We start from the raw sequence: 570,104 nt of genomic DNA on the forward strand, positions 1-570,104 counted from the left end.
CCTTGGGTGCTGACATTTTGTGTAGATTTTGCACATAATCTATTCAGAAGATACATCAGAACTAGACATCCATCCCCAAACTTGACAAAGACCCTAAAGATACTGATAGATAATCTATAGATGAACACAAGCTAATAACAAAGATGTTTATAAAACAAATCCAATAAGCAAAGTAGATTTGTTAACCATTACAGAACCCTCCTTCCAGCTGCCTCAATAGGCCATTCTACATCCATTTCTTGGTTCTCAGACGATCTGGGAGATGATTATATAATTTCAAAAGCGTCTGTAAACTACTCATTTGCATCTGATTTCTCAATGTCTAATTTGTTCATCAGCCAAAGCAGTGTGAATAAAACCAGCTTTTTAATCAGCTTGCAGAATGAGGATAAGCAAATTAATCTCCCATTTTGTGAGAGAAGAATTTATACCCTGAGAATTAGCATGTATTTTTCACTTGATGTACCGAGAAAAGGATTTACACACGGCCGCGTTAGCCCATCTCTCTGCAAATACCCACTTTAAACTTGACTGGGAATCGAAAGAGGGTGGGGCCTGTTACAGGGGCGTCTTCAGCACCTCAGGAGCCACTCAAGCCAATGACTGTACTCATGGCATAGGGAGAACAGCTTAAGGAAGCAGTTTGAAGAACAAAGTCTCGTAACCTGTGGACCCTCATTGGAAGCAGCGGCAGTAGGCCAGGTGGAAACATGGTAAGACACGGCTGTGTCCTTCTCAGACCAGGGGGTGGGACAATTCTACCCAGCAAGTTCCTCCTCCTTGAAGAGGTCTATTATCCCTACCACGGTCTTTTGGGGTGTATCCACCCCATGTGCTGGCTCACTGATTGGTAGCTAGGGGCTCAGGCTGGCTCCTGGCTTGTTTTCCAGAAGCCTTGTGAAGCCTGGGGGGGGGCGGGGGCCACAGGGAGGGGAGAGGAACCAGATTGTCCCATGCGGCTTTGGTTCCATCAGTGTTATGTGAGACGGATGCTCAGTTCTTTGATGCTCTTTAGCCAACAATGCACTTTTCTTGGATGGAAATCTCAGGAGTGACTGTCCTGACCTACATTTGGACTGAACTTGGTAAAGCCAAACTTCACTCTGATGTGACATTATCGACTTAGCCAACCTTGTTGCTTTTGGATAACCTCTCCAGGACTCAAGATCTAGATCTCACATCAAAGAGACATTTATATAGCCCTGATCCAGCATTATTCCAATAGCCACAAGTGAGAGGCAACTCACCTATCTTTCAACAGATGGATGACAAACAAAATATGGCAATGGTGTGCAATGGAATATTATTCATCATTCAAAAGGAAGGAATTATGGCCTATGCTACAATAGGACTAATGGAGAATGTTGTGCCAAGTCACAGAAAGACTAACCCTGCAGGGCTCTACTCCTCCTGAGACAGAGTACACAGACACAGCAAATGGAACCATAGGAGCATTGTTTAATGTGTCTGGAGTGGCACTGTTATAAGCCCTAGTATTCTTCCTATGCCTTCACCCTTCTCTCTGCCTCTTCCTGTGTCTTCATCTTCTCTCTGCCTTGGCCTCAAAGCAGGTGGGCTGTAAACTTCAATGTGCAAAAAATAGCATCTCTAATTTCACCCAAATCTAACTGAAGTACAGAAACTTCTTCCTTCCATCAATACAGACCTGGAATCACAGACTTTGAAACTATATGTGGGGCTGGGAAGGTGGCTCAGTGGTAGAGCGCTTGCCTTGCATGCCTGAGGCCCTGGGTTCGATTCCTCAGCACCACATAAGCAAAAAGAAAAAAGCCGGAAGTGGCACTGTGGCTCAAGTGGTAAAGCGCTAACCTTGAGCTGAAGAGCTGAGGGACAGCGCCCAGGCCCAGAGTTCAGGCCCCACGACCAGACCCCCCCCCAAAAAAAAAGAAAAGAAAAAAGAAACTGTGGCCTTGTCACCAGAGAAATAAGGTGTTTGCCTATCCCATTCAAGTAGCACGGAAATCTTAAAATAGTTCTCAAGCTTATCTGTAATTCAAAGCTGTGGTTAATACACCAGCTGCTACATCTTATTAATTAATGCATCAGTAAGGAAACAAGCATCCTCCATTGTAGCCCATTAACGATCTTGACAAGTACATCTCAATATAACATAACTTCTTCCTAATCCTATGTGTCTTGTTGAATGAATTTTAAAACACTAAATGAAAATGAAGAAGCCTGTGGTGGTATAGTTTTCTACAGACAAGTTCGTCACTAAATACTTGTGCTCAAGTTCCACCCCAAATATATTTCAGATTACAGAAATATGCAACATATATAAAATGTAAATATATACCATTGTATTTCCATTGCAGCATAGTAGGCAGAATAAAAGCTCCTCAAAGACGTCTATGTCTTAATTCCCAGAACCTGTGAGAATTCACCTTACAAGGCAAGAGAGTCCTGGCAGATGTCTCTAAATTATGAGTCTTGAACTAGGGGAATGATCCTGGATGGTCTATGAGAGCTCCAAGAAGTCAGAAGTCATTACAAGCAAAAGAGGGACACAGGAGGGCCAGAGGGAGACTTGAAGGTGCTACGATGGCTTAAAGATGGAGGAGAGGCCCTGGAACAAGGAATACTGGGGTTCCAGATGCCGGAAAAGGTGGGAAAACAGCTGCTCTCCACAGCCTGCACAAGGGAAGGCTGACACTGCTGATACCTGCATTTCAGCTCAGGGGACTCACTTCAGGACTCTGCCCTCCAGATCTGCAGAAGCGTAAGTCGGTGACGTGTTCAACCACTGTCTGTAGTGATTTGTTACAGCAGCAACAGGAAGCCGGCACACCATGGGAACTCTAGGACATTGCTGCTTAGCAAAGACACCCAGGTAGAAGACAGGACGCGGCCTTTGCTTGTATTCTTGTCTTCTGAGAAATAGACTTCTTCCTGTCTTCCCTCAATAATGAACATTTCACAGAGTCCTGCAGCCCTTGGACAGAACTGGCCCCTCCCATCTCTGGTAAACTGATTCCTTATCCTAGCCTGTCTTATTCAATTGATAAAATTGATTTGTCAACCATTTAAAGAATCACAAAATCCACCTGACACAAACAATTCAAACCTGTAATCCTAGATATTTGAGAGACTGAGAATTGGCGTATTGTAGTTCAAAGCCAGCCCAGGCAAAAAGTTCATGAGATGCCCATCTCAACCAAGATCTGGGTGCACTGGCACACACCTATCATCCCAGCTACCTGTCATCCTTATTCTACAGGAGGCCTGAAATAGGTGGATCATGGTCCAGGGGTCCAGGTGTGGCATTGGGATTTGAACTCAGGGCCCCCTTACCAGCTAGGTATTCTACCATTTGAACCACACACTCCCATACCTTTTTGGCTTTCGTTCCTTTTTTCAGATAGAGTCTCATGCTTTTACCTGAGCTATCCTCAGACCACAGTCCTCCTAGATGTTAGGAGATTGTCCCAAGTAGCTGGGACTACAGATATGCACCGACCCTTTCACCCTTTTCACCCTGGCTATTTCTGAGGTATGGTCTTGATTTTTGCCTCGGCTTGCCTGGATTGTGAGCTTTTCTTATTGATGCTTCCCATAGTAGCTGAGGGGGCAGCTCCTGCCACTGTGCCCAGTTTTTATGTAGAGATGAGGTCTAGAGAACTGTTTTGCACAAATGGGCCTGAAACCATGGCCTTCGGAATCTTAGCCTCCTATGTAGCTGGCATGACAGCCAGGAGATACTGGCACCCAGCTGCTTCTTCACTTTTGATAAAGGCCAGGGACACGTTCCCCCTTCCCGCTCCCCCACAAACTGTCTATAACCATATTTTTCCTAGTATGTTAATCAGAGAAACACAGCAGTGAGGGCTAATTAATGTGTCACAAGCCCAAGAACATCCTCACCACAATATGCCATCTCTGCACCTGCACCTTCGTCCCTGCCATGTGCACATGCCTCACTTTACCTGGCGAAAGACAGGGTGGCATGCAGAATCAACGTTGCTCATCAGATGACCTTCAGATAGAGAGATTATCTGTGGACAAACAATCGAGGTGCATGCTGCGCATGCCCAAGGCTCCCGGAAAGGGGAAAGTCAGTAAAGATGGTGTTGGAGAGAGTAGATGTTAGGAAGACTCAACTTCATTGTGCCCACTTTGAAATAGGAGGAGGCCAGTTCAGAATTCAAGGCAAAACTTCCTCTAGAAGATGGGAAAGGCAGGAAATGGATCATACCAGGTTGGAGAAAGGCAAGTAAATCTGGTGGACACCTGATGTCAGATGATGGGACATTAGATCTACAGGACTACAGGTTAATCCATGTGTGTTTAAGTTACCAAGTAGTGGCAACAAGCGAAAATAATGCTGTTTTGGAAGGAGCCATGGCTGTGGGACAAGGGCTAAGCAGAAATGACAGGCAGTGTTCACGTGGAACTGACCTCTTCACAGTTCCTCTGTTCAGGAAAAACACCTTTATGACATACAACCAAGGAAATCAAGATATAAGTACTGTCACAGACCTCACACAGCTCTCATATCTCACAGTACCCTAGGAACCCTGTGAACATCATTTCATGTAGACTAGTTCATGTAAAATAGTTCGCACTAGCATTGGGTGTGTTAAAGCAGCACAAAGAGAACAGCTTGTCTGTCTCACTGCATCATGGATATCAGCTGGAGGACTTGAACTTTCCGGGCAGAAAGTGCTGAAAGATCTGTCATTTACAAAGGTTTTCTCCAGTAGCTTGAGTTTTCCTCACAACGTGCTGGTCAAGAGCAAGCAGAGAAACAGAGGGACAGGTAGACACTTCTTGCGCTTGTGATACTAAACTTCACACATTTTTCATGCGGTTGACATTCCTTGTAGAGAAAACCTGCAGGTTTGTTGAATGAGGAATGCTGTCTCTGCATTCTCTCGTGAAAAGATCTGCATTCAAATCCTGGCTAAGTCACTAGCTAGGTAAGCTTGGGATTCTGACAGTAGCTGTTTTCTTCTGCAGAAATAACCACTTTTGGTGTGACAACTTGTACTTTGTAAGAAATCTAAGTTACAGATGTAAGAAAAACTCTTTTCTATCATTGTATTGCTTAAAAGTTCCTGCTTTGGCCTGGTGGCTTAGCTCTTGTTAAGGGAAAGAGGAACTGCTTTGGGATAAGAAAGGATTTTTGAAATGTAAGATTTTTGTCTTAAACAGGTTTATTTATTTATTTTTAGTTGTGGGTCTTGAACTCTGGGCCTGAGTGCTGTCTCTCAGCTCTTCAGCTCAAGGTTAGCACTCTACCACTTGAATCACAGCACCATTTCTAGTTTTATGGTAGTTAATTGGAGATAAGAATCTCATGGACTTGCCTGCCTGGGCTGGCTTTGAACTGTGATCCTAAGATCTCAGCCTCCTGAGTTACTAGGATGACAGGCCTGAGCCACTGTGCCCAGCTTAAACTGTTTTTTTTTTTGAGATGGAACAAAGACATGCCCCAGGCTGTTAGACAAATAGAGCTGGGCTGGGAAGGTGGCTTAGTGGTAGAGTGCTTGCCTAGCTGCAGCAAGCCCTCAGTACACATAACCAGAAAAGGCTGGAAGTGGCACTGTGGCTCACGCCCGTAGACTGCTAGCCTCGGGCAAAAAGAAGCTCAGGGACAGTGCTCAGGCCCTGAGTCCAAGCCCCAGCAGTGGCACACAAAAAACAAAAACTAAAACAAAAACCTGAGAGGACACTTTGTCTGCAGAACATTCTGAATTGTCCTTCCTCCTGCTCTTCCTGCTCTCTTCTCTTGCCTTCCTATGACCCCTTTTACTTTCACCAGAAACCCAGGGCCTCCATGAGACACTGCCAGTGTCTCATGAGACCAGCCTTCCATCACCAGCTTCCCCAAGACCTGAGAATGGCCTCATCATGTGACCCTGGTCATGTGACACTTTATACTGAAGGCAGATAAAATTTTCTCAGGGCTCTTGAGCCAAGTGTGGTAAGGAGTCAATTGACATCAGTTCAAGCTCAGACAGATAAAGCACATGAAATCACATACACTTCTTGAGCAGAGACAATTTAGGAATAGCCTGTAGCTGTAAAGACAGCTGTACAGGTTGGGGGATGACACCATTATGATGCTTAAAGTTATGGCTATGAATTTATTCCCACAGAAGACACAGCTCACCTTGCTGGGCTTTAGAACATTTCTGACTATAGCTGGGCTCTATGATTAATGTCCTAATTCCCACTTTTAGTTAGATATTCTCAGAGTTACTCATCCAACACTAGCTTGTTTGTGTGGTTTTGTGAATGCAAATGTGCAAATCTTCATGGCTGTAAAACCATTAAAGATAGTCATCATATTTTATTGTATAAATAGAATATTGCACCTATCTAGGATACAGTAAGTGATCAATAAAGATTAATTGAATGCAGAAGTGACAGAATAAATGGGTAAATGAATGGGAAGACTTTGGTATATTTTTTATTTTTTTACTGGCATATTTTCAGGTCTTTGGTGTATTTTTTCTTTCCAGTGCTGAAGATGGAGCCCAGAGTATCATGTATGCCAGACAAGTGCTCTATCATGGAGCTACACTCCCAGCCCTGGCTTTTGATACTTCTGGTGACAGAAGAGTTCCTACTTTGAGTTAGCTTATGATGCCCTGATATATTCACGGAAGACTAATCAGATCTAGTGGATACCACTGGCCCTCGTGTAGTTAGGAAAGCTCCCATTTCAACTTCACTAAACTTGCCCGAACACGTTATGTGCTTGGTATGATGACTGGGAGCCTGCATAGCCGGAGAGCTTTGTATTTATTCACTAACATACACTGTAGGGTGCATAATTTGGTGGGGAAGCCATTGGCTTGGCCTCACTTATTGGGCACCTGCTAGGTAGCAAGCAGTTATAGAGGCTAGGGGAACAAAACAAATCCTAGCCCTCAAGGACTTTGCATTTTAATGGGGGGGGGGGACACAGACCATACTCAAGATAGACTAGTGAAGTACTTACTGGGTTAAACTGGGTGTAAGAAAAAAAATTAAGTGACTGGTATTATGTTCCTATTATTACTGTAGGGAATTGGCACATACTTTGTGGTTTAAACAACATAAATACATATCCTATAATTCTGGAGGTTGGTAGTCTAAGGTAGGCTGATCAGGTTGTGCTCCTTCTAGAATCTCTAGGAAAGAATTCACTTCCTGGAGGCTTCTCTAGCTTCTAGAGAGCACCTACATTTCTTGGCTCATGGCCAGTTCCACCGTCTTTAGAGCTACAGGGTAGTATCTTGTGAGGACCCCTCCCTCCCACTCTTTTCCTCCCTGCATCTCACACCCTGTTTCTTCTGGATTCTACCCTCTTGCCTCTGACTTAGGAGGACCCAGCCAGATCATGCAGGATCTCCACCCCAGCAGCCTTAATTAACTTCAGCCTAGGCAAGGCAACACACTTACAGTTCTCAGAGACTGAGATGATCATTTTTCATTCTTTCTACCAGTAAGGAGGTGACACAGTGTCCACAGACAGGGATGCCATTTCCCATAAGGTATCACAGAGGGTCTCAATGAGAAACTGACTTTGAGGTAAATAAATACATGATGAAAGTGGTGGAGCCAGCGAAGGTTCTGGAGGAGGAGCATTTCCAACAGAGGAAAGTGAGGTGTGGTGTGCCTGGTGTATGCAGGGAGGTCAGAGTGGCTGTGGCGGACAGGAGGATGCTGCCAACAGGGACAGCGGCTCCTGCTGAGTTACAGGGAGGCAGGCCTCCTAGCCAGCATTTTCCTCTGTCATGGAGGACAGGCATGGGACTTCCTGTGAAGATGTGGGATGTTGATACCCAGGGTTCTTCTTTTTTTCTTAATATATATATATATATATTTTACTGTAAAGATACTGTATAGAGGGGTTACAGTTATGTGAGTAAGGTAATGAGTGCATTTCTTATCCAGCAATTGTTATCTCCTCCTTTGTTTTTCCCCTACCATCCCTTCCCTTCCCATCTCCACAACTCCTCCATTCCCTCCCCAAAGTTTTAAAGTTTGTTTTCAACATAGTGTCTTGCACATCTCATTTTTACAATGGGTCAACCAGGGTTCTTATTTGTTTTTTTTTTTTTTTGGGGTCCGGTCGTGGGGTCTGAACTCTGGGCCTGGGTGCTGTCCCTCAGCTCTTCAGCTCAAGGCTAGCGCTCTACCACTTGAGCCACAGCGCTACTTCTGGCTTTTTTCTTTTTGCTTGTGTGGCGCTGAGGAATCAAACCCAGGGCCTCAGGCATGCAAGGCAAGCACTCTACCACTGAGCCACCTTCCCAGCCCCCAGGGTTCTTCTTATACGGGGCAAGAGGTTAGGACTACAGATCACCAGGTTCCTAAAGTTGCCCTATGGGGCCTGTAACTGGCAAACTGGCACGCAAGAATGCAGGCACTCTGGTGACTGCCATTGTTATGAATAAGAAAGTCCTTTGTTTCTTTCCCAGGTCTCTTAAGAACTTCAACTTCAGTCCTTGAAAAGGTGGCAGGACAAGTTGTTAGTATACAAGTAGGGGGAAAGCTGAGACTCTGCCAACCTCTTGATCTTTCAGGAGCTCAAGCCAGAAGGACTCTGGAGGCTGGAGAGGATGGGCATCATGGAAGGGATTTTTGTTGTTGTTATGGTACTGGGGCTTGAACTCAGAGCCTTAGGCTCTTTTGGCTTTTTTGCTGGTCCTCTACCACTTGAACCACACCTCTACTTTCAGCTTTTTGATGGTACTTAGAAGAGTATCATGTATTTTTCTGCCTGGCTTCAAACCTTGATTCTCAGATCTCAGCCTTGTGAGTAGCTAGGATTACAGGTGTGAGACACCAGCACCCAGCCATTGGAGGGCTTTGAGCAGAGGCAGTCCATGCAGGAACTCATGTGTAGCAGGCTCACCAAGGCTGCCTTCTTGAGAACAGATGGGAAAGGAACTGGTAGGAAGCAGGAGTTGGGTGATCACACCTTTGTAGGGTGGTGAGAACTCATGCCTTTGAAGGGTGGCATTCTGGATCTTTGGAAGGCTGGCTGACACTTCAGGATGTGAGAGGAGAGGCAAAGAAACCAACACCAGTTTTTCCACACAGCATATGGGGTGGGAGGGGAGGGCAGTGAAATCCAACTTGAGACAGGCTGGATTCATTCCCCCAGCTGGCCATCTAGAAGAAGGTGTAGAGAGCCAGGTGCTGGTGGTTCATGCCTGTAATCCTACTTACTCAGGAGGCTGAGATCTGAGCATCCCAGTTCAAAGTCAGCTCAGGCAGGAAAGTCCAGGAGACTCTTATCTCCAATGAGCCTCAGAAAACCGGAAGTGGCACTGTGGCTCAAGTGGTAGAGCGCTCACCTTGAGCTGAAGAGCTCAGGGATGGTGTGCAGGCCCAGAGTTCAAGCCTCATGACCGACCAAAAAAAAAAAAAAGGTGTAGAGAAGGAAGATGGACCTGGGTTTGTTGTTCAGAGGTGAGATCTGGGCTTGAGACTGATCACTCTATGGATGATATTCAAAGCTATGAGAGAGGAACTCACACCAACAGAAGCTGCCTAAGGAAGAGTCCCAGGGCCTTTGGCACTGAGAGGGTTAGGAAATAGAAAGGGCAGAGAAGTCCTACAGAAGACATGTAGGGAGGCCGGGTGAAACGTTATCCCAGACACGGGAGAAAGTAGGGTAGAAAGCTTTCAAAGTAGGGTAGTGAACAATTGCTCCAGATAGGACCACAAGGCCACATGTCTGCATCTGTTACTATGGTTACCAAGTGAGAAGTCAAAGGCATATCACCGATGGAGTTCAAGGTCAGGGACAGAAGCAGGAACAAAAGGGGTCAGCACATCTGCCAGGACCCAAGAGCTTGGGTACCAGGATGCTTACTTAGGCCCTCACGGGCCTATGTGGGCTCCAGGTGAGGGCGGGGAGGACGTTAGAAGTCTGTGCCCAGGGGCAGACCAGCAGTCTCTGGGCCCCGTGCACGCGATCTCATTCGCCGGGAGCCCGCGGGGACCGGAGCTCTGGCGGGGGGTGGGGGGGGTGGGGGGTGGGGGGTGGTGGGGGGGAGGGGGGAGGGGAGAGGCGGGGGGGGGGGCGGCAGGGCGGTCCGGCTCCGCGGGTCCCCCGCGTGGAGCTTACCTGGAGTCGGGGTGGGGGGCACGAGGAGCTGCGGCTCCACGCGCATAGCTCAGTGTTGGAATGGGGGCAGGAACGATGCCCGGGAAGGCTCCGTGGGCATCGCACTCCGTGCGCCTCCGCTTAGACCTGAGCGCCCTGCGGGGGGCTGGGGGCCGGGGGGCCAGGCCCACGGCCGGCTCGGGGTCGGCCGCCTCTGGGGAGAGAATTTACACGTAGAGAGGAAGCAAGCACTCGTGCCGGAGTGCAGACACACAAACACACGCACGGAGGCCGAAAGTTAACCCACGGAAACAACAAAAGCGCGGGCAGGCTTGCGCCTGGGCTCGGGAGCGGAGGCGCCGGGCGGCACCGGACGGATCGGCGGCAGCGGGTTACACCGGGCCAGGCGGGCGAGTCGGTGCGGAGCTCGGATCCCACGGATCATCCCGAGCGTCCGCGCCGCGCGCGCCCGGCTGCGAGCGCCGAGCGCACCGCCCGCGCGCCGGCTCGGCGGAGACGCCGCGGCGGCGGGGACTACAAGTCCCAGGAAGCCCCGGGGCAGCGCGGGGGCGGAGCCTGGCGCAATTCCCCGGGATCCGGCGCGCTGGGAAGCGCCGCGGAGGACGCAGCGGCGGCGGCGGCGGCGGCCGGAGGGCGGCGGGCGCGCGGGCGCGAGCGCGAGCGCGGGCGCGGGCGGGGGCGGGGCCGACGTGGGCCGGGGCCCTGCGTGCCGGGGAGGGGGCCGGCCGGGCAGGCGGCGGGCATCTCTCGGAGCGAGCTCCGCGGCTTGCGGGCTTCCTGCGGCTCGGTCCCGGCGCGGCGGGCGGCGCACAGCGGGCTCGGCTCGGGGGTTCCGGGCGCTCCGGGCGGCTCAGCACGCAGCGCGCGGACCCACGCCGCGGCCGGGCTCCGGGAGCGACGCGGCCCCGGCCCGGGGGCCGGCCCTCGGCCCGGGCGCTCGGAGCGCGGCGGCCCGCCTGGGCTTTAATGGCTGCTCGGCCGGGCAGCGCCTAGGGCTGGAAGGCGGCCGCGGCGCGGGAGCGCGTCGGAGCGAGCCTCCTCCGGGGCCGCGGCGCGCTCCATGGGGACGCCCTCCCCCCGGACGGCCCGCTGACCCGGGACGCCGGGGCCCGCTCGCTCGCCGGCCGCGCGTCCCGGCCATGAACTGAGCTCCGGGGCCGGCCCCACGCCCGCTCGGCCCGCGCCTTTCTTCTAGCGCCTCCTCCGCCCGCCGCCGGCGGGCCGGGCTCCCCGGGGGCTGCGGCGCCCCGGGCTCGGCGGCCCGCGGGTCCCGGGGCGCGGGGCGGCGGCGGGGGGGCGCGCGGCTCCGGGCGCGGCGCCTGCATCATGAACTACCAGCAGCAGCTGGCCAACTCGGCTGCCATCCGGGCCGAGATCCAGCGCTTCGAGTCGGTCCACCCCAACATCTACTCCATCTACGAGCTGCTGGAGCGCGTGGAGGAGCCGGTGCTGCAGAACCAGATCCGGGAGCACGTCATCGCCATCGAAGGTGAGCCGGCCTGGCCGCCCCGGGCTTCCGAAGCGCGCAGGGGAGCGGGCGCCCCGGGCGCGGCGGCGGGGGGGGCGCGCGTGGTGCGGTGTGCGTGCGTGCGTGCGTGTGTGTATGTGTATGTGTGTGTGTACACACGCGCCGGGGACCGGGCGTCCGAGGCCCCGCGGGGAGCTCTGCGGTCCTCCTCGCCCTGTCCTGCCAGGGCGGGCGGCGCCGCCGGCCGGGCCAGGGAAGAGGAATCGCCGGCGTGGATTCCGTAATGGACAATGGAGTCTCTCCAAGTGAGAAAGTGGCTGGGTACCGCCGCGTCCCGCAGCCGCCGGACTCTTCAGCCTGGCAGACACCTCGGGGCAGCCGGAAGGTTGGGCAGCGCGCGATCTGTGACGGGTTCTTAGGCCAGGCCTGGGCGTCCTGCTGGACCTTGAAGCGCGTTTTGGAGGAGGACCGTTTGCTGGGGGCTGCAGCGACGCAGGGCCGGCCCCTTTCGGAGCGTGGTTTAACCCAGCCCGTGAGCACAGCGGGTACGGTTGAATTCGGTCCATGTGCGCAGCCAGGCCTCAGGCAGCGCTTGCCCAGGTGTGGGTCCTCGTGTGTACCGAGAGTCCTGGGTCAAATTGGCAAGCCCTTCGGGGAAGGCAAGGGACCTTGCAGTGAAAAGGGTGTCACTTTGACATGCTTGGGGGCCACCGCAGAGGAGGATGTGGAGGGGAGGCTGTAAGCCTGTGTGTTGGGGTGAGGGTTGGGGGACCTGGCACAATGTTTTCTTTCACCTACATGTCAGGGAGGACAGTGTCCCTGCCCGAGAGACTCTGTGCCCTCCGCCTTCCAGGGGCTGTGTTCTCTGCACCAGCAGTGGCTCTCATTTATCTGCTTCTAGGCTTCCAGGGCTGCTGCTGCTGCTGCTTTGCTTCATTTCCTTTCTGCCCAGACTGACCTAGGGGAGCAGGCGTGTGTAATGGGTGATGTCCATCCAACTGCAGTTGAGCAGTTGATCAGCAGTCTGTTCTCTTGTGTTGCTGTTGGCCAGTCGTGGGATAGAACCTGCAGGAAGGTTTGTCCGTGATGGTGGCCTGCCCTAGGGCTGCCGAGACTTTGCTTGAGGAACACTGATAACCTGAAAGCAGGGTCTCGCTCTGCTTCCCTCCAGCCAACTGTGAGGGGACACTGACCCCTTTGGCAATTTGTAGTCTAAACTGCGAACTTCAGAGTGGTTATGATTTGAAGCTTGGGTTAGGTGGGGAAGGTGGGTTTAGGGTTGAGGATCCCCTTGATCCCCTTGATGTTCCACCACCTCATGGACTTGAACCACATTCCAGCCATGCTGGCTGACTGGCTAGCTGCATCCACAGGAGACTTGGTCATTCCCGGGGAAGGTCCTAGCAGGCCCCAGCCTTTCAAGAACCTGGGGCTCATTGAGTACATCCTGTCTATTGGCAGCTTAAGAGACTTCCAGGCTTATCAAAAGTAAAGATTTGTTTGTGCCTTTTCAACTTGTGGCAAGTGCTGGTGCTTGCAGGGTCACTTGCAGATAGAGGGGCAATGTCTTGATCTGCTCTAGTAGCATTGGAAAGGGGCATTGCTTGTCTTAGATGTTTCTTCCCACCCACTTCTCTGACTGTAGCCACAGAAGTCTGATGAAACACCATGAAAGCTGTTGCAGGTCGGGGACACACCTGGCCGAGAGCATCTTGCTTCAGAGAAGGAGCACCCCTAGCTGAGTGAGTTGCAGAGCTCTGGTTTTCATTTTGTATTCCTGAAGATTCCTGCTGGGGTCTTGAACACTTCATCCAAACATTAGACTTTCTAGCAAGAGGGTATGGTTGGAACTTCCTTTCCTTTCCCCTTTCCTATTTCCCCTTCCCTCTTTCCTTTTTCATCTTTCCCCTTGCCTTCTGTGCACTTTTGAAGATGTTGGTTTCAGGATAACTTAATGCCTACCTTTATGATGTGAGACTGGAGTCTTTGTCATTTTTAATAAGGCTCAGAATCAATGGATGGATACTTTCTTGTTAGGGGCTTTGATAATGCTATTTTTTTTCCCCCTGTTAGAAACAGGAATGTCTGTATTGTGCCAGGGCTGTAGTGGATTTCGTGAGGCTTAAGAAGCATTCTGATTATCCTCTGTTCTTTGTCCTGTTATCGGCAGTGGTTCCATCATTGGTTTGTGAAGGACGCCAGCCCAGATGTCTGGCTTCATAATGGCCTCATTTTAGAGAAGAGGAAGTGGGGGTTCAGGGCGGGTGTGAACTTTTGATGGAGGTTGTTCAAAGTCTGATCTGAACCAAGGGATCAGTTGGGGCTCCAGGCCTCCGCCCTCCCTGAGCAGCTCTCCTTCAGGACCTCACTCTGCCTTTCCTAATTAAATCGACGCCGATTTGTTATAACGAAATACTCCTTCCTCTCCATGGCAATTTTAAGACCATGAATGGGTTTTACACTTACTTACTAGACGCTTTGTAAGTTCAGAGGGCTGCACAGTTGTGCCAGGGTGACAGTTTTGGGTGAGAAGAGAACTCTGCAGAAACAGTTTCGTACAGCTGTGCGCTCCTGGATACCATGTCTGAGGACACTGTTGCCTTGGGGAAACCCAGGTAGTACATGCCTGGGGAACCATGGCAGAGTACCAGAGTAACTGGAGTGCATTCTGGCTCCAGGAGACAGACCAGGATCTGCCCCAGCCGATGATCATGTCTTGGAGGCCCAGTGGTAGGACAGCAAAACTAAGATTTAAAATGTAACAGCTGGGCGCCAGCAGCGGTGGTCCATGTTTATCATCCTAGCTACTCAGGAGACTGAGATCTGAGGATACCTGTTTGAAGTCAGCCTGGGCGGGAAAGTCTGTGAGACTCTTACCTCTAAAAACTACTCAGAAAAAGCCATAAGTGGCTCTGTGGCTCAAGCAGTAGAGCACTAGTGTTGAGCACAAAGAGGCTCTGTGACAGCTCCCAGACCCTGAGTTCAAGTTCCAGGACTAGCTTAAAAAAAAAAAAAGTAACTGTTACCAGGCTATGAGTATTAATTATAGCAATAGTTTAAAAATCCCTTGTCCTACATAACAGAAAGTTGTCACTTTTTTCCCCTCTCATCTCTGTTTATATGTACATACACAATTACAGTCTTTTTACACTTTTGATTACTGAAATGGGAGCCCTGTCTAAAGCTGATACCAGGGCTTGAACTCAGGGTCCTCATGTTCTTTCTTGGCTTTTTCTGCTCAAGCTGGTACTTTACCAAGCCCTGAGCCACACCTCCATCTGGCTTTTTTCTGGCTAATTGGAGATAAGAGTTTTGTGGACTTTGCCTGGGCTGGCTTTGAACCAGAATTCTTAGATCTTAGTCTCTTGAGTTGCTAGGATTACAAGTATGAGCCACCAGGGCCTCAATAAAAATGAGCTAGTAATCCTGCACTTTTGCTCTTGATCTTATTTTAAGGCCTGTCAACAAGTGTCTTTATCTTTATTTCATACTTTGAGACCCATCCCTGTCCAAATCTGTGATGTTTTAAGGAAACTTTGCAGTTAGCAGGTTCAGGTTTGTGTGGTGTCCACAGGGGTGTGGCTTACATGACCTGTGCACATAGATCAGTCATATCCTAAAGCCGCCATGTCTAGGTGTGAGCGTGGGGCCCATCTTACCTCCAGTTTGAGCAGTTTGTCTTGGTTTCCCCTCTGTCTTTCCTTTGAAGAGTTTGGCTTGGGTGGATGAGGTTGAACAAATGAGTCAACTGCTTTTCTTGTTAAGTAAAGCTTGTTCTTTTAAGGCTAAAGCCTCTATTAGCAGCGGCACATTGTAATTCAGCTTGCCAGCCACAGAACTAGGATGCAAGTGATAGCCCAGCCAGCTCATTCAGCCCTGGCAGCTTGAGTCCCTCCCGGGCCCTGCTGGGAAGTTCAGCTGTTCTCTCAGTTTGGGACCCTAGCCTGCATTCATGCCTCTGCCTTCACTAGGAAGCGGCTCATCAGACACCCACCCTTAGTCCCACTTGGTCTGCAATGGCTCAGCTTTGCTCTCACCCTTTAAGGTCATTTTTCACAGGTCCAGAGTTCCAGGCAGCATCTGAGTCTTGGCAAGTGGAGAACTTGGGAAGATTGGGGGGGCGGGCAATCCACTTAACCCCATGCGACAGCTGCGCACTTGAGCGTCTGTGCCCAGGAGAGCGCCAAGTATTACACCAGCATCGTGTCACTTTGTCCTGTGACTATACCATATGTAACATATATGCCCTGTCTGCAACTCAGAAAGAGTAGGAAATTGCCCCAGAGATACGAGCTGGGTGCGTCTGGTCTTTGTGTTAGTCCTCTAGTATCTTATGAGATAGATAGGCAGCCCCTCCTGTTGATAGCTTCCATAATGGTCTTTGTGGCCATCCAGGCTTCTGTGCCCTTGACCGAAAGGAGAAGAGTTTGAGATTACCCCCGGATAACCCATGACATTATGTTGGCTGTGCACTTGGAACTGTACGAGTTTGTTTCCATAGAGTGGTTTATTTAGTCTGGTTGCTGCATGTTTAGGGAAACAAGCTTCTTTCTGCCATGGGCAGAAAGTTTCTACCATGCTGGTAGTCCTTCAGGTTTAACCAGAGGTTGCAGGATTGCATCTCCATTGTCTTGTTGCTTCTCATGCCTGAGCCTTTGCAGTCTGGTGTCCATCCTGAGGCCAGTTTCAAGCATTTAGTCATGGTATGGATGCCCCTTCCCTGAGATGCTCTGAGGCCTGGCCAGTGTAGAGTCACCCACAGCCCGCCTTACTTCCCTAGAGGCGAGACCTTCCTGCTCCTGGCCCCTGCTTTTGCTTCTCTACTACAAGATTCCCCCCTTCATTCTGCTCACTGAAGGCAGAAGTCAGGAAGCGCTCGTTTTCTGTATCCTCAGATGGATCAGTACCCATGAATCGTTGCTGACTGAGTTCCTTGCCAGCGGGTCCTTTTCCTCCCTGTTGGTGTTCTCTCAGTGTCCCCTGGAAGAGGGGGCATTTTGAAGCCTATCCCCAGAGCACTGAAGGGAGGCTGAGCATCTTTTAGATTTGGCAAGTTAGCTTTGATGGGAATGAAAGGTCCTATGGTATTAAGAGTAGAACTGAAATTTTCTTTAGGTGGCAAAAGAAAAAGATCTGCGTGCTACATCTTTTCAAGTCAGAGCTTTGCAAAAGGTTGGCATGTTTTTGTGTTGGATGCGGGCAGGTTTCAGACAGTATCTCTGGGAGCAATGCGCGAGTGACAGACTGGCATGGGTACAATGTCACCTTCAGTGTCATACCACCAAGAGCTGCTGATTCTCAGGTTTGGGTGGGCAAGCAGGTCCCGTAGAGGGCTTGTGGAAGCACATTGCTGCCTTCAGTTTCTAGAAAGTTCTGTAGGTCCAGAGTGGGTTCCGAGAGCATGCAGTTCCAACAATGTCTGGGGGCTTTCGCAAAGCATTGCTAGAAAGAGACTGAGGTTGGGCTGGGAGTGTTGTTTAGTGATAGAGTGCTAGCCTAGCATGCATGAAGCCCTGGGTTCGATTCCTCAGCACCACATAAACAGAAAAAGCCAGAAGTTGTGCTGTGGCTCAAGTGATAGAGGGCTAGCCTTGAATACAGAGAGGCTCAGGGATAGTGCCCAGGCCCTGAGTTCAAGCCCCAGGACTGGCCAAAAAAAAAGATGGAAGCTATACTTGGTCCAGTGCCTTCCTGGGCCCAGTCTTAAGATTTGGGGTATCTCGTTGCTTTCCTTCCCTTCAGCAGCTAAAGCTGTTGCCTGTATACACAGAGTTTTAAACCCTGTGAAGGAAGGATTGAAACCTAAGTTTTAGTGGTTTTGATCTGTATGTCTCCATGATGCGGATAGAAAAGAGGCAGGTGTACTGAGAGGTGTTGAGTTTCTGGGAAGTGGTTAGGTAGAGGATGACTCTTACAAAAAAAGGGTGCATTAGATAGTGGAACCAGCTGATAGTGCCTTTCCTGTGAATTTTTCCTTCCTGTCTTAATAGAGTGTCGATTTTTTTTGTGTATCTCATGAATATTTAGATGAGATTCTTCAATATTCACTTACTATGATAATTTGGTGGATGATACATTGTGTTACTCTAGCAAAAAGACACTTCTGTAGAAGAGAGGCAGAGTCTTACATGTTTTCAGCAGTTTAAATGAAAGAGCATAGAAGACCCTGAAGGGAGTGAGTTAGAAGGGAGAGGCGGCAGCCCCAGCCCCCAGCCCCACCGAAGTGCAGCAGCCCCAGCCCCACCGAACTGCATCAAAACCTGGGTCCCTGTTAACTGCCACCTCACCTCTGTTTTGCTCTACATCAGACCTTTTCTTTTGTTGCATCTGGAATTCCTTCCTTTGTACCCTTCCTTTCCCCCTGCCTACCCTGCAGCTGTTTATGGTTTGTGAGTCTCAGTCTGGCTTGTTTAACTACTGCTTTGGTTTTATCCTGTTTCCCAACACTCAAAGGAGCCTCTGTCCCCCTTCCTGTCTCCTTCCTGCTCCCCCAGAATCTTCGTATCCTTAGCTTGAATGATTTGAGCCTAGTAAAGCCGGATGGGGCTTAGTTATTTTTAAAACCCAGGTTTTGGGGTTCTGATCTGGTGCTTAGCTACATAATTCCTTCCCTTTGTTAAGTATCTCTCTGAGGAAGAAAGTGCGCTCTACAGATGTTAATCTCTAATCTTTGCTGCATCTGCTATTTTGTTCTGGGATTGGAGCTCTAGGCTTTGTGTGTGCAACAGTGAGGTCTGCCTTCCAGGAGCTTTGGTTGCCTATGTCTATAAGTATGAGATGACCCATCCAGAGCAGAGCAATTGTTGTCTTTTGGTCCAATCCCTCATCTTCTGTGCTTTACTTCCAGTTGGCCATGGCAGGAGGATGGATTGTGGGGCTGGTGGTATAGGGACACACACACACACACACACCACACATATCCTGCACACACACACACACACACACACACACACACACACACACACACACACCCCACACACACACACACACACACACCACACATATCCTGCCGGGCAGAGGAGGCTGTTAATGGATCCTTTGAATAACCAGCCAAATAGCTTGTTTGTGTGCAGGGTCAGGACATTTTCCATAAAGAGCAGACTAAATATAGGCTTGAGGGTGGGGACCAGGGCCCAAGAGGGGGCTGTCACCGCTCTGGTATTGTTTCTTCCATTGGTAATGGGGACTCCACCAGCCTGGAACAGGTGGCCACCCTTAGCCCTCTGGGAACAGATTGGTGTTTTGTTTAACCAGGGGCTCATTTGCAAGTTTCACACTTCTCCCGCTGTTTGATGGGGTTGTCTTTTTTGGGCTACAGTGTTGGAGTATTTGTACAGTGTTTCTACACAAGCAACTGTCTCTGCCTTAAAGCAACTCATGCAGGCTGGCTGTCATTAGCATCCTGGTTAGAAGACTTTTTTTTTTTCCTTAAAGGGTGGGAAACACTTTGTGGTTCTGGGAGAAGAATTCCAAACAATCACTGGCCATGTTCACAAATGATTTATATTTGGTCTTAGAAATGTCAACATCCAGCCAACTCTAGCAAATAGAGCCATGTTGATTCCAGCCTACCCAGGCCATCCAGCTGTATGGTTCTGGTGTTCTCTTCTCAGCGAAGCACTCCCTTTAGGAGGGAGCTTCGTTACAATGCACTGAGTTGTAGTTTTACTAAATAAGGATGTACGGATAGCATTGAGGCTACTTGAAGAGAAGAACTTTATTTTATTTTTCTTTTAATGAATGTTTGGTGCAACTAACAAGACCTGCTGTAGTGTCATGAGGTTTTTTTTTTTTTTTTTTTAAATTCTTTAGAATTGATTAATTAATTTGAGGTGCTGGGGATCCAACCCCGGGCCTCAGGCGTGGTTAGGCAAGCTCTGAGGGTGATGAGCAGTGTCTTTCTGTGATGGTGGCCTTCCACAAGATTTTATATGGTGGGTAAGGACTTGCTAACTTTCCGAATGAGAGAGAGAGACGCTCACTTGGGAAGCGTGGCTGCCTGTGCAGGCTCCCTGGCAGGCCCTGTGTGCGAGAACTGAGTTTTCATGGCGGGTGCTTCTCAAGCCTGGGTCTGGCCTACCCTTGTTGTCAAAGGTTTTGGTCCTGCTGTGAGTCTCGAGGTTGTCTGCTCTTGTCTGACCACACCATTAGGCCTGGTCCGCAAGAGTCTCAGGTCATTTGGAGTTTGGGATCACATGATTGAGATGACTTCAAGCTCCCACAGTTTTTTGAGAACCCCCTTTTTTACATATAGCAAAAGCAAAGACACCCCAGTTTAGGAAGGAAGGTTTTGCAAAGAGCTGGTATATCACCCCTCAACCAGAAGGGAGACAGGCCAGGGCAGACAGAGCTTAGCTATCCTCTACTGGTCAGATGCTGTGTCTTTTTGGGCTTGTTCTGCATCCATGGACACTGGCTGAGCAGCATAGAGCACAGATGAGGCTCAGTTATACTGTGCTGGCCAGCTGTTCTGCCCTCATTCATGGGCTAGTTCTGCTGCCCGTGTTCCCAGAGTGTGGACAGCATGGACCACAGACGAGGCTTGTCTGTACCATGCTGGACATATGCTGTTCCCATAGTTCTGGTGCCTGTTTTGCTGTCTGTGGGCATGGACCGTGGACTAGGCTTGTCTGTACTCTACTGGTCTGGCGCTGGTATCATCGTTGATGTGTCTATTCTGCTTCCCGTGGACACTGGCCTGGTCACCTGTTTTTGGCTGGTCGGGGCCATGTTAGCATGCACATTCCTGGACATGTCTTTGGGGCTCATATGGCCTTGTTTCTGTGGGGTCCATGTTAAAAGAGGGTCTCTGTATTGGGTGGCCTTGGCTCCCGCAGCTGGACTGGCTCCCTGGACATCTCCATGGGCGGCGTCCTGGGCTGAGAGCCCTCATGCAGCTTCCTGGTCTTTTTCCTTCCTAGGTTTTTCTCCTTTCAGTGGTTTGCTTCTAGCAAAGATTGGAGTGACCTATACATTTCTAGCTCCCACATGGTCCACCAACAATCTCTCCCTGGTTCTGCATGGCTGCATGGATGGAGCTCTGTGTGAAGTCTCCAGCAGCAGTCCCTGGCCCCTGGGGTGGCAGGTATACCGACAGAGACTGGAACTGAGCCCCTTGGCGCCAGCAGATGGTTATCTGGTGGGGTGCTCTTTCCAGCGGGGTTGTGTAGCCCCAGAACTCCTCACTGCTCCCACACTACCTCTTCCAGTCTGGAGGTGACTGCTGAGTTTGCCTCTGTATTTGCAAGGAAATGACTCCACTCTTGCCCTTAAGTGTTTGTGGTCCTGATAGTTCCATATTAGCACTGTTCTGAAGACACAAAAGAAAGAAAAGCTAAGGGTTGCCAGCCCTGTCTCTAGAGGTTATTTTCTTTGTTCCTGCTGTTGTGTCCTGGGAGCTGCCCCTCCCCTTCCACACAGCCTATGTTAAGCCAGTCCTAGGGCTGGGGCAGGGGCAGGGGCAGGTGCTGGGGCAGGGGCTGGGGCAGGGGCTGGGGCAGGGGCTGGGGCAGGGGCAGGGGCAGGGGCAGGGGCAGGGACTGGGGCAGGGGCAAGGGCTGAGGCAGAGGCAGGGCAGGGGCAGGGGCTGGGGCAGGGGCTGGGGCAGGGGCAGGGCCTGGGGCTGGGGCAGGGGCAGGGGCTGAGGCAGGGGCTGGGGCAGGGGCTGGGGCAGGGGCTGGGGCTGGGGCAGGGGCTGGGGCAGGGGCTGGGGCAGGGGCAGGGGCTGAGGCAGGGGCTGGGGCAGGGGCAGGGGCTGGGGCAGGGGCAGGGGCTGGGGCAGGGCCTGGGGCTGGGGCTGGGGCAGGGCCTGGGGCTGGGGCTGGGGCAGGGGCTGAGGCAGAGGCTGGGACAGGGGCAGGGGCTGGGGCAGGGGCTGGGACTGGGCTGGGGCTCGGGCTCTGGCTCGGGCAGGGGCTGGGGCTGGGGCTGGGGCAGGGCCAGGGCTTGAGGGCTGTGTGAATTTCTCCAGTGGCTTTGCAAACACAAATATTTATTTTGAAGGATGGTGGTGGGAGGGTAGTGCTTATGCTGACTTTGTTTGGGATGGGAAGTGCCGAATGTGAGAGTCATAGGGAAGATGTGCTGGGGACCCCTTTGGTGGGCAGAGGGAGGACTTTGAGGCTGCTGGGGCCAGCGGATCTGCCAGAGGCCCTCTCAGGAGTCCATGGTGAGGAAGGTCAGAGGTGGAGTTGGGTCAGCTGAGGCAGATTTCCTGAAGGATCTTGGATGCTCGGTAGGAAAGAGGTGAGTGACTGTGGCCCAGGTTGGGGGCAGGGCAGGAGCTGAGTACCCGGAAGAGAATGACTGCTGAGGACAAGTGGCAGTGGCTGAGGGGCCTGGACAGAGGTCGTGGAGAGTGACTGGGGAGATAGAAACTGGGAACAGCGTCAGGGCTTTTGTACTGGAGGGTGGGGGGTAAAGCGGGGGATGGGAACAGACAACTCAGAACAATGGTGGGGAGTACAGCCCAGGGCTGCCTGTGAGTCTCAGTGAACGGTCCAGGGTGAGGAGGCTGAAGTTCTGGCCTGGGAACTAGAGATGGGCCTTCTGTGGGGTTTACCTCTGGACAGGTGAACATGGAGATGGTGGAGCAGGTTTGTAGAGGTGCCCTGTCCCTGTAGGCCTTCTCCCTGAAAAGGGCTGAGAGACAGGCACAGTGGACAGCAGATAGCCACAGCCTCTTCTGCAGGTCCCTGCACCGTGTCTGACTTGTCTGTCACGTGAGTGTGACTGGTATGGATCCACGCGGGGCTGAGTCCGCTTCCCGGGCTTGGGCCCGGTTGGGATTCAGCATGTGGTTGTGATGGTCCTTGGGGGTCGTGCTTACGAAGCTGGGACGTCTCCCAGCTGTGTGCCTTGCAGAGCAGTCGGTATCCATGTGGTGATGAATGGATGTATGCTCCTTCTACCTGCCTGCCTAGCTGCTAGGTGTGTATATTCTTTTACAGAAATGGCTCTGATCTCTAGACTCATGGAACCAGGTATCTGGACCACAGAAGGTGGAAAGCTGTGACACTGGTGGGCACTGGGTCTGGCCTCTGCAGGAGGCTTAGGAAGCTCCTTGCTTGGCCCATTGGAAGCCCTCTGGCTTCATATAGCAAAGTGTTCCCACTTTTTTAATCTTAGGAGATTTCAGTTTGATGGTTCTCAATCTGTAATTACATTGCTAGTCATTTTAGGCTTATATATCACATGTCTTCTTCTGGCAATAGTCTAACTCTGGAGGGTCTTTACCCTCATACCCATCCAGGCCCCTTGCTCTTTCCCAGGCTCCGTCCAGGGGGATGTATGGTGACCACCGTGTCATGGGAAGCTATGGTCCTGGTGCCCCCTCCAGGATGGCGAGGAGGGCTTGGCCTTGGCTTCACTGCTGCTGCTCCGCAGAGCTGAGCTGCCCAGAGTCATAGGCTTCTTTTCTCGAAGCCGACCTCCACTTGTTCTGATGCCATGCGGTAGCATGGCTCATGCTGAGGCTGGTAGGAAGTGACCTGCCTATTCCCCTGGGAAATTGGGATGCCCCTCCACTTGCTGCATTAACATTGGGGTGCTTATGCTGTTTGGGGTGTGGTCAGAGCACTGCTTCCTGAGCTCGTGCCTCTCCTGGCCCGGGGCTCTCCTCGGGTGTGTGTGTGTGTCCCACTTGTAAATGGCTTCAGATCGGTGTGATCACAACATTTTACCACTAAAGGAGATTAAATCTGCTAATTAATCACATCCCAAGAGAATCTTTTTTTTCCCCTGAATGTTTTAAAATGAAATACTTCAAAGAGTGGAGGTGAAAGAATTTGTAAAGTCAGCTTTTCTCTGCTTATTGTCCAGGCCCTGGCTGTGCCGAATGTCTTTGCTTTACTTAGGAGATGAATGAGCATTCTGTTCAGGGCTCCCAGTTTTCCAAGACCTGCCCAGTGCATGGACTTGAGAGGGATTCTGAACAGTTCAGTTCAGGGCTTTGTATCAGATTCCACATGTCACAGGCACAGTAGGGACAAGATGTTCATTAAGTGGAGGTTGAATGGGAAGGTGTCTCTGTGTAATCTGACCCAGTTCACAGGTGAAGCAAAGGCCAGTGTCTGCTTGACTCTGGCACCCTGAATGACTGTTTGGAAGGGTGGCTCTTACTTGGGCCCCAGTGCTTTAAGTGTGGATAGGGACCAAGTCCTATGGCCCAAGACACTGCTTGCAGGGGAAGTGAATGTATCCTGTTACATCGTGTTGCACCATGGCTGACTTCTGGAAGCAGAGTGAGGTCACACAGGGTTGCAGTCTTGGTTGTTCTGCATGGCTGCAGGGGACAAGAGAATGCTGGCTTACATTCTCAACAGGCTCATGGCCGCTGAATTGCCCTGTGACTCTTGGGGAAAGTCTTTCTGAGCCTCCATTTCAACATGTGGACATTGGTTTTTTGTTTTCGTTGTGTGTGTGTGTATGTGTGTGTTTTCCCATTCCTGGGCCTTTACTCTGCGCCTGGGCACTGTCCCTGAGCTTCTTTTGCTCAAGGCTAGCATTCTACCACTTGAGCCACAGTGCCATTTCTGGCTTTTTCTATGATTAGAGATAAGAGTCTCACAGACTTTCCTGCCTGGGCTGGCTTCGAACTGCGATCCTCAGATCTCAGCCTCCTGAGTAGCTAGGATTACAGGTGTGAGTCACTGGCTCCTGGCTTTGTTTTGTTTTTGCTTGTAAGAGAGGGTCTCACTAAGTAGCCCACACTGGTCTCTTGTTATCCACCAGCTTCAGCCTCTCCAGATGATTTTAAGTATGTGCTACCATGTCTGGATTGAGCTCTTGGGTCTTCAGGGTTCTCTTATCTCTGAAGTAACTGCCAGCATGCCTTTATTAGACCTTTGTCCCAAATTCAGGCCAAGACGGACACGGTCCATGTTTGGAATCAACAGAGGCTAGGTTACCCTAGCAAATGAAGTTTTTTTTGTTTTGTTTTGTTTTTTACCTACAGTCTTCTCCAGAAAACATGGGTATGAAATTCCCCTCTTCAGACTAATGTTTATAAAGGGAGAAGGTAGGCCTTGTATGTCTCATGTGGTACACACATCTGAGTGTGTGCACAGGGTAAGCGTAGTAATCACCAACATCATCTTGCTGTAACACCTGAGTGTATGCACAGGGTATGTCTTCGCAGAAGTCACCAACATCTGCACCTCTAGACTTCACCATGTGTCCTGGTGACAGTGTGTCTGTGTTACTGCAGTGACTGTGAGGTGAATCCTGTAAAGGTAATCAGTGGATCTGCGTTGTATGTGTGTAGAATCTACTCAGATCTCCTCTGTGGTTCACTTCCTCTATTGTGGCTGAGCTCTTTGCAGCACCAAAGACAGTGTTAATTACAGAACCTGGTGAGGCCCAAAATCCTGTGTCCTGGACCTGGTTGGACTGGGCCTGGCTGAGACCGGGCCTGCTGGGATGCCCCAGGGCCTGCTGGGATGCCCCAGAGGGGAGCTGTCCCCCTGCGCTCACTTCACCATGGTCTGACAGTGCCTGGCCTCCCCACACTCGGCCTCAGTAACTCTCCATCCTGCCCAGAGCCAGCCAGAACCAGAGAGCTTACTTGTAAGAGTGCATAATTGGCAGTGTCATCTGGCACTGTCTGCGCCAGGCTCTGAGTGGTGTCTGAATGCCATGGTGTGCTGGTGGAGACCTTCAGCACTGTACCCAGACTGTGTCGGCCTGTCCACACCAATTTTGGACTTTAAGGCAATTCAGCTACAGTCCATTTTGGGGTACACTCAGAATGAACCTGTGTACGCAGTTTCTTGCTAGAGACCAGCATTTAATAGCATTTTGGCATGGTGTTCTTGTCCATGTCCAAATGGGCTTTGAACGGCGGGGTAGCTGTGTGGAACACCCTTGAGTTACCACCTCTTCCACTACCACGGGCTCACTGTGTAACTGTCCCCACTTTCTCACAGATGTCACCCTCCCTACAGCTTAGCCTCTGAACATGTCCTCTGTCTTGGGGACCGGGAGTCTTCCTTTCTGGCTGGTGCCCTGCACCGGCAGGGCCAAGGGGTGACAGACCGCTCGCCTGTCTATATTTCCAGACATTTGCAACACCAGACTTCTTGTGGCTCTGCCTCCTCTTTCTCTGGGAAGCCCACGTTGGCTGCCCATCTAGCTGGGCTCCTTTCTCATTTTCTTTCATGTTCCTGCATTCTGCATCGAAGCTTCATTGTTAACAATCATGGTGTATGTGCATGTGTGTGCGTGCGTGTGTGTACATGTATGTGGTAGGTTGTCTCTTCCCCACAAGTTCAGGCACTGTCTCTGTCTTGTTCTCAGGTGTGTGTTGGTAGAGAAGTGATGGAGGAAGGTGGGGACCATGGTGGGGAGGTGGGGACGGTGGTGGGAGGTGGGGATGGTGGTGGGGAGGTGGGGATGGTGGTGGGAGGTGGGGACGGTGGTGGGAGGTGGGGACGGTGGTGGGAGGTGGGGACGGTGGTGGGGAGGTGGGGACGGTGGTGGGAGGTGGGGACGGTGGTGGGAGGTGGGGACGGTGGTGGGAGGTGGGGACGGTGGTGGGGAGGTGGGGACGGTGGTGGGAGGTGGGGACGGTGGTGGGAGGTGGGGACGGTGGTGGGAGGTGGGGACGGTGGTGGGAGGTGGGGACGGTGGTGGGGAGGTGGGGACGGTGGTGGGGATGGTGGGGACGGTGGGGGGAGGTGGGGACGGTGGTGGGAGGTGGGGACGGTGGTGGGAGGTGGGGACGGTGGTGGGGAGGTGGGGACGGTGGTGGGAGGTGGAGACGGTGGTGGGAGGTGGGGACGGTGGTGGGGAGGTGGGGACGGTGGTGGGGATGGTGGGGACGGTGGTGGGAGGTGGGGACGGTGGTGGGAGGTGGGGACGGTGGTGGGGAGGTGGGGACGGTGGTGGGGAGGTGGGGACGGTGGTGGGAGGTGGGGACGGTGGTGGGGAGGTGGGGACGGTGGTGGGAGGTGGGGACGGTGGTGGGGAGGTGGGGATGGTGGTGGGAGGTGGGGATGGTGGTGGGAGGTGGGGACGGTGGTGGGAGGTGGGGATGTGGTGGGAGGTGGGGATGTGGTGGGAGGTGGGGATGGTGGTTGGGAGGTGATGGAGGGAAGTGGGGATGGTGGTGGGGAGGTGGGGATGGTGGTGGGGAGGTGGGGATGTGGTGGGAGGTGGGGATGGTGGTGGGATGGTGGGGACGGTGGTGGGGAGGTGGGGATGGTGGTGGGGAGGTGGGGATGTGGTGGGAGGTGATGGAGGGAAGTGGGGATGGTGGTGGGGAGGTGGGGATGTGGTGGGAAGTGGGGATGGTGGTGGGGAGGCGGTGGAGGAACGTGGGGACCGTGGTGGGAAGCGATGGGGAGACGCAGGGACTGTTGTAGGTGAGACCTGTGCTTTCTGGTGATAGAGGACAGCTACCTTCACCCTGTCCAACTGCAGCCCTACCAACACAGCTCCTCCCTGGAATTTGGTGGGAGATATACCCTGAGAGCTGATGGTAGCAAACTCCTAGAAACGTGTTTAGAAGACCCATTTTCCATGGTTACGGTTACCTTGGCTCTTGTTACATAACTCCCATTAGACTCAGAAACTGGGGTTGCTTTTTAAAGCTTGAGTTCTAATATTTAAAAAAAATATGACAAGTCGTTACAACTCAGATACATTTCTGTGGGGGCTTTCCGGACCCAAGCCCACACTTGAGCTTCTTTTTACCAGAGTTCCTTTGGTGTTGAGAAGGTTGCGTTACCCAGAGTGGCTCTAACGCCCTGTTACTGGGAGTGGTTCAGATACTGTGCCACCCGGAGAGCTTCTGTTTGGGAGGTGCTGAAGCTGCTCTCCCCGCCTCCCCCCCAGACAGGGTCGCTGAGACTCAGAGCCCCAGGATGTGTGGGGGTCCTTGAGCCCAGGTTCCACTGCTTGTTCCTTTCATGACAGTTTATAAACACAGGAGAGGTGAGGGCTGGGAAAGCAGGAGGTGACCAGACCCTGCATGTGTCACCGAGACCTCGGATATCTGCTTCCCCAGGCCTCATTGAGGTCTGGTTGGTCCTCTCCCCTAAGATGGAGGAAGTTCGGGTGAGAGCGGCCTTGGCTGTCTTCACTCCCCGGCTCCCCGTGGGCAGCAGCCACCGTGCTGGACCTGCCTCAGAACTTCTCCTGCCACAGGATTATTCTGCGCTCCTGTGCGGTTGTTCTCTCAGTTGAGCTCTGGTCCTCACAGAGCTTGGAGAGGCAGCTGTTGGAGTGTGTCTTCCATCTGAAGTGGACACTTAGCCAGCGCCGGGTGCACTGTCCTCTGCCCCTCCCCGGCCGTTCCACTCACATTTTATTATGGATTCATTCCAGGAGGAGAGGTGGTATTAAACAGCATGAGGAGGAAGAGGAGAGTCTGCCAGAGGCCTGTGGGTGGGGAAGGGGGGCAGAGCTGGCCCTGGAACCTGGGCCTCAGGGACCAGGCCCAGCTCTGCCCAGCACCCCGCATGCTTTGCCTTGTAAATGACACCCTTGCCTACAGGCGTCTCCGACAGCTGCTCCTGCTTCAGATTCCAGAAATTTCATTTAAGCATTTCACACATCACCCTCCACAATTGATCTCTTTCCTTTACTTCAAGAAAACCCTGCTGTAGGTTGAGTGTGGTGCGTAGGACCTCTGGTAGGGGCTGGGCATACTGCGTGTCACCCTGGTAACTCCAAGGCAGAAGTGGTGGGACCCCCATTTTGTAGGTAAAAAACTGGAATTAGTGTTTTTAATGCCTCATACAAATGGACCTGCTCCTGAAGGTGGTTGAGGCGGGATCTCAACCAAGCACAGACCTAGTCTTGCAGAAAGGACTGGGGCACTTGCTGCTGTCTTGGTCGGAGTCTGATTCTGATTGGAGGCGCTCACTGGGTCTGTTTGTGATTGGATGTTCACAGCATCTGTTTGTGATTGGCGGTGCTTGCTGGGTCTTCCTGTGATTGGAGATGCTCACTGGGTCTGTGGCTCGCCCAGGTTAGAAAGCACATCACAGCTGCCAGCCCTCCTTGCTGAGGCTTGGTGGGGCTGGCACTCTGACTGACAGGTTTAATTGCATGAGGAGGAGGTGCCTGCAGGCGGGCGGCCTGCGATTACAGGTTCCACTGTCTGGGAGGAGGGAGAATTTCCAAACAACGGGCCGTGGAAAATCTACCTGGTGGGAAAGTCATACTATTGGGGAATTCAACTGTTAGTGTAAGCTCACAAATTCGGTGACATTTTCATAATGAAGATGCTCCCGAGCATATTTTTTCCACATGTAAATAGAAGTTGCCTCCTCCCCCATGTGTAATTAGCTTACAGGGAAGAGATCAGTGTTCTTTCTCTGGGTTGGAGTCCTACAGAGGTGAGTGGCCCAGGGCAAGGCCTGATCATCTGTCTACTCCTTCAGCAGGAAGATTAGGAGGAGGCCAGGCAGGTATGCAGACCTACCTGCAAGGTCCCCCAGACCTCCCCTTCCCTGTTGCAAACCGGGTGAACTCTGTGGTGTGAATGTCACTTACTGCTTATTACCGGCACAATTGTTGGTGATTTTACGGCTGCAGTGTTCTTTCTTCATTCATTTGACTCCCTTCCATAACTTCAGAGGTAGAATTTATTTGAGGTCAGTGGCGGAAACTGGAAATGTATCGTTTAATTTTGATGTGTTTTGAAAGGTGGATATTCCCTTGAGACTGCAGTGAGTACGGGTTGTGGCCTGCACCCCTCATTATCCGTGTCCCCTTCCCCCCATTGCGGGCTGCCCCTCCTCTGCCCTGTCTGCTTCCTTGGCCCTGCTTTCTGTCACTGTGGATTAATTCGCGCCTTCCAGTATGAAGGGTAGTGAGATCACCCAGCATGGCCTTGGGATTCCCCCAGGCTGTGTGTGTCTGTGCCTTGTTCTTTCTGTTGCTGAGTAGTATTCCTCCGGGAGGACTTTGTATAGCTGGCCCACCCGGTGGCTGGTTGTCCTGCTGAAGGATGTGAACCACGTGTTCTGACTCATACAAATAAAGCTGCTGTGAATATTTGCATGTAGACAGGTGCTTTCATTTTTCTTACGTGGATACCAGGGATTAAATGATTGGGAGAGGGCTCGGTATGTTGATTGTTCATGGCCAAACTGTTGACCCAATAGTGGTGGGGTTTTACACCTCACCACAGTGGCTCTGTCAGTCTCCACTTTGGGTTCAAGGTCAGTATGCTAGTGACTGACCCCGGGTGGGGCCAGTGCCTGCCCTTGTCACAGGCTCCTGGCTGTGAGGTGTCCTATCCTGGTGGGGGAGGCCAAGGTGGGGGAGGGTGGAGCCAGGACTGCCTGTGAGTCACAGAGCTGGAGGGAGGAGCCACTGCTTCCCTTTGTGACTGCTGGCTCCTTTTCCCAGCCCGTAGGCCTCAGGTGTTGGGTTGTGATCTGTTTTCAGTGGCCATGTGGTGTGGTGGTGGGGTGCCTGCTGTGCTGCTTCTCTGCAGGACCCAGCCATAGTAGGAGAGAGTTTTGGCTTGTCCCCACCTGGCATCTGGTGGGCATAGTCTTGGAATGTTGCTGAATAAGCACAATGCCCAGGACCCCCTAGACCTCATTTTCCCAGGCTGGACCCCCGTGGGGCCTCAGCATTCCAGAAACGTTCGTGTTTCCTTGGGCTTGTGGTTTACAGCGCAGAGCTCTGGGTCCAGGGTTGGATGTGTCTCTTTCAGGCAGGAAGCAGTGGACTTTTGTCTAGCTGGCCACATGGCTTGCAAAAGCCCAGTTTCCTTTTGTTTTTAGTTGGTTGTGGGGCTTGAACTCAAGGCCTAGTGCTGCTGTCTCTTGAGCTTTCTTGCTCAAGGCTAGCAGTTTATCACTTGAGCTATAGCTCCACTTCCAAAGGCTCAATTTGTATGCATGGATGCATGCCTTTCTTCATCTCTGGTTGCTCTCCAAGGGCCTGCCTGGAGGGGAGGAGCATGCGTGGGGTTCTGTAACCTGCTCCCCAGTTTTCTCGGATCCCTTCTCCTCTGTGGGTGTGTGGCCTTCCCTCCTGCCTCTCCTTGGTTGCTGGAGTAGGCACATTCCATTAGCTCTGTGACTAACCCACCTGGCAGCCAGTGTGCCGTCCTCAACGAACTTCTTTCATTATTAACCTTGCTTGGCTTGGGGAATTACTCACTTGTTCTCGGGCCAGGAGAAAACCTCCTGGAAACTTTCATGTGTAAATCTTTTTGACACTCACATTCTCAAGCGTTCCCCTGGCAGTTCTGTTCCTTACGGGGCGGAGGAAAACCCCTGTAACTTCCCTGAATGCTGGGCTTTCATAGCTCGTGGTGGAGACAGTGTGTGTGTGTGTGTGTGTGTGTGTGTGTGTGTGTGTGTGTGTGTGTGTGTGTGTGTGTGTGTGTGTGTGTGTGTGTGTGTGATGGGGGTGATGGGTGATGGTGTCTGTATTCACATGGTGGTCTCTTCTTACCTGATATTGCATTAACAAAGTGTGCCAGAGAGCTGCCTTGACATCTCCGGTTGAGAGGCTGCGTGTTTCTTTAGCTTTGAGGGGAAGGCTCAGGATGGATAGTGCTGGTTTTGTTGATATATAAGAAAACCATACCTCTGTACTTCCTCCCTCATTCCTGCCTCCCTTTCCCGGCTTGGAACCTGTGTGCCCAGCTGCCAAGTAGGTGGTGGCCTTCCTGCTCTTCCTATCCCAACAGTCCTTACCCAGCGGCCCTTTGAAGTAAACGACTTCTGCACCAGCGAGGAAGCTGACCTTCACCCCCTGGCCGCCAGGAAGTCATTAAGACCCATGACTGAGAAAATTAGTCTTCTGAGTGCCACAGATATTATCAGCACCACATTGTTGCCGCCGAGTGCCATGTTTCTGGCAGCCTGTGGTAGTGGTAAGAGCCTCTCGGCAGTGCCTGCTTGCACCTGGGCCTCCTGATCTGGTTAAGGTGGTTCCTCAGGTCATCCTGTCAGTTCTGATCACTTTCCGCATAGTCTAGTTTGCAGTTTTATTGGGTCTGTGGATGATTTGTTAATACCAGTGTGGCTTCGTGAGCTCTTTTGTGATAGCAGATGACCGCAGGGGTGTGAGATAATTGAAGGCTGGTGGATCACTGACCACTTTCTTGTCTCTTCAACACCATCACTTCAAGCGTTGCTCTCCTTACTGTGGCTTTAGTGTGCCACATCTCCTCCTGTTGGGCCAAACACAATTCACACGTGTGCAGAGAAAGGTGGTATCTGAACTGAGCATGTGCAGATTGTCCTGGTATCTGCAGCTGCCTGTTCTAGAAGCCGGCCATTGAGGAAAATCTCCCTGTGCATGAAGCTCAGGGCTGCACTACCCGTGTTCTGTCCAGCTTCCCCTTTGTCACTTCAGTTAAGAACATTCACTTTTACCTTGGGTTTTGGCCACATGTGAAGATCTTCACAAAATTTAGGGTAGGGAGATAGCAGGGCCCACTACCATGTAAAAACCATGGACCATAAAAGACCCACAGAGTTTCTCCATACCAGCTGAACTGTGGGATGCCCAATTTGTTTTCAAAATTTCTTTTAACTTTGAAAAATGCAGTTACTTCATAGATCTTCCCTTCGATCATACCACTTGCCTGGGCATCTACCCAGAATACCACAAGCCAGGATACTATAAAGACACTTGTACATCCATGTTCATTACTGAACTATTCACAATAGCAGACTTATGGAAAAAACCCAGATGCTCCACAATAGATGAGTGAATCCAAAAAAATGTGGTACCTATATGCAATGGAATTTTACACAGCCATTACAAAGAATAATATTATGTCATCTGCAGGGAAGTGGATGGACCTAGGACAAAGCATGTTAAGTGAGATAAGCCCAGCTCAGAGGGACAAACAGTACGTATTTTCTCTCGTACGTTGAGCTACATCTAAAATACTGGGACATAGTAAAATTTCTAGGCATTCACACACAGTGAGACCAAAGGAGGACACTCCTAGGAGAGGAACAGAAAGGCGCAATGCCTCTGTGCCTCTGATCAGACACAATAATGTTTACCCAAATGAACTCCAGGAAATGAAGAGTTTTTTATTATTATTTTTTTTCCTTTTTGTCCTGTATGTTCATTTATATGTCTTTGGGAGAGTAAGGGGAGATGCAGAAATAGAGGGACAAAGGATGAACAAATGCAGCAGTGGTACTTACTCACTGGACACTATGTTGAAAATGAACTGTACAACTTGTGAGTAGGGATGGAAGAAGAAAACTGGAAGAGAGTGAGGGAGGGGTGACACTATCCAAAAAGAAATGCACTCTGTACCTGACTTATGTAACTGTAATCCCTCTGTACATCACCTTTATAATAACAATAAAAATTACAAGTGTAGTTATTTGTTGACTGGGTTTTGTCACAAACACATAGGTATTCTGAATAGAGTGGACTCACTGTATCCCAGACAGTGTAGTATAAAAGCTGTTTATACACCATAGTGTTAAAGATTGTAATTACACACAGTGTAGTTGAGATTACACATGATCAAGAGATGGTGTAAAGTACATCGGGCATGTGCAGAGGTTTCGCCAAATACAATTCTGATACATAGAAGAGACTTGAAGAGTTGAGTGGGTCTTAGACTTTTTAGGGTGCTGATACCAGTCCCCTAATATGTCAACAAGTGACTGTCTTTTCCAAGCTTCAGTGGTCACTCAGGAGTCCAGGGTGGGGGTAGGGTGCTTGCCTCCCTGGGAAGTTCCCTGGTGATGTTGTTGCCGGTTTGGGCACCACTATTCTAAGGTTTCCCAGTCCAGCTGTCATGGTGTGTGGAGTGGTGAGTGAGCTGACCGCGGATACCTTCCTGCTTGGTGGACCGAGGGCCACCTGCCGGACAAGTTTTAGAAGCGTGGAATCCAGTGTGCTGTCCTGTGGCCCCTGTGGATTTGGCGTTTTCTCCAAGCTTTCTTGGTTAAAGACCCAAAGACCCAGCAGTATCTGTAATTGCTCTGTTTTCTTGAATTTGGTTGGGCTGTAGGAAGGAAAGAAGGGGAGAGAGGGAGGAAGGAAGAGAGAGCAGAAGGAAGGAAGGTAAATATTGATTTTGTAGCCTTTGAAGTTTTGGGGATCCCTTGGAGATGTGTGTTATGGTGAGGTCTCAGCTTGTGCATTTCCTGAGTGTCTGATGTGTGTGCTTATGTTTACGTGGCTAAGCACAGGTGATCCCACAGGCCCCACTCAGCATGTGCCAGTGTGTTCTGCACTCACAGCTGCCTCCCCGTGGAGAATGAAGTGTTTGACAGCTTGCTCAATCCATAAATAATCCTGGAGCATAAATCTGGCCAAGCCTTGCACTGCATAAGCCTTTAAATGGTTCACCAGGGCTTTTAGAATGAAATCCACATTCCTTGGCCTCACCCTGAAGCCTTTGTAGGATAAGTCATGGGGGTAAATTAAGAAAGGAATATGGAGTTGCTGGGCTCAGCACTCAGGGCCTTTGCGACGCGCATACCTGCTCTCCAGTGTGGCCGTGTCCCACGCTGGAGGTGCTGCCCAGGCCTGCAGCTCACATGCTGGGTGCTCTGACCTCTGCCCTGCCTTGGGTTCTGTGTCTTTTGTGTCACACAGGTCTCTTGCAGGGCAGCTTTGCTTTCATAACCACATAGCTGCCTTAGCTCAAGATTCACTGACACTCAGGAGCCACACAGGTGGCACCTGATGGTGGCCAGCCCAGAGCTGGGCCTGCCACCCCATGTGGCCTGTACACTTGTTCTAGGCTCGGGTTCACACACCTCTGCCTAGCATGGACTCAGCTGTACTCAGAGGCTGTGGTCATGAGACCCATCCTCCCTCGTCCCCCATCCCCCCTCCCATCAGGGGGATTGGGGTGGAGGGAAAGGGAGAAAAATGAGGGAAGGGGTAACAAGTTAACAAGAAACATAGTTATTACCTTATTCATGTAACTGTATGTTACCTTGACAATAAAAAAAAAAAAAATCTTGAACAGTAGATAACCTTGGCCTTCTAAGCAGGTAGTTCTTGCTTCTTAAAACTGTTAGCATCCGTTCACTTTCCAGCTCCGGACCCTCTGGGTTCTGGATTAAAGACATCAGAATCCCATTCTGGGTCACTGAAGTAGATGTGAAATCTATTGGCAGACGTAGGAGTGGAGACTCTGGAGGCATCGGACAGAGCCCTGGTCTTGGGCACAGGCACAAGTCACTGGGTTTCCTGCTTCCCGAGTGGTGTCTGACTGGTGTGGCATCTGCCTCTGCTCGTCTGGGGAGGGCAGGAGAACTCGTTGACAGCCCCATCAGGATGGCTGCAGGCCCTCGAGGGAGAGTGGGAAGGTTTCTCCAAGAGGCATTGGTCCCTCGTGTTGGGGAAGCAGGAGGAGGCGCAGGAGGAGGCGTGCGGGCTGTGGTGCTCTGCCCAAGGCCAGCGCTTGCTTGTTTTTCTGCATGAGGATGTTGGGTTCTTGTTGACCCAGGCGTTTTGTAGTATTTATATGAGAGAATTCGGGTGGGGAGGGAGAGAGTGCGATGGGTGCGGTGGTGAGCTGACACAGATGCTCGTGGTTCTGAGATAGGACAGTGTATGCAAACTTGTAGGCCACTTCAAGCATTTAGAAATACCCCTCCCAACTGTAAACGACGTGCCCCGAGGGCTTGGGGAAGTGATAGAGAGCCGTGTGGGCTTTGGATTCTCCTGAACATGACATACCCTTTCCTGTGGGGTAGGTCCCTGATCAGGGCGTGGTTTGCCACAGCTTGGTGTACCGGGGACTGTTCCTGGTCTGTGTGGTCTTGGTAGCCTGGTGGTCCCGTGCCTTGTGGCAGGTAGATTGTCTCTCCTGCCCCAGGCTTTGCTGCTGCTCATGTGGGTCCTCAGGTTCCCGTGGCTCCCCTTGGCTCTGCTCCCTTCCTCGCCCAGACATTTTGGTTACAGGCTGCTCTCTTTCTGTCCCTCTGGCACTCCCTTTTCCACACATGCCTGGCAAGAGTACATGCCCAATAAGTGCTTGCACAACAAATGCCTTTCCTGAATACTCCACTGCGTCCTCCAGCCCCAGAAATAAACTTAGTCAACATGGTGCTTGGCCCTTCTCACACGCTGGCTTGAGTCCAGAGCAAGCCAGTGTCAAGTCGTCGGCATCCATGTCCTAGCAGCAGGCCATTCTGTGCTATGCCCGCTCCGGGCTGACCTCCTCCACTGGCGCCTCCACACCTGCGGACGCCGGACAGGAGCTCAGCCGGGGCTGGATATGTGGATGCACATCCATTCTACTCCCGAGCGTCAGAGCAGTGTGGGGCTCTGCTCCATCAACCAGTGTGGGTAACCAGTGTGCCGTCGCGGGACTGAGCCTTCCTAATACCATTGCTCCAAAGCCAGCCTTGTGGATGCTAGCAGGGCCAAGGTGCTGGCAGGGTTAGCTTCCAGAGACACCCCTCCCCCCTTCTCCCTCTGTCCTCCTGATGTTTTCTTTGTGTGTGTGCGTGCGTGCCCGCCTGTGCCCATCTCTTTCTCTGTCACTGTCTCTCTTTTAAGGGTGTCAGCCCTGTAGGATTGGGCTCCTATGCAGGCATTTCATAATCATCTGTCCTTGAAGGCACATTTCTAATACCAACCACTTTGGGGTCCAGTTCAGTTTATCACCATGTCTACCCTTCTCCCTCCTTACCTTGTCACTTGGGGCTTGTTGTTGTAAAAACAGCAGGGTTCCATTCTACTGTCAGGTGCTGTCCGTGTGGGGTGGTGACCCTGACTGGGGTACAGCTAACCTCTGACCCCAAATCATAATGAGCTGTTTATTTTCTGTCATCACAATTTACCCTTATACTTACTTCTTCTTAGTATCTTTATATCTATAATTTCTATGTGCATAACTTATAAATTGATAATTGATGATTCGTATGTTTGTATCTAAATATGTTTTATAGATCTAGATTTTATGTCTTGTAATTTTATTCCTAACGGGGTAGCCAGGACTTACTTTCTTCCTGGTACTGAAGTTTGAACTAAGTCCAGAGCTTAACTCAGCTTGCTTGCCCATGGCTGGTGCTCTACCACTTCAGCCACACCTCCAGCCCAGCCTTTTTGCTAGTTATTTTGGGAATGGAGTCTTATGGACTTTTCTGCTTGGGCTGCTTTGAACTCTGATCCTTCAAGTTTCACCCTCCTCTATAGCTAGAATTATCAGTAGAAGCTACCAGTGCCTGATGAGATTAATTTTTTACTGTACAGGTGTGAGCCACTAGTGCCTGGTGAGATTAATTTTTTACTGTGGAAAAACAACAATTGTGAGGTTGCTATTTTGTAAAACATTTAGAAGAGTATGTGTTCAGGGGTGGGGCATAGCTCAAGTGGCAGAGCACTGGAGGCCTTGAGTTCTCTCTCTAGTAACACACACACACACACACACACACGCGTATGTGTTTAGATAAAAGTAACTTTTAATTTAAAAAATCAACTAGGCTATTTTGGTTAAGAGCCTTAAGTCCTGGGCTTCCTGGTTCAGTTCTAGTTGGCAGTGGAGGCAGTAGATGCGGAGGCAGGCACGGAGTGGGGGCTGTAACCAGGATCCCCACCTGGAGTCCTGTCCTCGGCCTGCCACCCACCGAATGGGAGCTGTAGGCAGGACCCCGGGCTGGAGTCGCTGCCCTGAGCAGGGCACCGAGTGGGAGCTATAACCAGGTTCCCCACCTGGGGTCACTTTCCTGGGCCAGGCCCCCAGTAGGGGCCGTGACCAAGGTCCTTGCCTGGAGTCTACTCCGGAAAGAGAGGGCGGGCTCTTTCCTTTGCTCAGGGAGGCTCTTCAGCATCATTCTCCTGGATTTAGTCCAAATATGCATTCTGGGAGTGTTTGTGTTGTTGATTGAGTCAGATCAAGTCTCCGAGCCCAGCTCTGCAGCTACTTCACCCTCTGACGGTGACCTCTGAGCATTTTATGTTAAAAATCTTATTATAGAAAGACTTGAAAGTAAAGTGGCAAAGGTCTGTTGTCTGCCCCTTGTGTCTCCACCCTGTCACCTCCTTTGGACTTCCTGGGGCTGTATTCCCGCCCTCACTGGGCTCAGCTTCTTAGAATTTCTTTGATCTCCTTTTTCTGGAGCCAGGGTGGCAGTTGCTGTCAGCCGGGTGGGTGAGACTGAGCTCAGTGCACTGAGCTCTGTGCGGCCTCTGAACACCCTGAAAGTACGCAGAGAAGGGAGGGGCTGGGAGCTGGGAGGAAAGACCGCCTCCCTACACATGAACCATGGGAAACAACTTAGATAGCACCTGTAGTTTTTCCTTCAAAGTGGTGGATTTTGAACTGTGGGCTTTGAACTTGGTAGACAGATATTCTGTGCCTTGAGCCATTCCTCCAGCCCTTTTTTGCTTTGGTCATTTTTCATGATGGATCCCAGACTTTTTGTCTGGGGCTAGTCTCTGACTGTTCTCCTCCTTGGGCCTCCTGCTTATCCAGGATTACAGGACTATACTAACACATGAAGTCTCACTAACCTGCCTTGAATCTTCCCATCTCAGCCTGTTGAGTAGCTGAGTCTACAGGTGTAAGCTACCATGCTTGGATAGATAGTACTTTCCCAATCCTCAAAGTCATGTTTGCTTTCTGTAGCATAGGCCCAAGAGCACTACCAGTAGTTAATGCACTTAGGTTAGATTGTATTTCCAGGCCGGGAGGCTGGTCTCTTGGGTGTACTTGCTGAATGCCAGTGGTGTCTTTGGTGAGGACTTGCCTGTCATTGGGCTGTGTAGCAGAGGGGCAGAAAACTTGCCATCCCTTCTGTCTCTGGTCCCACATGTCTGGGGACAGCAGAATTGTCAGAGTAGACTTTGACCTGCTTGCAGGTAGTATTGTTGTGAGAGCCGCTTGCAGATTCTGTGACAAGGGTTATGTTAATTGGGTTATTAATTGGTTTAATTATCACCCTAATTCAGAGATCTCATTCCCAACTTACAGATGTCAGAACCTGAGGCTGAGTAGCAAATGGCAATTCATTCCTTCACCTTTAGGACCTAATAAAAAGTGTAGCTGATGTAGAATTTTAGAATGATACATATGTTCATTGATGAATCTGTATGTTCACACACGTATGTACACATGTGTGTTTGTAGTATTCTCTAAAGCATAACAGGACTACCAAACCCTTGAGTGTCTGGAGGCCCAATGTTTAGTTTCCCTGTGTTGTCACCAGCTTCAGCCACTGCCAGCCCTTCCCCAGGTCACGGTCCTGGCAAACCCTGCCACCTACCAATGTTTTCTGATGTGAGGCCCAGGGCCCTGTGATTTCACCCATAAATACTTTGGTGTCTGTGCCACGAAGATGAAAACTTAGAGCACGCACGTGGTCTTGGGCTCCAGAGCTTACCTCCCGTGCGGCTTCTTCCAGGTTGCTGGTCAGGCCCCGTCTGTGGACGTCCGTGGGCATTAGCATACATCCTGAAAAATGCTGTATCATGTGCAATTTATCTTTCCTTTTTTCCCCCTACATGTCTGCAAAGCAGTATTTCTGAGTCAGAAGGGTATTTTGTGATGTAATTTTGGAGCTGGTGAGTTCTGACACCATAGCTAATTCCGCGACGGACATGAGAGCTGCCACTCAGCCCCAGTGACTGCAGTCTGAGAAGGGCCTCGCAGGTCCTGGTGAGGGCAGGGCACATGGCCCTGTTGGTTATGGAGAGAGCTGCTCACTTCCTGAGAGGCACAGAGCATTCTGCAGCATTATCCCTGCCTAACTTGCTGTGCCGAGTGCCACGCTCCTGCCCTGTGCCTGCCCCTGGGATGGGAGCAGGACCCGGCTGGAGGGGCCTGGAGGGCCGCTGAGGGTGGCAGTTGTGGGGGAGACTATGAAGAAGCCACTAGCTTTGGCAAAACACTAGTCATTCTTCAGTGGCCTCAATCAGCATCCACCTGGTGGCTCGTGGAGACAGATACTAAAAGGTGCAGCTCATGTCCCTGTACAGGGGAGAGCACTGGAGAGTGCACGGCCTTCAGCCTCCTGGGCTGGTCGGATATGACCGGTATCAGGGTACCTCGACTCCCCAAGCTCGGCTGCTCTGTGCCGCGGGCCCGTCTACATAGCCAGCGTGCGCCCTGCGGCTCCTCAGAGGCGGTGGTGACAGTGGCTGTGAAGGTGGTGGAGACAGCCAGCTGGGGATGTGTCCCTGAAAGACGGGTTGAGGGTGAGCAGGCTTGGAGCCGGAGAAGGGAGGGCCTGCTCTGGAGAGACTGCAGAGATCGCGAGTGTGCCGCGCGGGGAGGCTGAGAGGGAGTGAGGAGGTGGCAGAATGGGGACAGCCAGCGAGCGAGCGTGTGGAGGAGGAGAGGAAGCGGTGGCATTTGTGCCTGAGCCTGTTTCTTCTCAGAGCTGAGCTAAAGGCACAGGCGAGGCAGGGAGGTGCAAATAGATGGCGGCATCTGTTGGGTGCTGCTAGACAGACGTGTCCTGTGTCCCTGGGGAGCTGGCGGGTAGGGGAGAAGGATGGAGTGCCATGGGTTTGATTGGCGTGCTGCACGTGGTGTGGGCATAGCGTAAGCTCAGGCTCCATAGCAAATGCCGCACAGTGATGTCTGGCAGGTGGCAGAGGCTGGCAAGTGGCAGCTCATAGGGCTGTAGGTTCAGTTCCTGGTGAGGGCCCCTGGCAGGTCCCGTGGACAGGGTCCCCACAACCTCATCTAACCCTGAAGGCCCATCTTCCTAATGCCATCTTGGGGCAAGGGGGGGAGGGCGGGTTTCAGCATACAGGGTGGTGGGGTGTAAGTGTTCAGCGGCCATGGCACAGGTGCCCAGAGACTTGTCCTGTCTCAACAGTAGCCGTTCTGAGGGTAGCAGCAGGCACTCAGAGGACGATGTTTTCATCTTCACACACCCTGGGCACCAGATTGTGGTGCTTTCAGAGGCAGGAACTTGTTCCCAGCACCGTGGGAGGGGTGGCACGATCTAGCTACTGGACGAGATCCACCCTTGACGGGCGGGTCTCCCAGGCCAGCCCGTTGGTACCCGTTCCTGTGCTCACAGCAGGCGGGAACTGTCCTCCCGGCTCCCTGCCAGCCCCTAGTGACCATCACTGCAAAGAGCCCCTGGGATTTGCCATCCCTCCCTGGTCCTGGGAGGAGCCGTGCGCCTGCCGTGTTACAGAGAAGCAGCCTCCGGGAGGCAGCAGCAGGGCAGGAGGCCCACTGACCGCGGTGTGGCCCTTCTGGTCAGGACCCGCTGGTGGGTGATGGCCCACAATTGCTTAGTTTGTGGTGGCTGAGGGGTGGGGTTCGCACTGTATACACCTCCCTGGTGCTTCCAGTAGCAGGCTCTTTGGAGGCCAGAATATCCTGTCCTCTGGGTCTGGCTGAGCTTGGGTGTCCATGGTGAATGAGGCAGACTACCACGGGAACTCAATGCCAGAGTCACCAGCAGGATCAGGGACCTCGCTCTGAGCGCAGGTCCTGCACAGAAGGAGCAGGGTCATGGCGGAGTGGGGTAGGGGATCTCCACAGGCGCCCCTCAGTCCTTCCTCTGTCCAGCTTGAGCTGCAGTAGGAGAGCATCAGCACATTGTATCTCATGACTAGCTTGGTTGACAGTGGCCTTTTCTGAGAATCCAGGAGGTAGTACTGGACCTGCCATGGCTGCTGGAGGATGGGTCTGCTACCATGGCCTGGATTGGGGTGACTCGTGTGTTCCTCCATGGGGCATAAGGTGCCTGGAAGCAGGTCACCCCTGCCTGGTGGATGTTCTTCCGGAGCGTTTTGGTTTTTTCATATATATATGATATGCTTTCCTTTTTTTGGTCCTGGGGATTGATCCCAGGACATTGCACTTGGTAGGCAAGCATTTTGCCACTGAGCTACATCCCAGCCCATTCTGTGATTCTTGGATGTTGCTGGGCAAGTTAAACTTTATAAAGTTATTTATTTTAAAGAGAAACTTTACAGTAGATTCCAGGCAAAATCTTTCTGTGGAAGAGTTATTTTATTTAGAATGTGTTCTTCCTTAGTCTGTAGGATCTAAATGTCAGTTTCAAATGTCAGGGTTAAAGTTCTTATAGTTAGTGTGAGACAGGCCTGAAACTGAGTAAATAACTTGGAGATGAATTGCCTTCATACTTCATATGTTCTCCTTTTCCTGGTGGTCACGGTCTGGTGTTAGGTTTCATCCTGTGTCAGTGCCTCTGATGCGTGGAGGAGATGCTAAGTCCTCATCTCTGTTAGGAGGACGGGGAGCACTGGGCGGTGTGAGAGCTGGGTTGCGCATCAGTGTGGGGCCTCCCAGCCTGGCCTTGTAGGTGTCTGTTGATGGGGCTGGGGTACCCCTCATCTGTGCACCCCACAGGTGCACCTTATAGGGACTGTCTCCACGGAGGAGACGTGGGCAAGGGCTCAGGGCACCCCCGCTGCCCCGTGGCTCCTGTGCCTGGGAAGGCTGAGGTGTGCGTGTGTGGCTGCTGCCTTGTTTACTTGAAGACTGGGAATTACATTTTCTCTTTATCTTTTTTCAGTGGTACTGGGGTTCGACTCAGGGACTTATGCTTACTTGGCAGACTCTGTGTCCCGGAACCACAGCGTCCTCCCACCCCTATTTTATTTTATTTTTTGATCGGTCAAGGGGCTTGAACTCTGGGCCTAGGCACTGTCCCTCAGCTCTTCAGCTCAAGGTGAGCGCTCTATCGCTTGAGCCACAGCGCCACTTCCAGTTTTCTAGTGGTTTATTGGAGATAAGAGTCTCACGGACTTTCCTGCCCGGGCTGGCTTTGAACCGCGATCTTCAGATCTCAGCCTCCTGAGTAGCTAGGATGACAGGCGTGAGCCACCGGCGCCCGGCTCAAACCCCCATTCTTTGATTTTCATTTTTCAGTCATTTCCATGATTTGAAAATGCATAATATAATATTTCTGTTACATAAAGAGATTGAATAAGTGTCTTGTGAATAAATAGAGTGACAAGGAATGAATTGTTTTAGAGAAAGAAATAATTGTTAAAAGCAATTTTGAATAGTAAAAAAAAAAAATCCCAACAACCTTAAAAGCACTAGGAGCTTTGTAAGAGGGCTGTTTATATATAATAACCTGCATGGATGGTGTGGGACAGGCCACAGCTTTCTACCATCACCACCACCTCCTTCTTCCTCTTTCCCCCTCCCTTTCCCTCTCTCCTTCCTCTTCATCTTCCTTCCCTCCCTCTTCCCTCTCCTCTTCCTTCCTCCTTCTTGTTCTCCTCTCCTTCCCCTATCTCCTCCCCTCCCTTCTTTTTGTATTTGTTTTCTATGCTGGATACTGAACTCAAGACCTACTTAACTCATGCCCCATCCTTTTTTCCTTTAGTTCACTGTATGTTTTGCTTAGGGTCTTCCATTTTTTTCCCCAGAGTCAGTGCCAGAACACCAGTCTACCTATTTAAGCCTCCTGCATAGCTAGGATTACAGATATAGCACTATGACTGGCTTCTTTGTTGAGGTGGGGGGGAGGTCCTCAGTTTTTGTCTGGACTGTCTGAACTGATATTTCTCCCAGTTTCTGCTCCTGGATAGCTGTGTGTCACCACATTGGGCCCTTTTCATTTTGTTTTTGTGTCAGGGTCCCGTTAGCTTTGCCTGGGCTGGCCTCAAACCTTATAACCTTGCCTGTTCGTCCTGAGTAGCTGGGATTGTATACCACCATGTCCAGCTGCATGTTGCTTCTCAAGGTTAAGAAAAGTTATGATACATGTTTATTATAGTTAATGTTGCACTGTAACTCTTTCTCCCTTTCCTACTTTTCTCAGATCTGGTGTGTGGGTTAGACATGTCAAAAAAAAAAAAAAAAAAACCACATGGGCAAACACTTCCATGGTTTGGGGAAGCATTTATCACTCAGCTTTGGAGAGGAGGTCTTGCTTCTCAAATGGAAACACTGTCTCAAGTGGAGACTCTGAAACCCTATCAGGCAGGAGTGAGACATGGGCCGCTCAGCATCAGGCCAGTGTTGTTTCTTGACAGGCAGTGATCAGAAGAGGTGGGGCCTGGGATACCAGAAATGTGCATGCCCGATGTGCAATAGGAGCAGGATTCTCAGAAGTGATTGTGTGCATTAAACTGACCTCATTCAATATGCTACCAACCAGGGGAAAGTGCTGGAACAATAGCCCTCAATTATCATGGCCTGCACCGGCCATCCTACTGTTTTTAGACAATAATTTGTGTTCACTGTAGGATTATGTCTTTAGCCCAGAGGTTCAAGGCTTCTGCAGATGTCCTTCCAGGTGCTTCCCACTTTCTTCTTGGCCCATCTTAGAAGAAATTGCCATGTGGGGCAGCGAGCCTCCCTCCGCTGTTCACATCTGCCTGTGCTCACCTGGTCCCGTATACCACCTTTCTCTTGAAGGAGGCTCTGCAGTTAGCCATGCCACGTCAGATGCTGATGTGGGTTCTGAGTTCTATTCTGAATAGTGCAGGGCTGCCATTGCCCTAGAAGTCTTGAGCTTTGTAAGGCTCTTTTTAAAAGCTATGATATGTTTACTTTTATAATACTGTATTTGTACCAGAATGTTTGTACCTGTTTAATTTCCATTCAGGAAAGTCTCACCTGGGCATGGATGCCACCCTCATAACCTCAGCCTCCACAGGAGGCCAGCACACTACCCTCCACCCCTGCAAGCCTGCCTGGGGTACAGGCTGGTCATTCACTGCCTGCACACTCCCAACATCTTTCCCCAGCCACACCCCTTTCCTCCAGAGTTTGTTTCTCAGGCTTTGTAACAATAATGATTATAGACTTTGGGCTGACTTCAGGTCTAGTATTAATGAGTTGGAAAAGTGCTCCAACACTGGAGAAGATTGAACCTTGTGTGTGTGTGCGTGTGTGCGTGTGCGTGTGTGCATGTGTGCGTGTGCGTGTGTGTGTGCGCGCACGTGCACTTCTGGGCATGTAGGGACTGGGGGCAGTTTCAGTATGGAGAAGTGCCTTTCAGTTTATCAGTTTCCTTTGGTTGGTGAAAGATTAGCCCCTCAGCTCTACATCCAGTTGCTTTGGACAAACACACATTTCCAGCTTTCTCTTGTGAGCTTTGGTGTGCTGGTAATGCTCTTAGGCATTGGCTATTGGTTAGTTCTTTATTTTGCCTATGCTTTTTCTTTTCTTTATGTCCTTGCTGGCAGAGTCACTTGTTCCCAGGGGCCACAGAAAGCTGTGTCCCTTCATTGGATTTCTTGACTGAGCTTGCTGCTTGGCACCTGTGTGGCTGGTTTTGAGGAAGCCTCCGGCGTTGCGAGTGCTGCTTTGGAGTTCACGCAGTGGGCCATCCTGTGTCTTGCTGGTAATGGTGTGTCCACGTTTCTCCGTGTGCTTGTCACAGCTATGCTTTCTCATCTCTTTACCTGTTATGCATCAGCCTCATGGTATTCAATCACATGGATTTGTAAGGGATTCTTTCATCCTAATGATTTCCAAATTTTTGGATGATTTGAAGTGAAGATTAACAAAAGTTAATGTTTTGGAAGAGAGGAAAAGAAAACCAAGAGCCTCTGCCGTGGCTTCCTCTTTGTCTCGTGCCCATGCACTGTGCATTTGCCTTGGGCGGCAGAGCCCTGTGAGCTGTGAGAATTGCAATCTGCGCATGAGGGATGGATGCCAGTCTGTCTGTCTGTTTAATGCCTATACTTGGAATAACTCGGGGCTTTGAGCACTCCCTGGACTTGGCACAAGATGAGTGCTCTATCATTTGAGCACAGCTCCACTTGTGGCTCTTTAATAGTTAATTGGAGATAAGAGTCTTATGGACTGTCCTGCCTGTGCTGGCTTTGAACCTTGATCCTCAGGGCTCAGTCTTCTGAGTAGCTAGGATTACAGGCGTGAGCCACCGGTGCTTAGCTGGATGCTGCTCTGTAAGTCAATGAACACAGGCTTTTTTCTCTCTTGGCTTCAATAATGCTGTTACTCGTGCTTCAGATTAGTTATGGTACTATGCGAAAAAAATCAGTCAGTAATTTTCAACAACTTGCTTTGAAAGAGGAACAAAACATAAAAAAAACCTAGCAGTGTGTGGGGCTAGGTGCAGCGGCAGGAGCTGCATGGTGGCATGGCCGGGCGGGCTGAGCTGCGGCGGCGGTGGTGGAGCAGTGGCACAGGCCGGGCGGGCTGAGCTGCGGCAGTGGTGGTAGAGCAGTGGCACAGGCTGGGCGGGCTGAGCTGTGGCAGTGGTGGTAGAGCAGTGGCACAGGCTGGGCGGGCTGAGCTGCGGCTGTGGTGGTAGAGCAGTGGCACAGGCCGGGTGGGCTGAGCTGTGGCGGTGGCACAGGCCGGGCGGGCTGAGCTGTGGCGGTGGCACAGGCCGGGCGGGCTGAGCTGTGGCAGTGGTGGTAGAGCAGTGGCACAGGCCGGGAGGGCTGAGCTGCGGCTGTGGTGGTAGAGCAGTGGCACAGGCCAGGCGGGCTGAGCTGCGGCCATGGTACAGCAATGGCACAGGCCGGGCAGGCTGAGCTGTGGCGGTGGCACAGGCCAGGTGGGCTGAGTTATGGCGGTGGCACAGGCCAGGCGGGTGGGCTGAGCTATGGTGGTGGCACAGCAATGGCACAGGCCGGGCAGGCTGAGCTGCGGCAGTGGTACAGCAATGGCACAGGCCGGGCAGGCTGAGCTATGGCAGTGGTACAGCAATGGCACAGGCCGGGTGGGCTGAGCTGCAGCGGTGGTACAGCAATGGCACAGGCCGGGCGGGCTGAGCTGCGGCAGTGGTACGGCAGTGGCACAGGCCGGGCAGGCTGAGCTATGGCGGTGGTACAGCAATGGCACAGGCCGGGTGGGCTGAGCTGCGGCAGTGGTACGGCAGTGGCACAGGCCGGGTGGGCTGAACTGAGGCAGTGGTATGGCAATGGCACAGGCCAGGCGGGCTGAACTGAGGCAGTGGTATGGCAATGGCACAGGCCGGGCGGGCTGAGCTGCGGCAGTGGTACGGCGGTGGCACAGGCCGGGCGGGTTGAGCTATGGTGGTGGCACAGGCCGGGCGGGCTGGGCTGCGGCAGTGGTACGGCGGTGGCACAGGCCGGGCGGGCTGGGCTGCGGCAGTGGTACGGCGGTGGCACCCACGCTGTGAAGTGCTCCAGCCTTGGTGTGGATGCTTTCATTTTAAAAAAGAAAAAAAAAAGCCTATTTTCCCCCAATCTTAGTAGCTCGTTATAATCCAGAAGGGTCAAGTTCACTAAAAACCAAACAGTCTGACGAGAAGGTTTGACAGTGCTCTTTTTAGGTTTAACGGAGATCCAAATGTGTGTGGCAAGCAGGAAATGAAGCGATTTTAATAGGAAATTATGTAAGAAAGCTTAATGACTAATTTTTCTGGAACAGACAAGTGGAGAATGTTTTTAGGGAAATATGCACATCCATTACTCATTAATTTACTTATTATAATTACCATTGTCTAGAATCATGTCAGATAATTAGAAATTAGGTGGCATTTGGGGCCAGGGAGCAAAACAGATTTTACTTGGCCCGCTGAACGGAATTAGGCACTGGCGGGACAGGTGTCCTCTTTCAGCTTTGAAAATCACCAGCCAGGCCCAATTCTGATTTGTGGTCTTCCTTCTTTGGTGTTGCAGGACAGTGAGAAATCAGTGTTAGCATTTATCACCTGTGAGGAACTGTCCCCAGCCCCTCTCCACCCATGTTCTAGAAGCTTCCATTTTTGGGTAGAGGGTACAAGAGTGGGCTGTAGATTGGGCATATGCTAGTTGTTTGTGTTGTCTATGCTGAGCCAAATGAAACTTCATGCAAAAGAAAGAACTTCCCAGGGGAGAGGGTCGGTACTGGAAGCTGCATGGGGAAAAGCCCGCCCTGGTGTTTCCTTAGCACCCAGAGGAGGCCGCAGCTTCCGTGCAAACACCATCGCAGTCGACGCTGCAGCCTTTCTGTGGCCTGTAGCTTTTGTGTACACATCACATTCAGCGCTGCAGCCTTTCTGTGGCCTGCAGGACCAGTATACTCTTGGTGAGAAGTGGTGTGGTGAGTCCCATTCCACCCCTCCCCCAGCTGGCTTCTAGATGCTCAGTGTTCTCTGCAGAAGGGGGCAGATAACGAGGGAAGGAAGAACAGCACCTGTCAGGGCTGTGGGGGTCGGGGCAGGAGTTTGGTGGGACACTTCCTCTGTTGTAGGTCAACATTCACCCCAGGATTCATTTGGTTAAACATGGTGTCTGCCTCACACTGCCCGCAGTGCTCTGTGGCAGATCCAGTGTTTTCTCAAGGTTTGTCAGTGGATTGTACCTGTGTCCCATAACACATTCCAGCTTTAAGATGGCTTACCTTCGCTGATGGACGCTTGGAGTTGAGTTTAGCTAGAAGCTTATTGTACACATGTCCACTTATAGAGTATGTTACTTGGTTGAATCATAGTAACGGAGCCCATGATCTCCTTACACCAGGGTTGCGGGGACTTGGGGGTCCTCAATCAGGAGCAGGGATGGCAGCAGTGTCTCCTTAGAGACGAATGTGGAAGTATCCACTGGCTTTGAACTTGAGGTGTACAACAGGCTGGCTTTAAAGCTCCCCATCCTTTTGCCTCTGCTTCTAGAGTGCCAGGGTTACGGGCATTCTCCACCATGCCTGGTTGGTGGGCAGTCTTTCTCTTTCCCAGTGTTCAGGGCTTTTTATAGTAGCTTCATCCTGTCTTAGGGCTTCCCTGTAAGAACTATCATCAGAACTTCAGCAAGGGACAGTGGGAAGTAAACTCAGCCCCAGGGACCACCCCCCGCCCCTCCTCCTTCCCTCCATTGGGTAACCACTCCTGGAGGCGCACAAGTCCCCTCGCCAAGAGGACCAGTTACTGCCAAGCTGCTTGTGCAGAGGCAGAGGTTGCTTCCTAAGGCTGGATTGCTTCCACCTCTTGCAGGGAGAGACGGTGCTGGAGAGGTCCTCCAGCCCTGGCCACTGCCTGCCCACCCGCCCACCCACCCTTTTTTTATCTGCGCTGGCTTTTCAATGTGCGCAGGTGTGTGTGTGAACTTCCAGGGAGGACTGAGTTCAAGAAAGCCAAGTACTGCGCATGATGAGCCAGTGCATTGAAGAGGGTGTGGAGGTCACCAGCGCCTGACCCTCATTATGTCAGTTACTACTAAATGAAATTAGAACTTCACTGCCGCCCCCTCCCGTGGAGGCGCAGGCGGACTTGATCTTGGGATAGTATTTTGGATGTAAAACACACATGAAATGGAGTCCTGTCCTCTTATCCTCCCTCTCTCTGTTCTGCACGGTGGGTAGTAAGGAATGGCATTGGGGTGCAAGGTTTCCTCAAAGACCCCGGGGGCTGGGCCGGGCCGCGCAAGGCGGGCGAGTCCTTTCATGCTCTGCCTGTCCTGTGCTCACTTTCATTTCCTAGAGAAAAGCCTTCTGCTGCCTTGAACAAAACTTGTATTTTCATGCCTAATAAGTGAGTGTGTGTGTGACACACCATGGTCTCGGAGAGTTTCAGCGTATCCCGGCAAGCAGTGGTCTACTTTCCAGAACTTTCTGGTAGTGGAGGCATGCGTTTGGAACGCAGGCCCCTGGCCAGTTCAGCTTGCAAAGCTCTGCGGGTTCCTTCCTGGTGCCTCTGCATGCTTTTGCCAGGCAGCTTCAGCTTCCAGGTCTTCCAGGTCTTCCGGGTGTAAGGATCACCGTGTGCTGCTCCCTGAGCACATTTCACCTGAAGGCTGAGGGCATCTCAGCAGTGTTCATTTCCCTTTGCTTTTGACCTATTTTCCTCAGTAAGAGTCATCTCCAGTTCTAATCGTTGAGGTCTTTGATAATGGTTTAGGGACAGATCAGATGTTAATTTTTCTGTGGAATTATTTCACTCCTGTTTGTGACCTTGTAACGTGCAGCGGGTGTACATGTGTGTGTGTACACGTGTGTGCCGCCTGTACCCTGTGGGCCCTGCTTGTGGCTCACACTGTGGGGCTTTGGCCACAGAGAGTGTCAGGCTGCACCTGGGGATAGGGCAGTATTGGCCTGCATTTCACATGCCATGCCTTCAGGCTGGTCACTGCTAGTTCAGGTGTCATCTTTTCTGAGCTCCCGGTGACTGTCTTCCTTCTTATCCCATTGCTCAGTGTCTCTCTCTCTCTCCCCTCCCAGCATCCGTGGGACAGACTGGCAACTCATAGGCAGAGGCAAGGGCAAGGTACCGGCAGAGTGGAGTGTGTTCCTCCATCTGAGCTGTCTGTACGCACCATCTGTGCATACAGATGTGTGGATCTGTGTCCAGTGACTCCTGTGCATGACCTCTGCCTACAGCTTGGGGGCCAGGAGGTACCTTGCACAGGGGGAGAAGGCAGAGACCTGAGGGGAGGGTGGAGGCTGCTCCGGGAAGCAGATGATCAGACTGGGGAGGGTGGGGGGTCCTGTCCTGTACACCAAAGAGAGGCCTTTGAATCCTGGCCTAGGCACAGTGGCAGGGGAAGGCATGTAATCACCACACATTTGTGTTGTGTTCACCCTCCTTGGGAACTTGAAGCTTTTCCTGTAGAAGTGACCAGCTGGAGTCTCAGACTGCTACTCTGTTAATACCACGAAGGCTGTAGGAGTTTCAAGTTCACGGGCTGGACTCTGAACCCAGCATGGCCACTGTCTCAGCCACTGAGACAGCACTGGCTACAAAGTAGCTGAGTGACCTGGGGCACTGGCTGCTGGCATCACTTTGTGTTTTCTGTTTTTTTTTTTTCTCTTGTCCTTTATTTTTTCCAGTGCCATATTAAGTTGCTCAACTACATTCAAAATCACATGCTTCTGTTACCAGAAAGATGGCACACTCAGCCCTAAACAGCAGGCTGGAATTAGTCTTTCTCTGGTAGTCTGTACCGGCCACATTAACTCTGAATTTATATTTCCCTCGGCTGCTAGTATACCCCCTTAATCTCAGCCTCTTCCTGCTCTCTGAGTGAGTTCAAGATCCACTGTTCTGTCTTGCCTTCTTTGTTCATTGTGGAGAGCGGATGTTACTGACTGATACTGTGGAATCTGAATCTCCAGAGCTAGAACAGAGTCTGTTATGGGTGGGGACGGGGTATTGCCGAGGGAAAAGGAGCACCCTGTTTCGTGTAAGTGGTCTCATCTCATGGGGAGTCTGCTGGGAGAGTGCCGTTTGCTCGGCTGCCAGGCGTGCCTCCCTGCCTCTGCTCTGGACGAAGGCCCTCAGCTACCAATGTGTGTGTGTATGCCTTGTGCGTGTGGGCACGCACATCTGTGTGCAGAGGTGTGGTGGTTGTGTGTAAGCCCAGAGGTTCCATTCTCTGCAGAGTTCCCTGCTGAACCCCTCTTGCTGAGAGTTGGGACGGATATTGCTCCTGGCCCCACCCTCTGGGGAGCCCTCCCTCCCTGCCTCCTCCTCCGTCCAGATCCAGCAGATCCAGCTGGCTTTGCCTCCCACCAGCTTTGCCTCCAGCAGGCTCCATTCTCCCCTCACCGCACCAGCTACCTTCTCCTGGATTTGGAATGTTTTGCTGAGGACAGTTTTTGACATACATTGACCAAGACAGCGTTTAGTTTTCCATTGTGGATTTGGAACCCCAGTGAGGGAGTCAGCTTACCCAAAGCAAAATAAGAGGAGACATGCTTTTAAACTTACTATGACTTTCTAAAAACTGTTTTCGGTAAGTGGAAACTTTATTTTCCCCCAACCTGTTATTACTTTATAATAGCATTTGAAAACTACTTTTTCCCCCGGTGGGAGGCAGGAAAAGCAAGAGCTGTGTGTTACACGCTGCTGTTCCCGGCTAAGTGGCAGCCGCGCCCTCATACACACCAGCAGATGCGTGTGGCAGGCGAGGTGTCTGCTTCCCCTGGTTGAAGGAAACCATGGCACAGGGTAGCAGTGCAGGCCTGTGCACCCCCGGGCTCTGATAACTACTTTTGCGCTGCCTTGCTGGGAGCAGTGTGCACGTAGCATTCCCTCTGTGCCCAACTTTGAGAAGTAGTGTCTGCTTCAAGGACATGAGTGAAGGGCAGAGAGCAGCAACACTGCTCTTGGATCCTCAAATGTGCCAGGCCGTGGGTCTCTTGGAATTCCCACTTGTTCTTGATGGAATGGGGCAGGCTATGTGGGGAACTCCCGGCCCAGAGAATACTGGTGCTGAGCTCTCTAGCCTTGTGCTCTTGTCCTGCCTAGGGTTCTGTGTACCGTCTTGGTGAGGGGTGATTTTTTTACTGAGGGTCTGTTTTGGCCATTCCCCCCCCCCCCCCACCCCCTTTGTTTCTTTTCTAAGTGGGAAGGGAAGAACCTCGGTTATGAGGCAGTGCCAGTGTCTGCGGTGCGAGCGCCCCCTGCCAAGCTGCAGGGCAGGGGCAGATGACACACTGCGCCACATCTCTTCATTTTTGTTGCTTGAGAGAGGCAGAGAGGAGAGCTGCTTTAAGAAGGACTTCCTGGGGCTCTCGGGACATGTGGGTTCTTCAGTCAGTGTTGGAGACAAGACAGGCTGAGTGGACATGAATGGAAGAGGGGCAGCCATGTGTGTAGAGAGTTCCTTCTCACTAGGGTTGTGTGCATGGGGCATTGTGTCCCTTTAGTTCAGGCAAGGAAGCCTGTAGTGTCAGCATCTGAGGTTTCCCATGGCCTCTGCTCTGTTCAGGCTGACAGGGTGTGGCCTGCCTCAGTCTACCCCAGAACCGTGCTGCATGCTGACCTTCCCTCCAGAACGCAGGAGCCAGCCAGGGGGCCATGGCCATTTTCACTGTTCTGCTCAGTCCCCTTCTTCTTACTGAGAACATCGTTTTACATTTTATGAGACCAAAGGGAAAAGAGCATGGCTCTCAGGGACCCAAAGGAGGACATGTTTTTAAAGATGCAGAGGAAGCTCCTCTTGGAGGGGAGCAAACCTGTATTATGGGGCCTTGCTGTAGCACTTATGGGAGTGGTGGTAAGCAGGACTTGTCTGCATTGAGGTGGAAGTGCAGTCTGTTGTGGGGGAGAGCAGCAACCAGGATGTGGGCTGGCCATTGGCAGAGGTGTCCTGGTCAGCTTCACCTCCAGCTCTGCATATCAGGGCAGGGAGGAGCATCAGGGCTGGTGTGAAGGAAAACTTGTGCTGGAGAAATAACACCTCTGAGATTTCCAGGGCATATTTGGGAGGGTAGAGGTTTGCAGCTTTTTCTTTCTTTCTTTCTTTTTTTTTTGGTCCGGTCATGGGGCCTGAACTCTGGGCCTGGGCGCTGTCCCTCAGCTCTTCAGCTCAAGGCTAGTGCTCTACCACTTGAGCCACAGCACCACTTCCGGCTTTTTTCTTTTTGCTTATGTGGTGCTGAGGAATTGAACCCAGGGCCTCATGCATGCAAGGCAAGCGCTCTACCACTGAGCCACCTTCCCAGCCCCTGCAGCTTTTTCTACCCACTGGTTTGTTACATAGCTACCTGAAGAGCTCACTTAGTGAGTGTAACCATCAAAAGTAATAGGCACTGGTTTTCTTTGGAGTATCCCAGAATTTTTTTTTTTTTTTTAACGCCACTCGGCAGAGCTCTTCTCATCTCTGCATGTGCATGTGCGTGCTCACAAGGGTGAGCATGCCAGCCGGCAAAGAAAGAGCAGGGTGCCAACCGGTGCTGCCTTCCTGTGCCTCACCAGCCGCTGCCCATGAGCTTCCCTCCTTTGCCTGCACCAGCGGCAGCCAGCTTTCCTTTTTTCAGTTCATGTACTCTTTCTTTTTTTCTTTTTTGCTTGTCATGGGGCTTGAACTCAGGGCCTGGGTGCTGTCCCTGAGCCTCTTTGTGTTCAAGGCTTGAGTTCTACCACTGAGCCACAGATCCACTTCTGTCCTTTTCTGAGTAGTTTATTGGAGATAAGAGTATCATAAACTTTCCTGCCCAGGCTGACTTCGAACTGGGATCCTCAGATCTCAGCTTCCTGAGTAGCTAGGGTTACAGGTGTGAGCCACCAGAGTCCCTGAGTTTTTATGCTCAAGCCTAGCACTCTGAGCCACAACTCCACTTCTGGTTTTCTGGTGGTTGATCGGAGATAACAGTCTCAAGGACTTGTCTTCCTCGGGCTGACTTTAAACTGTCATCCTCAGACCTCAGCCTCCTGAGTAGCTAGGCTTACAGGCATGAGCCACTGGTGTCTGGGCTCATGTCCTCTTTCTTGTATGCATTTTTTTTTTAATCACATAGTGCTTGTGTCCCTGTAATGTGAACTGTTCGGTTTTGCCTGTTTTTCTTTTTCTTTCTTTCTTGTTTTTAAAATAAAATTCAGTGTGTATGTGGGTCTGTGACTCACTGTACTGGCCAAATGTGACGGGATAGTCACTCATGATGATGCATATACCTGTGGCTGATTCATTTTCACTGCTGTGTAGTATTCCAGTTTTTGAATTGCAGCTTGACCGCCACCACAGTTCTATCTTGTTTCTAGTAGCTGCATTTACTCTTATTTTTGTATTCTGCATTTACTAGTATTTCTGTAGTATCTGTACCTGTAAATGGTTAGTTTGTTCCAGAAATGAAGTACAACTGTTGGATGCTTTGTAGCTGTAGGCCCCTTTCATTTACAGCAATAGCAGGACCCAGATGTGAAGTGCAGCTCAAGCAGCAGGTCCCTGTAGGGCCACTCTTCAGAGCCAGGTGTTAGGCATTGAAGCTAGCAAGCAGAGACCCAACCTGAGCTCCAGGGCCAGGGCTGAGGCCTTGGCCTTGGCCTTCAGCGAGCCTTTCCTTGTGTGGACCAGTGGTGTCAAGTCCTGGGATGAAAAGGAAACATTCCGTGTGCTGCCCTCCACCTGCTGGTTCAGGCAGCCGCATGCACAGAGATCAGAGAGCTCACCGGTCCTCAGCCTCTGAGCCTTCTGATAATAGTCACTTAGCATTGAAAAACCCAAACAACACCAGCAAAAACCCTCCCTTGCTGCCTGATACTGATGCACAACTTCGGTGTCACGTAGAGTTTTGAAAAAGGCTTTTACTCTTATTTTTGTATTCTGCATTTACCAGTATTTCTGTAGTATCTGTACCTGTAAATGGTCAGTTTGTTCCAGAAATGAAGTGGGTACTAGTGGTAGAACCATGCTGGGAAGGCTACAACTTTGTAGCCTTCCCTTTCATTTTTTACTTTCCTTATTTCATTTTACTTTCCTTATTTTCTATTTGAGGTCATTTGAAAAGTGAACTGTGAGTTCTTCAGGTGTGATCGTAAGGAGCCAGGGGGCAAGCTGTCATGCGTGCTGTTTGTCTGTGTGTGCGCGGTGCCTGCGTTCACTGAGCCCAGAGCCTGGCAGGGGTCGTTCACCTCACACGCAGGGCAGGATGGGGACGCTGGCCTTGCTGCTCTCTTACCTGGTCCTGTTATTCCCCCCAAGTTTCCCAGTAATGACCTGACTGAGTCAGGAGAGAGACTCCCTGTGTTTGGTGCCCTGGGCCCCCCGAAGTGGAGGGTTCAGGATGCAGTGGGGTTTTGTCCTGTCTTTGTCTTCTGGGCTTGGGGACTTTCAGTGCAGGCCTTGCTGTCCAGTGGAATGTCCTTTTCACCTGGGGCTGGGACCTGTTGGGCCAGTTCAACCCCAGTGTGGGTCTGCCCTGCGCAGCACTCGGCTGATCTCTAGCCCCTGATCCCTAGATCCCTAGGTGCTGCATGGGCGGGCGCCTGAGGGCTGGAAGGCCAGGTGCCACTGTTGTCTCCTGCGGGCGCTAAGAGGCCCTTGGCAGACCAGAAGCTTCAGTGAGAAATGCACACAGCTGGAGAGACCAGGTGTCTTCCTCACTGCTGTTATGAGTATATTGGCTGCTGACCTCTGTTACCATGCAGGAGAAGAGTGACTGGTTTTGAGTCTTCCCTAGGGGACAAAGACATGTCTGAACATCCACGAGAGCTCTACCAGGATGTCCCTGGGCTCCTGGGAGTGTTTTCTGGCTCATCATGGCCTGCAGCTGTGTCCTGGGGTCAGCGCTGTGGTTTGGGCTCTGGCTCCTTAGGATTTCTGTGTGTCCTCTGCAGAAAGCCCTGGTGTGCTTTATAGAGCAGCCTGGACGCTTCAGCCTATGGTGTATGGGGAGGGTCTGCCCTGGGTCTGCCCTTGTCCTAGCAGGTGACTTTTGGGGTCTCCAGCAGCAACATGGGCTCTCACGCAATGGGGACACACTAGGGAATCACAGAGCAGTTGTGAGATGGCATCTGGTCGCTGGCTTTCTGCAGATGCATGTACTCGAGGCCCATGTGGCCCTCATGCCCCACATTTGGCTGGTTCTGGTCCTGTCTTCTCCCCGCAGTGCTGGTGACCTCCCAAGGCCCCCAGTCAGGGAAGCACACTTGCGTGCTGAGCTGCAGGGGCAGTGTGAAGGGCTCTCCTGAGATGCTCTGATCTCGAAACGGCACTTAGTTTAGGAAGGGCCATCTGTCTGAGTGTAGGCCACTCAGCTGTGACTTCCATTGGTTTTTGGGAGGGCCCTGCTCCTACTCAGCGGTCCTTGAGGCAGGATTAGCCAGTAGGCAGGGTGGAGTGGAGCTAGCATCACCCTGTATAGTTTGCTATCCCCGGTACGTGCTACTCAATGTGGCTGGAGGGGTCCTGTGTTCCCTAGGGGCTGCTGTGCTGCCCCTGTCAAAGTTCCTGCGTTGTTTCTTTTATGTCAGAAGGATTCTCCAGAGCTGAGCAGCTCCCTGGGGGTGGGGGTGTCCAGTTGTCCCAGGCTGAGATGGAGAGTGACATCTTTGTTTCTAGAGGCCTACTTCCTATGCAGAGCCAGCTAGGCGGGCCTCCTGAGCCCTTTTCCTGTTCATTATGCATGAAGCAGCCCAGGCCTGCTCACCAGTGGCTCCTGGGTTCCCCAGGGGCGGGGGGGGGGGGGAGAGGTGGACAGCCTGCTAGACAGCAGCCCCTCACTCCCAAGCCCGTTGTTCCTTCCTATCCTGGGAAGCCCTTTGGCAAGACTCTTCCATGGTGTAACCATCAAATTCCAGTCAACACTTGCTACCAGATGGAAGACATCTTCCCTCTGCCTCAGATTGCGCACCTGCTTTGTTTGCTCCTGGTCTTCCCCATCCTGACCCAGTGTCACATTGCGGTGTTCTCAGCGGTCCAGTGTGGTGTGCGTGCAAGTTTATTAATGGCTCAGTTTTGGTGTTTGGCCTGACTGAAGCGCTGTTCTCCGGGGAGAGCGGGCCTTTAGAGGTAGACCTCTTTTAGCAAGTCATTGCCTTATCTTTCCTGTAGTTTTTCCTTCTAGTACCAGGCGGTGGTGCTGCTTTTGTTGACTTCTGTAATTGTTTTCCAAACTCATAGCAGTTTACCACCTTAACTCAGGCAAATCCTGCACTTGTGGAACAACTCTATTAACGCAGGTGAGCTGCTTGTGGGTGGGCTTGTCTGAGCAGAGGAAGAGCACTTAATTGTCCCTGTCTGCATGTGTTCCCTTCCTTGCCTTCCCATGACCTCTGTGATCTCTGTGTCTCTTACCTTCCTGTGTGTCGAGGTGTACCCTTCCTTCCCTTACCACGACCCCTGTGACCTCTGTGTCTCCTGCCACCTGTGTGTCGGGGTGTTGAGGTTTTGCATGGGCTCCTTCAGGGAGATTTCATTGTGCATGTACATCTGTGTGTTCTGTGGGAGGAAGCCTGTTCCTTTGAGAATCCCTTGGGAGCCTCCTGGCACCTCATCCCATCTCCTCGTTGTCATGAGAGACTGAGTTTGTGGGATCAAGTGGTAGTGGAGGTGGCGAGCAGAAGAGAGCCCAGTGTGACCTCGTGGTCATCAGCCTTCAAGCCAGCCACCGTTCTATGAGCATGCATGCTGCACACAAACGAGAGTGGGAAATGCCTATTGCCCAACCCTGGCCTCCGTCTCTGTCCAGATGTTGTGAGGTCGTCATGTCTATGTTAAGCAAGAAGGCAAGCGGCAGGACAGTGAGAAAATCCTGAGGGTTTCAGAGCAGAGAGTAAACTCTGTACTGTGCCAGCTGACTCCCCTTCCAGGAGGGGGCCACAGGTGCTGCCCTGCCCACTGGGCACTGGTCAGGCCATTTCCCTCTTGGCCTCTTTCTATTCCAGTCATGTGAGTGATGACATAGACCACCTGACACTGGGGCCCACTGCCTCACTCTGTCCTTGTTTCCCCCTAGGCTTCCTTCACCCACCTCTCCCTAGTGTGCAGAAACCCCTCTATATATAATACTTGGGGTTTGAGGGTGCGGAGCTATTCAGTTTGCAGAACTCTGATTTGGCTACCAAGCCATGTGCATGTGTGCGTGTGTGTGTGTGTGTGTGTGTGTGTGTGTGTGTGTATGTATGTATGTATGTAGAGGCTGGCCTTTATGTATGTCGAGGCTGCACAGTTCAGGACTGGAGGGTTAAGAGATGCTCTGGGGCAGGAGGCCCCAGAGTGCTGGCAGCCGGCAGCCTTGGTCATGGAGGCCAGCTGTATCTTCTGTTTGTCTGTTACCCGTGGCTGCTGCCTCTTTGCCATGACAGAGCCTGGAGGCCTGCTCTGAGCAGCTGCCCTGCTGTTTGTGTGCTGACCTGTGGGCAGATAGAGCCTCTGGAAACTGGGGTAGTCGTGGATTCTGCCAGTGACTAAGTAGTTGAGCACCGCCTCTTCTGCATTGCTGACCTCACTGTTTTTTGGGGAAAGTGGAATTTCTAGACTTTGTGTTTAAGGCATGTGCCTCTGTAGACAGTAATCTGGGAGGTCTTGGAGACCCACCATTGTGCCCCAAGGGGGCTCCTGTGTGCAGCCCAGTATAATGGGCACCTTCTCTCCCCCACCCCCACCCCCAGCCTCCCCCAGAGGGGCAGCAGATGGGTTTGAAGACCGCTCGAGCTATCCAATCAGAGAGACATTGGAGTTATAGATACTTGGTCACCAACTAACACACCTTCTCCATCCAGCCTGTGTTCAGCTCTGCCTCCTGCCCTAGTTTAAAGGCTTATCCCAGAATGCTTTTTGGGTTAGTATTCCACAAGCCTGGGGAAGCCTTTGCTCTTTAAGATTGGTTGATTAGCTAATTAAAAACAGTAGTGCCTTGCTGGTTGTACACCCATGAATAACCTTAATAGTATCAATATTTCAAAGCAATCCCACCTAGCAGTTCCCAGTCTACTTGGATCATTATTCCTTGTATCACAGTGCCATTTTCATTTTCATGTTGGAAATCTACAGATACTTGGTATTTGTGAGGGATATGGATTTGTTGTGAAGCAGGTGACATTTTGTCGTGTCTGTATTGTATAGTGTTCAGATATACCAGTCTCACAAACAGTGGTTACTTCTCTGTGATGCACACACTAAAAATCTCAGAAATGTTAATTCCAGAAGCAGTGGAGTGAGACAGCACCATGGATCCATTCATCAGGGCCTCGGCACTGCCCGGGTGGGTGCCCAGCACACATGTGCGACTCAGGGTCTCATTCCTGAGTGACTACTGTGACTGCTGGATACTCACCTTGTCTGTGAAAGGTGTGCGTGTGCTCGCTGCGCGGGGCTCACAGGTTGAAGGGAGTGAGCAGAGGAGGTGGCTGAGAGCAGAAGATGTTCGGCCTGAGCCAGAGATATAGCACCAGGCCTCTGGTGAGGACCTGTAGAAGCTCCTCTTCCCACCTGTGGGTGTTACTGTGGGCTGCATCCTCCCCTCAGGCCCAGAAGGTCTCTGGTAGCAAGATGCTCTCTCTTCACTGAAGGTCAAGCTCTGAGTCTACCCAGCAGCTGTGCAAGAGCCAGCGCTGTGGAACAGGCCGACTCCCACCTGCAGGGGGAGTCGGCCCCCAGGCTCCCTGTGCCTCCTGAGGCTCCAGCAGCTGAGTGAGACCTTCCAGGAAAGGTCCCACCCTGCTCTCTCTATCTCTCCCATCCATCCCTTCTGCCTTCCCATGGCAGGCTCTCAGCCCCCCATGTCTCCCCAGGAGACTCAAGAGCAGCTGGGCAGCTGGGGCAGCCCCCTTGAGAGGCCAATTAAACTGTTTTTCTTTGCCAGGCTATGTGGTTGCTGTTTATTCCTGGAAGGTTTTTGCCCTTGGTACCTTTAGAGTGAGCAGATCAGGTCGCCTGTGGGGCCCTCTGGATACTCTAGTTCTTGTCCAAATGCCTCTCCTCGGCTTTCACCTTGACTGGTGGGTCCGTGAGTCCAAGATGACAAAGGGTGATGTTCTACAGTGCACAGTGGGTGTTGCTGAAACTCGGGGTCTTCAGGTGGTACCCATGGGGGGCACTGCTGTCTCTTAGCTGTTGAGAGCTGAGGAGACGTGAGTCTGCTGGGGTTTACTCAGTGTTTGAGTGGTGGGGTTTCTTGCAGGGTGTGGGGAGTGGAAACCGTGAGCGAGGGCGCTGACTGCAACGTCGAGCCCTCCTGGGCTCCGCGAGACCCTCTGCATGGGTTTCTCTGTGCCCACTTGACTTTCTGCTCATTGCCAGTGTGAGAAATACAGTTACTACCTACAGGAGGGGGAAGCTGGCACCAGGACGCAGCGCCAGGGGACATTGTAGCTGGAGATAGCTCAGGAAACAAGGCTTGGAACTCGTCCCAGGCAGTGCCTACAGCACAAGTGGGAATTCATCCTGTGTTTAAGGCTTGGCGTGGTGGATGCCTGGAAAGCCGACCGAGTCAGGTGGGATGGTGGGCTGTGGAGTACAGCGCTGAGTGCTGGGCATGTAGGATTTCTTACTCATTCCTGCCTTCAGTGACAGTTTTCCTCACCAGAAATATCAGTGGCCAGGCATTGCGGGGGATTGCGGGGATGGGCAGGTGTACACACCTGGTGCAGAGTTGTAGTGGTTGCTGAGAGCCCCAGCCTTGAGGATAGGAACAGAGAGGAGGAAGAGGAGAAGGAGGAAGAGGAGGAGGAGGGGGGGGAGGGGAGGAGGAAAAGACCAGGAAGGAGAGCATGGAGCTTTAGGAACGCCTTTGAGGAGGGAATGCTGGGGCATGCTGCTCTCAGCCTAAGTCAGGTTCTGATCTGCAGAGCCTCAGTACCTTGTAGTGGGCTTAGGAAGCAGAGAGGCAGCAATCTCCTTAGTTCTAAACAAGCACACATAGGTATGTACATGTGCACGTGTGTGCCTGCATGCGGGTGCACACATACATACACACATAAAGAGTTTTTGATCCTTTAAGTGAACCTGTCAGATTACTGATCACTTTCCTTAGTGCCCCAGCCGTGCAGTTCTGTGAACCTGTGTTGATTTTGTATGCAGATTGCATAAATCCCCTGTCTCGCACGGTTAGGATTCCTTGAGAACTGAGCTGAGCTAAGTGTGCAGTATTATGTAGTTGCTGCTGCTAGGATTGTCATTGTTGTCCGTATCGGAAGGCAGGTTGAGACTCTGGTGTTTTGTCACATCTTCTGCCCTGTTGGTGGACATTGGGCGGCTGTGCCCCCTGTCTGAGTCGGAGTCTGCTCTGGGGTAGTTTACATCTGGAGCACAGTAGGGCTATAGCAACAGCAGGGCTTCGGTTTGGAGGACCTCACCAGGTGTGGGTGGGGCCTGGTGGGGAGAAGCCATTCAGATCCCTGTGAGCACCTGTGACATTCATCAATATAGCTTTCACACAGAGCAATTAAGTCAGAGCATTAAAAAAAATTCTTGTTGAAGTAAGACCTCAAGTATGAACTTGGCTAGTTGAGTGGCCTGTTTCCTATCTATACACAAACATTGCCAGGATGAAGAGTTCTCTGTAGCACAGAGGCTGTGGCCGCGGGAAGGACTTCAGCAACTTTTTACATGCTGGTGTAAAGACCTGCATCATGTTTTGAGGGCACTGTTACCAATTCAGATATGAGGAAACAGACACTGCAAGGAACTTCAAGGCTTTCCCATTTTGGATTTCAGGGCTGGTGTGATTAGATTTAGGGGGCTCACAAGGTCACTGCCCCAAGGAACAGGCACTGGAAAAAAACAACTGGTTCTTTTTTATCTGAAGCAAGACTTTTGTGCCAACCCCTTGTTGATATACCTGTGCTTGGAATGTCCAAGAACTACCACCTCTGTTGGGGAATTGATCTGGTGTGGTTAGACGTGGGTGGCAGCGCTAAGCTATGCTTGTGTCTGGGGCTGTGGATGCATTTGTCTGTTGGTCCATAGGCCCTTGATGCTAGGCTGGTCTGTGCAGAGGACTTGCAGGTTATATCCAGACCCAAGCCTTGGTCTGCACCTGTCCCAGCATCGTGACCCTTCCGCTAACTCGCATTTGATACTTCTTCATGCACGGCCTCATGAAGGTGTTTGGGCACTACTGTGGGCATGATGTAAGACTGGTCAGGAAGCAGCTTCTAGTACTGTGTGCAGTCATGGCTCCTGATTGGAGGTCTAAGCCTGAATGGTTCCTCTTTCTAGTGAACTATGCACTAGATTCAAATGTTACTGCTTTTTTCTGCCCTCCTAATGGGTTCTAGTCAAAGTCAGCCCTCTGTGCCCCTTACGGGGGGACAGAGACTCTTCCCCTCGGAGTTACCAGGCCAGAAAGCTTGTTTGTAGGTAACACCGAGTGGTTGCAGGAACCCTGAAGAAGGGCTCTGGGGAAGGCCATCTTCAGAAATAGAAAGGTGTATTGAAGGTAGGGCTTTGGGGAGAAGGAGGGAACTGTGAGGTTGCACATTAATCTGGTGGGTGATTAGGGACCTGCTCTCGAGCATCGACTTTTAATTAGCACAGTCCCAGGTCACAGAGCTGTGCTGAGGTGGAGCAGGAGCTGCCCGGCTGCTTGTTCCCATTCATTTAGGTTTCTTCTGAGGGAATTTTGTATGGGACAGGGGCGTGCATTTCATGCATTTCTGGGGACACTGTTGCGGAGAAATCAGAACTAAGTTTGTATGGTTTTTTTTTTTTTTTTTTTTTTTGTTGGTCATGGGACTTGAACTCTGGGCCTGGGCGCTGTCCCTCAGCTCTTCAGCTCAAGGCGAGCGCTCTACCACTTGAGCTACAGCGCCACTTCCGGTTTTCTGGTGGTTTATTGGAGATAGGAGTCTCACAGTCTCTCCTGCCCGGGCTGGCTTTGAACCGCGATCCTCAGATCTCAGCCTCCTGAGTAGCTAGGATTACAGGCGTGAGCCACCAGCGCCCGGCAAAGTTTGTATGTTTTTTTTGTGGTGGTGGTGGTACTGGGGATTGAACCCAGGACCTTTTGCTTGCCAGCAAGCCCTTTAGCATTCAGGACCACATCCCTTTCCCTGTTTTGTTTTGCATTTTGCTTTTGAGGCAATGTGTTGGCTAACTTGGTTCAGGTGTCCAGGGATTTCCAATCCTCCTGCTTCTGCTTCCCAAGAAGCTGGAATTAAACACATGCCTTGCTTAGAGCTGAGCATTGACAGCACCTCTAGGCCTCCTGTATGGACTTGAAGACTCCCTGGGACAGCAGAACCTCCTAGCTGGCCGGCTGCATGTTGTAGCCAGGAGCTGCTCTCTACCCAGCCTTTGCTCCCTGGAGGGAAGCAAGAGTGTGATTGGCGTTCTGAGTGAGCCATAAAACCTTGCGCCATTCCGAATTGCTTTTTGAGAGTTTGCCAAATAGTGCCAATACAATTGTAGAGGGGCTCAGGAGAGGTGGTCCCCATACTCAGGAGCCCTGCTATCTTAGCATTGCAGACCCTGCTCCTGGGAGCTGGGGCCAGACCAGATGGGTAGAGCCAGGCAGCACCGGTGAAGGTGGAGGCTGTGTAGTCCAGGGCTGCCAGCTTAGCCGATGCCTTGTCACAGCAGAGCTACCCTGGACTGTCATTCCCTTCTGCAGATGGATGTGGGCTGTCAAGAAAAGTATTACTTCCTCCTCCGCCATTAATTTCTTTTTTTTCTTTTTTGTTCTGGGTTTTTTAGTTAGAGCTTGGGCTCAGTGCCTCATGCTCTTGCTTTGCTTTTCACTCAAGGCTGGCATTCTGCCACTTGAGCCACACCTGCACTTGTGGCCTTTTGCCATTTAAGAGTCATATAGACTTTTCTCCCTAGACTGTCTTTGAACAGTCCTTAGATCCTTAGATCTCAGCCTCTTGAGTAGCTAGGGTTACAAACGTGAGCCAGCAGCATCTGACATAAGTAGTTTTTCGTAAAAGAGCCAATGGCTTGCCTGCCTGCAGTGCCACCTTCCTCCTGTCCCTCCCTGCTTCTGTGATGCCGAGAGACAGCCTTCTGGCATAGCAGCCTCCATTCCACCTTCTGAATGGAGGCAGCCCCACCCAGCCCTTGCCAGCTGCACACAGACACCCAGGCAGTGGGCCGGAGGAGCCCTGGGACAGAGCATCCAAGGCTGGACACGAGCCAGAGACCTTCCTGGCTGCGAGAAGGGGAAGCTTATGCAGCGTGCCCAGCGCACCCCTGGAAGACAGTGCTATGTGGAGCCTGGGCTGTGTGTGAGCGAGTTTTTCAGCTCCTGGGTGTGTGACTAGCCATGGGACCTGGGCAGATTCTCTGTGATTCATCCCACAGTGAAGCCATAGTTTGGAGTCACCACAGGCATCTGGGTTCCTGAATTATGTAGCTACATGGTGAAGTGTTTACAATTTGCTTGAGGGCCAGAGCTGGCAGGTTTGGGAGGATCTGTTGGCTGATTGGAAGCCATGGAGAGGGCACAGATGGACTGAGACCTGAGAGGGGAGCTGCCCCTGCATTGGCCAGTTCCCTGGAACCACCTCCTGTGGACCTGGTGGGTGACGGGGAACTCTTCTGGTCAGGTCTCAGTCCAGATTCAAGGGCCCTCCGTGGTCACTTGGCCTTTCGTCATCTTCTGTATTCTGGGACTCAGTTTCCTCATGGAGACAGCATAGCCTGTGCTACACCAGGATTCTAGGAGGCTTAGTGCTTGGCAGGTCTGGCACAGAGAAAGCACTCATCCCAGCAGGAGGCTCCTCCACACACAGGTCTCTAGGTCCAGGTGCTACCCTGAGCAGGGCCACTTGTGACATCCCGGGCTCTCTAGGGAGCCCTCTGTGGTCTGGGTCACCTGACTGCCACAGGGCACATTTATAGCACAGCTGTGGGGATGTCACAGTGCATCCTGGGAGGCTGGCGTGAGGACGTGGGGGCAGCTTGGCTTCAGGCCCTGGAGCCAGTGTTCCTCTGCTCAGCTCCGTGGCCGCTGAAAGAGTGTGATCAGGAAAACCGTACATTTTGCAATCTGATCTCGCAAGCCCTTGAAAGTACTTCCAGAATGTTCTCATCTCTATCCACTTCCTTTCCCTGCTTATTGTAGCCTGTCTGAAGAGGCCCTAGAGAGGCCAGCCTACTTTGCCTCACTTAGATTCCAGGAAGCCATGTGTGTTTCCACCATAGTGTTGAACAGTGCTCGACGGGCCTCATCCTCAGCAAGGACTCGGCCTTTAAAGGGTTGGATGGGAAAGACGCAATCCTCCAGCGGCCGGGACCCGCAGTGATACAGCTGTGCTCGCACCCACACATGTAGGGGTCCGGGGTACTGTGGGGAGACAGAACCTGGCAAAGGCATTCCCATAGTCCCAAAAAGGTCTGCTTTAAAATAAGGGAAAGAAAAAAAATGTTCATTGCATATTTCATTAACAATTTGTAAACATTTATTAACTTAGATTACACTCGTATATGTGTGCATATATATGAGTATACGCATGTATATATGAGGGGGCAGTGGGAGGGCTTGGGTGTCTCAGGGTGTTCAGCTGACCAGAGAAACAAGCACTGTTATCTTGTGTATGACAGATGTCCGGTGACAGTTCAGCCAAGCCTTCACAATGCCACCTTTTCCTGTGGCTGTGATTACAGAGGACTTGTCACTGTAAACACTTCTCTAAGACCTTAGATCACTGTTGCATTATAAGAGGCATGTATATTCGCTGTGGGGGAAACTAGACAGCAAAGGAGCGGAGAAGCCAAAGCATGTCTTTGTGATCATCATCCAGATCCACAGATAGAGCCACTGTTACCTGGTCACGTCGGGTCATTCTGGAAACTCTCTGTGCTCATTGTCTTCTGTCATTACAACAAAATGCAGGCAGTCAACGGAGAAAAGAGTTTTATTTTGATGTATGGTTGTAGAGGTTCCAGACCAGGGTCAGCTGGCGCTGTGGCTTTGGGTCAGTGGAGGCACCGCGGGAGAGGAGCCCAGGGCAGGGAAGAACCACTTCCTCCTGGCCAGAATAAAGCAGTGAGGATGGCCACTGTCCCACACTCCCCTTGGAGGCCACACCTCTGACGACCTGCCCACCCCTCCAGGTCTCCAGGGTTCCCCTGCTTCCCAACAGCTCCAGTCTTGCTTCCCCAAGCCTAACGCATGACCTTTGGAGGACATTCAAGACCCAGACACAGCACCCATGAAACCCAGTCTAGGACTTTTACTTAAAAACAACAACACAATATCTTTATTGATACTTTACAATCAGCGCCCTTCAAAGTGTACAAGCTAGTGATTTTTTCATAGAGGTGTATAACAGATCACTATCTTAATTTTAGAACATTTTGTCATCCCCCAAAGAGCCCTGAACTCCTTAACAATGTTAATTTCGTCTTCCTTCCAGCTTTCTGATGGATACTTGGGTTGTGTCTGCCTTTTAGCTGTTCTGAGTAAGTTCCCACCAGCAGATTATGGGAATCCCAATTTCTCCACATTCTTGGCTATCGTGTTCTGTAGCTGTCTTAGTGGTGGGAAGTGGCATCTTATTGTGGCTTAGAGTTACATTACACTGATGACTAATGGAGTTGGTTTTTCTTTTGTATGATTGGCCATTTATATATTTTCTTTGGAACTGTGCCTGTTCACATGTTTTGTGCATTTTAAAATTGGGTGAATTCAGCTGGGTACTGGGGGGTGGGTCACATCTGTAATCGTAGCCACTCAAGTAGGCAGAGATCTGAGGGTCATAGTTCAAAGCCAGCCTGGGTGGGAAAGTACATGAGACTCTTACCTCCACGTAAGCATCAAAAAAACCCCAAAAGTGGAACTGTGGCTCAGTGATACGAGCACTTGAGTAAAAAAGCTCAGGGACAGTGCCTAGCTCTGAGTTCGAGCCCCAGGACCTGCACACAAAAAATAGATTATTTGTCCTTTTTATTGTTGGATTGTAAGGCTTCTTTATATTCTAGCTTGTAGACCCCTGCCAGATACATGATTTACAGACATATTCATTCAGTGGTTTGTCTTTTCATATTCATGATAAAAATTTTTATATACTCCAGTTTTTATTTTAATTAAATCCAGTGTACTCATTTTTTTCTTTACTTGCTTGTGCTTTTGGTGGTATATATATAAGCAATCACTGCCTATAAGGACATGAAGATACACTCCTGTGTTTTCTTCTAAGAGGTTTTTGCTTTTTTATTTTTGCTTTTATTATTTTTCAGTACTGAGGATTGGACTCAGGGCCTTGTACTTTCTTTCTTTTTTTCTTTTTTTTTTTTTGGGTCCGGTCGTGGGGCCTGAACTCTGGGCCTGGGCGCTGTCCCTCAGCTCTTCAGCTCAAGTCTAGTGCTCTACCACTTGAGCCACAGCGCCACTTCCGGCTTTTTTCTTTTTTCTTATGTGGTACTGAGGAATCGAACCCAGGGCCTCAGGCATGCAAGGCAGGCGCTCTACCACTGAGCCACCTTCCCAGCCCCCGGGGCCTTGTACTTTCTATGTAGAGTCATTTACTGACACATGCCCAGATCTTCAATCTGTATTTGAGCTATTTGTTACATGTAGTGTAAGATACAGTGATTCTTTGTAAAAGGGAAAAACAGGGATCCTGTAAATGACGTTTTGCAGTTTGACTTCTCCCTTCACAGCATTTGGCCATCTTCTGTATCAGCTCGCTTAGATTTCATTCCTTTTTGCAGAACTCAGTGGGCGGGGTGAGGCCAAGAGGGCCATGTGACTGTAGGGTAAGGGTCAGGTAACATGGCCTTGCTGACTTTGGAGAAGGAGAGGACCGGGGGACATAGATGGAGGGTGGCCTTGGGAACCCTTTGAAGCATGAGGACAGGGCTTCTCCCCAGAGCTGCTCACGTAGTCCTGAGGACACCTGAGGTTGATCTGCAGCAGGATAATCGGTGTTTTCCGGCATTGAGTCTGTGAGCCTGTATTGGAGCAGCAGGAGGGTGGGCCTGGCATCTACCTTTGCAGATGGCTTCAGTTGCCCGTGCTGTATTCTCTCCGTTGGCCGTGTGTGGCCACTGGGGATCTGAGTTGTCGGGTTCTGCATTAAAGTCGTAAACAACACTGACCAGGGTGAATGTGGTAGTAGCTCATACCGGTAACGAATTGCTTGGAAGGTTCTAGACAAGCCTGGGCAGAAATTTCACAAGACCTCCCTCTCAACCATTCGCTGGGCATGGCGGCATGCACCTGTCAGCCCAGTTGTGCAGTAGTTATAAATAGAAGGATCAAGGTCCAGATGGCCTTGGGCATACACGTGACACCCTATCCTCAAAATAACTAAAGCAAAAAGGGCTGAGGCATGGCTCAAGCTCTACTGCACCAACGAGCATGAGCCCCTTGGTTTCAGCACCCAGTGCTGCCTCCTCCGCACACAACAGCAGCCCACGTGGATCAGAGTGCTAGTAAAGACCAGAGAGGGGAATGGTTACACTGTGCCTCCTGGGCAGGGGACGTCAGCAGTGTGCCTTGGGGTTTGGGTGGTGGGCAGAGGGCTCATGGAGGACAGAGAGCAGCTCATGGATATCGGAACAGGGACTAGAGTCGTGTAGAACTCGTTTAGAGCTCTGTGTCCCTTCTAGGCTTTGTGTGAATGCAGCATTTCTTCACAATTGTGGGTAAATAGGTGCCGGGTGAATGAGCTGGGAGACAAGAACCATGGTTTCTGGTGTTACTTCCTTAGGAAAAGTGTCTCAGAGTTTAACCCATGACCAACTGGTGGATAACGTATGGAAACACTATAGATCCTGGTCTGCCCTGGTATGTGGAGGGGAGCTGGAAGGAATGGCAGGACAGAGGTGTGGGGTAGGGCAGAACGGGGCAGAGGCAGAGGGCAGGAAGTAGGAGGGGTTTTAGACCTGTGGAATCTCTTCAGTGGCTACAGTTGGTGCCTGCGTGAGGAGGGATGCGCTTTCTCTACGTTTCCTTGCTGTGGCAGCAGGGCTGGAGGGGTGCTGATTGGAGAGGAGGTCCAGGCCTGGGGCGGGTGTGCTCAGCCTCCAGCAGGCTCAGGCTGGTCACCAGGCCTGGTGCTCCTCAGGTCCTTTTGAGCTGTCTGCCTATGTGGTGAGGAAGTAGAGAGGATTCAGTAGGTATTTCAGTATTTGGGAAAAGTATCTGTGAACTTAAATAAAGGCCCATTAAATACCCTTTCTGGATTAGAACTCTAATTGACTTAACATTTAAGTTGGAAAGGAAGGCCTTTGATTTAAAAACTGTTGACAGATTGGAGCCTAAGCTGCTTCTGTTTGCAGAGGAAAGCGTCTGGCTTCCAGTTGGGTGGAAACGTGACTTCCCAGAGCCCTCCCAAGTTGGACTTCAGATGAGCGCGCTTCAACACATAAGGCAGAGCTTTTACTGTAATGCAGGTCTCGGGCTCCTCCGTGGACTGGCTTAAGGATTCTCTCCAAAGCAAGCTAGCGAAAATCTAAAGGGTCAAAATGAGCAAAAAAGCCTTAAGTCAACAAATGATGACAGTGTATTTGAGCTCAGAGACTAAGTAAGATAAGCATGTATGGAATTTTGCAAGTAAAAGGTCCTTTCCAGAAGTCTTCTTCAAGGAAGTCAGCACTTAATGGACTTTCAGGATTGTTTGGGTATTTGAGAGTGATTCCTTTTATTTATGTTGTGTTAAGCGTAATTGAAATAGTACCTTTATTTTCTCATGCTATCATAAGCTAGAGTGTAGTCAAATCGTAATGCATAATGAGTCTAATCAAGTGATTGTAGTGTGCTAGGGTCCTTGGTGCCCGCGTGGTAGGGCAGGGCAGGGCAGGGCCAGCAGGTCTTCCATTGTGTGTCATCTCTGCATGGAGGGGGCCATTCCCTGGCATCCTCACTCTTTTGTGCATTTTGGAGCGGAACATGCTATTCTTGAAGAGTGTGTTCACGTGCCTACTCCACCCTCCCAAGACTGCTCTCCACATCCACCTGCCTGACTTGTGCCTTCCAGGCTCCACTGCACAGTGCTGGCCTTCTATTGTGCAAGGCTCGGTCCTCTGAGTCACACTGCTCCTGCCCGGGCTGCTCTGTCTCTCTGCGTCCCCTTGTGTGACGGGTGGTGCTACCACTGCCCTTGTCTCCCGGCATAGCTGCCTGCTATGCTCCGCACCCAGAGCCGTCTCTCTGCCATGCTGTGCCCGGCACCCAGAGAATCTCTGCCATGCTATGGCCGGCACCGAGGGTGATTTGTCTTCCGTGTGGTGGAAGTGGGGAACCTAAGCATGCTCCCTGCTGAGGCTGCATCCTCACAGCTGCCCGGCCTGGGTCATGCTTCTGCCCCTAGAGCTTGTCCGTCCCCAGCTCCTCACTTCTCTCTGCCCTGCCTTCTGTTCTGTCCTTTTTGTTGTCTCAGACATGTTGAAGCTGCCGGGCTCTCTCCTGGGCTGTATCATTATTCACTCATGGCTTAGAGGACCAAGGACTCTGAGAACGCATCTGGGACCCCTGCTCGCAGCCCCAGTTTCCTCCACAGGGCTGAAGCTAATGGGCTTTTTTCCCTCTGTGGGGGAAATGCCTGCATTAGTTGGATGCAGGGCCTTCCACACACACACTGTTCTGTTTTTACAAGCAGGCCTCACAATCTTGTGCTTGTCTGTGTGTAGATTGTAACCTGTGGCACCCTTTCACTGGTAAACAAGTAGTCATGTCATTTCTGGGAAATTTCAGCTTTGATTTCTGGTTAGTTCTAAGATTTTGCTGTAATGAACTTTGCATTGGCGTTGAGAAGGGGCACCAGAATATGGGCGAGGGGACAGCATTTGTGGGGTATTTGGCCTGTTAGATGCTCTGCCAAGTGCTTGAATTGTCACAATTCCTGTGAAGTCTGTATTGCTAGCCTACTTCATGGACAGGGAAACTGAGGCAGTTTGAAGAGCTTGCTGTACATCTTGTGATTCTCACACCAGTGATCCAGGGTCTTTGATCTTTAGACCTTGGTTCTCAGTGGCTCCCACTGATAGGCCTTTGCTGCAGAGTGTGTGTGTGTGTGTGTGTGTGTGTGTGTGTGTGTGTGTGTGTGTGTGTGTGTGTGTGTGTCTGTGTCTGTGTGTCTGTGTCTGTGTGTCTGTGTCTGGTGTGGATCATCACTGGAGGAAGAGTGTATGCAGAAGTCACTAGGCTCCTCATGCAGTTGGTTTTCCTCACGTACATTTCTTTTCAGCATGTACAGCCATTGAAAATCCATTCATCATTGTGAGCCTGGGCTGTATCTATCGAGTCTTAAAGTGGTCCAGCTACTAATGACTGAGAGTGGCATCACATAATGCTTTCCTTGAAGCCATGCATTAGATTTCAGTGGCATTCTGAGCCTGCTCTGAGCAGTCAGACTCTCCTGAGATGTATTACTTCTCAAGTACAGTGTTCAGTCTGACACACACTGGCCAGTGAGCCTCAAGCTCCCTCAGAGGTGAAGGATTTTCATGCAGTTGCTCAGGCCAGATCCCTGAGACCAAGTTACAGCTTTCTACAAATTCCACGAAGGTATTGATGCTGTTGCTTATGCCTTTTGGAGCTACCCAAGTGAAAGGTTCTTGAACTGTTTGGTTATTTAGCAGAGTTGAGGGGTTGCTTGCCTTCAGCCAAGGTGAGGAGGGCCAGGTGTGGTGTGAGCCTGTCCTGCTGCCGAGGGCCAAGGGCGAGCCTGGCACTGGCCCCCACCATGCAGAGAGCTGTGTACCCCTTGCCAGCATTTTAAACCAAACCAGAGTTCCATGTCACTTTGTGCTGTCCCTTACCAGAATGAAGGAGAAGATGCTTCAGAAGTTCCCCAGTATTTCACGTGCCTGTGTGTTATGACTGGAAATATGTCATACACAAGGGGTTGGTTACAGAAAAAAAGGTCCTGAGTTTATGGGTCAGAGTTGCTGCTTGTCATTGGCTATCTCCTAGGCTGGAGGCATTGTTCAATTGGCAGAGTGCCAGTTACGCACGTGTGAGGCCCTAAGTTCAAATCTCAGTATGGGCAGAACAGGAAACCTTCAGGGCACTGGCCATGATCGGTCCCCCCCCCCCCCCCCCCCCCCGCGAGATTGTGCTCTTAGTTTCATCTTGCTTAGTCCTCATTTCCTTTCTTTCCTTCTGTTTCTTTCTTTCTTTCTTCTTTTTTTTTGTGGTTTATAAAGAGAAACCCAGTGGGAACAGTTTGTGATTTGATCAGGATGTAATTCCAGGCTTCCCTTCCATGCCACCTTTGCTTTCCTGGCTGGCTGAGTTGGGTTGAAGAGATTTTCTTTTCCTAAGATGAAGACCTGTGCACTAGGACCGTGGGGAAACCTCACAGGCTGCAGCCAGCACTGTTGTCTGCCAACTCCTGCCCTGACCAGCAGGAATGTTCTAGCAGATCCGTATCTTGCAGTGATAAGCATGCAGAAGTCCCTTACCCAGGGACAAAGACTCACCACACCAGAAGCTCTGGGCATTTTAATGTGGCAGCTCCCCTCCCTCTCCTGCTTTTCTCTGCGAACCGTTGAGGATGGAGCCTGGCCCAGCCTACAGTCCTTCCACCATCGCCACCAGATTGCAAGTGCTCATCTTCCGTCAGTGGTCCTCGTGAAAGTTATTTTCCTTTAGATGTCCCGTGATGCTTTTAAATCATCTCAAGTCCAGCCTTGCTCAGCCTGTGAAGCAGAGGCAGTGGTAGCGTGTCCACTGGACCCCGTGTCACTAACCTGGAAGAGATTGGGATGGCGCCTGGCAAGGAGCACTGCCCGGGGAGTCTTACAGGTGTTCTGCTCTCGTCCTGCCCACTGTGGGAATTGTGTGTCATCCACCTCTGTGCTCTGAGGGGAAGCCACTACCGCAGGTGGCTGTTGGAATCAACCTTGGCAGAGGCAGTTCGGGTCCTGAGTCATCCTCCACACCTGTTCAGGCGTGTGCTGCTGTGGTCCCACGTAGCACGGATGGCAGCCTGTGCTTCTCTGAGGAGGTAGTCCTTGTCTGGCACAGGGCAGCCAGGTTCGCATTAACAGCTGTACCTCCTTGGCATCTGAACTTCTTGTCCGGGCTTTTTTCCCCCAATACTTGATTTGTTTTGGAGACAGGGTCTTACTCTGTTGCCTTGGCTAGACTTGAATTTGCAATCCTCTTACTCTAGCCTTCAGAGTGCTGGGATTACAGGAGTGTACCACCGACTCTGAGTTCTCTGATACTTGTACCCGGATAGCTGTTTGTATTGTAGGAATTGTGCATTTTTGCTTTAGAGACCCTCTAGAACATGGATAGCTTAATAAGTGGCACATGGCTTTCCTCTAAGTCCTGCCCAGAGAAGGAACAGTGGAACATTCCTCCCAACCTCGAAGCCCCGCAGGCCTGAGTTCTGGGCGCTCTGCTTCTAGTGTTAGTGGGGTTTGGCCTGCGTGGGCTTTGATGAACAACGGTAGAGAAGAACGCAGGCAGCACATCGCTGAGAGGTCTCTGGGGGAGGGAGGAGAATGTACCAGCCCCTGAGGATCAGCTGGCCCTTCCCACCAGCCACCCACACCACCAGCTGTGCTTCCTGACTCAGGACTTCGTATAACACTTGACTGTGGGATTGGCATTTGGACCCTGTGCGCTCCCTGTGGTACGGCCCCAAGGCCTCGCTAGCCGAGCCCCCTCTGCAGTGCTGCTTGCGCTGTTTACTCTGGGTGGGGTTGTTCTCTAGGATGTGGACGGATGGAGGGGTAAAAGAAACCTAAAGCAGAGCTGTGGCACAGGTATTAGAGCACTAGCCTTAAGAAAGAAAAACTCAAGGACAGTGCCCAAGCCCTGATCCAAGCCGTAGGACTTAGACCAAAACACAAAACACCAAACACACAAAACAACCCAAACCAACTTCTTAAGCTAGGTGGAAGATTCACTGCTGCCCTTGCTAGTACTCCCTGCATTCCCCTGGCCCTGTCCTCACTGCCCGCCCTGCCTACTGCCTGCAGGCAGAGGCCTTCTGCCTGTCTAGGAAATAGCCACTTTCCTTCCCTTCACCAGACCACAAGCCCCGCCTCAGCCTTCACAGTGCCCAGAGGCTGCTGTGCACTCACATCACTGCGGCCCACTGGAAGGGCCCTACTGTGCGCCGGGGTGTGCCGGGCCAAAGCCACAAGAGTGAACAATGGAGCCTGGCCCCGGGGGGCTCCCCGCAGTCCTGCTCAAATTCTGCACGTAGAGATGTGCACGCAGACAAAGCAGCAGAGGCTGGTGGCTGAGCTACACCCTCTCCCATCTTTCAAGTTATGCCCACGTTGTCTTCAGTAGTAGTTGCCTTCATTCCGTATTCTTAAATATGAAACTTGGTTTCATGGACCCTACCCCGTGTCTTTTTTGGCAGTTGCAGGGATTGAACTCAAGGCCTCCTGCTTGCTAGGCAGGCGCTCTGCCACTCCAGCTATGCCTCTAGCCCCTTTTTGCATGGTCATTTTTGAGCTATGGTCTTTTTTATGCCTGAGTCCAGTCATTGTACCTCTCGGGTAGCTGGGACAACAGTATGTTCTACCACACCCAGCCATTGGTTGAGATGAATTCTTCGTCTGAACTTTCATGCCTGGCCTCAAACCACGATTCTCCTATCTCTGCCTCCCACGTTGCTAATCTTACAGATTTGAGACTCCTCTTATTGAACATTCTGTTTAATCAATGTGTGTAATATTTTACCAAGTAATGTGATTATACTTAGTCTTACCGAAACTCTCATTTAATCCGTTTGTATGATGTTTAATTAAGTGGTGTAATTACTGCTTAGGAGCAAGCATAGCAGATTAGGAAACAGCACTGCCAGTCCCACAGCCTGAGCCCTCTCCCGGCAGGTATAAAGAGGGCGAGTGAGCCTGACACCAGCCCCTTCTGGGTACCTTTGGCAGGAGTCTTAGCTGGGGAAGCCAGCCCTGGTTAATCTGGGTGAAAGCAGGGCGGGATAATGTGGACCTGGAGCCTGTCCCTGAGCCTTTTTGCTCAAGGCCAGCACTCTTATCACTTGAGCTGTGGCTCCACTTCTGGCTTTTCTTTGGTTAATTGGAGATAAGAGTCTTACAGGCTTTTCTACCTGGGCTGGCTTCTAACTGAGATCTTCAGATCGCAGCCTTCTGGGTAGCTAGCATTACAGGTGTGAGCCACCAGGTGCTGGCTGTAAATTCTTATGCCTAACTGTGAATCTGCCATGCTGGTGATCCTTCTAAGAGCTCCTGTTAAATCCACTCCACTCCTGACACAGGCATTAAAATCTTCTGAACCGAATAGCTGAAAACACTCGCTTACATTAGTGGATTGATATAGGTGGATTAAGCTAATCGTAGATGCTTTTGTTTTGTCCTGCTTTGCTAAACACATAAGCTGTGTGGCACCATGAAGGAGATAAAATACATTACAGCCAAGACTACAGAGGCATTTATGGCCCTGAAGTGTCTCATTTGGGTGGCAGCGATCAGGTTACACCTTAAATTTCTTTCAACACTTGCCACCACTGAAGTCTTTTGTTTCCTTGGCTTGGAAGCTCTCACCAGCGGCTCAGGGCCCCAGGTCCGGTTATGGAGCTTGTGTCCATGCTGCTGAGGACACAGGGCCTTGCTACCTGGCGAGAGCATGGATCGGGTGAACCAGGAGAGAAGAAGAAAAGAAGCAAAGTTAATTGAGAGCCAGTAACTTATTTGACTCCTTCCTGGAGCCTTTGGTTTAGAATTTTAAGTTCCCATTGAGTCACAGGGAGAAGGAAGAGAAGTTAGATCTGTTGTTCATCTAGCTGCTCAATAGTGTATGAAATGCAGCTTGCTGTGAGTGTTTCTGAATTGGTACTAGATGGATGATTTGCTTGTATTATAATGAAAGACATTGAAGACGTGCGCTCTAGTGGTGTTGCTCAAGATACCTGAGATCTGAAAGAATGTAAAGTTTGACTTAACATAGGGTTCAGTGGAGCATAGCTGCTCACCCCTTTAATCCTAGCTACCCTGTAGGCTGAGATCTGAGGATTGAAGTTTCAAGCCATCCCCGGCAGAAAAGTCCATGAGATTCTTATCTAATTAATCAGCAAAAAAGCAAGTTGAGCTGTGTATCAAGTGGTAGAACACCAATCTTGAATGAAAAAGTTCAGTTCCTAATATCAGTATGCACCCATGGGATTCAGTGCTGATGATGGTAGAGGTGGGGTTGAAGGTGGTGGAATTTGTGACAGCTTGCTTGAAATGTGGAAGCAGAGCTCAGGAAAATGTGAGCTCACTGGGCATGCTCAGTCCGGCAGGAAGCAGTCGAAGAAAGCAGCTTGTCCTGTGCCGCCACCCGCCGTGACACATCCCTGTCCCGCTCGCCCTCTCACTTCTCTGGCTAGTTGGCTGTGAGTGGCATTCACAGGAAGCCTCGGTGTGCGATGCCTGTGATCCACAGACACACTGACACACTTGGGGCTGGGAGCCAGGCTGCCCCCGGGAAAGGTGTGTGCACACAGATTCACGGGAGATGTCTTTGTTGAAGAGACTCTTTTTACCTTTTTCTTTTCACATTAGGTTTATCTTGTTTCCTTTTTCCTCCTCCTTCCTCGGAAATCTGTCTGTCTCCTTGACTCTCCTGTTGACATGGTGGGCCATTCTTACTTCTGGTTTGCTCTTTTTGTCAAGAGGAGAGGTCTAACGACGTATCCACACTGCTCTGCCCAGCTTCCCAGGTGCTTTCCTTTGTGCTGGGGACCAGGCTTCTCTGGCTGCCACGGGGCCCAGCATTGCTGCTTCTCAGTCTTGTTCCATCTGCTACAGCACCAGGTTGGGACCTGGAGGCCAAGTGGATAGCTTGTGTGACCCTGGGCCTCAGTTTCCCCATGGACAGAGTGCTGGGACTTGGGTAACTTTTGTGTTGCCCATGTTTACCCAGTTATATTGATAGATTTAAGTTTTTACTTAACTCAGGAGTCCTTTCTGTGAGCCACTGTTTGGGGTCTGTTGACTGGTTTTAGTTGTGTTGCATTTCTGCGTATTTGCAGGTGTACCGGTTCCTGCTTTGTCACTTTGTCTGGGGTGGTGACTCACTGGGGCATATTCCTGTCAACGATGCAGATCGAGCTGAGTTACCGTGATAGACCTCATTTGAATGAGTTCACTTAGCCCTTGGTTTTAAGAACGTCATTGGGTGGATTGTTGACTGCAACATTCACCAGTGGTCATTCTGTGTGTTACCTTAACCTTGATGAGCTGCTTGGCCCACCCCGGCCCTGCCCCCTTCCCCGCCCCTACCTCTTTGGGAAGGGTTGCTTAATTTGCCGGAAGGCTCCTTGTCCTTCTGGCCTTCTTGGATGTGGGCCCTTTAGAGTTGTGATGCCTTCAGGCTCTAGGGCTGCCCCTCCCCACCTGCAGGGTGGCTGTGGAGCTGGGCCTGAATCCTGGTTCCTTCTCCTCTCCTCTTCCATAGGTGACATCAGCCCCTCTCACCTGAGCACCAGATGCTACCTCTCTGTCCCCACGCAGGACAGGGTTTGTATTGTCACGAAGTACCCCTACTGTGTCTGTCTGGTGAGCCGTAAAGGTCATTTACTATATTCTAGCACTTGCATTTAAAACAGTAAAAAGAAAGCAGGATAATCAATCGCAATAAACTCCGTTTAGTCTAACATAGCCAACATAGTGTCTTCCATACAAATGAGGGAATTGTTGGTGAAGGGTTTATGGGAGGAGTGTGGGCTCACACTTTTTCTGTACTGTGTGATTCTGCAGAGTGCTCTCACAGCACACCTGTGTCTTAGTGGCACGTACTGGTAGCTCTGTGGTGGACAGCAGGGCCACGGCATTTTAATTTCAGCCCAGCTCCTTTGACCTTCAGCCCTGAGCCTTTGCTGCCTCCTTGCAGATGCCCGCTAAGAGCAGAGCCCTGTGCTGCCTCAGAGGTGATCTCTAGTCCCGTCCGTCTCCCAGTGGTGGAGGGAGGGGCCCAGTTGGCTGAGCGCCTATTGCTGCCCAGAGCATGGCTGTGTGTCTGGTGGGCAGGCTGGCAGTTTGCAGCTCCTCCCCCACCTTGTTTCTGTTTGGCTAGTTAACACTGAGCATGGGAACCTTCACCCTTCACCAGGTGGAGAGTGAGTATGGAACCCTAGATGGCGTGCTAAACTGAACCAGGGAACAAAACGGTCTTTCAGCACTGCCAGCCCGCAGCCCTCCTCTCGGAGGGAGTAGGTTTGCTATTCCTGAAATTTAATCCCTCTTTCAGCAATGCACAAAGCCCAGCGTCTGCAGGCCTAGGACGATAGATTGCCTTTGTACTGATGAAAAACACAAAGCCTTGCTGGGTCCAGACTGGGCCTTTTCTTCCCAAGGCTTCCTGTGCCTAGACAGGAGCAGCCCGGGCTGGTCCTTCAGGCCTGAGTAGCTCTGCGGGAGGCCTGGGCTGGTGCTGCAGGCAGGAGCATCTCTGCAGGGAGGCCTGGTCTGGTGCTGCAGGCAGGAGCATCTCTGCAGGGAGGCCTGGGCTGGTGCTGCAGTCAGGAGCAGCTCTGCAGGGAGGCCTGGGCTGGTGCTGCAGGCAGGAGCAGCAGTTCAGGGAGGCCTGGGCTGGTGTGGCAGGCAGGACTGGCTCTGAGAAGCAGGCACAGGCTCCTCAAAGGAGGGGTTGGTATGACATAGAAGCTTTCAAACAACTGGAGGTCTGAGGGCCCGGGGTGACTGGGAGCAGTGCAGGGAGCCCCAGAGGACACTGAGCCGTCCGTGCTGCCCAGCTGCTGTTGCTTAGTGGAGCTGAGCTGCAAAGGAAGGGTCCGGGTGGGAGTGGGGGCCCCAGGTCAGGCATGAGGCTGCTGCCGCCCAGACAGCATTACCCTCCATTCCCACCTCCTGCTGCCTGGCACACGCCTCCTTCCTGGGTAAGGACAGATTTCTGCTTCCTGAGTTGGAGCCCAGAACGTACTACCTGTCCCCTACTGGCCTCCAGGGATTTGGGGGAGAAACCATTTGTGATTACCTTTTTAAAAATTATTGTAAGCTGGATGTGGTGGTACAGTCCTATAATCCCAGCACCGGGGAGGTGGAGGAGGACGTCAGATTTGAGGCTGGCCTAGCCTGTGTCATGGAGCCCTACATTAAAACAAAAACAAAACCCCCAAAAAAGCAATCTTTCACAAACTACAGTTAACACACATACCAAATGAATGTACTCATTGCCACCGAACTGTATCTAGAAAATGGTAAGAATTGTACATTTTTTGTTGTAAATTTATATAGACCATAGAAGTTAAATAAATGCCCAAATTAATAAAACGTATTACTCAACAGTTTATTTTTAGTGTTTAGTGCCAAAATTAGACATCTGTGGGAGTATGACTAGCTACTTATTCCTTCTTTGTCCATCTGCCAGTCTCATGATAGGTACAGATCGTTAATTTGTATTATTCTTTCTTCTTTCCCTTTGATAGTCTAGGGCTTAGGAGAATGCAGGGTTTCGTTGTTGCTGGCTGAAGTTAAAAGATGCCCAGTTGAACAGGCTTGGAAAGAAAGTGAGGAAGCAGTGTCTTCATGAAGCAGCCCTTCTCAGCGCTGGTCCCAGGGCTGCTGTCTTGCAGGCTGGCTACAGAACAGAGCCGTCATTCTGTGAGGGAGCCCAGCAGGCCTGCCTGTCCAGAGATGAAAGGTGCTGCTGTCACCACCTGCTGGCTTTGGGAGCCAGGCTCCTTTCTTCCTCTGCTGCTGACAGGGGCGTCCTGAGGCACTTGGCCCTTCCCCCAGTGCCACCACTGTCATGTGAGGGATGAGCCTGGAAAGCTGACCTTTCATTGTCCCTCCCATGCCCCAGAATCCCCAACTCTTTCATTTAAGAAAACTTCATGGGGCTGGGAAGGTGGCTCAGTGGTAGAGTGCTTGCCTTGCATGCATGAGGCCCTGGGTTCGATTCCTCAGCACCACATAAGCGGAGAAAGCCAGAGGTGGCGCTGTGGCTCAAGTGGTGGAGCGCTAGCCTTGAGCTGAAGAGCTGAGGACAGCGCCCAGGCCCAGCGTTCAGACCCCATGACTGACCAAAAAAAGAAAAGAAAAGAAAAGAAAGCTTCATGGGGCCAGGATCCCAGGGTGTGAAGTAGATCTTTGTTTTGGGGGTGATACAGAACACACAATTAAATGCTCCACTGGCATTTACTATATTCACAGTATCATAGGGCTGCTTCTCTGCTGGGAAGGGAGGTTCATCGCTCACCCCTGCCAGGCGGAGGCCCATGAGATCATTTGGTACGTGATAGGGCAGACACATGGGCTTTTTATTGTGTATTGGAAATGTAGTGCCTGAAAATGATGTTATAACTATCTGGAAGACCTTAGTCCCTCGTCTAGTCCAAAAGAATTGTCTCACTCTGAAAGGCATTCCATTCCCATTCCCTGTCATCCTCCAAGTCTCTGTCATCTTCCCAGCCCTGGGACTAGTCTACTTTCCGTCGCGCTGGCTCGCCTACTGTGCACTGTTCATTAAAAAACAAAGCAACAGAAAAACGGACCCATGCAGCATGTGGTGCTTTTGGATGGGCTTCCTCACCAGTGTCACGTTCTCAAGACTCATCCATGGTTGTTGATGAAGAAGGCTGGCGTGGTGTGTCTGAGAGAGGAGGGTAAACTTCCACTGTATGGAGGCTGCCTTCTGTTTACCCATTCTTCAGTCGGTGGGCGTTGACGTGCATAAGCCAACTACCCCTGCCTGACTCCAGGGCCTCTGAGAGTGTCCTTGGGGCTGTGCCCTTGGGCACGGGCGATTCTCTGTGTGCTGGCTGGGCCTCTTTGGCTTTCTCTCCACCCAGCAGCTTCTCCTCTGCTGCTAGTTAGAGATGGTGTTGGGAAGGTGTGTGGGAATTGCTGCTTGGCTTGCTGGGTGTGTGTTGTAGACCTGACCCAGGGGATGGGAAGGTGCTTTTCTCTTGGGACACTTAATCTCTGCTTTCACAGAGCAGGTCAGTGCCTTTGTAGGTGACTGATGTGTTGATTACTGAAGTATCATACCAAGTGCTGATTGCTACCCTTGTGTGGGCTCCTGGGGAAGCAGACCTGGGGCCTCACGCATGCTAGGCAGGCACTCTACCTCTTGAACTAAGCACCCAGCTCCATGTTTATATCTCTCTGACTTCTTTGACCTCTGGTGTTTGATGCCGGTGCCGCAATGATCTCCACTCGCACTGGGAAATGACAGTGCGGAGTTGAGTGGCGCTGTGGTGGGTCCTTGAGCGGTGAAGGAGGTGCTGTGTTCCCCACCCACCGCCAGAGACTGCGAGGCCTGGTTCCCCGTGTTCTCAGCACTGACCTGAGCAGGCCCCGGGAGGCAGGGGATGGCCCCCCTGTCCAAGGAACACACCGAGGCCACACAGGCCCCTGTGCTTCCGGTGCCATCTGCTCCCTGTGAGGAGCAGAGACTCCTGGTCCTCCAAGGTGGCTCCGCGGGCTTCAGGCTGCTTCCTATCCATAGGAGCTTCCCTTGAGCCTTTGGCACGGCCCCTTTCCACTCCCCTCCAGCTGGGTGGGGCTGCGCCCAGAGACAGCGCTCATGGCCACGCCCAGAGGCTGTGACCAGCAAGGCCCCACCTGTGAGCTGGGCTCCTCCTTACGTGTCTTGAGCTTCACAAAACCAAGGGAGGTGTGGTGAGCGGTGGCCCCTTCAGGTTTCAGTTGGCAGCATGGGAGATGGAGGGAGGCGGATTCTCGTTGTTGGTAGAAGGAAGGCTGCTGAGGGGGAGAGGCACTGTGCAGCCCTCCCAGCTGTGATTTATACCTGGGGGCGTGGCCATGGTGGGACTGGGGAGGGTGAGTGGGCCGGAAAGAGGGGGGGGGGGCCACCGACGCACCACCTGTCTCCCAGCTTCCAGCTTCCGTGCTGGTTCCAGAAACGGCTTTCCAATACCCAGCAGTCTCAGGCGGGCCTCCTGAGGCTTCCGTGTGCTGTCAGTCTCTCAGGCGGGCCTCCTGAGGCTTCCGTGTGCTGTCAGTCTCTCAGGCGGGCCTCCTGAAGCTTCCGTGTGCTGTCAGTCTCTCAGGCGGGCCTCCTGAGGCTTCCGTGTGCTGTCTCTGCAGCGAGTATCTGAAATTGGGAGGAATCCTTCAAAAAAAACCAAAACTGACTTTTTAAAGAGTTGTCAGTCAGCTTTGGCTCTCAAACTGTGGGCACCTTGTGTTTAGGTGTTTAAAAGTTGAAAGGATGTCAGGATTACACGCACATCTACAAACCCAGCTTGGGGGAGGCTGAGGGAGAAGGATTTTGAGTTCCAGACCAGCCTGGCTGCATAGCTAGATCCTGTCTCATATGAAACAAGACAAAAATGGAAAAGCTAGAAGGGCTCTGTGAATCCAGCCATACCCAGACCCCCTTGGCATTTCCAGCTTGCACACAGAGGGGACAGGCCATAGCTGTCCGTCTGTGATGGAGTGGGTTCGAGAGCAGCCGGCTGTCCCAGGCTGTCTCCTCATCACCCCCGCCCTCCCGGGAAGCCCTGGACTCACAGCGGTTTCAGCCTGTGGCCACAGGGTCCTTTCAAGTGTCTCACAGCTCCTTGGCTCCTCTCTTTCCATCTCTGTAAACTTAGCATTGGTTTTACTCAGAGACCTGTTCCACTGCATTGCATTATCCAGATTGTGAAGGGTGGTAACAAGGGGAACGGGGGTGTGATGGAGGAGCGGAGCCTCAGTCCCGGTGGACCTCGTGCCTGCCCCCTTCCCGCTTCGTCCTGACCTGCTGTGACCCTCGCAGACTGCTGCCCTTGTGTGGAAGTGCAGAAAGGAAGGAAGGCTTCTAGAGGCCTGGTGTCCAGCCGTGGCTGAAAATGAGCACCAGAGTGAGCACTGCAGCACCCTAGCGTACCTCTCTAGACTGTTCCGGCAAGCACAGAGGTTGTGTGGAGGGTTGTATTACGCGTGTTTGTGAATTGTGTTTTACAGACATAGTTAAGATGAAGTCATACTAGATTAGGGTGGGTTTTGAACTGGTGATTGGTGTCCTGGTGAGAAGAGGAGTCTTTGGTCAAGTATACACAGGGCTGCAGGCCCTAGGCCGGCCAGGCAGAGACTGGAACCAAGGAAGGCTAGCCATCCCCGAAGTCGGGAAGCCACGGGGCAGGGCCCTTGCTCTGGACCCTGACAGTGTCTGCAGACCTGAGAGTTTAGATGACTGACCTCCAGAACACCTGGTTCAAGGTACTTGGTTACAGACACCCTGAGACCCACAGGGAGTTGCCCACAAGGTTGGAGCCCATTTCTTTGCTGCTCCCTTGTCCCCGAGCCTTTGCCACTTGCTCTCTGCTTGTAATACTTGTATTACTTTCCCCGTGGACTCCGAGGTCGTGGCTAGCTTGTGGTTACCAAATCCCACATGGCCAACTCATGGCTTTTTAAAAAACAACTCCTAAGAGTCATTCTTTATCTTTTCTCCTCTTCACTCCAAAGCTCCATGGCTTTCCTGGAGCCTCTTCTCTGGTCTTGTGAGGTTCTTCCTGCTATAGCTTATTTGCTGAAGTTCTCTCTTAAGTTTCTTTAGCTGTATGTGTGTTGCTGCTGTAACAAAGTATCACACACTTAGTGGCTTAAAAGAAGACACATCTATTATCTTTAGATTCTGGAGAGCAGAGATCCAAAAGTGGGACCTTGTGGTCCCAAGGCCACAGCTTGGAGGCGGAGGGGGAGTCCTGCAGCTTCTGGCAGCCCCCGCCCCCCGCTGGGCAGGCTGCTCCGCACTCTGACCCGGCTCCCAGTCACAGGTGGCTCTGTGACCTTCCCCCACCTCCTTCACACGGACCAGCTCAAAATCTGAAACACATGGCCCAGGGACTGGGACAGGACCATGTGGGGGTGTCGTGGGGAGAGCCCCACAGCTCTGTGCATTCCAGGGGCTAAGTCATGTTCCTTCCTGCGCCACTTGATTCTTTAGGCGGTCCCCTGGCGGTGAGGAGCGGATGACTTTCCTTCCACCTAGGGTTGGGAGGAGGAGCTTGAACACAGGGGTGGCTTAGTTTTGACTAAGCGTTCTTCCACCTTTCTAAACACTTACGGGTAGAAAGCCACAGGCGTGCCCATGGGTGTCACATGTGTAAGCCCCTCCCTGCAACGCACAGACCTGAAAGAAAGCCAGCCTCACTCCACGTGGGTGCGCGGTCCCAGACAAAGTGTTACAGGAAGCTCCAGCCCTGCATTCCAGGGTTACTGGGTTGTGCCGTCCCTCGGGTGCAGTCACACACAGAGGGGGAGGGAGGGCAGACGCCATGAGGGCTGAGCTCAACGAGCTCCCCCAGGTTGCTGCCCAAGTCAGGTGCAGGCTGCTTGGGAGCAATGGCTGAGGAAAGAGCGGCTGAAGAAAACAAGAATCCACCTGTGGTGGGGGTATGCATGCGCACGTGCACGTGAGTGTGCACACCGCAGATGTCTGTATGTACATCAGACCTTTTGATCATATCATCTAGAAGTTAGATAGAAGCCCGTGCTCCCCTCCCCCTGCACTACCGAGACACCCACATGGACCTTTGCACACAGCGCAGAGGGCCCGTGGCAGACTCGGCAAACACCGTGTTGGCTGGACTGCTGTAGAGCAGGAAGTTCAGATTCTCCCTCCTGCCAGTCCCTGCACTTCCCATCCCATCGTACCCTCCCTAGCCTCGGGACCAAGGTGTTGGAGTGAGTCACTGTTGCTGGTGTGCTGGCCCTGCTTGCTTCTGACCAGCGCCCTCTCGGTATAGCACAGTCTCCATGCACATAGGACCTGCATTGTGGAAAGCTGCTGCTTGTTGGCCAGAGCAAGATGTCAGGCAACTGTACTTTATTCGGTTGAGACTCCCAAGTTCCTTCTACTTTTCAGTCCACAGAGTAATGCTGGTAATTTTTCAGTGCCTTTTACATCCATGTCTTACTTGGAGATTACTGTATAAATGACAGGTCCTGAGTACCATCAGTGCCCTTACCAGGGAGATTCACTGAGTGGCTCTGTAACACAGTTGTGCAGGGCACCGGGGAGCTGTTAGTACTGATGGAGATGTAGACTTTCCTGTCTAGAAGGGCCCAGGTGGCTTGTTTTTCTTGCTTAGTTGGCCCCTCCATTTCTCTGCAGCCACATTTCCTACTGTTCTCCAGGCTTGCACTTTGACGCTTGCCTGTTGAAGTCCACCTGTGTTCCTTGTTCTTGAATATGTCCCAGCCACATTTCCCCAGGGCTCCTCTTTCTGGGAGGCCTTAGAACATGCCAGCGAGTGAGGCTTCTGGAAGGTTGCCGAGAGCCCTGACTGTTAGAGACACACAAGGAGAGCCAGAGCCGCCGGCGGTGGCTCATTTCTGAGCTTCAGTTCAGCAGAATTGGTTCTTCCTGGACAAGAACATCACCCAGGTACTCTCTGGGAAGCTGATGGTGACGGAAGAGGCTGGTGGTCTTCAGGAAGAGGGTGGTCCAGTGAGGGTGTGCCCAGAGAAAAGGCAGGCGCAGGTTCAGAGATTTAGAGGAGAAAGGCCTCCCTCTTGGGAGGAAGCTTGGGAAATATCACTAATTACCATGCTTTGTGTTTACTGCCCTACAGAGTATGTAACAGACCAGCTAGTGAGGGAGAACTGAGTGGAAAACCTGGCCACTTTGAGGACATATGCGTTTGTGTATAAAAGTTAATAGTCGGGAGCTGGGAAGGTGGCTCAGTGGTAGAGCGCTTGCCTTGCATGCTTGAGGCCCTGGTTCTATTCCTCAGCACCACATAAGCAGAAAAAGCCAGAAGTGGCGCTGTGGCTCAAGTGGTAGAGCACCAGCCTTGAGCTGAAGAGCTGAGGGGCAGCGCCCAGGCCCAGAGCTCAGCCCCACGACCAACAAAAAATAAAAAAATTACTTGTCCTTTTTCTTCGGGGCATGTCGTTCCATGTAGCATTGAATGTGTGGCCCCTGAGGTTGGAGGATGGGCTTTAGGATGGCTGTCATTTACTGAAATGGCTCTGTTCTGGGTCCAGGCCCTTGAGGAGGAGAAGGTATTGCCCGGCAGGCTGTGAGTGAGGGGAAGGGCCAGGAGCTGTGCCTTGCACTCCTGCTCTGGAGTGGTGAGGGCTGCCCTCCGCGCGGGCCCCTCGAATGCTGCCTCGACCGTCAGACTGCAGCGCTGACGGGAGACAAGCCTCGGCCCTGAGGGAGAGGAACAGGTGGTGACAGGGCCTTGAAGCCACGGGAAGCATGCTCTAAGTGCTCTAAGGGGCCGCCTCTCGGGCTAGCCATGGGCAGTTCTCTTGTGAGACTTTGTAAGGCTTGTTCCCCCCTAAACAGGACCGCAGTTTACAGAAGTAACAGGCCTGCATGTATGCAGCAGAATCCCACCAGGCCTGATGGGGAGGTAGAGTGTGGGAGCCTTCTGTGCCAAGCATTTGCAGAACACAGGCTGGCATTGGTGGGGTCAGTGCAGATGGCTGGTCTTGACCACTGAGTTTGCTGTAGTTGTGATGTCTAGGAAAGACAGGTGCATCCCCCACTCGGCCTCCCCAGCTGCAGGTGCTGGGGGCTGTCGACCTGAGCTGAGAAGACAAATGGGGAATAGACAGTTGAAAGGAGAAAGTCTTCTGCAGAGATCCAAGAGCTCTAGTGTCCTGCCTGGTGTCTCCAAGTAGAGAGGCTGTCTGACGGCTCCTGCCAGTGATGATCACAGATGAACAGGTCTTGGGGCCCCAGTGCAGGAGGTGAATTGAGGACTGCTGAGATTCTACAGTAAACACTGGGAGGCTCCATCCTGCTGCCAGCGCCCCCTGCACCAGGCCAGGTGTGAGGTACTAGGGACCTGTGTCTTGAAATACCTGCTTAGCCACAGCCTGCAGTAGACGTCAGAGTGCTCCAGACTGGCTGCTTTCCTGAGGTATCCCAGTGATTGCTGCTTGCAGGCATTGGTTAGATGGGCAAACATGGACCTTTCTTGTAGGTAGATACATGATGTCCCTAAAGACAAAGGACTAGTCATAAGAAATGAAAAATGGAGCAGAACGGTAGTTTGATTTCAAAATCCATAGCTAAAGTTACAAATTTATGTTATGGTACTAATAAACTTTTCTTGGGGGGCTAATAATCTTAGATAATAAACCTTCATGAGTAACAGGAGTTTTCTTCATCTAAGCAAATAATGTCCAGTAACTGTATAATGAATGTATTTCTGTATAAACAAATATATATACACACATTTGTATATATACATATTGTGGCTTTGAGATTAAACAAAAGCGTGTGTTCAGTAGTATAGGGGGAAAGATACATACAATTCTTGAGGGAAATTTCAGAATATGTAATTATGCTCTGTAATAACTGTAGACTCGTGCGGTACACAGGCTGTTTTTCAAGCAGGGTAAAGGAAGTAAAGCTTGAGATGCTTAAATGGATAGCTGTGGGCTTTTAGCTCTTTAGACTGTAATCTGGTGGCTCATCTCCAGCGTGAGGGGCTCTTTTTACATAGTCTTTAAGATGCTGCCCTCTACTGGTAATTTAAAACATTTCCCCTGCAGTACCCTCTTTTAAGTAGCAAATCAGCTACTTATATTTATTTATATTTAGTATTATTTTTATTACTAAGGGTGAGAAAGAAAACAAAAAACTAATTGCATTCTCTCTTCCCATTCAACCTTTCTGCCTTGGACACGGGATAATTTGCATTCAAGGTCTTGGGCTTGCTAGCAGGCACTCCCATTCTGAGCCACGTCTCTAGCCCTCTGGTCATTTCTGTCTGCCCTCTGTCAGCTGATGTGTGGAGCAGGCACCGTGTTCAGGGTTTCATGAGTGTTTGCAATTTTACTGTTTTAAAGAATTGAGAAGGGGATAGTGATTTTTCCAGTTGGCTAGAAACACAATTATAAGAGCATTCAAACAGTAACAATCTTACTCCATTCAGCAGTGTTGGGTGTCTGGACCCAGGTGAGCATAGACAGGGAAGAGCCTGGGTATCTGGGTCCCCAGGGACAGGGAGGATAGCCAGGTGAGCCAGGTAGGACTTGCTCTGATTTCTCAGATCTTGGGAAGGGTTGGAAAACCGAGGATTCTCGAGGGAAGGAGTCAGTCTGGTTACAGCACCTAGCCATTATTACTGCATGGCTCAGTTCTTAGAGCAGACAGTGGAACAGACTTCCTATGGACTGTGCCCCAAAAGGCTGGTGTGGTGAAGTAATTGGCAATGCCCCATGCAGGACACACGGAAATTAATCCTCAGGAAGGAAAGGTTATTGAAATCTGGACTTCATCCTTTCACATGAACCCGCTGTCTTGATGTGCCAACTCTTGGTGTTACAATGTTGATACATAAACAGAATGCTTTAAACTATTGTGTAACTCATTTATTTTATAGGTAAGTAAAACAGAGTTGTGTATGTTGGCCAGTGCCAATTAATTGGCCTGTCATTTTAAGTTTAAAGCCTGTAGTTTTGGGGAGACTTATTTTTACAAGCCACCAGTAGGTGGAGGAAGTGAGACACATAACCAAAGTGTGTGTCCCTCAAAATGTGTGTGTCCCTCAAAATGTGTGTCCCTCAAAATGGTGTGTCGCTCAAAATGTGTATGTCCTTCGAAATGTATGTGTCTCCCTTGCTGGGTATCTGTTGCAATCCTTCCCTAACGATAGCACACAAATAAATCCCTGTTGATACAGCTCGTGTGTGTGTGTGTGTGTGTGTGTGTGTGTGTGTGTGTGTGTGTGTGTGTGTATAATACAAAACATAATACGTAATATATACAGAGAGCCGATAATGGATAGGAAATTAAGAGTAACTTGCTGTTGACAGCAATATGAGGTAGGGAAGACTGTTTAAATAGGAAAATTTTAGTCATCTTGTAAAAGTAGAGAAATTTGTGCAGTTATTTGCTTTGCTAAGAACCAGTATTGGTGAGGGTAGATTTTAGAAGTAGGACGGAGAACCACAGCACAGCACACTTCCTTTTCCAAGGAAGTAATTGTGCATTCTCTGCTTAGCTGTGTGGTGGAGGATGAGTAGTGTTTAATTTGTGTTCTGGGTGCGGTGCAGGAGGCTGCTGTGCCTGGTAGGGTGATATCTCCCTCCCAGGAAGTCGCTCTGAAGCACCTTCTTGAGGCACATCAGGTCTGAGCAGCATAGCTCTTTGTGAATACTGACCACACCCCTGCTTCATCAAGGTGATCAGGTGACCAGCCTCAGCCACTCTCAGCCAACAGACTCGCACTGGGGAGGTGTGGAATGTGCAGATGCAGGTGATGGACCCTGAGTGAGTCCCAAGAGAGGATCTGTGTGACTCAAACCAGAGTCTGGGGGGCTTGGGAGTGTGGTTCGCCCAGAGAACGGCAGCTAGCACAGGCCGCTCCAGCTGCCCTAGTGTTGGGGACTACACCGAAGCTGGTCTGGGGCGGTCTCAGCATCTGTGTCTCGATTGACCAGGAGTACCTGTGCTAGTCCTTGGCGTTGGAGACACTCTGGGTTTCCTGGGGCTCAAGCACTGCCTTCACACTGGCTGTGTGCAGTTACTTAAGACAGTAACTGTATTATAGATGGGGGCTTTGGAGGCCAGTCAGCTCCTGTCCCCTCTCACACGCTGTCTAAAACCGTGATATTTCTGAGACCAATGGCATCAGCTACTCAAGCAGTAGAGGTTGGAGGATTGCTTGAGCCCAGGAGTTTGAGATCAGCCTGCGCCACAAATTGGCAATGAAAAGAAACACAAAGATCCAGGCATCAGTGACTCATGCCTGTAATTCTAGCTACACGGGAAACGGAGATCAGGCAGATCATGGTTCAAAGCTAGCTAGGTAGAAGAGTTTGCTAGACTCCCATCTCCAAAATGACCAGCAAAAAGCAGGGCTACAATGCCTTAACTTCAAACCCTCGTACTGCTGAAAAACAACCAAAGCAACCCAACAGTGCTCTTACATGTTATGTGAGGGACATAGTAGACCCAGTTGTCCGCAAAGCAGGAAATGGGTCCTCATTCACGCTGTCTGGGCTGGCACCAGACAGGACTTCAAGCTTCCAGAGCCACTCTGCGGTGAGCCACTCACTCGGCAGTACTTTGGTGTAGCAGTTGACTAAGCGCCAGTTATCACGGTGATGGAGGAGCCCAGCTTCCAGCCTGCAGGTGGAGTTGTTGTTCTTAAGAGCTACGCTTTTCACCAAGCTAGGGCCTCTTCTGTCTATGTGTCTCCCAATGCCAGTCGAAAGCTGGGAGCTGGGGCACCACGGAGCTCTGCAGAGGTAGAGGTGAGGCAGTGGTGTCACCCCTGCGTAGCTGCAGATCTACAGAGACCCGGATGGCACTGGTGCAGAGCCTGCCCCAGGCCCTACATGGGGAGGCCTTCCGGACCCGGTGCTACCCAGGTATACTCAGGGGCTTTTCTTCCCTTGTGTGGCGTCCCTTGAGATGAGCATCCTGTACCCCAGGGTAGCCCAGGCCTGGAGAATCAGCTCTGGCTCTGAGTGGCAGGTTCAGTCTGCTGGGAAAGGAGGCCCTACCAGCACACCTCACCGCAGTTGTCTGACTCTACGACTAGTTTGTGCTTTTCTTATACTCCTTGCTCATGGATTATTCAACTATCAATTCAGACTTGCCACCTGAGACACGGTGGCCTGAGAAGGAGCCGCTTTATTTTAACTGTGATGGAGGATGTGTTTTTGCCCAGCTGCGTTGTCATCCCTGGTGTGTGTCTGGTGTGGATGGGTAGCACGGGGCCTGGACTTTGTGTCCTGTGAGGTTCTTTGCTCCACACCACCTCTGCTGAACTCTTCTTTAATTTCTTTAACTGATAACTAATGCAAGTCATCATGGCTGCACAGGTAAGAGCACACACCACTCCTCAGGCTGTTGAGTCAGGCTTTGGGGTGCCTGTGGGGATGCTTCTTTAGGGGGCTCCTGGGGAGTGTGAGCAAACCTGGCTTTCCACATCTGTGACAAGTAAGTCACCAGGTTTAAAACACAGTGACGGGGAGCTTGGATTCGGTGACCAGCATCACTTTGAACAGAAGGAGCCGTGCGAAGCTCTCTGCGGTGGTGTAAGGACCAGGCTCTCGGCTGCTTGGCCCTGCAGCGGGTAGGGTCCTGAGGGCATCGCCAGCCTGGAGGGGCTGTGCAGGGGCAGGTCTCAGAACTGGGGAAGGTTTGGGTGTTTTCCTAGGGTAAGTTAGGTGCTGTTTCCTCCCACTAGGCAAATGAGAATTCTAGAACCGAGTGACACTTTAGGTGGGTGAGTCAGTGACTCAGGGCAGAGGAGGCGCAGCCGAGGCCCCTCAGGTCCCCAGAGCGCCGTTCTTGCTTGGTGAGCCTCAGGTCCCTGGGGAATGGGGAGTGCTGGCTTCAGTCTCATGGCAGAGAGATACCGGGTCCCCCTTGTTCTGCGCATGGAGTAGCAGTGTTGTGTAAAAGGTACACAGAACACTAATTATAACTTGCTGATCTAAATATTTAGGGCTGTGGCGGGGCCCAGCTGCTGTAGAGACTGCTTGGGCTGCTGAGGGGAGCTGTGTATGCACAGGAACTTGCGGTTGCGTGAGTAGGTAAGAAGGCTTTTAATCAGATTCCTTTGGATGCTGGGACAAATCAGTTTGGAGTGTGCATGCCTTCTGTGTCTTAGTCATGGAGGTCTTGTTTGAAGCCATCATAGAAACTTCTAGCTGCTCACTGAAGATGCTGAGCTGGTTGCAGTGGCTCTGAGCAGCCCGTGTGGGGGCATGCCCAGGCAGGGCAGGACTGGGTGGAGCTGGTTGTACTGTACAGGAATGCTGTGTGTGTGTGTGTGTGTGCAGCCGTGTGGGACATGCCCAGTCAGGCAGGACCGGGGTGGAGCTGGTTGTACTGTACAGGCATGCTGTGTGTGTGTGTGTGTGTGTGTGTGTGTGTGTGTGTGTGCAGCCCTGTGGGGCATGCCCAGTCAGGCAGAACCGGGGTGGAGCTGGTTGTACTGTACAGGAATGCTGTGTGTGTGTGTGTGTGAACAGCCGTGTGGGGCATGCCCAGTCAGGCAGGACCGGGGTGGAGCTGGTTGTACTGTACAGGCATGCTGTGTGTGTGTGTGTGTGCAGCCGTGTGGGGCATGCCCAGTCAGGCAGGACTGGGGTGGAGCTGGTTGTACTGTACAGGAATGCTGTGTGTGTGTGTGTGTCAACAGCTGTGTGGGGCATGCCCAGTCAGGCAGGACCGGGGTGGAGCTGGTTGTACTGTACAGGCATGCTGTGTGTGTGTGTGTGTGTGTGTGTGTGTGTGTGTGTGTGTGTGTGTCTGTCTGTCTGTGTGTGAGCAGCCGTGTGGGGCATGCCCAGTCAGGCAGGACCGGGGTGGAGCTGGTTGTACTATACAGGCATGCTGTGTGTGTGTGTGTGTGTGTGTGTGTGTGTATGTGTGTGTCTGTGTGTGAGCAGCCATGTGGGGCATGCCCAGTCAGGCAGGACCCTGGTGGAGCTGGTTGTACTGTACAGGCATGCTGTGTGTGTGTGTGTGTGTGTGTGTGTGTGTGTGTGTGTGTGTGTGAGCAGCCGTGTGGGGCATGCCCAGTCAGGCAGGACCGGGGTGGAGCTGGTTGTACTGTACAGGCATGCTGTGTGTGTGTGTGTGTGTGTCTATGTGTGTGTCTGTGTGTGAGCAGCCCTGTGGGGCATGCCCAGTTAGGCAGGACGGGGTGTAGCTGGTTGTCCTGTATAGGCAGGCCGTGTGAGAGTGTGTGTGTGTGTGTGTGTGTGTGCGTGTGTGAACAGCCGTGTGGGGCATGCCCCGTCAGGCAGGACCGGGGTGGAGCTGGTTGTACTATACAGGCATGCTGTGTGTGTGTGTATGTGTGCGTGTGTGTGTGAGCAGCTGTGTGGGACATGCCCAGTCAGGCAGGACTGGGTGGAGCTGGTTGTACTGTGCAGGCATGCTGTGTGTGTGTCTGTGTGTTCCGTTTTCCTATCAGAGAAGCAGGGGGGGGGGGGGCAGGGAACGCCGGCATCATGGCCCAGTGAGGTGTAGTGGATCCTCAGAAGGGGGTGTTTGTCCGAATAAGCCAGCCAGATGTGGAGGGCATGATGTGACGTGTCATATGGAAAGTGACTTCAGTCATGCTGCTCGTGACTCAGGACAAAGCTTGCAGGAGGCCAGAGTTGGTACAAGTGGCCGCTCTGCACATGACCGTGAGCGCTGGCTGGCTCGCATGCCTCTGGATCCTCCCAGGAATGGCTCTTAGTTGGCCGTTCACGCGTAGAGAAATGGGCAGGCCCCCCGTTTGGGGTCTTACTTGTGATCACTCACTTGCTAGGCAGACCCTGCTCCCAGTGATGCTGGGTGCCTCACACTTAGTCTGCCCGTGGGGAGGCGCAGGGGATGGAAATGTGGGGTACAGGGCGGGGAGTCGCCGCTATGCAAAGCAGTTCCGCTGCTCATTCCAAGGGACCTGAAGATGGGAATGCAGTCGAGCGTGACTCGCTCAAGAAGCAACTGTGTCCAGGTGGGTTGGATTCCGTCCCGTGATCATGAGGATGGTGAATCCCACCGGCTAGCGCTGCAGGACATCAGGGGCCTCCTGGGCCTCTTTCCTCTCGTGCTGCCTTGGTGGTCTTGTTATTCATGCAGCAGTGACATGAGAATATTCTGGAACTCTCTTGATAGCCAAACTAGAACCTGTGCTCTACACAAAGGTGATGTCCAGCCTCTGTGCCCACTCCTTGGCCATCTTCCCGAAGAACTCTTCCAGCCTCTGTTCAGGGGATGGATGGGATGCGGGTGGGCCCAGCAGCACACCCCCCTCCCTTTCTCTCCTGTTTTCCTGCACCTCCACTTGAGAGGTTCAGTGGCCAGACAGGCTCAGTGTACCCCAGTCCAGCCCACCTCAGTGGCCAGACAGGCTCATGTACCCCAGCCCAGCCCACCTCAGTGGCCAGACAGGCTCATGTACTCAGCCCAGCCCACCTCAGTGGCCAGACAGGTTCAGTGTACCCCAGCCCAGCCCACCTCAGTGGCCAGACAGGCTCATGTACCCCAGCCCAGCCCACCTCAGTGGCCAGACAGGCTCATGTACCCCAGCCCAGCCCACCTCAGTGGCCAGACAGGCTCATGTACCCCAGCCCAGCCCACCTCAGTGGCCAGACAGGCTCATGTACCCAGCCCAGCCCACCTCAGTGGCCAGACAGGCTCATGTACCCCAGCCCAGCCCACCTCAGTGGCCAGACAGGCTCATGTACCCAGCCCAGCCCACCTCAGTGGCCAGACAGGCTCATGTACCCAGCCCAGCGCACCTCAGTGGCCAGACAGGCTCATGTACCCAGCCCAGCCCACCTCAGTGGCCAGACAGGCTCATGTACCCAGCCCAGCCCACCTCAGTGGCCAGACAGGCTCATGTACCCCAGCCCAGCCCACCTCAGTGGCCAGACAGGCTCATGTACCCAGCCCAGCCCACCTCAGTGGCCAGACAGGCTCATGTACCCAGCCCAGCGCACCTCAGTGGCCAGACAGGCTCATGTACCCAGCCCAGCCCACCTCAGTGGCCAGACAGGCTCATGTACCCAGCCCAGCCCACCTCAGTGGCCAGACAGGCTCATGTACCCAGCCCAGCCCACCACCCTTGTCCTCCCTGCAGCTCGTTCCCACGTTACTCTGACGTCACCTCCTTCCCCGGCCAGCCTTGCACCCATCCTTCTCTCCTCTGTTCCTCTGCTTCTGGCTTCCAGTCACACTACCATTCTCCAAGCCGCCGTCATCTGCCACGACAAGTGACACCGGGCTGGGGTTTCAACAACAGAAACGTAATTCCTTACAGTTCTAGAAGCAAGAAGTCCAAGATCCAGGTGTTGCTTTCGGTACGGCCTTGCTTGCTGGCTTGCGGCAGCCGGTGTCTGTCCTGCGTGTCCTCATGTGGCCTTTCTGCTGTGTGCTTTGTGTGGGGGGCAGACCTGAGTCCTCTCACCCGAGCATCGGGGCCGCCCTGATGACCTCATGTAATTAACCTTAATTATATCCCCGAAGGCTTGGGCTTGAGTTTCAGCACAGTCTCTGTCACAGCTCACCTGCCCTGCTGCTCTGGCCTCTGACCTGAGAGCCATGTCTGTGCATGAAAGATCTGAAAAGACCCTTTTGTGGTGCATGAAATGGTATGAAGTTCAGATCTGATTGTCTACAGAGAATGCCGGCGACTGCCATCCGTGTCATTGGCTCCTATTTTGGTCCATAGTGCTCACTGCCGGCTTTGGTGGGGTTGGGCAGCTGCTACAGAGGCTGTGGCATTATGTGCTATTCCTCGGCTGTGTTTCTCAGCTCACAGAACTTGAACCGTCCACTCTCTGGCCTTTGACAGTAGAGGTTTCCTCCCCTTGCCCAGCCTGCTTCTGCCACCCCCTCTGCCTAGCTGGCCACTCCCTCCCTTTGCTTCTCGGCTGTTTCTGTTGGTAGTGCCTCTTCTTCTCCTGTGTCTCCAACTTCCTGCAAGTCTTTGCTACACTCTCAACTTCTAAGTGTGTTTCTAGTGGGATTCCACAGTCCCCTCTTGTTGTTCATGCTTCCTGTTATCCACAGCGGCATCCATGTCTGTCATTCTTGTCATGTTTGTTCCTTGCCTGTCCATCAAGATCCTTGACACAGATGTGTACTAGGCCTTGAGATCAGAATGGGGACTTCTTGGGGGTGTTCCGCTGTAATTGTTGCATGGCTTCATGTAGAGTAAACTCTTACATGGCTTAGGTACTTGGAAGTTTCAAACTGAGAGTGAACTCTTACGAATTCCAGAAAACACCAAAGAATAAGAGTCCTCTAATATTAAACAAGACTTTATCATAAATTCAGGTCTTCCAAGCTTATGCAAGGCTGGTAAGATAAGACAGAACATGAAGTTATGATGGGTTCAGAAATGAGGAACTGCTCAGCACAGGTATTAATAGCCCAATCCTATGTGTGCAGTGTGTAAAGGAATGACGGTGCTCCCCAGACAAACCCCACATACACAGTGTGTATAGGAATGACTTGGGACCAGGCTCTCTGGACACACCCATGCACACAGTGTGTATAGGAATGACTCGGGGCTCCCTGGACAGACCCCACTTACACAGTGTTTATAGGGGCTGGGAAGGTGGCTCAGTGGTAGAGCACTTGCCTTGCATGCTCGAGGCCCTGGGTTCGATTCCTCAGCACCACATAAGAAAAAAGCCGGAAGTGGCGCTGTGGCTCAAGTGGTAGAGTGCTAGCCTTGAGCTGAAGACCTGAGGAACAGCACCCAGGCCCAGAGTTCAGGCCCCACGACCGGACCCAAAAAAAAAAAAAAACACAGTGTTTATAGGAATGACTTGGGGCTCCCTGGACAGACCCCACGTACACAGTGTATATAGGAATGGCTTGGGGTACCCTAGGCAGACACCACATACACAGTGTGTATAGGAATGACTTGGGACCGGGCTACCTGGACAGACTCATGCACACATTTTCTATAAGAATGACTCAGGGCTCCCTAGGCAGACACAACGTACACAGTGTATATAGGAATGACTCAGGGCTCCCTAGACATCTAGATCCCACATACACAGTGTGTATAGGAATGACTCGGGGCTCCCTGGACAGACCCCACATACACAGTGTGTATAGGAATGACTCGGGGCTCCCTAGGCAGACACCACGTACACAGTGCGTATAGGAATGACTCGGGGCTCCCTGGACAGACTCCCCACACACAGCATGTATAGGAATGACTCGGGGCTCCCTACGCAGACCCCCCACACACAGTGTGTATAGGAATGACTCAGGGCTCCCTGGACAGACCCCGGGCTGCTTACCTTTACGCTGTCAGGCGAGGACTGTCGGAACTTGTTCTGGTAGAGCTTCAGCGTGTCGGCCGTGAGGACGTATGTCTGCTGGTTGCGCATGCCGCGGACCTTCTCAAACAGCTCTGGCTGGTACTCGGCAAAGTCAAAGGCCTCCACGGGCCCCGTTGGCATGTTGGCCACCACCGATACCCGCACGACGGGCAGCTGGCTGCCACTGCATGTGATCTTGTTCAAGATGCCGTCCACCTTGGACTTGAGGTCCTTCTGGGCCATAAGTATGTCAGCAGGGATGGGGAACAGGAGGAAATAAGAACTCAGGGCTTTGTACTTGCTCAGCTTCCTTGCTTAGTAGACACTACCACTTTAGCCATGCGTTCAGCCTGACTAATTGGAGCTGAAGTCTTGAGGACTTTTCTGCCCGACTTGTCTTCAAACCTCGATCTTCCAGATCTTAGGCTCACGAGTTGTTAGGATTGTTAAGCTCAAGGAGCTCTAGGATTGCACAGTAAATTCTGGAATTGGTTTTTAGCTTGATCATGCAGTGTCTTCTGGCTGCTGGTTTAAAGCATAGTATCTTCCAGTTGATGGCTCGACAGTCTCTGGCACTGTTTGATTCGTGCCATGGCATCATTTATTTTTCTCCTGGCTTTGCCAGATGAAGTATTGGCTACAGAACAGTTCAGTGAATTCACCAGGTCTTCAAGACATGATAAAGGAGAACACACAAAAGCAGCATTTCAGAAATATGAGTGCATGCACGTAAGTTTTGCACTTTTAGACATATTTGTTCTCCATCAGAAATGGGGAGGTCTGTGAAGATCTGGGTTTCAGAAAAGCACTGGCTCTATCTGGGCAGCATGTGTTTGTTGTCTAACATTTCCTCTCAGCCAGCCATTAGTCAGTGACTCCAGAATCTGAGCACAGATGGGAGACGGCAGAGGACACACGGACACCATGTTGTTGTGTCACCATGGTAACACAGGTGCACACTGCTCCTGAGGCAGCTCTGGTGGCTCAGTGCTGTGGGGATGGGATGCTAAGTGGAATTTTAGTGTCTTCCTTTCTAATTTTAAGGATCTGTGGACATTCGTAAACATACGTTTTAAAGGCAACAAAACAAGCAGATATGTCTGTGTGTGGAGAAGAGTTAGATCAACACAGATATGCCATTAGTACCTAAATTGGTATTTCCTGGCCTTGGTGCTATTGTGGATTTGTGGCTGAGCTTGATGGTGGCTCTCTTATTCTTTATCTCTTGTCCAACTAAAGCTCAGGGAAAAGGCCCTGAGTTCAAGCCCTAGGACCAACACACACATGCACACACATATACAGGGCATGTTTATGAATATTTGGCACACACATTGTCTCATTTGGCAAATAGGTCTGCCAAGAGGCAGGATGCTCCTATGTCCTTTCACAAACAAAAGAACAGGATCAGGGGAGTGAGGGTGTCTTCCTTCCTTCCTTCCTTCCTTCCTTCCTTCCTTCCTTCCTTCCTTCCTTCCTCCCTCCCTCCCTCCCTCCCTCCCTCCTTCCCTTCCTCCCTCCTTCCCTTCCTCCCTTCCTTCCTTAGATTTGTGACAAGCAGAGTTGGAACCAAAGTAAGCTGTTGTCTGAGTGTAGAGTTTTTCTCCCCGTCTGGACCTGGGGCTCACTCCACTCCAGGCAGGGGTCAGTGACCACTGTCTGAGGAAGTGCAGGTTTTATAGAAGCGTGATCTATGCCTGTCATGGAATCCTGTCTGTCTCAGCTCAGTGTCCACCCTGTCTGAAGTGGACAGGGTGTCCTGCCTGTCCCTGCTCGGTGACCGCCTGCCTGGAGTGAGCAGCTGTCAGGCAGACTCCTGGGAGCCCCCAGGGTTTGCTGCTGCTGTCCGTCTTTGCACTGCTCATAGCCTGTGCACTGCTCACAGCTGACACCAGGAGTACAGTGTTCAGTTTCCACCCAGGACTCTCTGTGTATGCGGGAAGCTGTGGGCTGATAGCTGGAGATAGGAGGGCAACAGAGGAGAGAGGGCCTCGGCTCCTACATGCCACGCACCGCTGTAGGAACATTCTCTGAGTTTATTAGCATTTTAGACTTTTTAACAAGAATAGATTGTATTTAGATACTATGTTCTGCCCCAACGAATATTGTTGCTTGGTAAACATGGTAAGCAAAACTTAGATCTGTTCTCTTTGACTTAAGACTTGTTGATTGAATGTCCTGTCTCCCAGACATGCTTGGCCATTTTGGGGCATAGGTTTCCTGATAGAGCAGGGCAGGTGGGCCTGGCGCACGGGAGACTCCGTCCCGTCCGTGTGTGTACAGGCTGTGTGGTTCTCGGCTTTGTGCACTTTCAGTTTCAGGCTCCACAGCTGGAATCTACAGAATGCCCCTTACACTGAACCTCAGCATTTCTTCCTGCTGGCGCACACCTATGCCCCATTCCCACAGAAGTGTTGTGTGGGGGTGAACAGTGCTGGAGGCTCTCAGAGTCTGGTCTGGATGGAGTCTGTAAAATTCCATTGTGTCTTTTTCCTACTTGTCATCTGGCGTTGGAAAGAAATCACTGATTGAAATTACCAGCTGAGAGGGCTTGGCAGGGATTCTATGGGTGAGGCCTTAGCGGGGCTGCCCTGGACAGCCACTCCCCTGCTTAGTACCAGACCTGTTCTCTGGGAAGACAGGAAGGACGAGCGGGAGTGAATGAGGCTCAGAGAAGTGTCATGGCTGGGGGACAGGGTAGCTCTCAGACCCAGAAAACAATGGAGCCATCCTGGCATGGAGCTCTCTTGTTGCTACTTGGCTTCCAACCAAAAACATCATTCTTCTTCTTCGTTTTTGTAGTGGGATGGAGATGAGCAGTTTTCATGATAGGTAGCTAACTGGAGGCCTTGAGATCATTCAGTTGGAGGCCTGTGAGAAACAAAACAAGAATGATGCTGGTAATAGAGCTCTAGACAGAGTTTGGGCTGCCCTGTTGCTAAGCTTTTGTCTCTTCTCTTTACCTTCTCTGGGACACCAAACTCTGGGCTACGTACTGGCCACTGGACCCTTCTGAAGCCTTGTGGCTTAGCGCCCAGTGGACCTCGCTCAGTCAGTGGCCTTCACGAGAGTAGTGGGACTTGGGGTGAAGAAGAGGAGGCGAGTATGGGTGGGACCCCATGGAGATTGACTAATCCGGTTTCACCTTTGTCCTTAATTTTTGGGACTTGGGATTCTCTATGTCAACCCAGCAGTGTCACCCAGGTGAACCGTGTCTCCCTACATTTGAATTTCCATAGCAGAATAACACTATGAACTAGTGATGTCTGATGATTCTGCAGGCTGGAAGTCCAAGGCCAAGGTGCTGGGAGATCCCGTGTCTGGTAAGGGCTGCTTCCTGGCTCAGAGCGCGGCGGCATACTGTATCCCCACGTGGCGGAAGGGGTGAGGAAGCTCTGTGGCTGTCTTTTAAGAGGATCCTAATTCCTCCCTAAGAAACACCTGTGAATATCATTACTCTGCTAGGCATTTGAGGGTGACATAGGCATTCAGTTTAAGGTGACTTGCTTTTATTTTGCCTTCATTTGCTGATAATCAAGTTCAAGTTCGTACTGAGGAACACCTCGCTGGTTTAGGACTGTTAGTGTCAGCTGATTTTGGATCTTGAAGAGAGTTGATAGGTTTAGGTTCTGTGGTGATGTTAGGGGGGGAAATTGGGTGTCGACCTGCCATGGCCCTGGGCCCTGCCCGCCCTGGGGGCTGTGGCCCTGTGGCCTCCTCCCCCTTGCATGCCCTTTTGTCTCGATTCCCTGCAGAATGATGTGGGAGGCCCTGTGGGCCACTGTGGGCTTGGTGGTTTTAGTGTCCATGCTGGGCACCCATTTCTGTCTCTAGGCATTCCTTTCCCTCTCTGAACAATGTGAAAAGCCATTTTTTAACACAGTTTGAACCCTTCCCTGGGGCCAGTGTGAGCTAGTTGTTGAGCTGTTTTCCACTGAGAATCACTGTGCTCCTTGGCCACAGCCAGGTGACTGGGCAGATGGGGCACCCAGCTTCTCCCCATCTTTGAGGGAAATTTGACCTAGTTTCCTGCTTCTGCTTTGTGTGGACAGCGTTCCTGAAGGAACCACCATGACACTTGAGGCCTGGGGTGGCACCACACCTCCACCATCACGGCCTGTAGGCCTGCCCAGCAGGGTCTGCACCCCATTACTTCTGAGGCCATGGTGGCTGGCCCTGGGTTTGGCCTCCAGAGTTCAAACAGTAGAAATCTTCCGGTAGTGGGGGGGTGGGGAGGTACAAGGGCGTGTCGGTCCTGCCAAGGCCTCTTCCTGACTTCTAGGTATTGACTTCCTTGCTCCGTTCTCACATGGCTGGAGGGAAACACACAGACAGACAGAATGGCAGCAAGCCAGTGAGTAAGTAAAAAAACACGTAGGTTTTTTTACGTTTTGGCATCCGTGGGGATTGAACTTGGGCCCTTGTGCTTGCTAGGAAGGCTCACTATCATGAGCCACACCTCACAAGGCTCAGCTGAATCTCTGTGACCCCTGTAGCCCTGGTCCCTTCCCAAAGCCCCACCTGACATGGCACGCATGGGCATCACGTAGGCAGAGCCCTGCTGGGCGGCGTGCGAAGGGCCCACCAGGCTGTCGCATCTCCCAGCTCCCACCCGGCCCTTTCTCCCTGTGTTCTTATTCTGGACCTGTGGCTGGGTTCCTTTCTGTCTGCCTCCTGCCTGGGATTCTCTCTCTTCCAGCCTCAGGCTAGGGTGCTGGCCCCCGGCTGCTCTCACTGGCCACCGCCTCACGCACCCCTCTGCCAGTTGAGACCTTCCCAGCGCCGGCCCTGGGCACCTCCTTTACACTCTTGCCAGGCCGCCTTAGGTTCCCTTGAGACCCATATAACACAGGGATGCTGGAGAGTCTCCCCGGAAGATCGTAAGCCCTTGGAGGTCAGTGTGGGCAATGAACGTAAGACTAGAGCGAGGTCTGTGTTTTCGGGTCTCGGCATCCTGATGCAACCATGGACGCTGTGGTGATGAACACTCGTGGTGTGGTGGCGCCTCACCCTTGCGTGGCCACGCGGGCAGATGGCTCTGGTCACTGTCGAGGCTGTGATTGATGGTGCCTGTGCGCGTGGCTGAGGTACTCAGGCCTGCAGAGACCACTGGGGGTATAATTAGAGAGCTCACTCCCCATGTGTTCTCCAAACAAGAAACCATTGGGGTCAGGCACTTCTTGTTGACGAGTGGGAGGTGGAGCTAGTTGTGAAGAACAGTGCATCCATTACAGCGGGAGCAAAATCTAGAGCCTGAGCTGTTTCCACTGGCATATGGGTTCAGTGTAAATGCCTTCATTTCTTTAAAGAGCATTCATGAATTATAAATGTGATTTGCATTTCATACCTTTGTAGGAGTTTCATAGAAATATGTTGACAGACAAGGTGAAAGAAAACCTCGCCACCATCCTAGTTTGGAACACGTATCCAGCGTTCCGTGTCCGTGGGCACCATTGCCACTGAACACGCTTTGCCCTCAGCCTTCCCGGGCTGGTGCTTATGTTTGGCTGCTGGTCAGAAATCAGGCGCTTCCGGCTTCTGTGCAGGCAGCCCTCCATCAGTATTGATGTTAATAATTATGTAAAATTATTCCAGTCTGTGCCTTGCAGTCTCACTAGAGAACAATCAGACATGCTTTATTTTCTAATTGTAATCTCAGCACAATTTCAGGACTTTGTTTTCCAAATTGCCTTTTGTTTCCCATGGTGTCTTCTCCCAGAGAATCAGGGAGTATGCTCCTGGGGCTTCCAGAGTCCACACCCGGCCCTACCTCTCATCTCCGCAGGTGCTCCCTAATTGATGAGCCTTTCGTGAGGCATGGAGGCGGTGCCTCCGGATGGATGGTGGCCCGGACGCCCCACCACAGCATGGGATATATATGCGTAACCGGGACCAGGACTGCAGTAAGTAATGCGTGTCAGCTGGGCTCTGGTAATGAGCTCTCAGGGGCACGCCCGGAGCGTGGGGCCCTCCACATGCTCTGTGAATCGCTCTTGGCCTTTGTGCTCATTCACACTGACAAATACATGTTAGTAGCTGTTGTGTTTGGGGGCTGAGGGAAATGAGGATGACTTGCTGTGGGTTTGAACCTACCAGTTCCTGACATCGGCGGGAGAAGAGCTGCAGGTTATGCTTGGGTGACCCCCATCCCCGTCCAGGGTCACAGGCAGGAGCACTGCCAGCCCAAGTCTGGGCTGCCCCGCCAGCTGACTCCTGGCCTTTGTACGCATCCCGTCCCGTATGCAGACTGAATCCCAGAGTCCTCCACTCAGGCGCTTCTCTGTGACCGTCACCTTTCTCACAGTAGGCTTCTGTGATTATGGCTCGGGATATTTGGACGTGAAGTCGTCTTGGCTTCCCAGGTGAGATTAGAAATACGGATTATAACTCAGTAGTTGTGTTTTTAGTTACCCTTTCTGGATTTCTGAAGCACCAGTCCAGGGCTCTAAGGACTTTACGAGTCAGCCGTGTAGTTTTCCGAGTTCACCATCCGAACTCCCATACCTGTGTCACACATGGTCAGAAACCCTGTCTTAGGCTTGTCTGCTTCCTTTAGTGAGAGGCATCGTGTGGACTTGAAGAGACTCAGAATTCAGAAACCAACAGAGCACCCCATCCCCCTTGAGGAGATTCAGTCCAGGGAAAATTTTGTAGCTAAATATCAAGACACTCTTGCTTGCGGAATGCCATTTCTTCCCATTCTCCCTAACAATGATCAGAAGTTGAACAGAAAGAGAAACATGTGTCACAGGTAAATAGAAGCGTTTGGTTGCTTATTATTCCAGGAATGCACTGATAGATGAAAGGGAGGACTGAAATAAACTGGTAATTACTTCACAATATTCCTTTGTGAGCCGCCTAATTGGTGCAGCCCTCCCTCCAGGACCCCAGGTCCTCCGCAGTGCTGAGGACAAGCATAATTAATGGCACATTAACATGCAGCGGGGTTGGTCCCCTGCAGAGGCCTTGTCCTTCTGTCGCTCCGGGAAACCTGGGTGACACCTGGCTAGCAGTGGCCCACAAGAATCCTTTGTTCGGTGAGAGTATGAAGAATGAGTTAGGATCGGTGGTATATGTGATTTCTGCATGTGTTGATGTGTGTGTCCCCGTCTTCTGCTGAACAGTTAGAAGAGCACCTGAGTGTTCTCTGTGGGTGTCTCCTTCCCTCATCAGGTTTGCATTTGTGGAGTATCTGGGAATGGACAGTGACGTTGGCCAGTCACCCAGTAGCCATAGTGTAGGCAGTAGGGCTCCAGTCTGTAAGATGGGAGTTGCAGGTGGGTCCAGGGATGGGAAAGGACAGCCAGGGGGAGAGCCATTTAGTGAGCAGTTAGTCTTCTCAGCTCTCAGCGGGAGCCGGATGTGTGGCCTCCCCAAGGCCAGCAGCATGTGCCCAGATCCTGTGGGGGGGGGGGGAGCTGTGGCTGAGGGAGGGGGGAAGGCTAGGAGTGCATGGGGAGGGGATGGTGCTTTGCGCTTCAGCCCCTAGCAGTTAGAAGTCATCGGGAGGGTTCAGAGTCTTATATCAGTTCTCTTTACGTCTGGAGCTCCAGAGTCCATGCAGGAGTGTAGATAGCCCTTCCTCTTTCTCTCAGGGAAAGACACCTGTTCACACTGAGGAGAAAGAGGCAGGGCAGTTAACTCACCACTCACCACAGTTGTTTTGTTGAGATGGAATAAATCACATCCGCCCCTCCTCCATCACTCAGTGCATAATTCACTCAGACATTTTTCTCTATTTGGAGCACATACCATGTGGTATTTTAGTACAAATTTGGTTCACTTAGCTTCAGTAATCCCAGGTCCAAGTAGAGTTTGTGAAGAATGCTGTTGGAGGAGAGCAGGCTTTCTGGTTTTACTCCCTGCTAAGAAACAACAAATGAGTGGAGCCTTTTCTGTGATGAAGGCACACTGGGTCCAGGGAAGACATAGCTCTGCCATCTTCCCCCAGCAACAGAACAACCTATCGCTCACCCCTGCCCAGTTTCCACCGTCCGAGAATGTTCATCACTCAGTGAGGTCATCCAAGGTTACAGGACTTTGAAGAGCATCTGACCATGTCCATCCTGAATCCTGTCTGCCTCTTTTGCTGAGGAGCAAGCCAGCATTGTTCAAGTTGAGATGATGTAAGATGACCCAGTCTCCTCTCAGCCTGAAATATTTTTTCCCAAAGCATTATCTTCGTAGTGTTTCTAGGCAAAGTATTTATTACACCCTGCTTAACTTTATCTGTAAACGTGGATTACACGACTGCTTGGCAGTATTCTCACCTCTTGTTCCGCCCCCCCCCCCCCCCCTCCTTTTTTCTATGTCAGGAGAAAGTATTCCGAGGCCTTCCTGACATCAGAGGACAGCTATGTGTTTTTCCCTGTTGGGGGAGCTGAGTTCTTGTAAAACTGGGTCAAATTATTGTTGTTTTGCCTGCAGCCATTCCAAAGACAGATCCTTTCCTTAAAAAAAAAGAAATAAAAAGCACTTCGATTGTTTATGTGTTCTTGGATTAGATACTAAGGACAGAGGAGAAATGAGAGGGCTCTCTTTGACAGTACCTAAGTGCTAGATGGCCATATACATGCCACAAAGACTTTAAATAAAATCAAAAGGCAAAAATAGCAAGTATTTACAACCTGTGATGGAGAATGGTTATTTATATGTAAACAGTGTCTATGAAACAATAAGAAAAATTAAATTCTCCTACAGAAGGAGATCATAGACCTCAGATTTTATAAAAGAAGAAATAAAGGGACAAGTAAGATGTATGTTTGACTTTTGTTAGTTAAAGAGTAATTACAATGGTGAAATGATATTTTTTAATCCTGTTCTCAAGTTCAACATTAAAAACTAAGACCCTGAGCTGGCAAAGGAGATGATTGTCCTTTTATATTAATGGAAGGCACGTAAACTGGGAGAGCTCCTTGGAGAAAAATTTGACAACCTATGTGCTTTTGGCCTAAAACTTCCCTCCTATCCTCCCTCCCTCCTTTTCTCCTATGAGCAGTTCAGTCTGTTAAGTAGAACATGTATGTGGATGTATAGAAAGCTCTCCCTCCTCAGGGTCTCACCCTAATCCACTGTATTCAATTTGAAATTACTTGATAACACAGAAATAGACCTTTAAAATTTTATAGATTTTTCAGAGGTAGGGCCTCACTGTGTAGTCCAGGCTGGCCTTGAACTCACAATCCTTCTGAGATTACGGGTATGTGTTGCCATAGCTTCAGTAAATTTTTTTTTGTCTAAACAAATTTTTAAAAATTAATAGTTGGGTGAATTTTGAGCATATAATTTTAAAAAATCACTGTGGCTTAACAAAAGCTTGGGAAGACATTGTCTATATTACATCACTGAGGCAGGGGGATTATTGTGCAACTTTTAAATACCGCTATTAACTCCCCCAGAGATGCTTATAAAAGGAACAAATGTGAATCTTTAATTAATGTATTTTTTTTAAACTTCGAATGAATTGAAAAGTCAGAGTCACACCAGTTCTCTGGGGACTGGGCAGGGCTCACATTTTATGAATTTGCAGAGAAGAAGGGAAACATTTGCTTTCATTTTTGGCATGCTGAAGTGGCCTTCAGGGGGTTGTAATTTTAAGGATTAATTGTAACGTAGGAAAAAAATTCCTACAACAGAACAAATATGTGTGTGTAGAGCAGCAATAGCAGTTAAACGATCATGATCTTTAAAAGCCAGGTTAAAACATGCAGCGAATTAGATTTTTCTGTGCCTAAAATACACTTACTCTTTCTGTACACATCATTGATGAGGTAGGCTTTCCTAAGAGGTTATCACTCCGGTTCTGTCCTTGCTGCAAACCTTCCTTTTTTTAATCTCTTTCCATGCCCTGCCTAAAGTTTGAGTTGTAACATGCCTCACCTTACAGTGTTTTGTTTTGTTTTAAAATACTCTCAAATCATTCATTAAAAAAAATTAGGTTTAGGGGCTGGGAAGGTGGCTCAGTGGATAGAGTGCTTACCTTGCATACATGAGGCCCTGGGTTCGATTCCTCAGCACCACATGAGCAGAAAAAGCTGGAAGTGGTGCTGTGGCTCAAGTGGTAGAGCACTAGCCTTGAGCTGAAGAGCTGAGGGACAGTGCCCAGGCCCAGAGTTCAGGCACCACGACTGGCAAAAAAAAAAAAAAGGTTTAATAAAATGCAGTGAATTACTATTAGGAAGTGCATGCTCTAACTCTGCCTTCAAACACCAGCGGTATAGGACCTGGAATCTCCTTGGTGTGGTCTGGGTTTGCATGGGAAAGGGAGTTGAGTTGGATGAGGCAAGCAGCCTTGCATGCAGCGTTTGCCCAGGGTGGGGGACTTGACGTAGTGTAGAATAGTAGCATTAGGGGGGCTAATGTCTACGCAGTCAGACATACATTGTTTTAGAGGGTTAAAGTTGGTCTTCACTGTTTTTGCTCCTTTTCTTAATCATTACTGTGGCTGTAATTTGTGGCCCGGTACATCTTTAGTTACTGTGGTCAATTTGGATGTGTTCTGCATGGGACCTAGAGCTGCAAGTACATGGAACTGGTAATTTCTGTCTCGCGTGTACTGAGAGCTTGCGTGGGGGCTTGGTGGGTGAGTTTGGGAGCAGGCTGTGGTGGACTCCAGTCCTCTGCCCGCGGTGGTGAGTGGGTCCTACCTCCCTGGGCCCCTGGTCTGTTCTTGCAGGTAGACCCGCCCCACCCACACCTCTCAGTGCAGCTGGCCTCCTGCAGGCCTTTTCTTTCCCTAACCTTCACTTTCCTGAAGACCAGTTTTACATTTGCAAAAGTTTTCAGGTATAGTTTGGGCATGAGGTTTCAAATAAAGGATTATAGACTAAACGGGCCTTAATTATGTTATCTTCTCTTTGCTAAAACTCATTATGAAGCATATACTTAGATCCTGTCCCATAAAGGCTTAAAATTAGGAGACTTAAAATTGTAATAGCAGCTGTCAATCAGTAATGCTGATAACCGCTGGATATTAGTATTTAAATTGTCCCAGACTCTTTGTTTTGTGCCATGTGTAATTTCATTTGTTCCTTACAGTAAAACAAAAACCTGAATGGGATAAGGTAGACAGAAAAATAGAGTTCAAGCATGTTAAGTGCCAGTGCTCCACACACAGGATCTGCTATTTCCACTTGGCAAAGGGACGAAATTAGGAAGATGGAGTTAAGAGGGCAGAGTCTCTCCTGGATTGTCTGGGAGGGCCTAACACAGTCCCACAGGACTTGGTAAGCAGGAGGCAATAAGAATTAGATTCTGGGTCAGAGTCAGGCTGGGTGTCATGAGGGAAGCAGGCATTGGAGGGATGGGAACACAAGCTGAGGAATCAGGCAAGGAAAGAGGATTGATACACACTGTGGTCTGCGTAGCCCCTAGGGTCCACACAGCCCTGAGGTTTCACACCCTTCCCTGGTGCCTCACCAGCGTTCCTAAGGATGACCTTGGGTTTCCCCCAGCTGCCTTTTAGTCATGGCTAATGGTGCCCAAACTTCAGCTTTTCGTTGTTACTGGTAGTGCCTTCCTCATCCCTGATGGAGAGCTGTCTGGGGACCAGATGTGTCACTGGAAACATCTCAGTATGGCTGCAGTGACCTTAGAAATGATCCAGTCACTTGGGGCCTTTGTTTTTTCAGCCAGTCCAATAGAACGGGGCATTATTAGTGCCTCCCAGTGGTTGGGATAATGAAGTGGAACCAGGCTGTAGAAGTGTCAGGTACCCAGATGACGCCGGGCGAGCCAGAATCACTTCTGCTATCATGCTCATCCTCATTGTCAGTTGGGGTGCCTTACATTTTTAGGAGTCGGGTGAGACTGTGTGTCACAGTATTTCATACGGCCTCAGCTCAGCTGTCTGGGCTGGCCCTGGTGGTCCTTGGCTATGATCATGGCATCTGTACTTTCCCTTCTGGATGTCGGCTACCTCCTTAGTCCCTCTAACACCAGGGCCACTGTTCCTGTGTCCTCTGTGGCTCATGTTGTGGAACTTGGGCTGCACTTCTGCGGCAACACTTCTGAGATGTTTGGTGTCCACAGGGAGGGGCATGGAGGCCACTGTTTATGTCCTGGTCTCTCTGTAGACATTTCCTGTTGCCTGTTAGAGATCCTGATGGAACAGAATTTAAAGTATAGACATAGCTGTTAGCTCACCATTTTCCCACATGAAGTCCTGAGCAGCCTGTCCCTTCTGTTCTGAGCACGTTACACACAGAAGAAGCCATCCACATTTACTACACTCAGGGTTAAAGTAACTCAGGTTGATAGCCAGTGTTCTTCCCAAAGCTGAAGTGGGAACTTGTCCTCTTTTGCTTCTTGGGATTACCTGTTGTTCTCCAGCCCCTTCTCCCCTCTAGCTTTGTGGAGTGGTCTTTGTGGTGTGGACCCTCTTTGGGTCCAGAGGTGAGCTCATTATTGTTAGTGGTCTGGCCAGACAGTGGTAACTTCAACCTTCACCGGCCCTGCCACCTCCTGTAGAACACCGTCCTCACCCCTGCATGCCTGCGTTGCTGAGAGTTGAGAGAGAGAGCCTGCCCCCAGATGTGAGGGCCAGAAGGATGTGCAGCTCCCGTCGGGGTGCCTGCCTGAACGCACGTGGTCCAAGTCAACTTTGACCCCTTGCCAACCTCAGTTTGAGAAAGCCTGTCAAATTAGGCTTCCTAGGCCAGTCGCATGCACGCTTGATGGGCCTCAGGGTTCTCCTGGGATACGGGAGCTGTTGCACATGGTCACTGATGCACTGACACACCTCTGTGTGTGCGAGAGTTCAGGAGGGAGTGCGTCACTCCTTGCACACGTGCATGGGAGGATCACAATAGGAAGTTAAGTGTGATGTTTCCCATCTGTTCTGATGTTTCAGAGAAGGGGTCCTGGAAACCAGGGCAGGGGTAGAACCCTGGTGACCCAGGATCTGTGCTCCCCACCCTCCCTGCCTGTCCCCCACAGAATCATAGGAGTGAGCACCATGATCATGGCTGACCTTGAGCAGATTCTGGGATTGAGAAAAAGGGAAGAGGGGAGAAGCCAGCTTGGACATCCTTTCTGGGTGGACAGATTTGCAGCTCATTTTCCTGTTGATTGCCTGATGCTCTCAGTCTGCTCCAGCGATGATCTTTTTAAACAAATGGGCCTTTCCTCTCCTTCAGCACTGTCGGTGCAGCTGTAGAAACAACGCATGTGATGGGCTGGGGCTGGCTTGTGCTGGTTCATCACGCTGACCTGTGCCTGAGGAGGGAACGCATTGAGCACCACAGAGGCGTCTCTGGGCGCCAGCCTGCAAATCCAGATTTGCTTTGCTCGTTGTGTAAACACGAGCAAAACAGTTTAGGGATGGAAAATGAGTTAATTTGGAAATGGCGGGTTGCTAGGCTGCACTCGCTCTGCACGTGGCGGCTTTGACTTGCTGCCGGGTTTCCGGATGACCCGGGCTGTCCGCCTCCCATCCTCTGCCTCTTCTCTTTCCCCGCTGGGGCCTCCGCTGGGGGCCTGAGGCCAGCCCTGAGGTGGAGCGGTGGGTGGGTGGGGCGCTGTACTGTAGGCTGGTTTCTTCATGCTTCCCTCCTTGTCCTGGTTGTCCTGGATGTCTCCTCAGCGGGAATGGCATGCCAGTTTCATGGGTTTCTTTCTGGCTTTTTTAGGTTTGGTGGACTAGTTAATATTTGTAGTATACCAAACTCATGTTCAATAAGTTTAGTGCCTAAAAGGAATGATTTCTTCCTTAAAGATAATTCCATTAGATCATACCAAAAGTGTTTGTCAGCAGCCACCAGGCATCTACCACCGCTGACCGATCGCAGAGCACCCAACATGGCCAGCCTGCTCCCAGGGGGCATCTGTGGGACCCACTGGCCAGGCACCACCCCGACCCATGGCCTTCCCAAAGGAAGCTTCTCTTGGCTGCATCTGACTTGTGTGTGGAATCCATGTTGCAGGCACTGGAGAGACTTTGTCATTACAGGTATTACTGCACAGTCCTTGGTCTAACACTCCATGGTTTCTGTGTTCCCTGCACGTGGCATGTGCTTCTGTGGGGAAAGGAAGTGTGGTGACTGTGGGAAACACCCTTGCTCCATCTGCATCCCCTTCTTGGTGATGGCTGCTGTCTGTCCCTTGTGTGTCCTGAGTGATGTGCGGGACAGTGCGGGTGTCCTCTGTCCTGTGTGTACTCAGTGTGGGGCGTGGGGACAGTGTGGGGTGTCCTTGTCCTGTGCGTGTCTCAGTGTGGGGCGTGGGGACAGTGCAGGGTGTCCTCTGTCCTTTGTGTGTCCTCAGTGTGGGGTGTGGGACAGTGTGGGTGTCCTCTGTCCCTTGTGTGTCCTCAGTGTGGGGTGTGGGACTGTGGGTGTCCTCTGTCCCTTGCGTGTCTCAGTGTGGGGTGTGGGACTGTGTGGGGTGTCCTCTGTCCCTTGTGTGTCCTCAGTGTGGGGTGTGGGACAGTGCGGGTGTCCTCTGTCCCTTGTGTGTCCTCAGTGTGGGGTGTGGGACAGTGTGGGGTGTCCTCTGTCCCTTGTGTGTCTCAGTGTGGGGTGTGGGACAGTGCAGGGTGTCCTCTGTCCCTTGTGTGTCCTCAGTGTGGGGTGTGGGACAGTGTGGGGTGTCCTCTGTCCCTTGTGTGTCTCAGTGTGGGGTGTGGGACAGTGCAGGGTGTCCTCTGTCCCTTGCGTGTCTCAGTGTGGGGTGTGGGGTGTGGGGTGTCCTCTGTCCCTTGCGTGTCTCAGTGTGGGGTGTGGGGTGTGGGGTGTCCTCTGTCCCTTGCGTGTCTCAGTGTGGGGTGTGGGACTGTGGGGTGTCCTCTGTCCCTTGTGTGTCTCAGTGTGGGGAGTAGGGACAGTGCAGGGTGTCCTCTGTCCCTTGTGTGTCTCAGTGTGGGGCGTGGGAACAGTGCAGGGTGTCCTCTGTCCCTTGCGTGTCTCAGTGTGGGGTGTGGGACAGTGCGGGTGTCCTCTGTCCCTTGTGTGTCCTCAGTGTGGGGTGTGGGGACAGTGTGGGGTGTCCTCTGTCCCTTGCGTGTCTCAGTGTGGGGTGTGGGACTGTGGGTGTCCTCTGTCCCTTGCGTGTCTCAGTGTGGGGTGTGGGACTGTGGGGTGTCCTCTGTCCCTTGCGTGTCTCAGTGTGGGGTGTGGGACTGTGGGGTGTCCTCTGTCCCTTGTGTGTCTCAGTGTGGGGTGTGGGGACAGTGCAGGGTGTCCTCTGTCCCTTGCGTGTCTCAGTGTGGGGTGTGGGGACAGTGCAGGGTGTCCTCTGTCCCTTGCGTGTCTGTGTGGGGTGTGGGACTGTGGGGTGTCCTCTGTCCCTTGCGTGTCTCAGTGTGGGGTGTGGGACTGTGGGGTGTCCTCTGTCCCTTGCGTGTCTCAGTGTGGGGTGTGGGACAGTGTGGGTGTCCTCTGTCCCTTGCGTGTCTCAGTGTGGGGCGTGGGGACAGTGTGGGGTGTCCTCTGTCCCTTGTGTGTCCTCAGTGTGGGGCGTGGGGACAGTGCAGGGTGTCCTCTGTCCCTTGCGTGTCTCAGTGTGGGGTGTGGGACTGTGGGGTGTCCTCTGTCCCTTGTGTGTCCTCAGTGTGGGGTGTGGGACTGTGGGGTGTCCTCTGTCCCTTGTGTGTCTCAGTGTGGGGTGTGGGACAGTGTGGGGTGTCCTCTGTCCCTTGTGTGTCCTCAGTGTGGGGCGTGGGGACAGTGCAGGGTGTCCTCTGTCCCTTGTGTGTCCTCAGTGTGGGGTGTGGGACTGTGGGGTGTCCTCTGTCCCTTGTGTGTCCTCAGTGTGGGGTGTGGGACAGTGTGGGGTGTCCTCTGTCCCTTGCGTGTCTGTGTGGGGTGTGGGACAGTGTGGGGTGTCCTCTGTCCCTTGTGTTTCCTCAGTGTGGGGTGTGGGACAGTGTGGGGTGTCCTCTGTCCCTTGCGTGTCTCAGTGTGGGGTGTGGGACTGTGGGGTGTCCTCTGTCCCTTGCGTGTCTCAGTGTGGGGCGTGGGGACAGTGCAGGGTGTCCTCTGTCCCTTGCGTGTCTCAGTGTGGGGTGTGGGACAGTGTGGGTGTCCTCTGTCCCTTGCGTGTCTCAGTGTGGGGTGTGGGACTGTGGGGTGTCCTCTGTCCCTTGCGTGTCTCAGTGTGGGGTGTGGGACAGTGTGGGTGTCCTTTGTCCCTTGCGTGTCTCAGTGTGGGGCGTGGGGACAGTGTGGGGTGTCCTCTGTCCCTTGTGTGTCCTCAGTGTGGGGCGTGGGGACAGTGCAGGGTGTCCTCTGTCCCTTGCGTGTCTCAGTGTGGGGTGTGGGACTGTGGGGTGTCCTCTGTCCCTTGTGTGTCCTCAGTGTGGGGTGTGGGACTGTGGGGTGTCCTCTGTCCCTTGCGTGTCTGTGTGGGGTGTGTGACAGTGTGGGGTGTCCTCTGTCCCTTGTGTGTCTCAGTGTGGGGTGTGGGACAGTGTGGGGTGTCCTCTGTCCCTTGTGTGTCTCAGTGTGGGGTGTGGGACTGTGGGGTGTCCTCTGTCCCTTGTGTGTCTCAGTGTGGGGTGTGGGACTGTAGGGTGTCCTCTGTCCCTTGCGTGTCTGTGTGGGGTGTGGGACAGTGTGGGGTGTCCTCTGTCCCTTGCGTGTCTCAGTGTGGGGTGTGGGACTGTGGGGTGTCCTCTGTCCCTTGCGTGTCTCAGTGTGGGGTGTGGGACAGTGTGGGGTGTCCTCTGTCCCTTGTGTGTCTCAGTGTGGGGCGTGGGGACAGTGTGGGGTGTCCTCTGTCCCTTGTGTGTCCTCAGTGTGGGGCGTGGGGACAGTGCAGGGTGTCCTCTGTCCCTTGCGTGTCTCAGTGTGGGGTGTGGGACTGTGGGGTGTCCTCTGTCCCTTGTGTGTCCTCAGTGTGGGGTGTGGGACTGTGGGGTGTCCTCGGTCCCTTGCGTGTCTGTGTGGGGTGTGTGACAGTGTGGGGTGTCCTCTGTCCCTTGTGTGTCTCAGTGTGGGGTGTGGGACAGTGTGGGGTGTCCTCTGTCCCTTGTGTGTCTCAGTGTGGGGTGTGGGACAGTGCGGGTGTCCTCTGTCCCTTGTGTGTCTCAGTGTGGGGTGTGGGACTGTGGGGTGTTCTCTGTCCCTTGTGTGTCTCAGTGTGGGGTGTGGGACTGTGGGGTGTCCTCTGTCCCTTGCGTGTCTGTGTGGGGTGTGGGACAGTGTGGGGTGTCCTCTGTCCCTTGTGTGTCTCAGTGTGGGGTGTGGGACTGTGGGGTGTCCTCTGTCCCTTGTGTGTCTCAGTGTGGGGTGTGGGACTGTGGGGTGTCCTCTGTCCCTTGCGTGTCTGTGTGGGGTGTGGGACAGTGTGGGGTGTCCTCTGTCCCTTGCGTGTCTCAGTGTGGGGTGTGGGACTGTGGGGTGTCCTCTGTCCCTTGCGTGTCTCAGTGTGGGGTGTGGGACAGTGCGGGTGTCCTCTGTCCCTTGCGTGTCTCAGTGTGGGGCGTGGGGACAGTGCAGGGTGTCCTCTGTCCCTTGCGTGTCTCAGTGTGGGGTGTGGGACAGTGTGGGGTGTCCTCTGTCCCTTGTGTGTCTCAGTGTGGGGTGTGGGACAGTGTGGGGTGTCCTCTGTCCCTTGTGTGTCTCAGTGTGGGGTGTGGGACAGTGTGGGGTGTCCTCTTTCCCTTGTGTGTCCTCAGTGTGGGGTGTGGGACAGTGTGGGGTGTCCTCTGTCCCTTGCGTGTCTCAGTGTGGGGTGTGGGACTGTGGGGTGTCCTCTGTCCCTTGCGTGTCTCAGTGTGGGGCGTGGGGACAGTGTGGGGTGTCCTCTGTCCCTTGCGTGTCTCAGTGTGGGGTGTGGGACTGTGGGGTGTCCTCTGTCCCTTGCGTGTCTCAGTGTGGGGCGTGGGGACAGTGCAGGGTGTCCTCTGTCCCTTGTGTGTCTCAGTGTGGGGTGTGGGACAGTGTGGGTGTCCTCTGTCCCTTGCGTGTCTCAGTGTGGGGTGTGGGGACTGTGGGGTGTCCTCTGTCCCTTGCGTGTCTCAGTGTGGGGTGTGGGACAGTGCGGGGTGTCCTCTGTCCCTTGTGTGTCTCAGTGTGGGGTGTGGGACAGTGTGGGGTGTCCTCTGTCCCTTGCGTGTCTCACTATGGGGTGTGGGACTGTGGGGTGTCCTCTGTCCCTTGCGTGTCTCAGTGTGGGGTGTGGGACTGTGGGGTGTCCTCTGTCCCTTGTGTGTCTCAGTGTGGGGTGTGGGACAGTGTGGGGTGTCCTCTGTCCCTTGCGTGTCTCAGTGTGGGGTGTGGGACAGTGCGGGTGTCCTCTGTCCCTTGTGTGTCTCAGTGTGGGGTGTGGGACAGTGCGGGTGTCCTCTGTCCCTTGTGTGTGTCAGTGTGGGGTGTGGGACAGTGTGGGGTGTCCTCTGTCCCTTGTGTGTGTCAGTGTGGGGCGTGGGGACAGTGCGGGTGTCCTCTGTCCCTTGCGTGTCTCAGTGTGGGATGTGGGACTGTGGGGTGTCCTCTGTCCCTTGTGTGTCTCAGTGTGGGGTGTGGGGACTGTGGGGTGTCCTCTGTCCCTTGCGTGTCTCAGTGTGGGGTGTGGGACAGTGCGGGGTGTCCTCTGTCCCTTGCGTGTCTGTGTGGGGTGTGGGACTGTGGGGTGTCCTCTGTCCCTTGTGTGTCTCAGTGTGGGGTGTGGGACTGTGTGGGGTGTCCTCTGTCCCTTGCGTGTCTCAGTGTGGGGTGTGGGACTGTGTGGGGTGTCCTTGTCCTGTGCGTGTCTCAGTGTGGGGTGTGGGACTGTGGGGTGTCCTCTGTCCCTTGCGTGTCTCAGTGTGGGGTGTGGGGTGTGGGACAGTGTGGGGTGTCCTCTGTCCCTTGCGTGTCTCAGTGTGGGGCGTGGGGACAGTGCAGGGTGTCCTCTGTCCCTTGTGTGTCTCAGTGTGGGGTGTGGGGACTGTGGGGTGTCCTCTGTCCCTTGCGTGTCTCAGTGTGGGGTGTGGGACAGTGTGGGTGTCCTCTGTCCCTTGCGTGTCTCAGTGTGGGGCGTGGGGACAGTGTGGGGTGTCCTCTGTCCCTTGCGTGTCTCAGTGTGGGGCGTGGGGACAGTGCAGGGTGTCCTCTGTCCCTTGTGTGTCTCAGTGTGGGGTGTGGGGACAGTGTGGGGTGTCCTCTGTCCCTTGCGTGTCTCAGTGTGGGGTGTGGGACTGTGGGGTGTCCTCTGTCCCTTGTGTGTCTCAGTGTGGGGTGTGGGACTGTGGGGTGTCCTCTGTCCCTTGTGTGTCTCAGTGTGGGGCGTGGGACAGTGTGGGGTGTCCTCTGTCCCTTGCGTGTCTCAGTGTGGGGTGTGGGACAGTGTGGGGTGTCCTCTGTCCCTTGTGTGTCCTCAGTGTGGGGTGTGGGACAGTGTGGAGTGTCCTTGTCCTGTGCGTGTCTCAGTGTGGGGTGTGGGACAGTGCAGGGTGTCCTCTGTCCCTTGTGTGTCTCAGTGTGGGGTGTGGGACAGTGTGGGGTGTCCTCTGTCCCTTGTGTGTCCTCAGTGTGGGGTGTGGGGATAGTGTGGGGTGTCCTCTGTCCCTTGTGTGTCTCAGTGTGGGGTGTGAGACTGTGGGGTGTCCTCTGTCCCTTGTGTGTCTCAGTGTGGGGCGTGGGACAGTGTGGGGTGTCCTCTGTCCCTTGCGTGTCTCAGTGTGGGGCGTGGGGACAGTGCAGGGTGTCCTCTGTCCCTTGTGTGTCTCAGTGTGGGGTGTGGGGACAGTGTGGGGTGTCCGCTGTCCCTTGCGTGTCTCAGTGTGGGGTGTGGGACTGTGGGGTGTCCTCTGTCCCTTGTGTGTCTCAGTGTGGGGTGTGGGACAGTGTGGGTGTCCTCTGTCCCTTGTGTGTCTCAGTGTGGGGTGTGGGACTGTGGGGTGTCCTCTGTCCCTTCTGTGTCTCAGTGTGGGGTGTGGGACAGTGTGGGGTGTCCTCTGTCCCTTGTGTGTCCTCAGTGTGGGGTGTGGGGACAGTGTGGGGTGTCCTCTGTCCCTTGTGTGTCTCAGTGTGGGGTGTGGGACTGTGGGGTGTCCTCTGTCCCTTGTGTGTCTCAGTGTGGGGCGTGGGACAGTGTGGGGTGTCCTCTGTCCCTTGCGTGTCTCAGTGTGGGGCGTGGGGACAGTGCAGGGTGTCCTCTGTCCCTTGTGTGTCTCAGTGTGGGGTGTGGGGACAGTGTGGGGTGTCCTCTGTCCCTTGCGTGTCTCAGTGTGGGGCGTGGGACTGTGGGGTGTCCTCTGTCCCTTGCGTGTCTCAGTGTGGGGTGTGGGACAGTGCGGGGTGTCCTCTGTCCCTTGCGTGTCTGTGTGGGGTGTGGGACTGTGGGGTGTCCTCTGTCCCTTGTGTGTCTCAGTGTGGGGTGTGGGACTGTGTGGGGTGTCCTTGTCCTGTGCGTGTCTCAGTGTGGGGTGTGGGACTGTGGGGTGTCCTCTGTCCCTTGCGTGTCTCAGTGTGGGGTGTGGGGTGTGGGACAGTGTGGGGTGTCCTCTGTCCCTTGCGTGTCTCAGTGTGGGGCGTGGGGACAGTGCAGGGTGTCCTCTGTCCCTTGTGTGTCTCAGTGTGGGGTGTGGGGACAGTGTGGGGTGTCCTCTGTCCCTTGCGTGTCTCAGTGTGGGGCGTGGGACTGTGGGGTGTCCTCTGTCCCTTGCGTGTCTCAGTGTGGGGTGTGGGACTGTGGGGTGTCCTTGTCCTGTGCATGTCTCAGTGTGGGGCGTGGGACAGTAAGTATGGGGTGTTGTCTGTGAGGAAGTTAGACCTGCAGCATGCTCAAAATTCCTGTTGGTTTGAATTGAAAACCTGTTTTGCTACATGCTGCTGATTCTTCTATTATTTTTTTTTCTGCTCAAAAGCATTCAATTTATATCTTTAAATATTTCATTATTTAAATATTTGAAGGTTTGTGATTTTGGCTGTGTGTGCACACTCACGTGCATGTGGGTATGTGTGTTGTGTTGTGTGCTGTTAGGTTGTAGGTTGGTGCTGGTGAAGATTTAAGTCTTACCAGGGAGACCCCTGGAGTCATGGCAGGTGTGAGCTTTGATAAGGAGGACTCAGAATTCTTCACATGCTGACTAGGACATTGGAGTCTTTTTTTTCTTCTGTGGCCTTGAAATCCTGGCAGGTCAGTGGACATGGACCTGAACTGCTTCAGGAGACCAGGCAGCTGACCCAGACGTCCTGCCTGCAGATGGGGTCTTGCTGGTGGCACTGAGCACATAGGACCTGTGCTTAGGAAAGGGATGAGACACTTACTTCCAATTAACCACCAAAAAGCCAGAAGTAGAGCTGTGCTCATGCGGTAGAGTGCTAGCTGTGTGCAGAAAAAAGCTCAGGGACAGCGCCCAGGCCCTGAATTCGAGTCCCAGGACTGAAACAACTAAACAAATAAAAAACCAAAGCCATAGTGGACTGGATTTGGCTTCTGGGCCATACTTCTTTGACCTGTGTTCTAAGAGTCTTTATGGGCTTTGAAAACATTTACAGTTCAGTGATACTGAGGCAGATCACTGAGTAGTTACGTTAACTTTAATTTCATTGTTCACGTAGAGCAAAGTTGAGACCACTATGTTAAGTAAAACAGAGAGGATGAGAATTGTTTTTTATCATTGCTGTTTTTTGTGTTATCTGACCAACATTGTGGAATCCTTTTAGTGAAGATCCAGTCTCTCTTCTGGGGGAAGGGGGTGTGGACATCATCCCTGGGTTTTGTGCTCTGGCCCAGGACTGTGGGTTGCGTGGACCTCTTGGGTATGAGCTGATCTGTGTTCTAGATCCATTGTCCTGGAGTTGGCTGGTGCTGAAGGCTCTCAGGGAGGGAACCAGTAGTCACTGGGTTTGGGGTCTGAACCACAAAGTTCCCAGTGAAAAGCTCTGTCCCAGCTCAGGACATGGCCCTCCCAAGCCTTTGACCCCTGTAGAGTATTCCCACTTGGGATGACTGAACTCCTGTTTATTGCAGAGACCGGAAATGGGTTTTTCTGGATATTTTTTCCCCATGAACATTTGTTTTGAGTTCTAGCCAAAAGGAGATGGGGATGAGGACAGAACTAGATAAGCGTGACCTGGAATCTTCTCCACTGGAGGGGGGAGAGGAAGCTGGGGCAAAGGCAATGCTGTCTTTGGTGGAAAGGAGGAGAGAGCAGAGAGCTGGCCTCCTTGTGGGGGCTGGGTAGGAGGTCCCGGCCTGCTGAGGGGCACCTCCAAGGCCAGGTGAGTCCGTGTCTGGTGGGAGGAGAGGAAGCCAAGGCCCCGCAGCAGGTCACATGTGCTGTTTGCACTGGGACAGTTGAGTCCCTGAGTGATGGAGGCAGGGGCAGCTGTGCTCCAGCCCCACTTGCCACCGTGCTGGGCTCACCACCTCGTCTCTCCATCCTTCCAAGGGCGGGCGTGGGGCCAGAGCCCTGCCTTGTCCCCGTGGAGCTGCTGTGTCTGACCATGGCCCTGGTGCTGTCCCTGGTGTCCCCAGGGAGGAGGGCAGCAGCATCCAGGCAGCACCAGCAGGAGGGAGGAGGGAGGTCAGAAGGGAAGTCTCGGTGTGGACTTGAGGGGGGAAGACTTGGCAGAAGTGAAGTCCAAGAGCAAGGTGCTACCAGGAGGGCAGGTGGCACGGGCCCCAAGGAGCTGAACGAATTCTGAGGATTTTGAGGAGAGGTAGCCATGGCCGTGGATGGGCTGGAAAGGTGCAGGGCTCCTGACCTGTGATGTGAGATGCAACAATGTTAGCTGTGTGGGAAGTGGGAAAGGGGGTGGAAGGTTGGAATTCTGAACAGGACAGAGACACAGACCAGCATCTGATGGCTCTGTCCAGTGTGAGGCCCAAGTGTGCAGCCCGAGCGCTGAGTGTCCACACTGGAGACTGAGTGTGCATCCTCAGCACTAAGTGTCCAGCCTGGGGCCAACTGTGACCCGCGGACTGGGTGGTCACCATGCTTTTCTTAGTCTGCTCCAAACCTTCATGTGGAGATTTTTAGGAGTAAGAGATAACCAATGATCATGTGGTGTGAGTTGATACTGTGGAAAGCAAGAAGTGACCATTGCTCAGAGGAGCTTTGTGTCATATTAAAAGAATCATTTTCTGTGCCTGGGTGGGGGCATACTTGTAATCCCAACTGCTCAGGAGATGGAGACAGTAATAGTGATCTGAGGGCGGCCAGGGCAAGTTAGAGATATTATCTGCTGACAGCAAACAGGCCCAAACACAAAAAGGCTGGGAGAGTAGCTCAAGTGGCTTAACACCTGCCTAGCAAACTCTAGGCCCTCGGTTCAATTCCCAGTACTGACAGAAAAGGAACACACACACACACACACACACACACACACACACACATACACATACACACACACATATAGTGTGTGTGTGTGTGTATGTGTGTGTGTGTGTGTTGCAAAAGTACTGCTGTCAGAATCAGGTATTAACAACTACCTCACTGTGTGTGAAATATCTCATTGTATTTAATTTTTCCGACAGAATGATAATGACATGTGAAGCTGCAAAACAGAGATCTGTGGGAAGATTTTGTGCCAAATAAAAAACATATTGAAAGAAAAGTTGTTTTTTGAAAACTTGAAGGCTTATCATGTACATCACTGTTATTATTTTGGTTGAATTCCTCCTAAACATTTTTCTGTATATTATTTTAAAAGATGTTTGTGATAGGTTTTGTGGCTTCATGGCACAGGCTTTTTCCCATGTCCTGTTATGCATGCTCACATGCGCTTGTGTGTGTGTGCGCGCACACACACACACACACACACACACAAATCCGTGTTATCTGTAAACTGGGTTTGGTTAAGAATCGGGCCCCTCTGGAGGGCGTGGCGTGAGCTGTGCTGCCATGTTCGTGAGGGGGAGGGGGAGGGCGTGCATTCGACCTTCCTGGAATGTGACCACCGGTCCCTGTGCCGCCATGGCAACGCTACTCCCCACAGCCACCTCCTAATTATTTGAGCGGAGGTCTGTGTGCTGGCTCCTCCCGATGCCAGTCTGTGTAATGTATGGATGCTGAGTGACAGCCAGTCCCAGCCCATCAAAACACAGGGCCGCCTCTGCAAGGTGGGCAGATTGCAGAAACATATTGTGAACACGTTTTCTAGTAACTGTGAACCGTGTCGTAAAACGCGCCTTTAGCTTGTCAAAAAATATTGTGACAGGTCCACAGTGCAGCTCTTTCATATGCAAATGTGTCAGTAATGCCCAGATGCCCCGGCAGCAGACTCAGGAAAATCTACAGGACCCCCAACCAATCTTATCAGGGTTCATTGCTCCTGCAAATAAACATGTTGAGGCTGCTTCACGTTTCTGTCCCCGTGTGTAAATACATGGCACATGTGATGGTGATAATGCTGCTGGTGTCTCAGGGCAGTTCACCGTGTGCCCCGGGGACCTGGAACTTGGAGGGCTGTGTCAGGAGACTTAAACAGATTCTTGCGTCAGTCTTGGCAGAGAAAGAACCAGGCGTTAGCCAGCCATGATGGGCCAGATTGTGCAAAATAAGAAGGACAGACCAGGGAGAGGGCTGGCGGAGAAGGCTGGCGGAGCGGGATGATTTGGACACAAGAACCATATCCAGGGTTCCTGTTATGCCTACTGGTGTGCTCACTGACTCAGTGTGTCAAGGCCCCTCTTAGTGAGTGGCCCCTGCCTTTGGAGCACCTCCCTAGAGGACCTCGCTCGCTGTGGCCTTCTTCAAGTTCTGCTTTTTCTCAGGAGAGCCAACAGCCTACGGCTTACCATGAGCTCTCTGGATTCAACCTCCCTGGGCTTCACGTCTGTGTGATCCTGGGCAAGTTACTTACCTTCTCTGTACATGATGCCCTTGGCTGGAAAAGAGGGTTTCCTACTTCCTGTGGAAGACCCTTAGACATACCTATGGCAGGTGAGCAATTCAAGTTGTCATTGCCGACCCCAGCTGGCTTGCCAGCAGGACCTCCCCCCCTCCCCCCCAGCCAAGATGCCATAGAGCATTTTCTGGCAGCCTATGGACCTCTCACGCTTCCGCCCCATGCTCTCCTCTGCTCCTTGCATGCATGTGGAACAGCCCGCTCCGTCCCAGACCCAGACAAGGAATCTGGGTTACTAAAGCCCCCAGCCTCCTGCGAAAGCCGACTCCCGGGTTTCATTAAGCCTATTCTGAGAAATAATCTCCCTGACTTGTGTGAATTTTTATTGCTTGGGGTTAGGGACATATGTGTCTAGATGATCCTAATTAATGCCCAAGGTGAAAATAAGGTGTGTTATCTGCACGTGGCCTCTGTTAACTTGCGGGGAATTATAGACTGGCTCTGTGATCCAGACATAGCACCTCAGCAGTGTTCCGTGAACTCCTCAGCCAGTGCATGCCCCGCCCCCCTCCCCAGTCAGTCTAAGCCTCAAGGCCTCTGGCCATGCTCTGAGGGTATGGAGGGTTCTGGGAAGAGCCCTTGGGGGACCCCCCCCCCAACGTTCACTCTGCTGGTGTTTTTCCTCTGTGGAGCCCCTCTTCAGCCATCTTTGCGTACAGGCACCGTAGACTTTGAGGAGCTGCCAAACCTGAATTACACCCAGGGTCATCTAGTGAAGCCATCTGCTGTAGCCACGTTTCATGGGCTGTTTACTGAGCCGGGGTCCTGCGGGGCTGTTCAGGCTGTGGCTTCAGGGAGGCTCTTCTAGTCCTCCGGGTCCCTGGGAACCAGAGCTGTCTTTGCTTCTGCTGTTGTGGGGTGTGTTTCTCATGTCAAGTGTGCTTGCTGATTCAATCCAGGGACCTGCTAGCTGATCTTGCATGTGGTGCTTGGTTTCCCCTTGGTGGCGCCTGGTGGCCTATTGGTATATGGTTTATAAACCCTGCATTGTCACTTGACTTTCCCTGTTTGGATTTGCAATCTTGTTTTCTAGGAATTTGCAGTAGCTGGCTTCCTGCTGGGAGAGGTGGGGGGGGGGCGGGAGAAGCTGTGCGGAAGGCCAGGTCAGCCCTGACTTTTCAGGAAGGCATTTCAGTGACCCCAGATGCCCAAAGCCCAGCGTGTGTATTTGGTGGCTAGGAGGAACTCTCCTGTGGAGGTTCCCTCCTGTGTGGCTGCAGCCCAGTGCTCTGATTTCCTCCCAGCTGAGTACAGATAGACCCATGGGTGTGGCACTGGAGACTTTGGCCTTAGTATTGACAGCTTGGTGAGACTTTTCCATTGATTTTTTCCCCCATAGTTGTTTATCTGGCTTCTGAATTTCTTCCTTGACTACTGATCCTCATTTGTTGGGTGTATTCCAGAACACATCATGAGTTTGCATTGGTGCTTCCATAAATAAAAGAGAGAGCTTCAGAGAGCTCTGTGTATAAACAAGTTATCTGTGTATGTTTACATTCCACTACTCATCCTTAGGGGACTTGAATGCAAACACTAGCAACGTGGATGTAGTGATGATCTACCTCTGTGTGGCACTGCTTCTAGCAGAGAGCTGGGGCTCTGCAAGGCTCCCTGAGCCATCTCTGAATGTGTCCCACCCGAAAGCAGCTCTTCTGTAACTTCCAGAGCCAGAGTCTTGAAATTGAGTCCCAAAAACTTTTTTGTGTGCGAAAAGGGAGCCAGTGGGCTTCCAGTGGAGCCCATCAGCCACCCTGGGTTGTGGACCAGTTGTCTATCCCAGAGAGACTGAGCCCTCCAGGGGTCGGAAAACACCAGCAAGGTTTTCTTCAGCATTCTATTTCAGGGTGAAGCCGGTGTGGGGGTGTTTTGGTGACGTTTTGCTCATTGATTTTTCCTATGTTTCTACTTTGGTTGTCCAGCATAAGACTTGAGAACATTGACTTTTATTTTACTGAGGATAAAATCACCTTTTCAAAGTGTTGAAAAACTTAATTTTCTGAGATAATCGAGTTTATATTCCACAGAGACTTCCCTCCCCCCCCCTCCCCCCGAAACACCTTTTGGCTAACTTTGTGGACCCACAAGTGGTTGCACACATGGTCCCTTGTTCCCGCACGTCCCCACCCCAGCCTTCACTCCATTGTGGCTGCCCACCTGCTGTATGTTGTCAGATTTGTGTGGGACTCGCTTTCCCCAAGCTTCTGTCAAGGAGGAGAGGCTGGTGGTGCCGGCGCTCCAGTACCATAAACTAGAATCTGTGTGGTGGAGTTGGAGACAGGTGTCCTGAGTGCGGCTGGAGCCTCTGGTCCTGTCCGTAGATGGGAATAAAAAGCCTGCCCACCTTGGGGAACTAGTCAAGCACACTGGGAAATCTCCATAAATGCCGGTGCTGCTTCTGTTTCTCCTTTTGTGCCTCATGGGACGGATCTTGGATTGGATTGGTGAAGGATTGACCACTGTCCTACGTGGTAACTACAGGCATACCTGGAAAATGATTTGCTCAAAAAAGCCTTTGAGTATGCAGATCCATTTCCTTCCCATCACTCAATGACTGAGTCTGAGATATATAATCTGCTTTGAATCTGCGCTGAGTCTCTAAGAAACAACAGGAAGAAGACAAAAGAAGAGTTGCACTTTGATTTTTGTGCTGAAAAGACTCTCCCTGGACCACAATGACATTTCTAGGGTAGGCTCCAGTCCCCCGTGGACCTGGCCGCACTCTCCTAGCCCTTCACCGTGACTGGCGGGGTGTTGGTTGCTGAGAGCACGGTTATGTGGGGTGAGCATGTTGGAGAAGACTAGCCCTGGAGGGCCCCAGCAGTCCATGTGGGCAGGACAGGTTTTCTTCCTGTGCTTTACAAGTCGTACCACGGGGAGCAGAGGACTCTAAGGAGCGAGGTCAACTTTGAAACTCTGTCCCACTTCCGTTCTCCTGTCTTCAACTCCTTTCCTCCAGTAAGGGTGTTGAGTCTCTGTGTTTTGGGGTACTTTTCCAGCACTTTATCTGGACACAGGCAGAGAGGCAGGTCAGTATCTTACACTGTAACATTTGGGATTATACGAACCTCCCTCCCCAAGTTTTTGTGGGATCACTGGACTGGAGGAAATCATACTGGGGCAGGGCAGCTCTTTGAGTGTGGAAATGCTCCTGACTGTGGGAGGCTTTGTTGAGTGTTCCCAGGACAAATGTCCAGGACAGAGGACTTGGACAAAAAAACCAAAAGAGATGAAGTCCCCTCCTCCCTCCCCCAAACAGGTCCCAGGCACCCACTTCTAGGCATCCTTCAACTATGCCACTCTTTGTATCAGCGACCAGAGACACGGGATCTCATACCACTGCTTGTGGGGTTGAATTGTGACCTCCTCAAGTGCCAACCCCTGGTTCCTCCAAGTGTGATTCCTCACAATGGGCACAAAGGGTTGTTCCAGATGTGAATAGATTGGGGCCACCCTGGGGTAGCTGAGTCCCTCCTCCCGGTGTCATTGGGGTCCTTGGGCCCAGACACGTACACAGGGAGGAGCCAGGTGAAGATCAGGGTAGAAACTGAGGAAATGGTTCTGCCTGGCGAGGTTCTGCCCACAACTCTTCAGGAGCTTAGGAGGAGGCCTGGAGCGAGTTCTTACACCCCCCACCCCTCCCTGCCCAGGAACTGACCTTGGCTTTGGACTTCTGATTGCTGGGCTGAGACTATGAGATCTGCAGCAGGACTACTCAGGCGGTGATATTTTGTTATAGCAGCCCCAGGCAAAAAACACTTGCTAACTTTAACACTTGCTAACGCTTGTAACTCCTCACAGTGAACTGTTGCTTTACCTGTAAAATGAGGAGACCCACATTTTGGTGGTTGTGAGATTCTCTAGAATCTTGTGAGAGCTGAAATGTAACTGATATTTTTAGGAGGAAAGAGGAGGTAGGAAGGCAGAGAGTGTGTCAGTTCGTTCCAAGTGTGCAGTGGGAGTCTTCTCTCCGAGGGAAAGTGGGTGGAGCGAGTGTTAGATAGATAGCACTCTCAAGAGGAGATTTGTCGTGGGCACCGGCCTCTGGGGCCCTGCATTCCACCATCTGTGAACTGGATAGCCGAGAAAGCTACACTGTTAAAATCCCACCTTAGTTTAAAGCCGAAAGGTGAGAGCACTGAGGTCCCCAAGGCAGGAGAGGGCCAATGTCCCCGCTCCAGCAGCAGCCTCACCCGACCTCCGCCACTCCGTTCTGTCTGTGTGCTCACCGGATGGTGCTCCACTCCATTCTGTCTGTGTGCTCACCGGATGGTGCTCCACTCCGTTCTGTCTGTGTGCTCACCGGATGGTGCTCCACTCCGTTCTGTCTGTGTGCTCACCGGATGGTGCTCCACTCCGTTCTGTCTGTGTGCTCAATGGATGGTGCTCCACTCCGTTCTGTCTGTGTGCTCAATGGATGGTGCTCCACTCCGTTCTGTCTGTGTGCTCACCGGATGGTGCTCCACTCCGTTCTGTCTGTGCTCAATGGATGGTGCTCCACTCCGTTCTGTCTGTGCTCAATGGATGGTGCTCCACTCCGTTCTGTCTGTGCTCACCGGATGGTGCTCCACTCCATTCTGTCTGTGTGCTCACCGGATGGTGCTCCACTCCATTCTGTCTGTGTGCTCACCGGATGGTGCTCCACTCCGTTCTGTCTGTGCTCAATGGATGGTGCTCCACTCCATTCTGTCTGTGTGCTCACCCAGACGGGTGAGGGCAGTCTCTTTTTTCAGTTTCTGGGTCGGCTGTTTCTGGGTTGGCCCTGTCTTCCAGAAACATCTCTCACACTCACCATGTTTTGTTGGCTTTCTGCACACTCCTTGCCCCAGTTGTGGTAACATATAATATCTGCCATTTCAGGTGTGGATAGGAAGGTGGGAGACCAAGATTCTGGGTGGCCCTGTCACCTACTGGCTGTGCAGCCTGGGTACATTCCTCCCATCTTCCTAGGGGCAATGGCCTTGACTGGGATGTAGGTAGTAGACCCAGTGACCACACCCACCTGCCGTGTGAGCTTGAGGGGGCAGGGGACCCCTAGCACCCCTTCCAATGGAGGTGCCACATCTTGGTCTTGCCTGGAGCACCACACTAGATGTCCTATAGACATGACTCAAAATAGAAGAGAGTTGGCTTGTGCTCCAAGAAAAGAACTGTGAACAGAGAATAGTTAAAAGTAAATGTCAAAATGATGAGAGAACTTGATAATTTTTTTTATTAAGTTGTCTTATAGTAAGTTGAATGTAGTCAGAGGGTTTAAAATTTTTTTTCTCTTATACTAGAGTTTGAACTCAGGCCCTTGTGCTGTTCAGCTTGCTTTCTGGCCTATCACTATTATTTGAGTCACACAACCAGTCTGTGTGTGTGTGTGTTTTGTTTGTTTGTTTTTTAAACTGGTTCCTTTGGAATTGGAGTCTCCTGGACTTTTCTGCCTGAGCTATCCTTGAACTTTAATCTTTCAGATCTTAGCATGCTGAGTAGCTAGAATTATGGGTGTGAGCCACCAGTGCCCTGTCTGATCTCAGGTTTTCTTTTTTTAAACAACCAATCCCTCCTATTACTCTAAACTAGGTAAATGTCCAGAGGAAAAAAGGCAGGCAAGCAAGCTGTGCTATGATCTTAATGGTGGCTGCCGATGAGCAAGCACTTTCTTTTTTTAATATAAAACTATTGACCACGGTCCACAATAATTTACAATAAACAATATACAGTTGGGTAACATTCTAATTACTATGGAGTTGTTTTTCTGGCTTTTGTAGAACCAGTAACCCAGTACTGAAAAAAATTAAGGCTACATGTAAGGAATGAGTTGTGGTAAAGAAAAAGCATGCAGATCAGTAATCGTAAACTTTTGTTCATTTAGTCCAACAGGTCCTAAATAGTTAAAATCTCTACCCAGTTGATGTTACATTTCCATGAGCCAAGTCTTAGATAGCCCATGATCTAGAGCTCTCAGTATGCAGATCCTAATATTCTGTAAAGGAATGTTTACTTTAGAAACTTTTCATGAAAGGAAATAAAAATTAGTTCTAATTTTCTCATCTGGTTGAGGTGAGTAGCTGAGATTACAGGCGTGAGCCACCAGCGCCCAGCAGCACCGTCTTTTTTCTTTGACTTGCTATCATCAGATTCACTGTCAGATAGAGATTTTCTTTTTGTACTACCCTTAACTTTGCCAGTCTTTTGAGAATTAAGAAATGCTCCAATTCTAGACAATGTAAACTTTCCTCAAGTATTAACAGCACCTGTAAATCCCTTCCACTTCAGGAAATACTCTAGTTTCCCGTTCACTACACGTCAGTCCAGTACTTTTTCCGCAACAGATTGTTCAGGCTCTGCTTCTTCAACTTTTTTTGCTTCTTTTACTTTTTCCATTCTGTTTCTTTCGCCTGTTTTGCAGTGTAGTTTTGTTAGAGGCCATTTTTAACTGTAGACTGGATGAGCTACTGTTCACCCCCTCCGATTCCCCGGGTTGAGATCCTGCAGCCGCATCTCTGGCCCGTGCGCTTTCAGCTCCAGTCCAGTGAAGTGAGGCCATTTTGAGTCACTGGCTTTGCTTTCCAGAATTGAAGAAGAATAGCACAGAGTTTGGGAGTGAAGTGATTGGCGTCCTTTCTATTGGCCAGCTGGAGAGTAGACACCAGGGGAGGGGAAAGCAGGTAAGAAGCTGAAAGAAGTCTGAGAGGATGATGTTAATGGCCTCAACAGGAGTTTTCAACTTCGGCATTGTTAACATTTTGTTGCAGACAATCCTTGTAGCTGGGCTGTTCTGTTCTGTGTGTTAAAGGATGTTTAGCAGTATCTCTGGCCTCTACCCAACACTGCCCAGACCCAGTGTTGGTTCTTTTGTGGTGTTGTGACCTGCATGGCTTCAAACTACCTGGAGTTACCGGTGTCTGCCGGCAGCCCAGTGCCCGTTGACAGCAGTCAACAGTCCTCTGAGGGCAGGGACTTGCTATCCCAGAGCCTGGAGAGGGCACCCCTGTGGACCGGATGGTTGGTTGGATTAGAGGCAGGACTGAAGGGGTGGAGCTGGGACTCTGGATGGCCACAGTGGTTCTCAGATCACCACAGGCACAGAGAAGGACTCAGTGTGACCGTGCCATTGTGGCGTGGTAGGCCAGTGGGTGAACAGCCCTCTAGCGGTCTGAGCTGCCACCCACCTGTAAGTTACGGCAGTTGGGAAGCGGCTGTGCAGTGGGAGACTTCATCCAGACCCGTTGTGTGGCCAGTGCTGCTGGCCTGTTAGAGAGAGCCCGGGAACCCCAGCTTTTCAGAGTGGGCAGAGGAGGAAGAGGCTTGTGATAAGGGAGTTTGTGTCTCCGGTCAGCGTTGCTCAGCAACTGCAGGCTGGGGAGGAGGGAGGAGGAGGAGGAAGAAGAAGAAGAGGTGGGGCCATGGCTTAGGAACAGCTGTGGAAACTTGTTGGGGTGACCTCATGTTGGGTGGGGTTTTTCCCCTTCCCAGTCTTTTGCTGGCCAGGATGTAAGCTGTATTTCTGGGGTACAGAGACGTGTCTTGCCCGACGATAAGCACAGGGAAGGCTTCTGCTCTAGGAAGTGGGGGGTGCTTGCTCTGCTGCATTCCATCCTGTCAGGTCCACATCAGAGACCCCCAAGGTCCAGCCCACTGCTGGCCCTGTCTCATTTCCCCCACCCCACCAAGCCTTTCAGCTGAGATGTCGCAGAACATCCTTCGGGGGATTATTTGTTAGGCCTTGAAGGAGCCAAGAATTAGTAACGGATCAGGACCAGGCATCTGAGATCAACATCTTTGTAGGTGTGATCTGTCTGTCAGGGGTTCAGGAACCAACAGAAGCAGCCCTACTTTTCCAAGCTGGGAATAGCACTGCTTTCCCCACCTTGGGTGGTGGTTAGCAGCCTCCAGGGCACCTGAGTTACATGTCTATGTACAGGCACTTAGCCTGTTCCTCTGGGATGCACCATCAATCACTAGTGCAGTGTTCCCTGTCCAAGGTGGCTGTGAGTGGCCTGAGTGGCCTAGAGCAATCCTTGGGTCGAGGGACCACACTGCTGCTGTTGGCGACTCCATTCCCTGGGCTGTGCAAGCTGGAGATCGGAGACCAGTTCCTGCTCTGGTTCAGACAGCCCTGGCTCCCTAGACCTCGGCAGCCCCATCGGGCAGTTAGAAAAGAAAAATTATTGCTAATGGTCACGATGGCCCCAGGCCAAGGGGAAGCTGCCATTCCTTCTCCCCAGAGTTCAGGCTGGCGAGAGCCTGGCCCAAGGCAGGGCAGAAGGGTGGTGTTCCAGAAAAGAATAAACTGCACGTTACCTCCCAGATTGTGAGTCCCTTACGAACTCAGGAACCAGGAAATCCTGAAACCCCAAAGTACCATTTTCCCCACCGACAGGCCCAGTATAATTAGAGACTAGGATGGCACTTCCTGGTTGTTTACTGGCTGCTGTGTTCATAAACAGCTGAAGTCTGTAATTAAGCTGTCTAATTGGGAATGGCTGCAGCAGCGACCATGAATGGGACCGGCTGGCCCTGTTCTCCTCCACCCATTTGTCTGCCGAGGGCTGCCTGCCACTGCTCTGTCTTCTGTCATCTATCCAGAATGTCTCCTGGGCACAGTCTAAAAGACTCACAGCAGGCACAAATTGAAGTTTGAACTTCACTTTGGGTAAAACCTGTCCAGTAGAGAGTGTGGAAGACCTTTTGCTTTCTCCTTGGAAGAAAAAGTGTCAGCCTTCTGCCTGGTTGGAATAATCGGAGCAAGAAGTCCGGCAGGCCTGATGTGTGCGGCTCGGTTGAGGGGGGATACCTGGGCATTCTGTCTGCCTCTGCCAGTCACAGCCTCCCTGAGCCCTTGCTGCATCCAGCCCATGCTCCTTGTCTGTAGTAGCTGTTTGTCTCTGTAGCTGGTTGGAGGCTCTTTTGCATAAACCACCTGGAGCACCTACCCTGCCCACCATTCAGCCACCGAAAGGCAGTTGCATCCATTATCTGAAAGGATGTACAAGTGAACTTTGGAATTCTTTAAAATTAGAAAAAAAACAAACCAACTTTTGGCTTACAGACTCTGGCAAATGGAAAGCATGCATAGGTCCTAAATATTTGGGTTCTTTTTTCTTTCTTTGTTGTGCTTGTGTTTTAGGGCAACTCGGGGTTAGAATGTTTCCACCCACCCCTCCCCTTTTTGGTAGCATGCCTTCCTTGCATTCCAGGACATAACTCAAGCAGCACTTTGGTAAATGTCAAAAAGTTGGAGGTACAGGGCTGTTTATGTCCTGCCTGCCTGTGCCTGTCGGGCTTTTTCTCTGCCCACGTGGCTGTTCAGAAACCGACTTCTCCTCTTAGTTGTAGCAAATTGTCTCCTGAGTACTTTTAATGGTAGTGTCTCTCCAAGATATATATATATATATATATATATATATACATACATATATATATGTATATGTATATTTATGTATATATATACATATATATGTATATGTATATTTATGTATATATATATACACACACACATATATATATATACATACATATATATTTAAGAAAGGGTTATTGCATATGTTACTGCACTGTAGGAAATAATTATTTTAAAATGATTTTTTTCCTGATCTACTTTTAGCAGCCCAACACTTTACCTGTATTCATAATTGCATAACTGACCTTAATCGGGTGCTTCTTAGGATTACTGTTTTCTATATTGCTACCTTGCCTCTTCAGGGTTATTTGAATAGTGGTTCAAGGCTTCCTCAGTCTGTTTTCTTGTCTGTCTTTTGTGCTTTTTGAGGGAACATCTAGGTTGTTAACTGTTGACTGTTTCTTCTGGTGTCTTCTTACATTCTGCTTTTTGGAGAGCCCTGTGCCCAAAGCCACTTTCTGTGTTTCTACATTGCTACCTAGGGCCTTGTTCACCCAGGACAGCCTGCCTGGCTTCAGGTGTTCATCTGTGAGTCCTGCTAGCTTACCGTGTGCACAGAGACCCCTGGGGCGCTGCCTTGTGTGCCTGTCCACTTGAGTCTCAACACTCTCAACACTGCCATAGTTGGAAGCCTCGTCCCCTCAGTTTAGGAAGACCTTTGCTTTCTGTAGCAACAGGCGTTTGCACAAAGGTTTGGCTTCTTGGTACTGCCAAGTCCCCCTGGAACAGTGGGTCCTGAGCTCGTCCTTCCACCTCTCTGCCCTGACAGCTGTTGACAGGCACCCACACGGGCCAGCTGTTCTTGGCGGACCCTGGAAGGCAGCTGGCCTTGGGCCTGTCCTCCAGCCAGGGTGAAACCAGCAGGTGCTCTGGCTGCTGCCTTCCTAGGCTTTGCTTCCAGGAGGTGCAAAGAGCAGCAGAAGACTGTGTCCCTGAGACAGGAGCAGACATATCTTGGCTTTCAGGATGGGAGAAACCCAGCATGCACTGGACAGATTGACCTTACTGTCTGACAATAAGATCATCTTGTTTCCCAAACACCGGGAAAATGGTCTTTTTGTTATTGTTTGGTACTGAGGGTTGAACTCAGGGTCCCATGTGTGCTAAGTAAGGCTCTCCCACTGACTGCACCCCTAGTTCATGTTTTACCATGTGTTTATCAAGGAGCAATTGGAGTTTCCAGTGTAGCTTTGGAGAGTTGATGAAACTGGAAAAACTCTTGATGTGGCATAAAAGAATAGCTCTGATACTGGAAACATCTCCCTTGAGAAAGCCATTTGGAATTTACCATGTCTATCTGTGTTCCAGGCCCCCCCCTCCCCCCCATCCCACATCCCAGGTCCCATGTCCTTTCTCAGGGGCACCGTGAGGAAAGGTCATCTTATAGTCCATCTGGATACCACTCTGCTTTCCTTTGCTTTGAATGGGAAGTGGGAAACTAAGCAGCACACTGTTGGAACATAGCTTAGAGTTAGTTACACTGTAAGGACAACAAGATGACAACAAAACTAAGTCTTTCACATTTTGCTGTCTCTTAGTAGGGTCTCTGGTATCTGAGCCTGCACACACAATTGGCTCTTGTTTGCCTTCTGATCTTCCTCTGAGAAAACTGATTATCTAATCAAAGGAAGCAGATGACAGCCCACAGTTTGCACTGCCTTTTTCAGGAGCTGGGAGTGAGCAGAAAGCAGCCTCCACAATCTGCAAATAGGGACCGTGCTGAGCCATGCAGGGTCAGTGCTTTGGGCTTGCATGTGTCATGGGATGACTCGAGCTGCTTCCGCTGCAGGTGGCTGGAAAAAACTAGATGAAGTCCTTGGAGGCCAGTGGAGAGGACCGAGGAGAGACTCTGGAAGAATGGTTAGATTTCTTCCCGATTAGATAATACTGGAGAGAGTGGAAGAGAAGAGACTTGTTGCCAAAACAATCTCCTCTCCATTTCCTCATCCTGGGGTGCTGTCTCCAGCGAGCCTCTAACAGCCACCCCCTGCTTGATGTTTATCTCTTGGCTATACTGGTGCTTACATTTGCATTTCCAAGGAGCCCACACAAAGGTGCTCCTTGATGTCCAAGAGAAGCTCCCATCATGCTCTGCTCACAGTCATGGTGTCCAGGTGGAGGCTCACCTGCCTAGCAAGTATGAGGCCCCTAAGTTCAAGCCCTAAGTACTGCCAAAACATATGTACCTATGTGCAAGTCGACACATGTACACACATGCACAGATACCATGTACCTGCCTAGCAAGCATGAGGCCATGACATCAGGCCTGGCAGTGTCAACACATACACACACACATGCGAACACACATGCACACATACGTGCCTGTTAAGCAGGAGGCCCTGAGTTCAATCCCTGGTATTGCCAATATATGCACATGGACACACAAGGCTGCATACATATACCTGTGTAGTGCAATCATGGGTGTGATGGGGCAGAAGTTTCAAGGTGGAAGACACCAACCTTATCCCTGCCATAAAACTGAGTAGAATTAAATTTGAGGAAGAAGATAGACTTAGCAGTGTGAAGGAGGTTTGGTGACAGGATTCAGGAGAAGTGAATTCTTTGGCACTTTTGTTAGGTAGTAACAGATGTATCCCCAAACCTCATTGTCCCCTCATTTGGAGTTGACCAGAGCTACCTTGTGCAGTGTGGAATCTAAGGTAGTGGTGGATGGAGAGAGAGTGCCTTACATTAGAGGGTTTTATGAGCCACACTTGTGCACACCATGTCTGCTGGACTCCACCAGTTAGAATTCAAGTCAAGTGACCTTGTCCACAGAATGGGTGGGAGTCTGTACACATGAGGCCCAGGAGCCAAGGCAGTGGTGTGGTAGCAGCTTACCTGTTTGTTCGGCTCCCGTCACATCAGGTTTTCCAGGAAGATGACTCCCTCTCCTCTCCCTTTTCTTTCAACTGGCCTTTTACATGCCAGGCAAATGCTCTGCCCTCAGCCACACCCCCAGCCTGAAGGTGAGTTTTTCCAGGTTTGAAAGCTTTTTCTGAGTGAAGTTCTCATCTGAAAATGAGTTTATAAATTCAACACTTGAGCCCTTCCATGCTGAAGTTCCCTTCCGTGCTGCAGGGCTTTGGATAGCTCTCATGACAGAGACCCATGGTAGGATAATGAATTTTTACCTCACAGTGGCCGATGGCGGCTCTCAGGACTGAGATTAGTCCAGCAGCCTTCTTAGCAGGGGTTTGTAATGTACTTTGGGAATGATTTGTCCACAGCTCTCTTGTTAGCTGGGTTCTCCTGGCTGAGTTTTAATGTGGTAAACTCCCCTTTCCTATATCAGGGAATTGCTTCCCACCACACCCTGAACTTTCCCACTCACCTGAGCAACAGTGAGAAAGAAAGAAGGTCAGTGTTCCAGGGCCAGTCAGTACTGAAACTGGGCAGCTAGTCCACTCAGGACGTCGTTAGGCCTCTGTTAATTCAGATTGCATCAACGGCCTGTGGCAGGCCCAGGCACCCAGGTCCAAGACGGCCGTGGCGGAGGAAGCCCACGGACGAGCTTTCCTGGCCACACAGGTCCCAGTGACCTGGCTGGTCACAACCACATGTACGTGAGTTTTGTAATTATCATTTGTGTAATTGGACACCTTCTACCTTTCCATTGAGGTCTTTGAATCATCTGCTGAGCCATTTACCTGTGTGTCTTGTATTTGATGGAGCCCTCTGAACTTACTGATGTGGGAGTCATGTTTCAGTCGCCTAACCAAGAAGAGGTCCTGGTGTTCAAAGTGTAGACTGTGAGGTCTCCTTTGAACTACCATGGTGTTCTAGTCTTACCTCCTCATGATGTGACTTAGCAATTTTGTTTATTTTTGTAGTTCTGGGACTAGAACCCAGGACCTTCAGTAGGTTCTGCAAGTGCTCTAACCCTGAGCTGTGGTCCTAGACCTGATCTCATTTTTCATGTTGGCTCATACTGGCCAGTGTGTAGAAATCATTCAAGATCTGCTTGGAGGCAGTGGGAAGGTAGCTCAGGGGTAGAGCGCTTGCCTGGCATGCATGAGGCCCTGAGTTTGATTCCTCAGCACTACATACACAGAAAAAGCTGCAAGTGGCACTGTGGTTCAAGTGATAGAGCGCTAGCCTTGAGCTGAAGAGCTGAGGGACAGCGCCCAGGCCCAGAGTTCAGGCCCCATGACTGCCTGCAAACCCCCCCCCCCCCCCCAAAAAAAAAATCTGGTCTGACACTTCTACCCTCCCTCTCCCCCAGCCACTCAGCTGCCTGCAGTCTGTGTACCTCCTCCCTCCCCACTTCCTTCCTCCCCATGACCACTCAGCTCCCTGCAGTCTGTGTACCTCCTCCCTTCCCACTTCCTCCCTCCCCACGACCACTCAGCTCCCTGCAGTCTGTCTACCTCTTCCCTCCCCATGGACCACTCAGCTCCCTGCAGTCTGGAGTAGAGCAGATGGATGCCATCACAGAAAAGTTAACCATCCCACTTCCATTTACATTTGGAAGCAGAAAAGAAGGTGACTGAGAGTAGCACATCTGACTTCTCAAGGACTTCTCTCACTCCCATTGTTCTTAGGAAGCCCACAAGCCAGGCAGCTGCCAGCCCGTGCTGCGAAGCCTCTGACTGTAGATCACTCAAGCAGCCGGGAGTGTCCTCTTGTGCACCGTACTCATCTCCTCTTCTCTGCCACCTACCATCCTCGGCCCTCCAGTGGGAACGTGGGGTTCTCTCTTTGCTCTGTTGTTGGCTAGGGTCTTGAAATGGGGACAGTGCGCCCTGTCTGTGCATCAGACTCCAAGAGGTGCCAGATCCGGTCTATACCTTCCCTTGTCGACCGAGAAGTCCCAGTAATGACCCTGAAGAATCTGCAGATGGCACATTCTTGCCAGGAGTCAGGTGCCTCAGGGAGAGGCCCAGAGCACAGAGGAAAGGGGCCTGGCCCCTGTTCAAGCTGCACGAGATGGCTTGAGCCTGTCTTGAGTAGGAAAGCAGCCCTGACGGTGATCTCCATCCCCGCCCTGCAGTCTGCTGAGAGTCTGTGGTTGTGAAGGTTCGTGCCACCGTGCCAGGTCCATGAAAGGCGGGGAAGGAGCCTTGGGGCTGATGATGAACATAAAGCTAATTAGAAGCACGGGCTCTTTTATTTGACTGCAACTTGCCTTTATATCAAAAGTGCCCAGCATGGATTAATTTATGGGAAGTCACTAAATCAAATGGGATAAGCATGCTGTATATTCAGATTGATTTTTTCTTTTTTCTTTGGTGAGGATGAGATGGGGTTGAACTTAGGGCTTTGCACTTGCTAGGTAGGTGCTCTACTACTGAGCATTTTATTTTGTGCTGGCTACTTTTTTTTTGGGTCCGGTCGTGGGGCCTGAACTCTGGGCCTGGGCGCTGTCCCTCAGCTCTTCAGCTCAAGGCTAGCGCTCCACCACTTGAACCACAGCACCACTTCTGTTTTGTTTTTTTTTTTGCTTATGTGGTGCTGAGGAATAGAACCCAGGGCCTCAGGCATGCAAGGCAAGTGCTCTACCACTGAGCCATCTTCCCAGCCCCTGTGCTGGCTACTTTTGAGCTAGGGCCTTGCTTCCTGTCCAGGCAACGCAGGGACGAGCTCAGACCACAATCTCCTATCTTAGGCTTTTCATTGTTGCTGGACTGACAGGTGTGCCACCACCTCCAGCTTCTTTCCTTTAAGATGGAGCTCTGGACTTTTCTGTCTGGGCTGGCTGTGAACAGCCATCCTCCCAATCAGCTAACCAGTCATCTAGGATTATAGGTGCACATACCACTGTATCCAGCTGTAGGTTAAGAAGGGTGTTTGTGAACTTACTCCCTGGGCTGGCCTTGAACTACATTTTCTTGAACCACATATTCTGATTACAAGCATGAGCTACTTCACCTTGCTCAGAAAAACACCTTTTTGATTGGAGGGTGGCTTTTGGGTGGAAAGGGTTAAGAGTTGATTAGACCTAGGGAAGATAAAGAAGGAGAATTGTGAGGTAGCCCCTTGCTGCTCTTTGCCTACCCATCCCTCCTTCGTTCCACCTTCCTTGAACAACTCCCCACCCCCCCTCGTCGGTCGTGGGGCCTGAACTCTGGGCCTGGGTGCTGTCCCTCAGCTCTTCAGCTCAAGGCTAGCCCTCTACCACTTGAGCCACAGCACCACTTCCAGCTTTTTCTGCTTATGTGGTGCTGAGGGATGGAACTCAGGGCCTCATGCATACAAGGCAAGCGCTCTACCACTGAGCCACCTTCCCAGCCTGTGAACAATTCTCCATTAACTCTCAGCATTGGGAATGCTGCAGAGAAGAAAGGACCTGAAATGCACATCCTTTTGTGGGGGTGAGCAGCTGTGGTCTTGGAGGTGTCCTCCACCCCACTCCTGTGAGGACCCTGGGCAAGCAGACCACCAAAACACAACATTAAAAAAATGACCTTTTTTAAGAGCAGGAAAAACTGTAGTTTTACAAATTACAAGCCTGTAAGCTTAACTTCAACTAAGTGAAAAGTTTAGAAAGCTGTATTGTGGAAAGTACTAGAATATGCCCAGAAGATATGGGCAGGGCATACCAGCTTCCAGGTGTGTTGACACATTTAGGAGCAGCAAGGACCCAGGAGTGTGTAGATCCATGGAAAACCAATTGTGTGTGTGGGAGGGGGGTGCGGGGGGATAGGGGACCATTAAGAAAACTGACCCAGATGTTACTAAAGTGTGCTCTGGCTAGGGTATCTGGAGCTTTGTTTTGATAAGTTTAAGGATAAAGTATTTGCAGTGCATTTACAGTCAGATGGCTATTCCTGAATCCTGGATAGCTCATTCAAAAGCAAAAACAAAAACAAAAAACTATGAAGATTCCCATGGAAAATGGACAAAACCTGGTAATCTTAGATGCCGACACAGAACAAAAAGTACAGATTCAGAACAGTGACAGTGGTGACACAGAAGTGCCAGGCAGTGCCAGGGCCATAGTGTGGGCTGTAGAGGGTGGTTACAGAAGACATCCAAATGTGGGCATCACCCTGAATGGTGGTGGGTGGGAATGTAAGTTGTTAGCCCTCCTCCTTTTTGTGGCTGTGGTGGAGGGTGGGGAGAGGGTCATCCATGGGGCTTGAACTCAGGGCCTAGGTGCTGTCCCTGAGCTTCTGTTGCTCTCGGTTAGCACTCTGCCACTTTGAGCCATGGCAGCACTTCCATTTTTCTGATAGTTTATTGGAGACGAGTTCACAGATTTTCCTGCCTGGGCTGCCTTTGAGCCATGATCCTCAGATCTCAGTCTCTTGAGTAGCTAGAATTATAGGCGTGAGCCACCAGTGCCTAGCTTGTTAGCCCTTTGTAAAAAGTAAGATTGAGCCAGTGCTGGTGCCTCATGCCTGTAATTCTAGCTGCTCAGCAGGCTGAGACCTGAGAATTGTGGTTTAAAGACAGCCCAGACAAGAAAGACTCTTATCTCCAATTAAACTCTTTTGAAAAGCTCAAAATGGAGCTATGGGTCTACCAACCAGAGGATTGGCAAAGAAGCTACCGAATTAAGTGAGGCCATACTTCAAGCGGAATTAACTGACATCTACCGAGTATTTCACCCTAAAACAACACAGTACACATTCTTCTCAGCAGCTTATGGAACTTTCTCCAAAATAGACCATATCATAGTTCATTCAAGGAACTTAAGCAAATACAAAGGGATCGACATAATCCCCTGTATCCTATCTGACCACAGTGGAATCAAGCTAGCTCTCAATAACAAAGCATACCGCAGAAATTTCTCTAATACATGGAAATTGAACAGCACACTCCTTAACAACGCCTGGGTAACAGAAGAGATCAGAGAAGAAATAAAGCATTTCCTACAACTCAATGAAAATGAAAACACCTCACAAAGAAACTTGTGGGACACAGCAAAAGCAGTCCTGAGGGGCAAATTTATTGCCCTCAGTGCCCACATCAAGAGAATGGAGACAGACCAAGTAAATAATCTCATGTTGCAACTAAAACAGCTAGAAAAACAAGAAAAAATGGGACCTAAAGCTACTAGACGAAGCCAGATAACCAAATTGAGAGCAGAGATTAACCAATTAGAAAATCAGAAAACCATAACCAAAATAAACCAAACAAAAAGCTGGTTCTTTGAAAAAATAAACAAAATTGATGGCCCGTTGGCAAGATTAATTAAAAAAAGAAGAGAGGAAACCCATATTAATAGGATTAGGGATGCCACGGGAAACATCACAACACGTACCCAAGATATCCAAACAATTCTAACAGACTACTTTCAAAAGCTATACTCTCTAAAGGAAGAAAATCTGGCGGAAATGGATGCATTTTTAGAGAAATACAAGTTACCCAAACTGAGCAAAGAAGAAGTTAACCAATTAAATAAGCCAATATCCTATAATGAGATACAGGAAGCTATCAAAAGTCTTCCAACAAAAAAAAGCCCAGGACCAGATGGATTCACAGCAGAATTCTATAAGACCTTTAAAGAAGAACTAATACCCATACTCCTCAAGCTCTTCAGAGAAACAGAGAAGGAGGGAGCTATCCCAAACTCATTCTACGAAGCCAATATCACACTCATCCCCAAACCAGGCAAAGACCCAACCAAAAAGGAGAATTACAGGCCAATTTCCTTGATGAACACAGATGCAAAGATCCTTAACAAGATTCTAGCTAACAGAATCCAGAAACACATAAAAAAAATAATACACTGTGATCAGGTAGGCTTCATCCCAGAGACATAGGGATGGTTTAACATACGTAAGTCAATAAATGTAATCCAGCATATCAACAGAGCCAAGGTCAAGAATCACATGATTATCGCCACAGATGCAGAAAAGGCCTTTGATAAAATTCAACATTCATTCATGCTAAAAGCCCTGGAGAAAATAGGAATAGAAGGAACATTTCTAAAAACAATAAAAGCCATTTATGACAGACCAATAGCCAATATTATACTTAATGGGGAAAAGCTACAACCAATCCTCCTAAAAACAGGAACAAGGCAAGGATGTCCACTGTCTCCACTCCTCTTCAACATAGTCCTAGAACCCTTAGCCAGGGCAATAAGGCAAGAAAAAGACATTAAAGGGATCCACATAGGGAAAGAAGAAGTGAAACTATCCCTTTTTGCAGATGACATGATACTATACCTCCACGATCCCAAAAACTCCATCCCCAAACTTTTAGAAATCATAAGTCACTTCGGCAAAATAGCAGGATACAAAATAAACCCACAAAAATCAGTTGCCTTCCTATACACTGATAACACACAGGAAGAGAGGGAAATAAAGGGAGCAACCCCATTCACAATAACCTCCCAAAAAATAAAATATTTAGGAATTAACCTAACCAAAGATGTAAAAGAACTATTTAATGAGAACTATAAAAAGTTAAAGAAATTGCAGAAGACACTAGGAAATGGAAAGACCTCCCATGCTCCTGGATAGGCCGACTTAATATAGTAAAGATGGTGATACTTCCAAAACTAATATATAAATTCAATGCAATTCCTATTAAAATCCCAATGACGTACATCACTGAAATACAGAAAACAGTCCAAAAATTTATATGGAACAACAAAAGACCTAGAATAGCCAAAACAATTCTAGGGGATAAAGACAATATGGGAGGGCTATCCATGCCGAACTTCAAACTCTACTACAGAGCTATAATCACAAAGACAGCATGGTACTGGCACAAAAACAGACCCGAAGACCAATGGAACAGAATAGAAGATCCAGATATAAATCCACAGGCCTACAGCCAGCTGATATTCGACAAAGGAGCCAAAGACATACAATGGAAGAAACACAGCCTCTTCAACCGCTGGTGCTGGGAAAACTGGGCAGCCACATGCAGAAAACTAAAAGTGGACCCCAGCCTATCACCATGCACCAACATCAACTCAAAATGGATTAAAGACCTTAACATTAAACCTGAATCTCTGAAACTACTGCAGGACAGAGTAGGAGAGACACTTGAACTAATAGGCACAGGAAGGAACTTCCTGAACAGAGTCCCAGGGTCACAACAAGTTGGAGAGAGACTCGACAAATGGGACTACCTTAAAATAAAAAGCTTCTGCACAGCTAAATCTATCGCAACTAAGCTAGAAAGACAACCAACTAATTGGGAAAAAATATTTACCAGCAATATATCAGACAAGGGGTTAACATCCTGTATATACAGGGAACTCAAGAAACTAATCCCTCCCAAACCTAACAAACCAATTACTAAATGGGCAAGGGAACTAAAGAGGGACTTCTCAAATGAAGAAATAAAAATGGCAAAGAAACACATGAGGAAATGTTCATCATCCCTGGTGGTGAAGGAAATGCAAATAAAGACAACCCTGAGATACCACCTTACCCCAGTCAGAATGTCCCACATCCACAAATCAGCCAACGACAAATGCTGGAGGGGATGTGGAGAAAGAGGAACCCTATTACACTGCTGGTGGGAATGTACACTTATACAACCACTTTGGAAAGCAATCTGGAGGGTCCTTAGAAAGCTAAAGATTGACCTCCCTTACGACCCAGTCATACCACTTCTAGGCATCTACCCTGAACAACAGGAACCAATATACAAGGACACGTGCACCTCCATGTTTATTGCAGCACTGTTCGCAATAGCTAGGATATGGAAACAACCTAGGTGCCCCACCACAGATGAATGGATCCAAAAATTGTGGTATCTATACACAATGGAATATTATGCAGCCATTAGAAATGACAAAATAATGGCATTTGCAGGGAAATGGATGGAGCTAGAAGGAATCATGTTGAGCGAGGTAAGCCAAGAACGAAGAGACAAACGGTACATGGTCTCCCTCATAAGTGGATGCTAAATCCAAAAGGTTAGGTGATACGACAAAACTAACAGGACTTAAGAAACAAAGAACTCCCGCTCATCTGGTTGAACCACTACTAAATATCCTCATGCTGCTGATCACAAATATGGTATATAACATGTGAACACTGTTATATATTACAGACTGTGGTAGACAATTTGCTCCAGGGAAGTTAGAATGAACTTGTGACTTTGAAATTATGTAATCATTTAATCACAATCAAAAAAAAAAAGAACCTCGGGGAAGGGAGGGAGGGAGGGGATGGTAGGGGGAAAACAAAAAAAAAAAAAGATAATCTATAATTTACCATATTAAAGATCACTTGAAATTAAAAAAAAAAAAAAAATGGAGCTATGGCTCAAGTGCTAGCCTTGAGCACAAAAGCTCAGGGACAAGCACGTAGGCCCTGAGTTCAAGCACCAGGAGCTGTACACACAGAAAAAGTAAGATTGAACTTGAAGGTGTGGATGGGGGAGTGAAGGAAGAGGTGAGCAGGAAGCATTGTATGCACAACATGACTTCTGGAATTATAACACCTTTGTACAACTGCTTAATAATAATAATGATAATAATAATAATTTTAAAAGTAAGCTTAGAAATACAATTAGAAAAAGTTCACAAGCTTTGACCCAGGAGTCAAGTCTCTTAAGACTCTTTTAAAAAAATCTGGTGAGATTTTTCAGGTTTTTCCCAATGATTGGTGGACTGACTCCTGTTTGTACCCTCTTTTGTTCTGGAAGTGACACAAACCTCCCTCCAGGGGTGGACAGGTGTGTCAGGTGACAGCCATTCAAGCGTCTCAGGAGCTGTTATTTTACCTGACATCGAGGGGCTTTCTGGGTAACATTTCTTAGGGCTCTGGCATCTCTACCACTTTTTAAACTGTTCTTTTTGTTGTTGTTGTTGGTTGTTTAATTGGGAGAGAAACACAGGTTGCAGCTGTGGACTACAATGAAGGGGGTGGGCTTACTTTCCTGGTAAAGATACCTGGATGGGCATGCGATCGGTGAACCAGCTTTCCAGATGGTGAGGGAATCCTCTGGAGTGTGTTCTTGATTGACAGGTGCTCAACTTCATCAAAGGCTGGGTGTTTCTTTGGGAGGAGCCCATCTGGTACCGCTGTGGCCTGGGGCTTGCCCTGGCTTTCGTGTTCATCAGGAGAGCCGACCCTGGCCATCTGGCAAGGGCTAGCCTTGTACTTACCCAGTCCCAGGTCCTCCTCTGTCCCCTGTACTCCCCTTGTCCCTGATGAGTTGATCAGCCTCCAGGAGCATCCTTAGCAGCTCCAGTCGGCCGCCTGCCTGTGGGGACAGTGCTGCCGTGAGGGGAGGGGTGAGTTTCTGGTGTCCTTGTGCTGGGCACCTTCCGGCAGACGGCACTGGAGCTCTGGGACAGAGCTGGGGGCGGCGGTGAACAGAAGCATAGACTGTGTCACTCCTTCCCTGGCAGCCCAGCAGGGGCTGTGGGGAGGAACCCCCACCTCCCTGACTCTTGTGAACACTCACCCCCTCTCAAAGTCTGTCCCCTCTGTGAAAAGGAAATGGTAACCTCTGCTGGGTCACCTAGCCCTTCCCTCTTAGGAAAGGGGTGTGGGCACACTGGCTGTCACCCCACCATCTGCGGCCTTCTGCTTTGTCCCAGCTGGATTATTGCCTGGGCTAAGATGTAGAGGGGAGCTTTGCAAGATGCATTTAAGATGGTTGGTTTGAGCAAACCACAGAACTAGATGTAAAGATAGGTTTACAGAGTCATATATGTTTTGCTCACAGCATAAACTAAATTGTTGAAAAGCTAGCGTACATCCAAGTTTAAAAATTAAAAAGCCATTCTTGGTCAAAGCTATACATGTATATTTTAGGAAATAAGGTAAAGAGCTGAAAGAAAACAGATGCAGTTTGGCACCTGTGTGACTGCATTTCAGTCAATAACTTGGGTATAGTAGTGAATACATACATACATACATACATAAATACACACACACACACACACACACACACACACACACACACATATAATCCCATCTATGAGGGAGGCTAATCTTGGACAAAAATTGGAGACTCTACCTAAAAAATATCTAAAACAAAAAAGGGCTGTATATGTGGCTCAAGGGTAGAGATCCTGCCTAGTTAGCATGATGCCCTATGTTTACTCAAACCCCAGCACCACACAAAAAAAGTTCATATTCAGTCATGCATCCCAGTGATGGAATGGTGAGAAGAAAAAGTTGAGGTGGAGGCCTCAAGGAGGAGTTCGCCCTAGTTGAAGGTCATCCCCACGTGTCCTCATGGGCTCACTGCAGATTGAGTGATCTCTGTCCTGAGGGAGACGCATCTAAAGCGACATGAACTAGATCTGGTAGTTATTAGTGGTCTGCAGCCCCCGGCCACTTTGGGGTTGACAGGCTTCTGACCCGTGCCCAGGGCTTGTGAGGACTCCCTTCCTCCCACCCAACAGCGCTTGATTCTAATTGCATCTGAGAGGTTTCCATCCTGGGTCTTGGCTTTGCTTTCATGCATGTACACAAATAGTCTTGAAGTTAAAATGCAGAGATCCCAAATAATCTATTCACATCTGAATTGTTCCTCGCTGCTATGTTTGGGCCAAAATGAAATGGTGATAAAGAAGACGGAGCACTCAGTTTTCAGGCTCTTTGCCTTTGCTTCGGTGATTTGCATTCTTATAGGAAGCCCCGCAAACTGGGAAAGAAAATGACTTCTTGACTGAATCATATCATTTCAAACAAGACTTTTTCATGAATAAAGAATATTAATTACCACATCCAGAGTGGGCCTCCTCCTTTCTTTTGACTTGTGTGTTACAGAAACGTGCATTTGCTCAGAGGTCAGCGTAGATTTCAAAGCAGACTTAAGCTTTGAAAACTCATGAATGCTAGGATTAAGAGCATGGAATTAAGAAGGGCATGACACAGGTGTCATTGCAATGTATTGGTTCCCTCAAGCTCTTGTTCCCGCTGGGAGCCCGGGGCCTGGGACTTAGCCTGTGCACATTCTTCCTTGTGTAGGCTGAGACCATGGACAGGTGAGCAGGATCAGGAATGCAGATCGAGAAAGGGATGAATCCTGACTTGGGGTCCAGGTAATTCCTAGATCAGTCAAGTCCAGGGATTTCTTCCAAAGTCACAGAATCTTGCCTAGACAGCTTGTCACCCAGCCCTTTTCTCCTGTTCCCTTTTGATCCTCCTCTGTGTGTTTCACCAATATTATTCTTCCCATCTCCATTTCCAAAGTGTGTCATAGGGGGAGGATATTAGACCAGTGTTGAGTGCTTTTATCTCAACAATTAGGGGCAATTAGCATCCTTTCCTGGCAAGGCAGCCTGTGACTCAGACTCCAGGCAGAGATGGGGCTGGAGTACTGCTCCATTGGGTGCCTCATTGCTGGAATCCTGTAGTGCCAGACCTGTGCTTCTAATGCCATTCACAAAGTACGATTTATTCATGCATGGGTTTGTTTAGTGGAGATGTGTGTGTGCCCATGTTCAGCATGCTGTGGGGAGGTATGTGTCAGAGGAAGATCTGGCTTTTTGCTTTAAGGGAGGTGACAGGCAGGGTTCTGCAAGGAGATGGCTGGTGTGCTGTTGCTTCTGGTAAGTAACTAGAAGGCTGGGTCTCCGCCAGGAAAGCCAAGAAAATGTCCAATGCTGGGCAGTCAGGTCATTGTACATCTCTTCCTTCCTGCAAGGACACAGGGGTTGTCCTTCCCACAGACTGCCTCCCCCCATACTGATGGCCTCAGGCTGAATCTGCTGCTGAGTGCTAATGAGGCCGGGTGCAGGTAGAGGGTATTGCTTTCATCTGTCTTGGTGTCCTGCGCCCCCACCCCACTGAAGGCAGATACTAGGTTTGAGAGCGATGCAGCTCCTGTGTAGGTTGGGCCTGCACTGTGAACCAGTGGCTCCAGCCTGAGACCAGAGGTACTTCCCTCTAAGTAAGATGCAGTCCTCAGAGCATAGCAGGGAATGAGCAGGGAGGCCTGGCCTTCAACATCGCCAACACCCTCCACTGGTTACACAGGTTGTGGTTTAATATATGAGCAAGCACACATGGCTTTAAAAGAATCCAGTACAGTTTCTGTGGACCACTAAGCTGGCCAGCCACCTGGGCGCAGTTCGGGGGTGAGGGGGTCATTCCTCACAGCTGGAGAAAGCTGGGCTGCTTCCTCATAGATGGGAAGTCTGCCTTTGGTCCTGGTAGTGATGGTGGTGACTGTGGTTGTAGAGAGCTAAGGAGCCCTCCACACCGCAAGGCCTTGAGCTTTTGCTGTTAAAAAAACCCCCAAAGAACAAAGAGGGACTTTGTGAACCAAAATATAGCCATTGCGGAGTGCACTTTAAGCAAATCTGTTGTATTTTCTGTTGGTGACCACCTGGGCCTACCCATGTCTCCCCAAACTTCATTTTGCCATTCCAACCCCCAGCTTCTCAGAACAGACTGCAATCCCAGATAAGTCTTTAGAGAGGTGACTTTAGTTTACATGTGGGCAGTCCTTGTCCAGAAGGACCGGTGGCCTTATAAGGAAGAGATCAAGCACAGGTACACGCAGGCTAGACATGAGACCCAGGCATCCACAGGCCAAGGACAGAGGCCTCAGAAGAAGCACCTTGGCCTTGGCCATGCAGCCTGCAGAGCTGTGAGAACATAGCCCCAGCCTGTGGAACTTCACTGTGGCAGCCCTGGGTGGTTCCCAAATATCACCACAAACGTAAAAGCATGAAAATGTTTCTCTTGATAGGGTGATCAAAGTCTTGGGGGGCCTCGTTGAATGTTTATAGAAGCTTTTCCTTCCCTTCAGAAAGTTATTTTTGCACACCTTTCTCTATTTGCTTTGGGATGCTTTCCATTGTGATCTGAGAGGGTTCTAGGCGACAGGCCTGCAAAAGTCTGGCCGTCTTCTGATGCCCAGGCCTTTGTAGTACGGATCTAATTATATCCGGAATGCCTCTGGTGGTAAGAATTTATGGCTTTATAAGTGGGTGTTTCCACATTAAAGAAGGGAAGTGTCCAATTGAAAGACCTTTCTGCTGCCTTCCAGGATGGAGGCCAGACCTGGAGGAGGTGCTTGCATGTGTGTGTGTGCACACGCGTGCAATGCACACACATGTATGTATGTGCAAGGGGGGGGGGAGGTGCTGGGGCCCAAACTGTCCCAGGAAAGGGTAGATGGGTCAGCAGGTAGACAGACTGGCTGTGGGCCTGGTGATCTGGGCCACCATGGGACTGTCTTGGAGTCCTGATGGAGTCAGAAGCCATCTTAAAGCCATGCAGGGAAGACCCTAAGCCTGTGGAGGCCAGGATTTTCCAGCCTGTCCTCAGCTCAGTACTAGGTCCTTGTTCTTAGAGATCTTTATGGGGACCCTGTTTACTGTCACCCAGAACCTTAGCACCTGGCCTCCCTCTAGAATTCTGCTGAGGGACCTTGTGTTTTTTGGTGTTTCTTTTTGTGATCACACTTTCTGTCGCTTACTCTCCGGCTCTTTTGCTACATTGCTTTTCTCTCTGCCTGTCTCCTCCACCTTTTCCTTTTTCACCCTTTTTCTCCTGCCTCACACTTGAGTTTGGAGGAGCCCAGTAGAGTGAACACAGTTCCTCCATAACTATCTGCAGGTTCTACCTTTGCAGATTTAACAGGATCAGAAAAATGTTGGGGAAAACCACTGTAGTTAATGTAATCCTACAGACTTTTCCAACAGTTAGTCAGCTGGACATCTGTTTACATAGCATTGTCTTGGTGCTGGGTGTCCTTGCTGCTTTCGAAATGGGTTATTTGCGAAGTACGCCATTTCTGGTGAGCCACTGGGCATCTTTGGCTCAGGGCCTAGGGGTGGGCCAGCCCTGTAGCCAATGAAGGATTGCACTATGGCCTCTTTTACCAAGTCCCTCCATTATTTCCTGACAGACTTCGGCTCCTGCAGCCCTCCCTTAGTGACAGACCCACTGGCACCAGGGAAGGCCAGGGGCCCCTCCCTTCCCCCAGGTAGAAGCTGGGCTTTTAAGTGTGTTGTGCAGAGGTAGGGTGGGTAGATTTTTCTTCTAAGGTGGAGATTGGAGCCTTGGGGGAGAGGGGATGTGGAGAAAAGGCCCAGGATGGAGACTTACTTTCCTATATGTAAACCAGGGATAAGAATAAAGCCAACCTCCCCGGTGTGCAAGGATTCTAATAAACTCTCCGAACATCTGGAGAGTGAATGCTGTCTCCTCTGTGTGGCTGGTGGCTGAGGAAGGAGAGCTGAGCCCTCAAGGCAGACTTGGGCACAGAGGGGTGGGGAGCTGGTGCCTCTGGAGCCCAGTGTGGTCACAAGCTGTCCCTTCTCTGGCCATGCTGGCACGGATATGACTCTTGGGCTGGTCAGGACAACCACTTGGCGAGCAGGTGGAGCCTTCATTTTACTGTGTTGGTGTTTGATGACAGCCCATGGGTAGCAGAAAGATCCAGAAGCTTGCCACCTTGGAGAGAGTGCCCCCCTCACAGTTGCTTGGGAAGGCTGAGTGTCTCAGACACTAGATTTCCTGGACTGTGAACCGTTGGTTCCCCAGAGCGGTCTTCCTGAGGCTCAAGTCCTGTGGGAATGTTTTGTTATCTGGTGTTATCTTTCTCAGGCCCTGAAATTTCTGAGGCCAGTGACAGCTGTTGCTTCTCTGGAAATCTTTTGCTGGTCAGGGGCTCAGAGGGCGGGGTCTGCGCTCTTCAGCCTTGCTGTCCCTGGGGAGGTGGCCACAGTGATGACAGGAAGTTCTGAAGTGCTTTGTGCTAAGACATTATTTTGGGGTAAGGCATAGTGCTGGGAATCGAACTCCAGACCTTGCACATGATAGGCCAACACTTCATTAGTTGAGCCCTTTGGTTTTTGTGTTAGAATCTTGCAACTTTCTTTTGTCTGCCCTCAGCCTCTCAAGTAGCTGGTATGGTGCATGCCACCATACCTGACTTAAGCAGTCCTAAATTATTCCATACATCCCGTTTCTTTGTAATCAGGAGCCAGCGGTTCTTCATTCCTCAGTCACACACAGTCCTGCAGGATAGGCCTGAGCATCCAGTCTCAGTGGGCCAGCCAGCCACCTCCATTCCCAGAGAAGCCAGGGGCTCCTGGCTGAGTCAGCACACCCCCTCCTCCCCTTGGCACAGGGGGCTGCTACCTGCCCGCCCTGGTCTCCGGCCCCACCAGGAGGGTCTCATGGGGACTGTCTTCCATCAGGGACTTTCTGGAGGCCCTGGATCTCTGTCCTTGTTTCAGTTTCAGCCTCCCATCCCCTGAGACGAAGAAGTGCCGGACTTGCCACAGACCGCCCCGCTCTGGAAAGCCCCCTCCCCGCAGTGAGGAGCTGCCTTCATGTTTTCCACCAAGGCGCGGGAGGGGCCGCCCCAGAGGGCGGCCACCCGAGATCAGCTGCAGCTGAGGATTCTTGTGGTTGGGAAGAGGTGACTCACTCGCTTCCCCGTGCCTCTTCCTAACCACTGGAGACTTCATGGATAAACTTGCGGGAGTGGGGGACACTGTGGTGGGGGTCTCTGTAAGCATGGCTGTTGGGGGGGTGTAGTGCAAGTCAGCTGATCTTGTTCCTGGCTGAGGCAGAACCGTTGCCTTTCAGAAGCAGTCTCGTTTTGTTTCAGTTTTGTGCTAGTGCCGGTACTTGAACTCAAGGCCAGGGTGCTCTTCCTTTGCTTCTGTACTGACACTCTTGCTACTTGAGCCACAGCTCAACTCTTAGCTTTTTGCCCAGTAATTGGAGATGAGAGTCTCGTGGACTGACCTTCCTGTCCGGCCTGGCTTCCTTCCGGAACGATTCTGGAGGTGTTGGCTTTGGAAGGAGGCAGAGGTGGCAGCACATGGTGGCCTGGTGACGGAGCGTGGCAGCTGCACCTCGGGCTTCCCGCCGCACCCCGTGCCCTCCCCACACCTGCTGCGGCCCTCAGCCCTCTGCCAGCAGCTGCTGGAGGCTAGTGGATGGGGAGCCACAGATGTTTACTTCCTCTGCTGTGTCACGGGCTCCGGGGAACCTGCTCTCTCCCCCATGAGCTCCGCTGCAGGCTGCAGGCTCCAGGGGACTTGCTGTTCTGGTTGTTTATCCTCTGAGCACTGATGAGTGACCCACCAGCTAATGGGGACAGAGCACTGACCACCTCTCTCTCCAGAGTGGCAGGCAGTGTAGGGTGATGGATGGCTTTGCATAAGAAACTCAAATACTTGGGTTTTTACATTTAAAGAAAAATAAGACTATAGCTCACCTACAAGGTCCCTGGACACAGATAAAAGATTTTCAGAGATCTCTGAGACTGTGACAGTGTAATTGCACTGGTGCTTTGTAGTGGGACAGACACAGATGCCAGGTCATTACGTACGTGATCTTGGATTTTTCTTTCTTTTTTGTCTGTGCCAGTACTGGGCCTTAAACTCAGAACTCAGGGCCATGTGCTCTTAAAGTTTTTGCTCACAGCTGGTGTGCTACCACCTGAGCCAGACCTCCAGGTCTGTTTTTTTTTTTAAACAGGCTAATTGCACAAGAGTCTTGAACATTTGGGTTGGATTCAGTCCATGATCCTCAGCTCTCATAAGTAGCTTGGATTACAGGCATAAGCCACCAGGCACCAGGTAGTGGCCTTGGTTTGGTTTTTCAAGTAAGGCCAAGATTCTCTAAATCTTTGAGGCCAGCAGCTCTAAAGGAAAGTTTGGAAATATCCACATATCACCAGACATAGTTGGGCCTTCATTCTCAGATGGCTCTAGGTGTTTGCTCCTCTTCTCAGATGGGTAGGAGATTCTGAACTTGGCTGACTGGCTTCTACTGGGACATTCTTGTGTGGGGGTTGCATGAGAAGAGCTCTTGGTGGATCTTGAAGAGGACTTGTGCCAGCAGGCTTGGTCCCCTGCACTCTTAACAGTAGGAGGAGTAAGTCCTTCGTGGGGATCCTTGGTGGTCCACACATGCTAGGAATGCACTACTGCCATCCTAGGGAGAGGTGAGCAGTCCTGTGCCCCTTAGTGTGCTCCTCCCTGTGCCAGATTGCTTGGCTGCATGCCCACAGAACAGAGAGCTGGGGGGCAGGAAGGAGGAAGCGAGCAGCCCCTTTGGGCTCTGGCTGCACCATGCCCTGCTCCCAGGAAATCACCCCGGGCGGGAGAGTGCTGCCTGTGTTAGCGCGCTAAGCATTGGTTGTATTTCTTTCATAAAGTGATGCTTCCTAGATCTGCTTATTCTCTTCAGTCCTCTCTCCTTGACACTGAGTAGGAAAAACTCTGAAGTTTTCCTGCATTTGGTAGGTAGTGGACACCACCCACAGTAGACGCACTCTGCCACCAGGTGCATCTCCTTGGCCCACGTGGATGGATGTGAGGCTTCCACTTAGGGTTCCAGGCTGCCTTTGGGCTCACTGTCCCTGGTGGGGTGGGACAGTGGAGACGGGATGTGAGTGGATGATGGCCCTCTTGTTTCGCACACGGGAGGAGATAATGATCCCTGCCTGTCACCCGGCAGCTCCCAGTCACACAGGTGACAGTGGGGTGAAGCAACGTGGTCTCCAGGCCTTGGGCTTAGCCCAGATGCTGCTCAGGATGGCCCTATGGCAAAGGACAAAGGCCACAGACCACCTTCCTTTAGAAGCCCCCTCTTTGATTGCCTCAGCCTTAGAGGATCATTTCCCACCTTCCTCTCACCTGCCTCTTTCTTACCACAGGTAACACTTTCTTTTGGTGTTGGTTATTTGGGGTACTAATATCCCTCTCTGTCTCACCAGCCCCCCCCCTCCTTGCACAGAGTTCTGGGTGCATGCTCCCACCTATGTTTACAGCAGAAAGTGAATGCAAGTGGGCCTCTTCTCACCAGGATTGGTGACTCTTCTGAGGATAGAGCTGCTGCACCCCTCCTGCTGCACCCGACAGGTGTGTTTGCCTGTTGTCAACATTCTCTGGTGTTTACTTGTCATCCAGGAATCTGGGAAGGCTGCTTGGAGGGAGCCCTTGATGGTCTGGTATTGAGTTTTGAGATCCCTGGATGGGTGGGAGAGGATCCTCTACTCCCCCTCTGCCTCCCTCCCACAGGCATCCCGCCAGATACCCGTCCTAGATCCACGGCTGCCTCTGACTGCAGGAAGACGGAAGGAATCCTGTCTCCCAAGGTCAAGCTAAATTCAGTTTTAATAAGTAGCCCCTGGCCTGTGCTCCCTTGTTAATATCTAAAATGTGGTAGTGTTGTCATTGAGGTGACATTGAGGAGTCTCCAGTGACAATGGGCGACAGGGAGCACAGGTGCCGCCCCTTGGCAGGGGTGTTTTAGTGGTTGGTCCTGAGGAGCACAGTGTGGGCGGGGTACAGGTGCTTGGGTTCCTCCTCAGATCTTTCTGCCCTGCTCGTTCAAAGTGTCTGCATCCTAAGGACAGAGCATGCTTGTTCCTGTTCAGCTGCAGACTGGGATCAAGTCCTCATCTCTGTTGCGATTTCATGTTTTAGCCTTCAGCTTCTAAAATGGGAAAATTGGGGTCTCCAAGGAGTTCCACCGCAGGGGACAGTGTACAGGACTGTCTGTCTATAGCAGAGCATCTTGATAAACTTCAGATCGGAAACCCTTCCAACCTTAATGATCTCGTTAGAGCCTCCTTCTGAAAGGTAGAACATGAAATGTGCTAGTCACATGCCACTGTGTCTTTTTGCTTCTCTGTATGTCTGTCAGCCGGCGACCAGAAAACAGCGTTTGAAGATTCCAAGGAGGAGCTCTTTGTGGCCCTGGGTGGGCGTGCCATGGCCCCAGCAGGGCCTGTGGTTGGCTGACTTCTGTTGCCAACAGCCCTTCTTCTGCTAAGACTGCGAATGTGATTACTGCTGTCAAGTTGTGTTATTTGGAAAGTCAGCTTGCAAAGCAGATGGCTCTGCTGCTGACTACCAGAGGTTCCTTTAAATAAGGCTTATCAGCTCTCCTAACTAATGCTTGCAAAATGATATTCTCTTGGAGGAGGTTTAATTGGTAGGCAGCTAGAAATGGCCCTGGAGACGACTCAGGGAGGGTGGGCCAAAGGAACTAAGCATGGGACTGGGGCACGGTGGAGGTGAGGGGTGGAGGTGAGGGAGGAGGGCCAGTGAGGCTGTCCGGGACCCTCTGCTGCCCTCCCCTCCCTCGGGCGGTGTGATGCAGATGCACTGCTTGGCTGCTGCTGGCTCGCTGCAGTGTGGACTGAGCCCGGAGGTCACCCCTCCCCCCCTTAAAAAATAAAAGCCAAAATGGTGATCGGCTGTGGGGCATGCTGGACACTGAGGAGATGCTGGCCGAGTGGGTTTATCCAAAGAAAATTAAGCACAAGCCAAGCAAGAGTATAATGCTTTCTTCTTCTTTTTTTTTTTTTTTTTTTAAGAAAAGGCAGGTCTGGCTTTTGTGCACGGATTTAGGTTTTGGAGTGACAGGCTCCAGAGCATGTGTCCTTGCGCATCGGGAGAGCCCAAGTCTCAGGGCGGCCGGGGAGAGGGCCTTCTCTGCCAGGCTTCTCAGCCCGCCGGTCCAGCGCGGCAGGGAATCCTCACGGCTAGCGTGGAAAGCCAGCGCTCCACTCCGAGGCCTAGGAGGCTGGAAGGTAGTGGGCAGGCTGGCCCTGGGCCATGGAGGTTCCCTGCGAGATTGGGTGTCATCTAAGGTGGATCAAATGGATTCTTCTACTCTAGCCTGTGTCCTCACACGGCAAAGTACAAAACCTGGGATGGATTCTAGACAAAGACACAGCACCCGAGCCATCCTAACAGTTCAGTGTTCCAGCTAGATAGGAAAACGATTTTCTCTCTTTTATATTGGCCTTATTAACCGCCTCAGAGAGCGCCTCTGCATGTTTGAAAGTTGTCGTGGTGTCACATAGTGAGACTGGACCCTGAGAATCTGGGAGCCCTGGTTCTGGTTCTGTGCCTGCCTCAGCTGTGGTCTGTCAGTCATCCCTTGCCTTTTACCAACTCTTAGTGGTACTTATTCAGCTGGCAGCACGCACGGCACTGTGGCCACCTCTGGGAGTTTCACACACATGTCTACCCAGTAAATCACCAGCCATTTTCACAACTTTGTGAATGCTTTGTGGAACTGTCACATTGCAAAACTCAGTATTTATTTGCTGAGTGAATGAAACAATTGAAAAATGAATGAGGGAGAATGTTAAGAAAGCCTTCTGTGACATCAAAGTTCTTTTTCCTTTTGACTGGTGTCAGTTCAGTGATAACCACGGGTTCTGCTGTTTGTTGTCAACAGAGCTTGTGCTAATGCTGAAAGAGATGGCATCAGTGCTAGAACAGGCATGGTGTTATGACCATGCTCACACACTCCGGGGTACAGGCACGGTGCTATGACCATGCTCACACACTCCAGGGTACAGGCACGGTGCTATGACCATGCTCACACACTCCGGGGTACAGGCACGGTGCTATGACCATGCTCACACACTCCGGGGTACAGGCACGGTGTTATGACCATGCTCACACACTCCGGGGTACAGGCACGGTGCTATGACCATGCTCACACACTCCGGGGTACAGGCACGGTGCTATGACCATGCTCACACACTCCGGGGTACAGGCACGGTGCTATGACCATGCTCACACACTCCGGGGTACAGGCACGGTGCTATGACCATGCTCACACACTCCGGGGTACAGGCACGGTGCTATGACCATGCTCACACACTCCGGGGTACAGGCACGGTGCTATGACCATGCTCACACACTCCGGGGTACAGGCACGGTGCTATGACCATGCTCACACACTCCGGGGTACAGGCACGGTGCTATGACCATGCTCACACACTCCGGGGTACAGGCACGGTGCTATGACCATGCTCACACACCCCGGGGTACAGGCACGGTGCTATGACCATGCTCACACACCCCGGGGTACAGGCACGGTGCTATGACCATGCTCACACACCCCGGGGTACAGGCACGGTGCTATGACCATGCTCACACACCCCGGGGTACAGGCACGGTGCTATGACCATGCTCACACACCCCGGGGTACAGGCACGGTGCTATGACCATGCTCACACACCCCGGGGTACAGGCACGGTGCTATGACCATGCTCACACACCCCGGGGTACAGGCACGGTGCTATGACCATGCTCACACACTCCGGGGTACAGGCACGGTGCTATGACCATGCTCACACACTCCGGGGTACAGGCACGGTGCTATGACCATGCTCACACACTCCGGGGTACAGGCACGGTGCTATGACCATGCTCACACACTCCGGGGTACAGGCACGGTGCTATGACCATGCTCACACACTCCGGGGTACAGGCACGGTGCTATGACCATGCTCACACACTCCGGGCGTGACCGAGATGTGTTGATGTGCCTGCCTTCTCCTACTGAGCCTGGTGGCCCTGGGTCCTAATCTTAAGAGGACACTTAGCTGAGACGCAAAGGTAAGATGGTCTTTCCTGGGACCACAGCTCACCTGAGACCTTGTGATGGTGGCAACTATGTTACCCAGTTATGGGCCACTTAGGGTAGGCAGATGCTTTCTCGAGTGTCTTTTAAAAAATAGAGTCCCTTGGAGGTCTTCCTGGTTTATTCCATTAAATCTGAAATTTGAATTCATTCTGAAGGAACAATCCTGCTTCGCTCGACCGCAGTGCAGTCTTTTCCAAGAGATCTGACTTGCTTTATCCTTGTCCCATTGTCAGGGCCATGGACACAATAGACACTCCCTTCTCTGCTTTATTTTGGGCTAGTACATCCTGAACTAAGGGCGTTAGACCCTCATTTGGCTTTTCCCAATGAGGCCTGGTGCTCTAATATTTGAACCACATCTCCATTTAATTGGAGATAAGAATCTCACAGACTTTTCTGCCCAGGCTGGCTTTGAATTGTTACCTTCAGAGCTCTACCTCCTGAATAGTTAGGATGGTGTGAGCCACCTGTGCCTGACATCCTCCAAGTTTTTCATAAGGGATTAAAGTAGGGGAAACCTGCACTTGGTCCATACTGTGTCCTCCAGCCAGCTTGTCCCTAAAGAATGCTTGTCTTCTGCCACCAGTCTTCTTGCCTGCAGAGGGCTGAGTGTATGATGGGTTTGATGAGTGGAGAGTGTTCATTGCATTTTCCTTTTCCTTCTGTAACCTTTAAGCAAGCAGACCCTGAAACAATACACATATGTTCAGGACAGCACAAAGGATCAACTTGTTGAACATCTGTGTAAAATGCCTGGTTGCACCAGATATGAGAATAGCCAAGACCAGTTCTGAAGGAGCCCACAGGCAGCACGAATGTGGACTTGACCCGTGCTCACACAGGAAGAAGGCCAGGCCCATAGTGCTCTGGCAGCGTATCTCCCCATGGGTCCTGGAGATTTGGGTGTTGTCATCTTACAGGAAGGGAAACGGGGATGGCCAGAGGTGGACAAGTTGGCTGGGACAGCAAGTGGGCCTTCCTGCTGGTAACCACCAAGCTCTGCCTATGGGACAGAGTTGCAATGCCTGTCTGTGAACAGCCTTTCCCTGTTTTGGGGACCTCCGAATGAGACAAACCTGGGCTATCCAGAAGCCAGGCGCCCCTCACCCCGGGGAGCCGGCTTGTCTGTTCTTTGTTCTTGTCCTGGGAGTGCCCTTGTTCCTGTGTAAAGCTGGAGGTTACTTGTTCCAAATACCTTTGTTTTGGAACAAGTCACTTAAGTTGCATCTTGCCTAGCCGCCCGGTTAGGAGCGAGGCTTCAGACAAACCTGCAGCCATAGTGAGAGACCATGAGCAGGCCCTGGGCGGGAGCGCGCTGAGGTTTCCAGGGCCGGCCCGGCTCCTGCGGCGGAAATCCACCCCGGCGCTTGGCTCCGTCCTCCGCCGCGCTCGCCGCCGCCGCGCTCCCGGGGCTCCTGGCCAGGCTGGGCGCGCGGCCCGCGGCTGCCGCACGTCGGCCCCCGCCCGCCCCTCCCCGGCGCGCATTTCCATTTTAAACCGCCGCCCGCCCGCCCCTCGGCCGTGGCCGGCGCAGCTGCCCGCGCGTCGCGAGCCCCGGGAGTGGCCAGGGCTGCGGAGCCGCCGACCGGCGCCGGAGAGGCCGGAAGATGCGACCGGGACCCGCGCTGTAGACAATGAAGCCGCGGGCGCCGTCGCCCGCCCCGGGCCCCGCGCGCCGCGACCGCACCTGCCCGCCCGGCCGCGCCTGACCGCCCGGCCCCGCCTGCCCATGGCCCTGAGCTCCGGGAGCGGATTCCGGCACTCGGGCCGCTCGGCTCACGGGCTGGCGGGTGGCAGGGTCGCCGTCGTCGCCTGAGCGCGGCCCTCGCCGGGAGCGGGGGGCGTGGGCTCCCGGCCCCGCGCGCCCGCGCTCCGCCTGGCGGGCTCGCCGCCTCGGCTGCGCGTCCTGGCCGGCGGGCGCGCTGGATGCGGCGGGGTCCCGGCGGGCGGCGTGGCGGCCGCGGCCCCGGGAGACATGTACCTGCTGGACGGCAGCGGCGAGCCCGCGCCGCCGCCTGCGGACGCGATGCCGCGGGGGACACCCCCCCGGAAGACTGTCTACCGCATCTCGGTGACCATGGTCAGGAAGGAGCAGCTGGCCGCGCCGGGCCCCGACTCGCGCCCGGCGGCTCGGCGGCCCCGGCCCGCGCGCTCCCCGGACGGCCCCGGGCGGCTCCTGGAGGAGGCCGAGGAGGCCGCGGACACTGAGGACCCCGAGCGCCGCCAGCCGCGGGCCTGGGACGTCCGCACCTTCCGCACCCGCAGCACCGGGCAGCTGGAGCTGGGGCGGCTCCGGCCGTGCGCACGTGGGCCGGAGCCCGTGGACTTGGCCGGCAGCCCCCCCGCCGCGGAGGAGCCCGGCAGCCCCGGTGTGGAGGGGCCGGGGGCCGCGCCCCTGCGGCGGAGCCTCAGCTTCAGGCACTGGAGCGGGCCCGAGGCCCCGGGCGGCGGGAGGCGCCACGGCAGTTCCGGGAGCCTGGGCTGGGCGCCGGGGGGCGACGAGGAGGAGGCCGCCCCAGACCCCGCGGCCGCCGCCCCGCCCGCCTCGGAGAAGCGCAACACCCTGGACGTGGGCGAGGTGCTGAGCAAGAACGACGCGCTGTCGGACCTGGAGCGCTGGGAGCGCAGCAAGAGCAAGAACCGCACGCTGGACAACAGCGACCTGCAGCGGCTGGAGCGCGCGCGCGCGGCGGCGGCGGCGGCGGCCGGCCCCGGCGCGGCCTCGGAGCGCCGGCTGCTGCGCTTCTTCAGCGGCATCTTCGCGCGCAGGGACGGCGCGTCCGGCGGGCCCTCGTCCCGGACCGGCGCCCCGCGCGCGCGCGGCTACTTCAGCAACCTGCGCCGGGCCCCTGCCGACGCGCACTCGTCCAGCGCCGAGAGCGTCGACGGGTCCCCGCGCAGAGGTGGGCAGCCGGGCCCGGGCCCCTCGGCGGGCGGAGCGCGGGGCGGGGCGGGGCGGGGCGGGGTGGGGGGGCAGCCCCGCAGCAGGAGGGAACCGCGCGCTCCGAGGTTTTCCCGGGATCTTCCCGGCCCATGCCCCTCCCCCTGGGCCGCGGTGGGCCGGAACGAGGCCCGCGGGTGCTGCTGGCCCCATAGCTCCAGCAGCAGGGCTTGCCGGGAGCCCGCCCCAGCCAGGTACCCGCGGACACTGCTCACAGGTGCAGTTCCCCGCCATCCTGGCCGGTGTGCCAGCCCCTGCCCGCTGCTCCTCTTCCTCCCCCAGCCCCGGGTGCCGGTGGGGCCTGCCATCCGTGGTGGCTGTGTGGGGCCTCTGCTGTGGGAGGCCACACACAGGTGGCCACACACAGGCCGCCTGAGGTGTCGGGCAGGGCTTAGGCCCGTACTAAAAGCGAGCCTGGAGCAGGGTTCTGGTCCTCATGCGCGCTGGCCCACAGATGGGACAGTCCCTTTCTCAACCTCTGTGTTTTGTTCTCTCACACGCTGGACTGGGGTCCTGGGGGGAAGGACCCAGCCGTGACAACGTTTACCTGCAGTGATCCGTTCATCATTTGGGGATGGGAAAGGCGTCTGCCCCATCCCCTGAAGAGAAGAGGCTGGGGCGGAGCCGGGGTGGGTGAACGAGTGATTGCTGCCCTCTACTATTTAGGAGGGGTACTGTGCCTAAATTGTGCCCGTGCGTTTCACCACAGAAACATCTTTTAATTCTATCCTTGTCCCAAGTACCAAGCTCTTCTGCTGGCAGAGGTGAAGGTGGTCTTTTGTGAATTTATTTCAGCTGCCACCTCTAGAGAGCGGCCCCGTCCCTAGTTTTGCAGGTCAGCGAGGCCCTAGGTTCAGATTGAAACCATCTGCTTCCTTAATGAAGGAAACTGTTTTTTCGGCCCTCAGAAGGTGGAGATGAGCTGCGCTGGATGAGCAGCGGTGTTCGTTCACACCTGAGAGTTAAAATACCTGGAGCAGCGGTGTTCGTTCACACCTGAGAGTTAAAATACCTGCTTACCGGCTGCTGAGTTTGCCTCCGGCATCTCATTTAAACAAGTCTTAGAGTACTTTGGGAGGCACTTGGTTGGACCGGAACCACTACTCTGTCCCTCCCTCTTGTGTTCTCAACACAGTAGAAAATAGCAGGAGTTACTGTGTGTGTGTGAAGTTGCTCCTGCCCTCATTTGCATTCAGAAGTTCTACCTGTAACAAATAGCTGGCTTGAGTCTCCATCGGTGTGGACTTTGTAGAAACTAGTAATTAGTGCCTGGGTTCCAGACAAGTATCCATCTTGGAGTGATGCACAAATTATGATTTAGCAAAAACTTTCATCTGCCTGTTGATACAAGCTAAGGCTCTTGAGGTCTTGTGTTTCCTTTTGCGACAAGCGATTTGAAGGCAGATTCACAGTAGTAAAAGTGTGAAGTATATTGTAATCCCCCACCCTGCCCCAGGGCAGTGTAAGTTAGTAATAATTATGGACAGACTCACCTTGCTGACCCTGTGGTAAATTTTGACAAATTATGATAGTCACCAATAAGCAACACAGCACAATTAGCTTTGGGGGTTCTGTAGGAAAAATGGGAGTTAAATGAGTCTCCATCACTGTATGAGCTCCAGGGCCTCAGTTCATTCTGATTCTGTGATTATATATATATATATATAGTGTGTGTGTGTGTGTGTGTGTGTGTGTGTGTGTGTGTGTATGTGTGTGTATGTTTGACCTGACATGGGGTCTTCTGAAATGCCCTCCCGCTCACTGACGGCTATGAGCTTGACACTCTACCTGTGTTGGAGCCCCAGGAAGCAAAGCTGCACAGCAAGGGGAGAAGGGGACGAAGCAAGCAAGAGCAGTCAGAATTAGAAAGCATAGGGAATCATCCTAGGAAAGTAGACATCTTCATCCTTTATGGTTTTCACAACCAAAGAGATGACCACACATTTATGCGTAAATGCTGGACATTTATGAGTAGAGGTCTGGTTCCTTGGCCTTCTGGGTGACAGAATTACAGATAAGCTACTCACAGTTTGGAACATGGCCAGAAAGGCCGGGCATCACTGACTCTAGACCACAAAGTTCATGAATATGTAACAGAAATCAGAGATGTTGTCCAAAGTTTTAAGAACAGCGGTTTATAAAAGCTACTAACTTTTTGAGTTGGCTGTAGTAAAAAAAACTTTGAAACACTAATTATTAAATAGCCTACTTGGCTTAGAATTAAATGCTTATTAGTCTTAGGTAGGTGTTTCTGTCAGCATAGGAAAACAAGATGGTTAGTCTTTTGTTTAGACATATACATGTCTCTAACACTTGTGCCTTCCCCCAGCACAGACAGACACATTGGGCTTTGAACTCAGGACCTTCCACTCAGTGAGCAGGTCCTGGACAGAGCCACTCCTCTAGCCCATTTCTTCTTTAGTTATTAGTTATTTAGTGCGGGGCCTGCCTCAGACCTCCTCCCCTCCTCCTGCTGTCTTCTAGTGACTGAGATTAAGGTGTGAACTGGCCTACTTGGCTTTTTGGTTGAGATCAGGGTCTTACTATCCTTTTGCTTGGCTGGCTTCAGACCTCAGTCCTCTCCAGTAGCTGGAATTATGGGTATGCACTGCCATGCCCTGTCCCAGGTTTTCCTGGGTTCTTAAGTCTTTCAAGGTGAAGGATGAAGATGTCTACTTTCCTAGGATGATTCCCTGTGCTTTCTAATTCTGTTTTCTCTTGGTTGCTTTGTCCCCTTCTTCCCCTTGCTGTGGAGCTTTGCGTCCTGGGGCTCCAACACTGGAGCTGTAAAGCTCGTCGCTGTCAGTGAGCGGGAGGACATCTCAGAAGACCCCATGTCAGGTCAAGGGTAGTTTCTCCTTACTGATACATATGTATTCAAGTCTGTGGACACACACATAATGCAAAAAAGATGAAATGATTAATGACATTGTAGGTTGTCACTGTGCAGCACAGCCCCCCTGAGCTGCCAGAGCTGGCTTTAGGGTGCGCCTTTGCTGGCTGGTTACAAGGTAACGATTCATTGATATCCCTGAGCTTTAAAAAAAAACCTTAGGAATTTACAACTTCTGACTGTAGTTTATCAGTGGCATTTCTTTAATTTCCTATTTCTTTGATTTGTATCACTCCTTTGCTGAGGAGTGACAGGCTATGATATATAAACAGAACCCTTTAGTGGGGAAAAAAAGGGAAACAAATGAAATAAAATTGTTGGCTTAACTTGATACATTGTTTTCAACCTGAGTTGTCAGTGAACAGGGTCCAAAATGAAACTTTGTGACTTAGTTTCTTGTGAGACATTGTGAATTGGTCATAAACTCAGCTTTTTGTTATTAAAGCTATTCATTCCTAGATGGACTTCACCATTCCTAGAGTTCAGGCAGTGGCAGTAGAGAGAGGATTGCTTTTGCTTTGGGGGTGGGGTTACTCTTCCACAGAGCAGCTGCACCTGGGAGGCTGGCAGGTGTCTGGAAAGTCAGCCGGGAACCTCCCCAGGACAGTCACAGGCAACACGGGTCTGTTTCCCCCAGGTGTCTACCAGTCCTGGGGTTCGAACTCAGAGCCTGGATGCTGTTTGATTGCTTTTTCACTCAAGGCTGGTGTTCTGCCACTTGAGCCATAGCTCTACTTCTGACTTCTTTGTGGTTAATTGGGGCTGAGAGTTTCATGGACTTTTCCTTCCCAGGCTGGCCTTGTACCTTGATCTTCAGATCTCAGCCTCCTGAGTTAGACTATAGGCGTGAGCCTGGCTTACCTTTTGGGTTTAAATTTGAGATGTCTTGTTTTTCTGGTGCAGTCACGGATGTTTGTTACGCCTCTGCGGGGCATTCTGCATTCACCAGGCAGCAGGCAGAAGGCTGAGGAACACGGAGTGGCTGTCCAGCGTCAGTCGTGTAGAGGGAGACAGAGGTGTTCAGATGAACCACAGCTCTAAGGCAGCTGAAGGAAGGACCGCTTCTCTGCCCAGTGTCACGGCCACTGCACCTCCTGACGGGGTGTGTTTCACACCTGCCATCTCCAACTGCAGTCCCTTCCTGGACAAAGTGTGTGATTCCTCTCTGTACTGTAGAGCAAAGGTACCGCGGGTGGCACATGGACTTGTTGTTTGTGGAAGGAGCAGGAGGAGCTGGGGGCACGAGGAAGGTAAAACAGACAGCACTGAGTAGGGGAAGGAGTTCATGGAAGCCTCAGGAAGGTAAAATGAACTGAATCTTGCAGAATGAATAGAAGTTTGCCATGGGAAGAAGTCTCTCCACCAGTCAGTTGTAATTTCTGTCACTAACCCTTAAGCACCCTAACATGTTCATGATGTACAAAAGGGCATGTTGCTGCTTGCATGAAAAAAGAAATATTTTTTGTTAATAACAAATTGTATTTATTTAGAAGCATTCAGAATGTCAACAAAACAGCTGCAACGTTTTTTTGCAGTTACAGAGGTATTCAGTTAACAGAACAGTTATTTCATATAAACTGCATCAGAAAACTGAAGATGAAAAAACGACCCTCCCATATATAACTAATTTGTGCTCTGCACCAACAAGAACCTGCTTTAAATTTCCATGACAATTTGCAGCCCCCATACTGTACCAGGCAAGGTTAGTGCTACTGAAAATAACCCCAGGGCAGGGCTATCTAAAGACACATTCGGTAGTGTGTTAACTATATAAAAAAAGACACTGTACAGGTTAAAAACAAATCTTACACAGCCTTACATTTCAATTTTTTTTCTTTAAAAGGAGTGAGTTGTGTACCGGGGAGTTAAATGCTTTATAGACAAGGGGAAAAAAAAACAAAAAACACAAAACCTGGTATGAGGCTTTTGTTTCCCGCAGGAATTCTGTGGGATCTTAACCTCCACTCCCCACCCCTGTCTACAGGACCTAACCCAGGGCCTCTGATGCCTGTTTCTTTATGTGGGGATTTGAAGCAATTACAATGAGAGGATGCCAGGGAGGGCAGGTGCCTGGTCTGTGGTGGGGCTCGTGGGGGTCGGTGGGAGAGACAAGTGTACAGCTGTCATTCTGCCTCCAGGTGATTAAGGGCAGAATCGGTATTAAGGTCAGCAGATTAGCAAAAAGAGTGGAGATTAGTATCTTTCTATTATTTTGAGAGAAGGGCCATCTGCCCTCAGTCATTTGCTCTAGGTTTTGTTCAGTTGAAATTAGAGCCATCTGGGTATAGGGTTTTCCTTGTTTATGGGTGACAGTCCCAGATTCTGCTTCTCTCCATAGGTCTCAGTCCCTGCAGATACTCACCATTCCCTGTTCACGTCTGGGACATAGAGCTGCCCCAATGTCTAACAAGCGCTCGTGCAGATCTTTCATTTGATGGCTTGTAATTCAAAGATGGGCCCTGGTCCTTTCTTCTCTCCCTTCCCTCTGGCTGCTCCCATTTTCCTTGTTCATTTCTGGCGCTCACATCGTTCTCAGGTATAAGCGCAGGGAAGGTTGCTTGGTTTCTCCCCGTCCCTTCCCACAGTCCCCTTCCCACAGTCCCCCCTCCTGCAGTGCCAGGGCCACCAGGATGAGCATGGAAAGGGGTCCCTTTGGCTTTTCCTTAGCTACCAAGCAAGGTGAATTTTTGGGGTGCTTGGATGGTTAGAGAGGAGAGGACGGCTGCATTCCTGCACTGCCCTTGGCTGGGGACTGTGAAGTGAGGCAGGTACCTGTTTGTGGTGGGGCCCTGGGTGTGAGCTTGGCATGCCCTAGCCTCGGGTGGTATCCTGGGTATAAGGTTTGCACTATGTAGCATGCTGGCTGTTTCAGTCAACACCCTGGAAGGCTCCTTTTACTCAGGGAACTGCCAATAGTGACCAGAGTATGGTACAAATTAATCTGAGTAGCTGTCCTTTTGTTTGTGATAGCTGACAAAGGGCCCCGTGTCCCTTGCAAGAGCTGCTTTGAGCTGATCTGCTGACTGTCAAGGCAATGCGAGTTACAGCCTCCATCTCTAGTCCTTATCCCAGAGCTTTCTCACTCAAGAGGACATTTCTTCTAGGGGTGGGGAAGAGGGATTCAAGTTTTTACCCTTGTGATCCAGAGAGAAAACCTAATTTGCCGTCAGGGAGCCTAACTGTCTATCCTCAGAGACAGGTTGCTGCCTTCCCTTCCCTTGGCCCCGAGGACAGCCACTTTCTCCTCTGAATCTTGCTATCTCCAGGATACTGCCATCTCATTCTTCTAGCTCCCTAAATAGTTCCCACGTCCCAATGCCAACTTGTAACCTGAGAGCCTGCCGGCTCTGGGATTCATTCACAAGTTGATGTCAGCCCTCTTTTCCTTATCTGGTTTAAGGAAGACTCTGGAAGCTCTGTCCCTAAGACTTTGGGGATCTGAAATTTGGAGAGTTATAACCAGGCCCTCACAGCTTCTCTCTCAAGTGTAAGAAGGCACAGTTGAGCAGAACTCATAAGGAGAGGGATTCTGACTCCTTTGGACCAGGCTGGCTTGTGACAGGGCATTCTGGAGACTCCAGGGCACAGTGCTTATGGCAGGAGGTGTTGGTATATTGTCTAGCATTTTCTGCAGTCCCTCTGGGGGTTCTCAGATGTTGATAGTATTTGTTGTACCTGGTCCTTTCTTAGGGTGACTTCTCCCAAATGTATTTGTCTAGCGTTTCCTGGGGTCGTCCACCTGCCCGTCTCCCTTGGTGTCCCCGGCTTATGCAGGCTCATGAAACACAGTGAGGACTTCACCTTCAATAGGAGGAATGATGCACCCCTGTCCTCCCTGTCCTCCAGGGTGGTGCTCCCTGGTTGAGTCCTCCACAGAGCTCCTCAAGGCCCTGTGCACTTGTGCTCTGGCATCCAGCGTGTGGATGATGGCTGAGCCTGACCCTAATGTGATTCTCACAGGGCCTTCTCTTGGATTTCTCAGTGCTGCCCTGAAAAGCTGGTGCCAGTGTGAGCAATGCCACAGTGTTGTCAGGGAGGAGCTTATTGTGGCACACTTGTAAATTTCCCTGTGGCTGAGTGTCTGGAGTCTGAGGAGCAGGCTGTCGTTTTTGGCCGCTACACTGTGGTTAGCAGGGTGAAGGCCCAGACATGCCGGGAGCTGCCTTCAGCCCCCTGCATTTAAGTGTTTTCTGCTTTATCCAGGCCAGCTCCAGAGGTGCAGATGAGGATGCAAAAGCAAGATCTCACCTAGGCAGCCCTCCTACAAGCCTTTGCTCCATTTTACTCACATCAGCACGCATTCTACAAACAATGTACAGATGGAGACGTGGTAAAATACAGGTGTGTGGTGTTTCCACCTACTGAAAGAGGTTTGTGAACAGCAGGATTGCCCGGACAAGACCTCTTACATCTTACAGCTGCTTTGCATTTTGTTTGCACTGCTTAGGGCTGTATTTTCTCACGACGGACGGTTTTACTACGTCTTTTGAAATTATTAACCATTGTGGCTTTGGATAATCAACAGGGAGAAGAGTCTTCTTTTCTCTGGCTTTGTCCCGCCCTCTCCCTAATGTGAATGGACAGGAACTCGCTTTGTTACACAGGTTTCACTCGTGGTACAAGCACATGCCTGTCTACCTCTGAGTGTTAGCTTCAGAGTCCCTCCTCAGCACGAGCCCAGCTCTGCTCTCCTCCTGGGGGACAGACAGATGGACAGTAAGTATTGAGGACATTGCTTCAGAACCTGAGTAACCTGGGTGCCTGAAGTAAGCACTTTTTAAGTTTGTATCTTATTAAATGTGTATTACATTTAGTGTTTATAACTGACAAAAGTTAATAAAATTTAGACATAAGTACTATACATATATGTATATGTATGTATGTATGTATGTATATATATATATATATATATTTCCTGGTTCTGGTATTTGAACACAGGACCACATGCATACTTGGCTTTCTTGCTCACAGTTGGTGCTCTAATACTTGAGCCACATCTCCTGTCTGACATTTTTCAGGTTAATTGGAGATGGAGCCCAGTGCTGTTCTGTTTGTGGCTCTAAACTACAGTCCTCTGGATGTCAGTCTCGTGAGGAGCTAGGATCACAGGCATGAGCAACAGGCACCTAGCCAGGATATTTTTAACACTGAATATAAACTTGTTAAATTTCTATTTGGAAGTATTGGGTGCTTTCTTGGGTGGAGAAGCTTAGTGTTGGAAGATGTATATGCTGAGGGCTGCTCTCATAGGTCCATCTGTGAGAACTCCTGGGTTTTACACCCCACCCCACTCAGCCTGAAATTGGCTCTCAGCTAGGTAAAGATAATCATTGCCTAGAACGCCTATTTTGCAAGTTCTCCATGGTGCTAGCAAGCCTCCAGGCGAGCCATGATCCCAGCCCCTGTGTGGAAATTTTTGAGCACAGCTTGGGGACCCGGCTTCTCTGCGGTCTCCTTTGGAGAGAGCCAGTGGCTGCTCTGGCACAAGGAAAACCCTGTGTCACGGCCACTTGTCACTTCACAGCTGTCTGATAAATGCCAATGCTTTCTTAGGAAGAATCTGGTACAGATGGAAAGCTGTTGGCACAGGAATGTACAGCCTTTTTATCTGCCATAAGGTTGCAGTTTGGTATTGGATATGCTTGTGTTTGGGAGCTGTTATCAGTGAGTCTGGTGACTTTGGTATCACTAGTGACTTTATAGCTGAGGATCTCAGAGATTAGCAGTTGGGACTGTCTAACAGAGTTATTTAGGACATTCCCCAGGGATTCCAAGGACGTTTAGGGTCATGTGTTTGCCTAGGTCATTGGGCCAGTCTGATTGGGAATGGCTATGGTGTACCACCATTTGTGATTGTCTTGAAGCAGCAGTTGTTCTTGGAGATGGTGTAGCGCTGGCCGTAAGTTTGGATGGTTGGTGGGAATCTCGAGAGGGTAGGATGGCTTCTGTGGCCTTGGTGGATTAGTCATAGAATCATGGCGCTGAGCGATATCCCGTGCCCATCACGAGGGAGCTGGTGACTAGGACAGGGTCTGTCTTTGTTGCCCTGGTAAGAAACGTTCCTTAGAAACAGCAGGCACTCTTCTTGCTCAGGCGAGGCAAACAAGCCAAGCAGTCCTCATGCCAGACTTGCCTTGGATTGCTTTCTGGTCCTATCCATCCATCCTTCCTTTTCTCTCTGTCCATCTGTCCAGCTATCCGTGCAGTCTTGCATGCATTCATGCAGATATATTGCCCTTATTTCCTATTTTCTGCAGGATGGAATTCTCATCTCCCTTGGTCTCCTCTGTTAATCCCTCTCCTGCATGGCTGTCCCTCCTCACCTTTAGCCATCACTTCTGTTTTTCTTCTGCTTTCCAGTGGCCCCCAGGGTCTTCAGTGCTCCCCTGCAGCCTGGGGGGGCAATAGTGAAGATGGTAGTAGGGAGTGACCCCCTCAGGAACCCCCCTCTCCCCCTGCCCCGACTTAAGCAAGATACTTGAATCTAGACAGCCAAAGGCCCAAGAACATTGTGTTTTCATTCTGTGGGGAGGGGGGACGGGGGGGGGAGAGGGGGCAGAGATCAGCCATCCATACCATCAGTACCACTTGATCTTCTTCATTGCAAAAATAGAAACAAAAACGTTTCGTCTCAGAGAACTTTTTAGGAATTTCAAAGATGTATGAACCGGTCACATGGGAGTCTCTAGGTATCTGGCAGACAAAACCCCTGCTGGGTTGAGTGCCGGGCCGAGTGCCAGGCCGGAAGGAAGAGGCGGTGCCCAGCGTGTGGCCAAGGTCCTCTGTCCTGGATATGACACGGAGATGGGTATGGGTGCTGGCCAGGCTTCAGGAGGGCGTGGCTGCCGTAGTGTAAACTCTGCCTCCCTGAGTAAAAATGCTATCGTGTCTTGTGTTTTATCCTGGGCTCAAAACTGCACTGGAGTTGGACCCAGGCGCTCCCTTAAGCTCGGTGATAACCACTGGCAGACGCAAGTTCTGGTCCTGAGGAGAGGGAGGAGTCTCCTAAAGGGAGACTGTCTCCTCAGTCTAGATGAATCTGATGGGGCTCAGGTGGGTGGGACTCCCCTGGCCTCAGTTTCCTCATGTGCCCTTGCTCAAAAAGTGTAAGTCCTCTGAGTGGCAGTTTGAGCATTAGTGTGGAGCAGATTCACGTTCTTTTGACTGCTGACTCTCCACACTGCAGGAGACTGCTGTGGTTTTGACCCCTTGAAGGGCTGGCCACCTCAGGTTGCCTCTGGCGTCAGGGTTTCTGCTTTCATGTTCCTGAGGGGCCAGTGTTAATTAATGCCATTGGCAGGTAGGGATTTCTGCCGTACCTGGTCCTTTTTTTTTTTTTTTTTTGAAGGGGGGTGGTCAGTTGTGGGGCTTGAACTCTGAGCCTGGGCGCTGTCCCTCAACTCTTCAGCTCAAGGCTAGCGCTCTACCACTTGAGCCACAGCGCCACTTCCGGTCTTCTTTGGAGATAACAGTCTCATGGACTTTCCTGCCCAGGTTGGCTTTGATCCTCAGATCTCAGCCTCCTAAGTAGCTAGGATTACAGGCATGAGCCACTGGCTTATACCTGGTCCTTTGAAACTTGGGTTTTCATTTGTGGTAGGAACATATGTGTCACTTAATTTATACAATGCTACATGACTCACAGAAAGGTCATGCTAGTTTAAAATCAGTGCGAGGTGAGGTTCTAGACATGTATTAGAGGCATGTCCATTTAGTTTGATGAGCGTGGAGATAAAGGCTGCTTTCCTCAGGGCCAGCGTCTGCATGACCAGCCAGCTTCTGTCATCGGTCTTTGTCCACCGTGAACAGGGGTGCTGTCTTCACTGGTATAGGGTTCATCGCTCATGGGGCATAGATGCTGGTTAATTTTGAGACAGCAGCAGAACTGAGGTGGTAAAGAGCCCCTCTCATTCAGGGGAAAGCGCACATTCCAGGGAATTTGGTTGGACTCTCCCTGTCCCAAGATTGGTTCCCGGATACTTGCAATCTGATCTTGGGCAGTCAGGCCAGAAATTTCTGGTAGCCGCCCCTCCCCCCATGGTGTGTAGTCTGGTGGAGGTGGCCGTAATCGAGATGTCTGTCATTCCGGCTTGCTTCCTTCAGTGCTGTGGGAGCCTCTGTGCCTATGAAGGCACGTGAGTTCAGTGACAGTCCTGTCCCTGTGTCTGTCCCAGCACTGAGCTGGAGGTGGTGAGGTCTCCTCTGCTCACCTGCCTTTCACGCTGCCAACCCCTCTGCTTTCAACACACGTCTGGAACTTTCTGCCTCTCCCTGGGCCTTTAGTATGCTCTGCAGATGCAAGCTGCTTTGAGAACAGATCAGGTTCCTCCACATCAGAGCCCGGCCAGAGGAGCCATTCACGTGGCTTTTGTTCTGTGATTAGGAAGGTAGAAATGGGATTTCCCCCGTTTGTTGAGGTTTTTCAGTGTGGCCCTGTAGGTGCCATGACGACTTTGCGAGGGCGTCACCCGTGCTGGAGTAGGAACGCCCACCCATCCCACTCAGCACAGAGGAGGTCTGGCGGCAGCGCAGGACCGGGGCAGAGCCCAGCACCCCCGCTGTACCCAGTTTGGGGTCCAGCCAGCACTGAGCACTTCACTGCACCCAGTGTTGGGCCCAGGCAGGGCTAGGCCTCTCACCTCACTTTAGTCCAGTCCTCCTTCTGCCCACAGAGCCCTTGGAGGGATTGACTGATGTGGCCATCTCTGTGCTGCTCTGCTGCCTATCACAATGACACAGGCGCAGCAGCAGCTTGTCCAATCTGTTAGCTGAACAGGCTGGGCACGTGCGCAGGGTTTTGAGGACAGCAGTACAGTACGGCAACCTGGTGGCAGCAAGAGCTGTGATCCGCCTGGTAGAGTATTGTCTCATAGATCATCAATAGGATGAATCCGACGTTGATAGAGAGACACTCACGCACAGATGTGGAGAGATACTTGTATATCAGACAGATGGAGAAAGCCCCCGGCTCCTCGCCAGTCAGGGCTCCAGGGCTCTCACTCTTCAGACGGCCTCTTCCTTCCCTGGCACCAAGACAGGGAAGCCCATCGCTGGCACCGAGACAAAGGGAGCCATCGGCTGAGCTGCTGCCCTTGAGCCTGATGGCAGCAAGCCTCTTCAGCAGTGAGCAGGAATTAGTGGGCTGATGAGTCCGTCTTGGGCCTGGGGCAGAATAGCTGGGGATGGCACACTGGTGTGTCTGTAAGCAGGAGATAGGACAGCAATTTTGGTTCAATCCTGATGGGTAGAGCCTGTGTGATGCAGTGCACATGGAGCAATTCGGAATACAAGTCATAACTAAGGACCTCATGGTTTGTCCTTAGCTTCTTGAGGACGGCCGGTGCAGATACCAACCTCAGTAGCCCCTGGGGGAGGTGGGTTCAGTGATCATGCACCAGGTCCAGGCAGAGCAGGTATCTGAGGAGCTCCGCTGCTCTGGGTGCTTACGGTTCAAGGTTCAGCTCTCCTGGGAGTGGTACAGGCCTGGTATGGGCTCATGCTGTCTGCTTAGCTGGCTTCACTCCTCTTTAATTGCTCCATCCTTGTGACTTACATTTTCCTTCAGTCTGGTTGTAGTATTGGTTTCATGAAGTCAAAATCAATGGTTTTATTTTCAGAGCTCTAAATCCAGCCAGATAATGCTTGGTCTGGCTGAGGGTTTGGCACTGCCTGATGATGCTATTTCAGATACCACAGAAGGCTTCTACACCCGCTCTTCTTCTGTTAAACTGGGAACTTGGGATCCCAGCTGTTCAGGTGGGTGCAGGAGCCCTGGAGAGGGGCTCTTCACAAGAACGTCTTTGCCTCCAGCCCAGTTCCATTTAGAATCTCCAGATGGGTGTGTCCAGGTGGCCCGGGAGCCCAGCTGTGGGGTGCTGGGTGTCTCTTCCCCACTACCAGGCCCCTGGCCACAGGGCTCTTATGTCCAGAGACAAGACAGTCTTCTGTGCTATCAGGTGCTTCTGCTGCTCAGCCTTTGCTTAGCGTGTTAGGGCTTATGGCTGCCAGTGCTGTGCCACCACAGAGGTGGGCATTGTCACATGTTCCCAAAGCAATGGGCAAAATAAAATGGTCACCTATCATCCAAGTCTACCAGAGAGCCAGTGTGGAGCTGAGCACTTGAGACATGCCCTGGCCACGGACGTAACGTGACTGGCCTCTGTTTGCTTCTCTTCTCTCTCCTCCAGACAGCCACATCATATAACCACAGTCTTGTGTGCCTGTGACCGCAGCTGGGTCACATGGAGAAGGTGCCTGCCAGTGGATGCCAAGGAAGACTTAATGGTGACCTGCTTCCTTGGGTTCCCATATCTGCAGGCCACCTGGGGGAGGAGGCTGAGGGTAACGCAATTGCAAGGTGGAATGAGTTACCAAAAGCCATAAAGCTTTCTCAAGAGGATGTGAACTGAGTTCCTCCTCCTGGTGTGCATACCTTCAGCCAAGGGCAGTCTAAGGAAAGGCCATCAGTATAGCATGGCCAGCCACCGACCCCCCTGCGGCCAGCTACCGAGGGCTTCAGTCCTGGAGTCAGAGACAGGGATCAGTGACACAACACCATGTGAAGGTGTTAGTGAGCCCTCATTCCACAAGCATTAGAAGGGACCACTTGAGTAGCAGGAGTAGACAGGAAGTGGAAGTTAACTGTGATTTGATTACAGCTGCTTTTATTCACACACAGAAAATAATTTTATCTACCACAAAGTGGTGGGTCCCTCCAGCATAAGCAGGTCCTGTGAGTGGGATCCTTGCACTTTAGGTTTTGGCTTTTCTAGTTGACGACGTGGTCGCTTCAGTGTCTTGTTTGTGAAGCCTGTCACGTGTGCTTTATAAAAAGTAGGAGAACGATCCTGAAGTTCAGTGACACAGAGGGAGGCAAGGCGCCAGGTCAGGAAGCCCTTTGGGGGTGCTCCTGTTTCCCAGAGCTCTTGCCCACCCCTCACCATGCTGGGCAGCATCTCCCTGAGACTTCTGCGGGGGACGTGTCTGTCCTACATGGCGGGGGACCCCACTCTGTGCACAGAGGTGGGGTGTTCTTCCTCCAGCTGGGAAGTCACATGTGAGTAGAAGGCCTGGAAGAACAAGTCACCATTCTGTTTAAATGGCAGTGGCAGGGCTGCCGAGCACGCCTCCAGACGGAGCCTCAACTCCTGAGTCGGTGTTGAAGGCTGCAGCACCTTACGGGCATGTGAGCACCCCACTAACTGGGAGGGGGGAAATGTACGCATTAGTTATCTTGGCTAGGTATAGTGGGCTGAACTTGTAATCCCAGCTAGTTAGAAGGCAGAAGTTGGGAGGATTGAGGTTTGAGACCCCCCCCCAAAAAAAAAAAAATCAAAAGCTTAGCAAAACCACATTTCAAAAACAAGTTGGAGGTATTGATTCATGCTTGAAAGCCCAGCTTTGTGACACAAAAGTAGGAGGATTTGGGTTCTAGGCTTGCCCCAGTCAAAAAGTGGGAGACCCTGTCTGAGATAAATAGCCTTAAAAGCCAAAAGGTCTGGGGGTGTAGCTCAAGTGGTAAAGCACCTGCCTAGGAGGTGGGAGATAGTGAGTTTAAGGCTTTCTCCCTCCTCAGACATCTTAGCTCTGTTATTACTCTATTAAATAGACGTTGTAATCTTAAAATCAGGAGTCTTTGACATTCATAGTGTGAGGAATAGAAGCAGAGAAATAACGGGGGCCTTGCCCATGTGCTTCCTCCCTGATGACGCTTTTCCGTGCTGTGGATGTGGGCTGACGTTCGCAGGCTGGAGGGCTTGCTGCCTTCCTCATGCTATGGGTAATGTGTCCTACCCTTTCCCATTTTCAGGTACACGAAAGGAGCCGCTTCTGGGGTGGGGGAGGTGGGGTGGGTGGGTGCCATTATTGCCTTTTGTTGTTGTCTTTTACTATAAAATTGTTAGTTGCTCATGACGAAGTTAAAACAGACAGAAATTGTTAAGAGAGACAGGGCTCTCCCAGCACCTGTCTGTGTGTCTGCCACGGTGGTGAGACTGGGTGGTGGCGCTCCTGGCTTCCTTGACCATCCTTCCTGCTGCTGGCAAATTGCTCTGCACACAGGCCTGCGGCCCAGTTTCTGTGCTCTGTATTCTTAATTTATTCTGGAACCTCACCTCAGAAAAGCCAGGTTCTGCTCAGGTGTTGAGTCTGCACCCATGCACGTGACCATCAGCGTGGCCTGGGTGGTGTCACCTGGAGCCAGCCAGGGCCCAGAGGCCAGTGCAGCCAAGGCACGTGGCCAGAGTGAAAGAGGTCAGAGATGCCGGCAGGGCAGCCCGTGTGTGCCTGCAGCAGAGGCCTGGGGCGAGCGGGGTGACTCGTTCCCATGTGCATGGGTCTCCTTTGTGGACTGCCCCTCTGTGGCAGACCCAAGGCTCGACCCCCTGGGGCAGACCACCTGTAGCTCCGTGTGGACAACAGGGGAAGGCCAGAGGGGAGGGTGTGTCCAGGATGGGCACTGGTGCCATGCACAGGAGTCTACATATGGCCTGCCAGAATTGCTCTAACTCTGTCAGCGACAGGGTGCCCACGAGTCAGGAGACACTGGATCACCCTGAGGACGGCTAGGCACGGTGGGGGAGGTGGAGTTTCAGCTCCTGCCTTGTCTGCACCCTGGTGTCTTGAAGGGGCGCGTGCAGCTGTCCTGTGATGGAGGTGCCAAGGTGACTTGCACAGTGGGGGTGGGGGTCTGGGCGATCTTCTCAGGGATGTCATGGGGAGGCGGGCTTTGTGAGCCCCCACGCCCCCACACAGGGCTCCGCCGTGCTTCCCAGCAGCCTGGGAAGGGCTATGTCTCTCTGATGGACAGTGATGGCTCCTGAGGCCCAGTGGGTCCTGTGCTTTGGGCCCTGGTCCCTGGCACGGGCGGCCCCAGGCCCCACTGGGCCTCCGCTTTCTCGTCTCCCACCAACTTCTTAGTCTAGTTGGGCCAGTGTTCAGGACACACAGGGAGTGTTAGTTCTCATGGCCTTTTCTGCAGTAATCGGCCCTCATTATACACATTAATAGTCCCATCAATTAAAAATATGACTATTTATAACTCTTTAATGAAGATGAACAGGCCGTCTGGTCATGGTGGCATTTCTCCAGAATCCTGGCTGCTGGGAAGGCAGGGATTGGGAGGGTTTCAGGGCAGCCCTGGCAAGAAGTTGGTGAGATTTTTCTTTCAGTAAACAGTCAGGTATGATGGAGCACGTCTGTAGTGTCAGCTATTATATAAGTGGTGTGGATAAGGGAAATCACAGTCTGAGATTGTCTTAGGCAATAAACAAGACATCCTGTCTACAAAATAAAATGAAGAAAGGTCCTAGGGCATGGCTCAAGTGGCAGAGCACCTACCTAGCAAATGTCAAGTTCTCCTAATTTTCTGCCCTCCCAACACACAAAATAACTTCTGCATAGTAGAGTTTAGCTTTTTGGCACGGAAGTCCGTGGCAGTGTCTTTGTCTTACAGTGAATTTAGCCTACAGCTTTTGTTTTCTCTAGGAAATTTCTGACGTAGCTTTTCATAAAATGTCCTTAAACATTTTCAAGGACACAGCAGTTCCACTTTAGGCATTAACATCTTAAAATACCTTTAGCGGTTGTTTCAAATCTTCAGTCTCATAACGTGTAGGACTGGCAGTTCTCTGCTCAGTCAGCCTTCCTGTAACAGCTGTCCTTTCTCTTGCCACCTGTGTCAAGGCTAAGCATTCCACCCCACGGAGTGAAGGCTGGAAGCCACCTTCAGGTTAAACTGTGCTGGCTTTCTCAGGAGCTCCAGGATGCAGTTCTCTGAGAGGCCCATAGTACCATCGGCTGGTCTTGCTGAAGGCAGGCAGAGGGTACCCCGGACCTCTTTGGTTAAGTGAGAGGCTCTGGGAGCTGAGGGAACAGAAGGAAAAAGCTCTGCTTAGCTGGCAAGAGCTTGCAAGTTCACCCTTCCCATCCCACCATGGCTTGCTTGCTTGCCAGGGTGTGGCGTGGGAGGGCACACTGGAATGGACTAGACTTCCTGCGGGCTCACTTGCTGTCATTGGTGTGGTGGTGTCATGAGGGAAAGAGGCTATGTTTATCTGGGGCTTGGGGGTTGCCAGCGATCAGGTTGTTCCTTTTAGCAGAGGAAATCAGCCAGCGCTGACTTTTCAGTGGAGCCGACAGCCCTGACATCCATTTAAAGTTGAATGTAGTCTTTCCCCCAAATCCCCACTGCATCGAGACCCTCTCCCCCATGCTACTGGGGTGGATCCCTTGCTTTAAAACTCCAGGGGCATTTCACGGTCTCAAGTTATCATTCTGAGTCATGGAATACTGTCCAGAACGGGATCCCCCATGTAAGGGGCATCCCCAGGCCCCCGCAGCCCTGCAGCAGGTTCGCTCCCCTGGTGCCCTCATCCCTTCCATGAGTGTCTCCTCCCCCATCCTCTCTCCATGATGCTGGCCAGGGGACCAGGCTTGGGGGGCTGTGGTCCTTCAGACTCATGTGGTGGCGGTGTTTGTGCCATGCCTTCCCTGCTGTCTGGGTGGCCGGGAGACCCGTGCAGGCCGGCAGCAGGCAGGCGCTGCTCTTCCGCAGAGGCCAACCTGTGGTGGGTTCCTCTGGGCACCTGGTGCTGAGAGCCACGCCTGCCTGGGATGCTCAGGAAGAGCCCCAGCTAGGGAGATTCTCACACCCAGCCTGTGAGGGTGGCACGGAGAATGGACGGAAAGAGGGTGCAGGCTTCAGGCTTGTGAGGCAGCCTCTGCCAGGCGTCCCGGGGGGCGTCCCGGAGGCCGGGGTTGCCCGTCCCCGACTCCCCTGAGGCCAGCTTAGCCTCATGTCCGCATTTTAAGAAGGGTCCTCCCAGATCCTCATGTTCAGACTGAGTCCGCTAACACAGCTCGCAAGCTCAGAGGCCAGCGCTGCCACCCTGCCCCAGGCGGAGTCGGGCAGTGTCACCGAAGGAAACCACTGGTTTCCTATGAAGTCAACTCCCCGCCGGTCCCTTCGCGCCCCCCAGGGCTGGCAGCCTTTGCCTTGGGATCTCCTTGGGAGAGAGGAAGCGAGACCCCCGTTAAATGTTGCTTGTGTTTACTATTCTGAGTCATAGCTGAACCCGGGGACTTGGTGCTCGGGTTGCACCAGAGCAGGCTGGGACTGCTGCACGGGTGGACACTGCTGTCATGTTGGCTGATGTTTGTCACCCTGCATGGAGAAGGTGACTGGGCAGAAGGGTTGCTGCGGGATGTGGGAGCAGAAGCCATCTTGCTTGTGAATCTTTGAGGCCATCAAGAGGCAATCTGAAGTTCTGTGGAAGCTGAACCTGACTGGTACCCCAAAGGTTTGTGCATGATCCCATGTGTTAGAGATGTGTTAAAAATAGATTAAAAATAGTTAAAAAACGTAGATATGTAGGTGTAGACATACAGATATGTAGGTGTATAGATAGAGTTATATATCTACATAGATAGCTTAAAAGGGTTTTCAAATGGAAGTGAGAGCGCATGGTAGAAAACAGCCGGTGAGCCTCTGCTGGACCTGCATTTGGAAGTCTGTGTTAGGCCTTGACTGGCACCATGTGGCTCTACACCTGCTTCTAGAAACAGGGCTCCTTATTCTGTTAGATGTCAGCCTCTGCTTGGGTGCAGCCGCCGTGCCACCAGGGAGCCCAGGGCCCCTCCCTGGACACACGGACAGACTTGCTTTTCTCCACTGTTGCTTTGCTTGCTATTTCGAGGTGACACAAATGCTTTAAAGTTAAAATAAATGTTTCTTCTCTTTTGCCAAAAAGAATAGTGCCAGCAGCTCACCCCCATCTTCCCAACTATATGGGAGGCTAAGATCTGAGGACTGGTTTGAAACCGGCCCAGGCTAGAAAGTCTGAGACTCTTATCTCCAGTGAAGCACCAAGAAAGCCAGATGTAGAGCTGGGGCTCATGTGGTAGAGCACCAGGCCTGAGCACAAAACCTCAGGGGACAGAGCCCAGGCCTTGAGTTCAAGCCCCAGGACTGGTATACATGTGTGCAGATGCATGCGCGTGCATGTGCACGCACACACGCACAATTCTGATATTTCACCTTCCTTTTTACCTTTGTAATTTAATGTTTTAACTAGAACTGTGTTTGTGGTTAGGTAGGGGAGACGTAGACATCAGAGAGCTTGGAGTCTTTCTAGATGCTGAGCTTCAGCTTTGAAATTCTGAAGTGTGCACAGCTCTCATGTATGTATGTGTGCACATATGTGTCGGGTAAGTCCACTGGCCAAACGGTGTCTGGTGTGATAGGTGGAGCAGAGTTTCTGGCTTCCCTGGTCAATGGAGAGCGTAGGTGAGCTGTGGGTGGGGTTCTGAAGCTCACTCAGCTCCCAAGAGTGGGTGGGTGGAGCTGTGGAGTCAGAGGCCTAGTTAGAAACAGGCCAGCCCTCCTGTGCCTTCAAGGCTAGGTGCCTACAGTCTGGGCAGGTGGGGACCAGGTGGCCTTCTATCCAGTTCAAGTCCTTTGATAGATCTCATTTATCAGAACCCCCCTTGCGCTGTTCTTTGGCCCTGCTGTGTTTGGCTGAGGTAGCAGGCATTCCCGTGATTATTTTAGGGTGCAGTAGAGCTTCTGGTGTGTGCTGGTATGCGTGCCGCGTGCTCGGGTTTTTTCCAAGCTGTGTGTTGAGGCATACGGGATTGCCATTGTTCAGTGCTTCCATGCTGCTTGGAAGATCTTACTGCCGTTGTTCAGCGCTTCCGTGCCGCCTGGGAGATCTTTGTGCCCGTGCTCCTCCCAGAGCGCCCTGCAGCTGTGGAGTGCTGTGCATCGTGTGCACCACCCCAGGCCCGCCAGGGCTCCTTATCACTGTGACTCAAGCACCTCCAGGCTGCGAGCTGCCCGTGTCTGCAGGTGGATGGGGCACCCAGCAAGTGGGCACCAAGGCCATGCTCTGCACTTAGACCCCATGGCAGAAGGCAGGCTGGCACTACGGTAGGCCCACCCTTCCCCTGGCCCCATCATCTTCTGGAACCTTTTACCTTGAGGAAAAGAAGAAACAAGTCTCAGAGACCAGTACATTGCCTGAGGTCATTGGGATGGCTGGCATGGTACACAACAGGACAGGAGAGGGGACTGGGAACCTGGCTTTTTCCAACTTGGCGGGGGGCATAGCACACAGCTTCAGAATTTATAACTGATGGAAGTGAGCTACCGTGGTAAGGGTACTTGTACAGTGAGCAGCTTGGTTCTAAGCTGGTTGACAATTGTTTTTAATTACTGGAATTTGTCCACAAACCAGATTCATTTTGCATTTTGTAGAGAAGACCTCTGCTTTGACTAATTGTGGTTTCTGAGTTCTTGGAACATGTTGCATGCTCCGGCTATGGCTGGAGTGGGACATGTGGACCAGAGGAAAGTGAAGCACAGCTCTGTTTATGTAGCATCAGTCTTCCCCTTTGCCAAACCACTGTCCTTAGTGAATTAGTGACATTGAAATTTTAATCCCAAGGCTTTTTCTGCTCACTCCGATGTGAAGTGGAAGTCTCATTTGGGGCTTGAAGCCAGAAAGAAGGAAGTTAGATCACAACTTGGGCACTTTTTGAATAGCAGCGCATGACTGTTGGGGGCAGGCGTAGAGGTCCGTGGGACAGAGTACAAATGATTCCACTGTAGGTGTTCGTACCACCTTCCTGATTTCTCTGAGAACCAGAAGGTTAGTGGCGTCCAGCCACGCACAGGCCCTGCCAGTACGCAGGCTTGCTGTGGAGGACAAAGCCGTAGGTAGGGCTGGATTGAAGTTTTCACCTTTGTGGTAAAATCCTATGTGACAGGACTCAAATTCTTGCTTTTGAGACACAGGGTCAGGAAAAGGGAGCAGTGCTGGGAGGGATGTGCCATGGGATGGGGGCGGGGGGGGAGGGGGAGGCAATACTAGGAGGGTGTGGGGGGGCAGTGCTAGAAGGGTGTGTGCCAAGGGGGGGGGAAAGGGGTGTGTGGGTGTGTGCTGGGCAGCACAGTGAAGTGCAGCCCTGGCACACATCTCGGGGGCCATCTCACACCTAAGCAGCCACTGTTTAGGAACTGGGTGAGGGGTCTGGGCTCCTGGGGAGCTCAAGCAGACAGACAGCTGGGAACCAGCCGGGAGTCTACTGGGTCTTGTACTTTTGCTGTTTGGTCCAGTTAGGTTTTCAAAAAATGGGCTTGTCTGGTTTTCCAGTTGGGAGCACACATTTTCTGTGTAATGAGAGCCTTGAACTTCCTGGGAAAACCAATGTGTGGCTCTACATATAATCAGTTTTGAAAATAGACCTAGGTTGGGCCGGGACTCCCAGGAGATGCACTGGATTTTAGGCAGCTCATCATGGGGCCCGCCCCTGATGTCAGCAAGCAGCGAAGCGGGAAGTCTGGTGGGGATGGACATGAAGAGCTGGCTGGTTTGGTTTTGTTTTTCTCCTGTCTTTGCTCCAGAGGTCCCAGGTCTGCTCTCTCATCCGTAGTCGTGAGTCCTCTTTGGTGGCTGAGTTTTGGGTAGAGGCCCATTTGGCAACTCCCATTCTGGAAGAACTTTGGGAGTGCTTTCCCGAACAGCTTCCCCCATCTCCCTACACCTGTGTTTGGGAGAGAGGTGGAGACGGAGCTGAGGGTAGGAGTCCTGATTGGGGCGGGATGCCAGGCTGCAGTAGGCAGGGGCTGTACTTTCTTGGTGTTAGGTTTTACTGCAAGTGGGGGTTCACTGGGGCACAGAGCCACCGCCTCTGGACGCGAGGGACATGATGGCTGCCCGGGAGCACACGTGTGTGGTTTGTGCACATGCTCAGATGTGCTGTCAGAAGCATGTTTAGCCTCTGTTAATGCCTGGGCCCTGATCCCCAGTCCCTTGTCTCTTCCACTCATGGTGTGAAGTCTCAGGTAGGGGCTGGGCCTGGTCACCCCTGTAACCCCCTGAATGCAGTCTCCAGCCACAGGAGAGCCCGTGGAGCAGGCGGCAGGAGTCTGCCACATTCCATAGCCTTGGTGAGGCTGTTGACCACGCTCCAGGACGGGATGAAAATCTTCACATAAATGTTTTTAATAGGAAATGGGTTATTTTGCCAATTAAATCAGGCATTTGTTTTATTAAAACACAAACATACTTTATCTGATTATGAGTAAAACACCACCCCACAATGCTGCCCTGTTTATATAATCATATATCTTTGTCTAATGGAGCCTTGCTTAACTTATCATGAATATTTAATGTTTGTTGTGATAAATTTAATCTTCAGGTAGTACATGTTTAAAAATCAGCAGTGCATTAGTGAGGGGAACTCATTTAAATTCATACTTTGTCTTACCACTAAGGATCGTCTCATAAACTATCGTGCTTCATTTTTCACCTGCCATTGAAGGTGGCGATGAAAAGAAACCATCTTATTCCTACTAGTTTCTAGACTTACTCCAGCAGTTGTTGCTTTTTTGTTTTTTGTTTGTTTGGTTTTTAAATGCTTGTACTGGGGCTCAAACTCAGGGCTCTGGTGCTGTGCCCCTCAGCGTTTTTGCTTAAGGCTGGTGCTCTGCCATTGAGCTCCCCTTCTAGCTTTTTGCTTGTTAACTGTCCTGGTGGTTTCAAACCACGATCCTCAGATCTCAGCCACCTGAGTAGCTAGGATTACAAACATGAGCCCTCAGCACCCAGCAGTTGTTAAGTTCTTAGTTTTACTGGAGTTGTTCTGAGCCTTGAGTACTTGCATACTGTGCATGCATTCCTCCCCCATACTCTGCTGTTGATGAAGATCCTGCATGTCTCCACAGCACCTTGCCTTCGTCACCCAGTGAAGCCTGCTGATACTTGTGGTCTCATTGCTATGTGTTGAACTCTTGACCTTTTCTGTTGGCTGCTTAGAATTCCATTACATGCATATATGTAAATGAACTTAACTAGCTTATTAAAAGTTCAGCAACAGGGAGACTTTTGGAACAGTTGTATACCTGTCCATCATTTCACAGGACCCTTGTCATCTGCCTTCATCTTACCTGTGGATTCCCGTCATCCTGTGTATTCTATCAGGCTATACCCAAATAACACAAAACAGTAGTGATGTTAGCTACTGTTTCCTGAGTGCTGACCAGTGTCAGGCCTGTGCTAGTGTGGACCACCCTCTAATGGTTCACAGGTGCTGCCTTCACCTGTGGTGTGTTAATGGCTGGCTGGAGAGCGGGTGTTCAGGTACACAGCTTAATTTGTATTCCCGTATTCAGCCCCTCACTTCGATCTGCTTCAGTGGACAGGTGCTGGGAGCGAGTCTTCCTCCCTGGTGCCTTCCGCACCAGGCTCCCGCAGATCAGCTAGCCGCCTGTTCCACCTGGTGGACGTGCGCTTTGTTTTCTCAGTGTCCAGCTTCTCTGTTGCAAACAGCTCAGCCAGTCCTTCCTCAGCTTTCTGAGGCGAGCCTGGCTCCCGCAGGTCTATCCCGCCGTCCTCCTCCAGGCAAGGTCTCCTGTGACGGAAGGCCCACCTCTCAGTTTTGGTGACTCCTTCCCTCTCACTGCAGGCTCACAAGAGTCACCCACACTGAATGCCAACCCTCACTGCAGGCTCACGTCACACCGAATGCCTGGCCGACCTGTCTGCCTCCAAACACACCTTCCAACCTTCTCCATGTAGCTACAGTGATCCATCCACAGATGGCTGGCCATACGTTTCCAGTGGCCCATCGCTTTGCTCTGAGCATTAGATGGGTACCTCCTGTGTAGGACTCTACTGGAACAATGAAGAGTGAACACATTTCAGCATTGCGGGGAAATGTATAGAGAGCAGATTCCATGACAGAGATCAGCAGCCCTCATTTCCATTGTGGTAGTTCGCGTGGCCCCTCCACAGCCCATGGTCTGTACTGACTGAGCTATGTGGGACTTTGTTTATGGCAGGACAGGGCAGGCTGTGAGCAAGGTCACAGTGGTTGGGTCATCTGGATTGGGTGGGCAGTGGAGGCTGGCCTGAGCCTCCGGGTTGGGGGACAGCACCACTGTAACGAGCCCCACGGGGCCTGGGACCCCTTGTCTTTCTGACATGTTCTCAACCAACTTTGCTGGAGGTTCGGTGTGAGGTCTCTCTGAAGACAAAAACTCCTGGGGGTTGGGCCTCGAAACCCTGAAGTGTCACTTGTGCTGTGGCTGGTTAGATCTTCAAAATCTAGTTATCTTCTGTATCTAAATGACTATTCCAGTAGAAAATGAAAAAAGGAAAAATGGATTGATGCGAGGTCATTTCCAGGAAGGTCAGGTGCCTCCTGCAACATCTTCAGGACTGTAGGAGACGCTGTCAGGATGGCCCACAGGTGTCGGGACGCACTAAGCCTTGGGCAGGGGGAGATGGAGCCTGTGAACGCGGGTGTGTCACTGCCTGTGAAGTTTCCACAGGGAGGCTGGTCTGCGTGTCCTGAAGCGCGGTCGGGGTGTTTTGACTTGCACTTGAGTTGTAGCCAGTAACCTTGCCTTCTTTTCTGTTTTACAGATGCTTTCGTGAACAGCCAGGAATGGACGCTGAGTCGGTCGGTGCCGGAGCTCAAAGTGGTGAGTGGCGTCTCCTGGCCTCAGTGGCTCCTTCTTCCTGTGGGACGGGAGGTGGCGTGCGAGTTTGTGAGGCATCTCGTGGAGCTGCCGGTGGGTGTGTCCCCACGCAGGGCCAGGAGTCTAGTGCTTGGAGCTGGAGCCCTGAGTGTGCCGGGGAGAGCTAGACAGCCACCCCACGAGGTGGTGGGGTGTGAACAGCATGGGGTCCCTCTCACACACCCCCTTACAGACCTCGACCACGGAATTATTTCTCCTTTGCAGTGTCATGAGGGTTCCTGTAACAAGCCATCAAAGTTTTGATAGTCATATATACAGTATTATTATAATATCATATAAGATATATTACATATATGTATATACATATGTGTGTATATATACACATAAAATATGGGTGGCACTGGAGCTGGCACTCAGGGCCCCACCCTTGCTAGGCTTGCTTGCCAGGCTGGTATCCTATCACAAGCTTTACTTTCAACCCTGCACTTTGCTGATGATTTTGGAGGCAGTCTTGTGGACTTCTCTGCCTGGGCTGGCTTGAAACCACAGTCCTTTGGATTCAGCCTCCCGAGTAGCTAGGGTTATAGACACAAGTCACTGATCACTGGCATCCCAACTCTTGTATTGGTTGAGTTGGGGTGGGAGGGGAAGGTACCTTCTTCACCAGGCTGGCCTTGAACTGAGGTCCTCTTGATAGCAGCCTCCTGAGTAGACAGGCATGAGCCACCACACCCAGCAGAACTTAGGAGAGTTCTTTGAGGAGACCATATGTGATTCTTACCACCAAGAAAAATGACAGGGAGCACAGAGTGCAGTGCAATGTTGCTGATGACATGAGAAGGCAGTGCGCGACTCCCATTCCCAAACTCTTAACTGGCTTAAAAGCTTGCTTGAGTTCCCCACCTGGGTTGACTGTGTCACAGACAAGCACATGTCAATGGTTTGAGGGCCGGTCTCTGCCCCTGTGTGTGGTTGGAGGAGACCCTATAGGGCTTCCAGCTCTGGGGTCACAGGTACCTTCCTGTGGTGGTACCCCAGATCCTTGTCCTCATGGGCACCCCAGCAAACCTTGGGTGCTGAGGACCCACGTGGCTGGAGAAGCACCCCTTGGTACTGCAGAGCAGCCTCCCGGCACTCGGCGGCTGTGACTGACAGCTGCCCTTGTGCAGGCTCCCAGCACAGGTGCCACGTGGCCCCGGCCCTGCCTCCCAGCACAGCCGTAAGTGATGGAATGCCAGGCTCCCAGTGGACTCGTTGTGGAAGGGTGCGCAGTAGACCATTAATCCATCAGGGAAAACAATTCAGCGTTTGCTCTCTTTGCAAGCGTGATGGTGCCATGCTTTGAGGCTTTCTGCAATTGTGTTGTGTATGGTCAGATCCGCCACACAACCAGTTGCTTTGGGTGCTACGGATCTGGTCCCTGCTAGGCTGCACAGCTTCATGCTGTGGCCTGGGCTTACAGAGTAAATAGACTCCATGCCCACAGACAGGGCTTGGTCAACAACATGTCACCTGCTGTTTTGCTGCTTCTATGCTTTCCCTGAGCTCCCAGCTGGGATATTTTTCTTACCTAAAGACTCCATTTCCTTTGCAGCAAACTGTTGTTTAGCAGGTGAGTGGGCATCCTGGGGTGCTAGGGAAATTGGTTTTAAAGGACAACTATGTTCTGCTTTTCCTCCAAGAATTTGATACCACCAGCCTAGGCTCCAAGCCATCATGATTCATTCAAGGTCCAGGTGACAGCCTTCTCTCAACAGACTTGCGTGGTGTGTGTGTGTGTGTGTGTGTGTGTGTGTGTGTGTGTGTGTGTGTGGTGTGTGTGCGCGTGCATGTGCGTGTGTGTGTGCACGTGTGTGCACACGTGTGCCTTCCTGTGAGCATGCGTGCTGGTAGCTGGTACTGGTACTGGCACTGGCACTTAAACTCAGAGCCTAGATGCTGTTGCTTACTTTTTTGCTAAGTTTTTTTGGTACTCTGTCTCTGGAGCCACCACTCCACTTCCGGCTTTTGGGTGGTTAACTGTAGGTCAGAATCTTGGGCTTTCCTGCTCTGGCTGGCTTTGGACTGTGATCCTCAAATCTCAGCCTCCTGAGTAGCTGGGATTACAGGCTTGAGCTACTGACACCTAGTAGAAATACGTGGTTTTGACCTTGTCAGCATGCCACATTTCTCCCTACTAAGCCTTTTGGTCCAGCTTTGGTTGATTCTGACCTCTCTGGTTGATGTCCACAACATGTTGTCATGGTTTTGCAGTCCAGCTTTTACCCTTGCCCCCTTGTCTTACCTCCTCCTTATTCTTCAGCTGGGTGTCTCAAGTTAAAATAATGCCCATAGGGGTCTACAAATCAAGTAAGACATCTTGGGCCTACAAGTCAAATAAGACATCTTGCCTTCACCCAGGGGCTGATGGGTAATTCTTCTGAGGCGAGAAGGGGCTGAGGAAAGCTATGTAGAGAAAGCACAAGGCTGAACAGTGCTTGATTTGGGAGCATTTCTTTCCTCAGGGAAGAAAAACTGATCTTAATTAAAATTTTAATTCTGTGGCACACTGGTTTGGATTTTCTCACAGTGTGAAGCCAACAAACAGCAGGTGCCCTTGAGCCAAGAATAGTTAATAGGTAGATATGCTCAGATGATAGCGGCCCTAGGTAAAAGGAAGGCACAAGTTGGGCCTGGAGGAAGCGGCTTCGCGCAGGGTCTCTCTGAGGAGTCTGGCTCTGAGCTCGACCTCTCAGCTGTAGAGTAAACCATCTCATTCACACTCGCCAGCATTAGTCATCCATTCATGTTTTCTACCTTGAGTCTTCTTGGGCTGTGGGTGGTGGAGACGAGATGAGTAAGACACAGCCCCCGCCCTGAGGGAGCTGTCAGTATCAGAGGAAGCCAGAGCCGCCCTCCAGAGCACATGAAACCGTGTGTGCAATCACACAGAGCCGCATGTGTAGGGGCTGAGGGGGTGGGGATCGAGGCCGTGACACCAGGAAGGGGTCCTAGTCCATCCTGGCTTCTGAACGAAAGAACAAACGTTTTCTCCTGGTCCTGGAGGTGAGAAGTCGAAGGTCATGGGCCTGGAAGCTTGGGTGTCTGATGAGGACCTGCTGTCTGGTCTTGTCCTGTTCTTACATCATAGAAAGACCCGTTTATGAGTACCGTGTCTTCCGTGATCCAAGCATCCCCCAGCGGCTCTGCCTCCTCAGGTATCACCTTGGAGGTTAGGAATCCACTTATGAAATTTGGTTTAGAAGTGTTCAGAACAGAGACTGGAAAGGTGGCTCAGAGGTAGAGTGATTGCCTTGCGTGCATGAGGCCCTGGGTTCGATTCCTCAGCACTACATAAGCAGGAAAAAAAGCCAGAAGTGGTGCTGTGGCTCAAGTGGTAGGGCGCTGGCTTTGAGCAGAAGAGCTGAGGGACAGCGCCCAGGCCCAGAGTTCAGCCCCACGACCAACCAAAAAAAGTGTTCAGAACACAGCAGAAGGCTTCTGGAAGTGATGACCTCTGAACCAATGGCTGCTATAGGAGTAGGATTTCTGGCAGATGAATGTGGGAAGTTCTCATATGTGGAGAAGCAAAGACTGTGGACATGAGGTTTGGTAGCTGATTGATGCACAGGATGCAAAGCTAGGGGCAGGAAGCCGAGCAGTGTAGGTGCTGAGAGCATAGCTAGAGGGCAGGACAGGCACAGGCGGTGGTGGGAAGGTCATGCCGAGGGGCTGCAGCAGGAGCTGTCGGCACTGGTTGAAGGAGGTCTGGACTGACTGCTCTGCCACAGTGCACACAACATGCGGCACTCATGAATTCCATTCAGCGCTTACCTGTTTTCCACACTTGTATGCCAAATTCTCTCTCACCTGTGTTTCTTCTAGATTCTCTGTTCTCTTCCTATGTGTTCTTCTAGCTATGGGTATCACTTCCCACTTAACCAACCTTCTTTCCCACAGAGAATGGGGAGATGTGGACTGCGGGGACTGAGCACCAGGCATGTGCGTGCAGGTGCCCATGAAGAGCTGTGGTGGGGTGGGAGGAGGCGGGAGAGGCAGCTGGGTCAAGGAGTGGGATGGGCGACGCTGGTAGGGCAGCCCCATGGTGGCACATGGGGTTCCTGGAGCTGAGGGCCAGACGGAGCCTGGATGACATGGCGGGTCTTGGCCCTGGCCGGGAGTTTGAGAAATGAAGGTTGTACGTGACCTTGGGCCCAGCTTCCCTGCCACCACAGGCTCCAAACTGCAGGTGCCTTGATGCAGACGAGAGGGCGGCAAGGAGGTGGCAAAGCCAGGAAAAAGCGGGCAGATCGGTGAGGGAGGGGCAGCACGAGGGGAGGGTGTGCGTGGAGCCCGGGGTGGGCTTGCTTATGCTCAAGAATTGGTGTGGCCCAGCTAAATGTGAATAGGGAAGTTCTCTAGAGGGAAGAAAAGACTGGCACAGGGGGAGAGGCAGCTGCCAACCAGAGCAGCTTCATAGAGCAGGACAGGGCTCCCCAGCCCTGACCAGGGGCAAAGAGGCCTTCCTGCAGGTCACCCGGTGCAGCATCTTGGCCATTGCATCAGGATGCTGTTTCTGGAGAGCCACCATAAACAGCCTTGCCTGCTCAAGGAGAGTGGCCCTCAGGCCCCCGGGTCCTTGGGAGCTTCCGCCCGGCATGAGCACCCATCCGTGTCTCCACCGGCTTGGCCCTGCCTTTCCTCAGTGCTGGGTTCCTGAGAAGCAGGCTTGCTGTCTCTGGGCCCCCTGCCTTTCCTCCCCAGCCCCCATTTACTCCCCACACTGCTCTCTTCCCTCCCAGCCCCACCCACATCTGCACCAGGTTCATCTTCTCAGTGGAATGTACCACCTTGTTGTACTGGGTTGCTCTGCTCATCCCGTCTGGCGCCCTCCTTGGTAAAGTGAGGCCCCAGTCCCTGGACAGCTGCCCCAGTGCACACATTCCTGATAATACCAGCAGCAGCCTTACAGAATGCACATCCCTGCTGACACACGCCCTGGTGGTGTTGGGCCAGGCTGACCAGGATGCGGGCAGCTAATGGGGAAGGCTGGTCTGCCTGACCCCCGCAAAGTCATTCCTGAGCTCATTTTGGTCTTCCTTGCAACATGTGGTTAGGATTATTGGGTCACTGTCTGTGTTGACCTCTCTGGGTGCAAAAAGCCAAGTTGAGTCATTCAATCACCCTTAATGGTTGTCCCTTTCTCTGCTGCAGGGCATCGTGGGTAACTTGGCCAGCGGCAAGTCGGCCCTGGTGCACCGATACCTGACAGGGACCTACGTCCAGGAGGAGTCTCCCGAAGGTACGCCCGTGGCAGGCAGTGACAATACGCATGCAGGAGAGTGTAGGGATTTGAATTCTTTTCTTTAGGAAGTTATAAATTATTGCTTTGATGAATCACATGTCAAGAAAATAACAAAACATGCCAAGTAGTAAAAATCTTTAAGTCTAAATTGTTCTTTCTGTAGAAATGTTAGCAAGCCGCTTCTGTTCACTCTAGCATTTGTCGTAGTTCCCATGAAATTCCGTTGAATTTATTTCCCGTCTAATGGTTTTGTCTTTTCAAATATTAGTCTAGTGTTACTCAAGTATTGGTTGGCTATTTCTCTGGTCTGGATAATGAGTTTTTAAGTAATCTGTCTGTAATGTGACTTTAGTCACAGATAACTAGCTTTTCTAGAGAAGAATCCAGATTCTCACCACATGTTTGAGTATGTTTTCCCCTTTTATATTGTATTAAAACATTTAGTAATCATTTTGCATGTGAGTTAGGTATTTCTTTTGCCATTAGACATTTGCTTCTTTTGTTAACATATCCATGTTTTATTTTCTTGCTTTAAATACGATGATGATGGTAATGGCAGGAAGCTACTTAGCTCCCCGATCAAGGCGTTAGCAGTGTTATATTTTCTCCTCATGTAACCTTTTGAAATCCAACTGTGAGACACTGAATTTCTGGTTCCTTCTTTTTCTTACTGGCTGTTCCATTCTTTGCAGACATGGATGCAGGTAACTACGTTTCCTTCATGGCAGCGCTTGTCTTGATCTGGAGAGAGCTCGAGAGGCACAGCTCTGTACTGTAGCACCCTTCCCTCTGTGTTCTGTGTTCCATCCTGTGCGGCTTCATTTTACCGGTCTTTTTTTTAAGTTCAACATTCCACCTTGTTTTGTCCCTTAGACGTCTTTTGAGCCGTAGTTGTAAATAGCTTCACGTGTCTCTGTAACACCTGTTTTAGCATTTAACTCTTGTCCTAGAGACGGTTGAGAAGGAATAGCATGAAGAGGGGCTTGCCTGGGGCCCCGCCACTATTCTGCAGAGTTCTGCAGTCGCGTTTTGCAAATCTCATGGTGGTCACTTCTGAGAAAGACCCACTTGTAAATTTTCCCCATTTTTCTGGTGGTTTGGGTAGATGAGGATCAGAAAGAAAGGCCTGCATGTGGGAGCAATCAGATGGAAGAACCCTGGGCTGTCCTGTGAGCATCGAGCCAGGTGCTCACGGGCATGGCCTCCTCCACTCCGGCCTTTCCCCTGGGTTCCGTATCTGAGCCACACACATTTTATGTCAGCCTTTGTCCCTCCACGCAAACCAGAAAGTGAAAGGCACTTTGATTTCCTTCGAGAGGCTATAGAACTTTGGGGGTTTCCACATACTTCTCGGGACTTGCAGTTGTATAGTTTATGAAACCAGCCATGGTATGTCTGTAGCTCAGCACCTGGCAGGGTCAGCATACCTGCAAGCCTTCCATGCCTTCAGCAGCCCAGCTTTCAGTCAGAGATCACCAGAAGTTCCAGGTCAACTCTTGGTCAACGCTTGTTGACCTTGCTTTGACCTTGTTCACTCTTAGACTCAGATGTCTAGAGCTGCTCGTGGGAGCCAGACTGTGTGTCCATCACAGTCCTTCCCCCTGAGCTGCTGCGTGGTCATTCTCGTGGCTTCTGTTTTCCGTTTGGCCTTCGGGTTGGTCCCAGTGTACTGGTCCCACTGTAATTTCTTTGTACTGCACAATTAGTTCTTATATTTCCACCGAAACAGAGGCATTTCTCTTGACTATCTATGTATCAACCATGTATCAACAGTTAAAAACTACACCCAGTGGGACGGTGTAACCATGAGCACTAAGGAGCCCACTTTTTAGCTTTTTCAAGTAAAAGCTCTCATCACTGCACCGGGATTTCAGAGCACTGCATGTGTGAGAATGTAGCGTGTGGGGGGGCCCGAAAGGACTGTATCAGGGAAGTAGGGGTGTCTCCCTTGCGGCCTCCTGGGATCTCTCATCGCACTCTCAGCGGTCAGCTGGGTCAGTGTCCCTAAATATGGCCACGTTTAAAGCCCTGCCCGCCTGGCTCCTTGGATTTGCCCTGTGGTTCTTCCTGGGATTTCAGTGGTGTGTCGTGTCCTTTGTCTGGAGTCTGACCTGCGCTGGGGTATTTGCACTGCTGTGGGGAGGGGAGGGTATGGGCTGAGACCTTTCCTTTTTTAACTTTGGCCAGAACGTTCTGACGTGAACCTTCTCCAGGCTCCAGAGACCATGTGTCCTGCTGGCATCCTCGCGGCATGTCGCTGCAGCCCAGAGGGTGACAGTGGTGGTCTGCTCAGCCTGCGGTAGCTTCTGGCAGACACTTTATTCTTTGAGGAAAGAGCTGACTCGTGAGATTGTCAACTAGTTTTAGAGCTGGAGTTCACATGAGGAAGGTCTTCAAATACTATGTTTAATATCCTTTTTAATGGCTGACTTAGTGTAAAGACGAATGCCTCCGTAGGACGCTGTGCCTCCCTAAGAGTAGCTGCGAGAGAGCAGCCTCTGTGAGGGCAGTGTCCTTGGTGCGTGCGTGCGTGTGTGCGTGCGTGCATGGGTGTGTGCGTGCATGCGTGTGTATGCGTGTGCGTGCATGTGTGTGTGTGCATGTGTGCGTGCATGTGTGTGTACAAGTGTTTAGAGTGTAGGATGGTGTATGCGAGTCCAGGACCATTTCAGGAAAACACCCAAACTTCAGGGCTTCACCCAGAAGTCTTCCCTCACAGCTCTGCAGGCCAGAACTACAGCATTGAGGCCTTGCAGAGCTGGAGATGTCTCTGGAGGCTGCGGGGGAGACTGCGTTCTGCGGAGGCTCCTGCAATTCCAGGTGCCCCTGCGCCGCTCTGTGCCTCCACGATCACGGTGTGTTTACCATGACAGTGCCCACGCTTTCTTCTTCTTCTCATGACGGTCCGCCCTGTTGTGACATGGCTTCCTGTCAACTGGTTACAACCAGAGAGACTCTACTTCCAAAAAATGCACCAGGGTCACACTTGAATGGATATTGGGGGGAGTTGCCAGTCAACCACCTCCCAGGCTTGTGTGTTACACACGGTGTTTAAACAGGAGTGGCACTCAGCACCACCCACCTGCCCATTGCATTCCATCCCCCGGGCCTCATGCTGTGAACTTTGCTGGCTGCAGAACCTAACTAGGGCAGAGTCAAGCTCCCTGTAACCTTCCCACCTCCCCGGTCACTTCACGGCTGCCATTCACCTTCAGATAGAGAATCAGATGAAAGTCACACCTTTGCCACCAGAGCCCTATTACCAACTGCTAGTTAGACTTGTGGATGGAGTTTTGGCTTTGTAACCTCAGTTCCCCGTCATGTGTTCCATGCTTAATATTCGCTGTGCGCCCTGCCTTCTGACACAGACCTAAGTGATGCTTCTTGTCTTCTAACTCTTCCTTCCAAATAATGTCAAGAAAGGCTGCAGTTCTGAGTTCAAACTCTTGTGCAGCAGCAGCAGCAACAGCAGGAGGGGGGGGAGGGGGAGGGGGAGGGGAAGAGGAGGCCACGGCAACTAAGTAATTACAAAAGGAAGAGAAACTGCTTATCCCTTATAGTATGAGAGCCTTGGGAGTGGGGCACCTGCCCTGAGACTTCGTGCCTCTTGCGGATAGGGGCCTGCTCTCTTCCGTGGTGAGGCCACTGATGTTCCTTCCCAGGTCAGTACCGTTCCGCTTGTTCTGTGGGTGGTGGTCCCTGTGCCTGTGCAGAAGCCCCTGTGGAGGGACTTGAGAACCTCTGGGTGGCAGCTTCCTCCGTGGAGCTGCTGATCCGAGGCGGGGGAGGCGCCGCCGGTGTACTGAGAAGCCACTGTGGGGGCTGTAAGGTTGACAGGAACACACCTAGGAATGGTCATAGCCTTCTTCCTGCAATCACACCCTGAACCGCCCTTGCTCCAGGAGGAGGGAGGCTAATTCTTCTCAGAACTCAAGCTGTCTGTCACAGTTAAAAGTGGGATAAGCTGTGCTGCGAGCTGCCTCCTTTCACGTCGTGTTCAGAATATAGGCCACATCAGCTGCACAGGAGGAGAGGGAGGGCTGGGCCTGCCTTCTGCCCCACTGCAGACCAGAGGGGCGGGCCCACGCGCGGGCCTGTTGCAGTCACAGGAGGGGATTTGACAAAAGGCTGGGCGTGGCGTGGAGCACAGGGCACTGAGGCTCCTGGTCCTCATGGGCTTAGCTTATCAGAGATTCCTTCCTCGGTGTCTGTCCTCTTAATTTCTTGGGTCTTTTTTTTTTTTTGGCTAGTCCTGGGGCTTGAACTCAGAGCCTGGGTACTGTCCCTGAGCCTCTTTCTGCTCAAGGCTAGTGCTCCACCACTTGCAAGGATAACTTCTGTCCTTTTCAGAGTAGTTTATTGACGATAAGAGTCTCTCGGATTTCCTGCCTGTGGCTTCAAACCACAATCCTCACATCTCAGCCTCCTGACGAGCTAGGATTGCAGACGTGAGCCACTGGTACCTGGCTGTTTCTTGGGTCCTAACCAACTCAAATGGTCAAAGGTCCAGGCAGCCACATGTTTTTCTGGGCCAGAGGTCTCCAGATGCCTGCCCAGGCGCCTGGTGAGGGGAGCTGACCCCTGTGACGCTGTTCTGGCTCCACTCTGAGGATGGGAGGTGAGGCCCTGACCTGGCTCTGTGCTGCCCTGATGGGAGGCGATCCCCAACTCTGTGCCCTTCCCCCGTGGGAGGTGAGGCCTCTGACTCTGCTCTCTCTCCCTGGGAGGTGATCTCTCCTGGACCCTCTTCCCCTCCCCCCATTTCCCCACTCTCCCATCAGTGATTGCAGGAAGTTACACAGCCTGAAGCAACTATACCATCCCCTCCCTTCACAGAAGAGGAGGAAGCCTGGTGTCCTGGTTGTAACTGAAACGTGAAAAATGTAGGCAAAGGATTGAAGGGAGAACTGTGCTCGGGAACTGGCCAGAGCAGGCGGGGGCTGGGCGGTATCTGTGCAGTATCCTATACAAAGGAAAGAATAGAGCAGAGGGAACCGAGAGGCTGGCTAGGAAAAGCTCTAGGCGATGCCAGAGAAGGCTAACCATGAGATTAGGATAGGCTTAGTGCAGTTGTCTTGGTTCCCTCTGGGGGCTGCTTCCAGACTCCACTAGATACCCATCGCCACAGGTGCTGCTGCTGGTGGCCTTTGCATATAACTTGCACCGTCTCTGTACATTTCCTCTAGTTTACTTACAGTGCCTAATATAAAGCATGTGTAAGTGGGTGCTCTGTGCTGCCTAGTAAGTACTGATGAGGGAAAGGGTGTGCATGTCCAGTACAGGTGCACTTCTCTTGACCTGTGGTTGGTTGGATCATGGACGTGCCCACAGGTGCAGACAGCCGGCTCTGAGAGAAGAGGTGCCTGTAACTCAAAGTAGAAAGCAAACTCTCGAGACTAGGATATAGGAAGTTTTTCAGTCTTTTTTTTTTTTTTTTGTATTGAGACCAGGGAGGTAGAAGGAGAGAGAAAGCATGCGCAAGCACACCAGAAGGACCTCATTCTTTTCTTCTCTGAGAAGAGCCCAGTGTCGTGTTGGTTTCTGTCAGAGTTTGATAGAGACGCTAGGAAAGGCGGTGCTGTTACTGGTCACTTGCTAGAGCCAAGTGACCCGAGGCATGCTGGGATGCAGGAGGACCTCCCTCCCACCTTACCACCAAGACTTGGTCTTGCCTACAATGCAGAGGGAACGCAGAGGGGCCGCCGATGGCTGTGCTCACCTGGGGCTGGTGCAGGTTGGGGCCTCAGCCTGTATCAGCCACTGCTAGTCTTGTGACACTGGGCATTGTCAGCTCCTGAACCTCAGCATTCTCTTCCCTGCTTCACAGCTGAGCGAAGCACTAAACAGAGCAATATGTGTGAGACACTCGGTTCTAGCCTGGCGTTGAGCAAGGCTCAGGGATCCACCGTGTTGATAGACTTGCTCCAGCATTTGGCCCTTGGAGGAAGGGGTGTCGTCCTTGCGTGGGCCTGTCACACCTGGAGTCTTAACAGTCCCTTCCTCTCCTGTGCCAGCAGCCCCAGCCTTCCCCTGTGCTTAGAGATGGGACTTCCAGCCTAGAATGCTGGCCCCTGCTTATGCTCCAAGTGTTGTTCCTGGATTCCTAGTGGTGGACAGCTCAGCACATGAGGCCGTCCTATACTGAATGGACTTCCCAGACTCAGTAGGTTATTCTAGCCACCCCAAGGGAAGCTCGACTCCATGAGCCGTTTGCTGGGGAGCCCACCCTATAGTTGGAAAACAGAAAACAACAGTGTAAAGTAGGCTGACCCCCTCTCACCGGCCTTCCTAGCTCGGGCTCCTGCCCACACCTCACGGGGGGCCAAGCTGTGCGAGGCACCAGAGCAGTATTGTCTGTGAGGGACAGACACTGGGTGCCGGGCTGGTGGGGAGATGGAGTGAGGACAGTGCCCCATCCTCTGCTTTCCAGTGTCGCAGAGGGGAGGCCGGTGCAGTGGAGACTCGGAGGCCTCCGGCTCCCTCTGTGCTTTATTTGTGTTGCTTTTTCTTGGCTGCTGCCATCCCATGTCCTATGAACTTCCTGTTTCTGGCCCTGCAGTTGCCTGTAGGCCCGCTGTCTGTGTGCAGGACTGCTCCCCCCACCCCGCCCTCCAGGACTTGGCCAGGAATTGTTTCCTAACAGATGTGCCCAGCATCAGGACTGTGAACGTGCTCTCAGCAGCACGTGGATTGCAAATATTTGTTAATGCATGTTTACTTAGTCTCTTAGAAACAAACCACGTGGTAAACACCCAGCGTGATTCTCTGAGACCCTGAAATGCGTTTAAGCTGTCAGCTCCAAGAACCTTTTCCAAATCCAGTAAACTTATTTAAAACAAAAAACCAACTTTGTCAGCTACCACTGCTCCACAGATGTGAGCGCTTGTTTCTAAAAGTGTTCTGTTTAATGTTCCCCTGGAAAACAAAAACCTGTACAATTCTAATAAAATCAGAGTTGTTTTGAAGTCTAGCCATTCTGGATTTTTAACGTGAATTTGTTACTCCTGAGAAAGTGATGGTAAGAGTACCAGAACTTTCTAACAAGGACTATAAGCAAGACTCCAGTCCATTAATGGTTCATTTCTGCTATTTTCCGTGGTAAGTCCAGATACCAGCTCCGCCCTTCTGAAAATTTCACTCGCCTTGGGCGCTGTTCTCCCGTGTGCAGCTGACTGCAGCTCAGCCCTTCGGCCCTCAAGCTGTGTGCAAGCCAGGAGATGTGGCTGAAGGCTGGAAGGACGCTAGATTTCTTACAAGAATGTTACCAGAACACTTTGAGAGACTGGTTTGTTTTGTTTGATTTTGAACAAGGAACGGGGGTTGTAAAATGAGCATAGGGAGTTTGTCATGTTTCTTGCATTGACAAGTCTGGCAGGACACAATGTATTTATCAGTTGTTGGGAAGTCACAATGTTTTGACCCACGCATTAGCATTAATTCGACAAGAAATCCATAGCTTTCTGAACGCTGGGCACTGGGCCTGCAGTTGACATGTACATTCCAAGGAGAAGCTGTTTCTGGATAAATAACTGTAATTCAAGGAAGTGATTTATACCTGGTCAGGTGAGATTCTGGGAGCACTCAAACCAGAGCAGGCCTGCTGACGGCTGCCAGCAAGAGAAAAGAACCGAGCTCCTCCAGGCTGCTAGCTGTTAGGCCAGGGACTCCCAGAGCCCAGAAATAGCGCAGAACTCGCCACAAACACAGCTGCTGCTCTCCTCAGATCCTTGTGACATCAGATGTTTTCAAACCATTCTCCAACAGGAAAAAGCAGACCAATGTTTAGAAAATTTTACGTATTTTATATTTATATAACGTTTTATATTTAAAATTTCTGTCGAAATTTTACCTCTATGGGTGTTTCTAGAGCTGCAAGTAGACCGCCTTCATTTGAAGATTAATGCAGTCGTCAGATCTGTCAGACCTGAACCACGATCACACATTTTTACCTGGATCTGTGGTTTGTGTCTGCTGTGTCTTTTAGTTCAACCACACTGGCTGAGAACCTGTGGCAGCATACCTACCTTCCACTTGTTACGATAGCGACCTGCTCTGATTGGAAGCCCAAAGGGTCAGATTCTCTGTATCTGTCTACATCTCCTTGAGTGTACGGGAAATCCACCAGCTTGATTGGGCACAGGCAGCGGTGGGATCCACCAGCCTACACATCTGGAACGGCCAGGGGATGGATTTCGAATGACCCTCAGGCTCACACAGAGCCTCTCTCTCCCCTCTCCTGCCTGAGTGCAGCTTATGCTCAAGCCCTTCCCTGCTGCCTCTGTGGCCATGGGATGCTTAGTGCTCGGGCCTGATGAGAAAAAGATGGATGTTCCTCGGCAGCTCCAACTGAAGACTGGGGCTGCTCTGATTGGCCTCGTTTTTTTTTTTTTTTAATCACATTTTCATCTGGAACCAATCACCTTTGCCTTTTTTGGAGGAGATATTTTGATTGGCTAGTCCATTAGGCATTGAGGTGGACTTAGTTTACCTATTGAGTAGGAGTGTCACAGAAAACTGTTGAGAAATTAAACCCTAGAAAAGTGACTGGGGCGGGTCAGATCCCATCCCTGTGTCCTCTGTGGCACAGACTTTGTGCTTGGGTGCTGTGTAATGTGACTTTGTCCTGATGAACAGGCTACATTATTCTGAGTTTGCATTGTGGGATCCCGGGTGCAAACAGTACTGTTTGCACTCTTCCCCAAAGCACCCTTGGCAAATATCTCTCTTAGCGTTTATAGACTCAGGGTATAAGTTGGGACCTTTTTGTACAAGTTCTTTCTTGATCCATGAGAGCAGAAAAGCATTGTCTTCAGGCTGTTCTGCATTGTTTGGGTCTTAAAGAGATGGCTTGTAACACCTTTTCTGTCACTCTTTTGTCTTTACTCACTACCATAACACCTCCTCCCATCAGTTGTTTTAGGGGTTCTAAGAAAAGGAGCTGGAGTTGCTCAGGAGAGAGCTCTAATGTAGACAGTCTGACTGGGGCTGGGAGGTTTTGCCTGGAAGGTTCTACAGAAAGGGAGAAGTGCTGCAGTGAAGCCAGACTCAGGATAAGGAGAAGAGGAAAGAAAAGGTGGGGTGGGAGGTATCTCGTGAGGCAGGTGGACAGAGGGAGAAAGGGGTTCCAGCCTCAGGGCTGTGGTTGCTGTGGTTTGAGGAGAGGGATTTACCCTTCAGAAGAGGCCAGGAATCTGCTTCAAAGTACAGCATGCAGCCCAGTCCCGACTGTTAGGGGTTCCACTGCTGGGTGCTCTCTGGGGGTGCTCTCTGCTGTGTCCTGCTGCTGCTGCTGCTGCTGCAGGACCAATGTGTGGCCAGCCTCACTTCCCACAGGGCCCAGGGCCAGGATGCAGGGAGAGGCGGGGAAGGACAGCACGTGGCAGTGAGGTCAGGGTAGAGCAGCGCTCAGGAGCACTCAGGTAAAGTACCAGGGCCACGAGCCTGGCCTCCACCTGGCATGTCCTGTGGGAGTTGATCACATGCATATGTGTGCATGTGCACCTGTGTGCATTTGCACATGTATGCATTCGTGTACAGATCCATCTGTACACAGCTGCCATAACCTACAAAGGAGGAGGGCATTTGCATATGCTCCAGTTGTTTAGCCTAATAAACTCATCTGCGCTTTACCCACACCAGAAATGCAAACCAGATTACAGCTTTAACCCTTCCCCTGTCCGGGAAGGCTTTCAGAATGGCTGCATTGGGAAGGAGTCTTTGGCAGTTCCGATGCTGGAAGGGCAGGCTGTGGACTGCTGCTCCCTGCCCTGGGGCTGGTACTGGGCCGTGCTTGGTGGATGTGTCCCCACGGCCAGCACACGGGGCCAGTCCTAGATATGGACTGCTTAAAAACTGTATTGACTTTTTGGGTTGTATTAACAGCTGGGCATTGGTGGCTGTCATCCTAGCTACTCAGGAGGCTGAGATCTGAGGTTTGTAGTTTGAAGCCAGCCTGTCCTAAAAAGTCTGAGACTCTGATCTCCAATTGATTACCAAAAAAAAAGAAGTGGAGGTATGAGCTATGACTCAAGTGGTAGCCTTGAGCATAAAACCTCAGAGACAATGCCCAGGCCCTGAGTTCAAATCTTATAATTGGCCCACACATACACATGCGAAAAGTTAATACTGTCACAAACAGAAGAGAGAAAATGGCTAGCAGCTGAGTGAAACTGCTGTGCTGAAATGACAGTTTGTGTGGCAGGTGGCAGGGGCTGGCGTACGCTGTGTGAGGCACAGGACCTGGACAGTTTGTGTGGCAGGTGAGCCGGGGCTGGCGTATGCTGTGAGGCACAGGACCTGCACAGTTTGTGTGGCAGGTGGCCGGGGCTGGCGTATGCTGTGAGGCACAGGACCTGCACAGTTTGTGTGGCAGGTGGCAGGGGCTGGCGTACGCTGTGAGGCACAGGACCTGCACAGTTTGTGTGGCAGGTGGCAGGGGCTGGCGTACGCTGTCTGAGGCACAGGACCTGCACAGTTTGTGTGGCAGGTGGCAGGGGCTGGCGTACGCTGTCTGAGGCACAGGACCTGGACAGTTTGTGTGGCAGGGGCTGGCGTACGCTGTGAGGCACAGGACCTGCACAGTTTGTGTGGCAGGTGGCCGGGGCTGGCGTACGCTGTGAGGCACAGGACCTGCACAGTTTGTGCGGCAGGTGGCCGGGGCTGGCGTACGCTGTGAGGCACAGGACCTGCACAGTTTGTGTGGCAGGTGGCAGGGGCTGGCGTACGCTGTGAGGCACAGGACCTGCACAGTTTGTGTGGCAGGTGGCCGGGGCTGGCGTACGCTGTCTGAGGCACAGGACCTGGACAGGAACTGCCGCGGTCCAGGCCTGGGTACCTGGAGTAACTCTGTTATTTCTTTTCTTTTTTGGATGGCACTGGAGTTTGAACTCAGGGAGTCATGCTTGTAGCCAGATGACCTAACATTGAATTATGCCACTGGCTCTCTTTTACTTTAGTTGAGTATTTTTAAAATTGACCCAGGTTAGCCTTGGGCCTTAATTCTACGCCCAGCTTGTTGGTTGAACTAGAAGCCTCCCTAATTTTTTGCCTGACCTCCAACTGCAATCCTCCTCCTGAGTAGTTGAAACTACAGGCCTGAGCCACTGTACCCGGCTCTGTTGGTGGGTCTTTTATGCAACCAGGTGGGGCAGCCAGAGGAGAGGGACCATGAAGGCAGGCTGGAGACTCCAGGCTCCTGACGGTCCTAAGTGCAGTGCCAGCACTGGAGATGGGCTTCAGAGGGAGGAGGAAGTGGTCGTAGAGGTGACCGTGATGGTGGTGAGGTGAGCTACCGGAGTGTGTCCTCTGGAGCACGGGCGGCTTCCTTGGTCTCAGGTAATTAGTTCGTGTGTGTGTGTGTGTGTGTGTGTGTGTGTGTGTGTGTGTGTGTGTGTGTGTGTGTGTGTGTGTGTGCTGCTGGGGCCACACGCCCTGTGACAGACTCCAGCCTGGGCTGTCCTGCTGGTCCTCGAGGAGCTGCTGTGTCCACAGAGGTTGGCTGAGCCTGAGAGGCCCCAGGCATAGGGCCCCGCAGTGTCTCACCTCTGCCAGTTGTGGGTGGTAGTCTGGTGGACTTTGATGCCTGGGCTGGATTCTCACTGTGATCCTCAGATCTCAGCCTCTTGAGTAGCTGGATTACAGGTGTGAGCCACTGGCGCTTGTCCCTGACTTTGCGTTTTTCATCCTTTTTTTTTTTTTTTCTCCTGTAGTGTCAAGAATACCTGATCTATTCAGATAAGTGGCCCATGTGTACCTCAGCGTACTCTAGTGAAAATACCTGACAGGTTGAGCCACAAAGGCAGCCCCCCCACCCCATTCCTTCTGCTTCATCCACAGCCTTCCATAGCACACGCGGATTGTGCAGCTTGGGACCCAGCTTGTTGCTTGGCCTGTCACTCATGAGAAGGCTGGGAAGGCCGGGGGTGCTTGTCTTGTAGTTTGCAGGATGGGTGTTTGGAGCTACAACTCAGCACTTTGCAGCCTTGGCCCTGCAGCAGCTTCTGCACTGCACAGGCATTTTCCCACATGTCTGTGAGCTTAATATTCCTTGAGTGTGAAGCACACACTTGAGAGTGTGGGTTGGTTATTACTGAACTAGTGTCAAAGAACAGTTACACATAGGTGCTGTTTTTTAACGCAGCACCAGAGGTTGCTGGTTTCCACTAAGAACCCAGGCCCACGTCTGCATATCTGTAGTGAGGCCTCGTGGCTCTTCTCACATTTCAGAGAGCTGTGCTCCCTGGTGCTGGCATTTGAAGTCAGGGAGCCCCGGCCCTCTTGGTACGCTTGTCTGCTGTCTATAAATGCTTTCAGCCTCCTGAGCGCAGCTGTGACTGTTGAAGCCTGTCCTGTGTGTTTCTCAGCTCCCGGCTTTGTCCCATCTGCTGTTCACCTTTAGGTTTTATCGGTCAGCTCTCCTGCACCGATGCTGGCCTGTTCTCACAGACAGGAATTTCAGTTTTCACTCAGGTTGCACCAGAGTGGAAGCGCTTGTAAAGGGCTCCCTTTGGCCACTCATATTTGGCTTTCCCTCCACTGGCTCTGCTATTGGGCTACTTCTTCCTCTCTCCCCGCCCCCTCCGTGGGACGTCTGGTCCTTTCCCTTCATTTCTCCCCCTTGGGCATCTCTGCCATGACATTTTCTTTTCTCTCTCGACACCTTTTGGGGTGTGTATACTGGTCAGGTTTGTTTTAAGTGGGGCCACAGGTAGATGGGAGTGGCCGATCCTGGGAAAGTTCCTTTCATTCCCTCTGCATCACACATGCGCATTGGGAGGTCCTGCCACCTTGCTTCTGTGGTGGGAGAGAGAATGGTAGAGAGAGAAAGGTGGAGAGATTCCCTCAACTGGCTTAGTCACCCACATTCCTGCTTGCAGAAGCCGCTCTGTGTCCACCTGCCGCCAGGGGACAGAGGGCAGGAGCAGAGCTGAGCCCCTTATCGGGCCTCAGGCCTGGGCGGGTGCTTCCCGGCATCCTCGCGCTGTGTAGATGGTGTACGTGTCTGGCTGGCTCCTCCTATTCTCCAAACACTGGCGGTTTGCTCGGTCTGGGTGCTCTGCCCTCGTGGGCATTGCTGGCACTCCCCCACCCAGTTTCTTTCTCCTGGCCTGGCGGGAGAATACCATCCTCCTTCCTCTTCAGTGGGAGGGTCACTTTCCCGGCTCCCTCATGAACACAGGCGTTGTCTTTGTCTCCAGGGAGCTGTCCCTGCCATTCGCCTCCAGGCCTTCCTAGCTCTGCTCATTGGCCTGGGGACAGAGGAGACAAGGCTTTGGTCCCTTCCACTTCTGACATCCACAGGGCTGGATGCTCGCGCAGGCGCACCAGAGCTGCACACTTAGTCTGGCTGTGCTGTCTCCCCTTCTCCCACCACCCCTTGTGTTAGGAATGGAAGGACAGTCTGCCTCCTCCGTGTGCTGGGGCCAGTGTGTGTCCTCTTCCTCACAAGCATAGCACCGCAGGGAAGCTGACTCTCTCAGCACACTGTTTTCCTCATCCCTTATTTCCAGTGTAAGAATTTTTTTTCAAGTTGAAGAGGAAATAAAATCTGATTTGGTTGAAGTTTTGTTAACTAGTAGGTAACTATGAACCATTTTCCCAGTGTAAAAATAATAAATTGTCCAAAATACCTTTTAAATGTCACAGTGTAGAATTTGAATTATGAACGCCCTCAGTGCCCATAAATTGCAGCATTTTTATCAAAGAGCTAAATTGATTGTAGTTAAAACAGCTTTGTGCAGTCCTGAGTTAGTGTGTTTTATGCTCCTTTAGAGAGAAACAAAGGCCTGCAGCCCTCTTCACCGTAACTCTCTGTGCACCTGCTGCAGATAGCCGGGGAGCTGTAGCATCACAGATGGTCTTCTGCCTTACCTCGGCACTGGCCAGTGAAAGGGAGGCTTGTGGGAGAGGTTTGCCAGGCGAGTCTGGAGGAGACCAAGGGCCTGTCTTTGTGTCCCTCCTCCTCCCTCACCTGGAGGAGGGGTCGGCCTCTGTTTCAGTAAACCACAGTCTGGCGCTGTGCCATGCTATGCTGTGCTGCGCCGCGCGCGCCTTACGTTTCTGGCAAGAAGGGAAGCAGCACGTTCCACAAATGAGCTTCTCCCCTTAGAAGTTCACCGCCTTCGCGTGTGTGTGAACGCATGAGGCTCAGCATCCACAGCAGAGGGGGACAGCTGTGGGCAGGGCTTCTTGAGGCCCTACGCAGCACACTGGTGGGTGGGCCTGGCCTGTTTGGGAGGGGGCCGGAAGCCACACACAGACCACCAGGCTCATTTCCCGACGTGTTTCTGCAGGAATTGTCACGACTGATGCTCACAGGCCGAGAGGAGGGCTGGGGAGGAGTAGGAACTAGACGGGGGCCTTGCCCTTCCCCCACAGGACAGCAGGCCTCCGAGTCTGGATCTGGACTTCCGCCATGTTTGTGTCCCGAGATGCCGTGAGGAACGGTAGGGATGTTAGGGGAGAAGAGAGCATGCGCCCTCGAGTGAAGAGGCGCCCTGTCCTGTCCCCACAATCCGTGGCTTGGGGAGCTGTGAGCCACTCTCCCTGGCTGTAGTCCACTTAGTGAAAACGGTAGAAGCAGAAATGTCAAACTTCCGTGCCAGCGATTATTCCCAATGGCTCTTTTTTTTTTTGAATGGGAAATCCCCTTGCCCCCTTCCTCCCTCCCTCCCCCGGCACTCTCCCCCCCGCCCCCAAGCAGAGGGAACACTGGCTGGGACAGCTAACGCACAGCTGCACCTTCCCAGATGAGCCAGATGCAGAAGGAACCCCTTTCCCCTGTAGCCGGGCACTCCAGAGCTAGCTGCTCCCCACAGAGTGAGGCCCAAATAGCAGCCGCTCAATCCCCTGTGGCTTCCGGAAAGTGCTTAAAAGCAAAAGAAACAATGGTGCCCTTTCTTCCTGGTCTGCGGTTTCCTCGCGGTGCGGTCCGCTGCTCACCTGCTTTTCTTCGGCTGCAGGAGAAAGCACGCAACCCTGTGGATTTGCTGCGGACCCAGGCCACGCACAGCAAGGCAGGGGCAGCTGTCGGGCTCCCCGAGTACTCTCAAACCCGTTTCGGGGTGACCCAGAAACCTAATAAATTGCACTGGAGATTGAGCTCCAGCGAGATGCTGCCTCTCGATGCTGCTTGCCCAGATGAGGTGAACTCATGATGCTGTGGCCGGGAAAACGCCATTCACAGTGTCAGGCCGCGCCTTGCTGAGCTCTGCTCATCTCCTTGCTCGCCGTGCCGAGCTGTGCCGAGCTGTGCCGCACCTGCTGACCTCCACTGGCTTCAGCAGAGGCCGGGCTCTGCTTCCATCTCTCAGCTGCAGAGTCCTGGTATCCAAGGCCGGCCACCGTCTCGTGTGGTCTGCTCCGCACATCTTTCCTGACACAGGTGACCGAGCCAGCCGCGTGTCAGGACCGCCCTCACAAAGGCCACACTCAGGCAGGCAGACCACAGGTTTATTTATTTTTTTAGCTTTTTATTTTTTTGTCGGTTGTGGGTCTTGAACTCTGGGCTTGGGCTTTGTTCTTCAGCTCAAGGCAAGCACTCTACCACTTGAGCCACAGGGTCACTTCTGGGTTTTTTTTCTGGTGGTAAGAGTCTCACAGACTTACCTACCCGGGCTGGCTTTGAACCATGATCCTCAGATCTCAGCCTCCTGAGTAGCTAGGATTACAGGCGTGAGCCACCAGTGCCGGCAGAAGACAGGCTTTAAAGTGAGCTACCCCTTGTGGTGTGCAGACATGCTCACCTAGCACTTGGGAAGCTGGTCTAGGAAAATGACAAGTTTGAGACCAACATGAGCTACATAAACCCTGTCTCACACACCCTCAAGTGGGTCAAGCGTGTACTGATGTCTTTAATCCTGCTATTCAGAGGGCAGAGGTGGAAAGATCACACCTGAAGGTTGAACCCTAGTATCCATCAGGCTGGGGTGGGGCTACTTTGTGTACACAGTGTATGGAAACTCCCAGGCTATAGCGTGGGCTCGGGGCACAAGCTGGAGCTAAGGGGACCCTAGGTCCAGGGTAAACAGCCACATGCAAGACCATGTGGATGTGGAGTGCTAGTAGAGGAGATAGCAAGGCTGGACCGCATGAGGGCACAGGGGAGATGGAAGCTGGGGTGGGTGAGGTGGGAAGGGGAAGATGGAGTCTGGGGGTGGGGAGAGGCGGAGGGTGTGAGGGGGAGATGAGGCTGGGGTGGGCAGGGGCAGGCAGTTTCTGGTCCAGAACCTAGCTGAGAGGGGACGGGGCTTCTTGAAGGGAGCCAGCGAGGCTCGGGGGTGGGGCCGCTCCGGTGCAGGCGCTCTGGTGAGTTTTCTCATCACACGGGAAGGAAACCCCTGTGCCTGCCTGCGCCGCCTCACAGGCCAGGACTCTGGCACTGGAAGCTCACTGACGTCCTCCAGCCAGAAAGGGCAGGACAGGGCTTGAGCCTGGTGGCCTAATCCCTGTACCCATGCAGCGCTCAAGCCACCAGCTCCCTTGGGAAATGGAGTAGGGCAGAAGCATCCTGCCATCCATCCCCCTTCATTCCATCCCCCAGTCCTCCCTCCATTCTATCCCCCATCCCCTTCAGTCCACCCATTCCCCCTCCAGTCCTGCCATCCACCCCATCCTCCCTCTAGTCCATTCCCCCTGCCCCATCCCCTCCCCCCTCCCTCCTCCGTTCCATCCCCCTCCATTCCGTCCACCCCACCCTCCCTCCAGTCCTGTCATCCACCCCGCCCTCCCTCCAGTCCTGCGTTGACCCCACCCTCCAGTTCCCCTTGCAGTCCCTCTGCCTGTGCCTCCACCCTGTCTCCCTGCTCTCCCTCACCCGTGCCTCTGCAGGTGTCTTCCTCAGGCAGGTGGACGTCTTCTGGGGATGTAGCAGCACCTGCCATCCCTCTGGGACTGTGTTGGGGGCGGGCGGGTTGCATGTTCCAGGCTCTCAGCCCAGTTCACACGCAGTGCAGTGTGTGGGTTGGCATATGGGTGGCTGGAGTCGGGGTGGAGGCGAGATCGCTGTGGGCACCGTCTGATGCAGCGGGGACGCCCAGCGCTCCCCCAGCTCAGCGCGTAGCAGGTGGTGGCAGGTGCCGTGCACGTGAACTCTGGGACTGGACGGTTTGTGTCGTGTGAAAACCTGGCAAGGACTTCTTGGTTGTGGAGGTTGTCGGGATGCCCGGTGGAACCTGAGGACAAGCCTTCCTGGGAGGCTCTGGGGCGGCCCTCACTGCCCACCAGGAAACTCGACTTCCCTCGGTCTCTAGGACTGTAGAAAGGAGAGGGGCAGAGAGTGGCCAGCCAGTCCCGTCCCGGGACGGCCTGGAACCCTCTGCCAAACGTGGAGTCTGTGACCTGTCTGGGATCCCTTCCTGTGGCCAGAGGGTCTCAGATGCCTGCGCCCCATGGTCTGAGTCGCACACCCCATCCCATAGTAGGTGTTTCTTGGGCAGTGCCGCTGCGGCTCTCAGCCACACCCAGGTGCCTTTTGGGTTACGGCTGGAGAGGCAGATCTTTAGGATCATGGGGTAAGGGAAAACATTTGCTTTTCAGAGTTTTTTATTTGTTTGTTTTACAAGTTGAATTCCATCCCCACCTCTGAAAAAGAGCCAGATTCCAGCATCTCTTTCTAAAAAACCAAAAATAGGGACGTGATATTCATTACCGTCTCCGCTTGAGCACGTCATCCTCCTGTAAGCAGTTTATTAAGTGCCAGGTGTGGCACACCTGGAAGCCAGCGGCCGCACTCGGAGACCGTCAGCAACACTGGCCGTCCCCGCGTGTAGCCCCGCCAGCGGAGGGGCTGCCTCCGGGTTGGCCTGGCACCCGGGAGACCTTTGCCTGTGTCGGGGGGACGCCGCCCCACAGAAGGGGTGTGCTCCCTTCGCAATGACAAACATTGCAGTTTGGACCGCAGCTCTGGTCCTTCCTGCAGCCGAGACTCACTGGTGTGGCTTGCTGTCCTGACCTAGCGCCTCCCATGGAGTCCTCTTCTAGGCTCCTTCCTCAGCGGTGGGGACCCCCGACACAGCTCACCTGCTTTATTGTAATGCTGGAAGGTTTCCCTGGGTTTTTTCATTGAGCACTGTAAACAAAGCAAGCACTTCCTGACCTGAAACAGAAGGTTAGGCTGGTGACCGAGCTAGTTGGGTGGGAGCCACTGGGGGAGAGCAGCCCACCGCCCCAGCCCAGGTGGTACCGTCCCTCTGGTGGCCTGCACACCTCGGGTTTGGGGTGGGGCCTCACTTGCACTCGTGGGCACTGAAATAGCATAGACCTGGAATTCTGGGTGGATTTCTATCCCCCAGGGGAGGGCGCCCGTGAGACTCCATGGGGCCCTGGCCTAGTTGTTCTCTGGAATTCTGTTAGGCGGAGGGTCCAGTGGGGCCTTTGGGGAGGCATCAGCCCAGGAGAGCAAGAAACCGGGTGTTCCTTTCTCACAAGATTGAGAACCCTAAGGGCCACCTAGAGGCCACTCGGTACTGAAGCCCGAGGCGAACACCTTCCCGCCATGCAGGCCTGCTGGTGCAGCCAGGGTGCCCTGAGTCTCGGGTGTGTCTAGGGGCTGTCACCAGCCCACCCTGCCCCTCGGGGCTCCCCCCTGCTCCAGCAGGCCCCAGTGTTTTCCTGCTAACCCCATGGTCTCTAACGCCTCTTCGTCAGTCAGCTGCACCGCTCTGTCTCCACCCGTGCGGAGATCCCATCCCGTAGCTCTGTCTAACCCGTGTGTGGTAGTCGGCATCTGGAGATACCATCCTCATACTGTCCTGTGTGTTCCCTTCAAGAACTGGGTTTCCCTTGAGGAGAATACAGGTTCCCTGCCCTTCATCTGTCAGACATCATAGATGACATTTCTCAGTTTGTGAACCCTCCGGAAAGACAATTTGAGTGTTCTCTCTCTCCCAGTGTGTGAGAACTTATGTATTTACGTATAAAGACTGCACACAAATTCCATGCTTCTCAGCCAGGTGTGCCTGGGGTTGCATGGAAAGCTGCTAATCAGAGATGAACAAACACGTGTTTCAATCTGGGTTCCATTGCTCTAAAATTTCAGTGGCTGTGGGAGACATCTGACATCCTCTCCTAAGCCCTCCCAGCCGGCCGGCCCCAAGGGCAGCCATCCAGAGTGTATTGTTCCACAAGCGAAGCCCACGTCTGTCTGCCCCCCTCCTGCTCTGGTTTTCTTCTATAACATAATGTTTTCTGTGTGGCAGGTGGCAGGTTCAAGAAGGAGATTGTTGTGGATGGACAGAGCTACCTGCTGCTGATTAGAGATGAAGGGGGCCCCCCAGAGGCACAGGTGAGTATTTCAGGCTGAAGCCGGCTTTGGACCTGAGCTTCCTGAGCCATTTCCAGAAAGGAGTCAAGTGCCTTCACAAAAGCTCAGTTTGTGTGACTGGCAGCCGTGTTGGCACCATTGGGCTCCACTGAAAGCCCACATGCAGGGTAGTGTGTGGTGGTTTCCTTGACAGTCCCTGGAAGGAGAGCATTCTGGAAACAAGAGTGCTGTGTGGGAGTCCTCTGTCTCAGCTGACTTAGTCCCGCTCGGTGTTTTGTTGACATTGTGAGTTTCTAGTTCAAATGGAGCCGTGCTCTAGGAGTAGCGAGTCCCGTTGATGTTGCGGAAGCAGACTTAGGACTTCCTTGGCGTTCTTTCTGGAGCACCTCTTCTCGTGAAGGTGCAGCATGGAACTATAAGACGATTCACACAAAAGAGGTCTGGTGTGCTGCTCAGAGGTCTGGTGTGCTGCTCAGAGGTCTGGTGTGCTGCTCAGGTGATCTGGTGTGCTGCTCAGGTGATCTGGTGTGCTGCTCAGGTGATCTGGTGTGCTGCTCAGAAGTCTGGTGTGCTGCTCAGAGGTCTGGTGTGCTGCTCAGGAGGTCTGGTGTGCTGCTCAGGTGATCTGGTGTGCTGCTCAGGTGATCTGGTGTGCTGCTCAGAGGTCTGGTGTGCTGCTCAGAGGTCTGGTGTGCTGCTCAGGTGATCTGGTGTGCTGCTCAGGTGATCTGGTGTGCTGCTCAGAGGTCTGGTGTGCTGCTCAGAGGTCTGGTGTGCTGCTCAGGAGGTCTGGTATGCTGCTCAGGAGGTCTGGTGTACTTGCTCAGGAGATCTGGTGTGCTGCTCAGGTGATCTGGTGTGCTGCTCAGGTGATCTGGTGTGCTGCTCAGGAGGTCTGGTGTGCTGCTCAGAAGTCTGGTGTGCTGACAGGCCTGGTGTGCTGCTCAGGTGATCTGGTATACTGCTCAGAGGTCTGGTGTGCTGCTCAGGTGATCTGGTGTACTGACAGAGGTCTGGTATGCTGCTCAGGAGATCTGGTATGCTGCTCAGGTGATCTGGTGTGCTGCTCAGAGGTCTGGTGTGCTGCTCAGAAGTCTGGTGTTTTGTCTCGAATGGTGCTTTTCCTCTGAGATCTCTTTAAGATTTAAAAATATTTATCTTCAACAGACCTTAATATGCCAAAATATGAAATAATGTTTGATAAAATGCCATTTTACTTCTTTAACTAGTTGGTATAATTAGTTAAGGAATTGCTTTAAGAAAATAAGGCCCGTGGCAGGAAATTTGCCTCCTTTCTTCCTTTTTTTCCCTTCTTTTCTTTAGTATTGTGCATCAAAAGTGCTCATTCTGGGGGTGGCTCAGTGGTAGAGTGCTTACCCTGAGCTGAAGAGCTGAGGGACAGCACCCAGGCCCAGAGTTCAGGTCCCATGACCGACAAAAAAAAAAAAAAAAAGTTCATTGTGTAAGCAGAATCCTGTCTCTGCGACCCTGGGTGTCCCCTGGGCCAGAGTGCGCAGGTCAGTCCTGGAGGGGACCAGCCTGTGTTCCTGCGGACGCTGGCATCCCGAGGCCTTCACCAAGGCAGGGTAGCGCCCCCAGGTGGCTGCCAGCGACCCCAGCAGTGCCGAGAACTGGGGCCCCTAGCAGGTCACCTTGGCCTCTGGCTATGAGGAAGTGCTGACTCAGTTTCCCTGAGGACCAGCCCGTTATTCTGGCACACGCTTCCTCAGGAGTATTTAGCCTGAAATTGTCCCCGATTAAAGGGCTCCACAGACTTGGGGAATAGGAGGATAGAGCCTTTTAAAACCACAGGCCTGATTTCTGTCTTCCCGTCTTCCCGGCGTGTGGAGTGTTGATGGCCGGTACGTGAAGGTGCGGCCTCATACACGGGCTCCGGCGCCCTGTGTGGCTGACGGGGTGCCAGGGGAGAGCAGAAACTTGGCTGCTTTAGCTGCCTTGTGTTTTTCTTTCAAAATGGCCCCTTTTCCCATTCCCCATTTTTAGGTGGGTGTACCTTGTGTTTAGTGTGGGGTGTACCTTGTTCTTAGTGTCGGGTGTAGTTTTGGTGTAGGTGCTGGGCTGTCACAGCGCCCTCCTGGGAGAAGAGGCCGTGGCCAGCACCTCCTGTGTGTGGAGGTTCAGGGGTGCAGCTTCCGTGCTGGGAGCTGGGAGCACTCCCTCCTCCCTCGCGGGCTGGCGGGGGGAAGCACAGCTCCAGGTGGAGAGAATGGGAAGGTGATGCCGCCCCCCCCCCCCCCCCCCCCCGTCCAGTTCTGGAGCAGCGTGCAGCTCCCTCAGGTCTGCTTCACACTCTCCCTTGCGATGGATCGTATGTGTGTCCTTAGAGCCTTAGGACTTCAAGGGCTGGTCGCATAGCTGCTTCATGTAAGAGTGGACGTGTTTTTTAGTTGTAAGGGGAAATTGAGGTAACCCCTACGGCATCTGCTGGGGTTTAGGGGCCATCTAAACTTACCTAGGCACTGAAGCTTCTTTTTTAGGGAATGCAAACAGGATTTTTTTCTTTTGTTGCTTTTCTTGGTTGCTTCCTTTCCACCTGGAATGAGGAAGGTCTTGGTGTTGGATGAGATTTCACTTGGGACGAGGAAGGTCTTGGTGCGGGGTGGAGACAGACACCCTGGGCCCCTCCTCCGGAGACAACTCGGGAGCACCTGCCAGGGTGGGTGAGGGCAGAGCAGGACCAGTAGACACGGGTCCAACTTCTGTGGATTTCCCCAGAATAAGTGATCCTTTCCTGGCAGGGGCTCTGGGCGGGGGCCGGCCTCTGTCTGGCGAGGGGCTGCTCCCACAGTGGCAGCCCTGGGCAGTGGGTGGTGGGGAGCCTGGAAGTCCCGGGCAGGCGGTGGGGCTCAGGAGAGGGGCACTCTTGGGCTGGGTGCCCATTGATGCGTGCAGCACTGGGAAGGAAGAGCCGGTGTGGGGCCGGGGGCCAGGCCACGCTCAGCACCTGTCCTCACGGGGGGAGTCCAGGGCCCACAGAGGAACCTTCTTTTTTCTCTTTCCACCCCCCCTCCCCACCACCAGCGACCAGGACTCAAACTCACTATCTGATGTTTTACCCTCATTGGCAGGCTCTCTACCGCCTGAGCCACATCTCCAGCCCCTAGAGGAGCTGCTGCCCTGTCTGGGGCACAGAGCACGCAGGGGCGTGGGCTCTCTCTGAAGAGGGGCCTGGCGGGAACGGCAGCACTGGTCCGGGAAGCCGCGTGTGCTCTGTCGATGGGTGTGCGTGGTGCAGCCACCATCCGTGGTAACACCCAGCCTGGAGGCTGTCCCCCATCCGGGCACTCCCAGGTCTGAAGAAGACCCAGAGACCCCGGGGCCTCCTCCTCCGACCTGCACCCCCACTCAGCGCCCCCTCTGCCTTGCCTCTCTGCAGTTTGCCATGTGGGTGGATGCGGTCATCTTCGTCTTCAGCTTGGAGGATGAGATCAGTTTCCAGACGGTCTACCACTACTACAGCCGGATGGCCAACTATCGGAACACCAGCGAGGTCCCGCTCGTGCTGGTGGGGACCCAGGGTGAGTTTTAAGTGTGTGCAGTTCCTGCATAGAGAAGCCACAAGACACACACATTGTGTGTGGTTTCCTGATTTGATTCTGTGCACAAACCACCCACCTCAAAACAGTGCAACTACAGACGTGCTTTAGAAAAAATAGACTCGTTCCCTGTTGTTTTCTAATACCTTATTTTATAAAAAGTTCATAAGCAAAAGGCTTTCACTATAATAAAGTAAGTAAGCTTATTTAACCTTCAGTGTGCCGTGAACACTAGAGTTTAGCTGTGTCCTCTCCGTCAGCATCATGGGGTCTGTTGCTTTCATCTGTGCTTGAGAGCGCAGAACCCATTTCTGTGGGGCCCATTTCTGGGTTTCCTCTGGGTCACTTGTAAACCTGGCCTTTTAGTAACGTGCCCTGGAGTCAGCCTCCGGTCCAGGTTCTTGGTCTCTGCCCCTGTGGTAGAGCGGTCCCCTGGGTGCAGCCCAGGACCACCTCGGATTCTCTGAGCGCAGATGACATTCACTTTCAGACAGCTTTGTCAGAAATGTGAGGACATACAGAGTAGTCATGTTCTTAAAAAATCTCATGATTCCTTCCGCTCTTTCATGCACTGATTTTGCTGAATCCTCCAGGTGTTGCATACCTGGTATACAGGCCCGTGCCCTCCCGTTAGCGCACTCTCGCTGAGAAGCTGGCTGTGGATGGCATGCACAGAGCGCCACTGAGGTAGCGCTCAGGATGCCCTGAGAGGAAGGTGCAGGCTTGCCCAGAGCCTGTCGGTAGTGGGCTTATGTGCTGAGAAGTAGGGACTTGCTCATGAAGTGACAGCACCCTCCCACTGTGCTAGCTAGGACCTTGGAATTGGCTCTTTAAGGACAGCACCCGTGACTCCTGGAAAGCACAACAGTGCCTTGTGGCTCCTCTTACTGCTGAAACCCAAGGAGCAAAAAGCAGGTTGAACCTAAACCAGATAGAAGTTCTTTGTGCCCACAGCGCCCTCTGGTGGCCACTAGGAGGCAGCGATACAGAACAAAAATTCCTTGCTTGTTAGCTCCACCTGCTGTGGGTTAAACCATCTCTTAACATATACAGACCTCTTTCCTTGTCGTTACTCCTTAAACAGTGTAACAGCCACTTATGTAGCTTTTTACTGTCCCCAAATGGATAATGAATGGATAAATCTAGAGATGACTGAAAGTGTGAACAGGGGTCACAGAGGTCATGTGCAGGTAGAGCATCATTCTCCAGAACAGGCTGAGTGTCTGGGGCCTGCATGCCACATTGCCCTTTGAGGTGACCGAGAGGGTCTGAGAACTTTTAGTAAGTATAAAACGACCTTTTAACAGCACATTTCACTTACAGCTGCCTTACCGGCCAGGTGAAATATCCAAAGCAAGAGTGAGCTTGGATCCCTGGTGTTAGCCGAGCTCCGGAGCTGCCGGGCTCAGAGGTGGAGCTGAGGCCTCTCTGCTCTCTCAGGGACTTGCAGTAACTCTTGGAGTTTAGCTTCCTGTCTGGTGAAGATAGGACCACCAGCGTTTCTGATGGTGGAGGGCGGAATCGGGCTGGGGCCACGCACACCTCAGGCAGCTGGCAGGCCTGACTCTCGCCTCTTAGGAAGGGCTGCCAGAGAAACTGGCAAGGCGCGTTTGGTGGATCAGTCGGCATACAGCATGTGTGCTGGTGGTTGCTTTTGTTCCTTTTCTTTTTTTGTTGTTAGTCATGGGGTTTGAACTCTGGGCCTGGGCGCTGTCCCTCAGCTCTTCAGCTCAAGGCGAGTGCTCTACCACTTGAGCCACAGCGCCACTTCTGGTTTTCTAGTGGTTGTATCAGAGATAAGAATCTCACAGTCTTGGGCTGGGAAGGTGGCTTAGTGGTAGAGCGCTTGCCTTGCATGCCTGAGGTCCTGGGTTCGATTCCTCAGCACCACATAAGCAAAAAAAGAAAAAAGCTGGAAGTGGTGCTGTCACTCAAGTGGTACAGCACTAGCCTTGAGCTGAAGAGCTGAGGGACAGTGCCCAGGCCCAGAGTTCAGGCCCCATGACCAGACCCCAAAAAAAAAAAAAAGAATCTCACAGACTTTCCTGCCCGGGCTGGCTTTGAACCATGATCCTCAGATCTCAGCCTGCTGAGCTAGGATTACAGGCAGGAGCCACTGGCACCCGGCTCTTTTGTTTTGTTTTTCCCCTGTGGCTGGTTTTATCCAGGTCTTCCTTGGGCCTGGCATGGTGGCACATGTCTATAATTCCAGCCTTTGGAAGGCTGAGGCAGGAGGATTATGAGTTCAAGGCTAGCCTGAGGTACGCAGTTAAACACTGTCTCAAAAAGACCAAAAAAAGGAAAAGAGGAATGTATTGCTTCCTCAACGTATTCCTTTTTTGCTCTTGAGAAAGTGGGTGCCAGGCATGCTCCCCGAGTTTTCCCCGGGGTAGATGCTATGGCTGTCCTGGGCAGCAGATGCAGCGTTGCTCGGCCAGGGAGAGTCCCTGCTGGTGGCTTCCTTTAGAGAGTGAGCCTTCAACCCTTTGAATCATTCGGGTTAGGAAACCTCCGACAGAGGACTGCTGCCCTTCTCCCCAGCACACGGTGTCCAGTCCCTTCTGTGGGCTGTGGCCCAAAGGTGTGGGGAGGCCTGGATGAAAAGGGAGCTATGTGGGCATCCATGCTGTGCTGCTCGGTCTCCCCATCCATGCCCGGGTGCCCCAGGTGATGGGACCCCCACCCACCCTGTGGCCCGCAGCACTGGACGGTGTCCCTTGCACAGGGCCTGAAAGCCGATCCTGAGTGACCTGCAGGGCCACTCCCCTCCATCCCGCTGCCCCCCCCATCTCCCTCTGCCCTGCAGGCCGCTGCCAGCCCCGCTCCCAGCTTCCCCGCTTCCCAGTGGGTTCTGCTTGCTGCTGCTCTGACAGCAGGCCTCTCTCCTCCCGCTGTGGGCTCCGCAGGCATTCCTCGCTCGCAAAGGTGGGGACAGTCTTTGGACCCTTAGACGGCTCCTGCTGTAGAGCTGCGTTTTCCTCTTACTCCAAACCAACGCGCTCTGACTGCAGTCTCAGCAGCCGTCTGCTCACACAAGCTTCCTCCCACGGATGACGGGCTGTTCTGGAGTTTGAGGCTGCTATTTTGGGGAGTTGCTTTGCTTTCACAACTCGAGAGCCTGGAAGGAACTGCAGCTCCACTGGGACAGTGGCGGCTTGAGATCGTCACGCAGTCAGGAGAAGCCCGTGTGATGGGTGTGTGCGGTCGCCAGCATCACGCTTTGTTCTTCCGTTGCAGATGCCATAAGTTCCACGAACCCACGGGTCATCGACGACGCGCGGGCGCGGAAGCTCTCCAACGACCTGAAACGCTGCACGTACTATGAGACCTGCGCCACATACGGGCTCAACGTGGAGCGTGTCTTCCAGGACGGTAAACACACAGTGCCAGGCGCCAGGGCTTTGAGACACTGGGGCAGGGCGGGAGAGGGGAGCAGGGTCTCACCGGGGCAGGGTGGCAGAGGGGAGCGGGGCTGCTGGGTGGCAGGTGCGTGTGGTGGGCCGGCAGTGTGACCCAGTGGCCACTCTCCAGTCCTCTGCCTGCTTTCAGTGGGGTGTTCAGAAGAGACAGGACACCCACTCCAAACAGTCCAGTCCTGGGGCAGAGTCTGCATGTCCCATCACCTTTCCTGGGAACAGACACGCAGCATGGAGAGTCCCGTGAGCTGTTCCTCATGACTTCATTCTCAGTCAGCCTTCGATACTTTGCCATTTCTTTATCATAGTTGCTTTTTCTTAATCTAGTCCTTTCTTTAAGAAAAAGATGTTGGGCATGGTAATACATGCCTTTAATACCGGGATTTACCACATTTGGCAGTGTGAATTTTCCGTGAATAAATGAGCTGCTTATATACAAAGAATCTCTTAATACTAGAGACGAAGCAAGATTATGGCAAATCCTGCTGCGCATGGCATTTTTAGTGCTTGTTAGTTTTTATATAATCTGAAGGAAATAAATGACATCCAGGTTGACCATCATGGGAAGAGGGGGGGGAGGGGCTGCCCCTAAAATATTTTTATTGCATATGAGGATACTTTAAAAAAGAGAGAAGCGAGGTTCGTCTGTATTTTAAATGGCAGTTGTGTGGTGTGGTGTGGTGTGTGTGTGTGTACGTATGTACGTACATACCTGTCGCCACAGTACATCGCTGACTCCGCAGGAGCAGCCTCAGCAAGCACCCGTCTTAGTCCTCGAGGAGGAAACTGAAACTTGTACAGTTTCATAGTTCAAGAAATGAGGTCTGAGTTGAGTGTCAGTGGCTCATGCTTGTCATCTTGAGTCGTATTAGGTACTTAGGAGGCTGGGAAGGTTCTAGCCCAACCCAGGCAGAAAAATTCAGAAGGCCCCTTCTCAGCCTGCAGCTGGGTGTGGTGGTACACGTCTCCATCCCCAGCCGCATCGAGGGAGTCAGGTCTCTGGGCTGCCTGAACAGAAAAGTCTGTGAAACCCCACCTCCACAAGAGGGAACAGACTGCTGACGTGACCTTGACCGCAGCAGCACCGGCAAACTTAGAATAAGTGGATTGTGGTCCCGTCCCTGGGTGAGGAAACCTGTCTTCAAAAAAAAGAACGAAACAGTGAAAAATGGGGCAGGTATGTGACTAAGCCACACATCACACATCGCATTTCACAGGCCCTAAGTTCAAACCCCGTTATCGCCGAAACAAAAAGCAACAGAAAAATAACAAAAGCACAGAGTGGCAGGAAGCTTGGGGAGTGTGTCCGCGGTGGCCTTTGGTCAGGTGAAGGGGTGTGGTGTTCAGGGAGGGCAGGATGTCGCAGCGCACCTTTCCTGGGGCCAGCGCGTTACAGGAGAGGAGCCTGGGAGCTTGAGCAGCGCCATCTTGGGGGGCGTGTGGGGGGGGGGGGAGGCCAGGCCCCCCAGGGTGGTGCGGGCAGGCGGCCGGGGAGCCTCTGTTTTCTGCCATCTTTTCGGAGCTGGTGCTTTTTCACCTCTTTCCAAAGCTTCTGGGGTCTGGCTGTGGATCCAGTGTACGTGGGGTGCTTGATCTGCTGTGGTGAGCGTGTCACACGGTGAGCGTGTCGCTTTATGCCACAGTGTCTGATTCATTGCACTGGTCAGGCAGTTTTGTGAAGGCTCCAGATCTTCCTGGGCATATTTTTATGTTTTTGAAATTGTGGCATCTGACTTGTATATAAGGTTGTTGTGTTTGTTTGTTTGTGCAGTACTAGGAGTTGAACTCAGGACCTTGTGCTTACTAGGCAAGCTCTACCACTTGATTCAACCTTGAATCCTTGTATAAGTGATGTGTGTGTGTGTACATACGTGTACATGTACTAGAGCTTAAACTCAGGGTCTGAATGCTGTCCCTTTCTTTTACACTCAAGGCTAGTGCTTTGTCACTTAAACCACAGCTCCATCTGGCTCTTTGGACATAAGAGTTTCACAGACTCTCTTGCCCCAGCTGGCTTCGAACCACAGTGCTCAGATTTCAGCCTTCTGAGCAGCTGGGATTACAGGCATGGGTCCCGTTTGTATAAGAACTTTGAAGTCTATGCTGGTTTCCCCTCCGGTTGGGTGAGGTGCAGACATAGGTAGTGGTATGAAGAATTGTCTTCATTTCTCCTTCCCCGATTTGCCCCATGAGCCACCCAAGTTGTGAGCAATCTGGACGTCAGCGGCGCTGCATGTAGCATGTGATGCTTCTAGTCGCCTTTACCTGCCTCCCCAGCAGCCAGGGTACGTGTTGCAGGTACCGTGGCAGGGCCTGCTCCACCTGCCCCTGAACCTCTTCCTCCTGGTATGGATGCCAAGCTCCATTGGGAAACAGACATGGGGCAGCTTGCTGACAGCCCTGCTAGGCAGGTCAAGAGCCACAGAAGAAAGATGCATTGTAGGTTGTCATCCGCTTGCTGAACAGTCCCGGGTCAGCTGAGTATCTCATCAAGGAGACCTTCCATCCTCGATCAGCCTGTCATTCTTATCAGAGATGCGATCCCATGCCTGGTTCAGGGCAGCTTCTGTAAGGCCCTTTGGGCTGGAGCCTTCACCCCTGCCTTTGACCAAGCATACTTCGCGCTTCATCCTGGTATCCGGGCATGTGCCCGGCAGCCTGGTCTCTGCTCTAGGAAGATGTGTCGGTCCTTCAGCCGCATTGCCACCGGTGGCTGGCTTGCATTCTAATGGTAATCCAGATTCTGGAAAGCACTTTTTCAGCAGCATTCTGTTGGTGCTTGCTCCTACCTGCTCAGTTAACCTGGTCATAAGTGAGCCCCGATTGCTTGTCAGCAGGCAGGAAGGGACTGTTTGACTCCAGGGTTACGGGGTTAGGGGGTCTCAGTTTGCTTTCCATCCTTTGCCAGACTGAGACCCTAGTCTACACAGAAGTGCAGCTCATACCGCATGTCTGCAGCTGCTCAGGCCTAACCACAGGCTCCAGAGCCAGGGGCCGCATTAACAACCCAGCCGTGTGGCCCAGCTCGCGCACCAGAGCATCCTGAAGCACAGGCAGCTCCCCAGGCTCCTCTGCGCCTGCCTGGTGTGTGCCACCACACCCTGCTCACACCTCACTGCGTTGTTAGTGCTGCTGAAGGGCGTGGCGGTTAGGCCAGCCCCATTCTTCCCCAAGGCCAGCTTAACGTTCAGTGTTGGTTGCCCATGGTCTTACTTGTTTCTGTTGCTGCTGTTTTTCTTTTCTTGTCATGTGAGAAATTAGATTAGAGCTGTGTGTGTACGTGAGCGAGCTCGAGCCCTAGATAGACGAACGTGAGAACATGGAGCAGCTCGCGAGTCGTGGGGTGAACTGACGAGTCTCTACCAGTCAGTTGCTGTTGCTTTGTGACTGGAATTTACACGGAGGTCAAGGGCTTCTGATGCCCGCTCACGGACGTGAGCTCCGCGGTGCCCGCGTGGCAGGGCAGCGGTGGGGAGAAGCAGGACACGCCTCACCTTCCCCAGAGCTCACTCTGCTCAGTTCCCCCAGGGCGGTCTTGATTCTGGTGATGGCCGCCCTGCAGTCTCGAACCCTGAATGTCACCGGCTTCTTCTGTGCGGTCACTTGGCGGACACTGGGGCCCACAGGTGTGCCGCCCAGGGCGCATGTCAGCTGGGCGCGCCGGCTCTCTCCCGGATGGCAAGGATTCTGATCTGCGTGATGTAGACTTGTCCCCGCCAGCGGGTGGTGGAGCCGGAGGACGAGATGGCCAGGCTCCTCTGGGCTCCGGCCTTTCTCCTCCTCTCTCCTCCGAGCCAGCGCTGTGTGTGGAGGGTGCGCTACCACGGGCAGTGTCCCGTCTGTCTGCATTTCCAATTCAGCCCGTTTCCTGTCCACACACTAGGGTTCAGTCACAAACCGAAGCCATAACGCCCCAAACTAAAACCTTCCAAGGTTAAAATAAAATAATTTAAAAAAAAACACAAAAATGCTTTGAAGTTACTTTTTCTGAACATTTGGGCTCAAGCATTCTCAGCACGTGTCCTGTACATCTGGCAGATGAGCCGGCCATCCGGCCCCTGGGCCGCTCTCAGACTCATGAACTCTGGGCCGCATCGGGACCCCGAAGTTACCTCGCCACCCCCAGCATTTCCGGTACTAATTTGAAGATTGTTTGAGATGACTTTCCTTGTGTAGTCTGAGTGTTTCTCAGTGTTATCATCTCAATTATTTCACATTGCAAGTATGAACTGGCCTGTTTCTCCTTAGAGTTTATCTCTGGTCTGTTAAGCTGTTCAGTGGACCAGAGGCTGGACTTTTTAAGGAGGAATTCTCTGCTTAGCTTGAAATCACCTCTGAGAAATAGCCCCATGATCATTAAGGCCCTTGGTCCACAGGCTTTGGCCGCTGCCCCAGGCATATAGAGTGGCATAGGTATAATTCTGAAGGAACAACATTTTGAGTCTGTTAGACTGAGGATCCTAGTGTCCCTCAAGGTGCATGGAGAGTGTAGCGGACCCTTTAAGGGGCGGAGCCTAGTGGGAGGTCTTCAGGTCATGGGTGGCTCAGCCTTGAGGGGATGTGGCGACCACAGCTCCTCTTGCCTTTCACTCATCCTGGTCACAGTTGCAGACTTGCTGCGCCGCAGGCTCCTGCCGTCAAGTGACTCTTCACTTATGGCCCGAGCAATAGAGCCAGTCACGTGGACGTGAACTTGTGGAAATGAACTGTTTTCTCTTTGTGAGTTAATGATCTCCAATATTAAGGCTGCCAATCACAGATTCTTCCAAAAACAGTAGGAAGATGGGGCCATACTATTGATGTTCTTAGAGGATGTACGAAGCCTTGTATTTTATAATGCTGTGGAAAAGAATAGAAATAGAAGCATTGGTCCTTCCTGGCTATTTCTTACCCTGTGTCTTAAGGTTTTCATGCTGTGTCTCTCTTCTGGGAAACACTAAATGTACTTGGATGCGTGAATGCATGTGGACATGCGTGCATTAACTCTGCGTTGCCAGAATTAGATCATTAGACACTATTAGTAAATGCTCTTGGATTTTGATTTTCATGTTCAGACTCATCTCTGCCTCATAGAATTAATTTTATCAATGACATAGGAAATGGTTATTTTAATACTTGCCTGCACTGCGCGTCAGGGCTGTGTTTTGCCCCAGGATTCCTCCCTAATGACTTTAGCCAGCTTGAATTAGCTTGATGTATCATTAATGCCTACAAATGGCTTTTATTTTTGTTCATAATCTGTTCATAATGCCGTGCATTCTGCTCTTCCTAATGTTTTTAAAATAATTAAGCAGTGATGTGCTTTGTGACCTATTTAGCCCTCCTCAGAGTCACTGAGCAAAAGAGTAAGAAAATATCACTGAAGAGGGGGAGGCGGAAGGCCTTACAGTCTTTGTGGATGTCACCCGGAAACTTCCGAGTCTCCCCTTACTGAGAATGAACATGGCTCGCTTTTGGTAACTGTGGTTCACGGAGGCACTGTCTATAAACCCGAGGCCAGCAGCACTGAACGTGTGGAAGAGAGGGACACGTAGTCTACTTCAGAGGTCACCGTGTTCTTTGCCGTGACAGTTCACGTGAGCTGACAGAGGTTGGGCCACGTGAGGGGGAGGGGGGTTGGAGGGCAGGCATGGAGCAGATTATTGGTGACCCCTAAAGGCAGGCTCTAGAATCTGGGTTCGTTGGCATAGTTCAGGCAGAGCCACGGGAAATGTAGCAAGGAATGCAGCACCAATTTTTACCAGTCTTTCTGATTTAGGAAGAAGTAATCCGAAGAGCAAAAAGAAAAATATATTATGAAAACTTGGAGGAATAAGTTGGATTCTCTTTGCCTTGACAAAGAGCAGATGGATTATTCTTGTTTTGTTCTTGTTTCGGGTACCAGTACAGGGCCTGGCCACTGTCTGTTAACTTGCTTGCTCCATTGTCGATACTCTGCTGCGTGAGCCACAGCTCTGCTTCCAGCTTCATGCTGGTTAAGATGAGAGTCTCATGGACTTGTCTGCCTGGGCTGGTTTCCTGCCGTCATCCTCAGATCTCAGCCTCCTACGCTAGGATGACAGGCGTGAGCCACCGGCGCTCAGCCAAATGCTTCATTTTGTTTTTTTTTCTTAAGAATGTGAAATATGGAAATAAACACCTACCCATTACTTCCCAGTGGCGATCACTGTTATAGCCTGGTGTGAGGTGTGTGTGTGTGTGTGCGCGTGCGTGCGCGTGTGCATGTCCACGCATGCGTGCATTGTGTTTAACGCCTGACTGCATTGTGACATTTGGTAACCTCCTTGTGCCAGTGTCTTTTCTCCAGTGTAATCGATTACTAGGTTTTGCACCGTGTTCCATCCAGGGCTATAACTGCATCTTGGACTCATCATCTGTTAGACATTTGGTTGTCGCTCTTTGTTTTCCTACTTAATTTCTTTTAGGGTCAGAGCTCAGAATTGTGGTGTTCTAACTAAGGACTCCGCCTTAGGGTCCATCTATAGAATGAGGTAGCTCAGCCTTAATACCCGCAGGGTTTTACAGCTTTGATCCTTACAGTCAGATTCTTCCTGCAACGTTTTCCCCTGCAGCTGGCCACCCTGGGTATCTTTGTTTTCAGAACTTTTATTGGCTTGTAGAAAGAAAAAGTCAAGGATTCGTTCAGGTAGGCCTTCCCTTAACCGCAGGTCCACCCTTCTCTGCTATCAGTTGTTTTTGGTACGAGCTCAGCGGTCCACACCTTGGGTGAGAAAGTTCTGGGCTGACAGGTATTTGGGCTGATCACAAAGCCGTTCCCCGGGTGCTATGTGCAGGTCACACCAGGGGAGACTTCCCAACTTGTGCCTCGGGGTCAAGTTAGACTGCTCTGTAGGGTGAGACAGCTCCACACAGTGTCAGCTCGACAGACTCCTTGGGGAGCCCCCAGGAGCCCCACCCTCACCCCCGCGCATGCTTGGGGTGGCTGCAGCTGCAACTCCCTTCCACTCTTCTTCAGCTGTAGCTCTGTAAAGTCCACTTGGACAGGGCCTGCTTTCCAGACACCTAATGCACACGCCGTGCCATGGCTGAGCATAGTGTCTCGCTGTTACCACAGGTTGCAAATACCACCACTTAGAAGAGCATCCCTCATAAGTCCCTGCTGTGATACGTGAAGGGCTCAGCCCTAAAGGCATTCCCTTGTTCCCCATGTCCTCCCGGAGGGGGTCAGGGAGCATGTGGCCCCACCACCCCTCCTTACCCCGTGTGACCTGATACTGGTACAGAAAAGAGCACTCCCACCGCGCCCTGTGGGGGGCTGTCTGGCTTCCTTCTCCACTGTCAGTCCGGATGGAGCCCGGACTCCCCTCCCTGGGCTGTGTGACTGTCCGCGTTTGCAGGAGCAGTGTGTGGTCCCTGCTGCCTGTCCTGCATGCAGCTGAACTTCAGGGTGAATTTCTTGGTCTGTGTGTTGCGTAGTTTCAGAAAACCCACTCATTTAATTTTGTGATTCAGCCATAAGAACAAAGTGCTTGGATTCAAGGAAATGCTTCCAAACCCGCAAGATTTTGTTACTAAATGCACAGTCAAGGAAGTTCCTGCATTTAAATTACTGTCTTGCCCAGTCTACACATGTGTGTGATTTGAGTCTTGAGATGCTGTCCAGTTCTGCCCTCGCTCTCAGGGGATTGAGTGGTGCCAGTCCTGTTGGAACGTGCTCTCTGTAACAAGGCAGATGCCGGAATTTAGGTCTGTATTTCTTGGCCACATAGCTTCTCATCTGAATCTTTTCCTTTTTTATTATTTATTATTTACTACTTGGTTGTTATAGAATGATGTACAGAGGGATTACGATGACGTGAGTGAGATAGTGAGTGTATTTCCTTTTGTACAGTGTCTTCTGTTTCCTCCCTCCCATCTCCACCCATGTCTCCTTTGATTTTGAATATCGTGTTTAAAAGCCATTGGTCCCATTCTAATCTAATATTTTTGCAGGGATGCAAAATCATCCCAGCACCCATGCACGCTAGGCCAGCACTGTTCCAGAGTCAGATACCCTCAGCCCGCCCACGACTGCATTCTAAAACCGGGTAGTTAACTAAAATACTCCTGGTGATTTATCAAATGTACGTGTATCGCACCGAGTTCTTGGTTTGAATGCAGTGCCGTGGTCAATGCAGCTGGCTCCCAACACATTCCTGAGTGAAAATCCTCCTCACCAAGACATGTTGAGGAGAGTGAGCACTGGGTCTGTGACTGTCTCTGAGAACCGCCTATACAGAAAGGTGGTTTGCTTATGTGGTGCTGAGCAGAAAAAGCCAGAAGTGGCGCTGTGGCTCAAGTGGTAGTGTGCTAGCCTTGAGCTGAATCGCTGAGGACAGCGCCCAGGCCCAGAGTTCAGGCCCCACGACCAACAACAAAAACAAGATAAACTGTGGCCTTGAATGTATATTACATTGCTTAAACGTAATCATGCTCATATTTTTAATTAAAATGTTTAATACTGATGTATATCTTCATTGTCTAATAGCAAGAAAAATGTAGGTATTAGGAATACAATAAAATATTCACAATTAAAAAAGAAAGGTGGTTTGTGCATCCAGGGACTTCTGCAGTTCACTGAGTGGCCACCAGGGGGCACTGGAAGCCCTCAGAGGGATTCTTCTCATTTGTATTTTTTTTTTTTCTTTTGCTGTCACCATGGAGAATACTGACATAATAAAACTTAACGCTGGTTTAAGAGACCATTTAGACCTGTAATAAGACACACTCCATAAAGTGTGTGAAGTTACTGGATCAGCAGCTCGCAGATGCAGAAGTAAAAAACTTTCATTCACTGGAATGAGGAGCAGAACAAAATTAAAGAGATAAAATTATGTATTCTGTGGTTAAAGGGTTCCAAATGTCTTCTTCTCCCTCCTGCATGGCACTTTGCAGAGGGATGAAGGGAAATTTGACAGCAGACGTATGGTTCAGCCCGGCGTTCCGCCTGCAGAGTCGGTGTCTGTGCCCAAGGTTCCCAGCACCTGCGCGCTGCACGGCTCTGAGGTCGCTGAGTGTTCAAGTCAGGGTGGGCATGAGGGCCGGACAGGCACACATGGCCACACAGGCTGAGCGCTAGGTTGGAGTGCCGCCAGGCAGCATACACTTCATGCCCCTTGTCCCAGAGGCTGCGGACTTCATTTCTTGCAGTCCAAAGTGTCTAGAGGGAGATAAGGGACAGAATCAAAGGCTGTTCTGGGTGGAGGAAGGAAATTGGTCCTTTAGGAAAATGTAGCTTTTCTCTTGCAGATCTGAGGAGGGTGGTTACCTTACTGACTGGGATGTTGACTTTTCCAGAATGTTCACAGTTGTCTGTCTGTGAGATTAGCAGTGTGCTGGAGGACCACAGAGATGAGGTCTTGCTTGGGGAGTGGAATCTTGAAACTTCTGTCTGCTTCTGGGGCCTGAACTTAGTGTCTGAACACTAACACTTAGCTTTTTCTGCTCAAGGTTAGCACTCTACCACTTGAGCCACATCTCCACTTTGGCTTTTTGTTGGTTCATTGGAGATAAGAGTCTCGTGAACTTTCCTGCCTTGGTTGGGTCTTCAGATTTCCATTTTCTGATTAGCCAGTCTTGAGGTTTGTAAGAAAGAGTCTCCCTCCACCCCCCCGCCCCCGCCCTCCTCAATGTAGAGAACCTTTCTGTGTTATATGTGTATATGCGTGTGTATACATATATAGTATATACATATATAAATTATACAAACACATATATCTCAACTGCAGAAGTCCTAGACTCTCAGGTCAGAAAAACTTCTCAGTTTCTTTACTTATAAATTGGATTCTACTTCATTTCCATTTTTTCAAATGAAAAATATATCAATCTCAAAGCAATTATCTTTCTACTAATCAAATTTCTTTTATCAGAACACTTGCAACTTTGAATATCTGCAATTCATAAATAAGGAAATGCATTTTGGAAAGGTGTATAATTAATTTTCAGTCCTTGGAACAGCAGTGTGCCAGCGGCTCATGAGGAAGAGACCGGAAGCATGAGTGTTGACTTTGCCAGTGTGTGGGGCGCCTGGGGGAGGGCGGCTTTCAGCGGCCACTGTCAGTGCCCAAGAGAATGCTTCCTAGCGCCTGGGAGCCGGAATACCAAAGGGGGGCGGGGCCTCTGCCTGCATCCACCTGCTGAGGCGGGCTGTGCAGGGTTGGCATGCACACGTCCCTCCAGGACCTGAGCTGACACCCGGCATGCTCCTGTTTGGGGCTGGCAGAAGGAGCAGCCTTGCGGGCCAGTGTCCAGTGAAGGCAGAGCAACTGGCTCCATCTTTGTAGCCAGCCAGACTGCCCTCATGGGTCTCTTATGGGAGAAGCTGCGTCTGCTTAAATGCAGTGTGGAAAGCATTCATCTATACGGTTTCAGCATACAGACCTTGGCAGATTTCCTAATATCTCCAGAATGCATATTAGGTGCCTGCTCCTGGCGTCCCTCTTCCTGGACATCTCTCCCGTGGACTCTAGCTGAGAGTCTCTTGTAGCTTCACCACACAGTTTCCCTGCTGCCATGTCTGTGTGCCTCCTCAGGGCTCCTCCTCAGAGCACCCTCGGCCCTGACCACGCACTGGCCTGGCAGCACACTGTGGGCAGCGGAGGGGGGTGCTGGCTTGGTCTTCCTTGCCAGTACCCTGCAGCTGCCCGTCCAGCAGAGGAGGAAAAGCCAAAGTGAAATTGATGCAGCTGGGTGTAGCTCCTGTCCAGCATACAAGAAGCCCTGGAGTTGATCCCAGCACTGCAGGAAACAACGTAAAAACTGGAGAATCGCCATGAGATGGCTTGTAGGTCACTAGGAAGCAGTTGTGTGTGAGTGTCGAAGTCAATATTCTCTCATTGTAAGTCTTGTTCCACTTCACGTTTTATTGTTTGACTTTTCTACAGTCATGTGAGACAGAATAACTTTTCAGATGACATCGTACCCCTTTGTTTAGGTAGGCTTGCTGTTAACATCCGTACCACGACAATTAGCCAATGAAGTGTCCCTCTGACCTTCCTCGTTCATTGACACTTGGCTGTCCGTGTTTGGCGCGCCCTGTGGAAAGTGGAAACAGATTTATCAGAGGTTCCGGGAGCAAAGCTCATGTGGGAGTGCTCTATTTTTAGGAAATAGTTGAAGTAAGTGAAGCACCCCGGAGCCTAGAGGCTCCTGTAACTTTGCTCATGGCGTGATGTACCAGGTTTCTCTTAAGGGTCTAGTTAATTATGTGAAGATGTTTGTCCCCGAGTGCGACCAGTGGCAGGGTTGTAGGTCCTCATCCCAGATGCTGCTCGATCACCCCAGCCCAGCACTCCAGCATTGTGGTCCGTGAAGATCAGTGGGGGACTGAGCCACGGGACCTCCACAGGCCGCGGCCCAGCCCTGGCACGGGAAGCGCCTGCTGAGGGCACACAGCTACATCCGGAGCTTGCCTGGAAGACGTGGACACGCAGCATCTACCCGTTACAAAAAGTGACCCGATTCTGATCCAGTTCATCCTCTCAAGACCTCCATTCAGCAAAGACTGAGCACGGGCGGGGAGCAGCCCTGATGAGAGCTTGTGTTCTGTGAGAGCCTGGCGTCGTCTGTGCCAGGCGACAGACGCCTAACAATCCCTGACCACCGAGAAGCCCCCGCCCGGCGCGTGCGAGGCCTGGTGCGCTGCCTGCGGCTTCCACCGCGCTCGCTCGTCTAGGACGCTGTAGGGGGGTGGCGAGCTGTTGGGGCGACTCCCCCTGCGTCTTAAATTCTCCACACAGCCAGCGAGCCAGGACTCTCGGAAGTACTGCAAAGGCTAGCAGCTGGGAGGAATTTCAGGGCTTCCTGACGAATTCGGGTGCTGGCTGCAGAGCGGGCGCGGGATGGAGTCCGAGGCTGGACTTGTTCTTCTGTTCCTGGCTTGATCTGTCTGGCTGCCAGCCCCTGACCGAGAGCTTTCCTCTGGCGCCTTCCGAGAGCGCCCCCGAGAGGCGCAGACTGGGACCTGCTCCGGCCCGGGGTCTGCTCCGGCCCGGGGTCTGCTCCGGTCCGGGGTCTGCTCCGGCCCGGGGTCTGCTCCGGCCCGGGGACTGCTCCGGCCCGGGGACTGCCGTGGCCCGGGGACTGATCCGGCCCGGGGACTGCGGTGGCCCGGCGACTGCTCCGGCCCGGGGTCTGCTCCTGTCCGGGGACTGCTCCGGCCCGGGGTCTGCTCCGGCCCGGGGACTGATCCGGCCCGGGGACTGCTCAGGCTCAGGGACTGCAACTGTGCGGTGCTGCTGTGGGTGCCACGCCCCTCTCAGGAAGCCACTGCGCTCGGTAGGCCAGCGGGCCAGAAGGCGGATCTGTTTGTTTGAATCCCGTGTGCAGTTAACCCCCCATGAGTGGCTTACTGCGTGGGGAGAGGGTCCGGGCAGCCCTGCCAGGCCGGGGACCGGCTCCTGTCATCAGCCTGCACCCCGGGACCTCCCAGTCAGAGGCCTCGTTTCTTGTTAACTTCCCACATCTTGCGGCCAGTGGGTGACCCAGCTCCAAATCTCTGCGGCTCGGGCTCCGTGCCTGTCTGCCACAGGGCTCGGGCGCGCTCTCTCCTGCTCCACGAGGCCGGAGTGGCTCCCTAGCACCCGCCATGGTGGCAGCTCCCTGGCCCTGCCACACGGCGCCCCAGCGGATGAGCAGATGGACGCGGATCCCTCACATCTGCCTCTGAGTGTCTGTAGGGAGGGCCTCCCCGGGGGAACGCCCCCCGCCCCCTGTCCCCGCCCCGCCCCAGTCCCCGCCCCGCCCCCTGTCCCCGCCCCGCCCCCTGTCCCCGCCCCGCCCCCTGTCCCCGCCCTGCCCCCTGTCCCCGCCCCGCCCCCTGTCCCCGCCCCTTGTACATCTTGAACCCGGGGCGCTCAGGACTGCTGTGCTGCTGCCAGCCAGGTCCTGCCTGCCCCTCCAGTGTCCACACCAGCTCAGAGCCCCTTTTCCCAGACCTCAAGGTGCCCCATCTGCGCGCCTCCTCCCACCACCCTGGCCCCGGTGAGGCAAGCGGCGAGGATGCAGAGCCAGGCGTTTCCAGCAGGTTTGAGCTGTGAGTGGGGGCGGCGGGGGGGCGGCACCCACGGAGTAGCGACACACGGCGTGGGAGCGGCACCCACGGGGGAGCGGCACCCATGGAGGAGCGGCACGCGGCGGGGGAGCGGCACCCACGGGGGAGCGGCACGCGCGGAGGAGCGGCACGCGCGGAGGAGCGGCACCCACGGAGGAGCGGCACCCACGGGGGAGCGGCACCCACGGGGGAGCAGCACGCGGCGGGGGAGCGGCACCCATGGAGGAGCGGCACCCACGGAGTAGCGACACACGGCGTGGGAGCGGCTCGCACGGGGGAGCGGCACGCGGCGGGGGAGCGGCACCCACGGGGGAGCGGCACGCGCGGGGGAGCGGCACGCGGCGTGGGAGCGGCACCCACGGGGGAGCGGCACGTGCGGGGGAGCGGCACCCACGGGGGAGCGGCTCGCACGGAGGAGCGGCACGCGCAGAGGAGCGGCACCCACGGGGGAGCGGCACCCACGGGGGAGCGGCACCCACGGGGGAGCGGCACGCGGCGGGGGAGCGGCACGCACGGGGGAACGGCACCCATGGAGGAGCGGCTCGCACGGGGGAGCGGCACGCGGCGTGGGAGCGGCACGCGGCGGTGGAGCGGCACGCACGGGGGAGTGGCTCGCACGGGGGAGCGGCACACGGCGGTGGAGCGGCTCGCACCGGGGAGCGGCACACGGCGTGGGAGCGGCTCGCACGGGGGAGCGGCACGCGGCGGGGGAGCGGCACCCACGGGGGAGCGGCACGCGCGGGGGAGCGGCAGCTCTGCAGGACCCCCGTTAGCGGGCTTCCTCCCGCCCCAGTCGGGCACTGGCAGCCCCGCTGCCCGCAGTGGCAGCGGTGGTGGGCCCTGGCCAGGGTGCACCCCCGACAGAGCACCGACAGGTCTCCGCGGCTCCGCCGAGCACAGGCCTGGTGGCCTGGGGAGCCACGCTGTGGCCCACGCTCGGCGTCCTGGCTGACGCGGAGTGACACCGCGACGCCGTCGGTCCCGCGGGCACACACGGCTTGGGCGCAGGGGGGGAGGATTGCGCCGTTGGGCCCCGGGGGTGGTTACCGGCGTTCACTGCACGGCTGGTCACTAGAGGTCCTTATGGGTGGGATGCTGGGGGCGCTGGACCCCTCGCCCCGCCCTCCGCCCGGGTGTTGGGGTGTCTCAGGCCTGCAGGCCCGCTCCCTGGCGTGCGGGCGTTCCTCCGGGGAGCTGCGCACGGGTGCCCCTCCCGCTCTACCTCCGGGGTCGCCCACTCCCGGCCGGCCGCACTGTTTCGCCGTTGTGTCTCTTGGGTGGTTTTTAACCTGGGCATAAGTCACGGTTGCCCTCGGCGCGCATTTCATCGCATAGGAAGTACGTCTTCCTCCTCACAGCTCACTCGCTTGAGGCTCTCCCTATTTCCAGTTGAGCGGACGCGCGCTGAAACCAAGGCCCAGCCCTCAGCTGTCGCAAGCCGGGTGAGTCCGGGGCGGACCACCAGGGGGCAGTGCCACCATGGCAGGGAAGGCCGTGGGGCCTGGTTGACAGCTCGCCTTTGGGTGGCTTGCTTCCGGTGGAGATGCGCGCCCTGTGGGGCGTCCGTTCCCGTCTGAGAGAGGCGATTGACCAGGTGCGGCAGGGAGTGGCTGCGATGGAAGACCGAGGCTCGCCGTGAATCAGCCTCGGCTGCCCAACTCCCGTGCCTACTTGCTGCCCAGCCAACCATGCTCAGCGGCAGTCTGAGGTCTGTACTTAGGAGAAGCCGCGCCGCCCGGTCTGCATTAGGTCAGCACGGCGTCCTTAGGGAAACCCCGGGAGGAGGCCCTTCGGAGCGCGCCCGGGCCCCCGGGCTTCTGCCCGGCTCTCCCCACAGCTGCGTTCCGGTTGGTCCCAGAAGAAAATAGTTTGTTGGGTTTCTTGTCTCTCTAACATGTCAGCTAGGAATTTAGGTTTTCGAATATTAGTAGCTACAGGTAACTGCAAAAGAAATTATTGGCAGATGCAGCAAAAAAATGTATTTCCACAGAAAATTGGATTTCGCACATAAAACTTAGTCATACTAATAAAGACAGGTCATTACCAGTTTTAAGCCAAATAAACAAACTCAAAGAGAGCTGCTGTCAGTGTGACTCCTGGCCGTTTTTTATTTTAATTTTTGAGATGTGTAAATCAGCGTCCGTGTCAGAGCACACGGAGGTGCGCCCACATCACCCCTTACCTTCTGCGCCGGTAGAGCCGCTCAGATCCGTAATTTACAGCCCCGTGCCAAGGTATGTTTATATTTACGCTGTGCAACAGTGTAGCTAATGAGAAAGATACGAAATTTATAATCTTGGGTGATGGATAGGATCGCTGTCTTGGCTTTAATTGAAGTCTGGGGGACCGCAGCGGCGGGCGGCGGTGCAGGGGTGGGGGCTTGGAGTGAAGGAAAACTTTTAGATTTGCTTCTGAAGGTAGTGCAGGTAGCTCTCCCGCCGACCGTGAGCACTTGATCTCCAGCCTTGGGTAATTACGGTGAGATAATTACAGCGTTGGCCCTGTAACTTCTCTGTGGTAGGTGGTTTATAAGTGTGGGGAAAAAAATTAAATACTGTGGGGTTTTTAAATGGCTTTAAAATTTTACATGTGTAACAATAAAATTCTCCACGGTTACTCTTTGCTAAATATCCTCTGGACTATTATTTAAGAGAGCTTAAAAAAAAAAAAAAAGACCCTCAAACTAATAATGGTAGAGGCAAGCCTGTGATAGTCGTCATTGCTTAAAATTCCAACTGATTGTATTTAATCTGGGTCTGTCTAAAGTAATCTCCTAGACCTTTCTCTACCTGTCATTTTTTAAATGTACCATTCTTGTTGAAGCTCAGTCTTGTGAAAATGTCTAAATTTTCCCATTAAGTGCTTAAGAAGTAATAAAACTAAAGTCATTAGACTTCACTGATCAGAGCTATATCAGGGGAAATAGTCTTCCATGCCATAAATCTGGCCACGGGTCCGACATCCCTACCCTCCGATTCATTCCCTGCCAATGGACGTTTGAAGGTAAATTGCTTAAGTAGGGCAGTTTAAATTTTTAATACAATCTTATTGTAACTGTTAGCAAATGATTAAAGTCCAAAGAGGCCTTCTGTGTTGGTAAGATTTATAATAAATGCTCTAGGATGCCGTTTCTGTGATGAATTATAGATGTTATGACGGTTACATACTTAGAGGCCAGAAAGCCACAAATGAAAACTCTAGTTTCAACTGGAGACCACACCTGCTTCCAGAAAGTACCAGATTCTCACTAGACACTTCCTTCCTGGTTATCCCTGGACACTGTCCCTTCCTAGTTCTTGCTGGACACTGTCCATTCCTGATTCTCGCTGGACACTGTCCAGTTCTGATCTTACTGGACACTGTCTGTTCCTGGTTCTCGCTGGACACTGTCCCTTCCTGGTTCTCGCTGGACGCTGTCCCTTCCTGCTGGACACTGTCCCTTCCTGGTTCTCAATGGATGCTGGTCCTTCCTTGTTCTCGCTGGACACTGTCCCTTCCTGCTGGGCACTGTCCCTTCCTGGTTCTCGCTGGATGCTGTCCCTTCCTGCTGGACACTGTCCCTTCCTGGTTCTCGCTGGACGCTGCCCCTTCCTGCTGGACACTGTCCCTTCCTGGTTCTCGCTGGACACTGTCCCTTCCTGCTGGACACTGTCCCTTCCTGGTTCTCACTGGACGCTGGTCCTTCCTGGTTCTCGCTGGACACTGTCCCTTCCTGCTGGGCACTGTCCCTTCCTGGTTCTCGCTGGACACTGTCCCTTCCTGCTGGGCACTGTCCCTTCCTGGTTCTTGCTGGACGCTGTCCCTTCCTGCTGGACACTGTCCCTTCCTGCTGGACACTGTCCCTTCCTGCTGGACACTGCCCCTTCCTGGTTCTTGCTGGACGCTGGTCCTTCTTGGTTCTCGCTGGACACTGTCCATTCCTGGTTCTCGCTGGACACTGTCCATTCCTAATTCTCACTGGACACTGTCCATTCCTAATTCTCGCTGGACGTTGTCCCTTCCTCGTTCTCACTGGACAGTGTCCCTTCCTGGTTCTCGCTGGACGCTGTCCCTTCCTGGTTCTCGCTGGACACTGTCCCTTCCTGGTTCTCGCTGGACACTGTCCCTTCCTGGTTCTCGCTGGACACTGTCCCTGGTTCTCACTGGACACTGTCCATTCCTGGTTCTCGCTGGACACTATCCCTTCCTGGTTCTCGCTGGATACTGTCCATTCCTGGTTCTCGCTGGACACTGTCCCTTCCTGGTTCTCGCTGGACACTGTCCCTTCCTAGTTCTCTCTGGACACTGTCCATTCCTGGTTCTTGCTGGACACTGTCCATTCCTGGTTCTCACTGGACATGGGTCCCTCCTGGTTTGCCATCCCTTAGACCTCTGGAGGCCTTGGTGAGCAGGCCATACCCAGTTGCTCTTGGTTCTAACATGGGGGCTCAGGAAGGGAGCCCTCACTGCAAGAGCAGTGGCTGCTGTTTAGGAACGGCAGGTTCTTCCCAGAGCCATTTGCTTCAGGGACTGTAAGCCATCTTCTCAGACATCTCTAATGGAAGACCGCAGGGCTCCTGGAGCTCTCGTGGGGCTTTGGTAGATAGAGGAGGGGTAAGCCATGCCTGTCCATCCTGGCATCTGCGGTTTCCTTTCACCAAGACCAAGTGATATAGGGTGTTGCCTTTGGCTGCTGCTAGGCTGTATCAGTTGTGGATGGGGGGTTTTGAGGCCTGTACCTGGACAGCAGGGCCTGCTCTACGGAGCAGGCCCTGTAGCCCAGGAGAGGTCCAGATACGGCTAGGCTGCATACACTGCGGGCAAGACACAGAGCTGAGAGGCTTCCAGCTGGTGTGCCATAGCTGGGCATATTTGAAGGGTATCTTTGCTCCCCCTCAGGACTTGTGTATTCTCTTCCACTTCTTCTACTTTTTGCATCAAATCAGAAATCTGCTTAGAAAATGCAGGTGTGAGATTGCTTTATCTTCTATTCTGATTCACATTTGGTTTGGGAATGGAAACATCTACCCAGCACTCTAACCTCCACTGGGCACGGGCATCAGCGGCCGTTAAATTCCTGCACTTGTACTTTGCCTTTTGCTCTTGTGTCTTAATCACAGGTGTATTTTTAGCGGAGCCACCAGTGTTTTGAGAACACTGCTTTCAGATCCCCGCCAGCCCCATGTCCAGTGCCAGTGGTTTGGGTTAATTCCTCACAACCTTGAGTTCTTGTTAATCACTTGCATTGGCTCCCCCCCCCCCCAAAAAAAAAAAAAAGATTTCCCTAAAGCTTCCCTAGAATGGCTGGTAAGGAAACCTGTCTGGTATATGGCTTACACACGCATGCGTGGTTGCGTGGCTTACCTGCGTGTGCTGTGCGCTGTGCCACAGGAAGGAGGGGCTTCGCTTCCTGTGCGAACCTGGTGAGCCACACAGGCAGTTCCCATTTCTCTCCCTCCACACTCCTCCCGGAGAGGCACGCAGCGACAGCTCACCCTGCTCCTTTCCCACCTTCCACAGGAAGGGCCATGTGGAGCTTTGAGGCCCCGGAGAGCCTTGGCTGCTGTTGTTGAGTAACTCCGTCTCCAGAGCCTTGGCTGATATTGTTGAGTAACCCCGTCTCTAGAACCTTGGCTGCTGTTGAGTAACCCCATCTCCAGAGCCTTGGCTGATATTGTTGAGTAACCCCATCTCCAGAACCTTGGCTGGTGGTGTTGAGTAACCCCATCTCCAGAGCCTTGGCTGATATTGTTGATAACCCCGTCTCCAGAGCCTTGGCTGGTGGTGTTGAGTAACCCCATCTCCAGAGCCTTGGCTGATATTGTTGAGTAACCCCGTCTCCAGAGCCTTGGCTGGGAGTATTGAGTAACTCCATCTCCAGAGCCTTGGCTGGGAGTGTTGAGTAACTCCATCTCCAGAGCCTCGGCTGGTGGTGTTGAGTAACCCCATCTCCAGAGCCGGCATCACATGGCAGCCAGAGAACATAGAATTATACGGTTATTTATTCTTATTCTGGTTTTTAGTTTTTTAAACTAGTGGGTGGCAGATTTCATTTTTGGTGGCCTGCTTGCATGTAAGGGTGTACAGTGCAGTGTGATGAGCCTAGAACTTGGCTCTTTCATCTCAAAATGTCCACTATGTGCTCTTGGAGGTGGGGTGGGTACTGGGTTTGAACTCAGAGCCTTGCACCTGCTGGGCAGGTGCTCTCCCAGTGGAGCCACATCCACAGCACATTGTGCTCTTAGTTTATTTTTCAGGTAGGGATTTGCTTTTGCTCAGGATCAGCTGCAAACTTGACTTCCAACCTCTGCTTTCTCAATAGCACGGAGCATGGCACCATCCTCCACTGTTGATTGAGATCAGCATCTTGCTATCTTTTTTTCCTGGGCTGGACTCAAGCCATAGTCGCCTGATCTGTACTTTCTGAGTAGCTGGGGTTATAGGTGTAAGCCGCCACACCTGGACCTCTTAAATATTGTCCTCTCCCTGAGTTGAGGACAGTATACCTCAGTTTTTTGTTAATGAACAGTATCATCTTAAATGAAATGAAAGCTTTCATTTCACTTTGAATTTATGATCTGAAGAATTGTAATAAACTTGTTATGTACCATTAAAACTTCTATATCCTTAGTTAAAGCAGGTCTGGCAGTAGCACTCTGAAAATATGCAAACTTGGTTCCTCTCCTGGTTTGGCAAGACCAGGGAAGTTACTGAGCACTGTGCGTAACTCTGTGGCAGGATATCACCGTGCAGCGGAGTGCTGCAAGGAGGGGCCCTGGATCACTGAGAAGAGGCCTTGTCTTACACGGGTCTGGTGACGTGGTAGGTCGGCGATGACGTTAGTGTGAAAACTTGCTAATGGATGAATCTGCAAGGCTTGGCACTAGTGGAAAAGAAGCAGACTCACGAAAGAGTTCTGTTGATGTGAACTTTTACAGCAAGCAAACTAACCACCACGAAAACGTCAGGAGACGAGCCTGGCTCCCGGGCTGGTGGGTGGTGACAGCAAAGGGTCTCCACTGGGAGGATATGTTCCTCTCCACAGGGCATTTGTCAAAAGGCACAGAACGTACAAGCCAAACGTTTTGCCTTCCATAGTGTTTATGCTAGTTTCCAGAACTCCAGGTAGTGCGTGAGCTCTGCACTGCACTGTATAGGGTTGATGCAAGCTAAGTTGGCACACATGGAGGAGCGAGAGGGGCAGGTAGGGCTGCAGTACAGCAAGCGCAGCTGGACACGAGACACAAAGTGAGGCGGCGAAGAAGGGGTGTTCACTGACCGCTTTTTGTTTAAAAACTATTACAGAAACCTAGGGAGAAACCAGTGCCTGTAGTTCACGCCTGTAATCCTAGCTACCCAGGAAGCTGAGAGCGGAAGGCCAAAGTTTGAAGCCAACCCAGGCAAGAACCATGAGACCCTTAGTTCAAGTGGTACTGTGCCCATTTGCCCTGCACTCATTTGAGTACTGACACGTTCATACACATGCTTGTACAACAACTCACTACGTTTTAACTGTCACTGAAGATACCTTATGTGAAAGCCGGTCCAGGTATATTTAATGTGTGTACTTTCTCACAGATAGAGATGCGACCACAGAGGTACCATGGCCCACTGCCGTTTTCTTGTGAGGGAGACTTTCCAGAATTAAAAGGCACATGTGATTCTTTGAAGAACTTCAAGCCGGGCACTGGTAGTTCACCCCTGTAATCCTAGCTACTCAGGAGGCTGAGATCTGAGGATCACGGTTCAAAGCCAGCCCGAGCAGGAAATTCCGTGAGACTCTTATCTCCCATAAACCACTAGAAAACCGGAAGTGGCACTGTGGCTCAAGTGGTAGAGTGCTTGCCTTGAGCTAAAGAGCGCAGGGACAGTGCCCAGGCCGAGTTCAAGCCCCATGACCAACCCCCCCCCCCCAAAAAAAAAAAAAAAAAAAAAACCATTTGTAAAAACTGCTGTGTCCTGTCAGATGCTTCGATTCCTCCCTGTCGCTAAGCCACTACAGATACAGGTCCAAAAATCAATCCGCATTCTCTGCTGAACTCTAATTAACACTGAGACATTATTAGTCACAAATGTGAAATCTTGATCGGAGATGACCTCAGGTATTCTAAATGTAAATAAAATTAGATTTAGATCCTTTTTAATTATCTGAGGTGCTGTAATCACAGTGGCAATTGGTAAATTTGATTTCTTTTTAAAGGAGAAGAAAAAAACTTAAGAAAAAAAGTTTCTCCCTGCTACGTACTTAACTCTTCAGTAGCCATAGCGATGTATGCAAAAGAATGAGCTAGACCTTCGAGTTAACTCCAGCTTCAAATTAATTGTGCACCAAAGTACCAGGAAGACAGAACTTGCCTGTTGGAACTCTGTCAGAGGAGCCGGGTGCCACTTAAGCAATAATAATTAACGGGGGAGGGGGTATTCCAGTAACTTAATGCGAGAAGCCCTGGCGAAGACCAAGTGGAAATCTGTTTTGTCATCTCATCCTTCTTCCTAATTGTATCACAATACGTTGTATAATTCAACCTGTGTGTCACTGTCAGAGAGGCCTACCCTGCAAGGCCCCATGGCTGGCTCAGGATTAGCAGAGCCGAGAAAGAGGCAAATCCTTTCCTCAGGTTCCACCCGTGACCTCTCCCCCACTTCAGGAAGAGAATCTCTTTCTTAGGGAAATTGTTGTAAGAATAATTATTTCTGGAGACAGGAAAACAGCTTCAGTTTGGAGAGAGAAGTCCCTTTGTCTTGCAAGTTAAAAGCTGTCTGAAGGAAAACGTGGAAGGTTGGAGAAGTCTCTTGCTGTCTGTTCTGCACCCCTGTGCATCTCCGATGGCAGAGTGGACCTGGCAGGACTGGCCACACCTAGCCTTGTCAGGTGCTTGGAGTCTGGAAAGAGAAACGACTCCTGACCATTGCGGGTCTTTCTCGAGGACCCCAGGACAAGTCTCTTCCTGTGGCCTGTGACCCCTGGCCCTGTGTGACTGAAAGGCCTTCTTCTCCATGTTTCCAAACCCTCATCCCAACCGCCTGCACGGCATGGTCTCTGAGGTCCACACAGGCTGCGAGTGTTTATGTCACACCTTCCTTTGCATCAATCCTAGATCTTTGACTGCAGTGACAAGGTGTGATGGTCTATTTCATAACCTGTACCCTGGCCTTTTAAAAACCAGCGGATGGGAAATGCGAAACCCCTTCCTCTTCTCTGGTTCAGGAAGTGTGGGAGAGGCCTCGCCAAGCAGACTAGAGAATTACGGGGCGAGCCTTCATCTCCGGAGGTGTCAGAAGCAGTTCTGCTCCAGAGTCATCAGCGTCCTCCCAGAGACAGCTTGATGAGTTGGGGAGAAGTGACAGGTTCATTTTTCCTCTCTTTGTTTAAGCCATTTATCCTTCAGATCCTTGTCTCCCGTCTAAATTGCATTGCCAGTGTACGGGCATGTTCATCGGCTTAGACTGGACCTGGCCAGCCCTCATTTGCATCCAACTTGCAAAACAGTAGTGAGGGAGAAAGTTAATCATCTCCTGGCCTTTTGAGCACATTTGCACCGGGTTTAATTGTAGCACTCGATATGCTACACGTTTTCCAATAAGCGTCTGCACACATTCAATTCTGCTTGAGCCTTATCCCCAAAAGAAAGGAGCAGTGTGTAGTCATAAGATCTCTAGTTGATGCTTCTTACATATTTCTCTATGAAGCTGTTTGAACTGATCAGAAGTGCTAGGAGGTTTAATGATTTCATTATTTAAGTAGAATAATAATGAATGCTCACTAGACACCGAGCGAAGTGGTGCCCAGATTTCTATCCTTGTTGTAGCAGATACAGAAGACGAGAGGCCCCTGACTCCTGAGCAGGTGAGGGTCTATGCTCTGTAAGCCCCCACCAGAGGTCCAGCCCACAGGAGAGTCTCCACAAGTGTCTGGACTTTGTGGGTCCAAAAGCCCGGACCTCTGCCCAGCCTCATTCCATCTTCCTGGGTCTCTGGGATGGCTCTTGCCAGCACATGCTACAAGCTGCTTTCACCCTGAGCCATCGCCGTCTTGGGACCCTTTAGCTGGACACAGGGCAAGGTGCTGGCCGGTGGAGCTGGCTTGCCACTGCCCACTGCCTCCTCGATTCCTCTCCTCGCTCATCCTAGGCCAGAGTTGGATGCACAGGGGCTGCCCCAGCCACACACTCCCGGTTTCTGGATCCTTCAGAACCTTCCCATCATTGTGTACTAATTACTGTCTGCGCTCAGGTGCAAATGCTTTCCCCAGATTTCAGCCGCCTGCCTGGATGTTTTCCCGCGTTAGGCGATGTTCTCGTGTCTCGGCAGTAGTAGTTATAATTTCTTGAAGTTCTCCTCTTGCACGTGATTCCTGCCTTCTTTCTAACCCTTTCTCGGTGGCACTGTTAGCTTTCCCCTGGCACATGGGCCTGAGTGAGCTAGGGCATGGCCTGAACTCAAGGCAGCTGAAGAGAAGTAGGTCTGCAGTGTGGAGCCCAGATTCATGAGTGCTGCCCCCTAAGACCTTGGAAAACAAGGCCAGGAAGTTGCATGAAAATCTCTCCTGCAGGATGCTCGGACAGGGAAGGCAAGAGGTGTCCTCAGCATTCTCCTGGCTGGCCTCCCCATTTCTCTTTGTCTGTAATCTGTGATCTCCAGCAAGTCTGTTGGGCACAAAGGTAGCTGGTCAGTGATGTAACTAAGGATTCACTGGTAGGGAGCAAGCCTGCTAAAAGGTATAGTTAAAGAGCTTTCCTTGAGGGGCTGGGAAGGTGGCTCTGTGGTAGAGAGCTTGCCTCGCATGCGTGAGGCCCTGGATTCGATTCCTCAGCACCACATAAGCAGAAAAAGCTGGAAGTGGCACTGTGGCTCAAGTGGTAGAGCACTAGCGCTGAGCTGAAAAGCTGAGGGACAGCACCCAGGCCCAGAGTTCAGGTCCCACCACTGATTTAAAAAAAAAAAAACCTTTCCTTGAAAGGGAAAAGCTGCCAATTCTGTATAAACAAGAACCACTTAGCATCTTGCCAGTTTCCTTGGGGCCTTGTTGAACACTGATTACTCACCAAGATTATGGCCAAGAGCACTGTGGAGCCAGGAGAGAGAGACCAAGAGCATCCTGGGAGCTAGAGCAAGGCCAAGCATATCATGGTCCTAGAGCAAGGCCAAGAGCATCCTAGGACCAAAAGCTAGACCAAGAGCATCGTGGGCCCTAGAGCAAGGCCAAGAGTGCCATGGTCCTAGAGCAAGGCCAAGAACGCCATGGTCCTACAGCAAGGCCAAGAGCGCCATGGTCCTAGAGCAAGGCCAAGAGCATCATGGTCCTAGAGCAAGGCCAAGAGTGCCATGGTCCTACAGCAAGGCCAAGAGCGCCATGGTCCTAGAGCAAGGCCAAGAGCATCATGTGTTCTAGATCAAGGCCAAGAGTGTCTAGAGCATGGCCAAGAGCATTGTGGGACAAAGAACAGATCTGAGAGCATTCTGGGCCTTCCTAGCTCATTGGTGTTAGTGGTGCTCCCCATGGGTAGGGCAGGCCTTGTAGGAATCATGAATCTGACCCAACCTCATGGTTGGGACCTGCCCCAGTGGGATGAGCGGTTTACAGGGGCCATGTTTGTACACAGCTCCATAGCCCCGCAAATACCCAGAAAAGCGTAGCACGAGCTAGAGTTGACCCGCAGCAAACCATAGAGATGCAGAGTGTCAGGCACAGGACAGGTCCTTCGGGCTGGCGTTCTGCTGGGGTGAATGGAGACCTGTTGCTGGCAGGTTTGAAGGTGCCCAGTTGGAGATGTATGCTAAGAAGAAAACCAGCTCTGAGTCTTGGCATTGTATGTCAGGGACCACATGCTCTGTGAGGGGTTTGGACAGGTGTTGGGCATGTCAGAAAAGGAGAAGGCACAGGGGTGAGTGGGAAGGAGGAGCAGGATGGGGTGAGGAGGGAGGTGGTTAATGGTCGGTCCATCAGTGCCATTAGTGCACCTTAGAAAGTTCACCAGCTGACAGACTGGGGGGAGTTCTGTTGATACCAGAGACCCTGTGGAATCTGAGATGGCGTCTCAGAGAGAGCCCTGGCAACCCCGTCCTCACCGGGGGGTCAGGGTAAAGTGCGAGCAAAGTAGAGCCACTGCTGAGGTGTGCTTAGCTGGCCATGGGCAGTCCTGAGTGCGGGTGTGCCGAGCTGCTTCTCAGAGATGACCATCTCAGAGAGAAGACCACAGTCTCCATCTGTGGCTCAGTGGGGGCTCCTGTGTCCTTCGCAGGCTGCAGCCCTAGTGCACTATCAGGACTGCATCCACAGTCCACCATCCCGCTGCCCACCACCCCTCCATCCACCATCCCGCTGCCCACCATCCCTCCATCCACCATCCTGCTGCCCACCACCCCTCCATCCACCATCCCACTGCCCACCATCCCTCCATCCACCATCCCGCTGCCCACTGTCCAGCATCCTGCTGCCCACTGTCCACCACCCCTCCATCCACCATCCTGCTGCCCACCATCCCTCCATCCACCATCCTGCTGCCCACCATCCCTCCATCCTGCTGCCCACCACCCCTCCATCCACCATCCCGCTGCCCACCATCCCTCCATCCACCATCCCACTGCCCACTGTCCACCATCCTGCTGCCCACTGTCCACCACCCCTCCATCCACCATCCTGCTGCCCACTGTCCACCAACCCTCCATCCACCATCCTGCTGCCCACCACCCCTCCATCCACCATCCTGCTGCCCACCATCCCTCCATCCTGCTGCCCACCACCCCTCCATCCACCATCCCGCTGCCCACCATCACTCCATCCACCATCCCGCTGCCCACCATCCCTCCATCCACCATCCCGCTGCCCACCATCCCTCCATCCACCATCCTGCTGCCCACCACCCCTCCATCCACCAACCCGCTGCCCACCATCCCTCCATCCACCATCCCGCTGCCCACCACCCCTCCATCCACCATCCCGCTGCCCACCACCCCTCCATCCACCATCCTGCTGCCCACCATCCCTCTATCCACCATCCTGCTGCCCACTGTCCACCATCCCTCCACCATCCTGCTGTCCATTGTCCACCATCCCTCAACTATCCTGCTGTCCACCATCCATCCATCCGCCATCCTGCTGCCCACTGTCCACCACCCCTCCATCCACCATCCCGCTGCCCACCATCCCTCCATCCACCATCCTGCTGCCCACCATCCGTCCATCCACCATCCTGCTGTCTACCATCCCTCCATCCACCATCCTGCTGCCCACCATCCCTCCATCCACCATCCCGCTGCCCACCATCCCTCCATCCACCATCCTGCTGCCCACTGTCCACCATCCCTCCATCCACCATCCTGCTGCCCACTGTCCACCATCCTGCTGCCTGTTGTCCCACTGTCCATTGTCCTGCTGTCTACTGGCATGCTGTCCTGCATCCCACTTTGTACTGTCCACTGCTCCTCTGCCCACTGTCTCTCCATTGTCCCACTGTCCTGCTGTCTCCCACTGTACTGTCCACCATGCCTCCATCATCCCACTGCCCCCGTCCTCCACCCTGCTGTCCCCATCTCGCTGTCCAGCACCCTGCTGTCTGCCATCCCTCCATCCACCATCCCTCTCTCCATCCCTCCATCCACCATCCCTCTCTCCATCCCTCCATCCACCATCCCTCTCTCCATCCCTCCATCCACTGCCCCTCTCTGCATCCCTCCATCCACCATCCCTCTCTCCATCCCTCCATCCACCATCCCTCTCTCCATCCCTCCATCCACCATCCCTCTCTCCATCCCTCCATCCACCATCCCTCTCTCCATCCCTCCATCCACCATCCCTCTCTCCATCCCTCCATCCACCATCCCACTGTCCACTGTCCCTCTGTCCACCCTCCTGCTGTCTGCCATCCCTTCGTCCACCATCCCTCTCCACCGTCCTGCTGTCTGCCATCCCTCCGTCCACCATCCCACTGTCCACTGCCCCTGTCCTCCACCCTGCTGTCCCCATCTCGCTGTCCAACACCCTGCTGTCTGCCATCCTCCACCCACCATCCCACTGTCCCTCTGTCCACCATCCTGTCCACCCTCCCACTGTCCCTCTGTCCACCATCCTGTCTACCATCCCACTGTCTACTGTCCCACTGACCACAGTCCCTCCGTCCACATCTCACTCCCCACTGTCCCCTGTCCGCCATCCCACTGTCCACCCATGTGCTGGGAAGACATGAAAACGGGTGTGCTGCGCGTAGCTGATGCCCCCAGCATGAGTCATTTCTTTAATGAGGATCGATTCACACATAGTGAGGGCAAACTATGTGTTTCAGTGTGGGTTTTTTAGTTATTTTTTTAAAAAATACTTTATACTGTCACTTTTTCTCTGAAGGAAGGGGAAATCCAGCTAGCTTCCTTAGACATGAGAGAGACTCCCCTTCATTATGAAATGCAGCATCAATGTCAGCAGCCTTGACTTTGCTCCGTCCTGAAGGTAACTGTTTATTACGGTCGGCATTTACATCCCCCGATTAATAGGAGCAATTAAACAATAGCTTCATTTCCAGCAAATTAACAACCCTAATAGGTAATTGCGACATAAATGAAGATAAATTTGTTTTAATACAACGAGATAAAAAGAATACAGACAAGAACTGAATTTCAGATTAAGGATTCAGACTTCATTACTTCAGGACAAAGTTGATTCACCAGAGGAAATTAAAGCGTGGCTTTTTGTTGTTGGTCATAGGGCTTGAGCCAGGCCTGCATGTCCTGAGCTGTCGCACTCAAGGCTAGCGCGCTTGTCACATTGAGCCACAGCACCACTTCTAGTTTTCTGATGGTTAAATAGAGATGAGTCTCCCAGGCTTTCTTCAAACCATGATCCTCAGATCTCAGCCTCTTGAGTACCTGGAAGTACAGATACGAAACACTGGTGCCCCACAAAAGCATGGCTTTTTAACCATGGTCTTTCTTGGATGTGAAGATTGCTTTAAGACATATGTAATTGAAATAGTTGGGGGCTGGAAGTTAGCTCAGTGGAGGAGTGCTTACATAGGATAGCATGGGTCAGGCTCTGGGCTGGATTCCCATCCTAGCAATGTAAGTCACATGCATGCACATACACACACGTGCATACATATGTACACATACGTGTGCAGGGAAGGGGAGTCATCACAGGGCAGCCTCACACCAAAGCCATCCTCCCAGCAGCTCACTTGGTACACAGGGACCTGTGGCAGTTGGTTTGTGCCCAAAGCCTCTTAGTAGGTTTTATTTTGTTTCATTTTCATTTTCTTTCTTTCTTTGTTTATTTGATTGGTCATGGGATGGGGCTTGAACTCAGGGACTGGGTGCTGTCTCTGAGCTCTTTCGCTCAAGTTTAGCACTTTACCACTTTGAGCCACAGAGCCACTTCTGGTTTTCTGGTGGTTAATTGGAGATAAGAGTCTCACGGACTTTCCTGCCTGGGCTGGCTTTGAACTGTGATCCTCAGATCTCAGCCTCCTGAGTAGCCAGGATTACAGGTGTGAGCCTCTGTGCTCGGCTCTTAGTGGGTTTTTATTGGCAACTAGAAAGCAAAGGTGAGAAGGACATTTCCTTTTTATGCACCTAATTTGACATTGTTATTGCTCAGATGCTTTGCTTTCGTTGTTCTTATTTTCTCCTAACTGGGAAATTATTTCTGACGTGTAAATGTTTGCTTTGTGGAAACATGGGGAGGTTGGGGGGACTTCCTTTAAGATCCCTCAGAGTGCTCTGGGCGGTTGGAAGGGATAGGGCTGATGCAGAGCTGACTTAACAGTAGTGTCTGGGAAAGCAGAAAGCCTGTTCTAGAACAAGGATAATGAACTCCCTTCAGACCCAGCAGACCTGGGAGACAGCCCCATAGAACCTAAAGAAACAGGCTTTAACTGAGACTGCCTGAGCTTCCGTCCTCTTAGTCAAGCTCCTTTTGGTAGCTTTGAATCATCAAAAGATGTGTCAGCATACCCGCCAGACACCATGCAGAACTGGCACAGCAGCTCACAGCTATGACTCACGTCTTCAGACACTGACATCTCAAAACACTCATGTGGGAGCTGGGTGCTAGAGCCAGCTAGACCCAGCTCCTGGAGCTCAGTCATAGCCCCCGGCACTCGCTTGCATCTACCCACACCAGGTGTCTTTCCAAAGCATGCGCCATGGCACCTGTTCTGAACAGCTTTGGTGCCTCCGACTTGGCTTCAAGGATGGTGGCCACACTGGTATCCAAGATCCTTAAATTGTGGTTCTATTCTCCCTGCCTAGATTCTTCTCCCTGCTTTCTTATACCTTGTTCCTCTCCACTGATGCTCCCTGATGGCACCCCACCTAGCATTTGTAAAAGTTCAAGGTCAAGGTCTGTGCCCCGCATCTTAGGCTGACCATTCTCCAGGGGCAGCACAGTCTAGCTGAGCCTTCCCAGCTGCTCAGGGCTGCAGATTCCTCCTCCCAAATGGTCCTGAAGCACCATGGCTTCACGTGGCACCCAGAGCTTTGAGTGGATGTGCTGTCCCTCCCCCATCCTTGTCTGTTCTAACGTGTGGACCTCAGATAACAGCACACAGCGCACTGAGGCCCGGGCTCGGGTTTACTATGCCTGCCTCCTCTAACATTTATTGACACTGCAGTTTGGATGATGAAGGGAAAATATTCACTTCAGATTTCTTTTTCCTCCTAAGTCACACATTCAGAACTACATAATTTGGTAATTAATTTCTTCTTAATTAATAAGCTAGTTTAATGATCACTCTTCTGTAATGTAAAACTGAGTGGAGACATTAGGGGCTCTTCTATTTGTTCCTGAAGATTTACTGTCTGCGATTGGTGTTATTTATGGAGTTTGTGGGGGACTCCCCTGCCCTCCACTCCATGGTTCTTAAGAAGAGCATTTTGGTGAAAGACAGGGTAAAGATTACCTATGAGTAGTAGCACTGAAAGTAGAGGCAAAGTATGCAGTGAATCTCAGGCTCTTTAAAGTAGGTTTGTTACCAGGTATGGCAGCACATACCTCTAATTTCAACACTTTGGAGGCAGAGGCAGGAGGATCTCAAGTTCAGGGCCAGCCTGGGATACAGAGTGAGACTGTCTGTATACGTATGTAATCACACCCATGCACACACACATGTACACACAAACTCCAGTGTGTGTGGAGAGTTAGGGTTCCGTTTCATGCCAGCTGACTTTGACCTTTACAAGTAAAAGCAATTGTAAACATTTAGAATATTGTTTTATTAAAGTTATTGAACTCTTACCTAACATTGTAGTCAGAATTGCTCCCAAGCAGCAGGTTACTGGCCTTAACGTCTCCCTGCAGAATTGTCTGTCTCAGATTGGGCTTGACTCACACCTGCCACCACTCCAGCATGAGGCCTCTGCTACCCGGCATTCACCTGATGTTTCTGTGCATTCCAGAAGAGATGGGCACATACTGGAGCTCGTGTTGGGAGGTAGCAAGAGTGTCAAACCCAGCCCTTGCAGAGAGGAAAAACCTGAGCGCTAGAGCAAGCGAACAGTACCAGGTCAGGATGGGCTTTGCCTTGGTGTGGCTGGCCTCTGGGCTGTGTCCCGGCTCTTCCTGAGATTGAGTGACCAGCATGGAAGGGGAGAGGTCCTGGGTCAGGAGGTGGCAGTGGGCAAGGACACTGGTGGCCTGATCTGTCATTTGCCAGCCATCCTGTGTCCGTGTCTTAGGTGTTGGGGGGACAGGGGCTGTGTGGTCAGCTGAGTTGAAAATAGAGGGGAGCAGCTTTGAGAGATCGGAGGCTGCCTCTGGGCATTGTGGACTCAAAGGGGAGCATGTGGGAAGATCCCAGGCCAGGCTGTGGGTGTCATATAGCACAGAGATGGCAGCCAAATCGTTACTGTGGAGAAGCGCCAGTGGAGGAGGAAGAGGAGGGAGGGGAGCTCCAGGCAGATGGGTCTGGGGAGACATCTCCTATACCTACTGCTGATGCCACTTCAGACGTAGCTTCATACATGTGGCAAAGTCCGACAGGTTCCCAAGTCCAAGAGCACATGGGCTGTCCAAGCCGAGGATTGCACGGTCTCCAAGTTTTCATAGGCCCACATAGGTACACATTTATATACACCCATGCTTGTTGTATATTGATGTGAAATGTGTAATGCATCTGTTGAATGACCAAAATAGAGACAAAAAATAGTCACTAAATTCTTGAGAGACAATAGCTGTTAGCTGCACCCTAGCACACAATATTCTTGGGTTTATTAACACTGAAGAGTTGTAAGTGTTATTTGCAAAGGAAAGCCTCCCCTCCCCTCCTGAGGAGAGTGTTCAGGGAGGGGCACAGCTCGCCTGTCCACCCCGCTCCCCACCGTGTTCTTGTGGACACGCCCAGAGCTCTGTGCAGCGTGTGCAGGTGGGCACACCCAGAGCTCCGTGCAGCGTGTGCACATGGACCAGGGTGCTGTGCTGGATCACAGGGGTCACTTTGGTTTTCATCTACCCAATGGATGCTTTTAGGGACATGTTTGCACAAGGCAGCTGGACATTCACCCACTTGCTTCCTGGGACAAAATCAGGTGACAGCGACAGCACTTAGGGGTGAGTGCCATGAGCAATGGGGTCTGGAGCAGATCTCCATTCTCCTGACAGAGGGAGGACACCCGCCCCCCTCGGGACCTTCCCTCTCTCCTCCCCTCCTCCCCTCTTCCCTCTCCCCCTCTTTCGCTCTCCCCCTTTTTCCTCTTTTCCCCTCTCCTCCCCTCTCTTTCCCTCTCCTCTCTTTCTTCCCTTCCCCCTTTTCTTCCTCCTAATACTTCTGTCTTCACTGAGGTTTTTCCTGTTTTTATGTGTGATGGTTCCAAAGCAGTATTTCCATCTTAGAAAAAAATTTGTACATCATTTTCTTACCATTTGTATATGAATGTTGGAAGGACCTACAAGTAATGGAGAAATAAGGCAGAGAAAAACATAGCCACATAAAAATAAATGCTGCCTGTTGTTGGATGTTATAACTTCAGCTTTGTAATTAACGTGGCAGAGCAAGTCATCACAGAGATGGAAGTTTGGCCTTGGTCAGGTGAGCATCTTCGTTGTGAAGATGCTCTACCCTGGCCGTCACTCCTGGCCTCCACATAGAGAAGACAGACACTGATTGGTATCTGTTTTGTAAAGTGGGGGTTTTAATACCATGTGGCTTGTCCTTGAAAGTCTCTCAAATCTTTGGTCTGCTTGGGACGCGTTTATAGCAAGCATCCACATGCTGTCCAAGCCCGTGCCTGACCCTGGCATCCGTGCGTGGCCTCTGAGCCCAGCGATTAACGCCAATGTGGTCATCGGCTGGATGGCACCCCTGAGCCGGGGTAAAATCAGAATGCAGTACCATGCTCCTCAAGGCTCCTCTTTGCTCTTTTACAGAAAAGAAAGAAATTAGAAGTCATTCAGGTTAATTTACTTTTTAAAAAGTCTTTGGAATTTCAGTGCACCTCTCTGACTCATACTTTGCTGGAATCTGACCTTAGACTTTAACTTTGGAGTTCATGTAATGATTTTTAAAATATTCTAATATATGTCTTCAAAGACCCCTGATCAATACGCCAATGGTTTTGAAATGACAGAGTGCTGCGATATTCCTCTGTAATTTAAACCTGATTAGCTGATGAAGGTTATGATCAATACACTACGGGAAGATAAATTAATTGATATCATCCTTTCAGGATGATAAGAAGCCTATTGGAGGTGGGATGTAACTAATGAAGCTGCTTCTTCATCTCTGTGAGCCATTTTTTATCTAGTGCATTTTCACTTAATCATATTTATACTATCATTCATTTACATGGAAACCATAAGCTGTGGACAAACCAGGTCCTTAATAAACTTGTGTTCATTTAGAAAAGAAATGATCTGTGAACACCTTGTGGGCTCCATGCACATTACCAACGCAGCCCGGGAGATAACCCGCTCACGGGTGCCTCTGGAAGGAGCCACAGCCTGGGCAGAGCCGACAATTGAGTAGCATTGAACTTAATTTTGAACTTCATTACAGCTGCTCCCCTAAGACACATTTGTTCAAATAAAAACTATAGTTATTTTCCTGTAGTGACACCTATTGGTGTAGGAAGAGTTTTCTAATCGTTGACTTCCTTTCCAATTAAATCTAATATGCTTTATCAGTGAGCTTATTTGCCAAGAGAAGTTATGGCTGGTTGAATTTAGATTCTTATTGATTAAGATAAGCTGTCAAGTGTATCTGATAATACATTTACATTTTTAAAAAGATCTTTGATATAATTACTTGTTCTTGTGAATAATTCTATCCTGTTGTCTGTAGAGTTCAGGGCCATTCTTAAGAGAATCCCCAAAAACTATTTTTGACTTTCAAAGGTGTTTACAGTAGTTAGTTTGCCTGTTTAATTTGGAACTACCCTTGCTCCAAATGATTGGAAACCAGTCCTTTGTTGGTGCATCGATCGCTCAGAAGTGGCCTGCGTGGGCTGCCGGGGCCGGCAGGGCCGGGACTGGCCCTTTTGCAGCCAGCTTTTGACAAGTATGCTTTCCATCCCCGCGTCTCCAGGAGTCCCAGATCGCTGCTGGGCCCGAGACAGATGTGTGCATTTCAGGCACATGCAGGACAAAAGGAAGATACGGGCAAAGGGCAGCTCTCATCCAAGGAAGATTCTGGAAAGCTGCCACAAGGCCCTTCCAGTCTTGTCCCGTTGCCAGAGCTTGCCTGCGGGCCACACTCAACTGGGACAGGAAAGGGGGAGCATTGGGAAGTGTCACTTATTCTGATGGTCAATGGCAACTAAAGCACACTGGAAGAAGGAAATGGAGGTCTCATAGCTATCCAAGGGTCTCTGCTGTGATGCTTGTGCCTGGAAGCCGTCCTCACGGTCACCTGTTTGGTCTCTGTCCACAGTCGCCCAGAAGATTGTTGCCACAAGGAAGAAGCAGCAGCTGTCCATAGGCCCCTGCAAGTCCTTACCCAACTCTCCCAGCCACTCCTCCGTCTGTTCTGCACAGGTGTCGGCCGTGCACATAAGTCAGGTGCGTGAGGTAGCCGGACGCTCAGAGCTCCGGAGCACCGAGGGTTCTGAGGGCGTTGTAGTGTTCCGAGCAGTGCTAAGGTTGACTGACTATATCCACTTTATAAATAGCAGCATGCTTGTAATTGACTTAGCATTTCCTTTAGAAATTGCTGTGGCCAAGTGGTTTTTATGGGAGGCATTCTTTAGTGCTTTGTGCCTTCATGCTGCCTGTGTTATGAGGCATGCTAGCATGGGTGGTGGGCAGGGGTGGTGTCCAGGTGTGCACCACTGTCTCCACTGTTGATTTAAATCACCCCGCTCTTCACTTGGTGCTAGTTTGCTTCTGGGTTGAAGAGTTGTGAGCAAATCTTAGCGACTAATCCAGCTCTACGCTTCCATTTGGTAGCAGTAGTCAGTTACAATTACCATCTCCCTCAGGCCCTATGGAAGTCTCCATCTTTCCATGGCAACATTTTGCTAAATTATTTACTTGGAAGCAAATGAAATAATTGTCACTTTGAAGAACCCAACTTGAAGTCTATTAAGGAAGCTGTTGGCTTTATTTTGCCCATACTTGGTTTGTGATTAACATTTCCTGCGCGAGCATTCTCTTGGCACTTTTTTTTCAAAGGCCACAGCAAGCAGATCTGGTAGCATGCCCCCGGGCTGACCTGCTGCATTTACTGCTGAGGCCCAGAAATGCACGGCCCGTACACCAGTGGCCTCCACTCTGACTCCAAGGCCTCACTGTAGAACACCAGCCATCTTTCTCCTGGTGAACCATCCCCTCTCTAGTGTAGAGCAGTGAAAGAACCATGGAGTCTGTTCCGTTTAGCAAGACTCTTCGTTTTAGAAGAAAAAGAAATTATAATTTAGCTCTCAAGAAGTTTCAAATTCAACAAGAGAGATTTCATTTTCCTACATTATGTTTCTCAGACAAAGCAACTCCGAGAGAATGGAATGTTCTAGGCCAAGGCCGTGTGTCCTTGGTTCTCCTTACTACTGGTGCAGTCAGTGAAGGCTGCCCTGTCTTGCACGTGCCTCTCAGTGTGACTTGTTAACTTGCTGGCTGAGGCCCCATGTGGGTTGTGACCTTATGTTCCTCGAATGTGTTGTTGGTAAAACCCTGGTTTTTAATTATTGCAGACAAGTAACGGAGGTGGAAGTTTAAGCGATTATTCCTCTTCCGTCCCGTCCACCCCAAGCACCAGCCAGAAGGAACTGCGGCTCGACGCCCCTCCCACTGCCAGCACTCCAACACCCGTCCGGAAGCAGTCTAAGCGCCGCTCCAACCTGTTCACCGTGAGTGTTGGTCCCGGGATGGGCCCAAGTGACACCCAGAGGCCTCGGTGGTACTGATGTGGCAGCCACCATGTTCAGTGATGGGTGTATGAGAACAGCACTGATTCCCGTAGGTGACTGCAAAGAGTGTGGTCCTGAGAGGAATGGAGATTTCTCACATGCGCCAAAGCTGAAGAGTGAGGGGTTTGTAGACGGTGGTTATTGACTTGGAGCTTCCGTGGTCTTGAGACTTTGTGCAGTAGGTATGCCCTGTAACGCTGCTCTGCGGGTTTTGACAGATGAGGCACACAGAGTCCGCTAAGACCCCAAGTGTGAGCAGCTGCCCTGTGGGTGGAGGTGAGGGCCATGCTTCCCGAGTGCAGGGGCCTGAGGAGTTGCCTTGGTGGTGGAAGTGCGGCTGGGCACATGGCTTCCAGCACAAGTTCCCTGGCTGCTTAGGATTCACTGGCTCACACTCTCCCCTGGGCTTTTTATTCAAAGAGTAACTTAAAACTTGAGGCCAGATATCCAGGCTCATAGTTGGACACCCAGAATCTGCAGGAGTTTTCAAAAGCTCCCGGGGGCCTAAGATTCAGAGAGTCCCTAACCTATAGAAGATGTGGTTTGTTTGCTACCCGTCTCTTCCCATATGTCTAGCAGACATCACCAATCAATGCTGGACAGCTTTGCAGTGAAGCCCAGAATGTAAACAGAGCTGCGATCCTGTGACTCAGGAGGAATTCCTTTCCTTCCTGGACTCACCAGCTCCGAGGAGCGCATACTTTCCAATCAGTGCTTCTTCACCAGAGTGGTTTTGCTCCCCAAGGGCATGTGGCAACATTCGGGGTTGCCACATGGTGGAAAGGGACAAGGAGGCACCCAGTCCAGTCACAGGCCAGCCAGGACCACAGAGACATGTCCAGCCCAGCAGTGCTCTGTTTAGGCCTTTGACCTCACCCTTTTTATTGGCTACTGCTGACTTAAACACAAAGAAGCTCCCGGCTTCCTGTCTTGCGTGAAAAGGAGGGCTCCAGAGTATGGCTGGAATTTATCGTCTAACTGGCCATTCTTCTTGAATGGCAGATGGCCGTATGTTGCAGTGGGCATCTGCCCTGTCGGCCCACGCCCCACCCTTTCCTCCCAGGTTTGCAGCAGTCTCCACTGTATGGCCACTGCTGCTCAGGTCGGTGGACACCAGCACACCCCTCCCTCCCCCACTCCCCTTTGTCTTAGAGTAACGGCATTGGCCTCCGCAGCTGCTTCCAGGCTGTGTCAAGCACCTGTCACCCTGGCTGCTACCTACCCAGGTATGGGTCTCTCAGCTGAGACAGCCACCTCAGAATAGGCTGCACACTCAGTCATGACTCGGTAGTCCTGAAAAACCAGCTGCCACCTCTGCCTGGGTACAGAGGCGGTGAGCAGGGTCAGCCCAGGGCCACCTGTCCATGTGGAGGACAGAAGAGTTCCTGCGTGTATCCCTGCCACCCTGTCAGGAAGCCACTTCCCCAGGGCCACATCTGCCTTGCATTGACATTGGTCATGACGTGGCATGCGCTCCTCAGAGCTGGTGAGTCCAGGAAGGAAAGGAATTCCTCCTGAGTCACATACTCGCAGCTCTGTTTACATTCTGGACTTCACCGCAAAGCTGTCCAGCATTGATCGGTGATGTCTGCTAGGCATATGGGAAGAGACGGGTAGCAAACAAACCACATCTTCAGAAATAAAAAGACAGGAAGTTATTTTGAAACAGAGCTAGTATGAAGATGACATCAGCATGTCCCTGTTCCCACCCTTAAAAGGACAGCTGTGAAGCTGGCATGTGCCAGAAGACAGAGTCCAGCTGTTCTACAGAGAAGGACATGTTAAGCTGGGAAGAATCAAATTAATAGCTCCCAGTTAATAATTCTCTTAACATCTACTCTGCAGAGTGCCCTGGTTTTCCCAGCGTCTAGTGGAATGCTTGACGTCAGGGTAAACCACATTCGAGAGAAAGTGGTTGGCTTGACGGATGAGGGCACTCGGCACACTGATGTGTGGTTGAGAACCGCAAGGCAGAAGCCGCCTGCTGGCTGAGCCGTCCCGGACAGGACAGGCAGGGAAGTTCCGTGCCTGGCAGTTTCCTGCCTGTGGCCGGTCCTTGTGGGCTATTGTCATCTTCCATCTCCACAGACATTTTGAGAATAAAGCATATCAGAACTGAATCCAGCTGCCAGGCTGTTACTCATGGGAACAGAAAGTTGGGTTCATGAAGGAATCCAGTGCTGCAGTTAGGTGTGTATTGTAGCATTGAAGAAGTCAACCCAAGTCCCAGGCAGGGCCATCTTGGCTGGGTTGGGCCTCAGGATGTCCCGCATCTGACCTTCCCCCAGAGGATGTGGATGGTGATGCTGCCGGAGGCCCAAGTTCCTCCGAGTTGAAGATCCTGAAAACATTGAGTCCACTAGATGTCAGCATCACCCAGGGAATAGGAAGAAGGCAAATTAATTTTTGAAATTGAGCAATTAAGAAACCAAGTTCTTGTTGCTACCACTTTGTTCCTTTTCTTAAATAATGTAAAATTCTGTCGACTTCTCATCCTGGTAATTATTGGCCTAAATTGTCCATGTGTGTATTTATTTAGAAATGTCTAGACTAGGATGACTGTGCCACACGTGAACTCTCTTAGTGACGATTTGCACAGCCTCAGACAGTTCTGTGCTAGGCAGGGGTGCTGGCTTGGGGTTCACTGGCACATCACAAAGAGTCACTGGCAATCAGAACACACGTTACCTTTCCCTTTCACCCTGTCCTCCTTTACAGGATAACTCCCAGCCAACATTTGAACTCCCAGCTGGTGTTGCTTGCATGTGTACGTTTTTTTTAACAAGTCATAAACTATATGAAATCACATACTTCAAGTGCACATTTTTTTGGGGGGGGTGGTTTCAGTCGTGGGGCCTGAACTCTGGGCCTGGATGCTGTCCCTCAGCTCTTCAGCTCAAGGCTAGCACTCTACCACTTGAGCCACAGCGCCACTTCCAACTTTTTTTTTTTCTGCTTATGTGGTTATGCGGAATCGAACCCAGGGCCTCATGCATGCAAGGCAAGCGCTCTACCACTGAGCCACCTTCCCAGCCTGAAGTGCACATTTTTAATACTTAAAATTACTCTTAAAATAGCAACTTACATGCTGTATTCGCAATAGGAATTATACTTTACTAATTGAAAATTAAATTGCATCTTATTTGTATCTTTGAAAAGTAACATTGCTTTAAGAAAAAAATTTCCAGAGGCTGTCCATTTAATCACTGGTTATGTATTATAGGTTCTTAGGTCAATTGATTTAGTTTTTTTAGATCCAGTTTAAATGTGGCTGAAATGTTTTATTGGGAAATGTTTTCAGATAACCCAAGAATTTAATAATGCATGCATATTTCTGGGCAGATCATTAAATATGAGTGTTTTGCTGCTGCCCTCTTTAGAAATACGCTTACTTTCAGTGACAGTACACCCTTCCGTGTGCTTCTCCCAGTCCACTCTGCAGCATTTTTTTTCTTTTTTCTTTTTCTTTTTTTTTTTTTGTCCCAGAGCTTGTACTGAGGGCATGGGCTCTCTCTGAGCCTCTCTGTGTTCAAGGCTAGCACTCTACCATTTGAGCCACAGAGCCACTTCTGCCTTTTTCTGAGTAGTTTATTAGAGATGAGTCTCACAGACTTACCTGCCCGGGCTGGCTTTGAACCGCGATCCTCAGATCTCAGCCTCCTGAGTAGCTAGGATGACAGGTGTGAGCCACCGGCGCCTAGCTTCTGCATCTTATTCCAGGGTGCCATGCTCCCCCAAATTTGCTACTTACTGTCAAAGTTCATGTTCTAAACCAGCCAGGGTCCTTATATTATACATTGCATCACTTTGCATATTTTCAGGCATCTTAACAGTGGTGTCGTTTACATGGTGTTTGTGAAAAGCTTTCTGTGACACCATTCCTTTAAATGGATCCAAACACACCAGTACCCTAAGATTGTACTAAACACTGAGCCACTCTTACTCACTGTAAAACCAGGAGAGCGCAGCCTATGGCATAAATAGGATTGTTTGGATGGTGTTTACTAGAGAAAGACAGCCCAGTTGCCAGCCACAGCACCTACACCAGGCCATAGCCCCTGCTGTTCTGGGGAGAAGCAAGCTCTGGGATGGGCTGGTCTCCGGCAGCAGCTGTCCCTGCCCGCAGGGAGACATGGGCCTCTCACACAGAAGCAGGTGATGGCTATGTCACCTTAGTCTTTTCAACTCTTCAACTCTGCATTCAGTGTGTGTGGGCGTGAGTGGTCACTCTCAGGCCTTAAGTCTCTTGACTTTGCCCAGTGGGTGTGACAAAGTCTGAGCACCTTTCTAATGCTATGTGGCAGGCTGTGTACACGTCCTGTCATTCCAGCCGCCGGCAGTGGGTACCAAACACTGCCTGCTTCTCAGGACTGCCCAGGGCCGACGCAGCAGGGATGGATGGGAGGGTGTGCTTATTTACTGATGTAGTCTTCAAACAGGACAGGAAGGTGAAGAGGCCTCCCTGGGAATTGGTATGTGCTGGGTGTTTAATATCCACTGGACTTGTTGTCATTTAGTTGTTGGGTCTCAGTGAGACCGCCAGAGTCCATACAGACCAAGCGTTATAGGCCTACGGTGGAGCAAATCCTCTAACGGGTGTTCCTGCGCTGTCTTAGAAATTTCCCTTTTATGGCTTCTTGCACCGGAATTCGGGAAATCCGAATTTTGTTTTCGTAGTGAAGTCTTCCCTGGTCACACGTGCGGTTCAGCTCTCCGTGGCTGGCGTCCAGCTGTGTGCGGTGACGCCGTGGGCCGCTTCTTCCCGCCTCCCGTGGAATCCGAGACTGAGAACAGAGCGGTGGAGCGCAGATGTGCTGCCTCGAGGAGGATGTTAATTTTTTTTAATGTTTGTTTTGTTAATTATTCTGGTTAATAGAGAATAATGAAGATGGATTTCTGAATGTAGAGATTTAGAATTGTTAAAATTCCCAAAGTACTGTTAATGTTCTTTATTGATTTAAAAAAAAATCTTTTTTTAGTGTTATCACCGTGAGCTTTGAAATTTATTCTATAATTACAAATCTCATGCCAGCTGTCCCATAGACTTAAGATGTGGAGAGAAGAAAACTTAAAGCTGTTGTATATCTCTTAGTGTGCATGATTAATTTAAGAGCTAGAGAAGGAAGCCCTCAAACCGTAACTAAACTTCACAATGAGCAGTTGATAAATACGTTTCCCCTCTAGCCTGCACGGCAGGCTGTGGGCTTCGGTCCTTGGCAAGTGTCCACAGGTTACTTGCTCCGTCCCCTGTCATGTCCTGCTAGCCTTCTATCATCCCAGAGGAAAAGGTGCTCAGCGCCTCGCCTGCACACAGCAGGTGTTGGATCCGTGTGAGCTTTCCCTAATCATCTATGAAGTGTTTCCTCGTCAACACCGCTGCCCGGGAGACCCACAGCCTGGGAGGGCGGGAGCTGAGCTGCCATCACAGCTATCTTCCTGCCTGTCCTCTGCCGGTTTTGGCAGCCACCTGTGCTGGAATCCTAAGCCCGTGCCGCCAGCCCTTGTTTTTTCCCCGTGTCCTGTGACACCGCCCCTTTCATACTGTTTTTAAGAATCAGCTGCTGCATTCCCCATGCCTTTGAAACAGGATCTCATTAGCCGTTCACTATAGCCCTGGACACCATCAAGTCTATCCATTTCATATATCATCACAGATTTGAAAAGCACATGAAAATGTTTCTCCATTTTCAATATTGCGTGAGTAATGTTCCCATTGAAAAGTAATGGAGTGAAGTTGTCACTTGTCAGCATCGTTATTAAGGAGGACGAGTCTCAGATCTTCCTCTCATAATAAAATAAATCTGTCAGAAAATCATTGTGCTCACGGTTTCCCATGCCATCAGGAGATGTGGGCTTAGACTGTGGCTTTCCTGCAGCTGTCCTCGACGGGGGCACCTGGGGTCGGGGGCTGGCAGTCAGGCAGACCCCCCTCCACTTGCACACCCACAGTGCCCGACAGTGGAGTAGTCATGTAACATCAACAATCCGTCCAAGATAATTGGCTCGGGAACTTGACGATCCAACGGATCCGCGCATGGTCCCCAAATGCTAGCATTTTTCTCAAACAGCGATATCAATATTCCTCTTTGTTTTGTGGGGGGGGGCGGGGGCGGGGAGGTTTGCAACATGACACAGTAGTTTAACTTTGAAATCACTGTTTTTCTTACTATCCAGAAGCAATAAAAGGAAACATTACCTATACCTTGATACTAATCAAGAGTGTACCATTAAGTTGCACAGCTGACTAGTTAGCAGACTTTTTTAAAATCATTCAGACATTAATTAAATATATTACATTCATGTCGTCGCTTTTCCAAATAAGCAGCAAGAGGCTTCTTTCTCCTGGGCTGCTTGAGAATGTGTTTTCTTGTTGGGCGTTCCTTCCCTAGATGGTCCATTGGTTTCTAGTAATTGAATTTTGAACTCTTTAAAAAAGAATTAAAAGATAATTTCGCAGTGGAAAGTCAGGGGGAAACTTTAGAAAATTCTCCTTAGAATGATGAGTCAGTGCAGAGAAACTTCTGGCGCTCTGCTTCTACGATGTGTGTGTATGTGTGTGTGTGTGTGTGTGTGCGTGTGTGCACACACGCGTGTGCACATATGTGCCAGACCTGCGGTCCAAATCCACACCGGCAGGCCATGGGCAGATGGGGCTGGGGAGAAGCCCCTGGGGGAGCTGCAGCCCTTACCCAAACGCTAACTTTGCTTTGCTTTGCAGTCTCGGAAAGGGAGCGACCCAGACAAAGAGAAGAAAGGCCTGGAGAGCCGCGCGGACAGCATCGGGAGCGGCCGAGCCATCCCAATTAAACAGGTACACGGCGTCCCCCCCTCCCCGCCCGGCGCCCGGCGCCAGAGCCACACCTCAGGTCAGCCCGAGATGAGGCTGGCTCGGGCACCGGGGTTTGTTTGATGTGTTCTGTTGATGAATGTAGAAGTCACTCACTTGACATCAATTAGAAGGGGTTCCTATGAGTATTAAAATAGGATCATTAGAATAAGAAGAGGGAAATGTGACAACAGATCTAATGAAGTGCAGTCTGCCCGCCTGCATATGGAGTGTGTTTCCAGGCTGCGCTGGCTTCAAAGGCTGTCTTTGTAGCGTGGCTTTGATTGGGCCGCTGGCCGCCAGGCGACAGGGGTAAATCAGATCGCACTACAAGAGCCCCTTGTGATCACAGGAATGGCCCGACGTGGCCCTAATTTGCTCTCGCAGACGGACATCTGAACACTGTTTCAGGCTGGTCTGTAACAACGAGGCAATTAGTTGTGATAATCATAGCCGGCGTGTCAGCTGTGCGCTCTTGTTTGTAATCTGCTAATGAAGGAATCGTAACTTTGATTAGGTTCAGTTTCATTTAGACCTTATTATATAAAGGAACGCTTACAGCCGTAATGTGGGGCCTTAATTAAACTTCCTCATTACACAACAGGACTCGAATTCAAGCATTTGTTTTGGCCTAGGTTGCTAGCCTGAAATAGGTTTTCATTAGCCCAGAAACTGAGAACTAAATTACTTCAGTGTCTTCAAGTAAGAAACAGTAGAATTTGTATGTGATGTATTTTGATGCTGTGTCTTGGAGTAGAATAATAATAATGGTTCGAGACCCACACTGGGGCTTCTAGAAATACGATCTTTTAGTTTGTTAAAGAAAGCTGGTTGATTTTGGTGTGTTCCGCCTGAGCAGGGGAAAGCCCTGTGGGCCAGAGACAGCATTGTCTCCACGGATGGTGCTAGCAGCCCGTGCGTTCCCCTGGTTGGTCTCCCTGTGTTCAGTCCTTGTCTGCGGCTGCCAGGCAGCATTGCTCAGCCTCTGGGAGCACGTGTGGGCTCAGGCTCAGGCTATCTTTTAAAGGGGGGGCAGAATCTGTTCAGCAGATACAGCCAGCCCATTCCAGCAATGCAGGCTTCACTCCTTTGAAACAATGAAGGGGTTTGCTAGTGGCAAGGTGTCTTGCAGAGGGAGTACACAGGGTTTGCTGAGACGCCCAGCGCTGTGGCTACCCGACCTCAGCTGCAGGCCTGCGTGGGTCTGTGAGTTCCTGCACTCTCAGGAGGTGGGGGGAGGCCTAGATGTGTTCTGTTGGTTGTGCTGCTGTCCTGGCCAGTGCTCCAATACCGGATATTGAATGCGTGGATCAGCACATAGCAATGCTAAGAGAAATCCTCTTCTTCCATGTATTTAAAAGCAAAATAAAAAACCACCTCCCACCTTGCCGGTGGGATTTTCACGATTCTGTAGAAGTCCATGCATGGTAGCAGGGTTAATTACAACCTAACTGTCTATGTTATGTAATTCTAATGTATAATTTTTATACTACAGATGTTCTGCCACCTCCATGATAAAAGTCATTGAACTGTTTTTCACCTGAATGACTAGTGCTCTGGGACATTGGCTTTGAGGAGGACTTACAGATCGCCATAGAGATGGGTCTCCATCATTCCTGTACACGGAGCGTGGGTGGGAGAGCTCTTTGCCCTGTAAGAGGCCATGTGCACAACCAAGCAGACTAGTCTTTGCTGGTCTGTGGATGGGGCCGGCTTCACCGGCTAGGTTTTAAGTATGTGCACAGATTGAACTTGACCATCAAGCGTAAAATGAGTGCTGTCTAACCTGTGGAAGTGTGACTCCTGAGAACCCCTTGTGTCCCACAGGCAACCCCAGTGTGGTACCTGGCACGGTCCTAGTGTGCTGCTCCAGACCCGAGTCCTCACCCACAGTGTGGGTGTCTGGAGGGTGTCTGAGTGCTTGAGACGCTCAGATGTGGAGTGTATACAGAGAACATCTCTACTCCAGCAAGACTGGAGTTTACAGTAGTGATGTTCTGCTCACCCTGCTCAGAGCCTTTCTGTGCACCCGGCAGATTGAGGTGAGGGCTGCAGGTGGTCCTAAGCCCCCGTGTGCCTGCCTGTCTAAAGGAATGTGGTGGGAGCCCATCCCCAACTCCCCTTCCCTGATGGCTTCAATCTGGAAATGAATGGAGAGGCCTGTAGTCCCTGCCGGCATGATCTAGAAGCCCAGACAGACTGATCTGTTGAAAAGATGAATGACTAAATAAGTGCTTGTTATCTACATCCTTCCCACACAGCGCCTCATTTAACCCCAGGAAGTGCACATCGGGGGCAGTGGTACCATCCTTATCCTGAGGGGGTGAAGGTTCAAGACCAGGCTGAGTGGAAAGTCGTGGGGTTGTGGTTTGGACCAGGCTGTTGTGCCCACATCTGTGTTCTTCTCACCTTCCAATGACCAAAGCCTGGGCGAAGCATCGTTAGCAGCGAAGTGTGCTTGATCTGTGTGAACTTGACCTCGGGCAAAAGCGTTTTGTGCCTGTGGAGGGGAGGGGGGACCTGTCTCAGGCTGTGGTCCTAGCAGCTGCAGCTGGCCTCCCCGGGCCGGCCCAGCACAGCCTCCTCTCGGTGGAGAGCTCGCTGCTCCTTCCCACCTCCTTCCCTGTCCCTGCCCCTCGGCAGCAGCAGTGTTTGTTTTAACTCACAGCCTGTGGTCAACCCACGGCCTGCATAGTTGGAGCCCTGCACACTAGCCGATGGTGCTCTGCTGGGGGCAGAGGAGTCACGTCAGCAATTCTGCAGCCTTCCTGCTGTTGGGAATGGCCACCACTTTTGGACTAGCCCTCGTTCCGATCCCTGCATATGCAGGAATCTCATTGTGATTTGGGGTCACTGGGGTCTTCACTCGTGCCAACCAAATGCCTGTTTGTGAGGGTCAGACATGCTCGGGTGGGTTGTTCTAACCTTTTCAACTTGGGTTTCACAGCTTATGCATTGTGAGAACCTAGACTTTGCCCCAGTGCTGCAGTGAGCCGGAGTCAGCTCTCAGTGACTTCACACCTTTCTTTCGTTCCTCCCGATTGAAGATGTCTCGCCAACAGTGGGACTTGTTTTCTGGAACAGTGTCATTTCTCCTGAGTCTGGGGCCACCTCGCCGTTGTTCTGGAGGAGGCTGGTTCAGAGTCTTGCTTCCTTTCTTACTAATAAGATAAGGTCTATTGGAATAAAAATTAAAAAGCAAAGCAAAAAAAATAAAAGCCAGAGGCCCGCTCGGTGGCGAGTGGGCTTGTCACGTATTAATTTTTCATTGCTGTGGAGAGTTGTACATACATAATCACTTGATTGCAGTGGGAGTTAGGGAGCTCCTATGGTGTCATTTGCATAAATCTTGTTAAGTCAATGGCAGTTAATGAAGTACAAATGAGCCCGGAGAAGGTGACATGCAAATCGTGGGTGGCAGATGGGAGGTCTGTTTGGGGGCCAGCAGCTGTGTGCTCTCCTTTCTTTCTTTCTCTTTAGCATTTTTTAATCTCTATATTTGAGTACAGATACACAGTCCTAAGCCCCGGCCTCCTCCCGCTCTGCAGGTTCCAGGCCAGCGTCTGGCCGCGTCCTCCTGCCCCGGCCGCACTCTCGCTGTGAGACACAGACCACCGCCCACCTCCCCTCAGGCAGATCAGAGTTGAAGAAACAAAACCCCAAAAGAAAGGCCCATCAGTTTATCTTTTTGCTTCCACAATTGCAAGTGTATTTTAGTTCCTAGAAGAAACAAACAAAACCTCCTCATGACATCTTTTGAAAGTGTGTGCTGTCCCAGAGGTTTCAAAGAGTTAAAAAAAAAAAAAAAACACTGTGTTTGCTTTCTGAAGCTTTGTTTGGGGGGGTCTCCTCTGTCTAGCTGGGCTCAGAGTGAGTCGAGGGCTTGGCGTGCCTGGGGTTGGCTGACCACGAGAAATGCGGGAAGAACAAGGGCCTCACCATGGAGACTGGGCTGTGTGGAGCCCCGCGCTCACCAGAGGCTGCCTCAGTCTTGGCAGGGCAGACTTGAAGGATACGGGACTCAGGAGCACTTCCTAGTGAGCTCTGAGGAGATTCGTAGGCATCAGCCAATTTGGGAAGTTTGGCGCTTGCTAATCAATCAACAGCGACATTGCGAGAGGACGGAGTTGGCAGTGAGAAACACCTCAGAAGGACAGTGACATGGGAAGGCCGAGCCCCTCCGCCACTGCTCTGCTCAGGTGGTCTCCTCCTGCCACTTCCTGGGCGGCCGTTTCCGGCCCTGGGGTCTGCAGGGTCTGCTTGAACTCGTCCGCCAGAGCAGACCTGCTTTCATGAGACTTGTGGACACACCAAAGGAAGTTGGTGTATTCATAATCTTTTCAAGTCTTAATTGTAACCTTGATGGCAGGTGTTATGGCCGACTAGGGTAGAGTCCGCCCAGTAGAAGCTGTTTCTCAGAAGTTATGTGGGGCCCCCCTCTGCGGCTGGCAGGGGCAGACCTGGTGTGGTGGATGCATTCTGCACCACCACCTGCCCTGAGCCAGTCTTAAGCTGCGTAGTAGTGACGCCATCGGATAGAAAGAGGGGATTGTAACCAAGCGAGAGGAGCCTCTTGCCCGGCTGGTGCAGGCCTGACCCGCTCCTCTGGAACCTGGCTTCCCACATGGCCGTGCCGGGCCGCACGGGTGGAGTGAAGACCACCTGTGAATTATGCTGAAGGCACATTGCTGTCCGCCACCACGGGCCTTGTCACAGGGAACAGACGAACACCGAGCTAGATCTTTATAGAGATCTTAGAAACACGCCCTGGTGTGGCCCTCCTCAGAAACATGGAGAGAGTGAATTCCGAAGCTGCCTCCTTGGCGTATGAGGGAGCCGTCCGGCTATGTCCTCCCAAGTCCTCTAGGGCCTCCACGGGCACCGTGCACTGGTGGGAGGCCAGGGGAACGGAAGGCGGGCCAGGAACGCCACAGATTGCCCACGTGGCAGGTCTGCGCTGCTTGGGCAGTGGGAGCCCACGAAGATAGATCTCCAGAAGCAGGCAGGTGCATCCCGGTGCCCTGAGAGCTGCCGCCCTCCCTGGGGGGCACGGCTCCCTGTGTGGCTCCTGGCTTGGTTCACAGCAGCCTCTTAAGGACATCACCCTGTTGAATCAGGATGACCTTGTTCACCTTAGAGACAAAAGGGGGAGCTGAAGGATTAGGCACCTGGTCCTTGGGGAGTACAGTTCAGCCCTTAACACACAGCTGTTAATAGACCTGCGATGGAGGCACAGGACCGTGTGACTTTGAGGACCATGTGTCTGTCTTCCCAGGGTTGCAAGGAAGGCTGGTGCATGCCTACCCAACATGGAGTGGAGTCCAGAGTGTGTAGAAAACTCCATCTAGTTTATGAGACACATACGCAATTCAGACTGTGCTGACTTGAGGGCTTCTACTGCAGCTTTCTGAAGCTGGTGAACCAGTCGTGCTGTGTAATGCTGCTTCAGTTCTCGTGGGATTATGCCCCTTGGTGCTACAACCAATTGCATATAAGTGTACTCTGTATACACAAAAATCAATTAGTACTTCACCTCTCAAAACATGTGCTTGTTATAAGCAGCACGAGCCACTATTTCCCTTTGAAATGAGGCGCCCGGGTCCTACTGAATACAGTAGGTTCATCCCTGCACCAGGTCTTCCTGTTCACCAGAGACCTCCATTGGGCTGGCTTTGGAAAGCAAAGGTGGCTCCTCAGGGGTCTGGTCGCATGTCAGGCCTAGAGCTGGGCATATCCAGGAAAAGGATGTTGACTCAGTGTTGCCCTCAATTCTTTGGGTTATCAATCAGAGCTTCCCTCTGGCCTTCCAAAACAAAAAGCAAAGAAAAAAAATATTCAGTTGTATGACAGTGTCCTGTGGTAATGGCTGTAATGTTCAAGTGTTTACTACTACTCCAATTCTTCTTATTATTATTAAATAGTTGCACAAATGTGTTACAGTTCCATAAGTCAGATGTGAGCACAGTGCTTCTTCTTGGTCAGTGTTACCCCTTCCTTCATTCTTAATTCATTTGTGCTATAAAAGATGGTGCTCAGGTATCACCTCCTCCTTACTGAAAGCAAGCTGTGACCAGAGCATGGAGACTCCACGTCAACCATGAGGCCTCAGGCCCTAGGTTAGACTCCAACACAGGCATAGCTGCGGATTCTGCATGGAAGCCAGAGGTCTGTCACAACTCCTGAGAAAGTCACAATGGAACTCACACTTCATTTCTGCAGCCCTCACTACTTGCCACATAAAGTGGTTTCTCCACTTAGACTGTATAGATGTAGACTTCTCCCGAGCTGAGAGTTGTTGTTTGAGAATAGAGTTCACAAAGCCAAGTCACCTTGGGTGAGGAGTAGCTCTCCTAGTGTTAGCAGGCGTGTCCTTAAATGCCAAAGGGTTATGGGCTGGGCTGACATACTCAGAGGCCTAGTCCTGAGAACTAGAGACCTAGGACTCTAGGATCTAGGGACCAGAGATTTGTAGCTGTAGGTGCTCAGGTTAGAGGCTGAGTGCTTTGGGCTTTAATTGCCCGTGGTCCCAACACTCAGGAGTATCTTCTCAGCTCTCCGTAGCAGAGAGCAGTATCAGCTCAGCTAGTGTCAGTCAGCACCAGCTAATGTCATTGGATACTCGGGCCTACGGTACCTAGTCTTTCAGCACTTGGGCATTCCATGTCAGGACCCTCAGCCCTGAAGGTTTGGCGGCTCCTTGGAACTCTTCTAGACTAGGGCCCTGCAGTCCCTCTAATTTCTGTCACCCCAGTTCCCCACTGCTCTGACCCCAAGTCGCCCTAGAAATGGCCACCAACTCTGGTGGCATTAGTGCAGCCACCACAGCTGCCATTCCTCTCTCCTTGCCGGTGATAATGACCTCTCCAGATAAGTCTGTTGTTGGGCGAGGAGCAGCACAGCAAGGTAATCTCCTGGCTAACTCAGAATGTAAGCACAATAGTCTGCTTATATACCCAGGGAGGGGGTGTGGCAAGAGTGCACCAATCACAGCCCCTATGCAAATGTGTGTTTGCCACCAATCCCTGCCTTCTGCAGGGCCATCAGAGAAAGTACTCCCCCTCTGGCCTGAGCGAGAATAGCTACGTGGTAACCAGGGTCACCTAGACTTCCCCCAGGCTTGTCCAGCTTAGAGTGCTGCTTTGTTTTTTTGTTTTGTTTTGTTTTTTGTTTTTTTTATTGTGAAAATACTGCACAGAGGGGTTACAATTACATGGGCAAGATAGTACATTTCTTATCAAGCATTGTAGCCTCCTCCTTTGTTTATCCTTCCCATCCCTTCCCAGCCTCCCCCCACTCCCCCACCTAATCCTCCCCGCCCCCACCACCAAAGTTGTAAAGTTCGTTTTCGACATGACAACTTGTACTTCTCATTGTTGCAACGGGTCCATCTGTATCCTTATTTAAACGACTTGTTTTTTCCCCTTCCCCTCCACAAATTATACCGACATCAAATACAGTGAAAGCAGGGGTTATACTGTGGGGGAAGGACATACAAAGCAACAAAGATATAATCTTATAAATGCTTTAGAAACAAATGCATGAAAGAAAAAAAATTTAAATACATAGCTTAGGGTTCATTTTCCTAACATCACCTTATCTGACCTTTTCTGCTTGACTCATATATATACTAGATATTGCAAATAAGGGAAACCATGGGACCTGTGTTTCTTTGAGCCTGGCTTACTTCACTTAATATAAATGGAAAGACTTAGAGTGCTGCTTTGTAAGGCCAGACTGGCTGTCAAGCGCCTGTCTCCAGCCGGCCTTGTAGTGGCTCCCTGTGGCTGCAGTGTATTCACAGAGTGAAGGGCACCAAACAGCAGATGGCCATGAGGACAGTCTGGCCAGTCACCAGCCAAGGGGCTTCTTGGCTGACAGTCCCCTTCCCAAGTATGCCAGGTATAAAGGAGGGCCTATCAAACGGTCTATTTTTGAGTTTTAACCATTCACTGAAAGCGTTAGAGGGGTTGTAGCACTTCACAGTACTAAATAATGCTTAACTCCTGCCCCATGCCCCAGGGAGAGGGAACCCCCTCAGATCTGTCCTCAGCATTCCATGTTTATTTGCAGTCAGCAGTAATGGGTCCAGAGCGCGTGGCGTGGCCCTCAGCCTCCTGCCCCCCACAGCCGCGCTCACGGCGAAGCCCGCACACACCACGAAGCCCACGCTCTTGCCTCTGTGCCCGTGCACACTCATGTTCCCTCAATGGCGGCTTTTTCCTGTGGTCTGCTCCAGAAGTCCCGGGAAGCTGGCACCTTAGGATGTCTTCCTTCCTGGCTTTTCAGGAAGAACAGAGACATTTTAATCTTGTCATAGCAAAGGCACATTTGTCGTCTTACAAACGAAATTTGTCTTCAATCAACTCACTAAGGGCCAAGTTATGAAATTGAGAACACCATTTTCCCTTGGTACAAAAGATGACAACTGCTGAGCACCCTGTCATCCTAGCTACTCAGGAGGCTGAGATTTGAGGATCACAGTTCAAAGCCAGCCCAGGCAGGAAAGTCCGTGAGACTCTCACCTTCAATAAACCACCAGAAAACCGGAAGTGCTACTGTGGCTCAAGTGGTAGAGCACTCACCTTGAGCTGAAGAGCGCAGGGACAGCACCCAGGCTCAAAGTTCAAGCCCCACGACTGACTAAAAAAAAAAAAGACAACTATAATTAAATATGTAGAAGTTTGGTGAAAGATTATAAAATAAGCACTAAAGAGTTTGTTTGGAGACTGTATTTGTAGTTTAGTACACTTCTTGTGAAGTACTTACTAACTGATAATGCCTATAGCTTGGTGACAATGGAAATTTATTTAAAAAAAAACAAACACTAAATGTTTTAAGGACATCCTATGTCAGTCAGACCCACACCTCCTGTGTTTATCCCCATCTCTCCTCGGAGTGCAATGAGAATCAGCCCAGTTCGTATAAATCTTTCGCCTTTTACTAGAGAATAAGCCCAGTTGCCTCGTGAGATCTGGCAGTGCTGTACCACATGCTCACTGCACACGTAGTACTATTGTTGTTATTCAGTAGTACAAGGAGGTTACAGTTCCTAAAGTTATGTATGAGCACAGTTGTTACCCCTGACATCTCTCCCATTTCCCCCCATCTATCCCTCCCTTCAAGTTACGAAGCTCACTTTGTAGATGATGTGCACTGGCTGTAATGACTATATTTGCTCACCCTTGTTCCCCCTCAAAACGTGTTTCCACTTCCCAGTATTCATTTTGACAAATAATGTATTAGTTGTTCAGAGGAATTAGATCTTTAGATTCCTTCTGTAAATACGCCCTCCTTTATTCACTTTGTGTGTACATGCATGGAACCCTGGGTATCTTATCGTGCATGTTTGTATTTTAGATCTGGCTTCCACATAGAATTCACATATGAGTCCACATTTAATTCTCCACCCACCTCAGGTATATGGTCACCATTGCAGAACTGTACAGGGATGTGCTAAAGTGTTCTTGTTGCTTCCCCCCACCCCATTCAGTCTGTGCTCACGTTGGTGAGCGCTGAGTGCTCAGGACGGTCTTCCTGCCAGACTTAGATCAAATGTAAAGTGCATTCTGCTTGGGGACGGCAGTGGAACATGGTGTGTTAGATGGGAGACTGTCTTGTCACCCGGACTATCGCATGCCAGGAGCCGCTGTGGGCCTGAGGCTGCTTGGACAGGTCAGGGTTGGTCTCAGTGGGTTGCATGTCCTTGCTCCCTGGTGATGCTGGGCTGGGGCCTGTGCTGTTGCATCCCCTGACTTGGGATTCATCCCTTTTCTACTGCTCAGTGTCTGTGATAGCCCAGATCCCCCATCCTCTGCGCCCTGGTCAAATTCCCTCTGTTCTGATAAGGCTTGCCTTAGGCCTGGCGAGTCTTCCCTCCGTGACACTGCACACCTTGTTTTGTCTTGGGGTCTGGCTTCCTTGTCCGCCATGTGTCCTCTCCCTGGCTTCCTCTGGGGCAGGCTCAGGTGTGGTGGCCCCCACCTGCCCAGCAGGGAGAGAGGGGACAGAGGACGTAATGGTGATGCTTGTGGTAGAAGTAGCAATAAGAAGAGAAGGTTAATAAACTTTATTTTTCCCCCAAACAAAGTCTTGTTTGTCTAAGAATAGGTTATGTTGGAGAAGTTGCACTGTGCATTATACTTTTTTAAAACATAGTGTAATTTTTATTCATCATTTTCTAGGTTTAATTTGCATGTAAAATGCTCTATTCAGATTACACAAAAGTGATCGCTTAAAAAAGAACACCTTGAGCTGGGCGCCAGAGGCTCATGCCTGCAATCCTAGCTACTCAGGAGGCTGAGATCTGAGGAGCATGGTTCAAAGCCAGCCCAGGCAGAAAAGTCTGTGAAACTCTGATCTCCAATAAGCCACTAGAAAACCCGCAAGTGGCGCTGTGGCTCAAGAGGTAGAGCGCTCGCCTTGAGCTGAAGAGCACAGGGACAGCGCCCAGGCCCAGAATTCAAGCCCCATGACCGACCAAAAAGAAAAAAAAACCACCTTGGTAAAATCTTTGTCACTGACCCAAAATCATTGTAGAAAACAGGTATCTTTTAAAACTTACCTATTCTCATTATTTGGGGTGATTCATACTCTTTTTCAGAGCCCCTCTAAATCAATGTCTTCATGTTCATAAATTCACTCACAGGGAACTTTTTACTATGTCGTCACAGATTTTAATGGCTCTACGGTGTTTTATTGGTTGCCAGATCTGTGCTCCGTTGTCAGCCTGGCTCCCTAGGGTGAGCACAAGCCTGTTTTGTGCGCGAGTCTTATCAAGCAGCCTCCTGGGTTCCCCAGCAGTCCTGTAAGGAAAGCAGTTTTATTCTTTGCATTTTACAGATGAGAAAACTGAGGCTCACCTTGGGTGCCTTCCTAAAGCCAGAGACATACAGCTTCAAACGGAGGTCTGCTTATTCCAGAAACCTGTGGTCTTCACATGAAACGGCCCCACCCGCCTCGGGCCTTCCCATGTGACTTTATGAGTTACATTTCAACCCAGGCAGCACAGGTGACCCTTGAGGTCAGCTGCGGAAGCATGAGCGCGTGGGGCTTCAGGGAAGAGCAACGCCTCTGGCAGGGTCCCTTCCCTGATGCAGAAATCCTCTACGAGTATTCAGCAGCGCTTATTTGTAATTGAAGTAGGTGGAATTCACTGTGGTTTTAATTAGTTGATTACTAGTTCTTTAAAATGTACTGTACTCGCTGTGGATCTTGCAAATTGGTAACTGGTAGCTACCAGTATAATTAAATATTTCAGCACACTCGGCTCCAGTAGCATTGAACTGTGAAGAAATAATGTTGTCTAGCCAATCAAAAAGAGATACTTGTAAACTCATTTACAGCATCAGTGTGTGTGTTAAGACCATCACAGAGATGCTTATTGCAGGAGAAATTAAAGATACAATTTTGTGCTAAGAGGCAATATAGAAATTAGTTCCTGAATTACTTGTTAATTGATTTGGTAATTCCCTCGGGTCTGCATGCTCTTTTTTCCTCTTTTTGTTGTTGCATTCAGTTAACAGTGACTGTTCTCAATGCAATAAAAATATTTTTCACACTTAGATTAGATATGCACTTACACCACACTACCTATGTTCGTATTTGCAGTACAAAAAAAAAAATTGGTCCTAAGTACAACAGTATTTATCTCAGGCATTTTTTTAATGTGTTCCCATGAGGGAAACTAGTGGATTCACGTGACTGAAAAATTTAGCAGAAGGAAAGCGTGTTTTTATGTCTCATGTTTACAAGTCCTCTCCCTGACTTTTTTTTCTTATCAACGGTAGAGGAGATTTCGCAGACTTGATTTATGGAAGTCTTTTCTTACTGTTCGCAATTCAGCAAGAATAACTTAGAGAAAAAAAGACCATATGTAGAAAAGTGAAGATAACGACTGGAAATGCCCTCTGAAGAGAATGCGACTTGTGGATCTCAAACGTGGAAAAGGAAGTACCTGTCAAACCCTAAGCTGGTCAGAGATTGCACTCTGACCTGGCCACCCCTCCCCCTTCCTCCTGGGAGACAGAGGGGAAATGACCATGGCGTTTATGCCCCTGTTGATGCTGCTTGTGGAGAAGAGACAAACTACTCATCCTCTTGAGTTTCAAAGGCAGAACAATTCCCGTGGCCTTGGCTTCCTTCAATGAAACACTTAACATCTTGTGGACTAGGCCCCCAAAAAACAACATGAGAGACTTTTTGAAAACTTACCCTCCCTACCGTTACCTACACATAACAAATGTTATCCATTCACTCATGTAAGGCACGTGGCATGCTTTATCCCAGTGTCTCCTTTTTTAGAGAGATCATATTTTACCTTCAGTTAGGAAAGGCAGAAATGGTCACACTTAGCAATTTCTTCTCAAAACTACCAGGATGTGGTTTTAGCCTATTGGTTAATTTGACAGAATTATTCGTGTATTCATCAAGTCGATACAGTTGTTTGCATGTTGTTGGTGCGTATATACAGTGGAGCATAATATTTAATCTGAAAGCCAGCTCAGTTTTAGCTGGGCCCAGGGACAGAAGCGACCTGCTCAATGAGGCTGACAGTGAGAGAGAGAGGCACACTAGTCTAGCTACATGGACTCCTGCGTAAGCAGCAGGCATGTGCTGTTGCCTGCACGCCGGCAAGCTCCGGTGCCCTCCATCCCTCCAGCTCCCCGGAATAGCTGTATCTTCCTTATTCAGAGGATTCAAGGGCTGGGTCTCAGCCTCTGCCACTTACGCATGCTGGTGGGCAGGTGTGCTGTCTGCCTGACTGAGGATAAAGGAAAGATGAGCTCTAAATCTCGTCATGCACTTAGTTTTATTACTTCTAATTCCATTTCCACTGCTCCACTTCCCTGTACTTTTTTTTAAAACATGATTTCCACAGAACCAGCTATGCTCCAAGTTACTTAACAAGGCTTCTGTAAGGTACCTGTACTAAACCCCATCCTCTGCCAAGTGACCAGAAGGCAAAAAACCCGGCCAGATAACCGCAAAGCTGTGGCTGTGTGGCCTCTCCCCCGGTTTCTCTGGCTCCATTAAGTTGTCAGGTGCCCGGACCGCTCCCTCTTGCTGGAGCATGCTACCGTCCTGAGGAGGTGGCTTCATGCCGCCACGCTGTCTTAGTAATCCTAGCCGATGCCTTGCCCCGAGTTGCAGAGGAGAAGAAATGCAAGTGCTTCCAAGATGACAAGGACACAGCTGAAAACGTAGTGTTTTACAAATAGAACCTGTGCCTTCTGCCCTGTAAGTGTGTCTCTCATTTGACTATAATTTCTATTACTCATCACACTCCTAATAGTTCTTCAAATGTTTGTGAAGTCAGTTCTCTACCAACACCGCCTGTGTGTGCTGTGGTTTGGGCTTTGACCTATGCCTTGGGACCAGGGCACACACAAGCTGCCCTGCCCGCAGCTGAGCGTTTGGAGCAGGGGGCGGGGCTGACAGTACACTCCAAGGTGATGGAGATTTCTGCTTGATATTTCTTGTGATATTTCTACACTTTAATGACTATTTCTACTAAAAGTTGTACTAATAATTTTTAATGGTTCACATTGAGTAGGTGACATTTTGATACATTAATGAGTCTTATCAATGACTTTTAAAAGTTCTTTAGTATGCTAGGATACTTTTCCTCTCCCCCCCCCCCCAAAAAAAAAAAAGGAAAAGAGGAGAGGCGTGGCCACTCCTCAGCTGCCCTGCGACGTCGTGGGAGTCCTGTGTAAGGCCGGGGTCGACACTAGATCACTTGTCCAGATTTCGTTTGAGCAGAGTGAGCCTCCTAGGTACAAGGGTGTTTTCAGGAGTGCTGCACCCCAGAACACAGAAGGCCAGCCGGGCAGTGTGGGAGGAGTGGACGGGGAGTGGCAGCTCCGAGGGGTGGCTCCCGCGTGGACCAAAGGCCGTGGCAGCGTGGAGGGAGCAGGATCCCCCCAGGGGGGCTTTCTAAGCCCACCAGGGTCCTGATGAACATATATCAACACATGCTGACTCATGAAAGTGTGCATTTTGACAGCCTCGTAACGAGCATCCCAGAGAAAGATGAGTGTAGACTGTCGTTTTGAATTTCGGCTTCCTGGGAACAAGTCTTCCCTGGTTGTTCTCCGATCTGCGGGAAATCGTGCACATGCCTTGCGCACCGGGCCTGAGAGGGGAGGCGTTTGAGAGCCTGGGGCTGTGTGGTCGGAGTGCCAGGCCCTGAGCTGACCCCTGTACGTCAGCCCCCGGGAAGGTGTGCCCCACGAAGCCGGGGCTGGTCAGTATTGTCACTGTGTTCTTGTTGGCCGCCAGCAGCTCTCAGTACGTACCTGTGAAACCTCCGCTCTCACCACCCCTCCTCGGGTGTTCCAGACAAATTGCAGACAAGGCCTGGGGAAGCCAAGGGAACAAATGCTGGTGGGATGACTTTAGTGATGAGCCTCCACTGTTGAGAGACAGAGGGGAGTCCGGCGTGGAATCGGGGTCCAACACTGTCTAGCAGAAGAAGAGCAGGGAGGGGAGTCCCAGAGCTCCCGCTCACCCCACCCTTTGGTGGGCTGGCGCACTGGTGCTGGTGATGTCTCCCCGTCTACATAAATGTGACAGGTGTCCTCTACAGGCATCACAGACCCTATTCTGCCTGGATGTTTGGAGGAAGTTGCAGTGTGGTGGGTGGGCACGGAAGAACCAAAGGGGAGCTTTCTGTGGAGACAGGTGACATTCCCCCCGTGTGATCAGAGAGAGTCACAGGAAATCCTCGCCCTGGAGCCCGGGTATAGCCGGGCAGGAGACAGAGAGTGGTGAGATGACCGGCAGGCACACTGACTTGAACACCAGGAGGATGCCCCATGTTGAAGGCGTTGGGATGGGGGCACCGCAGCACAAACAGGCGGCACTCCGCTTACACCCACGGCATGAAAATTCTGTGGGTCGCAAATGCATTCCTTTCCCCTGGCCTGCTGCACGTCCTGGCTCAGCCGTACCACACTCCAGACTGTTCTTTTTGGGACCTGGAGCTCAGGGGGAGCTGCACCTGTTGCTGCTGCTGCTGCTGCTGCTGCTGCTGCTGCTGCCGCCGCCGCCGCCGCCGCCGCTGCCACCACTGCCGCCCCAAACAGAACTAGACCGCTAGTCACCAGCCAGGAAGAGGTTCTGGTTCAAAATTTGAAGTAATTTCTATTGAATGCGGTCAATTTCATACCACCATGAAGCCAAACATCTTAAAGCATCTCTTCCTTGGATGACTATCAGGCCCTGGGCCCTACCACGCAGAAGCTATTTCATGCTGTGGGTTGAGGTGGGGAGGTTTACCCATGGAAGGGCATCTTAGGTACTTGCAAATTTGGGCAACTGTGATTAAAGCCACCACAGATCCTGTGCAGGCTTTTGTGTGGACCAGAGTTTTCAACTTTCTTCATGTAGATCCTGGAACATGACTGGTCAGGATTTCTGGGTTTGAAAGAAACCCAGACTTAACCTTCCGCAGTGGCAGCTCGCTCTGCTCCCTGCCATCAGCAGTGGTATTCCTGTCTCCCCGCAGCTGTGCCAGTTTTCATGTGCCTTTGCCTGACAGCACACGGTGCTAAGCATTTTCCATATCCTAAAATGCCATCCTCATGACTTCTTTGGTGAGATTTCTGTTTATACCTTCTGCTCCAGTTGTTAATCAAGTTTGGTCATTTTCTAACGTGGATTTTAAGAGTTCTTTGTACATCTTTTTTTTGGGGGGGGCAGGGGGGAGGTCCAGTCGTGGGGCCTGAACTCTGGTCCTGTGCACTGTCCCTCAGCTCTTCAGCTCAAGGCTAGTGCTCTATCACTTGAGCCACAGCGCCACTTCCAGCTTTTTTCTTTTTGCTTATGTGGTGCTGAGGAATCGAACCCAGGGCCTCAGGCATGCAAGGCAAGTGCTCTACCACTGAGCCACCTTCCCAGTCCCTCTTTGTACATCTGTAAAAAAAAATAATAGTCCGATGCCGTTGGGTACCTCTGGCTCATTCCTGTAATCCTAGCTACCCACGAGGCTGAGAGCTGAGGATTGAGTCAAAGCCAACCCAGGAAGAAAAGTTCACGAGACTCTTACTCCAAAAATCTACCAAAAAGCTGGAAGTAGAGCTGTAGCTCCAGTGGTAGAATGCTAGCTTTGAGCAAAAAAGCTCAGGGGCAGTGCCCAGACCCTGAGTTCAGGCTCCAGGACTGGCACCAGAACAAACAATCAGCTGCTCCTCTGGCAGATGTGGCTTGTTAGCCACCTGCCAGACCTCCTCACCCCCACGTCAGCGTGCTTCCCCTTGTCGGTGGAGGTGCCAGTTTGTCTGTACCTTGGTCTTGTTGGGCCTTACCTGTAATATTTCACTCATGCTTTTTCTGTTATTTAATAGAGCCAATGTCAGCCATTTCTGCATTGTTGAAAAGCCCTTTTAGTGAACATACCTGTAACTCTTGATGAAGTAATTACTCAGAAGATGAGAAAGGGATCATACGTACTACGTTTTGTATTGTAGACGTTCCAAATGAAATTCCAGCTATGGGCCAGGCTGGGCGCCTCGCAATCATCAGCTGAGAACACCATTGCCATCTTAGCTTATTGACTGGATGGCCGCACGCAGAGCGGGCCCTGCTGAGCCTTGCACAGCCAGAGGTAGCATGGTGCTGGCTGGCCGGCAGGCATATACCAAGGTCAGCTCTGTGTTACAAGCTGTGGTGGCAACCACCCCAGGACGGTGATTGGCTGGTGCTGACCTGGGCCACCACCTGGCCCGGAGGCTATTCTGGAGGAGGCACAGCCTGGGGTGCGGATGGGCCAGGAGGGTGGCAGGCAGCAGCAGCCAGATTGAGGCGGTTCTGTGGCAAGGATACCCCGCAGTGCGGTGGAAGCCTCCTCTCCTGCACCGAGTAGAACAGAGGCTCCCTGGTATCCCCGTGGGCAGGGCCGGGGTGGCAGGAAGGACTGGTGGAGAGTACGCCATGCAGACACATGCCAACGCAGGGGAAAACCCAGGGCTCGAGGAGGGCTGTCTGTCCCCACGCTGCCGCTCCAGAGTCTGGTGCCTTTCCAGTCCCCACCCCACTCCCCATGGTCCAGGGCCCCCACCCCTGGGCGCCACCCTGGCCCTCCTCCCATGGGGCCAGGGGCAAGGGGCCTGGACTCCTTGTAGAGCTGAGTCTCGCTTAGGAGACAAGGCGCCGCTGTCCCCTGACTGGGTGCTGAGCCCTCTGCCCGCAGGCGGCCAGCGCAGACGCAGGAGTGCGGTCCTGTGCACACGTCACTCACACGCGTGAAATGGTAGCGTGAGCCCCGTAGAACCATTCTGACCACAGTGCGGCCCGTCCTCCTCTCTCGCCCAACCCTTCAGAAACTACCGGTCACAGCCACTGCGGTGCCTGCATGGCCGCTCACGGGAAAGTCCCGTGCGCACCCTGGCGGGCTCTACACGTGAGCCAGCCTCTCCGAGCACCGCCACAGTGCCACGCAGGACCCTGTGGCCAATGGGCATGGAGGAGAAAATGTCCCACAGGTAGGGAGAGGCGGGCTGCCACTGGCACATTCTCCGCGCCCCTCCATGTGGGATGAAATGCAGGCTGTGTTTCCCAGACACGCGGCTGCCATACCCGGCTGTACTCCTGCAGCAGTAACCCGGCCGCTGGAGCTCCTCCTCCCGCGCTGCCTCCTGTCCCCAGGGCGCGTGGGAGCCAGGCCGTGCCCCCCCAGGTGGCAGGGCGGGGTAACCTCACTGACCTTGCCGAGTTGACGAGCGCCAACAGGGCAGAGGTCCCCCGTTCTCTCCAGCCTAACCCATAATTAGAACTCTTAGCTCACATCTTGGTGCCGGCCTTGAGAAAATATTTTATCTGGAGTGTCAATTTTTTGGGGCACCTTGCACTGGAGTTCACATTCATTTTCACCAATTATTCATTTAGCAGACTATTATGAAGGAGGATAGGAAAATGCCATTTCCGTAAAGGTCACCTAAGAAGGAGAGGCCCTGAAATAAGCCAGGCCACGAGAGAAGGCCTGGCTTCTTGGGGACTGGAGAACCCCTAGGGCCATGCAGCCGGGGGGGGGGGAGTGGGGGGGCGGGGAGAGGGGGGGTTGTTTGATCCATAAATTGTGATGGACAGTAATGGCTTTCAGAAATTAGATGAGGACAGTCTCACCTGTGACCTTGGGGTCTCCTTTCTGCCGGACAGTCTGGCCCCCTTCCACCTCCCCCGGCCCTCCCCCACTCTCAAACTGAGGCCGAAGGGAGCTTTCTTCTGTGAACCGAGCCCTGTCCCTGACTCCCTTGTCTGCCTGTCGCCCAAGCCCTCCACAGCCTGCCCCCAGGCTCCCGCAGCCTCCCCAGAAGCCCGTGTGTCTCTCATGGCCTCTGTGGCTCTTCCTTCATCCACCTCCTGTCTTTCCCGGGAACTTCCTACTCCTGAAAATGCTGCTCTTGCCGTCTGTCTGCAGCCCTCCCAGGCTTCTCCCAGGCGTGGGCCTCCTCGCTCCTCCCTAGGGGTCCTCCTAGCATCTTGCTTACTCCTTTTGTTTTTTTTGGTCGGTCGTGGGGCTTGAACTCTGGGCCTGGGCGCGGTCCCTCAGCTCTTCAGCTCAAGGCGAGCACTCTACCACTTGAGCTACAGCACCACTTCCGGTTTTCTGGTGGTTTATTGGAGATAGGAGTCTCATGGTCTCTCCTGCCCGGGCTGGCTTTGAACCGCGATCCTCAGATCTCAGCCTCCTGAGTAGCTAGGATTACAGGCGTGAGCCACCAGCGCCTGGCTTGCTTACTCCTTTGTTAAGTTGTGTAAACTTTTCCCAGTGGCAGCCTGAGAGGGGCTGTCAGTGTCTGACTCTCCTCAGGGACTGTGGCTTTCTAGAACCCAGAGCCCTTGATGTGTAGCCCCGTGCTGGCATGTCAGAGCGAGATCTTGTCTCCTTTGCAGGGAGTACGCACCGTGTTAAATGCCATTCCTGCTGTTTGCTAATCAGTATGTATAGAAGAAGAAGATCACAGTAATGACTGGATGCTGCTTCTCAGGGAGATGGAAGAGGCGGCCATGAACAGCCAGTGGCTGGAGAGGCTCGGGCTGTCACCGGGATTATTAATATGTTGTAAAGACATTTTGGGGATTCCGCCATATTTTGTATGGTTGCCAACAAAATGTTGACAGTTGTATTGTGGTTAATAAATTCATTTAGATTTATAAGCATTGTTTACAGAACCTGTTCGCCTGCTGAAACTCTAACAGCATCTGTTCCTTCTTACTAATTAACTGCTAATTACGAATGAGCTTTGTGTGTTTGTCAGTGTAACTGGCTCATGCATTTTGTAAGGAACATTAACAAATTGATTTACATAGCGGCAAAGCAATCAAAAGAGTAAACTGAACAGCAAGCATCGAAAGCCCTTTAGCCGGTTTTTGACTGAAGTAAACTTTTGATGCTATAAATATTGGTTTAAATTTTTGTTACCTTAATTCTTTGGTAAGGGTACAGTGATCAGAAGCAATGTGGTACAAGCAACAGTCAAACCAGAAAGGCACCTCGGGGGCCTGAGCAGTGCTGCGGGACTCCTGGGGAGCTAGAGGGAGAGCTCCCATGGGAAATGTGCCCCGTCTCTGTAAGAATTCTGGTTTTTTTTTTTTAATTTTGATTAAAAAAATTGATCAAGATATACTTTATTCATAAAATTCATGTTAAACTGAAACCTTGTTGTATTACTACTTAAAGACTTTGTGTATGTGTGCCCGTTCTGGGGCTGAAGTGCAGGCCTGCTCATTGTCCCTGAGCTACTCTTGCTCAAGGCTAGCACTCTACCATTTGAACCACAGCTCCACTCCTGGCTTTTTGGTGGTTAAATGGAGATAAGACTCTCATAGACGTCCCTGCCCAGACTGATTTCAAACAGAAATCCTCATATCTCAGCCTCCTGAGAAGCTGGGATTACAGGTGTGAACCACTCGTGTCTGGCTAACAATAATTTAAAAAAACAAAGAGCAAGAACTTCCTTTTGAGATCCACACAGTAGCACCCGGGGTTGTTCCTGGGCTCTGTCACCGGAACCCTGGCAGGTTTTGGCAAAGCAGCCTGCTGTGGGTGCTCGGCCAGAAAGAAAGGCTCAGTCTAGTGTGGCCCCGTCACACGTCTCCCCTCTGGGCCTCTCGGAGTTCAACGCTCCTGATGTGGATCCTGCAGTCCAGGGCAGCCTCGGGGCCTGGCCCCCATGGTAGAGAGCCTGCTTTCCAAGCTCAAGGCCCTGAGTTCAAACCCAGCAACTCCAAGACAGAGGAGCAGGCCTTAAAGGTAATTCTGGAGCCTGCAGCTTCCTGACCACCTTCTCCAGACAGCAGGAAGAAGGGGAAGACAGTCTCCACCATTCCGAGTAGACCTGGCCTTTCACGTCCAGAGCCCCAAGGATCAAGTCCCTTGGGTGTTGCTAGCATCACCTCAGCTCTTAAAGGTGAGCTTAGACAAGGGAGACAGACACAAAGAAAACTGGTAAGCACATTGCTGGCTCACTCACAGTGAAGCTGGAGAACCCCAGGCAGCCGGGTTGGGTGGACAGGCAGGTGGACAGACAACACCAGTGCTGTTAGAAAGGCCCAGGCTAGCATGCATAAGAGCGTTGCAGTGTCCTGTTGTGTTCACTGAGTCAGGTCACTCCCTGTCAAGGGTCAGGGAGCATGGGGTGCTCAGGGTCAGGGTTGTAAGGAAGGTGGTGGGGTTGATACTGGGTACAAAGACACAGGCTTTGCAACGAGACCCAGCCACAAGCCTGGGGCAGATCCCAGCTCCCCTTCTTGGGCTCATCTGTAGGACTGGAGAGACAGATCAGCTCACTGTCTCCATGGCTGCCCCTGCGTGAGGATGATGGATAATGTGTGTAACACACAGAGGCCCATAATAATAGCTCAGTAAACAGTAGTTCCTGTCACCCTGTGTGTCTATTAGAGTAGCCGTGTGTAGATACTAGAGTTTTAACTTCACTAGATCATAGTAATTACATATGGGGAGATGAGTCTTTTTTCTCAACAGTAAATTTATTACTCCTAATTCCAGATAAAATGTAAAAAGAAAATTAAGGACACATAAAAACGGTATGGAGAGTAAAAGCATGCATAAAATGTTTGGAGGGAATTAAACGTTGTTTCGCAAAGCTGTAACATTTGACTGGCAGCAGAGCCGTCGGATGAATGTAATTAATGATAGTGTTGAGGGAAACCGAGCTGTCCTCGATGAATATTTGCTTCCAAGCTAAGTTTGAAAGCAAATGTGTTTTGTGTATTCACATGTATGTCTTCGGGAGGGTGAGGGGGGCAAAGAACTCAAGGGGAACAGGGTGAAAAGGGCAGCAATGGAGTCATGCAACACTGAAGAACGAGAACTGTATAGCCGGTGTGTGGAGACGGCGGGAACAGACGACGCTGAAGGAAAGGAAGTGCACCGTTAGCTCACTCTGGGATTGTAACCGCCTCTAGCGTAACAAGAACGTAAACTTTTACAGAAGGAGACAAGCTCCAGGACTGGACCCCACACATGCCAAATCCAACTTCAACTCATCTCCTGAAGGGAATATCTAGTGCCCACATTGTCTAAGACAGTAAGGTCTGAGGATGGGCGTGTTCACCTGACATCTCTCACCTTTCTACTGTTTATTGGGCCCGTAATCAGTCTTGACAGCCACTTAAAAAAAAAAATCTGTGCTTCAACATCACCTGGTGGAGGAAGAGAAGGGATGGAAGCCACACTTGCTACGGGATTTATTCCTCCATGGAATATTTTTGAGCCGTAAGCACTGAAAAAATAGTTTGCTTTGAAATCCGATTTGTGGTTCTCATGTCGGCCAGCATTTGGTGAACGTGTATGTGTGGGGCACCACCAGGAGGTACAGGAAGCTCAGAGCCTGGTTAGAAAGCGCTGCTGGGGCCCCGGGGAGCGAGGAAGGAAGTCCAGGTCCTATCCTGTCTCTGTGGCTGTGACAGCAGGTGTGGGGGTGGGGAAGGGGCTGGCATGACTTCTAGTCCTGGGCAACTGTCCTCCATCCCCAGCTTTTGGGAAGTCTCTAGAAGCCATCGGTGAATAGAAAGCCTTTCACTTGGAATCCCATTGATTAAGACTTCTTTAACAAAGCATGAATTAGAACACAACGTTTTGGAGTTAAGTGAGGATACCCGTACCCCTTCTGAGACTTTTCTGGTTGAAATTTTACCCCCCAGCCACTCTTTAAGCTAGCTTGGAGGATTGGAGGATTTGTGCAAGAGGTAGAGTGCTGATCACTCGGTACTTGGCAGAGAGTTAAGTTGGATGTTTAGCACAGCAGAGGTCTGGATGTCAGAAGACTGCACCCATGTGTCTGCTCCGGGGCCCCACGCCACTTGGAATGACAGTGATCTTTGACGGAAACCTTACAACCAATAGAGATTTGAAGCGTCTAGAGCACAGGCCATGCTCTTCTAGTCACATATTGTATGTGGACCAGCGGTTTTTCAGGTCTTGGGTGGCTGTGTGTGTACCACATGGAGAGATACTGTGCACTCCTCCGTGGCACTGCTGATCATTGGCCTGGATGGGGCCGGGGTGTTTATTCGGGAGAAGTTAAAGGCCACGCCAAAGCCTCAGAGTGGAGGAGGGTAGAACTCAGCCCCTGCCGGTGCACGCACACATTCGCGTGGGGGCTGCTGTCGTCTCTCTGCTGGGAACTTTCAAAATAGGAGGAGCATTTGTCTTTTCAAACATGAAATGGTTCTTTATTTTTCGATTATTATCATTGAAAGACATTTTTGTAGCTTGATTTCCACTCAGAAATAGATGTCACCAAACCAGGATAAGAGAAACTTAGAAAGAATTATGAACTTCTTCTAAAATGAGAAAGTCAATGAAGGGAGGCGGCATAACCAGAAAAGGGGAAAATTAAAATCTGGAATAATTTATGGGCAAAATAATTTTCCAGCTAAGAGTATATTAGCTGTGTACTCAAAACATTTTAGAGGGGAGGTTTGTAATAAGGCCACGTTGTGATTGGGGGAGTCCTCAGGCTCCCTGCAGCCCGGGGCGGCAGCTTTCTCCCCTTGGACCTGGGGTTGTGACAGCGACAGGCAGTGTCTCCCACAGCAGGGACACACCTGTGGACAGGCTGTCGCGACAGCAGCCACTGGCTTCAGCCACTGTGCTGACCATGTAGAAGAGGAAATGGCCGAGGGGCGTTGACCTGGGCAGAGACAGACACTGTATTTCACTTTGGCACAGACAGAAGTGGACCCCCCCCCCATCCCCTCCAGCCTCTCTCTCAGCCTCCCCTCCTGTCCTTCCATTAGTGTTCTGCAGTACGGCAGTCATGGGCCCACGTTCACCCGTGTTTGCTGGCCGGAGCGGAGGCTGGGCCAGGGATCAGGCACTCTCCGGAGGGGACTCAGGTCAGGAGAGAGCAATCCCACGAGAGCCTGAGAGTTGAATGGCTGAGGACGGAGCGAAAGCTATGGAAGACCACGGCTATGGGAACGGGCATGTGAAGAAGCACCCATAAATAGAGAGATGCGGCAGGGGAAACAGGAGAAGGGCTGGGAGAAAAAAAAAAAAAGATGTGCTCTTCTAAAGAGAATGGTAAAATAAGCAGAGGACTAAAAAACATCCATGGGTCTGGGAAGACATAGATGGCCGACTAGAAGAGTGAGCAGGAGCTGGCCAGTGTGTGGGAAAAAGACAATTCTGGAAGGTGCCAATGACATGCAGTAATAAATGATGCAAAAATCACCCACTCAGAGGTCTCATTCTAGAAGAAGCGGCCAGCCATCTTGCTCAATAATAGTAAACCCTGGACTAGACACACATTTATTTTAAAATTAGTAACTTGCTATCATTTAGCAATTTGTAAAGAATTACCAATATTTATCTAGGATGTTGTACATGTAAGCGCAACAGTTCAGCTTTATGTTGATGGTCGCATTTCATTTCCACTAAGGACTGGTTCTTGCAGACAGCTCGGGGTTTCTTCTTCCATCTTTAGTTGCTGAAAACATAAATGATACTGTGCATACGTCCCTGCGTAGACTCCCCCAGAGCGGTGGTCTGTTTTCTCTCCTCCCTCTAGGCTGCTCTCTTCCTTCTCACTAGTCCCGCAAGTCTTCCCCACACACATCAAGGAACTGAGGAGCCTCGAGTGCAGATTAGCAAGTATCTGCATACTTGAGAGAAATTATGGATGCTTGTGGATCACCATGTTTACTGTATCTACCAGGTTCCATCTTGGCAGAAGCCCAGGCCTGGCCCCCACTTGCCCTCCTCCCATCTTTTGCCTTCGGCTCTTCTCCTCTTCTTGATGTCCAGAGCAAAGGGCTCACGGGCAGCTTGCCTGCTGCCACGACGTGCAGGTGGCTGGGTCTACAGTGATTGAACAGGCTGGCACAGAAGTGGAACCCCCCTCCCATCCCCTCCAGCCTCTCTCTCAGCCTCCCTTCCTGACCTTCCGTTAGTGTTGTCCAGTGTGACGGGTCGTCCCCAGCCCTCTACCCCAGCGTTCACAGAAGCTGCGACCTTGTTACCCCCAGAAATCCCGGTCACCTCCCAGTGCCCTGTTGTGGTCAGTTAATAGGATGCTTTCCCTCATCCCTGTTGGCAATGATAGGTATTTTATCTGTTCATCATTTCAAATAAAGAAATGTGCTTATTACTCTGCCACAAATATTTCTTCCATTTTGAGCATCATTTTTAACATAGCTGGTCCTTTGAATTTAGAGACATTATTCTGAGAAGCATTCTTGTGGTAAGCACCAAGAAAGACCCATCCATAGCAGGCCATGCTGACAGTTCTGGGTTTTTTGTTTTGTTTTGTTGTCAGTTGTGGGACTTGAACTCAGGGCTTGGGCACTATCCCTCAACTCTTCAGCTCATGGCAAGCGCTCTACCACTTGAGCCACAGCACCACTTCCAGTTTTCTAGTGCTTTATCAGAAGTAAGTCTCACGGACTTTCCTGCCCGGGCTGACTTTGAACCATGATCCTCAGATCTCAGCCTTCTGAGTAGCTAAGGTTACAGGTGTGAGCCATCGGCATCCGGCTTTTTTGGGGGTGGGAGGGATTCCGGTCATGGGGCCTGAACTCTGGGCCTGGGCGCTGTCCCTCAGCTCTTCAGCTCAAGGCTAGCGCTCTACCACTTGAGCCACAGCGCCATTTCTGGCTTTTTTCTTTTTGATTATGTGGTGCTGAGGAATCAAACCCAGGGCCTCAGGCATGCAAGGCAAGTGCTCTACCACTGAGCCACCTTCCCAGCCCTGCATCCAGCTTTTTAGTGGATTTTTTTTTTTTTTTTTTTTGTCAGTCATTGGGCTTGAACTCTGGGCCTGGGCGCTGTCCCTCAGCTCTTCAGCCCAAGGCTAGCGCTCTATCACTTAAGCTACTGCGCCACTTCCACAGTTCTGTTTTTATCTTGTTTGTGTAAGTCTTATATAAAATTAAGGACACAGGTCTTGAAAACTAAGTAGAAGTTGGGCACAGTGGCTAAAGCTTAAATCTTAGCTACCTGGGAGACAGACATTTGGGGGCATAAAAATTTATGAGGGAGGCTGGGAAGGTGGCTCAGTGGTAGAGCGCTTGCCTTGCATGCCTGAGGTCCTGGGTTCGATTCCTCAGCACCACATAAGCAAAAAGAAAAAAAGCCAGAAGTGGCGCTGTGGCTCAAGTGGTAGAGCGCTAGCCTTGAGCTGAAGGGCTGAGGGACAGCGCCCAGGCCCAGAGTTCAGGCCCCATGACCGGAACCGAAAAAAAAAAAAATTTATGAGGGTCCATCTCAACAAATAGCCAGACACAGTGGCGTACCCCTGTAATCCTAGCTACATTGCTAGGCCCAGCACTGTGCACCTGCCATCCCCAGTGACAGGAGGAGCACTAGTAGGAAGAACTCCGCCCAGGCCTGGCTAGACATAAAACAAAACTGTACCTCAGAAATAATACAAAGTGGCTGGAGCTATAACTCAAGTGGTGAATGCCTGCCTAGCAATGAGGTCCTGAATTCAATACCCATGACCACAAAAAAAGGAAGAAAGGAAGGAAAGAGAAGGGAGGGAGGGGGGAGGGGAGTCCCATTGCCATGACAGACCAGAACCCTTCTAGGCCAAGTGCATCTCTGGGGTCCCCATCACTGGACTCTGGAGCCGGTCAGCAGCTTCCTCCCGCTTTGTGGGCAGCCTGGAGATCTGAGCTGGCCGTGCTGCTCTTTCTTCCTGCAAGCTTCCGCTCACCTTTCCCATGTGCCTCCCCTCGCCCATTCTCACCTTCCCGCCCTGTCTGCTGTCCCTCTCCCTTTGCATCCTCATCTGTTACCAGGTGCAGTCTCGATTGGCCAGTGAGTGACATTTTGTTTCTAAAACAGCCTTGCCCCTTCTTCTACTGTCTGTCTGTCTCTCTCTCCCTCCTTCCCTCTCCCCCTCTCCCTCTCTCCTCCTTTCCCTCTTCCTCCTTTTCTCCCTCTCCCTCCTCTCCCCCCCCCCTTTCTACTTTATGGTCTCCCCAGCTTCAGGCTGTCTGCCCTGAGCCCTTCTTAGGCCAGGCCTGTGGCTTCTTTCTAGACGCAGCTGGTTGGGAACTCAGGACCCTGTGATACAGTTCCTTTCTGGGCCCCTCCCCCGGCCCGGTGTGTGGGGGAGGGGTGGCGTGGTGGTGTGACTCGGGATGTCGTGGCAGGCCACGGACCATCCCTGCCGTCTTTCCTTTTCATTGTGCATCATGGGCAAGCCACAGTCCAGCAGCCCAGCAGCGGTGCGGTGCCGTGGGATTGGCAGAGAGATGTTCCCTTGCCCACTGCTCTGACTGTGAGTTCAGAACTCTTCTAGCATTTAGCCGTGGTCCACAGATGACCCCTCAGCCTCAGGCAACCCTCGAGTCTGCTATGAAGTCTTGTTCCTACTGACACCCCTTCTGTGCCTTTCAGCTATCTGTCTGTGGCAGGCCCTGGCTTGAACCCAAAGCCTCCCGCTCCAGCCGCTGCCCAGACGGGGGCTCTGGGATCAGCTGCCGCCTCCCCACCCCAGGTTGCCTCTGATCTTCTAGGGAGTGTGCTGTCAGGTGACCGAGTCATGGTGAGCCTGCCCGGGTCCTGCTACCGTCAGGGTCACCTGATCCTCCTGCAGCCACAGTGCTCTCCTTTACACTGAACCCCAGAAGACAGCCCTTCTCCTGCTCAGATGACTCATTTTCACTTTTGTCCAAAAGAAAAATGATTCACAGCAAAATGATGTTGTTGCACAGTGTACATACTCTGTATTAAACTCCTAAGTAAGTGAGGCGATTCATAAATTATTTAGCTTGAAGTTCATTTTATATAGAAAATTACATCTCTGAGAAGATATGACAGGGTTAAAATGAATCAAGTTTGTAGTAAAACTGTTCTAGCTAGAGTAATTTAATCTATGTCATTTTATCAAACAAGGGAAATTCTCAATATTTTGAATACTTATCACTCAAGTAGTACAGCCGCTGGTACTCCTGAAGACATACTGACTGTCGCTTCTGTGTGTGTGTGTGTGTGTGTGTGTGTGTGTGTGTGTGTGTGTGTGTGTGTGTGTGTGTGTGTGTGTGTGTGTGTGTGTGTGTATCCCAAGATGTGACTCCCTGAGCTGGTCGGCCGGGGCAGTGGCTCCTGTGGACCCTGCCCATGGGACATGAAACTGCATGATGCTGGCACTTTTTTTTTGGTTGGTCGTGGGGCCTGAACTCTGGATCTGGGCGCTGTCCCTCAGCACTTCAGCTCAAGGCTAGTGCTGTACCACTTGAGCCACAGCACCACTTCTGGCTTTTTCTGCTTATGTGGTGCTGAGGAATTGAACCCAGGGCCTCATCCATGCAAGGCAAGCGCTCTACCCCTGATTCACCTTCCCAGCTCTGATGCTGGCGCTTTAACGTGCTTGCCGTCCCCTCTGTCTTCCGTTTGTCCGTGCAGTGGACCTTTGGCAGAAAGCAGCTGCTGTGAGTCCTGTAAGCGGCACAACTCCTGGTGGCCACACCTTCTGCACACTCCACAGCGTGTGGGTTCCGGGCTGCCGCACGGGCCTGCGCCTTGCACCATCCCTGGAGAGCCCGTGTCCCCGAGCCAGGCTGCGGGCTGCCCCGCAGGCCTGCGCCTCACACCATCCCTGGAGAGCCCGGGTCCCCAAGCCAGGCTCCGGGCTGCCCCTCGGGCCTGCACCTCGCACCATCCCTGGAGAGCCCGTGTCCCCGACCCGGGCTCTGGGCTGCCCCGCGGGCCTGCGCCTCACACCATCCCTGGAGAGCCCGGGTCCCCGAGCCGGCTCCTTGCACCGTCCCTGGAGAGCCCGTGTCCCCGAGCCGGGCTCTGGGCTGCCCCGCGGGCCTGCGCCTTGCACCGTCCCTGGAGAGCCCGGGTCCCCGAGCCGGGCTCCAGGCTGCCCCGTGAGCCTGTGTCCCCATGGCTGGCTCCTACCCATTTCTCCCACGCCCCATGCGCCTCTGCCCTGCCCTGCCTTGACTAAACTTCCTGTGTGCGTGTCTTTTGGCTTCAGCCTCCTTCGGTCACGGCCCGTGTTGTCCTGTCTTCTACCCACCCAGCACAGTGCCCGTCCGGGGCGGGGTCCATGTAGGAAGTCAGTACCGAGCAGCAATTCTGAGACATGCCAACATGCCCGTGCTATGTCTAATGTGGTTGAGAAGAAGAGGGGAATGAATGTGGTACTGGCAAGGATGGAGATTTAGGAGAGAGAACAATCCCCTGTGAAACTAATCTCCCGCTGACCATGGCGTCCATCGGAGACGGTGACCCGGGGCCGGGGTCACAGCCGTCGAGCTGGCTTGGAAAGGAAGGCGCCACTGCCACTGTGATTTCACCCTCGCCACACCTGGCTGCTGGCTCTGGCAGTGTCTGTAGAACTACACCATCACGTGGCAACCAGACAAGATTCCCTTCCTGGCCTTCTAGCAAAAGAACCCTTTGCAGGCCCCGGTGGCTCATACCTGTCACCCTAGCTCCTCAGGAGGCTGAAAGCTGAGGATTGAGGTTTGAAGCCAGCCCATGGAGAAAGTCAGTGAGACTCTTCTCTCCAGTTAACCACCAGAAAGCTAGAAATGGAGATTTGGCTCAGGTGTGGAGCAGCGGCCTTGAGAGAAAAAACTAAGGGACAGCACTCAGGCCCTGAATTCAAGTCCCAGTACCTGCACCCCCCCCCCCAAAAAAAAAAATGGACAGTTTTACCTTGGTTGCTCACTGTACTTCATCGTACGTTATAGCTATTCAGCGTATTTCTCTCGCGGGGAGGCTGTTTTTGCTATATTGGGAAGCATTGTAGGGCTGCATCAATGACCGCTTCCTCCCTTCCCCCCCTTGCCTCCCCCTCAGTGTTTAGGGTCTTTCAATTCTTGAGCTAATTTTTGTTTGGCCATTTGTTTTAGAGGTATCCTGGCCATGTTGTTCCTTAAAGCTTCAAGTAAAAATGACTTTGTTCCATGGTGCTATGTTAAATTGGCTGGTTAATTCTGGTGTTATTTACCCTGTAATTCATTAGTTTCACCCCACCATTGGCAGCTGACAGGCTGTAATTTCACGCCTTGCAATAAAAGATGTCTCATAATCTGCTTCATTTAGCAGCAAGAGAATTTAATGAAATTAACTGCAGTCCTAATTACGCCAGTGAATACTAAAGACCGCCATCAAGTTTTCTCAGAAAAGGACGAGGTCCACCTCGTGAAGGAGTAGAGTATAATTTCCTGGGGAAAGTTGCAAACGTCTTCCTTCTATTGGCCAACAAGGGCCAATGATGGCTGCTCATAGGACTATAATTAACCAGTTTGTGTCTGAATGTCTCTCCAAGTATTCATTGTTTCCAATCAAATTTCAGAGTTATTCCTCTATCAGCGTGATATTGATGATAGATAGGCTAACGTGGAGATTTGTGTGTTCCTTCCTCCCGTGGCTGCCATGGCAAAGACTTGTATCTGCTCTCAGCAAGCTCTCTCTGGCTCTCCTGTGCACGTGCGTGCATGTGTGCTGCTACTGGGGCTTGAACTCCAGGTCTGAATACTATACCTGAGCTTTTCTGCTCAAGACTAGTGTTCTACCACTTGAACTACACTTCTGGCCTTTTTGATAGTTAATTAGAGATGAGTCTCTCAGACTTCCCTGCCCAGGCTGCCTTTGAACCATGATCCTCAGATCTCAGCCTCCTAAGTAGCTAGGATTAAAGGTGTGAGCTACCAGTGCCACTGTGTAGGTGTTAACTTAGGGGAGAAGCTCCAGTTGCAGGCTGTTGCCTGGTAGACAGGGAGATTCTGGGCTCACATGACCCCAGCACTCAGCCAAGCCCCCTCCTCCATGGTGATTCTGTCTTACCTTCTTCCTTTCCCTGCCCCGTTGAGGGAGGGCATGGGGAGACACCTGGTCTGGGCTCTGCACCTGTCCTCACATCCCAAGAGAACCTCGCTGTTCCTCTGGCCGGGAGCGTATACCTCCGCCCCTCGCAGCTACCACCCTGCCAGGTCCTGCCTCTCACTGTCCCACAGCGGCTGCACTGCCTCTTCCTCTGCAGAGGGACAGGGAAGGGAAGTAAACCAAAGCCTCCCTGTCCCTGAGCGGGCCCCAGCCTGTGCTCCTTCCCAGCCACACCTGTCCTTCCTGTCTGCCTCACCTTCCTAGACTGACCTCGGGGGGACAGCAGGAAAACCGTGATCAGAGTACGGTAGACAAGCCAAAGGCAGGGATACTCAGGAGAGAAGAAATGCGAGTTTTCTCTCTAGGTAGCTAGCTATAGAGTCAGTGAGAAATCGCCTCTGCTTTTTATGTAAGGACAAAGGAATGCCCAGAGGCAGGAGGGATGAGCAGCTCTCCCTCTCGTGGTTAACCTTACCTGAGAGTCGGCCCCTCCCAGGGGCCTTCCCTGGTCTGGCAGTGTGAGGAGAGCTGGGCGTCCCAGGCTCCACCCCACCGAGCCTTGGTGTCTGTGCACGCTGGCCAGAAAGCCCTGCCCCACAGGCCTTTGCTTTTAGGACCCTCTCACAAAAATAGCTGCTTCCCAGCGAACATTTCTCTTCCTCTTGTCCTGCATGTGGGTGACAAGGGTTACCTCAGACCCAGGAGAGGATGGCACTGTGAAGCTCAGGCACTCCAAGGCCACCCCCTCGCACTCAGGTGAAGTCCATTCTGGGATTGTGAGCTTTCAGGCCCAAGTCCCTCTGATGGACGATGGCCCAGAGAGGCTAGAGGGGGCATTTGACCTATTCTGGTGGTGCAGCAGGACAGCGGCAGTGCCAGTCCCTGGCCAGAGGCTTCCTCCTGAATACAGGCGCTGCCTAGTCCGCAGAGCTGGCTCCCAGGCCAGTGCTCACCAGTGAGCAGGCACAGGAATCCACCGGACGCATGCTGGGCCAAGAAGGGGGAGGGAGACTTGGTTTCTGAGCGCAGCTCAGCGTCAGCCCTGGGCGGGCAGGCCGGCAAGTCTTAGGGCCCTCTGAGTGGCGGCTGGGCCCCATGAGTGGCGGCTGGGCCCCCTCAGTGGCGGCTGGGCCCTCCGCAGCACTGCCCGGAGGCAGGAGTCGTTTGTGGGAGCAGCAGAGCGGCCCACGCCTCACCGTCCTGGTCAGCAGCCTCACCCTCCACCAGGAAACCATCTGTGGGGCGGGGCCCAGGGACAGAACTGCTTCCAGCAAGTTCTGGGTTTTTGTGCTTGGAATTTGGGTTTTGGGATTTTGAATTTGGGGGTCTGTGTGAAAGTAGTGGGGTTTGAATTCAGGACCTGAGGACTGTCCCTTAACTTTGCAGTCTGCCATTTGAGTCCCAGCTCTAATTCAAGATTTTTGGAGCTAAGTCTCACATGCATCTCTGTGCTTAGCTGCAGCTGATTATTTTTGTTTGTTTTAAGGGAACACATTGTACATTCTTCCAGTCTCTGCACCTGTTCCCCTCAATCTCCCTAGGGTAGAGTGTTTGCAGCCAGAGCTGGAGGCCCAGGGTGGCGCGCTCAGTCTGCAGAGGCCCGGGGTGGCGTGCTCAGGCTCTGGAGGCCCAGGGTGGCGCGCTCAGTCTCTGGAAGCCCAGGGTGGCGGGCTCAGGCTCTGGAGGCCTGGCACCCAGAGGAAGACCAGGAGGACACCAGAAACACGCGGGCCAGGACCTGCGAGCAGAAAGGACAAGGGACCCGGGGAGGCTCCAGAGGGCCGCCATAAAAATAATTGAGCTGACATTAAATCCAGGGGTCTCAGCAGCCTCCCGTTAGCAAGAAAAATAAACCATCGTGTTTTGATGCTCAACCCGTCTATCTGATCCGCAGTACGCCAGAGGTAATTTTGGCGACGAGCAGTAAGGAAACCTGAAGTATTTCTCTCCCAGACCCTCCCAGCTTATTAAAAGAACTTATAGACATGAAAATACATTAAAGTGGGCAAAGCGGAGAGAGGGCGAGAGAGATTAACAACCTCCACTGAATAGAGCCTATTGATGAAACGGGCCTGTGGCTGCGGCTGCCTCTGAGCCAGGTGCGGGAGCTGCCAGGGGAGGTCAGGCCCGTCCGGAATTTAAGGGGGGTGGGGTGGAAATTCATATTTAAGAAATCATGCGCACGGCAACCTTCATTTCTTCCCTTTTCCTTTTGGGAAGAGAAGCCATTCTGTCGCCCATCGCCCATTTTTAGCACCCAAATTAAAAGACTCACTTAAAATGCAGCCGAGATTGGAGCGGCAGAGAAAAGCAGGCACGTGTATGCCTAATGCCTATTGTCTAGTGTCTGGGTTTGCGTTTTAATGTCAGGCCCAGCATGGAAGCAGAGCCCTCCTGGCGTGTAGCAGAGGGCTGAGGGGGGGCGGGGAGCAGCGGGAGAAAACCCCCTGAAACAGGCCGGTCTTTGACGAGCGCCTGACAGGTACGGGTGCCTTTGGAGATCTTTTTAGGAAATGGATTGGTGGCAAGTAAATTTGCTGCCAGCCTGCCTGAGTGTGCGTGCAAGAGAAAGTTAGCTGCCAGTCAAGTTTTATCTCTTAATGAATAGAGACTGCTGTAGTAAGGGTTAGGTAATTGAGTTTATAATTAATTAGCCATAACCCTCATCAGATAAAGCAGTTGTGCGGAATTTTTTTTTATCTCCTTTCTCTCCCCAGGGCCTGCCCTTCTTTGTCCTTGCGCTGACAGCCAGCACTTATCTGGGCTGCTGGAGCCCGTGCCATCAGCCCTCCCCCTGGCCAGGGCCGAGGGCTGGTCAGCCGAGCCCCACATTGTGCTGGGAGGCCCACAATCAGCCCAGCTGTCGGGGCCATGATGAATTAGCGGTGGGAGTTAACACAGAGGTGAATTGCAGATCTGCCGCCCGATAGCTCGCAGGGCTGGCTGTTTGTCCTGACTTCAGCGCATCTCTGATGGCCCTTTGACACCTTCCAACAAAGAGGTTAAAGGAGGGAGCCCCAGGAGTGAGTGCGCCTCCAGAAAGTTGGGCCGCTCACAAAAGACCCCTTAATTTCTATAGCGGGCAACTCACTGGACAAAGGAGAAATCGATGAGAGTTTATACTCGGTCTTTGAAGGAACCTTAAACACACACACACACACACACACACACACACGCAGAGAATCCCATTTATTAGAGCCTTTTGCATGTTTGTGGGCGGAGACAAGCTGTAGTTAAAAGTAAGGCATTAAAAATCAAGGGTGCTTTGAGGGGACCTATCTTCCCTCCTTTCACAGATTCAGTGAGAGAAAAAAGCTTTTCCCTGTTGTCTTTTAAGATTTGCAGCCTGATTTAGGCAGGCAAGGTGAGAAGATTTTATTAGGAAAAACTACTGTGACTTTCTTACAGCTTAGGTTACTGAATTAGCAACATTCTGAGCTGGGAATGTCAACTTCCTTGTGATTTTCATATTCCCAAGTAGCCCCTGGGCAGGTACAGATCAACGCTGGGGTTCCCCAAGGATGTGCCAGGAAGGAGGTGAGCCCTTCCCCTCCTTCCAGGCATCTGAGATCCAACTCTGATTTTCTCTTTGTTAGCAAGACTAGGTATCCCTTCTCCCAGACCCTATGGCAATTATTTGGGGGCTCAAAAGCCAGGATGTTGTATCAGACAACATGACTGAATAATGATTTTGAATGCTAATGAAAATTTAATCAGATGAATATATTACTCAGCCTCATTTAGGGAGTGAAGGATGATAAGTGCATTTACAAGTGCTGAAATTTACAGAACAAACTCGTGTGTCTTTTCAGGGAGCAGGATGAGGACCCCACAGACCTATGTGCTCCGGTGGCGGACGCATGGTTGTTGGTTTGGTTGGCTTTGGTTGGAACTCAGTGTAGGCTAGGCTCAGAATTAATTTGTGCATCCTGGTCAGTGAAGACTCTCCCCCTCAGCTTCTATTATAGAATAGAGGCGCATCATGAAGCCAGTCCTAATGACTCCATGCGTTGCTTTGTTTTGTTTTGATACAGAGATCCTTGCAGAGTGTTCCGTACATGTAGAAAAGGACTTGTATTCGTAAGCTCATGGAACAGTCGAGTCCTGAGTATGGAACCTGAGTGGGTGGCAAGGGCTCATGTTCTACCCACTCAGCCTTCTCTGTCTTCACAATTCCCCAGCTCATCTCCTGAAAACCCAGTTTGAAACCCAGTGGTCCAACTTGGTCAATATCTGTCCCAGCTGAGAAAATTTAGGCCCAGTTTCTTGGTGACGGTCACAGAGAAAATGCTGCACAGAGGAGACCATCTCTCTCTCTCTCTCTCACACACACACACACACACACACACACACACACACACACACACGCACACACACACAGCTTCTGGTTGAAATCTGTACAACCACAGGCCTGGCTGTCCGGCCCTCCCAGAGATGGAGCAAGCCAAGCAAGGCCTGACTCCAAGGAGTGTCGCCTAGTCCCCGGGCAGAGCGGTCTACACCTGGGTTGGTGGGTGTCCCAAGGGCAGGGCAGACTGGTTCCATACCCAGCTTCTTGGCTGCCAGAGCTGCATGGGAATAGCATGCCCCATCGCAGCCAGTGGGATGGGGAGATACGTGTGGAGGAGAGGCTGGGCTTTGACTCGGGGCCAGCCTGGTGCCTGGTCCTGTCAAGTCCTTCTGTGCATCTGGGGAAGCTTGCTTATGAATCTCTGAGCTTCACTTGCTTTGTGGGTTAGGCATGGGCGAACAATCTGGCTGAATCATTGGGATGATGGTAGTCTCCTGGTAGTCTCATGCTTCCCTTTCTTTTATTTATTTATTTTTTTTCGGTCGTGGGGCTTGAACTCTGGGCTTGGGCGCTGTCCCTCAGATCTTCAGCTCAAGGCGAGTGCTCTACCACCTGAGCCACAGTGCCACTTCCGGTTTTCTAATGGTTTTTTGGACATAAGAGTCTCACAGACTTTCATGCCCAGGCTGGCTTTGAACCGGATCCTCAGATCTCAGCCTCCTCAGTAGCTAGGATTACAAGTGTGAGCCACCGGCACCTGGCTTCCTTTCTTGTCACTACATTTATTCGCTTTTGAGACACAGTCCTGTGTTCATCTTTGGAGCCCATATTCAGGAGCTCCGAGCACGTCGGTGCCAGCGCAGAGGTGTTTGGCCAGCTTTTCCTGTGCCGCGGGCTCTGGGCAGGACATCAGAACCGTCCCCTGGGCGTGGCTTCTGCTTCTGCCACCTCTGAAGCCATGACATTGGTCATTTCAAAGTAGAAGTGACTGGCCAACCAGATTTGTGCAGGAAAAGAAAAACAGGCAAGACTGAGAGGAAAGAAAAAGGTGAAAGCATGTGTTTGTGACGTTCAGCGCACTCGTTTCCTGTGGTCCCAAGCACACATTGAAGCGCTGCGTCCTGAGCTGCCCGCCGCTCCTCGTGACCTGGGGACGTGAACAAGGCACCCGGTGCCTGTGCTGGGGCCCAGCTTTCCAGGGATCAGTGGTGAAACAGGCATTTCAGAATCAATCATCGTGTTCGATTCGTTCAAAATCAAACGTCAGCTAGAATCTTGAGTTCCCTTTGCTCAGCTGTATTTAAACATCACTGTCACTCCTTAGACATCATTATGACATCCATTAGAGACTTGTCATTTCTTAAGTAAAATTCCTGAACAGTTTTACTTGGCGTGTATTTTTGAAGTAGTATCACTCTTGGTTGAAATTTAGAGTATTAGTTACTTGGTTGGTTTGTAGTCAGTGCTGTGAACTTAAAAGTTTGGCCTTGCAGTGCTCATCTGCTCCTGTCCTCCTGTTCCTCCCCGGGCTGCACAGCCTGGAGGCCTGAGGCGCACACTCCCTCAGGTTAGGGGCCACACGCCGGAGTTGGGAGCCAGGTGTTGGTTCAGGGGGAATGATGCTCTTGATCTTCAGACCTCAACAGAAATGTGGATTTGTCCTTCCGATCCCTGAGTACAGGCTAGGTTCCTAGGCAGTGGTGGCCTTCTCCCAGAAGAACCAAGGATGGGGATGCTCTTAAGCCAGGCACAGTCGCTCACGCCTGTAATACCAGCTTTTGAGGCAGGACTGGGGAAATGACTCAAATGGTAGAGCGTACGCCTAACAAGTGCACAGCCCCGTCCCAAGATAAAAAGAGAAGGATGCTTCACATTTTCACTTTAATTTAGCATCACAGGGGCTGTTACTCCTCCACTTAGGTTTATTCTCATGAGCAGTGATTTACCCAGAATCCCTGGAGTGGTAACCTCAAGAATAGGGGTCTCATGTAGTTATCAGCAAGGAAGGAGCTCGCTGGCCGGGGGCGCCCGGGCAGGGCACTGTCAGGCCTTCCGTGTTCTCCTGGTCCATGTGCTTGAAGTCACTGTCCTCCCCACCGGAGGCCCATGGGAGACACCCACAGCAGTCTACAACGGTTGTCATTTGTAGGGAGCAGCATGTGTGAGCCGCTTGCCGTCCCTGGAACAGGGGACAAAGTGATCTCGCCACACACTGACCCAGAGCTCGCAGGCCAGCACTCCACCCAGTCAGACACCTGTGGCCAAGAGCGCAATGGTCCCATATGGGAGAGCCAGCTGTGGGTGGCCCCACTCAGGGCCACGCAGGCCTGCCCCAGGAGGGGCTCATGCAGACTCTGCTGTGGGCTCCCATAGCTGAGGGCACACCAGGTCCTGTGGCAGGGTCTAGGGATGTGGTCAGCTAAGAACCAGGGCTAAAAGCACATTGCTGCAGCTGAGCCTCGGTGGCTCACACCTGCACTCCCGCTACTCAGGAAGCTCATCCAAGGATCTCAGTTTGAAGCCAGCACAGGCACAAAAGTCCATGTGACTCTTGACTTCCAATTAATCAGCAAAAAAGCCAGAAGCAGAGCAGTGGTTCAAGTGGTAGAGCACCACCCTTGAGCAAAAAAAGCCAAGGGACAAGGCCCAGGCCCTGCATGTAAACTCCAGAACCAGCACATACACACATCCACACACAGATAAACACACACAGAGTTACAGTGCTGCGGAGAACAGGAAAGCTACCCCTGCGTAAGGCCCCAGTAGGCCCATGTAGGGCCGGGTTCTTCTGTGCAGCCCCAGCACCACACCTGGGTTCTGACGCAGCGCCAGTAGCTCCGCGGGCCTCTATCATGCCATGGCTCTGAGCATCCTTGGGGAGACCACAGATGATCTCCGTTTGCAGGGACACCTTCCAGCTCCCCTAGTGATAAGGAAAGGCTGGCAGAAGCTAGCAGACCGACAGATGTGTTCTAGGTATCTCTTCATGATTTCCAAGAACAGGAAAAGAAAGGTTTTTATGTTCAAAGTGCTTGAAGAACCCAGGGCCTGAATGAAATGCACTTTCCTCCGTGCTGTGAGTGCACTGGGTGCCTGTAGCTACACTCGGCGCTGTTGTTGGGAATATTTCATTGTTCCATCTCAGGACTAGGGAGCATGGAAGATACCTCGTCAATACAGCACTTAGTTTACTCTTGCTCCTTTGGGAAAATGTGTATCTTTTTTTGGGGGGGGGGGGGAGTTGGTCATGGGGCTTGAACTCTGGGCCTGGGCGCTGTCCCTCAGCTCTTCAGCTCAAGGCGAGCACTCTACCACTTGAGCTACACTTATGGTTTTCTGGTGATTTATTGGAGATAAGAGTTTCACAGACTTTCCTGCCCCTGCTGGCTTTGAACCACGATCTTCAGATCTCAGCCTCCTGAGTAGCTGGGATTACAGGCGTGAGCCACCAGTGCCCAGTGAAAATGTGTATCTTTACCTGTATACACCCACGTTGGACATAATCCAGCCAATCTTCTGAGTATTCCATCATGTGATTCACTACCAAAGGGAAGTAAGTTGGGCATCTAAAATTATAATCCATTAACCCTCTCCAGTGGGTGAGCAGATTCCTATTCATTTCTGAGTTGCCTTTTATTAAGGGTTTGGTAGGGTTTGTTAAAAGAAAGCCTACATGACCGTAGCAGTCATTGAGCAATGTATTCACCAAAGTGCGTGTGCTTTGACATGCTAAAAGCAAAGCATCTTTCCTTACAAAAGGTAAAGTGGGGCCTTGTGCTTGCAAACTAGGCAGGGGCTTCACCGCCTGAGCCATGCCTCCAGTCTAACATTGCTAAAGCATGGGGGCTTTGAGCTTTCTGTTGGGAAAATTGATATTCAAAACTCGTATCTACATACAGAACATATCCGCAAGCATGCATGTATAAACACACACGTATACCTGATTTTAAGATTTTTTTGTTTAGGGAAAAGTCTCTGAAAACTACAAAATTTAGGATACAGATCTCTTAATATAGTTATTATGTCCGCTTTGCAGGGGTGAGAAAAATAATGATATGAACGTGTTGACGGTGGGTTTTATTTTGTGCACCCTGAGTGGGTAATCATGACATCCCTACCTCGGTCGCGGGGCGGCCACTGAGCGGGAAGGGCGCCTCTCCCCGCGCCTTCGAAATTGATGAGCTGGGAGAGGCCGACTCATATTTTAATGCCAGCAGCCTCCGTGCTCAGACCCAGAGAACAGGGGCATCAAAGTTGGTGGCAGCAAGGAGTATTTGCTGCTGTAATTGACAAATAATACCCCTCATAAATACTGCCAGTCTTTTCAATTAGTTTTCATCTAAAATTCGGGCTACAAAATGATGGCCTGTCAACTGACAATGAATGGCAAAAATTAATAAATTGTCTTCTAAATAGAATGGACACTTAAGAAAAATTGGGCAGCCAATTTAGCACAGCGTGAAGCGAGGGGAACCTTTTGTACGGGAGCCGGGCACTAATGTTGCCGCGATCTTTATTAATGGTGCTCCGCGGCGGCTGACAGTTTTGTTGCTGGTGGCAACTTTCTTCATTAAAATTAAAGCCAGCATCAAATTCCATTAGCCGTACTCTGGGCACCTTGCTTTTTTTTTTTTTTTAATACATATTGTTTCTTTTATTAACTCCCTCTCCGCCCATAAGAAGTTTTGTGAAGAGCTGGACTAGGAGGAACTCCGGCTGAGGCCGGTGTGGATGCAGAGAGCCGCCGCGGTGAGCTGTGAGCGGCCGTGGGCGCCACTCCGCGGCCCTGCCCTTCATTCCATCCCCTTTCAGAACAGAGCACATCCCCTCTAAAAACTATATACTATTTTGGGCCTGCCAGCTTCCAGGTTGGAACAACTTAATTGGCATCAGGCTCTCTAGTTCCACATTTTTTTTTTTTCCGTGCAGATTCTTTCAAAGTTCGGCCCCATTCCCGCCTCGTTCCCTGGCTGCCTGCACCAGAGCACAATGGGATCGGTGCTCAGCGACTTGCGTTTGTCAGGAAGGCCTTACAGTTCTTTTCCCAGAGGCATTACTTTTATCTGTGGAACAAATTTCAACCTTTGAAGGGGGGAGAATTTGAGCTTTGCTGAATTAAGTTCTCAGCGATGGTATGAGAGCCATTGCCCCCTTCTCCGCTCCACACACTCAGAGGAGCCGCAGGACCTGGCCCCTGTGGGCAGCAAGCGGAGCTCGCGGGACCCGGCCCCCGTGGACAGCAAGAGGGAGCTTGGAGGATCCGGCCTCTGTGGACAGACAGAAAGAGGCCAGCTAGTTTGCTTAGTCTGCAGTACATACTGGCTGACTTGCGGAACTATAAACCATCCTAGTTACACCTTCTCCACACTAAACACAGCCTAAAACATTCCTGACATCGATGGAAAACTGAGCGGCCAGCAACAAAGGAAAAGACACCGCACCAGAAATACAAAATGACTTCTCGCTGAGCATCCTAGCAGCAAAGGCAAAAGCTCCAGTCCACGGCCATTAAGCCATTCTCTATTTCCTTTAGCTCTGTCTTAAATGTTTGCTTTGCTTTCTTTTCTGTTTTTTTTTTCTTTTTCCTTAAGGAGATGATTTATGGACTCAATATCTAAGAGACGCCATTCTCTAAATGGGCAGGGTTCCTGCCAAACCTTCTAGTCATAGATAAATGCCTTGCACAGTATCTGGGATAGTGTTAAATAAAAGGGAATGGCCTCCTTGTCTCCCTTTTCTAAACTTGGGGATATTTCAGTGTGGCGAGTGCCCATGATTCCGTGATTCCAGGCCGTCCCTGGCTCCGGAGGCGCCGCTCTCGGCTTTGTGGTAGGTAGCGCAGACTCCATCTCTTCTGATAAATATTTCTGATGTTTCCATCGTGAAGCGAATGCAGCCAGGTAATTGCCGGATGGCTCTGCTGTCCAGTTGTCCTTGTGGGTAATCTCAAATGAATTAAATGATGAAGAATAACATGCCAAATGATGGTTCAATTAGTAGTGTGTGAAAAAAAATACTATTTACTGACACCACACTCTATGCTGAAATGTTGATGTGCAATTATTTAATATTGTTGGCAGGGCTATAAAGTGGAGAAATCTCCAAATCCCCTTAATGATTCGAGGCCCTGGAGCCTCCCGGGCTCTCCTCCCACCCTGGGGTCCCTTCTTCCCCTCCTCATCCTTCTCTCCTCCCCCTCCCCCTCACAGAGTCTGAGCTAGGCAAGGAGACAATTGGTACTTGATGATTGAACCCACTAATATGTTACAGTAAATGGGGCATGAAATGCAATACTTTATATATTGTATAGACGAAGTGATTCTTATATTGAAACAACAAGGCCATTTTTAACTTGCTGACACAATATTTGCAGTGTTTCATCATTAAATTGCCCTGATTAACAATCAACTTCTGTAGAAGGCTGCTGGAGCAATTTTTTTTAATGTGATGAACCACAGGATTTGTCCGCTAATAAGTGGCCGTTGGTGTCGGGGGGGGGGGGGGGGGTTGGGGCACAATCTGTTACGTATGGTCTGTTTCCGGTGTGCATTTGGATTGTGGGCTGGGCCTTTCATCCAGATGTGAGTTGAATTAATACACTGTTCCAGACACTCTGTTCTACTACAGCCTCCAAGAGAGCGCTTTCCTAAAAGATGTCTGGTAGAAACATGCCACATTACGCCTTCCCGCGAGAGGCAACCACTGCTGCCACAACACTGCTTCTGTTCAACAGGGAGCCTCTTTCTGAGGGGCGGGGTGGGGCAGGGGTCCGGAACCATCTCCACTCTCCTAAGTACTGGCAGGTGGGACACAGGAGCTGACTGCTAGTCTCTTAGGAGGCCCATTTGTGTCCCTGGTGGTCAGTGAGGGGATCAGGAGGTGCCTTGGCTCCTGCCCACCAAGAGAGCAGTTGTGGACAGATGGCAATGCCCCTGCATCTGCCCCCATTTGATTGTACTTTCTAGAAACCGGGCTTTTCCTCAGATGACCTAATGGGGGAGGCACTGGAATCTGTAGAGAAGCGCTGTATCTGGTCCAAAAATTGTGGTACCTATATACAATGGAATATTATGAAGCCACTAGAAAGGACAGAATAATGGCATTCACAGGGAAATGGATGGAGCTAGGAAAAAAATCATTTTGACTGAGGTAAGCTAATAGCAAAGAGACAAATGGCACATGTTCTCCCTGATATGTGGATGTTAAATACAAAATGTAAGGAGAGAGACAAAGTAAACAGGACTCGAAACAAAGGGCCTCCACGCATCTTGTATCATTACTAAATGACCCCATGCTGCTGACCACATATATGGCATATATATACCATATACAACAGAGGGACCCATCAGCTGCACTGGACATTGATGAAAATGAACTAAGCAACTCAAGGGCAGCGATGGGAGGGAATGAGAGGGACAGAGGGAACAGCTGACACTGAGCAAAAGGAAAGAAATGTGCGGCTGGCCTTCCTCCTGGCGAAGATGCCATGCGACAGGTTTAGACCTAAACACTTATATCAAGACTGTCTGACGTGCCAAGAGCCTGGCATGCTTAGCGAGCGGGCTCCTGGGCATCTTCCACCCAATGTGGAAGAAATAGCTGTATTGTCAAAGCTCATAGAATTCACAAACACTATAGATCACGATAATGACAATTTGCCTCATGAAGGTTAGAATGTGTTTGTGAGTTTAACTAGGCATCACTATCTTACAGTACTATGAAACTTGTGAAATTTATGTAATTAGTAAATCACAATAAAAAAAAAAATTTAAAAGATGCATCTGGGAAGTTGAAAACCATCGAGAACCTGCCCTGCTACTCCTGAAGAGAGTACTAGGCACTTGGCCTGCACCCGTTCCCATCCCCTCCATCAGAAACCAAGAGCCAGCCTCCCGCAGCTCAGACCACCTTCCTGCTGACTTAGCACCTGGTGGTGCCTGTCTCCGAGGACCAGACCAGTGCCCCTGCTGCCCTGGTGCGCACACTGCTCAGGAACACGGCACTAATCACATGTGTTTCCCAGAGGTTGGGTTCCAGTCTGCCTTCTGATCCATTCATGAAGATACTCAAGTATCCAAGGAACTGCATAGTCAAGGCAGGAATTGTCATTTTCAGAGTGGTTGGGAGCAGGGGGATAAGGAAGTGCGAGGTAGGGATTGTGGTCATTATTGGAGTGGAGGGAGTAAGGAAGAACTTGTGCTTCTGTTTGTCAGGGCCAGCTGTAGGTTTCCTTCTCCAGATTTCCCACATTACAGGGCTGCCCTGTGGACCAGGTTTCTGAGGGTCACCACAAACGTGGCTAGCAGCCCAGGAGCCCGCTCGCTAAGCATGCCAGGCTCTTGGCACGTCAGATATTCTTGATATAAGTGTTTAGGTCTAAACCTGTTGCATGGCATCTTCACCAGGAGGAAGGCCAGCACCATCTCTTCCCAGATCCTTCTGGTAGTACCCATGTGTAAGTTCCCATCTTACATGCCCTGGTCTATGCGTGTGTGTGTGTGTGTGTGTGTGTGCGCGTGTGAATCTGAGCCCCCATCGCAGATCCCAGGGTCTCAAGGAGGGCGGGCAGCAGCATGGCCTAGACCTAAGTTTGTGCATTGAGACCTCCTGGGTATGGTGGGTCTCTGTGCAGGTCTCACATCTGCTCTGCGTGCCGGGCAGGCCCTCTGTGCTGCCCATGATGGGTGTAAGGCCACCCACAGCATGGCTCTAGCCTCCCCTGCTCACTAGTCAGACCACTTCACCCAGGTAGCCTCTGTTCACGGTAGTGATTGCCATTTGTTACTCACTCACCACACACGTTGAGAACACCTGTTGTTCACCGGGGTGTAGGGACCCAAAAGGAGGAGCCTTGGGAATGGCACCTGGTAACCTGGAAGCCAAGGCCGGGTCCCCAGAGGCCCGTGTGGTGTGGCCTGCACTGACGGATCAGGTAGACACATTTGCAGGCTGAATGGGGAGTTTCCAGCTCTCATTACTGCCGCGTTGGAAAAGAATAAAAAGAAGCTGACAAAAAGGAACATGAATGCTATGTCTTGTGTCTCACAGAATATCCAGTGTCTACTTCAGCATGAAGCTATGGACTGTGCTTTCTAAACGTGGTGTGCAGTTCGTACATATGGCGCATCTGAAGACAGCCACACCAGGACTCCTTGTTGTGGCGTTGCTGTCTGGAGGCACTGTGGGACGCGGCGGGTCTGGGCGTGGCCTCCTCCTTCAACTGGGGGTGTCTAAGCTAAACACATGTGAGGGAGTGCAGTGCCCGTCTCCAGGCCCAGGACCTTTGAGCTGAGAGGCCAAGGCAGGTGAGGGCGAGGTGACTGTGGTGTCCTGGTTAGGGGTGAGGCCTTCGGAGGTAGAGTGTGACTTGAACAGAAGCCAGCCCTGACTCACGACAGAACGCACCAAAGAACCAGCTTAGGATGAAATGCCAGAACTGGAAATGAAAGGGGAACGAGAACAGGTTGCACTCCAAGAAGGTATTTACCAGTGTGTGTTGGGGGACAAAGGATGCATCTCCTGTGCCTAGGGCTCCACATAAATGCTTCCTGCAGACAAAGTGACTGCGCAGCTTACCTGTCACGTTTGCTTTTGACTCTCAGACCCAACCTGAGCTCACAAACTGGTCGTTCCCACGGGAATCGATAATAGTCGCCGCACGCCTGTGATACCTGCGGTGACCGTGGCATGCAGGGGTCACTGGCTGAATAAAGCAGCCGCAGGTTTTTGTTGTTGGTTTTATGGGATTTCTCTCTGCTATGCTCTCGGCCACGGCGCAGCCCGTGAATCGTTAGCGATGTTCCTGAGCACTCACCCTCCCAGGGGGCCTTGGTCTCCTCCACCCCTGGCTGTGCCTGGACACCTGGACACACTGAGATCCTCTTTAGCTGAAGAACTCGGGCCCACTTGCAGGCCATAGCAAGAGCCAGCCCCTTGCTTGTGCTTGTGGTTCGGGCCTGCAGGGCAGTCTGGGCGGACACAGAGGGTGGGCAGGAAGAAGGTGATGCCCAGACACTGGGCAGCAGCAATGCCGGGCCCAGCAGCTGCTCCAGATACCCTTCATCCTGGATGCCAGAATTGCAGCCATCGTGAGAGACAGCACAGAGAAAGAGAAAAGGCCTTGTGAGAAAGCCTTGCTTTTTTCCTCTGCATAGGGGATGGCTTAATTTGGGAGATTTGGGGGTTTGGTTTTGAATCCCAATATATGATCATTTCTCTTGGTTGAGGTTTTTTTCCCCCCGGCTGATGTTAAAATTCCTCTGATCAGCATTAGCCCTGCTTGGGATTCCACTGTAGGGGCTCAGCCTGACATGAAACACATCTCCTCAGCTTTGCCCGTAGGAATATGGCTTGTAACGGGGAGAACGTAGAGCAAACTTGATTTTTTTCCTTCTCCACCCTTGTTCCTGGTCTTGTTACTCGGTCGAGGTTGCATTAAGTTGCCTTTCTCTGTCCGTCATTATTAAAATGTGAAGTGTGTCGGTCACAAAGCATACATTTCGGGGCAGTTAGCTGAATAATTCTTCTCTTTATTATCCCAAATTACTGCTGAGCTCTGGAGAGGGGAGCAGTTTAGCCAATTATTGCCATTTGAGCTGGATTTGTGGGTGATTAGCTCCTGGTCGAATCCAGTCCCGGCCGGCGCTTTGAAGCCTGCGCTGTGTGATTTTCTCAGCAGTGAGGTAGGAATAGACACGGCTAATGACAGGAAGGTCGCTCGGGTGAGCTGACCTGTGTGTGGTGCGGGTTTGGGTTTCGCAAATAGAGCATCCACAATAACCAGTGTGTCACTAACCCCACCGTGCATAATCGGGGCTTTCTAGGATAGCTGGAGGTGCTGGCAGCTCAATTAAAGTGTAACCCTTTGTACCCGACAACCTGGCAGAATGACAGAAATATTACCAACCAGGAGCGGGAGGGGTCACCAGGGAGCTGGTTCAAGTTCCAGAATCCTCTCCGCATCCCTCACCCATCCCCACCCCCACCCCCACCCCATCCCCACCCCCTGCAGAGCAGGCTGGGGGCCAGGCTGGGGGTCCCAGGGAAGAGGGCCAGGGTGCACTCCTGTCAGTGGAGGGGGCAAGCCTGCTGTTTCTATGGAAACGCTCTCAACCAGATGGAAAGTTCAAACGATGCAGCTTGGTGGAGCTTGTGCCTGACAAGCATCTTCTTTCTCCAAAACTTCCGTCTAGGCACGGAGCGTGTGAACTGAACGGTTTTCTACTTGAGGATCCAGGATGCCAATTAATGGGGATTATTTTCTTGCACACAGAAAATGATTTCTGTGCCATCGATTGACTGCTCTCTGTGAAGAGCATTTCCTGCACCTTGAGTGACAGGCTGTCTTGGCGCATGGTGTGTCAGTAGTTTGGTCCCTTCTATGGCATTTGCTCTTCCCTGTTAAGCCCTACACTCTGTGCGAGGAGGTCGCCTGGTCATACATCCTCCTGTGGGCAGCCGCATGGTCTCCTCACCTCATTTCTGTAACTGTGTTTTTAGGTGGTTGGTGCATTGTTTTGGTTTTGGCTTTTGAGAATCAAGAGCGTCTAGAAATCTCTGTGATGATGATTTGTGGACAGCCCCCAGTTACTGACGTGGGAATCTGGAAGGCAGAGCAGCTCAGATAGTCCTGGCCCTCAGATAGTCCAGTCCGTGTGTCTGTCTAGGGCGTGCTAGCCCTGGGCTGCCTCAGGCACCCCAGCTAGGCCTGCAGCAGGGAGTGGCAGTCCAGACCGGAACGAGCATCCGAGGGATAAGGATGGCACAATTGCCTACGGGCCTGTAGCCATGCCTGGTGAGGTGAGTGCCAGCCCCCGGCTGCCTCCGCAGTGCTGATGAACACCGCCACTTCTGCCTTGCAGCTGCCTGTCAATTAGTGCAGGCTGCCATAATAGAACTCCATGGGCTGGAGGTGTCTTTAGGGCAGGTTCCTTGTGAGGCCTCTTTTCTTGCCTTGTCTCTCCCTGAGGTCCTCTTCTCTGTGTGTGTGTGTGCTGGACTCCTCTTGGGACACTTGCCATAGGGTTGGAGTCCTCCCTGGCCTCCTTACCTGTGTGAAGGTTCTCTCTACAGAGTTGAGTTTTGGGTGCCAGGGACCAGGACTTTGAGGGGAGGAGACATAGCTAAGCCCTACGAGATGTAGTGTTTTGCTTCCGCAGAAGCTGTGGAAGCCTAGAGCCCATGACCTCACAGCTCAGAATTGAAATTCAAGAGACTTCAGCAGGATGTAGGATGGAAAGCGAGAACAGCACTGCAGGGAGAAAGGATGGAATTTGCCCGTTGAAAACAAGATGAAGCTGGGTACAGGTGGCTCACACCCATAATCCTAGCTACTCAAGAGACTGATCTGAGGATGGTGGTTCAAAGCCAGCCTGGGCAGGAACATCTGTAAGACTCTTATCTCCAATTAACCACCAAAACACTGGAAATGAGGCCATGGCTCAGGTGGCAGAGTGCTCGCCTTGAGCACAAAAGCTCAGACACAGCATCCAGGCCCTGAATTCAAACCCCTGGAGTGACATACACACCAAGATGGCTGCCCACCACTTCCACACAGCTCCCCCTCCTGCAGTGGTGCCCAGCAGGCTTGCTCTGTGAAGGCGCAGAGGAGAGGTACGGTAGGCTCCATTACCTCTGTGGTACAGGGTGAAAGGACCGAGTTCAGCTGCGTTCTCATAAAACTTCACTTACAAACAAAGGCAGAAAAATCAACGTTGGCCTACAGGCTGGAGGCTGCAGCCGGGTTTTGTGGGGTCTCCAGCATCAATAGTCTGCATGAGGGTACAGGGTACCATGAGTTACTGTGAAGAGGGACGTGTGTGCCTGACACAGACTCACATCTGTATGGTTTCTTGGGAGGATGAGGGGCAGTAAGTTTGAGAACCCCATCTCAGCCAAGAGCTGGGCACCGTGGAATCCACCTGTCCTCCTAGCCAACACAGTAGCTGAGCTGGGGAGGATTGTGGTTTTGACCAGTCTGGGCAGAAAAGTTTGGTAGATTCCATCTCAACAGAGAAAAGGCTGGATGTGATGGTGCACGCTTGTCATCCCAGCTATGGGAGGAATATAAATATAGAAGATAGTGGCCCAAGCTAGCCCTGGACAAAAATAAGCTCTTACCACCAAAAATAACCAGGGCCAGAAGCATGCTTCAAGTGCAAAAGCACTTGCCTAGCAGGCACAAAGCCCTGAGTTCAAATTCTACTACCGTAGAAGAAGAAAAAGATAGGCATTTAGGGTGAGAATTACTAAGCCAGGGTGTGTGAAGGCAAGGTCTACCCCACACCGAGGTGCTGAGCTGAGGATTTGTATGCCTTTGGGCAAAGTGTGTATTTGTCATCCATAAGAAACAGCTGTGTACAGTGAGAGGGCAGGAATCGAGTGGGCATGTTTCTATTCTGGATGAGTGAGACAGGAGGAGAGGCTCGAGGCTGGCTACCAAAGAGTACTCAGCTTTGCTCCTCGCAAGACCTTGTGACTCCCAGGTTTGTATGGATGAAATTTCATCCACCCCAGTTTGGCCTAAGTCAGCTGCTGTTTTAACTATGGTTTGTGTAAGTGTCCCAGTCTGCAATGCTATTGGGAGGTAGTGGACAACCTTTAGGGGGTAGAGTGTGGTAGGAGGAAATTGGATCATTGAGGGTGTATCCTAGGGGGAGGAAGTTAGGTCATTGTGGGTATGCCCTCGTGGGAGGAAGTCATTAGGGGCATTAACTAGTGGAAGGAAGTTAGGTTATTAGGGATGTGTCCTAGTGGTTAGGAGGTAGTTAGGTCATTGGCAGCATGACCTTGACAGGAGTATTAGGTCCTCAGCTCCCTTTCCTGTCTGGCACATGGCTTCCTGTTCACTTCTTAGTGAACAGACTCCTCCTCCACACATTCCCACCACAATGGACTGAAGTCTATGAAACTGTGAGCGAAAATAAAGCTTTCTTCCTCATAAGTTATTTCTGACATTTGTCACAATGCTAAGCTTTTTTTTTTTTGAGACATAATCTATTTATGTAGCCCGGGCTGTCCTCCAATTTACAACCCTGAGTGCTGGGATTACAGGTGTCTATTACCATCCTTGACTCAACAAAGCTCTTAATTACAATAGAAATATTGGAAGTGGGGCTGTGGCTCAAAGTGGTGGAGTGCTAACATTGAGCAGAAAAGCTCAGGGACTGTGTCCAGGCCCTGAATTCAAGCCCCACAACTGACACAAAATAAAAAATAAATAAAAATTCAGATGCAAATACAGAAATTAAGGGATTGGCTATGGTGTCCCTTGGAGCTCAACTAGTTTGAATGTGAATCACAAAACCCTTAGTAACACTCGTGCTCAACTGAAGAGACACATTGATTTCAGACAGCAGTATTTTTGTTTGGCTTTATTTTTGAGGTAGAGGGTCTTGGTGTATTGCCCAGGCTGCCCCTGAACTCCTGAGTTCAGCTAATCCTCCTACTCTAGTCTCTCAAGTAGGACTACTGGTGCCAACTGAACAGAAGCGCCACGCATTTGTAAAGTGTGTGGATGTTTTCAACGTGGTGAAAATCCTGTCCTTTAAGCTTGGTGATTAGGAAACCATCTGTAGCTCGTAGGGTTCAGGAGAGTTCTTCAACCACACACCACTGTCCTAAACTTCCCCAGGGTCCCTTACAGCAGGTGGGAGGTGCTGGAAGGGTAGGAGCTCTGAGGCTGAGCGTGCCTGCAAGGAGCAGCGGCCCAGCTCGGCTCTGCGCCAGGGAGGAGTGTCCCCAGAGTGTCACAAGAATCCTCACGTGAGCAGAGGCCAGCGCCATTGAGCCCCTCACTCAACACAAAGACTGATTTGCCTGGGAAGGACCCCCAGTCTCTAATGCAGTCAATAAATCTTTGTTGGTAAATAATTGCTATCGAGCAGAGTTTTAATATAAATTTATGAGTGGTGTTTTATCATAGCTTGGGGCTGGAGCAAACACTGAGTGATGGATTTCAGATAGCACTTACATTCATTATGTTAACTTTGTAAGTTATTTAAAGCTTGTACACTTAGCATTGCTTTTGGCTTCCAATGACCTCTTGGGACTAGACAAAGAATACACATGACAAATAAAGAGTTTGCAGAGACAGACAATTCTTCTCTCTGCTCCAGCCCAGCAGCAGATCTGAGCGAAAAGCAAGGATTGCCTGCCTAGGGTCCCCGCATTTCAGTTGTAGATCCTCGAAAGCCGCCTCCTAGAGGTGGGGGGGAGTCAAGTAGAACAAAGTAGATCAGCATTGGCCACTTGTAAGGACAACAAGAAGAATGGTGTGACTTGTCACAACACTCTTAGTTATCTTACTGTGGACACGAGTGGTCTGGAGGGTGGAATGATTCTCAGGGTCATGAGCACAAACACACACCAGGGTTTCCATTACCCATTTCTAGGCAACACAGTTCTATCACAGTGTCGTAGAACAACATCAGCTTATGCTTTCCCATGAGTCTCTGTGTACCAGGGACAACTCCTCTCTGCCCAGCAGGGCGCCCTCTAGGACCTGCTCTTCCAAGGCCATTCTCCACTCATGTCTTGTGAGTTAGCAGCAGTGGCTGGAGGAGGTACAGGGTGAGAGGCCGCCACGAGATGGTCAGTGGGCTCTGCCAGTGCCCCGCTGGCCCCAAGGAGTGATGGGAGGTCCCCCTCTTCTCGTGATCTCTGCAGCCCAGCACACGACTTCCTTTTGTCAACTCACAGGCATAACAGCAGGATTTCCAGGCCTCCTTCAGGCTAGACCTGGCACCGTGAGGTTCCATTACATTCTGTTTGTTACCTTGAGCTAGGCCCCAGGGCCCATGTGGGCTGAGGTTTTGGTGGGTCATTTTGAAGATACTGAAGGGACCCGTCCACCCCAAGGCCCCCAGAATCTCAAGCCTTGGCACTGGGCTTAGGCTTAAAGTCCTTGATCTCATCTTTACATGGGGATGAGCCTCTTTCAATCTGGTCCTCACTCTCTGAAGACCAGCGAACTCCAAAAATGAGTTACCTCCCCCATTTTCACCATATGCCGGTAACCCAGGGGCAGGAGAACTCCAACAGAGAGCCTTGTGCTAAAAGGTGGGAAGGGTCAGAGAGACAAAGCAGCCACTGGTCCAGTGCGGTCCTGACCTCCAGACGGGCACATGTGGCTGATTCAGGGCCTAAGAAGTCCTGGGAGACCTTCCCCAGGAAGCACATCCTGGGCCCTGGCCTCCGCTCTCTTCCCTTGCATAGGGGATGACCTTTGCTTGGTTTTGCTTAGCTACGTCACCTTGCTTCCTCCTGTCTTGAGGGTCAGGACCAGAAACGACTACTACTCTGAGCCTTCCCTGTGTGTTGTAGTTCCAAACTACAATCCACAAGCCCATCCAGACGTTGATCCACAGACAGGGTCCTTCCGCATTCTGAGGTCCTATCCCAGCATCGCCCACCCTTGACCTTCACTCCGAGTCCAGGCTTACTCTTGGGATTTGGCTGGTCACCAAGGCTAGCACTGTTAAACCTTTTATCATCAAGAAATAAAGTGGTGGGATTGGAAATGTCTTCCCTAATTCTGCTTAGAAACTCGTGACCTCTTCCCGATCCTCCTGCTGGCGCTGTCAGCACCCATGTGGAAGCCCTACGGACAGATACAGGCTCGGGGCACCGTGGCTGCATGGCACATAGCCACAGGCTGAATATTTGCCAGGGGTTCTCCCTGGGCAGAGCTTGGCCCCTCGTGCGGTTGGCTGGTGCTTCTTCAGGCCTCCACAGACCTCTCTGAGTTCTGCCAGTCCAAGCCAACTGCCCGGGGCCCAGCCAGTGCTGGCCATGCTCCCATTTTTCCATCTCCCCAGCGTGGAAAACAGCCCTCTTTTCTTGTCTTCTACCACTAAGAGTCATTTTATCATTTCTCCCAGCATTGCCACTGAGTCCCACTGGGTAGGCTGGTCTTCAGGGCCTGCAAAACATTCCTGGCCCCCTCTGGGAGGGATGTATTTCCACAGGGGTCCAAGCCGTGAGGCATGGGTCACTGGGAGTCGCCCTGGCCGTAAAAATTAGACAAGTCACACGACCTCTCTGTGTCTGGGTATCTTTTTCTTTATCTTGGGACTAGCCTTGTTAATCAGGTGCCATAACCTTTCTGTAAGATAACCCACCTTGTTTATGCGGGGCACACTCCTGGCTCCGAGTAGATGATTCTGATAGAGTTTTCAAGACGTCTTCCATGAACACTGAGACTTCGTGAGCGTTAAGTAAAGCTAGAGCACCTCTGCAGTGGACGCGTTCTCTGTGACTGCTAGGCGATCTTAAGCAGAGATTGTTTTCATGTGTACCAAAGTGGCATCTGAAAGATGGACGGAGGATGCATTTTGACGTTCCACCGCGCGGTTTTGCCCTGGGTTACAGCAGCTCAAAGAGACTTAGAATCATAAGGGCCATTTGCGCTGCCGGCCGGCGTCTCCAGACAGGCAGGAGCCTTCGGCCTCTGTCATCTCCTGGCTCACAGACTGTGGCCTCGCGTCCTCTAAAAGTTTTAAATGAACTGTTTATAGAGATGAGTGAGAGCCCAGGCTGGCAGACGCGTGGAGGCCCAGCGCGTCTGTAGAAGGTCATCTGAAAGGCAAGGGCACCTCTTCCTCTGTTGGTTTTTAGTTAGGCACTGGACTCTTTGCTTTGGGGGAATCTGGTCTAAGAAGCAGCCTGGCTTGCATAGTCATGTGGCAGGACACCTCACCGGGGCTTTAAGGGCCTCTGTGGTTCCTCAGAATTGAGTGGTATGGAGGGAAAAGCCAGCCTCGCCCCACAGGCGAACTGTGTGCACGCTGTACAGAGCAAAGAACAGACCACGCTTGCTGCCCATGCCCCAGGCTCACGCTTCGCCTCCCGGGACCCTCACAAGCCCCCAGGTCACCTCGCTTAGGCTCCAGCCAACTTCTCATCCCAAATCTGAGCTCAGCACTGTCCCTGCACATGGCAGAGCTCCAGTCTCGCCGTGTTCTGGAAGAAGTGTCTTTAAAAGCTCACGCCTGTCATCTTCACTAATCAGAAGGCTGAGACCTGGAGGATCCACAGTTCCAAACTAGCCAGGGCAGAGAAGTTTGAGTCTGTGTCCAAAATAACCAGCAAGCAAGCCAGGGTAGCGTAAGGCCTGTGTTTAAACCCTGGTACTACTGCCTTCCCCCCAACACACACACACACACACACACACACACACACACACACGCACACATACACACACATGCACGCACACACGCACACACACACACACACACACACACTTGTTGAAAGACAGTATTTTTCCTAAAGGTTCACCTGCATGAGTGCTCTATAGGTGTTAATCTCCAGTCTGGGGCCACAGGCTTTCTTGTCTTTAAGAAGGTGAAGCTGCAAGTAGCCCTTCTTGGCCTTTGTGTAGTCTCTGTACAGGCCTTCACTTTCTAGAACAATGCGTTGGGGCCACTGATGTCAGCCCAGAGTTTCTATGTCACGTGACGTGCCAGGCTTCGGCCTGGGTATTGTTCTCTAGGCCCTGAGGGCCAGATCTTTCTGACCACTGTGCCCGTGTGCTTTCTGATACATACCCCTCCACACAGCTGTGGTCAGTGATCGCAGCTCCTTACTGCTGTTCTTCCTTGCAGGGCATGGCCTTCGTGCCCAGGCTGTGTTGTCTTGTAGTTCCCATCAAATTGCATGTGGGACTCCAAGAAAGGAATTCTAGGGCAGCTGTATGCTTTTGTGTTAGTTGTGGATGGCAAAACACACATATCACTGCCCTCTGGTATATACAGTTACTTTTACAGCTTTCTGATTATCCTCAGAATCAGATAGAAATATCTTATAAAAGACAAGTACACTAGGAACTTCTAATTTTTATTCAAACTGGTATGTGTCCTTTCCCACCCCCACCCCCAGTCTTGGGGCTTGAACTCAGGGCCTGGGCACTGCCCTGAGCTGCTTTTGCTCAAAGCTAATGCTCGACCACTTGAGCCACAGCACCACTTCTGGCTTTTTCTGTTTATGTGGTACCGAGGTATCGAACCCAGGGTTTCATGCATGCAAGGCAAGCACTCTTACCATTAAGTCACATTCCCAGCCCTGATAAATGTCTTTTTTTTTTTTTTTTTTCTGTCTTGGGGCCTGAACTCTGGGCCTGGGTGCTGTCCCTCAGCTCTTCAGCTCAAGGCAAGTGCTCTACCACTTGAGCCACAGTGCCACTTCTGGCTTTTTCTGCTTATGTGGTGCTGAGGAGTCGAACCCATGGCTCAAGGCAAACCCGCTACCACTGAGCCACCTTCCGAGCCCGTAAATGCCTTTTTATTCAGTTCAAAAACTGAATTCATCATTTGTATATATGTACCAGTGACTCAATGAGACTTATGTCTTACCATATTGCAGAACAAAAGTTTCTTGCCCTGAAAAGTCGTTGTCATGTGTCAGAGCCACAGCCCGGGCAGCAGTTGGACCCGTGTGTGGTACCTGGGCACATCTGGAGCTCCCGTCACTGCTGCCCCGCCCACCCCGTCTCATCAGCAGTGTGCACTTCCACAGGTCCTCCTCTGAAGAACTGATACTTGGTTTGTTTTCTTAAGGGAATGCAGCCCTTGCATTATCAACGCATGTAAAGTGATGAAATAGTAAAAGCACATTATTTTTAAAGAGAGCAAACTAATGGGCCTGGTTTATGGTCATCTCAGTGATTCTTAGGGTACTTTGGGTGACAGGTAACTGTTCCTCCCAGGGGGGTTCTGATAGTTTGGGGTCAAGGCCCTGGGCCTTGCATGTGGTTGTCTTCCCCCTTAAGCTCCCCCTCCCCCTCCCCCTCTCCCCATGTCCTGTGCCTTCCCCCATCCCTTAGCAGTGACACCTCCAAACCCACAGTGGCAGGCGGGGTGACCCAGTCTTTTCCCTCTCATGTCCCTTGCCACCCAACTTAACAAGTATCTCAGTCCTGTTGTACTTGCTCAATATTTCTCTCTCGTGCGCACACACATCTCCTTCCTGTCTTTCCAGGCGGATACATTGCTAACCCTATCTGTCCTAGACCAATCAATCTTTCCCATGTCTGTCTGAGCCATATGAAGTCCTTTAAAACATCAAAAACTTCATGGATGCTCTCCAACATTGACTTGAACTGTTTCCTGACAATAGTCAACGATTGTCTGTAAGCATAGCACTAAGTTTTAGCGCTCTGCATTGATTGCTGTTACGTAAATAGAAAGCCAAATATAATTGAGATTAATTGTAACTGACACCTTGTACAAAAGCGAAGTTTAAAGCCACACTTTGAAGGGATGATGTTATTTTGCTGAGACAGAATCACCATGGCGACAGGCAGTGGCCTTGACTCCCGCAGCTCAGGCTCTTTGGCCTCTGCGTGGCTGTGACGGTGCACGTGTTGGCCCACGTGCCTCACATCCCTGCACTCACAGAAGCCATTTGCTCCGTGCTGCCTGTTGTACGGCCATCTGGGCTTTCTCCTGGTCAGGGAACGAGCTCTGCCCATATGACACTGGAGAATCATAAATGCCAACCTGGGCAATGCAACTCTGTCATGATCTTAAATTACTTGTGGTTGCCATTAGAAAGGGGAAGAAAGCACTCAGAACTTTAAACATTTGCTTAGAGGAGAAGCTTCTTAGAGAAGTCCCAAACAGGACTGAGCTCCAGTGTGGCTCAAATGTGAAGGTGCGCTCAGGCCCCTGGGGCCCTGTTAAGGTCGGGCTGACCTTCCCTGGGCGAGGGCCGACCCTCTGCATCTCCACAGCAGAGTGCTGCTGAGCCAGCTGCCCAACTCCACCTTGACTTCAGCCAGACCCACTTGAAACCTGTATCCGCTGGCGCCTCTGGAGAACTCTTCTCTAAATAAAGCTAGACTCGCGCTTGGGTCTAGCTCTATTCTTGCATCACCTGTGTCGCGACAGACTTCGAGATAGGACCGGTCGGGAATGCGGGATTCGTGACTGACGGGGCCAGTCAGGAAGCGTGGACGAGGGCAGCCAGCTGGTCTGAGAGGAGAAGGAAGAAGTGCGGCGACCGAATCCGTGAAGACGTGCCTGCGGATCCTGCAGCCTGGCGGAGCCCTGTGGGTGGGAGGATGGAGCCCCCCCCCCCCGCGCCCTCCCCCTTACCCCCCTCCCCGCTGTGTTGGCCAGCAGCTGCTGCTCATCCTGTGATACTTCTAGGACAGGAGCCCCCAGGCAGCATGGAGACTCAGGGCCAGAGGTGGCAAGCGCAAAGCCTGCAAGAACTCGACCAGCAGCCGCACGTGCACTGGCCGGTGTCACATGGACTTGTTGCCAGGATGTTACCACGGGGAACTGAGCAGGAGCCCAGCTTTTCTGACTCTTCACGGCAGGGGGCAGTTTCAGGCCCTCGGGCGATAAATGAGGCATCACCCGCCCACAACCACTCGTCAGTATTCATACTGTAGTTCTTCCGCTCAAGAAGGATGTTACAGATACTCACATGGCCCCGGCAGAAGGAAGGTTCCTCTCCTCTGCTTTGGAGATGGATGGCAGGACGAGGTCAGACTGTCCTACCTCTGTCCCGCCCGTGGCCGCATGTGGCCAGCAGGTCTGGCCTGCTCTGGCTGGCAGCAGCCCCCTGCCTGAAATGTGCCGGCTGGGTGGAGGCCGGTGTCGCCCGGGCTCCTGGCGCTCCTCCACCTCGAGATGCTCACCGTTGAGGGTAGGGCCCACTGCCCCCGGGCACAGCAAATGAATGCAGTGGGGGTATGTGCTGAGGACCCTAAGAATGATACCCGCCTGCTACACAGCAGGCATTTGGGAGGGATTGGCACGGCTATCCAGGCCCAGCTGGACACCTGGGGATCTGGGGAACACCTGTGGCGTGTGTGGGGACCTGTGGGACAGTGACCCCGCTAGGGCCCCTCACGGAGCCCCTCCCTTCCCAGGGCTTTGGAAGGAAGAGGCAGTGGCTCTCAACAGTGGGGTTAGATCAGCCAATCGGTGGGACACACAGGGGCAGCCCAGCTTTGGGGCAGGAATGAAGGGACCATGGCTAGGCATGCTCTTCCCCATTGCTGGTCACAGCCGTGCCTCTGGTCTGCCCTGAGGGAACATCCGCCCCCAGCCTGGCTGCCCTGTGGCTTTCAGGAGACAAGAAAGAGAGAAGAGACTGGCAAGGCCTGGATTCTCAGGGGAAGACTTTCTGCACCTGCCCTGCCCCGCTCCGCCGCCGCAGCTGGGAGGCAGCAGGCAGGACAGTGGCTCTCGTCTCCTCTGCGGTCTTTGGGAGGAAAGGGGGAGGCGCACACAGCAAAGCCAGCCGGGCCGAGGCTCCGAGATAGAAATGCAGCTCCCAGAGCCAGCTGTCCAGAGGCGGGCACAGGAACACGCCTGGCATCCCAGCTTCCTCCCCACAGCAAGACGAAGAGTTCATTTACCATGGCCAGCATTTGGATCTTCCTTTTCCCAGCATCACAATAAATCAGGCTTATTTAGTTTCCCAGAAAACTATGAAGTCATCTCTTCACATGCCTCCAAATTAGCTGCTTCCAATTAGGAGTGGAGACTTCGCTCATGACAGTGCCCACCGCCAGCCCTGGGGTCCTGCCACCATCCGCCCAGAGCCCGGGGTGTCCCTGAAGCCACATTTGTCTGAATGGACAGGACAGAGCCTTCCAAAGGCCTGATCAGCTCTCATCTTCCAGTGACACCCCGGTGACCCTCAGCCCCTGGTATTGTCGAAATTCTATCTGAAATAGCTGATAGAAAAAAAGAAAGGTGAACCCACAGAAGAACGTAGATGAGGTTTGTTCTGTTGAAAAAACCTGAGGAAGGGAACGCCATAATTTCACAGTGAGGCGGCAGGTGGCCGTCTCCTCCCATCATTCACGCCACACAGTAAAGCCTCTGTTGCTGTGCTTCATTTGTTGGCCACAGTACTGCATTTAGACATCCTGGTTCCAAGGAGCCCGCCATGGAGGAAAACCCAGGCGTGGCAGGATGCAGAGTTGGGTGCGGTATATAGCATATATAATATATACAATATATGTATATATTACATATATTGTATATATTATATATATGCAGTATCGCATAATGCTGTACTGCATATATGTCCTCATAATGCCACCCAACTTCCAGTAAACACTTGCTCCTTTCAACAGATCTCACATTTTTACCTTGATCACCTCACCCAAGCAAAGAATGTATACTCTAACTTGAGAGTGCCACCATAACATTTTCCTTGTTCTTTTTTTGGGGGGGGGAGGGCATTTGCTTTGGGGGAGGCAGATTTTTTTTTTGAACTAAGAACAAGGAAACACTCCAGAGATCACACAACTTCAGCTTAAGTGACAATAACAGGCCTGAGATCTCTTCCATCAATTGAGCTATATGATACGCATAGGCATTTGCATTTTTTTATTTTAAATTTCTATCCATATACTGATAACTGCATTTGATCAAAACCATGTGATAAATCTGTGAATCACAAGGGCTTACTAAATTGGCAAAAAAAAAAAATCACAGAATGCTACATTTTTCCATGATGTTTTCAATGAGAACTTGTAGAGATGGTCTCTCGAAGGTTCGTTTATGAATTGTTTTCAAACCTCCCAACAACTGTGTAATGGGCCCCAAGCAGGCCTTAGTCTGCTGTTTGTGAAGCTTGGCTATGATGTCAGTAAATAAAACCATATCATCATCATTAATTGGAACACGAGCTTAGTTGCATGGCATGAGAATGCATAGGTGATGCAGTCCGTGGGGAGGAGGCTGGCGAGCTCCAGAGGACAATCACAGGCATCTCTGCTCGATTCTTCCCGGACGTGTAACTTCGCTCCAAGTCCAGTTAGACTAGCCAGCAGTAGACAGATAACTTTCTCAATTGTGTACAGCAGAGGACTTCCTGTTGTGCACAAATGGGAATTCGAAAGCAGTTTGGGTGGACAGAGCCTGGGGATGTGACTTGGGAAGGAGAGAGCCAGAGGTCCAGGTCCTGGCCCCACTTGGCTTGGAGGTGGCCCTTCACTTTCTTCACTCAGGGAAGTGTGTACATGGTAGACCGTTTGTGCTGGGAATGGCGATTAAACCAGAAGGTATCCTTATCGGTCATTGAAGGAAGACTGGGTTAATTGCAACTTCAATAACTATTGGCTTCAGATTCTGGATGGTTTTCTGCCAGCTCTGATAGGATGGCATTAAACCAGACTTAGGCCTGTCACCCTGGCTGCTGGAAACATTGAGAAGGATCTGTCAGAAGCTAGCCTGGCCAAAAAGTTAGTGTGATCCTCATCTTAACCAACAGAAATCTGGACATGAGCCAGGCAGGGGTGGCTCACACGTGTAATGGTAGTTACTCCAGAGGCTAAATAAGGAAAATTGCAGGTCAGAGCCAAGCCACATAGAATGTATTGTCCAGGAGACGCCATCACCAGTTAACCAGCAAAATGCCATATTGGAAGCGTGGCTCAAGTGGAAGAGTGCCACAGAGAACAAGCAGGTACTAGGCTCTGATTCAAGCCTTGGTACTGGCAAAAAACATTAAAAAGTGCCTATAGTACACTGTTGTCCCAGCCTATGAGAATTAATAAACAGCTTATAGTCCAGGTCGGCTTTGGACATGAATGTGAGACCTGTTTGAGAAATGGCAAAAATATAAAGGGCTGGTGTGTGGCCCAAGTAGGAGGGTGCCAACCTAAAAAGCACAAGACCTTGAAGTCAAACTCCAGTACTGCCTCCTCCTCCCCCCAAAACAATGATTCAGTAAATTACAGTTCATCCATTAAATATTAAACATGGAATTTTTGTTTTAATAAGCTAAAATTAAAATCCTAGCATGAATGGCTCATGCACGTAATCCTAACTACTCAGAAGGCTGAGATCTGAGGAGTGCAATTCAAAGCCAGCCCAGCCAGTAAAGTTGGTGAGACTATTGTCTCCCATTAAGCACCAAAAAGCCAGAAGTGGCGCTGCAGCTCAAGTGGTAGAGCATTAGCCTTGAGCCCTGAGCCAAAAGCTCAGGGACAGCACCCAGACCCTGAGTTCAAGCCCCGGGACCAGCACAAAAATACATTACTTTTAGATAAGAAGTTTAGGTTAACTTAGCTGTCCCTAAGCTCTTCAGCTCAAGGTTAGCGTTCTACCACTTGAGCTACAGCTCCACTTTCAGTTTTCTGGTGTTTAATTAGAGATGAGTCTCATAGACTTTACTGTCTGGGTTGGCTTTGAACAGCAATCCTCTGATCTCAGCCTCCTGAGTAGGATTACAGGCGTGAGCCATCGGTGCCCAGCATAGGTTACCTTTTTTGAAATAGTATTCCTCCGGTGTTTCCTGTGCAAGTGACTTAATTATGCGAAAGGGGTGACAGCCCATCATTAGCTCGTCGGGACTTTGTCTCCTGTTTATTGAAGTAGTTTGGCATCCACCAGTATCTGAAAGTTCAGTTCTACAAACCAGCCACAAGAGGAAAGGTGTTGAACATTGTGTGTATTATATTGTATATGTAAGAGAGGAAGAAAGCAATCAATGGTCTAAAAAGAGCTGTCATTTCCCTTTTCAGATACCAAAGATACAAAGAATGGTGGGCATGTTTGGTTACCTTGTTGAGTACTTCCTCCTCTGTACTGTGCCCTCATCCTGGGCTCCTCTTTCCTTGTAGGGCATGTTGCTGAAGCGAAGTGGAAAATCACTGAACAAAGAGTGGAAGAAGAAGTACGTCACCCTGTGCGACAATGGCGTGCTGACCTATCACCCCAGTTTACACGTGAGTGTGGCCCCGCCAGGCAGGCCCAGCACATCCCTGGGGAGGGGAGGGGGACCCATACCTCTGTTAGAAGTTGAAGTCAGTTCTGACAGAGCAGAGCTGAGGCTCAAGTGGTAGAACACTAGCCTTGAGCAAAAATAGCTGGGGGACCATGCCTAGGCCCTGAGTTCAAGCCCCAGGTGAACCTCACACATACAATAATAATAATAATAATAAGTAGAGTCTTGTCTCCTGCTCATTCATGAGATAATACTGCCCCTTAACACTCAGTTAGACCATATGTCTGTGTCTGTCTGTCTGTCTGTCTCTTTTTTCCCCTTGTCTGTTGATCCATAGCTAGCTGTAACTCCACAATATAAGACATAGGAGGAATAAAATCTTTTTTTACATTTGATTACTAAGTTATGCAAAGAGTTACTATTCCGTAAGTCAGCTGCTGATTACAGGGTATCCTTGGCAGTGTTACCCCTTCATCATCCTGCCCATCTTCCCCTCCTCCACCCGAGTTACATTATATGCACTGCCCACCCTTCTGAGGAAGGGTGTTTCGTGTTCCCCAAACACATGAAGTAAAATCTTAAACAAGCATAGAAAGGCAGGAGCATGCTCCGAAGGAGAACAGTGTGTGTCTGCAGAAATCTAGAGTGAAGGAAATAATTGCACTTGGGTCCTGAACTCAGCCTCGTAGGTTGAGATCACAAACAAGAAGTTAAGTCTTGCTCATGACTCCATTTGCCTGTGCGTAGGGATGTGGGCAGTTCATAGGAGCCAAGAAACTTCCTGTATGTTAGTAAAATGTGTTGATGATTTATATAAAATAGATTATGAATTAGATCCCCCCCAATAGGAGAAAATGCAGGTATTTTGTCTTGCTTCTTTTAGCAAGTTTTGATGTAATTGAAGTCAGTTGAAGTCCATGACTCTTGTTTTAGGTAGAGGAACTCTGATAGTCGGACATTGGGTTACATTGGGTTACTTTTTTATTTTTATTTTTTTTCTTGACAAATAGCTTTTATTCATAATATATAAAGAACTCTTAAACTCATGAATGAGACAATAATAACCCCATTAAGAAGATACAGAGAGAAGACAAATAAGTACATCAAAAGCCCATACATTACAAGACTGTTGCAGAAATTCTTCTCAAACGTGTTCAGATAATGCTTTCTGGAATGAAAGGAATGTGAATAATTTCACTATCTTGATTCTTCAAATAATAATTTTAAGAAAAACTTCATAAAGAACTTCAGAGTTCATGGAATTCTTGTTTCATGTTCTGTGCATAACACTTTACAAAAGGCATAATCTTTAATTCTAGAAAACAATATTTTTAGCTTTTTACAGAAAAAAGCAACACTTGACAACTCTAAGAAACATGCCCAATGTCACCCAGCTAGCAGAAGAGTTTTAGATATTAGTATAGTCCCAGGGTTTGCAAATAATGAATTGAATTTGAGCCATGCATTCTGGTTTCTGCTCAGTCTTAATTGTAATTTATACTTCAGCCTTCAGAAATACACCACCTCTCTTCTTGCCTCCAATTCTGTATTCTGAAAATGAAGATAATATTCTCCCAACCTTACATGATGAGATATGCAACACCATCAGATGACACAGAACACGTATTTGCATTGTTGGGATTTATCCAACAATTGTTGAATAGCTTCTATAAAAATCTATGTAACAATTGTCTTATAGTTTTTATAAAAATCTCAACAATAATTTTATTGGCTTAACACCTTGCTTAAAGGTGTTAAAATACCACCCAAATTTACCCTAATTTTAAAAATTGAAATGAAATCAACTCAATCCTCCTGTTCTTTTTTTTTTTTTAAGTTGTTAAAATGATTTATATCCAGAATGTATCAGGAAGTTTCAAGCTACAACTATTTTATATTATTCAGTATTTTAACGTACTCTTTACCTCGCTCAATTCCTTTTTTTTATTTTTATTTTTATCTTTTTATTGTGAAAATACTGTACAGAGGGGTTACAATTCAGATATTACTTTTTTATATTTGTCTTAAAGCCACAGTAACACTTTTCAAAACCATTCCATAAAGCAGCTGACTCAGTGGGCCTCCCTGGCTCAGCTCTGGTGCCTGGGGCCACCTCCCACGCGCATCCCTGGTGCCCACTCCAGGTGTACACACACGATCCGTGGCCCAACGTAAGACGTTTGGGCAAGGCAGTGGTGTAAAATACACTCACACAGCCAGTCTCTTTCCCTTTCAGTAGTCAGTCAGTTAAGGAGCTCTTCAACACTTCGTTACAAAACAGGCTTTGCGTCAGGCACGGTGTCTGTGTGGAAGGAAGCTAGGCTCGGCTCACCAGCAACGTTGGCAGCTGAGAGGCACCCAATGGACAACCCACGTACAGCATTTTCAACTGGACGATGGATTTATTGGAGTGTAGTTAGTCATAGCTAAGACGCATCTGTACATCAACATAGACATATACAGTAGCCCATCTATGAAACTATAGATGTGTTCTTATACCGAGACATATAGTCACATTCCTGTACAGAGATGTAAGTTCCTTCTTGTAGTGAAGAATCCCTTTTGTGGTCTGTTCAGTGCTGGTTTACCTCCGGCCAGGTGGCCTCAGAGCAGAGACAGAACACCTGTTGTGGAGCCCCACCTGCAGCTGGGCCCACCCCTCTTCAAGACTGCCCTCTACGCCAGGCAGGGCGCCTGCACTCGGGGAGAGGCTGCCCGCCTGCACGCTTCACAGAGCCAGGTCTGGCCACTGCCTCCATCGCTTGATGTTCCTGAGAGAAGTGTAATCGAAATATTCCTCTTGCGAGTTGATTGATAACACGCTCCTCCTCCTGTTGAACCCAGGACTGTTCCTAAGGATGTTTACTTCTTGCCAGGGGCAGAGATGATAACAGCTGTAGCTGCCAGAAAGTTCTGTAGGAGACAAATGTCTGCTTAGTTCTCAGCCCAAACTCTGAGTTCTTGTTCGCAATCAGTTCTTCAGGAGTTCTATGCACAGGCTTTTCCTTGCAATGACCCTCAGTGTTTGCAAACTCCACCTTCTTTTTCTGTAAGTCTGTACCCATTATTAGAGAACAGGACAGGAGCTGCGGGGCTCTGTTTGTTATACAGCTGTTCATTAAGCAAAGCACCTGTTGTTTTAAACACAGTTCGCCTACTGCCATTTTGAAGGAGACATGTTTGACACAAGCACATGGATAGTTCTAGATTTCTAAGCCAGTGGTTCAGCTTAGCCCAGAATGGATTATAACCCTGAAAGGCCAGGTCTGGCATGACCTGTATTGCAGTCCTTTGTATTGATTTGATTTCTACCACCATGCTCAGTGACGGTGTGTGGAGGAGTCTCGAGGTTCTAGGTGTGGAATTCTAGGCGCTCCTCTTGTCAGCCATCTGGAGTGGGTCTCTTCTGGGTGGCTGAGTTTGTCTGGCATTGCTCTTTCAAATGAGAAGAGGAACCGCAGGGATACTCACGGACAGACTTCAGACTTGCCTTGGTGAGAAACTTGGGAGTATGTGGCTGGGTTGCTAGTTTCCAGTCTTCAAATTCTACACCAGATCATTGGGGTCTGTAAAATTTCAGAAAGTGATAGACCCCAAAGATCTTGGGTAAACCCTGGCCATGCTGTGACGTTCACACATCCTAGCAAAAAGAGCCACGAGGTCCTGTGGGCCATGGATATCAGGGACAGTGGCCAGAGTAGGCACACAGTCTCCTAAAACTGTGATCCCGGCGCTGGGGGTGCCGGCCTGTGCTGCGACTGGAGCATGACGGCATCCAGGCCCCACGCTGGTCTGTGCCATGCACATCCAGGGACATCGGAAACTGGCCATCCGTTATCTTCTAGAAATCGGGGGGGCAGGGGGCAGAGGGGGGGAGTCAGTTTAGATAATGGATGGAAAGCGTAACCAAAGCAGGAATGAAAGGCAGGCCGGCTGGCAGTCCCGGATACCAGGCTGGGAAAGGCGCCTTGCGAGCCCCAGCTGCGCGAGTCCCAGGCTGGGTAGGACAGGGAGCCCACCCCTGCTCCTCACTGACCAGCCTAACTGGCTCCTTTATCTGTGCTTGACATTTTGCACAGATGATCCTAAGCATTTAGATAAAACTACAATAATAATGAAAAGCAAGCGGGTTGCTTTGTGTGGCTGCCTGCTTTGTGGTCTACGTTTTTGTTTGTTTGAAAACCTGTCTACCTGCAAGACCTTTAAAAGCCCTAAGTGCTGAGCTTTCCTGGGGAGGGAGACAGATCTGAGTATCTCGTGGTTTTAAGCCAGGTTTCTGGATCACAGCTATGGCGGGCAGAGGGCAGCCTGTTCAGGGATCCTTAGATTCCCTTTCTGTGGACTTAAATATGAGCCTTAGGGAGCTCCATGATAGAAAAATGGAGGGGATAATGAGAAAGAACTCGGACCTCGGGGCTTCACAGTTCAGCGTAGCTGCCTATTCATCTTCCATGTCGGGAGAGGGCCTGGTGCACGGCTGAAATTCCTGCCCAGGGAGTTATAAGCGGTGGGATTCCTGAGTGGACCTGTAAGGACCAGCTTAGCGCCTCCCAGCCCAGCCCTAGACACCGTGGGGCCCAGCCTAAGATTATGTGCTCTGATCCCTCCTAGCCCCGCCTCCTCTCAGGACCCTGGTGATGGGAGCAACCCAGCCACCCCCTCGAGCCACACCAGGCAGACTTCAAAAGAAAGTCTTTCTTAGGTTCATTGCCTGTTCTTCCTGATGCCAGGTTTGGCCACAGCTTGGCTCCGTGCCTCATGCCCAACGTGAGGAACTGGAACGTCCCCCCTGAGGGACACAGCACTACAGGGCAGGTCATGTCTAATCAAGCGGCTTTGCCTCTGGCCGCACACAGCTCTGGCTTTGAATGTTCCGTGTCAGTACACTCAACCTCATACTCTCTAAATGATTGGGACGTAGATTTCATTAAATCCCCAGTTACAGATTAGCCCGAAAATCTACTCCACTGAGACAGAAGCACTTGATGTTCATGGCTGGGCCTCATCGATTAGCTTTCGGGGAGCAGGACTTTGTCCAGGTTGGGATGGAAGTTTTGTGTCTTCCTGTCTTCAAGAGCCCTCTTGTTTCCCATCCACTGGCCAGAGTCACCCTGAGGGCCCTAGTGTACCGATGCTGCCTGCTCTGTAACCTGGACACATAGACAATCATGGGCCTCTCTCTTTCCACACATGCAGTTTAGATCATGAATATTCCCCCAAAAGCTGTGTATTGAAGGTTTGGTCCCCAGCCAGTGCTTGGGAGAGGTAAGACCTAATAGAAGGAAGTTGGGGCGCATCCTGGATGGAGTCTTAGAACCCACCTCCCCCCCTCCCCCCAGCACCTTTCTGTTCCATTTCGTCTGCCTCCTGGCTGTCTCCCACATGTTCCGTCCTCCGTGGACTATCTCCACGGGCCCACAGTGCAGCCAAGCAACCATGGACTGAACACGTGAGCCAAAGTAAAAAGAATCCTTTCCTCTTCCTAAAGTGGTTTATCTCAGGTATGTGTCAACGTGATTGAAAGCTGAACACACTGAGAGAGGATCTGAGGCCACAGCCAGCAGCAGCTGATGTGAAGTGCATTGTAAATACACACATAGAACCATACATTTCACATGCACACAGAGCCCTGGGTACAACTGCATTCAGAGACTTAACAGTCTGGAGCCCTCGACTCTTCCTCACTTCCTCCCACGGCTCTGTCTCTTCCTCCCTTGATTCTCCAACTGTTGCCTTAGCTCAGAGGGTCCAGCAAGTCCATGTGATGTGTAGGATGGGGGCCTGAAATTGTGGTTTCAGATCCCTCCCTTAGACCCTGTCTTCTTGGCCCTTAAAAGCATCAAGGACATTCACATGGTTGTGAAACAAAACCTCAGAACTCCTTTCCTCTTGCAGAATCAAGACTCCTTATCCATTAAGCACTAATTCTCCATTCCCTCCTCTTAGCCCCGTTCTCCTCTCAGTCTGTAACTAGAGATCTCACGTAAGGGCGGTACTCTGGCAGATCTTAATTTCCTTCTTTTTTTAAGACCGAATAATAACACACTATACATAGACCACAGTTTGCTTATATATTTCACCAGTAAGTGGATAGGGGATTCCTCCTGGTTGTAAATAATGTTGCAATGGATAGTAAGCATAAAATTATCTCCTGAGCTTGAGGCTTTAAAATCTGTATCATTGGAGGGCTACAAAGGATGGGTGAATTTTGAAGCCACCAAAGCTCACCATGGCCTTAGTTGAGAGAAACGAATGGGTATTTGTTGGGCCCAGTAAAATTATACAGATGGAGAAGCCTCAGAGGTGGTCTGAAAACCACTCCCAGCATCCCTGTGGGTCACCTGGGCTCCCAGGGCAGGGGAGGCCACGCTGCCTGGGCTTCGGGTGCCCGGGAAAATCTATTGTTATTCGTCCAACTTGTTTGAGAGAGTGTACAGATGGTTTCTGCTCTGTGTCAACACTCCAGACCCCCGGAGTGACACTCACGGAAGTGTGGATGTCTCCAGGGCCGCCCACTCTCCGCTGGCTTCGTGGTTACAGGGCCGCCCACTCTCGGCTGACTTCGTGGTTACAGGGATGCCGTGCTGGTTTATACTACGTAGTCAGATTCTTCGTAAAAGTCTCATTTTACCAACATGTTCCTTGTTTATTTTATTTAGCTCCCAGGATTTGGATAAACAAAGTGGCCAGAACACATCACTGGTATATTTCAGTGTACCTTGACAGTGAAGTTATGCTTATTACATGGGATGAGACTAGACAAAATCTTCATGTTTCTATAAATATTAAGCCATCTAATTTACTAGATGCTACCTAACGTGGCTCTGAGTTAGAAACTCTGTCTACTTGCTTTTCTGATTAAAATGGAAAAATAGAACATAGGTATGTATTCACAGATTTAGCAACATTGAATGTGTCTTTGAACTTCCTTTCCTTTTTTCTTTTTTTTCTAGTACTAAGGAAATAAGAGTCTCATGCATTCGTGCCTGAGCTGGCTTCGAACCAGGATCCTCAGATCTCAGCCTCCTGAGTAGCTAGATTACAGGTGTGGGCCATGCCTGCCTCCGCTTTCTCTTTGAGCTCCTAATGGCATTCATGAGACATTGTCCTACAGCATGACATTTTACATAGTAATGGCCATCCTTTGTACCCAATTTGTACCCTTGTGTTTTCCTTTTTTCTTTGGCCTTTTAGTGTTACAAATTGTGGCCAGAAATTCTTGCCAAAGGTAAATAAATCACAACCCCCGATTTCCTCTGTGACAGTGAGTCACAGCCTGGGTCTCAGTGGGAGAGGATGGCCGTGGGGGGTAGCAAGGAATTGTTCTTTCACTTCTCCCAAGAAATTGAATTTCATTATGATGTTTCATAAATATTTTCCTCTATGGCTCATACCCTGATTGCCGGCGTGTTGCTAAGGTCTTGCAGGTAGGGCAGGGTGGAGCAGGAGAGGCCTCTTTCTCTCAGGTGTGCCTGTGGCCCCAAACGGAAACCAATCAAGGTGCGATTTATGTTCATTAAGTGCTTGTCAAAACTGAAAAATTTTCTAATCAACAGCAATCTAGCTGCGGCCCCCTCGATGGCTGGGAGGGCCGCCCCTGCATCGGCTATTTGCCTGTTACAACTCTAGGCTAAGAATCCGCTGATGATTACATTAGGCTAAGCTGCGAAGTAAATGAACCATGTCTTATTTAGGTGCCACGAGCTTCAGAGCAGTCCTGCCCCGCCGGGCACTTGATAGCGTTTTATGGCTTTAAAATTAGTGTAGCTTCCCGTCTGCTGCAGGGTGCTGCCTGTTATGCTTTTGAACTCAATAAGCAAAGGGAAGGGGCCTTTTGTGTTCCCCCTTTCCGTTTTCTCCCTTGCGTTTTAGCAATTTTGTTTTGCATCTTTTCCAGACGGCATTTTGCAATAAAAATGTCTGACTACCATGTCCATGCTGTCCCCACCAAAAAATAAATAAATGAGGAGGGCAAGGGGAGAAGAAGAGAGAAATGTCATTTATTTGCAGGGGACCTACTTTGTCCTGTGCTGTACTGTGAAGACTTGCTCTGCCAGTCATCCCTAATGGCGTGTCACGATTGCTCCCTCAAGTTGGTATCCACACACTTGGTCTAGGAATAGTTGCAGAAACTCAGGGAGAAAAAAAAAACCTGGTTTAATTGGCTAAGGATAATGAAAACCAGCACTTATTGAGGGTAGTGGTGGCTTTTTAAGCATTGCATGTATGATCTCAGTTCATCTTCCCAATAATCTCACCTCTAAAGACATGGACATGAGCGCCCACAGGGATTAAAGAACAGGCCCTGAGGAGGAAGCAGCGATGCTGGCCTCCCGCACTCAGCCCTGGGATGATCCTTCTGGTAGGGGAAGGCTAGGTCTTGCTTCTGGACTTCCTTGGTTTGGGAAAGCAGAAGACTGAGAATCACTGAATTTGACAAGGTACACTATTTTGGAGGGCAGTAGCTGGCTAGGGAAACTGAGCAGTTCAATGGGCCTACATGAAAGCTGAATAGTTAAAGTACTTAAAATGTGTAATAGACAAAAAAAAAAAAACAAGCAGGAATTTTCTGTGCTACATTAGGTCAAATGGCAAAGATACAACACAGCAATCCCCAGTACCCCAGACAGAGGAGTGTTTGTATTGTCTTAATAGTCTTTGTTTCTCTGGGCACCAGTGCCTCACGCCTGTAATCCTAGCTACTCAGAAAACTGAGATCTGAGGATCACAGCTCAGGTAGGAAAGTCTGTGAGACTCTTATCTCCAATTAAATACCAAAAAGCTAGAAGTGGAACTGTGGCTCAAGTGGTAGAGCACAAGCCTTGAATGGAAAAGCTACAGGACAGTCCCCAGGCCCTGAGTTCAAGCCCCAGTATTGACACCAAATTTTTTTAACTGCAAGCTGGTCTCCTCTCACTGTGGTGCACATTGCTGTACAATTCAGAGAAGTCTTCGGAGCCATATGTAAAGGAGACACCCTGTCTTCTAGAGTCCGCAGGGCGATGTGCGCATGGCTGCCTTTGGAGAGCCTGCAGTGGCAGGAGAGAAGCGTTCTCACGGCCGAACCATTCATCTTGGGCAGGCTGAGTTTGAGCACGCATGGGTTACAACTGGATAATATTCAATCTAACCTAAAATGAGAAAAATCCTTCTTGCAGTGTAAAAGCTCAATATAGTAAGTCAATCAAGACAGATAGAATGAAGGAGCAAAAGGTATATTCATAATTCAATTTGAAATTTTCTGCTATTTTGATTTATATTATAATAACCTCTCCCCTTGGGCTGATGTTGGACTTTAGCCCACAAATGTTCAGTACTAGACACCGCAGCCCACAGACGGGAAAGATTTGCCTGAGTTGAAGTGTGGGAGCTCACCATTGTACAGTGAGACACATCTGCCACTAAGCCCAGCAACAGCTTCAACAGTCCTCCCTTTTACCACGTGTGCCATAATTACCAGGCCCAATAAGCCCTTTATTAAGTGAAGAACAGAGTTTGATAAGCGATGTCTTTGCCTGGGTCGCCGTTACATGTCTAATTTGCCGGGAACCCTCTTCGCATGGTGGTGGCGGGTCACGCTCTTGGCACTTACCAACGTTCATCTTCACGGAGGCAGTTTTGAAAGTGAGCACTGGAAATCTGTTGGCTGTCTTGGGAAACAAAATTATTTCTCTCATAGAATTTTTTTCTCTTTGAAGCTACCTCCTACCTTGCTATTGTAACTGGGGTCCTTTGGAGAGAAGGAAAAATTGTCTTCTTTGAGTTGTGTGATCTGAAAGGATGTGGCCAGAAGATTCTTCATAGTTTTACAATATTTCTGCAGTATTTTTAGGAGCGTGCCTTCCCTCTGTACCTTGTGACTATGTATGAGGCTATTGTTTATTATTCATACATGTTGGACTTCAACGTTTGCTTGATCTCTTTGAATGGATGGAGCTATATATGTCTTTATGGATTAGCTCCCTTTGAAAATAATACGAAACGGAATTTGGGAATAGTGGTGCATCTGACAATGGCCTCTCTTACATACTTTTTTTTGAACCCAGAAGTAAGACTTTTTAAAAATAGAACTTAATGAACTACTGTATTTTTTTGTGAGCCTTGATATTCAGGAAGTGCAATAGAAATGGGGATGGGTAATGAGCCCTTTTTTTCTCCTCCTGGAGTAGATAAACAAATGTGGACAGCCTGGCAGAGTCTTCGTGAGGTCCAGATCTGGGCTCTTCCTTGTTGTGTATACAAAGTCTCACACAGCCACTGGTGGCTTTTCACAATATTCACTGGACCTGGGTCTCCGAACCCCTTAAAATTACAGACATCCCCCAAAGAGCTTTTGTTTTTGTAGACTTTGCCTATTGATATTTTTCATGTTAGAAATTCAAATGGAAAATTCTAAGATATTGATGCAGTTCATTTAAAACATAAACCATACATTGTATGTCACTATAGATAAGAGATTAGCACTATTTTACTTTTGGGGGCTACATTCTTTCATCTGTTTCTGTGTGTTTCAGTGTTTAGGTTCAAGTATAATGGCAGTGGGAAAGGGACACGTACTCTAATGTCCATTTCAGATAATCATGATGTCCCTCCATACTATACCAAAACTCTCTCTCCCTGCCTCACCCCTTTCTAGGCACTCAGGGCCTCATGATTGCTGGGCAGGTGCTCTACCACATAGGCCACACCTCCAGCTGTCAGCATAGGTGGTAAAGCTTGGTAATGCATCATGGAATCTGAAACTCTGTCTCTAAGTTTTCCTCCTCTGCGACACTGAAGTGCATTGAACCAATTTGCACGTGGTCATTTCTGCGTCTTTATCCATGCGTGCCTGTCCATAGGCATGTGCATGTGTGGTGTAGCTTTGTGCTCCAGTTAGCTTAGTTCATTGTGCTGATTTGCAAATCTTCACATAATACCAAGCATTGCATCCTTTTGTAGCACTACCACTTGTGTCAGGGAAGCTGCTGAGGATTTGAGACAGGCTCATAAACAAGGTTGGGGGTGGGGATTGGAGTATTTTTGTATATTTTTTTTCCAGTCTTGGGACTTGAACTCAGGGCGAGCACTGTCCTTGAGCTTCTTTTGCTCAAGGCCAGCATTCTACCACTTGAGTGTGGGTTTTTTTGTTTTGTTTTTAATTTTGTTGTTGTTGTTGTTTCTCAGAAATTCACACGTTGTCTTGGTGGAAATCATCAGTGTAGAGAGCCCCAAACAAGACCACAAGCCCCTAATGTAGACATCTGCAAAATGCAGCCCATAGCTACTGCCTGTTCATGTGAATAAAGTTTTATTAGAACACGTACACATTATCATTTTTGCTTGAAAGCTCATAACTTATCATTGGCCACTAATGCTATCATCTGTTTTCTCAGAAGGGTGCATTTTGTTACCGTTCTCAAGAAAATCCCTGCAGTTGCTCAAGACTGAAGAACCATTGTTAGGCTATGCATGACATGTACTTAGTCACTTTTAGGTCAAGACTCCATCACCCCACAAAATAATTAGGTCTGCAGCAACCCCAACAATTGCAGCCTCTCTGTGGGACACTGTACCTTAGGCCCCCACACAAGAGCTTTATTATACTTCCATGTCAGCACTGAGAAAATAAAAAAGAAATTCTAAATGTCAGAAGTTGTGGTTCTTTGTTTTGTGGGCTTTTTTTTTTTTTTTTCTTCCATCCTGTGGCTTGAACTCAGGGCCTGGACACTATCTCTGAGCTTCTTTTTGCCCAAGGCTAACATTCTACCACTTGAGCCACAGCGCCACTTCTGGCTTTTTCTGAGTAGTTTATTGGAGTTAAGGGTCTCAGAGACTTCTGGCCAGGCTGGCTCTTGAACTGGGATCCTCAGAGCTCAGCCTCTTAAGTAGATAGGATTACAGTTATGAGCCACCAGTGCCTGGCCAGAAGTTGTTTTTGTTTGTCAAAAAGATTGTTTAGGTGAACCAATTCTGTTTTGTTTTTCTGTGTCAAGGACAGTGGCTAATACAATGATGGCTGGAGGACAGTGGGTAATACGACAGTGAGTGGAAGACAGTCGGGAGCACAGTGGGTAATAGGACGGTGACCGAAGGACAGTCGGGAGGACGGTGGGTAACACAATGACAGCTAGCACGATTGGCTCCTGCCTCATACGGCCACATCTCATTGGGGGGCACCAGCATTCCCCCCCCCCCCCCGCATACACCCACTTCTGCACCTTCAAAGGCAAATCATATCTTAAAACTTTTTTTAAAATCCTATTGGCCTTCCTAACCCCTAGGCACGTGTCAGGACTCACATCTTGAAGATTTCCAAGTTACATTATAGAAGACAAAAGCTCAATTAGATAGGCTAGGTCCAAACAAAAAGCAAACTTCAAGCCATGTAACTTAAAGGTATTATATACTGATATAAAGTAGTAAATCTTTCTGGCTTAGAAACCAGAACACATGAGGGAACCTCATTAGGACAAAGAGCTCCATGACTTTGTTCATCGTTTGACTGTAAACATCTTAATTCTTTTATAAAGTATGAACAAGAAATGCATTAGTTGTTTTGTGACCACTTTAAACAAGTAGAGGCTAAACCATTACCTTTCCAAAGCCTTGTGTTGTTTTTGCTCACAACCTCGTTTTGAGATGCCAATCATACACTTTATGCATTTTGGTTTGGCTTCAAGATCTTGTTAACTGCTTTTGGTACCCTAAGAACACATCAGCAAACCATCTTTCACAGATAGCCAAGGGGAGTGCCCCCCTGCCCATGCAGGGCTGTGAGAATCAATATAGTGAGAGTATTTTTAGGGACTATTGATGGATGGCTGTATTTTGAGCTTAACTCAAGTGCCAGATGCCCCAGAGCTGACGAAGATGAACTCCCCACTTACTGAAAACCGAATAGACCATCATGCACTCAAAGGGCTCCGGGAAGGCCAGGGGATGGCTTTGTCATTTTGGGAAGAATCCTTGGATGTTTCTGGGTAGCCTCGCTCCATATGTTGATGAGGACTCTGCCAGAGCAAAGTGGTACCCAGTTGGTCCCCTCCCAGGCCTGGGAATGCACAGCTCTGAAGTTTCAGGACAACATCGTTCAGCAGCGAATCATCTAATCCCTCTATCAGGAGTGATGGGGTACACCCAGGCACTAACGGCCTGCCCCACAGAAGGCGGGAGCCACGTTAAGCTGTGCTTCTGTCAGCAAGCTGGGAGCTTCAGGTCTCTGACGTGGCCCTCGATTGCTAGCAGGTTTCTCTCATTGCACTTCATTTGCATCTGGGATATCAATTAGCATGTTTGTTGAGGCTAATTGAATGAAACTCAATCATAGCTCTTAATTGCTTGACTATGTGAAAAGAAATCACATTAATGCAGCTAATTAAGTGTAAGGCAATAGATGCAACATAATTAGGAGCGAGATGTAAAAAACAAGAGATGGCTAAGGTGCGGGGAGTCGAGCGCGTGGGGGACAGCCAGGCATGGTTAGCGCGCCGTTGGCGCGTCGGGAAGGGTCCCTTTGCTCAGGTGCCTGCGTGGGGGGGGAAATAAATAAATAACCCGCATGATGAGCCTGGACAACTTGAGAAGAAAAATGCAAATAGGTTTGCAATTACTACTTTTTCAAGCTGTTGAGGGCAGGAGACGGCACCTCTGGGGGCCTGGCTCCTGAGTGGGCCCCGGGGACTTGTTAAGTGCTGTTTAAAAGTACTTGGCTTTGAATTACCCCTCGTGCCTTGTTAAAGGGATTTTTTCCCCCTCTTTTATCTGCGATCAGCATTTTCCACAACTAACATGGAGAAGGGGTAGTGTCTTGCAGCATTTGCATATCAAAATCTACGCTTGCTGTCTTTCTTTTACCCAGCGAGGCCCCTGCCTCAGAACCAGGGTCTGCACGTTTCCTCTGCCTCTGAAGAGCGAGCATTGTTTGGTGGTCGCAGCTTTAATTCCTCAAGTACCAAGATGGGGGAGAGGGTGAAAGGCTGACCTCTTTCAGAAAGGCGGAGCTCCCTGCAGCTTCTCTTGGGAGCAGCTCTGAGCATCAATCCATCCCCCCCTCCTCCCCCTCTAGGGGTTTTACATCCCACCTGTTAGGCAGCACTGGGCCTGAGAATTTCCATTGACGGGGAATTGCATCTTGTAAGCTTTTAGCATTTTTCATGGGCTTGAAATACAGGAATTGACAAATTGATATCCTGACTTCTTAGAGCCAGTTCTTCTGAAGTGGTGGCAGATCCCCGGCACACGCTGAGCTTGAGATAAATGTCTTCCCTTGACGCCTCCCCATCGGAAAGCGGGCTCGCTACATTTCTGTAATAATTTTAAATAAGATATCCTGGCTATTGTATGTTGAGACATGCCTATTAAAAGAGCCCACGCTGGGGCTTAGTCACTCTCTGATTAGCCTCATTTCAGAGCTCATAAGCAATAAATGCTCAATTACACTCCTGTTATTGTATTTTAATTTGTTAAAGGACAAAGTTATAGCAAGTTGATATTTTTAAAGGAGTAACTATGCAAGAAGGAATTCATTATTTACGAGCATAAACTTTGGGTTTGAAACTTGAGGTTGCATACTTTAGAGACGCTGGAGACGCACCTCGCTCTTCCCTCCCTCCGGAGAGTCCTTGGCCATCCCCTGCCGCCCTCTGCCACACATGTTTGCGTGTCCTTCCACCGCATCCTTCAGTCTCGCTGAACGATGGTCATTTATGTTTTTCCCGCCTTTGGTCCACACCCTTCCCAAACCACAGCCTTTTTCATGGTCGATCACAGTCATAGTATTATTTTCACAGTTGGAGTAGTCAGACATCTTGTCATCAACCCTGTTCTCCACCTGGAGACACCTTCCCCTTTCCCTTCCTCACTCGGACTCTTCCACGGTGGCCGCTGCAGACACCCGATAGACAGCTCAGTGACTGCCAGGGGGTTCAGGACCTGCCTACTGGTACCTTCTCTCCAGCCTCACCCCTGCCTCCAGATTGGCCCAAAGCGCCAAGGAACCACACCTCCTGGTGCTCTCCCCTCATCTTCAGTCATTTTCCTCTTCTTAGTTCTGACCTTGGCTCTTTGGGCTTTTGTCCCGTCGGCCCCTTGGAGTCTGTCCCAGGGAAATCACCGGCACCCTGCAGCATCCCCCCCAGGGCTGCTGGCTGGAAAGCCTCCCACAGGGTCCCCCCCTCCCTGCATGTTTTACCCTCACTTTATAGAGTTTTTCCCCCTTAGCCATGTGGCCTGCAAGGTGAGGTCTGCCTCTCATCATCTGTGCACTGGTGGCTCATGCCTGTCATCCTAGCTACTCGGGAGGCTGAGATCTGAGGGTCTCAGTTCAAAGCCAGCTTGGGCAGCAAAGTCCAGGAGACTCTTATCTCTGATTAACTACCAAAAAGCTGAAAGTAGAACCATAGCTCGAGTGGTAGAAAGTAGCCTTGGTCACAAAAGCTCAGGGACACTGCCTAGGCCCAGGGTTCAAACCCCAAGACCAGCATAAATAAGTAAACAAACAAATAAATAAATGAAATAATCGTTGGCCTGTTCCCTAGGAGCCAGTAAGACCCACCTCACGGTCTGCCTGCTCTCTTTCCTCATCCAGCCTCACCCCCTCTTCTCCTTCTTCCTCTCTCTTTCTCCCTTCCCCCATCCCTCTCCTTGTCCCCCTCATTCTCTCCCCAGTCTTTCTTTGTGTGGGTGTATGTGTACAACTCCACTGACAGACTTAAACACTGTAACAAATACCAATTGCTGGGTGTAAAAATCTGAAAGGAATTCACTAAGAATCTGCCAAAGCCAAGATGGTTGTGCCAATTCCTGCTTATGCTTAAGGCTCTGAGAAGGGATTTACACAACAATGATTTTGAATATATCCTCTCATCATATGTGATCATGATCGTTATGTATCTGTGTCCAGTGTTCTGGACTATTATTAAGTGTATTGATGTTATTATTTTCATTGTTACTATTAATATGTAACACACCTAAGGCTCAGTAGCTCCTCACTCTCCAGTAGGCCTTCAGTGGATGTGGCGGTGGATGCTTCACCACTGTGACTTAATGAGCTGGTGAGGAGTAAGGTTGATTCTGGCTTGTGAGTTCAAGGTTCTCGCCATGGTCACTTGGCCCTGTCCCTTTGAGGCTGTGGCAGCCCAGGACTTCATGGCAGGAACACATGGCTAAGGAGACCTGTGCTCCTCGAGAGAAAGAAAGTGGGGGAGGGGCTGGAGCCCCAGATCTACCTGAGGGATCACCCCCAGGTCCTCCCTTTCTCCCCTCCCTACCTTATGAAAGTGAGCCCCCAAAACAATGCAGCTGTCCTTGTACGCCTCCTTCCCTCCAGGAACTAGCCAGGCACCACCAGGAGCAAAGACCGAGAGTTCTTTGGCGTAGTAACTGAAGAAACCTAGGACTCAAGGACCAAACAGTGCACATTGCTGCTTCACAGCCCGCTTTCAGACACCCGCAAGCCCTCAAGGGTCCTCCTTCTGTACTGTTTTCACTAAGTTCCTACCAGATCATTCCAGTCCTCCCTACAGAAAAGTATTAAAGAAACCATGTTTCAGCCCCCAGAATTTTACCTGGATGTACAAGAGGAGCCTAGTGTACATATAGTAGGCAAGAATTAAAAGAAAACAAAGCTAGGTGCCAGTAGCTCACAAATATAATCTTAGCTCCTTAAGAGGCTGAGATCTAAGGATCGTGGTTCAGAGCCAGCCCAGACAGAAAAGTCCATGAAACTCTTTATCTCTAATTAACCACCAGAAAACCAGAAGTGGAGCTGTGGCTCAAATGGTGCGTACTAGCCTTGAGCACCAAAACTCAGGGATAGCTCCCAGGATCTGTGTTCGAATCCTAGTACCAGCACAAAAAAAAGGAAGGAAAAAATCATGATTAAAGATGTGGCTTGGCAGTAACGGGTCTGCCTGTCAGGGACTGGGACGCTGAGTTCACACCACAGTGAGCAAAAAAACTATGTAAATTCATAAAATATATGTGAATGTAGATGTATCTGTCTAACTTTCTATGTATGTATGTATGTATGTATTGCTAGGCACTGGTGGCTCATGACTGTAATCCCAGTTACTGTAATCCCAGTTACTTAGGAAGCTGAGATCTGAAGATCTCAGTTCATAGCTAGCTTAGGTGGCAAAGTCCTTGAGACTCTTATCTCTAATTAACCACTAAAAAGCCAGAAGTAGAGTTCCAGTTCAAAGTGGTGGAGCACTAGCCTTGAACACAAAAGCTCATGGACAGAATCCAAGCCCTGAGTTCAAGCCCTAGGACCAGCAGGAAAAAAAAATCCAAAAATCCAGGATTTGTGTGTACACTTGTTTCCTAAGTCCCCCCTGGTGAAGCATCTGCTCCACTCCCCTGTGTTTTCAGTTCTGGGTCAGTTCAGGACACAGACACCAAACTCAGATTTCAATATAATGGCTAAGGCACCCAGGCCCTGGAGACGAAATCCTTACCTCGGAAATACCTCACACAGTAGCAGGGTCACAGGAGCACAGCTCATGACATCTGATAGAGCCTAGTGTTCTCCACTGTGGAAGGTCCACTTTTTAATCTCTCTTGGCTATTTAACATTTTGAACAGGATTACATGCAAAACGTTCACGGTAAAGAGATTGATCTCCTGAGAACCACTGTGAAAGTCCCAGGGAAGAGGCCGCCCCGAGCCACGTCGGCCTGCGCGCCCATCTCCAGCCCCAAAACCAATGGCCTGTCCAAGGACATGAGCGGTTTGCACGTCTCACCAAATTCAGGTAAGCTCACAGCATGCACACCCCAAGGACCGTGGCCCAGCAGCGGCAGTAGATGGCCTGGCTGGAGGACCAGGTCGGACTCCACACACTTAAATGGAGACTCGACGGCTACACAGATCCAAGTTTCGAGGCCACATCCCTTCCCGATTGGCTGTTCTCTGTACACATCTGGGTTCTGTGAGTGCCAGCAAGCACATGGTGGTGTTCAGTGTGTCAGTCTTGCCTGGGGCCTAGGGCCACCTGGGAGGCTGGTATTCAAGGCCTTCAGAGAAATGTAAATCACTCCTTAAAGTATGAGAGATGATCTAACTTTGGGAACCTGTCTAAAAGAAAAACAATTTGGAACAAGATTTAAAGGAAGGCATTTAAGCTATAGACAGTGTAAATACTCTTGTTTTGTATTTGAAGATATACTCATCAATCTCTAATGCAACTTCAGTTGTTGGTTTTCTTTTTAATTCCTTGTTAAAGAAGTTGCTTTTTGGCAGGGCACTGGTGGCGCGTGCTTGTAATCCTAGCTACTCGGGAGGCTGAGATCTGAGGATCATGGTTCAAAGGCACCCCAGGCAGGAAAGTCCATAAGACTCTCACGTGCAGTGAACTACTCAGAAAAGGCCAGAAGTGGTGCTGTGGTTCAAGTGGGAGGGCAGTAGCCTTGAGCAGAAGAAGCTCAGGGACAGCACCCAGGCCGTGAGTTCAAGCCCCAGGACTGGCCAAAGAAAGAAATTGGCTTTTTTGGTTTGTTGTTTTTTGTTTTAATTATTTAGCATTAGAGAAAGCCAGTTTTGTTTTGCCAATATTGCGTGCATTTTGAAATCCCGGACCAGTTGCAGGGTCACAAGCATTCAGTGTTGGGGCTGCTTGGCTCTGGAAGGGCGTGCAGCAAGGTGGCAGCACATGGATATCCTCTAGGAATAGCCTTGGTTTCCTCCGGCAAAAAGCTCGCCTCCACCCTGTGTTCTCAAAACAGGTCTCCGGTTTCTGCAGGAATTTCTAGAATTTCTGTTCCTCTAAGGTGCTGTTTTCCCTTCTGAATGGCTGTGTGCTGTTAAAGACGGGAGGTGCCCACTCCGCGTGTTCTAGATGACCATGGTTAGGAGGGAAGGGGTGAGAAAAGCTGGGGCCTGAGGCCCGCCAGCCTGGCTTATACCACGTGAGGCCTCCTGCCTGCATGACACAGGTGAAATCAGGTGAGATGATACCTGGACGCAGCAGGGGAAAGGGCCACGGCAAGGGACACACAGCCCTCGATCATCCCACTGAAACCAGGGTCTCCTAAGGAAGGCATCGGGTCCTTCCAGAAGGTGCATGGGTTCCTGGGTCTGCTGGCCTGGCTTCCTCCCAAAACATGAGTGAGATTTCTGTGTCAGGTGAACTGGTACTGAGCCCACGGGAGGAGAAAAGTTTTATAGTCCATAATTACCAAAATTATTCACTAAGTTTAACTTTAGTGTAATTTCATTGCTATTAGACGGTATATGGTCCTGAAGGGTTACCATTTCATAAGTTAGGAAATGCATACAATTCTTTTTAGACAGTGTCACCCCTTTCCTTGCTTTACCCCCTTCCCGTCCCTGCCTATCAGTTACATAGTTCATCTTCCACATAGGGTACACTGAATACATCACTGTTTTTGTTCACTGTTTCTTTCTGCACTTCCCTTTTGCCCCCCCCCCAAAAGACAAGACCCCAAAAGCAAAGACAGCACCACCACTAACAAAAACGACAAAAAAAAAAAAACACGTTTCCATTTTCCAGAAATTGTTCTGATAAATAGTATTTTAAATGCTCAGAGGGGTTACACCTGTGGATTGGTCCCCTAAGAGTAGCCACCTTTGGTCTGCGTGTGGATGCCTAGAGCTCTGTATACGTTACCGTGTCCAGTTGTACTTTAGATTTAGCTTCCATATATGAGAGAAAACATGTACTGTTTGTTCCCTGAACTTGGTATTAGTTTTAGTTTTTATGTAAGTCTGTTACTTTGTTATATTACATTATCATGTATTTCAAGAATTATTTATTGAGCAGTTATTTGTTATAGAAATAGTGTGTGCCATAAATCTGGTGTCCCTGACTGCTAGAATTCCTATATGTGACTGTCAACTTGTGACCAACTAGTTTTTCATCTCCCTTCTCTCTCATCACGTCGATCTGTGGATTTATTTATGTAAGTCAACAAACACTTGTTGAATTTCCTTTATTAAAAAAAAAAAGTGTTAGATGCTTCCTGTCAAAATCCAGAACACCTACTAGCTCAGTTTTGACCTATCACACCTTGAAATAACTTTCAACTGACAAATGTACATGTGCGTGTCTCAGCGACGGGGCATTTTAAAGTCTGTATCTACGTGGCATCCCTACATCTGTTGAGTTCTTCATATCATCCCTGAGCCCCAGGGACTCTGGTCACTGAAACATAATCCTTACCCTAGAACAACCCCTCACCCTCATCTGGGGGGGCAGAAGGACAGAGACAGAGACGTGGCCCATCGTGGCAGGCCTCGGGAAAGGTGGGAGGTCTACAGGTGGCGTGGTCAGCTCCACCCTGGGAATGGGGCTGCGCTGAAGAGAGGATGGAAATGTATCTGGCACGTAGACAAAGTAACGAACGGCCCTCAGTCCAAGAAGTGTTAAATATGTAACATTAGGGTCTTAAACTCCTTAAGTTTGTTGCTGTTGAATACCAGTTGTCGTAATGATAATAAAATGGTTTATAGTAAGTAGAAAATACAGAAGGTCCTGTGCCACCATCCCGTGCCTCGTGGCTAGATGTGTCCCAGACCGCCTCTTCTGGGGGTTTGCCTATATTCCGTTTTATTTACTGGGAGACCTTTGTGAATGGCCATGTGAAGGGGTTGAGACACAGTGAAAATGTCACAGCCCTCTTCATGACCGTGCATCTTCCTAACGCTCAGTCCTGTAAGGACGCCTAGTTTATTTTCTCTGCTGTTTGGACCTGAGGTAGAGAGGTGTGGCGTTCGCTGAGTGCAGTGCCTCCTGGGCATCTGGGCCTGGATGGGGCTCAGGCCTGCGCGCTGGGCACCCTGGCTCAGCCAGCGGGCGAGGCCTGCGGCCGGCCCAACGGCGGCTTCTGTGGCCTTGTCAGCTCAGCGCCCGCGCTGTTGGACCAAGCTGTGAGGCCCGCAGTTCAGGAAGAGGCAGCCACTTCACTAATGTGTTTTGAAATTTTAATTTACATTGACCTCCCAAACCTGAACATTAATCCGCCAAACAGCATGTCCTTTCCTGGGTGAGAAATTGAAGTATTTGCTAGCTCTGAGTTTACATCATCTAAATGACTCTTTAAAAAATGAGTTCCCTGTATTTAAAATCCTGGTTTGTAATCTGCTCTCTCACATGTGGTATTGTAACACAGCAGATTTAATCAGAAATGAATAGTGTTTAAGGGACACAGCTAAAATTTAGTATCTGTGAGGCTATCTGTGGCTATTTGGCAGAAACTTTCAATCGTCTGCTTAACCTAATTCTTCACTCTTGCCTCGTTTGATTCTGCATGTTTATGTTTGTTTTAAAAGTTGTTAGGTTAACTGAGCGTGTTTCCTGCCCCTTACGCTTCCTCGCTTTAACTCATTTTCTTGTGTCAGTTCTATTGAATTCCATTGGTGTTTTATGCCTTCCCTTCTGGACCTGTTCCCCGCATGCCAGGTACACGTATGTGCCTTGCATGCCTGGTACGCATATGTGCCTTGCACGCCTGGCACACGTATGTGCCTGTGCACACCTGGTACACGTGTGTGCCTTGCACGCCTGGTACATGTATGTGCCTTGCATACCTGGGTCTTCCTGCATAGCACTTCCTAAGGGACCATGAGTACAGTGACTCAGTCACTGTACAACCATTTGTAAGGTTCTTCACATAGAGTTCCACATCAGCATCTATAAAGTGGTGGCCCATTTCACCTTGCACACTTGCTAGTAATGGTTTTTAATCTACACTAATTTGATAGGAATGCATGTGGAGGGGTATATGTAAACATTTTATAACATTCAGATATATCCTGGTATTTTACTTGCGACTTACGTTGTATGGTCTTATTTACATGTACAGGTTTTCCCCCTTTTTCATGTAAAATCAAATCATAAGTGTTATACGTCTTTGGTTTCTACTGTAAGCTATTTAGGACACCTTTAATAACTCCAAAATCGTGTCATAACAAGGCTTTAGGAGTTAGGATCCTACAGTTCTTATCCTACAAGGATAAGAGGGTAGAAAAGGTCCTCCCCAGGACCCTGGCGCCCAGGTAAACATACATGCACACATACACACGCACGCGCACACGCACATGCACCATTGTTCTCTTCAAAGGGACAAGTGTTTTGACCCAGAGCATGCCTTGTATCTGATAACAAATGTTGACAAACACAAAGACATGACATTCGGGGCATCTTTTTGGACATGATACTCAGAGTTTTCTCCTGTGACTCACGAGCCCTGGACAGCCAGGAAAAACAGAGGTTAATTCATGTATCTGAAAAACCTAGTTTTGTTTTTTCAGGAATCTTCATTTCCTTTCCTTCAGGCTACCATCGTGGTCCTTTGTCACCTTAGATAATTTCCTCCTCCTCTCACCTCTCTGCTTTGGTTGTGGTGTTGGTGGTACTGAGATTGAACTCGGGGCCTTGTACTCTTGCTTAGATTTTTTCCTCAAGGTTGGCACTCTATCACTTGAGCCACACCTTGACTTTTGGCTGTTTGCTGATTACTTGAAGATGCGAGATTGACAGACATTTCTGCCTAGACTAACTTTAAACCATGATCCTCAGCCTCCTGAGTAGCTGGGATCCCAGGCGTGAGCCACCAGAAACAACATAAAATTGTTTACGTGAATAACTAGTTGTCCTCTCTCGCCGCCCCCTCCACCACCACCCCCGGAATTGTTGTATATTCTCTATTCTCCTTTGTCAGACAGCTAAGTCATTGGCTCAACTCTACTGTGTTTCTTGTGTGCATTCTGTTGACTTTACCACATTGTCTTACCTTCTATACTTTTGCCATGTTGTCTTAGATGCATGACTTAATGTATATCTGGTATCATAGCAGCATTTATCCTCCAGTTTTGCTTGGACATTGCAATCTGAGTTGTTTTTGTTTTTTCCACATGAATGTCAGAATAACTTCCCTTCCCCCTCTACTAGTAGCACATCCTGACCTACCTTTTGAGCCATTGGTTCACAGTGGAGGAACTGCCATCTCTCCCATGGACACCAGTACGTTGTCAGTTAATTCACATGTATTTTATACTTCTCTGTGAAGCTACTAGTCCTCTTCATGTCTCTCTTCCAGGTCTTACTAATCCATCCTGTTAGTTTCTAATTACGTGGTGCATTCTGTGGCTGATGTTTCTGGGGGAGGTCTATTATCATCTAATTAGTAAGGGATAAGAAAGCTCTTAGCTTTTGTATTTTTTTCAATCCAGCCATGTTACTCAACTCATGTTCATTAGAATAGCTACTTGGATACTTAATTTCCATAATGCATTCCCGATTCAGATATTATAATGTCTGAGTCTTTGTCGAGGTTGAGTTCATTTCTACCAGTCAGTTTGGTGATTTGGATACTTTTCTGCTTTACCTTCTCAATCAACCATTTTCCACTCTTAATGAGACCTCCATGTGCCTAGCCCTGATGAATGCCCTGGAAACAGGAGGAGGAAGGCAGCACCGCCCTTCCGGAGCCTGGCACCTTGGTGGGGTAGAGGAGGCAGAAGACAGATACACCTGTAGGATCGTCACAGCTTAGTGATGGGGCTTAGGAGGGGAATGGGGCCTGTGGAGCAATGATGGTGGGGGAAGGAGGAGGATTCGTGATTCCCAGCCTGTGGAAATAGCGGCTGCCTCTCACACAGTGAAGTAATAGAAATGCCCACTTTGCCAGGGGCTTGGGAAAGGAGGAAAAGTGTATCTCAAAACAGCTGACCTATATACTGATGGCGGAGCCCAGCTTTCCCTTTCGGTGGAGGGCGGGTCCCCTGAGTCGCCCAGGCCTGGAGCCCTGAGTGGGCTGGGGCCGGCTGGGAAAGAGGCTGTGAAACCGGGCTCTGCAGTCATGGAGGAAAACAACTGGAAAGGAGCGGCAGCTCTGCCCAGAAGCCACACGCAGTAGCTTGCCAGCCGCCGGGAGGCCTGTTACGCCAGGAGCCGCACGTGCCACACATCCACGGAGAGCCTGCAGCCTGCCCTCCTCGGGAAGCCGGCGGCCTAGAACCTTCCATCCGCCTCACCCTCGCACGGCCTCGCATTCACAAGTGAGTAGACAGACAAGATGTGTGTGGGGTCCAACAGTAAAAGCAAGAACCAGAAGGACAGCTGATGGGTGGCAAGGAGTAGAGCTCAGGGGGGTAACGCTGCTGCTGACCAGAAAGACTTAATGAATAGGTCAGGGACAGCCCACGCACAGTGGAGCAAACATAGGAAGGAGTTCTAAAATCAAGGACTGCAAAAATGAAAACTTAGATAAATTAATACAAAGAACAAGACTAAATACAATGTTGGCCATTAAGGATATACCAGAGGAAAGCATGCTAGCGGTGGACAAGGGCCTCTGGAGAGTCAGATATCAAGTTGGATGGAAGAAGAAGCTCTAAAAAATACGAAGAACATTCTGGAAAAAAAAGAAAAGACAACAACATCCGAAATAGGAGAATAATGTTCTCTACAAAGGAAGAGAAAGCTGAGAGGATGTGGACTTCCAGAGCAATGTGAAACCATAAAAGACACTGAGGATAAATTATTTTGAACCTGAAAGCTAGTCAAGGCATAATTATTACTAATCAGCTAAAACTCCATGCAGCATACAGGGTCTTCCTAAGGGATTTTTGAAAAAATTACCTAAGGATCTACTCCAAAACAAAAAGAGAAAGGGATCATCCACCAGATATTTATCCAGTCCTGCCAAATCCCTCTCTGCCCATCTCGCCTCAGTCTTCCTCCGAGGTCTCGCCCACCCCAGGAGCTCATGGCGGCCTCGTTTCCATCCTGTTGGCATGGAAATCGTGTTGTCTTATGCACAGACTCCAGCAGCCAGTACCCAACCTTAACTTTAGTCATGCTCCAAGAGGAGATGAAATGTCCACAAGTATTTTCTGACATGATTTTTGGACAAGCTGGTTTGGTAAAACTGTGTCCAAATAGAATGCAAAGTTGTATTGGCTCCAACTGTTACTTTGCCCTTTAAGTGGAAAGCAGGGAAATGCATAATAAAGAGAACAAGGGCTAGGAAGCCCGCACTGAGGCCCATGTGAGGGCCTCACGCAGCTGTCTCTGTCCCTCTGTGGTCCTGGGGGGGTTATGTACTCTGTGGCTTTGCAAACAATGGCCCAGGTAACTGTGCAGAATCCTATCCGTGGTTCCAGAAACTCTTACACCTAGAAGGAAGGAGGGGTGGTGATGTTTAGGTTTTCCCGTGCCGTGCAGCATAGATGGTCCTGAGTAGAGATCCTGGGTGGCTCGGACATCACCTGCACCATCTGGCAGTGGAGTGGCAGGGTCTCCAGGGACCTGTCACCCCAGCTCCGTCGCGCCACCCCCACTATTTCCTGTGAATTCTGGCTGCAACATCTTTGTTCTGGGATTGCGGACGACTTCCTGTCTCCAGAGTGCTTCTTTGTTGGGTTTCTGCAATTACGGATGTTTTCATCCTGCCCAGATTGGTACCTAGACCTCTGTAAGCAGAACCCTGGCCCCTTCTCCGCCTCCAGACTTCCAGCCCCCCAGCGGTTGGAAACAGCTCAGCCATCAGGAGGGCCGAAGCTCGTTTTCCCGGGTGTGGTGGGGGAAGGCGGGGATAGCAAATGTGTTTTGAGTATTGAACTGCATTGACATCTAAAGTCTCAGCCATGCTGTTTTCTCCACACTTCAGCAATCAGGACATCCAGCAAACCCATAAAAAACCAAACTAATCGCATGAATATTCAGTGACCCAGAATACTAATTATTGTCATGAATATTAATGGGATCGGACTTGCTCTCTCCTCTCCTCTTTCTCTCGTCCTCTTCCTCCCTCTCTCCCTCTCTCTTTTTTTTCCACTTAGCCGGCTCTAAAGATGGGTCATAATGAGAGCATTTAAGAGGGAGCACTCTCTGCCGTGACAGGGACCGGGGCAATAAGGAGAGCTTGATTAACGCGTGCACTTGGGGGAGAGATGAGAGGCTTCACGTGGGCCTGTTCGGGGGAGGCGATGAGGCCCCGGCGGCTCTGTTGCTGCTCCCGGAGATTAATGAGGCCTAAGAGTGCATTAGGAACAGTGACAGAGGTTTGATCTAATGGGCTCAGTCATTTTTCCTTTGAGTGACAGACGCACAGAAGTAATTGGCTGTGCAGAATGGCAGCTCATTGGCGGTACTTAAGGATACATTATCCCCGTTGTGTGGCCCGCAGAGGCTGTTTATCAAAACTGCTCACACTGCAGGCGTGGAGTCGCTAAGCTGCTGTTACAGTGGTAATAGCTATTAAAAAAAAAATAACGCAGCATCAAAATGAGGTCCGTTGTTGTGTCAGAGAAACAAAGTTTTTCTTTGTTTAGTTTCAAATGGTCTAGAAAACATTTTAATAGGTGGAGTGGCACAGTGTCCCCACAGTGCCGGTCCACACAGACCCGCCTGGATGTGGAGAGGCCCCGGGCTGGCCCAGGGCCGGAGCACCTTGTCACCGGGAACTCCTCGCACCGTGGGCTCGGTTACAGCAGTCCACCCTGTGGCACATCCTATGCCTTCTGCCATCTTGGAGCACTTGCCTTCATTGGCTGAGGCACAGACAAGTGTCATGTGATAGGTGCTCCTGTGGCCGGGTTTGCTTTAGGTTTCCACGGCCAGTTAATAATTCAGTCATTTTAGTGGACAAAACGGACCATTTCCTAAGGATTCTCAGAGTAAAGTATCAGGAGAATTAAAAGGCACCAGGTTAGTACTTTATTCTGGGAGGAATCCGGGCTCCCTGCGGGCTGTGCTGTGTTCATTCGTCCCTCCCTCTGACGGCTGGGCAGACCTGAGCTGGGTTGTTTCCACCACTGAATTGTAAACGTTTCGAGTCTTTCTCTCCTTGTTCCGTCACCTTCCAGTTAGCTTTCTTCATGAAGCACATACTGCTGAGCATTACTCACCATGTGAAATACAAGTGGCAAGGAGCAGGGATGCGGAGTGCCGGAATCTTCTAGATGGTAGTCCCCACTGGTCATGCTCTTTGGGGAGTGGCTCAAAAATAAGTGCAAACCAGAGCCCCAGTTGAGGGACGCGTTCTTCAGTTGTGGCAACTGTAAATAGATTGCTCTTTTTTTGTTTGTGTTTTTATAAGAATTGGCAAAACTAACTCGATTTGGGGTGATTTCAGTTTAAGTCAGGAGGAGGGGTATGAGAGATGCCAAGCGATACATCTCTGTGGTAGCTTGTAAGTAAATAAAAGTACTCTAGGAAACTCTTTTTTTAATCTGGGAAATGTGGGTGTGGTGAAAAATAATGCTTCTGATGTTGCTGTGATACATTCAAGACCAGTAAGAGACTGTGGTTCAGAAGTGCCCGGGGGGCAGAGACTGTGGGTCCTGGCCACAGGCCCAGCGTCCTGGCCTGCAGCTTGTTTACGGCATGCACTGGGAATGTCCTCAGCCCTTCTGGTATAGAGTCCAGTCTTCAATTTGCCCTCTTTCTACTTCCTCTTTTCCATACTGACAGAAGAGAATTCTTCAAAGTAATCATGATGTTTTGCCCTCTCCAAACCCTCTAGGCCCTTTTGTTCTGTGTCTACTCACCATGCAGAGAACACTGTCCCTCTTTCTGGAATGTGTCTAATGAGTAGGAACACCAGAGGAATCCCAGCCCACAAACAAGCAGCCCCCTTCATGTGTCATTCTGCACACAGGTTTTTTGCAACACACATCATTTTATTCAGGTGCCAAAAATGCTTTACAAGAACTAGAGGAGTCGGGCTGGGAAGGTGGCTCAGTGGTAGAGCGCTTCCCTTGCATGCCTGAGGCCCTGGGTTCGATTCCTCAGCACCACATAAGCATAAAAGAAAAAAGCCGGAAGTGGCGCTGTGGCTCAAGTGGTAGAGCACTAGCCTTGAGCTGAAGAGCTGAGGGACAGCGACCAGGCCCAGAGTTCAGGCCCCACGATCAGACAAAAACAAAAATGAACTAGAGGAGTGAGAGAGAAGTACAGGTGAGCATTTCCAAGGGTAGAGTCAGGTGGCTGCCACGGATTTCTCCCTGGGAGGGATGGCAGCTGGAAAAGGCTCTCCTAAAATGAAATGTGTTTTATACAAAGCTTACCTGTTGTACTCGCTGCATAAACAGGAAGACAGAACCACTGTGTCAACTAAATAAGAGACCATGTATGTGAATTTACTGAGAGGTGAAAACAAATAATAACAAAGGCAAGGTGTGATTATTGTTCTATAAAATTTATTATCTGTGCTTGTATGCTTTACAGAAAATTACTGAATTATATTCTCCTCTTGTACAATGTTACCTTCCCTCATTATCACTGAACTACATACAAATTTGTTCATGTCACACACACCAAGAAATGGATTGGAGTGCAGTAATGGATTGGGGTGTGGTTCTCCGTAAAGACCTTTAGGATCTCAGCAACAAGAGCTCCTTAAACAGAGGAAAACAAACAAGAAGACAGAAGTAGGCATGGCTTGCAATGATGAATTTTTACTTGTATGGCCACAAAAAAGGAAAAAGACTTAGCTCTAAATATATACTTAAGCATTATTGTAAATATAATCGCTTGTATGACAACTTACCTTCTGTGTTGCATCCATCTCCACAGAAGCACCATAGCCCACTGGTGAATGTAAGCAGTGTTTCTTGTTCTCTTGCTCACCTTTGTTACAGGTACTGTCCTCATCCGCAGCTTCATTGTCCCTCGCACAGTTTCCTTCCCTTCCCTTCTTTCCCTTTTGCCAGCTGTACTTCTGACATCACTGATCGTCCATCTTTAGATTCTCCATAGACTCGGTGTAATAAGCATGTCCACAAAGTGTCCAGGGCACTGACATGAGCTGGCCAGTTGTAGTTGTTCAGTAAACCATTGTCAAGTGCAGAGAGTGAGCTCAGCCAGTGACAGCCACACAACCCCAAACAAACTGAACAACAGGAGGAACTCCATCACCACACACAACAAGGAAGGCAGTCAGATTCTGTGGATTTTAAAGATAAACAAAATTAGCTATGTCACCATCTTGACTGTTTGCTTAAAAAAAAAAAAAAAAAAAAGTAATAAATGATAGAGAAGAGAAAAACCCACTGTTGATGAAATTACAAAGCACTAATCTCCACAGAGGCTTTGCGGTTTACAGCGTGCTTCTCGTGATGTGGTCATTATATTAACCACGGGAGGCATTGTTTCCATTGTCATTACCACCATCACTTTATTATTATCCATTTTGCAAATTATCGACTGAATGGTTTTAATGACACCCAGGTTCTATCTTCTTTTGGCCACTAGTCATTAAAAAATTCATGAGCATCATCTACTATGAGTCAGAAAGATAATATGCTGCTCAACCCCAGAACCTTAGGATGACTGACTTACCCTAAGCCAAAGTATCAAAGTGAAGATGTCCTTGTTGGTGTTGTTTATAATCTTCAGAATGTGGAAACAACCAAAACCATCCCTTCGGAGGAATATGATACTGTGGATTATCCACATTAAATCAAAAGATGATGTTATATGTCTGAAAATATTCTAAAACTTCCATAATAACGTGGGGAAATGGGTAGGAAGTCATATGAAAAAAATATAATACAAAATAACATATCCAGTCGTTATAACTAAGAACTGTTGAACCTATGTTCAATAAAAATATTGATCTGTTGAGATTTTGATGGACTTAATTAACATTATTTGTGAATCTGTATAGTTTTGCAAATTAGTTTTAAGAAATTTGTGTAACTGTGTACTATGGCTCATGTCTATAATCCTAGCTATCCAGGAAGACAAAATCTGAGGATCATAGCACAAAGCCAGCTTGAGTGGACAAATCCATAAAACTCTTATCTCCATTTAGATAGCAAAAAGCCAGAAGTGGAGGTATAGCTGAAATGGAAGAGCCCTAATAACCATGAGCAAAAAAGCCAAGCAAATGTATGGGGCCCTGAGTTCAAGCCTCAGTATGGGCACAAATAAAGGAAGGGGAGGGGTAAACTTTTATAATAGAACAGGTTTTCTTTTTTTTTTTTTTTTACCTTTGGTGTCATAATTAAAACAGGAAAACAAAATAAAGTTAGCTATTTCCAGATTTTAGAAAGTAACTGTGAGCTTTGTAATTCCAAGACTTCAAATTCCAAACATGGTCTCATTGCTGTGTTTACCAGTCATTACATGTATCATTACAACCGGATCTAGATTCTATATTCCTCTTTCTCTAAGACGTAATATGGAAAATATAAATGTTTAAGTAACAACAATCTGAGGAACCCCAAGTTGGTATCTCAATAGTAGATACAAATTGCATTTGTCTACAAAGGTAAGAATCACAGAATGCCTGCACCTTTAAAAAGACAGTGAATGTGTCTGGGGATGGGGGGGGGGGCAATCCTCTTAAATGCTGGTGACCCAAAAGAAGGCAGATTTCCAATTCAGATGCTGAGCCGAATGGGCCCTGCTCGCCAGCACCTCCAGCATCTGCAGCTCACTTTTTATGGTAGTGTTGTGAATTATATTCTTTTCGGGTTTATAATTAGAGGACGGAGCAGATGGCGAAGGCCTATTTGAAGGGATGCGACCATTAGAATAGCCTCCGTCATTCCGCAGTTAGTCCAGAGAGCCTGTTTTCCCACGCGTGCTCACCATGGGTGTGGGCAGCTGCCGCCCGGCCAGACAGCCCCAGAGGCTGCAGGCAAGCAAGACTGGATCTGAAACAAAGTCTCCGGATGCTTCCAGTATCTGCCTTTGGGATGTAGGAGCCCCTTTTCATCCTGTTCCTATACTTAGAAATATTTTTTTAGGTTACACAACTTCACCATGGTAATAAACATCCGTTTCTCACTTGGTGCTCCTCGAAGTCTTTGTGACTTCTTTCCCCATCCCAGTCCATGAAAGTTTGATACCACCATCTTTGTCATAGTTGCCGCTTTATTCCATCTTACTGAAGTCAAATGTCCAGGACTGTTTTCTTGGCTAAACCCTTTAGTATAAAGTTTAGTCTTGTTTGTGAAGTAGACCAAAATTGGAAGGCGCAGTGAAAAACATTTTGAAATGTAAAAGGAAGTGATTGTTGATGAATCTTTCCTTGAATGCTGAGAGAGGTCATCATGAGAGTGTATTTTTTAAAAATCAGAACAGGCTATTTTTAATGTAATAAGCCTATAGCTTAAAAGAAGAACTGTGTCTTTGATGTCATTTGGTGGATGAAAACACTCTGGTTCAATAGAAAACCCGCATCTTTCTCATGCTCGTCGGAGATGAGCTCAGGCAACATACTGATACTCATTCAGATATAAATGCCATATTCACTTTGAAATGCAAATTGTTTAAAGAAAAATAGCATATGGTGGAGGTAAGTACCTTTTCAAATCAACTCTTACACTTTAGGGATGTAAGTACCGCTGAAATTATTCTTTGGAGAGAATCTGGTGCTTTTGACCCAGAGACGCTTCAACTAATCAAGGCAGCCCCCTAAGTACATGCACATCCATCGCAAGGCAAGGCGCCAGGAAGACCTGGATTAGCATGGTAATGCAGCCTCCCCTCGCTAATCAGGGCGCGCACCAGCTGACCCAGAGATGGGCTACCAGAGGAAGCACGCCTTTTGAGAGCAGCACAGGCCAGGTAGTAGCCATTTGTGTGTTCCCTGGTAATGCTGAGGAGAGGAAATGCCAAGACAAAAGCCGGAGGGGTCCTTCTGTGACACTTCCATACAGAAGTCAGGGTCCTGTGCCGTTCACCCTAAGCGACTCGTGAGTGAGTGACAGAGGTGCCCAACTCAGTTTTAACCCATTCAAATGGCGTCTGTTTAGCCTTTCCAGGCTGATTTGACCGCCACATACGCATAGAGCAGGGGCCGGGGTCCCGGGACCCGCCGCCTCCCGCACTCACATAGACGGCACCGCGTGACGCTTTGCAGCACGAAAGGACATGTCTGCTGCTCCTGAACCGTCAGGCACGGCGGTGTCGGTCCATTTTCTGCTCACCCCGTCGGCTTCAGTCTGTCTATGCTGTTTCTCTGCAGGAGCCTGTCTGCAGGGTCTGTGTTCACTCTTGAAGTATGTGTCCGGGCCAGAGTGTGCTGTCCACGTGGACACTGCCGTCATTTCCGTTGGGCCATGAGGCATCCTGTGCTCTGCGGTGCACACATCTGCGCACACCTGCACATAGGTTTAATCTGGAGGGATTTCAAAGAAGGATCTTGAGGAAATCAATAGTGGCATGTAGTATGGGAGCCTGAAATGCACACGTTAGAGGAGCGTTGTAGGTGGAGAGTAGAAGGGTGTGTCCTAGGCGCTGCTCATCCTCCAGCCATTTGGGTCCAGTAACTCCCCAGTCTAAACTCACCCCCTCATGTTCTACCGCGTCCTTCCAGCAGGGGGTGCCCCCTGGCCCTTGCTCTTCCAGCAGCTTCTGTGTCACCGTTGTGCTTCTGGGACACTGGTGGACTGAGATTTCCTGGCAGCAGACTCTGTCCCCCTCCTTGCTCCCAGCACAGCAGGGGCTCGAGCGAGGATGGGCAGCGTAGGGGTCGGTGGCAGGAATGGCGCATGCAGGGACCCGTGTCACTCTCCTTAAGAGCTGACAAGATCATGGGGCTGGGAAGGCGGCTCCGTGGTTAAGCACTTGTCTTACATGCATGAGGCCCTGAGTTCGAGTCCTCAGCACCACATAAGCAAAAAGAATAAAAGCCGGAAGTGGCGCTGTGGCTCAAGTGGTAGAGCGCTAGCCTTGAGCTGAAGAGCTGAGGGACAGCGCCCAAGCCCAGAGTTCAGGCCCCACGAGCGGACCAAAAAAAGAGCTGACAAGATCATTAGTTCACTACTGTAATTACATGGCCAATGAGACTCGTGGCCAAGACCGACGAAAGCCCCTCCGTCCACATAGCAAGACCAGAGAACCAGCACTGTGATGCCCCAAGCCTAGTCCCCATCCAGAGACACCCAAACTCCACAGTACGTTATAGGAACGAACCCCAGGCTTTGGGTACCCCAGGCTGGGGTGCAAGCCAGCCTGCCTACCTTTGTCAGGGACACTGACACTGTCATCATGCCATCTCTGATGGACAGAGCAGCCATTTGGGGCAGGCAGTAGATGGCTGAAGGCTCGGTAGACAGCCAAAGGATGAAACAGGGAGAAGCTGAGGCCCATGCACAGCTGCCTGTGAGGGACGTGGTTCGCTGCCAGGCCCCAGGGTGTGGAGAAGAGAGAGAACGGGAAGAAGGGGAGTATGGGAAGCTCCCTCCTCACCCCCTCCCCTCCCCAGGGGAAGCCCATGCCCTGGTCTCCAGAAAGAGTCAGCTTCCTAGAAGGCCTCTTGTCCCTGACTCTGACTTGAGGTTGGTGAGCCAGCCACTGATTTCTCTCCCGCTGCCAGTCCTGGGGCTGTGAGCACCTTTGCATGCCAAACACGCCGGGCGGCTTGGCGCCCTCTTCCTCAAACACATAAAGCCATCCGCTTCCTTCACAAATGAGAACTCAGCTTCTCAGGCTTAATTGATAACTTGCTAACATGAAATGAGTGACCACTCAGTGAGAGGGACGTAGCCCTGGAGCACTGCAGGAGTGTTGCTCTCCCAGAGCGATGCGGTCTCTGTGTGGTAGTACGTGGGGCAGACGCTCCTAGATGCTTACATAGGAAAATCGGAAGCGGGCTCGGAACTATTTAGGCAATTAATGACACTCACTTAGAAAAAGTGAAATTACACAGTAGACTCAGATGGGGCGCGTGTGTCTAAAAAGCATGAGAAACCCAGGCCTTGGTGGCTCACACCTGTAATCTCATGAGACTGAGATCCGAAGCTCGAGATTCAAAGCCAACCCGCAGGAAAGTCTATGCAACTCTTATCCCCAGTTAACCAGAAAGAAACAAAACAAAACAGAAGTGGAGCTACGGCTAGATAGGGTGCCAACCTTGAGCAGAAGAAGCCAAGGCACCGTGAGTGCCTAACCTCTGAGTTCAAACCCCAGAACCAGGATCAGAATATATGACCAGTTTCAAGTCGATTAGGAATGTCTCAACTGTTTGTAAAAGTCACTGAACGTTTGAGAGTTGTTTCTTTGGCTGGTGGGCATATTGGAAGTAGAGAAGCACCTGGCAGTGTAGCCTTGGCCAGGGGTAGCACCACTAGGCCCTGCCCACCCGGTGTGGCCCCAGCCTCTGGACCTCCGCAGGCCTCCACCTTAGACACCTGTCTCTGTACATTTGCATTTAGAGGCAAGTGCCTGCTTCCAGACTCCTAAACTGTATGTGAAGAAAGAAGCAGTATTTCCCTACTATTCATAATGGGTTTTTTTCAGTTCAGTAAATAATATCTCTACGTCATCATGGAAAATACTTTTGTTTCATTATGTCATGGTTGGTGCTTGCAAAAAAATATTGAACTGATTAAAATGGAGTAGGCTCGTAGATAGTACACAGACACAGAGAGAGAGAAGTTTACTCCCTGGATGGAAAACCAGACATGTTTTATTTGTGCCATGGCACGTTGAGATGTTTCCTGCACACGCGTGCATGCACATGCACGTGTGCCCTCACATATATATGTCATGCTTAAAACTTTTAGGAGTATATGTCCACCTGCGGGTGTTGATTTTTCCAGCTTTGTCAGGTTTCTGTTTGGTCTCAAAGCCTGGTTTGGATGTGGCTGTGTAAGGAGAATCCCCTCTTGGAGCATCGGGCCGGCTGGTCTTCATTCTGGATGCGAGGAGTGTGGATCATGCGGGTCTTAGACGTTTCCATTTGTCCTCTTGGAGACCCATCTCAGAGCCACACCGCCAGCATCCCAGCATCTTGGACCTGAGCTTGTGCTGGACTTGCGGAATTTCTCAGTCAGCAAGATGTCTGAGAACTTGGGGCCAGCCACAGACTCGGTAGCAGCATTGTCTTGCAGGGCGCTGTCTGGCCTTCAAAGACCTTGCCATCTGGAAACGGGTTCTTCCTCAGCTCTGTCGTCTGAGCGCATGTGCCGTCTCCAGCTCAGACTCGCTCGCTGTGCGGTGTATGTGGACCTTTCCCCCTCAAATTTGCTGACAGCCCACGGTAGACTGGGGCTCATGGCATTGTGGCACTGGTTGTCCTGGGAACGGTCACCCCCTAGATGGCCATTGTGGGCCAAGAGATGGGCAGCATCTGCGTGTGGCAGCACCGGCTGGGTTTCTGACGGCCATCACGGAGCCCAAGAAGTCGTCTAGATGTTGAGCCACACTGTGGGTGGCACCGTGCCAGGATGGGCTCAGAATAGTTGCGATCCCCTCAGAGATTCCCGTCCCACCTGTCCCTTTCCCTCCATCTCCCGTGAAACTGTCGGCTGTGGCCTGGCCTGCAGCCTCCGTCCGCTAGCAAGCACAGGAAAGGGGGGAAGGGACCCAGCACGCCTCTCTTGGGAGGCACTTTGTCCCCACTTGCTGCCCTAAGGGGCAGACATATAGGATCTGGGTCCTTTGGGAAGAGGAGCACAAGGGTACCATGAGCACCAGGCAGGGCAAGAATGATACCAGCGGGGCAGTGCTGGGCCTGCCAAGGCAACTCTGGGAGGGAGCCCTGGAACGGACACCCGAATCTCACCATCCTCCGCCTTTATGTGCCTGCCCTGCTCCCCATTGGCTGAGCACTGCAAGAAGCCAGAATGTTCTGGAGCACCCCGTGTGGGTACCCCCGAGAGGAAAGCAAGGCAGGAAAGTGGTGGACGCCCGGTGCCGGAGCCCCGGGTGGACCCTACAGATGGAGCCCCTCTCTCGCCCACTCTAGAGGGACGCTGCCACCTTGTGTTGCTGCTAAGTTCCGGTCTCTGTGGTGGCCTGGGGAATCCCAGAGAGCAGCAGGTAGTAGCCTCCAGGAACACCAGCTCCCTCTCTGGCTACCTAGAGAAGCAGAAGTGAGACAAACGGGGTTGGGTTGCGTGTCCTGGCGCTCAGGAGGAGACCAGAACCTGCTGTGTATTCCCAGGGTTGGGCAGGTCAAGCCTCAGGCCCCGCCCTCGGGGCAAACTGGCCCAGGCTCCTGGCCAAGGGGGGAAGGGCTCCAGTTAGAGTTGCTTCATCATCTTGGTTATTTTCTGGATTGGGGTTTTGTCGTGTAATTAAAGCCCAGCCACACACCCCATCACTTAGTGTCCTACAAGAAAGCAGGTGCCCACAGGCCTGGGCATCTGCATTGCTGATTCCCAGACTCTGCTGCTGCTGCTGGGGTTTGTGCTCCCAGCTTGAGCAAGGAGGTCTCAACCTCCTGTTCCTCTCCATCGCTCATCTCTGGTTTTGTTTCTGCAGTCCCATAGACCTCCCTATGAGCTTCCTTATGACCGCCAAAGCATATGCAGTTCAGACAGCAGCACGCAATAGGTTCTCTTTTTCTTTCTAGTGTAGATAGCAAAATCCCATCGTTGGCTATACTTTGGTTGTTTCACTCCATGCTGCCTTTCAGTAAGTGACTGGAACTTTCCAGGGCTGTAAGGGATAACACTGGGGTCTCGTGTTTGTAGGGGAAGATGGTCCCCACGGCTGCCTTACAAAATGCACATGCCCCAAACCCTACCCTGGCCATCTGAATCAGAATCAGAAGCCTGATTTTGAAACCTGTGAGTTATAAAAGGATCCACAGGGAATTCTAGTAACTGGCCAGACTTTGGAAGTACTGATGGGCTGTACACATAATGCCTGGTACGGTGAAATCTTCCACTGGGGCAGCTGAGAATGTAATTGATTCTCAACTAAAACAGAGGAAAGTTTTTTTAAAAAGACCTCTGAAGATCTGCATACGGATATAACAGACTGTCATGTGCAGTGGAAAAGATTGGCCCAACTTTACCAAAAAGGACTTACTTATGTTTTAGCATCTAAAATTGGGATGATCAGATGATTCATCTCGATTATGGAGCAGTTGATTCGGATCATCACATAGACAGTGGAACCACCGGGGTGTGCCATGAAATTACTAGGTGGTTTTACCTCTGCTTAGTCTTTGCAAAGTTAGGAATAAACTGGCTTAGCCTGAGAGTCTGCGTTCCCTTCATAGTGAAGAACTTTGATGTGTGCTCTTCATAAAGCAGGCCTGCGCCGTTGATGTCAGCCGCTTGGCTCGGCACAGTGAGCTGCCTCTCACCCAGCCCCGAGGTGTGCTGTCCCAGGACCGCCTGGGTCCCCTGGCTTCAGAGCTGAGGGGCAGTGCTGTGCGTTTGGGGGACTTGGGGAGCAGCAGTGATCCGCGGGCTGCAGTTCCTTCACCACGTGCTGTCACCCTTTCTTGGGGTGCACGCCACCCTGGCTTCCTCACGCCCATTCCCCGCGTGACACCCCCACAGGCCACCTGGGCAGGCGGACGGTGACTCTCGGTGGTCGTGCGTACAACCTGAGGCCCCATAAACTAGCACAGGCTGGCTTCTGCGGTCTGTACTCCGCCGTGGTGTTCACCTGACTTGTTTATTCCTAGGGAATGTCACTAGTGCGTCTGGGTCTCAGATGGCAAGCGGCATCAGCCTGGTCTCCTTCAACAGCCGACCCGACGGCATGCACCAGCGCTCCTACTCAGTCTCCAGTGCCGACCAGTGGAGTGAGGCTACGGTCATTGCAAACGCCGCCATCAGCAGTGGTAAGAGGGGGCGCAGCCCCACAGACCGCGGCCACCACCAGGTCCTCCGTGGACGCCGGGGGCTCGCCGTCCAGCCGTGTGCATCTCACCCGTCCTCTTGGGACCATTTTGTCCGTGACAGGCTGTCTCACCTCCATCACACATCATCTCATTCGGTCCTCTCTGGCCAGGGAGCAGATGTTCATTTCCATTGGACAGATTGGCAAACAGGCTGAGGACAGGGCAGGTAGCCCTTTCCAGGGTCATGTGACCAGGAGATGGTGGGGCTGAGAAGCAGTGTCCGACGCCACACCCCCAATCGCACGGCCCCACGAGGCCTGGTGCACATTCCACCTTCGTCCACCTTTACGCTGTTCAGGTTGGGTCATCCTCCGGGCCCGTTCTCCAGGATCCTCAGTGTGCCCTCCGGACTCGGGGAGCTCCCTCTGTCATCTGAGCCCAGTGGATTCTAGGAAATATTCCCAGTCTTCCTTCCGCTTTTTTTTTTTTTTTTTTGACAAGTGTGGCGTGCTTCGTGGGGGACAGATACACAGCGTGCCGGGCACCCTGACTAGGCAGCATGCTTTGCCTGTGGCATTCTGTCTGTGGCCCGTTCACCGGTATGTAAGGGAATTCCCACTGTTGTATGCAATCTATCAGAGAGGGTTTTAGAGTAATTTCAGCATAATTTGTTCTAATTAAAAGATTCAGCATCAGGTCTTCCCTGTAGACCGGCCAGCTGCTGCGGCAGGACGCTTGCTCTGGGTAAAAATCATCCTTATTTCTGGTTGGCCCACATTGCTCCATCAGACGCAGCCACGCAAAGGCCTCCAATGAAGATGTCTCAGAGTAAGAGGGGGGAGAAGCGGAGTCAGGACAGTTGGCTCCAGAGGACCTGAAGCTATCACCGTGACTAGAACACAGTTCAGGCGTGGCCCGGAGCTCCAGCCCCAGGACCAGCACACTCCTGGGGTTCTTGCCTCAGTGCAGAAGAGATGCTTTGCCAGGTAGCAGACACGTCTGCAGGGCCTCTACTGGCTGACTGCCCCTCGTCTGGGAAAGGCAGTGCTGACCCGGAGCTCCCCAGCAGAGAAGGGGACCTGGCCCGGGTGCACTCAGGCCTCCAGGGTGAGCCTGATCTCCACAGCAGCCTCAGGACCTTTCCTCCATGAGCCTCTGCCTTCCTGTCGGTTCAGTGGGTGTGACCCCCTCCCCCGAAGAGACAACACATAACATGTAGCTTCCAGGACAATAGTTATTACCGTGGTTACAATTGAGGAAAAGCAAGTCCTTTAATTAATTTTCAAATACTTGGAACCATTACAGATTAATAGTATAATCAGGAAGATTCAGAAGCCAGCCTGTGTTAGATTATGTGGCTAGAGCCGTGGAGGAGGCACTCGGAGGCGGCCAGGGGGCTTCCCTGAGCCCCAGGCCTGTGGGCGCTAGGCCCCTCTGTGAATCCCCTTCCGGTGCCAGAGGATCTTCGCAGTGTGAATCACCGAGGCACCGTGGAGTCTGAAGAGAGGCCAGGGCGCAGGTCCCCCGTCTTCACTGGACTTGCATGCAGGAAGAGTAGAGATGGAAGGACATCTTCCTGGGCGAGGTCATGGCCCCAGATCTTGCCTGCCTTCTCAGAACCTCCTCACAGAACATTTGAGGTGGCCTAGCAGTCTGTCTACAGCTCACTTTGTACAAATTCCTCTCGTGCACAGTCGTCTCCTCGATAGTCTCTACCGCCAGCCCTCCCTCCTGCTGCCAGCTGTGTGTGTGTGTGTGGAATTGCACACGTGTGCAGCGGGATTTCCACACTGCAAATCCCTGTGGGTCGGGAGGCTTCCTTATTTCTAGGCCCGAGGTTTGGTGGCAGCGCCTCACAGGGACGTTGGCTGTGCTGATCTGGCTGTCATGTGTGGTGTCCCGTATTCGAGCAAATTCGGGTGTCCATTGACGACTCCTGTGCCCCTTGACCTTACAAAGCCTGAGAAAGGAAGTAGGACACACAAGCAGGAGCCCTGGGCTTTGGGCTTCCTGTGCGGGAAGACCAGAGCTGGAACCGGGAGGGTAGTTTACAGATCCACTGTTAATCAAGGGAACCTTCCCAAGGAGGATCACACTTGAGCGCCGCTTAGAGAACCGATGAATCTTCCGTGTGAGACGGCAGGAAGATGATGTTATAACCACTGGGGCAATGTGGATAAAGACAGGAGAAAGAGGAAGAATGGAACAGCGATGATCCGAAGTGTAGTACAGTTGAGCACAGCACAATGAGGAGAAGCAGAAGCGAGCTGAGCGCTGAGAGGCCAGGGTGGCCTGGTTACTTAGTATTGTGTCTTAGGACTTTTTAAAGGGCAAAGGTGCATTCCGTATCGGTGCATACGCGTCTTCCAGCCCGTCCCGCTAGCGGCCGTCTTGTAGTCCATCTTCCGGGTGTGCCGTGATGAACCAGCTCCCTGTTGATGGACCCGGACTGTTGTCCAGCGCTTCTGCACCGTCCGTACTCTCACACTGATGAGCAGCTGTCTGCTTCGGTCATCCCAAGAGCTAGACTGGGGGGAAGGGCTGCATAGTTTCGATAGCTATAGTTGAAGCATGCTTTGATCGTACAAAATTCTGTATCTTTAAGATTCCCATTGCAAAAATCAATGTGAAATATATTTTTAGTATACCAGTTTATATTTTTTTCTTAAAATGGCTATGAAAGGAGTAGGACGAAAATGAAGAGCAGAGATTCAGAAAATCCACAGAAAGGTGTGTAGAATTGCAAGGCCTACAGCTTTGCAGGGATCCATCTAAAGATTAATAACTTGTCACACCCAATATGTTTTGTTTTGTTTTGTGTCACTACTAGGGCTTGAACTCAGGGGCTCCCTCTCTTGCTTAGCATTTTTGCTCAAAGCTACCTACCACTCTCCCTGTTGAACCACAGCTTCCAGATTTTTTTTGATGGGTAATTAGATGAGTCTCATGGACTTTGCTGCCCAGGCTGGCTCCCAGCCACATGCCTTAGATCTTAGCCTCCTGAGTAGCTAGGATTACAGGTGGGAACCACCAGCACCAGTGTTTCAGGAAAGGGAACAGTAATGTATCCATCGAAGTATCTGGTATCTTCATTTGGATGAGCTCGTGGAGTGGGTGCTGTGGCTGGCCCTGTTGTATCAATGGGGGACCCCTTACAGGCTGAAGCATTACCTGTTTCTGGTATGGGCTGGGACTGGCCTGGGATTGGCTCCAGGTCTTGGGTCTTCCTTCTGAACACGGGCCTTTGGGAACTGCTTAGAGAGACGTGTTCTCAGAGCATATTCAGACCCACCATGTCCAGAGTGCGTGTGCTGGGGGCCGGCACCACACAGAAGTGGGCCTTCTCAAGAGTGGGCCCCACACCAAGCAGCCACTGATAGTTCCTGGAGTTGGATAGAACTGCAGGTGCCCAGGCCAGGAAGCCTCTATCTCTGCTTGTAGACTGCACACTGATGGGCCGGTGGCCAGACTGCGGCCATGATGAAGGAACAGCAGGTGCGGGGTCTGCCGGAGCTTTCTGGAATACCTGTTTCTAACCGGATTTCAAGTCCTCACCCTAAGTATCAACAGTGCTGTGGTGCTCCATACCAGAAACAGAGTGAGTCCTGAGGACTTGCGGCCCTGCTTCCTCTACTGGGCCCAGTTGATTTAAGCCCTTTTCTTCTAAGATTTTCATGAAAAAGGTAACAGCAGCATTTTGATTCCATTTTCCCTTCAAACTCCCCTCCATTAAGACTTGGGCTCCTGAGCACTTCTCAGTCTTTCCCTTTGACACACAGGTACGGGGGGGGTGAGGAGGGGGGTGAAGAGGGAGGGAAGGAACCCCTAATTAGACAGATGACTCCGTAGAGGGTAAGACCAGGAAACAGGAAGCACTGGCTAAATTAAGAGGAGAAGGGCAGGAGATTTCATTCTGTGGAATGGAATGCCCCACTGCTTTATGACTATGACTGTTGTAAGGTTTTACATTAAGTACCTGGGGTTTAAAATTAAACGTCTAATATAATTTGGCGTTGCTAACATGAGGCCCGCATCTCCCTTGGAGGAGATCCACGCAGCTCTGCTCGGGGTTTCAAACCGCTGTCTCCGGGCTGGCAGAGGAGCGGCGGGACGAGACCCCTCCTGGCTTAGCTCCCCACGCTGCTCAGCGTCATTTTTTTAAATTCAGAGCATATTCATCCTGCGCTTCTGCATTGAAAAAGGCCATTCCAGTAGTATATGAAAAATTAATTTTTTTACATTTTTTTTCTCACTCCCCTAAGTGTTTGACAGAAGTAATTTTTGCAGCAAGAGAGAATAAAAACTGGTGGCTGTAAATTCCTGTCCTGGAACCTCTTGTGTGGATTCTTTATGGACTCAGAATTGATCTCCATGTCAGATCCTGTTGTGGTTTGAACTGTTTATCACCGTAATGGCAGTAGTGAGCCCTCGAACGCCGACTTATAACCCTGGGTAAAAGAAATTGGTGTTTGCCGTCAGTTCAGGGGCAGCTTAGCGTTATTGATAGATTCAGAACAATTATCTCTGCAACAACTATTGGCCCGGGGTTTTCTTGAATCTCATTGGATGCCTGTAATTTTTTTGTTCGTGTTTGTTAATCGGTTTCTCTACAGGTAATTTTTTCCAGAAGTGTTAGCCTTTCTGTGGGGAGCCATTGGGCGGAAAAGGGCATTGATAGCTTAAGTTTCCGTCACAGCTCCGTTCAAAACAAGGTGTGGTTTAAAATGCATTGCCCCTGTGCTGAGGGCCAAGGCCAGCGCCCCAGCGGCGGCCCTGGGCCTCTGCCTGCCTCCCTAAGTGTCTGGGCCAGCCTGACCCTTCCCCCACCCCACCCCCTTGCAAGTGGCAGCCTCAGCTGAGCCTGTGGCTGTTGCCGTGGCAGCCACATTTCTCTGCCTCCTAACTGTCAGGTTGTTCTGATGGCTCCACCCCGTTCCCGATTGCTTCAGTCCAACCGTTTATCTTCTGGCGCGCTGACCGGCCATCACTGTTAACACCGCATCTCTCCACTTGACTCTCCCGCGTCGCTCTGTGCCTCCCCTTGTCTGTGCAACTGCCGCTACCACTTGGCTTTGTCGGGATCGAGCACAGATGCCTTGTTCATCTTTTCTACGTGGGAGGTGTGCCTGGTGTGAGTGTGTGTGTGTGAGTGTGCAAGCACACGCACCTGTTCAAGTTCCTACCTTTGTGTATGCCTGCCCCAGCACGTGTGCTCTGGTCTCTGCTTCCTTCTAACTAGTTAGAAATCAGTTTTAACAAATAATTGTTATATTTTCCCACTGGAATCTGAGTTTATTAGACAGATCCTGAATTGGAAGCACTTGATATTTTACCCAAGTTTTTCTCTTGTTGTTTTTGTTTCTCAGGGTTTGAACTCAGGGTTTCATACTGGCTAAGCAGGAGCTGTACCTCTCTGAACCATGCCTCCGACCCTTTTTTGCATTAGTGGTTATTTTTGAGATGGGGTCAGGTTTCTGCCAGGGCACAGGAACATGGCTGAGCTGTGATCTGCCGACTCTAGGGTTCCTACATCAACTGGACTGACAAGTCACAGCTCATAGTGCCAGCTCCCGGTTGAGAAGGGGCCTCCAGACCTTACCTTGGCCCTTCCACTCTCAGCTTCCCAAGGGATATGGGTATGAGCCACCGACATCTGGCCTGCTGGCAATTTTTGTTTTGTTTTGTTGGTGGAACTGGGATTTGAACTAAGGACCTTAGACTTGCCAGGCAAGTGCTTTTCACTTGAGCAAACTTTTTAAGTCTTCCAAAGTTTTTTTTATCATCTGCAAAACGATGTTAGAAACACTCCTATACATTATAAACATAATTACACATGTATACATATACATTTACAAATGCAAGAACCAATGTATGTGAATCTTAAAATTTGTCGTAAGAACATTCTAGGATAAAATGATCATAGAACGCCTATTTACTCCATGAACTACAAATAGCAGCTATAGCCTGTTGCATTATTCCTTTTTAATATATGTTTTTATTGTAAAGATACTGTGCAGCGGGGTTACAGCTACGTGAGCAAGGTAATGAGTCCATTTCTAGCCCTCCTTGAGCTAACTTTTAAACATGTTTCCTATTATGAACGTGCTTTGCATGACTGTTTTAACAGGGAGTCAGTAACAGGTGTCTTGCCTCTCCTGTACTTCGTTTGACTAGTCTTCTCCCCACTAGTCCAAGAAGGGTCGGCAGCCAACATCTTAGAACACAGTTTGTACGAAGCTGTCACTCCTTTCCATGTCATGTGATCAGTGTAAGTTATATTAAATAGGTAGGTTTCATTAGGTAGCCGATGAAGAGAACACCATGCACTATTCAGGCAGGAAAAGAAGTTTATTTACCAAACTGCTGCCCCCGCCTTGCAGGGTGGAGAGGCATGGCTGAAAAAGGAAGGGGCGACCCACCCCTGGGCCAGGACTTATCTAGGCCTGGGACAGGAAGAGGTGTGACCATGGACAGGAAGGGGTGTGACCATGGACAGGAAAGGGTGTGGCCAGGCAGGGGAAAGGTGTGGCTGCACTGGATCCGGGTGTGACCTCTGGGTCTGGGACCCTCCTAAGGTCAGATGGGAGGCCTGTGACCAGAGATGGCTCAGGATGTGACCTGGGGGGGGGGGGGGGGGAAGGTGACTGCTTCCAGATCTGCCAGTTACCTAGGTAAGAGACTTAGCCAAGAGGGAGGGAGGTGTCCCTGTGCAGACCTTACAGTCAGATCATTGGGTTGTTTCGTGTTTGTTTTTAAGTTGGAACAGGTTTTGTTGTTGCTTTCCCCCCTCCTTGGGTATTATACTGGCAATTCCAGTGCCTGACCATCAGGCGGTGGTAGTGTGGCACTCTTGTATTCTGGCCAAGAGGTACAATTTGTTGTAGGATCGTCATTGAGGGGAAGGGGTTGATTTACAAAGCATTCGCTGCTCTGGTCTTCAAAAGCCTCATCTCTAAGTTCATTTTCTCATCATCAGAATCATTATCTTCATGTGATAACCAGTAGAAAAAAGCTGAAAGACTTAGAGGCCACCTTCTTCAATAATTAGCCAAAATTCCACCCTCCTGCACCAGGTCTTTCTGATCTCAGAGCTTTCTCTCTGCTACTTTGTCAAAGGAAGAATGAATGCTCAGAACTAAAACATTGTGTCATAAAAGTTATTTGTCTTTTCAGAGCGCTTGCTCTTTCAGGCGATGCCTGATCATACAGGTATACATTTCTCTTCTTGCTGATCCTGCTCTTCCCTTTATCAATTCCTTCCAAAGCTGGCCGCCATTCAGGAGCCATCCCCCGGGGTTCTTCATCGACCTTCAGCTTAGCTCGGTGTTAAAGGGCCCCTGGGCTCTCATCTCTCAAAGCTGGGCAGTCCTGGCTCCCCCGCTAGGGGTCTGCTCTGTTCACCAGGCTAGGCGGCCTAATTAAAAGGATGACCCCAGCTCCCTTCTCTGCACAGCCTGCCTTCCTGTCTCTGCATGTGGCCAAGGAGAAGGCAGAAGCTTCCTAGGGTAATGGACCACAGGGGGGAAAGGTGGATTTTTCCCCTCCTGATCAGAACGCTGCAACTTTGTACTTTGTCTCCCTGGTTCCTTCCTATTGGCTGTTTCCATCCGTGGCTGTTGACCCAGAAGAGATGGGACAGTCACAGGCTGCCCCAATTACCAGAATAGGGAGCTGTGACTGCCACGCCCAAAGGCCACGCCAGGTAAAAACCTAAACCGATGGTAGAGGCGACGCTGTTTCCATACAAGCCCCAGCGGTGCTCCAGCAGAGGTGACTTTGTATCCAGGGACATTATTTTTGTCACAGTGAGACCTGAGGACCTCGTTTCTGGAATCCTATTGGATAGAAGCAAGGGATACTGATAAATACTGTCCACGGGAAAGCTTCCTGCACCCAGGAGTTGTCTGACCCCAAATGTCAACCATCACAGCCTTTGGTTCTCTGGCCCCTTCCTACAGAGAACCTGCTGCATTCCAATTAAGAACTCTTCTAAGAACAGGAAGCCAGCCTCCTCTGTGAGGAGGCTGCCATAGTCGGCTCCCGTCGGGGCCTTGTCTGCGTCTGCTTTCAACCCAGCTCAGACCATCGCCATGGAAGTACGATGGCATCTCTAGCTCAGTGGCAGTTCCCGTGGCCACTTACGATTGCAGCTGGGAGTGCCATCCATTGAGCACTCCCCCTTGCCGGGCACAGGAGATGGACCCTCACCCCAGAGGACCAAGGGGAGGTGGATAGCGGTTAGCTGGGCACAGCGGCGGGGGGCGGGGGGCAGGTCAGGCTGGATGGAGCCGAGAGCCAGCCGCGTGAGGTTTGCAGGGCCAGGCCGGGCCCTGCGGATGCTGTCGACCTGAGACCACGAAATTGGTTGAACCTTAAGAGCCAATGTTGTGAATTCCAGTCCAGCAAGCCAATTGTGCAGACAGCAGAACAGGGGCTCTCACACCTGGAGAGGGGCCCTGGGCACACTCATGTGTGTGGAGCCGAGGCTCGCCAGCACTGGGGAGTTAGGAGGACATCCCTCCGGCCACCGCTGCTGGCTTCTTACCAAGCCAGGCCAGCCTGCTGGGGCCCCTGCGGGAGTCACAGTGCAAGAATGACTGGCACGTTGGGTCACATCCAGAGCAGAAGGTCTGAGGGCTAAAGATCTAATTTGTGTGGTCAGAGATGGAGCCCAGGTTCTGGAACATTCCATGAGTTTAAACTTGCAACCGTTTGAGAACCACATTTGTAGAGTGGTATGAATGCTGCTCACGAGTGTGAAGTATTAGCTTCATTCTGTGTTAATATAGAAAATGGATCAAGGAACAGTGAGTATAGTTACTAGAAGGCCTTTGATACACAGTATCATAAGACAGTGTGATACAGTGCCTGTCAGGATGGCTGCTCCAGCCCTTTCCTCTCCCCGCTTCTCCTTCCCCTACTAGCTGATACCTGCTGCGGCGTCCCCGAGTCCTGGAGACATTGCTGGTCTGCCCCTGCCCCCCCATATTCCCAAAGGCTCTCTGGGCCCTTGTGGCCGTGGCTCCGTGGGCTGCTGCACAGGCCTGCTCCGACCCCTCTCCTGACTCCTGGCGCTCCACACCTCTGTTACTCCTCAGCTTCCCCGGCTTCCCCCGCGCCCCCGTGTTCTGACACCGCCCTGCCCTCCCAGGGTCTCCCTGCAAGGCTGCATGGCCCCGTCCCTCATCTGCGTGGCATTGGGGACTTCTGGCTTCGCCGTGCTTCTCCCGCTGTCCCTTGGCTGTCCCCTCCCAGTGGCCTTCCCCAACGTCTTCGGGACGTGAGTGTGGCCAGGGGAGCTCCCTGCTCCTCCCCACACTCCCCGGGGAGAAAGCCTGGCTGTCTAACTCGGAAGACACAGGACCCACAGGCCTGGCCTCTGCACTGCCCCTCCCCATCGGCGTGTCCCCAGCCCTCCTTGGAGGGCGGCTCGCTATCTGCGGTGAGGGCAGAGAGCTCAGGTTTTACCCTGCAAGTGTTCATGCGCGTGTGAACATGCCTTCCACCATCTTCTCCCAGGAGCTCAAGCCTGAGACACAGCGGCTCCAAGGCCTTCCCTTAGCCTGCCTCACACACTCGTCTGCCTGGCGCACGCTGCCTGGCCTCGGGGGTCACCAGCCCTCTGCTGCTTTCCCTGCCCTGTGTCCACGCACTCTGTTCACCACAGCTCCGCCTCCCCAGGCCTGACTCCACTCCTAGTGTTTGCTTGCTTCCTCCAAGTTCATTACCATAGCAGCCCAACTCATCTTCAAAACAGGACAGACAGACATCTGCCCCCCCCCCCCCCGCACGCAGAGCGCACTCCTGCTGCTTTGTTTCCCCCTGCCAAGCCCCACAGCCACCCCCAACCCCTCTCCACACCTGCAGCGGCCGCCCTGCCCCGCCCGTGAGCGAGTCCTCTGCCAAGATCCCCCTCTCCCCAGACCACCCCCCCCATGCCCTCGCCACCTTCCCAGACGTCTCCCTTCTTCATTTTTATTGGACCAGGCTTACGCTGTGGGCCCTCTTACGTTGTGTCCTGCCCGGACACAAGCGGCTGGTCACTCGGCCACATGTGGTCGCCCTGGCTCCTCACTGCTGCACATGACACACCTCCCTTTCTGCCTGTCTTCTCTGAGAGGCCTCATGTTTGTCTCCATGTTCTGGGGACCTGGAGCCACCTTCATCTCCTTGACACAGCACTCACTCCATGGTGGGGCCCTGCTGGCCAACTGAGCTCTGAGATGCTGCCAGTTTTCTGCTGGGCAGTTATTTGGGTTTCCTTTTGTCTGTTTGCTGGTTTGTTTTTGTCACTCATGGGGCCTGAACTCTGGGCCTGGTTGTTGTCCCTCAGCTCTTCAGTGCAAGGCTAGCGCTCTACCACTTGAGCCACAGCGCCACTTCTGGCTTTTTCTGCTTATGTGGTGCTGAGGAATCGAACCCAGGGCCTCATGCATGCAGGACAGGCACTCTACCATTGAGCCATCTTCCCAGCCCAGTTATTTGGGTTTTAAGATAAACCATGTTAATCCAGATGCTTTGTATATTGCTTTGGAGCTATGTCTTAGGAGAGCCTGTGCTGCTTCTCCAAGTGGAAAGAAAACTCTGACACCTATTGTGTTTTCAACTCTAGAATGTCTGTGACATTGTGTGACTTTAAGCCGTGAGCTTCTGTTGTGGTTTGCTAGCTCTCTTCAGCTAGCAAAAAAACGCACCTGTACTTCTGTGGTCTGCTTAGGTACTCAACCTAGGAATCCAGTAGTTTGCCAATCCTCACTCTTGCTATATCTTGGTAGTGTTGCCAACTACTAGCATAAAACTTTTCCAAGCCCTCCTGTTGTGCTTCCCAGCTTAGCATTTCTAACCATTTACAAAGGGAAAGACCTGAAAGACTTGATTTTTAAGTGGTAAGAAAGGACTAGCTAATAACCTGGTACCCACAGCTCACATCTGTAAACCTAGCTGCTCACAAAGATCTCCATTTCAGACCAGCCAAAACTCTGAGATTTCAACTACCGTTAACCAGTAAAAGACGGGACAGGAGGCATGGCTCAAGTGGTGGAGTTTCAGGCATGAGTATGAAAGCTAAGCAAGAGCACTAGGCCTTGTTCATGCCCAGGTACCAGGAGAGAGAGAGACAGAGACAGAGACAGGAGACAGAGGGAGAGAAAGAAAGTGGCTGTAAGACAGTGAGGAATAGCTAGACAGATGATAGCTGTGTGGCTCCAGTCTCAAACCTTCGACTCATTTTCTCCATCACTGCTTGTTTCTTTTTGATTTTTTGCAGCCCTAAAATTTCTTCACTGAGCCTAGATTAGATCATTGCTTTATTATCTGACAGATAAGATTATTAACAGAAAGTGATATTAATATTAATTACACAATGATACTAAAAATTTTATATCACACAGAAGCAGATGGTTATTTTAAATAACTTAAGATTTTATATGAAGAAGCATTTTAAACATAGTTATAAATGCTATTTTAATTGCGACATTATTTCTGCAGTGGGATTTTTTAAATCTTACTACATTTGCCTGGCAGTGTTTATATGTGTGTCTCAGATTCTTTAAATGTGACATATCTGCAGGAAAACAGTTATAATTGCATTCAAAATACTGACTTATGGGAGGCCTTGACACTTCCGATAAACACATCATATAACTGTCACCCCTGGTCACTTCATGTGGTTGTAACTGAAGAGTGCGGCTCGGGTGTGGGAGCTCCTCTCCAAGGCGCTTGTCAGGTGTAACCGCCGTCCCCATTGTCTCCTCAGGTCCGCATGTAATGCTTCAGTGTTTATCAGTACATAGTCTTCCGCTGTACTCGACAGTTTTGCGGTTTGGTTTGGTTTGGTTTTCTTGGTGCTGGTCCTGGGGCTTAGGCTCTGGGTCTCAGCACTGTCCCTGAGCTTCCTGGCTCAAGCCTAGCGCTCTACCACCGGAGCACAGCTTCACTTGCCTGCCCGGCCTAGCTTTGAATTGCGATCCTCAGATCTCGGCCTCCCTAGTAGCTGGGATTACAGGTGTGAGCCACCAGCGCCCAGCTTGAACTCTTCCGCAGTTAACTGGGGTGAGCATTCTTGTTTAGAACCAATTCTTCTATAGCACAGAGCTGGAAACGCAGGCACACGGTGAGCCTCAAAAACAAATCTGAGCTTTCACACACTGTTCTCCTTGATGGTATTCACCATGCCCAAAGCAAACGCGGCTGCGCCGCTCGCCTCCCGGGGAGCCCTTCAGAGCATCTGGCGCTGGCTCCTGCACCATCCATCCTCCAGAGAGCCTGCTCCAGAGAAGACATCCTCGGGCATGCCTTCCGGTGTGGCACAAGGGAGCTGAAGTTGGGGGGGGCGGGGGGGGGGAAACGGGTCATGTATGGGAAGGCCGCTGCAGTCAGAGACAGCGGGGCAGGTCGTGGCTGTAGGAAGACGTCCCCTCTTAGAAAAACCACATTCCAGAAAACACAGTGGGCGCTACCATCCTCGGCAGCCAGTGCCCACCTTTGACCCCTGCATTCTAAGGCCGCTGACAATAGAACGCGTTATTTGTCGTTTTATCTAATGCTCCTTCCAAGTTTGGTAATTGCACTATTCTTTCATTTTCGAAGTTCAGTACTCTTCAGAAGTGTGTGTGGTTCCTAAGCTGGTGTGCAGGGCGCGACTCCCAGTGGCTAGGACTCGGTGCAGCCTCGGGCCCACTGCCCACCTTACTGCCCAGGCACAGGAGTGGCTTGCACCTTCTGACGAGCGAATCTGCTGCTGAGTGTTGCCCTACCCTCGCAGTTCCCCTATCTTGGGAAAATTTCAAACGCAAGCAACCCTTGGTTTTGGGTTTTTGTGTGTGTATGTAAGCTGGCATCAGGCCTTGAACTTGGCCTGGGAACTGTTGCTTAGCTTTTTGTTCTCGGGGCTGGCACTCTACCACTTGAGCCACAGCTCCACTTCCAATGTTTTGGTGGCTAATTGAAGATAAGAGTTCCACAGATAGGCTGGGAAGGTGGCTCAGTGGTAGAGCGCTTGCCTTGCATGCATGAGGCCCTGGGTTCGATTCCCCAGTACCACATAAGCAAAAAGAAAAAAGACGGAAGTGGCGCTGTGGCTCAAGTGGTAGAGCGCTAGCCTTGAGCTGAAGAGCTGAGGGACAGTGCCCAGGCCCAGAGTTCAGGCCCCACGACCGGACCCCCCCCCCAAAAAAGAAAAGAGTTCCACAGACTTTCCTGCACTGACTGGCTTCAACCCGGGATCCTCAGGTCTCAGCCTCCTGAGTAGCTAGGATTACAGGCGTGAGCCACCTGTGCCTGGCTGGCTGGCTTTAAACACTTTCATTGTCGTTGTGTAAGTGGTTGTTCACACAGTGACAATTCCATAGTCAGATCAGGAGTGCAGGGCTTCTCTCGGCACCACCCCTCCCATTGTTCCCCCATTTGCCGCCTCCCATCCCTGTGCTCATTTTGATACATTTTTAATTCTGTCCTGTACAACACTGATAATTGTAGAGATTCATACTCTCCCGTTTGTATATGTGAGAGAGCTAGACTCTGATAACGGCCTTTTCCATAAACCTAGTAGTACATTAAGCTTTTCTCTATTAGAGTAACTATAAGCCGAGTGCATGGCTCATGCCTGTGATCCTGGTCACTCCACAGGCTGGAGCTGGGAAGCCAGCCTAGGCAAAACACTCAGGAAACGCCCCTTTCTCAGTAGCACACATACCTGTATCTCAGCCTCAGCAGGAAACAGAACAGGAGGACCTTGGTCCATGAGCACCTCCCTAAGAAGTACAGGACCCCGAACTCAAGCCCCATACTACCAAAAAGGAAATAAGTCATAAGATGTTAAAATTCTTCCGTATCTGGAAACAGTCCCCAGGCTGGAGCTGGCCTCTTTGGCTAGGTACCAAATAGGTTGGCAACTGGCAAACTCCTCCAAGGGAATGTCATTCGAATGTGCTTCCTGTATAGCGCCGTGGAAAGGTGTAGGTGTAAATAAAGGTGTTGCTGCCCCGTGCAGGTGGGCGTGGGGTGGGTTCCCTGTGTGACCCCCGCACCTTTCACTTGCCAGGCCAAGCTTCTTACCCCAGTGCCTTTGCACGTGCTATGTTTGGTAACCTCTCTGTGTTAGCTTCCCCTCACTATGATAAAATACCCTAACAAAACCAACTTACAAGGAAGAGAGGCTTGTTTGACTCACAGTTTGAGAGGTTTCTCACGCTGGTTGGGCCTGTGGAAGGCAGAACATGGGGAGCGTGAAGCACCCCACCTGCATGTCTTTGCATTGAGCACGTTATAACCGTTTATAGTGAGTCTAAACGTCAGCCTGGACAAGGAACACGTTGGAGCCCTGCGCTGGCCCGCGCCTCCTCTCGGCAGCCAGCTTGGCTTAAGTACCGAGGCTGTGGTGGGCTTTTTTGTTGATGGTTTGCTTGTTGGGTTTGGGTTCGGGCTTGGGTGCTGGTAACAGGGCTTGAACTTAGGGCCTGAGTGTTGACCCTTCACCTTTGCACTCAAGGCCAGTGTCACAGCTCTACTTCTGGCGTTTGGGTGTTCAATAGAGATGAATTGGAATCTGGTGGACTCCACTGCCCAAGTTGGCTTCAAACATCGATCCTCGTACCTCAGCCTCTTGAGCAGCAAGGATCGCAGGAGTGAACCACTGGCGCCTGGCTAGATTTGTTTTTATACACTACCAAATGATGTGCCATCAAAAAGAGTCAAGCCCCAATAGCGTCTTCCTACAACCACCTATGAGCGTATTGTGCCTGTAGGACATGAAGGCGTAGCTCACCAGCCAAGGGGGCTGCCCGTCCCTCTGCCACTCCGCCCCCGTCCACCACCGGCTTATTCTTCACAGCTGCACAGATCTGCCTCGGCCCTCTAGGCCTGCCAGGCTGTGTGGATGTGCCTCGTGGGCTCCACTTGTGCCCGCTGTGCGTAGGAAGCCTGTTTGCCCTGGGCTTTTTCGTCAACGTCAGCATGGTCTGTCCAGCCTCCACTGTCCCTCTTCAAAGAACCGCAGGGGCCAGTGAGCCCGCCACACGGCGCGTCCTTGGTGTGAGAGCTCTGCTGACGCCTTGCTCGCGCAGCCCTGCGCCACCGGTCCCAGTCCTGGTCCACACAGAATGTAAAGCTCCCGGGAAGAAATGTCGCTGAGCTGTAGAATTAGCTGGCTGAATTCCGTGGCAGGAAACCTCTCGCTCCTGCCTCCCCCGTGACCCGAGCAGGAGAAGGGAAGGCCCCTGGACATGGCAGTGGAATGTCTCCCTGGAACCCTGGGCTGCCAGCAAGTGGAGAGTGGGTTGGCTGTTTAGCCAGTAGGCTAGGTCAAAGTCTGTGCTGAGAACGGAGAGTGGGGCGAATGTGAGGGTCCGGGCTAGCTCAGCACGCCCAGATAAATACAGGATCAGAAGCTCCTCCCTGTCTGCCTGGATCCCCCCACCCCCACCCCGGGGATAGCATTTCCCAGCCAGGACAGGCTCCCGCAGTTCAGCAGGGCCACTCCAGCTGCTAGCCACGAGACCCCAGAGAGGAGCGCGGAGCAAGAGGAAGTTATAACAGTCTAGCCGGAAGCCCGGTGCCGGCTGGGCTAGAGGGACAGAGTTGCATCCCCAGGAATGGCCGGCCACAGGGAGGAGCCCTGTGGGCCAGGGAGGCTGGTGGGGAGTCCTTGCTTTTAACCTCACCCGTCCCCAGGGTGGGAATCAAAGGCAGCAGCTGGGGAGGAGGGAGAATGAGGGCTTCTTTGATGGATGGTGATTGCTGAGCCCTCTTCTGCGGCCCCCTCCTGACCCTTCCCTCAGCCACAGGGGGCTGCGGCTTTGCTTAAGGAAAAAGAAAAATGTCTGTTATTATGTTTTGGAACACAATCTTATCTTTCATTTTACTTTAAAGCAATCTTCCCCCGAAGACCAGCCGTAGTATCTGACTGAACCGTATTGACAAAATTTTAGCCATGAGGAAGAAAATACTTAAACTCCAGGCAAGTCTAACCCAAGATCTGTGGACACTTTCAACAAAACCCACATTCCAGAACTGGTAGAAATAAATAAGATAGGCCTTAGTGGAGCAATTGATTTCAGTGGGTTTTGTTTGTTAAAGAATAAGACTAATATTTTTTCCTGTTGTGCTAGAAATTGAACCCAAAGCCTTCTGCTTGCTAAGAGATCCAGCACTGAGCTATACTCCTAATCCTAATCTCAGTCTATAAACATCATTGTGGATTCTAGAGATTAAAATCTGATTTCTGGCTGCAGTATTACTGGACTGTTTTTAAAGGCCATCCTTTAGAAGGACTTCAGCAAAGGAAGCGTTTCGGCCTGCAGTTTTGAAGCTAGTCACGTGTCTCTGGTGCGGACAGTTGCTCAGAGCAAGCTGAACGATTCATCGCAGTACAAACTGTCCAGGAGTCACGCCCCTCCTCCCCCCCCCCCCCATGTTTATTGACAGAGCTGTGGGTCGTCCTGAGATTCACTGACGTAAACACAAAAACCCAAAAGCCCATTTCTGTGAAACCTTTGTCTTGGCCAGAGCTTCTAGAATCAGAATTACTCAGCATATACTTCATGCTTTTGGAAGTGATTTCCAGGTGGGAGGAGTTGTGGGGATTGTGTGTTCACTGCTACACCAAGAACCTGAGTTGGCACCGGCTGGTCCAGCCATGTCGCCCAGGCGCCCTCCCTTCTCCTGGGGGCCTCCTTCAAAGTAAACCATCTCCTTCCTGAACAATGAGTCCTGGACTTCAGATGCATCCCACCGTACCAGCCCCACAGGACGGGGCAGGTGCACACCGCCCTCAGAGCTGACCACGTGTCAGCTGCAGAGTAGAGACAAGCCGTCCACTGTGACCCACTTCTGTGCCCTCCGGCTTGCGCACCTCCTGCCACCCACCTCCTGCAGACATGGGAGCGGGGATTACTTGGATGTTGTTGGAATGCGGCGCTGTCCAAAGCAAGGGTGAGGCCATCAGCCTCATGGCATCACGCCGGCTCCAGCAGCCATGAGGCAGCCTGCATGCATGCCCCACAGCTCACGGGCTGTGGCTGTGGCCGCCCGCCAGTCAGGACCTGGATAGGCCCGCGAGGCCTGCTTGCCAGACAGAGGTCAGACGTCGGCATCTGCATCCATGTGGACTGTATAACACAGTTATCCTCCAGTAGCAGCGTGGCAAATATCTGAAACCAGGAGAAAGCCTGTTCTCTTCAGGGCTTGGCAAAGAAGTTATCTCATATTTTTATTTGTTGTTGTTGTTGGTCATGGGGCCTGAACTCGGCCTGGGCACTGTCTCTCAGCTGTTCAGCTCAAGGCCAGCGCTCTACCACTTGAGCCACAGCGCCCACTTCCGGTTTTCTGAGTGGTTTATTAGAGATAAGAGTCTCAGGGACTTTCCCTGCCTGGGCTGGCTTTGAACCACGATCCTTAGATCTCAGCCTCCTGATTAGCTAGGATTGCAGGTGTGAACCACTATGCCTCGCTGAAGTTATCTCATACTTACATATATATACATATATATATATATGTATGTATATGTAAATATGTATTGGTAAGTATATATATGGTAGAACAAATCCTCAGAATATGTTTGGGGCTTTTTAAATATAACTTTAAAAAAATCAAAACCATTTATCCTAGCCCAGCCCTGGTCATTGATGCCTGTAATCCTAGCTGCTCAGGAGGCTGTTAAAATCCATGAGCTCTAGAGGCCTGTTTCAAATGGTAGAGGACCTACCTAAATCAAGCTGAGTGAGCAGAAAAGCAGTTTATTACCTAGTACCAGCCAGAAGGGAAAAAGGGACTATACTGTTAAGAAAGGTAGCTGTTGATACAAATTTTGGCAAGTATGTATTGTTCCTGTTGTTTGGGCATCATTCAGAGGTGTGGAAATCAGGATGGTGGTAGTCTGTAAGGGCTTTGCAATTAAATTTTTCTGGTTTTTGTTTTGCTTGCTGCTCTTCTTGAGACGAGGTGTTACTGTCTCGCAGAGGTCGGCCTCAAACGCGTGAGCCTTCTGCCTCGGCGTCAAGGGTTGCGGTTACAGGCATCTATCACTATTGTGGCATTTTAATACTGCAACTCCTTCCATCCGTGTCTTCCTAGGACTGAGAACGGTGTCTGACTGAGGGGGCAGGGCACTACTGGCGTGCATGCCCGTGGTTTTTGCACATGTTCCTGTTTATGGGTGTGGTCTTGGTACCCTGTGGCTGAGCTCCACCTCCTGGGCGCTTGGCACTCCCTTTTCCTGGAGCTGCAGCTGGGGGAGCTGTGCTCAAGGTGGAGCCAAAACAGGCCCGTTATTGGGGTAGATGGAAGTCCACTAGTAGCCCCAGCCTTTGCCTGGGGTGATCGTCCCTGTGCAGGTGTGGCTGGCAGAAGGGCAGGGCAGAGGCCTCTTTCCCCAGGCTGGGCACCTGACCCAGAGATGCCACGCCCACCTTCCACACCGGCTGGCGGACGGCAAGGCCCTTTTTCATGACCTAGCCCCTCCCCCACACAGAGTGATGGAAACACACAGGTGGCTTCCAAATAGTATTTCAGACGTTCACAGGGTGTTTCTGTGAGTAGTCAGAAGAGAGGGGGTTAGAGTTTGCAAATCAGCACTGTATTTATTTTAAGAGAAAAAAGAAAAGAAACTGATGTCTTTAAACATAGCAAAGAGGTATGCAAAATGCCCCACGGAAGAGAAGAGATAATTTATCATCATAATACGTTGGTAATTTAGTCTCCAAAGGCTCAGACTGACTGTAAACATTCGTTAAATAACAGCCTGAACCCCTTAGTGTCACAGTCTGGACATAGGGGTACCGTGTATCTGTTTTCTCCTGTGTTTAAAGACTTTATTCATATTTAGTTCTTTGTGCTGCATGGCACAACCTTTTTACTGAGCACCTGTTCTGCACTTGGTACCTTCTGAGTGCCGGTGAGACCTAAAGAAAAAGAAGGAGGAGGAGGAAGAGGGGGAGCTGCATGCCAGTAGCTCTCACTATAATCCCAGCCATTCAAGAGGCTGAGATCCAGAAGCCAGCCCAGGCAGAAATGTCCAAAGGACTTCATCTTCAAAGTAACTAGCCATTGGTGGGGGGGGGGGGGGGGGGGGGGAGCTGAGCCAGAGGCATAGCTCAAATGATAGAGTAACTGCAAGCTGAATGAGTGTGAGGCCCTGGGTTCAAACTCTGGTGTAGTCCCAAGAAAGGTAGAGGGGAGGGGTACACTACCCCTGGGGGAAACAGACATAGAACCAGACAGTGTCTCACAAGGGCTACGGTGGAGGGGCCGTGTTGGGAAGGGCCTGAGCCCCCCGCCCCACAGGAACTGGGGAGTTTCGTCTCCAGCCCCCCCATGTGGCTCAACAGCTTTAATGGTGACCCGTCTAAAAATAGATTTCCCAAGATCCCCTGTGTAGACACAAAACTTCCCCTTAGGTGTCCCCTCTGACCTGGTTCAGTTCTGCACAAAAGTCCTTAATTTAACTTCACTGGGTGATTGCTGGGAAGGCGTGGCTCACCCTTGGCAGTGGGTATGTGTGGTCTTGGGACAATGGGAGGTCATAGTGTGCCCGTGACCACACACACACACACACACACACACACACACACGCGCCCTAGGACCCCACCACGCCTGTGTTTGCTCTGCTGTGCACCACACCCTTCTCTTGGAGTCTGATCTCCAGGCCAGGAGTCCGGTCGTTTTCTTCTGGTCTTTCAGGTTGTCTGTCCAGCTGGCTGGCTGGCACCACACTGGACACATGGCACAGGGCCCATAGGACACTACATCGTCTTGGATGGATACCATCCTGGCAGAAAAGAGAGCAGGTGTAGGGCAAGGTCAGGAGCAGGTGCGCAGGGAGCTGCGGGCCTGCTTCACGCGGGAGGAACTTGAGCTGAGAGAGGTGGCGTGCAGGGCCACACAGCCGGGCCAGGCCAGGCTCCGTTCCTTGCAGCCGTGTTCTGTGATGGTTTAAACTTGGCTCACGCATGTCTGGAGGTTGAAACACAGAATTCCAGGAAGTCATTTAGCAGCCCACATGCAGAGTCCCTCAAATGCTTATCTTCTGGAGCCCAGAGCTTGAAAACTGCTCCAAATATTGAAAATATACAGAAGTGTTGATTTATGGTCAAAAACCTGAAATCTGTCTGAGCACAGAGGAAATAACAGTGCCAAGCAAGGCACTTTCTGCTCTTTCAGATCTAAAAAAAAAGAAAAATGAATCCCATTACTTACCCTCCTGTGACATTTAACCCTGGGCCCATGGGAAGATATGTCACAACCAAATTACCTCCTTTCAAGCCCGGCTTCTGTATGGCAGGTTTGCTTAGAGCTGAGGACGCCACCACCTGCTTCTCCAAGCCATGTGACAGATTGAGAGCCAGGTTGGGCAAATTTCCATACTTAACAGAGTGGAGAACCAAACGTCTTCAGGACCTTGGAGAAAGCCCACACAGACGGCCAGCTAGAGCAGCCCTTCCTGTCCCGGACAGAACCCCAACTACCTCTTAGCTGAGCCAAGCCTCCGAAAGCAGGGAATATATGTTACCAAAGAGCAACCGTATATCTAATTAACTTCTGGAATTTTCTGCTAGATATGCTCAGTTTCTTCCCAGCCTGTTCGGCCCACACAACCCTCCACAGGAAACAGAATCCCTTAGTAATTTAGCACTGCAAGCACCAAACTTGAGAAATGGCTGTGGCTGATTGTGGGGGGGAATAAAAGAGATAAATCTGGAGAGAGAGAAGCAGGAGTCTCTTGAGATGATTTCATTTCCGCCTAACAGGACTACTTTGCGTTTTTCAGAGCGCACCAGATTAATTTAAACTTGGTGCAAGCTTGCCTCCAGGGGAAAATCAGCTAGAGAACAGGCTGATTTTTTGGCCCTCGAATATCAAGCCCCGACGTTCGTGCTCAAGAGCACCTGCCCTGGCTCCCTCCAGATGTCTGCCTCTGGCCACGCCCCCGTCCTCCCCGCTCCTCCCCTAACAGGGAGGCTGGCTTTGCCTCACAGGTGCCTTGCTGAAAGCAGTGGTGATAGGCAAGGAGGAAGAGCCACTGGGAAACCCACGGGGGCCAAGGGAGCCTGGGGCGGAGGGAACGGAGCCCACGCTGCCTGACATGGGCTCTGTCATGAGAAGAGGCGGCAGGCAGGGATTGGGGGCTCTCACAGAAGCACCAGACCAGGGTCCCCCATCTGCCTGCCTTTGTGTATTGAGCCTGGTGATGGCTGGAGCCTAGGCCGCCACATCCTCCACCCCCAAGCCCGCTCAGCCTCACGGCTCAAGTCTTGGCCTCTCAGTCTCCCCCTCCTCTCCCCCTTTCCCACTCATTTTGACTGGGTAGTGGCGATTTCTTCCCCTCCTTATTTAAGCACACGGTAGTATTCCATACAGTGGCCTATACCTTGTTTTGCTCTTCTTTTTTTCTTTTTAATAGAAACAGCTTTATTGGATGAGATTCGCATAACATACACTTCATCTGACTAAAGCGAGTCAGTAGTGAGTCAGTAGCATTTAGCACACCCCGGGTCCGCAGCCCGCCCACCGTGACATGGTTGTGTTGTGTTTTTTTACATTACCTCAGCACAGAAGCAGGGAACCTCTATTTATTTACCAGAACTTGCATTTTTTTTTAATTACAAAAGGCCTTATAAGCACAGGTCGGTAATGAAGAGTTACATCTCAATGAAGAGCAGAGTTCCTAAATCCCCACTGATTTGGCTTAATTCGTAGAGATTTCTTGGTGTAAATTGAACACGGCCCAGGAAGGAAATTCTTCTCCCCCGTGTTTTTCTCAGCTCTGGCCCCTCCTATTGTATGCCTTTCCTCCCCATTTTTAGAACTCAGTCTAGCGCTGTGTTGTCTTTTCCTTTCTCCCAACACCTGTCATCTTCCTCGGCCCCCCGCCGTGCCCCTGCTGCCCCTTCTGACATTGTGTACCCCTGTGTGAGCGGCAAAGGGAAGCGCACAATAATGCCAGTGTCTGAAACATCTTCAGAGATGGGAATGAAGTCCGCCTCCTCCCGCGGAAAGCTCGCTCAAAAGCAGTGTGCACAGGGGCCGGTTTGAACTTCACTTCACACTCACCTTTCAACAGGGCCCTGGGATGTTGTGCTTTCCTCCGATGGCAAAGGTGGCCTCTGCTTTATTTACCAGCCTCCACATCTCTCTGAGCTAGCTTCACACGGAACAGAGCCCTTATTAAAGATCCAAATTACCTTCCTCTTGTTGGCCTTGGATCAAAGCAAGTCCGCTTTAATTTTCCAGTTCCCACAATGACTTCCTCCGGTGCTCATGGAAGCCCTTGGCCCTCCACGGGTTCCCCACTTCCCCCCCCCATTGTCCCTGTCTTTGATAATTCAGGCTTCTTCAGTAACCCAAAAAAGAAAAAGGTCCAGGTGGGAGTAGGAAGGACCTGTGCTCCTCTCGTGAGCCCTCCTTCCCTCCCTCCCTCCCTCCCTCCTTCCCTCCTTCCCTCCCTCCCTCCCTCCTTCTCTCCCTCCCTCCTTCCCTCCCTCCCTCCCTGCTTCCCTCTTTCCCTCCTTCCCTCCCTCCCTCTTTCCCTCCTTCCCTCCCTCCCTCCCTCCCTCCTTCCCTCCTTTCCTCTTTTCCTCTTTTCGCTCCTGTTGTCTCTCTTTCCCTTTTTGTTCCTGCAGTTGCATACTTCTTGGCAACGCACAGGGTAAAACATTTTGTAGAAAGTCGGTAGCCAGCCAATCCATCAAGAGCTGTCAGCCACACCTCCAGTGGGCAATGACTCCTAGGAGCATGGTCTTGATGTCCTTCCCCAATCCACACCCCTGAGGAGGGGTGGCCAGAGAAAGTCCTCAGGAGGACAAGATCCAGGGCCCCTGGAGGCCCTGTCTGACATGGGTGGGACTGGAGATGTGCGATCTGGAGGTCTGATGACGGCGGCAGGAGTCCCCGCACTGGTGGCTCTTCCGTGCTCAAGGCCCCCACTCACCACCCCTCTGCAACAAATACAGCCTGAGCCCCTGGGGAGCCGCAGGGCCCTAAGAACCGGAAGGTGGAGCCCAGCATGCGACTCACCCCCGAGAGGAGAGACCTCGGCGCACCTGGTGATGGCTCTCACCGAGGCCAGAGCGCGGCAACAGTTCATCAAAGAACGGCCCAGCTAATGATCGGCTGGGCAGATAATCGGAGGAGAGTTAATTGTAAGGTTCGATATGGCATCTTGTCAGCAGAGATAAGTTGTCACGTTTTCCACTTGAGCTGAAACTAAATGATTGTAAAATAAGTTATGAGTGTCCTTGGGCCTGTCTGCCGGAATGATAGCTAAGAATACATTCCTGGCCCATCCGTCTCGAGCGGGCTGCTTGATATTTATGTGAGCAGAATGTTATTTTATTCTCCCTCAAGTCATGCTTGTCAGCTCTCCCCGTGAAAAGTGAAAATGCTTCTTTGACTCATACTTCACCTACCGAAGCTCAGAGAGACTGCAGATTGTGTTCATTATTGCTCCTCTTATATATTTTTGGGGGTGTACGTTGAACATTGATGCCTGATTGGGAAGAACTAATGGCTGACGCTGAGTGTAGAGCGTGGCCCGGTCCATCCCAGATCCTGAGTCTCGGCGGCAAAGCCTCTTCAGACGAGGAATAATGACACACCTGCTTTTTTAATCTGGCAGCCTTGCCTCTCTCCGCTTCTCCCTTCCCACGTTTAATGCCGTCAGTGGCTGTCCCGCTGCTGGTAATTGATACAAAATGAAATGCGTTCTTCCTAAGCAGCAGGAGCCCACGGCTGGCCCTCATGTCTGTACAGGGGAGTTGGGACATGTGGAATGGACACCCACCTGCTGGGGCTGCTCATGTTTTAGACTAGTTTCTGGGGAGTCTTGCAATCTGAGAGCGAGCCAGGTATTACTATACCCTAGTACAGAACAGTGCACACAACCCCCTCCCCCCCCACCCCCAGTGCAGAACCCAGGTAACCAGAAACATGCTGCCCACACCACAAGGCCGTACCCTGCCTAGCCGTCACCCCGGGCCATTGTGTGGGCCTCCCTCCACCTCCTGTCTCCCTTGGCCCTCACCATAATTCCCCGCCCCCCATGGCGTTCTCCGTGCGCGGCCAGGCCTCCCTGTGGCTCACTCCATCATCCGGCTACAGAGCTGCTGCCGCTGCTGCCATCTTCATCCTCAGCCAGTGTACACTGGTGAACCCTGCCCGTTCCTGCCAGCTTCGCCCAAGCCTTCGGTCCAGTGCTGTTCCCCACCCCAGCCCAGTGCATATGAGGGCTGGGCACAGTGCCGCTGTCATCCCCAGCGCCCAGCACCGGGACGCCGAGGTGGGCAGAGGGGAGAAGGCGGCCCCACATCCTCATCTGCACTGCCACTTCCGCCTCAGCTCGAGTCTTAAGTGGGCAAGGGTAATCACCTGGGCCCACCTGGGGGTCCTGGGATACCATGACACTGACTGACCAGGGCTCCACCTCACCCAAGACTTCTGAATACCAGCCTTGCTGCCCACAGCATTGTTGAGATTGCCATACTTTTATTACCACATGACATCCTGTGTCATCTTGGCTGTACCCCTATGTCTCTCCCTCTCCTTTCCTCTCCCCTCTTCTCCCCTCCTCTCCCTCCTCCCCCAAGCCTCTGCTGGCTCAGCAGTAGCAGTTTCATCTTATGGGGTTAGTCTCTGGCCCCTGGGTGCTGAGGAGTCCCGTGGCCATCCTTAACTGTGGATGTGCAGTCAGGCCTCACCTCCCTCCCCTCCCCCCCATGAAGCCACACATTGGCATGCTGGCTGTAGGGGTCCCTGGTTGTTCCCTGTGCTGGTGTGGGGACCAAGGAAAACAGTCTGTTCTTGAATGCATTGAGCAAGAAACCAGGTGTTATTTTTAGTCCTTAGGATCCTACTCATAGGAGCGAGTTTATTTCTATTGGCTCATGGGGACAAAGGTTCCTTTCTATTGGCCAAGGAGACAAGTTCATTTCTATTGGCTCATGGGGACAAGAGTTCATTTCAAATGGCTCGTGGAGACAAGGGTTCCTTTCTATTGGCTCATGGGGACAGGGTTTCTTTCACAGAACCCAATACTCTTTATTCTGTGGCAGCAGCTGATCACAGAGCATGCTCAGTAAGTGTAGGGTGAGTGTCAGTTATTTCCTATCAAGAGACTCCAGTCATGACCTTTAATCTTGACCCAAATATAGATTGCAGACAGTTGGAAGCATACAGGACAGTGGTCTGACTCCTAGGCACGTGTGGGTGGTTTCCAAACTTAAGTGGCAAAGCTGATTGCTCTCTTCTGAGACAGAGCAGAAGCCAGGTCATCTCCTGCCTTCAGGGGTAAGTGCCTCTCAGAGTTCACTCAAATAAAATGGAGCATCCTTCTGTCAAAAAGGGTACACCACCGTCCTGCACCCATGCAGCTGAGATGATGGTCAAACAAAGAAACATGGCATCCAGGCACTGGAGGCTCACACCTGGAATCCTAGCTACTCAGCAGGCTGAGATCTGAGGATCACAGTTCAAAGCCAGCCCAGGCAGGAAAGTCCCATGAGACTCTTACCTCCAGAAAACCAGAAGTGACGCTGGGACTCAAGTAGTAGAGCACTCACCTTAAGCTAAAGAGCTGAGGGACAGCGCCCAGGCCCAGAGTTCAAACCCCACGACCAACAGAAAAAAGAAACAAACGGCAGAGGTAACAAACACGTCATTACCATGTTGAAAGAGCCTCCACGCCATCGAGACAGGAGGCCAGGCCCGGGCCATGGCTGAGGACAGTCCTGTCTCAGGACTCTCGGCCTCCTGGTTTTCTTCCATGACGCCTCCCCGGCTTCCCATCCAGAGGGTGAGATGAACAGGCGGGCAGGTCAGAGCTCCGTGAGGCCGCTGGAGCACGCCCCGTGTGGACCGGCCCTGGTGGCCTCAAGCCAGTCACCAGAGCAAGGACATCAGAGTACAAGACTTCCAGCGGCGGTGGCTCCGTGGGTGATGGCAGTGTCCAGCCACCGCAGCGCTGCCCCTCACGGGGGTCTTGACAAGGATTTCTCGGGCTCCCCAGCACCCTGGATGGCGGTGGCCATGACCGGTACCCAGAGAACAAGGCAGTCGCTGGGCCGGGGTGCCGCGGCGCTGCCTGCTGAATCACAGTAAAGAATCTGGAGACGTGGGAGGCCACTCCCCCAGAGCACACATGCTCCACGCGCCCTTCCGGTGGAACCCCCCAGTCATTCCTCCTAGCGTAGCATTATGTGGCCTTCTCTTTGGTAAAGATAAAAATAAGCAGTCAAAGCAAGCCAGTGGCTCACGTCTATAATCTCACCTACACGGGCGGCAGATCAGGAGGATCGAGGCTTGAGGGTAGCCAAGGCAAAAAGTTCACAAATCTCCTACCAATAAAATGCTGGGCCTGGTGGCACACATCCGTCATCCCAGCTCCATGGGACGCCAGAGGATCATGGTCCACCCAGACATAAACACAGGACCTTACTTGGAAAATAACAAAAAAAAAAACTAGAAGCATGCATGGTTCAAGTGGTATAGCACCTGACTAGCAATCCCGAGGCCCTGAGTTCAAATCCCAGTACTGCCAAGAAACATATAAAGAAATAATAAATAGAGAGTAGGGCTGGGAAAGTGGCTTAGCGGTAGAGCGCTTGCCTTGCGTGCACAAGAGTATTATTTCCAGTGAAGCATATATGTCATGCTTTAAAACTTTGATGAGTAGCTTTAATGAATCAGCAACCGAATGTCTACTTTATTGATTCCAAATTCAGTTGCAAGTTCCCTAATTACAAAAGGAAACGAAGTTACATTCTCATACAATGTCACAGTGCTATGTAAAGCTGCAGAGCGGAAGGAGGGTGTCGGGCAGGCCTGGTCCTGTGCCCACACAGGACCAAACCCACCGAAGATGGTATTGATGGATTCCTGGTAAACAAAAAGGAAACAGGAAGCATCAGTTCACCACTTTGCTTTTCTAGGTAACCAGGACTTCAGTCATGCAAAGCAGGGAGTTTTCAGTTCTCCTTAGACAGAGGTGATGGCAGGAGCCATCTGGTCTACCTGGCAGGCGGCACCTGGCCCTCTTGCTGTGATCTGCTCCTGCCCGAGCCTCCGGCCTGCCCTCCAGCAGCCCGGTGATCGCTTGTCATGCGTGTGGTGGCAGAGCGGTGCTTGAGTGTTTTTGCTGAGTCTGCTTTTCCTGTGCTTACCTTTGCATTCTCTTGCTTTTTCCGGTGCGGTGGCAGACACGGGCCTGGGCGACTCCGTGTGCTCCAGCCCCAGCATCTCCAGCAGCACCAGCCCCAAGCTCGACCCGCCCCCCTCCCCCCACGCCAACAGAAAGAAGCACCGGAGGAAGAAAAGCACCAGCAACTTCAAAGCCGACGGGCTGTCAGGCACCGCTGAAGGTGAGTCCCCCCGGCTCCAGGGTGAGCGCCCGCCCTGCACAGCACTGACTCACGAGTTCAGACGCCCCTAGGATCATCAGCAGGCACAGGCGTGTAGGCCACCATAGGTATTCCTCTCAGCACGGGCTGGGGACAGTCCTGTAACACTCAGATGACTCCACAGCTGTGGCCTCACCCTGGTCCAGTCACTGCTTAGCTGGTAAGACTGCTTCCCATCATGCACCTGACCGAGTCCTGCAGGCCCGCCCGGCCCAGGCTGCCCGGGGTGACAGCACCCACCCAGGTAAGCGGGACCAGGGTTCAGCACCCCTCCCAGGTCCTCGCTCGGGCCAGCTCATCTGGCTTCTCGCAGTAGCCGCGCGGCGTATTGTCGGTGCGGTACACCGCTCCGCGGTTCTGCGTCCCGGGGTCACATCCAGGCTTCCTGAGTCCTCAGCCTTCAACAACAGCCCAACGCCATCTTTCTGCAGCAACTTCTGCAAGTGAAGCCCCTTCTTGTGATTACCTCACAGACACAGTGGAGAGGCACGCACTTAGGTGCACACACAGCCCGCAGGGCAGGAGGTGAAATGAACGCAGCATAATGCACAGAAAGGCGCAGGCGTGCTTAGGGGAGTTCGCGTCCCCCATTTGTCACGAGGCAGCACTTCTTATTTCTGAGCCTGGTAGCGGCTGAGACCGTCCTCCGCAGCGCCTCCACGCTTGGCTCTTCAGTTCTCTTTCTCACATTCTACAGTACTTTCTCTGAATACGCCACTGATTGGAGTGTTCGCAACCACAGGTTAGGGAGTGTGGCCTTTCCCGTGTGGGCGCTGAGCAGGGCATCCGTTGTTCATGAGGTGGATGGCATTCCAGGCTGCGTGGGGAGACTGGGGTCCAGACCCTCAGAGCTTGAAGCTCCTTGAGAGACTGGAAGTCCTTCCCCTGGCCGCCATTGTTTCCATTCCTCCTCCCTAGGCTTCCTGCTCATGAGGTTAGCCGGCAAAGACTGGTTCTCCCACACCATGATAAATGAGGTGTCCTTTGTATCCACCACGGTGGAAAGCAATGGCTGTGAGTCCTCCACCGCCCGCTTCCTGTAGGGAGAGGTTCGGTTCCAGTGCCAGGCATTGGTGAGACTCCAACCAAAAACCAGTCGGCACAAGGGGCCGCAGCCACCCTGACGCCCAGAGGCCCAGGCTCAGAGCCTAGCCAGGGGCAGGGCACAGCCGCCGAGCTACACAGCCGTGGACAGGGAGAAGGGAGAGCTCTGTGGATGTGTGCCTCTGTGTATGCCCTGCCAGTGACTTTGTATGAAAAGCACAACCTAGTAAGAACAGTGCCCAAGCCTCCTGTAGGAAGGTAACAGGCTCATGGACGCCCTCCTTCCTCCCTCCTATTGCTGTCTGCTGTGGGCACGTTGAAGGACCTGCAAGGTGGATGTTTAGCACGTTGGTCCCCTGAGATGCTGAGCAGAGGGGGGTCATCGGGGGTGCCCAGGCAAGGGCCCGTCACCCACCGTTGGGGAATGTCGGTCCTGGCAGCAGCACAGGCCCCCGAGCACCAGCGGGTACTGGCGTGTACCACAAAGGCCCCCACAGAAGCAGCCAGATCAGAGGCTCTCAGGCTCTGACGCGGGGCTGACTGAGGGGTGACGCACGCCCAGAAGTTCTGTGCGCAGGGCCCCAGGGGGCTTCCTGCAGCCCTCGGTGACATCGGGGGCACGCAGGATTGTTCTCTGAGAAAGTTAGCCTACCGTGCTGCGTGAGTCACTCCTGAGCACGCGCTTTCATCATTTCTAAGGCAGTTCTTTCGCAGCTGCTAGCCGACAGGTGCTCGCTACACCACAGCTGCTGGCCTTGAACTTGCGCCTCCAGTGCTGGGAGTTCAGACTGTATGTACCACGTGCTTTCACATTTTTGAAGTCCTGTCCTGGAAATTACTTTGGATTGAATGGGGCACAATATTTTTAGTCTTGAGGATGATTAATTCTTTTTTCTTAATTGTTTTCAGTCATGGGGCTAGAACTCTGGGTCTGGGTGTTGCCCCAGAGTTCTTCAGCTCAAGGTGAGCGCTCTACCACTTGAGCCTCAGCGCCACTTCCGGTTTTCTGGTGGTTAAGTGGAGATAAGTGTCTTACAGACGGACTTTCCTGCCCAGGCTGGCTTTGAACTGTCATCCTCAGATCTCAGCCTCCTGAGTAGCTAAGATGACAGGCATGAGCCACCAGCGCACATTCTCTCCTTGAATTTGAAACCGATTGCCTCTGTTTTCCCTTTGGAGGATTGTGTGTGTGTGTGTGTGTGTGTGTGTGTGTGTGTGTGTGTGTGTGTGTGTGTGTGTGTGTAAGAACTCACTTCCAGGTTGTACTTGCTCAGGGTGCTGCTGTTACTCCCTGTGCCCTGCCTGTAGCACAGCCTCCTGCCACTGTTGGACATGAGGTGGTTCTGTAGAAGTCTGTGAGGAAGGCTGTCATGGCTTCCTTGTTATAACGAATGCCTGGATTCCAAACTCCCTTGAGAGTAAGAAAAGCAAAATTATAGTGACATCAGCTAACTCAGGGTCCCGGGGCAGGGCAGACGCATCTCACACTAGTCCTTGGGGACAGGCTCTGGGGCGCCTCAGGTGTGGAAGAGAGCTGGGAGAGTGGAGACAGGGATGGGGGAGTGTCCCCAGCAGGAGCCATGGCCTTCGAGGGAGAGGGACACAGGCAGTTCAGCCACAATGGCAGATTCAGGGAACCCGAGAAATGCCCTCGCCACCAAGATTCCCCTCCCTCTCACTTCCTCTGCCTGCCCCTCGGCCCCAGCTAGACCGAAGCTGGGAGCTAGCACGGGCCACATGGTCTACACACATCCCTGGGGAAATCTGGCAGCGGTGACACTGGCTTTCCGCACATGCCATACACCAGAGCCTCTGGGGGTCGGGGGGAGGTGTGCACTGTCCACTCTCCCCCTACACTGCCCTCCGTGTCATCGACAGCTGCCACACAGGCTTCTGGGCTCCCAGCTCAAGCTAGAGGTATGCATCGCTAGCATCTGTGCCGCCCCCACCCAGAAACACTGTCCACTGAGCCCGGCCCTGACCAACAGCAGCAGAGTTCCTCCAGTGGTCTGCCCCCCTACCCCACCTGGGCCTTCCCTGCGGAAGCCCACTAGTGAGCACAACGCCCCCTGCCGGAAGGTGCCCCACCAGGCTCACAGAGAGCCCTGTTTCCTTGTATTTACTATTTAAAAGGGAATTGGCTGCATCTCATAACCGAAGAAGCAGCCTGTGACTTACAAGGAACTTACAAGGATTATTATAAGACGTATAAAGAATTTCATATCTTCATAAATATTTTTGGGTTCCACCGTGGTAGCTTGCTTGACTCCTGCCCCTTGACTGTCAGAGAGGATTTCCCGTGATCAAGCCAGTCCCTGGACTCTTCAATAACCAAGAGCATGGTTTCTCCAGTCACAAAATGTATCATTACTCCTGCTGAGGCCTGAAGACAGTGTGAGCTGAGAGCGGTGGTGAGCCCTCCCCAGCTGGTTTGGGTGGCCCTGTGCTCCGACACTGCATTCCTAGGTGAGGTGCATTCGTGCTCTGATGGCTGGTGGCCCAGGGGTGTGGCCGCCCAGCAGGCCCGACCCCGCCTGGCCCCTCCTGCAGGGAGGATCTTTTTTGCTGTCTGCAAGTCTTTGTGCTTACATTAAAATTTTGCAAGTTCTGTGCTCCCTCCTGCGATGTTATACCACTTCGTCAGGAAAAGTAGACCAAAAGTAGCATCTTACTAGTCAGTTGACTGCTACATCCCAGGAGGAAAGACAAAGCCTTTTCACCCTTTTTCTCTGTCACTCACACTTGGATTTTTCTAATTCTTTTTTCATTATAAACATGTAGAATAGGAGCCAAGCACAGTAGTCCACACCTGTAATTATAGCTATTAGGCAGATTCAACTTTTGAAGTCAACTCAGGCAAAAAGAATAGTGAGACTGTGTCTCAAAGAACAGATAGAATGGTGATGCACACCTGTAATCCCAGCTACACAGGAAACATACATAGGATAAAAGTCTAAGGCAAGCTCAGGGGAAAGGGGGAAAAAATAGCAAAAGCAGAGAGCTAGAGGTGTAGTTCAAATGGTAGGTAAGCATGTAGCTTGTGCCTGAGTTCCAGCCCCAGTAGAAATGAATGAATGAATGCACCAGGGGTAGTAATACTTTAGCACTGATGGTACAGTGGTAGGATGCTTTTGGAAACGAAGGCAGCAGCAGCCTTGCTTTCTGTTTCTCTTTGCATTCCTCCTAGTTTCATTTAACAGTCTGCTGGCAGCACTGAACATTGAAGCATCACTGAAACATTTGATTTGACGAGGATTCCCAACCATACTTAAGAAAATGGGATGTGCCATTCCTGTCCGTAGCCGAGGGGTGCTGGGGACTGAGCCTTGCTGTGGAGGGACACTGAGTGACTTGCAGAAGGGGACGAGGAGCAAGAGCAAACTCTTGTGCGTGTTAACAGACGGTCCGAGCGAGCAGGGCAGTCTGACAGGCTTCAAGTAGATGGGTTTGAGTACAGGTATTCCAAGGACATTTTAGGAGCCAGGCTTTGCTGAGAGGCAGCGACCCCACCATGCCTGCAGGGGGGGTAGCACGGCCTAGCCACTGTAGATCAGTAAGGGTTCTAGGCACCAAGACCCCAGACTCCAGGGCAGAAGCAAGTTGAAGGGTGTGTGCCAGGGTGAGCTCTTGGTCCTTGAAGATTTTTCCAGATCCTTAATGAGCTGGCGCCTTCGGCCGTTGTCTCTGAGTTGTAGCACATTCTGAAGATCTTGTTATCTCAGGTCCCAACTGCGAGCTTCTCATGGCGGAGATGAGGTCTCTGAGGTCCCATTCTGTGGCCCCCAAACCTGGGGGTTCTCATTCATTTCCTAACATTCATGCAAGTATACATCAAGTGCTAATTTCCATGTTTCCCCAGTGAAAAGGCTGAAGTCGAGAGAGGTTAAGCGGCTGGCTTGTCCAGGTCAGATTGCTGGTAGGTAACAGAAAACTCTCTTGATTCTCTACCTCAAATTCTCTCCACCAGGCAAAAAGCAAGTCTTTGAGGTACGTGGAGAGGCTTTTGAATCTAGAAGTGGAGCAGACTGAATAGCTTCCTTGGTATTTCTCGGATTCCATGTAAAGACACTGACTTTTATACAGATCCTAACATCTACAAGTTGTGTAGCAAAGATCCTTTATTTAAAAAATAGAGAGCCTATCTAGATGTACCAAATCCTATTATACAGGTGGGGGCCTGGTACCCCACCCTGGGGTTCACAGCGCAGGGCTCCAGAGGTCCGGCGGGGATTTGTTTCAAGCTTCTTGTTCGGAGCCTGTGTGGTTCATTCTGTGTCTTCAGTCCATTGAATGGTTGATCTTGAATGGATTTATTGAAAAGATTATCTTGGACAGCCAAAGTTACTAACAGGCCTCTCTGTTGTGGTACCAAAAAAAAAATGAATTGCTCACCACAGCTGTGCTCACTGAGCAATCAAGGGTGAGGCCCGAGATGGTGACAGGTTTCATTAGCTACCAGTTACAAAGGTCACCTTGGAATCCGTTTTCCTTCCTTCTCTCCAAGGAGACCCTGAAGTTGTGGATCATTTTATTCTTTCATCAAATATTAAGCAGCTACCACAGGGAAAGCACAGTACATTTGGCTCCATAGGCAGCCCTAAAGAATCAGGCGCAATTCATGTTTCTCTCCAAGGAATTGAGTCTCCAGTGAAAAGCACCCAGGATATCAGGCAGGACATCAACACAGGCGCACGTGTTCAGGAGCACAAGCATGGTTACAGTTGTGAGTGAAGCACACTTTACTGGGCATGGAGCCTGGTTCTATATCCCACCGATTGAATCTGTTTCATAAAACTCCACAAAAGGCGTCACTGTTACTGACTGCTGTTTACTTACAGCCCTGTCCCTCTTAGAAATATATGTGTGTGTGAGCATGCGTGTGTATGTATACGTGTGTGTGCATGAGTGCACATACATACACGTATACACACACACAGAATCAGTTGTCAGTTGAAGTTGAGGGAGAACCAAAGCACTGGGTAGAAGCGGCGTGCAGTTTTCTTCCCCTGCTCGCTCACTGTAAGAAGAAAGCAGTCTGTCAGCACACAGGGGCAGGGTGATTTCTGAAGGTTGTGTTGTGTGAATTGTCATACCTTCTGGCCATTGATGGGCCATTTGGGGATGTTACATGTCATGACTAGGAAGGCAATTCGTTTCTTCTGTGATTTAGAATGTAACAGATTTTTCTTAAGTGTCTTATTACCTTGATGTTTGCAACGCTGCTCATCCTTGGGTATGGCTCCGGTGTGTGTGATGCTCAGGGCAGAGGTCAGGCCCTGGACCTGTTGCGGCACAGCTTGTTTCCTCCCGACGTGGGGTTGCTTGTTTGACTTTGTGTTCTGTAGCGGTGACTGGGCTGAGGGAGAAGGAGGGCCCCTGACAGCCAGCTGGTTGTTGCCTCTCACTCTTGACCTCCTCCTTCTCGCACGTGCTGCGTGTCTGCTCCTCGTTTCAGGGTTGGCAGCTACCCTGAAAGGAAAGCAATGAGACCTCTGTCATCCACCGCACGGAAACTCCAAAATCAACTGTCGTTTTGCACACAGTAAGATCTTCGTAATGAAGCCTCCTTATTATTGAACAGTTGGTTAGGGTCTTGGAAGAGTGTGTGTGAGCAGTTTCATGTCATGAGTGTGGAAAGTGTGAGTCCAAACGTGGTCCTGAAGCGCAGCGGGTTTGACTGCCAGGAGAGCTGAAGGCTGGCTGGTCTCCTGCCCTCGAGCTGCGGGCTGTGCTAGACTCCCTCATCCCCATCCTCTTTCCAAAGAGAGTTCTCAGGTGGTAACTCCGGCTTCCCAGAGAATGAACTCGCTACAGCTGATAGGTCTGGGTTTACTCTAGACATTGACATTGTAGATTGGGTACAGTTGTCTCAAAAGCCATCCTGCAGGGTCCAGTCCGGCAGACACAAACACACACAAGCTGTACGTGCTCTCAGATCCTTTGTGCAAGTCCGCAGGTCGGAAATAAACAAAGATGGCTCAATCACAGCGGGGGAAGGTAGAACAGAGGATTCCCATCATGATGAACTAACCGACAAGAGAGGATTTTTTGGTACCTTTTTTTAAGTCCACACAAACTAAAAGGGTTAGCTTCAGGTCCACGCGAGTGCATTGGGCACCCACGGCCTGCCACGTGCCAGGCCGGGTGCCGCAGGAGCAGGGCCTCGGGGCCTGCCCTCAGCAGGCAGGTGCACAGCCACGGGGCAGAACTTGGGTGAGTGGCTGGTGCAGGAAGCCCCGGCGCCCAAGCACCTGGCTTGCCTAGGAGACCTTCAGGGGGGTCCCACAGAGGGACAGGACGTTCCCATCCCTTTTTATTGAGGAGGAAATGTCTACTGTCCTTGGGAACCAAAAAGAGAAAAAAAATACAAAAATGAGGTCAGTGTGATGAGGTACCCTTTAGAACTCCTGCAGCATCAACCGGAGACTCCACGCTCGGGTCCAGCCCCCACCTCCCAGCCCTCCCAGGCCGACTAGGAGACCTGCCCTTGCCAGGTGCAGACGGTTTGCAAGGCTCGTCTTGAGCCGCAGACACGCGCATCGCTCCCACGCCTATCTTTCACCGACACCTGGAGGTGCTCCTCTCTCCTGTGGGGTTCCGTCGGCCCACAGGACACATTTCCCTCCCGGGAATTGGACCTCAGACCAGCCAGGGAACCCTTGGTCAGCTGACCTGGAGCAGGATCCGATTCCGCACTTTCTTAATGATCTCAAGTGTTTGTGACACTCTCAAGCTTTGACTGACGCTGAGCTCCTGATCAGACTGTGACCTCTGGGACCAAGCCTGGCTTCCTTCCTTGCCCGCTTCTTACCCCTTTCCCTTCGCTGGGTATTTTATTATATAGCTCAAACATGGTCAGAAGGGGCGGACAGCGACTCGCCTGACCTGTCACTCGGCCTCCTGCCGCCGTGCCGTGGCTGGAGGCTTCTGTCACAGAGGTGAGGCTGGGCTACATGAAGTCGAGGCCCCAGGGACATTTCCATTCTCAGCTGTAGCTGGGCACCTTATTGTCCTTCTTAGAGACATAGGCCATAGGCGGTGTTGGCCAGAGCCCCAGCTTAGGCACGTGACCATGGCATGGGAGATGGGAAGGAGGTAGCGAAAGTGAATACACCGCTGTCCAAGCCCAGGAAGCCAAATCAAAACAGAGGGTTTGCACAGCACAGTCCTTTCTGGCATTTATGGAGGTCACAAGTCCAGTACTGGGGTCCCCCCAAGTCCACTCCTGGCTAGGGGTGTGGCTCTTTCTCTCTGTCCTCACACGGCCTTCCCATGAGGGGAGAGGGGAAGAAAGAGGGAGAGACAGAAAGCGGGCCGTCCTGAGCCACTTCCTGCTGTGGGTTCACAGGTCCCCGCCCAACTCTGGCCCCACGCCCTGAAGCGGACTGCCGCTCAGACTTAGGCTCTGAGGTCAGAAGCGGCGGTGTGGGTCAGGAGGGTCTGCTCCCATGTGCGGGGTGCGCTGTGGGATGCGTCCTCAAAGCACGGACGCGCTCTGAGCCGCTGTGCTCCCTTAAGCCAGCACCAGTCACTTTGCGCTCTTGAAAGTTCTTGTGAGGATAGGAGCAAGCCGGTCCCCCTGTGCTCCTCAGAGCCCCGGGAGGGGGTAGAGGTGATGTAAGGCGGAGCGATCATTTGCCAATACCAGCAAGTGAGGGTGAGGTGCGGGGCCTCTGCCTGTCCCATCCTCCTGGGCGTGGAGCCCAGCTCTCTGCAGGCCTGTGGCTTGTGCTGGGAAGCTTGTTCTCCACAGCTCAGCCCAGTGAGGCCCCTGCCCGCTCCCTGACCTGCCATGAGAAGACAGAAGCCTTCCTTGGGGTTTCGGCCTTGTTGGTTCTCCGTCTCAGGACATCTCTTGTGGCATTGGACTCCACAGAGAGATGCAGAGAGATTTCTTTTTGACTAGGGTGTGTGTGAGCATTCCACAAGTAAAAGGCACAGTTTGCTCTCTAGCTATTTTGCAGTGAAAGCATACATGATGGGCTTACAGTGCCTTTGAACTTACAGACATTTAATTCAGGTGCATGAGCTAGTTTCTGTTCTGTTTTGGTGGGGACGGGGGGGGGGGGGGGGGGAACATGTTGGTGCACAATTTGAAGTTGAAGGGAGGCAAAGAGTGATTGGTTAAGCCACTGTCAGTCACCTGAGTCCCTCTTTATTGGCTTACACATTAATCAAAGGTCTGCCTCCCCTGACTCCAGTTCTCTTCGTGGTTACCGCTCTTACTTTGCTGTGATGCATTATTAATGCTCAGTTCCAAGTGGCGGAGGACAAACTCTGATTGTGTAACAATCTTCGTATCTTTCCACTCGAGCCCCTTCCCACGCACAGAGCAGGTACTGGGTACCCAGGCCTGGGTGTGTCACCAATCAAAGAAGCAGGGACAGCGGAAACTTGGGCAGCCGTTGGTGTGTGCACACACATACTCACACAACTTAGCCAAAGCTGCTTTTGTACATGGGACATAGAGAAAATTGGCCATTTGTCTGCGGGCTAATGGGTTTTGCTGAAATATGAAAATCTATCCAGTGGTTCGATTCAATGACATGATATCAAGAGTCCATGAAAAGCGCCCACTGCACACAGTTTAATTCTATTTAATTTTTTAAGGGGGAAAAAACAGCAAAGGGAAAAATGTTTTAGTTTCTCTGAAGCTGATTTCTCTCTGCTTTTTCTTAAAAGTGCCTTTCTAGTTCCCACCTCGTCACCCTGCTGCCTCTGCGTGCAGTAAAATACAAAAAAGAGAGAGAGAGACCAGGGGAGCTTGTGAAGTATGACTCCCCATCCCAAGACTCATTGCCTGCGATTCGTACCGCTTGACAGTAATGATCTTATTACAGTACTGTGGACCTTGAAGAGATTTCACGAGGAGAGTGAGAGGACGAGCCTCCGTGTAATCAAGTGGCGCTGAATATTCCACACATTTTTGATCTCACACTGATTGGGCACAGTTTTAACCCATCTTCTAGTCAATTATGCATGGCCCCTGTGCTCCTGGGATCGTCGGAAACACTGATGGCTGTTGTCTGGGATCTGGCAGGCAGCCAGGGCTTGAAGTGCCTTGCACACCGTCGTCCCAGGATAAGTGCTTTTCAGTCGGAATTGATTACCTTTCTTTGGGTTTTGCTTAATAGCAAAACTGCATTTGGAGAGGGCTTCAGGTGAGAAATGGACATACTATCCATTTAGAGCAACCGAACTCCTAGCCGATTTTTAGGCTTCTGTCGTTTTCATCTAATTCCTGTGTAATGATCTAATGTTGGATAATAGTTAAGCCATGCCACCGAGTTTGCCATGGAGTCCGCGTGTTGAGCATGGAGGACAGGTTCAAGTACCCGGCCACCATCATCAGGTCCCAGGATTGGTCCAGTCCGGCCTCCCAGCTTTGAAGAGATCTCTCTGTTTCTGTCTGGACAAAAAAAAAAAAAAAAGCAGTAATTACCAAAAGGAATATTGGTCAGTGAGTCCTCCTGCCACGGTTGGCCCCTTAAATGGTCTGCGTGGCTGGCTTTTGGCTTGTTCACTGCTTGATGCCCCAAAGCGCCGTTCCTTCGTAGATGAGACTGTTGTTTACCTTCCAAGTTTTGGTTTTGGAGTCCAGGTATACTTGAAAGGATGGGATGTTTCCTTGCCAGAGGGCTGCAGGAGCTTACAGTGATAAAGATCAGGGAATGCTGACTCGCCTGTGATCCTCACCACACAGGGCAGTTTGAAGCCAGCCCAGGCAGGAACATTTATAAGACTCACCTCCAATAAGGTAGCCAAAAAAAGGGGGGGGGGGGGTACTTGCGGCTCAACTGGTAAAACACCAGCAGAAATGGTTAAGGGGTAATACCCAGGCCCTGAGTTGAAGCACCAGTACTGACTGGCAAAAAAAAAAAAAAAAAAGAAGTCTGGGGTTGGGAAGGTGGCTCAGTGGTAGAGTACTTGCCTTGCATGCATGAGGCTCTGGGTTCAATTCCTCAGTACCATGTAAGCAGAAAAAGCCAGAAGTGGTGCTGTGGCTCAAGTGGTAGAGCACTAGCCTTGAGCCGAAGAGCTGAGGGACAGCACCCAGACCCAGAATTCAGGCCCCACGACAGGCCAAAAAAAAAAAAAAAAAAGGAGTCTGTAGTTAAGTAAACTATAATGTGTACGTGATGACTGTGTTGAACCAAGAACTTTGCTTGCTCATATTGTACTCTTAATTCTGATTCTTAGCTAATAGATTATTATTCTAGAATCATCAAATTGTAACATTTCAAATTCCTTTCATTCATTCATTTTGTGTGCCAGTCCTGGGGCTTGAACGCAGAGCTTGGGCACTATCCCTGAACTTCTTTTTGCTCAAGGCTAGCATTCTACCACTTTACCACTTGAGCTGTAGCTCATTTCTGACTTTTTCATGGTTAATTGGAGATAAGCATCTCACAGACATTCCTGCCCAAACTGGCTTCCTCCGGCAATCCTCAGATCTCAGCCCTGATTATCTAGGAATACAGGTGTTGAGCCACCAGTGCCCATGAATTCCTTTAATTTTGCAGGACTACAAAAATGGGCACCCCAGAGTCCGTGGTCAGTGTGAATGTTTTAGAAGTATATTAAACTCAGCAAGAGCGTGGTGTCCAGTAGACATTGCATTAACTTGATTTGTCTCTTCTTAGTGAAACAGATAGCTTTGTTCTTTTACCATGCTTCTTATCAGCGGGAGTGACTTTTCCTTTCTCTGCAGAAGCCATGATTACTATAAAAATGGTTACCAAAACAGCTCAGAGAAAACTTACCAGAATCCCAAACTTCATGTTAGACACACAGGTTTATTATTTGCTTTCTTTCTCTGTTTCCCCAAAGTAAAATACATCCTATTCAAACGTAGACTTGGCGTGATGCTGCCTTACAAGGGAGAAAAATCGGTTACAAAACAGAAAGTCACAGTTGAATGTTCATTAACAAAAAACAATGCAGCCGATTGCCCTCCGCTCCCCGGCACGTGCTGCGGCTGAGCGTGCGCACATCTCCTCGCACCCCAGGAGTCTGGGAGGTGGGTGCTGTTAACCTCACTTTTATAACTGAGGAAACCAAGGGTCGTAAAGTTTAACTAACTTGCTCAAGGCCACAGACATGGAAAGCACAGATCGGCTCAGATGCAGGCGTGAACGCACCGATGCTCGCCCCCACCTCTTGCACGCGCCTCCCAGTGACCTTCCCTCTCTTTGGAAGGTTGTATTTGCCTTTTCACTCAAATCTTGCCTTGCCCAGGACATTTCCTGCAAGTTAGTGTCACATAATGTAAAAGATTTTTATAACAGCTGATCCAAAGGACATTCCTTAATTTCAGTAACAATCTGCTCAGCTCTGATCATGACTAGTGAATCAACAAATTCATGATTCTGATTTGTGAATCAACAAAGAGACAAAATGCATTTTCACAACAGGTGGAAAATATCAAACCCTCCCTGAGCAAATGGTCAGTACTTTTTAAAGGCTATTGTTTTGCAAAAGCAGCATTTATTTTACTGATCAGATAAGTACTTTTACCTAAACAGGTGAATTGAGCTCTCAGGATTAAAATAACAAATCAGGGCACGATCAAGTGGAGAAGCCAGTGTGGCTGGGGAGTGTCGCACCAGCCCAACCACTGTTGAGATGGTGAGTCTCAGGACCTTCCACACCCAGGCTGGCTCCAGTCTTGCAGCCTCCACCTCCCATAACTAGGATTACTGGCTTGGGCCTCTGCACACAGCTAAATCGGTTCATGCCATTTTCTGGCTTCACTTTTTTAAATATTTTTTTTTATTTTTGAATGTAATTAGGAACTGCAGAAACATCTGTAATTGAGTAAAACCTTGTAAACTCCCTGTGAATTACAGAAACACATTTCCAAAAATAACAGGATAAAAGTCCCATCGACGGCAGCGTAGGCTTCTTTCTGCTAGTATATGGTGAGAGTTGAGTCTCTATCTCTTCCTCCCTGAGTCAGAGTTAAAATTCCCCACAGTCACCCATAATCCCCTCTAGGAACCTGTTCTAACTCTGGATCGGGGGCTGAAGAAGCAGAAGCTGACCAGTGCCCTCCCGTGTCAGTGCTGTGAAGTCAGGGATATGGGCGGTTCTCGCATCCACCGAAACTCAGAGGGCGGCTAGAGGCAGTTTCCAGACAGGAGGCCCCAGCCAAGGCCTGGGCACAGTGGCTGCCTGAGTATGAGGACCGTAGGCCTTGCACGGAGCCTTGGATGCTCCTGCGAGTTGCTGAGTATTGCCCGGGGCTCTTGCCAGCCCTCATGCCCAGCACATGACCCTGTGCCAGTGGCCGGGGCTCCCTCCCTGTGGCGGCTGGGCACCAAGGGCCAGTATAGCACAAGGCGGGACAGAGGCTGACTTCCTTCCCAGCGCACCTCAGGGTCAGGTGGATTCCACCATATGGGTGTCCAGCTCAGTCCCAGGTCCCACACAGGCCAGGGTGCCAGGACAGGCTGTGCCCTTGAAGGCAAGTGCCAGGTCCTTGCAGCGCTTGGGCCTGAGGTTCTTGCCCCAGATAGTAAGTGAATGTGCTGGATAAGACCGCAGGGCGCCCCGCAGTGTGAAAGGACTCCACCTCAAAGGGAGCAGAGCCCAGTGGAAGGCCCAGCCCTCCCACCCAGACCTCAATGTGGGGGCCGGGTCTGCCCAGTCCTCTCCCATGCTTGATGCCCTGTGTTGTGCGCATGTCCTTAGAACAAGTTGATCAGGCCGGGTGCTAGTGGCTCACACCTGTAATCCTAGCTACTAAGGAAGCTGAGATCTGAGGATTTTGGTTCAAAGCCAGCCCAGGCAGGAAAGTCCATGGGACTCTTTTTTTTTTTTTTTTTTGGTCAGTCGTGGGGCTTGAACTCTGGGCTTGGGAGCTGTCCCTGTGCTCTTCGGCTCAAGGCAAATGCTTGAGCCGCTGCACCACTTCTGGTTTTCTAGTGGTTTATTAGAGATAAGAGTCTCATGGACTCTCCTGCCTGGACTGGCTTTGAACCACAATCCTCAGCTCTCAGCCTCCAGAGTAGCTAGGATTATAGGCGTGAACCACTGGCGCCTGGCTTTCCATGGGACTCATCTCCAATTAATCACCAGAAAACTGGAAGTGGTGCTGTGGCTCAAGTAGTAGAGCACTAGCCTTGAGCAGAAGAGCTGAGGGACAGCATCCAGGCCCGGAGTTCAAGTCCCATGACTGACAAAAAAAAAAAAAGTTGATCAGACTTCAGTTTCTCATTGTAATATAACTGAAACCTAGTTTTGAAGAATCCATTTATCCATTTTGTAATTTCACCATGTTTTAATTTGTAAGTATCACTGGAATATTTTGCATATTCTCTGGCTATTTCCATCATCTACAATTATGTGCTGGTATTTACAGCATTTATTATGTCCAAGAAGTGTGATGAATCAGGAAGTTGTACAGTTTTTTTCAAGTTGGACCGTTTTAGAAAGTGGACCCATGAGCCATCCAATACAAAGAATACCAAAGAAACGGATCTCTGTTGATCCACGTTTACATTTTAAAGTGAAGAGAATGAAATGCAGAAAAGCTTCAACTAATTTTGTTGAGGGCACTGAGAGGCAGCATAGTGTCCAGCAATTGGGAAAAGACAGAAGTACTTACGCATTTAGCACCAGGCCTTCTTTCCCCGGTGCTCGGAAGATGAAGCAGTCACACGAGGCTAACTTGTTTCATGGGTAATTAAGACATTTCGCTCTGCAATTCCTTCTTCTAATGAAGAAGAAATCTCTCCTTGGCTGAAATGTGTCTTGTAAGGGTTTTATTTCTTGTCAGTGATCCAGCTTGGGAGGGTGTTCTTTCTGGCTCTGATGGTTTTCTGTGATGTCTTCTTGAATCGTAAGTCAGATTCTACAAAGATCCAAACTTCTGAAACATGGTTAGATTCTGGGTCTCCAGGAAAATGAGTCCGCCAGCATCGCAGAGCATCCAGAGTTTTCTTATTTGCCCAGGTCCCAGTGAGTCTGCCCTGGGGCTCAGCTCTCTTCCCAGCAGATGCAGCGCGGAGTGGACAAGGGCTCAAGGGTGGCAGCCACAGGGACCCTGGGCAAGGAGCCACGCTCCCACTTCTCACAGACAAAAGGGCAGGGCAGTCTCAGTGAGTGCTGCAGCTGGAGAACGGGTGCAGGCCTGTGGTCTGGATTCCTTGAACACGTGATGTTCAGTGCACGGATGGGGCCTGCCACCAGAGTCCTTTCTTGGGGTTCAGTGTGTAGACAGGAAAAATATTACTCACAAATGACAAATTACATGTGGGATATTTGCAGATTTTCTTGGCTCACGCGAGAAAGACTCTTGGACATTGTTGTATTCTGTCATAAGGGATGGCTCTTTGAAGTTGTGTTCTCAAATGTCAGAGGCAGTTAGCAGTAGACTTTCTATTAAGGAGCATTGACCACATGTTTAGGATTTAGTGTCCTGGTCACTAAGGTCCTGCCCATGTGTGATGTGGATGTCCTGACCATGACAGGCGTGACTGAGCCTGTCCAGTGCATAGATGCGTGGTACATTGTCCATGGCCCTTGTCCTTGAGCTGCTGTCATGGTAGATTTTCAACCAGAACCTGGCTCCATCTCTCCCGGCCTCCTCCAGATGCTGGAGGGGTTCTCTCACTACAGTCACATTGAAGTGTGCAAAGCCTTTCACATGGAAGTCTCCAGGCACAGTGTAAACAGGAGTTATCGGCATGAGGGAAGAGAAAGTACTTTATGTAGAAACATGGATTTTTCACATGCATGACCAGAGAATGACTTGGACAAGAGGCTGTGGTTAACAGGTAGAGCTCTTGTTCCTGAGAGCCACCCGCAGAGCATTCACAGGTGTACTGCTAACACTTCTGACCCTGCGTCTCACAGGAGCATGCTGACGACCACTCCCCTTTGCATTGCGCATGTGCACAGCACTATGACTTGAAACACTTCACCTGGGCCAGTCTCTTCCCTTCAACTAAGTTGAAAATGCAAAGAGGCAGATCGGGCTTGGCTTCCTGGCATGCCCAGAGACTCAGCGCATGTGTGCGCGTGGTGTGCGCCCAGCAGGTGCTCGATCTTGAAGGAACAGAAGAGGCTCACTTGTGTGGCCCTGAGTGGACAGGCTAATTGGATTCCCAGTGTATTTGTCTCATAAGTATGGTTTTCTGTGACATGAGCCAGTGTCTCTCAAAGCTTGCATTGAGGAAATGGAATTCAGCAAGTTTGGTTCGGATTTCCATCTGTCTTCCTCTTGGAGTTTCAGTTGCACGTTACCAAGCAAAGAGCTCTGTGAAGTCTTTCAGTTAAAAAAATGATGAGTAGCTTCCTTAAGGGCTTTGATCTTGACATCATTCCACCACTGCACCTGCACGTGCACCAACCTCCATCCTCAGGAGTCTTGCTGTGTTCTTAGACACCCCTGAGAAATATCGGGGTTTCCCCAGAAAACACTTTGTTGCCTAGGAGTGTCATCCAGAAAGTGCAGCGGCCTCCTGGCTTCCAACCTGGGACAGTCACTGAGCAATGGGAGTTCACAAACAGGAAAACGGAGAACATTCTGGTAGATCCATGGACCCCAGGCGCACCAGCAGCTTCACATAGCACCAAGGGCCTTAACCCTGCCTCCCGGGACACACGCCGGCGCTCGCCTCCCTGGGACCTGACTGCATGTCTGACTCACTTCCTGTTCCTCTAAAAGGCCAGGCTTGAGTGAAGGCTCCCTTTCTAAAATGCCCCCAAGGTCACATAACAGGACTTCCATCTGGATTCTTTTAAATTTTGTGTGGTTCACTTTCTGAGCAAGACATCATCCTTGAGAGAGCCTGAGGCATCTTTGCTTGGAGTCTGTGGTAGTCGGCATGTCCCCTAGGCTAAGTGTTCCTGCATGCCTCATGGTGGTTCCACGTTGGGTCTCCCTTTCACTTTCAGTCAACACGATTAGACCACGTGGTTTTTACAGCACAGCTTAAACCACACAATTCATTTCCTGGCAGGTAGCTGACGTCTTTTGTTGCTGATACTCTGTGACACATACGTGACAGAGCGAGGAGGAGCTTGCAGGCTGCCTGCCTGCCCTCTGTGCTGGGAGGACAATATCCGCCTTCGTGTAGACATTTTCCTGTCCTTTCTTAGGTCACAGGGTGGTGGATGGTGTCCTTTAGGTTAAAGATTTTACTGATAAGCTCCTGTGGTTCAGTCCTGGGTGGGTGGAGGCAGCCCTGGCATTCACTTAGACGCCACATACCAGTTGTGATCAGAGAGATCTATAAGCAGGGCCAATCAAAGTTACCTGTGCTGTGAGCCTACTGGCCATTCTGTTTCCTTAGGGGCGTTGATCTTACCTCTGCTCCACCTCTCCCTCACCCAACCCAATGAGATCCCATGGTGCAAGTTGATTGGGAAATCAGCCTTGCTGGAAGACCAATTTTCAGCCCTCACGGCGCCCATGTCCGCGGTCACTAGCCATTCCTGATCACTTGGGCATGCATGCAGATGCGTTCTGATTGGACGTGGAGGTACGGCAGGGGTTTTCCTGCCGTTGCCACACAAACCAAGTTGCCAGTAAACCGAGAGACGATCAATCATTTCTCTCAGGATTGAAACCTTTTATTAGTTGTGGCATTTTCATTGTTCAGTAAATGATTAGTAGCAGCATGTCACGTCACCCATGGTCAACAGCTGCGCTGCTGCCGGCCGGGCAGCCACCGTGCACCTGTATGGGATAGAGACCCACAGTCGCTCATGCCCACCTGCCTGGCCCAATGGACCCGGGCTGGACACACCCCCGCGCTGATCGCTGGAGCGCTGATGGCTGGAGGCTGTGTGGGTGTCTCCGAGAGGCCCAGCCGGGAGCGTGAGGAGACAGGTGTGCAGGGCTGAGCCCCAGGCTCCGAAGTCCTTGTGGCTGAAACCCTGGGCCTCCATCACCTCAGGAAAACTGTGAGATTCTGCCAGGTGTTGTCAGCCCTGGTATGGAAAGTGGAGAGTTTGTCACCGGTGGGAAAGCTGTTGTAACTGAGTAAGAGAAAGCTGTGTTAAGTTCTCAGCACAGCGCCTGAGATCAGCACAAGTTAGGGGTGGTGGCGGTGGTGGTGACATCAGGGATGCTGCTGCCTGCTGGGCTGGCATTGCTGACGTGGCGGGGTCTGGCAGTAGTGGTGGTGGATGATGTTGGTGGCAGATGTTGGTGCTGGTGGCGACGGGCGGGTGACAGTCCTGGCGATGGGACGGCAGTGGGGACGCAGTGTTTGGGGTTGAAGGTGCGAGCGGCAGCAGCGGTGTGGTATGCACTGATTATGGGAGGTGCTGGCAGTGTGGGTGGCACTGGGCTGCTGGTTGTGGTGTTGCAGGGGTGTGGCAAAGGGTCTGGACAAGCATGAGGCCCTATCCCTGAGCGTTGGGGCAGGTCTGAGCTGCGTAAACCAGGCGTTAATCTGGCTTTGGTCTGTTCAGACGTGCATGCAATTATTAGAAATCATTTTGGGGTCATCTTGTTGCATGTCCAAAAGCAAACCTACACCACGCCTGTAGCCTTGCAGTCGTGAGTTAAGAATGGTCTTGAAGACAGCTGTCTGCTTCTAATTACTGCCAGGAAGAATGCCCGAGGCCAGCATCGGCATCGTCGCGCGTGCGGACACCCTTCAAGAGTCTGTTTTTAACCACGAATGTGCGGTGCCTGTCAGAACGCCCCTCTCGGGCAGTCTCTGTGTCTGGGTCATTGGACAGCTGCATATTGGGTTCTTGTTTTTATCTTTCCAATTACAAAAGTAATGCAGACTACTTGTGACAACCCCAGTAACAGAAGGTCGTGTGGCGGGAGAGCTAGCATCCTTGCCGTGTTCCAGGACCGGGTGCTAGTGTCTGTGTGTAGTGCTCGCCCTCCAAGGCGTTTCCCAGAGGGCTCTTGTGCACCTGCCACTCTGGGCAGCCCCCAGGAGCAAGACAGCCCAGCCTGCAAGCCTACAGGCGTGGTGTAGCAACAACGGTGGCTGTGTCCACAGGGGGCTGAGTGACGGCTGGAGACTTTCTAGAGAGGACCCTAGGACAAAGCTTCCAGATGAGCCATAAGAGGCAAGAATGAGTCCAGCTTTGGACTGATAAAGGCTGTAAGAGCCACGCGTGGTGGTGCACATCCGTAAGGGCTGTCACTATGGAGGTGGAGGTGAAGACTGCAGTCCCAGGCCAGACTGGACAATAAAAGTAGTGAGACCTTCATCTCCCCTCCCCCGCCCACCCCCTCTCTCTGTTTCTCTGTCTCTCTCTCACACGCTTGTGGGCACGCGCACGCACACACGCACTCACAGATAGGTATAATGAGTATATAGTTTATGCCTATAATCCCAGCTACGTGAGAGACATGGTTACAGGAGGCTCGTGGTCTGAGACTGGGCCTAGGAAAAGGCAGGAAAAGCGAGGAGGGAAACATGGGTGTGAGAGACAGGCTGCATGTGACCGGTTTTATCACAGGAGACGTGGGAAGAAGGTGCTAGTGAGTTCCATCTGCAGAGAGGTCATTGCTGTCTCTAACAGGTGTCTTACTAGGGAGATATTCGCTCTTTCTATCAGAGGTTGCTGGCCTTTGAGGGTGATGCTTCTGGAATCTTCCTGCTGCTCCTAGGGAACACCAAGCCATTAAAGTGTTGGGCACGGGAGACATACAGATGGACAGACCTGTGAAGTGTACCAAGAAAGAAGATGCATGACTCCTGCCTGGAATTCAGTAGACCTCGAAGGAAGTGCATTTTACCAAATACCTAAGCTTCCTAGGTACAGGGCCTCCTCGCCTAGGTCCTGTGTGGCAGGACAAGATGCCTGCTCTGCCTCCTGCTCCTCCGAGGAGTGCAGTGTCGGGCCTCAGAACTCATCCAAAAAAAACACACTTTTCAGCCAGCATTTCACTCTTGTCATTTGTCCTGTTTTGGCAGACCTTTGTCCTTGGATGGCCTGAAGGTCATCTCGGGGAAGGATGCCCAGTGTGTGGTGGGAAGGGTCTCGATACAGGGACGAGGGGCCCAAGGCACGGAGCCCGAGTCACCCCACGTCCGGTAGTGCAGCTGCCAGGTAGGCCTCCAGCTCCACCAACTCTCTCCCTTCATTCTTTGCATGTTCTTCCCTCACCTGGCACCTGACACTGGGGGGGGGGGGGGAAGGAAGGGGGTGTGTTGTGGACCTATATCCTACTTCCTTTCAGACTGCATCATGGTCCTGCCTGCAGCCTGGCCTGCCTGCTGCCCCGTGGCTGCCCGCCCCTTACCCAGCAGTTAGTGCAGCCTCTGCGTTTTCAAATGTAGCTTGTTTTCCCAAAGAACTTTTTTTTTTTTTTAAGGTGACAGGAGAAACCTTCAGAAAATACCCGTGTGGCGTGGATTCCTGTGCTAAAACTGCACGCATGAGCAGCGCTTCTGTGAAATAAGTCTCCTTCCCCTGACTTCTACTTGAGATTTTTTTTGGTGGAAGTTGTCTCTGGGCACCTCCAAGCTGGAGCCCAAGTGAAGTATTCCTGTTGAGCAGGATTTTCTAGCTACATTATGACTACAAACTCTTGTTATGTACAGAGTGCCACCAGCAGGGAATACGTCCCTCTTGCCCCTTCACTCAAGTCTGGAAGTTGGAATTCCCAGAGCCAAGACCAAGCTGCTGGTGTCTCGGTGAATTTCACAACTCCAGCTTGCCATGACTCAGTCTCCTTTTTTTTTTTTTTTTTCCTGCCTGTATTGGGGCTTGAACTCGGCCTGGGCACTATCCCTGAGCTGCTTTTGCTCAAGGCTGGTGCTCTGCCACTTGATCCACAGAGATATTTCCTCAAGTCTCCATTTTTATTCAGCTCTGTCACCATTATTTAAAAGATGAGATTACTGTGCTGAATTCAACAGAAGCCTGAACCCTGTTTTTCCCGTGGGTCAGAGTTTCTGATCACTGAAAGCTAATGCTTTAAAGTTACCTGGAATGGTGCTCGAACATGATACATTTTGGCTGGAAGTGCACTGTAATCCATTAAAGGGGAAAGGAGCCAGGTGCAGGTGGCTCACGCCTACTGTCCTCCTAGCTACTCAGGAGGCTGAGATCTGAGGATCACAGTTCAAATCCAGCCTGGGAAGAAAAGTCCCTGTGAGACTCTTACCTCAAATTAACCACTCAAAAACCAGAAGTGGCACTGTGGCTCAAGTTGTAGAGCGTTAACCTTAGCACAAAGAGGCTCAGGGACGGCACCCAGGCGCAAGTTCAAGCCCCACAACAGACAAAAGTGGGGAGGGGGAGGGGTTATTACATGGTTAGCCATTCCCAGAGAAGTCATAGGATCAGAAAAATAATCGTGTTGGTAAATATGGCCTCCAAAGGATGCCAGTTCACAAGCTGCCTCTCGAGTCCTTCTCCACGTTTGTACAGCACAGCACATCTCTTCCATCACAGACTCCATGTGGTGTCACCATAAGATCCAGGTTGCCTTTAATTGGCAAAACTTGGTGAGTGGAAGAAATGCGACATTGTAACTAGATCAGTATGGTGAGTATTCTTCACCATAAAACCCCCCTTGCCCTTGTTACTAGTACTGCTCTAATCTTTCATCCCATGGAAACAAGATAAAGAAGAGGGCGAAAATCACGTTCATACCTGCTGGCATGCTCATTGCAGTATCTATGAGAGACTTATAATTCGTTTGTCTTGTGTTTTTGAGAGAGGATGCCAATAGCCCAAGCTAGCTTTGAACTCAAGCTGTCCCTGCCTCAGCCTTCCATATTCTAAGATTACAGGTATATACGACTAATAGACTAGAAGAGTCTTAGGCAATTTCTATATACTCACATAAACGCAGTGTCTCTTCATATCTTTCATTAGTTTGGTGCATCTGTTACAATTAATGGACCACTGTATACTTTATTCACATTTCTTTAGATTTTATTTCAAGATCCACAATTCATTTAGTTGTCTTGTCTTTGTAGACTTCTCTAGCTTGTGATAGTTTCTTTACACTTCCTTAAGGCATGCCGGTCAGGGAAATTGTGTGTGTGTGTGTGTGTGTGTGTGTGTGTGTGTGTGTGTGTGTGTGTGTGTGTGTGTGTGTGTGTGTGTGTGTGTGTGTGTGTGATGTATAGCTACTATACATGGTTTTCTCAGGACGGGTGCAGCCACTGAGTTACCCCATGTGAATCACCTTTCCCATCACCTCCTCTGACATGCATCCCGTCAACATGGTGAATGAGTTCTGACCTGGACCTCACCTCCGTGGGCCTGGGTGTCCCTCCCACGCCTCTCAGGGGAGAGGTCACTCAGGAGGGGGAGGTGGCGTGGCGGCACAGCTCCTCTCCACCTGCAGAGTGTCTGCACACACCGTGTGGAGCGCTGCGGTGTGTACTTGTCCCCTCTGCCCTAGCCGTACTTCCTCGTTCCTGTCCAGGTGGAAGCCAGGGTGTGTCTTCCTCCTCTGCACTGTCTGGTTTGAGCTCTTTCCCCTAGTTCTGCCCTTGGGACACACTTCCCTGGTTGTAGTTGTCAGTCCCTTCCCAACTCTCTTACATTCTGATACTATACGATGCCTTGTGTCCTTCCTGCCTCGGTCCTAGAATCCATCTTCCTCTAAGGAGTTCTGGTTAGCTTTATTTGAAAATGACATTAGAAACCAAGATCCCACCAGAGCCGGTAGCTCGATGCCTATAATTCTAGCTAAATAGAGGCCTGGATCATGATTCAAAACAAAGCCAGATAGGAAAGTCTGCAAGACCCTGTCTCCAAGAAAAATTCTAGACTGGAAGCATGGCTCAAGTGGTAGAGCACCAGCTGTGAGCAAGAAAGTTGGAACAAGAGCATGAGCCTCTGAATTCAAGCCCCAGTACTGGAGGCTGGGTGTTGTCGTAGTTGATAATGCTTCTTAGCTCTCCCGGCAAAGTAGAAAGTACGCGTATCTACATGACCCTGTGCATGCACATGAACCTTTACACATTTCAGTAAGGGGCCATCTGTATCTAAGGAAATAGTTTCTGCTGGGCCCAATGGCTCACACCTGTAATCCTAGCCACTCAGACTAAGAACTGAGGGTCAAGGTTCAAAACCAGCCCAGATAGAAAATTCCATGATACTTTTATCTCCAGTTAACCAGCAAGAAGCTGGAAGTGTAAGGTGTGTCTCAAGTGGTAGAATGCCAGCCTTGAGTGAGAAAAGATAAGAAAAAGCTCATGTCTCTAAGCTCAAGCCTAGTACTAGCACTTAAAAAAATAAATAGAATCTGTTATTCTTACTAGCGTAAAATTGGAAATTTTACTGTGCTATGATAAAGGAACTGTTGATAACTATAAGAACACGGCCTTCATGTTCACATGTACACCTCTGTGTCCGAGCTGGAATTACAATGTGATAAATGTGTCTGCATACGGATAAGAACTTTAAAGGGAACATGGAGAGGACAGATTAGCTATTAAGCTGATAGGAAGTTAACTTGGCTTCTGGAATAATAATAATAATGCACTCTTGCTTAAACCTGAATAAAATGGAACCCTTTTAACTGTAAATGGAGGAAATGAGACTTCTATTATTATTATTTTGATGTCTCAGCACCACCGCGTTTCCCAGGCCCTCTCAGACAGTAATGACCTCGTTTGATCATTCAGAGTAACTGACAAGCACACCTCGGAAGTTATGGTGAAAGCAGTTTTTTGGGGAAGAAAACTCACATCCATGTGTGAAGGATGTATTCCAAGAAGACGACCGGTCCAAAGTTTCCCAGCCTCTTATTTTTCTGCTTTTTTCATCTTTGTTCTCTATTCACTTCATGTGTGTTCTGGAATCGGGAATTTCTGAGCGAGCCTTGGGTTGGGAAAGACAAAACTTCCCAGCAGATAGCATCAGCAGCCCTCAAGTTAGCTGGGTCACGTGGGAGGGGCAGGAGAGCGTGTGGTGTCACCTGAAGTCGCTCTGGCAGCCCGACTACAGAGATGGCAGATCAAATGCTTCGGGAAGGTGCTGGCTCCCGTGTGGAGGTTGGTGGTCCGCTGATCACAGCCCCTCAATTATGGCCTTGTGCAAGAGCGTGAGCAGCAGTCATTAAATAATTATGCCTTTGATTAGTTGCTGTAACTGCCCATTGCCTTTGAAATACGATCACACAATTTGGGGTTTTATTAAAAAACAATTTTTTCCTGGAATTGTTACAAAAAGATTTCATGTTTAAAGAAAAAAAAATGTCTGAAGAAAAGAAAGCCTGCAATATATTCTGTTTGAGAGATTGACGGCGGGGGGGGGGGGGGGGGGGGGCGGGGAGACAGTGAGGGAAGGAGGAGGGATGAAAAGATGACTGTTTCCCATTATCACTCATTTCTGTCTCAGGAAGACGAAGGCGGCCCTAGCCCGTCTCCACACTGGGCCTCACAGCACCTTCACAAAGCAGTTAGTTAGCAGGTCCTCAGAGGGGAGAGATTCGGACAGACGGCCCCCGGGCCAATCCCAGACTCTGTTGCTGCTTGGCCGTCTGACCCCACTTCTTGTATAAGGTGCATTTCACGTACATCATTCAGCTTCGGAAGTGGATGTAGCCCTCACTGGTTTCCTGAGTTACAGTCTATGTGTGTGTGTGTGTACACACATACACATTCAAGTCTGAATGCCAGCTGTTCAACCCTATGATGAGAAATGGTTTAAAAGGCAGAGTTTTTCTCCGCTAGCTGGGGACCCAGCCCTCCCATTTCTGTTCTCCCATTCCAACGCTATGCCCACAAGAGAGTGAAGCTGAGAGACCATGGAGCCCCAGTTTCAATTTCCCAATCAGCCATCCTCCAAAAGAGCTTTTCCCTCTCCACAGTGGCCCCAGAGAAGCTGGAGAAATGCTTCCGTCAGTTACTGTTCTGTGTCTAACCTCCTGAGAATCTCCTAAAAACCTGCTGCTTCCCCGTGCACCTCAGAGCTCTGCCTGCCTCCCCGGCTTCCCTCTGCAGTCCTGTTCAACACTGGAAAATGGTGTAATCAAACTCCTCGTCTTGGTGTTACACCAAAACATGTCATTCCACCCTTCATCTAAAACTCAGTATGTTTTTAAGTTGATAGGAAAGTCAGCTCTCCACCAAACCAGGACCTGTGGTTTTTATGGTACATCCCAGAGTTTCTTGCTGCATTTTTATTCTCCCTGTATTCTGGGGTTAGTGGTATTTTCCATGCCTATACCCACATTATGTCATTCCGTTCAAGGCATTGGAGATTTCAGACTATAAATTCTAGAGAGAAGGCACAACTAGGGAAAATGTTTGCTGTAAAGCAAGCCATTTTGAGTTATGATAATGACTGGTCACCTACTCCCCAAGTTTTGTTTGGTGTGGGGTGTTTTTCCTGTGGCGGGGATCGGTGGTACTTCCTGGATGTGCATCCTCTGATCTTGCTTGGCCTTGGGTTGCATTTCATCCTCTCCAAGTCTCCTTCTCCAGAAGCAGCCATTGTGTCAAGCTGTCCCACAGCTCGAGTCCCAAGTTGGCACAGTACAAGAATCTTCTGGGTTGCCTTTTATGAAAAAAAAAAAGAAAATGCCTTTTGACAAGAGAACTGCACATTTACACAGTCCTGTGGAGCGAAAAAATGTTCACGTGGCCAGCACAAGCAGTATCCCCCATCTCTAACCTCACAGTCAGCTGCCACTGACGGAAGACCACGGGACGGTGGGCATGCTGCACTGGCAAGTGACACAAAACCACCTCAGCATCCTCCTGTGCCCGTGGTGGCCCCTGGGGCTGTGGTCAGCCTTCCCCTCTCTCAGGGGCTGTGGTGCTGTCCTCTGCCCCGTGAGACTTAGACAGGAGACATCCTTAGAAAGGCAGGAATGTACAGCCAGTGGGGACAAGGAGTTGAGTTATATGACAAGGCGATTGCTTGGTTTTGCGTGGAGGTGCTTGATTATGCTCCCTTGTCTGAATGAGAGGGCTATTTGTTTCGTTCCAAGACCAAACATGGTTAGAAATGAGAGACACACCTCTTCCACGCAGCCCCTTCCGCCATGTCGGGAAAAGTCCTATTAGTTCTCATAATTGATTCTGAGGGCTGCAGTGTGCCTCATTTAGCCAGCCTGATTCTGTCCATCCGTGCCAGGGATGGCATGTACCTGCCCACGTACCCATCCAAAATGGCTGACGACCCTCGGACACAGCCTTACTGCTGCCTCATTTTGTGATCAGCTACCTGAGGAATATTTATCTAATCAACAAAGAGTGCTGTCACACTGAGACCAGAGGTGACAATCGTAAGTCTATGGCTTCCTGGTACAATGAAGAAGGAAGAGTGGAGGATGAAACCCTGCTCATTTGAGCATGCCAGACCAAGGACTATTGTTATTTCGTTTTTGGAGAGCCAGTTGAAAGAGTTGCACTGTGGAAATCTGTTCTCTGATTGGTTTTCAGGCTTCCCCATGCTTTCATAAGCTTAAATGCATTTTTTGTTTAGAGCAGAAACTTGCCTTTCAAACTGCATTCCAAGGCTCTCGAGACCCCTTTGAAAAGCTGCAGCTCCCCCAAAATAAGGAGATATGTAATAATTGGGAGTTGTTAACGCTAAATGATTCCAGCCACTCTTAACTTCGTAGAAACCCATAATTTGCACATTTCTCCTTTCTGTCTGTCTCTCTTTGAAGCGTTTTTGACTGTCTGTTAGTAATTACGAGGAGTTGAGTGTATTATGCCGGGCCTCATTTGGTTGTGCAGACACTGAGTTGGTCGTGCATAACTGTCAGATACTTTATAAAGAAACTCTGTCTGAATTAGAGTTGGTGCCGGTCTTTCTGCATTATGTGTAACACTCGGGTTGCGTCATGGTTTCCATCCCTCTGCCAGCCTGGTGGCCCAGTACCCGAGGAAAAAAACTAGCCAAATGTGGGCATCACACACTGTGGTGGCAGTACCAGGTGTCTCTGGGCCCTGCCTTTCTCATTTGTCATTCACCCTTATAGATCCAGCCTTTTGAACACACAAGCAGCAGAGCGCCGTGCGAGATGTAAGGGAAGTCTGCAATACCACACTGTCAGGTTGCATGGAAGTAAACTTTCTCACTTCCTAATCTGTGTTTATCCAAGCTTCCATCCTTTTCATCCTTAGTGAGTACATTGTAACCAGTGTAATGCCCCATTTCACATCTCAGGGTCTCACTCTCAGCCATGGGCGTGGTCTTGCTCCTGTGGTCCGTTTCTGTGATCTTCATAGCGCAGCCCTGTGCCTCGCCCAGTCCACTTTTCACATATTGCCACCATTGCATTGCGGAGACCCTGTTGTTCCACTGATAACGACCTCTCCCTGAGCACACCGACTTTTCTCCCCACCCCACATGGGAGATCAGAAAGTTCTGCTTCGTTTGCAAGCTCCCTTGAGAAGAGAGCAAGCTCACAGTCTGCCCCAGCTCTGCACCTGATCTGAAATGACTGTCCATCAGGGGATTTCATGCTCAGAGAAAGCACCTCGTGCTTTCCATACCGTGCCATTTAAATAGCTGTTTGAAGCTGTGAGACCCCTTGTTTGCAGGAGGGGCTGCCGCTTGTCCAACGAGCAAACCTACAGGATGGAAAAGCTGCAGATCTTGGGCCCTGCTGCCTTTCTGTCCAAACAGGTGAAATTCTGATTTTAAAATGATACATTTGGTGGTCTGTGTTTAAAAGAAGGAACTAGGCTCCTAAAATTATTTTAAAACTTAAAATTGCAATCAAAATGAAGATGGCACTGAAAAGAGCCCTCTGAGCCGCCCTCGGGCCGGGCCGCTGTCACCGCAGCCCAGTGCGGTGGGCACTGCAGTGCCAGGCGAGGGCAGAGTGCACAGGCCTCCGGCTGGAGTGCTGGGGCTCATTTTGACATGGTGTCTCTGGTTCCCCTGTAAGTGAATCTAGGCAGCAGCCTCAAATGTACCCCTGAGACATTATCGATGATAATACGATTGTATTTTCTCATTGGAAAGCTTCTAAACATGGAGACTTAGAGCAATCAATGCCCCAGGAGACAAATGCACATATCAGGACCTTGGTATCCACCAGAATACGGCCATTTGTTTAAGAAGAAGGAAAAGGCATGACATTTTACACATTAAAATTGATTATTTCATCAATAGGTTAATAGAAAAGCAGGCCGCAAGTTCTCTTCCTGCTTATCCATCCCTATGGTAATGGGAGATCGGAGTATGAAAAATGCCAGACATAAAGCCGCCAGGAAAAGAGGTTTCTGCACTTGAGCGACCCCCCCCCCCCCCCGCCCCGCACAGGTGCCAGCCTGGACTCTGCCTATTTATATGCAAATGTTTTAGGAAGAGGTGAGTTTGACCTGAAGAGTGCAGTACCTTCGTGGCTACTTCTTCTAGAACTTGTAAAATATGGGCCAAGACTTACAGTCTTTAGCAGCTTCAGCTGCTAAAAAAAGGAAGCACCTGTGTAGCTCTGTGGAGGCTCTGTCCTACCTGCAGGGCCTGGTGATGAGCCCCAAGATATAGGTTTTAAAACTGTTCCGTTTGGTTTCCCTCACTGCTAATACAGGTACTAGCAGATGCCCCAAGACCCCTTTCCCAGGTATGCTGCTACTAGATTCACATTTAGGTAAGACTGTCCAGATAGTTACAGAGACCATGAAGATACGGAGAGAAACAGCTCTCCTCATGAATAATAGTTACAGAGACCATGAAGATACGGAGAGAAACAGCTCTCCTCATGAATAATTAAATGTAGAGCCAGGTGCTGATGGCTCATACCTGCAATCTTAGCTAATTAGGAGGCTGAGATCTGAGGGTTTTGAGTTGAAGCCAGCCCAAATCAAGAGACCCTTCTCTCTAATTAACCAGCAAAAATCTGGAAGTAGAAGTATAGTTCAAGTCATAGAACACCAGCCAGGAGTAAAAAAGCCAAGCAAGACCTCAAAGCTCTGAGTTCAAGCACCAGTACTAGCACCAAAAAAGAAGAAGAAGAAGAAGAGGAGGAGAGAAGGGAGAAGGGAGGAGGAGGAGGAGAAAGAAAAGAAAGAAAAGAAAAATGTCACTCTATATGTGGTAAAAGGGCTTCAGTCCCCAGCCTGGGTGTCTGCTCTGTATTACAGTTTTTATTAAATTACTTACTGAATTTGAATGTGTCCTGAACAGGACACAAAGTAATTCTTAGGTGCTCGCGCTGGTCCATCTCTGGTCCCCAGCACATAACCTGTGCACGGAGCCTGCTGCCAGTGCCTGAAGTGTCCTGCCGGTGTATCTTACTCCTGTCGGTGTTGCAGAAAGGTCAGCCTGCCTGGACCAGGGAGCCAGCTCAGAGCTGCCCAGTGGCCAGCATGAGGCTTGTCAGCCTGGCCTCTAACATGTGAGCACCACAAGGTGGACATGAAAGGCTTGCCTGCCACATGAGAGTGCTTTTTGCCTACACAGGAAGCTTCCAGTAGGTTCTCTTCCTGGCTGTGGGAGTTGGGAGACAGGTGTCCTGTCATGGTATCTGCCTGGGAGGCAGGCTTCTCCGTCCAGCCCTTTGATGTGTGTGTGTGGCCACGTCTCTAATTACATGGGCCTGAAGATTACTGCCTGCACCCCATCCCCCTGGTCCTACGAACTCTCCTGGAAGGCTGTAGGGATCCTCAGGCTGGCCTCTTGGGAGCACCGGCACCCCACATCTCCAGTTGATGGATGCAGACTGGGGACCCGGCGAGGGGCAGGTCCCTAGAGAAGGGTCCGGTCTCGCCCCATCCTGGCAGCACACCCCGCATGGGGGTCCTGCTGGGCCGTGTCCATTCAGCTCTGCACGTCACCACTGACCTCCACCTTCATGAGCAACTTGGTGGCGGTCCTCTCGCTGAGAGCTTGCACCAGTCTGCTGTGTGCAGGTAGCCAGGAGCGCCTTCGGACCCTGCCACATCCCCGGGGGAGGGAGAGAGCGGACTCCATCCTTCTCTTAGGAAAATGGCTCTGGTGCTTTGCCTCTGTTTCTAGGCTGCTGCCCACCTCCAAACCTCTGTGTGTGTGTGTGTGTGTGTGTGTGTGCGTGCGTGCGTGCGTGCGTGTGTGTGTGTGTGTGTGTGTGTGTGTGTTGGAGGAAACTCCTTTTATGCAATCTCTTGGTTTTGAAGACCGCCCTTCTGCAAGGTGCAGACACAGTCTGCCTGGCCAGCATCTCTGGTGTTTGCCAGTCGCACACCTCTGTCTGTGGGTCCTCCAGGAGGCCGAGGCCTGAAGGCCAGGCCAGTGTTGTTCTGCTCTGAGAAGTCACAGGTTTGCCAAGGAGGACGCGTGCACTTCCTCCCCGGGCGTTTTCTTTGATTTGGTGTGGACCTGACCGCACAGGCTCTGCTGACCTTGGGCCGGCGCGGGGCCAGCAGGAGCCCCGGCGCCTGCCCACTGCGTGAACTCGCGCCTCGGAGGTAACTTCTCGTGCTACTTTGACATTTCTTTTCTCCCCTTTTCATTTGTTTTCTTTTTCTTTTCCTTTTTTTTTTTTTTTTCTCTCTTTTTCCCCTCTCTGCCCTCTCTGCTCTCGGGATGCAGCCAAACGCAAAGCATGGAAACTAAACCGTGTTGGTAGCCTGCGAAATATATACAGCAGCAGCAGCACCAACACTGAAGGTAATGCCTCACCCCCACCCCTGTCCCCTCCTCTCCATCCTCCTTCCCCTCCTCCCCCTCCCTTCCTTCTTTCTTTCCTTCCCTTCCCTCCCTCCCTCCCTCCATCCATCCCTTCCTTCCCTCCCTCCCTCCACTGCAAACATGAAACCATGATCACCCACAGCTGCATGCTCTTATTGTGTTTGCCGAGTCATTCCTTTGGTCTTTCCATCTTTTTGTTTGTGTGTTTTATTTGACCATTCACGATCCTTTCAGCTTACTTAAATTTTGACCTTTCCCTCCAGTCGTAGAGTAGTGATGTTTAAATTACTTCAGAAACCTATTTCCTCCTCTTTTTTTTTTCTTTTCCCTTATACATGTGGGCACTCAATGTAATATTTCCCAAGTTATTACAGTTTTTAAAAGTGTTAGTATCAGGTGTAATGATCTGTAGCCAAATACAATAGTGTGCCGTGACATTTAAGTAACAGTCTTAATTTGTTTTGTCGAAGCATTCCCCATAATGCTCTTTGCTGCTCTAGTCTGGAGGCAGGAGGCAGGCCGGCCCGGGCCATTTGCATGGACTGCTATTGCTTGTAAATTCCGTATATTGTTGTGTTTCTAAAGGTCGTCTGGTGCCAAAGTTCACAAATTGACTTGCGTTTCTTTTTTCACCGAAGACAGCCGTCATTGCTTTTGTATAATAGCAGATTGAATTTTTTCCCACCTTCATTTGAACAACACAATTATAAATTGCCTTTTTTTTATGATTACAAATGTCAAGGGTCAGAATTATTTTGATGCCAGGCAAGGGAAAAGCATCACCGTCACCCCTGGCGCGTGGAGGGGAGGCTGGGAGGCTGGGGTGTAATGCGCGCCATGCAAAGCAGGTCACAAGCCAGCGAGCTTGGGATAATGGGGGGATTTTTTTTTCACTTAAGTACAAGCCAAATGGGTCAAGTAATGGCGAGCTCTCGCCCTAACACTAATTGACTTATTTGGGGATGATTATAACTGTAATATTTTTCTTAATGTCACTGTTTTCTGGGCTGTTGATTTTAGCGATTGCCAAGCAGCGGCATTAAATCTCTTGTAAATTTTAAATTGCACGCTATTTCTGTAAACAAGTCCCTACTTCGCATCCTGGTCATTAACCTTTGCTGATTTATATCACATCCTCTTTCTCTACCCTTCACAATTACTCCTGTCTTGCTACTGAAAACCCGGCGCTCAGCCAGAAAAGAAATGAATCTAGAAAACAAAACTACATTTGCACAATGGCTTGTTAAAGAGCCATTTTTTTAATCAGACGTTTTTTGTTTTTTTTTTTCCTTCCTCAAGGGAAAATTGTCTGTGCAGGTACCAGTGGAGCTTGGCCTGTTGTTGTTATCTTCTTTTAAAGCGTTCAGCATTCAGCATAAATAAGAACGAGAGAGACAAAACAAGACAGAAGGGAAATAGTAGAATTTAAGAAATGCTCCTATTCAGTTATCATTTTTCATTACATTTTTAAAGGTGTTAATGTGCTCCTTCGCGGGCTTTTTTTCTTTAATACTAGCCTTTTGGCTTCAAGAGCCTCTCATTCCTCTGCCCTTGCCCACCTTGAATATGTATGTGTGGATCGAGGTCTGGGTTTCAGGGTGCTGGGATTCCAAGTGGGGCACCACCAGGACACAGGCCTCGGGCTCCCTAGCCCTGCGGTGGACAGTCCCCACCGATGGCAGCCGGGCTCCGCGTCACAAGTGGGAGGGTTACAGAGCTGCTCACTTTTCAGCCTTCACAGCCCTGGTAACCCCTATCTGTCTACCCATTGGGCCAGCATCTTTGGGGGGACCTAGTAGGGGAGTGAGAGGTCTCACCCAGGCCACTGCCCACTATCCTGAGGGTTTGGAAGTAAATAATGACTACTTGAAGCTGGGTAGCTGACTCACACCTTAATCCTAGCTACTCAGGAGGCTGAGATCTGAGGATCACAGTTCCAGGCCAGCAGGGCAAGAAAGCCCATGAGGCTCTTGTCTCCAGTTAACTAGGAAAAAAAAAAAAAAAAGCCAGAAAAGGAGCTGTGGCTCAGGTGGTAGAGCTAGCCTTGGATGAGAAAGCTAAGCCAGGACTGAGTAGAAGCCCCAGTACTGGCACAAAATGATGATGATGGTGATGATGATGTCAACTGCCTAACCACTTCTTTCATTCATTTTCTCAGCCATATGTTGGTCCAGAATTCAGTTACATTTATGAATTTTCACTTAAGCAACATACATGATCATCTTCTTTTACGTTGAATTTCTTCAGATTAATTACCGCTCCTGTACAGTTGCATTGCATACGGCTTTTAATAGCACATGGCAGAATTTGTCATTATGTCATTGAATTTCTGATTTCCAGCCTTTTGGTGTATATTTATGCATAGTCACTGTATATAAAGTGGCCCTTCATGAACATTATATTGCAAGCAGTCTAACATTGGTTTTAGCCCGAATCGAATCTTCTCTAAAGTACACCTTCATTCAGAAGCTCCCAGGACACCAACACCAAACTAAGGTTGGCATCAGGGTTATGTCCTGTGGAGGTAGTTAGAACTTGAGTTGAAGGTATTTCAGGGCTGGGCACCCAAGCTGAGCCCAGGAGGGACCCAGGGCTACCTATCTCCAAAACCAAGATAAAAGCATACTTTGTCAATACATTGCACTGAGTTTCAAACCTTTGTTGCTTGTGTGTGTGTGTGTGTGTGTGTGTGTGTGTGTGTGTGTGTGTATGTGGCTTTTAGCCCATCCCCTGGGTACTGTCCCTGAGCTTTTCCTGCTAAGGCTGGTGCTCTTCCACTTGAGCCACAGTTCCACTTCTATTTCTTTGCTGACAAATTGGAGATAAGTGTCTCATGGACTTTGCTAGCTGAGCTAGCTTGGAGCTGTAGATTACAGGTGTGAGCCACTGGCCCCCAGCCCTTCATTGCTTTTTCATAATTAAACTGCTTCCCAAAGTGGGTGAGATTTCGTGTCCTTCATCCGGAATGGCTATGCCTGTGAGTGTGTGGAGGAAGGCGTCGCTGTGTTAGCCTTCCCCGCTGAGGAGAGCAAAGTCTTGACTTCTAGAACACCGGAGGCTAGCCTTGAGAACATCCAGCTCCATCTCAGAAAAAAAAAAAAAAAAAAACAGCTATCTATAGGAGCAAAGAGACTTGCATAGAAGGAACTGGGGCGGAGGAGCCGCAGGACTGTGCAGAGCACTCTTCAAGACCAAGTGAAGCAGCCAGCGAGACTTCCTTCCCCAACAGCTCGAAGCAGGTGGCAGTGCTGGCCAGAGCGGCGTGAGGAGCTGGGACTTGGAGGGCCATCGAGCCCTGTGTGGCACGAGGAGCATACTGTTCGTGTGGATAAGGTTAAGTAGGAAAGAGGAGAGGTGCCGGGGCCAGGGGCCAGGTGCTGATCCGGAATCGTTCTCTCGCAGTGGGCAGGTCGGTCCCCAGGTGAGTACAGCACCTTCTCACTGTGGATGACCCCATGCCCAGGATCGGCCTCCAGTCCCCACTGGGCCCTGCCGTCCCGCAATGCTGCTCCGGCCGGTCTCTCTGACGCGGGCCTCCTGGATGGAGTCGGCTCTCATTAGGCACAGCCACTGGAAAGCCAGCCACCGGTGTCGGGGGGTGCCTCGGCCACGCCATGGCTCCGCCCCGCACCCTCCACGGCCCGGCGCCGCTCCGCGCCCTCCACGCCACGGCGCCGCTCCACCTTCCCCGCGCCACGGCGCCGCCCCGCGCCTTCCACGCCATGGCGCCGCTCCATATCCTCCACGCCACAGCGCCCTCCACGCCACGGCGCCGCCCCGCGCCCTCCACGCCACAGCCTGGGCCGCCGCGCCCTCCTCCACGCCAGAGCGCCACGGCGCCGCTCCGCACCCACGGCGCCGCCCCATATCCTCCACGCCACAGCGCCCTCCACGCCACGGTGCCGCCCCGCGCCCTCCACTCCCCTGCGCCGCTCCATATCCTCCACGGTGCCGCCCCGCGCCCTCCACGCCACAGCCTGGGCCGCCGCGCCCGCCCCCCTCCACGCCACAGCGCCGCCCTGCGCCCTCCACGCCCCTGCGCCGCTCCATATCCTCCACGCCACGGTGCCGCCCTGCGCCCTCCACGCCACAGCCTGGGCCGCCGCACCCTCCTCCATGCCACAGCGCCGCCCCGCGCCCTCCACACCATGGCGCCGCCCCACGCCCACAGCGCCGCTCCACACCCCAGCGCCGCTCCGCCTCCTCCACGCTCCACACCCCAGCGCCGCTCCGCCTCCTCCACGCTCCACACCCCAGCGCCGCTCCGCCTCCTCCACGCTCCACACCCCAGCGCCGCTCCGCGCCCTCCACGCCACAGCCTGAGCCGCCGCGGCCGCTGCTCTGACACGTTGGCTGACCCCGCTCCGCGCTGTCTTCTGCTCACCGTGCCCAGAGCTGAGCTCTCAGACTGTCGAGAGCTTCGTCTCCGCAGGAGCTGCCCAGAGAGGGCAGCCGGTGGCCCTCCTGGTGACTGCCTGGGGTGGTGCAGGGGAGGGGTGCCCACACTCCCCGACCTCGGATCCCGGGGCAGCCTGATGTGCTGCACAGGAAGAGACCAGCGGCAGGAAGAGTGCGGGGATGGCCCGCTGGCACCCGGTGCTCTGGGGGCCTGGTGGAAAGGAAGGAAGGGGACTGCACTCGGTTCAGGGGCTCAGGACAGGCTTTGTATCTGGGGGACTGGACACCAGGAGCCCACAGCTGACCGCAGCCCTGGCCCGGCAGAGTCCCTGCATCCCAGACCTCCCTCCTGGACCCCAGAACCCAGGCCCATGGATAACGGTTTTCCACCCCGCGTTCTCGTTCATCCTGAGTCGTTGCAGACACCGTCCGTCAAGTGGTCACTTCCAGCCAGAGGCTTCGTACGTGTGTTTTCCAGACGAGGGATAGTGGTGGTGGTTCCGGAGCCTTCCAGACAGATGAGTTACCATTGGCCTGGGGGATAGTGGGCAGCGCTGGGGTTTAAACTCCAGGCTTCACCTGCTCTCGCCTTTTTCACCTGCATTTGGGGTCGGGGGGCGGCTCGGGGTGTGTGGTCAGATTCAGAGTGTTTCCATGCCTGAGTCTGGCTTACCCAGTCAGGAGCAGGGCCTGCGAAGGAGAAGTTGCCACCCCAGATGGGAGAGACTGAAAAGTCAAATATAATCTATTTTCCCCCAGATTTTTAAGCTTAACCTTCCCAGTTCTATCAGCTGTCACCCTTGGAAGAATTGGTGGCTGTAGGAATAAGGCCGAAAGCTCAAGCCCTGGAGTCCGATCTCCCCAAAAAGTGAAGGTCATTCCTAGGATAAGTGGCAGAGCCCAGAGTATTGCTTGTGTGCCAGGTGAATGACCGTGAGGGCTCCCATCTGTCTGGACTGCAAGTCTGTGTGCCCAGAACCGTGCAGATGTAGGGACCGTTAGCCACACGTCTTCCACACCCCAAAATGCAGTCGGTTTGAGATGGGGTACTTGTTTTCCCCAGGAGCTGTGGTTTTAGATACGGCCCTTAAGACCAGGCAGCACCTGTGGTCTGGAGGCCGGCACATGCAGCACGCAGCTCCGCTCTCAGGCTCATTATAATACCTGTGGAAAACAAACACCGGGTGGGCAGTGCTCCACAGGCAACACTGCTGTTTGCCCTGTGGGGATTTGCTTTTTCACATAGTCATGCTCATGTCCTAAATTAAGCCCTAGTACAACACCTCGGTTAGGCTGTCTTCACTAAATGAGGGTCTTTTACCAAACTCAGAGTTTAAAAAAAAAAATTGCCCAAGAACCATAAAGAGCACATGTGGAATGGCCACAGATAACAATCTTTTCTTTTTGTTGAAAATTAGTCATTTTTAGCTGAGATCTGAGAATTGCAGTTTCAAGCAAGCCTGGACAGGAAAAGTCCTTGAGGCTCTTACTTCTGATGAACCACAAAAAAGCTAGAAGTAGAGCTGTGGCTCAAGTGGTAAAACACCAACCTTGTTCAAAACTCAGGGACAGCACCTAGACCCTGAGTTCAAGGCATACGATACACACACACACACACACACTACTATTACTACTACTACTACTAATTTCTCATGTTGGGAGCAGGGTCTTTTTTTATATCCTGGGATTTTTTTTATCTTGTTTTTACAATTTTGGGACATATTCTCTTTTCTTTGACACTTATCTTTTCCTCCAAAAATAGAGGGATTTTGAAAGTACAAAGTTGAGTTTGGTTTTTTGGTGCATTTGGGTTGACATCGTGAGCATGTGATTTTCAAGTATCTAAACTATACACCGATTTCACATGGGCAGAAATACTGAAGCATTTTGCAAATTGAGTGGCTCCAAAAATTAGCCTATCAGCCTGAGGCGAGCATCATGGTCTCCCTTGAGCACTTTAAGCACAGACAGACAGGGTCAGACAGACAGACAGATGGTCAGACCTAGGGGGGCCCCTGAACAGCAGAGATACTCAGCGGGACTCAGGCGTGGTGGCCTGCAGGGGTGTCCTGTGACAACCCTGGGCTCTCAGGACCAGCTGGGGACGTCTTTCCTTGCAGAAGAACCAGGTCAGCAGAGACTCCCTTACAGAAATGTGCTGCGGCCCCCGCCAGTGAACAGCAGAGCAGAACCCCCTGAATAGATGCCCCATTTGAGGGAGTCGGCGAGCAGCCACACATAGGGAGGGCTTGGGCAAAGGTGGTGAGTGTCACAGTGCCAGCCTATTGAGGGGGTATGTGGTGCACCCTCAGATCAAAGGCTCAGTCCTCAAGACAAAAGCCAAGGTGGACAGGGTGGTCAGTAGCTATGGCTGGTGTCCACAGGGCCCATGTGGAGGCCTCTGGGCTTGATGCACCCAGGACTCTCCTCGGCCTTGTCCGCCTTGAGTCCATCCGTCCATGCACACGGGCTCTCTGCAAGGCGCTTCATTCTCTTCTCGTGTTTGTCATGAACCGTGTGAGGGTCACGCTCACCCTTAGAGGTGCAACACGGGACCGGCCTCAGAGCAAGGGTCCGGGATGCAGGAAACCTGGGCCAGCTGCCTCTCCTAGACTCACATTCACATCTAGCCAGTGCAGGCTGGCGTGGGGGACCCCAGCACCCCGTCCAGCCATCCCAGCTCAAAGAGGAGCAGATCCACTTGGCCCTGGGGTACCCCACGTTCACCATTCATCTCCAGTGTACCCCAAATTATCCACTCAGTCCCAATGTACCCCACATTCTCCACTCATCCTCCAGTGTCCCCTCGTTCTCCGCTCAGCCCAGTGTCCCCCATGTTCACTCCAGGAGGGTTGGAACAAGGACCTGGATGGCTTAAGCTGTGACAGGACTTACCCTCATCCCTTTCCTGAGCCGGCTTGCGCCCCCATCCCAAGCTTGGCTGTCCCGGGCTCCCCTGTTACACAGCGGCCATGTGTACAACTGTTTTCAGATGCTTTTAGCCCTTTAACTGTTTGTCTAGTAGGATTCCACAGAAATAATTGATGACTGATTGGCCCATTAACCTTTAAGGGGAAAAAAAAGTTTGACAGCCCCAACTTGCGTAACGAGGGGGGTCCTTGAGCAGCCAGTACCAGGGCTGCGGAGCTGGCCCCCGAGGAGGAGGAATTAGCCCCCCGGGGCCTCGTCTGCATAGAAACTGGACGCAATTAGTGTAATCCCCGTGTTATTCATGTCGCTGGGAATAATTGGGCAGGTTGGTTTCGACAGGTTCATGGTGCTAAAATACTATTATAGTGGACTTTTCCACAGCCAACCGCTAAACAGGGAGCCGAGGTCCCTGTGAGCCCAATCATAAGACTTTATTAAGTAGACACGCTCTGAAATGCAAACCGCCACACACCTGCACCCCAGGCGTGAGGTGTAGTGGTATTTTTTATATTTTCATGGTGGGGCGGGGTGAACTTGGCTGTGCGCAGGTGAATCTCAACCTGAGGACTCAATGTACATGCCGATCAGGACCTTCCACCCGCAATACTGTTCTGAGAGCGAGTTGAAAATAAGCCACCACAGTTCTGTTGACGGTCAGTTCATGTCCGCAAGGATGTCACTAGCAGTAAGACAGGACCTGCACATGCTCACTTTGCAGGTGTCCATCTTTCACGTTTCAAAGCAGGGACAGAGATGGGGACACTCGGGGCTGTCCTGGTGACAAATCTGTCTCCTGCTACTACTTGTTCTCTCTCTCATGTTTTAATCTGGTTTCTGGAGACTCCCGCATCATCATGGTGTCACTTCAGAAAGTTACACAGTGTCCTTCAGGCCATTGGTGAGCTGGGGAAGCTGTGTCATCTGAGCATGAAGAGATGTCAGTATTCTGCCCATAAGAGAGACAGAGAGACTACTTGGCTCCAGACCGCCTGTGCTGTTACGGGTTGGGTGCAGAGGGCCAAGTGGGAGTCTTGGTGAGCCAGCGTAGCGCAGAGGGTGCGCCACTCTTGACACTTCAGCCCCGCTTTGCTGTCCTGCGGAGTTCTGTCTCCGCCTGGTTACCCACAGGGGGTTCTGAAGGCCAGCGTTTTTCTCCCTGAGGAGGAGGCAGAGGCACCCACACCGTGAACCAGGCTTTGATAGGACTCAGTGATGAAGGGCGGCTCTGTGGCCCCTGCTGACGGGAAACCCAAGAACACTGCTTCCTGTTCCTGTCTTGGCACCAGTCAGACCATCACAGGCCCATGAAGCAGGGTGACTCACAGGACATACTTTCTAAAGAACAACCAATCACATCCCCAGCGTCTCCCACCTGTGTTAGATCAGCGGGGCCAAAATGGTTAGGGACTCTGAGGAAACTGCTTGATCACCTGACCTCAGCAGTAAGGAAAAAAAAAGAGAGGGGAGAGAGAGGGAGAGAGAAGGCGGGGGAGAGTCCCTGGGAGGCCTTCAGTGGGACATTACAATGAGTTGTCAAGGCAGAGTTGCATTGACGATGCTTCTTCCTATCTGAGTAAGCGTGCATGCTGACCAGAGCGTTCAGAAGGTGCCAAGTAGTGGCACCACTTAAGAAGGTCAATCTCCCGGGAAAGGGGTCCAGCCATGATCCTGGTCATTGACTCAGTTGCATTCTTGGAAGATGAAGAGCCAGGAGAGGTTGGACAAGGGGAAAACATCTGAAAATCACGGGCCGTGAAGGGCAGATGTGTGCCTAGAGAGTTGAGCTAGGAAGAAGAGAGGAAAGGAGAGAACAGGAAGGAGGGGCACTGGGCGGGCATCCTGTGCAGAGGCCAGGCTATCCACAGAAGTGGACCATCCTTGAGAAGAGTAAGGAAATCATTGCTAGGTAGAGGTCCTCAAAGATACAGGGGGAACCAGATCAAGGAAGCAGAGAGGAAGAGGACGGCCGGGAACTGCAAGGGGAACCATCTTCCATACTGGAAAAGGAACTGGCGCCTCATGAGTGGGAGAAACTGGTTCTTTACCTCAGTTCTACATGCGTGGATACCTTTAGGGGGTGGGGGCATGGAATTAGTAGGGCACAAGAACCAAACCGTACTTTAACTGTGTCATCTGTAGGTTTTGTCTTTCTCTGAAACCTTTGACTATTACAGCAAAGCACCAACTGCATTGGAATGGGGGAGGAGGGGAGTGTTCACATGCACTGTATCTCCATCTCCACCTTCGTCTTACCTTTGTGTCCCCCTGGGGACCCTGTGCCTGTGTGTGCCTGTCCCGCCACACAGAGGCTTAGGAGAGCAGCCCAGCCCGTGGCCCCGGGGGAGACAGCTAAGGGCTGAGGGACCCAGCATGGTACCTGTGCCAGGCAGACCCAGTGAGCGCAGCCCGTGATTCTGGTTAGAAATCAGACTGGGAGAGTTTTATGGCAGTCTGGTGTGCAGAGATCTAACTGAAGCTAATGGTTGTAATTTTTTTTGCACTAGACAATCTAATAAATCCTGCTCAGAGGAAGCTTTTATGTGCACATTTGAATGGCACAGATTTAAGAAAACGTGGAGCCCGTTCGGTAGATCTCCTAATGAACAATTGTCCCATCACCCATGAATTACCAAGTTTTCCTTATGGTCTAACTATGAGTTATGTAGTTCCTGCCTGCCCTGCCTGTCAGTTCACTCAGAGAGTTTTGCATAAAATACATGAATCGGGGCGCCACTTTACCAGTGTCTGGAAAGGGCATAAATCCCCGCGTCAGGACGTGAAGGCTTATGGGTGGAAGTAGGTCTGTAAAATCCGTGATGTGAGTGTGGGCCAGCCCCGAGGAAGCCTGCTTGAAAGTCAGTCACAGGATTTTGTATTTGGTTTGTTAATGAAAAACCCAACAAGTCCCTCCATGTCCCTGGGGAGAGAGAGAAAGGCCTGAAGGTGCATCACCCTCCTTCAGGGTGATGTGGGAGGCGTTTCACTTCTGTGTAAGAACAGGGGTCACTTAGGCAAGCCGACCTCTGCCCCCAGCACCCTTGGTTTCCTGCTAAGCCCAGGCAGCTCTCTCTGCCCAGGCCTGACCTCCACTGGACGTGGTAAGAGTGCACCCTTGGACCACAGGCCTTTCCGGCTGCTGGCGGCCATGGACCCTCCTAGCAGATGTCATTTTGTTTCCTGAGCAGGGCACCCCCAGGAGAAGCGGGAGTGCTGCTTAGTGCAGGACGCACGGGGCTCGGCCCTGCTCACCAGGGCCTGGCATCTGGAAGAGCCACAACAGAGTATGGTCATTGCTTTCAGGATGTATAAAGATGTCGTGTGAAAGTGGCCTCGACTTGTTTCCATGGTAACCAGAAGCGGGCGGGGGAGGGAGAGCCTTGAGGACCTCAACATCCCCTCCCTGGGCAGAGTGGAGCTTAGAGACATCTGTGGGACCCGGAGGAAAGGGACACAGCCACGGGAGCAGGGTCTGTGTTCTCCCAAGCCTAAAGGAAGCAAGGCAAGGTGGCAGAGACCGCTGCTGTGGCACTGGGGACAGGCGGTAGGACCAGAGACAAGAGTCCTGGTGTCCAAGGCTTCACGGCCAGTGTAAGGAAGGCCCCGGGAGAGCAGCTTTGTCTCAGGGAGGCAAGTCAGACCTGGCAACTGAGCGAGATGAGCCAGAGCCTAGGAGCTGGGTGGCTGGCGTGCTAGACGTGAACCAGAAGACAAGGAGGGAACAAGGAGGTGGGACACAGGCAGATCGTGCTCTTCCTTCCTAGCTAACTGTAACCAGGCCACAGTCATATAGCCAGATCACTGGCCAGTGTGGGAAACTACGACACCCCACAGGTGCAGCTGGAACTTCCGAGTGGCTGTTCTCTGAGTGCCAGGCTGGAGTGAGAATAAGACCCCATGTAATGCAGGTTCCCAGGAAGCCCCAGCCCCAGGGCCTGGCAGGCAGGACGTGAGCATAAGCCTTTCTCTGAGCCTGATGCGGTAGATGCCCAGAAAGGAAAGCCAACCCCCACCATCAGCAGTGTGAACTCAGTGGTCAGCACTGAAGTCACAAGTTTATTTTTTTCTGAGTTGTTTAGTCCGTGTCCAGCCCTGTGGTGCAGCCTTCACGCGCTGACTTTCATTCTCCCCGATCCCCTGAGCGCTGATTGAAAGCCAGCAGCGCCTGCCGGCTTTGGGAGCGAGTCTTTCGTGTTGAGAGGTGTGAGGCTCAGATCTCCCCTGCCGGAGCTCTCCCATCCTGTGTAGCCCCCAGCCCCACTCGGGCGCCATTGAACCCAGAGGAGCTTTGCTGACAGAGGCCCAGCGGAGGCCCCGCGGTCGCATGAAAGCGACGTCTTCATCCTGCCTCTGTGTGTTTCAGAACAAGAAGAAAACTTTGAGTTTATCATCGTCTCCCTCACTGGCCAGACATGGCACTTTGAAGCCACCACGTATGAAGAGCGAGATGCGTGGGTCCAAGCCGTGGAGAGCCAGATCCTCGCCAGCTTGCAGTCCTGCGAGAGCAGCAAGAATAAGGTAAGGCCCTCAGCAGGCTGTCCCCAGAAGCCAGATCGCTGATCATTACTGGGCCCAGAACAGGGCTGGGGGAGAGGGGAGACAAAGGCAGCAGGCAGGAGCTGCGGATGACATGACCTGGGTCTGCTTTGTGAACAGACCAGTAACGGAAAGGGCGAGGACATCTTTGAATGGAGATTCGCCATGTGTGCTGTGTTGGTATCCAGGCTTGGGTTGCGTCTGTCGGGAGGTTTGTCCAGCATCAAATCCTTGCTCTTACCATCCAGGCTCACAGGGGATGCATGCATGTGTTCATTGTAGGCAAAGGAATCTTTTGGACACAGAGAAGTGTGTGTGTGTGTGTGTGTGTGTGTGTGTGTGTGTGTGTGTGTGTGTGTGTCTGTCTGTGTGTGTGTGTGTTCTGGAGCTTGAACCTCGGGGCCTGGGCACTGTCCTTTAACATTTTCATTCAAGGTGAGCTCTCTGCCACACACCCCAGTTCAGGCTTCTGGGTGGCTCAGGTTCATGGACTTTCCTGCCTGGCTGGCCTCAAACCTTGATCTTCAGACTCAGCCTCCTGAGTAGCTAGGCTTACAGATATGAGCTTATTTGTACATACTTAATTTTGGTTGTTCTTTGGGCAGAATAAATCAGAAAAGGAGACACAGACTAAGAGGCTCACTGTGCCCTTCTCATTCGTGCCCCAGTGTAGACACATGCCAGTTTGGAAAGCCTACTCCTTGTCGTAGATAAAAAGGAAAAGGGGGTGTGCAGGTTTGGGGCCTCCAGGCATTCTAGACCGCTGATGAGTCTTTTTGCAGTTGCTTAGCCAGAAAGAAGTGTGGAGGTTTGTTTGGGTGAGTTTTTTGGGGGTAGGGGGATAATTTTGTCTTGGTTTGAGGCTTATTCGTATTTGTGCCAGTAGTGGGACTTGAATGCAGCGCTGTCCCTTCACTTTTTCCACTCAAAGCTGGCACTCTACCACTTGAGCCACCACTCCACTACAGCATTTTGCTGATTAGTTAGCAGTAAGAATCTCACTGACTTTCTTGCTCTGGATGGCTTCAAACTGTGTCAGATCTCAGCCTCACGCTGAGGACGCGGTGCTCTGACCTGTGCTCTCCAGAAAGGGTACTGCTCAGTAGTACTCTCTCGTGGTTGTGGTGGTGGTTGTTATCATCAGTCGTGGGATCTGAACTCTGGGCCTGAGCACTGTCCCTCAGCTCTTCAGCTCAAGGCGAGCGCTCTACCACTTGAGCCACAGCGCCACTTCAGGTTCTCACCCCTGTAATCCTAGCTCCTCAGGAGGCTGAGATCTGAGGATCACGGTTCAAAGCCAGCCCAGGCGGGAAAGTCCATGAGACTCTTACCTCCAATAAACCATCAGTGGTCCTCTTTATACAAGTTATTTCTCCCAATGCTCTTTCCTCCAATTTCGTTCTCTTAACCTGGGATGTATTAACCTCTTCACTGGCACATTTTGGAGTACTGGAGAGCAGTTCAGTTTTTCAAACTGTAATCAACTAGAAGCTTAAAAAAAATAATAAAAAAAATGTGGCCTCCCAACCCACAATTGCATTTGTAATCATTTAAAGAAATTTCTGCCAGTGATTTATAGTCAGCTTTGTCATTAAGAAGAGTGTCTGTCTTTTAGAAAGATAGTCTTATTTTATTACCCTCTTTATCCAGGGTAAACCAGACTACCATCATTATTATTATAATGTGATTTGATTCCTCTTTGAATAAGTTTTACTCTCAGAGTTAGAGAACTGTGTCTTCTATGCTGTATACCCTGGCTGGCCGGCCACATCCGTGTATAGGCACAGCATGACTCCCAAGGAAACCAAGGGCTCTGAACAAGAGTGAGAGGGTAAAACCCAGGCGCCCGGCCCACAAGGGGCCGCTCAGTACAGACTGGGCCAGCGCAGTATTTCAGCTGTCTGTGGACGATTCAGAGCTGATGGCCACAGGTAGATCACCCCATCAACTATCCCGAAACTTCATTGGTACACAAGAAGAAAGAGGAAGATTCAGACAGCACTGTGTGTGTGTGTGTGTGTGTGTGTGTGTGTGTGTGTGTGTGTGTGTGAAACTCAGAGGAAACTCAGGGGAAAACTCAGAGGAACAGAACAGACTGTAAAATGTTACTACCTAATATCAGAGTTTAGGAATTTCTATGTCCCTTTTCTATATTCTAAGCTCAATGCAGTAGACACCTATTTTTTCATCCATTCTGAAGAGGACCATCTAGAGGAAGTTGCCCCAACCTCACTCACGCACACACACTGCCCTCACCTCTCCCTGCCCCTGCTCTGCTCTGTGAGCGACTTTGTTGCTGTAGCAACAGATGGAAAGTGAACCCCTGGCCGCGAGGTGCGCGTGCTGGGGTTTGCTGGTGAGCAGCCTGGAGACCACGTGGTACAGGGCCAGTGACGCCCTGACGTTTGCTACCTAACTGTTGACTTCCCTCCTCTGCACTTCCCACGAGGAGATGAATGCAGGCGACGGTGTGAACCCAGCCCCGCTCTCCTGCCCCCTGCCACGTGATCACATCCGTCTCGAGACCATCCTGACGTAGAGTGTTCCTCTGTGGGTTATGCCATTTCCTGACATCACAGAAGGAACACTTGCATCGGAGTCTCCCTTATCCTGTATTCGCACACAATGTGTTCAACTGTTCCCTGATGTTATCAGAAGATGTGTCCATTTCTCCTGGGCTTCTTAAATCTTGCCTTCTCTTTTTCTATGTCCAGTCCCGACTGACCAGCCAGAGTGAGGCCATGGCCCTGCAGTCTATCCGGAACATCCGTGGGAACTCCCACTGTGTGGACTGTGATGCCCAGAGTAAGTGTGCATGGACGCGGTGTCCCCGGCTTGCTGCTAGGGTGGGCACACGTGTCCCCGCTTGACCCCCTCAACCCCCACACGAAGGGTCCATGCAGGCCTTAACTCAGTAGCAGTGGGCGGGAGGCTTCTGTTCTAGCTTAAAATGTTTATGTTAAGTTTTATTTTAACACAGTTCCCTTTTTATGGACAGGCAAGGTAGTGCATGCCATAATCTCATTACTTGGGGCTGGGGCAGGAGGATCCAGGTCCAAGGCATAAGACCTTATCTGAGAGGAAAAAAACAAAACAAAACTAGAAGCAAAAAGACTGGGGATTGCCTCAAGTGGGAGAATTCTTGCCCTGAGCACAAACCTGAGTTCAATCCTAGTATGGAAGAGGAAAAAACAAGCAAACAAAGAAACAAACCCTTCCCCCAACATCACCTGTAGAAGTTCAGGGTTTTGGAAACACTTAGATTTAATCCACCATTACTTGGAAATTTGTTCCATGAAAACATAGCACAACAGGTTAACTCTTGCCCTAATATTTCGTTTTGCTTTTAATTTTCATAATCATATGTTGTAGGTCTTACCATCCATTTTTCTTAAATTTTAGACACATTACTCACTGAAGCATGTGACTTAACTGATAAAAGTTGTAAATTACTGCCTCATAATTATATTGGACAAGGGTTCCTGCGAGCAACCCATTTTCACATCATGCTTTCTATTGTCAAAAATAGAATCTTCCCTTTAAGAGGGTGATCAGGTTTTTTATGTCCTTCTGGGCCAAGACTTTCTTCTTTTTGGGGGGGTGGTCAGGCCTGGGCCTGGGCGCTGTCCCTCAGCTCTTCAGCTCAAGATGAGCACTCTGCCACTTGAGCCAAAGTGCCACTTCCAGTTTTCTGATAAGGGCCTCAGGGACTTTCCTGCCCGGGCTGGCTTTGAACCACAGTCCTCAGATCTCAGCCTCTGAGTAGCCACTGGCACCCAGCACAAGACTTCTCTTTCTAATTCTCATCCCCTGGGAGTTACACTCCCTTTCATTTGCTTTATCACTGTTAAGAAATGTTTGAAGAGAGGGAAATCAGATGCAAACGAGGGGAGAGGCTTGCCAGGGCCAGGGGCCACACTGGACGTGATGGGTCCAGTCATGGACCCCACACTTAGGATCTGGGCAGTCGAGGCTGACCTGGACTCTGGAGCTCAGCAGGACCCCCAGGACCGGGAAGGGAGGAGGAATGACAGGCGTACAGGGCATGACATCAGGAGCTGGCCTCCAGCGGGGCTCTGGGTCAGATGGGGTAGGGGAGGCTGAGTAGGAGAGAAGACCTGTGGGTGCCGCTGCTCAGGCGAGACCTCAGGGAAGCGTGGGTACAGTCCCAGGGGAGCTGTGTTCAGTGGTCATAAGCAGAGGGGAAACAGTGCTATTCTCGAACAGGGGAGAGATGGGTCCTGAGCTGACCTGGGACTCTGCCCAGTTTGCCCCATTTCAGATTGGTTGGAAAAGACAAAGCAGAGCGAGTAGAGGTGGCCAGGCGCGTGTGGTCACCCACACAGGAGGAAGCGCGCCGGGAGCCCGGTGCTACAGATGAAAAGGAAGGAGTGGCCACGCGGGGAGGCTGTCCTCGGCGAGGGGGTTCTCCGGGAGAGACCGCTTTAAAGTCTCTTCCTTCCTTTGAGTCTTTCAATTTGACTTTCAGAACATGGTGGCATAGAGTTCGAAGAGAGGAACAGTTATTTGAAGTGTGTTTTTACCACAAAGTTTTTAAGCTAAGACATTTTTTTTAAGCCCCTGACATATTCGATCTTCCGTTTAGGAAAATATCCATAATGGTTTCCAGGCACCCAAGGCTTGCTGTAAGTGCAGCAAGTCCCTACGGGACCACGCCATGCGGTTCGTTGCAGGTTTCAGGTCCTTTCTGAGCAGTCAGGGCAGGTGAGCGCTGAGGCCGGCCAGAGGACGGGAGCAGAGGGGCAGGACCGGGAAGGCAGAACTGGACACATGGGGAGAAGAGGAGGTGGACCGGCTCTCAGATGTAATTTGCGGGGGAAGGGGGCAGGGGGGAGTATCAGTACTAGGGCTTGAACTCAGGACTTTGTGCTCTACCTTGGTTTTTCTGCACAAGGTTGATGGTCTACCATTTGTGCCATACCTCCACTGTACCTTTGTGCTGATTAATGAGGACTAACACAGAACTTTTATGGAGTTCAAACTGCGATCCTCAGATCTCAGCCTCCTGAGTAGCTAGGATTACAGGCGTGAGCCACCAGCGCCCGGCTGTTGTTCTGTTTTGTGCGTGTCTTTTGTGAGGGGCAATGCAGTTCCCTTTTCCACTCCCCTGAGGTCACAGGTTGCTCCTCTCACATATGTCCCAGGATACGGAGCACCACCGTCTTGAGTATGTACCCATGTTCAATAGTTGGCTAGCTGAATTTCTGGAAAGTTCCTGGTCATTTGCCCTGGTGAGAATAAAAGATGTCTCCCCAGGAAGTCAGATATGATGTCTGCCGGGTTTGGTCCACTGTCAGCACAGAGCCCTGGGCCCTCAGGGTCCAGGATCAGGGTCCGACCCAAGCTCCTGGTCTTGCCATGGTGTCAGCAATGCTCAAGGGCCCCAAATCATCCTCTAAATCAGCACGCAGTGATGTTCGCGTGCTGTCCATGTGGTGTTCCCAGTGAGCACTGGGTCATAGCAGAGGGGGTTAGGACAGAAGTTCAGGCAACCAGTGATGCCCTGAGCCGTGCTGTCTCCCAGCTGCCCCGTGTCCACTGCTCGTTCCTTCAAATGCCCCAGTGGACATGTCCACGGGTCACACAGGCTGTTCCCAGATACTCTTCCCCTGAGGGGAGCAGGGCCTCTCTCTAGTCAAACCAACACTTGCATTGTGTAGGAGGTTCCAAGGTTTTGGCTCAAGCCCTATTTGTAATCATTGCACGCTATGAGTCACATCTTCCCAGGTTCCTAGAACAGCTGTGAGTACTGGCCGGGGGGCATTTGAAGTCCTGTGACTCCAGCCTGCCCTGTGTGTAGTCTGAGTGGCTGGCGGTGTCTGAGATTCCCAGGACAAGCAGCAGTGAGTGACGGTGAGTGATGGCGGTGTCTCCTGTCCTCTTCCCGCAGATCCCAACTGGGCCAGCTTGAACTTGGGAGCCCTCATGTGCATCGAGTGCTCGGGGATCCACCGAAACCTCGGCACTCACCTCTCCCGGGTGCGGTCCCTGGACCTGGACGACTGGCCCATGGAGCTGATCAAGGTGATGTCATCCGTCGGGAACGAGCTGGCCAACAGCGTGTGGGAGGAGAGCAGCCAGGGGCGGACGAAGCCCTCTCTAGACTCCACAAGGTAGGCCCCCCAAAGATGTGCCACCCCAGGAACCTGTCGCCACAGCCCAACAGCTGGGGCGTCCTCGGGGCCAGCGCTCATCAGCCGGGCCCAGCCAACTTGGAGGAAGGCCGATTTGCCTCGTGGGAAATGTCTGTGTTTAAGAATTGGTCTTGAGCAGACAGGATAATTCAAACTCCTTCAATTTTTATGTTTGTTTTTAGGCCTTAGGGATTTCTCTCCCACTCTTAGAAATGTATTAAGCTCCTAACCTTATGAATCTCTTACTTTAATTAATACATTTCTAATAGGCATAAGCTGTGTTAACACTAATTGTGAGTCTTTGATTCTTTAATTTTGTTTGTTATTCGTCTATCTTTGGTAACCAGCCATCTTGTTGATAAGCGGCCTCCTCTCTCCCCTGCGCCTCCCTCCCTCCGTTATGCAGTGAGTATGTAGTAAGAAAGCGTATTTTATTGTCTAAAACAGACTTCGAACACATTTAATCAACCAAAGACCAGCATATAATGTATGGTGACTCCTCATTAATGTTAATTCTTATCCAGTGTAAAAAACGCATTTATTTTGAGGCCATTTAGTTTCTCATTTTTCATCTATGGCTCTTGGAAGCCATTCTTGAGAGCACTCATGCATGCTTAATGTTCTAAGTGGGGTCGCCCGGCCAAGCCCAGCGCAGGCCTGGCCCGGCCCTGCGCAGTGGGCAGCACAGCCCCTTGGCCGCTCGGGGATGGGCGGGTTGCTCCCTGCTCTCTTCTCAGGGGTGCTCTGTTTCTGATTTGTTTTGCTGATGGTCAGAAGATGAACATTCTCCTGGGTGTCATGGTCAGAGAAGAGATTTTCTCACGCAGAGAAGAAAGAGTTGGCGGGTTATGTTGGTCTTCGGTTCAGGTTGACAGCTGTTAACACTGCTCTTCCCAACAGGGCTAGAGTCGGGGCTCAGAAACGTAAAAGGAATTTGTGTTAAGGAATTTGATGTACAATCTCTCTATATATGCGTTCAACTGTGCAATGTATAAGGGTGGCCTACAAACCAAACAAGTGATAGACTTTTTTTTTAAAAACTAACCTTATTCGTAGAAGTACGTAGAAGTTGGCTGGGTTATCAATGATAAACATTCAGAGAAGATGACATTGTGTTGCAATATCTACTTTTTCATAGATAATAGTATCATTGAAAGATTTTTCTGAAAGGGAAAAATAGTAAATAGATAAATGTATGAATGAAGAAAAATGTTGAAGTTTGGAAAATTAACTGTTACTCATCCTGCTGCTTAGGTTCAAAAGGAACATGTGCTGTTTTTTAATATCAATTAAATCTTTGCTTCTAGTTATGAAATTTTGGTACCTAGGTAGGACATGGTGGTGTGCACCTGTAATCCCAGCTATTTGGGATAACAGCCCAAGACCAATCTGGGCAAAAGCATGTGTGTATATGTGTCTTCTCTAAAAAGAAAAGGGAAAGGACTGAGGCATGAACAATACTGGGGGGGCGGGGATTGACGCCAGATAGAAGGATAAAAAAATAAAATAATGTATAGGTTAATTTTAAAGCTGACAGGTACATTGCATTCGTGTCTTTACATTTGTGAATGAACAGTGTCCAGATGTAGTAGTTGGACGTATTTGGGGCGAGCTCTGAGGTGTGGCTGTCTCGCACCTAGTCCGTGCACTTCACATCTTTATAGTGTGGGGACGTTTAAGGTTTTTGAAGCCTTCCTTTTTTACAGATGGGGAAGCTGGGCCTCAACCATCTTTTGCCGCAGGCCAAGCTGGCCTGTAGTGATTCTCCCAGAGAACTTTTGGCTTTTATCAAATTCAGTAAATACTCGCTAAGCACTTTTTCCAAAGAAAAGAAACAGCAAGGTCTGACCTGGTAGTTCATGCCTGTAATCCTAGCTAGCAGCTTCTCGAGAGGCGGAAATCAGGAGGGACTTTGTCGAAGGCCAATCCTTGGGCAAAAGTGCAAGATCCTATCCAAAAAAGCAACTAAAAGAAGCAAGCCTGGGAGCATAACTCAGATGATAGAGTGACTGCCCAGCAAGCACAAGGGTCTACTTCAAACCTCCTCCTTCAGTATGGGGGGAGGGGAGGAAAAAAGGGAAATGAGGACAAAGTGGGAGGAAAGTTAAAGTGTTGGTGTGGAGATGAGCCTCCCCAGGGCCAGTTGCAGAGGCCAGGGCTCTGTGGAGTTCAGAGTGGAGGCTGTCTTACAGCCAGTGTGCTTTGGAGAAGTTTCTATGCATAAAGGGTTTCTAGGCGACTCTCTGGAATATGGGTTGATCCTCAAGGCCTGGAGTAGCATAGAGAGGTGAACAGAGAAGGATGGAGCAGCTGAGCCAAAGCAAGACAGCACCAGGAAGGCCCGGGTGGCAGCAGGGGGTACATGTCTGTCCTCACGGGCTGGGCCAGCGTCTGAGAACTAAGCTCTTACATGTGTAGCTTTCTGTTTTTCCCAGCGTTATGATGTGCTACCATGGACAGGGAAGCGGGGATGGACACGGCCACAACCAAGCAAATGCCCAGAGATCCTTTGAGCCTAGGACTGTTACTGCATTTTGTTGTTGTCATAGAGACTGAAGTCAACAGCCAGCAGGGTGGTTGGAAGAGACAGAGGCCACCTGGAGGCTGTGGTGAAGGTGAAATCCACAGGGAGCTCAGTGTAAAAGCCAACAGAACGTGGCACCATAGGACACTGGCTCGGTGGGGATCTGCTGTCTCAACCCCTTCCACACTTCCCACACTGGAAATGAACATGGCCAGGGTGGGCAGGAATTCAGCCCACGCGGGGTTCAGCCCCAGCGAGAATGATCTCTAGCGTGTGTATCTTGCCAAGATGCCATCCCACCACCTACCTCCTCCCCCCCCCACCCCCAGGACCTAACAGTTGGTCAATGGTTAGTGGCCTAATACCAGAAAAAAATGATTACAGTCAGTGTTTGTGCCCACCCGAGGAACAGCCCTGCGCTAACGCTCTCCAGAGGGACCCAGACATCTCCCGCGGGCTCTGGTTTGTTCTATTTTGTTCAGAAAATTCATTCTGACAGTGGAATATAATTAAAAATGTACCCTCCTCAGAGACAGGGAAACAGCAGCTCTCTCTGCAAAGAAGCACCCAGTCCCTGAAACAGTTGCCCCTGGCTTCATCCAGTCTGCGGCTGAGCTAGAAGAGCAGGCGCCTGGCCCGGCCCAGCCACCTGGCCTCCAGCCTGCTGCTGCTGCACCCTGTTAGGGCAGCTCTGGAGGGCTCATAATTGGTTCCAGTGATTCTCAGGCACCCTGAGAACTGCCGTTCAAACCCAAGCAGTATTGTGATCAATCGAAGCGGACGCGGCTGAAGCAGTATCGACTTCCCATTCCTAAACAGGGGAATCATTAGTCAAGGAAAGCATCTTTTAATTACTCCCAGGAAGGGGAGAAAAAAATCTTTTTGGATGGATTCTGCAACAGCTGCCATTTTTTTCCTAGTACATTCGATATTAAATTTATTGTCACAGGAGGGGAGTGAGTGCCCTTCATCCCCCTCTATAATGGGGCCTTAATTTGGAGGAAGAATCATGTTAGAGGAGAGATCAATGTGACAACAATGAACTTTATCTCGGGTACGATCAGGGCCCCCTCTAATTGCTATTGATACTATTTAAGCACACACTTAAAGTAGTGACTTCAGATGGGCATGTTTAAGTGGTAGAGAGACAGTGGATGGAGTGGCCTGAGGTTGGGATGCTGGAAGGAGTGTTTGTCTACCTAAGGACCAGGACACCACGACCCTCACTCAGCATGTGAAATTGTGTGCTGGATTTGGTTTCCAGGTGGCCAGAGCTCTGAGGTCCCTTGTGAGGACCCTCAAAACTGTCATGTAGGGAGAGTCACTGTGCTCCTTGATGGGACCCTTCCATATGCCCAGAAAAATAACCTCAGATGTAAAGGCATTCCACAGTCATGTGACTGTTCTGAAGCTGGATGAGTGAATGGGTGGGTGGGTGGATGGATGGATGGATAGGTGGATGGATGGATGGATGGATGGATGGATGGATGGATGGATGGATGGATGGATGGATGGGTGGGTGGATGAATGGGTGGATGAATGGGTAGGTGGGGGGATGGATGGATAGATGGGTGGATGGGTGGGTGGGTGGATGGATGGATGAATGAATGGGTAGGTAGATGGATGGATGGATCGATCGATCGGTAGATGAGTGGATAGATGGATGAATGAATGGGTGGATGGATGGATGGATGGATGGATAGATGGATGGGTAAATGGATGGGTGGTGGATGAGTGGACAGATGGATGGATGGGATGGATGGCTGGATGGGAATAAAGCAGCCAACCTGGAGCACAGCATGCTCAACTCCTTTGGGCTCATGGGTGAAGTAAGACTCTCAGGGCCTGCAGTGTAAGCCAGGTCACACCAGAAAACCACATGGCTGTGTTTCCAGGGCTTGGTGATAGCATCCACCCCGTTCTGTATTCTCCCCCCTTCACAGAAAAGCTTGTTGGTTTAACTGCAGTGAAAATAATCTCCTCACAGGATGGAGCAGAGCCCTGTAGGCAGAAGGCACGCGCTGCTTGCTTGTGTGGTCGTCTCTCCTTTACCTCTGTCTTTGTCATGTCAAGGGATCTGGCCTGAGCAAGGGTCTGCAGGATGTTGCTATTTGCTTTTGAGCTCAGGTAGCCTATTTTGATGCCATTTGGAGCCTGCTGAGTTGGCCTAGGAAATCAAAGGATCCCAGAAGTGCAGAATTATGATTTCAGCCCCAGGAATGAGCTCTTGGGAGACTCTGATACAGCTGAAATCACGCTTACCTCTGCTCTGTCGTGCTACTTGGAAAGGAGGGAATTGGCTGGTCTGGTACACATTCTTGTCCCTTTTTAGCCTCTCTCTCCCTCCCTCTCTCCCCCCACTATTTGTGAGTTCACCTCTACCTAAACCCCCTCTTGTCTTCAACCTATAAAAAGATGTCGCCTTCACTAGGAAGATGGGCCGCACATCAGAAACCCGCGTGGGAGAGACTGGCCGCACACTTGCAGACAGAGCCGGTCTGCCCAGCCGTGGGATTCTGCAAGGCCACTTTCATGTTATTTATGCACATGGAGATATTGATAAAGGGGAAATGTATCCAAACTGAAAATAATTGGATCCCCGCCGCCGACTCTGAGATATTAAAAGCAGCCCCACTTGGCTGTGTCTTTGTCTTGTTAGGTTTGATCATGAGATCACAATGTAGTAATCTCAGCTCAAATTTCTGGCATGAAGATGCGCTCTTCCAAGTGTGGCCTTGGGGAACATGGCTGCCCACGCAGCCCCCGGATTGTCTCATCTGATTATTTTTCAACAGTTCTTGGCCTGCTGAGGTCAATGTTTTGTCTTCTTTTTTTTTTTTTTTTTTTTTTTTTTTTTTTTGAGTGTTCCTCTATGCTTGACACCTTTTTCTATTCTCTTTCTTTAAATAAAAAAAATGGGGGGGGGGGGAGAATAGAAGAAATAGAAAAAGGGACTTAGCCGTGGTGACCAGAGCCCATCTGCAGTTGGGTGGCATCTGCTACCCACATGTCACTTCCCTCATTAACAAGCAATTGAATTAATTAAATGCTACTCAGAACACGCATAACAAGCTACCGGCAGTGTCCAAATTAGCACTGATAATCAAGGATGATTTCCTTTATTATCTTGCTAAGTGGTGTGCGGACTCTGATCTCCCTGCCTGCCCTCATCTATTTACATACCCCCAGCTCCTGCCTTTGGAAGCGGAGGTTATCTTACCTAGTTAATTTGCCACGATCACCGAGCATGGCGGATTGATGCCCTACCCCACCACCGCCGCTGCCACTGGAGCGCAGGCCCCCCTCGCCGGCTGCCCTCCCCCCACCCCCAGCCTTTGTATCTCAAGCTCCCTGATAAATTAAAGGCCACCCCTGTGGTCTCTCAAGTGAGTAATAGAGGCAGAAATTTCATTTTGCAACTGGCTGATTTAATGATCCAAAGGGTAATTAATGGCCTGATTATCTTAATGTTAAATATGTCCAGCAGCAATTACTGTGACCTCCCGCTTGTCAAGGTCCGGGCTGTGCTCTTCTTTCAATTAAGTTCTCTGGGGTTTAATGGTATGAATAAACTCCTCTGATTCTATCATCCTGGACGTGGAGGGTTCAGGGAGCGGGGGGCTCATTTGGAGTTTTAATCAGCCTGCCTTCTACTCTGGCGATCGGAGTTTAACAATTACAGCAAGGACACTTTAACTTTCTTCTTGCCTGAGCCAAGCCCCTCACTCTTGCGTACGCTTGTGTGTGTGAGAGAGAGTGTGTGTGCGTGTGTGTGGTTTTCAGTGTAGTTATGTGCACATGTTTGTGTCAGTGTTGCGAGGGAGAATTCCTGTTTGTGGAGGAAGCCGCCATGCCCATGGAGCTCGTCTCTTCTGATATAAATTATCATGTGAACGCTGTGGTTTTTCTGTTTGACAGGCTTAATTAATTGGCAGGAGCCCCCGAAAATGACAGCGCCACTAATTGCAGCTCAAAGTGAATTTCTGTCATCGTGGTGTGCCTGTCGGTGGGCCTGCCCTGGCTCCAGCCACGGAGCGGGGCCGCGCTCCCCGCCCCCCACGCCAGCCCCAGCGGCTGACTCGCAGGAATGCCGTCTGCTTGCAGAGTGACATTTACTGCCAATAAAGTTTATACGTCTGCAGCGCTACAAACCCAACAGCTGCCCAGGGACCTCGGCTCTTCTGAAGATAGTTGAGCAAGTTTTCTCATAGCAAGCCGAGGCAAAAGCAGACTGAGAGCCATAACTCGTGGAGCAACCCTTCCCTACTACGTGGACCTCATTAGCCCATTGCCAAATATGCTGGAGTTTACTAGAGCTCTGGGCCCAGATCAGAAATCTTCTACTATAAATATTAAGCCAATTAGGAAACTGTACAAATGAGAAGTACGTGAACGCTGCCTTAAAAATAATACCTGTAGATTACAATGACAAGGCCGCACAGCTGTACCTAGCCAGCTGCCAGGGCAGGCAGGGATTCGTGCTCGGGCACCAGACTTTCTGACTCACGTCTCAGAGTAGCCCTCCCCCTCCGGTTGTGAGAAAGGAGAGCTTAAGACGATTCCCCGTCAGGTTAAGCAAAAAGGGACCCCTCACGCCGTCAGTCTTTGAAGCAGGTGGACCGAGTGGTGCTGTTGGCTTACGGTGCCGTCTGCCATCATGAACACGTTATTTATTTGATCCTGTAGGAAAGTGGGAACCGGCCTGACTACCAGAAGGCTGTCTTGGGTTGAAACCCTGTCATTTACTCTCTGAAATGTAGCCATGGAGGGGGGAGGGGGCTTCGTGCAGCCCTGACGGCTGTCCTCCACGCTCTGGCCGCGCTCTGGCCATCTCCACCGTGAGCCTCACTGGCTTAGGTTCTGGGGTGTGGGCCGGCCAATGCCCGCAGTCACGCCACCTGTAGATCAGTTCCTCCGGCATCTCCAGAGGGCCGTTTCTCCCAGTGCTGCTTGCACTGGAGCTCTCCCCTCATGAGAGAGGAAGGGTAAACACGCCCGGAGTTCCAGCCTCTGCTGAGCACAGAGCCATCACACATCGGAGGCTACCTTATCTAACAGCAGAAGAGGAAATGTGGGACGAGACCCGTAAGTGGCGTCTGAGGGTCCCGTCGACCCCACAGGCCTAGGATGTGACTCCCGGCCCTCTCCTCCTCTGAGCGTGGGCGCCTGTCCCCTCCTGCACCCCCGCAGCAGACTCCGTGTCGGCACAGGGGGAGCAAGACTCCTGCTCTCCCCCAGGCCCACACTGTTCCCGAGGCCTCAGCCGTGTGCCCGGGTGGATATTCCTGTCAGTGGTCCATGTAAGACCACAGGATCCTCCCCAGTTACAAACCCTAGCTGCAAGCCAGCCACCAGCGGCTCACAGCTCTAATCCTAGCTACTCAAGAGGCTGGGAGCTGAGGATTAAGGATTGAAGCCAGCCAGACAGGAAAGTCCATGAGATTCTTATCTCCAGTTAACCACCAGAAAGCCAGAGGTGAAGCTGTGGTTCAAATGATAGAGCACAAACTAACCTTGAGCGATAAAAGCTCAGGGATAGTGCTCAAGCCCTACATTTAAGCCCTAATACTGGCAGTAGTAGTAGTAGTAGTAGTAGTAACAGTAACACAACCTCGCCACTCACTCGTAGTAACTAAAGTAAGAAAGCAAGGCACCCTTCAAGTCAGACCGGCATTTCACATCTGATCTTTATGCTTGTGAAGTCTTGGTTCTCTGTAGTTGGCACCTATTCTACCACCTTCTGTAAAGAACCACACTACCCACTGGGACTGTTGGCATCAGCCAGCCCAGGTACGGATCCATGCCTGGCTTTTTACAGACCCCCATTCCACTCCCACCCCGGGCTCACTCCAGCAGTGCCCCGACCCTGCGCTACTTGTTGAAAACCTGGATCCTGGACTTCAAAGGCCTCCTAATCACCTTTTATCTGCATGATGAAGCGTGGAGCCTGGCCAGAGGGTGTCCAGTTCTCATTTCGTGACCAGCATGTTCTGTGATTCTGATTAAAAAACAAGCTGCTCCTATGTAAGACAAGATTAGTCATTATTCCCACTTGTGTACTGTGAAGAGTTAATGCTAAAAGAAAACGAGATTCACAATGTTTCCTAGGCTTCTCCTTGTGTGGAAAATGCAGTCAGCCTAGCACATGGGTCCTGCACGCTGCAGGTAGGAGGAACAGATGGCCACGCCCTCCCCAGGGCGTGGGAGGAGATGGAGATGTGGGCTGAGCTCTGCTTCCTACCTGCACGGAGGTTCCCTAAGACTTGCCTTTACGTGGAAATACAGGCTTTAAGTCCATCAGCAGCTCTCCAGCTAGCATCCTCGGGTAGGCCCGTGTTAAACTTTGACCCCAAGATGACTCTAAGGAATGTTAGATTCTGAGAGGCTCTTGCCCATACCAGGCGGTATGCGTGCAACTATGTTTGTGTTCTGTCTCAACCCAGAATCAGGCATTATTCCTGACTTTCTGAAACTGAGAACATAGCACACAGCAAAAGAAAAAGAAAACTCCGTGAGATCACTACATGAATAAAGAAAAAAACTATGGGATCACCTCAAGAAAGACAAAATCCAGTCACCTGGTACAAGAATTTGGCAAATAAAAGGGAAATTCACCCCACACAGTGGTGAAGTACTACGTACTTTGCACCTGAGGTGAGGAACAAGACAAGAAAGCCACCATTTCTATTCAGCATTGCAGGATGTTGGGCGCAAAAAAGAAAGCAAATGCATTCAGATGACGCAGGAACAAGTAAAAACCTTCTTCTCTCTCTGTGGATGATACAATGTCATGAGCAGAACATCTCCAGACCCCAAAGAAATGATTGCAATAACAATGAGCTGGACAGGACAGACGGATACAAAGTCAACATTCAAAAGACTCAGATGTGCTGGGCACTGGTGGCTCACGCCAGTAATCCTAGAAGCTGAGATCTGAGGCTCAAGATTCAAAGTCAGCCCAGGCCAACAAATCCTTGAGATTCTTATTTTCAGTTAACCAGCAAGAAGCTGGAAGAGAAAGTATGGCTCAAGTAGTAGAACACCAGTCTTTTGCCAAAAAGGTAAGCAAAAGTACAAAGCCCTGAGTTCAAGCCCCAGAACCAGCACCAAAAACAAACAAAAAAAACAAAAAAAAAAAACCTCAGTTGTGTGTCTATACGTTAGCAACAAATATGCAAAATAAAATGAAGACTAAAATTCCACCTACTCTTAACAAATGCAAGAAAGAAAGCATTCTTAGGTATACTTTTAATCTGTACACAAAAAAATGAGAGCATCATTGCAGGAGATCAAAGGCAATACGCAGGACGAGACAGCGACATGGGCGTTAGACATGTGTAACTCTCCCAAGGCAAGGCGCAGAATCGGCACACTGTCTTTGAAATCCATGTTGCAGGACTCATTTAAAATCGGGAGCGATTTTAAAACTTAGTACAAAACCACAGTAATCCAAGACCCTGTAGACCCAGCAAATGCACAGACGTTCATGACCAAGTGGAGCTGAGAACCCAGAAGTGACCCACAGCCAAGGGGTTTTCACCAAAGGCACCAAGATAACTCAAGGAGGGAAAAGGGATTCTCTCCACAAGTGGTGCCGGGGCAACTGGTTGTCCACACACAAAGGAGTGAAGTGGGGCCCGTCACAGGATGAGCACATTATGAATACTCAGTGATCAAAGAGTTGAATGCAAAGTGTGAAAGCATAAGAGTATGAGCAGATGCCAAGGAGTAGGTCTTTGTGACTTTGAATTTGGCCCTGGTTTCTTCAACACAAGATCCAAAGCCTAAACAACACAAGTAGAAAACAGACGGTAGATTTGCGTGAAGTTAAATGCTTTGTGTTTCGGTGGACGATATCAAGAAAGTAAAAAGATAGTGTAGAGAATGGAAAAAGGGATCTGAAAAGTTAAACTTCTAGTAAAGGCCTGGTATCCTTAATGTGTAAAGAATACAACTCAACAATAGAAGAAAAATAAATTTATTCTAAAAGGAAGGTGTATGAATGGTCAGTGCACACAGGGATGCTGTCATTGCTCAGTGGGGAAAAGCAGATCGGAAGCTCGCCGAGGCACCACTCCACAGCCTGTGCGGTGGTTGTGGGCAGCTGTGGCAGGCGCTGATGGCATGTGGAGAAGCTGAGACCCTCAGACACTGCTTGGGACAATGTTCAGTGGTGCAGCCACTCTGGAAAACAGTCCAGCACTTCCTCAAAAAGTGAAACAGCCGGATGAGCATGGTGCTTCATACCTGGCTTCAGATGCCAGGAGCACAGGACAGGCCCCAGAGCCTCAGCAGAGGCCCTAGCACCAGATGAGCACATGGTCAGCAACACTCCCACCTGCTGCAGCGGACAGTCAGCCTGAGGTCCAGAGAAGGACACCACCCAATCTCAGGTCCCCTGGCACCGAAGTCCTTGAACTGTACATCCACACTCAGTCATGTAGATTGAATACAAAAGGCCCTGGAGAGCAGTTGGGGCATCTGTGGGAACTCTCCAAAACCTCCCAGGGCAGTCGTTGGTGTTTGCAGGCCGAAATGTGCCATCGTTATGAGATTAGGAGCTATCTACTCAAAATCAGAGATGACGTTCCCAGTAGGGAAGATGAACTGCCTGTAATTGAACCCATGAGTTGGGCCAGGCCTCAGATAGTCTGTGGCCTGTCACCAGAGTCTGCAGAGAAGCTGAGTGTGGCTTATGATGCAAACTGCAGCTGCAAAGCCATAGCACACACCTCCATCTGGCTTTATCTTGAGATGCTAGGCCCAGGAAAGAGCCTGCCCCAAACCAAACCCCTGGAGGCAGGAAAGCTCCCCCAGCTGGTATCTGTGGTGTCCTTTAAGTAATTGGAGCCAAAGCCAGCAGGGTCCTTGTAACTTGCCAGGGGTGGAACTGTTGAACTGCAGCCAAAAAAAAATGCATTTTCACCTCAGATTCCCAAACTGTATTTTCCCACGATTGACAGAATGGAGGAAGAAGCTCCCCCTCCCTCCCCCCAGGGCCCACACAGCGAGATGAGTCTAACAGAAGACTTGAAGACAGAGCACTGCAAAGCACAGGAGGTCAGCGTGTAGTAACTGCTACGGTGTTGCTGGAAAAGCGCTTGCTGTTGTTTGGAGCTTGCTTACAGGTCTTGAGACAGTCAACTGCTTGAGGGCATAGGGCATCTCAGACCATCCTCATGAGGCAGTGCTCCTGAGAGCCCCAGGGTCAAAATGAGCCTCACGTTCTGTACTCCAGGGTCTCTGAGCTATCACGACGGACCGGCCCACCCCTCCGTAGTAACCCTGGGCTGACACTGACAGTACTTAAGTCAAAATACATACAAAGCACAGGCATTCTTGATTTCTTACTTTTAAAAAAATAAGACTTTACATCAAGAAAAGTAGAAGTGAGCTCTAATGTGATTCTCTGTCTCTAGTAATTGTCTTAAAATAGCGTGTGTGATTTTACCATTCTCAGTCTTCCATTTGCAATCAGTCAGTGTTGCTTCCGTTTGTTTTATGGTGTTGGAGTTTGGACACAGTTGCATGGATCCTTTTTGAGATGAGGCCTCACTTCTGCCTAGGCATGCACCTCAACCATGGTCCCTCGCAGTTTTTGCTTCCGGGTGTAGCTGGGATGACAGGTGTATGCCACAGCACCCAGCTTCTTCCACTGAAGTAGAGTCTAACAGACTACTACTTGGGCTGGGCCGGAGCCTCTGGCCTCCCAACCTCAGACTCCCAAGTAGCTTGGATTACAGATAGGAGCCGCTGGTGCCTGGTTCATGTTACTTTTTAATAAGCCAGTTTCGTGTTGGCAGGACATGTATGAGATGTTTGAATCACCTGGCATCAACCTTGTTCTCCAAAGAACAACAGAACCAGCCTCTGGTTTTATAGTTACAATTATAACTGTTTTATAGTTACAACTGGGGTCATTCCTCCAACAATTGTGGTAAAGGCCTATAGAGAGAAACATTCCAGGCAGGAAGAATAGGGTGTTCCGGGAATCATATCAGGACCTGCAGATCGAGGCAGACACAAGCTTTGTATACCCGGTTCAGGCCACCAGTCGCCCGTGCCTTGCGAAGGCCGCTGTTTCTTACCTGAGATTGGGTTAAGCTGGAGGTCTGCCTCCCACCTCCTTCTAACGCTGCCCTGGCTGCGGCTCTGGTCCCGTGCCGGCATTGTGGTGTGCTGTGACAGTGCTCAGGCACAGGACAGCAGGCCTGGGTGGCAGCTGCCACTCTGGAGCGGACTCAACCTGGACGAGCCGCACAGCCATCTCTCCAGCGACAGCTACAGGGCGGCTTGGGGCTCCACCACATGAACTTGGAGTACCAACGCTTAGCCCCCCTCCACATCTTTGGCAGGGTGTCCTGAAGTGTCTCCAGCCCAGCAGCTCCGGGCCCTTCCCATGGCGGGTGGGTGGCCAGAGGTCCTGCCAGGTTCCCCGCAGGTCCACAGCACCATCCCCATGCCCAGCACCCTGCAGGTTCCGTGCCTGGGTCTCATAACTCTTGTAAAAAGCGGCAGCCAGGAGCCCCTCGCCTCGTGGTCTGCCAAGGTAGACGGCCATGTCGGGCTTGTCCCCAAGGCCCTGCCCCAGCCCCAGCGCCCCGCGGCTGGGCTGTGAGGGAGGGGTGAGCGGGGGTCGGCAGTCAGCTAGCGTGACATTGGACAGTGGTGAGATGTCATGTGCCGTGGCTGTGCCCTGTGTGTCGCCTTCCCCACGCAGCCCCGGCCCGGCCCCACACGTCATATCTTCTTTCTGACACGTGGTGATCACTGGGTCTTCTCAGCACCTTGAGAACCTTTGGCTAAAATTGTCATCTTCAGCCTTACCCGGTGCTTGGAAAGCAACCTGCCGTGTGTCTCGTGCATCTCCTGTGGCTGGACGTTGTCCTCAAGTGCGCTTGGGTGGACTCTTCCCTCCCTGGTGTTCAGAGCCCAGGGCTGCAGGTGCCAGTGCCAGGCTCGTGCCCGCCGTGGCCCGGGAGAGGCCCTGGGCATGGCGCGTGGGGTTGGTCTCACTCACTGGAGACACTGGTTTCACTCAGCCTACAGCCTATCACTGTGCTTTTTTCTGGTAAGAAGAGCAAGTTTCCTGGTAGACAGAGCCTGTGGGCAAAGCGGGGCCAGGGCAAAGGGGGTCTAAAGGTGAGAAGGAGACTCCTATGCTCCTGGTGGTACTGGCAGCTATCACCCAGCAACACCATGCTTAGAGTTGCTTTCTGACTTTCTTTAAAGATACAGTCAGGAAAACGGAGACAGAGGCAGAAGCCATCAGGCCCCCTTCTTCCCCACCCCCACTCCGCCGCCCCTTCTGGTGGCCTCCCTCTGCCCACAGCAGCCTGCTTCCCAAGGAGTCTGTGTTAGACGGGGCGAGGGGCCCCCCAGTGGAGACGAGACCTGGGACGGGGCTGGAGGTAGGTAGGTACCCCAGGAATAGGCCAGTGGCCAGGCTGGGTGAGTTTTATCTGGGGTTGGTGCTGGTCACACGGAGCGGGGATTGTGTCTCTGGCCTCCTGTGGGTGAGGCCAGGATGCGGGAGTGCATCCTGCATCCCAGGCCAGGCCTGGCCTCCGCCCACTGGCCATCGGTCCCAAGGGCTGAGAGGCAGACATGGGCAGAACCAGCCTGGCACAGGGGAAGGATCCTGGCTTTGACCTGTCCTCCAGAGCCCCCTCCCCAGGGCTTCGCTGCCCGGGGGACACGTGGGCACGGGCTCGGTCCAGGGGGCGACGGTGCCACACTGTGTGACCAGCTGACCTTCAGCGTGCCTGCGCACCCTGTCAGTGTGCTGGACTCCACTGGGCACGGACCCCTGCAGGGTGGCAAGCACTCACTGCTGCTCCACCTTGAACTCTTGCCCCGCTGTCAGCTCTGTCCCCGGGTGCATAGCACACCGCTGTCCACCACCAGCCAGCGGGGGCAGCCCCAGGCCACGTGAGCGTGGGAGAAAGGAGGCGTTACTCTCAGGCGAGGTGAAGCCAGGCCTCCTTGAAACGTCCCTCGTGGGCTCATGGCCGCACTGTGAAGTGAACCCCATTGCCAGGAAACAGGAAGGCCGTGCCCAGTGCCCTGCTCTGCGGATACCCTCCACACCCAGTGAGCCCACGAACCTGCCTTTCTCCCATCACCCCCAACAGCAGCAGCCCAGAGGCATGGGGGTCCGTACCGCGCAGGCGCCGGCGGTCTGGCTGCTGGCCTCTGGCGCACAAATGGAACAGGTGTGGTCAGACCTCGTTGGCGTGGGGACCTGACCTCTGGCCTTGCCCACTGTCGGCCATCTTCCCGCGTCCAGTTCCTGAGCCCCAAGACCCTACAGACACTAAGGCCCTTGTCCTCACCTGGAAACCCACCAAGCGTGTCTGCCTCAAAGGAAACCAGATGGCGGAGATCTGAGAGCCCCGTGCAGGAAACTGGGGAGGGGACAGGAGCCTGGGTGCCCTGGGGCAGGTCGGAGGAGCCCACTGCCCCAGCCCTCCACAGAGCCCTCCGGCCTTCGCTCATCTCCAGCTCGTGGCTCCTCCCTCTCCACAGGTGATGGCAGGTGAGGCAGGCCGGGACACATAGCCCCTCCAAAGCCATTCTGACTGAAAGCCACCTGCTGTCACCACCACATGGCAAAGGGCTCTGTCCCTGATGTTCCCACTTGGGAGAAGCTGAGTAACCCCCTGGGACACATGCATAGCACCCCACCCCCACCCCCGTGGGTTTGAGTTAGACAGGGCGGCAGCGGCTGCCCCCCCCCCCCCCGCATTCTCACCCCCTGCTTGTTACACCACCTCCCGTGCTGCCTCAAAGAAAAGCTCCCGAGATGTTCTGCTTGCAGACAGCCCAGAAACCTTTGCATCAGTCCCTCGCGTCCAGCCAGACGTGGGCAGCCAGCGATTATCAGAAGGGAGGCGCACGGGGGCCAAGGACCGGCACTTTCACCGTGCGCACTGACAGTGCCGGCCTGGGTCTGGGACCAGCATGGGTCCGATGGTTGTCGGCAGGGCCCTTTCAAACACCAGCTCCTGCTGATTCCCTGATGTTGAGTCTCTGAGCTCCCTGATTCCCAGGTTGACTGTGTGCAATGCCAGTTGTGACGCAGCCCCCAAAAACCCGCACGCGGTCCTCCAAGCCCCTCCATTAGCCCCTAGATGGGTTGTCAGGTCACTGTAGCTCCTCCGCCTTGCTCCTCTGGGATGCCCAGGAGTAGGTCTCTGCCACAGGCCAGGGGGCCCAGCACTCTGACAGAGCCACTGCCAGGGGCTCTGCGGGCTATGCTCTCCAGGCCTGGCATATCTGAACACCCAGAAAAACCCCTTCTCCCCATTGCTTGGTCCTCTGGATCCTATGCTTAGAGTCGCTTTCTGACTTCTCTTTAAAGGTACAGTCAGGAAAACAGGGACTGAGGCAGAAGCAAACTGCATTCTGGGACATGCTCCCCCAACTATGGCAGGCACTTAACTTCCCATATCCATTTACCAAGACATAAATCTCAAAAGCCCCGACTCAGCCAGGCAAAGGTGCTCACGCCAGTCATCCTAGCTACTCAGGGGGCTGAGATCTAGGGATCGCGGTTCAAATGCAGCCCAGGCAGGAACATCCACAAGACTCTTATCTCCAGTAAACCATCAGAAAACCAGACGTGGTGCTGTGGCTCAAGTGGTAAAGCACTCTCCTTGAGCTGAAGAGCTGAGGGACAGCTCGTAGGCCCAGAGTTCAAGACACACAACCAACCAAAAAAAAAAAAAAAAAAAGCCCTGACTCAGCAGCGGAAGTGAGGGCACACAGGTCACCCACAAGTGTGTCTTACCATAAACATCCAAGTCCAACGCCCTCCTTGGGAGGTGTGAGCTAACAGAAACTGTCACAGCTAGATTGCCCAGGACAAGTAGATGGCATGGTCTGCTGTCTGTCAGACTTGTATATTGAGATGCAATGTGCATGTCACATCGTGCACGTGTGCTGTGTGCAGTCAGGGTAGTGTGATACCTGCACACATGTTTGTACTTCCGTTCAGGGCTGGGGTGGATGCTTATTTGCTGTCTCTGTGCCTCACTTCCCCAGTCTGCAAAATAAGGGATTTTAGCACCTACTTCATTGTAATGATCTGGAGAATTAAGTGAGCAGTATATGCAAGCCTAAATTCCTAACTTTTCAAATAAGGATCTCAGTTTTATATAAATATTATGTCTTATTTAAGGAAAAATCTCCACATTTTTATTTAGAAAAAAAGAATTAGCAGAGCTCATGTTGATTCTTAGAATAAGAATTTGGGAGGTGCTTGCGCCTGACGTCCTGTTCTCCTCTCGTCTTCCTGGTTGGCTCCTTCTTCCATTTCTCTTCCAAGTGTGGAAATCTCTTTTAACGGGAAGAAAATTTCCAAAACCCTACTTTACAAAGTATCTTGCAATCTGACTTGTGAAATTGAAACCCCCTTCTACAACTACTTACTAAAAAATAATTTTAGCCAGATGCTGGTGGCTCAAGTTTGTAATCCTAGCTACTCAGGAGGCTGAGCTTTGAGAATCACGGTTCAAAACCAGCCCAGGCAAGAAAATCTGTGAGATTCTTACCTTAAATTAACTGCCCCAAAACTCCAGAAGTGGAGCCCTGAGTTCAAGCTCCAGAATGGGCACATAATAACAACAGCAGCAATAATTTTTGGAAGTGAAAAGAAAGTGTCATGGTTGGCTGGTCATGGTGGTTCATGTGTAATTTCAGCCATGAGAAGCAGAGACCAGGATGGTCATGGTTGGAGGCCAGCCTGAACAAAAGTTGGCAAGTTCTCATCTCAGAAACAAGCTGGAGGAGTGGCACATCCATCCTCACAGAGAATAACAAAAAGCCAAAAATAAAGCTAGAGGTATGGCTCAAATGCCAAGGTCCTGAACATAAATCCCATACTGCCACATTAAAGAGTTGTTTTTATCCGATTGTACTTGCTTTAAAGTCCTACATCAAGTGATCGGAAACATTGATCAGTATAGGAATTACACAAAGTGGCCAGAAAACTTCATCAATATCTACAGTAATTACACCAAGTAAAAAATTGGCAAACTTTATCAATATTTGCAATAATTACACCAAATGATCAGCAACCCTTATGGTATCCGCAGGAATGACCAGTACTGAGCCTCTATGAAAGATGATTTAATTCTTTTCTAATCAAGTAGTATGGCATTGTATGTTACATACATGCTAAACTGTGTGGCCAACCCGAGAGAGACATCTGTGTGAAGAGGAGGAGACCACATTTCTCAAGGAAATCGGTCTATAATCTTCTCACATGAGGTGAGGCCGCTCGGTGCAAGGGTTCTTCACGTGCGATTTGTAGAGTCCAGTAAAGAAAGGTGGACCGCAGAGTGCTCAGCGCCTAGCACATTAGAGCCCGAGACTTCAAGGCCAGCAGTGGTCTTGTGCCAGCTCATCCAGCAGAAGAGGGCGGTGCTGTGTGCATTCCCAGAAGACAGAGCGGCACTTACCAAAACCAGCTCATTAGCTGCAAATCTGGGCAAGACATCCGATGTACAAAAAGTACAGTTTTGATTCTTAAAAATAAGAATTGCTAGTGCTGGCCAAGGCCTGGTGGACGTGTGCCCGTGTCCACTCCGCTCAGCCGCCCACTGCTGGTAAGATGAACAGAAGCCCTTCCTGGAAGGACCTCAGCAATGGGCACCTACGACCCTGAGTATGACAGGGTTTAGGTGACCCAACAGTCCTCCTCACATTTATCCTAAAAATGAAGATGTGTGCAGGAAGAGCAATGTGTAAAATATTCAATTACATCACTGTTTGTACAAAAGTCTTCAAGCAAAGTCCATTCATGTTAGTATAGAAATGTTTTAGGAAGTGCAAAGCAATTTAGGATAAGATTGATAAACCCTTAGCCAAACTAAGCAAAAGAAAGAGGGAAATGACCCAAATTATAAAATTAGAGATGAAACGGGTATATCACGACAAATTTCCACATCCTTGGAACACTTATATTCTAATTAACTGGGAAATCTGCAAGAAACGGATAAATTTCTAAGCCCACTTGACATATGAAAATTGAACCAAAGAGCTATTAGCCAGTTAGAATGGAGAAATAATAGATTCTGCCAACCAAAAGAGAAAGAGAGAGAGAGAGAAGGACTGAGCAGACCTTTAAACCAGTGCTTCTCAAAAATATATCATCTAACCAGGTGCAGGGAGCTCACGCTTGTAATCCTAGCTACTATGGTTCAAAACCAAGCCTGATCTCCACAATCTGTAAGACTCTCATCTCCAGTTAACCAGCAAAAAGTGGCTCAGGGGTAGAGCACCCTGAGTGGGGGAAGCTGAGGGACATTGCCCAGCCTTGACCAAGCCCCAGAATTGGCAGAGAAAACAACAACAACACCAACAACAAAAAAACCACCATGATATAAAGAAAAGGATAAAGAGAAGCCAGTATGATCCTGATAAAGACCCAAGAAAAAATTAAATTATAGACTTCTTCATAAAATCCTTGCAGGCAGAATTTGGCCATGAATTGAAGAAAAGGCCATACACTATGAAGAAAAGTACCTGACAAATTGCAGTTTATTCACTGCCATTTGTAATTGTTCATGGTGGCTTTGTGGGAGAGGAAGTTCTGACTTGTTCTTACGGCTTCATTGTTGGCTGATTTCCTGCCGTGTAAGCTTTTTGCCACATTTTTCGGAGGAAGAGTGTGTGATGGAAGGCTTACGGGAACAGCGTGTGGCACTGACCGACGGCCAGCCCTGCCTTTCCCCGAGCAGGAGCAGGCCGGGTGGCCCGGGGGCGCCCTGGCTCACTCTCGGTGGCGCCGGGCTCCCGCCTGGCATCCGCTGGCCCGGCTGTGTGCTCAAAGTATTGAAGCTGGGAGAGCCTCACACTTGAACTTGAGCCTGTGCTGCCCCCTCAGCTGGGCGGCCTTGAGACCGCCGTCCGTCCTCTGTGTCTGGGGTTGCCGGCGAGGGTGAGGTTGGGGCAGCTTCCAGGAGCCTTCTTCACCGTCTCTGTGAAGGGACATGAGAGCGAGCTGTACGTAACCATCCGACTAATCCTGGAGGACTCTTGGCAGGGAAAGAACATCTCCAGAATTATGGGTTACTCAGAGACCTCGGCGTAATTACCGAGCTACCTTATAACCCCACAGCTCCTCCCCTTGGTGTCTACACATGAGAAATGAAACCTCACAGAAACTCGCCACAAAGGGTCAGCAAACCGCCATGGCCATCAAGTGAAGAACAGCTGAACAGCATGGTCTGTCCGTAGGACCGGTTATTGTAAATGAACAGCATACCTGCTACAACATGAGTTCACTTTCCACATCACACTAAGTTGTAACAGTCCACTCACAAAAGACTTAATGCTGTGTGGTTCTACTTACAAGATATGTCCCGGATTGCAAACCCGTAAGGACAGAAGTGGACTTGTGGTTGCCGAGGGCTGAGATGGGAGAAACGGGGGCCAGCGACTGCTGGTGGGTGTGGGATTTCTTCTGGAGGCCATGAAAATTCTACCATTGATTGTCGTGACTGTTACCTGACGGCCAAGACTGCATTGTGCGCTCTGAATGGGTGAGGGGCGGGCTGTGAGAGTTATAGCTCCACAGAGAATGTGCCACGTATTTTAAGCAATGAGAAAAAAACCAAACACAATGAGTTCTGATATTTTCAATGAAGCTGGAGGAAAGCTTGCTCCCAGGGCAAACAAGGGCCATTCAAGAAACCCAAGACTTAACCAGACGGAAGAAAGGATGGGAAACGAGGATCGCCGTGGCCTTGGAGGCAGTGCGGGCTCATGCCTTTGGCAGCCTCCCCTCCCCCCTGCATCCCCCATTGCAGAACCAAGGAATCAGAGACACCACAGGAAAAGACGCGGTTGGAGATTACAGGAGGTCTTTAAAGCTGAGTAGAACTCAGTGGGCTTTGGGTCAGTGCCTCAGTCCCGGCCTTTCCAGGAAGGGTCCATGTCCTCATGGAGGACAGTAGTTCAGGGGCCACTGGGGATGGAGTCTACCTGCCAGAACCACACTGCAAGCACTAGAGTGTGAAATCCACCTAACCAGGCCAGCCAGCAGTTGAGCGAGAATCTGCCGTGGGATTTGTAACAGCAATGGAGACGGGGCAGCTGGGCCCTGGAGCCTGCTGCCCGGCCTTCTGGAAGAGGCACACACAGCTCCCAGAAAGTGAGCAGGGGAGCACTAAGCTGCCTGCTGCTTCTATAGGAAATCAGAATTTCTCTTGGTCTTTAAAAAAAACAGCAACAACAAAAAGCTAGAGCTGGGCAGGCCCTGGTGGCTCACACCTATAATCCTAGCTACTCAGGCGGCTGAGATTGGAGGATTGCAGTTCAAAGCCAGCCCAAGCAGGAAAGTCTGTAAGACTCTTATCTTCACTTAACCACCCAAAAGGCAAAAGTGGAGATGGGAATCAAGTGGTAGAGTCATAGCCCTGAGTGCAAAAGTGCAGGAACATTGCCCAGACCCTGAGTTCAGACCCCAGGACTGGCAAAGAAGAAAAATGCGATAGTTTGGAATCATCCACTATAGTCCATGAGTACCAGATGATTCTCCTTCAAATGCTGTCTAGCCAGCTCTGGGAGAAAACCAGATTTGCCCTAGAACCCAAATATCTTGTGGATTTCATGAATCAATGCTTCCTCTCTCCAGCAAACCTCTCCTTGTTCACCGCCCTACCACCCCCATGCTGGGAGACAATCTGCAGCGCCTCCCACGACCTCTGGAAGTGTTCTCATCTACGCACCGGCCTCCGTCCTTGTATTTTCCCTCCTTTCTCACCATCTGCATCAGTGCTGCCCACCTTAACTGTGAGGTGTTTTGTCACTTTCTAGTAGTCACATGTTAAATAAAAGAACCTGGTATGCCAGGTGGCTCTCACCTGAATTCTATCTGCTCAGGAAGCTGAGATCTGACATGCACAGTTCAAAGCCAATCTTGGCAGAAAAGTCCATGATTAACCAGCAAAGAGCCAGAAGTGGAGGTGTGGCCCAAGTACTACAACACCAGTTTTCAACAGGGGACGGGAGGCGGGGGGGGGGGGGGGGGGGGGGATCCAAACACAAGCACAAGGGTCTGAATTCAAGTCCCAGTACACACACACACACAATTTTGATACCATCATTAATTAACCCAATTCTGTTAAAGTTCTCTTTGAGCATGGTAATCAATATAGCAAAGTATTAGTGAGGCCTTTCTGCCCCTCCTTCTTATTAAGGCTTTTGACGTCAGCATTCTTCAGCACAGCACATCTGAGTGGGACCAGCCCATCCGTGAGTCAGGAGCCACAAGTGTGGCCAGCAGCCATCATTGGGACGTTGTGGTTCTCGGTGGCTTGTTGGGACAGGTGCTCTTGCCACACCGCTGTTGGGGCTGAACGTGGGATTAGGATGTCTGGGTTTTACGCCATTTGGGAAATGGGTCAGAGCTTACTTCTTTGTAAGACCATATAATGATGCTCACTTGTAGGAGTGTTAGGCGATACCTGGGAATGGCTCTTCCTAAAGCAACCTGGGTTCATTGCTGGTGTCCACATAACAGCCCTGCGCACAGCAGTCGCTTCATCTTTGGGAAGCTCGCTCGCTCTTTTCTTTAAAAAATACATAGTAAATGGAGCCCATCCTGCTTCTTCCAGGGCCTGCAGGAAGAAGCACCCCAGGGTGATATTTCAGTAGGCAGCCTAAAGTCTCTCTGTCCACTCTCCCAGACACATCCCAGCTGGAGAGAGCCTGCTCTGGCTGCCGCAGCTCCCGCTTTGCGTAAGGATTGCCTGCTGGGGCTCGGTCTGCCCCAGGGCCGCTTTGCTGTGCCGGGAGCATTCGAGGTGGTCGCAGCTGGAGTGAGGAGCTGGCACGGCACCGGGCACACAGAGGCTGGGTATACTGCACAGCAGGAGCTCCCCACAGAGAAGGATCAGCATTGGCCTGGCTAAAAGCCTTCTCTGAGACCGCAGCCCTCCTCAGTCCCCCAGACAACTGGCTGAAGTCCCCGTGGCGTGGCCACACCCCAAGTCCTGAGAGAGGATGGGGATTTTGCAGACCTGTCAGGTTCGCAGGGAGCTGCAGCCGCCGTTCCAGGGCCTGACCGCGAGACGCAGACACACTGCGGGGAGCTGTCCGGGCTCTGCGGCGCCAACCCTCAACCCCCAGACTACACCAGGAGCCGAGGGCTGGCCTTCCAGAGCCTCGGAAGAACCCCTGATGCCTAGAATTTAGGGTCAAGGTAGAGGCACCTGCACAATGCAGACCGGCTTGAGGTGCTAGGAGACCCCCGCCTGAAGATGGCCCCAGGGCGCGTCAGGACAAGCAGCCTGGGTCGAGCAGCCACAGCGGGTGTGACTGATGAAGCCAGGAGAGAAATGCTAAAGGTGGTTTGTGGGTACTGCCAGGGAGTACTGCCAGGTCCCCCCCCCCCCCCCACCTCTGCTGGCCTTCAAAGCAGGATGAAGCCAGACCGTACTGGGCAGGGTCTGAAGAGCTCTTGAGCCAACACTGCCACTGGCTCCTCCTTCTGCCTCCGTGCGTGGCGCTGGGATGTGAAGTGTGGCTCTCAAAAACACGGACTGATTTGGGGGAGGCCCTGGGGGGGAAAGTCTACCCCCTGGGTTCCAGAAGTCGTCACACACGGCGAGTCCCACTGTGCTGTCACGACAGGAAACAGAATGGGAGGTTAAGGTAGCTCATGTTTGGGGGGTCAAGTACCATCTGTTCGCTTCTGTGCTACGTCAGCTCGTGGTGGCACCAAAGGGAAGTGGGGTGCATGCAGAAGCGCATGTGCACGCGTGTACCCCAGGTGAGGAGCCAGGCTAATCCAGTCCAGTCAGGAGAGAAGGGACATCCGTGTGTTCTTAAGGCCACGCCTCCTGGCCCCATGACCTCCCACCTCTCACGCAGGAACTCATCAGACAAGCCCCATCCAACCAGAGCAGTCACCTTACACCTGCCTTGCCCTGGAAGGTTCTCTGGCCCTTGCTAATGCGTCCTCCGTGTGCTTTCCTGCCCGGCGCCTCGTCTTACAGCACCACGTCACAGGTCATTTTGCCAACTCCCCGTGGCTCACACCTGCAATCCTAGCAACTCAAGAGGCTAAGCCAGGAGGATGATAGTTCAGAGTCAGCCAAGATAAGAAAGGCTTGTAAGGCTTTCATCTCCAGCTAACTATCAAAAAGCAGGAAATAGAGCCGTGGCTCAAGTGGTAGAGCACTGGCCTTGAGCAAAAAAAGCTAAGGGACAGTAAACATGCCCTGAGTTCAAGCCCCAGGACTGGCACAAAAGTCATTAATAATAAATAGGTCCGTTTTATGGCATGTAGATTATAACATCAATAAAGCTGTTAAGGGGGAGAAGACTTAGTTCTGCCTGCCTCCACCCCAGGGGGCCCCCAAATGGCTTAGAAAGCTAAAGAAAGCACCAGACACAAAGGCAGCCTGGTGGGGGTGAAGCACAAAAGGCCCTCCTCCTCACTCCAGTCAGCCAGATGGGAAAGAAGAGGAGAACCTGTGTCCCAGGCTCTGGGCCCCGACACGCAGGCCCCTCCTCAGCCACAGGCCGTCCCCGTCCCCTCTGTCCACAGAGGAGAGACAGCCAGGACACGGGGGGGGGGGGGGGGGGGGAATCAAGCCACAATCCTGGCTGCCTGAGGAGCTCAGGATCTGCATCTGGAGAAGCGCTGGCAGTGAGGCAGCAGAGTCTGCTCAGACCTGGGCTGCAGGCAGCTCTGCTCCCTAGCAGGGCCCTCCATGGAGACCATGCTTCCTGATTAGATCTGGAAGATGACAGCCAGACGGTGTCGTACTGCATTGATTGCCAGCTCCTCCCAAGCCATACTGACCTCTGAGTGTCGGCCAGGGTGCCAGGTCATAGCTGCGCCTCCCCAGCAGGCTCCTGTGAGCTCCCGTCCCCGTGAATGGTGATGGATGCTTCTGGGAAGAGTGGTGTGTTTGGGAACTGAACACAGCCAAACAAAAGAGGCTTCTTTATGGTCTGTTTGGTTTGGGGGTGGAGGGACACCAGTGCCAGGGACCTTCTACTGCACATTTCCCAAATGAACCTTTCCCAGAAGAGATACCTCCCTAGGGTCAAGAACCATGTGTGTCTTACGGGTGTGTGTGTGTGTGTGTGTGTGTGTGTGTGTGTGTGTGTGTGTGTGTGTGTGTGTGTGTGTGTGTGTGTGCGCGTGAGTGTGCGCGCGCGCGCACAGACACATACGTGTGTGCATATGCTCTCCATTCACTCTGTGTGTGTGTGTGTGTGCTGGCCACTTGTCATGAGCTTGTAAAGGCTGCTGGGAAGACCTGGGCACAGAAGAGGAACCCTGAAGGAGTGTGTCCCCCCAAAAAGGACCGACAGAAATCTTCAGACAGAGGTGGTTGCTGCTCTAGTCCTGCAGCCAGCCTGAGAAGCATGGACCCCTGAGGAATTTCCAGGCTGTGGGATTGTAGAGAGACCACATGGCCCAGAGGACACCAGGTGCAGTGATGCTGCCCGGTGGACCCCCCCCCCCCCCACGCATGCACACTGCCTCCCGGTCCTCCTGAGCTGGGCTCATGAGACTCCTTTTGTTGCCCCAGCAGATAACCATATACATGGGCTTTCAAAATAACTCAGTTTTATGCCAGGCTCCAAGGCTCCTGTCTATGATCTTAGCTACTCAAGAGGCTGAGATCTGAGGATCTTAGTTTGAAGTCAGCCAGGGCAGACAAATCCAAGAGACTCTATATCTCCAATTAACCAGCAAAAAGCCAGAAGTGGTGTGGCTCAGCCTTGGGTGGGGATGGGGGACAAAAAGCTAAAGGACAGCACAAGGCCTTGAATTCAAGCCCCAGCACCAAAAAAAAGTAACTGCGGCATAACTCTTGAGTTCAGAAGTCCGCAGTAAGCCCCAGTTGTGTTGGGAAGGGCACAGTTCCTGGCTCCCAGAGCCTCGAAGACAGACAGTGCATCTGTCTTCCTCCCAGCTTCTAGAGCCTCTGAAGGGTGTTCCCCCCATCTTCCTGGCTCCTAGAAGCTCCAGGGAGTGTGCACCCCACTCTACAAGCTTTGTGGGTACCCATGCCTTGTGTTCCACAAGGTCTGTAGAGATTCGGCCTTGGCCTTGGCCTGACTCCCTCTTCCCTTCCCCCACCCCTCAGACCCCCTTGTATCCAACCAGCCATCCAGAGAGCCCCAGACCACCCCTCATCACATCTGCACGGAAGGCCTGGTCAGGGCGGAAACCATCGGCCACCCCATGCCATCCTATCTAGACGTGTGGTCCATGTCAACCCCTGAGAGCAACCACAGCCCGCTCCGCTCTTGCCTTCCCATCTAAATGCGTGATATTGATACAGACTGGGACTCTGATGGAGTCTGCATTCAGAAGCAGGGTCATATCCACTAAGGAAGATTCTGGGCCGGCATGAGTACTCGGCCCACAAGAGCTGGACTCTTTCCTGCCATGCCGTTGACCACCAAGATGTACTGTGTCTTGAACTCAGGGCCCGGGTGCTGTCCCTGAGCTTTTCTGCTCAAGATTGGCATCCAACCACCTTTCTTGTGTGTGATTAGTGGGAGGTAAGAGTCTCGTAGCTGTTCCTACCCAGGCTGGCTTCAAACCATGATCCTCAGCTCTCAGCCTCCTGTGTAGCAAGGACTACAGGCACGCTGGTTCCAGAAGCTCAGTGGACAGCTGCCTGGGCGTGCAGGGCTGACACACTCCTTTTGAATCATGGACGCTTGTGCCGTCTCAACAGCTGCAATGTTTTCTCTACTTGTCCGAGAGCTTCTCTGGCGTCAGGATAGGGGCAAATTGTTATTGAGCAGTTACTGACAGCAGCCACGCCTCCTGATCTAAAGCCACCAAGTCATTACTTTCAGAGCATGGCCATGTCTCCAGTGGAGATGCATGACTTTGGCCTTGAAACAACTCACTAGTGAAAATATGTGGATGGTTTAAAAAAAAAAAAGTAATGTTTCTCTCAGTTAAAAGTTCTGTAGTTTTTCTGCAAGGCAATTATCTGTATGAAATACTTTTTCCCCCCTTTAAACAGAATCCTATTGCTAATGAACCATATTTTGGACATGAAATTGTTACTCAGAAGGGGGAGAAAATGTCATTATCCACACGACCAGCAATAGTGCAAGCATTTGAAGGTCTAAATAGAACATTCTTTTTCTGGGGGAGATGAAAGTGGTCGCCTCCCATTAGCCTATGGAATTATTTTAGAATTGGGTTTTAATCCTTGGAATGAGAGGGAGGATAGAACCCCAGTGTAGGTTCTGCACACGGAAAGTCAAACCTGAAATGTACAGCTAGGTTATAGAGGCTAGCACGCCTCATCACTAATCCAAAAGAAATATGAAAAAAGAGTTGTTTTAATGTTGGCAAAAGGCTCCATGAAAGGTAAGGCTTCCTCCCTGTGGTTCCCTCTGGTGTCCTTGCCCCTGATCCCATTTGCTAGACGTCCATTTCTGTAAGTTTTCCCTCCAGAACAAACCTATCATTTTTCACCACAGGATATTTACAGCTTCAATCAGTGCTAGATTCAATTGGCTTCTGATCTCATCGCTGGAAGTTATAGATGCAGATATTATTTGCACTGCGGTTAATTATGGAGCAATCAAACTTTGGCTTTTCCACTGTAATTTCCTCTGCCAGCTAATTTAATTAATCACCCCCAGCTCAGCTCTTCCAGCTGCGACCAGCAGGGTCATTAATTAGGCATGTGGCGGGAGCTGCGGACCGGGTCCTGCCACGCAGGGCAGCTGCCCCGTGGGTCGCAGAGCTGTTCTCGGCATCCATTCCCTCCAGAGAGGAAGGTGAATCCCCGCCGCCCGCCCAAGGGCAGCAGCCTGGCCGCAGTGGTGACCAGTGGATGCCCCTCGCCCGCTGAAAGGAGAGGCTCGCCTGCCTTTAGGTGGACGTGAACTGGCCAAAATGACACGGCCGTTGTCCGTCCCCTCCACCTGCCTGGCGAGCCCTGGCGTCGGAGCTCACGCACTGCGCCCGGCCGTGTGGCAGGGAAGGGATGTCTTCCTCAGGGGCTCTCATGCTGAGCACATGACTGGGGGGTTGGGTGATGAAGGGTGGTTTTTCCTTTGGTCACAGGAAGCAGTGTTTTGGGGGCGAACCCATCAAAATGGAGACAGAAATGCTGTGTGTCCCTTTCTAGTCACTTTACGTAACAAGACCGCTCACACTCAGGCAGTTGCCAACCTCCCTTTCCTGTGTTGAAAATGTCCGTTTCTAAGAAATCACCCTGGGACCCCCAGAAATGTGTCACATAAACACGCATGGAAGGAAAGGGGAGGCTTTTGTATTGAAGTAAGGAGGCCAGGTCTGGCCAGAGCCATATTGGCCACAAGGTGGATTTTAGGGTCTGGCATCTTGTCTTCATGCTGGGGGAAGGAACCCACCCCACCCCCACCCCATCACCTGCCTCCCAGGTAGTGGGCATGCTCTGACCCCTGGAGGCAGGGGCAGGCACTTGGCTGATAGGTTACTGAGTCTGTCAGTCTAGTGCCTGGGGCTGGGAATTTCCTGAGGATCTGTCCCCTGTGCTGACCTGTTTAGGCCGGGACCAGCCTAGCCGTGGGACTCCATGCCACGTGTGTCTCTGTGATCGTGTCCTGTGTCCTGTCTCCTGGCTGTCTCCAGTCATCATGGAGTCCCAATTCAGCTCTCCACTGGAGCTGAATTGGCTTGTTGGTATTGTTCTTGTTATTTCTTTCCTCTTTAGCATGTTTCCTGCATGCTGCAGGCCTTTGTAACAACTGGCGGCCTGCAGCCTGTTAACTGTATAATAAAGACTCCAATACTCTATATTTTAAAATGTGGCTTCTGGGATGATTTACCTTACAACAGTATGATTATTCTCAAGTTGATTTTCTATTATTTTAATCATGTGGATGTGTTGTTTTAGTTTTTTAACATAATATATAGGCTATTATATTGGGTTTGTTTAAGCTTTAAAGAAAGTAGAAATTAGGTCTGATTTAGTTTGGCAAACTGGTGGGGGGGTTGTTTGGTTTTTATTTGGGGGTGGGGTGCACGATCCAGTCGTGGGGCTTGAACTCAGGGCCTGGGCGCTGTCCCTGTGCTTTCAGGCTCAAGACTAGCGCTCTGCCACTTGGAGCCACAGCTCCACTTCTGGCTTTTTGGTAGTTAACTTGAGATAAGAGTCTCACAGATTCACTGCCTGGGCTGGCTTCCAACGGTGATCCTCAGGTCTCAGCCCCACAGTGGCTAGGATTACAGGCGTGAGCTGCAGATACCCTGCACATGCAGGTGTTTTCAGAGCTGCAATGACTCTTCTTCGAACAAGGATGCCGCTTTGAGATGCTAGCTGGTACCTTGCACACCCCAGTGCACCACACACCCAGACGCACTGAAGTCCTGGCAGAGGGGAGCAGAGCCGTCCAGCTCAGTCATTAAAGGAATAATAAGGGCTCATTGTGTGCCAGGTGGAAAGAAAGTGTGCACAAAGTCGGTGGCATCGTCACTCTGCTCAGCCAGCCAGGAAGCGCCCTGCCATAAAACCCCTGGGGACCTGTAAACACCAGATCCCCTCCCCAGCTCCTTCCCCCCATTGGCATGGCCGTGGTAGCCTGGCCAGGCCCTGATAGTGGCTCACTACCACCGTGCCATCCTGGAGAGGAGGCCTCCTCGGCCACCTTAAACTTAAGTGTGTTCAGTCTTGAGGGTCAGCCCCGTGACCTGCTGAAACAGTAGGATCTAAATAAAGCATTCGTTCACTTCTGTTGTAAGTATCAGCCTGGATGAATTAAGTGGCAGGATTTTCCTAACCTCCCTATTCTACTATGGAAATGAGGGCTATACCTGAGAATTACAAAAGCGCTCTCATGAGAAAGGCATCTGCATCTTTTGATCCCCAGAAGAAAGTGTAGCGTGGAAAAATGATGACGATGATGATGACGATGATGATGATGATGATGATGATGATGATGATGAAGTCATGTCTGTGTTGAGGCTTAAGTGATCACTGACCCCTGAAATCTTTCTATATGTAATTCAAATATCAATTATAAGAATTTTTGTTTACTCGATTCTGTCACTACCTGAACTGACCCAAATAAATAGAAAAAAGGCAAGGAAAAAGAGAAAAGAAAAGAAAAAAAGCCACTTTCAGGAGTACTGTTCACATGGACACTAACATGGAAATCAGAAAGCTCCACAAGCTGGACATGGGTGGTTCACACCTCCAATCCTAGCTGCGCAAGAGGCTGAGAGCCGAGGATCAAGGTTCTAAGCCAGCAAAGGCAGAGAAAAGTCTATAAGACTCTTATCACCAATTAACCACCAAAAGCCCATAAATGGAGGTGTGGCTCAAGTGGCAGAGCACTACTAGCCTTCTGTGTAAAGGCTAAGGGACTGCACCATGGCCTTGAGTTCAAGAGCCAGCACTGGCGCAAAGAAAAAGAGGGCCAGGGGAGAAAGGAAACCTACTCACACACTAGATGGATCCGTTTGGGAGAGTATCCCTTTCCAAGGCCAAGTTCGCTGTTGCCACAGTAGCTTATAGTAGTAACCTCCCTTCCCAGGCCTCGGTGTCCCCACGCAGGGACAGTAGACAGCATCCCACAACCCAGCAGGCTCCTGGCTCTTCTGTTTTTCCTCATCTCTCCCTGTTTCCACTGAAAAGCAATGTGGCAGGGAGGATGATGAGTGGCAGCGTCCCACTGTCCAGGGATCACCAAGGACTCGCTAGTGGCCCCTGGGGGCCCAGAAGCTTCACTGACCCAAGGGCTAGCCCAGGCTGCGGCCCTGCCTCTTTGTGAAGTGCCAGCTCTGCACAGCAGGGCTTCTGGGGGATTGTTTGGGTTCCTTCCATTGGGGGACAATGGCTGTCCATCAGGAATAAGGCATCTGAGCATCCTGGGCACGGTGGGGTGGGCTGATGGTAGAAACTCTGATCTGACTTGTCATCTCTCTGCTCTCACTGCAGCCCGGGAGCCGGGGCCGGGGGGAGTACGTTTCATTTACTGCATCTTTAAGAGCTGCCCAGTCATCCCCCCTTTCTCCCTCCTCCTGCCTGGAAACAGGCTCTGGCAGTCCAAATGTTGGAAATAATTGGATTCTAAATCCTAATTCATCTGTAAAGTATTCGGTGATTAAATTAGCCTAATAGATATTATTTCTTACATGACTGCATAATTTTACCCTGATTGGATCTCGGTGGCACTAACGGACCCCCAATTTACTATTGACTTGGAATTCTCAGAAGGCGAGACATAACTCTCCGCTCCTGCAGTCTGTTTTCCCAGGTTAAAAGTTAAAGTGATGTATGTTTAAGGAGTACTACCTTACTGCTCAGGTACAGTGAGTGGCACGGGTGTACTATTCGTTCAGAAGAGCAGAAGAAGAAAAATATTATTTTATGCAGAAAAAATATTATTTTTTGGTTTCTATCCAGAAACCAAAAGATAAATTCACCTTTCAATGTCTTTGAACAGAGAACCTTAATTGTAAGTCACGTGGGGGGGGGGGTTAATAGCTGAAAATTGTATCAGAGCAAAACTTCCATCACCATCAATATAGAGCTCACTGAGAACTATGACTGTGGCCCCAGTGTGTCTCCGGGTGTTGCACACACCTGTAATCTCAGCACTCAAGAAATGGAAGCAGGGGGGGTTGGTTAAGTGTTCATGGCCTGCCTGGATTCCACGGCAAGACCTGTATTCCAAAAAGAAGCCAGGCACTGGCAGCCTGTCATCCCGGCTGCTCAGGAGGCTGAGATCTGAGGATCGCCGTGCAGAGCCAGCCCGGGCAGAAGAACCCCCATGAAACTCTTACCTACAATTAACCACTCAAAAACTAGAAGAGGAGCACTAGCCTTGAGCAAAAGAGCTCAGGGACAGTACCCAAGCCCTGAGTTCAAGCCCCACAACCAAAGAAAAAACATGTTAGCTGGGTAACACTCACTGGGGCCTCGAATCCTAGTGACTCAGGTGGCTGAGATCTGAGTATTACAGCTGGAAGCCAGCCTGGGCAGAAGTGGTGCTCTGCGGCTCAAGTGGTAGAGTGCTTGCTTTGAGCAGAAAAAGCTCAGGGACAGCACCCGGACCCTGAGTTCCAGACACACACGCACACACACATACACACACACACATACACGCACATACATTCTCATGCACACCCATGTTTATATTTGTGGGATACAGTACTCGCACGTTTGTAATATTTGTGGAACACAGCTGGAGCGGGACCATCAGTCACCATTCTTTGTGAAATGGCGGGGGGGGGGGGGGGGGGGGGGATGCGGCCTGAGAAAGAATGGGTGGAGGCAGGATGGAACCCCAGGGCATCCTCCACCATTTGCTCAGGGTCCCATTTCTTATTTCTGTCTTTGCATCTATTTGGTTTCTTCAACTGTGTGCGGCTCCCTCTCCCTCCCCCGCCCCATCCCTATACTGCCTCCCTCCAAACATCTGCCAATAAAACCCACCGCCCCTCCCTGGTTCCATAGCTGGAAACAGCTGTGGGTTTTGTGAGGCGCCCCAACAGTGGAGGAAAGAAGTTTTGGCAAACACTGGGGGCACGCAGGACAGAGGAGGTAGGTAAACTCAGGAAACTGTTTTCATGAGTAAATGTGGGAGACAAAGGCCGCCCAGCGGGGGCAGAAGGGACACGCACTCCCTCTGAATAGCTCCCTCCAAACAGAGCTGAAAAGGAAGAAGGCCCATTTGCTTCTGGGAATCCAATAAATTGTTTCAGGAAGTGAAAGTCTGTCCAGGCTAATGGAGCCGTGATTGACAGCAGTTCTCATTATGGAGCCCACCAGGGGACAGGGCATTCCTGCGCTGTTCAGGGGCCGAGGTGGGGCTGGGAGGAAGCCAGGGCCCCGGGTGTGGGTAGGGGTGGGGACCGCAGTCTGTGTTCTTGAAAGAGCCCCTGTCTCCAAGCTCCTTCCTATAAAGGAGGATCATCTTTCAGGACCATTGACCTCTCGGGTTATGGCCAGTCATTTCTGTTGACCCCACAGCCCCGTCCTCTCCGGGGAAGCCAGGCCTTGCCCCACAGGCCCCGTAGGGATGGCAGGTGCCCGATAGGACCGTGGCTGACTCTTCCCCAGAAGCAGCCGGCCAGCTGTGCTCAAGGCATGCTGGGCAGGGTTCTCCGTGGGCACGCTGGTGTGCTCGCCTGGCACAGACATAGACCATAGTGGTAACTGTGCCGTGGCAGCCGGGAACACATCTGTGTTTGCCCATGAGCGACCAGATCCCAGGACACTGGCCTCAGTGAGGTGAGATTCTCCCATTATTGTCACAAGGCTCTAGAATGAGCTGTGTGGGGGAGGTGGCAAGATCACAGATCTGGGTGCTGGGAGGGGTCTGATGACCATCCCAAAGGTGGTTTGCCCTGCCCTACGGCGGCGCAGAAGGACAGAGGCCAGGCATGGCAAACCAGAGCGGCCTCAGTGGCCAGCACAGCTCCCGGCTGGACAGGAGTTGCGCCAGGGACTTTGGTGCTTTGGCTGGTGGGCCTTCAGGCCTGGCCCCTGGTTAGGACCGTCTCTGCCAGCAGGCCCCACGGAGCATGCGACCTTGAGCCGTGACATCCATCCTTGGCCTCAGTGCATGAGACCCTCAGTGTTTTTTCCCTCCAAATTAGGTTTTCTCAGGCAGCACCTGGAATTAGGTTCCCCTGTACCCCGAGTCTAGCAGCTTCCATGCTGGACAGCAAAGACACACCTGCTGAGTCAGCTGACATTTGTGGGAAGCGGTCTTTCCTATCGGACCCAGTGGGCGCCGCTGCGCACAGGGTGCCCGGGGGCCGTGCCTGTGTGGCCTCGGTGTCGGCACCAAGGGCCGGTGCAAATCCCCAGTGGCCTGACGGTCCCTGGGGCCCTGTGCCACGGTGAGCCCGTTCTTTCCTGGGTTTAACCACATGATGATGTTTGGAAGCTGAAGCCAGGGCTGTCCGCGTATAGAAACCAAGAGAGCGAGGGTGTGGGCTGGATTGCCTTTACTTGGGGGCTCTCAGCACTTGTACCTCCTGTCACATTTCGCTTCTCCACCTGCCTCCTCCCACCCTGGTCCCGGGGCACGCCGCCGTGCCAGGCGGTGCCCACGTGCTGCTAGTTCTCGGCTGATGCTTCTTCAGAGAGCCAGTGCTTAGCATGGCGTTAGGTGCTGAGGCTTCACCGTGAAGACACGCGGGGCAGACGTCAGGACAGAGGCCAGCTGACAGAAGGAAAGCAGAGACCTGGTTTGTCAGGGTGAATGTGGGAAGATGGAAGGGGTGTCCCCCATCTGCTAGAAGTGTCTGAAACTGTCCCAAAGCTACAGGTTCAAGCCCCACAGCTCCCAGGCCCCGCCGTGGTCAAAGAGCATTCACTTCTGGGACTTTTTTTTTTTTTTTTGGTAGCAGTACTGGGGCTTGAACTCAAGAGTCTGGGGCTGTCCTTTGACTTTTCCACTCAAAGTTAGCACACTACCCCTTGAGCCAAAGCTCCACTTCTGACTTTTCGCTGGTTATTTGGAGTTTTATGGACTTTCTTGCTCAGATTGGCTTCAAACTGTGATCCACAGATCTCAACCTCCTGCGTATCCAAGGTTACAGGCATGAGCCACTGGCCCCTAGCTGTGATTCTTCCCCACCCCCCCTCCCAAAGGAAAGATGAAAGTCGGTGCTATTGATCACTGTGGAAAGACCAGACTTGCCTCTGCTGGTCTGGCTCCACGCCATCCAAAACCCAGCTTTCCCATGCCCGCGGCGCACCCCTGCCTTCCCGTGCCCGCGGCGCACCCCCGCCCAAGCAAGTCATGCCCTTTGCATGACTCCCCTCTCCCCCTCCCCCCCCCAGTGGAGGAAAAGAGCCTACTAGGCTCTCAGTTACTGGAAGTGTGGTGTGGACTGCCCACAGAGACACCAGTCCACAGAAAGGGTCCTGAGGGTCTGTGCTGGCGGAGGGCACCAGGGTGAGTAACGCTGGCTGAAGGACAAAGGGAAGTTTACACAGAGGAGAAGGGCGGTCGCTCCCACGCAAGGCGCTCTGCTCACCCCGGGTTCCGTGCGATCAGCATTAATATGCTGCCTTTCAAACGGACAAATGAGGGATGGAGCCACAAAACTGTAAGCCATAAAAGAGCGTCCGCAGCATGGAAACCGGGCCGGCGTCCCTGCCTCTCTCTCGGGCGGCTGACGAGGCCTAATGGGCGCATAACGCCCTATAAATTTATCAGGGCGCCTCACTCCTCATTGGTGGACCTTCTGTTGCTCAGCACCAAGAAATTACCAATTTTCAGGAGTTAGCCACTCAAGTCACACTATAACTAGGCTTGAAGAAGAAAAAAAAAAGCCCACACTGCGCCTAAGATAAATCAGGCTTCTGGCTGTACAAATGAGCCCCTGGGATAGGGAAGTTTGGGGTGAGTGAGGTGATGGAATTGCTCTGTGCTGAGCCAGTCAGGCCGCCACCCCCCCCCCAAGCTGGGCACAGCGGCAGCCCCTGTGGACCCTGAGGTCCTTAGGGACCCGTCCAACACTGCCCGCCCCTCCCCCCCCAGCACATCATGTGAAGAGGACAGACCCACCCTCTTATTTCAAGAGCCTAATAGAAATATTCAGGAGCAGGCATAATTATTTCAATTACTTTTCTCTGGGTTTTGAGACGCACACTCAAGAGTCACAAATTAGAAAATAATATTCACATGTTTCTCCTAATTGGTAACAGATTAGAGGCATTTTGTCTTTGAAAATAATTTCCAAATGTGACCCAAAGAGCCTGTGAAGGGAGGGAAGGAAGGTGTGGAAAAGCAACTAAGCGAATGGAGGCCAGGGCCTGGCCGGCACTGGGCTGTGAGCGGCCTCGCGGTGACCCCGAGACATGGGGCTTGGCTTCATACACCAAAACACAACCCACTCACCAACCCAGCCTCTTGTACACATGTTACAAACACATCCACTCAGCTGACATCCCATCGCCTTGGTCATAGTTCCTAAAACTGGTACACATCTATGTGCATAGCCACACACTTTCTTTACTTTTGTTTTTCATACTAGGATTTGCACAAAGGGCTTCCCGCTTGCTGGGCAGGAGCTCGGCTGCTGAGCCATGCCTCCAGCCCCTTTTGTTGCACTGGTTATGTTTCAGATATGGTCTTGCTTCCTTCCCAGGTCATTCCTGGACCTGATCCTCCTATTCTTCCCACACACACAACCCATGCCCATGTCCTATCTAATTCCAAAACAGATGTGAAGTCACTCTGCCTCTGTGTACCCAGGAAGTTTAGACCTGTTGATCCAGGTCTCCCACATACCTTGTTCCTTAAATGCAAGGAGATTGCATAATGAGATTCAGTCTTTAACGGATAGTATTTTTTTAAAATTAGCCAAACTTACCCAGGTACCAGTAGCTAACACCTATCATCCTAGCTACTCAGGAGGCTGAGATTTGAGAATCATGGTTTGAAGTCAGCATGGGCAGGAAAGTCCCTAAGACTCTTATCTCCAGTTAACCACCAAAAATCCAGAAGTGGAGCTGTGGTACAGTGCTATACTTGAGCAAACAAGCTCAGGGAGAGTGCCCAAGCCTTAAGTTCAAACCCCAGGACCAGATTTTTTTTTTTTTTGCCAGTTGTGGGGCCTGAACGCTGGGCCTGGGCGCTGTCCCTCAGCTCTTCAGCTCAAGGCTAGCGTTCTACCACTTGAGCCACAGCGCCACTTCCGGCTTTTTCTGCTTATATGGTGCTGAAGAATCAAACCCAGGGCCTCATGCATGCAAGGCAAGCACTCTACCACTGAGCCACCTTCCCAGCCCCAGCATTTTTTTAAAAAAGGAAAAAGCCACTTCTATTCTGGGAAATAGTTTGGCAGGTTTATGTAAAACTGCATGTGAAATCCCCATATGACTTAGTAACTGAACTCTTGGTACTTATTCTAGAGAAATAAAAACTTTACACACAAAAAAATGTATGTAAACATTAATAGCAACTTTATCATAGCAGTCAAAACTGGAAAGACACAGATGCCCTTCAGTGGATGTCTTGTTCAACAAGCTAGAGCGTGGCTGTACGGTGGAATACTACTCAGCAATGACAAGGAGTAAACCGATTAATGTAGCAACTTTGGTTGAATTTTCGTGGAATCGTTGACAGAAAATTTGCAAAAGGTTGTATACTGATTCCATTTGTGTGTGTGTGTGTGTATGTGTAGCAAAACTCTAGAGGTGAAAGGTAAGGTATGATGGTTTGTGTCTATTTTTCTAACCACTCAGAAGGCCAACATAGGAGGATTCTTTGAGCCCAGGAGTTCAAGACCAGCCCAGGCAACATAGCAAGACCCCCATCTGAGATAGAATGAAAAGAAATGGTAGAAATAGCGATCTGGGTGTGGTTTCCCAGGACTTGGGGATGGAGTGGGCGGGCATGAGGGGGTGAGCATGCTTGCAAAGGCCGCCCTTGTGCGGGAGGCGCTGGGGTCATCCTTAGTGGCGGATGTGGGAACAGTCACGTGAAAAGGTCACAAGGGACCAAACACCCAGACATTCACATACAAGTGAGCGCGGGCTGAACTGGAGGAGCACAAACAAGATGGCTGCTCGCCACAACGTGTCAGGACACGCGAGCTCTCTGAACACTTTCCTCGAGGTACAGGTGAATCACCGGGCATGGTATACCGCCATCACACCTCCCGCTTCAGGCCCTTTGCGTCTTCCCACCGTGCGCCCTCCTCCCTTCCCTGCCCCCGGCCCGCCCCCACAGCTAGCATTCTGTTTCTGTGAATCTGCGTGTGGGGCTCATCTGCCTTTGTAACCATGGTGGACCATGTCCCACTGCACGTCTGTAACGTGTGTCCGCTCCGTTCCCTCTGCCCCGGCGTCCGTGAGTGCTTTTGTGAATTCTGGTGTGAACGCACGACCCAAGTTGTCTGGCTGGTCCCAGCACCACCCTCACTGGGTCACATGACAGTTCTCTTTTTAATCACTTAAAGATGTGCCATGCTATCTTCTGTATTTTTTTTAATATTAAAAGAGTATATAGGGCTGGGAAGGTGGCTCAGTGGTAGAGTGCTTGGCTCTCATGGTCTTATGGTCCTTCAGGATACTCCCTGGTAAGACTAGTGTGTTAGAAAAGGTAGACTTGGGGCTGGGAAGGTGGCTCAGTGGAAGAGTGCTTGCCTTGCATGCATGAGGCCCTGGGTTGGATTCCTCAGCACCACATATGCAGAAAAAGCCAGAAGTGGTGCTGTAGCTCAAGTGCTAGTCTTGAGCTGACGAGCTGAGGGACAGCACCCAGACCCAGAGTTCAGGCCCATGACTGACCAAAAAAAAAAGTATATAGTGATTGTCTCCATGAAATCTTTTCGTTTTCTAGAAGGCTCTTTTAAAAGTTTTCAAGCATCTTGGTGCTCAAGGACAGCGAGGAAAGAGCCAGGACCTAGGAGCAAGGCAGAGCACCCTAAAGCTGTGCACGTGGCCCTGTGGGCAGGGTCTCTGTGTAGAGAGAAGGCTGGCTGGACTGAAGATATACTTAGGGGAACTACACTATGGGGTCTGTGCTTTGCATTGCTTGGTGGACTGGCTCTAGCTTTGCCACCAGCTAATACCAGGGCCCCACCAGACTATATGGCCCAGCTCAGGAATTCCTGGGCCCTTCAGTAATTACGAGGATTCACACTAATGACAAGAGGATTAAGCCCAGTAGCTCATGCCTGTAATCCTAGCTACTCAGGAGTCTGAGATCTGAGGATCAAGGTTCTAAGCCAGCCCACGTAGCAAAGTCCATGAGACTTTTATCACTCATCACACAAAAAAAGCACGAAGTGGAGCTCTGGCTCAAGTGGTAGACCTTTAGCCTTGAGCAAAAGAAGCTCAGGGACAGTTCCCAGGTCCTGAGTTCAAGCCCCAGGACTGGCAACCTCCCCCCCCCCCCAAAAAAAAAAAGAAAAGAAAAAGGATTAAGCCTCAGTTGGTCTGACCTGAGCAGGCTGCACACTAGGTCTGGGCCAGGACGGCCACAGGCCTCTCTGCAGCAACCTTTCTACCAGAAAGCTCCATAGACAGTTAATTTCACCGAATCAAAGCCAGTGACACTGGGTAAATTAGACCCTGGGTCAATGTGGAAAAATAAAACATCCGGCCAACTTCTGCCTCCTGGTCCCATTTGTTTAGAGGCTTGATGATTTCACTGAAAGAATTTCACTTTTGCTTGTTAAATAATAACCTGCCCCATACTCCAGAGAATTAATTCATATCCTCGCGAGGAATCGCTCTGATACTTAGCTTTGCCACTACCCAGTCACACTTGAGAATTGCCTGGTGAATTGTGTGTCTTTGAGCCCAGTGTTTTTAAGATCAGTTGAGAACGGAAAGCAGCTCTGATTGATTTGTTGGGTCTCCTCTGGAAAGGCGTCAGCTCTTTGATGGAAGCCATCCCAGCTGGTGGGATGGCTGCTCCCAGGTCCCCTCACCCACACCCCACCGAAGAGCATGTCATTCAGAACCCCCAACCCACCCCTCCACTGCAGGCCCCAGACCACTAATCCCATTAGCATCCTCAGACTTTTGGAAAAAGGGAAAATGCAAATTGTCATTGTCTTTCCCTTGCATATTCTCGAATGCCTTTGGTCTTTCAATCTCTCTCTCCTTATTCTATCATTAGTGGCTGTGTCTTTTACACTCAAAGGAAAACCACCTGAAGAAGGTTCTTTCTTTCTCAAAATCAACAGTCTTTATATCTTTAAAAATTACTGCTACTGCCACGTGCCAGTGGCTCATACCTATAATCCTAGCTACTCAGGAGGCTGAGATCTGAGGACATTGGTGTGAAACCAGCCTGGGCAGAAAAGTCCCTGTGAGATTCTTATTTCCAATTAACCACTCAAAAACCGAAAATGGCATTGTGGCTCAAATGATAGAAGGCTAGCCTTAAGCACAAAGAGGCCCAGGGACGGCACCAGGACCTGAGTTCAACCTCCACAACTGACCTGGGGGAAAAATATATTACTACTGCTCATGCCTGTAATCCTTGCTAGTCAGGGGGCTGAGATCTGAGGATCTTGGCTCAAAGCCAGCCTGTGCAGGAAAGTCAGTACAACTCTTACCTTGTTAAACACCAATAAAAGCCAGAAGTGAAGCTGTGGTTCATATGGTAGAGCGCTATCCTTGAACACAAGAACTTGGGGAAAGCACCAAAGTCCTGAGTTTAAGCCCCAGGACTGACACACAAATACACACATATCATCATCATCACTACCACCTAGGATTAAAGTTCTTAAAGCCAGTTGGCAGTTGTTGCCAGAACTTTCTGTGGCTTTTCCAAATGTGTTGTCACTCCGGGCTGCGCCCTCTCCTGTGCCAGCACCCAGGAGAGCCGCCCGCCCAGCTCTCCCCTCCCGCCCCTGCCTTTCCCCGTCCCCTTCCCCAGTGTTTAAAGGGCAGTGGTGCGAGCGAGGGAGGGCCAGTGGTGTCCCAGGCGGGGGGAAGGGCCATTTCTCTTCCCTTGTCTGTTTATGGTGTGATGTGTTCCAAAACCGATCACACCAGCCATTGAGGGTGAACTCAATTCCCTGAGATGGGACTCCACGCCGGGGCGGCGGGGCACACGGGGGAGGGGCGGCTGCGGTTCACACCACATTACCCCGATCCAGGACCGCGGCCTCCACTGAGCCTGCTCACTTTCTCCTGGCACAGACTTAGGGGTTTATGCCTTCAAAAGGGCTCTCTGCATGTTTTCAGTGGTGAAGCATAGAAACCTAATGTATGTGGCTGGCGAAGCTTCCTGGTAATTCCTGTACGTGCACACACATATACACACATACACACACACAGAGTCAACAAATGAACTCACAGACTTACCAGACTAGCTGTGGACTAATTAGTAAAGATGTCTAAAGCTGGGTGCCAGTGGCTCACATCTATAATCCTAGGACTCAGGAGGTTGAGATCTGAGGATCACGGTTCAAAGCCAGCCCAGGCAGGAAAGGCCATGAGACTCTTAGCTCCAGTAAACCACCAGGAAACTGGAAGTGGCGCTGTGGCTCAAGTGGTAGAGCGCTCACCTTGAGCTGAAGAGCTGAAGGACAGCGCCCAGGCCCAGAGTTCAAGCCCAACTGACCAACAACAACAACAGATGTGGTAAGATGCAAGTCAAAAATGGCAGGAAGGACCAAGGCATGGAGCACGTCACTAGCACTACGATTGGGGTAGCGAGAGTTGTGTCCTCACAAGGCCCTGTTTGTTTGTGTTTGGAGTAAATTAAGACATAGGAGGCAGCAAATTATAAAGCAAAAGTATGGTGGCTGCCTCTGGGACAGGCTGGGCCCTCTGCCCTTCCTGAATCGGGATACATTTCTCTGAAGGTCATTTGCTTAGGAGTTAGACTGCTAAGCGACTTCCTTTCCATGGTCAGTCCCGGGTATCGCCTCCTGGGCCCCTGGGCCGGGCCCTGCTCACTGCCACCAGTTCTGTCCTGTCTGTTTCGGACCGAGCTGCGGCCAAGGCCTCTCCCTCCCCTCTCAGCCTTCAACTCTCCATCGCCTTCCAGAAGAAAGAAGAAACTGCACCCACAAAGGTCACTGGTCTATCACCCCAGGTACCAGATTCTATGCTGCCCTGAGCCAGGCTCCCTCCACCAGCAGGGGCCGAGCGCCGGCCCTGCACCCCCTCAGAGGTCTGTGTGCTGGGCGTCCCGCTGCTGTCCCCAGCCGCCTGGCCTGAGCCTGCCTGTCACTCCTGGTCTCGCCTCCTCTGGGCCCAGCCTTGGTTCTTTTTCTCTTCTCATATGCCTGCCCTCATCCTCGCCCTAACCCTGAGACGTGGGGGGGAGCTGTATCCCCACATCTCAGGTGAAGCACCCCAGTCCCAGTACTGCAGCTGCTCTGCACGCTCCAAAAGCGCCCGCTAGTGCCTGTCATCTGCTGCGCCAGGAGCCGGCTGTGTGCACGCCAGGAGCCGGCTGTGTGCGCGGGACCAGGAGAGGAAGTGCCGCCTCAGTGAGGACAGTGAGGCCCTCACCCCCTCGGCCTCACCTCCGGCCCTCATCCCCCTCGGCCTCCACCTCCGGCCCTCACCCCCCTCGGCCTCCACCTCCGGCCCTCACCCCCCTCGGCCTCCACCTCCGGCCCTCACCCCCCTCGGCCTCCACCTCTGGGAGCCGCTTCACACGTGGAGCTGCAGCGTCCCAAGCTGAGCTCCTGATGGGCCAGGGCCTCATTCCTGCAACCTCCTGGGACCACACCCCACTAAGCCAGTGTCAGAGGCACTGTCCCCCTCACACCCACCTTCCCCGGTGCCTCATCTGTCCTCAGATCGATCGATGGGGGGAGGGGAAGGGGGATGCGGAGGAGAGCGTCACCCCATCCGAAGCCCCAGTGCTTCGGTGACTCAGGTGACCGACTGGACTAGAGCCACGCTGGTGGACGCTGTCACCCCACCTCCGTCAGCTCCGGTCTCACCAAACCAAACCCAGACAGGCCCTGCCAGCAGTGGACATCATGGAAGCCAGGTCCTCTGTCTCCATGAGGGAAATCGGGGCCTTCATCCAGAGCCCCAGGCCTGCAGGACCCGCAGTGCCAAGGCCACCCCGGGAAGAGACCTAGAGTCCTGGCGTGGAATCGCCTGCTGCCCTGCTCCCGGGCACGAGCTGCTACACTCGGGTTTTCCCCTTGTGTCAGATGAGGGTGGCGGCGTGGAAGGCTTAGGCCCTGTCTTGGCTCACAGGCCCAGGCCCTCCCTGCAGCCCAGGGCCTCTCACACTTGTGAGCGCAGCCAAGTCCCGGATCCAGGCGCCATCATTGCCCGTGCAGTGCCGCCTTGCAGACAGCTGTGCCACATCGCACAGGGGCGGAGCGGTCTCCTGTTGTGTCTTTTCTGTTAAGGACAACAGTTCCATCAGGGGGGCCTGGCCAGCACCCCCTCCTGGACACCATCCCTTCCTGAGCAGAACAGGGGAAGGATCGAGCACGGGGTCCCCCTCGGGCACCGTTGCCCTCTCCCTGCCCTGTAGTCTGCTCTGGGGGAACCGGGCTGTCTGCTCTGCGCTCCCACGTCCACGCACACACTGCAAGTCACAGCAGCCCGAGCTGAAGACAAGCCCTGGGCTCCAGCACTCTAGACCAAACCCTCAGAGCTCTGTCCTCCAGGCCTCTTGGGGCCTCAGATGGTGTCTTGTCCAAGTCTGAGGGTTACACACGTGCCCTGGGCCAGGCAGAGGGCTGGCATGATTCAGCCAGACCCTGTGCAGCCCAGCAGCTAGCCTCCCAGATGGGCAGGTAGGCGGGACACCTGAGCGCCCAGCTGCCGACAGCTATGTGTCCACACCTCACACCTGTGTGCAGATGTACTGACCCCAAACCTGCAGCCCAGCCCAGCTAACTGTGACTCAAAGACATAATAAGCCCAATACAGTTGACTTTATTTAATTAATAATGATCCTGTTCCGTTCCTCTGTGCTCATAAAACACCCTGCAGGTTGGCAAAAAAAAAAAAAAATATTGATCAGAAGTCAGGCGGGATATTTATTTTGTCTTTGCCCCGTGAGCATAAATCCTTGTCTGTTACCTCTTGCTTTCTGCATGGGGGGATTTACAGTGGCCAGTTTCTTAAAAGCTTTCCGTAATTAAGGAATAAATATCCATCGGTCTTTGTTGGCTGTCCTCGGGGCTGCAGCCTGACCCCTAGCAACGCAGCTGGGAGAGAAGGCATGCGTGGGAGGGGGTGCTCCGCCAGCCCACACAGGGCCCCCTGCTTCCCGGGGGGGGGGGGGGGGAGCACTCCTCTCTGCATATTGTTCCAGCCCCCTCTTCCATGCCTCCTCTCTCAGTTCCTGTTTGGCTGGAGGCAGGAAGCACTTTGGAAATTCCTTGCTGCTAGCCCTTTCTTTTCTCTCCTTCCTGGGTCTCTCCTTTCCTGGTCTGTCCCCGGTTCAGGACTGTGCACAGCGCTCTGGTGCAGCCTTCTTACCTGAGGGCATGGCTCAAGTCCCCTACGCTTGGCTTCAGGGCCTCCTATGAAACACTAGAAAATCCTCTCCTGCCTGTTTTTCTTTGGCAGGACTGTGGGGGGGTGGGGGGGGAGAGGGGAGAACCAGGGGCGGTGGGGAGGGGGAGTATCTGGAAGAGCTATACAGTAAGTAACAGGCATACACCCCATTACTCCTTGGCCTTTTACCATTGAGGGAAAGGATTCAAATAAAAATAAGCATTAGTTAGACTCCACAGGGAACAGACTTTCAGAAATGGTCCTTCATGTTCCTCTTCCTATAGAGAAATAATCTGAAAGGGGGCATGTTAGAAGGCTGAGCACCAAACTGCCAAGGGGTGGCTCTTCACACCACCTCAAAAGTCATCGCCGGCCACAGACAGCAGCTCCTACTCGGACTGAGGGGTGCCTGCACCTCAGCCAACCTCTCATCCATCTATCTATCTATCTATCTACACACACACACACATATTCCAGTCCTGGGGCTTGAATTCGGCCTCAGCGCTGTCCCTGAGCTCTCCAGTTCAAGGCTAGCTCTCTACCACTTGAGCCACAGTACCACTTCCGTTTTTCTGGTGGTTTATTGGAAATAAAAAGTCTCACAGATTTACCTGCCCGGGCTGGCTTTGAACCACGATTCTCAAATCTCAGTCTCCTGAGTAGCTAGGATTACAGGCGTGAGCCACCAGTGGTCAGCTCCTTAATTATTCTATAAATAATTTTGGTTAGGAAGAAAATTGGAAGGGGAAAACTGACCACTTATCCATATCAGTGCATCATCTCTGTGACGGCAGACATGCCCAGCATCTCTGGGGATGGCAATGATCTGGGACTGTGGGGGTTCTTGATCTGATGTGGTGTACTGTGAGGGGGTGTTCTAGATCTCCCCTGCCCAGAGTGACAGCCACCAGCCACGTGTGGTCATTGAGCATTTGAAACACGTGAGATGTATCTAAACAAGTAAATTTTGTAAATTGCGAGGACAGAGGCATTCGGAGCTCAACAACTCCAAGTGTTGAGGGCAGTATCGTGATGAACTCAGGCAGGAAGACTCCCCTGCAGGAGTTTGCCAGGCACTGGAATGAGAAAGCATATGTCCCATGGGCAGCCAGAAGCTCTGAGACCACACAGGCCTTCCCAAGGCACCTCTCACTCCCTTGAGGACAGCTCAGTCTCCAATGGCTTATCTGTTCATGTCGACATCTCGATGTTACCACGTGACTGCTCTTGCCCTAGAGTCTTCTGTGAGCCTGCGGGGAGTGCTCCTACCAGGTCCCCAGTGCCAGGCACAGGGGATCTCATGCAAGGACCAAACCCCTGGGCCGCCCCATGGAGCCCGAGCAGCCTCCACACAGCGATCAACCCCACAGCCTGGACATCTGTTCACAGTTTCACTCCTGCTCTCTGCTGGACTCTACCCTCGACCTTGGGACCACAAGATCAGCCGTCCTGCATCTGCACAGCCCGATCTCTGCTCCTGGGCATGGGCCGGCTGGGAGTGGCACTGGCATCATGGCCTCAGCATGCCCTGGGCCAGGGTCAGCTCTTCCCACACACTGGTCAGAAAGCCCTCTAGCCCTTCATCTGGCCCTTGGTCTGCTCCCCGGAGTGGCTGAAGATAATTCTGTGTCCCTCCTATCCCAAGGGAGAGCCCTTTTGCCCATCTGGGCTCCCAGCCTCCCTTATCAGGTCTCCCGCCTTTCTGTGTGTTTGGTGTTTTGTTCGTTTTGGTAGCACCAGGGACTGAACTTGCTACTACTTCAGCTGCTCCCCCAGCCATCCAACATGTCTTTAAGGCCAGACCAGGGGTTGAGGGGTAGCTTAGTGGTAGAACATATGCTTAGCATGTGTAAGACCCTGTGTTCCAAACCCAGAACTTTAAAAAAAAAAAAGCCAGGACCAGGTGAGGAACATGGCTTCTTCACAACCCCAGTTTCTCCAGGCCTAGGTGGGAGCACATTTCCTGTCGCCCTCATTCCAGAGTGAAGACATTACACTGGTCAACCCTCCACCCTCTCCCCCTCTTTTGAAAGATTGACCCCTCTCTTTTACTAAAGCCTTTTTATTTTTGCCATCATTTCCCCAAATATGGCCACAAGCCACGTGCGTGGGGGGTAGGTGGCACGCTTGTGGGCAGCCATGAGCTTCACGAGATCCGGTGTTTTCAGCAATAAGTTAGGAGGCCACTTCCTGTCCACCCTCCCCTCAGAGGTGTTACAGTTTGGAAATCCCCTCTGGCTTTGGCCGGTGCCAGCAGCCGGGCATGTTCAGTGGGCACCAAGTCCACAAGCCTCAGCTAGGACGTGTTCGAGGGATCATCTTTGGGATGGGCACATGGGGGCCTGACAGGCCATCACTCCTCAGGATCAGGGGTACAAATCCTCCCAGAGGATGGACAGCCAAGTCATGCAGACCACACAGATCCCCAAAGGGTGTCTGACTCTGCCCCTGAGTGCCGTGCTTGGTACCCAACCAAGCCATGGTGCACACATGGCGCAGCTCACGGCCCTGACAAAGGGCCTTCGTCGTGGTGAGGAAGAGAAGAAAGCATGTCCACGGCACTTCTGAAGGTGTCTTTTCATTTGGGGAGCTGGGGGTCAGGGTCTGCTGCCCCTGTCCCTCACACGCCCGCCCTTGATTTATTTAAAGGTGTGTCAGCACGAGACCAGATGAGCCCCTCCTCCCTGCCGGCGGTGGCCAGGCCAATAATTCATTTTTTAGCTCATTAGCTAACAGAGGCTGTGAGCAGTGGCCCTCCTGGGCATTGGAATGAGGAGAGGTGATCTACTGCAGCTCAGCCGCTCTTGAACTGGCCTTCCTTGGGGAGAAGGAAGGGCGTAACCAAGATGCACCGGAATCCCAGAAACAATACCAGGACACCAGAACCACCGCCATTAACATCAGGACACCGGAACCACCACCACACCACCAGGACATCCAAACCACCACCACACCACCAGAACATCAGAACCACTGCCACAATACTAGGACATCCGAACCACCAGGACACAGGAACCACTATCACAACACCAGGACATCAGAACCACCACCACACCACCAGGACATCCGAACCACCACCAGAACATCAGAACCTCCACCACACCACCAGGACATCAGAACCACCACCACACCACCAGGACATATGAACCACTGCTACAACACCAGGACATCCAAACCACCATCACAACACCAGGACATGGGAACCACCACCACAACACCAGAACATAGGAACCACCATCACAACACCAGGACATCAGAACCACCACCACACCACCAGGACATCAGAACTACCACCACACCACCAGGACCTCTGAACCACTGCCACAACACCAGGACATCCAAACCACCATCACAACACCAGGACATCAGAACCACCGCCACAACACCAGGACATCCAAACTACCACCACTCCACCAGGACATCAGAACCACCGCCACAACACAGGACATCGGAACCACCACCACAACACCAGGACACCAGAACCACCACCACAACACCAGGACATCCAAACCACTATCACAACACCAGGACATAGAAACCACTATCACAACACCAGGACATCAGAACCACCACCACACCACCAGGACATCAGAACTACCACCACACCACCAGGACATCTGAACCACTGCCACAACACCAGGACATCCAAACCACCATCACAACACCAGGACATCAGAACCACCGCCACAACACCAGGACATCGAACCACCACTACAACACCAGGACATCAAAACCACTGCCACAACACAGGACATCCAAACTACCACCACTCCACCAGGACATCAGAACCACCGCCACAACACAGGACATCGGAACCACCACCACAACACCAGGACATCCGAACCACCGCCAGAACATCTGAACCTCCACCACACCACCAGGACACGGGAACCACCACAACACCACCAGGACATGGGAACCTCCACCACACCACCAGGACGCGGGAACCACCTCTCAGTATCTGTCCCCTGATACCGGGATTTCCCATGGCCAGGAACCCAGGTCAGAAGGTTTCTTTCACTCGTTCACTGTGCAGAAACCTCAAGAGCGTGAGAGAGCAGTTCTCAGCTGGCATCACAGAATGCCAGGCTGTGGGCCCTCAGTAAAGCAGCTGGGCGCTGATTCATACCAACCAGCTTCTCCGAAGGCTGAGATATGAGATCCAGGTCCCAAGCCTGCCTGCTCAGGAAAGCCTAGGAAACTGTTATCTCTAACTAGACAGCAAAACTCTGGAAATGGAGCTGTAGCTCAACTGGTAGAGTGCCGGCCTTGAGTAAGAAGGATTTCAGGAGCCAGGCACTGTTGGCTCACACCTGTCATCCTAGCTACTCCGGAAGCTGAGCTTTGAGGATCATGGTTCAAAGCCAGCCCAAGCAGCAAAGTCCATGAGATGCTAATCTCCAACTAAAACCAAAAAGTGAGGCTATGGTCCAAGCGGTAGAGCACTAGACTTGAGCAAAATCTTAAGAGACAGTGCCCAGTCCGAGTTCAAGCCCCAGTACTGGCACACAAAAAAAGAAAACTTATCTCATGGTTCTGGAGGCTGGAAGTCCAAGATGAAGGTCTTATTTTTTAGGGAAAGACAGAGAGGATTCTGGAATCTCTTACCCTTACATTGTTGCCTGCCCCGGCGCATTAGTGACCCACACCCCTCCCTCCCGCCCTCTCCCCCCCACCCCCAGCCTCATTTAACCTCAGCTGTGTCCCTGAAGACTTCCCAAAATCAGCACACATCTGAAGACGCCAAAGGGCTCGTTGGGGCCCTGTCAGCTCCCCGCCCCGTGCTGAGCACATTGAGTCATGGGGTCCCTGCATGTCTAGGCAGCAAGTCTAGAACCTTCAGGGCCTCACCTGCCCACCAGCACCTCCAGTGCAGACGCTGCGCCTCTGGTGAATGCCCCGGGCCTGGCAGGGACACTGAAGGAAGAGGAGATGCAGCTGGCGAGTGATCCACACAGTGCTGCGATCCCTCAGCATCCCTGCCCGAGTCAGACATCCCAGCCGCACTTCCCAGGACTGGGGTACAAGGCGTCAGAGGAAAGGCCAAGGTATCCACAGCGAAGGAGAAAAAGGCAGACACCAGCCCGGTGCTGGGGGCTCACGCCTGTCATCCTAACTACTCAGGAGGCTGAGATCAGAGGATCACGATTCAAAGTCAGCCCCAGGGAAGAGAGTCTGTGAGACTCTTGGGGTTTCTTTTTTTTTTTTTTTTTTGTCAGTCGTGGGGCTTGAACTCTGGGCCTGGGTGCTGTCCCTCAGCTCTTCAGCTCAAGGCGAGCACTCTACCACTTGAGCTACAGCGCCACTTCCTCTGTGAGACTCTTATGTCCAGTTAAGTGCCAAAAAAAAAAAAAGCTGAAAGTGGAGCTGAGGCTCAAGAGGTAAAGCGCTAGTTTAGAGCAACAAAGCTTAGCAACAGCACCCTGAGCCCAAGTCCCACCATTGGCAACCTCACCCCCCCCCAAAAAAAGGCAGACACTGAAACCCCGAGGTCTGTCATGAGAGGCCACATCTGCCCAGCCTCCGAGAACCCTGACTCCCCGAGGCCACAGGAGGCAGGTTCTGACCCGAGGATGTGCGTGAGCGCGCCCAGGCCCAGGCATTAGCACCCACAAAACCGCACTGCCCTCATCTGGGCCATTTTCATACCAATCAGGTTTCCATTGCTAAGAACAGTGCTTGCAAGCTGCTGTTCTTTAAAAGACATGGATAAAGAGCTGCGATTCTCTCTGATGCTAAAAGCCACAGGCCCAACACGCAGTGTGGGCATCCTTCAGGCTGTGTATGGGGTGAGGGTGGGACCCACGTGGACGTGGGACTTGGAACTCGCTGTGTGTTCTTGAAGTATCTCTAGCTGCTGATCATGTCTAGCCATTTTCTGCATCTGAGGAGAGTTTTAAGCCATTGGGAATAGATGAGAGTTTAGGAAGCCAGAGCTTGGAGCCCTTCCCTTTGTCAGACCTTCTCCTCGATACTCTTCCTACTGCCAGGTGCATAATATAGGCCCCTTCTCCGGGGCAGGTCACCCTAAAATGGCATACATTTCCATCCCTACACAGCCAAGTCTATGTTTACTCTGATTCTAGGGACACTGATTTTTTTTCAGAGCAAAACCAGTGTATTTTACCACACATGGGTCCCAGTGGATCCGTAAGAGCTCGGTGTGGGGTGGCCACACTCAGGAACCAGAGTCACACCCGCTCCGGGGAACACAGGGCCGCCGTGGTCAGGGGTTCAGAGCGGGGGCTCGTGCTCAGTCTTTAGTGAGGGCATTTGAATATTAAAAAGAAATTTTAGTAATTTCAGGCAGGACTAGAGTTTCCAGGCTCGGTTCTCCGGTTTATCACTGGGTGATTGGGCAATGGCTATTAAAACCAAGTGGAGCAGAATATGACAGCCTGATTTTAATGCCGACCAAAAAATGAGAGTTAGCAAATTGGAACTTGCAAATCTGGACGTCTTGTACGCCATTATCCCTTTTCATTTAAATGATATTTTGCACCTTCTCTTTTGTGATTGATGACACGCATCAACAGTGGTTGACATTATAAACAAGGTTTTTCAGATAGTATCAGAGGCAAGGGGGGAAGTACTGCCCTGTATGGAGGGGCTCTGGTGCCCAGGTAGGGGAGAGTGTGTGTGTGTGTGTGTGTGTGTGTGAGAGAGAGAGGGGGGGGGAGGGCAGGCACCCCTGGGTCCTCAGCTGTAGCCACGTGTTTGTCCTGAAAACCTCTGAATGAAAAGAGGTGTGGGTCACTCGGGGGTCGCTCACATGTATCAGGAAGTGAAGCAAAACTAATCCAGATTTACTCCTGGAAGAGTCTGTTTGCCTAAGTATTTAAAAACAGATTAGGGCTCCCCGACACTAGATCACTGTGCACAATGTAAACACAGGAAAAGGTGCAAACAAGGAAGCAGAAATGTCATGGATAATGAGTTTTCTTTCCAGACTCTGGCGAGGGCCTGAGTGATCTCTCCCGCAGCCGGGAGCTGTGTACCCTGATGATTGCCTGGAGAGGATTCTGGACTTTAGGAGAGGCAATTGCGAACCAGTTCTTGCCAGCTGTTAGCAGTTACAGTCTACTCAAGTACCTAGAACTTTCCTCATCACCCACACCCAAAAGGCTGTGCCCAGAGGAGCTTGCAGCCAGGGCCACACACCACGTTTCCAAGGGCTACTAGCAACCCCCCCCCTCCTTTTTAAGCGTTGCTGCCTTGGCTCCCACCGCCTTTTCTTTCCCTGGCAATCGTGCAGTCCTGTTTGCAGTGTTTGCAGGGCCTTCTGCTCTTTTTTTTTTTTTTTTTAAGAATCCTAACCCCAAATCCATCATTCGTTCCCCGAGCATTGGAGCAGCTCACCTGCTTGACGTCAGTATAAACACACTTTGCTGTGGAATTTTCTTTCTCCCGCTGGCTCCCCCTCCAGCCTTCCCTTCCTCTCCAGCTTCCCCCACCCACCCCACCCCTGCCCCCGGGAAGGGGCCAGCTGCAGCTGGAGCCTGTGCTGGCCTCCGCCCCAGACTAGTCCAAGGCAGCGTCCTGAGCACTCTGCGCGGAAGCCCAGCTGGTCTCTATCATTGAAGTTCTTCACCTTCCCCTTCTGAAAAAACCTTTCCCAGGATCGTGCCTGGCTGTGTTTCTTCCCTGGCCTCCGTTGGGGGCTACCCTTCCTGGGTAGATGGGCTGCCAGTTCCTTCCACTGGTGTGTTGGCAGACACGGGGAACCTCTCACGTTCCTGCCCAGGGCGTGGAAGATCTGAGAGCCCACGCAGAGCAGAGGGAGCCCTCTGCTGGCCCCGTGACCTGCGCCCTGTCCCACAGAGCCCCTGGTCTGTGGGATCCACCCTGGCCTCATGCAGACCCAGAACTCAGATTTTGAGAAACACAGCCCCCAGGCCCGTGGGCTCCCATGCCTTCCTTCAAGGCCACAGCTTCTGCACTACTAGGGAAGGAAATCAAGCAGTATCCGGGCAGAATCCTCCTCCTTCTGAAAGCTCTGGAGCCTGGGAGCGGGGACGGGGGAAGGAGATGGACAGTCTGCATTTCTGGTAAATTCTGCAGTGGTCGATGTTAGAGGTGAGGCAGGTACCCCTTCCAGAACCTTCCCGAAAGGCACCTTGGGCCCTGTTTCTTTGCTCCCCTGGCGATGACTTCCCAGCAGGACGTCCCAAATGCAGTCTCCACCCACTTGTGCCTCTTGCAGGGAAGAGAAGGAGCGCTGGATCCGAGCCAAGTACGAGCAGAAGCTCTTCCTGGCCCCACTGCCCTGCACCGAGCTGTCCCTGGGCCAGCACCTGCTGCGGGCCACCGCTGACGAGGACCTGAGGTCGGTCATCCTGCTACTGGCCCACGGCTCCCGGGAGGAGGTGAATGAGACCTGCGGCGAGGGAGACGGCCGCACCGCCCTGCACCTGGCCTGCCGCAAGGGCAACGTGGTCCTGGCACAGCTGCTGATCTGGGTAGGTGGCGGGTGTCCCCCCCATGCCCGCGGAGGCCCGGGACTGAGCAGGGGCATGAAGGGATGATGTCAGAGGCTCGGCCTGCGTGACCACAGCCGCCTCCAGACACCCACAGGCCTCAGCCGCTGCTCACATCTCCCCGGGACAGCCTGGGGGTCCCTGGGTGGGGAGGGAAGCTGTGCTCATCAGGGGTGAGGATGCTGCCCAGAGGAAGGCCAGCCTGCCCCTACCCCAAGGCAGGAATCCAACTCACTCTAACACAGCTACCCGGGACTCGCATGTCCACACAATGTCTACAGGCTGTTGGTCTTTTTTCTGCTAGTAGTAGTTCTGGAACTCAGCGCATGGGTGCCGATACCTCTTAAGTCTTTCATTCAAGACTGCTCTGAACCACTGGAGCCACAGCTCCACTTCTAACTTCTTTTGGTGGTGAATTGAAGAGAAGTCTCCCCGATCTTCTTTCACCCTGTGACCTCGAAAGGAAGCCTGGTGCTGGCTCCGAACCTTCAGCCTCAGATCTCAGCCTCCAAAGTAGCTGGGACTACAGGGGTGAGCCAATGGTACCTGGCTCTACAGGTTTCACTTCGATGAGATGCTCAGGCACTAAGCCAAAAGCGCTCAGATAACCAGCATTTTCCTCCCCAGTAATCAAGTAACAAGTGCATTTAGTGTGGGGGGCATACAGTCACAAACCAGCAGAGACACGTACCTCCCCTGCCGTGCAAGGGCTGCGAGCTGGTCTGAGGCCTCCCAGATGGCGCCTTCGCGCTGTGCCCCCTCAGGGTAACTTCCCTGGCACGCGCCCTGCGCAGACACAAGCTGGACTGGCTGGGACAGTGTCACAGCTGAGCTTCCAGGATGGGACCTGAACACAGCAGGCGGAAAGCACAAGTCAGCCTGCAGCGGATTGCACCGCAGTGGCCCCCAGGGACCGCTCGACGCGAGGTGGCACTGTGGAGGGGCGCACAGGCGAGTGACCTCGAGCTGGCGTCCCTCCTTCTGACCCTGATGGGCAGAAATCCTGAGAAAGGCGTGGGGTGGGTGAGAGACTCCTTCACGGCGAGGCTCCTGCTGGCCGTCTGCACCCAGCGCACAGCTGTTGAAAACAGCAACTGAACTGTTTGTGAACACGGGAGCCCTTGAAGTGGGGGGTGAGCTGTGCTTCCCAGTCGTTTTCTTAATGATCTATCAAGATGACCACAAGCCAGCGTTCATTTTTCTCTTTAAAGGACAAATTATTTGTTTAGTTTTATCTACATTTACATTCACTAGAAAGGGCTGGGAAGGCGCATGCACGGACCAGGCCCTGGCTTCCATCCCACCACCACCAGGAAAAACAAAAAAAGAAGATCCATATACACTGAGCTTTTAGCCCATGTTATGTCTAAGATTATAGGCGATTTTTTTCCCTTTGTGTTTGTAGGTGCTGCTTGTTTTCTACAATGAGAATGAATTGCCTCCGATTTTTTTAAGTGATTCTTTTTTTCATTCTTTTCATTACAAAGGCAAAATACAAATAGCAAGCTAAGGCACTGGCGGCTTATGTCTGTCATACTAGCTTCTCAGCAAAAATATGAAACCGGAGCTGTGGTTCAAATGGTAGAGTGCTGGCCTTAAGGAAAAAACCTAAGGGAGGCGGGTGTCGGGGCTCCCGCCTGTCCTCCTCGCTCTTCTGAGGCTGAGATCTGCAGATCACAATTCAAAGCCTGCCCAGGCAGGAAAGGCTTTGAGGTGTTTATCTTCAAATAACTTCCTAAAGCTGGAAGCAGAGGTGAGACTCCTGTTACAGCACTACACTAGCCTTAAGCAAAAAGAGCTAAGGGACAAAGCTTGGGCCCCGAGGCCAAGCCTCAATACTGGCACAGAAAAAAAACAAATAAGGAACCTAAAGTCTTTCTGGGCCTGTCCACGGTGTGAAGGGGAGGGGCTTTGAGCTGATAACAGCATTCTTTCCTTTAGCTAGACTCGGTAACTACTCAGACGAGTTCACTGGGCTTCCACACCCAGTTCTCTGTGGGCCCTGGGGCTCTGTGCCCCAGCTGCCCTCGGAACCCTGGTGACAGTGACACATCCTCTGTTGTCTCTCCACAGTACGGGGTAGACGTCATGGCCCGAGACGCCCACGGGAACACAGCCCTGGCCTACGCCCGGCAGGCCTCCAGCCAGGAGTGCATCGACGTGCTGCTGCAGTACGGCTGCCCAGACGAGCGCTTCGTGCTCATGGCCACCCCCAACCTGTCCCGAAAGAACAACAACCGGAACAACAGTGGCGGGAGGGTGCCCAGCATCATCTGAGCAAGCTCCGCCCGCCCTGGGGAGCCCCAGCACGTGAGTCCACGCGTCCCCTCCCTCTTCCTGGTGGCCACCTCCCACCTGCCCCTCACCCCACACAAAATCTCAGATCCTGGACCAGCCTCGAGGTGAAGAGGAGGCCAGGAGCCTGCAGACCGAATCCTTTCCCAGCTCCTGAGACAGCGCAGGAGACACCACAGCCTCCGTCCTTGATAGCACACTGCTGCGACCTGCACCCTTCAGGAAGGGACTCTGGGTGCTGGAGACCGAGCAGGGCAGGCAGTGGACTGGCGCGTGGGGGAGGGGAGACGAGGAGCAAGGAGAAGGGGCGAACATCTCCTCTCTGGCAGTTAAGCACATCCATACATTTCACCTCTACCAAACGGAGCACTTGGATTTCATCTCTTCTCCAGGAGCTTGACGGCATAAATCAGAAGCAAGCACAGAGTTTGTCAGGTCTGAAGCCCCTATGATGGTATGTGTCAAATCAGTTGTAGCTAATCTGTCCGGGGAGAATACTGGCTTCATTACACTTGTATAGTTGAGTTCTTCCAGCATTACCGCTGTTTAATAGAACATGATTAGTCATCAGGAGGAGAAAGCGTATTAGCCAACGAGGTAGTTACATGGCACGCTCTGGTGATTGCCCCAATCTGATTGCAATATTCTAAGAAGCATCATATTATCTCAGACATGTTCTTTCAAGCCCTTGGAGCCCTCCTTTCTAAATCCACTGTCATAATTTAGTATCTGTTTAATTTTTCAGTCCAAAGAGAGGAAATCAGTTGCGGGTATTACTTGACTGCGGTCTCCTTGATGCAAAAACAAAATGGAAAAAATAAATAAGAATAACCTGGAAATCCAGAAAGGAAGTGTCAGATCTCAGCCGAGAAGTAGCTCCTCTCGCGGGTTTCGTAAACTTACGTACATGCATAAAAGGCTTTTTTTTTTTTTTTACCCCCAAACAGAAGAGGGATTTTTTTCTGTCCTCAGACCAAAGTGGCTGTGTGGGGTCGCAGTCACCCCCAGGCCGCATGGCCCTGTTACCCAGGCTTCTGTCTTAGGTCCTTAGACAAGATGTGTGAAAATCTATTTGAATAAAAGAAGTTCATAAATATGCATTGATTTTTGTACAGACAAATGGCACCTCCGTTAATTTATAAATTGAACTGATGTGAACTAATAATGTGCAACTAGTTGAGATAAGAGGGTTACAGATCATTGTACATGGAAAATCTTCCCAGCGGTGAACACTTCCATTAATGTGATGTACAGCCTTTTCAGAGGAACACATCCGAGTGAGATGGTACAGCTTGCTTATTAAAACCGAGGAAGAAAGAAAGAAAACAGCCAAGACATGGAAACAGATTAGCAGGGAGGGAACAAGCCCGTGATTTCCTCCTCCTCCTCCTCCTCCTCAGGCATGACTTAGATTCGAGACCACTAACCACAGCCAGGACCTCTGGCAACACAGGATGATTCTCTGAACCCTAGACCCAGATATCCTGCAAGGCACGCCCGTGAGCAGCGGCTGATGGCGCTGGCACCGCCCGGCTCCTGAGACTCTGCAGACCTGGCACGGCTAGGCCACCGTGCCTGGTTTGCCGTGGTTGGGTAACAGGGACCAGCCATATCCAGCATGATGTTCAGACTAGGAAACGAAATCGTGGTATACCTTGTGTTAGGAAGGGACGGGGTCCAGTGGCAGAGGGCGGGAGGAGGCCCCAGAGCCGGTGTCACGGTGTACAGGAATGTGACGTGACATGAGTCCCACGGTCTCTTGGAGAAGCTCCTTGCTCTCATATGTTCAACCTTTATATTTTGTAAGAGTTTTTCCTCTTATTTCACTTAAAAATAATAATAAAGATGATGGGGGGAAATAAACTTTACACAGAATTTATATGTGGGTAAATGTTTCATGGAGATGATTTTGATCTTAATTAAGCTCAGTGGAACTGACCAGTATCCAAAAATATTCCCCGGTGTGGAAGCCATGATTCTAGAAACCTTGACCGCAGTTCCCAAATCCCGCAACCCCCCCCCCACCCCCGCAATCCAGCTTTTAATTCTGCGTTGCATCGCTGTGTAGTTATTTTAAATGTGAATAGAGAAAAATATGTCATTGCCTATTTTTGGAGACTACATTAGCACCTAATCCTCCTATCCACACTCACCTACACATAGCCTTTACCCTAGACTTTCTGTAGAAAACACAGCTAGAGGATAAATGAAATTCTTAAATTATTTCATTGTAGCTCATTCCCACTATTGGGACTGCTTTATCCTAGTGGAGTCTTCTTCCGAAAAGAAATGGAGTTCCTTGTAAGGCTTCTCCTCGGGATGTATATGAGTGTGTACATATTATTATATGTGTTTATAATATAATATTTTCCCAAATGACTTCTTGTCTCACTTCGCCTTCCACAGCCCCAGTGCCCCATGGGTTCTTCCCCCGCCCTCCCCCATCGCTGGCCTCTGCCCTGGAAGCAGAGCCCCCCCTGCCCGTCAGCCACCTGGACCCGCTCCAAGAGGCCACACATTTTCGGGACCCGAGTTTTGACGACAGTTAGAAAGGAGGTTGTGGCATGGGAATGCCAGATTAGAGCACCGTAGCGAGTCTGTCTGTCTGTCAGCATCCTACCCGAAGTCCTTTCTCCATGCAGGACCTTCTTGCTCTGAGCCTAAAACTTACTCCTACCAAGAGCGGATGAGGCCAGGGCAGAGGTCAGACGTTAGGAAAGCACACGAAGGGGCGGGAGGCCAGTTCTGTGGTCCGTGTCCACGCTCAGCTGTGGGAAGTAGCCATGGCCGCGGCAGCCACATCTCCAGAATCCACCTGATCAGGTGAACACACTCCCCTCGTGGACGCACCCCAAGGCAGGGCGGGTGGAGCGCTGGTGGGCCTCAGCAGCAGGCAATGTGAGCACGTCATCCCACACGGGGTCACCGCATCGGGTGGCAGGTGGGAACCGTGAGGCAGAGACCTGGTTGGGTCTCTTCAGCGGCCAGGAAAGCCCTGCAAGGAAAAGCTACAGCGCGGCTGGCCCTGTGTGAGCAGCCTGGGTGCCAGGCCTCGCCCCCCAGCTCTGGCCCTTCCAATTCCATGTCATCCCAGGCCCGGCGTGTGGCGCCGCCAGCGGGTGCTGTACCCTGTCCTAGTGCGACAGGAGTGTGGATGCCGCCGAGGAAGGCGGAGGAGTGGGCTCTCAGGCTCAGGAGAGGGACTAGGATTCGAACCCTGTGCCTCTGAGCTGCGCACGGGCTGTCACTTGCCTCATAAGAGTGGCTGGTAGATCCGAGCGGCTCAGGCTCACGGATCAGCTCTCAGCGAGTTTTGCCCAGCCTGAGAAGGTGTGTTTGCGTCCATCCATCCGTCACAGTGCAAGCGTCCAGCCTCCCAGTCTTGTGGCAAGCGCATGCGTGGGAGACCTGTTCTGGTGTCTGTGTGGAAGCTATTGCTAATTATGGGGAGAAAGCAAGCCCGGCGGGGGGGTGGGGGGGTACGGCAGCCCAGAGTTCACCCCTCTGCCGTCCCACCAGCGTAGGCCCTGAGCAGGCTTGGGCTTGGGGGTGTGTCCTGGCCAAGAGAGGCAGGGTGCAGAGAGATTTCAACCAGCCGGAGGGGGGGGGGGGTGTTCAGCAGCTACAGCTTAGTATGAATGGAAACAAAGGGCTGGGTAGGTCAAGTGGTAGAGTGCCTGTCTGGCAAGCGCAAGGCCCTGGGTTCAATACCCAGGGAAAGAAAACAGAATACTGGAAAGAGAATCGGAGCACACCTAGCTGGGCCCAGTCCTGGGAAGGCAGTGAGGCAGCCCCTGGTGTCCCAGCCCCCGGCCCCGCGGTCCGGTGCCTGTATGTCCTTCCCCAGGCCCCTGCCGCTGATCAGAATCCCCCTCTAGTTTTCCAACCTGGTTTTCCACAGCCACGAAGACACTGGGCTTCACCCTCTCCGGAGGGGTCCGGGCCAGCCGAGGGGCCGTTCCCATCCAGGCCCACCACTCATGTGTGTCAGAATACAGTGAACAAGGGACCGGCCCAGACCAAGCAGTGCTCCTGGGCATCATGGCTCCCCACCCTTCTTCCCTGAAGTAGGGAGTTCTGGAAAAGTCCAGGCCCACATAGCTTCTAAGAGAAGGGACCAGGGCTCAATTTTCCCAGGAGACAAAGATATGTGGAAAGCAAATTAATGTCTCAATTCCGCTCTCCCCGTCTACTCTGTCCCTGTACTTACCCTCTCCCCCCCCCCACACACACACACAAGGTCACTGGGAATTTTCTAGAGCTCCCCTGAGTTGTATTTATGGCCTTTAAGCAAACATATTGAGAAACAGGAATGAATTCACAGAGCAATGTGCCCGAGAGACACCTGTTTCCTTCAAAGGGAGCAGGATTTATCTCCGCTCCCTCCTCACATTCAGGTTTTACGTCTCCAGTGATTGTCACCCTCCTTCCTTGCAGAAAGCCTCGTCAGGACTTTGCACTGGACACGCATTCTTCTCTTTGAGTCTATCTCATGGATTCCAAGAAGCCCCACTCCTGCCAAGCCTGGCCTGTCTGTCCGGGTGTGTGCCTGGCACATGGCAGAGCCAGGAGACCCCCACGGGCCCGTGGAGCTTCCCTCCCCTTCACCTCCCCACCCTGCCCCCGCCCCACTGGTGCTCTGCCTGCCTGGCCACGGCCTTGTCATTCCAAAATCTCAGTTAGATTGATCTTCAACCAGAATGTCTCAATCCTTCCACTTACCTGGAAATGAGAAAGACAGGGGCCCAGCTCCTGGGGCAGGTGATCGCTGCGCAGAGTCCTGGCTTCGGTCACGGCCAGGGTGAGCCCGAGCAGTCACAGCCGGTGTTCCAGAAACCTGTGCCAGGTGATCCCGTAACCGAGTTGCTGAAAAATTCAAATATTCTTCTTGTTGGAGAAGTCTTGGTCTAAAGAGCTCTTTTAAACACACACACACACACACACACACACACACACACACACACGAGATCCTCCTAATTACTTGTGTGTTTCCTGCTTTTAAATTGTGGATTTGCATCCTTTGTTGAGATTAGAGGGCAGTTCATCCATGAGTGATTCTAGAAAGGGATTCCGTGAAGCTCCGGGTCTCTGTTCCGGTGAGATTTACCACCTGGGTTCTGGGCATGATTCAGGGCTGTAAGTGGCCGCCGGGCAGAGCCCAGGGAAGTGGATGCAGCTCTGGTCCTTCCCACTTGTGTGTGTGTGACGTCTTGCCAGTTTGGTTCTAGAAGAGCCGTGTCTGGATTGGGTTTGCTGTCTGGTGAAAGTGTTCTGCGCCCGGTGGCCAGGAGGTGGGCACCGGGCACCGGCAGACACCGGCGTGTCCAAGCAAGAGGCCTTTGTGAGTGAGAGCGAGGTCAGCTCAGGGCTTGTTTTTCGGTTGCCTGGCACGTGGTACCTCCACGGGACCCTCTCGGGGTCATGAATGAAGCCATAGGATGGACTCTCCTGCCCGTGGCAAGCACTGGCAGACCAACCTGCATCTAGGGAATTGCAGGGCCTTGCAGGCGAAAGAAAGGAACAAAGAGGAGATGGGGGGGGGGGGGGCTCTTTCCAATGGGGCGAAGCTCTCCAGCCCCGCTGCACGCGGGCTGCCGGGCAGAGCTGCCTGGACTCCATAGCGCCCTCGCCGCCGCGCCCCTGCACCAGGACCTCAGCCGGCCGCCGGCTGCGCTGCGCCAAGCCTCCAGGAGCGCTTAGACCTTGATGAAGCCCTGGGGTCTGCGCCACGGGTGGGAGTCAGGTGAGCAGGACTCTTGATTAGCCTGGGGAAGAGACCCGGGGGCAGGGAGTTAGAGCCACGTCCTGCTCACTCGACCTCCCGCGGACCAGGGACCGTGCCTAGGGTGGAGGACAGGGGAGGGTGACCCGTGACAGTCAGGCACAGGTGCATCAACCTGCTTAGTGAGGAGGGGGAAGAAAGCAGGCCCCACACGTGGAGACACTCCCCAAAACTTACTAAACATCTCATTCGCCCCCACTCCCCCGCCAGCCATGCCCAGGGGTCCGTGTGTCTCAGATGCACTGGATGGTTGAAACTGAAGCCCCCTGGGCCCTGAACCCCCGGGATCTGGGAGCAGCGCTCTGTCCACCACACACTCCGTGCTGAGGCCCGGGCTGAGCACGTGGCTGAGGATCGGCCTCACTCCCCTTCCAGCCTCCTCCCGCCCCATTTGTGTAAATAGCTGTGTACAGAAGATGCAACGCAGCAGGGCTTCATCCAGAGATGGGCGGTCTTCCGTGGTGGTTGTCTCCTTTTTCTTTTTTTTCTTTTTGGGTTGTTTTTATATTACCTCATTCAGCAACTTTATGTTTCACAATGATGCTTTATTTATATTGTTTGTACTGTAATTAAAACCATTGACAGACACTCCACGTTGCTTGTTATTTCCTATGACCTTGTTTTGAGCAAAGATGCCCGTTTGTATTTTCCTGCTTTGGGATTTTCCTGTGTCCACTGTACAGTATTCTAAGGGGAGAAAAAACTGTAAAGCAATGGGGAGAGGTGGCTATAGTGTAGAGACCTCTTTCTAATAAATGAAAGTACGTCTATGCCGCTGCTGTGGTTATTTATTTATTTGCTTATTTGGTGCTGTGGTCATTTGTCACAACTAATTGGGTCTCCGTTCCCAGGGAGGATGGCCCACCCCCACCGAAACGCAGGAAGCCGTGGCCCTGGGGGGGAGGGGCGCCTCCCATCTCTGCTCCCGGGGATGGGGCCACCAGACGCACCGGCTGGACCAGGAGCTTTAGCTGTGTCAGTGCCACTCGCCCGCCTCAGAGGAGCGGTAGGTGTGCAGCAGGTGGCTGGAAGAGAAAGCCATCCCTTTCGTCAGCGTTATCTGGAAGTAGTTGAACACAGGGCTTTCAGGTGGACATGTCCGTTTGTGAGCGCAGTGCGTCCTGATCCACGTCACCGCCTCCGTCGCCATCTCCTCCCCATCCCCTAGTTACATAGTTTCATCTTCCCCTCTACACATGGAATGTGAGGGGTGTATTCACCTGCCCCCTCTTTTCATTCATCCCTCTTCCCTTCACCTCACCCCACCCCCATTCACCTAAAGTACTAGCTTGCTGGTGTTTATTTTGTGAAGACTGTTAGCTGCTCAAAGGAGTTACACCGTTGGGATCCTCCCCTGTGTAGCCCAGACTTCAGATCCTTGTATGTTTACATATGTATTTATAAGTCAGATCTAACCTCCACGTGGGAAAGAAAGCACGCACATTTGGTCTCTGAGCAGAGACCTTCACTCACCGATCCTGGGTGGTGGTTGTTTTAATCGGGAATATTACTGTGATCTTCTCACACAAAATGTATTCTCACCTATGTCCCCAAGTCAGGAACGAAGGGAGCACCCTCGGGGCAGGGCACCGCCCAGCTTCTCGGCTGCAGACCATCCTCATCCACCCTGACAGTAACACAGCCGCGCGGGCTCACAGCTTGCTGGAGTCTGCACATGCATGCTGTGTTCCCGTGGGGGGGAGGCATGGCACTGTCCTGACCCCCACAGTGGGACCCCACATTCCATGCCATCCACCCACACAGCCAGACACCCAACAGCCTTTGAGAAAACAAGCACAGGAGGCCAAAAAAGTGCGCGTAGAGGACGTGGTGCCCGAGCATCTCCCCTGTGAGCAGCAACGCGGGTGGCAGAGTTCTGCCTCCAGAGCCCTGAGCAGGTGTCGGGGAGCTCAGCAGCTCCGGGAACTAGAATGGGGCCGGAATCACGTCCTTTCCATGCCACGCCACCTACGCCCGTGCTCTGGGAAGTGCTGTCTGGTCACGAATGGAAGCAAGACGTAGCCGTAGCTTAAGGACTTAGCTCTCAAAGCCCAGTACTTGGTTGGCCTGTCTGTTGACATTTTTAGGTTTTGGTGGCTCTGGCTTTTACACCCCTGGCTTTACGCTTGCTAGGTCAGTGCTCATCACTGGGCCATGCCCCCGTCTCCCGGCTTTTCAGCTAAGGTCTCCAGCTTTGCCTGGGCAGCCTCAGAAAACCACCTTCCTACCTGCGGCCTCCCACGAGCTGGCCGCGCAGACACATAGCGTTACACCTCGTTGATTGACAGGGGACCTGGCTATGTGCTCGGGCTGGCCTCAAATCACGACCTCTCTGGATTCCACTTCCCGAGTGTCTGGGACAAAGCCCAGGTGGTCATACACCGTGATGACCAGTCGTCCACCGAGGGACGAGGGCTGTGCGGCGATAACGGCGAGGCAGCCCTTCTGCACTGAGCTGTGTGCAGACTCCGGCACCTTCCCTCTGCCCCGGCATCCAGGCCAGGGACCTCCATCACAGGAGGGCACCACAAGGCTGTGTTGAACGTGACTATAAATGTCCCCCCCAGAGTGACACTGTACCAAGATATCCTCACTGAGGAACTTAGGACCAAAGGTGGAAGCAAACTGAAGTCCAACAAAAGCAGATAGCTAGATTGGAGAAAAGGGAGGATTTTGTCATGTTTCCCAAGTGTTTGTCACTTGAAGAAAACAAACTAAAAAGTACACAGGGGTGAGTAAGTCATCTGTACCACTACATCAGGTATGAACTTTGTTCCTTTGTTTTGTCCTGTTGGTGCCAGTACTAAAGCTTGAACTTAAGACTTCATGTTCTCGCTTGGCTTTTCTGCTCAAGGCTGATGCTCTACCACGTGAGCCACATCTCTACTTCCAGTTCTCTTTGCTGGTTAATTGTAGATTTGAGCCTCTTAGATTTGTCTGCCAAGGCTGGTTTCAGACCTCAATCCTCAGCTCTCAGCCTCCTTAGTAGCTAGGAATACAGGCGTGAGCCACAAGCTTGGATACTTTTATAATACAATGTGAACAGTGCTCCTTCTCTCTGTGGGGAATCCTGGGCGGTTTTTATTTGCTTCTTTAGATTCAACCGCACATTTTCTCCACAAACGTGTATGATCGGCATTGAGGTGCATTTCAAGCTCACAATTTCCCCTGACCTTGAAGAAAGCAGCTAAGTTGTTCATAAACGCATTGCTTACTTAATACTGAAAGCAACGCAACATTGCTTAGTTGATTAAGAAATGCCTTGGATCCCAAAACAAATAGATGAAAATTAAGAAGCATGTAGGTAAAGAGCAAACTTTTATTTACAGAGTCTGAAGGCACAAAGTTCAAATAATCATCGCATACAGCCCCAGCCATTCAAAAGGCAGAGACGGGGCCAGACAGCTCCTCCCGGCCTCCTGTGCCCTGGAACTTCACCCCTCCCTCGGCCCTCCCACCCCGCTCCTGTCTGGCTGGGTGTCTCTGTTCCCCATGCTGTGCCCATCTCTGAAGAGCCTACTGTCATCGTACCCAATGGCTCCCAGGAGAGGCTCCATAGAAACCTCCAAGGTGCTCTGCATGGGGGGGGGGGCTCTGCCTTCTCCCTCCCCACCCTGCAGCCTCATCTTGGCTCCTTCCAGCGCTCAGCTCTGGCTGCACTTCCTGCCGCTCCAGACCCTGCATTCACCTTGTCCTCCACGTGGGAAGCCACACTCACGCTCTCCCGTGTGGCCTCCCTGTGTCCCCGTGGGTGCTCCTGCGGGGCCTTGCCTCCTCATCCCTCTCCAGCTCCGAGCAGCAGGTCTGTCAGGGCCCAGAGCCAGGCCCGGCCCGTGCCCCTGCGTGAGCAAGCCAAGGAGCAGGGCGCAGGCTCAAGGCCCCCCAGTGCGTGGCCACTCGGCAGCAGTCAGAAAGGGTCGGTCACCCCACTGAGGCAGGGCGTCACAGCCAGGACTCGGGAGGAAAGCCGGCTGCAGACACACAGAGGTGCCCACCAGTCCTGCTGCGCTCCAGCCTGGCCAGCCCTGGCCCCGGGCAGCAGCCCTCTCCTCCCGCACGGTACCCACACTCCCGAGGTACCTCAGGATGGCCTGGCCAGCCTTCTAGACCCCACTGATGGACATGGCCTTCTTGGGGCCCTCCACATGAACCCCAACTTCAGCTGTACCAGACTCCTGCTGAGCCCTGCCTCGTCTCAGTGTTTACGGGTGACAGTGGAGCTGGCCACACACTTGGGCCACAGACAAAAGCCTTGCAGTCTCTGCCAGCGAGACAGAGAAGAGTTACACGCGGCCGCTGCTCTGAGCAGCCGCTCGCTAAGCCACAATTTATCACCACTAAAGTCCGGTAAGGCGCCTAATTGGCCCATAAATGTGGTCCAATAACTGTACCTGACACCCAAAGACACTGCAGGCAATTAGCACTTATTTATTTGCATATGGTATTGACCAATCTCCAGCAACTCACTTTCAGGATCTGTTTATTTTTAATGCTGGGGGGGGAGGGGGGGAGAAAGAAAGCAAGCTCATTTACCAAGCCAAAAAGGAAACGCGCACACACACACACACACACACACACACACACACACACACACACACACTCGTGCACACTGTGGGCACAATGGGAACATGCAATGTGCTGCTCCTACCCTAAGAATCCCATGGTTGGTTTGCACGCACAGCCCTCCCTCTCTAGGTTTTGTGGAATTCCGTGGCTCCAGTCCACCCAGAGGCTACACTGGGTGTCCAGGCGGAGACCCCACCGCCCCAGGCCCAGGACAGCCGGGATGACACCACGCATGTGGGCTTTGGAAATGTGTAGCAACTTGGTCTTGACGAACTTCACTCAGAAAACAACTTTCTAGAACACAGGGCGTGGCCCGGGGTGGGAACTCACAGGATGGTCCTGAGTGGCCTCTCCCACACCGGATGGGCTGTAAAGGCTGCCAGGGTGACATTGAAATTCCTCACACTGTTGGGAGCCCGTGGCTCATGCCTGTAATCCTAGCTACCTGGGAGGCTGAGATCTGAGGATCATGGTTCAAAGCCAGCCCAGGCAGGAAAGAAAGTCCATGAAACTCTTATATCCAATTAACCACCAGAAAACCAGAAGGGGTGCTGTGGCTCAAAGCGATGGAGAGCTAGCCTTGAGTAAAGGAGACCACACCCAGGCCCTGAGTTCAAGCCCCATGGCCCACAAAATAATATTCCCACAGGACACACTAACAAGCTGGGGTTATAGGCACAGGCCTCCACACCCAGCCACTCCCAACTCTCAAGAACAAATGCTGAGCACCTCTTTCGGATGCTGGGGCCAGGGACATCATGTGGACCTCTGACTGTGGCGGGGGGGGGGGGGGGGGCGGGGGGGGGAGGGGTGGAGCGTGTATACCATGCACCGAGGCAAATACCATGAATCACTGCCCCATTGTTAAGCACTGGAAGAAAGAGTGTACACTGCAGAAACTTCACCCTGCAAAGACAGCGTGTTTACATCGGAGTGGAGAATACAGAATACACTACACTGCTCCCCCAGCCGGTCTGTGGGGCCCTTTGGAGCCCCCAGTTTCCTATCCGGTGGAGTCCCACCGAGGAGTCAGAGCATGGAGACATAGTTCCCCAGGCTCCATCCTCCGCCACTGCCATCCCCAAGAACTCGCGGGGACATTCCCTGGGCAAAGAGCTTTAACCATACGGTTAGTCCCATGCACAGTGACACTGGCTGGAGCCATCTGGGTTTGCCAGCCTCCTCTTGCATGCTGGAACCCGAAAAACAAGACACGTCACACAACACTGATGCTTCCTTTCCACCTGGCCTCCAGTATGATGTAAAGGGGGGGGGGTGAGTGAAGTTGACGTGATACTCACCCCAGGACCACGCACAGCATGGTAGAGCCCCACAAGACAGAGGCAAGGTTCCCTGCGCCCCTTCCAGAGCTACACCCTCAGGAGTTGGGAATCTGCCAAAAAGGCAAAGTTGGGGTTCATAGCACCATTATGTGATCAGCTGCACCTCTGAGCAGCGGACCTCAGCTCTGGACCTGGGATACAGTCTAGACTTAAGCCCAATGTGGTTACAGATTTACAACCAAAGTAAAGCATTCCTGCTCATTATCAGTCATCTTCCAGTCACTAGAATGAGAAACCTGGAGGGGATTAGCATATTATGAAAAGGCTTAGGCGGCTCTGGCAGCCGAGGCAGAGATCTGAGGATAATCCATCCCAGCCAGCCCAGGCAGGAAAAGGCCAGCAACTCTGATCTCACTAATCACAAAATGCCGGAAGTGGAGCTGTGGCTCAGGTGGTGGAACACCAGCCTTCAGCGAAAAAGCTCAGGGACAGCACCAGGACCCTGAGTTCAAACCTCAGGACTAGCAAAAAAAACAAAAAGTTTCTTTTAGCTCTGTGTCAGGCATGTGTAAGAAGCCCCGCTGCTTCTTACTAAGGGCTCATGGGACAACCACTCAGGCAGAAAACACGAAAGAAAAGAAAAAGCAGCTAAGGTCCCCTGACCTCCTCCAGCGCCACACCCTCCGCCACCCACGGCCCAAGCACTAGGCTCCACCCTGCAAGGTCCCACAGCCTCTCTGTAGCAGAATCATGGGGGACAAGCCGTTAACCTATGGGCTTTGGAGGACATTCTCCCAAACCTTCGCCCTGTTAAAGTCAGGACACATCACACACACACATAATTACCACTTCCACTCACAACTGTATTGGAGGCACTAGTCATACAAGGGTAAAAAGGAATTACATACTGAGTGCCGGGGGTTCACGACTGTGTGCTGCTACTCAGGGGGTAAGATCTGAGCATCGTGGTTTGGAGCCAGCCCAGGCAGGAAAATCTGTGAAACTCTTATCTTCAATTAACCAACTTTGAGGAGAAAAAGCTTAAAAACAGTACCCAGGCCCTGAGTTTATACTCCAAGTCTGGGCCCCCAAAAGGGAGAAGGAAAAAAAAGAAAGAAAGAAGGAAAGAAGGAAAGAAGGAAAGAAAGAAAGAAAGAAAGAAAGAAAGAAAGAAAGAAAGAAAGAAAGAAAGAAAGAAAGAAAGAAAGAAAGAAAGAAGGAAAGAAAGAAAGTGTAAGGTCCACTCCTGGATGGCAAACAGACTCCACCCTCCTCACAGCAAAGTCTCCACCCAGTACCTGCGTTACCTAGGCAACTGGGACACCTGGAAGCAGTCACATCTGCATCTGCTGAGGTCACATCTGAATTTGATGTGGCCACACCTCTCCCCGCCCATACCCTACATAAGGCCTAGCACAGGCCCAGGCTCTCTCTGTTCTATTCTAGCTCTCTCTGCTACCTAGCTCTCACTGCTCTATTCCAGCTCTCTCTGCTATCTAGCTCTCTCTGTTCGTTTCTAGCTCTGCTCTCTCTCCCTTTTCTAGCTCTTTTCTCTCTTTCCTTTCTTTCCTCTTTCCTTTCCCAGCCACGTGGAGTGCCAACCTTGCCTGGTCCCAGCAGGTCCACTGAATAAACCTACCCCTTACCTGAATACCACGTGAGTGCTACTGTTCTTACCCCTCTTTCTGCTCTTTTCTAGCTCTTTCCTCTCTTTCCCAGCTCTCACTCATTCCCAGGCCTTTCCCAGCCATGTGGAATGCCACCCTTGCCTGGTCCAGCAGGTCTACTGAATAAACCTACCCCTTACCTGGATACCATGTGCGTGCTGGTGCAGTTCTTACTCGGCTACTCTTTTTAAAAAACCTAACAGAAAGGAAGGAAGGAAGAAAGAAGGAACGAAGGAAAGAAGGAAGGAAGGAAGAAAGGGAAGGAAGGAAGGAGAAAAGAAAGGAATTACAAAAGAAAAGAAGGAAGTGGAGCTGTGGCTAGCCTTGAGCTGCAGAGCTCAGGGACAGCACCCAGGCCCAGAGTTTAAGCCCTACAACACACACAATTAGAAAAGAAGAGGTAAAGCCCATGTAAAAAATCAATTACGTTTGAGACCGTCACTAATGAACAATTAAAATTTTTCATGTAAATAAACCATTCACACATAATAGCAACCAAGGCAGTTAAAGATTTCCATACACAATAGCAATTTATGCTTCTTAAATATCGGTGAAAGTGTGAATGAACCTATATAAAGAACATGCTATTTATTTATTTATTTATGGTAGTGGAGTTCTTACCAAGGCCCCACACCTGTTAGGTGGACGCTCTACCACTTGAGCCACCTCCCCAGCCATATTTACCTTAGTTATTTTTCCAGATAGAAGCTCACATTTTGCCCAAGATTGCCCTCCAGAAGAGATCCTGAGTCTTGACATCCCAAGTAGTTGGGATTATAGGAGTAAGCTACTGTGCCCAGCTCAAGAAAATTCTAACGGAGTCTTCATGGAAGCCTCGAGGAGAACCGGAGAGCAGGGGAGCTGGACCATGACTGAGTGCGAAGGCTCAGGGGTGGCATTGTCACCTTCCTGCTGAAGCAGCAGTGAGCTCTTCTTAGGAATTCACAGAGATTACTCTAGAATTCATTAGGCAGAAAAAACATGAAAATAAGCTAAGAAAAATTGAAAATGAAGAACAATGAGAAGGAACTTACACATTGAAATCAGAGTAGCTACAGAAAGGAGGAGAACAGAAAGTGACAAAAAGAGGTGGCTCCAGTTCTAGAACACGAGTCTCAGGTAAATGGGAGCGCAAGTAGCGCTTCCCAGCAGTGGAAAAGCAACAACAACAAGGAGGGACCAGAATCTAAGCACGCTTAGATTCTTAATCCCCGTGGACACAACGCAGTTCCAAAGAGAGCACAGTACAACATAAAAGCAAAAAGGAAAAAAAATGAAGAATACTTTTATAATCCAGGGCAGAAAAAGGCTTGCCTCATCACAATATAAAATCAAAAGCTTAGAGAAATAGATTTAACAACATAAAAATTACACCATAAAACGGCCCATTTCTTACAGGTGTTTCTCCCTCTCAGCACTTTAACCAAAAGCTACAGCCTGGCATCGCCAGAAGGAAAATACAAAGGCAGCAGGAAGAGCAACCCGGACAAGAGGGCATTGCGGATGAGTGCCCCCGGGAGATCCAGACTCCAGGGCTTGCCAACAGGCACAAGGCCTGGGTTCCACCCTGGTAACACGTGTGTGCATGCACGCACACACACACATGCACACACACACGCACACATGCACGCACACACACGCACATACGCACATACACGCATGCGCACACACACATGCACGCACACAAACACACACACACACATACTCATGCAAAACCTTCAAAGAGTCTATGTCACAGAAAGGAATTATTCCTGTAGACGAGAGACTGAACCTCATAATAAACCAGTGGGTAATCTACCAGTCTTGATTGGGGGCTGGTATTGAGTCCTGGGGCTTGAACTCAAGGTCTGGGTGCTTCCCCTGAGCTTTTTCACTCAAGGTTGGCACTTTACCAACTTGAGCCACAGCTCCACTCCCAGCTTTTTCGTGGTTAGCTGGAGATCAGACTCTCAAGGATGTATCTGCCCCAGCTGGCTTTGAATGTGATTCTCAGATCTCATCCTCTGGAGTAGCTAGGGTTACAGGCCATCGCTGCGGGATGTATTTCCTGCTTGCCATGAGGTACTGACTTTGTTCCCTCCTCCCCCCACCCCCCTCCCCCACTCCCCACTTCCCAGCATGCTCCTGCTTCCGCCTGCTCCATCTCCACACAGTTCAGCCGTCACCCCTGGACTGAAACTGCTGAGCCCTGAGCCAGAGAAACTTGCCTCCTTTCAACTGTTCCCTCCACTGCCTGTCACAGCTGAGAAAGCTAGCCCGCAGTGTCCCTCTGTTACCGGTCCTGTGCCGTCTGAGTTACACACAGACTCCCCAACCCTCAGACATCCTTTCCCACCCTGGACCCACCCCAAATGATACTTTCATGCTTTTCTCCCCATACTTTATCCAAAGGTTTGCTTCCTTAAAGGTCATGGATGGATCACCTAGGCAGTTCTCTACAAGCCAAAGACGTGTCCCATAGGAATTGTCCAATTTACATTCATTGGCTGTAGCTTTTGTGGCTCTACTTGCTCAGCCCTCTTTTTTAATGGTGCACCTGCTGGTAATGTCACCCAAAACAGTGCATTGCCAACTGACTTGCCAGAGACTGACTTGCAGGCCGTCACTACCCACTCAGTTTTTCCCTCCTGATGTTGAATCTTCCTGGGCCTGAGTCTGACGGCCTTGACTTTCAACAGCCCCGGCTGATTCACCTGGGAAAAGGCTGGGGTGTGGGGAGAGGGGCAGGGAGGATGGAGACTGAGACAGGGAGGTGGGGGAGGGGTGAAAGACGGCAGTTAGGGTTTGGCTCAAAGACTTGCCACCATCATTTCTCATTAACTCGTTAGATTGCCTCCCACCTGTGGCGCCTGTGTGAAAGCTGGTGGTGCCGTTCCAGTGTGTGTGTGGAGGCTCAGTCGTCGGAAGTGCTGAAGCCAGTTTCTCCTCTGTATCTAGAAGGAGCTCACTCTTTCTTTCTTTCCTTCCTTCCTTCTTTCCTTCCTTCCTTCCTTCTTTCCTTCCTTCCTTGCTTCTTTCTTTCTTTTTCTTTCTTTCTTTCTCTCTCTTTCTTTCTTTCTCTCTTTCTTTCTTTGTCGGTCATGGGCGTTGAGCTCAGCCAGGGCTCTGTCCCTAGCTCTTTGCTCAAGGCATCGCTCTACCACTTTGAGCCACAGCACCACTTCTGGTTTTCTGGTGGTTAATTGGATGGACTTTCCTGTCCAGGCTGGCTTTGAACCGTGATCCTCAGATCTCAGCCTCCTGAGTAGCTAGGATTACAGGCATGAGCCACAGGCATCAGGCTTAGAAGGGGCATGTTCTTGGGGGCTTACCTTGTACTTACGTGGCTACTGAGATGTCTCCTCCTCCTCCACTTCCTCATCTCTTTCTCCTTTTTTTGCGGGGAGGGAGGGGGGTCCGGTCATGGGGCCTGAACTCTGGGCCTGGGCGCTGTCTCTCAGCTCTTCAGCTCAAGGCTAGCGCTCTACCACTTGAGCCACAGCACCACTTCCAGCTTTTTTCTTTTTGCTTATGTGGTGCTAAGGAATCGAACCCAGGGCCTCATACATTCAAGGCAAGCGCTCTACCACTGAGCCACCTTCCCAGCCCCTCTTTCTCCTTTTTTTCCTCTTTCTCTTCATCTCCTTTCCTCCCACTACTCTCTCTCTCTCTCTCTCTCTCTCTCTCTCTCTCTCTCTCTCAGCTTCTTGTCTGCCATGAGGTGAGCAGCCTCTGCTACTCTCTTTCTTCCATGATGCTTTGCCTCACTATGGCCCCAGGACCAATGGAGCCACGCACTGAGGACACGCGCACCTCTGAAACCATGAGCGCAAAGAAATTATTCCTCTCTTTAAATTGTTTTCCTCAAGTTAAGTCACAGTCATGGGGATGGGTGGTAGAGTAACAATATCTAAAAGTAGAAGCTGCTGCGTGGTGAAATATGGATGAGTTAACCTCACAACATCGTCAAGACGTTGCTTTTTAACAACGTATTGCTAGTCTCCATCCCCAGCAACCGGCCCGGGAGGGCCTGGGGCTCTGCATCTTTTGCTGCTACTTATGGCTAGTGTTTAGGTTTATTTGTTTAATATTCACTAATCTGGAGGCTGAGAAGTAATTTCTCCTATGGCTTTTGTTTGAATTTCACTGAGTACACATGATGTTGAGTATGTACTCAAAAATGTCCCATATTGCTTTCTCTATGGAATGCCTGTTTGTATATTTCCTCTTATTTTCTGCTGATTCATCTGCTCATTTGCTGGTAGTAGAAGTTCTCTTTCTGTTCTTTTCTTCCTGGTCCATGTTCCTTATTTTACTATTTAGTTGTACAAAGAGGTTGCAATTCCCTAAGTTAGGTTGTGAGTACAGGGCTTCCCATTCAATATCCCCCCTCCCTTCCTTCTCCCCCATCTTTCCCCTTCCCTCCTCTCGTTATGTAGTTCATTTTTTATATAATGTACATTGAGTACAGTGACTGCATTCACTCATCTTTCCTCCCTCCATGCTTATTCCAATTCTGGTGCTGTATTGATAAACAGCTCATTGATTATTGATAAACAGCTCATTCATTGTTCAGAGGCGTTACACCATTAGACTCCTCCCCTAAGTGTACCCTCCAGTTTGTGTGTACATCTCTAGAGCACTGTATATATGGTCATGCATGTTTGTATTTTAACTGTAGATCTAGCTTCCACATATGAGAGAGAACATGTGCCGTTTGTCTGAGCCTGACTTACTTCACTTAACATAATATTTTTCTACGCCTATCCATTTTCCTGAAAATGACATAATATTATTCTTTCTAATGGCTGTGTAAAATTCCATTATGTCTTGGTACCATATTTTCATGATCCAATCATCTGTTGTCGGGAATCTGGGCTGTTTCCATATCATGGCTATTGTGACTAGTGCAGCAGTGAACATGGATGTGTAGGTGTCTTTAACGTGTCCTGGTTTATAATGCTCTGGGTGGATGCTGGATCAAAGAATAGCTCTATATTTAGTTTTTTTGAGGAATCTTTTGTTGTTCTTAATACTGATTTCTTGTAAAAACTTCTTCTAGTGGGATCTCCCTTTAAAAACATCATATCTAATATATGATGGTGCTTTTATTTCCTGTTTAAGATCTCTGGATTTTTCCCTGAAAAAATAGGATCTTCTATATTTTTAAAGGTTTTAATTTTTTGTCTTTTACTCTGATGTTGTTAATCTTCTTGTAATTAGTGTGTGAAATTAGTCATGTGTGAGGGCAATATCGGGTCTCTTTTTCCTTTTCTCTGGAGAGATGAACCATTGTCCCACCTTTAGTAACATTTCAGTCATACACCAAGTTCCCACATGTGTTTAGGGTAAATATCCTGGGTTTTCCTTTTTTGTTTTATTGTACAATTTGTCTATTGTCATATAAATAGTATACTCTGTCACCAGAACTTTATGCAGCTTGATGTCTAGTGTGATAGTGTTCTTCCCCTTCACCTGTCAAAGCTATTCTTAAATTATCTTGATGGTGCTATGATAACAACTAACAGGTCTATGGCATAACCATACCATGGTCTAACATACAAGTGTTGCCTTCCATTCAGTCTTATGCTCTTTTATGGCTCCTAAGGAAATTTTGTACCTTATATTTTTGCTTTTACATTCATCTTGCACTACATGCTTTCACTTTCTCCCCCTTCCATCTCCTCCTCCTCCTCTTCTTCCTCCTCCTTTACCTTCTCCTCTTCTTCCTCCTCCTCCTCCTTCTTCTTCTCCTTGTCCTGAGGCTTGAACTCTGAACTCTGGGCCTAGGCACCATCCCTGACCTTTTGTGCTCAAAGTTAGCACCACAGCTCCACCACAGCTCCACTTCTGGCTCTTTGAGGTTAATTAGAGATAAGAGACTCACAAACTTTCCTGCTTGGGCTGTCTTCAGCCTCCTGAATAACTAGCATTTCAGACATGAGTCACTGGTACCCAACAGTTTTGGTCTTTTATTGTTTTGTTTTTTTTTTCCTGTCTTACTGCTTTGGCTAGAGTCTTTAGTTAGTGTTGTATCAAAACAGTAATAGTAGCATTCTGATTCTAGCTTTTGGTAGTAGAGTTTGTTGGTATTGCTTAGCAAATGTGAACTAGATGGAAAGGAAATGTTTTCCCTACTTCCACAGCGTGAATGTCTTGTATCCTACTCACTCACTGCGGCCCCAACTCCTGGAAGATTGTTTGGCTCCATGAATCTTATTCATGGTGGCTCCATGTATGTAACTGAGCACATGTATTTCCTTCAGTCATGGGTGAAGACTCACCTAACTGCACCAACCATGTTAGTGTCTTCATTTTCCTTTTGTGTCTCTGTGAATATGAGCAATTTCATATGAGTATTAGCAAATTTGGTTTTTTTTGGGGGGTCCAGTCATGGGGCCTGAACTCTGGTCCTGGGCGCTGTCCCTCAGCTCTTCAGCTCAAGGCTAGCGCTCTACCACTTGAGCCACAGCACCACTTCTGGTTTTTTCTTTTTGCTTATGTGGTGCTGAGAAATTGAACCCAGGGCTTCATGCATACAAGGCAAGCGCTCTACCACTGAGCCACCTTCCCAACCCCAGAAAATTTAAAAAAAAAAATACACATTGTACACTCCTCTGCTGTAACCCTTCCAACCGCTTCCTGGTTGTTTGAAAATAAAATCCAAACTTTTTTCCCAGCCCTCCATTCTGTCTAAGATCAAGTGGCTGCCACCAGGAGCCAATGGCCTTACCACTCTCGTCTGGCCCAGTGTGTGCCAGTCCTAGCAGTGCCCTGTCTGTCCCTGGGCATGAAATGCATGGCCCTCCCCCATGCCTTTCTCACTCCTCCTCCTCCAGGGAGCCACCCAACCAGCCCCTCTCAGCCAGGGCCGCCTGACCTCCCACCTCTCAGACCTCTGCCTATCCTTCCTGTGGCTCATGTCTTCATGCACCCGCCATTACATTGCATGTCACTGTGGGTCCCCCTCAGCCCACAGACAGCAAGCCCCATCCCCCAGATTGGGGAAATTCCTGGGTATTAAGTGCCTGTAAATATTGTGGAACCACTGAGCTGGCATCTCACCTCCCATCCGCGGTCCCTCCATCCCCCTTTTTGTTTCCTTTCTATTCTATAGTTTGATTTCTAGTGTCTGTGTGTGCATGCGTATTAATGCACCTACTCGTGTTTCTGACAAGTGTTTCCCCCCACTGTTCTTAAATCATTTTATGGCCTTTTTAATGAAGCTCCCACTTTTATGTGGACAGCTTTGCTGTTCTTTCCTGTGTCCTCTCCACTCAGCAGCTAATGATTCCATTAATCCTCTTGCGACGGTTTTGAAGGTTTCCTTTTCCATGCTGAACTCTTTAATCCATCTGTAATTGGTCTGTGGTAAGGTGGGAGGTGAAGATCACTTTTGTCTTCCCCCAATTAACCAGTTTTCCCAAATGCCTTGCACACAATAATTCTTCCTTTTTCACAAACTCTCATAGATGAAATGTTCATGCAGTCTGGGGTTTATATCTGGGCAATGTAAGCTATCCATTATCTAATGTAATCTTGCAAACATGAGCCCTGCAGCTTTAAATGTGGATGAATTTTAAGTCCTGGGTCTATCAATCTGTGACTTGAGGCTAGTCCTCAGCATCTCTAACTATTTCCTCATCTGTAAAATGTAGATAACAAGCTGGGTGCTGGTGGCTCACCCCTGGAATCCTAGCTACTCAAGAGGCTGAGATGTGAAGGTGACAGTTTAAAGCCAGGCCAGACAGCAAAGTCCATAAAATGAGACTCTATGAACAATCAAAAACCAGATGTGGAGCTGTGGATCAAGTGGTAGAGTGTCAGTCAGCCTTGAGCAAAAAAGTTCAGGGACAGTGTCCAGCCCTTGAGTTCAGGCCCTAGGAGACACACACACACACACACACACACACACACACACACACACACACACACACACACAACCAAAATACAAAGTTTTCACTTTGTAGGGCCATTTTGTTAATTGTGTGTGGCTGAGTGTAATACCCACCTCTTGAGGCTCATGGCTGGTCACGTGACCTTTGGTGTGCATGCATGGGCTGTCCTACTGCACAGAAGACAGTGTAGCTGTCAGCCCCTGTGACACTCCACTTGCCAGTGACAGCGGTGACTGGTGTGCAGGCTCCACAGCGGCTGTGTGGGCATCACCTCCTGGGAGCCAGGGCCCTACCGCCCACCCAAGTCATCGCCAGTGCCCATCGCATCACCTCTAGATGGACAGGCAACCTCCTGACTATCAGTGTGACGCTGTAAGGTGAGGCAGGAAGACAAATCCACCCTCACCACTATTCATGAAAGCATGACCTTTCTAAATCCCCAGTGAGACACCTCTTGGCTAAAGATGGGCTCTCACCCTTCTTTTGGCAACTTGTAGCTTTCAAAATGGGGAAATATGAAAATTACTTGGGGGAAGATCTTAGCTGTCTCCAGGAGAAGTGGAAATCCACCTCAACACTGTCATAAACAGGTTTGAATACTGAATAATCTAAAGTTCGGAGGAGATAACCATGTGTGTGTGTGGTACATGGTGGCTTTGGAGCCACAGGAAGGTGGACATTCTCGGCTCTGGCTGCCCGTGTGTACCCATGTGACAGGGAACTGCCTGATCAGTCCAGCTGGAGTGTGTATGTGTATGTGTACGTGTGTGTGTATGTGTATGTGTATGTGTACGTGTATGTGTGTGCATGCACATGTGCACACAAGTCCTGGGACTTGAATTCAGGGCCTGGTGCTGTTCCTGAGTTTGCTCTACCATATGAGCCACAGCTCCATTTCCAGCTTTTTGGTGGTTAATTAAAAGTCAGAGTCTCACAGACTTTCCTGCCCAGGCTGTCTCTGAGCCATGATCCTTGTATCTCAGCTTCCTGTTCTCTAGAAACATGAGCCCCATGTCATGAGCCACAGGCATCTGGCTCTGCCTGGATCTTTACCCGGCATGGAGAGTCTCTGCAAGAAGGCGGGAGGAGACACGTCAGGGCCTAACTTTTCATCTTCATTTTCCTAGTGCTCTCGCTCCTGTCAGCTCTTGAAATAATCCACCAGGCTCTCTGGTCAAGTCCGCTGGAGGAACTGGGCAGAGATTAGGAGCAATGAAATCTTTTCTGGCAGGAGACCCCACTCTTCATAATTTAACAGTGCCTGGTATCGGGGACAGCCTGATTCCTGCCTCGGTACCACACGGGGTCCAGGGAGTCCCCCCCCTGGGACTAAGCTGCCAGCATGGATGGTAGCGTTCACACGGGTCATGCGGGCATTTAATTTTCAGGGGGGGTTGAGATGACTGGACGTCATCCCGCCACAGCAAGTACCAGCCCCACCAGCCCTTCCTTGGGCTCCTGGAGGGCTGGGATGAATAGAGGGTCACCAGAGGGAGAGCATCTGCACAAGGACAGCATGAAAGGCATGGTCTTGAAGGCAGCAAGACACACCTGGGCAGAGCAGGAGGAAGGGCTCCCCCGGGCCTGCTGAGCCCCACGCTGAGAGCACAGCTCCACCCAAGAAGAGCAAAGAACTATGGGGTGGAAGAGAGCAGAGCCCTGGTTTCTGCTGGCACCGTGCAGAGCAGCCAGCACGTGTGGGTGTAACCACAGAGGCAGGGGCTGCCGTGCTGGGGACTGGGGTGTCCAGGTCACCACAGCAGCCTTTGTTTCAAGTCAGTCCAGTGACTGCTGATGGGGAAACTGAGGCTGGGAGAGTTCACTGACTGAGGATTGAACTCAGGGGGTCTGAGCCCAAAGCTTTGGGCTGAGTCACTGAGTGGACCAATGTATGTGGCCCTCAGAGAACAGTGGATGGTGGAGGTCAGGGGAGGGGAGGTATCTTCCTCAGAGCACCCCCCCCACACACACAGTCTTCTCTCTGCTGCACAATGTCAAAGAAAGATGATACTCCGGACGGCATTTACCGCTCTACACCATCAAGCGTGTGCGAAGCCCAGCACCCCTCCCCCCAGCTGTTCAGGAGGCTGAGATCTGAGGATGGTTGTTCAAAGCCAACCTAGGCAGGAACAGTCCCTCAGCGTCTTATCTCCAAGGAACCATCAAGAAGCCAGAAGTGGAGTTGTGGCTCACAAGGTAGAGTGGCCAGCCTTGAGCAAAAGAGCTGAGGGGACAAAGGCCCAGGCCCTGAGTTCAAGCCTCAGTAGCAGCCACATGTTCCAAGCTCTTCCTCCACTTCCCACCCCGTCCTTCGTAGACCAGAGCTCAGCCCTGGCCACCGCCAGGACTGAGTTGATGCCAGCTGCACCCCCGAGCGCCAGGCCCGTGGAGGAGGCCGGCCAGGCTTTGGGGGACCCCCAGGCCTGGGCAGGTCCCCTGGCCCGCGGGACAGCCCCTCCTGCGGAAAGGAAGCCTCCCCGCACCCCCGCCCCCCCGCAAGGAGCGGGCCTCTGGTTTCTGCTCCCGCCCGAGGCCCGCGCTGCCGCGCGCGCGCGCGCACGGTGGACAGGTGCGCGGCGGCCCCGCGGGCGCTGCCCCGGCCGGGATCGCGCCCCACCCCCACCCCGTGCCCGAGGTCGGTGGGGCCGGGCCCGCCCTTCCCCCTTTCCGTCCAGGGCCGCGCGGAGCCCGGCCTTTGTTATTCAGAGCCCGGGCCGCTCCCTCGCTGGGGTCAGGCGGCCACTTCCAAACCCCCCTGGCCGTCGGCTCCCCGCGCCGGGCCGAGCCAGGTGCGCGCGGCGAAGCCGGGTCGCGGGCGGCCCGCGGGGAGGGCGGGGGCCGCGGCTCCGAGGGGGCGGCCCGGGCGGCCGGCTCCGCGCTGCGTCGCCGCGTCTGCGCCTTTGTCATGCGCCAGCCCGGGGGCCCGGGCCCTTTAAGACCGGCGCGGCCACACCAGAGGCGCGGCCGGCATGACAAAGGCCGGCCCCGCGGCGGGAAGCCGGGCGGCCCGGGCCACCGGGGGCCTGCGGACGCCCCTCCCGGCCCCGCGCCCCGGGGCCCTCACCGCGAGGCGGGGACCCCCCTCCCAACCCCCGGCTTCTCTCCGGCGAGGCCCACGGGGCGCTCGACGGCTGCCAGCCCGGCGCGGCTGGAGGCGGGGAGCGGGGCACGCGGTGCTGCGGTCGGAAACGGAGGGGGTGCGGGGTGCGGGGGAACCGGCGGGGGGGGGTCTGGGAGTGGACAGGACACCGAACCCCAAGCCTGCGCGTCGAGGCCGGGAGCAGCTCCGGCGGGAGCGGGGCCGCGCGGCCCGCGGCCAGGGCTCATCCCGGGCCCCAGCGGCCAGGCCGGGCCCCGGAGCGGGGCGGGGAGCCGGGCGCGGACCGGTGCCCCCCTCCCGGGTGCGTGGCCCGCGGTGCGCGCCCCGGGACGCGGCGCCCACGGTGACCGGCGCTCCGCCTGCGGGGCCGAACCCCTGGCTACGGCGGATTCGGGGCGTGGGGAACCCCTGGGAGCTGCGGGAGGGGCTCGCGCGGCCACGCACCCACTGGGCTCACGCGGGGCGCGCACGCGCACTGGTTTCTTCCACGCAACCCCCTGCTTCTCGCGGAGACAACCCCGTGGGGAAGGGAGGCGCGCCCCAAGCATTCAGCGCCCCCCCACACGCTGGCTGGAAATGCGGGCATCCAGGGGGCTGTGCCCCGCAGCGGCCCCTGCGCCCCACACGCCCAGCCCAGCAGGCCCAGGGCATCCCGCGAGCGTTCGCACTCGTGGGCCCAGGCCACAATTACCCACCGCAGGCCTGGAGTTCCAGCCTCCCAGATGGGCGCCAAGGTGGCAGGGCCGCAGCTCTGGCAGTAGACGGGGACCCAAAGCACCGCCCGGCCTTTCCCCCAGAGGAAGCCATGGAGTGTGGAAGTCAGTTTAGGTCTTCACTTCTAAACTGTTCAAATAGGCAATCAACTTTTATGATGTAATTTATAATTTACACGGGTTGTCTTCATACATATGGTGTTGCTTTTGTGTGTCGGAACTTCAGGTGCTTTATTACTCTGAAGGTGTGATTTGTATTCATGTTTGGTTACCAAGATCATATTTCTCTTGTTTACACCATAAGGGATCCAAATGGAGATGGATGCCACCTCCCCTTGTCCGGGCCATCACGCAGACCCCGGGCATTTCCCCCTAAACAGCTCAGGCTGGCTGCCCTCACTTGGGAAAGGGGGGCACTCAGGTGTGCTAAACCTTCAGGGAAGTCCCAGGCACACCTGAAGGTCAGAGTAGGCCACCTGCTCCTGCTGTGCACACCTGGGCAGAGGCCCCGAGTCTTCAGGGACAGAAAGAGGTGTGCAGTCACCCAGCCAAAGGCCACAGCCCATAAGAACAGGCTTCTGGATCATGTGGTAGCCTGTGTCCGGCAGGCAAAAGGCTTGAAGGCCAGCTCAGTTACTAGGCTGCCAAGTATGCTACAGCTTCTCCAGATGCCTTAGGGAGGTTGGAAGATCCGGAGGCCAGACCTCGGTAGCCAGACCCTGGAGCCAGAAGGCCCCCGGGACTTTCAGCAGAGGGTGTGCCAAGCCGACTGCGTGGTGGTTTGCTGGGACTGGTCCTAGGGCAGAAGCTACCCTGTGTGAGGCTTGCAGACACTGATCAAATAATTAAGCCAATTAAGCTCCAACAAACAGAAAGGAGGGAGCAAGCGCTGACTTTCACCCAGAAAAAGGTCATCTTGCAAGGCAGGACACAAAATGACCCAAAGAGTCAGGGTGGTCCTGGGAGACAAACCTCTACTGAGGAGGAGCCTGGGGGGGCACCCCACCCCATTTAGCTGAGGGTGGTTGAAAAAGAACCCTTCTGGAGGCAGAAGGGTGTGTGTGTGAGAGAGAGAGAGACAGAGACAGAGACAGAGACAAACAGGGGGGGGGGAGAGAGAGAAGCACAAAATCTAGAAAATTCCAGCGAAGGAACATCCCAGAGGCTGGGCCTTTTGCTGGAATGCAAGTCCCCACCTTCCCGGGAATATGGAGGAGGAGATGACTGCAGAAGATCCCGAGGCAGCTTTTCAAAGTGCTCTCCTCTTCACACAGGGGCAGAGCAAGGGTTCTAGGACAGTGAGGGCAGGGTTGCAGGACTGGAGGCTGACCCTGGGGTGGGGTGTGTGAGTGGGGGGGTGGTCAGTGGACCTGGGGTCCGGGGAGCCCCCAGGCATACCACTGCACAGCTAGGGGCGTAGGTCCTCAGCTCCTGAGCGTAATTATTTGATCTGCAGATGTAAGTGGAATTTATTGTAACAACAAATATAGTGATGTCAAAACCCAACCTTGGATTAAAGCCGGCAGCCAAAGGGGAAGTGTATTAATTTCCAACAGCATCTCAGGCCAGAGCCTATTAGAACAAGCTATTCTTCAGGCCCCCCCATCAGAATTAATCATTGGGAGTTAATTTGAAGCTCAGACAAGTTGCTGTTAATTTAGTGCAGGGAGGACGGGATGGAATAAAAAGCGGAGGTGCTGGCCGAGCCTCGTGGGTCTCATTAATCAGCCAGCTGAGACGGCCTGGCTTGATTACAATTTGCAAAAAAATTCATTAGGGCCCGGGCGATTGACAATTTTTCTCTCTGCCTGTGATGTGACTCATTAGGCAGCCAAATGAAAGCCATGATGACGGCCATGATGACAGCGGCCATCAAGCTCTGCTTGTTTATCTTCCTCCCCTCGGCCTGTCTCCTGGCCAGCCCGGGCTTCGGCCTTGCTGCCTGGCTCTGGGTGCTAGGTCGCTCAGAGGTTGAGGAGGGAGGGGGACACTGGCCCTAGAGGGCCCCAGGGGGGCCGGATGTCCCACTCTTCCTGGGGTGATTCTAAAGTACAAGAGGCGTGGTTGGGAATGGCCTGGGAGCTTCGGCCCTGAGTTGGGGGTGGTGGGGTGGTGTCTTTGGCCAACCTGTATTCCGCAGGAGTTTGGCTTTCTCCTGCTTTCGTGCACCCAAGGCTTGGCTGGGGGAACGGGGCGGGGGCGCGCCTGGCGCTGCCACCCACCCCTATCATGGGCTGCAGAAAGGACACCCCTCAGGAAACGGGGAGACACTGTGGAGTCTTCCCGGAGTGCTGGATTCTAAGCCCAGGGTGGGTGCCTGCCCCAGACCCAAGTACTAGTGGGTCAGGAAAGCCGCAGCTACCCTGCCCCCCGCTCCCCCCCCCGTCTTGGGGACGGGATTCTGAGTCGTGGTCACCGTCCCACTGGGGGTGCCGAAGCGGCCCAGGCACGGCCTGGATCCCAGAGTCTGTTTGGGGTGAGGGAGTGGAGGCTGGTCTGGATGCAGAGGCATGGGCCCGCGGCCAGTGGAGGGCCTTCCCAGGGCAGATGGCAGGCACACGAGGCACGATCCAGGCAGCAGCCTTGGAGGCCAACACTGGGGCGCCCCGCGACCCAGGTGCCACCTCCGCTGCCCGTGGCGCGCGCGCAGTGGAGGCAACCGGCAGCCGTTGCGTCTCGGTCTCGCGCGCTCAAACCCCAGCCCGGGGCTCGGCCGACGCGGACACGTTTGGGAGCAAGGGGAACCCGCGGCCTGGCGTCTCTCGGGGCCTGCGGGGTGGGCGAGGCCGCGGTGCCCGCGCGCCCCGCGCGGAGGTGGCGAGCCGCATCCCCGCTCGTCCCGACCCCCGGCGCCGCCGGCCCCCCTTCCGGGGCCAAGACCAGGGCCGCCGCGGGCGGGCCAGCTCCCGGCCTCTCCTCCCTCCGCTGGGCGGGCAGGCTTCACGAAGCTTCTCTGCTGGCGCTGATTTGGCGGCCCGAGGGGTTCTGACACCGGATCACCCTCCACCATTCCGGGGTCGCCGGTCCCGATAGTCTCTCGCGGGGCCTGGGCGCCGGGGGTGGTGGCTCCCAGGGAAGTGCGGAAGGGCTTGGGGAGCCAGGCGCGGCGCTCGCGCTCCCAAGGCTTCGGACCCCAGCGGGTCGAGCCTCCAGCCCGCCGGCTTTCCCCTCCTCTTCCCCTTTGTGGTGCCCCCGGGGTGGGGTGGTGGTCGGGGCCCGCCCCTCTCCGACCCCGCCCGCAGGGGGAGGTGCCTGGCCGGCTGGAGCTCTCCGCCTGTCCAGGCCTGGGCGCCCAGCGCGGCCGGCCGACCGGCCTGCCTGCCAGGAAGCGGGGCTTGGCAGGCTGTGTCCCTGCCCCGGTCGGAAGATAACGCCAGCCTGGAACCTCAGCCCCGCGGGCCGGCGAGCGCCGCTGCTTGGGTCTGGGGGTGTTTGTAGAGACGCCTTTCTGGCCGGCCTGCAGCGGATGGAGAGTGTGCGCCGCGTCGGCACCGGCTGTCCCGCCTCTGGGAACCGCCTTCTGTCCTAGCCGAAGTTTACCTGCTGGCCAGGTACAGAGGAGACCGTGCAAAAGGGAGCGATGGTTCCATTCCTAGGATTTAAACTACACTTCCTTACACCGTGACCCTATGGGAACGACTACGCTCCAACACAGAACCTATTGCAGTGCTCCAGCCATCTGGAGACCGGCCTCCACCTCCGAGGCTTTTCCAGAACTGGTCCCAAGCCAGGTCCCTCCGCCACGCCCTGACTGGTTCTCCAAACTGGGCAAATTCTAGACACACTTAGGACGCCTGGGGATGGATCTTTTTTTTTTTCCTTGCTCTTTTTTTTTATTATTATTCACAAGACTGAGATTGTTTAAATGTATAACTTATCTGAACAAAAGCTACATTGAAATAAATTAAACACAACAGAAAGGCGCGTCAGGTATGGCTCCGATGGGATGTGCCACCCCAGGACAGAAAGCCAGGCAAAAGCAAAACAAAGCAAATTTCCAAGCTGCCCAACCACGTCTGCTTTGCGATCAACTCAAAAAGGCCAGAATAAAAAACTTAAAAAAAAAATCAGTGTGAACCCCAGGGTCCGTTCCTGTGTTTCATGATTACCTTGGGAAACGCATGGGAAGGTGGCTGCTAAGCACCGTGCTGGTGCCAGAGCAGCAGCAGCAGCAGCAGCAGCAGCAGCAGCAGCAGCAGCAGCAGCAGCAGGTTTGTCTGGGTCTGGCATGTAAGGGGAGGGCATAACTGGGTAAGCTGTCCTCTAACTTTCAAAATACTGCGGCTGAGATCCAGTCTATATAGATATCTATGTACAAAGTAGGGTAGTATAATAAATATTTAGTGTATCTTCAGGTGTGGCTGTAGCCCCTTTCCAAAGCAGTCTTTCAAGCCTGGGTAGCGAATATATTCTCAACTTTCTTGGTCTGTCCGCCTCTGGGATGGATGTGACTGAGGTTCGGCTTCCGCCCGTGGAGTCGGCCGTGGGTTCCCCTCGGGTGCTTCTCCCCGGCGGGCGGGAGGGCCCTCAGGGCCGGGCCTGCTCCAGCTGCTGGTGCTGACTTCTGATGGCGAACCTGCTGACGTGCACGGGGATGGGGACCACGATCTTGGGGTTCCGCGAGGGTTCCCCGGTCTTGGAGTTAGCATTGCCTGCCTTCACCCGTTTCCACTTGGCCCGGCGGTTCTGGAACCAGATTTTCACCTGCACCTCGCTGAGTTTGAGCGCGTGCGCGATCTGCGAGCGCTCGGTCAGGGACAGGTACTTTTTGCAGTGGAACTCCTTCTCCAGCTCCAGCAGCTGCTCGCTGGTGAAGGCCGTGCGCCGCCGGCGGTTCTTGCCCGTGGACGTGGTGCTGCCCGCCGCGCCGCCGCCGCTCGGCGGGGTCTCCTCCAGCGCGTGGCCGGGGTCTTCCTCCTTGTGCGCCGCCTGGCCGGTCAGATTGTCATCCGAGCTGTAGTCCACATCGCTCTCCAAGGAGAAGCTCTCCTCCTTGCTCTTCGGGTCGTCTTCCGCCTTGGACTCGTCTTTCCCGTGCCCTCGGACAGCCCCGACTGAAAGCAAAACCAAACGGCGTTTTATTACGTTTCTCACGGGGCCTTCCTCACCCCGCCCGCCGGCCTCGGCTGCTCCCCCCGCACTTAGCGGATTGTCTTTCTATGACATTAACACATGGCGATTTCCTGGCCTTTGAGGGGGACTCGCGGGGGGGGGGGGGAGGAGAGCGAGCGTGAGAAAGCTCAAAGGAGAGGAGGGGACCGGACGGGCGACGACCCTTTGCCCACAACCATCACTCAAGGCGCCGCCATGCCTCCCGGCCTGCGGCAGCTCCCGGGCGAAGCAGCAGGCCGGTCGAGGCCCGAGAGGGCGTCCCCATTGTCCCCGGGGGCGCGGGACTGGGGGGGGGGGCTTGGCTGGGTGACATGGGAGTCCTGCCCCCCACCCTTTAGCCGGGCAAAGGCAGCGAGCCTTCATCTCCTCGCGGCCGAAAGAGGGGTTCCGGGGCGCGCAGGCCAGGAGGCGCGTTTGGTGATGTTAGTGGCAGGAACGATCGCAGCCTCAGAAGTTCCTGCCAAACCACACGCGCGCGCACACGCACACGCACATATACACACGCGCGCGCACACACACACACACACACACACACACAGCACCGCCTCTCCAGAATCCGGTTCTCTCCTGCACAAACCCATCGGAGACGCATTTAAGTTTGGACACCCGAGCCCCCCGCACGGCTGAGCCCCAATAGGCCTCTCCGAGGGCTGCCCAGGGGGGTCCAGGTCCCAGAGGAGAGAGGAAGGGGTAGAAGCTGCGGGGTGGGGGGGGGGTGGATTGGGACAAACGAGCCGCCGGATACGTGGCCCAGAGCAGCAGCTGGCGGTGTGTGTGTGTGGGGGGGTGCTGACACCCAACCCCGGCCCTGGGACCCCCCCCGCGACCCCCCCTGGCCCGCCGGCCCCTCAGTTGTCCTCGCGGGAAGCCGGAGCCGGCCCGCCCCCACCCCTCCCGTTCCCGCGCCCGGGCTGCGCGCGCCGCCGACTCACCGAGCGACGCCTGCACGGCCTCGGCGGCGGCGGAGAAGGCGAGCAGCGAGCCCTCCTTGGCCAGGAAGCCTTTGCCGTCTTCCGCGTCCGCCGGCAGCGCCTCCGCCTTGTCGAAGTTGCCGCCGCCGGGCAGCGGCTGCGGAGCGAACTTGCGGGCGGCCGCCGCCTCCTGGTGCTGCTGGGGCGACGCGGAGAAGCCGCCCGGCAGCGTGGCCATGAGGGTGGAGGTGAGCGCCATGCCCTGCGCCAGGCTGGAGCAGAAGCCGGTGGGCAGGCTGGGGATCTGGTGGTGCGGGTGCGCGGGCGGGAGCGCGGGCTGCAGCGCGGCCTGGGGCAGCGCGGGCGGCGGCGGCGGCGGCGGCGGCAGCACCACCGGCCGGTAGGGCATGAACATGGGGTAGCCGGTGTAGACGAAATGGCCGGGGCTGGGCTGCGGCGGGCTGCCGATCAGCGAGTCTATGCTAAAGGCGGTACTGCTCCCCAGCGGGCGCTGCATCATCATCAGCGACGGCGGGAACGCTGCGCTCATAGACGCGCTCGGGAGAGGCAGGGAGAGGCGAGAAGTCCCCGCGCCGCGCCGCCGCCGCCGCCGGGAAGCCCGCCGGACGCTGCGAGCGCCGGGCGGAGGCCGAGCACGATCCGGGGCCTCGGGGCTTCCTCCCCTCAGTCCTGAGCTCGAGGCATGCCCGGTGGGGCGTGGATGCGGGTGGTGCGCCGCGGAGCGGACGGGGCCCCCGGGGCCCCCGCGGGGTCGCCGGAGCCGCGGCCCCGCTGCTGGCCCCGTCGGAGCCCGTGCGCGCGGCGTCAGTGGCTCTCGGCCCGGCTCGCGGCAGCTCCTGCGCTCGTCGGTCGTCCGTCGCCTCCCGCGGGCCGCTGGGGAGCGCGCGAGGCCAGCGCACTCGTCTCCGGCGGGCGCCGCCAGCACCTTTAAATCGCGCTCTCTTTCTCATTCACATTTTGCCTGCTGCACGGCCCAGCTCGTCTCACGTGGGGCCGCCCGTCGCCCGCCATTGGCTGCCGCGCGCGGGGCGGGGCGGGGCCGGGGCCCGCCCCCAGCCCGGCGGTGTGGTGGGAGTGGGCTGCGGGCGCCACCGTCGGAGCGCACAGGCCTCGGGGGTCGGGCGTTGGGACGCAGCGGAGCCAACTTGAGGGGAGCCGTCGCCACCTCCCAGGCTTAGCGCCCGCGGCCGCCCGCGGCCTCGGGAGCACTCGCGCGCCAGCTGGCAGGCGTCTTACTCGTTTTGTATTTGCTCCGAGCCGAGCCTGACCCGGGCTCGCCGGAGCGCTGGGCGCCGGGACCGGGGTTCCGGCCAGGTTCCCGGGAGGGGAGCCGAGTCCTGCCCGGCCCGGCCGGGCCGCGGGGCGCGGGCCGGAGCTGTCAACCCCGGCCCGTCCCCAGCCTGCTTGGCTGCGTCCCCCCCCCCCCCCGCCGCCGCCTCCCCACCGCACTGCAGGCGGGGCGCGGGACGTGCTCCCCACACAGCCCCATTTCCGAGCCGGGCCTTCCCGCGTGCGGGCCCCTCTCGGTTTCCTGACCTCCTCTGTCAGCGCACCTGTTTACCCACGTTGCCAGCGCACACCGAAACCACCGCCCGAGGGTGACGGTCCTAAAGCGCCCGTCGCCCGCTCGGTCCCGGGGCCTCCGGAGGGTGGCTCGTAAGCCGATCCGACGACGCTTGACGCCGAGTGCTCAAATAAAAAGCTGCGTCGTGTACATGGGTGCTAATTAAGCACCGAGCGCTTCGCCCCGCGCCGCGGCTCCGCCGAGGACTCGAGGGCGCGCGCGGCTCCACTTTGCACACCGCAGGACGGAGCAGATCCCCGCAAGGTATTTCCTACCCTGCTCCCGCCCGGGGTACAGAGCCCCGACCGGGGAAGTGAGGGAGCTCGGGGAGGGGGGAGGGCCGGGGGCGAGAAAGCGAGGTGAGGCGGCGGATCCCCGCTTCCCGTTAGGATTAACTTTCAGCTCCCGCGTTGCTGGTGGAGAAGGCGGTGTGCGCGGAGCGCGCCGGAGCGCGCGGGGCTGGCCCGCGCCCCGGGCCCGGGCTCGGAGACCCCCCCACCCCACCCCAGACCGGCCGACAGCGCCCGGACCGGGAGATGGAGAGAGGACGGACGGCCTGGTTACCTCGGCCATTACAAACCAGCTCACGCCCAGGAAGGAGCTCGCGGTCGGGGCGTTGGTCCGTGTTGGACGTGTGTTCTGTGTCGCCGACAAGCACATTTAATTGGGAGATAAAGACACATCGATCTTTATGAATGTATCGACCCGAGTCTTTGAAGTTCTTCTTTCTCGCTCTTTCCTCTTTCGCTCGCTCTAACCCCCAGGCCCCCCGGGGTGGAGGGGGATGTCTTAATCCCAGAGCACATTCTGAGCCAGGAGTCGGGCTGGAGACCCGGAGCCCGAGGTGCGGCCCCCGGGGAGGAGAGGGGAGCGAGCGTCCGGGGCGCCGGGGCGGGGGGGGGGGCGCCGGGAAGCCTCGCCGGCCCGCCGGCCTGCCTCCCTCCTCCCCCTTCCTCCTCCCAGCCTCTTCTCCCTCCCCTCCGTCACGGACAAAGACGTCTGCGGCGCGTTCCCCCACTCCAAGCCGCCGTAATAGCTCGGGCAGCAGGCGGTGTGAAAGGAATTCATTAGGACGCTGCCTGGATGGCTTTCACTCGCTCCCGCCCAGACCTCGAGGTGGCTCGGGCGGTGCGGGAGGGGACGGGTCCCCATTGAGATCCGTGGGGAAGGAGGGGTCCGTGGGTTCCCCGAGCTCTGCCCCACCCCGGCTCTGCCCTCCTACAGAAGGGGAAGGGGGGGGGGGAGAAGGGGCCGGAGACCGAGGCAGAGGCTGATCTCTTCACGAGCTCAACAGACACCCCCTCTCGTCAGGAGACAGTCACGACGAGCATCTCCGGTGCAGGACTTTGCCCCCCCCCCCCCCCCCAGTCCCAGAGCAAACCCCTCTGCGATTTCCACGGACAGCCGGGGACCCTTCCAGCCGCCTTTGCCCGGGCTGGATCTCCTTTTCCTCCTTTTCCCTGGGCCCACTGGCGATCCACTGTCTATTACCTCGAAAGTGTTATTCTAGGGACGCCCTCAGAGAGGCAGATTCTTCTGATTTTATTTTATTTTTTGCAGTTCTGCGTTTAAAGTTCAGCAAGGAGGTTTAGTTCGGTGAGTTATAGCTACACTTGAAACAATTTGATGGCAGGTTCTTTGCACCCATAAATTGCCATGAAAACTATTGACTGCAGGGGTTATAACACTAATCTTCTTTTATTAGTGAGTTCGGATAATTTTCATCAATATGAATTTTATTTACTGGTGTGCTTTTCTCGGATGCAATGTAGTAGTGTTCTCCCACCTAATGCTTAACTGCTTAGAAAACGACTGCTCCCGTCATAAAAGGACCCGTGTCTTTCGCGGTGATTAACAAGGCTCATTCTAGGCATCTTGGCTACCTGCAAAGTTTTCAGAGCGGGGGACTGCGGATGGCAAAGCCTTTATGGAGACTTCGGCTCTGCCAAGAGATTTATGAGCAGGGAGCGACAGGCTTAGCACATCTTTCCGAAGCCTAACCTGCTCATCTTCCAACTTCTAAGTCGAGGGTGGCTGCCCTCCAAGCCATAGAGTATGCAGGAAAACCACCCACACAGAGCTTTACATCTTTGCTTTATGAGCCCCTCCCACTCCCATTAAGAAGGAAGCAGATGCAGGGGTGGGAAGGGAGAGGGGCTTTCTCTACTCCCTGTAACTTCTGCAAACTTTTTTCTTTCTCGGGCAGTCACCGTCCCAATGAAGATAACCCAACCCCAGGGCACTTTAATATCGCCAAGCAAGTGTCGGGATGGAGGATTAAGCCACTTAAATAAGTAGTTTAGCCGTTTGATAGAAGTGGTGGTGCTGATTAAGTTGACTCCATCCTTCGGAGCAGTCCCGGTGCCGTGTGCGTGTAGGCGGGTGAAGGTTGAATGCAAAACAGAAAGTGCACAAGGAAATGAATGTTTATTCTAAGGCTGGCCAGAGGACTGAGGAGGCACCACCTTGCATTTTGCAGGGGTGAGGGAGGGAGGGCTGTGTGGGTGCCCCAGAACTCTGTGGGTGCTGGATGCTGAGTGAGGTCTGCGTGCGGGTTTTACTGTCTGAGCTCTCCTGACAGCCGCCCAAAGCCTGGCAAAGGCTGGCTTCTCCGGCCACCGGGTTGTTTTAATTTAGGGAGAGTTTGAACGGCCAGATCACTTGGTCATTGCCACAGTTCTTGCTCCTAGCAGTCGTTGGAAAATAACTTGGGATGGGTTTTGTTTATGAGAAGGCAATTGGGATTCACACTTAGCTAACCCAGAACAGTGCTCCCTACCCAAGACGTACTTACAAAGAGGTGCTTGTGTAAAAGCCCCCATCAGACACACCAATTTGCAGGCAGTAGAAAGCACTGAAGCCTCATCTTTTTAAACTATTTTATTCAACTTTTTTTTTAAAATCTGAAAGCCCAAAATAGACTCCATGTGGTTCTGAGTGAAGTCAGTCCTGGGCTGGCTTTGAAATCGCTCCTGCAATTATGTAAAAGAGCCATTCACCAACAAGACAGAATTAAAAGGGATCTCACCCGCTTCCCTTCCCTTGCCAACCTCTCCTGTTTGGCTTTTCAAAGCACTTCCAACACGATGTCTTTCTCCAGGACAAAAGACAGAACAAAAAAAGTCCCCAAACTTGTAAATTGAACGTCAAGGGAACTTTAAACAATTTAAAGCCCATAAATAATGATAAAGGGAACTGGCAAAAAAGGCAAACCCATTCAATTAATAGAGTTTCCCAAGCAAAGATCAAGTGGTGTATAAAATGAAAGTCTTTGGTTTCTTTATTCGGCTTTTTGACCATGCAGAAAGGAGGGGGCCGAAGGCGCCCAGGAGAAGAAACACTTTGTGAGGCTGTGTGTGCCTGCCATGTTCTTATGTGGAAACTTTCCTTTCTGCCTCCTGCTCTCCAAGTAGCAGACACACACACAGACACACACACACAGACACACACACACACAAAACAACTGCAATCCAGAAATTTCCAGTAGGGATTTATTTATTTTTTTTACATTTTCTCGGGAGAGTGAAAAAATATGTTCCTCAGGGCTGAAGCTGGGAAGTGTGACCCTCCACACCTGCTCACGCTCGACCCCTCCCCTTTCCTCCCTCTCGGAGGAAGCCACGTTCTCCTGGCCCCGTGGACTCGGACGGCTGCGTGATCTTGCTCACCATGAAGACACCAGGACCGTGGCTGCTGCATGGCGCACCCAGGAGAGTTCACTGCACATGGAGCTCTCAGCTTTCCCACACTCCCGCATCCCTAGGGTGGGAACTCAGGCATCAGAAGGCCCAGGCTGAGGTCTTATTGTTTTGCAGAGTGGGCCTCAGCGATTGAGACTGGAGAGGTTGTGACAGCCGGAGATAACCAGCCTTCATCCCAACTCCACCACCCGCACCACATCAACGGAGGAGCAGCCTAGCAGAGGAGGAAGATTGTGTGTGTGTGTGTGTGTGTCTGTGGGGGAGTGGTCGCCCACCCAAGGACAAGAGTCCTCAGAAGCAGGCCTGGCTGGGGGGATTCCTCTTCGTGGTGGTGGCCTGGGGTGGGGGTGAGCAGGCAGCAAGATGCCTGCAAAAGCCCACGCTCTGGCGGAGTGATGCTCCCGCGTGCTGCCTTCGCCTTGGCCTCACAGCGGGGAAGTCAGCCGGGGAGGACAGCTGGGGGTGGACAGCGTGGCTCTGCACAGCCCAGATCCCGGAGCACTCGGAGGCCGCGGGGCGGCCCGCACTCTCACCTGGCTCTCTTCTTTCCAGGATTCCCTCAGCCCCACCTTTCAGAAGCTCAGAACACCCCCCAGTGCCACCAGGAGCCCAGCTTTCATCTCCTGCACAGCAGGCTTTGTTTGCGGGACTTCACAGAGATGCTAATTCCCGGACCCCAGGAATGGAGCCCTGGGAAGGGGGCACAGGGCATGGTGGGGTGAGAGGCCATGGTGGCCCCAGTTAGAGGTTCTGAGGACTGTGCCGGCTCTAGGCTGTGTGGCAGCCCTTCTGGGGAGCTGGAGTCAGCTACGGTGCCAGCACTCAAATCTGCTGATCTTATCCTGGAATTCTTAGCCTGGAAGGCAGCAAGCAGATGGCGATGGACCTGGACGCAGCCTGCATCCAGTGCGAGGTAAAGGAAGACGCCAGGGCCAGTCACGCGTGGCGGGGGCTCAGATGTGGACCCAAACAGCTCCCAGCTCTGGCCGGGAGACGGTGTGTTCAGGGAGAGGCAGGTCCGCGGCCCCTGCCAACTCTCCCGGAGGCTGGAGCCTGGAGGCCAGTCCCTCTGCAGACCAGGCCTCAGCTGCCCCTTCTCTGAAATGGGAGACTTGTTGGCCTGAAGTATCCTCATTTAACCCTTTAGGTCCCCTGCTTCAGGGGTCCTTCCAGACTTTCATTTCTTTTTAAAATTTCTTTTCTTTCCTTCTTTTTTTCCCCTTCTTTTGGTGCTGGTCCTGGGGCTTGAACTTAGCACCTGGACACTATCCCCAAGCAGCTGTGCTCAAGGCTAGTGCTCTGACACTTGAGCCCCAGCCTCACACCTGGCTTTTTGGTTAATTGGAGATAAGAGTCTCATGGACTTTTCTTCCCTGGCTTAGCCTTTCACTTCGGTAGATTAATTAAGAAGCAGTGATGATGGGGCTGGGAAGGTGGCTCAGTGGTAGAGCGCTTGCCTTGCATGCCTGAGGCCCTGGGTTCGATTCCTCAGCACCACGTAAGCAAAAAGGAAAAAAAAAGCCGGAAGTGGTGCTGTGGCTCAAGTGGTAGAACACTAGCCTTGAGCTGAAGAGCTAAGGGACAGCGCCCAGGCCCAGAGTTCAGGCCCCATAACCGGACCCCCCCTCCCCCCCCAAAAAAGAAGCAGTGATGGAAGTTCGCTTGAATGGTTTCTCCTTCCCGGAGGAATACTACAAACAAGGCTCAGATCTCCACTCTGCGATTTCCCTCTTTGTAAGAAAACATGATCCTGAAAGGCTTTTACAAGACAGGGCCAGGACTCCGTATGAACAGAACTGAGACATGCTGGCTGAAAGGGGTGGAGAGACGGAATGCCTCGGTCTCTCCTAACACAGGCTTCCGGTGGATTGCCCAGGGAAAGATGACTGTCCAAAGCTTGCTCATCTGGAAACTTCCACAAGGGCAAGTGTGTGTAGCCAACCCCAGCCCACTGAGGTGGTCCCAGGGGACAGCTGTCCCTGAGGGAAGTGCCCAGGGAGGGGCACCCTGAGGGGTGGACTTTCCCAAGGAGGTAGCTAGAGGGGAGAGCATGCCAACAAGGAGTCCGCACCACTAAGCCAGAAGAAAAGATAGGTAGCCACAGAGGCTGAGCTACAGAGACGGGACAGGGACAAGTGTTCATCGTGAAACCTCGGCCCTGGCTGCACAGCATTTCAGGATGAGGTTTACTCTTGCTCCAAGGACCTTCCTGTTTCCCGGATTCTGTACCATGGGGCCCCAGAGCCTGTGAGAAAGGTATCTCACCGCTCCAGGACTCACCCCAGGCCTCCTCGGACTCAGACGCTCACTTGGTGAGAACCTCATGATGTCCCAGGGCCCAGCCACGCCTCCCAGAGAGGCTGAAGAAGTGAAGAGGGAGCGGTCTTCTGGGTCCAGCAGAGGCATCCATTGACCTTTGCCCCTGCCACCATATGGGAAGAGAAGGGAAGAATGGGGCTGCATGCACAGGAAGGAGAGTCCCTTCTTGTCCTGAGATCTGAAATTGTTCCAGCTGTAGCCATCACAGATATCTCAGGATTGGCCCTTGAAGCCCCGTTCCTTAGAGTTTCTTCTGCTTGGCGTCTGGTCCGCAGCTCGGAGTTGTCCTTGGAAGAAAGCTCATCTCCCACATTTGGGGCTCCCAAAATCAGGGAGAGAAGAAGCCAGAGAGGTTGAATAACAAACTCTGAGATCCCATTTCTGGATTGTGTAGAAAAGTAAAAAAAAAATCATTTTTCAGGCTGTCTCTGTCTCTCTCTTTTCCGAGGTTAAGCGGCACTTTTCTACCTAGCATTTATTCTTCACAGAAATCTGCAGGAGGGCATTACTCACCTGGATGGTGTGTCATCTTTCCAGCAGCTTCTTCATCACCTCACACAGAGGTGGGCCACACACGCCTGCAATCTCTCTGAGCAGGGGATGGGGACGTGGTCTCTTGACACCATCTCAGGGGCAGGAGGCTGTCAGAAGCCCCGTCTGATCAGGCCTGGGTCGTGCGGCAGTCCTCAGCAGGGCCAGGCTGGTAGCAGGGCAGGGGCTGTGTGGCTGCGTGGCTGGGCTTCTTCTAGGCCTCTGCTTCCTGATCTGATCTCTCAGTACAGGTGGAAAACTGGTTTCAGTGCGAAAGGAACTTCAGTAAAGGCAGAAGCAATGCAGCTTGTGTCTGTGCTGACAAACATCATTTCCCTGAAATCTGGACCAACAGTAAACACTAAGCTTTGGAAGAAGAAGGCATTGATCACCTAGTTTCAGAAAATGAGGGTGATCAGCTATGATGAGACCAAATTTAGCGTGTCATTGATTGGAGAGCCTTTCTCTGTCTCCTACTTTGCTGTCAGCTTTATCTCCTTCTGGTGTGTGTGTGTGTGTGTGTGTGTGTGTGTGTCTTGGATGCTGTCCTTGAGCTTTTTCACTCAAGGCTAGCACTCTACCACTTGGGCCACAGCTCTACCTCTAGCTTTTTACTGGTTAATTGGAGATGAGTCTCATGGACTTTCTTGCTGAGACTGGCTTTGAACTGAGATCTTCAGACCTCAGCCTCCTGAGTAGCTAGGATTACAGGCATGAGCCACGGGTGGTGCCTGGCTCCCTTTCTGTTTGAGAACACAAGTGTTTTACAACATGCTATGCCAGTATTCGGGCCGTATCTCATGGCTGTCACCACGCTTCCTCTCTGTTCTCAACTTCCCTGCAGAGCCACTGAACCCACAAACAAAACAAAGTAAGAAATACCTAGAAACCTTAAGAGATCAAAGGCTTCTTAAACTTCAGCTTCTTTCTAAGTATAAAAAGATCTTGTTATGTTGAAAATTATTTGGAAACTCATTCTTCAGGATAGAACCAGTGCCATCTGCGAAATGGGCAGGAACCCCAGCTCTCTCCTTGAGAGATGCTGGGTGCTACACCTAAAAGGGGGTCATTAGCTGGACAGAAGCAGATCTGTATGTGACCTGGCCAGGTGCCTGGTCCAGAGAACGAACATGTATTGCCTAATCCAGTTTTTATACTAGTATAGCTTAGTTTTAATTGGCCAAACAGTTTGTTTCTATCTGCAAACAGGACTCAAATAGCCTTGGAGAGACTTGTGAATTCTGAGAGAGGGTACAAAACCGTTACCGAAGGTTTCAGTGTCTTGAGCATTAGCTTGAAGAGCCGCAGGCAGGGCGCCCCCTACGGACCACCTCGGGAATGGCCTCGGCCCCAGAGCCTGGGTTCCAGGGTTCTGGGGAGCAAATAGGGCGACTGGCCTCCCGGGATCAGGAGGGCTGGGGCGTCCATCATCTTCCCGCCTACGACTGGGCAAGGAAAAAACAACCCTCTCAATTTCTTCTGTTTTACAGTCTAGGCCCATGATCAACGCTGTAGTGAGACGGGAGTAAACACTGCGAGGTGCGTGCGCCTCGGCTGGGCGCCTGGTCCAAGGTGGGTGGGCGGGGCGCGGAGTGGGCGGGGCGCGGAGTGGGCGGGGCGCGGAGTGGGCGGGTTGCGGGGTGGGCGGGGCGCTTGGGCACAGTGATGGGTGGGCAGAGCACGGAGTGGGCATAGCGACTGGGGGGCACAGCGCTGGGTAGGCACAGCACAGGGCGGGCGGGGCACTTGGTGGGCACAGCTCTGGGTGATGAGTGGGCACAGCGCAGGGTGGGCACGGCGCAGGGTGGGCACGGCGCAGGGTGGGCACGGCGCAGGGTGGGCACAGCGCTGGGTGAGTGGAGTGGTGAGTGGGCACGACGCGGGGTGGACACCAGACAGTAGGCTAAGCGTTTGGGCCCCGAGTGCGCGAGTCAGCAGGCTGACAGCGTCTGACCGCCGCGCGGTGCGAAGGCGCCCCCCCCCCCCGCCCCCCGGCCCCGCCCGCGGCCCCCCACGGCGATGGGGGCGGGGACTGAGCTCCGACCTCACCCCCCCCCCCCCCCCCCCCCCCCCGTCAGGCACCGCCTTCACCTCATCTCAGATTTTGTTTAAAAGACGCACAAACTCCCGGGGCCCCCGTGTCACACCGCCGAGGCCCTTCCCGTGGGGCACAGGCCCCCGGCGCCGGTCTCGGTCTCCCGCCCCGTCCCATGTTGGGAGTTTGGGGAGGAGCGATGGAAAGCCGGCCGGGCGGGCCAGGGGGCGTGGCCACGATAGGGGCACGACCAACGGGGCGGGACCCGGGCGGGCCACGCCCACTTCCCTCCGGGCTCGCTCGAGGCCGCCCCCTGCCGGCCGCGATGGGATCGGCGGTGCGGACGGGGCCCCGCGGAGGGCGCGCCAGGCCGAGGTCTTGTGCGGAGGGTGCTCCCTCCAAGGCGCCCCGCACCCCCGCCACCCTGCACGCCCCACGGGCTGCTTTTCCACGCGCGCGCTTGTGCCCCTCCTTCCCTCCTGGCTTTTGTGTTTTGGGAAGGAACATCCCCATTTGAAGGCGGCCCAATCGCCTCGAGGGCACCGCTCACCGCGTCTCCTTTCCGCCAGCCAATAGGCCCGCGAGGAGCTCGTTTTTTTAGGGAGGGCTCGGCTCCCCCGTTTGCACGCGGGGTGGGGTGCGGGCGCGGGCCGCACGCAGGGCCGCCTCTCCGCAGGGCTCCCGCACCCAGCTCTCCCCCAGCCCCGCGGCCCGGTGGCGCGTTTGCCCCGCCGCGTCTCGAGGTGGTGGACCGGGATTCCGATCTGCGGGTCAGGGGGCGCCGTCTCATTAAAGCCGGCCCGGCCCGGCCCGCGCCGCGCACATCCAACGGCCGTATTTTTCAATTAGAGCTGACGAATTCAATCAAAATTCCATAGATTAGGATGAAATGAGGCATGGGTCATTTACAGGGGAATTTAATTGCCGAGCCATTAGACAAATAGTATATTTGCCATTCCCGCGTTATCCATCATTTTCGACATCAATGCGGGGCCGCGTCTCCCGGCCCCGCGCGGCGGCGGCGCACGCGTCCTCCCGCGTCCCGGGATGATTTCTGCGGCGCCCGCCCGGGCCGCGGGGGATTGTAAATGTTCGATCCCGCGATCGACCTCCTGAGGCCTGCCCACCGCCTTTCCACGGGAACGCGCCGCCCGCCCCGTCCTTTTGTCTCCCGACGCTCCCGCCGGGGCCCCCCCGACCGCGCTCCGAGGCCGGTGCTGCGGGCGGAGGGGAGTTCAGCCCGGTCCCCGACCCGAGCGGGGCCCGCGGGGGGCGGGGAGAGGGCGCTCTCCGCCCCGGTGCCCGGGCCACCGGGTTCCCCCTCACCACCACCCTGCCCCACTCCCGGGCCTCCCGGCGCCCCGAGGCCCGGCCTTTGCGCGGTCACGGACCGCGTGCGGCAGCCGACGGGGCTGCAGGCCCCGCCGCCCCGGGCCCGGGGACTGCGGCGGAGGCGGCCCCGGCGCGGAGCTCCGACCGGAAGGCGCGGTGGAGGACGAAGGCTTCGGGACCAGGGCGCCTCAGCCCCGCGTCTCACCGCGGAGCCCCGGGGCCCGCGCGTGCCGCTCGGAGCCCGCGGCCGCGGCTTTAGGTCTGGACGGCGCGGGAACGGGGCCTGCAGTCTGCAGCAGACACGGAGAGGACGCGTGCGGGGCTCGGGCCCAGCCCGCGCGGGATCGCGGCGTCCCCGCGGCCGGGACCCGGGACCCCGCACGCGCCGGCCGGGACGCGGGTGCGCTCAAGCCCGCGCGCGCCGTCGACGCTTGGCCCGCGCTCTCCACCGTGTTCCTTGCACGACCCAGAAATGTATTGTTTGTCGTTATCGGCGTCAGTAAGCGCGGAGGGTGAGCGCCGCCCCGCGCCCTGGGCTGCCGCCGCGTGGACGTGGCGTTCGTTGGCACGCACAGGCCGGCGGGGCGCGCGGGTGGCCGCCGCGGGAGGGCGCGGGCGGCTCGCCATCCGGGCTCCAGTCTCTGCGTTCTGTTTACGCCCTGGCCGCTCCATTCTCCACTGCTCGCGGGAGTCACAGTTCTCGGGCGCTCAGCTCACCGGGCGCCTCGGACGGGCGCCGCCCGCTCCCCCGCGCGGCCGGCCCGCCCAGGCCCCGGCCCTGGCCCGAGACGCCCGCCCGGGGCGACACCTGCAGGCCGGCGCGGGAAGGGCTCCCGCCTCCTCCGCGGACTCGGGTCTCCTCACGCTTATCTTCAACCAAGTGGATAAAACTGAGGTGTGCGCGCGTGCGTCTCTGTGTGTGTGTACGTGCGTGTGCTGGTCCTGAGGCCGGAACTCCGGGCGCGCGTCCTTGAGCTTCTTTCAGGGCCGGCTTGAGCCAGGCTCCACTTCCAGTTGGATGGTACATTGGAGATGAGTCGCATGGACTTTTCTGCCCGGGCTGGCTTCGAACCCTGATCCTCAGACCTCAGCCTCCTGAATTAAATTACAGGTGTGAGCCACTAGTACTTAGATTATTATTATTATTAATAACAACAATAATTTGTTGTGCAGGTCCTGGGATTTAAACTCAGGGCCTGGGCACTGTCCCTAAGCTTCTTTTGCTCAAGATCCGTGCTCAAGCACTTGAGTCCCTTCTCCATTTCCAGCTTTTTCTTAGTAGTTTATTGGACGGAATTTTTCTGGCTTTGAAATATGATCCTCAGATCTCAGCCTCCTGAAAAGCTAGCATTACCTGTGAGCCACCAGTGCCAGACTTGAATGATTAATTTTGATAGAAAGAACTTAATAAATTCAAGAAAAATCCTGGGACTTTATTTTGATGCTGCCAAACTATGCTTAAATCCAAGAAATAAGATGTAGCATTAACCGTAGTGTATGGTTGAAACAATGGTGCTTCTCAAAATCCCTTCTGTAGAAAACTTTACTAAAGGAATAATTTATCCTTGAAATCATGAAACAAAAGATACAGTCCTTGGTTTATCCTTTCGTCTTGGGCAGTTCTTCAGAGCTCATGATTATAGTCCTAGACACTTTAGAGGCTGAGAATGGGAAGATCACAGTTTAAGGCCAGCCTGGGCAAGAAGTTGGTGAGACTTGATCTCAACCAATAAAACTGGTGTGTTGCTGAGCGATAGTGGCTCATGCCTGTAATTTTAGTTACCCAGGAGGCTGAGATCTGAGGATCACAGTCCATGAGACTCTTATTTCCAATTAATCACAGAACAAACTAGAACTGGTACTCTGGCTCAAGTGGTAGGGTGCTAGCTTTGAGTAAAAGGAGCTCAACACCCGGGCCCAGCGGGCCCAGCGTTCAAGCCCCAGGACCAGCAAAACAACAAAGCAACTCCTCCTCCCCCTAAAAAAACTGGCCTGTCATGGTGTCAGCCTGTTGGCCCAGCTGTGTGGGAAGTGAGGATAGGAGGACTGCTGTCCAGGCTTGCCTGGGCCAACGTGAAGCCCCATTAAAAAGATAACTACAGCAAAAAGGATATGGGGTGTGGCTTAAGTGGTAGAGTGCCTGCCCAGAAAGCAAAAGGTCTTGAGTTCAAACCTCAGTACCACCAAGAAAAACCACCAAAAAAAAGATGACAAGCACTAAACATCAGAAATGTAGTGTTTGTGTGTCTCCATGGGCACACAGGCGGCCAGGTGCTCTGGTAAACCAGCTCAACCCGAAGCCTGTATGTCACACCATTCTTCAGATCTGTTCAGGTTCCCCAGCCTGCCCTGTCAGGGTACGTCTGTTTCAGAGACTGGGAATTTGATGGTTATATACTGAGCTGAGCATTCTTCTTACACCTACAGAGCCAATGGCTCTGATTTTCTGCAAAACATGCCGAATCCATGATTATTGAGTAGCTTCACGTTAAATGGACAGATATGCTGCCAGCCAGGCCCTGTGCTCTATCCAGAATAGCGAACCTAATAGGTCACATGGTGCCCACCACATGCTGACTGGCCACGGGCGTGGTCTGTGGCCTCTGCTCTCAGAGCCAGGTGGACACTTCTTCCTGCCCCAGGATGGCTGCAGTAGCAGACGCCACCACGCCCCCCGCCCCCAGGGTCAGTGGAGACAGAATTCTCAGTCATGTGACAACTAATCAAAGACACTAGAGGAAAAGAAGAGCAAAGATGTGCCTTTGCTAGCTCCCCCCGCCCCACTTATTTTATTAGAAACAACAGGTAGAAGTGCCGCTTACTCTTTGTTTCCATATGAATTAGTATTGTTACTATAATCATTCTTGGGCTGGTACTAGAGATTGGGCTCAGGTCCTTATACTCTTTACCTGGCTCATTTGCTCAAAGCTGGTGTTCTACCACTTGAGCCACAGCTCTACTTCCAGCTTTTTGCTGGTTAATTGGAGATAAAAGTCTCTTGGATTTGTCTACCTGGGCTGGCTTTGAAACTGGATCCTCAGATCTCAGTTGCTTGAGTAGCTAGGATGTTAGATGTAGCCACTAGTGTCTGACCAGCAGAACATTTCTTTTTGTCACTGTTTTTTTGTTTGCAGATTGCTAGCAGTAATTACATTCTGCAAAACTCTGAGTGGATTGCATCTCGTTGGATTATTATCACCAAACAACCTATCCGCCATTTTGTTTCCTGTAGCCATGGCTACAATTCAGAAATGGCATCGACAAACTCCAGCCTCTAGGACCTGGGAGAGGTGCAGCTGTTTTTTTGGTCATTTCCTCTCGCAGCTGTGACCTCACACTCCGGGAGGTCATATATCTTGAGGGTGAGTTCACTGTCAAACCACCTTCAAACTACCCAAGCCCTGAGCCGTGAGCTGGTTTTTCCTGCATCATTCTTCACAACAGCTGAGAGGTGGAGCTCCCAGCCACCCCCCATGGCTAGATGGATGTGGTCTACGTGCTGGAATATAGTCAGCTTCCTGGCAGGCACTGGTGATCCTAGCCACTTCGGAGGCTGAGATCTGGAGGATATCAGTTTGAGGCCAAGCCTTGGCAGAAAAAAGTCTGTGAGAATCCATCTCCAAAATAAATGGCACAGAGCAGAGCTGGAGGCATGGCTCCAGTGGTGGCAGAGCGCCATCCAAGCCAGCAAGAGCTAGAGTGAGGCCCTGAGTCCAAATCCCAGTGGTGCCGGGGGGGGGGGGGGGGGGGGGGGAGGGGGGGGAATCCTGTCAAATCCCAGTGGTGGTGGGGGGATCCTGTCAAATCCCAGTGGTGTGTGGGGGGAGGATCCTGTCAAATCCCAGTGGTGCCAGAGGGGGGGGGGGGATCCTGTACATAGATTTTGAAGACATTATGGCCAGAAAACAAGCCAGCCACAACTGTGCCCCTTTGTTCTTTTGTGACTGGCTTAACTGGCAGACAGGGAATTATTTGATGGGCAGAAGTCTGCTTGCTTCTGTAATAAAAAAACCTTTTTGCCAGTCGTAGGGCTGGAACTCTGGGCCTGGGTGCCGTCCCCGAGCTCCCTTTTTGCAGTGCCACTTCTGGCTTTTTGGTGGTTCATTAGAGATAAACATTTCATGGTTTTTCATGCCTGGGTGCTTCAAGCCATGATCCTCAGAGTAGCTAGGACTACGGGCATATGTTGCCAGTGCCAGGTGTCCATTATCTTGAGCTGTCTGTCTGTCTGAGGTGTCATCCACAGAGGGCAGGCTGGGCAGTCTAGACAGAGCCGGAACCCGTGGATTCAGGTGGCTCCTGCCTGGGCCTCACATTTCTAGACGCGGGGTACAGAGCCCCAATGCTCCTCAGGCCAGCGTGGAACGGCTGTTCGCTTCTCTAAGTCTGCAGTCACCCCCTGGTGCCCATGGGGGGCAGTTCCAGGACCCTCAGGACACCAAACACTATAGGTGTTCAAGCAATGTCCTAGTGTTTGCCTGTGACCTTCACGTACACTGCCTAACACAGCATCAGTGCCACTGCTATGCCAATGAATGACAGGGAGGAAAAGTCTGTCCATGTTGGGAGGTAGGACTGCACCTCCAGCCGGCGCTGGAGGCTCACGCCAGTCATCCTAGCCACTCAGGAGGCTGAGACCTGAGGATTGTGGTTCAGAGCCAGCCTGGGCAGGAAAGTCTGGGAGATTCTTCTCTCCAATTAATCACCAGAAAACTGGAAGTGGCGCTGTGCCTCAAGTGGGAGAGCGCTCACCTTGAGCCAAGGACAGTGCCCAGGCCCAGAGTTCAAGCCCCACGACCAGGAAAAATAAAAAAGAAGACTACACTTCTGCAAGTGTTTCATTTTTTAATTTAATGTTTTAGAGATGGAGTCTAGTTCTGTAGCGGAGGTTGGTCCTCCTGCGCCAGCCTTCCAAGTGCTGGGGTGGCAGGTGTGTGCTGCCACGCCCAGCCTCCTGGTGCTTTTCCTCTGTGGTTGGTTGGCTCCGCAGGTGCAGAGTCACAGACGCGGGAGGTGACAATGCCCTGGCCGGTGGCTGTGTGGCCATGGTACCTCCTGAAGAGGGCAGCTGTGTGCAGTGCACCCTGTCTTCCTTCTTTTTCTCAAGTGCCCTGCTTTCTGGAAGTCAGTGCAAAATTCCACACGAACAAGCCGAGCTGTGTAGAATGGGGAGAGTGGCTGCCCCGCGCCTGGCCAGCTGCCCGCTCACCTGGTCAGGGGTCGGCTCCCTCCATGACTCGGACACACGGAGCTGAGCATAGGAGCTGAAAAGAACCTCAGTGATGGCGGGGACCAGGGCGCAGGTCCTCAGCATCGGGCTGAGGTTAGCTGGTTTGGGATTCAGGTGGAGGAGAGTGGGCCCAGGACACACAGAGGAGAACACCACCTCCACCGGGTCCCTGGCTCCGAGGACCTGGCTGCCTTCAGCAGAGCCCCACCCTTGTCCTCTGATGGCTGCCCTGCTGCCCACGGGAGGCTGGCATAGGCCTGAGCCCTCACAGTGTGTGTGCTGGGACCAGGGACTGAAACTTCCTCAGCTTTGTTGCTCATGGCTGGTGCTCTACCACTTGATCCTTGCCTCCAGCTCTGCTTTTGCTGGTTAATTGGAGATGGAGTCTCATGGACTTTTCTTCCTGGGTTGGCTTCAAATGGAAATCTGGATCTCAGATTCCTGAGTAGCCAGGATCAAAGACATGAGCCACTGGCTCTTTTTGCTCTTAAAAAATAAACTTTTAGGGGGCTGGGAAGGTGGCTCAGTGGTAGAGCACTTGCCTTGCATGCCTGAGGCCCTGGGTTTGAGTCCTCAGCACCACATAAGCAAAAAAGAAAAAAGCCAGAAGTGGCGCTGTGGCTCAAGTGGTAGAGCGCTAGCCTTGAGCTGAAGAGCTGAGGGACAGCGCCCAGGCCCAGAGTTCAGGCCCCATGACCGGACCCTCCCAAAAAAACTTTTAAACCATGGAGATGTTTGAACAAACATAAAAGATCAAGCAAAATTATAAGCTCCTAAATACTCACCACCAGCCAAGGCCACTCTCAATATTATTGTAAAATAAATTCCACGTATCCTGTGATTTTGCTGGAATGACTCCAGCATTTCCTTTAAAGGACGGGAGGTTGGCCCAAGTGGCAGAGTGCTAGCCTTGAGAGAACCAGCTAAACGTGAGCTTGAGGCCCTCCGTTCAAGTCTCAGTACCGGCACAGAAGAAAGAAAAACACAAAAGAAAGCAAAAACCAAAAGAGAGCTGGGGCACTGGTAGCTCAGGCCTGTAACCCTTGCTATTCAGAAGCCTGAGATCAGAAGATGACAGTTCAAACCCAGCCCAGCCAAGAAAGTCTGAGATTCTTATCTCCCATAAACTACCAAAAAGCCACAAGTGGAACTGTGGCTCAAGTGGTTGAACACTAGCTGTAGGCAAAAAAAAAGCCCAGGAACAGCACCCAGGCTCTGGGTTCAAGCCCTAAAACTGGCACAAAAAAAGGAAGAAAGGAAGGAAGGCAGGCAAGCAGGCTGATTTCCCATTATTGACCCAGTTTTGATTTGTAAAACAGATCCTATTTGGATATGCACTGTATTAAGCTACCATTATCTCTACTAGGTATTTTGCTTACTACATTCATATTATATAATTGGCGCATATAATATACATGCTAGATGTTATAGTTCAGATGTTTGCATCTTCATAACTTGTTTTGCTTTATTGTCTTATTTTTTGGATTTATGTTCACTTAGTAGAAATGAGAAAACATAAATCTCTTCACCACTTGGCAGGCTGCAGAAAGTAGACGACTACCGACCATAAGAAAGCATGCAACATTTCCTTTTGGCGCCAGGGATGGACCCTCGTCCACAACCGAGCTCCCATCTATCACAGCAAACATTTCATATCCTCAGCTTCCCCACTGCTACCAGCGTAAGTTTTCTGGAATAAAAGTCATCTGCCTTTCCTGGGAGCGTTTATTGATGTAGGGAGTGTCGAGCCGGTACAGGGGCCTGGGAGAGGCAAGGGCGAGCTCAGGACCCAGAGCTGGGAAGCAGAGCTTATCTGGGCCTCCAGGTGAACCAGGTGGGCTGTCTTTCTAGAAGCAGTGGTCCATGAAGACCCACCTCTGTCCTAAAGCAGACAGCACACATCTTCATCCTGAGGGGGTTATCCATTACTAGACTGGAAAGATGGGGGGGGGGGCAGGCCAGGGGCCCTGCAGGTCACAGTGTATCCCCAGGGAGCAGTCCTTTTCTGCTGTGGCTAGTGATAAACACTCTTCCCTCATTTAGGATCCACCATAATTCTATTTTTGCTGTTTTTCCTCAGTCCTGTTGGTGTCTGATTTATTCCATTTTATTTTCTGGCTTCACTGGGGTTTAAACTCAGGGCTTCATGTTCTTAGGCAGGTGCTCTCTCACTTGAGCCACGCTCTTGGCCTGTTTTCGCTTTAGTTATTTTTGGGACAGTGTTTCGTATTTTTGCCTGATTCAGTCTAAACCAGGATCCTCCTATTTGAAATTCCTGCGTAGCTGGGATGACAGGTATGAACTACTACCTCGGCTTTTTCTGTGGAGACAGGCATCTCAGCCTTCCGAGTGACCGGGGTTACAGGCATGAGCCACTGTGCTCTGCTACATTAAATTTTTTCAAGAAATTCACCATCGGATCGTTTCCCTTCTGAACTATTCTAATCTACTCACGTTTGCTTGACAAGATTAATTCCCTTCTTGCATCTCCTCAAGTATGCCCTGTTTCTCCTCCCCCTTTCCTTCCTCCTTTTGAACGTGGCCTTCTGGCTTGCTTAGTCCTTGAGCCACACTCGGCCCTTTTGCTTGTTCTTCCGATAGGGTCACTACCTCATGCCCAGTCTGGCCTTGGACTGCAATCCCACTTCTTCTGCCGCTCTACTTAGAAGCTGGGGTCACAGGGGTGTGTTACCACTCTGGGCCCCAAAGTCATTGTTTACGTGGCAGCAGGAGGGATCTTACAAAGCAGCAGTTGGCGGCCGTTCCTCCACAGAAGCATCGCCAATGACCAGAGGCACCTAGTGGCCTTCATGTCCCCTCTGTCTGAGCACTGACCTTGGCCATCTTTGAGCTCACCTCCTGCTGCGGCCCCACTCCATCTCTCCACCTTGTGCCACTCCGGTCCCCTGTTGTTCTACCTGTCAGTCAGGCTTGCCAAAAATCCCGTGAAACTGGGATCCTACGGGAGGACCAGCCCAGATCTGACCACTGAAGACTTATCTATGTGGGGGTGGGGAGGGCATTCCATCTAGGAACAGCATGGGCAAATGTCCTGGGGCTGAACAAGGTCTGCCATGTGCGTGGTCCCAGTAGCTGGAGGGGAAGCAGCAAGAGGGAGCTAGTGGGGGCTGGACAGAGAGGAGGGGCCTTGCTGAGGGCTTCAGCCTCTGCCTTAAGAACAATGGAAATGGGGGGGGGAGGCTGGGAAGGGATGTGAAGGGTAAACAAAGGAGGAGACTGCAATGCTTGATAAGAAATGTACACATTATCCTGCCCATGTAATTGTAACCCCTCTGTACCGTATGTTCACAAAAAAATAAAATTAAATTAAAACAAAACAAACAAACAAAAAGTCATGTGTCAGGCCTAAAAAACAAGTAGTCTAAATCAATGTGGACCCAAAATAAATCCTAGAGGAGTTTTTTGACAAAAAAAAAAAAAAGAACAATGGAAATGCCTTTCATCATTTTAAATAAAGATGACATAAAGGGAAGTTGTGCTTTTGAAATTATTTCTCTGCTTGAGTGCAAACAAGACGCTAGACTAGAGCTGAGGGAGTGTCACAGGCTCTTCTGGACAATGGGCTTAGGAAGCCTGAAGAGTCAGGATGGAGGTAGGCAGGGAGAAGACAGATTCTAGAAACATCTACAGATCCCCAGTCCTGGCCAGCACCGTCAGTGCTGGGAACAGAGATCTCGTTTCCCATTTTCTCATTTCCTCAGTGCAGAATAGGCCACGGGTCCCAATTCCACAGGATTTTAGCGGGAGAGTCCTGGGGTGGCTGTGGACAAAACCCAGGCTGCATGTCCCAGGGCACGGGCCGTGGGCAGGGGGAGGGAGGCTGGGAGGGTCCTCCAGCGAGCGGCCTCTGGTTCTGTCTCCATCTACACAGAGCCCGTGTGATTTCCCCTTCATTTTCTTTCCGCCGCCTCATTAGCGAGGCGCGCTAATGGCAGGACATGGGTTCCGTGGTGGCGCCGGGCGGCCAGGAGGCGGCCGGGGTGTTTCAGCTGTGTTGGCGTAGAAATAATGAAGGCAGCCAGCTGCCTGGCAAGCGCGAGGGCACGGCGCTGGGGGCTGCGGAGCCCCAGAGAGGTGGAACCGAGGAGAGACAGAAAATGAATTCCCACCGACAGGCAATAAGACGCTGTCACAGTCCGTGCCCCGGAGGCGGGATGCTGGGGTGAGCTCCTTCCGGGCGGGGGCACATCTGTCTGGCACACCCGCCCTGAAGCCATTCTGCATTTCCTCAGGAAATGACAGGGCCAGCCCAGGGTTGGCAAGGCGTGAGGCGCAGGGGGGCAGGATGCCCTCGGTGAAGCCAGGCTCACCTGTGGCCAGGGCAAGCGGGTCTTAATGCACAGAAAGCCCACACGAGCGGGCCGTGTGCACGGAAATACCCATGGTGGAGTGTGCAAAGAGCAAACAGGGAGCGTGGTGACACATGACGCACACCTGTAATCCCAGCACTCAGGAGCGGGAGGCAGGAGGGAGAAGAGCTCCAGGCCAGCCTGGGCTAGGTGGCAAACCCTGTGTGGAAATGCTGAACGAAAGAAAGAAGGAAAGAAAGAGAGAGAGAGAGAGAGAAAGGCAAAGTGGAGAAGAACTATGTAAGATAGCTTGAAACAACGACCCTTGGGGTGAACACGCAGGTGACATCAGCCGGGAGCTGAAGTGATCCTTGCTACAGAATGTCTTCTGTATACAGTTGTATACAACTTCGGCTTCAGCTTCTGGTTGGGAAGACTCAACTCCGTTCTGATTCTGATACGATTCTGATTCATGTTCACGGAGAAAACAGGCAGGGTGGGAGGCAGGGTCGGAGGTGGCTGCAGTCAGGGCTGGTGACCTCTGGGCAAAGATGGATAAGTGCGCTCTCTCTCTTCCTTCCCTCCCTTTCGGTGCTAAATGCAGGGGCTGGTGCTGTCCCTGAGCTTTCATGCTCGTGGCTGGAATGCTTCCTCTTGAGCCACAGCTCTGCTTCTGCCCTTCCCGCTGGTTGGCATTGCACATCAGAATCTCATGGACCTTCCTGTCTGGGCTGGCTTTGAACCTTGATCCTTAGATCTCGGCCTCCTGAGCAGCTAGGACGACAGGCGGGAGCCACTGGGTGCTTTCAAGGCGAGGTGGCCGTCGGCTTCCCGTGCTCTCTCTGGTGGTGGGCTTGTCCCATTCACCAGCCAGGCTGGCCCGCGGGGGTTGCGTGTGTGCGCGCATCCCCATTTTAACCCAGCAAGCAGTTCCTGAGAACGTGTGTTGAAGAGGTGAGCAGGCACTTCCGGTGCCCCTGGAAGAGGGCCCAGCTCAGCGGGGCTCTGGGCAGGTTTTTCCCGCCAGCCTGGGTGGGTCTGAGTGAAGAGTTGATGACACCAGTGGGTGCCCAGCAAGCGGGTGCGGCTCAGCGCTGCACCCCACACAAAAAGCAGGTCCAGGAAACAGCACAAGGTGGGGCGTCAGGGCTGGAGGGGCCTGGGGCCGGGACCTCACCAGAGGAATGCAAATAGAGTGTGCAGGGGTGAAGGGTGGGTGCTATGGACGGACAATTCCAGCCCTGAGTGTGTTTGTGTGTGGGGGGGGGGTCCCAAGTAAACATGCAGAGGCAGGGAGTGGTGCTTGGCCCGGGCAGGGCTCAGGGTCTCCCAGCCTTGTGGCGCCCACATTCTGGGGTAGGGAGAACGAACCAGAAATGTGCTCTTCAAAGATATGGAGGGCACACACGAAGAAGTGTTTCCCTGGAGAATCTGCATGGTTCATCACTGGCTCAATGACTCCCTCTTCCAGCCATGGAGGAAGAGATCAGACTGAGCAGGAAGCTGTGGATTCCAGCCGCGAGGTCAGCTGGTGGCAGGGCTGGACTCACTGTGGTGCTCCTCCCACCCCGAGACCGCACTGCCCAGGCCTGAACCTGTCTGTCCTGACAGCTTCTGGAATTGGACTCGGGGCCTCAGCCTCCGAGGCACACTAGTGGCCAGCTGGGCAGAAAGGCTTGGCACTGCCTGCAGGTGGCTTCCAAGCCTGACACTGTGCCGGCAGACTGTGAGCGGTGGAGCTGGTGATGGCTCCTTTGTCTGGGCTGGGGGAGCTGTGATTCATGTCACGGGCTCGCTGGGAGACCTTTTTTCTCAATACGTCTGAGCTCCAGGGGTGTCTCTCCACATCTGCTTGCAGATGGGCTGCTGTGTGCTGCGACGGTCCTGGTGGCTGGAGCTCCACTGGCTCTGGTGCCTGCAGCCTGTCTGGCTGCGTTTCGGGCTGGCCCCCCCAGGCGGCCGGGCCCGGCTTGTTCTTAGCCCCTCACCTCCTGTGTGGTTGAGCAAGCAGCCTGGGGGTCCCCAGTGGTTTTTTTCTCGTTGCTGGAGACTAGGTGGGAATGTCATAGGCATGTCTAATTGGGTTTGGAGGATTTTCCCTGGGTGTCGCTCCCCGCCTCGGCTCCTGGTCAGGCGCGAGGGCGCCCCTAGAGGTGGGGGGTGTCAGTGCGAGGCAGTCACTGTCCAGAGACAGAACCCAAGTCATTGCGATTACTTACATTCCCTCCACAAATTTCTACTAAAGGTGAGAAGGGCACAGTAGCCAATGATCTCTGGTGAAAGCCGGAAGATGTTAGGATGTCTCAAAGAATCACCGCAACCTTCAGGGGTCAATGTTCCGTGTGGCCTTGCTGTGACGCCCTCCTCCACTAATCCACTCACTTAGAGCTGCTGAAGCCCTAGAGGGCACTCTATGCCTTGTCCCTCATCTCAAGGTCCGGCAGACAGATACCAGGCCCCAGGGATGAGGCCCGTGGGGGGCCTCTATTAACGTGACACGGAGGTCACCCTAACGAAGGGCTGTTTCCAGTCACTACTTCAAGAGGCGAACTCTGTGTGTGTTTGTGTGCTGGAGCTGAGGCTTGAACTCAGGGCCTCACTCTCCCACTTGCTGGCTCATGGCAGGCACTCTACCACTTGAGACACAGCTCTACCTCCAACTTTTTGCTCATTTATCAGAGATAAAAGTCTGACAGACTTTCTTGTCTGGGTTGGCTTTAAGCCAAAATCCTCAGATCTCACCCTCCTGAGTAGCTAGGATTACAGGCCTGAGCCACTGGTGCCTGCCTCTTTTATATTCTTAAAAGAAACCACCTCTGATATATATTTTCCACTTGAACTCATCCTGTTGTGTGAAGCCTACCTCCCTCTCTGCTCTTCGTGTGCAGAGGTGGCTGAAATGTGCATCCTGGTGTAATGCCGACACAGAAGGGTGGACCAAGCCTGCTAGTAATGAGAATTTGGAGGTCATGCAGGAATAAAGGAGGTGACTCTTGGGGATGAAGAAGGCTGGTGTCTCCCCCTTTCTGGGGTGAAAGCGGGGTCCTTGTAGAGTGTCACGGAAGAGCCACGAGGGACACAGTCAGAAAAGAGTCATCGTGTTGGGCTGACATGAAATGCCTTGCCTTTTCTAGACATTTGACCCTGACTGCATTTGAGAGGAGCGTGTGACTCTCACTAGTTCAGACCATCTAGAACTCTGTTCCACCGGACAACAGCTTCTCAGAGCTTGTTCAAAACTTCCTATGTCAAGATTATTGGTTTTCTTGGGGGGAGGGGGAACACGACTGGTGTGTACTGGATGACAACGGCAGGTTTTAAAATTAAAACATTGAAGTTTTACCCCTAAGGGAATGGTTTTCTTTAACCAAATCTTTTTTTTTGGGGGGGGGGGAGGACGGAAACTTCTTAATCCAAGCAACATCTGGGGGACACATTTCTTCTAGAAACTTTTTCAGCCTTTCGGGTATATATTTTTTCTAATGGGAAATCCTTATTCTCCATCACGACTCTTTCAGGTTAGATCTGCCAGACGGGTGGAAAGGTAGCGAGCGAGGGGCTCAGAGTCAAGCTTGCAGCGGGGTTCCCCTGGCGGGGCAGGGGCAGGGCGGGGTCAGGGGTCAGGGCACCTGCCGCGCCCCCCCCCCCCCCACGGCAGTGCCAGTGAGGGCCGCGGCCGGGACTTGCACACGCGCGAAGTGGCGGTTTCCTTCCGGACCAAAGGCCGGGTGGGAGGCCCTGGGTTGCTTCCGGTGGTGGTGCGGCGGAAGTCACCCCACCCGAGGAGGGGAGGGTCTCCAGGCAGGAAGGGCACGCGCACGGGGCGCGGGGCCTCTCCAGCGGGCCCGCGGGCAGGGCGGGGTCTGGACGGCTGCCACGGCACCCGGGCCGGGCGCGCCCCCACGGCCGCCCAGGCCTCGGTCCTCAACGCGGGCGTCTGAGGACCAGCGGCCTGGGGGCCCGCGGGGAAAGTGTCCGAGCGCAGGGCCGCCCGCCCCCAGGGTCTGCCCCGGGGTGCCTGGACCCGAGCTCCGCGGGGAGCTGCCCGGCCCCCGGGGCGCGTGCTTACCTCAGGGAGGGCGTCGGGCCTCACGGCGCGACGGCAGGCTGAGCGGCGCCTGCGCCGTGCGCTGCGGCGCGGCCACGAGCGCGCAGGCGACCGTCCGCAGCGCGCGGGCCCGCGGCGCGAGGCCCCCCCCCTCGCCCCGCCCCCGCGTCATCGAGCGCGCGCACGTCGGCGCCGTGCCGCTGCGGGAGGCCCGCCAGGGCCCGTGGTGCGCGCGCGCCCGCCGCAGCGCGCACAGCCGCCGGCCGCGCGCACGCTCGTCGGGCCCGCGGGGCGCGCCGCACGCCGCGCTCAGCGCCGTCTCGCCTCGGTGGCTCCTCGCGTGCGCGCGCGTGTGCGCTCGTCGAGCCCGCGCCGCGCGGCCCCGTGCAGCGGCGTGTCCCCGCCCGCGCCGCCCGCGCCGCCCGCCGGAGGAGGGCGGTGTGAAGCCGGTCCCGGTCCCGGGCTGGGAAGCCGGCGAATTAGCCGTCCAAACTGGAGGCGGAGCTGTGGCCCAAGGGGTAGAGCGCCCAGCCTGGAGCAAAAAACAAAGTTGAGGGACGGCGCAGGCCCCGCGGTCAACCCAGGACCGGCGCCCCGGTGCCCCGGAACCGTCCTGCGGCCGCCACGTTGTCTGTCCGGAGGACACTGCCTGGGTTGGGGCGCGGGTGGGGGCTCGAGGTCTGGGCACTGCATCCGGGGTATCCTGCGTGTGTGTGTGTGTACGCGCGCGCGCGCGTGGGGGGGGGTCAGGCTCTTCTCAGGGGGCCTGCACTTCCCCCGGAAAAGGCTGGCTTCCGGGAAGCTGGCGGCGGCCTCCCCTGGCTCCAGCCGGGCCACCGGAGCTGGGGCCTGGTCCCGATCGGACGTCCAGCTGTCTCCCGGAGACCAGGGCTGGGTGTCCACCTGCCACCTGCGGGTCCACCACGGGATCCGAGGCTACCCTGAACCCCAGGCCCCGGCGTCTCCCCGGGAAACACGTCCTCGGCCGGTCCGGAGCCCAGCCAGCGCCACATCTGGCCCTGGAGGGTGGGGTGGGCCTCTTAGCCCGGCCCGTGGTGGGAGATCCAGCCCGCAGCCTGCGAGCCCGTGTGGAGGCCCCAGGCCCGCCAGGGACCGGCCTTGCGGGGTGCAGACCTCCGGCCCGCTCTCCTCCCCTCCTGCCCCTTCCAGAGTGGGCTCCTGGGTCTCCCTCGCCCGCCTGCCTCCTGCAGAGGAGTCTGTCTGCACCTGTGGGAAGCCATGCCGCTCCATCTCCCCTGTGTTTAACCACGGGGAGCCCAGGCCTTCCCCCACACTGCCCTTGGCCTGTCCTCTGTCCTCCTGTCTCTCATTGTTAGCGAAATGAGCTCCCTTCCCACAGCTTAGTCCACCCCTTCCCCTCTCCACAGTGGGGCATGCTCCCTTCCTAGGCAAATCCAGAACCATGTAGTAAAGGTAGTAAATAATCAGCCTCCAACCCCTCTACCTTGGGATGGCACTTCTCTGGAGCAGCTACCACCATAGAAGGCAGCAAGAGCCCCTTAGAGTGACCTTCAGGTCTGGGCAGCTGCAGAGCCCCTGATCTACTACATGGACAGCAGCCATCAATGCTAGTTCACCATGATGAAGCCCCTGGCCCACACATCCACACCGGGGTCTCCACCTCCTAGCCCCTTCCAGCCCCTCCTCAGCCTCCTAGGTTATATAGGTCACCCCAGACAATAGCCAGTGCTTCTTTTCATTCCTCCCTTGTGAGAAGGGGTCTTGCTGGTCCCCTTTCCCTCAGCAGTAAACCTTTCTTTGTTCTCTGTCTGGATGTCTGCGTGGTTCTCTGGCAAAGTCTAATTAATCTTAATTTGCTATTACTCATCCCCTGCCACAAGGACTCAGAGGGGACCCAGGGGAACTTCTGGCCTCCTTGGTGCTGTCTTTAGTTTGGGGGGCAGCACTGGTGCTCACTTGGCTTGCTTGCTTGGCTGGCATTCTACCAACTGATCCATTCCTCCAGTCTAGCATTTGCTAGTGATTTTGGCAATGGCATCTCTTGGGCTTCTCTGCTCTGGTTGGCCTCAAACCTTGATCCTCAGATCTCAGCCTTGTGAGTAGCTGCAATGGCAGGGGTGAGCAGCCAGCTCCAGGGGTGCCATCTCTTTAACCATCATGTAATGGCTTCCTTCTTTCATTCCCATGGTCATGGGTCTCTTGAGAAGCCAGGTGGTTTCTTGTTTGAGTGCTCATAAGCCCCTGATTTATCCACGGTTCCCCTCAGCGAGGCCCACACCACCCAGAAAGATCCCCTCCAGTGTGAACCAGCCAACCAAGTCTGCTTTAAAGCTAACAACGCCTCCCACTGCCTGCCCCTTTCCCAGGACACAGGGGAGGGCGTTAGGGAGGAGGGGAGGGCCTATGGTCTTCACCTGCCAAGGCTCCACTGAGGGCCTTTGCTCTACCTGGCCAGGTGTGGTTCCAAGCAGTCCACATGCCATGGTGTGTGTGTGTGCCTGCCTCTTGCACCTCCCTCTGCCTTTCCTACCTGTCCTTCTGCTTCCTCCCTCCGTCCTTCCTGCTGGTCCTTCTGCTTTCTCCTTCCGTCCTTGCTGATCCTTCTGCTTCTTCCCGCAGCCTTTCCAGGGCCCCAGGCGGAGCAGCCTCACCTCTGGGTTGCCCTGGCCTGTCTGGCAGTGTCCAGTCAGAACTCTTGGCACGCCATACACGCTTACATTGACACTTTTAATTCTCCTATTGCTTCTTGAGCATAGAAATGGAGGCTTTCCTGTGTCTGGTTCTTGGGGTCTAGAGCCATGCCTGTCTCAGTGTTGGTATTCCCCAAATGTGTGTTGAACGAATGAATTTCTCAGCATGTCCCCAGATTGCTATTGGGGCTCGGGATTGTATCAGGGACCATGGAGGTTACAGAGCTGGTGGCAGCAGCCGGACATCCTTTTCTGTTTCTTCTTAGAGCCCCTCCCCCCCCCTCCTTTACCTCTGCAGTATTTAGAGAAGCGGGGCGTCATGAGCAGAAGATCTTTACACACAAGTGCAGGGTGGCATGAGAGCCTCCCGGCCGGCCTCCAGCTAAGGGAGGACAGGAATCTTACGAGTGCTTCCATGTGCTTCCGCCTGGCTCTTTGGAAGGAACTTAAAACAGTGCAGCAGGAGGCTAAAAATCAAGGGATCCACCTCATTTTTACTGCTGAGCCTCAAAAACAATGACTAAACATTCCCCCTCCCTCTTCCTCCTCCTCCTCTTCCTCCTCCTCCTCTAGTTTTAGCAGCTCATTCTCCAAAGAGTTGCAGCCACATCTTCTTTTCCCTGTCCCCAGCCTGCCGTGCTCATGGTGGGCTGCTCAGCTGTCTTTCAAGACGGAAGCACTGGTCCATCCTCCTGATGGCTGAGATGCCCTTTTTATTCTTAGTGAAGACCACTGGCTAAACTTTCATGCTTTCTTACACTGAGAAATGGCTTTCATTGTAGAATTGCAGGCAGGAGGGAAAACCAACACAGTGCTTTGGCATTGATAAGGTTCTCTGGACACCCAGGCAAACAAAGGTGTGGCCAGATGCCAGTGGCTCACACCTATAATCCTAGCTACTCAGGAGGCTGAGAGCTGAGGATCAGTTTGAAGCCAACTCAGGCAGAAAAGTCCACGGGATTCTTAGTTCCAATTAATCAACAAAAAGCCAGAAGTGGAGCTTTGGCTCAAGGGGTAGAGAACCAGGCTTGAGCCTTGAGCCTTCCTCCAGAGATGCTGAGCTCCGAGACTCTTGCACGTGACCGTCTGGGCTGAGCCCCAAGACGCTTGCGCATGAATGCATACAGAGGCAATGGCCAACATGAATGGATAACACCTCCAGGAGAAGGGGAGACTGAGAGGGACATCTGTGTGAGGTTTCCAGCACCATGGGCTCGTTTGTGGAAATAATGACCACAATGTGTTTTCTGGTGGTGGATGGCTGCAGCAGATGAGGACACCTTGGGGAAATAGATCCCAGGATGCAAATGGAACTTTAGCAGAGACACAATAGAGGGAACAAGGTTTTGGAGGTCAGCTCTGCGGCTTGTCTGCATATCCTCTACTCAACATTTGACCTTCAGGAAGCGTCACTGGTGTTCCTGTCTCCAACAAGATAGAAGAGCCTATCCCATCTCTCTTTTCCCTTGGTTTCAATGCTTTTCAAAGTAGAGCCACATTTGCTCACAGAGAGCTGCACAGGGCTTGAGAGTGCACTTGAATGGAATTTGACAAAGAGTGCACGCGTGCACAGAGGGCTGGCATGCATCACGCAGTCCGGTGGGTTAGGGTGGAGCTCTAAAGTGTCTCCCTCTCACTACCCAGCCCTCCACTCACTGCCACCCGGCCCTCACCACACGCAACCGCCGTTCTGCTTTCCCTCCCGAGTGTAGTATTGTCTTTCCTGCAGTTCTCTAAGCTTCTGTGCCAGGCTTCTTTTGCTCAACATGTTTTGATATTCATCCCCACTGCTATGAGTGTGGGAGAAGTCATTCTTGTTTGCACTGCCGAGTCACACTCAACTGCATCGACACACCCTACGAGGAAATCCAGGCTCCACTAGTCACGCACACCTGCAATCCTAGCTCCTCAGGAGGCTGAGATCCGAGGATTGCGGTCGGAAGCCAGCTTGGGCAGGAAGCTCAGGGAGACTCTTATCTCCAAGTAAACAGCAAAAACCCAGTGTGGAGCTGTGGCTCAAGTGGTAAAATGCCAGCCGCAAGTGAAAAAGCCAAGTGAGTGTGCAAGGCTCTGAGCTGAAGCCCCAGCACTACTGATAGATAGCACGGAGGTTGGAGTGTCCTGCTTTTTGTATTGAACTCAGGGCCTGGGTGTTGTCCCTGAGATTTTTTGCCCAAGTATCACTCTGCACTTGAGCCGCAGCTCAGATCACTTCTGGCTTTTTGGTGTTTAATTGGAGATAAGGATCTCATGGACTCTTCTGCCTAGGTTGGCTTGAACTGTGATCCTCAGATCACAGTTTCCCGAATAGCTAATATTACAGGCATGAGCACTGGTACCCGGCTGAGTGTTTTGCACATTGACTCTCCAAATGGAGCTTCCAAAATTGTTTGTTTGTTTTTTCATTAGTCTTCCTGTGCAGCCCTAGGTAGAATCCTAAGAGTGGAATTACAGGAAGTTACATCCGGGGCCTCATGCATTAACAAGTACTCTACCACTACGCCACATTCCCTGCCCTCACACCTCTTTCTTTAATGTTTTCTCATAGACTTTAAACATCTGCTGTGCTAGACATGCTTTCCTCCTGCCTACCTGGAAAGTAAGTCAGGTTCTTATCTGGGATGGGGTGGGAGTGGCTGTGTTCTGGGTTATGCAACACTGCTTGTGAGCCTGGCACATCAGAAGGCTGCTGGGGTTGGTGTCAAGAGTCTCAATAGTTACTGATGCTTATATCCTGAGCAGAGGGCAGAGGGCAAGTTATCTATTTATTTTTTTTGCTTCAGAAAAAAATCAACATAGGGCTAGGAATGTGGCTCAGTGGAAGAGTGCTTGCCTAGCATGCAAGAAGTCCTGGGTTCGATTCCTCCGTACCACATACACAGAAAAAGCTGGAAGTGGCACTGTGGCTCAAGTGGTAGAGTGTTAGCCTTCAGCAAAAGAAGCTCAGGGACAATGCCCAGGCCCTGAGTCCAAGCCCCAGAATTAGCAGGAAAAAAAAAGTCAACATGGTTTTCAATACCCATACATATTCACTCACAGAGCCAACCAACTATGGGTTGGAAATAATTGAAAAAAATATTTGTACAAATTTGTATAGACTTTCCCTTCGTCATTCCCTAAACATCTTAGCAAATGACTCTGACATAACACTTGCATTGCATTAGGCATTGTAAGTCATCTTGAGGGATTTAAAGCAGGCCAGGAGATGTGCGCCAGCCACGTGTATGTACTGTGCCATTTGGACCGGGACCTTGAGCTCTGCAGGGTTCTGCAGAGCTTGGGGGTTCTGCAGCCAAACCTCCACTCCCACTCATTTCTCTCAGGGCTTCAACCTGCTGGGTCAGAACTAGAAAAGAATTGTCTAATGATTTTCCTCTGTGACTTTTCTGTCTCAAAAATAATTAGCTGCATTCATGGTTCCAACTGGTTGGATTGAATTCCTGGTTCCTTTTGGTTGAATTGACATCTTGGGACAAAAACGCGAACGTGCGCACTTTGTATTCAACATGTTTCCAGAAGGAAGCAAGTTATCTTGACTTTTGCTTGAATCATGACAGCCCTAGAATTGGAGCTCAACAAATTCTCTTCTCGTTTTAATTATCTCAGAATGTAAAAAGGAAAAGGTCAAAGACAGGGATCTGGTAATAAATAGGGCGAGGCTGGCATGCAGGCTGCTAATGTGCGCATGGTAACTTTACTGGAAATTTTCTCTCTTTTTTTGGGAGGGAAAAAAATCTCTTCAAAAAGCTCCTAGATTAAAGCACTGATAGCCCTTTTTGTGTGTTGAATTCTGAATTCTGAAGCTTGCTGGTTAGAAGGAGGCACAGATAATTTTTTTGTAATCCCAGGAACTCTGAGACTCAAAGGTTTTAAAGTCCTTTCGCCCATGGAGAATTGCCAAACTAAAGGGGGCAGGTGCAGAGTTGGGTCCCTCGGTGTAGAGACCATTGTCATCAGAGTAAGAAAATGAAATGGCTCTGTATGTAGGTCAGCGACCCCCTCTCTACTGGGAGGTAAAAAAAATTAAGGATGACCTAAAATCGACTATGTATAAAAAGATTCCGGAGAAGGTAGCTCTTTCTTGTCAAAGTGATAATGTTTAGACTCCCTGAAGCCAGACCTCCTCAGAGTGTAACTTTCAGGAGACTCTTTAGAGCTGAAAAGCCTGATCAGACCCTGAAGTCCTTCCTGACATCTATTAACTTTTCATCCTTCAAGGTAGTCATCGATGTTATTGTAGAGTTGTACAGCAGGTCCTGCCAACATTTCCCCCTAGCTCCCACCATTGATTTCACAGGGGTTGTAAGTCAGCTACCTCCTACTTCTGTTGATCTTCAGGTTTGTCTATCACTTAACCAACACTTTTCCCCCGACAACTAGAATTCAAATGAGTCAAGACTGCTGAATGAAACAGTCAAAGGAAAAGACTCACACAGAGAGAAACACAGGAGAGAAAAACAAGGCTGCAAAGAAGGCAGAGGAGGAGCAATAGGAAAGTAGAAAAGAGAGTTAAAAACCCTTACTTTACTACTAGCACATTTTCAAAATCCTTACTAAACCATATCCCGGATCTCTATGATTGCCGAGAAAACCAGTGGAAGCCAAGAAATTAGTTTCTACTACCCAGCACATAAGCTAGGCAGAGCTAGTGGCCCACACTGGTCTGGAGTCCTATGATGCCTGAATGTGAGGCTGGTGGTCTGTCCTATGAACCAGCATCATTACACATGGTGCTGAATTCTCCCTTTCTTCCTTCCTTCCTTCCTTCCTTCCTTTCTTCCTTCCTTCCTTCCTTCCTTCCTTCCTTCCTTCCTTCCTTCCTTCCTTCCTTCCTTCCTTCCTTCCTTCCTTCCTTCTTTCCTTCCTTCCTCTCTCTCTCTCTCTCTCTCTCTCTCTCTCTCTCTCTCTCTCTTCTTTCTTTCCTTCCGTCTTTCTTTTTTTGGTAGGACTTGGGTGCTGTCCCTGCACTCTTCAGCTCAAGGCAAGTGCTTGAGCCACAGCGCCACTTCCAGTTTTCTAGTGGTTAATTGGAGATATGAGTCTCATGGACTTTCCTGCCCGGGCTGGCTTTGAATCACAATCCTCAGATATCAGCCTCTGGAGTAGCCAGGATTACAGGCGTGAGCCACCAGCATCCAGCTTGAATCCTTATTCTTAGTAAAAAAAAATTTAGGAACTAGGACAAAGCTCTAAATTATTCTAGATTTACAGAAAAGTTGTAGAGCTAGAAAGAAGAGAGAGTTCCTAGTACACTTTTGCTAGCTTTTTCTTTTTTCTTTTTCTTGTATCATTATAGAGCCTTTGCCTAAATTAAAAAAATCATTCTTGGTCCAGAGCAACAAACTGTAGACATGATTTGAATCTGACCACTTCTCCCACAAGTGTCCCTCATCACCTGTGGGTAACCTCAGGCACAAAGCACTGGTCTTGTGGCTGGCAGAATGCTTGGCCTCCAGAAGCTGCCTCCCAGCTGCACCTGTTTGCTTCCAAGTGGCTCTGAGCTTTGAGCTCAGGTCCGATAAATCCCATGATTTCCCATCTGCTCTATCTGATGGGGTGTGAGCCGCTGACCTGGTCTCGATGCACTGAGATGAGAGACAAGCTGTTTGTCTCTCTCCTGATAGGGCAGAACTCAACACTCTCTGCTCCTGCCACTTCTGGCACATTTGGTTATACCTGTAGTCTTGTACGCTTGTGTCCCTGGAGGCACACATTGCAGGGACTTGTGGAGCAAGTGGGAACCTAACCAGCCAATAGTCTGAAAAGTTCCCCGATGTCAGAAACAGCTCCTGATACACAAGGAAGGGAAGCTTGAAAAGTAAAAGCGTCCTTGAGACACGGCCCCTTGGCCATCCTTCCCTCCTCCCATATACAGCAGACAAGAAGTACAAGGGATGGTAACTAGTTTTCTTTTCTCTGAGTGCTGTGGGGCATTGGCTTGGCACCCTGAGGATGTGGGTGAATAGCTATCGGCTATATCTCAGTGCAATTGTGAGAAACTGCTCCTACCCCATCCTGCATGACATTGAGAGTATCTCAGATGAAAGGCTGTGTGGGGAGGGGCTCTGAATCGCCCAGTGACTTGGCCTCCAATGTACATATCCCAATGTAGACACATGAAATATACAAAAAGGAGCATCAGCATTCCTCTAAAAGTCCACACTGATGGACTCTAGTGATTATGAAAGGAATGAAATCCCAGACAATGAATTCAAGAGGACGATCATAAGAATGACCCCTGAAAGCTGGGTGCTGGTGGCTCACACTTGTAATCCTAGTTACTCAGGAGGCTGAGATCTGAGGATCACAGTTCAAAGCCAGTCCAGGCAGGAAAAGTCCATGAGACTTTTATCTCCAGTTAGTCACCAGAAAACTGGAAGTGGTGCTATGACTTAAAGTGGTAGAGCACTAGCCTTGAGCAGACAAGTTTAGGGACAGTGCTCAGGTCCTGAATTCAATCCCCATGACACACACACACACACACACACACACACACACACACACACACACACACGAAAGAAAAAAGAAAGAATGACCACTGAAATTAAAGAGGACACATAAAATACCTGAATGAATGCAAAAAGAATATAAATCAACAGCAGAATGAAATAATGAGGATAATGCAATGTATAAAGGAGGAATTCAGTAAAAATTTAGAAATACTGAAACATGGTAAAATTAGAATTCTGGAAATAAAAAGCTAAAAACCTCAGTTGAAAGCCACATCAATAATTTGAATCAGGCTGGAGATTGAATATCAGGACTTGAAGGTAAGGTAGATGGACTAGAACATTTAGATAAAGCCAAATGAAAAACATCCCAGCTATCTTAGGCAGAAAAGACCACAAGGATCCATGTTCATGGATGGAAGGCTGGGTGCAGTGTCATGTCTGTAATCCCAGCTATAATGGGAAGCTCAGAGTAGGTGCATTATGGCTCATGAGTGTGCCTGGGCAAGAAGCAAGGCCCTATCCTCAAAATAACCAGTGAAAACAGGACTGCAGTCATGGCTCAGCAGTATCAAATCAGTCTAACAAACCCAAGTTACTGAGTTCAAAGTCGGATACTGTCAAAAAGACCAAACCTATGACTCATGGATATAGAAGGAGAAGAGGTGCAAGCTAAAGGCATAATTTATTTGAGTAAACTAATAGTAAATAATTTCCCAAATCTGAGAAAGATAAGTTATCTGCATACAGAAGACTTTTAGGCCACCGACCAGACAAGACCAGAAAAAGAACTTCTCCGGCATGTTGCTGAGGCCTGTAATCATAACTACTCAGAAGTCTGGAGTCTGGAGGATCACTGTTTGAAGCCAGCCAATGGATCCAAATGACCTTGGACTAAAACCTCTGAGACCAGACCCAATAAACTCTTCCTGTCATACAAGTTGTTTTGGTCAGGCATTTGCACAGTGACAAAGAATCTGACAACACAAGGGGGGTGTTACACATGTGAAGAAATAATTGACAACATTTTTTTTCTAAATTTGATGAAAAGTATAAACCTATAGATAAAACACAAAGGCACATCAAATTGCTTAAAACCAGTAATAAATATCAACTTTTAGCAGATTAAAGTTAACTTTTGTTATTCTCTCCTCTTAGTCAGTTGTTACATGATTGTTCTTACTACACATGAATTTTACTGATAGCAGACTGCAACAAGGTAAAGATGTATATTGTATATCCTAAACTATGGCAACATAAGAAAAGTTACCTTTCATGTGCCAAAAGATGATCATATGAATTCATGAAAAAATACTCAGCATAGAAAGCAGGGAAGGAAGATATGTGGAACAAATAATAGCCAAACCAAATAGAAAATAAAGGGCAAGATATTTACTTTGAGGCTAAGCATATCAAAAGTTACATTAAATATAAATGATCTAAACAACAAATTAAAAGGTAGAAGCTGTTAGACTGGATTAAAAAGTGGGATCTAGTCACACTGTGTCTATACATAAATAAGGTGAAAGTGTAAGTCTGGTTCTCACCTTTAAGTACTCATGCCTGTATCTTTCCCCTGGAAGGGATCTGGGATCTCTGACTTAATTCTAGCTAATAGATTCTGACAAAGATGATAAGAGGTCATTCCGTGAGCAGATTACAAAAAATTGTCATGTCTGTATTTCTAGCAGAGCCTCTGTTGTATTGTTGTTTCAGTTCACACACATAGATGAAGCAAATCACCATAGAGAGGTCCATGGGGTAAGGGATATGTCTCAAGTATTTGCTGAAATGCAACCCTCAATACAATAGTATTAAGAGGAGGTGGAACTTAGGAAGTAAGGAGGTCATAACCCCTCAAGGAGGGAATTATCAGTGCTCTTTGAAAACAGTTTGAGGAAAAAACAGTCTCTTCAACAAGTGGTGTTAGGAAAACTGGATATCCACATGCAGAAAACCAAAACTAGATCTTTCCCTTGCCCTATACTAAAATCAATCCAAGGTAGACAAAAACCGGCAATGGAAGGCCTGCTGGAAGCGATTGTGTGAAAGCCTAGGGAAACATGAAAAGATGTAGGTGGAGGCAACAACTTCCTGACAGATGCCAGTAACTCAGAAGAGTACAGAATTGACAAATGGGACTGCATTAAGTTATCGTTTCCTCACAGCAAAGGAAACAATGAATAGAATCAAGAGACAACTCACAGAATGGGGGAGACCCTTCATTATCTCTTTGATGGATAAAGGATTAATATCTGGATTACACAAAGAATGCAAAACATTACACAGATAAAATAACACATAACCCAATTAATAAAATCCAGTTAATAAATGGGCAAATGAGCCACATGTCGCAGAAAGTTCTCAAAAGGGGGCTGGGAAGGTGGCTCAGTGGTAGAGCGCTTGCCTTGTATGCCTGAGGCCCTGGGTTCGATTCCTCAGCACCACATAAGCAAAAAGCCAGAAGTGGCACTGTGGCTCAAGTGGTAGAGCGCTAGTGTTGAGCTGAAGAGCTGAGGGACAGCGCCCAGGCCCAGAGTTCAGGTCCCATGACTGGACCCCCCCCCCCCAAAAAAAAGAAAGTTCTCAAAAGATATACAAGTGGCTAATAAATGCATGATGGAATGTTCAACGTTCTTAGCCATAAAGGAAATAAAAATTGAGATGACACTAAGATTGCATCTCATCCCAGTTGGAATGGCATTCATGAAGAAAACAAATGATGACAAATGCTGGCAAGGACAAGGGGAAGGGAAAGGAACACTCATCTGTTGTTGGTGGGAATGTCAAGGAGTGTTATTGCCACTGTGAAAATCAGCACAGAGGTTCCAAAAGTACAACTGCCACATGCCACATGAGCCTGCTCCTCTTGGTCATATATCCAAAGGGATGTAAACCAACTTACAAGAGCAATACCTGCATTGCTGTTTATAACAGCCCAAGATATGGAACTAGCCTAGGGGCCCAACAACCGATACTTGGATGGAAAAATGTGATGCGTGTACACAGTGGAGTATTATTCTACCTATAAAGAAGAGTGGATGTTGTTAAGCAAGATCAACCAAGTAAAACAAGTATCGCATGCTTTTGCACCTATTCAGAATTAAGGCCTAAAGATAATATGACACGATTGTAAAAGGGAGACGCTGTGTGTGTGTGTGTTTGTGTGTGTGTGTATATGTGTAATCAACACATGGAAAAGAAGGAAAGAAGAAGGTGATGGGTGGGGAATATTATAGAATTACATGATATATAATATAATGTATATAATATTATATATATATGAACAATGTAATAACACCCACTAAATTCTTTTTTTTTTTTTTTTGGGTCTGGTCATGGGGCCTGAACTCTGGGCCTGGGCATTGTCCCTCAGCTCTTCAGCTCAAGGCTAGCGCTCTACCACTTGAGCCATAGCGCCACTTCTGACTTTTTTCTTTTTGCTTATGTGGTGCTGAGGAATTGAACCCAGGGCCTCTGGCATGCAAGGCATGCGCTCTACCACTGAGCCACCTTCCCAGCCCACTAAATTCTTGAAACAAGGGGGAAGAGGAAGGCAGATTAAGAAAGAGTAAAAACAGAGGGTATGGATTTGGCCAAAACACACCATATACATGTATGTAAATATCACAGGGAAACCCTTTGTACAATTAATTTATGCTAATAAATTTTTTTTTGTTCTCCCTCTCTGCCAGTGCAGGGGCAGCAGGAAGGAAGAAGGTGGAAGTGGAGAGCAGCCTTTACCATGTGGCGAAGCTAAAAGCCCCTGATCTTGGACTTCTCAGCTTCCAGAAAAGTATTTCTACCTTATCTAAGTCATTTCATCATAGGAGGAGGTATGGGCTAAGACTGCCAAGGAAAACAGATGGCCTTGCGTTAATAGCTCATAAGGACCTAAGATCCTCAGTCCAATGGTCCTTGAGGAACTGAATTCTGCCAATAACCATGGGGAGTGGTTGTAGATGCAAATGCAGCTGACGTTTCAGATGAGTCCTAGACTTGTTTCCACTTAGTCTGCATCTGTGAGAAGCCCAGAAACAGAAAACAATCCAAGCCCTAGCAGACTCTTCACCCACAGAAACTGTAATAAACATGTGAGTTATGTCTTTAAGTGGGTGCTGATTTGTTACATAGCAATAAATAACCAACGCAAATGAGAAAAAGTAGACAATGCTAATGCTAATCAAGAGAAGTTATAATAAAAAATATTACTAGAGATTAAGAATACTGTGTTGCAAAGATACAACAGGTCATCTCTGCAGAAGATGTAACAACAGCACTAAACATTTATGAGACTAATAATAGAGTTTCAAAATACTAAAAAAAAAAACCCCAAACCAAAAACACTCCCCAAACCAAACCTTAACAGTGCAATGAAGAGAAACACACCTCCATATTTATAGTTAGTGCATATAGTGGCTCTTTTTAATAGCTTTTGTTTCACAAATGTAAAGAATGTGAGGATAAGGGGACCTTGACACTACTAGGCAGCTTGCCATACTCAACTTTTGCAGAACACTTGTACAGCCTGCAGAGTACACACAAAACCTTTACCAAGAGGCATATTTTGAATTCTAAAGTAAGTCTCATTTTTTTAAAAAACTGGTCCTGGGACTTGAACTTGGGGCCTTGCATGCTCATTTGTCTTGCTTATCTGGCTGGTACTCTACTGCTTGAAACATGCATCCAGACAAGTTTTTCTCTGGTTAATTGGCTACGGAATCTCTTAGATGACATCTGCCAAGGATGATTCCGAACTGAGATCCTCCAGATCTCAGCTCCTGAGAAACTAAAAATACCACTGAGCCATGGATGCCCATCTAACCCTCAAGCTTATGAGGAGTAAAGTCATAAAGTAAGTCCTCCAAACACATGATTAAATTAAAAATAAAAAAAAATCTAGGAAGCTATTAGGAAACTCCTTAACCATCTGCAAAATGAACAATGTAGTCTAACATAACGATGATTTATTTTTTTTTTTTTTTTTTTTATTGTAAAGCTACTATACAGAGGGTCACAGTTACATGAGTGAGGTTATGAGTACACTTCCTCTTGAACATTGTTACCCCCTCCATTGTTTTCCCCCTACCATCCCCTCCCTCCCTCCCTTCCCCGAGGTTCTTTTTTTTTTTTTTTTTTTTTTTTGATTGTGATTAAATGATTACATAATTTCAAAGTCACAAGTTCATTCTAACTTCCCTGGAGCAAATTGTCTACCACAGTCTGTAATATATAACAGTGTTCACATGTTATATACCATATTTGTGATCAGCAGCATGAGGATATTTAGTAGTGGTTCAACCAGATGAGCGGGAGTTCTTTGTTTCTTAAGTCCTGTTAGTTTTGTCGTATCACTAACCTTTTGGATTTAGCATCCACTTATGAGGGAGACCATGTACCGTTTATCTCTTCGTTCTTGGCTTACCTCGCTCAACATGATTCCTTCTAGCTCCATCCATTTCCCTGCAAATGCCATTATTTTGTCATTTCTAATGGCTGCATAATATTCCATTGTGTATAGATACCACAATTTTTGGATCCATTCATCTGTGGTGGGGCACCTAGGTTGTTTCCATATCCTAGCTATTGCGAACAGTGCTGCAATAAACATGGAGGTGCACGTGTCCTTGTATATTGGTTCCTGTTGTTCAGGGTAGATGCCTAGAAGTGGTATGACTGGGTCATAAGGGAGGTCAATCTTTAGCTTTCTAAGGACCCTCCAGACTGCTTTCCAAAGTGGTTGTATAAGTGTACATTCCCACCAGCAGTGTAATAGGGTTCCTCTTTCTCCACATCCCCTCCAGCATTTGTCGTTGGCTGATTTGTGGATGTGGGACATTCTGACTGGGGTAAGGTGGTATCTCAGGGTTGTCTTTATTTGCATTTCCTTCACCACCAGGGATGATGAACATTTCCTCATGTGTTTCTTTGCCATTTTTATTTCTTCATTTGAGAAGTCCCTCTTTAGTTCCCTTGCCCATTTAGTAATTGGTTTGTTAGGTTTGGGAGGGATTAGTTTCTTGAGTTCCCTGTATATACAGGATGTTAACCCCTTGTCTGATATATTGCTGGTAAATATTTTTTCCCAATTAGTTGGTTGTCTTTCTAGCTTAGTTGCGATAGATTTAGCTGTGCAGAAGCTTTTTATTTTAAGGTAGTCCCATTTGTCGAGTCTCTCTCCAACTTGTTGTGACCCTGGGACTCTGTTCAGGAAGTTCCTTCCTGTGCCTATTAGTTCAAGTGTCTCTCCTACTCTGTCCTGCAGTAGTTTCAGAGATTCAGGTTTAATGTTAAGGTCTTTAATCCATTTTGAGTTGATGTTGGTGCATGGTGATAGGCTGGGGTCCACTTTTAGTTTTCTGCATGTGGCTGCCCAGTTTTCCCAGCACCAGCGGTTGAAGAGGCTGTGTTTCTTCCATTGTATGTCTTTGGCTCCTTTGTCGAATATCAGCTGGCTGTAGGCCTGTGGATTTATATCTGGATCTTCTATTCTGTTCCATTGGTCTTCGGGTCTGTTTTTGTGCCAGTACCATGCTGTCTTTGTGATTATAGCTCTGTAGTAGAGTTTGAAGTTCGGCATGGATAGCCCTCCCATATTGTCTTTATCCCCTAGAATTGTTTTGGCTATTCTAGGTCTTTTGTTGTTCCATATAAATTTTTGGACTGTTTTCTGTATTTCAGTGATGTACGTCATTGGGATTTTAATAGGAATTGCATTGAATTTGTATATTAATTTTGGAAGTATCACCATCTTTACTATATTAAGTCGGCCTATCCAGGAGCATGGGAGGTCTTTCCATTTCCTAGTGTCTTCTGCAATTTCTTTCTTTAACTTTTTATAGTTCTCATTAAATAGTTCTTTTACATCTTTGGTTAGGTTAATTCCTAAATATTTTATTTTTTGGGAGGTTATTGTGAATGGGGTTGCTCCCTTTATTTCCCTCTCTTCCTGTGCGTTATCAGTGTATAGGAAGGCAACTGATTTTTGTGGGTTTATTTTGTATCCTGCTATTTTGCCGAAGTGACTTATGATTTCTAAAAGTTTGGGGATGGAGTTTTTGGGATCGTGGAGGTATAGTATCATGTCGTCTGCAAAAAGGGATAGTTTCACTTCTTCTTTCCCTATGCGGATCCCTTTAATGTCTTTTTCTTGCCTTATTGCCCTGGCTAAGGGTTCTAGGACTATGTTGAAGAGGAGTGGAGACAGTGGACATCCTTGCCTTGTTCCTGTTTTTAGGAGGATTGGTTGTAGCTTTTCCCCATTAAGTATAATATTGGCTATTGGTCTGTCATAAATGGCTTTTATTGTTTTTAGAAATGTTCCTTCTATTCCTATTTTCTCCAGAGCTTTTAGCATGAATGAATGTTGAATTTTATCAAAGGCCTTTTCTGCATCTGTGGCGATAATCATGTGATTCTTGACCTTGGCTCTGTTGATATGCTGGATTACATTTATTGACTTACGTATGTTAAACCATCCCTGTGTCTCTGGGATGAAGCCTACCTGATCATAGTGTATTATTTTTTTTATGTGTTTCTGGATTCTGTTAGCTAGAATCTTGTTAAGGATCTTTGCATCTGTGTTCATCAAGGAGATTGGCCTGTAATTCTCCTTTTTGGTTGGGTCTTTGCCTGGTTTGGGGATGAGTGTGATATTGGCTTCGTAGAATGAGTTTGGGATAGCTCCCTCCTTCTCTGTTTCTCTGAAGAGCTTGAGGAGTATGGGTATTAGTTCTTCTTTAAAGGTCTTATAGAATTCTGCTGTGAATCCATCTGGTCCTGGGCTTTTTTTTTGTTGGAAGACTTTTGATAGCTTCCTGTATCTCATTATAGGATATTGGCTTATTTAATTGGTTAACTTCTTCTTTGCTCAGTTTGGGTAACTTGTATTTCTCTAAAAATGCATCCATTTCCGCCAGATTTTCTTCCTTTAGAGAGTATAGCTTTTGAAAGTAGTCTGTTAGAATTGTTTGGATATCTTGGGTACGTGTTGTGATGTTTCCCGTGGCATCCCTAATCCTATTAATATGGGTTTCCTCTCTTCTTTTTTTAATTAATCTTGCCAACGGGCCATCAATTTTGTTTATTTTTTCAAAGAACCAGCTTTTTGTTTGGTTTATTTTGGTTATGGTTTTCTGATTTTCTAATTGGTTAATCTCTGCTCTCAATTTGGTTATCTGGCTTCGTCTAGTAGCTTTAGGTCCCATTTTTTCTTGTTTTTCTAGCTGTTTTAGTTGCAACATGAGATTATTTACTTGGTCTGTCTCCATTCTCTTGATGTGGGCACTGAGGGCAATAAATTTGCCCCTCAGGACTGCTTTTGCTGTGTCCCACAAGTTTCTTTGTGAGGTGTTTTCATTTTCATTGAGTTCTAGGAAATGCTTTATTTCTTCTCTGATCTCTTCTGTTACCCAGGCCTTGTTAAGGAGTGTGCTGTTCAATTTCCATGTATTAGAGAAATTTCTGCGGTATGCTTTGTTATTGAGAGCTAGCTTGATTCCACTGTGGTCAGATAGGATACAGGGGATTATGTCGATCCCTTTGTATTTGCTTAAGTTCCTTGAATGAACTATGATATGGTCTATTTTGGAGAAAGTTCCATGAGCTGCTGAGAAGAATGTGTACTGTGTTGTTTTAGGGTGAAATACTCGGTAGATGTCAGTTAATTCCGCTTGAAGTATGGCCTCACTTAATTCGGTAGCTTCTTTGCCAATCCTCTGGTTGGTAGACCTGTCCTTTGGTGAGAGTGGCGTGTTAAAGTCTCCTAGTATTATCGTATTGGGATCTATTTTATTCTGTAAGTTTGAGAGCATTTGTTTAACATATCTGGGTGCACCGATATTTGGGGCATATAAGTTGATGATGGTTATATCCTCCTCTTGGATTGTTCCCTTTATTAATATGTAATGTCCGTCCTTGTCTTTCTGTACTGATTTTAATGAAAAGTTTATTTTGTCAGATATCAGGATAGCTACACCTGCTTTCTTATTGGGGGAATTTGATTGGTAGATCCTTTTCCACCCCTTCACTCTGAGTTTGTTTGTATGTTTGGCTGAGAGGTGGGTCTCCTGAAGGCAACAGATGGATGGGTCTTGTTTTCTGATCCAGTCCTCAGTTCGTTTTCTTTTAATTGGCGAATTCAGCCCATTTATATTAAGAGAAAGTATAGAGAGATGCATTGTTGTCCCTGCCATTCCGTTTTCCTAAGTTTTTCTTCTTTCCTTTCCTCCTGTGCTTGCTCAGTTAGACTTTGAGTAATGCCTGTTTGGGGCAGGTCCCAGTTCCTGGTTGCTTTCTTCAGGTTGTGTCCCCCCTCTTAGAATTCTTTGTAATGCTGGCTTAATGTTTATGTATTCATTTAGTTTTTCTTTGCTATTAAAAGTTTTCAGTTCTCCATCGAATGTGAATGCTAGCTTTGCCGGGTATATCAGTCTGGGTTGGCAGTTATTGGCTCTCAGGGCTCGTATGGTGCTTTCCCAGGCTTTTCTTGCATTCATTGTTTGTGTGGAGAGATCTGCAGTGATTCTAATTTTTTTCCCGTTGTAGTATAGCTCCTTCTTCATTTTTGCTGCATGCAGGATTGTTTCCTTATTATTCAGATCCATCATTGTTACTATTATGTGCCTAGAAGTGTTTCTCCTGGGATCTTGCTTGTTGGGTGTTCGATAAGCTTTTGTGATGTAGTTAAGATGGTCGTTTTTGAGGTGGGGAAAATTTTCATTGACTATCTTGTTAAATAGGTGTTGCATTCCCTTGCTCTGGAATTCCTCACCTTCGTCCACTCCGATTATGCGAAGGTTAAATTTTTTAGCATTATCTGCTTGCTCTTGAATTTCCCTTTGGTTTAATTTGAGTGATTTTTCCATATCTGTCACTTTTTGGTCCAGTTGGTGTATTCTGTCTTCTGTATCTGACACTCTACCTTCCATTTCATTCACTCTGTTGACCGTGGCTTCTATTGTGGTTTGCATGATGGAAATGGATCCCTTTATGGATTCAATGTTGGTTCTCAGAGTACTGATCTCACCTCTCAATGAGGTGATATCAGTATGCATTACCTCTAATTTGGCGTTTATCTCACTTCTTACTGAGGTTTGTGCAGCTTCTATTTTTGCATCCAATTTTTGTTTGATATCCTGTATATCTTTTGATAGTTCATCCTTGTGCTCTTTCAATTTCTGATCCGTTTCTCGCTTTATTTCTTGAGTCATTGCCTCCAGCAACCCTTGGATGTAGTTTTTGTCTTCCATTCCTGCTTTGCTCCCACTGGGGCTCTCCCCTGCGTGGCTGCTGGCTTTTGAGGTGAGCTTGCTGTCCTGGGTAGTGGTAAACCTTGTGATTTTTCTCTGTGATTTTCGCATGGGGGTTCAGGAGACTGCTCTTCAATCTTGTTTTGGTGTGTCTGTCTTTGCTTGGTTGCTGATTCTCTATTGGTAGAGAGAGTCTGTGTCTGATCTGGATTCTGTTGGGAGCCTATTTCCAGCTGCTATTCACTTAGGATTCTCAGCTCTCTGCTGTAGCAATTCCCGCCTTTGGAAGGGTTGAGCAGCCTAGACTGCTTGTGTTTGCTCCTGCGGGTGCTCTTGGGAAGATCAGATGCTCTGGATGCACTCTCCCAAATACTGGAGTCTGCTATGGGCTCCTGATGTGTTTTTGTTTGTTTTGGGCTGGTTGTGGGCTTGAACTCTAGGTTTGGGTGCTGTCCCTCAGCTCTTCAGCTCAGGGCTGGCACCCTACCATTTGAGCCACAGCCCCACTTCTGACCCTTTTTGCTTTGTTCAGGCGCCGGTCCCCTGGCCTGGTTCCGGCCCCAGCCTGGAGCGCGCTCGTTAGGCCTGTGCTAATGTGTATACCACCTTGGTTATGCTGCCTGGAGGACACAGTTCAAATTTCTTCTACTGTTGGTAGTCTTGACCCAGGGGCACTGTTCCTGGCTTGAGCATTTAAGCTCCCTTCCCGGGGCGCTCTTGCTCTGGCCTGGCCAGCAGAGTGTGCTCCACCGGCTGGTGGGGCTCTCGAACAGTTCCCAGTTTTAGTGGGTCCTGTGGTCCGGGTGTTGGGGGGGTAGGGAGTCTAGGTCAGGGTCTGGGGATTCCCTCCAGCTCTGGTCTCCCTTGATGGATTCCCTGTCCCCTGATGGGTACTCACCCTGTAGGTCGTCAGTTGTTGTTGCAGTCTGTCAGTTGTTGTTGCAGTCCGAGTTCAGTTGGGGTGGTTGCGGGCTGGGTTGGGCGGCCCCCCGCCGGGTCGTTGCGATTGCGTCAGGTCCCTTTGTGGCGCTGCTGTTGCCGGGCGGCTTTGGCGGGATGGAGCCTCTCCGCTCCGGTGGAGAGTGATGGGTGGGGTGGGATCCTCCTGGAGACTCCCGGCTGGTAGGTTTCTCTGTTCCTGGCGATCCGCTGTTCTGCAATCCGGTACCTGGTGATCTGCAAGCAGCCCCCTGTGTCTCTGTGGCTCCGGCAGCCCCCGCCGGGCCGGCTGGCCGGCGGCTTGGCGCACTGCCGCGCGGCCAGTAAAGGTTGGGGGAGGGGTCTTCGCTCTTCTCTGTTCTGAAATTCTTCTTTTCCTCTCTTTCTTTTTTTGTTATTTTCCACCTCTGGTTTTTCTCTGAGTGTTCGTCTTTTTGTTGTTGTCGGTCTCTTGGGGAGATTAAAGGTTGGAACTCGAACTCTCTTTTTGGTTGGAGAGAGCTGTGGCGTTTCCCTACTGCCCCGTCGCCATCTTGAGAACTCTCCCCATAACGATGATTTAAAGGAAAAAAATGAAAAGGAAAATTAGACAGCATTTTAAACTGAATGAAAGTAAAAATGCCACAGATTAAAATCTGTAGACTCAGCTAACATCTGTATTGGGGCCTGAATAACACAAAAAGCCTATGTTTGAAAATAAGAAAATCCTCAAATCAATGATATTTAAGAGAGGAGGAAAACATGAGAAAATGAGACATGATGTAAAAAAAAAAAAAGCAAAAAGAAAAACAAAACAATAGTGGTCCTAGAATAAATCAATGGAATAGAGCAGAGGAAAAAAAATTAGAGAAAGTCAATGCGATCCCAAGCAAGCCTGTCAGGGGAAAGCAGACAAGCCCAACGCTACGTGTACAGACAGATGACATGACTACACCAGGGCAGCAGCCCATTACCTCCCCACATCCCCTAGGAGGCCGGGTTACTATCACCTCCTGGGCCCTGGTGAGCTAAGGGGGTGCCTACCGGTCTGACAGCTGACGTGCAGACTTCGGGGTTCAGCAGAAGGCTTCCCTTCCACACACAATGCCCTTTCTGTTCAGATGCCTTCTTTTGTGGTGCATGGGTCAAAGACCCATTTTCACTATTTAATAAAATACCTCCATATGTCTTACCAGCTAAATCAATAAGACTTTGTCTTGGCTTATGAGTATTTGACAAAAGAGTCCAGAAATAAACTCTCTCCCTCTCTCTTTCTCTCTCTCCCTCCCCCACCCATATGGGCAAATGGATTTTTTTTTGGGGGGGGTCAGTTGTGGGGTCTGAACTCTAGGCCTGGGCGCTGTCCCTCAGCTCTTCAGCTCAAGGCTAGCGCTCTACCACCTGAGCCACAGTGCAACTTCCAGTTTCTTCTGTGTATATGGTGCTGAGGAATTGAACCCAGGGACTCATGCATGCAAGGCAAGCACTCTACCATTGAGCCACCTTCCCAGCCCAGCAATTTGATTTTTGACAGAAGTTCAAAGGCAACTGAATAGACAAAGAAAAGCAAAGTATTTTTTTTTGCTAGTGATGGAGAAGTTGATATCTGTATGCAAAACCCAAAAAAAGCAAAACCCCACAGTGCCTCACTCAAACCTACAATCAACTTGGAATGGATCATAGACTGTTCAGAGCAATCCAGCCCTAGTGTAAGAGGCCTGGTCCCACTGGGCTCTGAGACCAGAGTGCGAGCAGCTGACAGATTTGGGGTTGTACAGAGCACAGTATACACAACCCTGGGGGTAGAAACATGAGTTGGATTCCTGCCATCCGAGTCAAGGGAGTGTTTATGGGTTAGGTCAGTAGTGACCTTATCCTAGCTAGAATGATTCACTGATTCACCTTCAGTTAAAAATGGGTGGGGTGGGGCTGGGAAGGTGGTTCAGTGGTAGAGAGCTCACCTTGCATGGGTTCCATTCCTCAGCACCACATAAACAGAAAAAGCCCGAAGTGATACTGTGGCTCAAGTGGTAGAGTGCTAGCCTTGAGCTGAAGAGCTGAGGGGCAGCGCCCAGGCCCAGAGTTCAAGCCCCACAACTGACAACAAAAACAAAAAAAATGAGCAAGTGCTGGTGGCTCACATTTGCAATCCTAGCTAACTCAAGAGGCTGAGATCTGAGGATTGTGGTTCAAAACCAGCCTGGATAGGAAAGTCTGTGAGACTCTTATCTCCAATTGAATACCAAAAAGCCAGAAGTGGAGCTGTGGCTCAAGTAGTAGTGTTAGCCTTAGAGCAAAAACACTGAGGGGTAGCACCAAGGCTCTGAGTTCAGTCCCCAGGACCAGCACACACACACACACACACACACACACACACACACACACACTCAAAAGAAAGGTTCAGATACTCTTTAGAGCCATGGTCTGAAAGGCTGCACAAACCAGTGAGCGCAATCCATGCAGATACAAACTTTAAAAGCCATAAACTTCTAGGAGACATCTGAGGAGAAAAATCTGAGTTTGGATTAGGCAGATTGTTTTTCCTTTTTGTTGTTGATGTTATTGTTTTGTGCTGGTCCAGGGGCTTGAACTGGGTCTGGGAGCTGTGGCTTAGCTTTTTTGCTCAAGACTAACACTCTACCAGGTGAGCTGCAGCTCCACTTCTGGCCTTTTGGTGGCTAATTGGCCATGGTCTCATGGACTTTGCTGGCTGGGCTGGGGGACCATGGTAAGCACGGTGAGGAGACTGCTGGTGGAAATGTAAGACAGCCCAATCTTCTCCATCTTATCCTAGGACCTAGCGATTCCAGTTTTCAGTATCTATCCAAAAGGAGTAAAAGCATATGCGCATGCAGACTGCTAGTACATCAATAGTTGCAGCTGTTTTATTTGCAACTGCCCCAAACCGGAACCAATCATACATATGCCTTCCAAGGGTGAAAGTAAACACATTCTGGTATATCTACACCGTGGAACACTACTCAGCAATAAAAAGGCATGAACTATGGGTTCACACACGGTGGATAAATCTCAGACTAATTGGGTGAATGAAAGAAGCCAGACCCCCCAAATATGTTCCACTAATATACAATTGTAGACATTGCTGGGGAAACCCTGCACACTTTAAACACGTGTGTGTGTGTGTGTGTGACCTAAAACTCACTAATGCAGCTTCTAAAAGATGCTGCCAGTTTCCCTCCAACCCTCAAGGTTGGTGGGGGTTTGTGTCTGCTCAGAACGCGGGGACCCTGGCAGCCTGCCTGTCCTGGCCCTTGCCAGCCCTGTGGGCGCAGACGCCGTCGACTGCAGGCCGGGCGGGGTTTCCCAGCGCTTCTCCGGAGCAGGGATGCCCCAGGGCGGGGACGGGGAGCCGGCCGGGCCCCGCCGCCCCTGGCCCAGCAGCGCCAGCTTCGCACCCCGCGCGCGGCGCAGGGCGCAGGGCGCAGCAGCGGGGCTCCCTCCCCTTGCGTGCGGGCGCGGAAGCCCCCGCCCAGGGAGCGGGCCATTTGTGTCACACTGTGACAATTATTCTGCATAAAATTATCATTAGAAACCCTAATTTTTCAGCCTCCAACCCCGCCAGTGGCCTTTTAGCATTCTCGGGGCGGGCGCGTTGCCGGCGGCCGTGATCAGCGGCTCATTACGCGGCCTGGCGCCCCCCGCGCGCTCGCAATCAAGCGCTAATTAACTCTCCCGGGGCCGGGCGGGGGCAGGGGGTCCGGCCGGGCCGGGGCGCGGGCGCCGAGGGCCGGGGGTGCGGGCGCCGAGGGGAGGGTCCGACTGGGGCGCGGGGCGCAGGCGCGAGGGGAAGGTCCGGCCTGGGCCCCAGGGCCCTGGGACGCGGTCTGGGCCCTGGTTGGGGACCCGAGCGGTAGGGATGGGGCGCCCAGGGCGCGGCCCGGCCCCGCGGGGCTCGGCGGGCAGAGGTCAGGGCGCACCCCCGAGGGAGGCGGGGCGCAGCACCGGCGCAGGGGGTTGGCAGGTCCGGCTGGGCGCCGCCGGCCCTGTGTGGCTCCTGGACAGGCCTCGTGCTGGGGACGCAGGGGACCGCGGTCCCGGGCTGGCGTCGGGGTCAGCGCCAGGGTCCAGCAGGTGCTGCGCGCAGGCCTCGTGGCCACCGGGCGCCGAGATGCACAGCTCGTGAGATGCACAGCGGTGCGGTGAGCTCCGGCCTGCGCTCCGAGGTCCAGAGGCCTGGTGCGGGGCGAGGGGCCCGGGTCAGGAGGGAGGGGGATCGGCGGGGTGCAAGCCATCCCTGAAAGTTCCCAGGGAAGCATGAGGGGAGACAGACCTGAGAGTAGGCAGGCGGACAGACAGAGACATACAGACATACAGACAGACAGACCCAAGAGGCTGCTAGGTGCTAAACTAGAGAGATGGAGAGATGGAAGTCGAAGACCCATGGAGGAAGAAGAGAAAGGAGAGATCAGAAAGGCTGCAAGGGAGCAAGAGAGATGGGGCGCAAGAGAGCTTCTGCAAACAGGTTAATGGTGCCAGGAGCTGCAGTGGCTCCCGCCTGTCATCCCAGCTGCTCAGGAGGCTGAGATCTGAGGATCACGGTTAGAAGCCAGGTCATGCAGGAAAGTCCAGGAGACTCTTTATTTCCTTCTGAAGTGGAGGTATGGACGTAGTAGAGGGCCAGCTTTAAGCAAAGAAAAAAAAAAAAGCTAGAGAACAGTACCCAGGCCTTGGGTTCAAGCCCCGGGGCTAGTACAGAAAAATAAAACTGAAGAAGATTCAAGATGATAAAAGTTGACCAAACAGGATGGACAGTGGGAGAATCCAAGGGTAGACGTGACATCTTCCAGACTCTTAATTAGCAGTAGCTGGAGAGAGGAGAGCCGGGGGCTGTGGAATTTTCCCGAATCTAACCCTCTCTCCTTTTGTTATCAAGAGGAGACAGAGGAAACAAACGGACTCACAGGAGCATGGCGACAGAAGGAAAGCACCTGGAGAAGTTCAGTCATCTTGGAGGTGGCGGGGCCTTAGAAGGCCGCTTTGATGTGGTGGCCACATTGAATGCAGTTCTGGCTTGTTTCTTTCCCATCTCTCTGTGTGTGTGTGTGTGTGTGTGTGTGTGTGTGTGTGTGTGTGTGTGTGTGTGTTGTAAGGCTGCTCTTTCTTGAAGGATGAATGGAGCGGGTGTCACAGATTTCCCTTCTGTGAAAGCTCACAAAGGCTGTGGGGGGCTGCTGGCTGGGCAGGGCCCCGGGGAGGACAGGCAGTCCCTGGTGACTCCCCATCAAGGGGCTGGACCCCACAGGGCAGGCAGGCCTTCTGTAATGATGGAGGGATCGATACCAGCGGCCGTAATGAGCTGCTAGGAGACCTTGCAGAGCCTCCTCCACGCCAGGACTGGTGGAAGGCGGTTTGAAAGACCACTCGTTAATGACCTACCTGTGTGGGGGGCAGAATCCCAGCCTGCCCTTGTCTCAAAGCTCCAGCCTGGAGCGAGCAGCCATGGATGGGGGAAGCAGAGGCCTGGGGCCCGCGTGTGGGGAGATGGTGGTGGTGGAGCTTGGGTACCTGCATGGGGTTGGGCTGCCTCCCCAGTGAAGACAGAGTGATTGAGAGGGAGAGGCCTGATGCCATCTTTGCCATCAACAACTATACTTCTGCTTCCTATTGCTATTTATTTCCCTGAAATGGGAAGTCTGGTTACTAACTCTTTTAGGGCCTGTCCGATTCCCCACACCAGCCCGCCCTGGTTTCCTGAGTCTCCCTGCCGAGGGTAGGCAGCCAGCTCAGCTGCAGCACAGAGCCCACATCCTCCTCAGGTCCTGGAGGTGACAGAGAGCCTGGCTTTGGACATCTGGAGTCAGCCACCTCTGCTTCCCACCTCTAGGAGGACCCGGGAAGCTGGGACAGCCCTTATGCTGCAGCTTGGGGGGGGGGCGGGGTGACTGAGGAGCTGGCCAGGCATCTCAGACGCTCTGCTCCTCTCTGTCTTCCCCAGGGCGAGCGGGCACCAGCCTGTAAGAAGCATCAGGTAGGAGCCGTGGGGCAGGGCCTGTTCTCAGCCGCTGGGGCTGCTCTCACTGAAGGAGTGGAGTTAGTGGAAAGAGCAGGGATCGGGCAGCCCTGCCTGGCCACTCTGTGTGTGGTTGGTTCCCTGGGCTCTGCCTGCACACAATCTACTACTCCCTCGCGTGTGACAGTGAGACAGCAGAGCTCTGGGGTAGAAAGAGGTACAAGGCACAAGGGACCCAGGCATTGGACTTAGACCTGTACCACGTGGGTTAAAATGAGTACACATCTAGAACCGTGACATCTGTGTGTATCCAGGGCAGTTGACACTCCTGGTATGGGGCGGGGAAAGGAGAGGAGGTCCAGAAAAGCTCCTCTAGGCAGGGGTGCAGCCCAGATGGGCACTGCCCCCCACTTCCTGGAGCCCCTGACCACCCCACTGCACCTTAGGAACCACTCAGCCCTTCGGCCCGGTTTTGGCTTTATTACTCTTCACAATGCAAGGGAGAATCAGAGGCTCCTAGAGCCTCACTAGTCAGGGAATGGGGCAGCAGACCTTCCCGTTCCTGCCATCTGGCAATGCTATCAGAGATGGCGACGTAGGTAACTGTGATAAGCTGGGTGTCCACGGCAGACTGCTAGCCACGAAGCTCGGCCGCAGCCGGGTGAGCGGCACGTGCCTGTGTGTTCCGGGTTGGAGCTCCGGGAAATTCGCTGGTGTGTCTGAACAGGGTGAGCCCAGACATTTATGTTGCAGGATCTCTGACTCGTTCCCCTTTTCTTCCCCTTTCTCAGGATTCCTGGGTTCCATGAGCAGGATGTCTGGGGCCTGCTGACCTCTCTGTGGGTGCTGCTGGCAGTGATCGTGTTGAGGGATTCGTGGAAGGACTCACAGAGCTGTGAGCCAGAAACCCAGCCTTCTCCTCCAGCTCCCATCTCCCTGGCTGCCCAGTGTGGCTGCTGGATGATGGGCACTGAATCAAGGCTCCTTCCCAAGGTGAGGGGCGTGACTAGCTTCGTCAGGTAGACATTGCTCACCAGTGGTTTTCCTGTCACATCCCATATCATCACCAAACCCTACACCTTAAAACGCACGCAGACCAGCTGGACACTGCTGGCTCACTGCTGTAATCCTAGCTACTCAGGCTGAGACCAGAAGACCGTGATTCGAAGTCAGCCTAGGCAGGAAAATTCAGGAGACTTTCATCTTCAGCTAACTACCAAAAAGCCAGAAGTGGAGCTGTGGCTCAAGTGGTAGAGCACCAGCCTTGAGTGAAAAAGCTAAGGGGCAGTGCACAGGCCCTGAGTTTCAAGCCTTAGTTTTGGCATGTGTGCCTGTATGCGCATGCACACACACACATGTGCTCACACACACATGCGCGCGTGTGCGCGCGCGCGCACACACACACACACACACACACACACACACACAACCAACGCAATGACCAACCTTCATTTACAAGTGTCCTTTCCTGGGCTGGGAAGGTGGCTCATTGGTAGAGCGCTTGCCTTGCATGCCTGAGGCCCTGGGTTCAATTCCTCAGCACCACATAAGCAAAAAGAAAAAAGCCGGAAGTGGTGCTGTGGCTCAAGTGGTAGAGTGCTAGCCTTGAGCTGAAGAGCTGAGGGACAGCGCCCAGGCCCAGAGTTCAGGCCCCACGACCGGATCCCCCCCAAAGCCCCCCCAAAACAAGTGTCCTTTCCTTACTGATGTCCCTTAAAGTCAGGGCCTCTGTGTCCAACCTGCCCATAGGAGCCATCCATTCCCACAGTGTTAGTAGTTCGTTGAAATGAACGTGTCATTGAGCTCTCTAGGAGTGAGGGTACCCGACAGCCCAGATGCGGCTGGGAATTCCACCTGCCATTTCATCTCATCCTTACTGATCTCATACACCATGTTGGCATCCCGGAAGAACTGCTCCGCGAGATGCTGAACACGGTCCAGGTCTCCTGCCACCACGGCAGCATGGTACTCGAGCCCCAGTGACTCTGCTCTAATTTGAGGCTCTTTGTCCATCTTCTGAAAGATCTGAAGTTTTTTTTGAGACTAGCTCTGGCTGTTTCTCCATTGCAAAGCTGCTTACTTCAAAACAGTGAGCTCCTCAGGAGGGGCCGGCAGTTGTGTGGTGTGTGGGCTATTTCCATTGTCATTTCTCAGTTGTTCTCCAGCTGGGGCCTGATGTTGGTGTATTTATAACTCCTGTGGTCTCTGATGGATGGTTACTTGATAGGACGAGGGTCATGTGACCCCGAGATGGCACTGAGCCACCACTGGGATTGTATAGATCCTAACTCCAGCACCAGGTGTGGACTGCTCGCTATTTACGTAGGCTGATACATCAGAGGCCTGGCCAGCACTGCTCAGCCAGTGAGTGGCGGAGCTGTGTTTGGAGCTGTTGAGTGCCTGTCCCAGAATGTGTCCTCTGTGCACACGCCACCGGGCCTAGCTTCCACAGGCATCCAGCGGGATTTGCTCAGCCCAGGGGCAACACTGTCAGAGAAGCGCTGGTGCTAGAATTTTCTTTCTTGTGGGGGTCAGGGGTGCTAATCGCGTGACACGTTCTGAGGGGGCTGGGCTGGAAAGGGGTCTTCCCTCACTCCTAGGGGCCTTCCATGCCTTGTTTATTACTGCTGGAGAGTCAAGAGTAAGTCATTGGGGGAAAAAGGGATAAGAAATGACAGGAATTTGAGCTGCAGTGTCTGTAAACAAAATTTAGTGGGATCCTACCATGGTCCCTCACTATAGTGTGGTCACCTGCGACTTTCTCACTTACGTGGGCAGAGTCGAGTAGCTGTGGCGGTGACCACACGGCTTAGAGCCAGCGTGTTTGTCACTCAGCCACGTGCAGGAGAAGGTGTACCTCTAATTTAGGAGTTGGACTCCCCCTAGCAAATTCTTACGAGTAAGCCATGACTACCTAAAAGCTTAGGTGGTTTTCTGATTTTGCTTTGGGCAGTGTCTTTGTGCTTAGGTGGTTTTCTGATTTTGCTTTGGGCAGTGTCTTCGTGCTTTCTTGTCTTGTTCTGTTCCTCTGTGACCATGAACTTTGTGGAGTCCACCTGTGTCCCAGGAGCCCCTCCTGGGAAGAAAGCTCACTCGAGATCGGGAATGTCCAAGGTTGCACATGAGGCCCAGGTGGGAATGCCATGCAGGGTGGCCAGAAGTTCCCCTGGGTCCCCTCTGAGCCCTTGTGGCCTGCAGATTTATTCCATGGCTGAAATGGGCCCCACATGCTGTTTCCTTGCTCAAGACGAGAAATACCACAACTTAAAAAAAAAGGGTGATAACAATCCTGTTAAAGGCTTTCAGCATCCTAAATCTGCAAATCAGACATGCTTCAAAATCTGGACATTTTTGTGCACCATGTTCCATACAATATTGAGATTCAGGATGTGTCAGATTTATGATTTTTTTGGATTAAGGATTCTCAAGTGGCAAAGTTCATTCAGTATTCCAGAATTCCTCCACCCTCACCCCCAACCATCCCTTGAATTTGAAACACTTCTGGCCCTGAGCATTTTGGATAAAGCTGCTCAACCGGCAGTCATTTACTCACTACAGGTTAGTTCAGGGATGCACCTAATTATGTAAGAGCCAAGTTACTTTTTCTTATAATATAAATGATACATAATACACACACACATACACACAGATGTATATATTTACAAGTCTTGTCTCTCCTCTACCAGGAAGGGGAGAGGTCTTGCAGCAGATCTTTATCTGGCCATGTGAGCTAGCATGACTGTGTGACCAGGGGCTGGAGGGTGGGAAGAGGGGCTGGAGGAAGGCATGTGCCCAGGAAGGCGTAAGCAGCGGCCACCACCGATTTGCTGCCTGCCTGCCTTGGGCCCATGAGCTCTCCTGTCTGTGTGGGGTTGCAATCAAACGGCAGAGGAGTGAGGAGAGCACAGCTCTGCAGTGGAGCAATGGAGCTCCTGCGGCAGGAGGCTGGACGTCCTGGCTCACAGCTGCGCTTCCCACGCATTTGATTAGCCCACCTCCCTCCCCTCCCCACACACCTTTCTCAGCTCCCCGAGGTCTCCCAGCCTCCGCCCCTGAGCGGGCGGCCGGCCTGTGTCAGCTCTCTGTGAATCACCTGGTCCTTGGATGCCCCTTCCTCACATTTCCTACAGCGGAGGGCAGCCCTGTCTTTCTCGGCTGGGCTCACGGGGAAGGAGAGGTGGAAGTCACAGCATAGTTTTATATAGACCTGTTGTGATCCTTTTCGTGG

General features: G+C 51.5%; 3 protein-coding genes across 5 annotated transcripts in view; 1 reads left to right on the top strand and 2 right to left on the bottom strand.

The window, feature by feature from the left end:
* The first annotated feature begins 11,378 nt into the window (after window positions 1-11,378).
* Window positions 11,379-485,893, top strand: Agap1 (ArfGAP with GTPase domain, ankyrin repeat and PH domain 1). Of its 2 annotated transcripts, XM_042678805.1 has the most exons (18): window positions 11,379-11,579; window positions 181,794-181,852; window positions 187,043-187,130; window positions 206,330-206,415; window positions 209,792-209,933; window positions 213,189-213,323; window positions 247,250-247,377; window positions 248,505-248,660; window positions 255,439-255,531; window positions 315,748-315,852; window positions 333,417-333,585; window positions 353,180-353,338; window positions 380,521-380,682; window positions 422,981-423,135; window positions 425,868-425,958; window positions 429,065-429,287; window positions 480,946-481,201; window positions 483,293-485,893. In XM_042678805.1, the coding sequence occupies exons 1-18, from the start codon at window positions 11,417-11,419 to the stop codon at window positions 483,494-483,496; spliced, it is 2,574 nt and encodes an 857-aa protein (XP_042534739.1). In that variant the 5' UTR covers window positions 11,379-11,416; the 3' UTR covers window positions 483,497-485,893. The 2 variants fall into 2 exon arrangements, with proteins under 2 accessions (XP_042534739.1, XP_042534740.1); XM_042678806.1 differs by lacking the exon at window positions 353,180-353,338.
* A 27,130-nt stretch (window positions 485,894-513,023) lies between these two features.
* Window positions 513,024-515,110, bottom strand: Gbx2 (gastrulation brain homeobox 2). 2 transcript variants are annotated; one of them, XM_042678814.1, is made up of 2 exons: window positions 514,547-515,110; window positions 513,024-513,556 (listed from the first exon to the last, which is right to left on the bottom strand). In XM_042678814.1, the coding sequence occupies exons 1-2, from the start codon at window positions 515,073-515,075 to the stop codon at window positions 513,030-513,032; spliced, it is 1,056 nt and encodes a 351-aa protein (XP_042534748.1). In that variant the 5' UTR covers window positions 515,076-515,110; the 3' UTR covers window positions 513,024-513,029. The 2 variants fall into 2 exon arrangements, with proteins under 2 accessions (XP_042534748.1, XP_042534749.1); XM_042678815.1 differs by having other exon boundaries at window positions 513,448-513,556; window positions 514,498-515,075.
* A 10,183-nt stretch (window positions 515,111-525,293) lies between these two features.
* Window positions 525,294-570,104, bottom strand: part of Asb18 (ankyrin repeat and SOCS box containing 18) — a 58,785-nt gene continuing 13,974 nt past the window's right edge. Inside the window, 9 exon segments of the mRNA XM_042678817.1 lie at window positions 525,294-525,460; window positions 526,234-526,318; window positions 531,238-531,356; window positions 535,389-535,589; window positions 537,557-537,715; window positions 539,662-540,079; window positions 563,869-564,021; window positions 564,023-564,099; window positions 567,700-567,822. Of these exon segments, the coding sequence (XP_042534751.1) occupies window positions 525,294-525,460; window positions 526,234-526,318; window positions 531,238-531,356; window positions 535,389-535,589; window positions 537,557-537,715; window positions 539,662-540,079; window positions 563,869-564,021; window positions 564,023-564,099; window positions 567,700-567,822 (1,502 nt within the window).

The sequence above is a fragment of the Dipodomys spectabilis genome, unplaced genomic scaffold (assembly GCF_019054845.1).
Source record: "Dipodomys spectabilis isolate Male_0828 unplaced genomic scaffold, ASM1905484v1 ptg000049l, whole genome shotgun sequence".
Taxonomy (NCBI): domain Eukaryota; kingdom Metazoa; phylum Chordata; class Mammalia; order Rodentia; family Heteromyidae; genus Dipodomys; species Dipodomys spectabilis.

Coding starts and splice junctions, on each gene's coding strand:
- Agap1 (XM_042678805.1), top strand. CDS start 11,417: ATGAACTACCAGCAGCAGCTGGCCAACTCGGCTGCCATCCGGGCCGAG. Junction 181,853..187,042: donor CGGTGCCGGAGCTCAAAGTG/GTGAGTGGCGTC, acceptor TCTCTGCTGCAG/GGCATCGTGGGTAACTTGGC. Junction 206,416..209,791: donor GGGGCCCCCCAGAGGCACAG/GTGAGTATTTCA, acceptor GCCTCTCTGCAG/TTTGCCATGTGGGTGGATGC.
- Gbx2 (XM_042678814.1), bottom strand. CDS start 515,075: ATGAGCGCAGCGTTCCCGCCGTCGCTGATGATGATGCAGCGCCCGCTG. Junction 513,557..514,546: donor GGCCGTGCAGGCGTCGCTCG/GTGAGTCGGCGG, acceptor TTTTGCTTTCAG/TCGGGGCTGTCCGAGGGCAC.